Here is a 480,000-nt window from a genome sequence, read left to right as displayed (position 1 = left end):
TCTTACTCCCTCACCATGGGTGTAGATGCACTCATACCTGCTTACTGCCATTCCTGAGCAAGCTCTACACTGGTGGTGATGTCCTTATCCCGCAGCTGAATCAACTTTGGGAGATAGTCCTGGCATTTGCTGGATTTTCTTGGGTGCCCTGAAGCCTTCTTCACTTAAAGTTTGTAAGGTCACTAAAGGAAATTACTTTAATTTTCATGGCAAATAGGGACTTTGCAATTCATCTAATCACTATAACATTCTGGAGTACATGCAAATTGCCATCATAAAAAAACAATAATAATAAGTCAGCACTGGAGATTTTTAGAAAATCAATGTCATTCTCAAAACATTTGGCCACTGGTGTACAGAAAGATGTTACATTGTAAAGGCAGGGTGGGATGTTAAATGATGAATCAATATACGGCACTGACAGTTTCTCTGTCTCTGCCTCCAGCTGTTCAAAGTGATGTGATAAACAGCTGTTAACCATTGTATATTTTCAAATAAACAACCACTGCAATAATTAAATGCTGAAATATATAATTAAATGTCATAGTGTATTTCATTATTTAATTTATCTACTTAGGAATTGGTGGCTGCAAAAAAAAAAAAGGCTCTGCGTCTACAGACAAACATTCACAATACACAGCATTTTGAGAAAAAACTGAATTATGGGGACATGTGCGTAATTGTGGGGACAGGTGACGGTCAGCCAATCAAATGCTGTGAAATATACACTGGTGTGAATAATTCATGAAGTGGTGCATTACGAGGACCTTCCTACAGGGGGCGTCATCAAATACACAAAAATACACAAATTCATGTAATTATGGTTTACAAGGACATTGGCTAAAACTTTGGATTTAAGCCTTCTACAGCCCTAGAAGCACTTCTGCATTGAATGAATTATGAGGACATGGGCTGTGTCCTCATAATTCAAAATGTCCTCGCAGTGTTGCGTGTATTCAGGTGACATGTCCTCATAATACACAAAGGCAAACACACACACACACACACACACACACACACACACACACACACACACACACACACACACACACACACAAACTGCCAATAGGTGTTTTCCATGAAAAAAAAAAACGGGGGGAGGCACCCCTCAAAAAAAAAAAAAAAAAAAAAAAAGTAAAACATTTTGAAAAACAATATTGCGAATAGGCGAGCAAGGGTCCACTGTATATTTATTATCACACAATTACGGCATCATGCTATTTTCAATAATTTGTGTATCTGGAAATTGATTTTATTTTTATACCAACTGAGTTGCAATGATTTGTATATTTAAATTCATCCCAGATTCAAAATTCAGTTATGTCATAATCCATGGAACAGGAAAAGTAGTCTGCCAACTACAAACCCAGCACTTGACTTAAGTGGTTCCCTTTTCCTACCACGATCATTGATCATGATGTGAATGGGGTGACACTGCAAAAGCATTTGTGTGCCTTGAAGGTAGAACAGAGCAATTTAAAAGAAGCCGAAGTACTAAAAACTATTGTGTCGTCACTTTAAGTCACACTGGGCTTTCTTCTTCCATTTTTGGAGACTCTAGTGCAGGGGTGCTCAAGTTCGGTCCTCGAGAGCCCCTATCCAGTCTGTTTTCCCATGTTTCCCTCCTGCAGCACAGCTGAATCTAATGATCAGCTCGTCAGCAAGCTTTGCAGAAGCCTGATAACGATCCTGATCATGAATCAGGTGTGTTAGTGGGGAGAAACATGGAAAACAGGCTGGATAGGGTCTCCCGAGGACCGAACTTGAGCACCCCTGCTCTAGTGGGTCTTTCAGGCATCACAGGAGGGAAGAAAATAAATCCCGTGAAAATCCGGATTGAATATATGTATATCCCAGCAGCAGATCTGCAGCTGAATAATTCATTGGCTCTACAAGTGCTCCATTTACGTCTGAATAAAGTAAGAGATATAATATTAAGAGACTGCTTGTATAGTTAGCGCAACATTCAGTGGTAAACAAAACTGAAGCTCAAGCGTTGATGATACATACCCGTGTAGTGTTTCACCAGCTTCTGGAGCGTGTCAAATTGAGCCCGAGTAGTGATGTAATAGCCGCCACTGTCTAGCTTTCGTATTTTGTAGTGTTTCGCATTGTCTCCCTTGACTTCATCCCAGTCACGGATAGATAGAGAGTAGGCACCTTTTTAAGAAAACATTCACAAAATGCCAACAGTCAACTTCACATACCGTGTCATAATTCACATTGACATTAACCTGCGGGAAACGAAAGCTTACCTTTGGTGGTTTCACTCTCTCGTGCCAAGAAAGTACCTCGCTGGTTGCCTGGAAGTAATAAAAGTCGCTCAGCGTCTTTGCGACCCATTTTGCCAAAATACCATCTGTGGAAAGAACAGTGGTGATGAAGTCTGGTCTTTTTGTGTACATACAATTTGTTTTGTTTTTTTCATCAGTTCAATCATGTCTAGTATTACTAAAATGCATATAAACTTAAATGGAGCACACTTATATAGCGCTTTTATCTACACTTGTCAGGTTTCCACCCAAATGTTTAGAAATTGCGACTTATGCCCGATTGCATCCGCTCTTCTTTTGCGGATATGCGCCGCGAGATGACATTGTAGTGATGGAACTTTGGGGAGTTCCAGGTGGGAATGTTAGTTTTGATTTCCCTCCCGCGTGTAAGTGAAGTGTGTCGTTACATTAAGAGCTGATGTTAATAAAGCCATCTAAAATGGCATTGTTTTTTTTCTTTAATTAATTTTTTAAATAATAGAGTTTCTTCGTCTCCCCAAACATATCTTACTTTATCATCCGCAATTTACTGTGACTTCAAACGTGTGTGTGACGTAGTATCATTCAAAACATGCGACGTATATCCGGTCTTTTAGTCGCTTATTAATTTCTGCCGTTTACATTCAGTTTGTTTTTCGCAATTCTTGAAAATTAGAATAAAAAAAACACCCAATGTAAGGTGCTCAAAGCGCTTTACAAAAGGCTCATATTGTACAACTGCATGCTTCTGGAGGGCCACAGTGCATGTTATCTTACAAACATGATGAAATGTATCTACCACTATCTCGTGAGAAAGATGCTGCATTAAACTTTTGGGAACCGTTCGCACATTTGATCAACAATATGCATTTGTCAAAACGAAATAAGTCACTTTTGTCTTCCAAAATAACAATTATCACATAATTGCTGTATCATAATACTATAGATATCATTCAAAAAAGTACAAGTGACTTATTCTTCCAAGATATCACATAATTTCTAACATGATACCATATATATTGTTCAGAACATATTATTGTTCGTTTTTTCTTCCAGTGTTGACAATGTGTCACGCAATATACGTATCATTCCTTCAATATTGTTGGCTAAGTATCTTGAGTAATCCCCCCCCCCTTTTTAATAGAAATATTATTGCTCACTTGCTGTCTCATACTATAAATATTTTCAGTTCACCAAAGTATTGTGTTAATTTCGTCTTCCAATACATCGAATATCATGCAGCGTATGTATCATGTTATCAATAAAGTTGGCAAATTATTTTGATACTAGATTGCGAGTTACTGTCTTCTATATATTTATTATTGCGTTATCATTCATGTTATCGTGATGGCTTCATAGTGTCGGCTACTTGTTTTTATTCCAATATAATGGTTAGCGCGCAACAGCGGTCTCCTGGTGAGTTACTTTGTTCTTCCAGACCGTTACATATTTTGCAATAGGTGTATTGTGACACTATAGGCATCGCTGGCAATGTATTACAGTATATGATCATTTCGTGAGAGTTGCTTGATTCTGCACAAAAAACAACAACTGAAAATAGTTCCAATATTTCCTAGGATAGGATACAATAACAGGACAAGAGTTTATACGAGTTTTGTGTCACACATGATGACCAGCCATGGGATTGCCACCAACTTGTAATCACAACATAGGGCACTATTGTTTAGCCTCTGCATGTGTATGTGACGGGCTGTCACAGTGTGACCACGGAAAAGCATTTCTCAGACGGAGCGGGTGGAGGAATGTGTTGAAAATGGCAACGAGGGCGAGACGGTGGCCAAAAAGGCATCCTCACTCTTCGGCCTGTATGGAGTCGGCAGGGGCCACGTAGTTGCTTGGGATGTAACCTTTCTGCCCCGTGTTGATGGAACGAGCCTCCCACCAGTCGCCTTCCCTAGAAGGAGAGCAACGCTTTGGTAGGATTTACAATGCAAACAAGCATGTCAAACAACTCGACGGCTGGGAATAAGAACAATTTCCAATCCGTCACTCAGTTGTATTGAACAATGCAGAGCTGAACATGGTGAAAGTGATGAGAACAGCTGGCCCAGTCAGAGAAGCCCATTAACCCAGACAGATTTCAGCCTTAATAGCAGACCAAAGCAAAAAAACGGATTAAAGACGCGCGCGCACACGCACACAAAGCAGGAGAGAAGCAAAGGCACTCACGTGTTGTTGATAATTTGAAAGCGGTCGCCTTTTTTGAACGACAAATCATCTGACGTCCTCGCTTCGTAGTCATACAGCGCAACGAAGAATGTCACGCCGCCTGAAGGCAAGATGAACAGCAACAGATGTGTGGAATTATCAACAGGCAGCCCCACACGGCTTACAGTTTTACTTTATATCATGAAAGACTCAACTGTGTTTTTCAACATTCCACTTTAGAGCGTAGCTAAAACGGTAGCCAGTCACGGATTTGTGCGTCCAATTGACTGGAGGCTTTAATGGGGAATTAAAACTTTCAAAAATGCAAAGCGGGAATATAGAGATGCCAACCTACAGAAATTCACTTCCAGAACAAATTGTCTGAGCAGGGTCTGACCGTAACTGTGGCCCAATGCCCCGGGGCCACTATGAGACTGTGTCAGGCCACCCGAAGTTCAAGGATGCCACCAGTACAGATTTCATAAATAAATGTGATGAATAACAAAAAACAAGAAGGTGTTGTTCTTGCTTTATTAATAGCTAACATTAAATATCTCAAGGTTTAACCACTTAGACTGATTCAATCATCTTTGCTCTTTTGACCCCCCCACAGTGCACATTCGATCGCCCACATTCACTGACGCATGCTTGCTTCATGTTTTATTCACTTGGACATTAAGATAAAAATCAGTACATTAAAAGAAAGGATCATTTGAATTCACACCAAAATGGTATGCCTTTTGTGAACTTTTTTTGTTTGAGTAATCCTGCTGATTAACATTAACAAAATTAATTTAAAAAAATGACGAAAGCTTGTTAGGGTTATCTTACTTGCTTAAACTTATGCAAAGGGGTGCCAGATAAACCCAACTCTACAAAAGCAAACAAATAACACTCATTGAGTCTTATCATTATTGATTCACTGTGCTTATTGGACCATGTCAAGTCACATGACCTACGTAATAGCTGTAATAAAGAGTCAGCCTGTCGGACTCACAGTGTAGTGTGAAGCGGCAACTGCACACGTATGCTTATCTTCAAGAGGAAATTGAGTGGGTAGGATTAGATTGGTGGTATTCCCTCAGGTCACTTTATTCTCCTTGAGAGCGGGCGAGCAGTGTGTGTGTTTATCACTCATACTGCAAATCGACATTAAGTTCTACGACAAAGACTATAAAAAGCATCGTTGCATGGACGGAGGATGGACGCACTTTTCTGGGGAGTCCACGTTGCTTCCTATGGTATCTATTTCGTTTTGCATCATTCTTATGGTTACTTATGATGATTGTCTAACATCTGAGATTGATAAACAGGAAATATGTTTTGCTCTATGTTCAAGTCAGTGTTCTCTCACAATTGAGATGTTCATACTTTTTCTAGACACTACAAGATTTCTGGTCATATATTGTGTGTGTGTGTGTATATATAAATATATCCCCATATAAATTTACGGTAAAATAAAAACAAATGAAAGATGTGCCCTGAAAACAAGATGTGTTCGGTTTCTTTTTTTATTAGCTATTCTTGATTTTATGTCGCAAAAAATCAAATTTCCATACTTTTTCAGGTGTATATACAGTATGTATGATGTGTATATGAAATGTATACAAGTAAAAATGGTAAATGGGCTGCTTTTTAAATAGCGCTTTAACTACACTATATGGTGCCCAAAGCGCTTTACAATGCCTCATCATTCACCCATTCGCACACACATCCACACACCAATGACCAACTGCTGCCACGCGCAGGGCACTGCCAGGTCCATTTTTGAGCAAATCGGGGTTCCGTGTCTTGCTCAAGGACACTTTGACATGGTCACCTGGGGTGAGGATCGAGCCCACAACCTCACGGATGGGAGATGAATACTCTACCGCTGAAAAAAATAATCTATACGAATCCATACTTGTGTAGGAACCCATAAAAATACTGCACAATTTAGGAAGAGGGGCGCCACAGCCCCGTGTAAACCGACCTGTGACGACACCTGGGAAGGGACTGCTCACAGCCACCGATGTGAAGGAGGTGGAGGCGCCGCCAAAAGGCGTCATAGCGGACGACGCACCGCCAAATGGGGTCAGCGCAGACCCGTGGCTGTTATAGCTGTTGTTGAGTGTCTTTGCTGCAGGCGAGTGGCCCATCAGTGAGGGTTCGGGACCGTAGTGGCCAAGGTGGGCGTTGACCGGAGCGGTGTTGGCGTTATCCGGCCGGTACTTTAGCGCCGGGCCTTTGTCCTCTTTGCTCCGGACGCAGCCCATCGTCAAGCCTGCAGGGGACGAGAGGGAAGGAAATCGGTCAAGCATGGCTCTAGCAATCGCTGTATTGTTAGGCTAACAATGTCATTGGCAAAATATCATGATTTTATATCTTGAGCTATTCATTTTTCAATATATAAATATACATCATGCAATCGCTTTATTGTGGTACTATTAATATTGTTGGCAAAGTCCTGTGATGTTGTATCTTGTTTGCACAGTAGACAGCTAAATCATGACACTACTTCTACTGCAATAAACAGCATTATTTTCTAGAGCCAAGCAAACGTGTATTACTAGTGTGGAATTATTTTACAATATTTCATCCCAAGTCAATCTACTGCAGCGATTCCTCTTTCAACCAGTAGATAATGTTGTAGACAGCACAGTGAGGTCTGAGTAGTGTAAAATGAGGGCTCGCCACAGGCCAACCAACAACCTCCCGTGACATCCCAAACAAAAGGCTGCGCAGCCATCCGAGCTGGAAACAAGATCCTTTCAGCCTGTGGCCGTTTCACTGACATAGATTTAAGACAAAAAAAGCACGGTATCGCCCTTCTCTTCATTGATATACGAGACCCGGGCATTCATCTTATCTGAACTTCAAGGATGCCCGGCAAATGAGGTAATCCTACTCACTCTTCCCACGAGTATTAGATAAAGACGTCAAGTGTAGTGTAGTGCTTAGAGCATCCTCTTCATGATGGCTCGAGCTTTAACAATGAGATTCTCCAGCATGATGATTGACGGTCCGCGAAAAGCGTCTACTTGTTTGAATTGGTCAGTGGCGCAAATAGGGCTGGGAGATCTTGCAAAAATGGAATATCATGATTTTTTTAATGATAAAATCAAGATTTTGATTTTATCACGATTTCTTTTAATTAATATGAAATAGGGGTGTTCCATATCATACCTTCTACGATATTACCGGTGTAGTTTTCTAGGTGATAACAAATTTCAATACTGCATCGCGAAATTGACGTGATGACGTAATGCGTAACATCATACGTCTTCGTGTCCATTTGGACGTACGTACATCGTTCGCTGCTGCATAAAAACAATACCAAGAGCGTGTGAGCCAGTTAGGTCGTGTCTTCAGCTAAGTGGGAGTGAGTTACCTTCGTTGTGTGGAGGCTACAAAAGGTTGGGCAATAAATCGAATTAATTTGATTAATGGCCATTTTGAAAATCGAATCGTTGGGAGTGCATCGCGGGTTATGTAGTTTCCGATGGTCTGAATGGGCCTTAAATGCAAAACAGACTCTTTTTTTGTATTTTTTGCGCCACTATTTTTCTCCAATTTGCATACATGCGAGGAACGGTGGTGTTTGGGGAAAAAAAAAAACTTACGACTTGGCAGCTCGTAACACGGATCCAATGTCATGTGACAAGCGTTTGGTGGACGCTTCTGTGGCTGTTTTGAAGGCGCAGGAACGAGCTGTTGTTGCTACTTGCTAGTTATTAGCTTGGCTCTCATTGTACTGTGCAGGATGCTGCCGTTCATAGTGTTGCCGTAACTTGTCTTCATCCTCGCCTTGCACATTTTGCATATGATTTTCGCCTTCTCTTTGTCGTTTGGCATGAAGCCCAAACAGTTATATTATGGACGTTGAATTTCGGAACAAACTCGCTCCTCTGCCATCATGCGCCATGCCTCACACTTGTTTGTGGAAAAGGCGGGGCAACAAGGAGTGTGCGGAACTTGGCCACACTGATTGGCTGTCAAATTCATTTTCAGTCAGTGGCAGAAAATGAGCGGTCAAATTGTGCTGAAATGCTTTACGTCGCGATCAATAGATTCCACAGAAATTATATCGTGAGCCCTGCATTTCGTCACACGATCTACTATTGTCATATTGCCCACTCCTGGGCGCAAAAAAGGTTGAGGACCACCACATGATGGAACATGTGAGAAAGGGAAACTGAAACGGTGGCAATCTAGCAGCTTTGAATTGACAATACTGTCAAATGTTGACAGTAGAAGGCAGGTCAGTTTTTTGATAGTGGATGTGGAAATATCCACACTCTCTCTTTTATTCTTGCTCGTTTCCTCTCTAGCGCCATTGACTACGTTTACATGCAGTCAATATTCGGGTTAAGGTTAGAATTCCGGTTTCTGAAACAATCAAGGTAACACGTTTACATTTGTGGCGGAAAGAGTTACTCCCGTTTACATGCTCATTTGTGCTCCATTGGAATAACCCGTTCAGACCGCGACGCGCGGACAACGTAATTACGCAAATAACGTCATTTCCGCTTTTAACTTACAATACATTCAATAAAATACATATTTATGTCACTCACCACATTAAATAAAATAGTCCGTTTCCTCCTCGCTCCTAAAGTGTGATTCTTTGCTGCAAGTGTCCTGTTTGTTAACAACGGCTTGAGTATTTTTAGTGGGTTACACGCCAGAAGTATGCACTTATATACTTGTATTTACTATATGTGTTTAAAGACACAAACTGTGGCGTTTTCGCCATAGGCGTAGAGAGACAAAATAATGTGAAAACGCAGTGGAGAAATCAATGTATGCTATAGCAAGTTGGACGCATACAAGTTGTGACTACAGAGACAAAGATTCCTTGCGAATCAAATCAGCGAAGAAGAAAAGAAGACGAAAAAGAAAATAGCGCGCATGTGCACAGCGAAAAACATTGCCCCAATCGATCGAGATATTCCGAACGCTTTTGTATGAGCAAGAATTTCGGTTATGAAAGGAGTAACCCAGGGCTCTTATTTGGGTTTTTTAAAACTTGAATTAGGGCATATTCTGTTTGCGCGTGTTTCCATGGCCTTACAAACCCCAAATATTGCTTAAATTTAGGTTTTAAAAGGGTTATTGCCTGCATGTTTAAACGTAGTAATTATCAGTAACTACTACAACTCTGCCACAACAACTGTATGTTCATATTTTCAATTATCTTATTTAATTTGGAAAGACTGTACAATCGAGCAAATGTGCCCCTTCTTTGTAGTATTATGAAAAAAAAAACCACACAATAGGGGTTCCTCCTCAGTTCCCTTGAGCTTTAAAACACACTTCTGTGTTTTAGTATAATAGTTTTTTTTTTAAACAAATGAGGAAGTGTGGACAGAATTTTTTTCTACACGGGGAGGGTGTTAATTATTCGTTTTTAAAAATACCCAGCTTGCTCAAGGACACTTTGACATGGTCACCAGGGCTGAGGATCGATCCCGCAACCTTTGGGCTAGGAGATGACCACTCTGCCATTGAAACAAATAAAAATTTTAATGTATGAAATGACAATGATAAGATGACATCAAAATGCCGGTGATTTACTTATGTTTTCTTCAACAGTAGTCGAGACTTGTGGAGTCGCACATTTCTACATATTCCTCATACTTCTCCATATGGTTCGGCAGAAGTGGTGTTGTAACATATTTGGCGGTGAACTGCTCAATACGGCAAACGTTTTTTTGCACATCTTACATTCAAGGTTACCTTGACCGACGTCAGTCTTGTCAAACCCGAACCACTTCCACGCTAGGGACACTGACCCACGTCTTGCTATTAAATCATTCGTTCATGGTTCAATTCGAGAGCAGCATCACAATGACATCACACGACGCGCCCAATACTACCAAAAAGGTAGTCCCAAGCGGTGTGCACACAGCATGCTCACTTAGCAAACTCACACACATGCTAACTGCAAGTCATACAAATGCTAATGATGGTGCAGACCCTGCAATCCATCAACACATTTAAATTTAAAATATCTAAGAAAAAAAAAACAATGGGTGTTTCTGCGGGCAGCATGTGGGGTCTAGCACATGTGTTTAACATATTTAAGCTCCCTTGTTTAAAGCAGGCTATCTGCTGGTTCAAAGAAGTCAAATTTAATCGATCAAATTAGAGACTTTCAAAGTTAGACTTAAGTACAATTACACAAACTAATGATGTTTAAACACTGAATTTCAGGTCTAAGTGTGACTTCTTTGCACAATTAAGGCATGTTAAAGAACAAATGTGATAACTGTGATAAACGAATACCACATTTGAACAGTATCAGTGCAGTAACCTAACCACGACTACACATTACGTATACTGTACAGGCACACGTGTTCCAAACAAATGCCCCATGTCTGAGGCCACCTGACTGGATGTAATGACCGCATTGCCGTGCTAGTTTAGGGAGATATATGCTGCCACTTCCCACAGGAAGAGCGGCAAGAGGGACTCAGGGAAGGTTTTTTTTTTAGTGGGACACTGTTGCCTCCATTCTGAATCAACAAGGATATTTTGGATGCAAGGGACTACATTCAGAGTTCCTAGTATGGCTAGGCAATAAATCGAATTCATTTGATTGTCATTTTAAAAATGTGTTAAATCATGAAATCAAGTTCTGTCTTCTTGATTATTAAAAGCTTTTGTTAGGTTCAGTTACAGCCAGGCTTGGGGAGTAACGGAATACATGTACCGGCATTACGTAATCAGAAAACACATTTTAAACATTTGTTATTTATTTAAAAAAAATGGGGATTATTTTGAGGGATTACAATTTTCAATGATGAGAGAGCGCGAGCGAGCGAGTGCGAGAGAGAGAGAGAGAGAGAGAGAGAGAGAGAGAGAGAGAGAGATGCTGCTGTTGTGTTCGTGTTGATGTCGTGACTTCCACACCCGCACGCGGCCCATTTAAAAAGCTTCACAGACGAAAGGAGGAAGTGACGACCGGTATTCACTGTTTGGAAACTCGCTGAAGGACCGATTTATCTTTAACAAAGAAAATGTTTGAGCTGAGAGTCCTGCGGCATGCTACGCTGAGCTTCTTGCTAACGAAAGGCATAATGTGAGTTACCTTCCAAATAAATCTCCCTCCCACCAATTCACTATTTAAATGCCATATACAATATACACAGCTAAACTTGTGGCTGTGAGAAAAGTTTTGCAGTTGATATCACGCATGGTCATCCAAATGTTATTATGAATTGTAATTTTGTGGCAGAATGCTGAATTGGTGGTTTACAAGACATGTTTTCAATAGCTACCTACTACTTAATTGTGGCATTTAAGCACAAACTATGAATGTTAAGTTTATGTTAAATCTGATTTTGAATCAGTGGCATACATTAGTGTTGTCTGAACATTTGGCGCAGGAATTATTTTTGACGAAACCTTTAAGTATAAATGTTGGGTTTATTAGATTAAAATTGGGAAAAAAATCATCCTGAATGACTGAATGGAGGGAGAAGAGAAAAAAAAGAGATTTTACTTTTTGGCCATATCGCCCAACTCTAGTTCCTAAACTGTTTTTTTTTTTTTGCGGGAGTTTGTTTGCTGTTGTTGAGTTCCTCCCGTATGGAGTGTGTAACGACACGACTGGCAGAGCTAACGCTACGGAAGCCCATGGGGGCGAAAGCCGCGGCGCAACGAAAGGGGGGGAAAAATATTGACGTTATAATTTTTTTTAATCGTTCACAACAAAACAAAATATAAAATAAAAATAAATATTTAGCGCCCAGCCCTAGTTCCTAGTGACAAATACAAAAGAACTCCGGTCCAAAAGTTAAAAGAGCATCGCAAATCCTTACAAAAACCAGTAAAGAATATGGGGAAAATTATTTCACAAGCAACCTTTTCTTTAATAAAGCAATGCTGCAAAATTAGAATAGAGATTAAACTGGACGAAAAATGTATATCACGATTGAGGTTAGTAAAAGTAGCACGGTAATCAATATTGCATGATATTGCAAAAATAAAGAATCCAGGAATCTGACAAATCACACATCAGACCATTAGGTACCCTTGCACAACCAAGCAGCCAACGCAATAATGCTAAACATATTCTATAACTAAATAAAACATGATCTAAAAAAAAGTATATATCCAAGTAGGGGTGGGCGATCTTGCAAAAATAGAATATCACAATTTTTTAAAATATAAAATCACAATTTAGATTTTATTATGATTTTTTATTAATAAGAAATACAAATGAACTTCAACATGAAATAACAGACTTATTGGATAAAAGCACTTATTTGTGAAAAATAATCATGGCAATAAACAAAATCATGACAAAATAAAAAAAATAAAACCATGCCAGTAGGTTTGGTGCTCTCCGCCAATTTGAATTACCCTGTATACTGTGCACAGTGTATGTTCCAATTGGCTCAGCGATGCAAAAAATCATGGTCTATGTAGTTCGCAATGCTACATTTGGCTTAAGCGGGCGAAAAGTATTGTTTTTTAAAGTAGATCTGCTGCTGTTAATAATATAAACATGGTGACGATATTGTGGCAATTTTAATATCGCAATATTACCATTATCATTACATCCTTAGTGAGAACTCTGCCAAATAGTTTGAATGATTTAAAAATACAGTAATAATAAATCACAGAGTATACAAAACGAACCTTTATTCAAATCATACCGTCTTCTCCACACTCAGGCGCTGTGGGCGTGTCTTCCGAAATCACACCCCGCCCAACTTTCAACCACGTACAGAAAGGACAAGTAAAGGCTGCTCAGAAGATTGTGGGGACCATCCTCCCTACAACCAGACATGTTCAGCAGCAGATGAAGAAAGAGGGCTCTCTGCATCATCGGGACTCGCCCTACACACATTCTCTTCCATCCCCTTAATCAGGAGGCGACAGAGCATCCCGAGCACTACCAGCAGGCTGAGTGACAGCTTCTTTCAACAAGCTGTTAAGACTGTAAAAACTCAAACAGTTCTCTGTTGCCCCAACATTAACCCCTCCAATGGCTATTCATTCTTGCATGGACGTATTGTGTCCAGTTCCCCCGCTGACTCCCACCAAAACATGGAAGTCCATATCGCAAAGGGAATAGAGTAGGGCTGGGCGATTAACCGAGAATTTACAGTTACCGAAATGTTCTACAATAACCGACGTCATTTTCCCCATGTTGGTAAATTCGGTGTTTGAATAAAAAAAGAAAAGAAAAGTATTTTTGTCTGTTTTGACTGTGTGTTCTTGGTAGGCTATGTTCATTCCCCTTTAAGACCGTGTTCAGCGTGTGTAGTCACGTGACTCCACCCATCCAGTCATTTATCGTTATCGAGGTAAAACTGCCCAATTTATCGTGATATTGATTGGAGGTCATATCGCCCAGCCTTAGAATAGAGGCATATCCAGATATTTTTTTTTTTACTTATTTCTTCAAAACACCCATAATCCATTTTCTGAACAACAAATTGATCATGTTTAAAATGCAAGATAATTCCATTATCTTGACCAAAAAATACATTGTTTTTGAGTGAAGAATAGGTCAGTCTTCCAAATAATCCTGTTAACACTCTGCTCTTACGATCAATACGCCAGTCAGGGAAACTGGGAGCGGCCAGTCGACCTTTCAACAGTGCAATTTGCATACTGTAAATGCTAGTGTAGTTTACCCAAACGTTAAATGGATTGTTAGTAGTATTCGTACATGGAGTGTAACTGACTCACAATCGAGTCCATCAACCATTGGTGAGCGTGCTCCCGGTTTGCCAATGACGGGGTGAAACAGAGTGGCGAGGTAAATGTTTCCCCGCGCTCCACATTAGCCTGTCAAAATTGCATTGGGGAAACCTGGCTACCAGGCATTAATGTCCATATGCAAAAAAACTAACAAACAAACAAACCAAAAAGCATGTCCATATGCAAATTGCATACAGTAAGCCTACAATCCTCCATGCGGCCAGTGAGCACATGATTAGCCTATGCTGCATTGTTTACATTTGCCGGTGGTGGCATGTTAGAGAGCAATTAGTGAGATGGCGATTCTAAAATGGATGAAAACGCAAACATTGTGTCAGGCTTTGTCCACACGTTTACAAGCATGCCAAGCCTCTATGCAGCAGCAGTTAGCTAAATATTGCTCATCTCTTGACATCGCTTCCACAATACGGCACACAAGCACAGACTTGCCAGTGCACACAATGTTTTTATTTATTTATTTAAATAAATAAGAAATACATGTAAACAGACAATCAGTGTGCACATAATGAAGCATAGAGGAAAAACAAAAAAGATAAATACAAAATTTGAAAAAAACACAAGCGAAGCTTCTTTTTTTATTTTTTTCTATTTATGCAACTTACAATAACAAAAAGCGAAGCATATGTAGTGGCAGAGTTTTATGACCTGGGGGACGGTCGCAGGGATTCCACTGTCCTGACGCTTTCTCCTTCCACTGCTTCTCAAATCACTCATGCAAAAACGTTTGGCATCCCTCGTGTTTGGACCCAATGCACACCTGAAGTAATTTATTTGATTTTTTCCTGTTCACATAGTATTTCTTTTGTTGTTCAAAAGAACACCTGAAGTAATCATGAATCGCAGAATACACAGAGCGCCACTTCCTAGTTACTTCCTAAAACCCATGCCATCTTCGGTTCAAATTGTTCCGTTGCCGGTCCCTCTTTTCGGAATGACCTCCTGCTAAATGTTAGGCAAGCGCCCTCTCTGTCCAATTTTTATCCCACAGCTTTTGACTCAGCATGAGTTTCTGCATTGTTTTAGTGTAAATCTGTGTCAATTTCACAAATGTCAAGCACTGTTTTGTTTTGCATCTTGTTCTGTTACACTAAAACAGGGGTGCTCAAGTTCGGTCCTCGAGATCCCCTATCCAGCCTGTTTTCCATGTTTCCCTCCTGCAGCACGGCTGAATCTAATGATCAGCCAATCAGCGAGCTTTGCAGAAGTCTAATAACGATCCTGATCATGAATCAGGTGTGTTAGAGGAGAGAAACACGGAAAACAGGCTGGATAGGGGCTCTCGAGGACCGAACTTCAGCACCCCTGCAGTCTAGAAAATGTCAACCAAGAGGCCTTAAAACCAAAGTAAATACTAATTTACAAAATCGTGATTTTAGGAGTACACTAGCCCGAGTAAAATAGCACGAGGTCTACAGCCACGCTTCATTGGAGGATAAACCGGCGCTTGCGCTTGAAATCTAAGATGACATCCTTGGGGTGACGACACGGGCGCGGCGACTATAAGAGCCTCGCTGAAGCGTAACTCAGTAATCGCCCTGGCACGCGCTCTGAGACGTCTTCTCTTTGCCTGCCAATCACCCAGGAAGGTGGTGGTGGTGGTGGGGGTGGGGGAGGCTAGCTGAGGGGACTTCCTTCCGAGTCCCATTCACATCACTGAGGCCACCTGCAAGAGGCGTCCTCACGCCGTAAACGCAGCAAAGCACCCCCTTGTTGACACTTTGGGATTGAGCAGCACCACACACACCGATTCTTAACACCCTCAGGGACTTTTTCAGTGTGAGGCGACACACGCGACAAGAAAAAAAACTCATCTCCACGTGTGTTCTTACTGTTCTCAGAGTGTGTGCCTGTGTGGTATGGTTATAAGGACTTGCAGTCGGAAATTTTAAGCAGGTTTAACAACTGTCGGCCCCAAGCATTTTATGAGCAGATCGTGTTGGGGAAAATAACACTTAGCACACACCACCCCACAAGATAAGTGTTCAGGATAATATTTTAGAAACCTCTGACAATTAGGCCTTCGCTGACTTTGATCACATTTGTGACATTCTGTCAAGGTATTATTATTCTAAACTTGCCAGCAAGCTGAATTCTCGCGGTATTTGTTCACAAATACTATGAGAATCCATCTTGTACTGCTCCCGCTGATACGTTCGCAATCGACCTTTTTTAGGTCGGGCCAATCAGACGTTGATTAGGGCAGGACATGCAGCTTGTGACGAAACCAGGAAGTGCTGACGCCGGGCGAAACAAACAAACCTAATATAAAAGAATGGACGCTGCATTTAATTCTGTTCGCACAGAACTACTCACCGTTTCCTTGTTGAATGTTGAACAATGAGAGGCGCTTTGTGCGTTTTTATCTGACCCCCCCCACCCAAAGACAAGACCAAAGACAATATTTTCTAAATTTGAGTTAAAAAAAATTGCAATAGTCAATTTATAGATTTGTATCGGGATTAATCGGTATTGAATCGAATCGTGGCCTATGAATCGTGAAACGAATTGAATTGCCAGGTACTAGGCAATTCACACCCCTAGTTATTACTAATACTGACCTATACATATTGCACATTCAATGCCAGCTCTCACTCACACACACTCCACAAAGAGCATTGTGGGTAAATTTAACATGATCTAGCTTCAGAAGATGGTGCAAGATGGCAGTGGGACGGCCTCAACATTTCGATAGACCCTATTACGTACTGTTGGGTTTTGTTTAGTTCACTCAATTTTACTACAGCCGAATAGTTTTTTTTAATCTGCATTGTGGCTCCCATGGCAAATGTTTTCACAGTTTAAAAATCTTGCCGGGCATCCACAGCAATCACAGCTTTTCCCCCGTTTGCCTTCCCCAATTGTCCCTCAACCATCCTATTTTGCCCACAGTGACCTGAATCTGGGGCTGCCTGGAACATCACATGAACGTAAGTCAAGGTACTGTAAGTAGACGTCAACCTAACGTGTGTTTGATTTTAACTGTCTGTTTTTACAGTCCAGTTAAGCTATATAAATTAAACTGCCCCTGTGTAAAACAATGGGGGTTGCTCATTCATATAAATTGACTCTTCAGGAGTTATTTACGTGCAATTTGGGTGTTAATTCAGGTGTTCTGTCAATGTTAACAAAGCTACATCTGATATGTGTCACTCGAGCAGTGCATGGAACTAGACCGGATGTAGGCATGAAATCAGAATTGTGCACTTGGACCTGCAGTGTGTTTATCCAGCTTTAAAACTGCATTACATCACGAGGCTGTAAGGTGTGTTTGATCTGCCCAGAGGATCCTTCACACCTCCTTGTATAGTCCGTGTGTGTGTGCGTGTGCGTGTGCGTGTAGTCCAGCCAAGCGGGACTGTACATTACACACAGATGGATTAACATGGAGGAGGATTACCGTGGGAATGGAGTGTCCAAACACAGGAACAGTGGAAGTTACAGGACAGTAGGGAAACATGCTCGCCCCCTCAAAAGAACCGTGGTACTTTGCACGCATAAACAATAGCAATAGAACTACTTTACATGAGTTAAGTTTATTGTGGCAAAGTTGAGAAAATGCTTGGGGAGGCACAAAACAGTTGGAAGTGTAAATTTAGCTAAGAAACATCAGATTTCCATCTTCTTTGGTTGTTTTATAACGACACTAACAACATTTCAACAGCATTAGTTCGTCCAAGGAAGGTTTTGAGGAACTTAGATAAACCCAACAACAAGCAGCGGTACCGGTGGGAACCCCCAACTACACACAAACTAGAAAAAATACACAATTCCCAACTTTTTGTGTGTCAGGCAACACAAAAACTACCAGGCCTCGCTCGCCCCACTCTCCCCAAAGAAGACTTTTCCCTCCCTGAGGGAGCGTCTCTTACCTCTTTCCAAGCGACCTCAAGCAGCGTCGTACTCCGGCCACATGCGTCTTGTCGTTCTCCTTTTTCCTATTTTCACGTCCGAAATTGGAGGACAAGCACACGCACGCACGCACGCACAATCAAATCTTAGTTAGTTGTACGTCCCATGCTGACTACTAACTCCTGCGCCAGCAGCTCCAAGTCGTCTGCGAGTACTCCTCGGGTAGTCCTTCGAAAAAGGACTGGAAAATCGTCACTTTGGGTTGGCAGATTTACGTAAAAAGGCGAGAAAAGCCGGTGAAAACGTCTTTTAAAATGACCGAGGGAGAGTGACTTGTCCCAGCACGACAATAGCCCGGCTAGTAGCCACCAGGGCCAGAGAGGGAATCACGGTGCGTTCATGTACTCACTTTCAAAGTCGTACATTCGACATTTCAAATTCATACTCGGTCTAACACACCTTACAACATACACCTTACCAACGAGGAGACACTATCCTACTAATTACACATACTAATTCTAAATTCTATTACAAAAATTAACAAAATTAAAGACATAATATTAAGTTTAGCAAGTCTATTTATTTTTCTCCGCATGAACATGAACGTCTCATGATCGACTCTCCCATGCGCCAAATATGGCCGACGTGCGTGGACACTAAAGTAGTTAAATACTTTAAGAAATTAAGAATTAATAGAAACATTTACTTTAGTATCATAATCAGAGAATTTAAAAAACTTACTTTGTCGGTATGAACGCACGCACCATACTTTCACCGCACGTTTTTTGTATGTGCCTTGACTGAACACTCAATTTCCAAGCGTCTGCCACCCCCTACAGGTATTAAAAGTTTGGGTTTGTGAAATACTGTAAAAACCAATGTAATATTTGAATGCACTGGCAAGAAGAAAAAAAAACATATAATAAAACACACACACAAAAAAAGTAAAAAATAAATAAATAAAAAGAACAGTGCTTTAGTTGCCCTGAAATAAAACAATAACATTGGCCCTTAGTACAACAGAAAAGTATGTGTGTGGTTGGAAGACGGCTAGACAGACAAAGAAAAAGAAAGAAAGAAAGAAAGAAAGAAAGAAAGACAGGCACACACACACAACTCAAATCTGGTTTTAATGCTTTTAAAAGACAAAGATAATAATAAAAACAAATCCATGTGACCTATAAACTGTACAACTATTATTATTATTATTATTATTATATTAATGATTTTTTTTTAGATAGGGGAAGTAAAACAACTGATATGTATGTATGTAACTGATATGTGACATGTAAACTCCATAGAACTGAGGATGCGGCTCTGTTCAGTATAAAAGTTGTACATTTAAACTCATAATAATGCCACTATTTGAATTGCCTCTGGTTAACTAAGTATGCTTTTCCTGATGAATATTTGTTTTGCTTTCTAGCATAAGCCTGAAAGTTTGTGGGGACACTGACTGGTCTTTGGCTCATATTTCCCTCCACCTTGACGAAGGCCCCAGTGCCAGTTGAAGATGGTGTTCTTTTGGTGGTGAGCGGTATTGTTTGGGCCAAACATACCATTTGGAACTATGGTCAAAAAGTTCCACCTCAGGTTTCATTGGACCACACAACATTTTTCCCAACGTGTGTTTTGGAGATTTATAGTGTGTTTCAACTTACCACCACTCTACGCCATATGCCAGAAATCTGAAGAAGGTAGATTGTTGTCACAGGTTCGAAACATCCAGGACTTGCCATAAATTCCTGCAGCTCCTTTGATGTTGGTGTTGGCCTTTTGGCAGTCTCCCTGTTTAGTTTTCTTCTCATCATTTTACCAGTTTTGGAGAGGCGTCCAGTCTGTAATGTTACTGTTGTACTGCATTTTCTCCACTTGATGATGACTGTCTTAACTGTCTTTCTTCTTTCGGATATGACTCCTTTCCTTACTCGTAACTTTAAAAAGTGAGATTGTGCTGACGCTGTTGAAGCTCACTGCAGACTACAAAAATGTCAACAACAACAAAAAAAAAGCCTACACAGCTAGACATTATTTGTGGTTAATAAGATTCTCTTTCATTAATTAAAGGTATTTGCAGATTCCCGTTTAACATAAAATTCAATATGATTGGTTAAATAAATTCTATCTATCTATCTATCTATCTATCTATCTATCTATCTATCTATCTATCTATCTATCTATCTATCTATCTATCTATCTATCTATCTATCTATCTATCTATCTATCTATCTATCTATCTATCTATCTATCTATCTATCTATCTATCTATCTATCTATCTATCTATCTATCTATCTATCTATCTATCTATCTATCTATCCCCTTGTTGTCCTGATGGTGGCGCCGTGTCCTCATTCCTCGACTGTGAAGTGTGTGCGTGGTCACTTTTCATTGCAGCCAGTCATGGCCAAGTTGGGTGGTGGTAATGGTTGGGGAGAGATATGAGCACCACCACCCCACCTCGGTGACGTACTTGCTTCGTCACATTGCGTCAGGCTGAACGTAATGACGTTGTTGCCCGGCAAAGTGCAGTTGTTCGATTCCTTTAGGATTCAGCATCCCGGCGTAAGAGGTCATAACAACAATGAAGCATCGAATTCTTTCGATTCATTTCGTGAATAATTAGTATTGCGTAATGACATTTGTAGGGTTTGAACGCGATTATGTGTTGGTAACTTGTGACGCGTCAATGGGTCCAGTCGGATGATTCACACAACTTGATTGAATGCTTCTTGCAAAAAGCACCCTGCGTCAAAGGCCTGCTCCAATCCGATTACATGGCGGATGAATGGATGGACGTCTGAACCCCCCCCCCCCCCCCCCACGCAATTTTCCCCACACCCACGCACCGATTGGGCCTTTTTTCCTCATCCATGCGGGGCCATGATCAATATTATTAGGAAAAGTGCGTGTAAATTCCAAGAAAGTGTCTCTCATGGGAATGGTGATTGTCTAGGGGCAGCTTTTAGGCCCACACAAAACGAGGATGCACTCCTACCCACACGAGATAAAACACTTAATTGGACTTACTGGTGAAGAAGATGATGATGTTGATGACGTGATGTGGTATCCTATTACATTGCATGAGTATAGTATAGGGCCTCTTATGTAAAAAGCAAAAACAAAAGATCCAAAATACAATTATTAAAATGAAATAAAGAAACTTTATTATGATGCATCAAAACGCGAGTTTAGTTCGATTGAAATAACTCTTAAAATGAAAATTTTAAGTACAGTTAAATACTGTAATCAAAAGAATCCAATTAATATATAAAACAATGACTTACATATGATCAAATTGAGATTTTTTGTTTAATAATAATAATAATAATAATAATAATAATAATAAAATAATAAATTTTACATCTGAATAAGCAAATGTTTGTTTGGTCTTATACTTTATTTGATTTGTTGTATTATAGTATATATATATATATATACCTCCCAAATAAAAACAAAAACAAAATACGTGCATAAATTAAGTACAGAGAAATAATCTTTTGAATTGAAATACTAAAATACCTTTACAATAAAACAACAACAACATAAAATCAGTTTATACATAGCAGTGCCATGAATTTAATAAAACAAAAATAACAAAAATAAAAATATGCTAAAACAAATATGAAAAGGTTAAATACAATTGATTAAAATGCAAACATTTGGTATGGTAAAACATGAAAACTAAACACAAATGTATATTTTAAAAACCAGAATTTACAAAATGTGAGTTTTTTATTATCATAAAATAAATTATTTCTTAAAAATCAAGGTCACAATTAAAATGTATTAAAAAATAAAATAGCAATCCGGTACCAAATTAAACTTGAAAAAAATTACAAACAATACATGTATAACAAAATGTTACCATAAAAATCTAAACCCAACAACAATCGTACAATACAACTACTACTGATGATGATGATGAAGATGTGTGGCCATCTATAGAGGATTTCATCCAGCCTGCCATGCAATTGTGTTATAAAAATCCCCCAAACACAAATAGTCATCATGCATTAGCCTATATCGAACTTTGGCTAGTGCAAAACGGCTGTCACGCTTGCTTTACCACTAATGTTAACCCGAAATAAATAAATAAATCCCGAAAGTTTTGAAGAAAACTTGTAGACTGAGGCTGCGTTTGCAGGGTGGGTGGAGATGTGCATGTGTGACGAATGCAACGCACGAGAAAGGAACTGTACCATTATATTCGTGCAGGAGAAAGGCTTGATGACGTCCATAGCATCCTTAACGTGACTTATTGGAGGGAGGGAGGATGAGGAGGAGGGAGGGAGGGAGGAAGAAGGGGGAGGGAGGGAGGGGGAATACTTAAAGATAAAAATCCAAGGCGATCGGGACAAAAAAAAGTTTCGAGGAGATACACAGAGGAGCTGCTGCTACTGCTTTTTGTTTTTTTTTATTTGAAAACACGAGATTTTTGCACCCGCAGAACGCTTCATTGCGCGTTTTTATTTTTTTGAATTATTATCTGGAGGAAGACAGAAGTACGAGAGACTGGGGACCTAAGACGAGGCAGGAGACAAGCGCACCGCACCAGGCAAGCCGCGCCCGGATCACATCCCAACAGCCACCTCCGCTTCCCGGCTTGGAGGTAAGGCGCAACCCCTTCGTCTCATGGATCCTCCACAAAAAGTCAATCAGACAAACTTTGTTCATTTTTTTCTCTCCGCTGCGCGCAAAACCTGTACTAACAATAAAAATACATCTTCTGTCACACTACAGCATGGCCAGTTCGAGCAAAGCCACTTTAATCTTGCTCATCTACGGAATCTTAATGCACTATAGCGTCTTCTGCACACCTCTCGGACTAAGTTACCCCAAAATCAGGTAGGTCCATTTTTAATGTTGTTTTTGCATGATCTAAATATGCTCCCCAATTAAGTGATTTTGTTCAAGTGTGCACCACGTGTGGATTCATCATTAAAGTGCACTTGGGCGTGCATGCGAATTACGCGCGAGGAAAGAAAACAAAAGCATTAAAAATAGGAGAAGGAGACGGTATATGGAAATTTGCGTGGAGGTATCTGTCCAGTGGGACCCCTTCTGTGACCCCCTCCCCCCCTATTAAAAATGAGAGTGCAATGAATAGCCCTCGGGAGGAGGAGGAAGATGCGTCACCAAGGAGAGGAAGCAAATAGGAGAATATTTAAGATGTATTCTTTTTTTTTTTTTTAATAAATCTCGTTTCCTGTGCCATTTTGTTGTTGTTGGGTGTGGCCCTTATTCATTGTTTTTAATTTATTATGAATGTTTTTTTTTTCTTTTTGGCCGATTCTGTCTAGTTTTTAATCCATGAATGAACAGGAAACGGCTTTAAGGCTGGAAACGAATAAAAACGTGAATAAAAACGAAAGATAACAACGTCACCTATGAAAGACGCATTTTGAATCATGCAAAAATGTATTTGGAAAGTGTTTTAAATTGACGCTGGTGGCGGCGTGCATGCAGGCTGGACAACGACGCGTTCGACGAGGACGGCAACTCGTTGGGGGAGCTGAGCTTCGACGGCGACCACCTCGCCTTGCGCAGCGCGCCGTCCTTAAACGACGACGGCGGCGGCTACACGCTCTACTACCCCACCGAAAAAAGGTGTTTATTATCATCATTATTATGACTGTCATTACCTTTTTTTTTTTATTGCATTTTGTGCATCCCTTCACGCGTTATTCGTGTCGTGCATTTTGGTCATTTTTATCTGTTTGCGTGCATCTTTTTCTTTTTTTCTCTCATGTGATTTATTTTATTTGTGTCGTCCACTGATGATGTATGTGTGTTTTGGCACCTCAGAGCAGAAAGGCATGCTGAGGAGGAATTAGATAGAGCCTTGAGGGAGATCCTGGGTCAGTTAACCACGCGGCATTATCTGCATTCTCTGGTGACAATGCGCGCAGGGTAAGCGCTTGCTGCATCCACCTTGTCTTGTCTCATTCTTATTTTTCATTCATTTGGGTCTTTTTTTTTTTTTTTTTTAATTAAAACCCCATTGTTTTCATTGTAATTATTTGTTTTGTCTTGGCTGTAATGTCTTGAAAATTTAATGTGATTAATCCATAAATTGATTTTTTTTTCTGGCTCGAGTAAACGCGTCAGAATAGCAAATCGCCCTGTCAATTAATTATTGATAAGGCCCAGGGATGCATTATTAACGCCACACAAAAAAAATAATCTTACATTTAATCCTTTATTCCTTTAAAAATTCATCTGTATTGTTTTTGTTGTCTTTTGTTTAACAGTGAGGATAACAGCATGGAGGACGACAGTGAGCCCCTGTCCAAGAGACACTCGGACGGCATCTTCACCGACAGTTACAGCCGCTACAGGAAGCAGATGGCTGTGCAAAAGTACCTGGCAGCCGTCCTGGGACGAAGGTACAGACAGAGAGTGCGCACTAAAGGACGCCGGCTCGCCTATTTGTAGTGCAGCCCCCCCATCCCACCGACCCACACACCTTGTGCGTGTATACAGTATATATGTATGACAGCCCCCCCTCCCCCCTCCCCCAGCCTGCACACACGCACACACAGCCAGTGTCATCTAATATAGCTCAGAAAACCGCAGTGGATTGCGCCTCTGTGTTCTCTTTCAACATTATGTATTTATGTATGACGTTAAGCCATTAAAATCAATATTTTATTAATAATATCGTTTTCCCCCCCTCATTTTTTTTTGCAACGAGGAAAAAAAAGGCACTTGATGATTAACCCTCCTGTTAGGTTGCGATCAAATTGACCTGATTTCAAGTAAAAAGAATTTCACCAAATTCATATTAGCAATTATATCGTATAAGGGTGGAGTTAATGAGATTTAATTAATGCTTTGGATATTTTTTTTCTTTCTCTGACACTTTTGGATTATTACACATGCATGCCCATGGGTCAAAATGACCCATTTTCAAGTGAATTAGAAGTCTTTTTTTAAAAACAAAAACAAAAACTAACAAACAATTTGCAACCCTCAAAATAAATTCATTTAAAAATAAAACGATAAAAAAAAAAAGTAATTTAATTGTTAGTCATGTTTTTTTTTTAATCACTTTTAGACAGTCCGGGATGATTAAACATGACCTGGGGCAAATTGACCCCTTTAAAAGTGAAATCATTTTCTCTTTCACATATTTACAATGAAATTAAATTGTGTGGTTAATAATGAGATGCCCCCTAATGTTGGACACTTGTGGCTAAAAAACATGACCTGGGTCAAATTGACCCATTTTAAATGTAAAGAATTTCACACAATTCACACATGTACAGTGAAATTGTTAATCACAGTTAACAATTAGCTATAAACACTTTTTTCCAGTTTTGAATTTTTTTGATGATTAAACACACCCTGGGTAGAAATGACCCATTTAAAAGCAAACTAATTTCACCAAAATACTTTTTGGTCCGTGTCCCCACCCTAACCCATTTTGGACATTTGTAGCTTAATAAACATGACCCGGGTCAAATTGACCCATTTAAAATGGAAAGCATTTTGCATAATGGGATTTTTAATCATAGTGCTAATAATGAGCTAAAAACACTATTTAGTATGATTCCCCCGTTTCAACCAATTTGGGATGATAAAACATGACCTGGGTCAAATTGACACACTTAAAAAGTGAAATAATTTCACCTTTCACATATTTACAATGAAATTGTTAGTTGTGGAGTTACTAATAAATACAAACAATACTTTTTATTGTCTTTCCTCCATTTTGGACACTTGTGGCTCAATAAACATAATCCGGGTCAAATTGACCCATTTAAAATGGAAAGAATTTCACAAAATTCAGACAATTCCAGTGAAATTGTTAATCATAGAGTTAGCAATGAGCTAAAAACACTCTATAGTGCTTTTTTTTCTTTTTCTTTTTACCCAGTTTCAAACCATTTTGGATGATTAAACACACCCTGGGTCAAACTGATCAATGAGCAAAGCGATCACTGTTCGTAACAGGAGGGTTAAACCGCACAGTCCATGGACCAATATCTATCTATTTTCATGTTTGAAGATGTATGAAAGAAAAAAGACAGAAAAAAGATCATAATTGTGCACTTTCAACGTTATGCGCTTGAACAAGAAAAAAATAAAAAATAAAAAATCATCTATACATACATACATACATACATATATATATATATATATATATATATATATATATATATATATATATATAGTATATGCAGAAAAATAAATAGATAAAAAAAGACAATCAAAGTATTGAATGTTATACTTATTTTTGTAAGCTATTTTTTTAAGTGTTGTTGTTTTTTTGGACAAAAACAGGCCCAAAGAAGCGGTGAGCATGCAACATATCTATGTCTGAGTGTGTATGTGTGTGTATGTGTGAGTTAAACATTCCATTGAAAAATGTTTTTTTGTTTAAAAAAAATATTATTATTATTGCAAGGATGCCTCAATGCTGCTCACACTTGCACATGTTGTGTGGAAAATGCGTGTGTGTGCGTGTGTGTGTGTTTGTGTCAAAAGTGCGCTTGGGTTGTGTTGATTTTATTTGGGAGAAACAGGAGAGTGAAATCTGCATTTACTTAGTAGTCATTTTGTGAAACTCTGCTTATAATATGCATGCTGTTGTATTGTTGGCTAAAGGTGTGTGTTGTGTGTACATAGCCGGGATCCCCAAACTGTTCGGGAGCGGGGTGGATGGGGGTGCGCAAGATTAAAAGAGCAATGCGGGTTTACATTTATATTGTGTGTCCCCCAGGTCAGATTTGGTCACAAAATACAAAAAGGTTTAAATATCACTCATTGTTTTGTTTTGATCATCCATGGGGGTGCGCCAACTATGTCGGATTTGCCATTCATTGTGGGAGTTTTGCGTGGGAATTTGGGCAAAGGAAATTATTTCCAAGATTCGTTAAGAGATTTTGGGTAGATCATTAGGCATTTCCTCCCCAAAAAATTTTAAGGCCACTTTTATTATTTTGTCACATGTAATAACTGTAAGTGCATGATTAAATGGGTTAGAGGGGGTGCGCCAACACTGGAGGAAAGTTGAAGGATTTTATAGCAACATTTTGTAGACGAAATACTAATGAGTTCGTGATTAACTTTTGTTGTAAAAAAAAAAACAGGCTGCCCTTGTCCTTATCGCTGCGCACCCCCAGTCATGTTAATACCACTGTTACGGAATTCCCACAATCAGGAGATAAGGAAGAGATGAGGGCAATCAGAAGCTGTAACACAAGAGAAGGTTGACATACCTCCAAGCAGTACTCCCCCATGCCCACCCCCCCTCATAAAGTCTAATTTAAAATATCAACAATTCAGTGAAAATGACATTTTGCACATATAAAATGGGAAGAGAGGGGGTGCACCAAGTCTGTTGGAATATCTATTAGAAGTAAAATTTTACAAAGTAAAAGCTGATGATTCTGGGATTTGTGTTTGTAAACAAATAAACAAAAAGCAGAGCATCAATTTGCCCACAGTGGTGCACATCATTATAGTTCGGGAATACCTCTATCTGGAGATAAGGAAGAAATGAGGAATTCAAAGAGACAAGAGAGACACCTTCGCACCTCCAAGAATGCCCCCCACGAAATAATGATCACCATTTCAGTAAAAATGACACTGCTACACTCCTAAAATGCGCCACCATTTGGGAGATAAAGAAGAGCTGAGGCTGGCGGCAGAGCTTTGCGCACCCCCATTTGTTGACCGGAAGCATATTTCCCATCGTACGTTCATTAAGATGATGCAAACGTGCTTGAGAACAGCCCACCCCTAAATTTGGCTTCACCCGACAGTCTTTATATGGTGTGATTGTTTTTGAGTGCATTGATTAGACGGAGTTGCAGACAGCTTCTGGCTTTTGGTGCCTCGCTTTGATGTGAAAAAAAAATAAAAATACATAAAAAAAAAGAACCAAAAAAAGGTTAAAAAATAGATAGAATATCGCCACAAGTCACAGATGGCAAATTCAGTGGCCCTACAATGCTGCAAGTCCATTAGCTTACATTGAAAGTTTTCCTGTTTTTATCACTAGATTTAGACGTTCCTTTTTTTTTTTTTTTTGAAAGCATGACTAATGATTCATTGAGTTCAAGTACATATAAATATAAATATATATATATAAAACGAGAATGTATACGTTGATGGAGCGGGCAATGAGTGTGTGCGTGTGTGTGCATGTTTTTGGGGTGTTTTCATGTCTGTGAGAGTTGTACACAATGACCAGTGTTTGTTATTGTTGATGATAAAGGTGTTGTTATTTATTTTTTTGCTCTATATTAAATCAGAAAAATAGCCCTACTCTATCATCATTTCTACGTGCATCACTATATAGAAGAGAAAAAAACAAGGGGTAGTGATGGTGGTTGGGTGAAAAATGCCTGTTGTTATCTTTCCGAAAGCGCCAAACGCCTTACTTCAATGTTGAATTTAATCGTAACTAGAAAACGATGTGTTTGCAAAGTCAACCTAAGTACAACTTGGTGACCACACACAGGACTCCTTCGCGTTTGGAGGTGGGGGGTCAAGGGGGTTTACATTTGCTCATTGTCAATGAAAGTGTTGTAAGATTTGTATGAATAAATTTTTGTAAACAATATCTCCCAATCAATGTCTAATCATTGAATTGTAAATATTCTGCCTTTGTAACGTGTTGAATTCACACAAATGTGCACGCATACACCCGCCACAGAAGTGCTTAAGACACACAAACGGCAAAAAACAAAACAAATAGAGGAAAAGAAAGAAAGAAGAGTAAAAACCTCAAACGCATCGCCTCAAACTTTGAACACAAATGTAGCACAGAAGAAATACATTGAAAGGCACTCAAACGTCATAGAATGGAAAATTCACATTTTTATCACCCACCCAATTTCCCACTTGTTTCTTTTCATCATGGCTATTAAGGCCTTTTCGCACCGCACTTGGTTTTGCATGGAAAATGGCGCGCCACTGGCAAGCTTGCCCGTATTCGGAAAAGGTTGCTCAGCGGCCTACCAGAAAAGTAGCATGGAAACTTCTGGCCCTGGTTGGTCAAATGTTTTTAGCACTCTGAAATCACGTTGCCAAACTCTCTCCTATTGGACATGTCTGACGTTACCGTGGCGCCACTCCAGAGTTGACCATTTCAAGTGCTGTGACGGTAAACGGCCATTCCGCGACACTTACACAATGAATAGGTTACTTTGTGCGGTGCCCTGCTAAGTGCAGTGTGAAAAGGCCTTTACAAAGGGCGGTCAGATATTCACTATTCACCCTCGGGTCTATTTTGTATCCAAACACCATATGACATTTTGAATGCACTGAATGGAACCTCAAATGCATCAAATCAAACCTTGAACACCACAGAAGGAACGTTTAGTTCATTATAACTTATACTGATTCAACATTTTATTAGGTTTTGTTATTTAACAACAAACGTTGACCAGTGGTACAACTTTTGTGGTTAAACAAAGAAACCTAAAATGTAAAATCTGTATGAATTATAACACACTTAAAAACCAAAGAGCAAGACAAACAAAAGGTCTATTTTGGCACCTCACTCTTCAAAAATGAAACCTCAAATGCATCAAATCAAACCTTGTACATAGACAGAAGAACAAAAAAAACAAAAGCCCGTCGAAAACAAAACCTCTGATGCACTAACGTATCCTTAAACGTGCTGACTCAAACCTCCAACACACATACGCACACACCACAGAAGAAAATGTACTTGGAAAGAGACTCAAAAGCCAAAGAAGGAAACAAACAAAAGGTTTGCTTTGGCGCTTCAATCATTAATAACAAACCCTCGAATGTACCGAGAGAAACCTGGAAAGCACCTCCAATGCACCCGAGCAACTCGAAGACATCCCCCATTCTCCTCCCTTCCTCGGCCTTGGTGGCACGGCCGAGTCCTGTGGGAGCAGAGAAAGGGTGTGGCCACGGCGTGTTTGTGATCTGATCCATGTGTGTGCGTGTGCGTGTGTGTGTGTATGCAGCAGAGCTCAACTAACCCAATCAGACATGTTGCATGGCAACGGTGCACACAAAGGGGACACGGTTATGTATACGCACGTGTCGACATGTTTCCACACACCAAGAAGAAGAAGAAGAAGGGTGCGCACTTTTGGAGTGTTGCCCTTGACCTCAGCGGGCGGGGGTGACGGGAGGGGGATGGGGGGGGGGGGTCCTGTTTCTGCAGCGGCGAAGGTGGAGGAGAGAGAGTGGAAGAGCCGATGTAAGACATTGGGAGAAAAATGAATTAGCTCACACACGGACATCTTTGTTTCCTCCCCTCGAGGAAGCGCGAGCGTGTGACAGATTGTCGCCTGTCAAGGTTTGTGCTTCCCGTCTGATGTATGGGGCCATCCGCATCCTTTATTTATCGGAAGGGGGTGTTTACGCACAACACTCTTTTCAACTTGACACAAAAGCCGATAAGGAATGTTGTCCTTTTGGGCCCCTTGTTTAGGTGAGCATGTCGTTTTTGTGAGTAGAAAGCTTTTTGATTTTTCTTTGTAGCTAGTTTTAATTTTGTTTTGACCTTTGCTATTAAAATTGAGTTTTAATTCATTTTTAGAGAAAGTTGTTCAGTTTTTTTAAAGTGCTTTATTTTTGTTTAGTTTTTATTAGTTTTAGTATTGGTTTTCTTTCATTTTTTAATATATGGAGTGTTTGTCAAGTGCAAGATAAACAAAAGTCACTTAGTATTGTGTAATGAAGTTAAAAAATACCAAACAACTTTTTTTTTAATGCCTGCCTTCTTCCGTACAATCGTACGGTAGAAGGCAGGCATTAAAAAAAACAGTAATATTGAAAACCCTGAAAGTTCATGTACATATGAAACTGATTGACACAAAATATATTTTCGCTATATTATAGTTAGCTTTAGTTTGTTTTACAAAAGTAAAATGTAGATTCACATAGTTATATATATTTTTTAAACAAAAAAATTCATTGAGAATCTTTTTTTCAATTTTCACGTTATTTATTCCGTTAACTATCATAACCTTGGTCAAAAAACGTTTCAAAACGTTTACAGTTTTTTTTTAAGTCCCTGTAATCCCTCCAGCTGTAGAGATTGAACCACAGCCGTTGGTGCACTTCCCACCACTTTATTGAACAAAGTCAACAAAATAAACACGAGCACATCCTGGTATTCACACACCGTCACACAGCTAATGCTGAGTCACTCAACACAGAGTGGCTAATGGTTTAGCCAATTAAGAGCTAGCCAAGTCCCCCAAGATAAACAAGAAATGACTGTAAATGATACATGATTGGAGATAAATGCTGAAAACATGTGCAAAGACTGAGAACTGTGTAGTGCTCAATTGTGGAGCTATACAGTTTTTCACCATTTCAGTTTTACTGACTATATATAGTAAGAGTGCCTTTATTCGCATAAAGTGTTTATCTGGCTAAATTGCAGCTAGCTATCTAGCTAGCTTGCTGTCCCTATATCCTGAAAATAGAGCTTCCCTTCAGATAGTCTGCTGGCGTGGCTGCTCACTTAAGAGTGCCTCGATGTCAGCCGCAAGTGCACGTACAAGGCAGTAGATAAAGCTTTTGTTGTTTGTGTGACCCAATTTGAGTAAAAATCCAAAGCAAAGCCATCAGCACCAGTTTTTCAAGCTATAAAAACATAAAAGAAATGTTGCTAATTTTAGTCAATTTCATCCCTTTGTTTACTTCAAAACATAATTTTTACGAGTAAAAATATAGACTTCCAACGAGCCAAGAGGTACTATAACCAGTTTTGCAACCTCCAAGTGTTTTTTTTTTTTTTTCAGACAAAGAAACACATTTTTGCCCTTATATGCAAATGACTGTATTTGTATACAAGCAATTAAAAAGTACAGTATATGAAATGGTAGACACCGACAGTTTCCATGAAACGTTCCCTCACAGACAAGTTGAAATTCACACCAGGCAGAGACGGAGGCAAACGCTCACCAACCCTGAGCCAATTTGTAAACGATGCCAGTTTGATGCCCAAGTCAATAAGCGCCGAGCCCCGCCTTCCCTGCTCCTCCACATTTCTGTGAAAGTCCGCCAAGGGGTTTTGGGATTGATCGTCAGCATCTTGGAGACGAAAGGAGGAATTTTTTGTGAGCTTTAAACCCGGCAGTCGCCTTGGGGGTACGTCTTCATCACATGGGAGGCAGAGGGGAGGTTGTATTCGTGGAAGGAAGGAGGGGGGCAGACACACCCATCTTTCTTTGTGTGTGATGAGGCCATGTCAAAATGTGTATGTGTGCGTATTTAACTAATTTACAGCCTGCATCATCAAGAGACCTGCATTTACTTTAACACATGCTCACAAAGAGTCATGCAATTGGGAGTGTTTTTAACACATTTATAGTATTATATTTATTTATTTTTACTAAAAAATATAACCAAAATACAATAAATTCTTCAAGAGAGCAACAAATGCAACAAATGCTTCAAGTAAAAAAAACAAAAACAAGTTTGTTAATTCAAAGCTTAAAAACTAAAAACATACTTGATGATTTAGTATCTATCGAGTTCTAGTTGTCAGCTTTGATTCAACAAAAAAAAGAAAAAAAGGAAAGATTGTGACTTTTTGCTGTTGTGCTGAATTTGTAAGTAATTCATAGTTCTTATTTTTTAAATCACATTATGTTCCATATTTGCTTTGAAATTACACGTCAAATTCCGAGTCATTAATCAAGTTATAAGGATCCGCTGAATTACAAAAAAATGACATTTGTAATATCTAAAGCAAAAAACATGAAAAATAAAAATGGCCTTTTTTTATTTATTTATTCTGAATTCATAAATTTCTATACTATTTTATTATTTTAGTTACAAACAATAACAATTATGTATATATATATATAGTATGTATTCAAAATCCTCAAAGTTTGACTGTGGAATCATTTGAGTTACTTTATGAGGGTGCATTGCATTACAAGAACAAATTTATAAAGCCTCCAATTTTGCTTTTGGAGTCTAACTTCATAAATAAATCTAAAAAAAATTATATTCCATTTTGAGATTTATTTAAAATATATATTTTTTATTCCATATATTAATAATAATAATAATAATAATTATTATTATTAATTTGGACCTTAATTCATTAAAATTATGACAAATTTCGAGTTGTTTGACCGCTGAACTGCTTAAATATTTGATTTAATAAAGGAAAAAACTACTTTGCAGGGATGAAAATATATTTATGCCATTTATTTCTTGTTTTAATGCATTGCTTTAGGCTACCTTTACTGTGTTAAAAATGACCAACCATTTTCACAAAATTTAATTATTTTGATATGAGTTAATACAAATAGTGCACTTTAATAAAATTCTGCTGTTTGAACAAGATAATAATGAGCTCATTCTTGTAATATTGTTTTTCTTTTCAGTCTGGCCCTGCTCCTCCTCAATTGTACTCTAATGAATGAAGCGGGGTCATGTTTTAGGGAATGAATGGGGTCGGTCTGGTTCCTAGAGGGGAAGAGGGGGGCTGTGATGGGTGACCGCCTCCCTAAAGTCCCATATAGTGGCTGGTGGTGTCTCATGTTTCATTAAGCAAGAGACAGCATGCAGTCCCACTGGGAGATGCAGAAGAGGGAGACGTGCCAAGCTTTTGTAGACATGGACCACCGCTCACTCCAAGGGGGCTTGTAAGGGGACGGGTAACAACCACCCCCCCCCCAAAAAAAAAACAAACAAAACAAAACAAGGCACGACCAATCATGTTTTGCTGGTTTTCCATCTCAGGTACTTGGGGCACTGTGCAAGTCACTTGCGTGTGTTTCAAATGGTTGCCACCTATATATATATATATATATATGTATATATATATATATATATATATATATATATATATATATATATATATATATATATATATATTAGAGCTGTCAACCGATTAAATTTTTTGTCACATTAATCACATCTTAGAATTTTGATTAATCATGATTAATCACTTAATTAAATTTTTTTTTATCAACATTATTTTGCCCGCTAAATTTGACGAGCACCTGTTGTGTTAATTCTTTCGACATTTAATGTTATGAGGGCATCTTCAACATTGTTTGACCCACTGCACACTCTCATCCTCGTCTTTTTCTAATCAATTAATTACTTGCATAATTTGAAATGGGGAAAAATGACTCCAATATTTTGACTTGAACTAATATTCTGAATGTCATACATAAACATTTATTAAATTCTTTATTTGAACGCATGTGCGATAATTGTTTGTGATTAATTAATTTGTTAACTTGACAGCACTAATATATATATATACACATAGCCCTAGCACTCCATGTGCTGGATTTGGTGGGGCACTGACTGACCCACTTGCCAATACAGTAATGCAAAATCACTAACTTGGAAAAATTTCAATTTTGTTTCTTTTGAATCTCAACAAAACACAATTAAGAAGGCCTTGTGTGAGTTAGTGTGTTGCTAGGAGCGACATGCTCTCAAAGGCTATTTTGTCCCCCAGGAGCAGGACTACTTGCTCTTACATCATCCTACTTTTCCAAGCTGTGGTTGACTTCTTGAACCCGCACCACAACCCAGACAGCAACTTGTTGACCTTTTCCGGTGGTGGGCGAACAGCCATCTAGCAGGCCTACCTCGAGATAGTGTCAGAATTGATTGAGGATTCACTTTGCTAACACTGAATAATGTAACACAGCAACAGGGGTGCCAATACGCAGTGTGAAATTAGTGCGAGAAATCATCTATTTTTATTCCCCTTTCTCTTACCTGCACACCGCCCTGATCATTTCTCACCCTTTCCCACCCCATGTTTTACTTTTCTACAGGTGACACAGATTTTCCTGAATGGGAGGAGTGTTAATTAAAAAGAAGAAGAGTGCGGCGCGAGTGAGAGATGCTCGTCACGGCGGGTGTGATGATGACTCAAATTGGAGCCGACTTGCAAACTTGGGGGCGGTGTGTCGTTGTTGCTTCTTTTAGCCAATATAATGGGAAGGCGTATGTTCTTTCTCAGGAGACTTTAGCAGGATTACCCGTGACAAAGCAAAACCCAATAATTAGTTGGAATGGTACATGACATGTAAACAAGATATTTTGTTTTTCCATACAAAGCACATCCATCCATCCATGTTATTAGTGTTAAACAGAAATAACAACAAACTAGAACTAAAATTGAAAAAACATTTTTGTTATTGGAATAAAATAAAATGAAAAATGCTTCTTTTTTTTTTAACCCTGAAAATTAACCGAAAGTACTGTACATCTTGTGTTTATAAAACTAGCTAACATTAACTATAATTACAGTGAAAATGTCCATTTCTTTCTTTGCCAATTAATATCATACATGAGCTTTCCGGGGTTCATTTTAAATATGTTTATTTCAGTATTGTTGTTCATCTGTACACAAGGAGGAAGGTCAAACAGTCGTTTGAGAATTGTAGTTTACTTTATGACACAACAGTGAGTTTTTTTCTTTTATCTTGCACACAACAAATACCCCCCCCCCCCAAAAAAAAAACTAACACCATAAAACTAACACTAAAACTAAACTAAGACAACACATTGGAACAAAAATTAATAAATAATAAAATCGAACAATCAATGAACAATCCAAATATATAACCCTGCTACCCAATACAATATGTCATTATGTAATATATTCAGCTATCAATTCATTCACCCTTCAATCATCCACCCATTATCCATCAATTTTAATCCTAGCAGCATCAATCCATTTGAACAACTCTCCATCCAAACTTCTAACCTTTTACCATCCATCACCTATCTTCCCACACATGGATTCGTGTGACTACATTTTTAGCGTAATAATTTCAATGCATAGTATATGTTCCTCCAAATTCACAAAGTTTGCAGGGTGCCTCTTAAAAGCAAAATTTAAACTGCTACAGTTCACAAGCAAGCAGAATTATTTTGCCAGCCAAGAACTGTCACATAAAAGTACAAAATAAAACGCATAAATCAATAAGCTGGGCACAAAAACACTGCAAATATTGTCACTTCAGATTGTTTTCATTTCAGCCATGCTGTTATTTGTCGTTTTGGTCGGAACAGCTCGTGTGTTTGTTTTTTTATGATTATTTTTTTTTGGGAGGCTTGACATCATCGGACTGGCACATGAACACGACGACAACACTGTTCTGATGCCGCGAACAAAAACAAACAGTGCATCACTCCCCTGACTAATATGAATATAAAAATCTGTCGACGGTGCCGATTGTGTGTTTTGAAGCCGCTTAATTAAATGATCCTCTACAATATATTGAAATGACCTGCTGTGTTAAGTATGATGTTTTCACACACTCCAGAGAATGAGTCACTCTCCATACAGCAGTATTTTTACACTTATTCCCTGACTATTTGGATCCTCGTGTCATAAAAGTCACTTTACTTCTATGACTTGTTTGCCTTCCTGCTCGTCTTAATTCAACAAAGATGTATAAGCCGTGATTGACGCAAACCAAAATACTCACGAATGCTTCGGGGAGGGGGAGGTTACAGTTCGAGCTATTTTATACAAGGAAAAGAAAAGACCAAAGAGGCACAAAAATACACGGGAATCGGACTTAATACAGCTGTTTTTAGATTTGAAAAACGGTGTTAAATCAGACAGATGGTTCTTAATGCTTGGGAGGCATTATTTGTAATTAGTGACATCTCTCATTTCAAATACATCAATTAACATTTCGACAGCTGTATAGCACATCTGCATTACGCAACGGCTTGGTGACATGATGGATTTAGTGCCTAAAATAACAAGCTGGTTGATTAATTGTAAAGTTTTCACATCTAATTGCCCATATGGCCTCCATTTTGGAGTATCGTTATTGGCGTTATGCATTTCTGCCAGTAGAAGGACTTCCCCAGTGAGGGACTTTTAACATGCCAAGTACCATTTTTATCACACGTCAAAATGTTAAGTCAAGATGTGACCTCATGGAGTTGAGCTTTTCAAATTTGGTGTTTTATAGAGTTAGTAAACATAGCTATGCTCTGGCCACAAGCAGCAACAAAAAGACAAATTCTTTGGAAGTTAGTGTCACCCATCTGTCGAGTACACCAGGGGTCTATTTCACAAAGAAGGTAAAGTGAGAACTCTGGGTCAAGAAACCCTGAAATGTGGGAAACTCTGTTTTTTTTACATTTCAGAAAGGGAGGTAACTGAAACCAGAGAAAAAGCGGTAACTGTGTTTCAGAAAAAAAGGTCATTTAAAGGTCCCATAGTATGAAAAAATGCACTTTCTGTCAATAATATGCATCCGCAGCCTGTCTACAATCCAGCCAGGTATGAAAAAAGTCAGTCTGCGACTTCTTTAGCAACATGTTTAAACATAATGGATCGGTCCCAACAGTGTGACACGACTGCAAACGGGACAGATGTAGGTTTAACATTTTTGATTTAGCCTTCCTTCCTATCCTTTCTAATAAGAGAGGTGCACCTTCTACCATATTACTGGTGTATTTCTAGTGCCTAAAGTGGGGCTACATTTGTCGTGTGGAGGTTGTTTGGTTACAAGAGGTCAGATATGATAAAGCAGACGGTGGTTGGATGATATGAAGCGGTTGCGTATGGGGTAGATGCCACGGACTTCCGACTTCCGGGTTTTACATATCAGCGCCGTTTCTGGCCACTGCTGGCCGCGTTTCAACACTCGCACCCCCACCCCTGCGCCCTCCAACCGCGCGCTCGGCTATCTGAAAATGCTTCGGACACTGAGGCAGACACTACACACTCGCAGCCTCGCACCCGTCGGCGGGAACGCGCAACCGAGGAGCACAAAGGCGGAAGCGCAAGTACTGGGACGCGGCCCACACGTCGCAAACTGGAAGCGGAAACAAAGTTGATGGGTGAAAACCCGGAAGTCCCGCCTCTTCCGTGGCATATAGTCCATTGTTTTGTCAAGATACAATCCGCGGTGGTTAATTTGCCGTGACTGGCAACTCACCACCTAGTTAACATGACTCTGTGATGCTAATCGACCGTGCAGTGGCCTAAATGTACTCATTTGTGTTATTCATAACCGCTTGTAAACGTCTACAAGTACTCACGGCAAATCGGAAACATTCACGGCAAAATAACATCCGCGGGAGATTTGCCGGTTATGGCAAAATAACCATTGCCTAAACAATCACAAACTAACGCTACAACATAGTCAAATGTGTAAAAAACATGTCTGTATTTTTCTTTTCTTCTGCTCCCATGGCCAGTCGTTTATATTCACAACATTAGCACATGGCTACCATGACCGAAATCACTGCCCCTTCGAGAGAGAAGGGTATGGCCGAGGCGTGGCCTGGTTCTTCTATTTACATAAAAGTGACACACCCCTAAAACAGGCTGTTTTGAACAGAGCGTTTTTGGCTGATTTAGGGACAGCAAAAATATTAGATCCAATGTCAATTTTGACGAATGCATGTCAGACATGCCTTATACATTTGAGAACTATTTTAGTATGTTGAAAAGTTGAATAATAGGAGACCTTTAAGCTCTTGGTTACCGTTACCTGGTCGGTTGCAGGTTTTTCACAATGAACCTTGAGGTTTTCTCTGTCCCCGCCTTCTTTTAGCCGCATTCTGACATTTCATTTCCCCATTCATAAAGTCCGCTGTGGCGAGTTTTTGCGTAAATACACCTATAGTCTATAACGTAAAGTCCACGAACACGGCATGTCCTTTTTGACAATGACCCTATTGATGAAGGTGCCGCATTATTGCGCAGGGAATTAAATATTCGTCGTGAGATTCCTATCAGACCGCGCATAGATATGCTCGCATTTCCGGACAGTTATCTTTTTGAGCGGTACCGTTTCACATCACAGTTCGTCACCCACATAACTTAATCCGTCCTTACATTTGCAACATTACCGGCGCCGTAGTAATACGCTCACATCTCAGCATATGTTGTGTGTTGCGCTCCGTTTTTTCCTTATAACCGTTTGAATAATGTTTTTATATTTCATCTTAAGTCAAGTGCGCTTCACCCCCGCAGGATTGCACCTGAATGAAATGAACTAATGAGTTACCATTCAACAGGTATTGTATTTGCAAAGGACTACGTTTAAATCTATGCATTGACCCGACACCTGAGCAGCAACGTTCTTCCACGCCGCCTTCCTCTGTGGAGCCGCTGCGGTGTTGCACTTTTTTTCTAAAGACATGTTAAAATTCACCATATGATCGCATTTAGATTTCCAGTTGAGGGGTAAAAAAAAAGCAAAACGCGGAAGCGGAGGGCAGCGCCACGCACTGCGTTTCCCCGTTGCCATGGTGACTTGACGAATTGGGGCTCCATTGATGTGGTCTTTTTAGTGTAGTGGCAACGCCAGGTGAAACAACTCTGCGTTGATATAACGACCTAAAATCAGCTGTCTTGCAACTGAAAATGCAGTTTCCTATCTCAGGGCATGTCAACTCGCTGTTCAGGATTAGTCTCTGTGTTTGTTGAACATGCTTTGTGAAATGTACCCCAGGGGTCCATTTCCAGTTTAAACTAAAATGGCAGACTTCTTGTGCTTTTTCAGGCATGGGTTCTTGAGCCTTTTATTTTTTATATTTTAATTTAAAAAAAAAAGAAAAATCCTTTATTTATTTATTATTATTTTTTTTTTATAAAGAGCTCAGTATTGTTCATTCGGAAATGTCATCATCATTGCTCTTTATTTTTTTTATTTTTATATATATATATATATATATATATATAATTTTATTTTTTTTGTATGTGGGTGCGTGCGTGTGTGCGTGCGTGCGTGTATTTGTTAGCTCACCAAAAACCTATTAGAAAAAAATCCCATACCGTTCACCTAAACCGAACACCGCCGTCAGGAGACCCGAGGGGACCCGAGGGGACCAAAGAAAACCAAGGAAGGTGAAATCCAGCACCGACCAGACACCACCCACCGGACCACCCACCAGAATTCTTCCCCAACCCAAGAAACATCTAAATTCCAACAAATCTAAAAAAAAATAAAAAAATCAGGGAGACCTCAAGAGACCGAAGACTGAGGGAAGGAAGGAAGGACAGACGAAGCCGAGTGAGATCCACAGACACCAGCCTCCACCGATTCAATGACCTGAGGAGGAAGCAGATTGTGTCTGAGTTTCGGTTCTTGAGCCTTTTATGTGTGGGTCTCCAGATAGACTACTGAAGTTTATGTTCTAAAGTGAAACTGGCTCTGACCTTGTGGACTTGATTTATTAGAGTTGTCCATCTCTGAAGAACAACTGGAAATGGGCAAAATGACTGTTTCAAACCAAAACAGCAAACTTCCTGTGTTTTTTCGGGCATGGGTACTTGAGGCTTTCTTTTACATACAACCTGCTTGCAAAAAAAAGTGACTTTTTATTATGGGATAACCCACAAAATGTGTTCTATACATTCATTTATTGGCCTTTCGACAGGGCCTTGTTTAAAAAAATAAAAATAATCCCCAAACCTTATTATACTGTAGCTCCTCTGAGGACTAGAATTCTCACACCTTGCAGCGCATGCGGATTCCATAATCTCTCCAATTCATTTTTTTCTCCTTCCCCTGCGAAATGTGCCCTCAGAGTCTTTCTCCTGATCGGCAGCGGCTGGACACATACCGAGCAGTGGCTGTCACTCAAAAGGGCTCTCGGCAGACGTAGAATATTCATCATGGGTCCATTTGGAGCAGGCGTCCAGTGAGTGACAGCAGCTTGCCGGCATGTTTGCCGCCATACGGCAAAAAATGGACTCAGCCGTGCTGGCAGGAGGCTGAATCAACTGTGTTTAACAGACAGATGCTGCACACTATTTACGTATTCATTGATTAACCCATTGGCTTGTAACAGTAGCGGCTTAGTCAAAATGTGAGGGAATGTTTATGGTCGGTGCTGCTATTTTGCTAAGTGACGGAAAGTCTTTAACGTCTGGGTGTGAACAATATTGTCCGTACACAGAGACAATTACTGTTTTTAAGGAAGGCGGTGATTTGAGGAAGCCGTTTAGTGGTCCTAAGTGGATAATTGGCGCACGCAGTCTAACACACAGAAAGGATCATGTAGAGATTTGTTTCTGATAGGGGTGTCAAAATGAGTGCATTATTTTTGAGTTAACGCCAAACATTTTTTTAACGCGCTATTAATGACCGCCCCTTACTTGGACAGCCTGTACTGGGGGAATTGCAGTCGCAACGCAGAAGACACGTCCAATTTAGCAGTAATATATTTAAAATATTAATGCATATATTTGTGGAGATTGGGGTCGAGTTGTATTTGACAATTTTAGTGACACAAGTGACTTCATGCTAAAGATTAGATAGCTCTTTGTATGAAAAGAAAAATGCTGTTAGCTGTCACTAATGTCTTACAAATGCAATTATGCCATCTAGTAGCAGAAAAAGACCTCAACACAAATCACTATCACACTCGTTATTTTATTTATTTATTTTTACAGCACAGTCCTTTTTTAACTCAATTTTATGAATTATTATGAAATGACTGTATCACTGACTAAAAGATGCAGCCATATTTCCATTAGTTTAACATTTTTTTCCACTTTCTATTGTACTTTTTTTTTGGTACATTTAGAACAGATATAAAATTTGTAATTAATCGTGAGTTAGTTATTGAGATCATGCTAAATAATTTAATCACTTGATTGTGGTAAACTGTTTTACGCCATTTCCGTTATACAGCCTCCAATATATAAGAAAGTGAGCGCCGTCGTTCGCATCAGCAGTTATCCTTTTCTTCTTTTTTCTCCAGTTATCCAATTGAGTTGCGCCGTTAGCTAGCTAGCTATGCCTACACGCCAAAAATACGTCTTCCCCAGGATAGTCCGCTGGTGTAGCGTATTTTAGGGAATTTTAGTACTACTAGCTAGCGCGGCTAGCTTGCTGCTGCTAGATTAGGGTGACCAAACGTCCGTTTTTGTTCGGACATTTCCTCCTGATGGGGGCAAAAAAAGGATCCGGGCGGATTTTCAAATTCCCTGTGAAATGTTCAGATTTTGTGTCTATGCTGGCCATTTCACTCCAAGAGCACACTTTCACTCAGCAGCAGATTTAGCGCATGTGTGACCCAGCATGAGCAACAACGTTGCTATACCCGCTGTCATTTGTCAGATTATCTGCCAATCAAATCCTGCAGGTGGCACACGCCCGTTACCTTATTTTATGCAAGCCAGGCAAGAGGTGCTCGGTCAGGTATTTTCAGGACGCCAATATTTCTCTTCGAAGCAAGCAGAGGGGGCTTTAATTTCTTTAGCGAAGGTTATCTTCACTCCCTCACCATGCGGTATGTTGTGCGCACCGAAGTATTAACGCTAGTCGGGACAGCCCTAATGCGATGACGTCACCAACATGCGCTACCATGGTAAGACGGTAGTCAAAATCTTTACCTTCGGGGAAAAATTATACCTTATATTGAATATAATGTTTATTTTGCCCAGCACTACGTTGAAAGCCTCGTGATGACTAGGGATATATTCCAGCCACCAGTGGCTTCGAAGGGATTTATTTCCATAATTTATACACTTGGCATTTTATTTTTTAGTCATTTACATTTGTTGTGTTGATAAGACTCTTCTCCATAGTGGGCCAAATTTATGAGATATTTATTTTCAATTTTACAGTGACTTACGGGGACAATCAATATTTGGGGAAATACGATAAAATCAGCTTCCAAAATGTTTGGTATTCCTGAAACAGGAAATGGGTTTAGGTTATGTGTTAGGGTTAGGGTTTAACATTAAAGTTTAGGGTTCTGTTTAAGGACAAAGTCATCTCCCCTAACCCTGACCCGACATGTTCGCAGGTCAACAAGATCAAGAAAATGCTGCAAAGACTGCAAGGGCGAGTGAGAGTGTATCGATCCTCGGTCGGAACATCTTCCTCTGTTAGCAGAAATCTATTTGCAGACCAGGAAGCCAACGAGACCCGATTTGCGCTGAGTGACGTTACATTATCTTGTCTCTCCTCTCATCACGGGCGATCTATTTCCAGCCCGACACGATATCTAGTCATTCAAGTGTAATTTAGGCATGCCAGATTGACTGAGGAGGGGAGTTGTATAGCTCTGCCAAGCCACTTAATTGGACTCATTAATCGGCCTCACTCCTGGAGTACGCTCGCCTCTGTTACCTAGCTGCCGTGAAGGAAACCTGAGGCTTCCCTGACACAGTCGGGGAAATATTTGGCTCTGTGTGAAAGGCACAGGAAAAGATACACTGACTCGAGATGTGACAGTCAACAGAAAGTATCACTAATGAGAATTTTGCAAGCTTCACGGAAATTATTGACTCAATCAATTTATTTTCTGTAACTCAGGGCTGGGGGAAAAAAAGTTGACCAAGTCGGTTGGGTTGACCACAAAAATTGGTAGACGCAAAAATGCATGCTATTTTAATCATTTAAAAAAAACATATTTGCGGCACCTGGAAGTTGCCGGAACAAATAACACTTGCTGACGGACTCAGACCGGCATCACCACTACTAACTAAGATGCTTCCTGGTTTGTTTGTGGTCTCTTTAGACTGAAAAGAGAGAAAATTAGCATCTCTACATGTGTTATGTTTGTAACAAAACAATAGGTGTCAAAATTGCTGAATAAATATAAGATGGCGGCCCTACGTGCGTCAACAACAGGAAGGCGGTAGCACTCCTCCCAATACGGCGACTCCTCCAAGGATTTTTGTTTTTTTCACTCTTCCAAGTAGTGTGTAGGCTAAGCCATTCAGCATTTGCCATAAGGACTATTACTACGGTTTTACGCCACCAAATGTGCAATAACTGAGCCAAATTGACCTAGTTGGTCACAATGCACTTAACAACAGACGCAAGTTTGCAAACGCGGACGCTGGGGGACCTTAGAAACAAACTCACTAGGTTAGCATTTGCTAATAGCATTATCATTAATACTAACCGCACAGAAACGTTTTTCAAATAACTTACTTTGTGCTCCAGGATCCCGCGCCGTCACCCTGGTGTTTTTCTTTGGTTCCATCCCATTTTAAATCTATAAACATCATAAGTACTCGCTATTGTAGCTTTGTATGCTGCATCAATGGCTATTGTAGGCTTTGACAACCTAATATGTTTGAACGAGACGAGCGAATATGTCAGTCTTAGTAAACAAATGATGAAGATAAAGCTCTATTTAAGTGCACTCCATTTACTATTTAATATTTTGATTAAATTAAAATTTTGATGGAATATGAAGTGAGTTTGAGGAAAAGTACAATAAGTAAGTGACTTGAGTTTATTTAGGGCTAATCCTAATCTTGATTTTTAATTGTTTAGCATAGGCTAATTTTGTTGGTGTTTGTGTAATATGTGCATATGTATATATAAGGAACAATGAGTATTTATATCCACTAAATTCAACTTATGTTCAAACTTAGTGGACTTGAAATAATAACAACAACAACAACAATAATAATAATAATAAGAAACATTTTGAAAAAAATTGGGGGGCGATTAGTCGATTAATCGATGGAATAATCGATAGGAGACTCGATTTTTTAAAAAGTCATTAGTGACAGCACTAAACTGAAATGTCTTTCTTGGTCTTCCACCAACCCTTCCAATTCCATCACTTCAAACTTCATTTTTCACTAGAGGTGCTCGCCAAATGTTCCATAGTGAAAACCATCAGCGCTACCTAAATGACAAAATCATCTTTTGCAAAACCCACTTTTACATCCAGTTATACACTGTTACAATAGTTTTGATGGTATCTGTAATTCCAACATGTTAGTGGTTGTACTAAGAGAGCAACTGAATGGCCAGGTAGCAAATGCACAGATTGTTGTCTGGGGAGGTGGCAACTAACCCAAAAGTAGGCCTACCTCGCGACAGACCATGATAGCTGCAAAGATACCAGCTCGTTCCCCTGGCCGGGTGCACTGAGTCAGGAAACCGAAGATGGAGGATCCTGCTCCTGCACCGACACATGAGAGGACAACAGTATCCATCTATTCCACACACCAAAGTCCTTATAGGCAGCTGCTGCATTTACGCACCTTTGGCTGTATTAGGAATGGTCACTAAGTATCTGGTGTGACCAGATAATGGACTGTGTCTGGTGAACTGTTATTCCATTCATTTTTAATAACTGTGCACAGTTGCTGGAAGTAAATTGGTAGGAACATGAACATGTCATCATATACACCATCCAGAGCATCCCAAACATCAACGCATCAATGACGGACGCCCGTTTAGTTGACAATTGACAAGAAACTTCCAAAATTGACGAACTAAGCATTAACCAAAGGGGGGTTTTATCCGCAATGTTAATAACCGGGTCAGTACTGACTGACGGACTCCCGTTTCGTATTTATTGGTACAACCGTATGCCACACACTGTGGCATTTCTGCTAAGGAGACAGAAAAAAAACATGAAAACGCACAGCAAAATCAATTAATTCAACGTAGGCGAATTTAGCGAGTGACAATGTAAGATGGCCGTTGGTGGCTTCTCGTTACAGCAGCATTAGCAGTATAGGTCATTATATACGTTCATAACTATGTGGTTGGTCTGCATGGAAAAACATGGCAGTTGAGCAAAACATTTTTGGGGACAGTTTTGTACTTCCCGATTTTGACTTAAATGTATGTAGACTGTTCACCCCAAACTGTTGTTGCTGATAGTTTATTGAAAAAAATAAAAATAAAAAATTCTACTTCTATTGCAGTAAAGGATTGTTCATAGGCCGTAGACGCTCTTCACTACGGTGGCCCTGAAGTGCAAAATGCAAAAACAAAAACAGCATGAGCAGTTTGCTAGCGAGAACATTTAAGCTGCCGCTATTTGGGATCTCAGGTTCAAAGTTGTGGCAATATTCTGCTTTGCTGGGTTCTGGGCACAGGCGAATAAATGCAGACTCTTCCTCATACTGATGGGTCGTGTGACATGGGCTGCCGCAGAATGGTACACACATCGTCAGGGTCTGTGTGAAATGCAAGGTGGGCCCCCTCGGTCGTTGGTCCGCCGCCACACCCGATATGATTCCACAAACCTTGGGGTCGGGCGTGTGATAATAAATAAAGATGTCGTGTCGATTCATGTCGTGGGCGGACGGATTGCGGCCCCCGCATCCGCACCTGACACCCTCCAATTAGACAGTGACAGATGCCCGACGCGTGCGCACGCACATTAATACTCCAAGCCGCATTTCAACCCCACCGCCGCCCACCCTTTTCCCTCCGGCTTTTGTTCTGAGGGTGTTTGTCACCAGATGTGGCCCCACTACAAATTTAATAAAGATGCAAAGAAGCCACTATATTGTGTAAGAAAAAAAAAGAAGCTTGCACCTATCCTATATGTATAAGATGGCGCCCTTCCAACACCTCCTTAGTTCAGGCTCCATGTGTCAGTTGTTAATCCCTCCCCGGACGCACCCCCCTCATCAGCACCGCCACAGATGGGTCACTTTATTTCCCCATAGACTACTAATAACGCCCATTGAGGGATTCCAAAGGGGGCCGCTTTGCCCCTTTAACACCAGCATGAGCAGCTGAATGGTGTAATGATGCAAGCGGTGGGCTTGGGGGAGCAATAGAGGGAGGAGAAAAACACAAAAGCTAACGCAAACAAGCATTTTCTTCAAGTGCCCGTGGAAAAAGTTCATGAAAAACAGCTCAACATGCCCCGTAACCGGTTTATGCCAAATTGATGTATTTTCTCAATCAGTATGGCCTCCTGAAAAGGAAAAAATAACATCACCCAATGTAACCAGTTTGACCAAAGTACATGAAATTGGCTGGACATGTCTTGTCTTATCACAATAGGATGTATGAGAAAGACTCAATGACTCATTCCTGAATTTAAAATGAATTTAAAGAAGACATTTTGGGCGAATTACAGGGCTCGTACAACTTTGATTAATTCTAACTAGGTAATTCAACCAATTAGGCCCCAATCCGTAGCAGGGATCCTGGACAGATGGACGGCACCAAATAAGCGATCTCTAATATGGTCAGACCGAGTATGGCGTCACTCTTTGATGATCATTATGATAAGATGCCATGAAAAAGAGGGTGGAGCCCCCACCACCAGTTTCACCCATCAGCACAAATTGAGGGAGTGAAGCAAAAAATATAGAATCTATATAAAAAAAATATATGCGAAAAACTACAAGACAAAAACATAAGGCCAGTCAAAACATTTGTATGCAAACTATGCTGCATATATTTGAAAAATTAAAATAAGCACATTTCATCAGTCGCGTTGCTCATTAAAACAGGGAAGCAGGCAAAGAGTGAGTGTGCAACTCTCGCTGCTAATTATAGCAAAACATTATTGCGTATGTGGTCTATATATACACACGCAGTGCTGCAGTGCACAGCAATATACTTTGGGCTTTGCTCAGGCGTCACTTTGCCTTTTAGGCAGAAGAGCAGACTCAGAGGAGGATTTATAATTTCAAGAACATCTTGCGATGCCTAATCACCCCCCTGCAGCCCCTGCCCCCCAAAACCAAGTATTAAAGAAAGATGATGTACCAGTGACTCGGAGTTCACACTTCAAAGCAGATGGGCGCATGCATCGAAAAGTGAGCATATGTGGTAAAAATATGAATAGTTCGCACTGATTTGCAATAGCAAGGGTTTGCAGACATTTTTATTTGCCGACATGCAGATTTTGGGGGGGATTTATTCTTGGTAATTTGCCCAAATGAGCACCAATGGAGCCCAGGTATCGTAGATAGATGGGTACCGCATAACTGTGAATCTTTTTTGCCCATGCCATAAAATGTAGGCGGAGCAGGGCTTGATCAGTATGAGGATTTTCCATGAAAAAGAGGTTGTAAAAACAACAACCAGATCAACAAGAGATTTGGTGGACTTCTCCATCATAATAGACAACTTAAAAAAAGCCTCAAGGACCCATACCTGAAATTGAACAAGAATTTGGCAATTTTGGTTTGAAGCAGCCATTTTGTGTGCAAATTCCATTTGGACAAACTCCTCCTAAGAGATTCATCCAATGGGAAGCAGGTTTACTTGATAGATGAGGGACAATAGATTGATCACATTGAGGATTTGCCATTATTAAAGAGTGGCCAAAAAGAGCAACAACAGCAGCAGTTTCCCAGATCAACATGAAATTGGGTGAAACGGCGTTTATCATAAAGCGGCTAATTAAAAAGTTTCAAGGAACCCTGCTTGATAGCGAAGAGGATGTTTGCTTTGCAATTGCAAGGTTTAGCAGGCATTTTCATTTTCTAAGATGACATACAGGCAATGTTCCCTCTAATTTTTCATGTATCTGGGCATACACACAAGCTCCCTGAGCAAACTGAGGACTACTGTGAGCAACATCAGATATGCACGCTTTATTTTTAAATAAGTAATTTGGTCCACTTAAAAAAAAGACAAAAATCTGAAAAATGGGATGTGTAAATGTTATACAGTATGTGAGAGTCCTGCTTTGGCCATGGGAAGAGTCCTGCTTTGGCCTGGCTGAGGGTCCTGTTCTGGAAGATATGAGACATATACACCTTCCAGACATAACATTTTGCTCACATTAAAACATTCACATTTTGCACAATGACTTGTGCTGTAGCTTGTAATGCAGTGCAAATTCCTGTAACACTTTGTCTGTAAAATATCTAATTACACAGTTTTTCTTGGCATTTCTACTACCCATAAATGATCTAACAGTAACAACATTTAATGATTAATATCCATAAAGACAAAATCTTAATAACCGTCACTAGAATATGCACAAATCTGACTTAAATTTTACCTTATTTTTCACGTCTGTCCTTCTCACTTCTCCAATGGTTGTACACTTTGTCCAGATTGATGGCTTCGTCTGCTTCTTGCTTTGACTTTATGCGCATCAGCTGGTCCAAATGTGTCACTTCAAGACGATTTCTGGATTTTGTTTTGATATGATTCATTAAACTAAATCCTCTTTCACAGTCGGCACTGGAAGCTTGAAATGTAGCACAAATATCCACAAGCTGTGAGATCTCCTTTAGCTCCTACGATACTGAACGTGACGCTTGAGATAGTCCAGCTTCCATTCAATCCACATTTTTCCCTCTGAAAACTCACTTGCTACTTTGGCATCGCTGCATGTTTTGCAGAGTAGACCTTTCTCACTTGAAAAAGAAAAAATCTCACCCAATTTCACCGCTTTTTCTTCAATTTGCACATACTCCGACAACCATTCCATTTTAAAAGAACTGCATTTGTTTTTTACTGTGGCTTGGTGAGTGGATGTGTCACTGCCTGTTCGTTTCGCCATGATGCGGGGTTTGTATTAGCATCTATTAACCTGCTAGCTAACCTGCACGGCGCATATAGGCAGGGCCCAGACGCAAGCACCGTCAATGCCATGATTGGCTATTTGGCTTCGTACCGTAAGTGAACCGTATCGTATCATTGGCTGGACACCTGTCACTCACTGAGTGAGAAACAAAAAAAACAATATTATTGGGCGAATTAATTAGATTAGATTAAGTCTAATATTAGATATTAATTAATACGTTATGTTGATGTTGTTTATGCGCTGGATAGATTTTCTTGTGCGCTGAGAATGTGCGGGCAGTGCGCGATTGCGCACGCGCGCAGCTTAGGGGGAACATTGCATACAGGCTGTTTTCTGCCTTTGTTATTTTTTTCTATTTTACACTCGTTCAAAAAAAAAAGTTGGGGCAAATGAGGCTAAATACTTAAACGCCACACTTCGCTAGCATGCAAGAGAGAATTTATGGCATGATGAGAAGTCAAGACGATGAAATATAAATGAAACACTCGCGAGTGAGCGTTTGTGTGTGTGTGTGAACACATTTGCAACGAATCCTGCCATAAAATGAAATCCACGGGAGTTTGCTCGTCTTAAATTCAATATTCAGACTGATGTTTCTAGCAGCGGACAATTATTGTAATAAAATTGAAAGCTCTTTGGCTTGGGCCGCCAATCTTTTTGAGAGTTTATTAAAACACGTTGTCGGGAATGTGACACATTCCCAAAGACGTGTATATGCAAGAAGCCCTTTAAATTATTCCTCAATGGACGAGTACTGATTTGACCAAGCTCGCCTTTAAAAGCTTGTGATGTCATCATGGAGTCACAGGGGGAAAGGTTCTACACAGGGATATAGAACAGGGATGACGCATTGATTGAACCCAAGCCATCCAGTTGGATTGTGGGAAATGACTTTGCAGCTTGACCATGCTAGTGAAAAAACTTCAGTAAATATATATCGTTTTTTTTATGAACATGACAACCTCCTCCATAGCCCCCTACCGCAGGGTGTTCCCCAAGGTTCGATGCTTGGTCCTCTCCTCTTCATTATCGACATTCTCCCACTCGGCAACATCATCCGTCGTTTGGCCTTTGTTTCCACTGCTATGCCGATGGCATACAGCTTTACATCTCCACCATATCCATAAACTCCAATACCATTACCACCCTCACCCACTGCCTAATTTATATAAAAACCTCTCAAACTCAACAGAGCCAAACCCGACATAATTGTCATTGGTCCAAAAGTCCACTCAAAATTTCTGCACTAATTTTGATGACAATATCCCCACTCCCACTTGGCATCCTCCTTGACACTACTTTTTCATTTGAACCTCATGTCAAGTAAATAACCCAGACAGCATTTTTCCATCACAAAAATATAGCACTTCGCTCTTCACTCTGCAACTGAAACCCTGACCCATGCTTTCATTACATCCAGAATTGACTACTGCAATAGCATTCTTTATGGCATAATCTAAAACCCTTAATAAACTACAATTCATCCAAAACTCTGCTGCCCGTCTCCTCACCCACACCCGTTCCTGTGAACACATCACCCCTGTCCTTCAAAACCTCCACTGGCTCCCCATTCCTCAACGCATCCGGATCAAAATGATTTTAATTACATTCAAAGCTCTCCATAATCACCACACTCTATCTCACTCTTTCCGCTCCTCTGGCTCCAACCTTTTGTCACTCCCCTATAGGACCAAGCTCCGAACCTGGGGAGACAGAGCCTTCTCCATTATCGCCCCCACTCTCTGGAACTCACTGCCCCAACCACTCCGTGCCTACCCTGACCTCTCCACTTTCAAAAAATAACTCCAAATAACCTAAGGATCAAGAATTATGGCACATTTTACCAGAGGTGACAAAAGTACTCACACTCGATACTTAAGCTTGAGGGATGACTAGAGGCAGTACAGATTCAACTCCTTCACAAACTGGACCTGATTGTGAAGTGTATTCAGAGATTGGTTTCTGAATACTTTGTACATGTTTACAGAAACACTATGTCATATTGAATTGTGGACATAAAGCATTAAACAGTTTTTCTCCATTTGAGTTTGTCCGATTTTTTGGGCTTGGCTAATGCAGCGCCATGCAAATGGAAATCCCCGCCATGACCCAGTAGAATATGGACTTCAATCTGCTCAATGCAGGAAACTGAATTTCATATCGCCATTGCCACGTGTGGCCAAAAATGAAACAGCACCCTTTTTTCTTCACATACACACTGCACGCATGACATCACATCCACAGACTGAGGGCAGGAAATTTAAACCCGAATAGTCGGAAAACTATTGGCCATAGGCTTGCAGGAGTACCCCTTGTCAATATAAAGGCTCTTGTAAAGATATTTTAGGGCACATTTGACATTTCTACATTGAGCAGCTTTAAAATGAAGATATTTTCACAGCTAAAACAAGTAGCATCCATTTTTTCCAGTCTGTGCTGCGGCTGTATATTTTTTGACTAGCCACGGATTCATCGCATTCAGTGGAGACGCCTACAGCATTCTCAAAAGTGAGAGAAAGGCTTGACTTTTCACGATATTGAAGGGTCATTTTATATGGTCGGTGATTTTTTTTCATCATTCAAATTTCTCAGTGTTGTATATCGAATGCTCATTTTGATGACTTGGTATCATGAAAACAAATCTTTCTCTCAGTTCACCTTTCATATTAATGTACATAGTGCGAGTACTGAGAAAAACAACAACCAAGATCCAGCTAGTGTAAAAATAGCTTTGCAAACATTTGGCATTAACAAACAAGAAAACGCCTAAGTAGCTACGGCAATGATAAGTATGAATAAATAAATTTTTTAGGTTTCCTTTTTCAGACTGGATGGAGAATTTTGAATGCCAGAAGCGGTTGGATTTTAGTTTGCCAAATGACAACACATCTGCCTCAAATCATTGTTGTAGCTGATGACATCAAACAATTGTCTTGAATAAGGCCAAGGATGGCGAATATCCTCTTTGTATCTGTTTTTCGTCATTGTTAATGCTTGCTTGCTACACATTCTTCAATGTCACCGTTTCTTTTAAAACCCATAGATAGAAATACATTTTTTAATTGTGGTTCTCTTCACCTCTCTGCATCTTTTTACACCTCGTCGTAATTCACAAGGTTAAAAAAGTAACAAGCTTATTTTGATAGTATAAAATAAATACTAGGTAAAGTACAGCTACATGAAAAACCTACTTATGTACAGTAACAAAAAAATTGAACATGAGGTGGCCAACTGGTTAGCACATCTGCCTGATGGAAATTTCCCATCACTGCAATTTACACAACCCGTCTCGTCTTGCAGAAATTAGCCCGTTTCTCTATTACATGCAAGTAGCCGACTGTATAATCCACCTCAGATTCTGTTAGGCCAATGGAGAGTCTGGCTTTGCTAGCCCAAACCCTGGTGGGCTCTAGACAGCCCCTTAAATAGTGGCATTTTGCCCTTAAAATTTGAGACAGCGCAATAATTTTTCCCCTATAATCTCGTATGTGCAACTAGTAAATTTGCAGATTAAAATAATAATAATAATATTGACAATCCTCTGCTCCACACTTCAACCCATTGATCAGTAACATAGTGAAAATGAAAGGAAATTTACAATGTACGCTCGAATATTTTCTACGTAAAACTGAAATTTCCTGTTAGGGGCTACTGTGCGCCTAATAAAAATGTTTTTGACAACTTCACCGGACAATCAAGTTCCGCTTATCACAAGCTAACACCGATAGCTAAATCAATGCAGATCTGCTTACCTTTTCTGCGATATGATCGGCAGCAACTGTGCATCTGTGTGCGATGTGGGTGTTTCTGGATGACAGCGTCTGTTTCAGACAGGATCTTTACCCAGCCTATCTTTCTATTTTCTTCGACAGTGTAGAAAACATTGGTTGGTTATTAGCCAGACACTTTGAAGACATGCAGAAGAACATGGAGACATTGAGGATCTGTGTTTTCATGCATTCCCTTCAGCTACATGATATCATGTACAATATGAACAGTCTGTTAGCACCAGGAGGTTTCATGGTAAAATTGTTTTGAAGGCCAAGGGCGATACATAAAGCACATTGTGAGCACATTTTCCCTCAACCGTCCATTGGCTTGTTAACATTCAAAGGCAACACTACATCATCGCAATCCTCCATTGCCCAGCGAGTGTGGGAGGAGCTGGCCATGCACTATTGATAATTGAGCCGGTACCCGACACGCTTGGCGGCCTTCCCACAGGTGTCGTTGCCGCGCTACGATACTCGGTCCAAGTGTATCTGTGGCCGACGTGCCGAGCGAGTATCTTCCCAGCATCCCTCCCAGGGCCCGGATGGAATAGAGTGGGACATTTGTCCGTATGAATATTACATTATTTCCTACGGTCCAACAGTGAATTATTGAAGAGAATGCACTCTGGAAAACACTTTTAGTGTGGTTGCTTTGTAGACGCAAATTCCATCAATCTTTTGCCTGCTCTAAGTAAAAAAAAAAGAGAAAAAAAAAGAGAAAAAAAGAGGGCTTGAAAGAGTAAAAGTGTGGTGGAATTCTTCCCTGCTGGCTATGCCAGTGCCGGTTCGTCTGTCTGCACAAGCAACAGATGGCCGTGGTCTTTGGGTTGCTAGGAAACTGGTAATCAAATACTTTAATTCAGATTGATTTGGGAATCTGAGGTTGACTTAAAACATGTTATATTTGGTTATCGAGACAGTGGGACGTTTCGATTTCTACATTTTGTCCGCGTTGATAAATATAAGATTTTACCAGAGAAGTACACTGAGCAGGCTTTGAATGCTAAAATGATCTCCATTGTTTTGCTAGATTAAAAAAGAAGGAGAATCAAGGCGGACGTGTCATTGGTGGCAATGTGTAATTTGCAGCACTGTCTAGTCATACTATTTTGTGCCATTGAAAGCAGCACTCAGTCCCTGGTGGATTGCTAATGCTACGAACCGCAAGCTGCCAGGTCGATTCAACCCAGCTTTGTTGTTGGGATGGTCAGGTTTTCCACTTCAAAATAAATGGGAAACTGTGAAAACTTTCTGAGCCTTTATTTCTGCCTTTGGTGATACTATCTGAACTCTATAACACCTTAGGGTTGACTTACAGTTCATATACCAGCTCTAAAGTTAGAAACAAAGGATCAGGGTGCAAATACAGTACTACCCACAAAGCTGGAAACATCAGGACTCTGATAATCCCTCCATAGGTGGATACAATCGGTTAAGGTTAGTGTTAATGATGTTTTAATTTTAGGTTGTGATACTACCTTCAAATACGGAAACAAAGGTTTTGGGTTGAGGACTGTATTTCACCTCCAAAGACTGAAACTGTCACAACCCTGACCATTTGTTTCCTCCTTCAAACATAGTATCAGATCCCTAATAGGGATAGACCGATTAGCGTACCAATATTCAGCATTTTGACGAATATCAACATCGGCTTTTTTGACAAATCTGACAGTCGATAATACATCAATTTAAAACAGTTTTAGCTTTAGGGAACTGTTTATTTAAAATTTCTGTTAACTTTATATAGAGACGCTGAACCTGCACTCTCTCGCACCTTCTGTTTTTGTTTGAAACCAAGATAAGTAAGATCAAATTTAACAGTTAAGATATTTTGACATTTTGGAAAACTATTTACTGGAGAAAATAGTTGGGAATTATTTACTTCTATTTACTATTTATTTTACTTTTAAAGACATGCTGATGACCCTGAGAGCTCCCTTAACCTTTTGTTAGAATTTTAAAACAAATATGTCTATTGTCCAAGATTTGAAAAAAAAAAGCTTGAACAAATTTCAACAGTAATAATTGTTAATTATTGTTGTGTGTGTTTGTTTTGTTTTAATATTGAGCTAATATTTTCCATTTCAGTGAAAGTGAATATCTGTTCCAAAATGTTATTTTCAAGAAGTAGCATCCATAGCCTTTTGTTCCCACTTTCAAAGGCAGCATCAGAACTTTAATACTTTAATGTTTCCGACACTGGATGATGTATCAGAATCTGAACCCTATATAAATAATTTGTTTCAATCTACAAAAGAAAGTGAGAGTCCGAACCCTCACCCTTTGTTCCTGTCTTAGTAGGTAGTATCAGATCCCTATCTCTCGGTTTCGGTCTTCAACTCCAATATCAAAACCTAAAACCTTTTTTTCTATTTTTGGAGGTAATTCTAGACTTAACTGTAACTCTTAACGCTTGGTTCCTGCTTTCCGAGGCAATAGATCCTCATACAGGTACCCCAGTAGAGTACTCCACTCCCATTGAGAGAGCCGCTGCATGATGTCGGCAGCTGTTTCCAGATGTTGCCGCTTTAGCGCTGCTGGTTCTTATCAAAGAGCACATTTGTCGCTGGTGCCGGAGCGGGAACATTCATGCCTCCCGCAACGCCGCTGTGCCGCCGCTCGGAAGGAAAGATCAGAGTCGATATAGCCTCTCCCTAGCGAGTTGACAAACAGATCCTCGCAGGAGGCAGCCAAACACGGAGGAAAAACAGGACTGCTGATTGTCGGCATTGGTGCAGCGTGTTTATGAGGGTTTCCCCACCTCACCCGCTCTCCTTTTCATCTAAAAATAAGCATCAGATGGTGCCCCTCATAGCCCAGTTCTCTTGATGTGATCCATAAGTTAGTCTGACGGATGAATCAGACGGAAGGAAGGCGTTCCATTTGTACCTCCGCATCGCCGGGCCACATGTGGAGACAACGCACAAGTGAGCATGCGGCAGCAAAATGATTTTATTAAAGCATTTCCAGTCTTTAGTCAGCTGGAGCTAACAGCCACACAGGAAATGGCTCTAATGACCGTCCGTGCATGGGAGTGTTCAGGCTGATGGATGAAGGTGTAGCATTGATCAGATACGGCGATTTATTTGCACTGTGGCCTACAGGAAAGAGGTTAAAGCTCCTGTGAAGCGCATCTGTTGGCCATTGGGTCATTATTAGTCTAATGCCACATTGGCTAGAAGCTGAGACATCCCCCCGTAAAAGCCACCACCGAATCCTTGAAGACATTTGACTTTTTTCTTTTACTGTGCTGTTATGAACGTCAATGAAAGAAAAGTCGACCTAGAAATGTTCTGCCTTTTGAGTTATTAATAAAGATGCATGAGTAGACTTGGCAATCTTCTGCCGTCTGTGCCGGTCATATTAGAGCAAAAGTTCCAGAGCAGGAAAAAGATTAAATTCCTGTGAACGACATCTGTTATCTGGTGTGTCATTAATGACAGACATCATTAGTCTTATACCATATTGCTAGAAGCTGGAAAAAAAGATTTTAGCGCCACTGACACGGAATGAGGAGAGAAAGGCGATCTGGCAATCTTCTGGTTTCTGAGGTAGTATTAGACCAATCCACAGAGACATTTTACCAGTGGTGTTCAGTAAATTATGGAGGGATGACAATTCAATGATTTTCCACCTTTAGAGGTACTACTGAGCTCCATAATCTGACTTTCATCGAATGCACAATGGTTGCAAGTTCTAACAACTAAACAATAACAAAGGCTACCGGCAGTAGTGTAGAGGTACTATATGCCTTCAAAAGGTTCACGGGGAAAATAAAGGGGTCAAGTCTATTTTAAGCTTCACGCTAAGAGGAAATAAAAGCACAGACTTCAAGGTGGAGAATACCTGCACCTCATTACAGTCTGAGCACTGCTTGTTCTATCACAGTGAGGGTGGAAGCCTCGTACAACTGAACAAGTCGCACAATCAAAAATCTGCCAAGAGCAATTATGTTATTTTCCATTGGCAACTGTATTCAGCAGTTTACTCTGCTATATTATGAAAAAAAAAAAAGTGTATAATTTGAAGTCGACCCAATGCCATCATAAAATGTTTGAATTAACACTTCAGCAAATTGTCATGTTACAAGTTCTCCAAGTTTTAGTATAGTCATATAGTTTTAGAGTAAAAACCTTTAAAAAGCCTCAACAGATCCAGAAGAATGTGGGGTCTGGATGAAGCTATGTGGCTATCTGTTTAGTCAAGTGAATTTGTCAAAAATCTGAACTGACCCAAACAAACACAGCTCTGGATAAAGCTATGCAATCGTCCGCTCAGTCATTTATTTAACGCTACCTAATCTAGAAGTATGTGGGCCCTGGATAAAGCTATGTGACCATCTGTATCATCACTAAAATCTGTCAAAAATCAAAAGTAATGCACATAAATGAAAACCTCTGGTAAAAGCAATGCAGACATCCACACATTTTTCAAAAATAAACGTGTGATGTGGATAAAGCTATGTGGCATTCAACATGGTCAATCAATTTAATGAACACAGATATATGGACAAATCTTTGAAGCTGTCCAAATAGAAAGCTGAATAGCTGCACGAATCTAAATCAATCCCCAAAGAAGTTGAGGATAAAGTCATGTAACATTCTACATATATCATGAAAATTTGTGAACTGTGACCCAGATGTATGTGGGCTAAGGACAACCCTATGGCACTTTTGTCTGCATTTTCTTCTGTACACAGTCTCACCTCTGCATTTGGTGGGTGGAGTCTGCTAGCCGCGGCGACTTCCCGATGGGCCGGACTGCTATATGCGTTGTTCGGAAAGGTATATTAATTTTCTTCGGCCCGCAGATGTGTTTTGAAAATTATATTATATAGAGCACTGACTGCACAACCTTTGATACTGAGGGTGTGACCAAGTAGCAACATTAAATACCAAAAGTTGCAATAATTAAATACACAACTAGAAACAACATCACTTTAACAAAACCCAAGATGTAGTCTTGTAAATAGTGACCCTGCAAAATTCAATTTGTACTGATTGTGAATGACTGTGTCTAAGACTAAAAACTTTATGACTTGCTTTTAGATGTGATCAGGTGTGAGATGGTAGTTTTCCAAGAATCTTCTCAAAGTCTTTTGATGTACATGTAGCATTAGGCGTAACTTACAATTTAAAAATTTGTCATCAAACCGTAATTTATATCAGAACTTCTTCTCTCCAGTGTACACTGTTATGTTGACAACATGACTAAGCAATTACTGTCTTATCGGTAAACAGTGACACAAAGACTTGAGAAGCACGTTCGAGCGATTTCAGAAAACTGGTTCATCATTGGCTGAGCTAATACGTCACACATTTCCCTTTGTTAAATAAGTCAAGATTCAAATAGGGGCAAAATGGAACTTGTTGAACCATGTTGCATGTGAAGACTTGAAACTGAGATGACATTTTCACAACTGCAAGCTCATTTGGCCAAACAGACTTACATTTGTGCATCAGTTCATTAACAAAAGCACATATCTATCCCAAAACTGACTACACATGCTTCACTCCAAGTTCCTCTCCCAAACAAAGAGTCGGTACTGTCACAGCTGCAAAGATCCTTCTTAATTGCTTTGGCTCATCTGTATTCACTTAGTGCTTTTGCCAAAAACAACTTGGATGATTTTGCACAACACCATGGATCATCTGCAAAAGCTCATATCTCTCCCAAAACAGCTTACCTATGTGTCAAAATAAAATTTCTATGTCATACAAGTAGTCAGTGCCCCCAAAATGCATCGTCCCTTTGGCATTCTGTGAGTACTGCAAGTCAAAATCATTAGATGTTTTGTCACAATAGTGGAGGCGCCGCTAACAAAATACAATTATATCTAAAACTGAGGGGAAACAAGGATTTTACAAGAGCAGTTTTCAAAGTTTGCGGTTTGACATTCTCATGCAAGCCGAATTCTGTATATTTATGAAAAACGAAAAACTAATAACTAAAATTATATCTAATGCACAGCATAAATGAAGAACAAACTACTGTAAAACTAACTACACAGTTAATTCTGTCGAGTAAATTTGACTCTATTGAGAGTGGGACCAAATAGGCTCAGTTTTAGAGTAATATTTACACTTGGAAGAGTTGAGGAACTAACTCACGACCTTCATTTTGGGAGACAGTCGATCGATGCCCTGAGCAACAGAGTTCCTGCTTTGTGCTAGTATATCGCTCATGTCAGCTGGAATATTCAGAACTCCGAGACCAAAAACATCTTGGAGCTAAGCAAACAGTAGAAGTAGCATAGTTCTTTATTTTACTCTCTTCCAAGAGCAAATATTACTCTAAAACTGAGTCTATTTGGTCCCATTCTAAATAGAGTCAAATTTACTCGAAATAGTGTCAAATTTACTCTACAGAATTGCCTGTACAGTCACTATCGTCAATTTCCCCCTCTTGGCCATCCATACGCTGCTCTCTGTTTGGCCAAATGTTTTCATCCATGTCGCAGCCGATATTTTCCCTTGCAATGCAGCAAGGAAAAAAAAAAACCTGCGTGAGTGTCTCAACCTTTATACTGATCCCCTGTGATATGCTGGACTAATTTTGACAATTGAATAAATGATTTTGCATATTATGACTTACACACTGATATCCTGCTGACATGTTTTGGAGAGGACAGCCATTAGACTGAAAAACAACTAATCCAGTTCGATCAGCAAGATCTATTTATTTGGAAAATGTGCTAAATGTGGGCATATTGTGCTAACTGTAGGCTAAATATACACACCCATTTGCACATATCCACTGAGGCAATTGTGACATGTACTAAGACATTGGCAATTTGATGAATGCAATGAGAAATGGCATTCAGTTGGCACCAATTGTAAGGTGGTTTTGGGATTTGTCCATTGTATTTAATTCATCTAAGTTTCAAGAAATGTGCCAAACCTATGTACGACCTCCAGTGGACCAATTAAGTAGACAACAGAGTAGACTTGCATTGAAAAATTGCAGTTAATGGTAATCATCCGCATGGGCTGGATTGGACCCCCTGAGAGGCCGGGTTTGTCTAGCGGACCGTATATTTGACACCCCTGAATGGCATTGAGTGCATAAACATTCCACAAGGTTTCAGTCCTAATTAAAACTCATCAGACGACATCGAAAGCACATGTCAGATGCTCTGTGTCTTCGGAGACGGCGAGGCGTCGTCAAACCTGGTGACACATCCTATTCCCGCGGAGCTCCAACTCCCCTTGAAAAAAAGTCATAGCCCAGTAAAGCGTGAGTGACAAGAGTGTCAAAACAGCACACGCACACTTTGAGTTCAAACGTGTGCAAGGAACAAAGAGAGAGACTTTGTTGATGGAGGACACCGTCGAAAAGTGCAAACACTACTTTGGGGGGGAAAGGAGGACGTGCTCTGTCATGTTGGGAGGTCACATTGCTGCAAGCAGGTAAGAAAAAGAGAATGGTATGGAAATACATGTTCACTCAAGGGATGCCAGCAGGTGGTCATGAAACGTTTCATGTGCTCGCTTCCTTGTCAGAGATAGACTGACTAAAAAACTTGTGAATAAAGCATTGTGGTTGTATGCATATCCATTTGAATCTGTAAGTGAGGGGTTTCACAATTGTTTTTGTTTCGTTTTGACTTTGACTTTTTTGACTTTAATTAGTTTATTAAAATTAGTTTAGGCTTTAAAAAAAAAAGAAAGGAAGAAGTTTCGCTTTGGTTGAGTTTTTATTAGTTTTAGTATTAGTTTTTCTTCAACTTTATGAAATATTTGTCGATTGCAAGATTTTTATTTTTTTAAAGAACATTAAGTAAAGTACAATTATCCAATGACTGTTCTTTCTTCATAATAATTCCTTTTGAAATAACCTAGAAAGCTCATGTATGATATTAATTGTAGTTTCAGTTGGTTTTCATTTTCTTTAAAACATTTTTCATTTTTATTATATTTTATATATTTATAATATTTTTTTCTGTATATTTGGTATATTTCAATTTTAGTTCGAGATTTTTCATTATTTTTAATTTCATTAGTCATCAGTAGGCTGCAGTAATAGTAGTCATTATATGCCTGTGAGTATTGTTTTATTGTTTGTCTACACGTGTGGCTGCACCGTTTGTGGTCAAATATCCAGTGTTAAAAGTGTTATAACATCAGAATACAAATAGTATTTGTTAGCCATTCAATAGCATTTTGCATTGTTTGCTAGTATTAAACTAAACATTGTTTTAAACGCATGCGTAAGCCTCTTTGTTTTATGTTTAGTTTGAGTGGCAATAAACAGACTAAAGAATTGTTGACTATCTGCCAAACTGCTGTTTGTTGTCAAGTGAGTTGAGTTCACTGCCACAGTACGGCGCTTGTATCTTAAATGTTTGCTTGTAAGCCAAGGTAAAAAAAAAAATTCTAATGACGGCTCGTATCTGTAAAAACTCAAATGTCCGGTCACTCGTCTCTTAAGGCACCACAGTTATTCGCTTAGTCATTTGAATCGCTCAAAAAGCAACAGGAGCACCGACCGGTGTCTGCTCTGAGCAAACCAACGCAATTTGCAAGATCAGTACAATAATGCTATTTTGTTGTTAGCTAAAAGTGTTAATGCTATGCAACAAACATGATGCCTACAGCTAAAGTACACCCATGTCATGATAATTACAACTTCATGAGCATGAGTATAAGACAAGACAGTTGTTTTTCAGTTTGGCATTTCTAGGTGGAAAAAAAAGAGAAAAGAACAATGAGATAAAGTTACCGCTACTGCTGCTTTCTAAGACATCAGGCTTGTTAGCATGCCAGACAGCTAGACGCATTTTGTTGTGTGTGTGATTTTGGAAGGGGCCGCAGCACCTATTATTGTCTATCTCTCTGTCGGAAATAATGTCTTAAGAGCTTGTGCACGCCAATTGTCTTGCAAGCAAGAGTAAAATAATAAGAATTTACATTCTATTCACATTCTGAATGGTGTTTTGTATAATCCCCTCGAACAAGACGTGCATAAAATCACCCGGTCAGTGTAATTCTCCCTTTTTAGATTGTTTTCTGTCAGCAGGATTTTACACAAACAAAGGAAGAAAACATTGCCACAACATCGATGCACAGCAGATTGGAGATTGTGCTTGGAGACGCACCAGCGCAAAGTCAACAGAGGGACAAATGCTAAATATAATGCGGCAAATGTTCACTTGATGACACTCACTCATCATTGTTTGGCAACGCTGAGGTAATGTGGTTGCCCTATTTGACTTACAAACCCAATTCCCGAAAAGTTGGGACACGATACAAATTGTGAATAAAACACTGAATGCAATTATGTGGAAGTGCCAAATTTCAATATTTTGTTCAGAATAGAACATAGATGACAGGTCAAAAGTTTAAACTGAGAAAATGTATCATTTTAAGGGAAAAATATGTTGATTGTAAATTTCATGGTGCCAACAAATCTAAAAAAAAGTTGTGACAGGTAGCAATAAGAGACTGGAAAAGTCAATTGCACTTATATAAAAAAAAAACAGCTGGAAGACCAGTTAACACTAATGAGGTCCATTGACAACTTGATTGGAGTATAAAAAGAGCTTGTCGGAGTGGCAGTGTCTCTCAGAAGCAAAGATGAGTATAGAATCACCAATTCCTCCAATGTTGTGCAGAAAGATAGTGGAGAAATATCAGCGATTACCAGCGAAAAATTGCAAAAAGGTTGAAGTAATCATCATCTACATTGCTTAAATTCATCCAAAGATTCAGAGAATCTGGAACAATCTCTGTGTGTAAGGGTCAAGGCCGAAAAACTGGATGCCCATGATCTTCGGGCCCTTAAACGGCACTGCACCGCAAACAGGAATGCTTTACTGTAAGGGAAATCACAGAAAGGGCTCAGCAATACTTCCAGAAAACATTGTGGGTGAACACAATCCACCGTGCCAGCCGCCGTTGCCAGATGAAACTCTACAGTACAAAAAAAAAGCCATTTCTAAAGCAGACCAAGAAGCGCAGGCGTTTCTCTGGGCCAGGGGTTATTTAAAATGGAGTGTGGCAAAGTGGAAACCTGTTTTGTGGTCAGACCAATTACGATTCCAAGTTCTTTGTGGAAAACTGGGGCGCTATATCATACTGACTAAAGAGGACAAGGACAACCAAAGTTGTTATCAGCACTCAGTTTATAAGCCTGCATCTGTGATGGTATAGGGTTGCATGAGTGCGTGTGGCATGGGCAGCTTCCACATCTGGAAAGGCATCGTCAATGCAGAAAGGTATATTCAGATTGGAGAACAAAACATGCTCCCATCCGGGCATCATCACTTTCAGAGAAGATCTTGCATTTCTCAACACGGTAATGCCGGACCACATGCAGCACCAATTACAACATCATGGCTGCGTGGGAAAAGGATCCGGGTATTGAAATGGCCAGCCTGCAGTCCACTTCTTTCACTTTAGAGCACATCTGGCGCATCATAAAGGGGAAGGTGCAATAAAGAAAGCCCAAGACAGTTGAACAGTTAGAGAGACTCGTGTTAGACAAGAATGGGACAACATCCCTATTTCTAAACTTGCGAAACTTGTCTCCTGGATCCCCAGACGTTTGCAGACTGTTGTAAGAAGAAGAGGTGATGCCTCACAGTGGTGAAAATGGCCTTGTTCCAACTTTGTTTTTTGATTTGTTGACACCATGGAATCTAAAATCAACATAGTTTTCCCTTAAAATTATACATTTTCTCAGTTTAAACTTTTGACCTGTTCTCGATGTTCTCCATCCATCCATCCATCCATTTTCTTAACCGCCTGTACTCACAAGGGTCGCGGGGGGCGCCGTAGCCTATCCCAGCTGGCTTCGGGCAATAGGCGGGGTACACCCTGAACTGGTTGCCAGCCAATCCAGGGCACACAGAGACAAACAACTATCCACACTCACAATCACACCTATGGACAATTTTGAGTGTTTTCTCTATGTTCTATTCTAAATAAAAAGTGCTGGGGGCGGGTTGGGAGAGGCCCCGCTGGTCGCTCCTCTTAACTCACTGCACTAGTTTTGCACAATGGACTTTGTTAATAGACACATAGGGCACATAACACACACTTTGGGTGGGTGGGGTAGGGTGGAGACACCAATTTTAATGCACCCCACAACTAGGAGGGTGTGTGTGTCGGGGTGGGGAGCCATCGGTTGGGGCAGACTGCAGTATTAAGCAGTGCTGCGGTCCCGCATCTGTATCCCCGCCGCACAACCACACTCCCCCCCCCCCCTTTTTTTTTAATGCACCACATACACTCACTGACACGTCTTGGAAGCAGGTGGATCGGAGCGGGGGGATATCATTTCTCATCTGCTCCCAATTTTAATGCACCACACACATACACACTTGTATATACACTGCGTGGGGTCACATCCACGGTGTCGGGGTAGAGTTCGCCAGTCAGCGAGCTGGCAAACTCAGTAACAGGGTTATTAGCACATGCACACAAAAAAAAAAAAGAGAGCAATGATGATGACATGTCGAATCGGTAGGATTACCGAATGAACAACACTGAGCTCTCTCTCTCTCAAAAAAGAGTTTGATATAATGGCAACAATCGACAAACCATATCCAATTGAAGATATATATTTGATAGATTTGTGCTACCTCACAGTACTGAACTAACATGTACTGTAAATAAATGCTGAAATGAAACTTCCTACTATTTCAGCTAAACACTGCACAGTAATTAACCACTTTTGACATTGACTATTCATTCATTTAAAACACTCGATAAGCATACGGACGCTAATCAATGCGTCGACCTCCAACATGTCAGCCGTGTTTATGTCCAGAAGTCACAAGAAATCTATTGATCGTGTGCCGTGATGTGAGTGATGCTTGTCATATTGGCTTACCTGTATGTAATTTGTGAGTATAACTTTTTGCATGATAAGAAGCTAAGCCAGACAGTATTGTAGGAGAGATTCAGATGCTTGTTGAATCGGGACATCTGGAAAGAGATGGTGCATGCATTTCTTTTTAGTATGAGAATAGGCTGTGCCGGATAGAATGACCACTTATTCCTTCAAGTAATCTATTAGTGGGAAAGCACTTGTATTTATTAATGTACATCTATTTATTTACTTATTAAAGTTTCCACTTGAGAATGCCACCAGTAAAGAAAAAGTTCCAAGCTTCAGTGCGCAGGATGTGACTGCTGCCATTCAAAATGGAGAAAGTGATTTTAAGAAGGAAACGGATGACAGTGACACTGATACGAGCCAAGAGGAGGCAGACGAAGATGCCTGCGGACGAGTTGCCAAAGCAAACCAACAACACAGACTTCAATCCCCAAAGTGTGGGTGAGTCCTGGAATCACCGGGATGATCCGTGACTTTGATGTGTAACCGTCAAAGTGGTTTACAAACACACAATGCAGCATGATATGATGTCCCGACTGTACTTTTCTCAGCACTGGAAATGATTGCGGGACTACCATCGGCGGATTAAACATGTTGAATCGGTGTCGGCCTGTCGTGACATTTGATCACTCTAATGGGCTCTTAGCCATGACGAATACAGATAAACAGTAAGCGATTTTTTTTTCATTTTGCATTTGGACGTAATTATGTCCGTCTGAACAGAAGATCGAGAGGATAGATTCATCACTATGGTTAATTTGTATCATTATTTGTATGTTGATCAAGTGATGAAAGACAAACTATGGCATGACATGGAGACAGAGGTCCTGTTGTAAGTCTTTTTTAATCGTATTTATTCTTTTCCTCCTCCTCCACCTCCTTCATTACTTTGCGAATACAGGACCTCTTTCTTTGAATTTGTTTCATGTTCCTAGATTAAAAGATCCACAATGTTCTAATCAGAATGATTGCCATACAATTTTGTTTTGACATCACTTGCATTGTTTTCAAATAATGAGGTTTCGTGAGCAGGTAAGTCTTTGTCCGTCGAGAAGGGCTGTCAGCTCGTCATGCCCAGTGCGCAATAATTAAGACGCACAAGTGCTTCATGTGCACATCTGTTTGTGCTGACAACTCTATCAGTCAAGTGTTTTCATGTCAAGTGTAATTCTTGCAGGCTTTCCAGCATTGTACATTTCAGGGTACAAGTTTGAGACTCTTTTTCCAGGCCTCTCTTTGTTTCTCAGAGAGGCAGTTGTTGTGGGAGGAGGGGCTCATTAGGGTGCGTGTCAATTGTGATTCGGTGCAGTTTCTCCGCTGGGAACGCTCGTCAAGCTAGGTCAAAGTCACATGTTCCATTAGCTCGACTTGTGTTTCACACCAATTTGATCATTTTCCCCCAGAGAGACGCCGACCTGTTCCCGGGAATGGCAAAAGCAAACATTTACGTGGGGTATTAGAGCTTTGGCAGCACTAAATTGCGACTCAACGTAATGGATGCACGACGATGCCAGTGGGTGTTCAAATAACAACAGATGGGCGGCACGTATACCCCTTCGAAGCCGGACGAGTGGTGGGAACAGCATGAGGACTCTGCACTGATTCACTGTCACATGAGTCAGCAAGCTGGAAGAACAACGGACAAACCGTCCATCCGCCCATTTTCTATAAGCGTTTATCTTGTTAAGGGTCACGGGTGAGCTGGAGACTTACCCAGCTGATTTTGGGGGACGGACAGGTGACGAACATCATGAATTGGTGGCCAAGCTAAATTTGGAACACTATTGCTATTGTTATAAGACTTGTCTTCTTTCTGCTCCTTTTCATTTAACTTTGAATAATATTGTTTTATATTGTCTTTTTTTTTCTTTTGCAAATGAATGAAATAAATGATCGAAATGAAATGAAATTACACTACTCACTTTAACTTCTGTGTTGTCTGCTCTCTGTTACAGTTCTGATAGCACTTCAGAAGTGGTCCAACCCCACCCCTAAATCTAACACAACTCCACTGCCAATCCCCAAACCCCAACTCTCTAAGGGTCATAGGGTCACATATGGATGCAGGATCAATGCACGCAGTAGAGTCCAGTTTCTCACGTCACATACAAGGCCGACTAATTCATGCAAGGGGAGGATCTTGCAATTTGTCTGCATACATGCGCTATGCACAACGATTGGCCGGGTCTTGGCTATATTCCATTCCATAACGGCGCACAATAGCGTCCGTCTACAAATATACCAAAAGAAAGAAAAGTCCACCCACGTGTGCAGTTACACTGCACTTTGCGCTAGATTTGCGCCAGGAACGAAAATAGGGCCTGTAACCCGAAGACCCCTAGCGTAACCCAAAACCCAACTCCAAACACTAACCCTAATCAGGTCATTGCCGGATACAGATTTTACCAAACCCGGTACAGTTAATTTATTACACAGTAAATTCTGTAGAGTAAATTTGACTCTATTTAGAATGGGGCTAAATAAACTCAGGTTTAGAGTAATATTTACACTTGGAAGATAGTAAAATAAAGAATTGAGGAAAAAAATAAAAGTCACTCAAGGGTTGAGGAACAAACTCACGACCTTCAGCTTGGGAAACAGCCGATCTACTCCCTGACCCACGCAACTCCTGCTGTGTATTAATATATTGCGCGTGTCAGCTGGAGTCTTCCTAAGTCCAAGAGACCAAAAACTATGTTTTTGGCCTCCTCTTGGAGATAAGCAAAAAGTAGGAGGGGCATAGCTAAGGTAGTAGTGTGGCAGTCTCCCAAGCTGAAGGTCGTGAGTTTGCTCCTTAACCCTTGAGTGACTTTTATGTTTTCTTTTTCAATTCTTTATTTTACTCTCTTCCAAGTGTAAATATTAGCCTACACTAAAACTGAGTCTATTTGGTCCCACTATAAATACAATTTACTCTACAGAATTTATTGTGTACAAAAACACGTAAAATATTTGTTATTTTTATTATTTACAATTATCAACAATTTAGAACATCTATAATTTAAGACACACATCTATCATGGAAAACAATGGTCGCACCAGATCATATTTTCAACTTAAATCAAAGTTAAAAACAAAATAAAACAAGCCAATTAGCCACACAAGTAAATTATAAACAAATATATATTTGTTGAACACGTTTAATATTTTCTTTCAGGTAATTATGATGAAGGCCAGGTGACCAGTACATACCAGCAACTTTTTTACAGTACAAATCTGTTAGCTGCTCCTACGGCTTCTTTGCTGTCTTGTGGAAGATGCAAAGTCCTGCCTTTAAATGTATTTCAAAGTAAAAGTCCCAAATTTGTTATTTCTTTTTGGTCACACCACATGATAATTCATAAAGCGTGCATCATTGGACAAACGTATCCATCAATGACACAACCTCTAACGCTAACTATACAAGTTAATGAGCGATTGAGCAATTACATCACTTTTTCATTAGGTGTTAGCAAACTGCCAAATAGCCATTCGCAGGCAAACTTGTCGCAAGCATGTTGTTAATTACAACAATAATAACACATCGAGCGCTTGAAAGTCATTGCAGGGACAGCCAGAGAGGGATAACAGGGTCGGCGCTACGATGCCGAGCTTTAAGAAGACTCATTAATAAGACGGCAAACATCGACTTCTGCCTCATTTTAACTTCTTGCGAGGAGGATTTGCGATGGTCTTTTCTGATTGGATGCTTGCTGTGCGATATTTTTGTAGTGTGTTTTGATACCTCGCCTGGGCGCTTGTCCGTGCACTTCCTGTCTGCACATTGTCCAAACATGTGGGCGTTAAGCTGCTGAATATTATTAACGAGGATCCAAAGGGAACAGGTCGATATATATATATATATATAAGAGCCCCTGCCCACCAGCGTCTCCCCCACCCCCCCTTCCCCTACCCAGCCAAGTGACGTCCTACACATCATCTCTCAGCATTTGGCCTCCTATAGTGTTGCCGGCTAATCGCTGGGATCACAGAACAGCCTTAATCACGGCGGAGGCGGTTGTGCAAAGGCAAAAGAAAAAACGCGGACCTCTGCAACTTTGTACTTTTCTTTTCACACCCTAGGAGGTAGAAACATACGTTGGCAGTGTGTCATCACGACGTCATGAAAACGAAATATTTTTTTACGGTTATTAGTACAATATCAACCATGAGACAAACGTCGGTTCTGTTCACCTCTCGTAAGCCAGCCCATGTCGCGAGTTGGTCGGACCTGATGGGAAAGCAAGGGGGAGGATAACCAGAGTATTTGTATCAAGCGTGTTTGGCATTTACAGATGAAATCCTACGGCGTGAGAAAGAACTGTGATGTACGGATGTTGATCCTGCTGAAGCTTATCTGGGAAGCGTCACCGATCAGGTTTTGCGTCAGCTCCATAACTCTGCTGACACCTCATGGTTTATTCATACATTCTTGGCTTTTTGGGGCAAAAAAAAACTGTTACGGACACATTTAAAGGTGTGGTTTATGACTAGATGATGACACTGAATGGGTAACGTGGGTCTCCTCTATTTACCTGCATGTGGCAATTAACAAGGAGACAATAATAATGAAAAGGCTGAGCAGAGCATAAAAAAGGGCTAAGTAGAGGCAGAGGAGGGAAATAGTGCAAAACAGACCTGAAAAAATAAGGGGGAATGAAACCCTAACAAACAATGGCATCGAACTAAGGCTCGTTTACGTCTATTGCGAAAAGTACACGTCACAAATAAAATAAATAAATAGAAATACACAAATACAAATTTTGGGGGGAGGCTGGAACCGATTACTGGCACCTCTATTCATATAATAGGAAAAGGCGATTTGAGATATTAATGTCTTAAGTTAAGAGCTTGGACATTGAACAAATTAAACTTGTATTGCAAGGCACTAATGTCTGTCAATTTGTGTTTTTAAATATCATGTTGTGTGTCATGATTCTGGAAGAAAATCTACATTTGAACAATTTTAGGATAAATAATCTGCACTCCATCCATCCATCCATCCATTTTCGTAACCGCTTGTCCTCACAAGGGTCGTGGGGAGCGCTGGAGCCTATCCCAGCTGGCTTCGGGCAGTAGGCGGGGTACACCCTGAACTGGATTATCTGAATGCATATACCATGACAGACTTTGTAGTGACTAATGGTAAGAAAGCCCCCAAAAGTTGGAAAACATACCTTTAATGAATTCTGCTGTCAGGAACAGGTTTTCAAGGGCATATAAGTAAGGAAAGGCAAATAAAACCCTTTTCTTACATATCCCCAGTAGATACATTTACAAATGATTCAAGTTGAAAAGTTCCACCCGCACTAGTGTCATCAAATGGGTCCATTAGGAGGGAATCAGCACGTTTGACAGAGTCAGCAAGTAAGCACCGCTAATAACACACTCGAGGCTCAATTGGGAGCCGGCCGGGGAAAACTTTGCTCTGATTGTCGTTTTGTATGCGGCAGCGGGAATGTATCACAAGCTCCCTGTTGGAGTATAATGGTAATGTAAACGAGCGATGCAAATGTATGCGCTTTTCAGCTTTCCAGTTGGCCTTCATGCTCGGCTCCTCTTAGGCTTGATCAAATGCTTTGGCACAAAGACTATTAAATGAAACAAAATTTACGAATGCGTTCGAATGCTTCCTCTTATGGTGGCGCGTCACCAACATCACCATATTTAGATCTACTTCCTGTACGTTTGTGTGTGTGTGTGTGTGGGGGGGGGGGGGGGGGGGGTAAATCAAGGACTGTTGTTTGCCTGACAGGACTCTCAGCAGATTGTGTGGTCAATTTGTGTCCATCTGTTTGTGACGTTACTGGTTTCATGTTGTTGTTTTTTCCTACATCCTGCTTTCCCATTGACTTAACGTACTCAGCAGACCAACATTTTGTGAAGACCTTTGATTGGAATCTTTGAATGCTGTTATAGTATACTGTACATTTGAGTTCAGCGAATTGTACTGCAACTACTCTGATTGGACTCTCAGACAACAAACTCTCAAAGTAATGTGATTTGGATATTCTCTTACCTGTTAGGTGCATTTGAGTCCATCTTTTTGTGTCTCTTGACAAAAATAGAGTAGTGAGTGAATATGTAGACCGCTACATTAGCGTCTCGCGCTATCAGCGAACAAAGGAAATTTAGTTTTCGAAAGTCACCCTGATGCATTTCCCTTTGTTTGCTTGCCACCATCAACATCCACTAATGCAATCCCGCACAAAGTGCAGCGAAAAAGGCTCTTTGGAACCACTTTAATGGAGCTTGCGGTCACCGCAATGGCGCCCATGCGTAAGTCAACAAGTCAGCGCAAACGTGCAAAGCGCCACCGAAATGGAGGTGAGTGTTACCAATAACGCCTGATGTATGCAAAAGAGCCAGATAGGAGATAATGAAAGATTAATGAGTAAATCTCTGGCCATGAATATTTGAGGAGGAAGAGGGTGGCAGGAAGGGGGAGTCTGTTTAATACATGATCGCTCTATGAAAAGGCTTCCTGTACATGCCAACGCCTCTCTCTCTCTCTCATACACACACACACACACACACGGAGGAAGCTTATTAGATTTTCAGGAGGATGGCATTTTCATTGCCCCGCTCTCCGCTGAGCCTCTTTCATAAATCATTTTATATCACTTTATATCCCCCATCTCATTCCTAGACAGTCTGCATGCGCTTGTCCACAATTACGTGTATATCATGTTTGGCTTTTCTTGATCAAGGGAAGATTGTCAGCGAGATGGCTGAAACCGCTGCAACTGGCTCGAGGAATGCCAAAGGCAGCCAATGATGTCACAGCCATGTGTAGGAGGGCGGGGCTTATGGGGAATCTCAAGTCAGTGAGTGGGTGAAAGGATCCGGGATCATTTTGTAAATCCCTACAGAATGCTTTTTGTAGGTCTTCGGATCTTCGCCAGGTTAGAATGCATTCCAGGGATTGTCATGAAAGAGTTGTGTCCCAAAAAGAAAGAGCCTTCCTCGAACTATTCTCAAAAAGTTGAGAAAATGACATTTTTACAATTCTATTGATAAGACAAAGCTCCTTTTACAGTAGGCATCTTGGCTGGCTTTTTCACAGCCTTCTTCATTACTCCAAAAAAGAAGACATCCGGTCACCAGGGGGAAAAAAAAATCATTCTGAAATTGTTCTCATGCATGAAATGGTTATAAATCGATTGGTAACCTAAATAACTAAAGTACCTTTCACACTGACCATGCAAGATGGAGTTTTCACAGCTGAGTTTTCCCTCTGCTTGCTGTTGGCTTCGGGTCCCAAAAAGGAGGAAAATTTGAAATCTGGTCACCAAGACAAACTGATCTTCCTCAACCTGTTTCAAAAAGCCATAAGAAAGACATTTTAACAAATCTATTGGTAACACGAACAATTAAATTCCCCTTTCACGCTGGGCATTTGAGCCGTTCCTGCATCTTTTTCTACGGCTAACTAATATCTGGTCACTTAAAGAAATTAGCCATCCTCAAAGTCTTCGAACTAATTTGGAGACATGAAATGGTTACAAATATATTGGTAAGTTCAAGATCCTTCACACTAACTATCCAAAACTGTTTTTTCACGATTGTCTCGGCTTGCTGTTGGTTTCGGATTACAAAACAGGAAAAAGGAAAGCTGACATCCAAGATGGCTTTTTCACATTGTACTGTCCTGTGTGTGAGGCACTGATGCGATTTAAGTGTGGCTGAAATCCACCCACAAATTTATTGGCTTCTGATGTAGCACCAGGGGCAAAACAGGCTCAGTCTGTAAGTAAATAAATTGTACAATGACTGTAACAGATTTCTGTAAAATCTACAGTAAAAAAAAATTACAGCATTTTCTTTTCTTTTTTTAATTTTCACTATTAAACAGTATACAGCAATGCATTACATGTAAAACAAAGTGCATTATGGGAAATTTGCTTTATAATTAGCGGCAAAATACTGTATATTTTACAGCAACTATGTTTTGGCACGTGTATATGTGGATTACAGGTAAATACTGTAAATATTGGATTTTGGCAGGACATAGGAGAAGCAGCAAATAGCGAACCCTGTATATTGTCACTGGAGCAAGGACAAAAGTAATATTTTTGCGCCAGGGCAGTCTGCATCGTCTTCACATCGCATTTATCCGGTAAACAGATATTACAGCTAACATTTATTTATGCACTCGGCTGCAGAACGAGGATTGATTTTACAACAAGGGCGGCATGGTGGTTGACTGGTTAGCACACCCGCTTCCCAGTGCTGAGGGCGTGAGATTGAATGCGGGCTTCGGCCTTTGCATGTTCTCCCTGTACCTGTGTGGGTTTTTTCCGGGTGCTCCGGTCTCCTTCCACATTCCAAAGACATGCATGGCGGGTTAATTGAGCATTCTTAGTTGTCCCTAGGTGTTATTGTGAGTGTCGATGGAAATTCCCGTGAATTACGTAGAATACAAGAAACGGTTGCAAACTTGATTACAGTGAATTGCTGTAAAAGTAAATAGAGTAACTGTCATGTATATACAGTAAATACTTGTGAAAAAAAATACAGTAATGTACTGAGATGTTACAATAATTATTTCTTGTAAATTCTATAGTCACTTCGTTACAGTGTTAACCCTGACAGTGCACTGATAGAAATGAGCTTTCAAGTCCTACAAAAAAAGGACATCTGGTCAAATGAAAAAAAGCCACGGTCAAAGTGTTTATAAATGAAGTGAACACAATACGGAAGACTTTTCTCCTTTGCACTGACAAATGATGGCCGCGCCAAGGTTTTTGAAGAATAAAAACGAGGCGCCTATGTTCAACACAACAGGTTAACGGCTCGCATTTCAACAGCATCTAAAACGCGGGGCCGCCGTATCACTTTCACGCAATTGATCCCCCAGCTTGGAGGGGCCGCACTCGACGAGCTCTAACTGCCTGCGCAACACTGAAAGGATCAATGAATTAGTTTTCACAAGACGGGCAGCTCTCGGCAGCCGCTGGGCATGTCGGTGCATGCTAAGAGGCAGCTTAGAATGTGGCGGGTGCGACCGCGGGCGGTCTCGACCGGCGCCCGCCGGCCAATCTCGTGGATTGAGATGGTGACAAATGGAGAACCGGCGGCGAAGCGCATTCACACCTCCAACACAATCATACTGAGTCAACACCCTGGCAAATCTGACCGCCATCATCTTGCAAACAGCAGCTCTCATTCCTTTACATCCCGCCAGGCTAAATATGGATTGTTCGCTTTGGCCTTTTGACCTCTTTTAGGTCATCACGATGACAAAAATGGAGCAAAGACTTTTTGGTAATAGGAACCATCTTCCTTTCAGATATGTAGTTGATATTAAGATTTACAGTGTCCTCAATCAATTACAAAACAGTTATGATATTTTTGGAGTGACGGTTGGAATTTTTGTTTCATCTTCTGAGAATAAAGTCATAATCTTACAAGAACAAGGTCATCATTTTCTGTTAGCAAAGTTGAAATGTCAAAGTTTTGCAAGGAATTTCTTTTAATCGTGACAATAAATAGTAATTTTTCAAAAAATGTTATCAGGTTTTTGTTTCAAATCTTACATTTACTGGAAGGAAGTAATCTTTTTAATCTTATGATAATAGTTGCAACCCATTAAAAAGTCATGGTGCAAGAAGTGATGTTTTTTTAAAGTTAGATTTTTATAATAAAGGCAAATATTTGCCATAAGAAAAGTCACAATCTTACGAGATTTACAATTTTATTATTTTTGAACAAGAATGTTGTACAGTTTTTTTATATTAATAAAAGTAATCTCACAAAAATAAATTCAGAATTTCCCCACTAAAAAAAAATCTCAATGTTATCCGAGGACGGATCGTGGGGGCAGCATGCCCAGAACACCTCTCCAGGAAGGCGTCTAGGAGGTATCCGAACCAGATGCCCGAGCCACCTCAACTGGCTCCTCTCAACGTGAAGCAGCGGCTCTACTCAGAGTCCCCCCCGGATGATCGAGTTTCTCGCCCTATCTCTAAGGTAGAGCCCGGGCACCCTGCGGAGGAAACTCATTTCGGCTGCTTGTATCCGGGATTTTGTTCTTTCGGTCACGACCCAAAGCTCCAGACCATAGGTGAGGGTAGGAACGTAGATCGACTGATAAATCGAGAGCTTCGCCTTTCAACTCAGCTCCTTCCTCCAACGTACCGATACAGAGTCCGCATCACAGCAGACGCTGCACCGATCCGCCTGTCGATCTCCCGCTCCATCCTGCCCTCACTCGTGAACAAGACCCCAAGATACTTGAACTCCTCCACTTGGGGCAAGATCTCATCCTCAATCTGGAGAAGGCACGCCACCCTTTTCCGACTGAGGACCATGGTCTAAGTTGTGGCGCCGGTGGTGTGACGTAGTTTTGGTGGATGGATTTGATCGAGGCGCAGGCAGACATATTCTAAGTTTTGCAAACGTGAGTGGTGTAAATCATTGTATTTCCCACTATGTCACATTCCCCACTACTTATACCAGCGCTAGTCTAGGAAAAAAGAAAGTAAAGAAAACTCAACCCATACACACAGTTAGACTTCGCTTTGTGGTAGAATTGCACTGGACACGGAAAAAGGGCCCAAAATCTCACAAGATAGAGTCACAGTGTTTTGGATGAAGAGGTTGACATCGGTAATTTTTCCAATAAAGTAATTTCCCCCCCAATCTTACATGAAGAAATAAAATGTAGTCCTAGAAGAATAGTTGTATTTTTTAGAAAAAAAGGTCCGAAAAATAGTCAACACCTGATTTTTTTTCCTTTTCTTTTTATGTCACTGTGCCAGAATAAAGTCATCACTTTTCACGGACAGCGTTGTAACCTACAGTAGTCACTTCTGAGAAACCCAAGTTATATTTTCACAAGAATGAATTTTTTCATAGAAAACAGCTTTTAATCTAAAGATGATGACATTTAAGATGATGTAATTAGTTGACAATGCACATGGACATATTGTATGGAAGTGGGTAGATTAGTCAGACAAAAGGGTGGGATGAGTGAGGCCTGTATAAGTCTCCATGAAGCAAATTTACAGTACAGAGGGTGATGCTGATCAGTGAGCTTCCGTGGGTGCAAAGTCAAAGCCAAAGGGAAGAAACTGGTGAAACAAAAATTCCATATTGTGCTCAACAGCAAAATGAAGAATGAATGTGCATGACTGAATAAGAGTGTGTAAATCTCAGCATTACTTGAGAGAGCAGATGGAGGCGGTGCACAAAGTCTTAACCTCACATCACCGCAGCCTCGGTTCTTTGCATGTCAAAGTGCTGCTTGGGATTTCCGATCCCAGCACCCGTTCCTCTCCCCTCCCCTCCCAACACTCTATCTCCATGGCAGGGCATGAATAATGCAGCAGTGTGGGGTTGCCTGTCTGACAGAGCGACTTGACATGAACAGCTGGCACATACTGGGAAGGACCACGTCACCACCGCAAACACCCAGGGACATAAATACAATACCGTCTTCTTCTATTGAGAGAGCCCACACATCATTACAGTGTGGGTTTGGCTCCTGAGAGCTTTTTATAATATTTTGACCCGTTCATGCTACTAAATAAAGAGACCGGAATATTAGGATGATGCAGGAAACGGCAATGACTGGAAATACATGGTGACGATCGTATGTAATCTGATAGGCATCAACCATGCAAAAACAAAAACAAAAAAAAGGCTCTAAACAAATATAAACATGTAAATAATATAAAGTCTATGGATAAATTATAGTACAGTTATAGGATTAGAAGAATAAGGTAGACATTTTTTCAAAAAAGCCCAAACAATACTATGGAAAAAGTTCCAATACAGTATTTCAGAGTAAAAGTCATAATCTTACAAGAATAAAGTTGTACATTTTTTGAGAAAAAAATTGTAAATATTTTGAGAAAATATTTGTAAATATTTTGAGAAAATATTTGTAAATATTTTGAGAAAAAAGTTGTAATTTTATGACAATGATGTCTTACGTCTTTCAAGAGGTCGTACAAAATGTAATCTTATGATAATTTAAAGGGACAGTGTGTATACATTTTTGCCATTTTGTGGTGAGCTGGTGCATTTTGAAAAACGCGCACTACGATGACTCAGAGACCACACTTCACAAGCCTACCACCAACTACTATGTTTGTAATTACCCAAAGTTTGTCTCATTCGGTATCCGTAGAATGAAGATGGCGGCGAAACATGTCAACCTTCTGTAAGGTGAGGCGCGACCCATGTAATATAATTACGATTACCAGACCTACGATTATATTTAAAAAGTACGTTGATTTGAAATAACTTTTTTTGTGTGCATATTATTGAAATTAATAGTGGGCTTTTAAAATAAATGAAATTGACAAAATCTAAAATTTCTACACACTGTCCATTTTAATGGGATGTATGTAGTAATTTAAGCCCTTCCACACTATAGGCATATAATGATTACATCTTACCTTTGACACAATGGCGATGTAATTTCTTATGGAATATGAGGTATTTTACTAGCTATTTTTTTAACACGGAAGTAAAACGCCCGGTTCAGTAAAACCTCGCCTCTCCCCGTGTGGTTGCCGCACCGCTCTTGTCCTAAACCGACTGCTGTGCGCACCACCCACAAAAGCGCTGTGTTCGAGCACTTCTCTGAGTGGCCACGCAAAACGGGCCAGCACTTCCAGTGCAACCACATCTTTTTTAAATGTGGAAATTGGATGGATGCTTCAATAAACATTTGAAACAAAACCTTTGCTGCAAGACATCACTGTGGAGGAGGAGGGTAGGGAGGAGGAAACCCCCCCCCCCCCTGAGTGGGATGCGAAACAGGGGCCTTCTGCTTTTAGTTTGAGTGCGCTAACCACTACATCATTTGTTCAGTTAGGTTCAATGGTGCAGAAATTTTACTAGTGGTTCACACAAGTGTCAGCCACTGCGGAACCTTTCTGGGATTTTAAGACGGCCAATTGTCATTGCACTTTGGCATTGCAAATGTGAAGGAGGATAATTGATTGCTTTGAATTCATTTGGACACAGTGTTTACTGATAAAGGCTACTTTTATCACTATCCTGCAAGCATGGAGGGCTCAGAGAAAGTGGCCGTGTGTTTAGTCCGCAAAGGTAGTGCGGTGGTGGGTCCGCACTTAATGACATCATAAAGTGAGCACCCGCTCGTTTTCTCAGGTTGGGAGGGGCTGGTGCTTGGAGAGCAGAATGACCTAGAATTTCTCATAGAGGGGCGAATGGATGAAAATACCACTTCTGTGATGTTTTTGGTGAGGAATTAGCATTTCAACATGGTTAAAAAGCTCAAAAAAGTTAAATTTTTACGTTACTGTCCCTTTTAATCAGTGGTTCTCAACCCTGGTCCTCAAGTAGCCCAATCCAGCTTGTTTTCCACCTTTCCCTCAGCCAACACAGCTGAGGATCTTTATCAGGCTTCATGCAGAGCTTGCTGATTAGCTGATCGTTTGAAACACCTGCGTTGGCTGAGAGTGACACAGAAAACAGGCTGGATAGGGGTACTTAACTCTTTGACTGCCAGACGTTTTCAGAAAAGGGATGCCGTCAGTGCCAGCCGATTTAAGCATTTTGACTGATCTTTCAAGGTCCACAAAAAATGTTCTGTTTGGACTATGGAAACACACGTACTACCAAATGGAAGATTGGACTTTCATCTTTCATCAGAAAAAAAAAATTGTTTCTACCTTATTCCGTTCTTTAGTAATCAACAATAGAAAATGGTTAGTTTGACCCAATTTCGCCTGTTTTGGACCAAAATACGGAGAAATCAAGCTTTTAGTGAAACGATATTATTTCATGCATTCTAGTGAATTTTACACTTCTTTTTGTCCATGAATGATGCCACAAACACCTAAATAGTGCTTTACTTCTATAAAACACTACCACCAAGAATGAAAAAGTGTTTTTTGATAGCAAAATACGTTTATTTACATTCAACAGTGTAACAATTTGACAACAATTTGGCAAACTATTTACAAATGTGTGCAACTGTGGTGCTATTTACAAATATGTGGATGTTTCAACGACAGTTTTTCTTTTTGTAACACTCTCCTGCGTGCAAGGAGACGCAACAGCATTTGCACAACAGATTGCCTCTTCGCGTGCTCCACTTTCTTGCAGGCCGTTTTTTCCGGGGAATAGCAAGTATATACTGCAGTGTGTGTTGCCATCAAGTCTAATATCAGGATCATGCTACGGTTTCGTTACGTCTCGCTTCCTCGTGTCCTTCAGTTGCTACACCGGGTTGTAAGAGATGTTTTGATCCATTTTATCCACTCCATTCATGGTGGCATCGTAGTCCAGAAACAGTGTCTTCTCCGTGATCAGACTGTACCCGCTCCTCCGATGAATATGCATTGGACTCGGGGTACTCTTCATTGTCCGACAAAATGTCCGCATGTGAAAGCTCCGGCATTAGCAGCGGTAGCCGCGCTAGCCTGTGAGGCTTACTACGTGATCATAACAGTCGCGTCAAGGCTTCCAACTTTGGCGTCAAGCTCAGAGTCATCATCATCATCATCATCATCAATCTGCATTGGTCGATGCCAACTCTCCATCGCCCGATCGAATGTCCGATTGTGTAGAAGTACCCGGTCGGCTATTGTGCGCATTTTCCGGCCTTAGCAGCAATAGCCGCGCTAGCCGCGCTTAGCCGGTGAGGCTTACTACGTGATCATAACAGTCGCGTCAAGGCTTCCAACTTTGGCGTCAAGCTCGGAGTCATCATCATCATCATCATCAATCTGCATTGGTCGATGCCAACTCTCCATCGCCCGATCGAATGTCCGATTGTGTAGAAGTACCCGGTCGGCTATTGTGCGCATTTTCCGGCCTTAGCAGCGCTAGCCGCGCTTAGCCGGTGAGGCTTACTACGTGATCATAACAGTCGCGTCAAGGCTTCCAACTTTGGCGTCAAGCTCGGAGTCATCATCATCGTCGACATCAATGCGCTTTTTAGTATTGATTGATGCTTTCCGTCTTTGAAAAAAATGCTCAAGCGTGAGCTGCTTGCAACCGGTTGATTGGTCAGCCATTGTGGGCTTCATCAGCCATGTCTCCTCAACACTCTAGCTCCGCCTCACGTCTTCTACTGACGCCCACGGTGGGCGGCCCATCCAACCTTGTGCAAAGAGAGTCATCGCTGCCCTCTAGGGGCCAAAACGAGTCTTTTACTAATCAGATCTGCCTGATACTTTCAGCACAGCTGCCCAAGGCTTTCCTGCACCCGTTTTCAAAAAAACAAAAAACAAAACATAGGGGACGTCTTTTAACGTCCTCGGCGCCCTTCCCTAGGTTTATGCTAAACGTTTTATAACGTTTATGGCGGTCAAAGAGTTAAGGACCGCGGTTGAGAACCACAGCTTTAAGTCTTAATAGTTTTGGAGAAAAAGTAATTATTTTTAGCAGAACAAAGCCATAAATATTTACATTCATAAATCCATCCAACCATCCCATTTGGGGAAAAAGGTCATGATTTTCCAAAAGTGTAAATCGTAATCTGACATTCTTAGATTTAATGAGAAAAAAGTTGCAGTCTGATAAGAATGAAGATAAAAAAATTCCCATTAAAAAGTTGCATTCAGAATTAAGTTGACATGTCCTGAAGAATAATAGTCAAAATCAGACGGTCTAAAGTTTTGTGAGAAAGAAAATTATTACGAGAATAACCTAACCTACAAGGATTACAAGGAAAAGAGTAAATAATTTGAGAAAAAAACACAAATCTTGAGTAAGAAAGTGCTAATTTCCCAAAAATAAAGTCACATTCTTATCCCTCGAAAAACTTGACATTTTGCAAGAATGGTCAAATGGAAACAATGTTTCAGAGTAAGAAATGTTACGGGAATAAAGCTGTGTTTTGTATTTTAATCTTGCAAAAAAGTAATGATGTCATAAGAATGGTCAGGATTTTTGTAAAGAAAAGAAAAAGTCACCTTTGAAAAATGTAACAACACGACGGGCACACTAACTGGGATAGAAGGTGGTCTCCAAATGCCCACTCCACAGTGGCCGACTCAACATCATCGTTGGGCATGAAAATGACTTCCGCAATCTTTGGTTTAAACAACGACAACAATAAGAAAAAGTTTTAATACTACAATAATTAAGTTGTAGAGATTTCTGTGGAAACAAAGGTGTAATAGAGAATAAAGCAGTATTTTTTTTGTTTGTTTTTCTTCCAGAAATTGTTGGAATATTCACATGATTAAAAAAATCATAATGCCTTTCAGAAAAAAAGATGCTATCTGATGAGAATGAAGTAGTCGTTTTTAGGGAAAAATAAAAAAGGATAGCGTCATGAGAGCTGGAGCCTCTACCCTAACTGACTTTGAGCGAAAAGACTCAAAGGATAGGTCGCGAGCCAATCTCAGAGCACATCTACAGAAACAACCATCAACACCCAGATTCAAACCTATGAAAGATGAATAAAAGTACCGGAATCTATATTACCATCAGTCACTTTTATCTTCTAAGTGACTTGAATGTATGCCCCTCTCCGTGTTTCATAACACCAGCGTCAAAAGCACTTGAATTTGCTTGTGCGCATGTATGATGTGAGCGTTCTCAAAGAAAAGAAGGAGGAAGGAGAAGGGCATGGTAGATCCAGCTGTTATGTGAAAGAGAGAGTGAAAGAGAGAGAGAAAAAGAGTGAGAGAGAGAGAGTGCTGACGTGCGTTGGTTCACATGCTAGCGACCAATGCTCACCTGAGGCCCTTTGCTCTTCCTCTTCTTCCCCACACCTGCCGCATGTTGCCTTTTATTGTATTTATTATTCAAGTCATGAGTCGGCCATAGATGCACGCAAGTGCGATTTGCAGAAATGAATTGGGCTGAGCTTGAGTCAAATACCGGTGGACATCAGATTTCTTGGGATTTGAAAGGGGGAGTTTGCTGTGTGTGTGATGTGTGTGAACGTAGCCTCCCTTCATGAATCCATCCCCCAATTGAGTCTCTTGACCAAAGCCACAGCCTTCACTTCACGTAGAAGAGCGCGATTGGCAAATTCACAGAAAACACGTATGCAGTTTTGACAAAACAGCATGTTAGCAATTTAAGCTAGCAATTAGCCCTGCTAAACGGCACTGTTAAGCAAGCCCTTGTTAGCCGATTTCTTGGTCACTTTTTTCATAATGGAGTCTTACTATAACACCAAACGTTTTTGTTTTGAAGTGTTATTTTTTGGGAATGTAGTCAATAAGAAATAAAAAATTGATAAGCTTACCTGTCAAGCGAAATGTTACTGATTCTGCATCTGAATTCTCTCAACTACCTGAGGAACCTCCACCTCTGAATGGCAGTCGTTCAAACAATATTTTGAATTGACTTGAGAGACTTGTATAATAGAAATGAACTGAACTCACTTTACACAGAACTTCAGCTAATAGAGAATAATCCTTTTTAAAAAAGGAGAGACTTTACGATCAAATTAAACCAGTGCTTTTCAAAAAAATATATATATTTGCGACTCACACACCCTCCAGGAAAAAAAACAATATTTGCCCCAACTCTCCACCACAATTCTTAATAGTATAAGTAGTATGACATTAACAATGTTCGTGAATTTTTTTAAACTTTGAGTTCCTGTAAGATTACGAACCCCCCCCCCCCCCCCCCCCCCCCGTAAATTACAGCTCTGGAAAATGTATGGCTTTTAAACTTGATCATTTAAGACGTAACATCGCAACCTTTTTCTCTCAGCATGATTATACGACATTTAAATTCTGACTGCTTCCTAGAAAGGTCTCGGCTCTCCTGCTCTCAACATTTCTATTTAACTCTCATAAAATTCCGGCTTTTCACTTGGTAACCGCTGTTCAAACATGTTTGTCATTATTGCCTAGTTGGTTGTAACCAGGATCAGTAGTTTTTATGTTTAATGGCTCGCTAGGGAAATGCAACGTATTTTAGTCAAAGGAGTCCTTAATGTTTTATGTTAAAAAATGTAATCATCATCATAAACAACTCCTCTGATGCAGGCTGCAGTTGTTCTTCACACTAAATTCTCCCCAAAATGTGCATTAATATTTCACGATGTAGTCTTTTAAATACTCACATATCTCACTTGACTGCAAACAAATCAGCCTTAAAGCCTTAAATGTTAAAAATTATGGAAATAAGATATAGAATGAAGCTGAGTGGGCAGGTAAAAGCCCACCCATGACACAAAGACACTTGACTTGTTCCATTTTGTGTGTCTATTGTGTGCGAGAGAAGTGAGGAGACATCAAATCCTTTATAGACACTTCATGCATATTTCAGCATGCGGCATAAATAGTGGTGCAACTTAAATAATTGACAAAGCATTTGCTGAAAATTTATAAATAGACGTGCGTGTTCAGCATGGCGGCCAGATGTCTCGCGCTCAACTCCATTTAGAGCTTTTCCACTAGCAAGGCCCACTTAAAATATGACGTAACAAGCGCTTTATTATTTTTGTGTTATCAGCTTTTGTGGTTTCAATGTTTTTGGGACTTTTTACTAACACTTACTTTAAGGGCCCCGTCCACACGAAAGCCAGTTTCAATGTATCCTCACAAGTTTCTTACCGTTCAGGCCGTTCATCCACACGATGGCGCGGTTTCGGAGCTTGAAACCAATCACTTTTGAAGCCGGGCTCCGGAGTGGAAAGCTTTCATAACGCACTCCGTACACGTCCGTCTGGACACCAGTATGCAGGATACTCCTCCAGCGATGACGTAATGGTCGCAGCTCGATGACGACGCTTGTCGCAGATTGATGACGTATGCGCCAATTCTCGCGTGACTGCGCGCGAACCGTCAGTCTGTCAACAACAATGGCGGATAGCCGTGTCGTTTTGCGCAGCCTCTTTAGCTTGCTTATGCTTTTGCAGCAAGATATTTTGCTTCTTTATTCCCACGTTCAACAAGCGGTAATGTACTTGAATCACCCGCCATTGTCACTTCTCCTGTGTTCGTCTTCTTCATGTTGTTTCGATACATGCAAAGCCTTATTTGTTCTGTAGATTGCAATAAAGTTAGGCACAAAAAAAAGTGTTCGTCTTCTTCGCTGATTCTTCTTCTACGCTTTCCTTTAACTTGCTGTTGCTGTGCTACAGCGCCACTCCAGACTTGGCATATACATTACAGCCGTTAAACATCCTCAGCATCTTCTTTTGGACACACGCAAGCCTTGAAATGCTTCTGTGTGTACGAGATTTGTTTGAGGAACGAAGCCGGCTTTGCTTGCGTCTGGACGGGGGCCTATGACTTTATAAAGATACAATCGAGCAAACCCAACAAAATATGAGATTGTACTATATTGTCCTAAAATTATTACTTCTTTCTTGGGGGAAAAAACGAGCGCTGTCAAACGATATATATATTTTTTGGTTTGGTTTGGTTGGTTTATGGTTTTATTGAACATATAAACAAAGAAAACACAAAACACATTACAAGCTTAAAATATAAGTTGAAGTAAAAAAAGAAAAACAAGAAAAGAAAGAAAGAAAAGAGTTTATATGTTTTTTTTTATCAGATTAATCGCATCTGAGAATTTGGGTTATATATAATTAATTGCTTAACTACAAGTTAAAAAAAAAATCAACCCAACCTTGACACAAATGGCGAGTGGAAATTTTGGGTGCGAGTCCAACCTCTAGTTGTCATTATAAGTTATTATTAATAATTAATAGTCTACAGTCGTGATCAAAATTTTACATACACTTGTAAAGAACATAATGTTATGGCTCTCCCAAGCTTCCAGTTATTTCAATAGCTAAGATTTGTTTTTCTCTGATAGAATAACTGGAACGGATACTTTCTTGTCACAAAAAAGATTCATGATTTTTTTGTTCTTTTATGACTTTATTTGGGGTTTGCAGAAAAAGTGAGCAAATCTGCTGGGTCCAAAATATACATACGTTGGTTACATGTCGCTTGGCCATGTTCACTTCAATTAAGTGCTTTTGGTCGCCATCCACAAGATTCTGGTAAGCTTCTGGTTGAATCTTTGACTACTCTTCTGGACAGAATTGGTGCAGTTCAGTTAATAATAATAATAATACATTTAATTTGTAATGCACTTTACATTTCAAAATAAATTTTTGCTAGTTAAATTTGTTGGCTTGCTGACAGGGACTTTCTTTAGCATTGTCCTTATGTTCTCAATGGGGTTTAATAAGTCAGGACTTTGGGAAGGCCATTCTAAAAACTTAATTCTAGCTTGATTTGGCCATTGCATTACCATGTTTGAGGTGTTTGTGCTGTTGGAACACCCAACAGTGCACAAAACCCAAACTTTTAGGTGATGATTTTTAAAGAAAGGCAAAAAAAGTTAGTTCATCTTCTTCTTTCATTATCTCATTTACTCTGTGTCAAGCACCAGTTCTATGGGCAGCAAAACAGCCTCACAGCATAATACTACCAGCGTCGTGCTTGACGGTAGGCATGGTGTTGTTGGGGTTAAGGCCTCACCTTTCCTCCTCCAATCTTATTGCTGGGCATTTGTGGCCAAACAGCTCAAGTTTTGTTTTGTCTGACCACAAAACTTTCCTCCAGAAGGTCCTATCTTTGCCCATATGATCAGCAGCAACTTTCAGTCGAGCCTTAAGGTGGCGCTTTTGGAGCAAGAGCTTCCTTCTTGCGCGGCAGCCTCCCAGTCCATGGCGATGCGAAGACAGGCTTGACTGTGGACACTGTCAGCTGTATTCCAGCAGCTTCTAATTTTTGGCAGATCTGCTTTTGGTGGTTCTCAGTCGACTCTTCACCCTCCTGATCAATTTTCTCTTTGACACCGTTGAGCTCCTTTGACTGTCCATTGTAGCGTTTGTGGGCTTTGGTATCTAATGAGCACTATTTCCATGGCCTCAGAGAAGTTGCGGTCACTCAAAATCACACACAAGAAGTTAAGAGGCAATGATATGAAGCTCATTTCAATGACAAACTTTCTAATTCATCCAAATTGCCAATTCATGTTGCTGTATGTGTATTTTTGACCCAGCAGATTTGGTCAGTTTTTCTGTTAACCCCGAATAAAGTCATAAAAGAACACAATTTCATGAATGTTTTTTGTGACAATAAAGTATCCGTTCCAATTACTCTATGAGAGGAAAAACCTGAGTTATAGAAATAACTGGAAGTATTGTATTGTATTGTAAACGTTTGATCACGACTGTACGTTTATGTGAAGACACTGATCTTGGTCACAATTTGTCGCAGATCAGATCAATATCAATACCTAAACCTATTCACTTGCACTGAGGGTTCAAAAAAACAACCTGGATATTGTAAACCTGCAAAAAAATTTTTTTTTTTTAAAAAATAATAATAATTTAAAAAAAAAATCTACCTGTTGTTTTTCTGTAATTGTAAACGCCGCTACACATATTCCATTTCTCTCCAAGCCCGCTTACCAGACAACAAAGTGGTCATTTTTGGGGGTGGGCAAGTACATTTATTGTTTTGTAATTAAATGCCAAAGTGATTCCTGCTAGTGTGTGTTTATTGGAGAATGAAGTCCGCATTGTTAGCGCGCTATGTGACAAAGTGAGAGGAATATAAATACACAGTGTAGGTGGGTGTGAGTTACTGCACAAAGCAGGGAGTTATAACGACCAAGGGAGTGAGAAAGCAACACTGCAGCATTTCAGAAACAAGCAGGAGATATGAATATTGATTTTAGCATCATGGAGCACAGTTTGCGGCAAAAATGTGTCAGTAACATACACTGGGAAAATCTATGCCGGTCAAATCAGACAGCTTTCATCAAATTCATTAATTAAATACATGAGTTGTTAGGGATGATTTTAAATGCGATTGTTGTTCAGATGACGTCGCTCCTAGACGACAATTTTGCGTGCATGACTTTTGGCTCCAATGGCTCGGCTCGCCTGCTTTTTCATTTAACTCAGCCGGAATGCAACACTAGGTAAGAAATACGTTACTTTTTTCATTTTACCATGGTGCTTTTTAAATATTGCTCACAAGTAATACCGTTTTTTAAACTAAAACTAATACCGAAACTAACTAAAACTAAATTAAAATTAAGCATCTATTAAATAACTAAAATAGAACCACCCTGAAAACTAATTAAAACTAACTAAATTTACAAAACAAAACTCAAAACGAAATAAACTATAATAACCCTAGCTCCGATTAACTGCCATGACTGCCAAAAGATCGGCGCCTGCTGATGATGTCACGCTACTGATGGCTTCGTGGCCTTGGGAATCTGATTGTGTTCAATGGTTATTCAGGGAGAAAACATGGACACGTTCTAAGAAGAAATATTTCACTTTATATATATTAAATCTTGTAGCCTGATCATGTCTGGTACCGACAGTGGGAACAGTCGGGCCATAAAAAAGTGAAGCAGCACCGTAAGCACATCCCCATCTCTTTTTTCATTCAAAAACATGAATATCATAAAAATGTAACTCTCTGTATTTTATATGGAGACAAATGATCAAGGTGAACATAACAAAAAAAGTTTAATGATGTTCAATTGGAGCTGTGCTAACGTGACATCATCAGGAAGAGCGAAACATGTCCAGATGCAATCTTGCAGGCCGATTATATCAAAGCATATCTGGTACACGGACTTCCATATGTAAGTCGGAAGTGTGTGATCTGGTGGCGACGACGGAGCCCTCACAAACCAGCAACCTCTTTGCGGAGCCAGAGTGCGTTACGCTGTATTCGACTCATAAAGTAATAAATCAATTGCAATGCAACACATTTAACGTAATAACGACAACGGCGGTCCAAGTACAGGAAAAATAATTAGTTACATTACTCCATTACTAATGGAGAAAAAAATGGAGTTACCAAACGGCGTTATTCCCAACACTGCTTATTGGTCAAGTAAGTTATAAATACAGAAGAAATTTGTCTCCTGTAGTTGAAGCCACTCTAGTACGACAGTAAACAAGCCACTATAACAAACTACCGTGTTTTCCGGATGAAAAGCCACTACTTTTTTCCATGTGCTCTGACCCCTGCGGCCAATGTGACGGTGCGGCTAATGTATTGTTGTTGTTTTTTTAACCGCATATATCGCTGTGCAAACGCCCGCTCCTGATTGGTGGGTTGGTTTCACTCTCTTTCCTGGTTGGCTGCTTCCTCGAGCCATGGAGGCAAACTATTATCAGTGGCGTCATTATAAATATGGATGAAGTGCCATTGTCGTTCGACCTGCTTCTAAAGGCCTAGATGCACCAATCCGACATCGGGAGTCGGACAGCGTTGGGCCGACGGCATGTGCCATCTCATCAGCGTAAAAATTACTGTCGCAAAGTCGGAACCAGTTGGAATACGTCGGGGGGCGTTTCCAGCAAATTCGACATGCTGAATCGGCGTCGGGACATTTGATCACTGTGTTTGGCTGATAGCTAGCAAATCAGCGCACAAGGCAAGAAGAGGAAGTGACGAACGTGGATAAACAGTACTGATGGAAAGCCTGCAAAAAAAAAAAAATCCCGCTCATTTTGCGCATCGTCACCCTGCTGTACCCTCCGCATTTGAACGTACAATGTATGTCTGGACAGAAGATCGGGAAGATGACTGTCTCTTTGGTTCAAAAGGCACCGGCATTGTATGATATTGTAATGAACTAAGTGTGTTCCGGTGTTGCCATTTCTGTTTAGCACTCTTATGTCCGACTGTTAGTAAACGCAATGCAGGTCTCGCGAGAGGGGAGGGACGTTACGTGCTGGTTGGTTACGTGTGTACTTGGCTTTTCTTCTAGTCCCTCATGAGTTGTATTCTATTTTCCGGCGTCAGCTACGGCTAACAGTAGCGTTTGTTAAGATAAATAAAAGGGTGACATCCCAACCAACGTTTGCTGATGGCGTTCTTGCAAGACGTTACAATATTAACGTTAAAGGGTATGCCGACAAAGGCATGAAAGCCAAACTATGGCATGACATGGGGACGTATAGCAACTGTTTGTAATTAGTAAAAGTAACCGGTATGCATTGTTTACGTTTTTATATCCCGCCCCCGTAAAGAGGTTTCCGGTTGCCTTTAGGAATAATGACTACCGCCGGCGATGGTATGGAGGGGAATTACTTCTCGGGCATGCGCTTAAGGTACGTAATAGTCGGGGTCGGTGCGGTGTGTATTTACGTCATTTTTGTACGCGGCGTGCCGACATCTGGGCCGACACCACAGGGGGTAGGCGGCGGTCACATTTGGCCGACGTTGGATTGGTGTATCTAGGCCTTAACTCGATGCAAATATTCTGAGGCTCTTCAACTCCGACATGGAAGATGGCGACTTCATTGGTTTCAGTGAACGGGAGGAGGATGAATACAAACAATGACTTTTCTGCTATGTTTGAGCCGTTGTACTATATGTTAAAGACACTGCTTGGAAACGAGGTATGTAAAACAACCTTTACTGGTACAACATTTTTCTGTGCAAGTATCTAATTTTACAATGTACGGTATGTATCCACAGCTTATAGTCCGGCGTGGCCAATACTTGAATAAAAAAAAAAATCCACAACAGGTGTGCACGGCTTATAACCAGGGTCATTATATTTTTGGAATTTTCATTTTTGTTAGTTTTTATTTCGTTTCGAGTTTTGTTTTTTAAATTTAGTTTTAATTCGTTTTCAGGGTGGTCCTGTTAGTTTGTATTTGTCACGAGCGGGTAGTGTTTGTTGGACCCCAAAAGAAAAGAGCAGACAAAGCCAGGGCGAAATTCACTCAATTTTAATGAACCAACAAAAAGCGCACAGCACGTGGACAGAAGGTTGCTTAACAAAAGGCGGCGACGACAAAAAGGTGTACGTCGTGGGCAAAAACAAGAAAACACCAAATCACGCCGGAGGGCAGATAAAACAGAGAGGAGTGTAGCATACAAAGTTGATTAAACAACACCAAGCAAGATTGCCGCTAGAAAGGTAGCAGTATCAAAACGTCAGGCATGGTGAGTAGCGTCACGGAGCAATAACCCGACACTCCTCTCTGTTGCTGCCAGGCCTTTATTTCGGCCTGATGACCTAATGGGCAGAAGGTGTGTCGGCGGGATCCGCCCTCCAGCTGTTTCCCCAGCAACTGCAAGGGAGGAATCAGAAACAGGAAACAGCAGAAAACCAAAACATAACAGTATTAGTTTGAGTTATTTAAAAAAATGCCTAGATTTAGTTACAGTATTAGTTTTAGTTTAGTTTAGTTAAATATGTAATACTTGTGCGCAATATTTAATAAACACTATTGTAAAATGAAAAAAGTAACTAATCTCTTACATTATGTTGTATTTCGGCTGAGTTAAATGGAAAAAGCAGGCAAGCCGAGCCATTGGAGCCAAAAGTCAAGCACGCAAAACGAGACTAAGACGTGGACAAATAGACTGAGACATAGATGACATAACTGAGACAAAGACTAGTTAACTGTGACGACAACTCAACTAAAATAACCTTGCTTATAACACGATGCACTTTATAGTCGGGAAAATACGGTATACATCTAGGACAAAATAAATATCAAATGTCCAATAGTGTGCTAACACTGATCAACAAACTTTATGCCAATGATGAAAAATCAAAATGGAAGATCATGACTTTTCATTGTCTCTCCACCCACTTGTATCTTGACTTGACTTGTATAATACCCAGAACTGAAAGTACCATGAACCAAAAGCTCAAAAATTTCCACGACATCCTCTGGCCAGTATCTTGTAAAATCCAAACACATTGAACGCATCTCCTTGAGTGTGTTGAATCTAAATTGAACGCAAACATGAATTAATCCCATAATTAGACAATATAAACGGAACGTGCCACTGCAAGATCTCAAGAGAGACTCCAACGAGTTGGCGAGAGGAGCTAACGATTTCCGTGTCTTGATGTCCCGCGCGTCAATAAGCCTGGGAGCTGTGTGTCAAGGTCGAGCGTCAGAGGAGAACTAATAGTAGGTGTACGGGATGCTGAGGGCGCGTGAGTCATCTGAAATGCTTGACCGGGCTTTCCTGCTTCCTCCTCGCCAGCCTCCTAGTTCACAGGCTCCATCTGCGGGCCCCCACGGGCCTCTCGCTGGCCTCTCTCACGCTCCTCCAAGCCAGAGCTGCTCAAGCAGGCATGACGCTCCAGCCTGGATTCCCTTTTCCCCCTCGCCATCTCCACCTGCCTGTGGGTATGCCTGCATCCCTGCTATGAGCTCACGCGGCGCAAACACTTGCAGGTGGACACGCACCTACAAGTGGGCTGCCGCATATGGGAGTTTTTTTTTTCCACGCTATCACATGAAGCTTTGTTCTCATGAACAAAATGTAAAAATAGGCTTGTACCAGTTTGTCATGTAATTGTATCCAAGTGTTTACTCAAAACCATGCTTGCAGAGTAATGGAATACATGTGCCAACGTTAATAAATACCTGTATCTAGGATACAAAGTTACACAGTTACAGAAAAAACACACATAATCAAATTATAGGTACATTTATTAATAATGTGGATTATTTTTGCAGCATTGCATTTCTAATGTGGAAAGAGACACGCCACAGTCGAGTCCTTGATTGCCCGCCCTCAAACAAGCTTTCCCGGAGTTAAGTGGATAACACTATATTGCTCACCCTATGTAAGGTTTTTGTTGTAAGGTTTTTGTTGTAAGGTTTTTGTTGTAAGGTTTTTGTTGTAAGGTTTTTGTTGTAAGGTTTTTGTTGTAAGGTTTTTGTTGTAAGGTTTTTGTTGTAAGGTTTTTGTTGTAAGGTTTTTGTTGTAAGGTTTTTGTTGTAAGGTTTTTGTTGTAAGGTTTTTGTTGTAAGGTTTTTGTTGTAAGGTTTTTGTTGAAAGATTTGTGTTGGCCAACAAGCAAAGGACGCAGATATGTGTTGGTTTCACGACCGACTCAAAAGGATGGCGACCGTTTTGTATCATATTCACTGCAGGACGTATATGAAGTAACATTTACAAAGAAACCTGTTAAAATCATCCAGACTGCTGGTTACCATGGAGAGGCACTCAGAGCTAGCAGGCTAGCACTACGTCCACAATTTATGTCAATACTTCACTAATTCCAGTCACGAATCACCTACTATTTTAAGGAAACACCATGATACTGTACCACAAAATGAATTAAACTTTTAAGTTATGGTACCACTGTTCATCTGCTAACAAATAATAAAGCAAACTAATGGACAATTCCGGGCTTAGATCACCAATCAAAATGGCGGTCGTACTCGATGAAAGCTGTGCTCATTGAAGAGCATTGGACTTTGCTTTGCTGCAATTTGATTTGTAAGGATTATTTTGATTTCAAAATGTGAGGAAATGTCGTTTGACTACTAAAAGACAGAAATTGGACGTAATTTGTCTCACGCTAGATGAATGTCTTTACAAAAGCCAAGAGGCACTTGTACATTATTACATTATTAAGAATAAAAACTGTGTAAGTATACAATCTAGCTCTTAGGTCATCTGAATATTGTACATTATGCTAATAATGTTCTATAATTCTGTTCCATAGAGAATTAAGATGAGTGACGTGCGAGCTCAAAAGACTAGCATATGGCACGTTAGCTAGCACGGAGCTGTGGTGGTTTGGTGAGGTCTTGGGTTGAGTTAGCCCGGCCAGCCATTCTACACACTTTTAATTTTGTATAACAAAGAGTAGGACATTTGTCTCAATGATTTCAGTTTTGATTGGGACAATTAGAGTGATGTTTCACCTATTTTTTTTTTACTTATGTTTGCCTTCCTGCTGCTAAGAAAAACAGGTAAACATCAGTCCAAGGAGACCAGAGTTTTTTTTTTTTTTACTCTATTTAAATAGATAAGAATGCATGCTAGTTATTGCCTAAAATTAATAAAAAACTAAATACTGTAATACATTTTCTCACACACAACTCTCAGGAAGTGCTCACTCCAAAGCACTGTGGTCTTGCTAAGCCTCCATTTTGAGCTGTCCAGTTCTACTCTTTCGTTGTTTTTACACTTTTTTCTGACATTCGGGGTCCACGGGAAAACATGGAATGATAAATTAGTTTCCATCATGTTATGAAAGGAATATCCAACTGCACAACAACTTCCAGGCATGATTTTCTGAGAACTTTGCATATTAGTCACAGGCAAAAGCAATACAACACATCGTAATGCATGACGCATGTAAGAGGGGCGGTGTGCATTGCGGGTAATGTAAAAAATGTTCGGAAATATTCCTAACTAATAAATTATTTCCTGATTGATCATCTGTTATTCAAACAGTGTGAAGGCTGCATGTACGAAGGTTTATGTGAGGCCTTTGGAAATGAAATATAGCGAGCTGTTTGGAAGCCTCATTAGGACTTGGGCAAATCACTTTAAAAAGGAGCGACAACAGCTCATCAGACCCGACTGTGACTTTGCATTCTCATTTGCATAATGTTTTGGCACAACTTTTTAGAGTTGTCACGACTTTTCGACCGTCCCAAAATTTGCATTTAAATTTTGTTTTTGATCGACTCCCAAGACGGTGATCCCCAACATTTACATTTCAGATACACACTCATTGATTGGTGGCTGATTTAAGCAGCAGCATTTTAATGTGCCCCCCCCCCCTCCACCTTCTCCCTCCTCAATCATCCATTACAAGGTCTAGCTTGTTCCCCTCATACATGGCTTTGCTCAGCTGCATCGATTTCAGGTCAAAGGGGCAGACACCCGCCCCATTAATCAATATTTCAAATGATATCAAAGGCGTTGAGGTGATTGCGGGGGCTTACCCACATCCATACCCGACTAACAGGGATGATTTAGTTTAAAAGGTTAGTTACAGGTCCATGACTTTTTGGGAGGGGATCGGTTTGCCCCATTCTGGCTGTTTTAATAATTCACCAGTGACATGTCCCCAGGAAATGAGTCTTTTTTTAATATATTCCTAATGGCCCACTTAAAGGTTATGGTCTATCAGATGGCTCTAGCAGGGGGACACTCTGGCATTTTAATCAGCGCACGAGCTTGCTTTCTAATGAATGTGTGACGCAGCTAAATGAAGATGTGCTTTGATGTTTCCATTCAAAAAGAATCGTAGCACTTATTGTCACAAGTAGCCATGAGTAATTTGAGCACTAAACGTGCGGCTGCCGCATTCAAGTCCTGCATGATTTTGCTGATTTGCAATTTTCTGTGTATAGGTATGAAAAGTGAATGTACAACAGTATATATTAAAATCACTATAAGACCACATTTATCAACTCCAGGAGCAGTGCAAAATTTGAATCATGCTGTATTCTACCAATATACTCACAGCAGTAAACTCATAATTACAGTAACTAGGTTTCTAAAGTTGAATAGACATTAAATACACTTTATTAGTAATCATAATTGGCAATACTAACAGTTTGAAAAGCTATCACGGTTCTTTGCTAAACCACAATAGATTCATATGCTGTTCATCAAAAGCTAACACAGATGATGTAAGAATAAATGGCACAAGAAGACACGATCAGTTACGACCATACTTTTCTTTTTTGAATTGTGTAACATGGCATACAATCCGTTTTTATTCCAAACACTGTTATTATAACTTTACAACTGCATTAGCCTATGTTAGCGATAGACTACGGCACATTCTAATTATGTACAAATACAGGTTCCGTCACTGCTGTAAGAATGGAACGCCATCAAAAGCCAATGACTGCATTCAGTCATAATATGAAGAAATGCAATACCCCAAACAGACAAAACATACAGGTGGTGCCTTGAGATATGAATTTATTTCAGTCCATGACCTCGCTCGTAACTCAAAACACTTGCATCTCAAATCGGCTTTGGCCATAGAAATGAATGAAAGTGCATTTAATCTGTTCCAGCCTGCCCACCCCCACCAAAAAACAAAACAAGACAAATTTTGTATTTGTTTTTAATGAGAAGAATTTAACAGTTTGTACACCATGGTTTAATGCTGCAATTTAATCCAGTGGGCAACAGTATGCAGACACAAACAAAGTAGAGTAGTTCTTCTACTACTTATGGAAGTGACAGAGTAAGATGCTGTAATAATAAAATGTTTTCATAGAGAATAAAAAAGAAACTGAGCCGTTACATAATCCATCATCATTGCTTTTAAAACAGTGATTATGCTGGCCGTTACCGAGTGATGGTCAGATGAATCCTTCTGAACCCTTGAAGCATTCCATCCAACTGGTTCACAAAAAGGTTGAGCTCGTGAGGCTTAATGTGCACACAAACTCCCCTGGTGGCCAAAGCCTGGCTTGCCATTTGAATTGTGTGATGGCTTTTTCCCCTTCAGTCTTACAACAGTGTCCACATGAAAGTAATAACTGGAATCAAAACAACATAATTAGGTCTTCTGAGGTTCTTTTATGTATTGTTTTATGATTAATTTGTGGTTAATTCTGTGGTTTGAAATAAACAAATGAGATGCTAGGATTTTGTCCTGAACAAAAGAATGTAACTTTGACATTGTGTATATGATTTTTTGTTTTGTTTTTGTTTAAGAAAGTATAAATATCCTCTATTGGCTTGAATATATGCACCATGGCCTTACTGAAAAGGGACTGCCAATTATTTTTTTAAATGTAATTTTGACTTATCACTACACTACTCCTAATAAATAATGTTGCCAATGTTGGGTTCTGTGAGGTATCACTCCACTTCTAAATGAAACCGGTTTGTCACCTGGGAAGAAGAAACATATATTTTAAAATATAGGTCATAACTCACAAAAATAATAAGGAAAGAACAAAAAACTTGAAAATGGAATTTTAAAAGGGCTTCTCTGAGTCTAGTAGTAAGCTATGACACGTGATATTATGACCACCACTTACTGCTGCTAACATGTTTCATGGTATACAGACATATGATTTGTAATATCCTGGAGATTTACTCGGTGCATTGTCATACATTGGAATACTTTTTTTTGTTTGTTTGTTTTTACCGATGTTAAAGAAGCGTCGACATGTGACCCACTTCGAGACAGCGAGTCTTCGTATGTCATCAATGACATCACTTCCTGGAAATGAATCACGCTTTGATACACGCTTGAGAAATTCCATCCTGGATTTCTCAACACAGGCTTCGAAACCTCGGAACATTTTGACCCATCACTGCCGTTAGTATGTCAATGGCGTTTTGCACTGATTGTTAACATAAAGCTAAGCTAATTCTCTTTGTTTTATGTATGAAAATGTGGTCATTTTTTGTCAAACTGCTACTTACTGTGAATTAAGTTGCGCTCACTGCCACCAGACAAAGTTTGAATTTCAAGCTTGCTCTCGCAAGTCAAGGGAAAAAGAATTGGGCAAATGATGGCTCGTACCTCAAAACTCATATCTCAAGGCACAACTGTATGTACTCAGGTGAGGGGGCGGGGTGAGCAGTGGCTCATCTGCATGAGAAAAGACTGCTCAACCCAAAACAGAGGGCTAAAAATTGTGCTATAAATCTTGATCGTTGTGTGAATTTTGACGCAAGCATGAAACAAAGTGTTACTTTTATTTCAATTATTTCAAATTGGGAAAAAAAAGCACAGCATGTCTCCTTTACCTGACACTTTAATAAAGCAATTAAAAATAGTTGAGAATGGGACCACATGCCATCATATAGAAAAAGTGACACGCACTAATTGGACTTGGAGACATTGCCCTTTCTTTCCGGCAGGTAATGATTACATACAGGGAGAAAACATCAGCATTATTGTCACCTACAAGAATTCGAAACTTGTCGCCATCTCATTAGTGTCGCGTCACCGGTGAACTCTGCGACTTTTTCGTCTGCAGGTGATCCTTTTTTTTTTTCTAAGGTGGTAGCTGGCAAAGTCAATAGGGCGCATGAATTTGTAATGCCCCCCCCCGGCACCCTCAGGACTGTGATAATGTCAGGCGTTTGATGCCGGAGGGGGTTACGGTGCGATGAATCAAGGAGACGCTGGTGCTGATGAAAAATACATAAGGCCCCGGCAACACATGATCTCTGACAGAAAGGTCGTAAAATAAATAAAGTAAAATAAATAAATAAATAAAAGACCTCGCTGTAGCAAACATTAGCATTTTTCTTTGTGCTGAAGTGTACAAAGCGATTAAACTATGTGTTATTCATAATGAAGGAATTGTTTTTTGTATGACGAGACACGAGAAACAAAGCCAGGGTTTCCCGCCATCTGCTTGCACCAGACGGGGGGGGGTGATGAGGAAGCACCCGGAGCAAAGTGTCACCACATCTGAACTGTTAAGGCATTGTGTGTTGAGAAGCACTGATTTAAAGTATTAATGGCAGAGTGAACCTGAATCCAGTGCTTCATTAAAGATTCTGTAAAACAATTTTTTTTTTTAATTTGACACACCACAGGGAAGAGTGTTGTTAATGACTGATACATTTAAATTATTAAAAAGATTGCCTAGGATATCATATGTGGCTTTAAAATGGGGGGAAACAAAAAAAATCGCACCACTCTCAAATGCTGTGGGCGTGTCTGATGAGGTGCTGAAACCACACCCCTTCAACTGTTAACCGTCAATTATATACCACTACTATAGAAAACACTGTATACGTGCACTATGAAAACAATGGTACCTTTTACAATGGAGCAAAAAAAAAAGAAGGAAAAAAAACACCATTCTAAGAGTCCAGCTTACTTTCTTGGAAAAACTATGACTGATTGTGTTGTTTTCTTTGCAGTGTAGCCTTATTACTGGTTGGTCGAAAAGCCCTTTGGTCTTCCCGTCCCTACTGTCGCGCCTCCACTGAGACCTCCAACAGCTTTGGGAACTCTTTATCCAGCCCGAACCGAGGCCTTCCCTCCCAGACACAATTACCGCTCGAGACAACCTTTAAAATGAAGACGGATCGGTTATGCTGTCTCGCTGCATCGTCACAAAATGGTCTCTTGTATTTATCTGATGGTTGTCACCACCCTCACGATAGCCCCCCGCAATGCTGCCGGTGTTTTGCTTCAATATTGCTGTCCGTTGTAAACAGGTTATCCAAGTGTCAACAACCCAGTTATATATCACAGTATGTCCTGCATTTGACTTTTTTTTTCTTTTTTTTAATGAGCACATTTTCCAAATCACGCAGCTGTCATTTGATGCCGTGACAGGACAGTTGCTCATTCTGAGTCATTGGTTCTAAATGTGCAATGTCAGGATATAAACTGATCCAAAATAGGAAGTGGATTTGAATGACAAGCAGACCTGAGCTGGCATTTTTGTTCATCTGTGCATCAGGCATAATGACCTCCTCGTCACAGCCACAGCTCATCATTTTAATGTTGGCAAAAAAGACTTAAGGAAGAAATTCCCAACTATTGTGCCGTAAAATTATCCAATTTCACTTAATTGGTCCATAAATGATTATTTACTACAAAAAATGTATCTTTTCTCTTGTTTATTTTCACCTCCTAATCCACCTACAACATAATAGCTTTGTGTTCAATAAACAGGCACACATCTCACGCTACGTGTGAGTAAATTGAGACGAGATTATTATTATTTTAGTAGAGTATACAGTAGGGCCTTGATATACGAGTGACCTGACTTATGAGTTTTTGTAAAGTGCTTTTTTTTTATGAGAAAAATACCATTCTGTAATACAGTATACCCGATACTTTAAAATACCATGAAGACATATTTAAATATATATAATATAAATTAATTCAAACTATTTTTGTCACATTTCTCTTCCAATGCACATTGTGCTGATCATTCTGGTGTGCGCGTCTGTGGTCAGTACAAGCCAGACATAGGATATAATCAACTCAAGACTTGAGTCTCTCTCTCAGCTTCTCAGTGCGACAGAACTATCAATCGTTTTTCGCAGAGGATAAAGAACATATGCATGCCTGTAAATGTTTGTGTTCAGATATCCATTTATTTCGGGCAACAGTAGCGCCACATAGATGCTAAAGGAATTGCACTGGTCAAAATAAATTACTATGTGTTGTAAATTATACCTTACCGGTGTGACATTTCAGATAACATTCCATTTGTTGCTGAACCTAACCCTTAACTCATAAATATTAAAATATTACATATTATACTGTTATTATAATGCTACTACTGAAAACCTGATGTGCTAGAAAAAAAACCTAGGGCAGATTCTGAAGAAACATTTTTTTTTTAATTGCATCTCTGATTTTATTTAATTTTTATTTTTTTTATTTTGCAGATCAGCATCGTTAGCTTGTGTGCCTATGGAGTTTCCATTGTATGTTAGCATTAAGGCAGTAGAAGCTATGCGGTTGTTTCAAATAAACAGTGAAATTATCTTCGTGATCTTTAGTGTAACAGTAAGCTTTCACTAAAAGTGAAAAAAAATGTGTGAAGTCAATTGAGCCACCTGCCATCATACAGCGCTTGTATCTCAAGTTTGCACTCATAAGTGAAAGCATAAAATTGGCCGATTGAAGGCTTGTGTCTTGAAAAACAAGTCAGTTGGGTTACCCGTATCTCACCACTGCTTATAAAAACAATATTTAAAATCTGATTTAAAAAATAGACAACATTTAGGGTATATTTTTCGAGCACGAGATGCTAACGTTAACAGTCTGCATCTTTACCTTCTTGTCAAACAGCACAAAGCGGCACACTAGTCAAAAAAGATAAAACCTTTCTTTCATTTCCCTCCGAATGTTTGAATGTTTCACCTTGGTGGTGCTCCCTGTATTGGACAGCATCATCTGTTCTCAGCACGAGTGCAAAAGTTGATTTCCCGGTCCAGTCTTCAGCGTTGCAGTTACAGCCCGAGTGCCTTCCCTGTCATATTAGAGAAGGGGAAAAAACTGCCGTGAAATGACGCCACTCGGGCTTTAACACATTCGCCACTAAGACGTCAATCTCGCGCTTGCTTCACACCACCTGACGGCAAATTATGTGGCTGCCTCGCCGCCCCCGAAAAAGGCCTGGAACACGGCTGAATTATGCCGGGAAAATGTCATCGTTCAAACGGCCGGCGGACGCCCAGACCAGATCACGGGTGAAGGGTACTTAGCAGTAATGACTCACAATAGCCGTGTTGAAAAGCTGTCATGCGTTTTCCTGGTGGTCTCCTGAGAGTCTGTTCCGCTAGCTCAGGTGTGCGCCGTGTGACGGCTGGAAACGAGGAAGCAGCTCACCCACGGGAAAAACTACGTTGATTACCCGCCGTACTCGCACAGATGAGACACTTTGAGGTGAGGTGTCAGCCCATCCTTGTTGGCTGGCAAATTACTTTTCTTTTTGTTACCACCACCAGGAAACACAATCCTGTCGTCACGTTTCCACCGAGCAGTAATGTCAGTTCAGTACGGGATGCCTTTCTGCCACAATTGAGGTGCACCCCTCAAAAAAAGAAATACATTTTTTTTTCTCAATATTTTAGTATGGATTAAAAAAACAAACATTTTTCTACACATATTTTAAGATGAAACTTTTTTGGGGAAAAATAATTAAAAGTACGACTTTTTTTTTTTAAAGTTCAACGCTTCGTGCCGCTAAAGCCTGGTACACACATATGGATTTTTTCAAATCTTAAAATACTTTTTATCTTTGTCAGACCCCACACATAAAGATAAAAAAAACCCGGGCATTTAACAGTTTTGGTCGTATTGTGTGTGGGGTGCTCAGATATTCTCATCACAGCTCCCCGCACATTTAAAGATTATTTTCCGCCACAGGTCAAGAATCCAGTCCTCCGAGGGAAAGCTCTTGCGTGATCACACGTGACTTCACAAACACGAAGACGACCAGGCACTTCTGAGTATGCGCCGATGATTGCCGAATGTTTTTCCGAAGGGGACAAGAGACGGGAGCAGTGTAGTGTGAATGTCTGCAAGGAAATAATTGCTTTGGAAAATGATTTCTGGCGCCTGGGGAACCCACGTTTATACAAAAATGACATTGGGTAGGCATATTGGCTGTTGTAAAAAAAAACACACACAAAACACGGAGAAAGCAATATGTTCATTATTTAAGATTGTCGGCCCCGACTGGTTTTTGACCCAATAATTGGGACAAATCCACTCTTAACACAGCTCACATATAAAGATAATATATAATATAATATAAAGACATAAGCTTGTCGGGCGTTCAATGTCTTTTGTGGGGACTTTATGTATGTACCAGGCTTTAGATCAGTAGTGGGCAAACTCTGTCCTCGCGGGTCGGAGTCCTGCAGGTCTTGGATGTTTCCCTGTTCCAACGTAGCTGATTCCAATCAACAGGAGGAGGAAACTTATTCAGAGCTTGCTGATGAGCTGATGATATATCAGCCGTGTTAGAGAAAGGAAACCTACCTACCTACCAAAACCTGCAGCACTCGGGGACCCATTCCTGCTTTAGATAGAGTGCCTTGTCGCATTGTGGAAATCCCGCGACGAGCCGCTGTGTTCAGGCAACCTGAGGCTTTAAGTGGATATATTTTCACAGTTCAAATATTGAAGGATGTAAAAAGGACATGTTGTACTTGAGTGACAGTTGAGCAGGGGGTGGTTTCAGTGCATTCGGAGGACACGCCTACTACATTTGAGAGTGGTGAGAGAGGCTTGATTTTTCACTTTTTAGAAGCATGATTTTACATACTTGCAATTTGCAAACGCTAGAAAAGGATGTTGGCATGCAGCAATCGAAATCTTCTGTCTGGAGACTTTCCATATGCATGAGTTGAATCTCAGAGGAACTCCAGCAAACACCTCGGCAAACACGACGAAGGGCACCAGTCGGTTAAGTCATTAGTGGTCCCTTTCATTACTTTAGTCATTTGACAAAATTAGAAAGGAAAACCATGCTTGCATTTACATCTCCAAAGTGGCACTGTTGCCTCCGGCGAGAAAACACAATATGCTAATGAGCTTCACAATAGTGGATAAACATGCATCATTACATTCTTTTGTCTATGTACAGTGCATCAAAAAAAAAAAGTATTAATGATGTAATTAATTTATATTTTCCTCACTATTCTATACACAACACACCATAATGACAATATTGTAAAAAAAAAAAGAAAAATTCAATTTATTACCCCCTGCCAAAAAAGGCTACGAAATCCAATATACATACAAGTATTTACAATCTTTGCTCAGGACTTTGTTGATGCACCTTTGGCAGCAATTACAGCCTCAAGCCTTTTTGAGTGTGACGCCACGAGCTACTACCTACGTTCAGCATCAAGAGCCATCATGTTGGATGGGGACAAGCGGGGAGAAGTGGACCGTAACGTCAGGGTAGGCAAGTTAGGCAATGAGGACTGTAGTGACGGAAATTGGCAAGACAAACTGAGGGTAATCAAAGAAGAAACCCAGAAATGGGAAAATAAAAATACAACTTCTAAATTAAGAATAAACACATTCCAATCAATCTTTAAATATTCATATTTTAAAATAAAGTCACCTAAAAGTAATTTGTACGCCGGACGCTGTTTGGCTCCTCCTTTTCTTTTTTCCCCAGAGGGCTAGGTCGCCAATCCAGGGGGCTTTTCTGGCTAAGTAAAGATTTTTAACAAGAGCCCAATTTGACCCCTCCAAGGCCTCCAAAGTTCCTTCCTTTAAACAGTTCCCTTTTAGTTACTTCTCGTGTAGTTCCCCATACTGAATTGACACATATCTTATTTATTTTAACAATAGTTTTATGGTCTGGAGGAAAGATATTGGCAAGGAATAAGATTTTAGACATTATGTATGTTTCAATTATGTAAAATGTTTGTTTTTGTTTTTTCAAAGACAAGATATGGTGGGGATGTAAAGTTTAAGCTGTTGGATGACGGTCAGTGCTCTGAAGTGATCCGCAGTTTAAACCAAAAAAATGCTATAATTCCGGAAGGAATGAAGGACACAAGGTGGTTGATTGCGGTTGGTAAGCTTCCCACTAGGGCACTGGTTTCATGGTCTTGTTAGACACAAAGACAAAATAATGTCCTATGATTAATAGTTCAGAGGATGCAACAACAACACTTATTAATGGAATGTAATAGAGCTCAGCAGATCTGGGCGATGATGAAAGATATTGGTCTTAATATTGATGTTAATTATACCACTATTATGTATGGCTTGATAGAAAATAACACATCTCCCAAAGAAAAAAAAAATATTTCAAACTATTATAGCGGTTGTTTATGCGAAACGTTGGAAAACCAGGTGTGCTATGTCCATGAATAGCATAGTAGTGGATAGTAACACCGTGGTCAGGCAAATCCTCTGTCACTTAAGAAAAGGGGAAAAAAAGAACAACATTTTTTTGTTTCTCTTGGCACAATTTACAATTGTAAATCACTGATTATTAGAAATGTGTGTGTTTTAATATGACTGTAAATCATCTGTGTAAATTATGTTTAGCTTGTTTTATATATATATATTTGGAGTTTGAATTGTGTTTGTGATGATGTGTAAGTAAATAAAGTTATGTAAAAGTCGCAAGGTAGGCACTGCCTGCGCCAGGCTGAAATGAAAGTTTGGCTTTTTCTGTTTATATTATTTATTTTTTTCATTTCAGAAAGCCTACACTACCTATAGGTTTAAAAGTGACAACATTTGGTGATTTTCATACCTTAATTAAAAATCTCATTACTTCGTCTGGTCTGCAGTCTGCAAAAATTATCCTCCTGAAGGCACACCGCTCCTGTGCTTTTCCCAGCTCTGTCCGCGTAGCGATGTGTGTTTGCGCATGCGTGGTCGGTTTTCCCAGTAGAAAAGTCCTTTACGCAAATAGGCAGATCGCTAGGCAGCCTTTTTACGTCGCCAGATTATTCCTATGCGAACGTGCGTACGCTTGAGGTGACGACATAGCGGATTGGATAGCAATAGTACTTTCCCCAATTCCTAGAGGGATTTTTTTTTGTCTTTGCCTCAGCAAAGAAGTAGAAGGGAGATATAAACGAGACTTCTTTTGTTGGTCTACTTATGATTAAAACATGAAATTTGATAGGCATGTTTGAGTGCAGACTGGTTGGCGATACTCCAGTCCATACCATGTCCAAAACTCCACAGACTTTGTCAACAACGGATGGAAACCTGAGACCGGCTACAGTTGAAACTATTGTATCTTTTAACGTCACATCGTTGTTTATATGCCTCCCCATTACTACCATCATTGATGTAGTCAGTGAACCACTACAAAAACTGCAGCCCACAAGAATGAACCAACATCATTCCGGGCCAGGTACGTAATCTACTTCAGTTTTTCCTGAAGCACCACATACTTCCTCTAAAACAAATGTTTTGACAAGCAAAAACAGAGATGTGCCATAAGCTCAACAGTCTCCTGTGGGCCGTGACTGAAAGAACATGACCCCGGTTATACAAAAGACAAAAAGAGTTTCCTCCGTTGGGTGTCCAGGCTCTCCCTTATAGATAGGATGAGGAAGCTCGGCCATCCAGGAGGGGCTCAGAGTTATGCTCCTCCACATTAAATGGAGTCAGATTAAGTGGCTTGGACATTTGATCGGAATGTCTCCTGGACGCCTCCGTGGTGAGATGTTCCGGTCATGGCCCCTCCTCGCACTATAATAGGCTCTATGAGCCTTCCCGGTCCAGTTTTCATCCCCACTGCAGTACTGAAACTGCTCTCATAAAAATCACAGATGATGTCTTCGTCACATCTAACGCCAGTTCACTCGCCATCCTCATCCACACTGCCCTAGACTGGTTCCATTAGAACCTTAAAGACCACACTCAATTCATCCAGCTAAAGTCCTTTTCATTTGTCCCATCCTCAGGCACTTCAGGTATGCCCCAGGGTTCTGTCCTTGGGCCCCTACTGTTCATCATCTACCTTCTCGCCCTTGGCACTATTTTCTGTCAATTTAATATTATTTTTCATTGTTTCGTGGCTGACACCCAGTTCTACCTTGCCAGTACACTCAATGTCTCACTTCCACCCTCTTGCCTTACCTCCTGATTATCAGATATTAACTCCTGGTTCTCATCTGATTTGATGAAATTAACACCACACTGCCCCTAAAAAAGGTTTGTTGACAAAACTAACCATCCCACCCACGGGTCTGTCCAGTGCTGTGTGTGTGCGTGCGTGTGTGTGTGTGTGGGGGGGGGGGGGGGCAATTAATCTGAAGGTAACTTGTGTAGCACAATCACTTTGCCTTTGATTGGATCATGAATCGCCACAAAGTAACTTAGATGAAATCAACAGTTTTTTTCCTTTTCTTTTTGATATTTATTGATAAGATGAATAAAATGTTTTTCACACAAAATTCACAAAATCAAAAGTACAAAAAAAGTGAGCTGAGCTGCTCTTGCAAAATAAACGTTATCATACACGATTGTCTCGAACAACCCCCAACGACAGTCGAGAGAGCAGCTGGTCACGTCATCTCAGAAGTCATCGATGAATGACAGTGGCCACAATGGCCTTGAAACAATAAAAATACTTTGGCAATTTCAGCAAGTTTTTCTCTCTCCAAATAAACCACTCAGCGAGAGAGTAAATTCCTTTGCTTGCTGGCTCAAGTAACAAAGATGTTTTGACGATGTGAGCTTGTGTTTTTTTTGCATTTTCCATGTTGGCGGGCAATGCTCAAAATGTACCCGCTGACAAAGTACCGATCTTGGGCATCTTGGAGTTTGGCAAGCGCTAGCTTGTTTTTGTGTGCGTGTGTGTGTGTGTGTGCGTCTGTCAATGTCAAGTCTATTGTCAACTCCCAACTCATTTGTCTCAGAATTGAAATAGTTGACTGGGCTTCTCTGAAAAGGGACAAAAAGTGGGCCTGGTGGCGGAAGTCTTTATCTTGTTTTATTTATTTATTTATTTATTTATTTTGTTTGTTTTTCAAACTTGTATTGTCTCACGGGCAGAGAATGCTAGCCACGCCTCCCGCGTCTAAAGCCGACTTCACAAGACATACGACCTTGCTGGATTTGAGCTTGTGAGCCGAGCTGCTCTCGCAAAATAAACGTTATCATACAAGATTGTCTCGACCAACCCCCAACCCCGCCAACAACAGTCGAGAGAGCAGCTGCTCACGTCATCTCAGAAGCCATTTTGATCACACCTGCCTCGTCGACAGGGGCCACAACGGCTGTGAAACAATAAAAATACGTTGACGATTTCAGCACGTCTTTTTCTCTCCAAATAAACCATTCAACAAGAAAGTAAATTCCTTTGCTCGCTGGCTCAAGTAACGAACATGTTTTCACTATGTGAGCTTGTGTTTTTTTGCATTTTCCATGTCGGCAATGTTCAAAATGTACCCGCCGATCTTGGGCACTGAGGTGCAGAAATCCAGGGGGTGCTGGTGTTAAACAGCAATAAAACCAAAATTCTCATAATTGGCACCAAATCCATTATCCAAAGTTGACAGCTTTACCACCCCAGTAGGTCACTCCTTAGTCTCCCCTTCCATTCAGGTTATGAGTCTGGGAGGGTTTCAGTTTGCTTCCACCTAAGCAATATCAATGTTGTCCGCCCAGGAGGTTCATTGTCTCCCAGTCAAACAGAGGATCCACCTTCAAGGTCATTCACAAAATCGCCCTTCCATATTTATCTGACCTCCTCCATATAGCCACTCCAGCTCGCACCCTCCTCATCCACCAATCTGTCTGCAACCTTTGCTCGCCTCAGTACCATGGGGAGCAGACCTTTAAGCCGCTCTACTCCCCAGCTCCGGAACTCTCTGCCACCTGACCTCTGCAACCCAGACTCTCATTACATTCAAACCCAAAGTCAAAACTTATCTCTTCAGTATCGCAGATTTACCTTAACGTCATCACTGCCCTTTATTTATTTTGGCTCTATTTTATCTGTTTGATTGATGTATAGTGTCTTGCAAGACGCTAACAAATAAAACGTGACTATCATATTATTAAGAAGATGGAAAGTAGTTAGAGTGCAACTGCTAAATAAGCCCCAACTTGCTCAAGTGATGCCAAGCAGACCGAGAGGCTTATTATTGCCTGGAGTTATTATTAAAAACTCTACAGCCGTGTTTTCACCGCAGAACGTTTGGGTATGGGGAGGGGGGTAGGGACTTTCACAGGAACCGTCCTCTCAGCCGGCCCGCTTGTGGCTGTGTCTCCACTGCGGAGTACGACCCATTTCGTGACGTCACTAGTTTCGATCGACATGTAAATGCCGTGCGACGGTTTCTCCCGTGACGTCAACCAAGAAGCGCACGAGGAAAATCAGAACGAGGAAAGAGAAAAACTTTAGGTAGTTGCTGTTTCTTCTCTGCTTTTTATTTTACTTGGCGTGGACGGATGGTTTGAGTGAGAGGAGACGGCGTTTAGATGAAGAATTTGAAAAAGACTCGCATGTCACGAGTTTCGATCGACACGTAATCGCCTTGCTACGGTTTCTGTGACGTCACCCAAGCACGGCGCCGCAAAAATCAGAACAACGAGGAAAAATAAATACTTTTTCTGCTTTTTTTATGTACTTGCCGTGGGATGGATCGTTTGAGTGAGAGGAGAGGCGTCTCGATGAAGATTTTGAAAAGGCTAACAGTGAAGCGGAACGAAAATAGGCAAAGGATTATTAAGAGAATTGTTTTGGTGGAAGAGACTTAAGCCGAGAATGCATCTTTGTCACGCATGAAGGTAAGATAATTTTTTATACAAAATAATTTTTTGCCAATCAGCATGAAAGCCCGATTGGGAGTTTATCGGGCCAGCGGAGTACCTGCCCTTGAGTAGGACTTCCGCTCGTCCCCGTAAGTTCCTGTAAATGTGGCCCGGTTGCAGTAGAGACGTGCACATAAGGGGCTGGCCCCGTAAATTTACCCCGAAGTTCCTGCGGTGGAAACACGGCATACGTAACACAACATACGTGACAGTATGCCGCTATCTCCCAGCATGAAATTATACGGTGAACTACTGAACTGTATGAAATGCTTACGAAATAAGATAAAAACAATAAATGAAGCAAACTTGCGAGAAGGCAAGGTCAAAATGAGTTTTGAGGAACAAAATAAAAAACAATTTATCACTATCCGTCATTTTGGTTGTTTACTTTCACCTCATCCTCAAATGCAGCATAAATACACACTCACTAATTACACAACTAGAGACACCTGGTCAAGAAACACGTGGCTGAGGGTACTGATAGGCTGACACAAGCGTGAGGGAAGGCAAGCACAGGTGTATGTGATAACACTTGACAAGACAAAGGAAGACAAAAAGAAAACAACGGATGACGACAGACAAAAGGAAACAAAAACAACAACAAAAACTAACAAAACAAAAACCATGACACTTTATGGAATGGGTCCAACCAACCAAGGTTTGACTGTACTATCCCAAGCCTAATCATTGAAATTGAGACAAGCCCCAAAACATTTTTCAATTTACACTCGCCTACCGCGTGACTGGTTCCTACCTCTTGCTTGTGAGCCGCTCAACAAGTACACATTAAACAGACTGGTGAAATGTGCACTGTCAAAGAAAGTCAAGTGTGGCTCGCGGCCATCCTTTTATGACAACGCCCATCTCGTCTGATCTTAGAAAGAGCCGTAGCCATTTATGAGCTACAAAGACTGACTGAATAATAAGTATCCCTGTAACCTTTCTTTAAAAAAGTAAGGTCATTGCTAAATGACCCTAAACTTTTCAATGGTTGTGTACATGCTTCAAATGTATTGGTTTCAGAGAATACCCAACGTTGCTAACCAGGGTGATGTCGACACGCAGTTAAGCAGCCAAACAGAGCAGAATAAAGCACACCGGTGTCTTAAAGGTGTTTGAAGCTGGAGAGCAGACAAGGCGATAGGTGTACCCCATCTCCAATCTCTCGCGCAACATGTCAAATCAATGGCTGCTACTTAATGCCGCCCCACGCGCCGCTTGTCAAGAGCAGCATGTGTCACGCGGAACGAGCCTGGGAAACAGCAGTTAGACCGTATCGACACACCCGAAACAAAAAGGTCACAGGGAGTGCGCTTCATACAGATTCAGCCCATCTGAGAGACTTTTTGTTTTACAAGGGAACGTTGTCCTCCGACACGCCGAGAGCTCCTACAACAAAAGAAAGAGAAGCGGCTACAAAGTGAGTACAAAAGACCACGTCATGATTTATTTATGAACCAGACTTGTTTTTCATTTTCTCACTTTGCACATTATTGACTTTGCTTTTCAGGGAACTTGATCAAATACAGCGGAACCTCTGAAAGGGAACTCTTTCTGGAAAAATGTGCCTCAAAAGTTAGGTTTAAAAAAGTCTGAAGTCAGTAAATTGCGTACAACTTCAGCTCAGTAAACATCTAAAGCACTTGTATCATATTTTTGATGGCCGACATGGAAATACAGTAACGCAGTAGGCCTAAGCATTCATCAAAAAACATACAATGGTTTTATTCCCACAAAGTGTTTAGTATTTAGCAAGCCGAAGAACATTCACACTGTGCTTAAGTGTAGGGGGGGAAAACTACTAAAATAACAATTACATTAAAATATATTGCACGTAAGTTACATAAAATTTGTATCGTACTTGAATGCTTAAAAACAAACAACTGATAAAATGACTGTACTGCAAACATATCCTACTGTACCGTTACTTCAAAGTTAACTTAATAAATCAGTTGTGTTTAAATATTTTTGTATAAAATGTTTACGTTGACTCTTTAAAAAGTGCTTGTTTATACTTTTTTTAGGTCCTTTTTTTTTAGCTTACATGTGCAATACAATTTAATTGAATCATTTAGATTTTTCCTCCCTATAAATAAATGCACCAACATTGTTCAAACTGCATATTGTTTATTATTGATGGCTTACTTTACTATAGTATTTAATTTACTTTTTAGGAATAAAACATAAATGTATGTGAACTACATTTATTCTAACATTAGTTTTTTGTAAAAATAGGCTAGTAAAATTTTATTCCTAATTTTTGCTTACACTAGTATAACATTTTTGACTTTTTTTTCTCTGTAATATTAAATGTTTGTATATTTTGACTTCATACTAATGCACTACAAACATCTTTCATCTGATATAATAACATTATTATGGAAGTTTAATTTAATATTAGACTGTGCTATTTTCCAAATGTAATGGCATTCCCATTCATTTCAATAAGGAAAAAATAATTTCAGATGCAAGTGTTTTAAATTTATAAGCATGGTCACATAACAAATTAAACTTGTATTTTAAGGCATCACTATATTTAGCAGCGGTTTGGAAATGTATCTAAGCGGAATGGCTCCAACAGCAACATGTCACCTCTCGGTTGCTTATACTTTCAATTTTTCTTACTAACCAAGCATTTGTCACATTCATCTTAGCTAGCGGAGTTTTCCAGTCCATATGCACACCCACTTTCTAATTTATCACAAGCAGGCGTCGGCGTCGGGTGTTGTGACTTCTTCGATAAGGTTCAATTAATCTGCTCAATGTGTGCAAGCTACGCGGCTCGACTTGGCATTAGCATCCATACGAATGACACATTCAGTGGCCTTCTGTTTACTGTTTGTTCAATTTGTACTTGGAATCCCTACGTAGGTTTCATTTGTCAAGGGACAATTACAATACAGCCGCATTAGCTCTGTAAATCAAAAAGTGGTTTTCAGTTGACATTGTGACAAGGTGTGCAATATGAAGCCTCATGCTGTTGACAGACATATTTTACTTGACTCTGTAACCTAGCTTGCCAAATAATCTTTGCAGATTTCTGTTTTTCAATGTGCAATTTTAAACGAGAAATAGAAAAAAATAATAATAATAAATAAAAAAACACACGTGAAAATCACGAATGTGTTTGTGGATCTCAAAAACACACATGAAAATCACAAATTTGTTTCTGGATCTCAAAAACACGTGAAAATCACGAATGCGTTTGTGGATTTTAAAAACACACGTGAAAATCACGAATGTGTTTGTGGATCTCAAAAACACACGTAAAAAATCACGAATGTGTTTGTGGATCTCAAAAACACACGAGAAAATCACGAATGCGTTTGTGGATCTCAAAAACACACGTAAAAAAATCACGAATGTATTTGTGGATCTCAAAAACACATGTGAAAATCACATTTATTTGTGTGTATATTTTAGAGACAAATCTCTCCCCATAATAGAGTGGGCATGTCGTAGTAACATATTTTCAAGTGGCCGCCAGGGCGCGAGCTGAAAAATGTTGGGGTATTTTTATTATTAAATATTATTTAATTATTATTTCATACCACTCTGTAGGTATAAAATTGAAGCGAAAATATTCATGACTGACGCAGGTTGATGCGCACACACTGTAATGTAACCAGCCCTGTGGTGAGCGAAATGACAAAATCACATGCCCACAAATTTGCGTTGGAATTTAGAGTATTCGGAACTGGCTCATGCCTATGAAATGGGCTCAACCCAGGAGAGGAAAAAATGACATCGCAGAAGAGCCGCAAGAGGTTTCAACTAACAAAGTTTGCTAAACTGTGGACAGCCAGCGAGCCATTTATGTTTCTCATACGTCCTTGCTTGAAAGTGACGGACAACATTCTTCCCCGTTTTCGTGATGATTAGGCTACTTCAGTAGGACGACCACTTCAAATGATATTCTCGCTGGAGCATTCCGAGGCATGGGCCTTGGGCTCGCGGAGCATGGCCGAGAACGCTGGAGCCTCCTCGGGCATGAAACAACCTCTCGGAACTAACAACTTGATTTCTCGTGCATGTGCAAAACAAGCTGTCGGCTTTTCACCTCTCAGCGAGGACAAAAGGACAAATTACACAGAAATTTAAGACCAAAGCAATAGAACTAAGGTATTGTATAATAGACACTGACATAAATATTTTCAATGATTTTATTAAAGGGCTTGGGCATGCACCGCAGTAATAGATTATTATGACCGCGAGCCACTGGTAAGATCTAAGATGGCACCTTTGAGTTGGCAGCTTACCAGAGCTCAACTATTTTCTATTCTTTTTCATCTGTTCTGTCATTTAATGTTCATTGTGCATTGTTTAAACCCAGAGTGGACTATTTTCAGCATTTTGGCCGTGATCTTCTTTGGACTGCCGCCTTCATGAGCAGCGTGTTAGCAACAGCCCGGTTTTTGTTGAGCGGAGAATGACGGCGATGTTGGACTGACTGCCACGATATGGCTGCGAGGAGAAAGGCGCGAGAGCTGCGGCCGCAAGGAGCTTTGCCTTCCCCTATAAAGAGCTGAATGTGTCCCGCAGGATATAGAGAAGGATGGTAGTCGGCACAAGGAAGTAAAGTGAAGCAAGAGTGATGTCTACATGTTTATGGGCCAACGAATGAACTATCGGCTGTTAGAAAACCAAGGTTGCTTGTTTGCTTCCTAAATCAACAAGCAGCAAACATGAGTGACATCTTGCCGTCTGTGATTGTGAAGTATTGAGAATCAACACTAGTACTAAAACCCCTAAAGGGGAAGTCAATCCAATTGTTTGTTTTTTTGGCAATAAAATGTTATTTGCAGCCTAATTAGTCTAAAAATGGTATTCTGGTTGACATTATGTTAGTGTAATATAAGTTAAGCAGCAAAATCCAGCCGTTTTTATCCATCTCAGGGGGCGGCCATTTTGTCACTTGCTGTCGACTGAAAATGACATCAATGTTGGCCAGGGCTCAGGCAATGACCAATCACAGCTCATCTGTTTTCTGAAGCTGATCTGTGATTGGTTGTTATCTGAGCCCTGAGCAACTGTTATGTCATCTTCAGTCGACAGCAAGTGACAAAATGACCGCCCCCTGAGATGGATAAAAATGGCTGGATTTTGCTTCATAACTCATATTCCACAAATGCAATACTAATCAGAATGTCATGTTTAGACACATATTATTGTGAAGAAATGTTAATGTGATGTCCATTACAAATTTTATTTCTAATATTTTTTGAACTGCTTAAAATCAGCAGTCTTGCCTCGTGTAAGATGCTATCAACGTTTTAAAATGAGAAGGAGGATTGAACGGGTTTGTTTGATGGAACTCCGTATGGAACACGAGCATTGACTTCAATCGCAGCCTTGGATGTTCACTTTTATTTCGAGATAAGCAGATCAAAGACCCCGAAGCTCGGTCTGGGTTCAAACGGCCTTGATAGATGACGGCGTTCCACCAGGGGGGGAAACGTGCGGTTCACGTGTGCATACACATCTCGGCGTGGACTCGGCGGTCGGCGGGAAGTCCAAAAGTGCCTCGCTCAGTGGAGGTCTTCCAGTACACGTCACACCATACGCGCTACATGTTGTAGAATTACAGTTTGAACAGAACGGTGCATTACAAAAGCTAAATGTCGTTTAACAACATAAAAATGCTATGAATCGTCACCAAAATTCACCGGCATATCTCTATTCATGTCCACCTCAACCAAAATATCAAAACAATTGCCACAGTATTTGGGATTTTACTAAGCCTTTTTCTCAACAGACAGATGCGCTCATAAGTTTATCCTAGGCCCTATTCAGTTCAATAATATTGATGAAAACAGAAGGTTCTCGATCATACTCCTTTCAAAAAAAAACAACCTGTGCTTTGAATCAGACTGCACCTTTTGAATTTTGCGTCAATACTGCATTGTTAGATTTTAAGAATTTTCAAGAACAGAGTGCGGTTTTTGAAAATGGTCACCTACAGATTTAACATTCACAGACAGACAACTTTTTATGAAGAATTTTCACAAATTGATTGCATGTTTCTATTTTCACTGCGTATTTTCATTTTTTTTTTATGTCACAAATGTTTCAATCCAGTCAAATGAGGTTATTTATTTATTTATTTTTGTATTTTAAAGGGAAGTCAACCCAAACATTTTCTTCATGCTGTATGCATCCCCACTAGTTTAATCATTGCGTTTGTGGAATATGAATTAAGCAGCAAAATCCACTAATTTTCATCCATCTCAGGCCCCGTCCAGACGGAAACAAAGCGGACTTCGTTCCTCAAACAAATCTCGTACGCACAGAAGCATTTTAAGACTTGCGTGTGTCCAAAAGAAGACGCTGAGGATGTTTAACGGCTGTAATGTATATGCCAAGTCTGGAGTGGCGCTGTAGCACAGCCAGATGGAGTTAACGGAAAGCGCAGAAGACGAATCAGCGAAGAAGACAAACACTTTTTTTCTAACTTTATCGCAATCTACAGAACAAATATGGCTTTGCATGTATTGAAACAACATGAAAAAGACGAACACAGGAGAAGTGACAATGGCGGGTGATTTAAGTACAACACCGCTTGTTGAACGTGGGAATAAAGAAGCAAAAATATTTTTGCGCAAGACGACTACGACACGGCGAACTGACGGTTCGCGCGCAGTCGAGAATTGCCGCCTATGTCATCAAACAACGCGTCGTCATCGAGCTGCGGCCATTACGTCATCGCTGGAGGAGTATCCTGAATATGGTGTCCAGACGGACGCGTATGGAGCGCGTATTGAAATCTTTCCACTCTAGAGCCTGGTTTCAAAAGTGATCGATTTCAAGCTCCGAAACCGCACCATCGCGTAGACGAACGGTAAGAAACTTGAGAGGATACCGGCCGTTTTGACATCACAGTTGCTTCGGGCTCAGGTAAAGACCAATCACGGCTCACTTGTTTTCTGAGGTTGGTCAAGTGACGTTCGCAAGCTGAGCCGAGATTGGCCCGTTACCTAAGCCCAGAGCAATTGTGATGTCATTTTCAGTTGACAGCAAGTGGCAAAAACTGTTTCCAAGATTACAGAATGCGAATTTGAACCCCATTCCAGAGTTTTTTCCAGGGACTAGTTGTTAGCTAGGTTCCACAGAAAGATTGGCAAGTGTAGGTGTTGGGTCACTGTGACAATAACGAATAAATGTGTTGTGCTGCAGCTCCGGAAAAAGAGGGTCTTTGTGTTTGAAACGCTCATAACGAAGGCAACCGCATTCGCCTGTTGGTAACCCGTAATATAAACGTGAGGCTCATTTCATACAGTTTAATTTGACGAGATGCCAACTGTGTCAACCTCGCCCGCTGCGCATGCGAGCCCGCACGCACACAAGATCAACCTTCACCCTGCACACAATGAAACTCCCCTGTGCAATTAGGCTCACAAATATCCACATCTCTCACAGTGCCGGTGATGGGTGGGGCGCTATAAGCTATAAATCATCATCCCGCACACTTGTGGATGCGCAGAACAAGCCCACAGGCAATCGAGCATGGTGGCGCTGCAAGGTGGTAGATTAGAAGGTAAAACGCGGGAGGTAGAATCACGGCCATTTCGCTAACAGACATTTTTCTCAATCTGACCTGTCACGCGCTGCAGTGTTGTAAGCAAGATGAATCTGCGCTTGAGGACGCAGGTGAGCGCCTTGGCATTTGTCACCAGGCGGCGGGTGGGAGGAGCCGTGTCACCTGAACACACGCACTGGATAGGAAGACAACGAGGCAGTATTGAATCCAATTTTATGTCTATATCTGATTTTGTTTTCACGTATTTTCAAGCGATTCCTATCCAGTATCACTATGTTTACGCCAAACACCTGAAACAACAACATTATGGTTATGGCACAGGTCAGGTTACTGAAGCAAGGTGTGTATTGCCTTCATGTAAAACAAATCAAATGCAGCGAACTGTATTTTATTGAGCTATGGTTGCATGGAATTCATGACCTGGATTTTTGTTATTAGAAAATAAGAGGAGTTTTAAAAAGAAGTTGAAACTTATTTTGTTTGCACAATAATTAATTTGACATGAGAATATATATATATATATATATATATATATATATATATATATATATATATATATATATATATATATATATATATATATATAATGTGAGCATTGGAACAATGACCTAAAGTGTTGGATTTGTAAATTCATTTATATTTTGGATAATTGTAAAATAATTGGAGCATACTTATTTATTTTGATTGTATTACAATTATGTATTTAATGTTATTTGACTGCATTGACCTTTCATTTACTTTTATTTATTTTTGTTGTTATTTAGTGTAAGTGTGTGAGAATATGTATGTATATGTTTATATGTTTATTTGAAATGATTGTAATGAATTTGAAAATACTTCAGAATCAGGAGAACAGGTCAATTCTTCAACTAATCAGATTTCAAATTCACCTGACCGGAGAAGCTACAAAAATGTTAGCATCCTATGATTGGTTCATCAGAGCTATACTTGTTAAAGCCAAGTTTGACTAAAAAAAACAAAAAACAAAAACAGCAATCTGTACACTTTCACACTCCAGGCGAGGAGTCTGTCATTCTGATTTTGTTTCAGTAAAGGACAATTAATTTGAATCTTTGATAACCAATGACTAAATGGGGAAAAAAATCCTGATTAACAAGATGCTTTTATAATGTAATTTTTGTATATATATTGTAAAGGCTCCAGAACCTTTCAAAAATACTAGCCACTGGTATGGTTTTCGTTCAACCCTGAAGTACCCAGGAACTACTGTACATAGATTTAAGCAATGGTTCTCGTGATCCAAACACAAAACCGACAAAAGCTATCAGTTGAATACATCATTGTTTATTGGATAGCATTGGTGATCTTTCTATTCCCAATTATTACATTAGAGGTTTAGTGAGAAAGAGTGGACATCTCATGCCAACAACTTTGCCCTTAACAATAGAACTCCCAAGCCATGTTGAACACAAAACATGATGGCCAGCATGGATACCGGAGCTAACGTTAGCATAACACGTTAGCAATTTGTTGCCAGTATGCCTTCAATTTATCCCCCCCCCCAAAAAAAAATTTCCACACATTGCGGATGTGATGCTAGCATTCATACACCTTTTCCTGGAGGCGTAGCCACAAACAGCACCATCTCAACATGAGATGCGTTAATGCCAAAGAATAATGAGTGGGTCAGCTAACAAGCAGCCGTTATCGGCCCACATGCTGATGAAAGAAGCACTCGCGACCTAAAGAGACGCCTGTGCATAATGAGATGTCCAGAAAGAGATAGAGAAGAAGAAGAAAGAAGAGATAAGTGCTCCCCCCACAATGGCTACGCTGTAAGTGTCGCTAATAAAATGGCGTACAGTATAAAGCTGTAGAAGTCATCTTAGGGATCACTGCTGCTCGTGTGGAACGCGTTATATCGTAACCTGGTAGCAAGAGCGTTTGTAATTGTAAACTAGCAAAAATGGTTCTCAAAGATAGATTGTAATGCCTTTACTTGCACTTGAACAATCATTTTTAAGTCACACAGGTTATGAGGCTTTCCTCATGGCACATCACAGTCAACCCAAATCGACTCCTCTTTAAGTCGGAAGTGTCTTTTGACAACTTGTGTTGAAAGCAATTGTCACTGTCACCAGCATAGCATTTTCTGAATGCAAGAAGGCACAACGGCTTTGCGAACAACATCCTACGTTCTTGTAAATCTGTCTGAAAGAGACAGGCGAATAAATGCCGCCCAACCTGCTCGACTTGGCCATTACATATTCCACTTCTTTGCCCTAAAAAACAAACAAAAAACCCAACTATTTCACAGTATACTTCAGGTCATGTCTTTCTACACCGAGAAGTGGCATCCAATGAGTTCTGATGAGCAGATATTTTGCCTGATACACTTTGGAATTCATCCTGCTGGTTTTGTCAGCAGTCATATCACATCATTCAATACAAGGGAACACTTCAACTGACAGACTGTATAAACACGGGCTCACACTCACATTAACACCAATGGACAATTTAGAGTATTCAATGAACCAAAATATTTTTGGTGATGTTTCCATGTCCCACACACACAGCGTAAACGTACATTTATTGTCTTTAGGGGTCAAGATGCCAAGATGCTAGAATTGCCATTGGCCCAGCTCCAGTAGTGCAATCAAAATCAAAACTAAAGTCGGACAAGCATCGCAGGAGGACGCGGATCAATATTGGAGCAGCGTTCAACAGGTGGAAAGACCGGCTTGCTTTCTTCTTGCTAAAAAAAGTAAGACCTCGTCACGGAAATGCGATAGGGTCTATTAATGGTGAGCAATGCACATTGACTAACCAACATGTCGGCACTCTGGGTGCGTGCATTTCGCTGGCTTCCGTTCCGCTTTTCCCCAGAGGGGTTGACCAATCCGCAAAAACTCAGAAACTTAAATCATGCCCCTTTAAAGTGAATGTTGTTGAATTGCAGTTCAAATTCTTTAACAAAAAATTTACACATTTTCCTGTCATTAAGCATATAATTTATTCATGCATTTAAGGCAAGTTTTAAAATGTCTGAAGTCTTCTTGTTTATGTTTAACAAATTTAAAATATCATAAATCATGCTGTATCTACTGAGTACTGTCTCAAATGTTCTCCAATTTCTATACTGTAAATGTATAGGATCGTATGCCGAGAAATGTTTCTTGGGAAGAGTTGCGACTTCAAAAGTCTTCGTCTATCGGCTATCCAGTCATTCATACAGATCAGTGGTATAGCTTCATGTTGAGACATTGTTTACTTCAACTAATTTAACTTTCAAACAAAAGAAGAGCAGCAAAAGGTCGACTCTGATTGGATGCTGTCACGCAGATTTCCGCTGTGTCTGATAAAATGAAATAAGATCACAGCTGGTCACTGTAATATTACGACTCGATCAATCCAGTCCTTTGTAAATCCCCCCTTGGAAGCTAATCAGTAGTATGAGGGGACTGATGTAGGCTATATGCTTCATTAAAAAAAAAAAAAAAAAAAAAAAAAAAAAGTCAGTCTCTTTGCACTATGGTACCAAATGGTGTGATGGCCTGAGCAAATGGTTGGAGACCGAGATGCTAAGTAGCATTAGCATTATAGTAACATACTCATTCATTGAGTGGCAGTTTGGTTGTTTTAATAAAGTGTAATTCTTGCAGTTTTAGGGCTAATTTGAAAGCAAACGTCAACTGGAAGTGGCATTCTAGAGTTTTAAGCATCTTTTTTGATGAATTGTTCACTATTTTACAAACTACAGCTTATTGTTAAAGGGTGCCGTGTTCTCTGCCACCAAACAGTGCTTGAATCACAAGTCAAACCAAATAAATAAATCAATTGGTCGCATGACGGCTCGTATCTGAAAGACTCATCAGTCGTAGGCGCCACTGGAAGTGTATTTAACTAGCATCTGTCGGTTAAAAACTGTAATTGTTAATGCTCATCAAATACTATAAATTGCCCATAACTGTGAGTGATTATAATGGGCCGCAATTATAATGAGGACAGGTGCTATAGAAGATGGAATTAAACTAATAGTCAACCAAGGATGCCCTATATTCAGTAACAGTGCGGCCTTCTGGGATATAACGCAACTCACTTGGGGTGGGGTGACATTCAAAAGTTTTTTTTGGTTTTGTTTTGAAAAACATTGCAGGTGTATACAGGTCGGGTCAAGAAATGTCTTGTCCCAACCAAAATAGTGCACGTTAGTATCCGCTATCATTAAATCTAAAGGTCATCATAACAGAAAAGTGTGTTATTCTTCATTAAAAGACTTAGCAGTGTTAATTAGCTTCCGAGACCTGCACATAATAAAACAGCACTCGAGTTTAGCTGGGGTTTTTTTGTGTGGCATTTGGTATGTCCTCAAACGACTTTCTGCAGATAACACATCCTCAGTCTCCCGTGAGTTTTGGATTTAGCCACTATCAAAAGTGTCAAATGTTCACACTTTAGTTATTTCACTACTGATGCGTAATGGATATCTTTTTTAAAGGAATTTAAAAATGAATGAGGAGATTTGATGAATGTTTTTTTTGTTTTGTTTTTTGAAAGCGGCTATACAACTTTATCCACACTACTCCTTTGTGTGTCATGATTGCCCGGTGGCGAGTCAGTCAGCCAGCTTCAAAACAAGCATTTTGCCATTAGGTTTCAGAAGAGATAATGAGATAAATTTCCTCTTAGCGACAGCTTTTTAAATTGGCACCTCAGCTGGGACATAGTTTAAAGTTGTTCGAAAACACTTGTGCATTAACTCTGATGGACAGCAACTGCAGGATTGTTGTGCTTACAGCAGTTGGAATGTACAATCAACATTTTTGCTGAACAGGCTTTCAGTACAAAAAAAACCTGGATTATCTGATGTTGTAAGATTATTCAATTTTGTACATAAATGTCTGGCTACAGGGTTCCCTGAAATGGTTACATTTTGCCCCTAAAATTTGAGACTGTAAGTACATTTTTCATTTACTCTCACATATCTGCAGATAAATATTGTTTTTTTTTAAATGCTGGATCAGTTTGGGTTGTGCACTTAAAGGTTTGCTTAAAATGATAAAGTATTGTAGTGGAGTTTCGATTTAAACCAAGCTGCTTCTTCCTTTCATTTTCTGACAAGTCTGAGTAGTGTGCAGCACATAGCTGCCTCTCACAGGTCAGTCCTTGTACTACATCAGATCACGAATATTCAGGTGCATAAAAATCCTCGTTTGGGAGATGAGACATACGGTACATGTACATATGTACACATTGAATTAATTGCTGTGGCTGAAAGTCAAAACAAACATACATGTACAGTAATGTATATACACACACATACATCCATCCATCTACAGTACACATACACACACACGTTGTGTATTATACACAGTATGTACTGTGCACACAGTGAATGGTTTGTTTATTAAGAACTGAAAGACCACACGTGAAGGTATCATGCGTCTCTCTTAAACTCTCATAAGGAAACAGGATTATAATTAACGATGGGAGTGCATGTTATAGGGAGTGGAATGTTTTCCCTTTTCCAACGCTGACTTATGAGTCATCCCCAGCATAGTCCCTGCGTTACAAAACAATTAGATGAGAAGGTGTTCCCGCCACGGTGGGAAGTGCAGGGAGGAGGGAGGAGGGTTCTAGGATGGGAGGTAGGATTGCGGAATGATGACTCACTGATCTACATATCCTGTCTTTTCAGAAGATGAAAGAGGAGATAAAAATGTTGCATTTATGTTCGTTAGCTCAGCCCAGACGTCTCTGCTCTCAGGTGACATCGATAGGATCACCATTGTTGCTTCTTTACTGCCATTTCCCTCAATTTGCTCTCCATGATCTGAAGCATACGGTATTATTATTCATACACATAAAAACATCATGGTAGAGTTTATCACGTTAAGAGCCTGAGGAATTATACCGAATTACTGTTTGGACTTTTCACAATGAGTTATAGTCTACTGTGGTCAATTTCAATACACACTCAGCAAATGTGAAATGAAAAACAAAAAGTCGAGTGTCAATCTATTGTTAGCTGCCTAATTCTAAAAACAAAAATCCCTGTGCCTGCAATTCTGCTAACGTACATTAATAATTACCCCCCCCCCCCCTCTTAAGTTGTCTGTCCATGATGTGACGTAGTTCAACAGGGGTGAACATGTAGAGTCAAAAGGGAAGCAAGTTCTGTGGGATGCACTGATTCTTGATAGTCTAATTGTCGAAGTGGGAGGCATTTGTGTTTGGTGACATGTCCATATGCCGTGATAGAGACACATGAAGTGATGCCCCGACAAATTAAAACGCTTTTGTCTTGACGAGTGCGCACTTTACCTCTCGCAAGTAGAAGACACTTGCTTGCCAATTCCCTTAGCTCCACCCTCGATTGCCAGAGTACTCTACTGGCGCTTTGTTGTAATGCCTTATAATATTTTGGCCCAATGTGTTAATTCTTATTCCACAAACACAATATTAATCAGAGTAGTAAGTACCATTTATAGTGCTGGTGAACAGAATCTGTAATTGTGACCCATCTTTGGATGTGCAATGATGCAGAAAGTCTTTGGCCACTTTAAGTGTCTAGCACTGTGGAATAATGATCAGCAACAGTTAAACAAATATGTAATGAATACAGCAATACTGTCACACAGGGATGTGCAAAATTGGCAAAAAAAAAATAGCCCAGGTGCTACTATGGAATTTTGAGTCAACTGTTTAGGATTTTCAAGACAAGAGGGAAGAAGACGTTGGAATGTCTGCTGAGGGAAGGAGCCGGAAGAGGTGGTGACCATGATGTGAAGGGTCAGAGAGAATTTTGCCTGCCCTAACTGTGTTCTTGCTTTAAAATGTTGTGGAGATGCCACACTGACTAAAAGTCACGTCGTCTTACAGTCGCTGATGAAACCAAGTCCGAATTGGAAGAACATCCAACGAGACTTTAGGGAAGCTATCACGCATGTTTTGTTTTTGGAATGTGGGAGGAAACTGGAGCACCCGGAGAAAACTCCCGCAAGCACGGGCTACAGACAAAGTCCATGGAGGAAGACGGGAACCCAGATACAAACCCATGACCTCTGACCTGTGAGGCAGTCGTGCTATAATCCATCTTCCACTGTGCCGCTGGAAGAAGTTGTTCTACCGCACGACTATTTCCTGCTGCCATGGCTGCAAATGAACATCAACATATCTCAGCCTGCCAGCGAAACCTTAATAAAATCATTCACACATGGGACATTGTAAAAAAATGACTGCGGTCATTTTCTCACACAGAATTATGTTTGCAATATCGCATCTTTAACGTACTATGGATTTAGCCTTTAAAGCGCTTTATATAGAGATCGCCATTATTTTTGATTGGTCATTCTCGTCTCCCATAACTAGATTTGCCTTCAGTTTTTTTCCTCCCATATTCTCCCCCATCTTAATACCCGGCATTTGTCTGCTGTAATACTATCACAACAACTCAATGGCAGCCGCAATCGAATTTGGGCCATTTCTCATTTTTAGTAAAAGAAAAGCAGGGTAACCACATCGGCAGCAGCGTCGGCTAATGATATTTCTCCTCACAGCCGCAATTATATCATATTTTATAAAAGAACACGCAGAACGTGAAGCAAGGTAATAGGAGCTCATTACTACGGGCTTCCCTCACTTTTCTCTCGCTCTGTGTGAAACTTGGTTTTAGAAATGCCTTTTTCAAGTTAACATTTTTGATGATTATGCAATTGCACAATTTCTAAGATTTTAGGCAGCTCTGCACCAATTTTGCGGGCTCTCCACATTCCGGATGCAAATGTTAGTAGTTGGATAGCATCTTTGTGTGAAAGCGGGGATGTTAGGCATGTCTGTAGCAATATTGCTGGATCTTTGTGTAAGGGAATAATGGCCAAGCTATTTTAAGTAGCTGTGAGGCACTTTTGCTGGATCTTGCTCTAAACTAGCATCCATCCAAACACAAACTAAGGAGACAAAGGCGCCGTCTGCCTCTGCTTGTAGAACGTGTCTGTGTGCGGCTCTGCTACTTTCACGATACTAAATAAATAAACACATGCGTAACCTAAACATAATTGCGTAATATAAAACTAAGCCAATATTATTGTAATTGGCCTTTTGTTTTTTGGACATTTGAGTTACTTAGTTTGTTGCTTTGAGACCTTCAAATGTAAACAAAAACAAAAAAAGGAAAAAACTGATCACATGATCGATTGGAACATCCATTTAAACACACACACACACACACACACACACCCCCACACACACACCCCCCCCCCCCCCCCCACACACACACACACACACACAATTAAAGGTTCACCGAGGCCATCTTTCTTCTACAGAAACGTGCTATTTGTGTCATTTTTGGATGTGGATACAGAGACCACACTATTCCATTATTTATACAACTAAAAACTTTCAAATGTATTGAATTGATGTAGTTTAACCGCCTTAAAGTAATGTATATAATATATATATATATATATATATATATATATATATATATATATATATATATATATATATATATATATATATGGACATGCTGTTGAATTATTTTATAGAGTTGCTACATCGAAAGCGTCTTGACTGCTGGCTGTAATTCATTTTGTGGTGATCTTTTTTTTGTGTTGATTAAGTTTTACTTCTTTCTGTCATTTATTTTTCTTTTAAAGAGTGAAATGCATTTTAATTGAATTGAATTGAATTGAATTGAAGGTCATTTTAGCAAATGTGATATCTTGGGAATGTGTCTCAAACTGGTCCCACTTTGCATGAATCCATGCTGAAGAAGTGGCTGGCAGCATTGAAAGGTTGCTGACCTCTCGTTTGTGACTTCACGTGCGTGTGTGGCAGTTTTGCTTGCATACAAATAGCTAGCCAACATTCATAGTGTTTATAAAAATCACATTCTTTTGTCACGAGTTGCACACAAGCTCATCACTTTGGCTTTCACCTATTATCCTTCTTTGTCTGCGTGAAACTTGCTTTCATAAACCTTTTCTTTGAGTTAACTTTCCTAATGCTTCTCAGACACACACACGTTTTTGTTTTTTTACTGCCTGCCAAACTTTCCCTTAATTGCCTTTTCTTCTGAAACAAATCCTGTTGTATAAAAGGTGTACAGGAAGAAGACCTGCAGGAGGAAAATCTATTTATAGCGCGTCTGTTTGTGCTTTACTGCAGTGTGTGGGAGTGCGGAGTGACAAGCGTGTGCGCTGCAATCCGTCTTTAATGATATATGTACCCCGGCTCTTATATGTATGTGACTTGGACAAAAGGGACAAGGGATTTTTCTTTAACACCAATGTGTCTATGAGTAATAAGTATTTCCAAGTGAGAGCCAACAAAATTGCCCAAGATGGCAAACATTGCTTGAATGTCAGCAACTGTTGCAGTGATCCAATGAAATTGTTAGAGCCATAAGAAAATAAGTAGAATGCATCAGGCCTTTTAAACAGAGCTCAGCAAAGTAATTGATAATAGGAATAATGTCCCAAATTTTGGCAAATATTTCAAATATTGTATTTCACACAAAACCCAGCGAAGGCAAAGCAATTGCTTTCATGTAGAGGAAGAATACACTGTTTGCCAGAGGATTAGAAAAAATAGTAAATCACTTAGTCCTTTCACACAGAAATGCTGCAAAGGAGCAATCACATCCGCCTCTGATTTTCACAGACCAGCAAAAGTTCACCTAAAATCACTTGAACATTTGCCTTTTTTTCTAGAACGTCTATGCCTTTTACACAGTATACAGCAAAGGCGGAATTATCACTTTTACCGAGAGTTATAATACCCAACATTTTCCCAAAAATATTTAACATTTATGTAAACAATCATTAAATTGTTTAAACATGTAATCCTCTTCAACACAGAGATCCAGCAAATGTGCCAGGTCTAGAAAGTCTGTCCCGCCTGTCTTTGTCACACAAACACAAAGAAAAGGTAGAATATTGCCACAACTATGTACACTTTGATACACTTTTGTTTGCTAATACAATAAATCACTGAATCTATCCCCCCTTTTACACAGAGACCCAACAAAGTGGTTACATCAGAGCAGTAACAGAAGACCCAGAATGTATCCACCTGTGCCTTTCACACAGAAACCAAGAAAGGCTTGATAATTGCTTAACATGAACGTCTCCTTCACTTAGCGAGCAATCAAACTTGTCATAGCTGTAACATTTGCAACGTATCCGCTTGTGTTTTCCATACAAAACCCAGCAAAGGCAGAACATCGCCGTGCCCGTCCGTGTGTTCTACAGCGCAAGACAAATACGATCTGGTCTTAATCCTCAAGTCGGACATGAGGGACTTGTATATGATTATAATGATAATCTATGAAGTGTTTGTAACTGTGGGCAACTGTCATTTCTCCCCCGCATGTTAATATTTACCTGAATCAAATCCTCTCTATAATCTCTGCAGCTGTCAAAAGATGGCAGCGACATATGCATTTCCACAGCGATGGCGTATTAACACCCTCTTTGTCGTCTATATTTGAAACTACTCAGGATGTGAGGATTGCAAGCACGTAGGAAAGTGTCAAACCCACAACGACTGATAAAAGAAAAAAAATATGAAAATAGCGTCGCAGTGTCCCTCGAGAGGACGGCCAGCGGTCAAGTCAATCCACCGGTCTTCCCTTTTTGCCGAAATCAAAAGACTTTTTGGATTTAAGTCAAACTGCGCCAGTGTCTCGATATGAAATGCCAATTTGATGTTATTTTGCATCAGAGCGCCGTCTCCCGGGGTGACCACCAAAGTCTGGATCCCCAGCGCTGCATAGCGGATAATGAGGATTTTGGTCTCGGAGGGGGGGGGGGGGGGGGGGGGGGAGTGAACACGCATGCCTGCCAGCTCATGGATTTAGTTTGGCTGACAAACTCTGTTGAGGAAGTGAGATGAGATGAAAACCAGCGTTGCTTGAGACGCTTACTTCAAGATGCCATAGGAGAAACGGAGGCATCTTTCCAGGGGAATTAAACACCCCAAATTGGAAGGAAAAAAAAACTTGCATCTGCCAGCAATAGTCAAACTAAAGGTACTTTGATTAATACTTCGTTCACGGAATAAGAATTAGGGTGGGCGTCATGTTAGGCAAAATTGTGACTTTGAAGCTCAAGTAGCTTTTGCCAGCTAATATAGTGTGCCATTGAGCTATGTAAGCTAACAACGTGATAGCGTGCTACGCTGGCTCCCTCGATACGTTAAAGAATCACTGCTTAAGTATAGTTCAGTTGTATTTAACTTTTTAGTACTCACGCCATCCTACCAGGCACACACATACACAGACACTACAATATATTGTGTTTTCTATACAACTTACGGTAGTTTGCTTTGTTTCGTTGGTGTCCAAACATTTTTACAATATAGGGCAAATTTGACTTATTCTGGATATGTGTTCTTAAGGGAGATCAAAGGTTTCCTTAGATTTTAGTTTCTTCCGAACAATATATCTCGATCACTTTCTGTTTTTAATTTATTTTATTTTTTGAGTAGGGGGTGGGGGGTTTGAAACCTTGGTTTCATGACATGGACACCATGGAAATGAGAGTTGGCCCAGTATTGCACGTGTCAGGAAAAGTCTAGGGTACAATATTGGACTGTCCCCTATTCAAGGAGTTCTTAAGTTTACGGCACCCGTCCCTTGTCTGTAGGACCTTTTTTTCCCGTTAAATTCCCACAGTAATCAAAGTTGTGTTATTGTTACCTCCAGCATCGGGCGTCCATCAAGCAGGTTGGCTCGCCTAACCTTGCTTTGCAAGATGAATTCTCGTGGTATTTGTGAGTTAACAAATCCATCTTGTACCGAGCCCGTTGATTTCCACCGATCCGAACCACTGATCACAGAGCGAAATTGTGTTTGGGGGCGGGATATGCAGCTGTGATGAAACCAGGAAGCCAGCGCCGACGCCGGGGCAAACAAACAAACCTAACATCGACGAATGGACACTGCAATTAATTCTGTTCTTGCAGAATTACTCACCGTTCCCTTGTTGAATGTTGAACAGCGAGAGGCGTTTTTCGTGCATTTTTAGCTGGTAAAGACGTTCATGCTTTTTTCCCCCCGTTTGACGAGAACAAAGACAACATTTTCATCCGTGGCCGTGATTGGCCATAACAAACGTGCACAATGCCGCATTCGGGAGGTAGTTTCATATGCGATTTGGACAGGATGCGTCTCAGTCTGAACTAGACCTGTCAAAATTAATGGATTCATCGACAAGTAATCGATGATCAAAATAATCAACAACTATTTTTATAATCAAGTAATCATTTGGAGCCATTTTAACAGTAATTGAGCACTGATTTCCGTAGTCCTTGATGAAAGAAGACTGATTATCTTCTGTGTTCAAAATAAGACATTTGCAAACATCTGTTTTTACTTTGGAAAACAATGACCGAACCGGTAACATAGTTGAACATTAATCCCCACGTTGCTTACTCAAACGCTACCGCGTCAATTCTTTGCATGTATTGCCCGGTCGTAACCACAGACATATGGTTGTTTAAAAAAAAAAAAATGTCGTACTGTGAATGTGTAAATTTTATGGTCCTCACATGCTTAATGTGCTTGCAAGGAATCAGTCAAACAGTCACAATACTACACACTACTCACAACAATATTAGTGTTGAACGATGCCCCTGTTCGATGTTGTTGCTACAGCAACCTGACATCAGATGGGTCAATAATGTGGTCCAGTTTGAACAGAACCAGATCGGATTTGGACACTTGCTAAAAACAGTGTGGGCAGTCAGACATAAAAATCTGATTTGAGGAGGAATTCGATTGGAATTAAAACTTGATTTAGACCAGTATTTGTCTTTTCTGAAAATAACCTTAAAATAATATATTTTAAGAATGACTGAATCAGTCAGCTTACTATATTCTCAGTTGCTCAAATTTGTTTAAAGACGAGAAATATATATTTTTAAATGTATATGGTCTCTGTATCACCAATGAGCTCTGGTACGTATCCCCCACATTGACCATATCCCCAGAATGACAGCAACAAAATTCATAGCCCGCTATCGTGGGCCCACGTCCGCCACGGACGAGTTATTTTCAGAAGTCCACCCTCTGTCGGTCATCACGGTTGAGGCCCCTCCACCAGGCGGACGACTTGTCGCTCGGAGCCTGCTGCTGCTCAATTACAGGTGACAGCTAACAAACAAACGGCTGCCCACGCACGTACTTCTACGACACCCGTCTGTGAACAAAGGAACCGATTGAATGGCAGCAATCGCGCCGTGGCTTTGATGCATCTTCCTGCTGATGCCTCCTGACACTTGGGCTCCCATTTGCCGTCCCCTCAAGGTAGTCGGAATGACGTTAGGGCAATAAAGCTAATATCGGCGCTCCGTCTGTCGTCCAGGTGAGTTAATGGAGAGTAATGCGCCACTCACTCTGTAACTTGTTATTGACTTCAGGAATTAACGCCATTAAAAAGTTGAAAGGAGCGACATATGAACTAACTCCCAGGAAAATGAGCATCCGCGCCAGTCTTCGACGGAGACGCGCCGGGGGAGGTTATTTCTTCAAGGCGGGACGATCAATGGCAATTAGATGCACGCTTGCTTCTCAGCCGACTGCTATTGATGGAAAATGACGTGAAATTCGCAAAGAGCGCTTCACTTCCTGTTTAGCTGGAGGCCATCTTGTCAAACAAAGATGGAGTTCAAAGCATAAGCAGAAAAGTCAACGTCTGAAAGATTTAGCGACACATAAACTGTTTGACGTTATCCGTGTAAACCAGAGTTAGGGTTCAAACTAATGTTTGAGGCCAAAGTCAGGGGTTTGAATTGCAAGATAGGTTCAAGATAGGGTTTAAACCAGAGTCACTCTATTAGGGTTTTCACATTAGGCTTTCAAATTATGGTTTCAAGCTAGGGTTGGGGTTTCAAATGAGGGTTTAAAGGAAAGGTTGGAGTTTAAAATTAGGGGTTTGAGCCAGGTAAAGGGGTTCAAATTAGAGATAAGGTTAGTTTTTAAAATTTTGGTTAGAAGCAAAGTTTGGCATTTCAAATTAGGGTTTCTATTCAACATTAAGGTTTCAATCTTGGGTTAGTGTTTCAGACAAAGGTTAGGATTTAAAAGAGTTGGGATTTCAAATTAAGTATCGAATCAAAGGTTAGAGTTAGGTTAGATTAGGCTGGTCTCGCCTGAGTTTGTTCGCTGGATTCTCCAATAGTATTTGTTTCGCGCCGCGCCGCAACAGAGGAGGAGGAGGGATTTCCCCTTCGGTTGGTGGTGCAAATCATTTGGTGATCTAACCCCCCAATTCCAACCCTGAAGCCAAGGTTAAGTTAGGGCTTAAAGCAAAGATTACTGCATGGTTAGAGTTTTTATGGGGTTTTACAGTGGTGTTTCAACCAGGACTGGACTGGCACACAAAAAATTGGCCCTAGCATTTTCACGGTCCACCCCAACCTGACTCTTGCCTAACATGTAGTTCTGCTACTGTTGTTTAAGTCTGCTATCAATATTTGAAATGGATTAACAGACCGGTCCCTCTAAATTGTGGGCCAATCTCTTTGGGTAAAATGTAGGAAAATAATAATTAAAAAGCACTACATCTGCCCCAAAAGAGGCCGGCCCACCGGGCATCTGCCCCATTTGCCAGATGGCCAGTCCATGAGCCATTTCAACCCAATGTTAGGTTTTCAAATTAGGGTTGCAAGACAGGGTTAGGGCCTCAATTGAGCTAGGTGCCATATACCATTGGCGTTTTTGAGCACAATTGATTACTACACATTCAGTGCTGCTCAAAAGTTTGTGAACATCTTGAGCAATTTGAACTTTCCAATTGTTTGAACCTGATTTTGTTGTTCAATCTGAACCATTACATTTTATATGAAATGAAAAACAGGTGTAGGTTTATCAATTCAATGCATTGTTCTTTTTTTAAATCAATTGTGTAGTCAAAACGTTAGTAAAGATTCATGTAGGTGCAAAAGTAAGTGAACCCTGAGCTGCATTGCTTAAAACAAGCAGTCAAGTAGGATCAGGTAAGACAAATTGGTAGCTAAACTAACCACTGAAATTGACCAATGAAATGAGAGGTTTAGCAATGAAATTGTGCATCACTGACTGAAACAGAGACAAAACCACATCACTTTAGTCTTTCCCACGTGAACCCATGCAGGTCAGTCATGTTGAGAGGAAGAGAACTCTCAGGGGACCTCAGGAAGTGGGTAGTGACAGCACATCTGTCTGGGGAAAGCTATACACTGAGAATTACTACAATCCAGCCTAGAAGTGGACGACCTTCTAAAAATATCAGCAAGAACCACAAGAAAAGTGATAATTCAGGTAAAAAGCCAAATCGAACATCACATCAAGGGATTTGCTGCATCTTGGACACATGTGCATGCTTCACCAATCAGAAGAAAAGTCAAATGACAAGGCTTTCATGGAAGGCTTGCTAGGTAGAAGCCTCTGCTCACAAAAAAAATCAGAGCTGCCCATCTCAACTTTGCCAGAGAGTACCTGGACAACACTGAAGCTTTTAGGAAGTCCCTTCTGTGGGACTGTCATTAATCTGTTCATGGCCCCCATAAAAAGAGAAAGAAGAACTCTAATATTTTAATTTGCTAAGAGTCAAAAGGAGAAAAATAAAGACAGAAAGAAAAAACACTCGGGCAATGGCTAAAAGTCACATATTTTGTTGTACTTTAAATTAGTGTTCAAAGCTTCTATTTTGTTTATTTGAGAATCTTCCCTGTCTCAATGACTTTACTGCTCGCAGTTTCCTGTAGCCAGCGTGAACCGAAGCACCACCTTGAAACCAAGCTATGATGGGTTTTCTTCTATTTCTAGCGTAATGCCTCGGAGGTTGTGTGAACTAAACTCTACCCCCGAGAGGAACACCCTGCTCCTGTTTAATCATCGCTTAGTGGTGAAACGTTCACATGATGAAATCCATTTTTCCGTTGTACTTTTTTTTCTCTGCATTCAATATGTGCACCTTTTGTCCTTCCTGTGCAACTGCAAAGAAGAAGAAGAAGTCGGGAGGTCCTTTCAAACTGGTGGCCTCACAGTTATGTTTTTTTCTATTAATATGGAGCGGATGCCAAAGATGAAATGAATCTTCGGGAGAGACTGAGAGAATATCATTAAGGTTGCTGCGTGGGTGTGGGAACATTCTATGCGGGGGAGATGGATTTTTTCTGTGTTTCAGGAACTGTGCACGGGAGTTTGATGATGCTCTTGCGGCGGGTTCTTCTTCCACTAAACCATTGGTTGTTTAACCTTGTTGGGGGTACTGAGCCCCGCCAATTTCCTATGGCGCATTCTCCATCAATCTTAAGGAAGTAGTTTTGCTTGACTTGAATTGCTCAACTTGGCATTGCAATTCGTGCAGTTAAGATGCTGACTGCCATCACTTAACTCAACTCAATATTAGATGTAAACCGATGTATGTTTTTTTCAGGGCCGATACCAAATAATTATTAGTAATCAAGGACGACGATAACCAATATTTGGAGCATGTATTCATTTTCACTAAAAGGGAAAATATTGGCATAAAAAATGTAACAACAAAAAACTAACTCTAGTTCTTATTTATTTATTTAGTCTTAAGCTTATGTTTATTGAACAACGGTTCGTAAAATATTGGAGTTAAAAAAAAAATCTTAGTCAATAGACATCTTTGTTTTACATCTAACAAAAAGTATAGTAGGACCGAGTTTACCCACCTAGTAGAAGCACCTGTGGCTAAAGCCAAACTGTGGTAGGGTTTTTACTTTCTGACCTGGATTGTCCACCTCTGGACGTAGTCTCTCGCCACATCGTTGAGCAATCCTCACACGCAGAATAATTCAACATCCCCAGTTGGTGTCCGCTGGGACGAGTGCTGTAACTCTGGTAATATTTCATCAAAGCGTCAACACATTTGCCCACATGAGGAAGAAGAACACATTTGCCCACACACAGCGACTATAAATAGCATCAACGCCAGCGTCTTCGGAGGGTGTGGGAATCCTCCTTCCTATCCTTCAAAAATGGCAGCATCACTGCACAAATCCAACGCTGTTTTTATATAACAATCCTCATTATCATATTGGTGCTGTTCGGCGGGATACCTCTATGTCCAAATATGGTCAATTTCACAAATCAATACTATTGGTCTGTCTCTACATCATGTTATTTTTTTACACATGAATTATTAACCAATTTACAGTGTTAAAAACAACTGGAGAACAAATTTATTAACGCTCTTGAAAGTGCAACTGTCCGAGAAGTGTCGGGAAACTCCGCCTCTTCCTCACTGCGGTGGGTGTGCAGCATTATGTTGCCTCAAGATTGAAATTCTGGATAATAAATGAAAATAATTTTATTAGATTCATCTGAGTAAGTATATTTTGTTAAAAAAGGATCTCCGTAATGCCTCAGTGCAGAAAGAACTGGTCAGCCAAAAAGGTAAGTGCTAGCAGATTCATTTTTACCTTTTAAACTGCTTATTCAACTCGCCGTTTTATTTGGGTTAAGTTAGGCTTCTTGTGTGGTCGGGAGCCCGCGTTATGGACGACTGGCGCCCCGAGATGTATTTGACCATTTTATTCAGTGACATTTGCAACAACAGTGAGTTTTGCAAAAAAAAATGCATATTAAATGAAGTTATCTTTTTTGGGATTTCCTGAAAATAATCATCTTGAAGATTTGTAGATTGTGCCCAACACCGACGACTGTATGTATATTTTATGTGATTCACATTACAGTCTAAAAAAAAATTTGTTTCTCATACCTATCCATTAAAGACACTTTTATACACTAATTGTTTTACAATTAACGCACAATCTGTTGTTTCCCTGCTGAAATAATGGTGGTTGTTTTTTTATTTACGGTTTACCATCTGCTAAATACGGTGCTGAACAAATGTGGCAGACCAGCAGCAGAAACCAAAAGATAACGTCTGCATTAAAACGCTCCATGATGGAGACAAATGCGATGGGTGGTGGTTTGGGTTTCGAATTTAGATTTCAAGGCAGAGTAAGTGTTTCAGATTGGGTTTTGAAGTCAAGGTTAGCGTTTTAAATGAAAGTTTCAAGCCAGGTTTAGGGTTTAACGTTAGGGTTTCAAGCATAGTAGGGGCTGGGATTTAAAATTGGGGTTTCAATTATGGATTAGGAATTAAAGCAAAGGTTAGGGTTTCAAATTAGGATATTGAGACAGAGCTAGAGTTTCAAATTAGGATTTGTAGCCCGTGTTAGTGTTTCGAGCCAGTATTATAGTTTACAATTAGATTTACAAGCGCATTGGGTTGGGATTTCAAGCAAGGGTTAGATTTAAAATTTGGGTTCTAAGCCTGTGTTAGGGTTTCAAATTAGGGTCTTGAAATAGACGGATTAATCGGCTGATTATATCAGATGATAGTAGGCCATTTTTAAAAATGATAATGTGGTCAGTTTTGCTTATACTGTATATATTTTTGATAAGACGCTTGGAGTGCATTATTTGTGTAGTACTCGCTGTACTACATCATATATTTCAAATGCAACTCTGTCAAAGATGACGTATTGATGTGAGAAAGGCGACTGACTTTTATTTTGAAGACATCACGTCATGGCAAAGAACATGGAGTTGAAGAAATGTGATTTAATGTTGAAGGGCATCATGCATAAATCATGTTTTGCCAGTAAGGTTTGAAAAACGGGTTTCAAAGTGCAATGGCTTTGGATTCCAAGCAAGGGTTGGACAGTAAAATTAGCCAAGTTTAGAGTTTCAAATTTGGGTTTGAAGAAAAAGTGAGGGTTTTAAATTTGGGTTCATGCCAGAGTTAAGGGTTTAAAATGTATGAGGTAAACAATAGGGTTTGAAGTCAGGGTTTACAATTAACGTTTCAAGCATGGATTGAAATCTCAAGCCAGCGAATCTCCCGAGAGTGAGCGAGAGCGACACGCACATACACACACGCCGACAGACAGAGACAGGACGGGCAAGCGAGAGCTCAAGGGCACTTGAAGGTTAAGGAATGATTAGTGTCACTTTTTCACATCCTGTGACGAGCCGTACATCTCCACGTGTACTGTGGTTACAAATAGTTTTCCTGCCTCGACTGGGCCACAGGCCAAAGTCAGATGGGATAGGTTCATCTTGATGGATGGATGGATGGATGGATAGCTAACCTAACCTGAGAATGCGGAAGAGGGTGATTAACCCATTAAGGCCTAAAGCGGCTGGCAAAACATGCCTCTAAAACCTATGGGTGACTTTTCGTTTTCCTGGAAATTCAACAATATTAAAAAGAATTGATAGCACAGCTCCTGAAGTAGATAGAAACATCATTCCAAAAACATTTTAGAGCTTACACCTGTGGCGTTCACACAAACCTAAGTTTATTATTATAAACCTTCAATATATATATATATATATATATTTTTTTTTAAATCAACAAACAAATGTCGCATCTGCGGGTGTATAACTCCAAATATATTTACTTTCAACACTGGAGCGCAGTTGTAATAACCTCGGGGGGGTCGGGGTAATTATTCGTCGTCCATTCCGTTACAAAGCCGTCAAAATTTTCAATATCCTCATTGTCTACAAACGTATTTCTTAACAGTATATCTCTGTCGACTCGTTACACTGATTCGAATTCCTCCCGCGCCGTCGTCAATCGTGTCATTTATTTAATAACTCCCGCGAATCTGCGTCAGCCATAAACGCTCAAATAAAATTCCAGGACGAGGCTCACATTTGAACCCAGATTAAATAAAGTAAAAGTAAAAAAAAAAAAAAAAGGGAAAAAAAAGGAGTTGAAATATATCATTCCACAGGTGACCAGGTCATTGGAAACAGGTGAGTGTCTGAATTAAGTATAAAAAGAATGGATGTGATGCAAGTCCAACAGTTTAAAAAGGTCTCTCAACATACTTTTCATAATTGCAAGGAATGAAGGGATTTCTTCATCTACAGTCCATAAAATCATCAAGATTCAGAGAATCTGAGAAATCAAAGACCAAAAATCAGCATTAACTGCCCTTGACCTTCGACCCATCAGGTGACACTGCATTACAAATTGGCATCATTGTGTAAAGTGGGGGCCACCAACTCCGGTCCTCGAGGGCCAGCACATCAGCGAGCTCTGCAGAAGCCTGATAACAATCCTGATCATTTGAATCAGGTGTGTTGGATGGGGGAAACAGCTAAAACATGCAGCATTGGGGTCCTTGAGGGCCAGAGTTGGTGACCCCTGGTACAAATGATATATCTACATGGAACATTTCAGAAAACCATTGACAGTTAACACAGTTTTTCGCTACATCTACAAATGCAAATTAAAACTCAACCAACTGTATCCCCAACACCCTGAAACTCCGCCGGCTTCTCTGGGCCTGAGCTCATCTGAGATGGACAGATGCAAAGTGGAAAAATGCGCTGTGTGAATGTAATAGGAAAAAAAGGGAATCCTTGATCGCCCCAACCCCCCCTGACACCCACCACCCCACCCCCACGCCACCCCAATGTCCGGCATCTAGTTACTTTCATTCATTTGAAGTATCTCAGAAAACATGCAGTTGACAAATATTTTGTGTGTTTACCCCGCTATTTGAATAAAACAATCGTTTTGAATGCAATACATATTTATAGCCGTGCACAGACTCAAATGCAAATGTGTCTCTGCAGCCTTGGACTGCCTCGCCCACTTTCTTTCATTTCCTCGCACACAAATAGATTCCTCTTTCTGTTCTCCTTCCTACTGTATTATCTCTGTGTTGTCCGCCAGCCACCTCCACCGGACATATTTATTTATAACGCCTCAAACTGGCGGCGGGTTCAAAGACAGCGGGCGCGGTGGAACCTTAAAAAAGAAAAAGAAAAGCAGGTAAGGAGCTTGTGTAATGAAGCAGTGGCCGGCAGGGACCCCTAGGGGACAGCAAGCTCCAAGCGTGCGTGAGTCATCCCTACGAGGCTCATCCTGGTTCTCTCCGTGAATATCTATCTCCATTTCAGCCCACCTGACCTCTGCTCTCTCACCGCCGCCAGCTTGGCATCCATCTTAAACGCCTCAAGGCATGGGTGGGAATCCAAACGTGATGCAAATTTCACCACCGCTTTGCATAAACAGACAGCTGAAACTCCAAAGGCAAGCATGGGCCCTTGCTCGGTCCCCCCTTCCACTTGTCCCCGATGCATGCAGACATTCCAGGTACAGCGGTGCTCTGAGGTACAAGTTTAATTGTTTCCTTGATCATGTTTGTTGCTCAAAACAGTCCTATCTCAAATCATCTTTCTCCCATTAAAGGATTTGAGATTATCTGTCCTCCATCATTTTCTTCACTCTAAATGACTCAGTAAGATGCTTTAATAGTAAACATTTTTCATAGAGGATAAATAATATATGCCAGTGATATTACCTGTCTGCATGTGTTGCTCCGCTATTTATAATCCATTGTTTCTAAAACCTAAAACTCTCAATGCTAACTACTAGCATTAGCATGTCAATGGAGTTTTGCGTTTATTTGCAGTAAGCTAAGTAGAATTTGTTATGGTAAAGATGTTTTTTTTTTTAAATAAACATCTAATTATATTTATTTCATTAGCTTAACTAGTAATAAACACAACCACTGGTAACCAAATTGACTAGCGATTACATTTTGTCACGGTTGGCTGTGGTTTTGGACCCAAATGTGTGTGTGTGGGGGGGGGGGGGGAGAGTCTAAAAACAAAAGGGTTTTATTAATTAAACAAAAACAAGGTGGTGCACAACGTGCCGACAAAAAAACAACGAAGTCCTAAATTAAACCAAACTCAAACAGCATGACGAGGAACTGGCCAGACATGGACGAAACGACAAAACTTGGAAATGACAATGGACCAACCCAGAGTGGACAAACACAACAGACTAAATACACCGACACTAATGAGACACACCTGGGGAGCACAATAGGCTGAGGGCACCGATTGGTCAGACACACTAGGAAGGGAAGAAACACAGGTGGACGTGATCAGACATAACGAGACAAGGGGAGAAATCAGGAACACATGACAAATACCAACCACAGACAAAAACAACAAACATACCCATAATAAACAAAATGCAACCCCTACAAAACCGAAACCTAACAAAATTTGTTATATTTCTGGGTGAGAATTTATTGTATATTAGATTTTCAGCAAAACTGTACACACGGGGGCCAGTGCCGATTACAGACATAACTACTTGTTGAGCACCCAGTCTAAAAAAATCGAGTCAAAGCGTATACTGTATTTTTTGTCAAGAAAGGAAGCATTTTCCCACCAAGCCGTCGAATGCAGGCAACTCTAGTTTCATGTTAACTTCCAGTTGGTAGCTAAACACTTATGACAACAACGACAGTCAAACTTGCTGAATGTTCTTTTGTTGTCTTCCAGAATCGCTTAGCGTTACAATGAATGACAAATTTTATTTTAGGTTTATAAGTGCGAGACATGCAGGGCTTCATCTTTGAGACACTCAATTTTAAATATAGAGCACTTGAAAAAACAAGACCAAAAGTGTACAAAGAGCTGTACATGAAAATAATTGAATACAATAGCAAGCTTTTATTGTTATTGTATTGTACAGATACAATAAAATTGCGCTTATGAAAACATGAAACTAATTCAATGACAGACAGACTAATAATAATGTCATGCAGGATCAATGTTCCTCGGTCCCCGTTACGGGAGCGTCTCCGACTCTTGTATTAGTTGTGATGGTGAAATTGTCTCGGCTAATATTAACTTTCCATCTCTTGTTCTCTGGGTCACTAGGAAACGTGTTAAAAAGCTAAGTTGAATCACCGAACATTGCGGGTGGCATGTTGGCCACAGGAACTATCAACGTTTCTTTAAAAAGTCAAAACTTTACTGTGATAACAACAAAAAATTACAGACAACTTTACAACTTTCGCTGCTGGCTGATCACGTTCAACACAAAAAGATGTAGGCAGTGAGTCGTTAGCGTTAAACATCACACACGTTTTGTCATATGTGACGTGCAAATATGGTCCATTCACAGCACTGTAAACAAAATGTCTGGCTGGTCTGTGATCTTTAAATGGCGCTGAGCTGTTGAATCCTTACTCAAATCCCCACCCACCCAATCAACCCAACGATGTAATCCTCACGCGGTCCCATGAGATTCACCTGCCGAGCTCCTGTCACACTGTCTTAGCTGATGTGTGCGTGGAGTCGCATGTGATGAGGATGCTATGACGTCTTGCATACAGCGAGACGCTTGGGTGAGTCTTGTTTAGTGGCAACCTCCGACATGAGGTTGCCACCAAACAAGACTCGAGGGAGGAGGGGCTGAAAATATTTGTAACGTGAATAATTATAATGCATTCCGTAATCATGGTATCATAACAATCAGTATACATTAATATATTACCGTTGTAATAATTAATCAATTAAACAACTAGTCGATTATCAAATGCAAAAATGTTATTTAAATAAAAATATTTTAAAACTGTATTTGAAAAATATACAGAAAACGTAAATTATATATATATATATATATATATATATATATATATATATATATATATATATATATATATATATATATATATATTAATAATACATCTATTTCTAAATTTATTATCCATCAAAAAATTTTACAAAATAAATTCAAATTGCCATGTTAAAAAGTACAAATTTAACAATTATTTATAATCCAAAATAAAATAAGTCCTTAATTTTTCACATTTTTATGTATTTATTTATCTATCAATTTATTAATTTTTGATATTCATCTACAATAATTAAAATGAAAAGGAAATGTAATCGTAAATAACTTTTATCATATATAAACTATAAACTATCTAAACAAATTGATTTGTTTGTTTTGATCAAATAAACTGTATTTTAAAACATTTGAATACAAAATTATAAATTTAACAATGAATATTCAAAAATATATATAAATTAAGTCTTAATTTCCCCGATGGGATAAAGAATACTGTGTGTGTATCTCTCTAAAAAGCTGCTCAGCATTGTGAAAATGCAGCTCATGGGACTTGTTTATTTCGTGTTAACATCATGGATACCGACTATGTGCCCTCACGTCCTGGCAAGTATGTCTTGTTGTGTATGAGGTGTAGTGCGCTGGGGTTACAAGGCTGGAGACCAAAACAAATAACAGCAACGCATTAATAAAACATAAGCGGAGAAATGAGCGTGGGGACCAAAAAAGGCAGAAGCTTGCAGACATTTCCAATACATCTCCTTAAAGCTGGCATGATCTTGACATGTACAAGAACAACACAATAAAAAATAAAATAACATTTGAATACAACGGTGTGCATATTACATGCGATAGAATTTCTGCCCATTTATGTCAGGAATTCAAAATGGCTGCTCGCTTCTGAGCCTCTCTGTGGGGCTCCGCCGAATAACAATGATGCGTACGGCTTCTGTTTGAATTGCAAATCAGCCTCAAGGTTTTTTGTTTATTCTTTTTAATAAATACACATGGCTTCCTGACATTTTACAATGTGATATGAATAATGCTGCTAAGGATTTTTAGACTTCTGTGCCCATTGCGTCAAGACAGGCACTACGCAAGTACACGGAACGCACACACGCACACGTCATTCACGCAAAGAACAAAACAAAAATATTTTTGTACTTGCACGTGCACACTGGCCCCCACTGCAAAAAAAAAAGTTTAAAAAAATATATATTTTGTGTTTTTTTACCCTTGCGGGCCATTGTATTTTTCAACTCATTTTCTGCATTTTTTTTTCTAACTTGGCCAACCAAATGTACACATATGAAGACACAATGCAAACAAACACACATCAACACTTTTTGTCGGCTACCCCTCGTCTCCCCGCGCCCACCCTCCCTCACTTCGTTGCAGTACAGGTGGGCTGAAGCAGACCTGCAGCGCCTCTTCAAGGCCACGAACGCCTACTCACTGTGTCTGGGCTGTCACTCCACCCAGTACCCCGTAAACCACCTCACACATGTGCAAGTATTAGGGTTTTTGTTGTTATGTCTTTTACTGTCACGTGGGCTATGTGCAGAGTTGAGTTTTTTCTTCCAGATGCCACACTGTGCCCCTCCCCTATAGGAACACAGTTTGGGAGTTGCTCCCCCCACTGCTCCTCCATATATATATATATATATTTACTAAATATAGAATATTTAGTAAATAAACGTGTGCCATGTTAAGTTTCAATAAATAAATAAATAAATGTTCATATTTTTCTTTTTTTATATTTTTAGATTCATGGACTACTGATGTTGTCCTTGGGGCTAACTAGTACCCGCTGGCACTATATATATATATATTTTTTTAAGGACAATGCACATAAATCAGAGAAAAACTAATCAGTGTTTGCAGTGTCTCTTTCTCTTCACCAATTTTGATCCTCGAGGTCAAGAGTCCTGCAGGTTTTCTGTTTCCGCCCACTAGCACACCTGATTCATATAATCAGCTCATCATAACGATCCTGATCTTTAGTGTCAGGTGTGTAGGTAGGCGGAAAGTCGGAACCATCTCAAACCTGCAGGACTCTATACCTCGAGGACCGTAATTGGTGAACCCTGGTTTAGCTTAAGCCACAAGTGTTTCTACTAAACAGGTGGAGACGAGCTTGTTTACCTGCCAGTTGGGTAGAAGCACCATTGGCTATAGCCAATCAGTGGTAGGGTTTTTACTCTCTGGACCTGCATTTTCTATCCCTGATTAGTGATTATTGAAACTTTGACTTTTTAGAACCATGGTAAACCCTAGTTTAACCTGGTTCCTGGACCCTTGACAATCTCACATACTGTAGATAGTGATGACTGTCTGTCTCCAAGTGTTGCTTCACTGTTTGCTTAAAGTGTTCTAAATCCACAAATATATAGAACCAATAGCGTTTCAATGGCATTTTCCAGTTCATGCTAGCAATAAGCTAGTGGTCCATTTTTAAGGCAACTGTCTTTTTTTTCTTTCTCTTTCTTTTACTTTAAGGCACCATCGTAGTTATTTACAGACGTCATTTTTATGACTGATCCCATCATGTACTACTGTTATGGGTACGAGGCGACAGGCTGAACGATGGTAAAACATTCAACAATTAGGTATGTTACAGCAGTGGGGAAAATACCTAAAAGTGGCTTGTTTACCACAATGTATGCACCACAAGCGAGCGGGTCCATTTGCCGTCACTTATGATCTATTCTTGCGACTCATGCCGGAAGGCGAGCGTGTGTGCGTCGTTTGTGAAGTCAGTGGAGACGAGTTAAAAGTGATCCGACGCACAAAGGGGAGCTCAAGCTACACGGCAACAAAACCACGAGGGGCGAGCCAAGCAGAGGCAATGGAAACAAACCCGCACGCCACCGCCAATACGTTTTTCTAGCAAACGAGGGAGGTGATTCCTCCTCGAAGGGGCGACGGAGTACAATCGGCTTTCAACCGGCGTCAGCGTGCATTCACTTGCAAGAGGGGCAACATGAATGGCAACCCGAAGATTGACACAAAAATGTCGCAGTGATTTATATAACACTTCTGGACTCTAAAAAGACGCTTCACAATTGATACATTATTCATGCACTTATACATTCACACTCTTCAGATAGTTGATGAGTTTCATTTGTTGCATGACCACTCTTGTCACTGGAAACAGACATATCTCAAACCTTCTTTCCCCATGGAAGAAAATAAATGCCATTAACCTGTTCCAACAGCCCCCTCCAAAAAATGCTTGCAATGTCCTTTTTAATAGGAAAAATCACACAATGCTGTACTTTTTAACAACATACAATAATGACATAATTAAATAGAATTGTCACATTTTATGCTTCAATGTATTGTGTTGTGATTATACGCCAGTGAGTATTTTTATGTTATCTGTCTGTGTGTTGCTCCGTCGTTTGATGTGAAGTGTTACATCGTTCCAGTTGAAATAACGAGGTCAGGGTGTACTTTTTTACAACAGGCATGTATTGCATGCCGTGAGAACTGTCCAACAGAAAACACAATATTAAAGTGGTAAATAACACAATATAAATCCCATAGAGAACATATATATATATATATATATATATATATATATATATATATATATAAACAAATAAAAATTAACCTCCGTTTGCGATATCCACTACACACGCCTGTTAACGCTCTAGCGATGATAGCATGCTAACGGATTAGTGCTAGCGTGCTAGCGAGCTAACGATAGTACACATCCAAAAGGCATCGTAAATACTAACAGAAAGAGTGCAAATGATTGCAAATGGTACCTCATGTGCTCGATAGGGGTAAATAAAGTCATTGATATATGTTGGTAAAATAGCTTCTTCCAACAGTTACAAAAGCAACTCTTCAGGCCGGCGTTCGATACTCTTGACGTAGCAATGCATCAATCATTCGGGTCCCCGTACAACACGCACATAATGAACAAAACAATTCTAGACTCAAGATATAGCCTAACCAAACTGAATGAATTTATTTTGAAAACTGACTCTAATGGCAGCTACACAAAGCTTAAAGTGTAAAAGCACCACAATACCAATGGTATTTGTTAGACGACATGGCATTTTGGATTGTTTGTTAGCATTAAGCTTTTCTTTGGCTTTTTTTCTGTGTATGTTGTGATGTCTGTGTACCAATGAGGGCAATGAGGTATTGGAATGTTTGATAGTTTAACGTAAATAGGACGTAGCTAATAGTACAATGCCTAAAAACTATAGAAGAAAAAAACTCTTTGTCAGCTTTGTGGCCCTGCAACAAGTGTTTACGTTGTTTGATTTTATTAATAGGGTTTAGGAATCTTTTCTTAGTGCATGATGATTTGAGATACAAGAGTTTTGGGTTGATGTTCCAGACACAGAATCACTAAAACGTAAATTGTAACCAAAACAAGCAACCATCTCAAGTAGCCCCAATTCAAGTGGACTGAAACACTACACAGTGAAAATAAATTATAATTTCCGGACATTTTTATCAGTCAATTTTTTGTGTACAGCAAACCAAAGCCAAAACAGTTCATTTTTTTCATAAATTATTCATTGAGAAATGAAAGTAAATGTCAAAATATGAACTCTATCACTCTATCTAATAAAAAAAATCCTGGTTCATCACATTTTATATGAAGCAGAATTCACTAGGCGCCCTTAGCCCATGCACTTGCCCCTCTACTAAGTTGACTTCTGTTGCAAACATTAGCAACACAGCAGAGATGGTTATGAAAACACTGCACGTACGAGGCTCGGCATTTATGATGCCGCGCATTTACATTAAAGTGAAATACAGTCAAGACGACGTAAATGCCTGTTAGCGGAGCCATTGGCCGTGAAAACAGTACACCAGTGAATAGAGAGCGCCATACAACTAGAACAAAAAGAAAACATCTCCAGGTTGTCAAGCAACAACCAAGGACGAAGCGTTCTGACGCTCTCTCGCCGGCATTGGGCGTCCAACTTTTGTTCACGTTTAATTGAAAAACTGCCAGCCAAGGTTGATTGCAAACCTTGCGAAAAGTTTTCCTCCACGTCCTCTTTTGATACAGCTGACTAGCAGCGATACGTCAAATTCACATGCGGCGAACACGTTTTGAAGATGCTGTTTTGTTTTGTTTTGTTTTGTAATAGCATCAATTATCATTTCTTATTTCCTGTGAAATTTGAATGAACTAGATCACCTCTTAAAAAATAAACAAGAGATCCACTTCAAGCGTTACGTTACGTTTTTTTCAAATTAAGAACTCAAAACTTGATTTTGAATGGTATCCACATTGAATATAAAAAATTTGCAGAAATTATTCTAACACATCTAATTGAATTTGAATGACTGGATTGCTTTGGTGCTTTGAGATCCAGATTTAATTTGTTCCATGACCACACTTCTATCGTGAATCAACTTTTCCCATTGGAATTAAATGTATTTTAATGACCCCCCCCCCCCCCCCCCCCAAACAAAAACCGCACACTACATTTTCTTGTCCAGCACATACAGTAAGATTTTGTCAGACTTCATCAATTGAATGGCCATTTTGCTCATTCTAGTGTGCCCGCTTTGGCCACTTTTGGGCAGTATGCAGTCATGGAGAAACAAACAAAGAAGAACACTTTCTTCTTCTACTACTGCTGTAAGTGATTCAGTAAGATGCTGTGAATATTACTTGTTTTTCGTAGAATTGAAAGAATATATGCCTGTGAGTATTGTTATATCATCTGTCTGCATATGTTGCTTTGTGTTTAAATATCTTTTGTTTCTGAAAAGGGTGACTATTGATGCTAACCATTGACATGTTTAATTGCGTTTTGCATCATTTGTTAGCATTAAGCTAGATTGACTTCATCTATGTTACAGTGGTTTAAAAAATATTAACTTTGATTTTTAGGAATACATGGGACTGTATTTTAATCTTGGGCATTACGATGGTACTTGGAGTACTTGAGCTATCGGACTGAAAGGCTAAGCTACATGGTATTGAGTCATTTATATCTGGGAGTGCCATTAAACGGCTTGAAGCCTCTTTTGTTGTTGTTGAAGATTTTTGGTCACTGTACGCCAAAAAGTTCACTACCACCATGAAGGGCTTGTCTCTCTAAAATATTGTCCGAAATGACGACTCATACCAGCTAATTGACAGACTCATATCATATCTCAAAGTTGCTTGTCATGTGTTTTTATAATTAAGTGATCTTTTTTTAAGTCACTTCTTGTGGGTTTGTCAGCAGAGACCAAGAATACCAGGCAACATTGCTTTCTACATTTTGAGTACCAAGTATAAATAGCACGTGTCTGACACAATCCTTGTTTAATTACATTCAACCACCTTGTTCATGTTGATCTACTTTTAATTACAAGACGAGCCAAGCGCAAATCTGCATCTCAATGAGCGAACGCAATCGCAGGAGAGGCAATGAGGTGACTTATTCGCACGAAAGCCACACCATTAGGGAATATAACGGCAATGTGCCACCCAGAAAGTTATTTTTAGGAAATGCCGATTGATGGTCGTATGGAAGCTTGCGTGGCTAATTGGATGGCAACAAAGGACAGTGCACAGAATTCCTTGCATTTGCTATTTTAAATAAGGCCAGCGTGAGACACTAAAAAAAACAAGTAGGCCTAAGCTCAAACAAATGCCATCTTCCCTCCAGTCCATTTTTAACGCCATATAAACCAATTCAAACATTTTTATTCATACCTGCACGAATGCACCACTAACACGACTTTTTTTGCTTAATTTGGAGCAAACGACGGACTGGATGACATAACTGCCTGAGAATATGTCTCCCAATAGCTACTGTATATAACCATAAAAGCGCAATCGAACATTTACATTTTCATTCAATCGAGCACAAACTTAGCATGTAATGAAGAAGACTATTTTGGCTCAATTAAGAGCAAATGGGAGATTGGACAACATCACATGAGAACAAACCGCGGAATATGTTTGGATGACGTCATCGCCTGACTTCATGCAGGGCATAAGGGGGTTTGGTGTAGCAGCACCAACAAAACATTTTAACAGCACACACCTGACAATGGGTGAGACAATGTCACACAATTTAAGTCTAGTGATGGAAAGGTTTTATAAAAACCTCTCAAGACGGTAGAATTCATTAACTCGGACTAATCGGAGCTAATAAAGTGGCCCGCATGGCTATCGATTTCTTTTTGGTCTCTCTTGCCACCGGAGGCTTTAGATGTTGCTTGACGTCGCACGTCTGTCACGGCCTTCTTTTCATTGCTGTCGTTATTGAATGCGATGTTGGCTGTGTTTTCATTAGTCTCCGTACATTCGGGTGGTGTCTCGTCTCCAATAGGCTTGCGCTAAGTTAATAAAAACAGTCTCCATCTCGCCTTTTTTCCTTCACACCATCCCAACTCCCCAAGAGACACACACCTACGTGATGGCTTCCTCCCCGCTTTGACATGTCCCTCCCACCGGCACTCAGTCTATATTATTATGCTTCATCTTCTCCGAGTCTATCCCGCACTGTCTTTTTCTTTCCCGAAACTCCCACACTCTCCCATGGGTGCACTCCGCTTGGGTAAAGCTATCACACTATGTCCTCGAGACGCAGTCCTGTCACTTTACCCTCCCTCTGGCTGCACCACACAGCCCCCGTAACAAGCTATCATTTTCTGTACCAAACACTTGTCATATTAGGACACAACTTTGTTAAAATCATTCACACGGGCCTGTAAAAATGATGTAATGTGCTGAGTGGTAGGCGGTGACAAAGTACAGCCACTGTAATTTTTCAGGCATCTGTACTTTGCATATATACTTTTCTGACGTGTTTTCCACCTTGCAAGGCCATCAAAGCACTTTACATTTTGACAACTCGTTCAACGACTGATGCCACAGCATCAGGAGCAACTGGGTGTCCGTTATCTTGCTCAACATGGTCACAATGGCCTGCCTGGACATTGAGAGACATTGGGCTCTACAGAAAAGGGATCTTCGAGCTTCCCATGTTGAGTCTTAGACCACCAATGTAGGATTGGAGATGATGCTGAAGGCGTCCGATGACTGATGTGCAGCTAAAATTGCTACCACCCTGGAAACTGAAAGGAATTGGGCAAGAGCTGCAGTTAAACAAAAACGCCATATCAACCCTCAAGCGCTGGAACATGGCAAGTTGCGCAAAAAGGTGCATGAGATTTTGGTCTGGGTGAAAGTCAACCATCCTGGCCCAAGTCAACTGCATTTGGGCAGCAAGGTCTCATGGTTAAGGGGCTGGGGCAGAAAGAACAGGCTGCAAGGTGTGCAAGAGTGGTAGCAAGCAAAACAAGACGGTGGTAATACATTGAAAATTCAAAGACCGGGTTGGAATTATGGGACATGGAAGCATTTCAATCCAGCTTGGATGTCAATCAGGTGTGTTTAAGTGTCTGGCAACTATGCTCGAGAGCAGACGGAATATTGCCAGTTCCCTTCCTCCACTGTCGTCTCACCCTCCTTCCTCTTTTGTGCAGATGAGAAGCTACCCAACACATGTACAACAACATCTGAAACCGGGCAGTTGTTTGCAGTAAGGCACTGGAGGCTCCTCGCTGACCTTGAGTAGAGACTCTGCTTCCCAACCAAAAATGCCACAACCAACATCAGACTTGGCATAGTACTCTGGTTCCCTTCAGTAGGAAGGTTGTAAATCATTGAGCTCACAATACTCTGGGAGGATGCAAGGGTTGAGCTGGCAGCTTATTCAGAGCAACGCGAGTGGAAAACCACAGTTGTCCTTAGCTGAGTTTGGTTGCAGAATTTTTGTCAGCCAGTCAACAAGGGCATGGGAATCCAAGGGCAGGCCCAGTGTCAAACCATCATAACCCTGTCTGAAGCTGCTGAAAGGGACACTCATTGACCCTGGATCAGGAGGAGAGACAACACCTGGGCTTCAAAATAACAGTAATTCGGTCATTGGGGGAGCAGGTGGTCAAGGGGGCTTATGCGAAGGTGGGTCCATCTGGAGCGCCTGTTGATGCTGTTGAGCCCTCTGGAGGTGTTGTGAGCCTCATCAACAAAACACCAAAAGACAGCGTCCGTGAACTTTTTAGCTCTTTATACCAACCAACCCGATTGTCAACATCTGTCTCTCAAAAGTATCTTCAGGTATACACAAGGATTGTAACATGTAGTTAATTACTCTAAAGGGGTTGAATCAATACTTGTACGTTTACCAGAATCCTTTTTTTTTTTATATCCAAGTATCTGTACCACTTTCTGTAAGTACAGTGTGACTACTTTTACTAACTTTTGCCTTAGCTTGCCTCAGTAAGTAGCTAAACTTGTATGTGGGGGGAAAGAAGATTATACATTACTCACAAAACAAAAAAGTTGGTTGTCGGGTGAAATTTCAGGATGACCCTAAAATGCACTACAACTTTTCCAGGTGAACTTAATTTGACCTCAAACTTCTGAATGTAAGTTTCCTGTTGTTGTTGTCTATTATAGTAATTTAGAACACTTTTTCATCTATATATTTTTTTTAATTGTCATTGTCATTAAATGCCCAGCTGTATGCCTTTTTGTGTGTCCAGCAGGATTACTGGAATGACCATGTAAAGACTATAAATCTCCCTGTGATATCTTTTGTAGTGTAGAGTCAAATTCACTTTTCAAAAGATGAGAACTCTCGACCTCTGGCAGGTTGACTGAGCATCCAAACGCAGGGTGATATGATGCAAGTGTAGGCAAGTGAAGGGCACAGCACAATAGCCGCTCAATGTGCTTTATTCTGCTTAAGAGTGAGCTCTAGTGGTAACAAACTGCAGCACAAAGCAGTAAGTGAGTGTGATGCAGTGCGGCTGTGTGCCACTGCAAAGCACAACAACAAACATATTGTTCAATGGCAGTCCACACCTTTTCTTCTTCTTTTCTTTCTGTGTTCTCACCCAATCACCATAAAGACGTCCATGATGAGGGGGTGGAAGACACTCCAAATGACAGAATATGAGAATTAAGAGCGCAAAAAGGAAATGGGGGCTTTAATGGAACTTTAAGTGCCTCAGACGATGGCTATCTTGCGCAGCAAAACAATAATAAGGCGCGTGGCAGTCTGGAGACTTCACTAATGAGCGACCACGGCGGTGATGAAGGAGCGCATTACGGTGTGTTGAAGCTACTTTGTTGTGATGCGATTCAACTGCCACAATACTGAAGTATTGTGATTTGGACCAAAAGAAAGGATTAACACATTGTTTAGGAGTCACGCTATGACACAAAATGGATGGCAGACTTTTCTCCTTGTCATTTTGATTGTAGGGAATGACTTGTGAAACTCTTTATACAACATTAAACTTAACCACTTCCTCCTTTATTTGACTTTCAAGTCGCTTCCTAATCGGCTACCGTTCCATTTCATGTCACAGTGAGTCATGGAGTGAATGGATCGACCAAACTCAAAGAGTTTGCGATCGGAAATATTGTCATCCCGTAATTGTTTATGAGTCATTTTTACAGGCATCTAATAATATGGTTTTTGATCGCAAGAGAGGAAAAATTCTGAAATTATTGGGACAAGTATTGGAGGACATTGAGACTACCAGAAAATAAAAGTAGAAGAGTTTGTGTGGAAGAGGTTTGTTCTGTTTCACATCACATTCATGGAGCCCATGGATCTCACACAAATATTGAACAGATGTATTTTATTTATTTTTTACAATAGTAGACCCCGACCATTTTCCAAGCAGAGAAAATATTATTTTAGCACGCGCTACATCACAGGATTTTCCATTGTAAATATTGAAAAGGTTTAACAGTAACAGTTGTTGGTGCCGAGGCTGAACAGGGGTGGGACACTCTTAAAAACATCCCACACCACAGAATAATCACTCAAGATGATCTTTTACAGACATCCAACAATTGGGCCTTGGCCAACATTGATTTGAAGAGAGAGAAAAATGCTAAAATTATGAAGGATTATCAGTCGTCTTGCCGCTGTTTTGTGTGCAATACATGATACACAATTACACACATAATATCTCCACATATGATCGTAAGTCACCTTTCCGCTAATCATAAGTCCATCATAGTACCAAGACTAGCTTTTCAGGGGCAGTGAAATATGCCACAGGATGGCCAGACTGAGTGAAAATACAAAGATGAATAAAGCGTGGTCGTCGAAGAACCTTAAACCCTAAATATCCTAAACTATGATCACCCAACACTTTAATATCATTTCACATGACCATGGAACAAAACCTCCTTTCTTAAGGCGCCACTGTATGTAGATAAGTGCGAAAAGGTAATAGTCTTAGACTAGTTACAGTCTCCAGACGAATCCGTAGATTAATCTGCAACTGGTGACTTAATGTACTTTAGTCCATCGAGGACACGCAAAGTTGACTGCGGTTGAACAAGTCAATTTCATCAGCATGTGCAGTTCACCAACTTTGAAGTTTCCTGCGAGGCCGTCTTTCAGATGGATTGAAAGGAACTCTCCTGCCAATAAAGCTCCTGCCGATATGACGCTGCGAGCATCTTGATGAAAAAAGCTGTTCCATCAATTGACCGCGTGTTCACCTTCAGAGGACACCCACCAACTCACCACCATCCCCTGCAGCCTCTTCGCCTTATACAAATCCGATTTTTCACCCCCCTCTCACCCTCTCTCCCCATTCATATTTATGATCACGCCACGTCTGCTGTTTGCAACCAGCTTCATGACTGAACTGGCAGCAGGTTATAGTCGCGAAATGGAAGCCGGCCTCACTGTCAGCATGCTAAAAACACAGCCAACTTAGTTAGCACAGCCAACCGTAATCCGGGTGGTGCGCGGCGTGCCGTCGTAGCTGCCACTGCAGCCACCCACGCGCCAAACACTCTCACACACGCGCACACACTTTGAAAAAATGCCTGCCATGTTTTGTCAACACCATCAAGCAGCATCGAGACGCAGCAAAGGGACGACATATCAAAATGTCTGGATAGGGAGAGGAAGAATAAAATAAATGTATGACGACCGCGTTTTCTGCAATGTTCACCCGGGTGCATTACTACCAAAAATGTTGATGCAAATACAGTGGTGTCATGAGTTATGAGTTTAATTTGTTCCATGACCATGCTCGTAATCATCTTTCCTCATTGAAATGAATGGAAAAAATCTGTATTTGTAACTCTGTTGGTGTAGGTTGGCATCTGTGGATCTCACTTTGTTTCATATTTCCTTGCTTTTGGTCCTTCCTCTGGTCTCCTGACACCTTCGAGATTCTGGCGGGACTCTGATGTATCTGGTGAAGGTGAAGGGTCTTGGATTTATAGCAGGTCTTCATCGTGGGGACATCTCATTAACATGCCATGCATTTCCTAGCCCCTTCCCCTAACCCCAACCATCAAAAATGATTGCCTACCCCCATTCCTTACCCTAACCTCAACCATAACCCAATTCAAGCCTAAACTCTAAAACCAAGTCTTGACCCTCAAATAGAGGTCTGAACTTGTGCGGACCACCAAAATGTCCCCACAATTTCAAGTCGGCCCCCACACTGGTAATTAAACCCGGAAAAACACGCGTGTGTGGGCCTCACAATGTAGCAAAGACAAAACCACACGCACACACACAGAGCGATGATGATGACGGGAAGGTTGCCGAATGTATAATACTGAGCTCTGAAAAAAAAATGAAATGAATGGAAATGTCATTGATCCGTTCTGGCTACCCCTTTTAGCATGTTCTGTTAGGAAAGTCTGCTTAGCTTAATGCTAAGGCAAAGCTATGTGGCTTTAAATGCACAAAGTGTAGTAAATGAGAGTTTAGAGCTTCTTCACCTGGTTCATTCTGAAAACTGAAAATGGTTGTACCTCTTGTCTCCACTCCAGAAGCCTGTTTAGGAAGCAAAGCACTTGCCTCAAATGTTTACCTTCTGTAAAGGAAAATATCATAGTCATGGCTTTACACAAACATAATGCAGTTTTTTTTTTACTAGTCGAGGTCTCACCTGGCTTTGTGACCAAAAATGTCTGCATGCAAGGATAGCGTAGTAGAGTTGTGGCTTAATACAACAGCTTCTTGACTGGCCTTCCTTCTATGATTAAAAATGTAGTTTCCGCTTCTATAGCAGCAAAGCAGCTGCCTCCAGACCCCACCTGATGCCTTCTACGAAAAATGCGCTCTTGTTTGTACAGCGTCCTTCACCTCTCGTCACCTTCTTCACGACACTTGAGGCTTGTTTGCTCTGTTTCAGATACCACCTTCGTCCACATTTGCTCAGGAAGAGAGCGGCGAGCTCCCAGAGGCCTTTTAACATTCATTTTAGTGTCAGAATTATATTTAGTGAACCAATATCTGTGAACTTGGTTGTCATAAAGAATTCATAATGAACACACACGCGAGAATATATTTCTTTCCCCCTGCCACCGACTGGCTGGGTTCTTTTAGGAGGTGGCGGGGGCTGGGGGGTGCGTCACACCATCAAAAATGCATTAGGAATATAAAAGTTTAAACAGCCGCAAGCTGTTGCGCGTACCCTGAAGACCTGTCCACCGCGACACAGCGGCTTGACATTATCCTGGGCTAATTGCATCAGGGGGTACAATGACTCTCGTTCTAGCCATTATCCTCTAATCAGTCTCTTGAAGGCTACAAAACCGTATCTGCCAAGTGATGGCTTAGCCGAGCCGCTACCTGGCCCGACGAAAACCAAGCAGGAACTTCACTGTCATTGTTTCGCTCCGGAGGAACAAATCTGCCATGTTTTTTGACTCCTGACCACAAACTCAATTAACAGGAGAAGGAAGCCACTCTTTTCCTAATGTCAACCTAACAACCTTTCCCCGGTTGCAATTACAGATGAGTGAGTTCGCCTAATTCGGCGTGACATGTCTGGCTGTATTTTATGATTAGGGATGGGAGGTTCAGACCACACAGAGGATGAACTATAATATCTTCCGACCCCACACGTTTTTCCCCGTCGACATTCCCTTTTCCGTCTCTACAGCGTGACCTTAAGCTACGAGCCCACAGGGCGGCCGCCTGACACCGACGGCTTTAGCGTTCCACGCTCATCCATCAGCGCTTTAAGGTCACCTCCCATTTGCAGTCACTCTATCAAAAAAAGATGCCCGCCAGCAATTAGAGATGCACGCGCACACACGGAGGCTTCATACATAATATAGCGCATGTAAGCAGTAAGATGCGGTGCAAGTTGAGAGGAATCGCCCCGACGCGTCGGCTAATCTTTGCCCAACTGGCATCATCTCAGCACAATGAGAGAATCGTAATGTTTTCATAAAGTGGAAACGCCGCCATGAATACATTTCAAGTAAATGTTTACAGAAAATAGGCGGCCTGCTTTTCAATTCAGAAGTAATAAGAAATCACTGTGCCTACTGCTTTGAAATTTGACAGTTGCTGTTTTAGGCAGCGAGGTTTATTTTTGCCAACGTTTTATTTTATGTGTGTACACGCCACTTCAACTCAATTCGAGCTTATTTATAGAACACTTTAAAGGACAACTGCAGTTGAAACAAAATGCTGTACATAACATAAGTAGATCAAATGAAATGATAGTAATACATGAATTTTTCACTTGTCACAGATGTTGTTATTATGTAATGTTATTAAATTCACAAAGCAGCAGCAACTATCCATCCATCCATTTTCTTAACCGCTTGTCCTCACAAGGGTCGCGGGGGGTGCTGGAGCCTATCCCAGCTGGCTTCGGGCAGTAGGCGGGGCACACCCTGAACTGGTTGCGCAGCCAATCGCAGGTAGCAGCAACTAATTAGTTATTTTATTATTTTGATCAAATGTAAAGCTTCGTGCACATGATATCAAAATATATGCACGTAAGGTGCAGGTAATACTGTATTTGTGTTCACTTGATGGTCTGTAACTGAATTTGTGTGACTTTTAGATTGCGATTGACAGGGTTGGTGAATCCAGGTCCAGGAAGTAAAAACCCTGTAACAGTTTGGCTTTAGCCACAGGTGCTTCTACTCAACAGGCGGAGGCAAGCTTGATTGTCTGCCAGTTGAGTAGAAGCACACCAGTTTGGGGCGGGCTTTTTACTTTCTGGACCTGGATTTTCCAATCCTGATTAGTGCTTATTGAAATCGTGACTGTTAACTGGCTTTGTTAGCCCCGGTGGCGTTGAGTGACTCAGCATCAGTTGTCTGATTGCGTTTTCTTGTGTTTATCGTGTCACCTTTGTTCAATTAAGCGATTAAAGTGACCTTGACCACTGACTTTCTAACCACTCGTCTGTAACCAGTGATGGTAGGCTACAAGTATATTGAGTTAGCTAACATCGATACTTTGCCTCGTGTTGGCAATCGTAGCTGTGCTGTTGTACACATTGCTCATTAGCTTCTTCCATTAATCGTGAATTGCCTAACTTTGAACATTTTCTGTCTCATGCACTCTTTCCTCGACTGTCAGAGTCTTCTGTCTCTCAGAATCCTAATGTTCAGACAAAAAGATTCCGTAGGAACCGAAACTCTGTTGTGGACATTGGAATTCGCATCGTTCCAGATCATCCAGGGGTCATAACCAAGGTGAGATTTTTGGTATGCTTACTCAAACTACACAAACACGAAAGGAGGAGTGCTTTCAGAACCACATCTGGTGGTCACCAGGGATGGAATGGAACCGGTCTTTGATATTGAAACACTTCTGCAGCACCTCCTCTGTGTATTGAGACAAAAGTGTCACAATCCTCGTGTATCAAGTTGTGGCCAGGTTCCCCAGAGAAAGAAGAGAAGAAAAGCCATATGCTCCTTTCACTCTCTCCTTTCCTCGATGATATTGGCATTTGAGTCATTCTTGTTGCAAAGTATACATGGTATGTGACGGGTTTTTTTGTATTTGTATTGTATTCTCGCAATCAACTGCAAAAAAAAAAATATTCAAACAGATGTTGGCCGCCCATTGACACAATTTCACACAATTGGCAAAAAAATAAATGATAGTCAATCAGGAGGAACAAAAAATATCCTACTGCAGCTTGTTTAGGCAGCGACCAGTCATATCATTTTTAGATACATTGTTGCCCAAGCAGCATAGAACAGTTGTAGCATAACTATATTTCATTATTATCACAGTTCAAACTTTGCTCTCATCAGGTTAACTTTCAATTTCTACAGCAACCTTGCTCCCTAAATGATGTCTTCCACCATATACTCGAAATTTCGAATTAGGAATTCAAGTCGCATAATCTGCCCCTCATTTTAGCAGTCTGGCAAGAAACTGATTGTCAACTGGCTGTTTGGAACAGTGCACGATTTGGCTGCTGATTAAAAAATATACTGTTACTTTTAAAGTGACACGGGATTGTTAGCGCTTCTATGACACGCTCCAGGTTAGCAAGATTACAGAGAATAGCGTTGACACTGTTAGCACGCTCCATAAATGCTGTGTGTGTGTCTCATAACTGGCAGTATCGCTATCCATCACCCACACGCTGTCAGCAGGGGACCGCAAACACAGCGCTAACGTGAGCATCGGCCTTAGCGACAAATTCTTGCTTCTTCTTCCCACTCACATTCTCAGACCTGGTATTTATGACTTTGAAGAAAGAAATTAATTTAATAAACCAGGGTATGGCACAGACATTTGTTTGTTTTTGTCCCACTGAGCTGACAAAATCAATCTCACTCCGTTTGTTTACGCACCTTCATTAATTTTGCAGGCTTTTAATTGGTTACACCTCGTCACCTTTTGCTCACACTGGTACTCTGGAAGTTCAGTGTGTATTTAAAATCTGTGGTTAGTTAAAAGAATTGAATAGATAAATACATTTGTCGGAAAGTTTACCGTCTACCACAATGTCTCTTGCAGGAAAGCCACTGCTAGTATTTTGAGGCTCTAATTAGACCCATGAGTCGATTGTTTGGGCTTGTCGTCCTTGTTGTTTTCAGGGAAGCAGACAGGCACGGAAAACATGCAAAAGAAAATGAACCTTGTTTAGACTTTCATAACGTGTCACACAAAAGATTTAAAAAAGAAAAAAAAAAAAGAAGAAATTCAGCATATTTTTAAGATTGGTAAAATGCATGCAGCTCCAAATATGTTTCATGTTAGCGGAAAACTAGCTGGAACTGAATCTACTGTATCCTCTGAAATCAAACTGGGGCATCCATAACATGGACTCACCAAATTTGGAGATGGATGAGGTGTTATTTTCAATTTCTACAAAGGCAGAAAACTTGTTCAGGCCCGGGTAGGGCCGAAGTGTCATTTTTAGCTCTGGGATTTCATAGCTCAGACAGTTCACAATGTTTCAATGAATTATTAGTGTATCAATCTAAAATAGCTCACCATTCCCTCTAACATCAATTTTAATATTATATTTGATCAAAAATCAAAATGACTGAATGTGCTTACAAGATCACGATCCATGTTTATTTGAACAAGTACGGTAAAAGGACAATGACCAAAGTTACGTAACCGTAAATAACACCGGAAATGACACGTCAGCAGCATTTCGGCAGCTAACATGCCACTTCCTGTTAGCGCTCTTACTTGAAACCAATTAAAAAAAAAATACTTTTTCAGTGCACTACTTTGCGGGCTGACTCACTTCAGGACCACCACTCAGCAACAACTGGTACGTTGAAGAACGCCAGAAAACACTCGTAACACAATTTTGTGGTGAAACCAGACTTTGGCTCATCTTAACAATGAAATGAAATGCACTTAATTTAAACTGACATGACTAACTGGTCAATATAGATCCGGACGTTGGCGTCACGTGCCCCAAAATGGCCGTAGAGTAAACGGCAAATGCCACACTTTAACAATGATTGACAGCTGTTGTGGACCAGCTGCCACAACGAGAAGAGGCACACACACACACACACACGCACACGCACACACACAAAAAGCGGAGGAGGTAATTCCACGTAGCAGCGTCGCAGAGTTGTAAAAAAAAAAAGCACTCATGACACTTCATCGGCAATCCAACATGGCGAAAATGATGTCAATTAAACTTCTCATGCAAGAACATTATACAAATGCATGCAAATTAGTCAACAGTTAATTAAGACACTTAAATAATAATATTAACATTATTATCTTAAGAGTAAATCATTTTGTGGCGAATCTTTGGACACCTCACGATTCGATTACGATTCAGGGGCTACGATTCGATTACAAAACGATTATTGATCCATTTTTAATTCATGTATATTGATGCACTTTTTTACAACACACATTTGTATTTCTCTCACTAAGTATTAATCACTTGGTGGAATGCATCAGAAAGCTCACGGTTCCGATCAGATTACCGATTTGAATCGCAGATCAGATCATTTTTCGAATTAGCTTAAGAAAAAGAGATAAATAGAACTTTGTCTTCCTTTAATTTTACAAGACACTTGTTCTCATTAAACAACAAGGTTCAACTGAAATATCAAGTGTCAAATATGTCCATTTAGAAAGTGTGAACACAAGCCATATTTGACATTTTGAGATGAATGTTTTTATTTAATAGGGAAAAAAGAGTGTTGAACAGGCTGAGCAGAGAGGCACAGCTGCCATCATCCTGTTGGCAAGTGTGCACATATCCACAGCTAGCTAACCCACTGTTGCACACACTCTCGCCAGTTAGAGCCAGCCTGCTGTTACGCATACACTTGCAGATGAGTTTTTGGCAAGCAGCTGTTCTGCACCAGCGAGTTCACATTTCTCTTTGGCCAGGATCTCGCCAGCCAGTGTGTGCATTTTGGCAGATGTCATCTCACCAGTCAGTGTATGTGAGAAAATGGGTTAACTCTCGCCAGTGAGTGTGTGCATCCAGTCAGTCTCTTCCATATCGCTTTCGTCATCTTGCCGGCAAGTGTGCGCTGTGACACATCACCAATATACCCCTCCCTTCATTTTCAGTCAAAAAGACCCCCCACCCAACCCCCGCTCCCTTCAACTCCAGAACCAATGCAGAGAATGGCTTTCATCACAATGACAACAAAGAATAGTATTTTCTCTCATAGAGGGCAGCACTTCACCACAAATTTGAATTAGACCATAATTGTGGTGATGTTTACATGAAACACACACAGTGGATACGTCGCCAAAGCTACTGAAACATTTGCAGGAATAAGCAGCTCTGAGGGCTAAACAGGCAGAGAGACTCAATGATTTTTATGAAAGCTATTTAAAAAGTTAACTTTCCGTTGCATGTGCCCTTTACCATTCAAAAATGGACTCATCTATACTTCCAGGGGTTATTTTAGGACGTTCTGATTTTTCTTTTTCAATCCAAATCTCATAATTATCATCTTACAGCGTCATTCATCAGCTGACAGCCATCATGAATTCTTGATGCAACAGTGACAAGACCCGGAGAATTCCAGCAGCGCCAGCCGGCGAAGGAGCGATGATGGATGATACTGGCGCTTCTCCCGCTGTCGCACTGTCTTTGCCGTTTGATGCCTGAACTTGGCCTCGGGCGCCTCTGCGAGCCATTCGTTTCATCACCTGATCCGACGTAAACCCGGGATGAGGCTAGCAGACGTCTGAACAGCCTCACTGCCAACCGTCTTCTCTGCGACCGTATATGTGGAAACAGGAAGTGAATCTAGAGTCGCCCACTTGTAGCAATAGCATACCTGCTTCTGATCGGACCTCGTTTGGGCAAATTACCTAGTAGGAGTTTGCCCTCGATTTTGCAGGTTTGTGTTTGGTGTTGATGGCTATTATTTATTTATTTTAGAACTTTTCATGTGGACGATAAAAACCACATGCATGCCTTGAGATACAATTTTAATTTGTTTTTAGAACATGCTCGTAACTCAAAACACGCATATCTCAAATCATCTTTCTGCACTAAAATGAACGAAAATTAAACCTGTTCCAATCCCCCCCCAAAAAAAAACAAATTTTGCAATGTTTTTTTTTTAAATCAAAAACTATATTATACTATATTATAAAAAAAATTGTCACACTTTCTCACTCGATTCAGTGCTTATTGTGTCACTCATTTTAGTGCGCATGCCTTGACCACCAGGGGGCAGTATAAAGGTAAAATCATACTTCTGTCACACTGCCAATCATATTGCTGCAGGGTGTGTCCTGTCTAAGACTTAAGTGTGATTCATATAGTCATGCGCAGAGGTGGGCACTTCAGTCGTTACGTCGGCCTGGCATTGACGGATGCCCACTTTTTGGCGAGTTCTTCTGCATTTTCGGCAAGTGCTTTATGCTTTTTTTTTTATTAATAAATACATGACTGAGCACCAACTCAAGCAGGTTTAAGTTCATCAATCTGGGTCAGTACAGACAGTCTTTCTAATATCTTAAATAGCTTGCCGCGTATCTCGAAAAACCCAAATCACTCGTATCTCAAGGCACCACTGTACTTGGTTCTCGAGGGCAGTCGTGTTTGATTTATACATTTCAGCAGTATCTATAATGCAACACACAGTGCTGTGCTGTATTGCTCTGAAAACACCTTCCGGTTCCTTATGTCGGGTGTCTTAGAAAAGATGAGTAGCTTTATTATATTTTTCTTGAATGTAATTGTTACATTCTCTTGATACATGTATGGCAGTAAACAATGTTACATGTAATTCAATTTTGGCCTAATAGTACTTTTTATCCAACACTAGTATGTCATCAAACATATGCAGTTTAGTGGTGAAATGAAACAGGGGCAGGCACAAATTTAGGAGTGAAAAAAAACCTCTCATTTGTCTGCTGAAATCTTGGCTGGGTCGTTGTGTGTTTTATTACAGACGTCAGGGCCGACAGACGCACTGGAAGGACCAAGCTGCTTTTTTTTTTTTTTTTTTTTGCCTATTATTATTATTATTAACAGAACCCTGAATGGGCTTTGAGGTGTTGAAGGTCAAGCTTTCTTGCATTACTGCAAAGTCTTTGTGCCATGTTTAATCGAGGGACATTGACTTGATGACGTGTGGTCGTCTATTCAGACGGAAACATGGATCGTTTCTTTCATCCGGAGCCCTAAGTGCCCCGAGACAAATATGAATAAACCCCCAGCGCGGCGCGGAAGAGGAACTTCGATCACTTCTCTCACACATACACACCCACACGCACACACACGTGCACACGCACGCACACACACAGAGCTAACATCAAATACACTCTTGCATTTCCATGAAGGAATATATGGCCAAAACTGAAAATAAAACTAGATACACAATTATGGTTGTAGAGGGGGGAAAAAAGTCGTTCGTGACGTTACCTGATGATTACCTTGAAAGGAAGTTTTCCCTTAAATTGGCTTTTTAAATTATTTTTCCAGAACACATTACATTTTCAAATGTGAAAGATATTGGCAATATGCATACGTTTCTCAAAAATACATATTTACAGAATATCAAAATGTGCCTTAATTTCTAAAATAAATACAATTAAAAGGGACTTTTCCTTCAAGAAGCAATACATTTTCTTTCTTTCAAATTATCTTCAGTGTGCCAATTTTTCTGGATAATACAATACGTTTCTATTTTCTCAAAAGTATATTACTGTATTTTATTTATTCATTTCATTGTTCCTTTTAAACATAAACATAGAGAAATAACACAATGAATTTGAATGTAAAGATGTACACCTCTTGTGCATCATGATCCAAAAACGATGAACAGTACTTCTATCAGTACTACTTAATTTATATAGCACATTTTCATGCATTAAAGTAATGTAATATTTGACATTTTTTATGAGGAATAAAGAAATATGCCTGTGACTATTGTTATATCTGTCTGCATGTGTTGCTCCACCATTTGTGTTCAAATATCTGTTGCCTCTAAAACAGCAACTATCGGTGCTAAGATGTCAATGGCGTTTTTCAGTGTTTTCTAGCATTAAGCCAGAAGTTCGGTCCTCGAGAGCCCCTATCCTGACTGTTTTCCATGCATTCCTCCTTCAGCGCCGCTGAATCTAATGTCCAGCTCATCAGCACGCTTTGCCTGATAACGATCCTGATCATGAATCAGGTGTGTTAGTGAAGAGAAACATGGAAAACAGGCTGGATGGTGTCTCTCGAGGACCGAACTTGGCCACCCCTGCATTAAGCGATGAGGACTTTCCTAAAGAAAAGCTATGTGGTTATTTTATTTTTTAAAAGAAGTGTAATTCTCTTTTTTATGTTTACTTTAACAGTAAACTTCAACTGGGAGTGACATAAGCCAGGTCACTCGTATCTCAAGGCAACATGGTCTGAGCCACGCTGGCACGCTGTCCTTAATGTATTTCAAGAGGGTCTCCAAACAGCAATAGACCCGAGACGAGCACGAAAAGAGAGGTTGTCATCGCCTCGGTTGGACTTATTCCCGCACAGCCATTGATCGGATTGCTGCTATTTGTCAAAATGCCAAGATTGGTATTTTGCCATCCATTAGAGACCGGGGAGTGTTGTGGAGGAGCGGCTTTATGGTGTTTGATTAATTTTAAAAAATGAAGGGGGGAAAAACAACGCAGCAATAGCTCACCGTATTTGTCAGTCAACAAGAATGGAGATTGCGATCAATTATAAAAGCATAAATACAAACAAAGCTGCCTGGCCTGCAGATGCACATTATTGGCTGCATTCAATGATTTATCACAAAACTTAGTCCATGTGTTCTCCTAACTCTCAAGGATAGGTTAAGTTAGCAGGTGTAAAGATTGATTGCTTTTATGATCGTAATCATCATTAATCAATGCACGCGAGGAAATAGCAATGTGATTGCTTGGGTTCCTCGTTTGTCGTCATTTTCTTCAGCTTTCCCACAACACAGGCTGTACAATTGACATGTTGTTCTATATAAAACTTTGAAATATAGTGCTGCCTTGAGATGTATGTGATCAAACATGAGATTTTTGAGATACAAGCAGTTAGTCAGCCATTAAAAAAAAATAAAAATTATTTACCGTTTTTTTGTTTTCTTTTGGGGGGTTTGCACTGTAGTAAATAGTAAAAAATGTAAATAGTGAACAATTCATCAAAAAGAGGCTTCAATATGTTTATTGCCACTCCTACTTGATGTTTACCATAGCTTTGCTAGATATACAGTGCAAGGAGGCGGTCATAAGTTATTTATTTCTCTTATATCAGCCGTTCTTTTCAAAGGATAAAGAATATATGTTTGTGAATAATGCAATATTGTTTTTCTACATGTGTTGCTGTGCTGTTTGTGTTCAAACAATCATTGCTTCAAGGTTTATTAGCCCGTCTTTGGTGCTTGGCATTGATTGTTAGCACCAGGCTGAGCGGGCTTTAATAAGGTAACGCTTTGTGGGTGTTCTAAATACACAACATATAATTCTCTAAACATTTTTTTATGTTTAGTTTGACAGTAAACTTCTACTGGGATTATTAAAATAATTAATAAAAAAAAAACACACACACACACACACATAATAGCACTTTCTGATGTGAGGTCTCTTTTTGAGGTCTCTTTTTGTTTTTACGACTGGTGGTTTTACGTTCGATTTAAAAAAGAGAGAGAGAGAGAGAGAGAGAGAGAGAGAGAGAGAGAGAGAGAGAGAGAGAGAGAGAGAGAGAAAGAGAAAGAGAAAACAGTACCAGTCATTCTCCTTAGGTGTTATTTAACAATGTTTAAACAATGGTACATTATTGAGTACTAAAAAGGAAGCATCAGTCACAGCCACAAGTGTTGTCAACATGCGGCCCATTAGTATGCAATGTAAAAATCTTCAGTGATCAATATGTCAGCATGCTAATGTTAATGTCGCCCGGACTGCGCTGTCACTCATTTCCTCTCCTTGGCTGATTAAAAGGCATCAATAAAGTCAGAGGCGAGACAGTGTGTGTTACGTGCGTGTGTGTGTGTGTGTGTGTGTGTGTGTGTGTGTGTGTGTGTGTGTGTGTGTGTGTGTGTGTGTGTGTGTGTGTGTGTGTGTGTGTGTGTGTGTGTGTGTGTGTGTGTGTGTGTGTGTGTGTGTGTGTGTGTGTGTGTGTGTGTGTGTGTGTGTGAGTGAGGACACCTCCACAGCAGATGAATGCTTTGGTGGACAAGCAACCCACAAGCATCACTTCACTAAAGAGGCATGGTTGACACCAGTGACACATTTCTCGCCAAAATACAACCCCCATTGTTGTCACGTGACGCCGCATTGACTCAGAGAGATGGAGCTCGCCAGGCTACGACGCTTGGCAAATGCCACCACTTTGTTTCAGCGATCAATTCGTTTTTGTTGGCTTCCAGACACTTGAGGGCTGTTTTGACGACAATGTTTTATCAACAAGTTTTTTTGCATGGACACAATCAATCAATCATTCACAAAATAAATAAATAAAAGCAGTTATCTGCAGGCTAATAGCATAGCAGGATAACAAAACAACTAGAGATTATGACTAATTGATCAAAGTTTAACACCGTAGGCTACTCTACCCTGTGAAATATTCACAGACGTCTTCTTCAAATATAGCATGGAACGGAATAGAGCAAGATAGCAAAGTGAATGGATGAAGTGCTCTAAGACTGAGCCATATGGATTTTATGGATTTTACGTCATGCCTTGTATTCAGATACCACTTTAAATGAGAAGCGATCAATCACTAAGATGGCAAGATGAGGGTCAATTGATAAAGGTTTAACATTGTGCCCTATATTCTAAGATAACTTACAATAGGTGTCAATCAATACGATAACAATTGTTAAAGGGCAAAAAGCTAACAGTTTTTCTGTCAACACATAGCAAGTTAGCAAACTGAGAAGAGAAATTGCTAGAGCAAATTGATAAGTGTTTTAGTGTATTCATGTACCATTTCTGATGAAACCTGATCAAATGCCAACAAGCTAGCTGTTGCGTTTCGGAACACTCTCCGTGAGGAAAAATGCACAAGAACGTGTACGGTCTTTGGGGAGCGACTGCTGACTGCCCCGTTTATTCACACACTTCCCTCCCAAAAACGTTTCTCCCTCCCGTCGCCCCGTTGTCACGCCATCATCCCCCGACCTTCCTTTTAACGCTTACACTAGCAACCACGAGGTCGCATCCCGTTAGCTAAAACTCGCTCGAGTTAGCTGTTACCATTTCTGAAACAACCTTAATAAAACGTAATTACAGTCTTTATATTTACATAACCAAACGAATCATAGAGACTAGTTTTCACAAATTGTAGTTGTATTAGTAGTGTTCTGTAGTGATTACCTTAAAAACGGGATAGAAACGGGAAAGAATAAGAGCACGCAGCTGTTGTCTTCACTCGTCTGTATTGAATGAAGTGCAGACGCAAGAAACGCGTGACTCCCCACTTCCTCCCAAGACATCACCAGCAGATCGCAGAGCGATCTAGCTCAACAAACAAAAAAAACGGCATCATCGTTTAACAACTATTTGACAGTTAGAAAAATATTAAACATTCTTAGAAAAAAACCTACTGAAAGCCATTCAGTTAACTAAGGAGAGTTTAGCTCCAATCCAAAATTGATTGGCTATGCCTGCCACATGTGCACTGGATTATTTCTGATGAATAAATGCTAACATGCTAACAGCGGAGGTCCATAGAGTTGGATATGTCTGATTCCAAACAAAAATGCTGTGTGAATGTTTAGACTGTTTTGTTAGCATCTCACAATAACCCAAATAAAGTTGAAGCCACTGGGAAATTTAGTTGGATTGCGCACAACAAAGGTAGTCTCACACTCGCACAGCGTAAGAATGCTTATAGCGCTTTAGGCATTAATATAAATGAATTGTCAGTGAATTCACCAATCAGTCTGATTTGCCCATGAAAGGCCAATAAAATGAGTTAAGTCAGGGTGACGTGGTATGCTATTAGAGCCAAATCCTCAAATAACCTGTTCACCTTTCTGTTTTTCTGCATTTTGGCGGGTCTGTGTGTGTATGTCAAGAGCCGATGTGGCCGCGCTCCACAACTCCTCTTGAGATTAGAGTGCAATAAAAGAGGATGAACGTCCAGAAACCGCTGCAGACGTGGCCTTCCTAGAAATCAATCCGCTCGGTCGCGACCCCCCGCGTGGTTGGTTTAAATGGGACCGACGGCAGGTGAGAGAGAAAAAGGGAGCCGAGTAAAGAAATGGAGGGACGTGGGTGGGGGGGCAATGGGTAGAAAAAGCGAGGAGAGGTCTGATTGAAAGCATTATAGTCGGCCCGCGTGGTGGGCTGCCCGGGAGCGCTCGTTTTGGAGAGGTCAGAGTGAGGCGGTGCGACGGGCGCTGCGGTGTTTGCTTGTTTGTTATTTGACCGCTTGGATGCTTGAGAACTGTCGCTGCCTGGAGCCGAACAAAATGAGCCGCTTAGCATATTAGCATCAACAATGATGGTTGATTATGTCAAATTGACTTCCACTACCATGACAAAATAGAAGTCATACGTATCGTGACTAGATTGTGCCTATAGGTGAAGTCCCATACAGAAAGGCGTAGAAGTGTACATGATGGAAATCTATCTGTCAATTATTCATGAATAGCAAACTGTAACTTGATGGCGGTAGTTTGGTGCTGACATTTACCACCATCTGCCCAATCAGCAGTCCCGAGAACATGCTTGGAACCAGTCATGCCCAGTTAATGCCGGTTTCCAAGTTTTAATACACTGTGAGTGAATTGGACCCGGTGTACTGTAATGAGATTTATTTGCACCTGGTGATTACACCAAGCAGTCAACCAGAAGTGAAACAGATCAGGGAACCAGAATGTGACCACTGATGGGCCGAGGCGCTTGCATCGACTCCGCCAGCCCCGTTTTCTATTCTTAGCTACCTGCCGCAACCGTCAGTCTGAATGTTTGGGGGAGAATGCACCTCTCTAATTGTTTGCAGCATTAACATTAGAATAATTCCGCAGTGGTGTCAAGCAGCCTCAATAAAAGGCAGGATTTATTCAGACGCGCTCGTTTAATCTGGAATAAATGTTTCTCAGAACATCAAATATAAATGAGGCAAACAACAGGGCTGAATGTGATGAGGATTTTCTATTAATTAATATTTTGTTGATTCTTTTCCCTGAGCAATTTGCCGAAGCGAGAACTGCCATGTAGATATGATTATGATGATGATGAAATAATCATGATTACGAGGGGAAGGATCTTAGTTTATCATACGCCGCATATAATAATGTATTACACTGGTTCTGGCACAGAGCCCTGTGGAATTACATGAAAAAGTTGGATTTTTCCCAAGCTCTAACCCCAGTGGAATAAAACAGTATTAATCATCAAACACCACACTCTTGAAAACTAAACAAGTCACCTTTACTACTCCAAAATTATGCTAGTCGTTAAAAGCGTGACGTCAATTAGTTCAGTATTTCCCAACCCTGGTCCTCAAGGAACACTATCCAGCTTGTTTTCCATGTTTCCCTATTCCAACATATGTGATTCCAATGATCAGCTCACCAGCAGAAGGGAGACATGTGTTTTTAGCCTTAAGGAGGAGGCCTAGCTGCTTGCACCGACAGATGATTGATTGCACTGTATAAAACTAGTCTGTCACCTTAATAGATTTAAACTGTTTCCTGTTTCTGAATGAGTTTTAATTTTCAGTGCCCGACTTTTTCGGCAACTGATGCTGCCCGGGTATTTCAGAGTGGTCGTATAGATTATTACAAATCAAGTGATCAAATAATTTTGTAACACATTTCAGACTTCACTTTTTTTCGATTGCCATTTCTCTTTTGCTTTGATTACAATATATCTAGATACAGTATATGCCTATGTTTTTTAAAATAAAACTTTCCTCAAGTTGGGTGTCGTCCAGACCTGCATGACCAACCTCTGTTTAGAATTCTCAACACATTTCGACTTGGTTCTCATCTTTCGACATTGTCTATTATTTTTCGTACGGTCCAAAATTCTCGCACAGCGACACAGGGCGGATGACGGGGTGGCGCTCTGCCGGCAGCGGCATAATGACGAGATGGACGTGTGACAGCCTATTTGTCTGTCCGTCTCTGGTGAAAGATGGATGACCATTCAACCCAGGTGCCGGAGGGGGAATATTTGCCATGCCTTGCGTGTGAGGAGAAGCCTATCATCACCTCTCACTCTGCTGCCACTCACCTCTCAGGACCTCAAGACTTGTTTAGATTAAAAGAGTGCAGCCGATGCTGGGTTGGGTGGCCTGGCCGCCACTGGGAGGATTGATTATGTAACCTCGAAAGATGTTGTGTCAATACTATGCTATACTTAATTTCAACTTGAAATAATAAAAGATTGAATTGTGTGAATGTAACAATGTCAGTCTGTGACAAGTGATTACTTTGTCTGTTCGCTAGAAAATCAGTGCATAAGATTGAAATAGATGAGATTACATTAGAGTTCACAAAAGCAATTTAATGGCCAAGAAATAAAATCATAATCTAGTAAATTAAGCACAGCAAAAGTTGCTTTAAGATAATTCATGTCATCTTTTAGCTATAGGCAGTAGTGTCACACGGGACACCCCACTGAAAAAGTTTGGGAGAATGGTTGTTTGTCTATACATGATCTGCAATTAGATGGCGACCGATCTCGCCCAAAGACTGCTGGGATAGGCTCCAGCCCCTAATGGGGACAACCGCTATTAAAAAAAAAAATAATGGATGCATGGCAGAACAATAATATGAATGCTTTTCTGTTGGATTTGCTGTTTTTCGATCCATAATTATCAAAGCCTAAAATGAATAATTAAAGAGGCGCAGACACAAATACAAATCCCTTGTGGCGGTGGAAAGGTCAGCCACAGATGGGAAGAGCAGGGTCAGTCTAGAAAATTGGAGAAAATAATTAAACCCGTCCACTCCAGTCTCTTCATTTCCCTCGGGAAGACACATGGCTTCCCGTTCCTGTGACCACGACAGCTAACTGGAAGTATTATCGCCCCCCCTTTTTAAAGGTGTAGCGGGGGTGCGGGGTGGGGTGAGCTATTCAATACTCATCTTTTCACACGCGCAGCTTTTTGTTCAAGGTTGTCGCACATTGTGCTCAAGGACTCGCAGCACCCTGTTGAGCTGAGGTCGTGTCGGAGGGGAGGGTGCTTTAACTCTGATTGCCTCCCATGGTTACCTTGGTAACAACAGGTTGCGAGGCGGGGAGAAGTCGGTGCGAATTGGGTTTGTTGGTGCAGCACTCGCAAATGAGAAAATACCAAGCCGCAAAATGTATTCATAAAATAGTTTGTGTTCTTGATTCACTGATATTCACTCAATTGTGCGTAATTATGTCATATATTCATGGAGAAATGTAAACATGTACAACGATGACGCTTTTATTACATAGTTGGGCCATCCACAGCATAAAGAAATGCATCGTTGATCACAAGTGAGGTGGGTCAGTATTAACTAAGGACCGTTTATTGATCACATTTTGAACCAATTACATTTAAAGGGGTGCAAGCCTTTGCGGTGCCAGCAGAGGTGCTGTTGATTCAATGATAGAAGATCCACACCAACTACTGTATGGGTAAGTTGTGCTACACCTGGACGAATGTGACACCTCGACACTTAAATCTGCTTATTACAACAGTGACATTGCAATAACAGTTCAGAACCATAAAACAGGATTAATGGTCCACATTATCCAGAAGATCAAGAAAATGTTGTCAAATGCTAATCCCTAGTATCAACTTTATCAGTTTGGCCTTGGCGGAGTTCTGCACTTCTGGGTGCCGTTCCTTTTAAACATTTTTTAAACGCCATTTCAATAGAAAACAGAACTCAGCAGTCCTTGGATCTTCTCCATTCAAACACATTCGCATATCTTGGGGAAGCGAGGACTGCAACAAGGTTGTCGTGATTTACTGTAACCACCTGGCCCTGACTCAAATCTGCAATCGATGTCCCATTCACAAGAGCCCCGTGATTGACTGGCAAGTCAGCCGGGATGGGATCCAGCTCCATCGTGACCCTGAACGAGATAAATGAAAAGGCCTACAGAGCTGTTATTCTGTTTATACCGAGTGCAGGTTGGCAATGCTGCATTTTATACCACGTGTATCGATCTAAAACGATGTTTATTGGGTTGCGCTTCAAATACAAAGACGGTGGAGCCTCAACATTCTACACCAATCTAGCCCATGACTCTGATAGGACGTTCACTATGAAATGTCCTCATTGTGATACAATGAACAATTTTGCTGCTTAATTCATATTCCACAAGCTCAATGTTAATCAGAATGCCATGTTTAGTCTAGTGGGGGCACATAGAACATGTTATTGTAAAGAAAAAATGTGTCTTGACTTCCCTTTAACTCACTGAGAACCGTTAATATGCATTGTATGTATGCACAAATGATTGTACAATACTAAATGCGCATGTGGAAAAGTATGTTATTACACAGTGTCCAGGAGCATATCTTGCTCACAGGCAGCGGGGAATTGTGGATACTGAACGGTATAAAAGATTATCTGAAATGTTTTTCCCAGCAACAAAGCTGAAAACGTCTGTTCGAGAAAGATTCTGTTTTTATTGACGTTTCTACAAAGTCCCAACTTCACTGGAATGGGGATTTTAACTTTTTGGAGCGCTCAGATGGACAGAGACGACGGGACAGACATACTAAGTGCAATGGGAGCTGTGCACCAAAAGCAGAATCCCTTTGACCTTGATACAGTTTGTGGGGAACTGATTAACATTGCAAGTGTGAGAAAGCTATGTAAGACCTTTCAAACTTCCTTCAAGACATTGAACAACGTCTGACAAAAGCCAAGAAAAAAAGCTTCTGGCCAACAGAGAAAATAAACAACATTGTATGAAAACATCGAGTTAGTGTATAAAGACAGGTTCACATGGACTCAGATTAGCTCTTTAAAAAGTTACTTGTCTACAAAAAAAAGAGTGTCCATGGAGCCTGTGATTTGTCAAGAACTCAATGCCGCCGTTCACTCTTTCTTATACAATGTTGGAAGCATGAGGAAGACGACAAAATACGACATAGCTAAGAAACGGGAGTCTATTGTTGAACAGACACAGGAACTGCCCGGTGTTCGAGAACAGTCAGGATTTCAGACGCTCAATGATCTGGGTGAGTGTTGTTTTGAAGACGGTTTGACAAATATGACTATAAATATATGACTAAACTACAGGACATACCTGAGGATCAGTGGGTACACGGCTATTCCATGGACTGGAATAGCCGGAATAGCCGGAAGAGACACATGGACTGTGTGCACTTGTACTGCACAGTAGTTGTTAGCAACTACTGTGCAGTACATCACTAGTAAGGGACCGCGTAAAAGCTCGTCAGAGATCACACTCAGCACAGCCATGTACTGTAAGTGGCTATAAAATGGCGAGGAGTTCAAGAAGACGAGCTAGTCCAGTGTCAAATGTGATGATACAGTTTTTTTGTTTGCATACTAAGACGCGTTCATTCACTCTGGACATCCTCCAAAGGAACGATTTGTTCCACTTTGTTCAATAGCTCACAGTCCTTGAGCAGCTCTGCATTCCACACCATCATGGGTACTATGGATATGTATGCAACAACCGTATTCTTTCTAGCAGGCACCACTGTTTGGTTGGTTGAGTAGCGTGTGTAAGTGGCACCTTGTCTAAGGTTGCACAGTGCTCTACAGGATCGATCACCCCAGGGATACGTCTTGTCACCTTTGTTATTTGTACTCTATACTAACTGCTGTGTCGTACATTTGAGTCATCATTGATGATAAATGATGCTGATAATTCAGTTATCCTCAGTCTTCTAATCTACAGAAACATGAGATGGGCCATTAACCTGACCAAATTTTGTGAGGAATCATGCTTACAACTTCATGTCGCCAAGACCAAAGACACCTACTACCAACCATTATAAAAGGTTTACTAGTAAAAACAGTCAGCCAATGTAGACAACAAGTTGGCTTTTGATGCCAACACAGATACAATTTTGAAGAAGGTTAATCAGTGATTGTTTTATTTGAGTAAGCCAAGGACTTTTCGTATTCACAGCTCACTTATGAAAATGTTTTATTTTTCATTTGTTGAATCTTTACTCACGTTTTGACAATAACATGTTGTTTTGGCAATCTCAGCCTGGTTAATAAAAACTAGGCTAGGCAATGTCGAAAGATAACTGTGGTTGATCTTCTTGATCTCAAACAGTTAGCTTATTAAAAAAGCAAGGTAAAGCACTACCTTCAAATCTTCTGTATTAATCTATATGAGGTTATGTCTTAACTCCCACACAGCCAGGCTCTTTGTTTTGTTCTATTTGTACTACTTTTTGTTCCTTTAAAAAAAAAAATTATAAACGTCTGAGATGTCTAACGTTATATATCAATTTAAATTGTTAGCAGTAGAATATTTATATCTAATATACTAAATGGAAGACCTTAGAGAGCCTTTGTTCTACCCACATGAGGGATATCTCAACTTTTTAAAGGCACCGCTAGCCTAATAATACAGACATACAAAATTACACAAAGAAGAGTTTCAAACCTACATGAGCTGCAGAAAATACTTCTTGGTTATGCAGAGGATAAATAAATATGCCTGCGAGTATTGCTATACTGTCTGTGTTGCTGTTGATTAAAAGGATGTGACTACCGCAGCATTGATGCTCGTTATCGTCTGTGTGACTGGTGGTATCTCGAGGTTGGGTCACTCAAAGTTCAGGGACCATTGCATTACCTTAAAAAGTTGCTATGTTCGGAACCAAGAAAAAAAGGCTATATTCCTTTTGTAGTAAATCCGAGCTTCCCAACAGTTTAGCGTTTGATTACATTCGTTATAGTCTTGCGAAGGAATCTAGGGCATCTCCTCCGAAGTAATGCTTTCAGTTGTACTGCAAAGACATCTATCAGCCAGCAGGCATTTCCTTTCTAAAAAGCAGATTGATTATTTTCAGCCATTGCTTCTTTTTCTTCCTCTTACCCTCACTTAAAAAAAAAAGAAAGGAAAAAGAAGTCAGCTGAGTAACGCAATCTCCAAGCCTTTGCTCACAAGCTAACTGGGAAATTCAATAAAACATTTTGCCCCAGCTAGATTCCTGCCAGACGCTGGTATTAAAATGCAATTCCTCCGAGGATGAGGTATTACTGTCGCTCTGATAGCATGCTGCTTTCCCGCGGCACCGCAGACGAGACGTCAAAGTTGCATCTGAAGTCACCCATCGAACATTCATTTCAGATTAACATTTACCTTATCGACTGCATCTGAAGGCAAACACACAAATAATTGCTGAGCTTTAATAAAGTTTCTTAAAGCACCGCTTGGATCTGATTTTGCACTCGAGGGAAATAGGCTCTCATTATGCCAAGCGAACGCGGGGGAGGAGGCGAGCGGCAATAAGCCCGATTTCATCCGCGGCGCCGGAGAAAATGAAACCTTCCGATGACATCCGAGCATGTAATGTTTTCATCTGCTTCCTCCCGAGGAGGAATATTAAACGTAAATTACTGTTGCCCCTAACATCTGTAACGAATAGTTTTCTCCTCAACGGCTCCAATAAACGGACTTGATGACGTACCTACTGCGCTAATTGACTCTTGGCGTTGACCTTTTGGGAACGATCAGTGCAGATGAAAATAATCAATATTATGAGACTTCAAAAGGCAACGTGACCAGATACGAACTCCTGTCGTTTGTCACGCAGGAAATGGGACAACTTGTTGAAGGTTTGGGTTCTCCAATGTCTTAATAATTGCACCAAGTGACTTTTGACCCAACCAAGCCCCTGTACTACAGACTACCAATCACAAAACAGAACAAATGTCCAACACTTTCATTAGCTATATAGAGAGTTTGTATGTTCTGGTCAATGAATCTTTTAATAAACTTCTAATCTCTTTCATTTCAAATCGTTTGTTTTCAACACTCTGTTTGCCCCCAGTGTTCCGCCCTACCACGCGGCTGGAGGTGGGGTGGGCGCAGGTGCCCTTGCCGCTCCGCTGTCCGGCCCCTCACCGGCACCGATGCCTGGGTACGGGGGGTCCCCGGGGTTTGGGGGGCTGGCGGAGGTGGGAGGATTGTTGCGGCTTGGGGGGTACGGGTGGCTGGGGGAGGGGGAGTGTCTGGGGGGCCTAAGGGCGGCAGGGGCTGGGTTGTGGTGGGGGGCGGGGGCTGTGGGCCGGTGGGGTGCCTGGTGGGCATGCCGTGCCCAGTTCTGTTGCGTTGGGCTGTGGGCGCTCCGGGCTTCTGGGTTTGCGCTCCGGCCGATGGCCACCACGAGGTCCGGGGGTTGTGCTTGCCCTGTCCAGGCCGGGGTCGACGGCTCCCCTCTTTGGTGGAGGTTTTTCATGCATGCCAGATCCACCACACCAGCATACACCGAAATTCAAACACAATCTGCTTCTTCCTCTGGTCGCTGAATCGGTAGAGGCTGTCTGTGGATCTCACTCTGCTTCATCTATCGTCTCTTGAGGTCTCCCTAATTTAGAATTTAGGAATTTAGATATTTCTGGGGTTGGTGAAAGATTCTGGTTGGTAACCCGGGGGCTAGTAGGTGACGTCTGGTCAGTGCTGGATTTCACTTTCCTTTATTTTCTTTGATCCTTCCTCGGGTCTCCTGACAACCTCACGACTCTAGCTGGATTCTGAAGTATTCGGTTTAGGGGAACAGTATGGGATTTTTAATAGGTTTTAGGTGAATTAATGAGCACACACTCACACGCGCGCACATATGCACACACACACCCATTCATGCACATACTCATGCACATACAGAAAAAGAAAATGAGAAAAAAAGAGAGAGAGAGCAATGATGATGACATGTCGAATTAAGATTACCAAATGAACAATACTGAGCTCTCTCAGGAAAAAAAAAAAAAAAAGCAACACTGTTTGTCGTGCTGGTTACACCGCGAACTAGTAAAAATGTAAGGGGCTCTGAGGATAGGCTCCACAGCAAAAAACAAAACAAATCATAATTAGGTGAATTTGTGAAAAGCAAAACACAAACAGGCAGGAGTTCACTGTAGTCATGTTTTGTTTTTATTTTTAAATAAAACAATTGGTACAGCATAGAACAAAGTCATATTAAGTTTGAATTTTAACGAGCAGAATCAAAATTCCCAACATAATTGATGGAAACAGTCTGAAAAGTAAATTTTGTAAGTCATAATGGTACAAGAATAAACTTATATCACAAGGAGGCCTGTAATATCACAGCAACACAGAAAAAAATACAAGGATTTCACAGTATTCAACAGTATTATTACGGAGTAATATTTTTATTCAAATATTCCCTGGTAAGTCACAAGACATAACCGAACTCATCATTGAACCTGAAGATACCATTTTCCTTTTCTTTGAGAGGACAAGAACGGCACTTTCTCCAAAAATGTCAACACAATCACATTTGGAAGTTTCTTGCATAATTAATGAAATATAAATCAATGACAAAGCCGCTTACAACAACGGCCACATGAAATGACCGAAGTTTCAATCACGAGTCCGGGATGCCCGCCAATCGGTGGCTCATCAGTATCACCGCAGTATTACGGCGAGTCGGTCAATAATACATGACGTGGGGCGGCTAATGTACCGCAGGGACTGATGAGTAGACGTAAGAGCGACGTCTACGAAAAAACCCGGCCCTGCCATCTCATATCCGTCTCGACGGGGGAAATAAAAGCCTGGGAAGAGAAAAGTAAACAGAAAAAAATAGAGTTTGAAACACACAGGAATCATGAGTCGGAGTGTCACTTATTATTTGATTAATACACCACATGGTTACAAAAGGCTTGCAGCGCAAACACTAGAGGAAGCCTATTGGATAAGAGAGGTCCCTTCATCTTGGTACCAAGTGAAAAATCAATGCGGCAGGTGGGTGGTGTGGAGGCGGTTGAGAAACTGGCCAAAATTAAATAAGTGTACGTGCTATCCGGGAAATAAGATTGGCAGGAAGACAGACGCATGCCGCCGGTCTCAGGGGGAACAACGGGATGCTCGGAGATCGGGGTTAATACGTCCTCTCCATTAGCCGGCAAAAGCGCCATGCCGGCCGGCTGACCTCGGCTGCAGCTTTGCTTAATGAGCACACACACCAAAGAATGAGCAACAGACGTACATGTGAGAGAATGGTGATCTAATTAATCAGTGATTGGAACAACTTCCTCTTGAACGCCATCCTACTCGCCTCTGCGGCACCGCCAACTTTCTGCTGCTATTACAACTTGGTCTCACTTCATACTTTGGCGATGAAAACAACAATAGAACACAATTTACAAGCTCAGACAAGAGGCACTTGGGGCCCGTGTTCCTGGCACTTCTGCCATCCGAGTCACGTCCAAACTAACTTTTAGGTTTTTCTTCTTTTCAAGTTTTTTGTTTTTTAGACTGCTGATTCCCAACCATGAATGTGATGTGAAAGATTATCAGGTATGCTGCGGGGAATTATTTACTTAATACGGCGGACTTACCATTAGGCAAACCTAGGCAGTTGCTTAGGGCCTCACGTTAATAGAGGTCCCCATAAAATTCCTCATACACCAGTGGCCAATATAGTTTTCACTTATTTACGCATAATAATTATGTTGTTGATCCAAATCATTTTCCTAAAATGCCAACAGTAGGCTTCTTGTATCGTACGTCTCTTGAACCCCCCCCCCCCCCCCCCCCCCCCTCAGTTTCCACTAATGGATCAGTCCATTTAACTGGGCATGTGCATGCGCCAAAAAGACAAAGCGGAAAGGCGCAAAGTGACGGCAGTGAACGAGACTAGTAAGGAGAACGTAAAAAATGAAAAAGTTTATTACCACGTTACCAAAAATGACAAATATTTTCACTGCGTCCATGGCGACTTACAGCCTGCAGGAGCAACAAGATCGACGGGCATCCCGGACTCGTGATTGAAACTTCGGTCATTTCATGTGGCCGTTGTTGTAAGCGGCTTTGTCATTGATTTATATTTCATTAATCATGCAAGAAACTTCAAAATGTGATCGTGTTGACATTTTTGGAGAAAGTGCCGTTCTTGTCCTGTGAGTAAATGTTCAGCTGGTGACATTTCAAGTATTTCTTCATCTCATTGAACTTGAGAGGGCCCGTTATCGTTGCTTAACACCCGCATGATGGTTGCTATTTTTTAGGACATTTAGGAAATGTACGTCACTACTCTGGCTAGGTGACATTTCAACGCTCATTTCAAATGAATTCATGTGCTGTTAGACAGTTTAAACAATGTTCATATATTTGTAGGATCACTCCTGTGAGTTGCAGCCAGACTGTTTTTAGGCTTGTCATGATGCATTTTCCAAACTGGCCCAGAGTGATTTCTTTTTTTAAGTTTTGTCTTACGAAGGAATATTCTTTCACTTTAAGCATTGAATCATCATTTTGGGGGTATATGGTTTTCGCTGAGCAAGAAGGGTTTGAAATATGTAACCAGCAACATCATTTACAGTGCTCAGCGTAAAAGAGTACACCCCCTTTGAAAAAAGTAAAATTTTAAACAATATCTCAATGAATACAAAAAAAAGGTAAGTGGGAAAGTGTTTTCTTTAAGTAACACCCAATTATAATCAACTGTCTGCTTGGCACCTGTGTAATGAATAATGAGACTCACCTGTAGACGCTTGTAGTCTAAAATTTGGGCTTTTTGGGCTTTGCTCCAGAGACGTTCTATGGAGTGTACTCATTTTTGCAACACCCTTATTTGAGTAAAACTGAAAATCTTGTTCTTTAATCCATGTTATTAAATTTACTTTCATGTTATAAGCTAAACAGATGTTATATAAATTGAGTCTTGTCATCATTTTGGAAATTGTTTTTGTGTTCATTGACATATTGTTTAAAGGGTTATTTTTCAAAGGGGGTGTAGTGTACTCATTTAGCTGTGCACTGTACATTAGAGTACAGTATTTGCCTCAGCGATACAGCGGAGCAGAAAAAAATCCTCAAATCTCTACATAAGCACTTGACAATACCACTGAATAAGAAGCCTTATACTGTGTTGTGTGTGTTTAATTCAGAATGAGACAGGAATGTGCTGTGAGAGTTCCAAAATTATGTCATGCAATTGAAAGGAAAATTACTATATTTGGATTTATAGGTCTGCCTTTAAAATGATCTGTCTTTTTTTAGGAGGACATTTTTATGTAGTGGTATCGGTATCTGGTATCAGTATTTGTGACTACTCAATAGTTTCGGTCGGTCTGAAAAAAAAAGAAGCAGTATTGAACATCCCTATTTAATACGTTTCGAAAGGGTGCCATGCCTACATTTACCTTAAATCCGCCCCTGCTTAATACCATAAACTTAATGTACAATATATTTTTTCCTTCTATCTGGGCCAGCAATGTATAGTAATAGGGAGAACTATTAAATGCAAAAAAAAATAAAAAAATACCTAGTACTCTGTAATATACACTATAAAAACATACAGTCACGAATAATTAAACTAAATTAGAAAGTTTTTACCACGCTTTCTCCTTCACTGCTCATTGTATTGGCCACCTGGGGGCAGTAGAAGACAAACATATTGACATAATGTAATGACACGATTGATTGCTACTTTGGTCCGACTGCTGCAGGGCTGGCTAATACAGCTAAACTGCTGATGCTACATGGACAGGCTGTGAAAACTCTGCTTATATTTTCATTTTTTCCACATCATTACTTGGGCGCTACATGTACAAATGATTGAACAGAATTTTTGTGTTGCCTGTTTTTGAGGACATACCTTGCCCATCGCCTCCATTTACTCCATGTGGCCGAGATACCACCACACAAGGAATGGTGAGGAACTTCTCGTCAAAATAGCTTCATCTTCGAAAGTTAACGCTAAGTCATGGCTGCCCATCAGCTGCACTTTTGGTGATTGTTTACTTATTTTGATGACTGCCTATTTACTTCTTCAACTTGCAAACCAAAGTGGAGAAAGAAAAGCTTGACACTAGCTTGATGGTTACAGAATGCTCCACAAAACCACTGCAGTCAATATTCGGGGTAAGGTCAGAATTCCGGTTTCTCAAACAAACGAGGTAACACGTTTACATGCGTGGCGGAAAGAGTTACTCCCGTTTACATGCTCAATTGCGCTTATTTGGAATAACCTGTTCGGACCGTGACGTACGGACAACGTAATTACGTAAATAACGTAATTTCCGCTTGTAACTTGTAACTATACGTTCAATAAAAGACATTATATTTATGTCACTCGCCACGCTAAATAAAGTAGTCGGTTTCCTCCTCGCTCCAGAAATGTGGTTCTTTGCTGCGAGCGCCACGTTTGTTGACAACGGCTTGAGTATTTCCGGTGGGTTGCATGCCAGAAGCACGGACTGTGAAAACAGCTTAGAAATCAATGTATTCAAGGGAGGCTCCTTTAGCAAGTAGGACGGAGCTGCTGAAGAAATTAGCGCGCATGTGCACAGCGAAAAACATTGCCCCGATCGATTGAGTTATTCCGAATGCGTTTATATGAGCAAGAATTCCAGTTATGAAAGGAGTACCCCAGGGGTCTTATTCGGGTTATTGCGCGTTTACATGGCTTTACAAAACCCGAATATTCAGGTTTTAAAAGGGTTATTGCCTGCATGTAAACACAGTCATTGTGTAATTCTCTGTTAAGTTTAACAGTAAGCTTCTACAGATAAATTATAAAACTGTGACTTCATTCTCATATGTTGATGAAAACTTCAACAGTGCACGCTCTGCTTCCTTCGTTTGCATGTCTTTGCCGTAAATGACTTACTTATACTTATAGCACGTAGTTGATTTGGCAAGCACTAGCATCAATAAAATGGGAATAAAGAGTTCAAACAAGCCAGCACGCTATATTTGATGTAGCTCTCCTGACGTGTCACAGCTTGACACCAAACGGTAGAAGACCAACGACTCTCATCTTGACACCTCCCACTCAAGACGACTTGAACCAGGCGAGCTCGGATTATCGAGCTAAGAAATAAGCCTACGGAGGGGAGGGACTTCTTCATCTGGTCATCTTGGCAGCTTATACATGTTGCGATTGGTTACCTCGGAGACACGGGGAAAAAAAGACTGCAAGGCTTTAACGCTGTACCTTCACTGTGATACCGCTCGGGTGAAGCTAAGACACTAAAGTAGCTTTTTGACATTCCAGTGGCGGTAGGACACTCTCCAAATCCTTTTTTTCCTCTCCAAATATCAGTTTTCCCCAGATCTCGCTGCAGAACTTGTCTTATGTTTTTATAATCATTGTTGAGCCCCCAGCAGCTTTTCTATGATCAGCACAAAATTAAGCGGACCTTTCTTGTATGACCGAAATCAAGAGGAAAGTCTCAATCATCTGTAGGCCTATGTGAAAATTGAAAAGGAAGTCAGCCATACTTATGCGAAACAGCCATTTGGGGGAATTATTGGGCTTGTCCTTTGGCGAACCTTTACAAGCAAACCAACCCAAATGAGCCCCAATCGAGAACAGGTGTCCTAGGCTGGGTGGCACTAAATTGCAAAATGTTTTGTCTAGCGTTGGATAATGAGTGCAGAAGAGCTGTGGCAGTTGGCTTCAGGTGGCACTTCTTTCTTTTCTTTTTTATTCTCCAGCAGTGCAAAAAGACAAAAGAGCATTGTGCAAAAAAGTGCATTGGCATATTCAAATAGGAGCATGGCTTCTCCAGCAGCAGTCTCTCCTACAATGATGTTACAGCCGCCTTAAATAGGGACAACACAATTGGAACAAACCAATATACTCCACAGGTGTAAACTATCAGCTCGTTAGCCTAACTTAAACTCCTTCAGTGCAAAAAAATTTTTGGGACCCCAATACAGTACTGTCGAGAGGAAAAGGAGGGCCACCAGACCCAAAAACAAAGAGCTGACCGCAAGCTTCAAGAAAGTCTGGGCTTCCAGGACCCCCAGGCAATGCCACGGCGCATCGAGGCAGTGGTTAAAGCAAACTATTGAAGATTGACATATTGTTTTGAAAATACCCTACACCCCCCCCCCCCCCATGCAAAACAGGAAGTATGCATCCTGTTTTCATGGGGGGGGGGGGTTAGCTAGAAACCCAAATAATGTAAAACTAAACAAATAAATCTTTAAAATCACTTAAATTGTGAGCCCTGAATCTTTAATCTATGAAAGTTTAACTTTTGAATGGAATTTTGGAAATGATTCGACTTTTTGAGGATATTCTATTTTTTTTACGAGCACCTATATATGCAATAACTCTTTCTGTACAAATTAGCATTCTCTTAAGTGACTTGTGCAAAAGTGCTGCATGATTAAAATGCTATAAACAAAGTAGACATAACAAACAGTATGTTTGTTACATCTACGTTGTCCAATAGGGCAGAGCCTGCCGACAAAGTTTGACAAAGTTCAGTGGCTGTCTTTTATAACAGAATGAATAAAAAAATGACTGAAGGACCCATGCCTGAAATTCAAATGGACGTTGGTGATTTTGTTTGGAAGCAGATATTTTGCGGAAATTCCAGGCATTTAGAGATGAGGTTTTATTATTTGTTGCAGAGTGTTCTATTTGTTCATGGCAGAAAATTGAAAAGCAAATTGACCAAAAGTAGTGCAGTCTTTGGGAACTAAGAGGATTAAACCTCCTAAAACTGCTGGAACGGATAGTGTGGGTGGTGGTATGCATGGTGAGCAGAAAGCAGCTATCCTTAGATAGGCCGTCTAAATTGGGCAGATCATTTCGAGCAGTCACCATGAACAGGAGGTTAAAAAACAATAAGCCCTCAACACCATTTTTGCCAATCAACACAGAATTTGGTAGCCATATAAATCATAAAAAGCCCGATATTGAACAGGAAGTAGGCGATTATGACTTTCAGCAGCCATTTTGGGCAAATTCCAGTCCTCGTACTTTTTGAATTTGGGAAGCAGGTATCCTAAACTGCAGGTTGACGCAAAATTGCAAAACTTTTTCTCAGCAACATGGACTTTTGAAAAAAGTAAAAGAAAATCATAAGAACGCGTGTAAGGTCGCCAAAACGGGCTGCTTGTCAAATGCTGACTCGCCCTCGTCGTCATGACGAAGGAGTCTGAGCACTCAATGGGGGACATTTGCGTGGGCAAGCATCCTCCGGCGCTGACATTTTCATCTGACCCGCGGTCGACCGCGCCTGTAACGACGAGCCATCAAGGGATCGTTTCTGAAAATAGAAAGGGGTACCAATATAAATGTGTGTGGGACTTTATTGATATGCAAACGATGTCGCTTGCCGTCAGGAGGCCATGACTGGTTGACTGACGCCTTAGCTTCATTTGTAAGGCAGGAGAAGAAGGATATTAATCAATTGAGGTGAAGATGTCAATTAATTTTAATATCTTTAATATTTCTAATCACATGTCGATGAATCCATCCCTGTCACTGCCTTCACGGGGGGGGGGGGGGATCAGTTTCTTTGAGTGCTAAAAGCTCAGACGTGTTCACCAGCTGGCCGATAAACAGCCAGTCAATTATTTTGTCTTCCAACTGGGCCGAGGAGGGAGACGGAGACAACAAAAGCTCCCTGGCAGGAATCAAATCGAGCCATCAGTCAATGTTTGGTGCCGGGCGTCGTCGAGGGTCGCAGTGTGTGTGCATAAAACGTGCCAAAAACAACAAGCGGAGGCGGCGTCTGAGCGAGCAGGAATCCAAAGGAACCGTTAGCTAAATAGATAGAAGTCGGTCTGCCGCTGCAATATTGTTCCTGACACTTTTGGAGCCAGGGAGAAAATGAATTTCCCGGTTTCCTGGCAACATTTACCCAAGGGCTGCTACACACATACAGTAAGCATGATTTAAATCTTAAGTGGTTGTTTATCTGTTTCAGACCCCGCACATGAAGATAAAAAATAAATAAATTAAAGCAGGCCTGCCTGTTTTGATTTTACTGTTTGTGGTGTTGTCGAGGAGCTCAACACGGCACACCACACGTAAAAATTACATTCAGGGCCGTAGTTAAAAAAAATTATAATTCTAGGCAAGAATTTCAGTTGACTGCTATGCACATTGTACATTTAAGGATAAAAGCTGGTGAAAAAAAAACCCAATTAGTTGTGCATTATTAAGTGAAACATATTAAGTCAAAAATAGTTTACCCAAATTCATTTTGCTGAATTTTTTGTGTGCAATTTTGCATGCATTTTTAATAATGTACCTATTTTATCAAATTTATGAGGTTTGAACATTGAGAATCCTTAAACAAGAGAGAAATGTAAAAAAATAATAATATTTGCCTCGAGAAAAGTGATTAAACTGTGCGGTGAAGGGTTTTAGAGCCTGAAAACATTTATAATAAATGTAAAGCATAAAGCTAACTACTTCACAGATTTTATTAATTGCGGGTATTTATTGGAAACCTAACCCCAGTAGAAAATGAAGGAACACACACATATATATATATATATATATATATATATATATATATATATATATATATATATATATATATATATATATATATAAATCCTCACTTATTGTCCTTGGGATTAACCTGCAAAAAATGTTTTTTCGAAACTTGCTCCTCAAGCAAAAACAAATAAATAAAATATTTCAAGTTTGTGCTCCCTTGTCAATTAGTAGGTACACCGCAAAATATTTACACATAGAAGGTTGTAGCTCAAGAGGTCATAAATAAATAAATGAGTGTGCTGCTATGTGCTACTAATGTTGCCATCTTACATCACAAAAAGATCTATCAGGTGTAAGTAGTAAATGTCATTCACATAACACTGCAGATGTTTCGAAGGGCTGCCCGTGTTCTCATTTGCAAACGCAATCAACCGAGATAAAGCACAAATTCGGAAGATAAAGAAAAAAAAACTTTTAAGCCATTCCATCAGCGATTATCAACGGTAGATTTCTCTCTCCCTTTCTCTCACACACGCAGCAGGAAATCAATAATATCTTTCACACGGAAATGGATCCGCCGGCAATCCTTTCGTTCCACTTTTTGGCCCCCTGCTGTCCAAACTTTTACTGACAAGACGATGACGGCAGCTGCTGTTTTCCGGCTCGGAGCAGAAAAGCAGTCACGGAGGGGCGTTTGGAAGTGCACGGGCACGATGGGAATACGCTCAAAAAAAATGGGGGAATGTCAGTGAACTCGTAAGTCAACCTGACAATAGCAATTCAAGTGGCACTCGAGATTATCGTGACATGTTGCTGATGATATCACAACACAATAAACCCTCTTCAGACTCCTACTCACATTTTTTTTCATCTATAGAACACAACTAAACCGTTCACTAAAAAAACTCACTAATTTGTGACTACTCACAAATGTTTGTAACACCATTGGAGGGTGCCCTGCTCCTTCTAAGATGTCACGTTAGCGGAGGAATAGCTAGCGTTGGATAGCTGCTGACTTGATAGAGAGTCTAGAAGATGTCCGACAGGAAAGTGAGGCTCCTTTGTTCACAAAAAAGGAAGCGGCTGATTCCAATGACAGCTCATTAGCAAGCTCTGGAGACGCCAGATAACGATCTTCACCTGCGTTGGAATCGGAAGACATGGAAAACCGTCTGGATAGTGGGCCCCGAGGACCAGGGTTGAGAAACACTGCCTTAGGCCCCGTCCAGACGATAGCAAAGCCAGCTTCGTTCCTCAAACAAATCTCGTACGCACAGAAGCAATTCAAGACTTGCGTGTGTCCAAAAGAAGACGCTGAGGACGTTTAACGGCTGTAATGTATATGCCAAGTCTGGAGTGGCGCTGTAGCGCAGCCACAGGCGGTTAACGGAAAGCGTAGAAGAAGAATCAGCGAAGAAGACGAACACATTTTTTGCTAACTTTATTGCAATCTACAGAACAAACATAGCTTTGCATGTATCGAAACAACATGAAAAGGACGAACACAGGAGAAGTGACAATGGCGGGTGATTTAAGTACAACACCGCTTGTTGAACGTGGGAATAAAGAAGCTAAATATTTTGCTGCAAAAGCATAAGCAAGCTAAGGAGGCTGCGCAAAACGACTACGACACGGCTATCCGCCATTGTTGTTGACAGACTGACGGTTCGCGAGAGAATTGGCGCATACGTCATCAATCTGCGACAATGCGTCATCATCGAGCTGCGACCATTACGTCATCGCTGGAGGAGTATCCTGCATTTGGCGTCCAGACGGTCGCGTACGGGGCGCGTTTTCAAATCTTTCCACTCTGGAGCCCGGTTTCAAAAGTGATCGGTTTTAAGCTCCGAAACCAGGCCATTGTGTGGACAAACGGCCTAAACGGTAAGAAACTTGTGAGGATACTTTGAAACTGGCTTTCGTGCGGACTGGGCCTCAGACTGCCCACAATAAAAGGCCACTCTGAAAGGTGCACTTTGAGTTCATCTCATAAAAAAATGGGAACAAAAACAAAAGTGTTGCACTTGTATTTTTGTTGAGTATATTTAAAAATGCAAGTATCTGTATCACTGAGCCAATTGATATGCATGTAAAAGAATGATGGATGGATGGATGGATGGATGGATATTCGATTCATTCTGTAATGGAAATAAGATAACCGGGAGATGTTATTTATGTGAGAGTGAAATGAGTGTGCTGTCAAGGATGACACCCAGACTCTTATTTAGTGGGAAGGAAAAACTGAGGAAATGTCAATTGTAAGGGAAAAGCTGTCATCTTTGGATGGAAAATGAGGATAAATTTAGTTTTATCACGATAAAGTTTCAAGAAGTTTGACATAACCAGGATTTAATTTTAGACAGGACGGAGGACGTGTTGATGTTTTTTTTTTTGCCAGAAATTTGATGATTGTTATCTGCAAAATAATATCAAATTTATGGAAAATATTGCTAATGATAGCAAGGAGATAAGTGATGTATATAAGAGGTTCAAGGAAACAAGCCTGGGGAACACGTACAGTAACTGGGGAAGGAGTGGATTTAAAAGATTTCAGTTGAATGACGTGACAGCAAGCTGAGAGATAAGAGTGAAAGTAGTGAAGGGGTGTGTGGGTCAGGGGTCAGCAACCTTTACTGTCAAAAGAGTCATTTTAGGCCAGATTGATAACCCAAAATTTGTCTGGAGCCGCAAAACATTTGAACACTGTGTAATGAAGGAAACAGTGTGTTAGTGTTAGTCTAATGTATTGAGGGCCCAAAAGCTAATTAGAGCTGCAACATAACATTTTTGATTTTTATTTATTTTTATTTACTTATTTTTTGGGGTAATTGTTCATACTTTAAAAAACAAACAAAACAAAAAACAGGGGTGAGAGCCCATGGACACCTCTTGGAGAGAGAGCTGGAACAATGGTTAGCTCGTTGCTAACGGCTAACTGAGTGCGTTCATTCAAAGCAGGGAACGGGTGGAAGTGCTACACAGTCCAAATGGCTCCTCCACGCTAACATTCTTCCCCTTTAAACATTGTGGGTTTTTTAGCTCTAGTGCATTCCTCTTGGGTAGTTTTGACGTGGACGTTCCTGCTGGTATTCCCTTAGTTGAGACTTTTTTAATAAGGAGCGGTCGTAAAAGCGTTTAAAAAATGAGCGTCGTTAAGGGCACTTTAAGTTAACAAGATTTTATATATATATATATATATATATATATATATATACTGTATCTCGTTGAGTACCTACTACATCTTTTCAAAGCAACTTCTGTGAATAAACAGGAATGCAAAAGTGGCAAGTTTTACAAACGCGTTGGCATCCAAGGATCAACTCAGGGTTTCTTCTTTCTCTTCTCACATTTTCACACAAAAGCACAGATGGAAAAGTGTCTGCTCCTATCGCGCAACAAAAGGACAAACTCTTGAACAGGGTTGCATCACGACAACGTGATTCAGCCGAGTCCTTGGCGCAATTATAACTGATGGAGTGAAGAGGGAAAGTTTTTTTATTTTATTCTTTTATTTTTTTCATCTTAAAAAAATGCGATTGAAAGACTGCAGTTCAAAAGCAGTGAATGACGGAAGGTCAAATTAAAAAAAAACACTTTAGTAAAGAATGCGTCTCAAAAGTTTGGGCACACACGTAGGTTAGTGAGTGCGTAACGATGGCATAAAGCCTTTTCACTAAGAACGACTACGCATTATCCAGCATTAACGTCAGATAGCAAAAGAAAAACTTTTTAACCACCTTCGTGATATTATCAACTGTACAGTCGGTCGAGCAACCATTGATAACAAACTTGGTCATCTTGTAAGAACTAGGATTGTTGATAGGCTTTTTATCAACAATTCTTGGCAATTTTTCGCCAAATTTAAAAGAGCACCTGTAATTTAATGTTATGAGGACGTTTTCAACATTTTTTGATCCACTGCTCACTCTCATCCTTCTCTTTTTCTAATCTATTTAAATTTAAAATGGGGGGAATGACCCCAATGTTTTGACATGAACAAATATTCTGAATGTCATACACAAGCATTTATTAAATGCTTTACTTTAATGCATGTAGTTATGTTTATTGCTCAAACACAACCTGTGTTACCTTTAACCTTTTAATCTAAACTTTAATCCGCTGTCAAGCTAAAGGATCATCTGCACTAAAAATTAATCAATTGAATTAAATTAAGTGTGATTAATCTGCGTTAATACATGATTAATGTGATAATTTTTTGTGATTAATTAATTAGTTAATGCTTTAACTTTGACAGCACTAGTTGCGTTAGAATTCATTTATTAGTTGCAAGGCTCAAAGTAAGCTTACAAGACATTGTGCGGTGACTGACTCTGAAACTGTAAAGTGCACATAGTTGATGGCACTGTTGTTGTCGGACCTCGTCACAATAAAAGTGCCTTGAAAGCTGAAATGTATAGTGACTTTTATTTTGGAGGTGCCGCAGGAAGCGTGTCACGACGTGACGGACGAGTCGTCCTTCGTCCTTCTGGACCTTAAGCCTTAGCATATTTTCGCATTTTAGCAAAGAGTCCACGTCCTCGCCTGCAACTGGTTTGACAACTTTGAAGAAAGTGACATTAATCAAAAATAACAGTAGAGATTTGCCGAAAAAACGGCCGCCATGAGGAGCAATTTGCACCATAACAGCGATAAAGATATCGCTAAGTCATAGCGACACGCTCGCCTAGCGTAATTAATGGCGCCAACAATTGTATTTCTCTTATTTCACGAGTGCTAAACGTGTGAAAAGTGTAGAAAGAAATATGTGATGGAGTGACATTTGTATGTGAATAATGCACGTTAAACCTAGAGTTGGGCAGTTTTCTGACGTAATTCAATCATTAAAAATGTGTAGAATTATAAACTGAAGGTATATCCCCATACTCTCTTAATGGAAAGTGTACAAAAGTATGTTTTTCAAAGAAATCAAATAGAAGTTAGTTATGATTATGTTTTTGGCCATGATAGCATTAAGCACTGTATATTTTAATAGCATTGGCAATTTATTTTCTCTATTATTATTTTAGCCCGCAACAATCATAAAAAATGCCAGTGAAATCCTGGAGGGACTGGCGAGGACTGTCTACAAATTACCTTTTGATGACATACTGTATGTGCCACAAATCACCATCTATCCAGTATTTATTTTATTTTTTTATTATTATTCTGATTGCTGCAGTAACTGGTAGTGGTAGAACATACATCAACTCTCCAAATTTAATAAATTATTATTATCCATCCATCATCTACCGCTTATCCGGGGTCGGGTCCCGGGGGCAGCAGCTTTAGCAGGGAAGCCCAGACTTATTATTATTATTATTATTATTATTATTATTATTATTATTATTATTATTATTATTATTATTATTATTATTATTATTATTATTATATGATGTGTCTTATTATGGAGTGAGGGATTTGTGGGACATAAATACTCACAAAAATAAATGAAAACAACCAATATAGCTTGGACGTAATTTGAATTCCTTGTATAAAAAATATAATAATAATAATAATAATAATAATAATAATATCAAAAATAATAATAATAATTCCAAATTGTTTGATATAAAACAATATTTTTTTTAAATAGTGAAAATAGTTACTTTGCTTGGTAACAAATTACTTTTATTATGAAGTAATTCAATTACTAACTCAGCTTTTTTAAACAAGTTATGAGTAACTATAGCTAATTACTTTTTTGAAGTAACGTTCCCAACGTGTGAATTTAGAGATGGAAGTCAGATTGACTCTTTAATGCGCTGTTGGACATTGGACAGCGAGAGTATCAATAATGCATTGCCAATTTCCGCTCACCTTTATTAACTACTAAAAATGTGATACATTATTTTGATTAATGTTAGTGGGAAACACTTCACATTTAGCCGAGGCAAAGTTTCCAACAAAAGCCGTCATTGCAGCCTAAACAGTTAAAATCTTCTACTTCCTGTCCCTTTTCCCACCTTCACTTTCTGTCTGTGATTTCTGACTCCGCCCCCATGTTGTTCACCTGTCTGCCAATCATCGGACATTTTATGTTTTTTTCCCCTCCTATTTTGCCGCATTTTCTTGTTTTTATAAACAGTATATTTTTCCCAGTCTCTGTTGAGTGTTACTTATACCATTTTAGCATAATACAAATTAGCTAACATAGCACCGTGACTAGGCCTGTCACGATAAGAAATTTTGCTTGGCGATAAACTGCCCCAGAAATGTTTGTGATAAACGATAATATTGCGGTGTCCATATAATTTTCAACTAATATAATGATAATGGTATAGTGAATAAGTCCAAAGAATTCCCACACATGAGCGGTTTAGGAGTCAGTCGTGACAGGAAAGTTAACTTATTACCCACCCAGTGTCTTTGGTAAAGCCCGTATCTCACTGAGCAGCACAGGATTGCGAGGGTGTGTGTACATAGCGAGTGTGTTTTTTTCCCCCGCAGGCTTTGAAGCACAAGCAATGAATAAAAACAACAGCGATAGCTGTGGTGCGCTGCTAGCAATAATGCTACATGGCTATTAGCAGCGCGACTGCCGCGGCTCACAAATGAGAAGACCCGATGGGACACATGCGAACCAAAATGTTTAAACTGATTTTAAAAGCCGCTTTATGGGCCCCGGGTGGCGAAGTGGTGCCGTGGGTGCAGGCGTCATGGGTTCGCTTACCCGCCCGGGAGACCATGCTTGTGGGTGTACGTGAGTGAGTGAATAGAAACAAAAACAAAGCTGTGACTGACAGAGTAAAGCAACGGACCAGGAGCGAATGTTGATGACGTATGTAAACAAACACGCGCGTACATGGCTGAGAATTATCGCGTCCGGCAAAGTTATCGAGCTCATTTTTTATTATCGTGCAATTAATTGATTTATTGCATATCGCGACAGCCCTAACTGTGACTCATTTCATCGCCAGTTTAGCAAGCTAGCTCGCTAACTGTTGTCAAGATTTGATTCACCAAGGCCTTGTTTGTCATTTATCAGCCATTTTTTCCACCCCCCATGGTGAACGTGTTCAAATAAAATACTGACCCTGACACTAACCCTTTAAAAAAGCCACAACTTTTGATGACATTTACACCTTGGAAAGCACCAGAACTATTGACTACAAGGAGCAAAAGTTAGCAGCTAATATTTTACACATTCTAGCTTTACATGGATGGTATTATTCTACTCCATTAAGTTTTTGTGTGATTCATAATGTCAAAGTACTCATCCACATCAATACGCAAACTTTAATATACTTTTAAAGTCCGCTATTATCATTTTACTGATGTCAAACCGACTCCTTTTAAATACAAATGGTAGGCATGTTATTCGAAGAGTATGACGTAAAGAGCATAAAACAGTTTTTAAAGATTTACTAATGGGCACAGATCTGTGAATGCAGCTCATGGACATGCAATAAGATTTTAAGACATTCACTTATATGCCAGCTATAAAGACACTTCATTATGTTGCGTTTCATTAGGCGGGCTCGTGCCAGTGAATATTCTCATTCATCCAGGTCATTGTGTTTTCATGACAATGAATTGATCGTAACTTTTCAGCTTATCTTGAAAGACATTTTTCTTCTCATCCAAGTGGGCTTTATCAGTTCATGCTCAAAGACTAAATAGGAAATATGTAGTCTGGACGGCGTCGTACTCAAGTATTTATCCACTTTTGCATGCCACTTTTGGTTAATGCATTTTATATACTGTACAAGGGTAAAAAAAAATAATACTCAATATCAAATAGATTTTCCTTTTTGAGCCTGATATCAATTCATAAAACCATGAATCAATCGTTTTCCCTATAAATTCATAAGAAAATAGAATTTTAAAGGCCTTTTTTTTGTGTATCTTACGGGTTTCTTGAAATTGAAAAACACATGTATTTTCTTACATTTATGAAAGACCTGGCTTACTACACTTTGAGACCATTCTGAATCTTTTTCATTTATATTTACAATTATTGAATTAGAATTATGAAAATATTGTCTTCTCATCCTTGCTGATGTCCACGTTTGTGTAACACGTGTTACTTTCATGAATCATCTAAATAATTTAACCAGTTACTGCCTCCGCAAAATTGACTTTGGAATTTAATATTTGTGGAGTTATCATGTCCTTGACATTTAAGGAGAATTGATGTTCCATAATTAATCAATATCGGATTGAATTGAAGTCAATGGAAACAAATCAGAAAAAAAAAATCAAAATTGAATCGGACTGAACTCTTGTCAATCAAAATGTAATTTATTGAGGAAATTAGAATAGATACCCAGCCCGAGTAAATGTAAAGTATTGTTGTTTGTTGTCCATCAACCTGCCTGAGCAGGAGATTTTTTTGGTCATTTTTTTGTCAGTCATTGGTACAGATGTGGATGGTACATACTGCAAGCCTTCGTCTCGCACTTTGGCTGGCAGAGGCTGTTGGCCAATAGATATTAAAACCACTCATTTTGAGTGAAACCATTCTTGGTTGGTGTGTGCATCTGCCATCGAGGCTAATGACTTGGGTCCCACACATTCCAAGCCTGCTCAGATGAGAGGCCAAATGTCGAACAGTCCAGTTGCAATCGATTCAATGCCCTGAGAATAAAGCGGGCCCGTATTGTGTAAGGTGGAGACAGTTCATGGTCAGAGAAGAATACACTTTATAGAATTGGAAAAAAACATTTCTTTCATTCCTCTGTAGGCCAAGGTCCAATACTTTTTATTTATTTATTATCTACATTTTATTTCATTTTTACGTGGATAAAGACAAAGATAAAGAGAGCTCTTTATCTACGTTTCAAGAAAAAGTTATATCGTTTCAGATTTTCTGTTATATTGTTTTTTTGTGTGCTTGTTTTGTCTTTCCGGTGTAGCTCTAATACTCATCAACATTCGGATTAAACAATTTTATTATTAACTTGTCCTCATTACAATGCCATCCCATTTTGGACACTCAAATATCGGTGGCTTCCCAAAGTAGAACTAAGCATATATGGTAAAGGTTAAGGTACTGTGTATATTATTCACATTATGATGAATTCACACAGTCCTATTCATTATTTTCATGAGGTTATGTCCAAGAAAGGCTGCCACGAGCGTTGCTTATTATAGCACGCTTTGGCTCATCTGCTGTATTTGCTCAGCGGCTTGTCGAGACCTGGTGGCCCTGACACTGTCGTCTCACCTCATTAACATTTTAGGTGACGAGCCTGTTGCAGCCTTAATTAACAAGTCATGAGAGCGGCTCAAAGCTATATTAACATTTTACAGCCAATAAATCACATTTGCTAATCTGCTATGCGTATGTGTGCGAGCGGGCACAGATCTGAAAGGTTTGCAATTGCAATTTGACGAGACGCATGCGTTGAATTTAAAAGCGTCAACTTATTAAGTCGCTAATTGGGTTTTTTAATTTGACCACCTTTTTGTAGATCTAAGTGAAATGCATTACCGGGGGCTGCTTCGTTTAAAATTTTTAGAGGGCATTACTGGGCCATTTTTGAAAAATCACACAATAAGTTATTATAATATTGATTATTCTGCCAGGCCTGAATTTCATGAGTTTTTGTCCATGTTAAGGCCCTCAAAAATCACTGTTCTTTTTTTTTGGGGGGGGGGGGGGGGTGAACAATGCGTTGCCACGGCAACAGGAATTCACAGCACGACCACTACAGTGAAGAACAAGTTCGTAGATGTCTTTAGGCCTGAACTGTCATTGAATATGTGAAAGTTTGAGCCAAGTTACAGCAGCTTTTATTGTCACGGTGTATCATCAGACACGCAGCATGATAATGGCCACGCCCTTTTGCCGAAAAGTCACAGTATTCGGTCTGAAGCACGGTCAACATCTTGAGGCTTTTCTGACAAATGTTCACCTTGATCCATTCAACGAGCCAATTACTGCAACTTAGTGAATCACTTAGTTGTGAAACTCTTTCTCGTGTATTATGTATGACTGCATTGTATTGCCCCCTGGTGGCCAAGGCGCACACGTACTGTAAATTGCAGCACAACGTCAATGGGCATTGAAATATAAAATCATGGTGTATCTATAATTACCCCTAAGAAAAGGGACTACTGTATTTATATTGTATATGTTTATTCAATACACATATTTTACGTATTTATTCAGAACTCCATCTTTTTTTTTCTCGCAATAGTAAGTGTATGGCTTTACCATATTAAAATACATGTTTTGTCTTACACGTTATTTGTCCTACATTTAGGAGTGCTGGTATGTTTTGCTATCTCACCAAGGTTTCAAGGTTTTGGGTCACAATCTCAACACAGGTATTGCAAGTACCTGAATATGATATCATTCTGGTCTGATTGAATCTTGTACTTGAGTCCACCTTAATAAATGTCACCCTGTGTGCCCACTCACCCCTCCACAACCCGTTCATGGTTGACGTTTTTTTTTTGTTTTTTTTTTGCAAGTGCCCTGCCCACCTGTGCATTTACTTTAACACGAAAACTCAAGGTGACTTATTCAGCGTGCTGGCCAGAATTCTAAAAAGGCTGACAAAAAGGATTGGAGCTTGTCATTCCAACGCAGCGTCTCAAAGCTTCCAAAATGGCCCAAAGAAATGAAGGGAACTTTCCGCTTGGCGCCTCTCTGCTGATTTAAGCCCAGAAATCACAGGATCCTTTCAAAGTGAAAGATTGTTTTTGTTATGATGATAACGAAGGCATGATGATGATAGCATGGCAGGCACACGTGTTTTGGCACCCGATCTTCCTCACTAATGAAATGTCCAACACTTTTTTGGGGGGCGGGGACAAGTCGAGCCAACGTGTGCGTTCTTTATTGTTGCCCTGCTGCCCTCTTTTGGACACAACAGGAACTACAACTTTTAAGTAGAGATTGAGGATCAAGCTTATTAAATGAGCCCCAATTGCTTTGAATGTTAGGTTCGAAAGCAATGTAAGGACTAAGAATTGCTTGAAAAAGTGCAACGTGGGATTTATTTTAACCTTTATTCATCATTCAAGCCTCACATGGTATCTTACATAACTTGCTGGCGTTGGTCCACCCAAGCCACCCAGTCTGATGAAACATTTTATTTTAGGAAGGCTATCTATGGTTTGTGCATTTTTTTTTCTTGGTTTAAGAGAAAGATTTGGACAAGCAGCAAGTTGGTGTCTGTGCGTCACTTCCTGAAACGTTGTAACAATTTAAAAACAATGTGGCCACTTTAATTATGTACAATTGTGGTCAGAAGACAGTTCACATAAATTCAACTTCATATTTTAATGAGTGGCGCTGCAAGCTTCTTCAATGTCTTCAGCTTCTCGTTTGCTGGCGTAAAAAAAGGATTTTGTTTGAAGTGGCAGATTGAATCAACCACTTCTCAGAACAGTGGGAAAGAAAGCACAAGGACTTCAGTGAAGTCCTTGTACTGAATTTTTAGAATTGGGGGGGTGGGGGGGGCGTATCATGCAGACAATTGCAGATTTCAATATGCGGCTCATTTGCAAGACCACTGCCCACAACAATGGGAAAGCCTTCGATAATGATCAAGAAGGAGAATTGTAGATTTACGCAAATTGGGGAAAGCCTTTGGTAGGCGTTTCCAAAGCAACTTCAGATCCCAAGACTACGTTCATTTCATCGACCACTTTTTCGCATCAATAGGAAATCCCATGGAACTGATCTTAAAAGGAGAATTGTCATTATTTTTGACAAGGAATTTCGCAGCCATTTCCAAACAATTCCTAAACCCCCGTTTGGATCAACCACTCCTCAAAACACTGAGAAAGCCCAATGAACTTGATAAAGGTCCAAAGAGAACTGAAGATTTACAAGTCAGAGAAAGTCTTTTAGCGTCAATAAATGCAGATTCCACTACTGGAAGCCCAAGGAACTCGTTGAAAAGCTAAGAAGAATAGATTTACACAAGTTGTGGAAAGTCTTTTGGAGCCATTGCCTAACAACTGCAGATCCCAAGACCATGCTCATTGGTTCTACCACTAATCAAAACAATAGGAAGCCTAAGGAACTTGTTAAAAAAAAACAAAAAAACTCAACAAGAATTGCAGAGAGAGTCTTTTGAAACCATTTCCAAGATCTCGCACTTTGCATCAACCATGACTCAATGGGAAATCCCAAGGAAGAAGAATGAACATTGTACAGCCCATTTTTAGCAACTGCAGATTATACGACGCCATTCATTGGATTGACCATAACCCGGAACAATGGGAAAGTCCAGACAACTCAGTACTTATTCTTCTCATTCCGCTGTTACAAAACAGTCAGTAGCACTCCTGGAACGTTAGAAAAAAAATCAGGCTCAGATACCAGTTTGACCAAGAGACATGACATTTTCTGGTCATGTCATTCATAACTGGCCAGAATTGAACAGGAAGATGGCCATTTTAGTTTGAAGTGGCCATTTGGGACTAATTGCAAGGCCTATACTGGAACACCTATTCTGAAATTCCCTGAAATGAACTCTCAAAGGAAGAAAGTATCCCAGACCAGGAGATTTTTAACCAGGGTGCCATGAGACTCTATTATGCCATGAGAGATCATCATGGGTGGAAATTATGCAATAAGGAACGTCACATGACCAAACAGGAAAAGACGTCTGTTTACGTTAACATGATGGTTTGAAGAACCACACTAGAACTACGAACTAGTGTTAATTTTATCCACCATTTTTCAATGTAGTCTCAGTTTTAGTCCAGTTTCAATCACGCTTGTTATTTTTTTAAATCACAATTAGTTTTGATTTAGTCAATTTTTAGTCGACTAAAAATATAGCCTTCATTCGTCTAGTTTTAGTCAACAAAAACTGTCAACGTTTTAGTCTAGTTTTAGTCAGTAAAATTATTTTACCTCTGTATATATATATATATTTTTGTCAGCAGATAATCTTGAACATTTTGGATCCAAAACTATTACACATAAAATGTTCTCTCATCTTTTGGATGAAAAACAACTTGACACATAATTACAGTATATCAATAAGTGGCTACTATGGCTCCATGCTACAAGCTAGTAAATTAGCCATCATTAGTTAGTTACATAATCCCTATAAAGCCTGAACCATGTACTATATGAGAGATAATTCAGATTATTTGTAAATAGAGTATCTATTGGTCCTTTTCAAAAATAAAAAATTCTAAAAATCAACTTCCACATATGATTTTTGATTTGTGTCATATTTGATACATCCGGTCACAATAGTTAAAATTCGTACATGTATAACTCAAAAATATAATAATAAACAGACATTTCAAACATATTAATATTCCCAAAAATCAGAAAGATCTTTTCCCCCTATTAATAAGTATAGGTGTCTCCTTTCTCAATTGGGGCGATCTTGCAAGGTCGCTGGAAAAGCCATCAGCTGGGTGATACTGCCTTCTAATGGATTATCCATGCAATGCATGTATACGTCAGGGTTTTTTAATGGGGGAAAAAATGTTATGCTCATGAAATAGAGGGCTCAGAATGTCTTGTATTTAATATGATACGTTTGGCTTTATAGGGTTAAAGACTTTCAGTATTCCTACAGGTGCTTTGTTTCTGTCTCCTATCATTGGGCTCTGCCAAAGACCTAACCCGGAAGTGCTTCATCCTGTTGTGCCAAATGTGAGCGTTGGTTGCACATGCCTCTATTTCACTAAATTTGCCCAAATATTATTATTTATTGATGAGAAATATATACAGTTTTTATGCCAACAATATGAATCCACCTGTTGCCGTTCATACAACAGAACAAGTCGTCAGCTTTGTATTCAATTAAACAGGCACCGATTTCATACTGAGTAAGTCCATTTTTGTGAGTAAAGATCATCAGTACAGTATTCATTTTTCTTCGCTCGTGTGTCTTTTCTTCAAGATTATTACAAAATCGGTGCATTGGCTCACTATAGTGGTGGAAGCACTAGACAGATACGCAACGCTTAATTGCTACGCTTTTAAGCCTATGGCCTCTAATGTGGGCGCAGCATGGGGTCAAAGTTTGATTGAAATTGAAACGATCTCAAGGATTCACTTGTTACTTCAATCACTGCCTCTACAAAGAGGCCATAGAAAAACAAAAACAGTTTACACTGAGCTGCTGTGTCTTCGACTGTGTGTGTCTACGTGTGGAAATTGGCCTCCTCCCTCACGGCAGCAAAGCAGCAACAATGAATTCCTGCCCAGAGCGCAGTCTATGTCTGCAGGGCCTGTGCAAGGCTCGGACTGAAGGACAAGTATACAGAACAGCGCCAATGGGCTCAATGTTAGGTATGTTGAGAAAATACATTGGGTTTGCTAAAAAATAAAATAAAAAGGTGTTACATTGCTCCTATGTAAAGAATGATTCACAAAAATTAAATAAAAATTGTATGTTTAAAAAGAGACCGTTCTTGAATGCTAAATGCAAATCTTTTGAACTTAAAAGTTAAATACAACTGAACCGTACTTGGTTATTAATTGGCCTGTACTTCTTTCATATACCACTAGAGGGAGCACACATACCAGCAATAGTACTTGTACTACACTTTTGAGAATACCTGTGCTGTGTAATTTTTGTTTTCTCCTAATACTACTTTGTTCAGTACGTCGTCAGTAGGTGAATAGTTTTATTTTATTTAAATTTGGGGGGGGGTTTCAGTGGTTATAATTAACATTCATTTTGCACTCTATGATAGTACAGACAGTTAAGACGTTACTTAAATCATAGCCTGTGATTTATCACAATAATTAAATTACCATGACAGAATTTGACTCAGTGGATCAAAATACAGACTTGGCTCAACAATTGAAACCTTCCATGAGCGGTCTTGCCTCAATACCTTCTGGCTTTTTTAAAACGATTGTGAAATCTGTTCAAATCGATTTACAGCAAATAATCAACTGCTCACTTCTTCAATCAGGCGAGCTTCCTAAAAGTAGCCGCCGTCAAGCCCATTTTAAAAAATAGAAAATTATAGACCCATCTCAAACCTTCCTTTCTTAACCAAAATAGTTGAGGAAAAAAAGTTTTTGAATCAACCTCATCACAGTACAGAAACAGCTCTGATTAAAGTACTAAATGATAGAAGATTGAGCACTGACGCAGGGAAGGTATCGGTGCTCGTCTTATTGGACCTCAGTGCAGCATTTGACACGATTGATCATAATATACTGTTGGACAGGCTGGAAACTTGGGCGGGGTTAAATGGAACAGTCTTAAAATAGTTTAGATCCTACTTGGAGGAAAGGAGTTACTTTATGACCATTGGAAATTTTGAATCTGATCGAATGGCCATGACATGTGGGGTCCCTCAAGGGTCAGTCCTTGGACCCCTGTTGTTCAGTCTGTATATGTTGCCTTTGGGTCAAATGCTTCAGAACGCTAATGTTGACTGTCATAGTTATACAGATGACACACAACTGTATTTATCAATGTCCCCAAATGACAGCAGTCACATTAACACATTGTGTCACTCACGAGAGCAAATTAACAACTGGATGAACCAAAATGTCTGTCAGCTAAACGAAAACAAAACGGAGGTCATTGTTTTCGGCACTAAAGAAAAGAGGATTGCTGTTAGAAAACATCTTGAGTCACTGTCTTGAGATACCAAAGACCAAGTTTGAAATCTTTGGGTGCTAATAGACTCAGACCTGACTTTTAGCAATCATGTCAAATCAATTACTAAGACAGCCTTTTATCAGCTGAAAAACATCCAGACTGAAGAACTGCATGCTCCAAGCAGACCAAAAAAAACTTATCCATGCTTTTATCTCCAGCAGACTCAATTACTGACCGGACTCTCTCAAAAGAACACCAGACAATTGCAGCTCATTTAAAACGCTGCAGCTCGAGTTCTGACCAAAACAAAGAGATCAGAACATATCACTCCAGTCCTTAAGGCTTTACACGAGCTCCCAGTCAGCTGTAGAATAGATTTCAAAATTCTGCTACTGGTCTATAAATCACTGAATGGTTTGGGTCCTGAATATATTCAAGAAATGCTGATTGAATACAAACCCAGCAGCGCTTTGAGATCTACAGACTTGGGCCAACTAGTAGAACCCAGAGTTCGAAGTAAACATGGTGAAGCTGCATTTAGCTGTTATGCTGCACACAAATGGAATAAGCTGCCAACAGAAGTGAAGTCAGCCCCGAGTGTACCGGTAAATGCTTTTGAATCCCGGTTGGAAAACTTTGCTTTTTTCACATACCTTTGATTAAGGTATTTTAAACAGTTTTAAATTGTGTTTTTTCTTCTTTTAATTCTCATTATTATTATAATTTTTTAAACTTCCTTACGCTAAATGTTTTTAAAGTTTGCTGTCTAATGTTTTAACACTGCTCTTTTAGTAGATTTTGTAACCTACTTTGTTTTCTCTTCTTTGCTCTGAATGTAACTACTGTGTTTGTTGATGCTTATAGGTGTTGTCGTGTAAAACACATTGAGTTAGGGTTAGGGTTAGTAGTGCTATATAATAAACTTGCCTTGCCTTGACGGTGAGCCTGAACAAAATTAATTCACTTTAAGCTATTTCACTCAATTTGATTGAATTTAAAAAATAAATAAAAAATAAAAAACGTCACCACATGCGTCATTATCTTGTAAAATCAGTTTTTTGTTTAGTTTAGTTTTTTTTTTGTTAATTGGATGTCATTGTGAAAATGTACCTAATGACGTGTCCCGTGTGTGTGTAGTGGGTAAAAGTGTGAAAAAAGTCCTCCTAATCAAATCTTTGTGGCTAATTAACGAGCGACTGTTCCCCAGACGGCAATTTGATTGAACACAGATTCCCTCCCACCTCTCCTCCTTCTCCTTCCATTGTGTTGTTTTATTGGAAGGAGGGCGTGGATCCTTTCGCTTCACGCCAGAAGGGAGTTGCAGTCAAGTAGTGGCACAGTTAACTTTTTTCCTCTTTTTTTTAAGGCGCCCACACAACGCATGGAGCATGTCACAGTAGCTTAGACTAGCCATAACTTTTTTTTAAAAATATATTTTAGTGTTGCTGTTTTTTAATGTAAATATGGGTGCGGGAGGCGCACTGTGGTGGACGCTTTTCACGCTGTTTTGCAACTTTTTCACGCATGGCTTTCCTCCACCACCTTCTTATGATCCTTTCCACGCCGGAGTGGTGCACAGACACAGAAACAGGTCAGTAAAGTCTCATTCTCGTGTTTTTTCTTGACTAAAGAGTGCACTCAGGGCGTTTCTCCTGCTTGGATCCAACTTTGTGTGCGCACATGCTGCGCAGATGCCAATAAGAAAGAAATTACTTTTTTTTTTCTTCCTTCGCGTCTGTACACTTATTTTATCTCCTGAATGGTACTAAATACAGCAGAAAATAGTTTCTCCAGCAGATAAGATACGTGTTGGGGAATGCGTGTGATAAATGGACGCCCAATCCTTTGCCTGTAGTTGCAAGTGAAAAGTTCAATATAGGACAAGTCAAAAGTCAGCAATAAATAAGGTTGCTCTGTGCGAATGTGGTGCTAAAATAAGATCGGCAAAAATTAACAGGCTCTCAGAATTATACAGTAATAAAAAAAAAAATGTGTGTGTTTTTTTATGTTGTGGTTGTCTCACAGTACTTCAAACCAATAACTAAACTATTTCAGCTAAGGGGTTTTCCCCTCCCTAAAATGTGTTTATTTTTTCCTAATATTAATATGTTTTTCTAAAAGGCCTGTTTGTTAATATGTTAATTTTCCATTTGATATATTTGTGTATTTTTTGTATTTGTTGTAATTTTTTTCCTTAATATTTAGTCTATGTGTATTTTTTAACCTTTTATTTGGTCAATTTTGTCTATAAGTTTGTATCTATCTATTCTCTGTGCCATTTATCCTCAGTAGAGTCATGGTATGCTGCACATAGAGACAACCATTTGCAGTGTCATTCATCAACAGACAACCTACCATGCGTGATTTTGGAATGTGGGAGGAAACTGGAGTACCCATAGAAAACCAACGCAAAGGGAAAACATGCAAAGGCCGAAGCCAGGTTTTGAACCCACTTGGCAGATGTGCTAACCAGTACCACCTTTTAGTTTCTAACATTTGAAATTTTACTCCCAACATTTTTTATTTAATTATATTTCCAAATTATTTTTTCCCATCAAATATTTGTGTATTTTCAAATGTTATTGTTTTATCTATCTATCTATCTATCTATCTATCTATCTATCTATCTATCTATCTATCTATCTATCTATCTATCTATCTATCTATCTATCTATCTATATATCTATCTATATATCTATCTATCTATCTATCTGGTGGGGGGCATTAATAATTAGTTTTTAAAAAATAATAATATTTTTGTTTTTTGGGGGTCTGAGGTAAAAGGTAGCAAGTCTGCGTCTTAGTCAAGAGGTCCTGGGTTCAAATCCCTGGTCTCCAGTCTCACCACTGTTTGGGGTGTCATGCTGTGTTATATGACCAGCAATAATTTATCCACAGGTGACAACATATTACTGTTGTGACAATATTTCCCCTACTTCTGTAATAAAAACTGGGAAAGTATACAACTTTCCGCTGTAGCCTGAGAAAGACGAGAGACTCAAGACCTCAAGGTCTGTTGACACAGCAACTGCCGTCATTATCAAAAACTTAAAATTGTTACCTGGAACAGTATGCTCAGGAATTACCTTGGATGATGAGCCACATGCTGCTTCACAATGCAGGCCATTATGTGGTCACGTGCCACAAGTGTCACAATGGTTACAAACAGAAATATGAAGAGACTTTATGAACACATAATCGGATACTGGTCAACATTTGATTACTACTGCAATATGTGCTCTTTAATTAAACATGTCATTGGTTTGCCTCTGTCGCTCAGGAACTGGTGCGCCTACGTGGTGCACAAGAATGTCAGCTGCGCCGTGCAGGGCAGCATTGAGAGCTTCCAGGAGCCCGTGGTGGCCCCCTGCCCACCCTACATAACCAACTGCCCCCATCAAGTGACGTGAGTTCTGCAATGGATGCTAATGAGTACTAGCTAACTTTAAAATTGGGTTAAAAGTAGTGTTATTGGTGTCACATTTGGGGTAGGGGGGTGGGGGAAGGCAGAATCAGTCGTCAGATGTTCTCCAAGACACGACCCCTGCCTGCAGGGGAGTGATGTCATTTATTTTTACTCTGGGAGTTTTTTGTCTTGACTGCACAATGGAAAAACTGCAATGCAAGCCAATGAAGATCAGCAGCTCAGACGATTGATAATCACAATAAAAAACAGTATGTGCCATTTCCAAACAAAAAGTTTTCTGAACCTCCATGCAGAAGTTTATGAATTTCAATAGTAGCTGTTTGAACACTGACATTCACAAAGAGAGTGTTTAGTGTTCTACAGTAGTTAATGTTTGCCTGATGATCCTAACCTTTTCTCAGGTACAAAACACGCTTCCGGCCCACGTACAAGATTGCCCACAAGAAAGTCACAGAGTTGGAGTGGCGGTGCTGTCCGGGCTACCAAGGACCTGGCTGTCGAGATTTAAAGCCCACTCCAGAACATCAGATAATACAAGGAACTCAGCCCTATGGCCCATCAAGTACTGGATATTCAAACCGACACATACAGAGTAAGACCACATTTGTGCCAGTTTAGTGTCAATTCAAATATTTTGTTTTGCATAACTTCACTGTATTACCTACTTGCTTTCAGGGCCAGAGCGCAGAGAGACAGGCCATCATGAGACAAACGACAAGGTGCACCTTCTGGAAGGTGAAGTTCAGCGCCTCACCCAAACCGTCCTGGACTTGCAGTCCGCCTTAAAAGGGTTGACCACCAACCTACGTGCAGACCTGCAGGAGGACACCAAGAACATGTTGGTGACCCTCTTCAACAACATGCAGCCTCCCGACATTGCGGTGGTCCAAGGACCCGAGGACAGCCCTGCAGTGCTGGATGGCCACCAGGCATCCAGAGGCGGGATTGCCGGAGACAAGGTCTTAGAAAAAATTGAAGGCCGCTTAGATGATATAAACGACGCACTTAAAAGCAAGGAGGAGTTGCTGGAAGACCTGCGAGGGACGATAACAAGCCACGAGGGGCAGATTCGTGTCCTGATGGATGCCTCGCAATCACAGACACCGGCCATGATGGAGTTTGATGTTGTGCAGAGCTACATCGATGGCAAAGTCGAAAAGCTGAAGAATGAACTGGACCAGACCATGAAGGAACAGTTGGACAAGATACAAGCAGCATGTAGTAGCAAGATCCAGACTTTGCAGAAGACCTGCGAGGACAGCCGCGACCAAGGTTTGGACAGCCTCACCAAAATGGTGGACAACAAGGAGGCCGACCTCAGGAAGGAGATCCGAGCTCTGCGGGTGGACATGACAGCTGCGGATGGGCCATCGCGAACTCAGCGGCAGACGGATCAAATTAATAAGCAGGAGGACCATAGCGACCACAAAGATTTGTGGATTGAGATTGACCGTATCACTGAGGCTTACCGCATCTTGAACGCTCGTATCGACAACGAGCTGATACACCTGTCTGAGCCCCGAGAGGAAAATGACTTCATCCCGCTGATTGAAGAATTGGAGGCCCGCTTAAACATCAGCGAACAAAATGCGGAAACTCACTGCTTCTACATAGAAGAGAAGCTGACGCGGATCATTACAGAAGAAGTGGCGTCGCTGAGGCAAGTTCTGGATGAGCGTCTCAACAGCATGGAGGACCAGTTCACCAGCATGCTGGTGGAAATGAGCAACAACTCCTTCCCAGGGATGTTCGGAGACTCCATGGATGCCGTGCAGGCGCAAATCAACAACAACAAGTTCCTGCTCCAGGGTTTGGATGACAAGATCAATGCTGTTGGAGAATTGTGCTCAGCAGGGTGCTCGGGCTCAGAAGCTACTGTCGTTGAAGGAAGTTCCGCGCCCTCACTTAAGGGACTGGATATAATTTGGAAGGACCTGCGTCGCTACAGGAATGATTTGGACACTCTTCATATCGATGTTGGCACGAATACAGACAAGCTCCAACAGTTGCTCGAGAGAATTGAAAGAGAATCAGTTGGGAACGAGAGACGTTCCAAGACCATGGATGACTTCCAGAAGGGGCTCATTAGCATCCAAGATAATGTTCTGGGCCTGGCTGGTGCTGTCACTGGACTGAGTGATTCATTGAGCAAGTACAACCAAGACATGGTTAAAATAAATGCAACATGCTGCCAGGCAGAACTAAGTGGCCCGGGGAGGCCGGCGCTCACCGGCCTACCTGACGCTACTGGCCTCCAGATGGAGGAGTTGAAGAACAAAGTGGACGCACTCGGCAAGCAGGTGTTGGCTGACCAGAGTCGGTGTCAACACATGGAAGGACGAGTGGACGCACTCGAGAAGGCGTGCCTCAGGTTAGACGTCATTTCCGCTCACATTGAAGGACTGAAGGGCAACCTGGGGAGGATGAATGCTACCTGTGGACGTCACAGCGCAGACATTGCCGAACTGCACAACTCCTTGCGGCGGTTCCAAGCCCAACTGTCTGCCATGGCCAGACAGGTCTCCAAAGATGTCGCCGCCAAGGATCCAGGTGAGTTTTTCTGCAACATCCAGACATGGATGAGGTCATGTCTGAAATTTTTAACCTGACAGAGACTATGAACCCATAATCAAACATTTCCAACAAAACTCATGCATTCCGATACAAAGTAGGATCTCTGAAGGTATTTAAATTGAAATATACTTACAAATGGTGCTTTAACTGGCACGAGAAGGAACATTGTTGAAACAGCAGGTACAATGCTTAAAACCTGCCCACACTAGGGGTGGCTTTCTAGGAATTACCTGGCCTGGAGTGGATTTGTTTTTAAGAATACTTTTGACTACTTTCTAACTATTACTTTAAGGTCACAGTGTAGGTCTGTTCACCATCAGGGCTTCTGAGTTCAGATCTCTTTGAGGTTCCTTGCTTGGATTTTTGCTGTTTCTTTCCTGTTATTGACCGTCAACAAGTTCAGGGAGCCTGCTGCCTCTCACGCAAAGTCAGCTTGACTAGGCTAGAGTTTACCCATGACCCTAAAAACAAGCGTGATAGAAAATGGAAGGAAGGATAGATAGTGCAAGTTTACCTAACGAGTTTGGCAATGATTGTAAAAGACAAGTCTTTAATCCTGGAAATAGAAAGGAAAATCCAAAGCTACAGTATGACAAGTTCTCAAATGTACTAAATGAATAGATGCGATTCTTCCATAGACTTCCTTCCTAACTCTCCCAGCATTCACAAGTTGTATCAAGCCTGATTAACATCTGTACAAACACAAAGCCTTCCTGCAGATAATCCTGCATAATATCATGCACTCTGCCTGCACGACTCACACGGAGGCTCTGAGGAAAAGGATCACATCCCCTGAATGGCCGAAGGGTATTTCCCCGAGTGGGAGGACACGAGTTCACTGGGCCTCTTGCTGGATGTCTGGCTGGCCTCCTTCTATGTCATTCAATATGCGGCCGCACCGCCAGGCCTATAATGGAAACTTCCTGTGACTTGTGATGTTGTTGTCCCAAGAATTCCACAGTTTTTATAGAAGGAATGTGGCAGGTAAATTGAAGCTAAAATACTTATGCGGCAAACCAGGTTTTGGATTGCAGCCCCCGCTGACTGCTTGCAGTGATTTAATTGTGCTGTTTTTGCTTCCACAAAGGAGACATCAAAACACCCGAGTCAACTGTCTTTTTCCTCCCTGAGTAACAAACTGAGTAATGTCGCTTTTTGGGTTTTCCTTTCACATACCACAGCGCCGCCGACATCGACCTCAGCGCTCAGTCACTCAGTGCACACGCCTCACACATGCACACATGATCAAACTCCAGGGATTCCCGTAGAGTGACCTCAGCCTGACGAGTCGGGGTCTGGTCCTCATTAAGGGCCCTGACTCATTACACTTATGGAGAAGAGGACAGGTTTAGTGCAGCTCCACACCCATGACCAGATGCGTCGACTGCCCTCAGCTGTGATGTCATGGCTTCAGGCCCGACGGCCGGTGCCTCCCTTCTTCTTGTCAGTGCATTAACCAGAACAACGTAGTGATGGGGAACGGAGTATGAAACGGGGCCTCCCTCAAACTGTTAGCGCTAAGTTAGAAGCGTACAATTGTGGAAAATGTCTTCCATCCATCAATTTTCTATGGCACTTGCAATCCCGGCTGGCTTGGATGTGAGACGGGGTACACCCTGGAATGGTCATTAGCCCTTCACAGAGCACATGTAGACTTGCACGCATTCATGCTCACATTCACACATATAGACAATTTACAGTCTTCAGTGAACCTAACATGCATGTTGAGTTAGATAGGAGGAAGCCGAAGTACTAGAGAAAACCCACGCAGTCACGGTGCAAATATGCCAGGAAGGCTGGAGTTGAGAGTCAAACCCCGGGGTCCCAGAATTGTGAGGCGGACATGCTAGCCACTAGCACAACATGCTGCCTGGAAGCATACAGACATCCGAAGTGTGTTCTTCGGGTTAAATCTTGATCTGGCAAGTGTTTCCACTGCGGGGTGTGTGTTCTGGATGTCACCTACGTAAATAATGTGGCATCATAGCAACATGACAGTGTGTTGTGTACACCATTGTTGAGTGTACCAAAAAGTAATTCAGTAACCTAACCAGTTTTGGCAGTTGAAACCGTTCTTGGTGGAAACCAGTGATGAAGTAATCAAGAGGGTCATCCCTCAAAACAAGTTACTACCCCAAATATTTGTATTCTGTAATGATGTTTTGGTTTGGCACAGAGGAAAAGCAAAGTAGCCAAAATGAGAGATACCAAAGTGTCAGTGAAATGTGTAATCCAGAGCAGACTGTAGTCATATGAGGGCCTCGAGTAGGCTGTAAACAGATGTGCTGTTGTCATAGCTGGAACATTCAGGAACGATGGACACGAGGCTGTCTGTAACAGATGGGTACAAACTGTGATCTTTTGGCCATCCGTCAACAAGATCAGAAAACAGGAGACATCTTGAACGTGTGGTCAACGTTGAGTGTAGAACAAATGGCGTCTCATAGCACTGTTGCAGCTACAGTAACCAGCAAAGTGGCATTATGAGGGGTCCTTGCTTTCTGTCGATCCTGACATTTGAGGTAACGAACAGTGCACAATGAACTGGTTGGTGAAGCTATGTGAAAATACGTTGTCATGCTGCACAAGAAGGCACACTCAGTTACTGCTTTGGTACTGTTTTTCATTTTGAATGTTTTTTATTGGTGGCCTTTGAAGTATTTTTCTTACGAATATTTGTACTGTAATTATGACTCTACTGCTGTAATAGCATAATCTATGATGCATTCAAAGTCATTTCTGACCGGTTTTGTCAACAATGGCAAAATGATTTCGTCTATACTCTTCTTTTTTTTTCTCATGATGATAAGCAGTTCAGATAATGGATGGATGGATAAATGGATGGATAACATAACAGTGACAATGGAAGTTTTCATTGGCAGGCTTAGACGGGATGAAAAAAGTTTGAGGGTGGCCTGAAGCTGTCAGACATTTAAAATGGCCACCACGTCGTTGTTCATCTGAATTTAAGTTACAAGTCCTCTTGACACATATCTTACTCGAAAATTGGCTCGTGATGAATTTTATAACAACCTTCAAGATTTTCGCATAACTCCTGGAACAACTAGACTGCTAGCTAGTTTCAGGCTAAATTTAGCTTTGGTGTGCTAATGTCATCGTGGTCTTGTCTGTGTGTGTTTGTGTGGTACCGTTAAATGCGGAACATGTAATGCGTGGTTATACTGACTTATGTTTGAGTGAAACACGGAGGAAAATGTAGCATTTTAGACTTGTTGCTGTTCCGATTCTGTGTTAATGCTAATGTCATTAGCAGCATAATTACAATAACGTTGGGGGGTTGAACATACAAAAAAACAGTACACATGCATCAAAATGTTGGCCATTGCTCAGAAAGAAAGATCAGAAAGCATAAGTACAGGCTGAGTGTCACTCATGTGGTTAATTAGCAATTCAAATGGTTTTTGTTTTGCTTGTTTGATATGTTAAGGCCATTCTGTTTTCATAACATGGTAGTATTTTGTCAACATTATTTGTTGAAATTGAATTGCTTGATCTGTATTTGTTAAAACCCTACTGCTGGCTTGAAACCCTGATTTGAAAACCTAACCCTGACTAGGACCCCTAATTTAAAACCCTAATGCTTTTGCTTGAAACCCCACCCCTGACTTAAAACCCTACTTTGAGACCTTAACCCATGTTTTAAACCCTAACCATGGCTTGAATCATTCATTTGAAACCCTAACCATGAGTTAAAACTGTAATTTGAAACCCTGACTTCAAACCCTAATTTAAAACCGTAACCAAACCATTGTTGTAAACCCTTGTTTTCTGGGCGTGAAACATTTACTCTAGTTTGCAACTCTGTCCGCTGTCCGCCAACTCAACTTCAGCCTGTTGGGAGATGTCGAAATACAAAAGAAAAAGGCTGACCACACTTTTTTTGTTATTTATTTATATTCTAGAGCTGCTTTATTTTCATCTGAGATGTTGCCCCACTTCCTTGTCTCCTCCTCATGCTGTCCTTTCAAAAATGTCCTTGCACGGGTGCCAGAGGACGTCTCCTGGTCCCATCTCGTGGGGTGGCCTCAGCAAATGAATCTTATCAAACAACTGCTTTGATTTCGCGGATCAATGCATTTATAAACTGAGAGGCGAGGACCCTCTGCTAAAGATGTGAAGTGTATATTGCCATCAGAGAGCAGAAGAAAAAAAACAAGGACATCAAAGTCCTCTTCAAAGTGTAAAGGGTGTCGAGGGGCAAGAAAGGAAAATGGCAGTCGACAGGCACACACGCACTATGTAATATACCAAATTAATTGGACATTATTTGAAATATGAATACCTGACTACATGTTGATAGAGGTGGGTAATGTTACTATAAAAGTAAAAAATATATAGTAAGCAAAAATACTCAAGTGGAGAGTAATTTGATTTTTAATTAGTTTTTTTTTTTTTTTTATAAATCAAAGCATGAACATCGAGTCCATTTAAAAAAAAATGGGAATGTGTAAATTCAGACATTCCAGGTTTCACGAAAATTTGTCACTTCAAAAAAAAGTTGCTCCTGTGTGAGCAGGCCATGGAGTCAGAGTGCGACAGTCATGTGACTGCCTGGCTTCGTTTGATTGGTCTAATGGAGTCAAATATCACTTGTTGTTTCGTTGGATGGGTGAAACAAAAGTCATGTGTCACTGCCAATTCAAAACATAAAAGCAAATATATTCATAAAAATAAAAGTAGTACTTTTCTTCATAACTAGTAAAATTATGTTGCAGTAGAATTTGTGCCCAAAATGATTGGAGTAAATATAATTTGGTAAATGTAGCGCATTCCTACCCACCTTGGGCCATATACGCTACACAGTTTCCCACCGTTTATTGACCCGAGGCCACATGTTTATTATTATTTTTTTTTCTGGAGAGCTCAGTTCATTCGGTAATTTTACAGATTGACATGTCATCATCATTGCTCTCTCTTTTTTTTTTTTTTTTTTTTTATTAATTTTTTGTGTGTGAGTGTGTATTCATTAGTTCACCTAAAACCTATTAAAAAATCCCATACCGTTCATCTAAACCGAACACTTCAGAATCCAGCCAGTCGTGAGGCCGTCAGGAGACCCGAGGAAGGACCAAAGAAAAGAAAGGAAAGTGAAATCCAGCACCGACCAGACATTACCTACTACCCACCGGGTTACCAACCAGAGTCCTTCACCAACCCCAGAAACATCTAAATTCCAACAAATTAGGGAGACCTCAAGAGACCAAAGGAGAGACTGAGGAAAGGAAGGAAGGACAGACGAAGCAGAGTGAGATCCACAGACATCAGCCTCCACCGATTCAACGACCAGAGGAAGAAGCAGATTGTGTTTGAAATTTGATAGATGCTGGTGTGGTGGATCTGGCATGCATGAAAATCTCCACCAAAGAGGGGAGCCGTCGACCCCGGCCATGACAGAGCAAGCGCAACACCTCAGGGCCCCGTAGGCGCCACCGGCCGGAGAGCAAACCCAGGAGCAGGAGCGCCCCCCCCCCCACCCCGAGGCCACATTATAAGAGTTTTACAAACCCATACTCGCCTTGTTCAAATTTTAGATCATTTGAGCGAGAATTGGCTTTATTATTCGACTACAAAATGTTGTATGCTTTATATAGCCCGCATCCTGGGGCCTTTTTTTCATCAGCAGCAAGGTGAGGCGCTCGCTCCCATGACAGCAGCCCATCTGGAAGTCTTCAGAGGGGAGCGCTGCCAGATGTGCAATGCGAGCCCCTCGAGGTGTCCGACCTCCTGTCGTCATGAGCCGACGTGCGGCGGGAGGATTTCGTCCATTTACAAAGAGACTCGCACGGTGGTGGATCTCAAACTGAGGTCCCCGCAAGCTGTTAAGTTGTGAGGTCTTAAAATAATTTGTGATAAATGATGACATCATAAATAAAATAAAAAAGGGCCTATCTGCATGTGTCACACACGTTTTTTTTTTTTATTAGAGTAAGGACTGTGATAGGGCCCTTCAGAAAACTCACCGGTAAGCAAAAAGTTTGAGAAGCGCTGGGATCGTGTGTGATGGAATTCGTGATGTGTTGACGTGTAAGCTGGCTCATGGTTACAGGAGGCCATCGTGTGTCTGGCATCTGGTTCCGGTGACTTCACCGTGCGCTTGTGGTTACCCCCACTTGACGAGCCGCGGGGGAGGGGGTAGGACCCATGGGAAATATGCACTCAGGCAATCCTGAGGGCGACATGGAGAGGAAATGAACAAGACGTTTTAATTGAATTCATATTTGATCAGACGTGGTTTGTAATTGGCTCATTTGCTGGAAGCACGCTTATTATTATTATTATTAGTATTATTTTGTATTTGACGACGTGTGTTATTAGTTTGGGACGCAACAGCGTACCGCTCTGGTGATTCATGATGAGTCCATACAGACTCAGTCTATCTGAAAGGGATTGGATCAAAGGGGAAGAATGCAATTTTGTTGGCGACGGCTTGAGTGCTGAAAATAAATATTTTCCCTTTTTTGGGCCTTTTTGAATCCAATGTCTATCAAAATCAACAAGGCTGTGGTTTAGGATAGATAGATAGAAAGATGTGATACCGTTTAGGTTTATTCTTATGCTGCTTTTTTTTTTGCAAACAAGTGTGCTAACTTTCGATACTTTGTTGCGATTCCAGCAAAAGTCTTGTTGGACTGCATCCACCCGTCGGCCCGTTTTGCCCCCAGACCTGCCTGGACGTTCTTGGCTATACTTAGACGGCTTAGCATAACCGTCATCTTGTATAAACATGAATTTGCGCATCGCATGCAAACTGTGCCGTAGGATCATTCTGTACAGACACTTATTTAAGCTAATAAGAGCTTTATTTATGCTCCCGCTTCCACGGCCGGTTGCCATGCCAGCCGAGCATCTTCCGGTGAATACTGCAGCTGACTTCTACGACTCGAATTTTATTATTGGGGCGTTAGTTGAGATACAATCTCACTGCGGCACGATGACGGCTCTTGACCCTCTTGTTAACCTCGTTAAGATAGGTTGGTGGCTCCATTCCGCTAATGCAAATAATGCTTTTTATCTGAACTGATGGAACACTGTACGGATATGACATTAAAGTGACTAAGTCTTGCTGTTTGGGTTTCAAAGTAGTTTCAAGCAAGACTTAGAGTTACAAATGAGTAAGCTTCAAGGCAGTGTTAAGGTTTCAAACCACAAGGGTTCAAGTTTCCAAGCGAAGTTTGTGTGCGCATCTGTTTGCTGTGCAAGCCCCCTCCTTTTCCTGCACATGCTGATGGACTTCATGTAAACATTAGCGATGAGTGTTGATTTCCTCGAAGTGTGACGTCGTTCCATTCCCGTCATACCGCCCCCGTGCGGGATTCAAACCATGAATCAATGGCATGTCATTGTGTCCTTAGGAGTCCTCCTCAGACCCGACCCGCCGGCATCCCTGCCGGACCCCAGCAGAGGCCGAGTTCACCAAATCCACATCCCCCTCATCATCCCCCCGCCCAGGCAGCCCAACACGCACACCTTGAGGCCGAACCCCCCGAGCCGGCCGGTCGCTCCCCAGTGGCCCGGCAGCCAAGGCGACCCCGCGCTGCCCAGCAGGCCCGTGGTGGAGACGGGCGAGGCGGGACCCCCTGGGTACATGCGCAGGGTCACGGTGAGGAGGGGATCTGAGGACTCGGCCAGCCCGCCGCTCACTGGGTTTGCGGGAGCGCCAGGTAGGCTTTCCTACCTTCTTCACTGATTAGCTGGCAGAAAGATGAGATTTTTTTTTTCAAGATTTGATTTTTATTTGCTGATCAGTCAGTTTAGTCAATTTCTTTCCATTTTCATTGAAGGTATACTTTCTTGTCTTTTTGCAGGCTATCCTCCCGTGCAGCCAGTATCGTCCAAGTCAGAGTGGAGCAGCCGCACAGGTACAGCATAGCACACAGGTGCCTTGTGATTATAATTCATCTTGCAAGATTTGTCATTCAGACCTTTTTTTTTGCTTTGACTTGAGATACGAGCACTGTAATGGTGGCAGTGAACTACACTCAACCGACTAACAATAAGAAGCACTCTGGCAAATAATTGGTTAAAAAAAGACACTTCAAATTGTTTGTTACTCGCACTTGAAGTTTGAAAAAAACGAAACAAAATAAAAAATGTACACAATGTGTATTTAAAGCAACCACATGGCTCTTTCAATTAGTCTAATGCTAATGCTATTACATCATGTTGCGGTGCTATAATAATATTTAAGAAACAGATTGAATACATGTAGACAGACACTAAATATAGCATGATTCACAGTCATATATTCTTTATCTTTTGCGAAGAACGTTTTTATAATTAGTACTGAACTGATGAGTTGTCTCAATGAACAATTGTTTTTGGGGAAAAAGCTTGAACGTATCCATGGTGAAGAGATGATTTGAGGAAGGAGTGTTTTGAGTTACGAGTGTGTCCGCTGAATAAATTAAACTTGCATCTCAAGGCACCACTGTATTAATATGTTGAACTGCGTTCGTATGGAGTGAGAAGTGAAGCTATGAATGAAGTGTCGCCTTCGTGAGCGCGAGGGAAGAGGATGTTTAGATTGAAGAAGGAGTTGGAGCTCGTTTGCAGATGTGCCACAAAATAATTTAGCCCTCGGTTGCTTAGTTACGCACCCTCGCCATGCATATTTGCGCCTAGATCATACAAATAAAGCACAGCAGACCTCTGCCAAGGCCAAACAAGGCTAATTATGATCAGCACGTCCCGCGTAGACCTTTGTCATTACTAAGTGTTGAGAGAAATTGTTGTATACAAGGGGGGGCTATAGTAATGAAACAATACATTTGTAATATTGTGGGGGAAAAAGCTGAAGTATAAGATAAAATCTTAATTTTACAAATATTTCATTTTTGGAGAAACCAAGTATGCAGTATTTGTATTAAAATGACAACTTCTTTTCAATTGTATGACTTTATTCATATACTTTCTAAAGGTGTAGAGGAAATTGTTTTGTTTAAACCCACTAACAATCAATCGGTGCTAAAATCACCCCATTCTACAGATATAATGGCCAGCAATTCATCTGTTGTGTTTGCACCTGACAGGTCCACTTGCAGCTAAAGTGCCCTGGAACCCGTCCTACCGAGCTCCTGTCGAATCACTTGGTAAAGTCTCACTTGGAAATACTTCGCTAAGCGTTGCATTCAGACAGAAGCCGATTAACCATGTTGTTGTTGTTGTTGTTGTTGTTGTTGTTGTTGCAAGACGTTCCAGTAGAGCGCAACGCCTTGTCCGATCCTTTCTCCTTCTCGGCCGGCCTCACTCTCCAGCCTTTCTCTGGAGAGTTTGGCATCATTCGCTTCAACAAGGTTCTGCTCAACGATGGTGGCCACTACAGTCCCCACACAGGTGACACTGTAAACTCGAGTATTTGCTCATACGTTACTTAAAATACAACATCCTCAATTCTTGATATAGCGTAGCTTCTACACAAACACTTCTACTACAATGTAAAAGCGATTAACTTCCCGATGACATTTCGGCATTTTTTTAATTTGGTATACATTTTATATTTTAAAAAAGAGACAATTTACAGGAACAACATTTTATTACGATTTTTATTTTTATTTTTTTAGAAAAGCAGCATATTTTATAGAAAGGATGTGATTTTAAAAGCATAAAGTTGAATATTTGAGGGGAATTTAAGACAAAAGTTACAATCGTAGGAGAATAAAAAGTTGTAATTTTGAGAAAAGTTATATTCCCCCAAAAATCTGTTTTTTATTTTTATTTTTTTTAGAATTTTAAGTTTACATGCTGCAGATACATTAAAGAAAGCAAGTTGTAACCCTTACGAGAAAAAAAGTCAGAATTTTTACAAGATTAAAGTTATTCATTTTCAAATTTATTAAAGAAAAAATATATATTTTAAGAAATAAGTCACAGTCTTATTTAATTTTATCAGTCATATTTTGGAGAGTTAACTATAATCTTACAAGAAAAAAAGTTGCATATTTCTTGTAAAAAATTTCAATTAAAAAATTATATTATTTTCGAGAAAAGGACATTAATCCTGAGAGAATTTTTAAAAAAAAGTTGCATATTTTTAAGAAAAATTCACAATCTTATGACAATAGTTGTATATTTTTGAACAAATTAATCTTATCAGAAACAATTATGGTGAAACAAAAAAAGCTGAATTTTTACATTATTTTTTAGAAAAGGGCCAATGTTGAGAGAGAGAGAGGGAAAAAAAGATTTTTTAGAAAATATCTTACAAGAAAAGCACATTTCTGAGAAGTATTATATTTGAGGGAGAAAAAGTTGTGTATTTTCAAGAAAAAAAATGGCAATTTTGACAATAGTTATTATTAAGTAGAAGGTCATAATCTAACAAGGAAAAAAATATACTATTTTTGAGGGGGGAAAAATCTGAATCTTTACAAGAGTCAAGTTTATTTTCAAGAAGTTTCGGTCATAAGGTAGAAAGTAGAAATTGAGATGATGAGAAAACTGAAAACATCTGGCGAGCGTCTTTGTGCCCATTTGTAACTTCTAATGAACGCTGGCCAAAAACAACAATTGCTACGTTCGCAAACACTCGGAGCGCTCATCAAGGAGAAGATTACCTTCAATTTGAGAAATAAAGTATTACAGTATATTTTTAGCAGGGGGATAAGTTGTATATCGTTGAGGGAAAAAGTCATGATTTTTTTTTTTTACTTTGACTTTGTGAAAATATGCCACTTTTTTCCACACAAGCCAATTGTCCATTTTCCCCATCCACAGGTTTGTTCACAGTCCCTCAAGATGGCCGCTACCTGATCTCAGGCCTTCTGACGGCGCAGCGCGGAGACTCAGTCGAGGCGGTCCTGTCCGTGTCCCAGCGCAGCGTCCAGAGGCTACGCAGCTCGGCGGCGGCGGCCAGTCGTGACGCGTGCGGCTGCGGCGGCTCGGTGTCCTTCGGCCTCGTCTTACCCCTGAAGCGAGGCGATCGCGTGGGCCTGCTGAGGACGGCGGGCCGTTTGGCCACCACCGACGCCCGGGAGGTGCTCTCCACTTTTGGCGCCCTCTACCTGTACGGCCCATCGGGCCAGCGCAGATAGCTGAAGCTCAAAGACTGCAATGTGAACTGCGTGCATACAAACATCTTCATCTAATATATTTGACAATCTTTGTACTGCTCATTGTGATTGTGGAACGGTCTTAGTAATTGAACGCACATAATCTGTGACGCGACGCCGGTGATGGCAATAAATGGGCATATTTGAACTCAACGAGATGATTCATCAACATGCTCTCGACTCTAGAGAGAATAGTACAGCTGCAAATTGTTCATCCGGGTGGGAGTGGGGGAAGTACATACAGTTGTGCCTTGAGATACATGTTTAATTCATTCAATGACCATGCTAGGAACTCAAAACATCCGTATCGCAAATCATTGGTACCCATCGAAATGAATGGAAATAACATTAATCCGTTCCAGCCAAAAAAATGCAATGTTTTTTAAATGAGGAAAAATAGCACTTCATATTATTATTATTAGAATAAAAACAATGAATCCACTTTTGCCAGATGTTCTCATTTGTTTCAATGCCCAATGTGCTGCTCTTTCTGCCGTGTGCGTCTTGGCCACCTGGTGGCAGTTCAAGGCCAATTCATACTTAACTTTCCTGCATACAGTCCTGCTCACCATTATTGGCACCCATGAACATAAGTACATAATGTGGAATATCTTTTGAAAAAAATGAATCAAGTAATTCATTTTATTTTTTATAGAGCGCTTGTAAAGACCAAATGATTAAAAAAAACATTTAAAACAATAAACAATGGGCGGAAAAAATAGAAAACTTAAAATGTGCTCTGTCACTGGTACTGGCAACCCTTCCTTTAAATCAGTATGGAAACGCATTTGTGATTCACCGTTGGTAAATTCCTTGTTCTAAATTGTCTGTGCCCAATTGACATTATTTAACCAATGAATGATGACATTGATGTTTTTAAAAGCCACATTTTATCCCCTTTTCCTTTGTCACTATCGTGTCAACAAAGGAGCTGTCTGAGGACATCGGAAGTGCGATAATTCGCAAACACAAGACCTCCAAAGGATATAGAGCCATCGGCAAAAATGTGGGTAGCCCCGTTTCAGCAGTGCGTAATGTTATTAAGAAGTTTGACGAGCACAGAACTGTCAAGAATCTGCACGGACGTGGGGGGAAGAGAGAAATTGATGACAGAAGTCTTCGACGGTTGGTGCGAATGGTGGAAAAAAACACCACGTTAAACATCCAAAGACCTGAAAGCCAACCTGGAACAGTCTGGGATCAAGGTTTCAAGAAGCAACATACGCCACACACTGAACCAAAAACAGGGCTTCATGGGTGAAGACCATTCCTGAGACAGACATAAAAAAAGAATGGCTAACCTTTGCCAAGGAGTACCTGGACAAACCACAATTCTTTTGGGAAAATGTTCTGCGGACGGATGAAACAAAAATAGAGCTTTTCAGCAATTTGTTTACAGACAGCGCAATGAAGCTTCCAAGGAAAAGAACACCCGCCCTACAGTTAAGCATGATGGAGGATCCATAATTCTGTGGGGCTGCTTTGCTACATCTGGTACTGGAGGCCGTTATATCACAGGAATCATGAAATCAGAGAATTATCAAGACATTCTAGGGGGACATGTCCCTACCAAGTGTTAGACAACTTGGTTTGAGTTGAAGGTCATGGGTCTTCCAGCAAGACAAAGACCCAAAGCACACATCCAAAAGCAAACAGGAATGGTTAAAAAGCAAAAAAAAAATACTGTTTTAAAATGGCCAGCAATGACTCCTGATCTCAATCCGATTGAACATCTTTGATATGAGTTGAAATGTGCCATTGGGAAAAGAAACCGGCAAACATTCAAGAGCTTGAACAATTTGTCGTTAAGGAAGAGTGGGGGTAAATACCAGCAGAAAGGTGCAAGAAGCTTAGAGATGGCTACAAGAAATGTTTGGAGCCATGTTTCTCCCGGGCATTGTCCACCAGTCAGCGGATTCCCTCTCCCGCCATCGTCCACCTCAGGGTGACTGGAGTCTCCACTCGGAAAGGCGACGGTCTATCTTTTTGCCTCTGAGGAGTTCACTCACTGTCCCCTCTGATTTTTCCTGAGGGAACAGAACAGCCTGCTAGGCCAAGATGCTCTGGCACACCCGAGGCCAAGGGGGCTGCTGTATGCTTTCCCACTTCCATCTGACCCTTCAGAGGGTCCTTCTGGAGGGTCACACGTTATTGCCGGTGGTCCCTCTTTGGCCAGCCCAGACTTGGTTCCCTCTCCTCCGCAGTCTCTGCTTCTCCGAACCGTGGATCCTGCCCATTCGGCTGGATCTACGGTCCCAACAGCGGGGTCGGATTTGGCATCCCGATCCCCGCCGGCTCCATCTGTGTGTTTAGCCGCTGAGGGTCGAGACCCATTGCTGACTGAGTGCTCATCTTCTGTTAAGCATACAATCCTTTATGCCAGGGCTTCGTCCACTCGTTTGCTGTATGCTAACAGTTGGAAGCTGTTTGCGGAGTGGTGTGCAAGTTATGGGACGGATCCTGTGCCCTATTCCCACTGTTCTAGAATTCCTCCAATCTGCTTTCGATAAGGGGCCCTCCCCTTCTATGATCAAGGTCTACGTGGCGGCCATTTTGGCCCGCCATATTGCAGTGGATGTCAAGTCTGTTTGTTGCCATAGCCTAGTGGGCTACTTCCTCAGGGGTGCCCTTCGCCTTCGTTTTATGAACTCGAGTCCCCGCCTGGGACCTTCGACTGGTGCTTGGCGCACTGTGTAGGTCCCCTTTCGAGTCGTTGAACGAAGGGGAACTTTGCTGGCTGTCTCGCAAGACAGCGTTTCTACTTGCGATTGCAACTGCGAAGCAGGTGAGGGAGCTCCACGCCCTATCTGTTAGCCCCGAATGCCTTCGTTGGCACCTCGACGGGGCAGGGGTCACATTGTGACCAAATAGTGCTTTTGTTCCCAAAGTTTTGTCTGGCTCTCAAGCCAACCACGCTATTCGTCTCGCTCGTTGTGCTCCGCCGTCGACAGATGGAGATGACGCTCCAAATCTTTGTTGTCCTGTGAGGGCGCTCCGCTCTTGTTTGGATGCTACGGCGTGTTTTCGCACATCCACCCAGCTTTTTGTGTCTTACGACGGCCCGAATAAAGGAGCTGCTGTTTCCAAGCAACACCTCTCCTATTTGATCGGGGAGGTGAATCGGCAGCCGTGCCGGGTCTCTGGTCGTCCCCCTCCTTGATTTGCGCGAGAAGGTTCTGAGAGGCTGGGTTCCGGTTACGATCCGCTTTTATACATGAGGATCGCGTCAGCCAGAGCCCTGGAAATGTCCTTTTATTAATTCTTTCTCGAGTGACGCATGCACGTGGGGATTTGAGTGCTGTTTCAGCACCGCCACCTGGCAGTCGTTCGGGACTCCTAAGCCGCGTTTCCACCGCAGGACGTTCGGGTATGGGGAGGGGAGTAGGGACTTTCACAGGAACTGTTCTCTCAGCCGGCCCGCTTGTGGCTGTGTCTCCACTGCGGAGTACGACCCATTTCGCGACATCACAAGTTTCGATCGACACGTAAACGCCGTGCGACGGTTTCTCCCGTGACGTCACCCAAGCACCGCGCGACGTAAATCAGGAAAGAGAAACACTTTAGGTGGTTGCTGTTTTTCTCTACTTTTTATATTATGTACTTGGCGTGGATGGATGGTTTGAGTGAGAGGAGACAGCGTCTAAATGAAGAATTTGAAAAGGCTGACTCGCAAGTCACAAGTTTCGATCGACAAGTAATCGCCTTGCGACTGTTTCTGTCACCCAAGCACGGCGCCGCAAAAAAATGAAAAACGAGGGAAGAGAAAAACTTGTGGCGGTTGCCGGTTTTTTCTACTTTTTTTTTCATGTACTTGGCGTGGATGGATGGTTTGCGTGAGAGGAGACGGCGTCTAAATGAAGAATTTGAAAAGGCTAACAGTAGAGTGGAACGAAAATAGGCAAAGGATTACTAAGAGAACTGTTTTGGTGGAAGAGACTTAAGCCGAGAATGCATCATCGTCGCGCATGAAGGTAAGATAATTTTTTATACGAAGTAATTTTTAGCCAATCAGCACGATCGGGAGTTTATCGAGCCGGCGGAGGACCTACCCTCGAGTAGGACCTCCGCTCTTCCCCGTAAGTTGCTGTAAATGTGGCCCAGGCATCTGCAGTGGAGACGCGCATATTTGGGGCTGGCCCCGTAAATTTACCCCGAAGTTCCTGCGGTGGAAACGCGGCTATAGAACCGTAGTTACATACGTAACTGTCGTTTACCACTGTGAGAACAATTATATGATCTCTGCATGTATTGCTGCATGTATTGCTGCATCATTGGGGTTCAAAGATTCTTTATTCAAAGGGTTATAACACCACCACATAGCTGCCAATGCGAGTATTGCCAATGTTAGTATTAGCCCTACAACAGCAGACTTAAGGCTGATTATTCATGTGACTGGTGATGAGGGCAAATTATTTCTAACTTACTAGGCCCTTTTTAAGGACATTTATCCTTAAAATGGCTGCTTCCAGAGGTGGGCACTTCCACCGACGATGACAATGACCACCTTTCGGCGAGTACTTAAAGCCTCGAAGAATTTATTTTTGCAAGGCTTCGAATCATAAAGCATTCGACAAATATACGGAAGCACTTGAAAAGTGGGCATCATCATTGACCAGAATTGACGATTCAGCGGAAGTTGACTGCGTCAAAACAAAATGTCCAACTTCAATGTTCAATTTGGGGCATGGGCCCTGGAGACTTTTTTGTTAGGCCTGTTATACCACTTTTTTTTTTTAAATAGTTGCTGGAGGGGTTGGAGAATTCAGTAAGTGAACAATACTGATTGTGCTTTTGTAAACGAACTCCACCTTTGCAATACGGAAACCACACACAGACACAAAAAAAGATCCTGACAAACTCATACTTAATTGATAAAATAATTTGCACATGCAACCAAACCACAAGCATATTACGGTCCTAAGTTATAAGCTTAATATAGTAATAAGATTCTGGACAAGACAAAATAGAGCCCAAACGCAAACCTGTTCAGTTAGAAACTTTATTGAATACAAACAAGACCGTAGCAGCCACAATCTGTTTGTGTCAGTAGGCCTATTTTCTTCCTTCCCTTAAATGTACTTCCTCTTTATAATTTGTTCTTTGAAAGATCCTTTAAGCCACATTTGGATATACAAACAAACACTATGTGGTTGTTCCGTGTGGATGGGACACACACGTAAGCTAGCATCATTCACGTCAGAAGAAATGACTCAAAAGAACAAAAAGAAAGCAAAAGGCAACACAGAGTAATCCGCCCACCCTAAAAACGGGATCTTTTTATTTGTATTATTATTTGTTGTACAATATAACGACGGCGTGTGTGATGCAGGCGGGACGGTGTGCGCTGTCCACACAAGATGCTTCACTTTCATAGAAAGAATGGATTTATTTAATTATTTATCGCTAGCCAGAGTTCAAACACGTGAATCAACTGTTGATGCAATCACGACAACTGATACTGACCATGCAGTCGTTAGCATCGTTTGTGCTTAAAGTCCTGCGTTTTTCCCCCATTCCAATTCATTGTCACGGTCGGTCCTCAATCAGAAACATACACAAACACTTTGTGTGCACATCCGCCTCATGTTGTTTTAACAAGATAAGCAAAAGCAAAAAACAAAAAAACTGCTTTGAATGTCACTGATTCGTACAAGTGGCATTTTCCACCCTATGGAGGTAGCATAAGGGCTGTAACAGAGGCGGGACCTTGCGGCAAAAGCAATTGAGGGATGAGGGACTTGATCAATACAGTTGCCCTCTTCCTATATTGTATCAAGGAACTGGCTGCGACACATCTTATTATCTCAACATGGGAAGCCACAACAGCTGTGCGAAGGAAAACATATCATTTCAGTGAGTTGTACATTTGTGTGACTAGCTATTAGCTTATCGGCATAAACATTTTCCGATTTTCTGTTAGGGCTCTGATGCAATCATTTCACAGGCTGTCTGTGTGAAAGCGGCAAGTAGTTCTTGTAGTTCAAGTAGGCTCCAATTTTTTTCTCTTTTGTGGGGGGTGTTAGTTTGTTGTCTACAAACAGCTAGCATATTACACGTCATGTGTAGCAGTACAACTTAAGAAGGTGAGTTACAAATTAGCACATTTGAACCGGCACTAACAAACAGACTGGAGCATGGGTGGGAATTACCTGTTGTCCTATGAAAAAAAAAAGAAACGGGGGGAAATGCCTAATAGCATAACTGCCTAAATTATTTTTAAAGTACTGTCGCAATATCAATTTATAAAAAAACAATGTGCTTCCTAAAACTTTTTAATTCTTTATGTTTATGTAGATTCTTTATCCTCCACGTCTAAACTACAAAGCTTGCATTGAATTAGTTTTGTTTTCCCCCCCAAAAAATTTCAAAAATGACGTGGGCCATTATTCCATTAGGCAAACAATACGTTCATTTATATATGGTTAACATTTTTTGTGTGCTTTTTTTATAATACTTCCACTGAGGTGTTTTTTCTTTTCTTTTTTAGCCTTATCTTGGAAGTCAACCAACCCCTGCTCTACAGGTTAGCTTGAATGCTAGTTAGCGTCACGTGTGTGCTTATTAGCATCCAAATACACGGCATGTTTGTATTAAATATCATTTAAGATGCTTTGTTGTGGAGAAGAAGCCAAATTGAAACGCTTAAACGGCTTTGTGTGAGGTGCAGCTTTAAGTGCAAGTGAGTTTGGATCATTAAGTAACGCCACTCCTTTGTACTTCTGTCAAAATCCTTCTTTACATACTTTCACTGTATATAGAAAATATTTATACTGTACACATTACCATTCAAAAGTTTGGTTGTTACTTTGAAAGGCCCTCTTTTTTTAAGCACTGTTTTTAACAACTTTAATGTATGGACTCCATTTCTAATTAAGTCAATCTGTCTGATTTAAAAACTGCTTTTCTTTAATAAATGACAGTTGACAGAAATGTCTATAAGACCCTGAACTTTTGAATGGTATGCTTTTTTTTTAACAGCTCTGAAAAAAATGAAGAGCCCACCACAAATGCCATACCAGCAAGTCTTCATTGAGATACAAAGAAACTGAATTGTTAGTCATTTTCTGTATTTATAATTGTGACGAGCAAACAGGTCTTGTATTTTTCTTATCGTTCTTCAAGCTTGCAGATGTCACTTAGTTCTTTCCAGAGTTGTATGTCTACTTCTCGAGCTTTTCTTTCAAAAACGATTTGTTTTTGAAATACGGTCGAACAGTTGTGTACATGTGCTGAGAGAGGAATAAGCATGTATCGTATGAAACGTGTACGATGACTGACTTCAAACAAAGCAAAGTAAAAAGGCTTACTGTTAGCATTTAGTGCTAATGTCGTCCAACCACGTGGCCGTAAAGGACCTCTTCAGACAAGGCAAAAGGCATCACTATCAGGAATAACTTAAACATAACACTTATCATCATAAATAACAACAATGACTCAGCAGAGGTGGCTTTTGAGCGTCATAAATAGAGCGTTGTATAATACTATTGTCCTTTCATCTTTTGAGTGAGAAGATTCCGTGTGAGGAGTAGCTGCTTCATGTTGAGAGTGGAGACATGACCTTCAATATTGAGCGTGACTCATTCTCGCTGTACCGCAACCTCGGCGGCCATTAAGCAGGTCCAGAAGTGCATCTAAGGCGGCGTTTGCTTTGGCAAAAGCGAGCATCCTTCAGGTGTCTGATTTGCGGTGCCAGGTAACTGCCGCAAAAAAAAAAAAAAGAAGTCTTCTGATCCTTCAGGCCACACTTAAGTGCGGTACGCATCTTTTTGGTCCTCTCCGTGTTGCAAGAGAGCGAGAGTACCTGAGTGACTTTCAGAGCAGGTCGGCGGGGTCCACGGCGGCGATAGGCTGCCTCCAGAAGCAGAACGAGCTGAACTCGGGCATCGCAAAAGCTTCGTTCTGCTCCTTGCTCAGCAGCGGGAATACGTGCTCCACCAGCTCGCTCAGCCTGCAGTAACTGGACAAAACAATAGTTCATCTTAAAAAGGGGACATGTGATGGAAAATTTGACTTTTGAATTGCTTACATACAAAAAAAAGTTGCGTCTTGAGAGGCTGCCCACCAACCAACTGTGACATTAATGAAAATACAGTGGTGCCCTGATACGATTTAAAAGCTAGCAACTCAAAACACTAGCAAATCTTGACCCATTGAAATTAATGGAAATGCTATAAATCAGTTCCGGCCTCCCCACATTAAAATTAAATTAAATAATAATAATAATTATTATTATTATTATTATAAAAATAAAAATAAAAATAAAAATAAAAATAAATAAAAATCTAATCAAATAATTTGTGATTTTTTTGTGACAACAAATAAATAAATAAATTGTGATTTAATTGTATTACTTTCTTTAACATAAGAAGGAACAAGAAGAAGAGCTGGCTGATGTACGTACGAGGACTTGTTGCCCTTGGTCTGTTCCTGGATCAGCTCTCCCTTGGGGTTCACCGTGAAGATCCGGCAAACGGGAACTCCCACCTCCTTGTAGGCAAACACGTCCTACTCGGACAACATGAACCAAAGTTGCGATTTTGCATTATACAGTAGACCAGGGGTGGCCAAGTTCGGTCCTCGAGAGCCCCTATCCAGCCTGTATTCCATGTCTCCCTCCTTCAGCGCAGCTGAATCTAATGATCAGCTCATCAGCGAGCTTTGCAGAAGCCTGATAACGACCCTGATCATGAATCATGTGTGTTAGTGGTGAGAAACATGGAAAACTGGATAGTGGCTCTCGAGGACCGAACTTGCTTACCCCTGATTTAAAAATGTGTTAACATGTCAAAAATTGGTGTGTTTGCCCTAGCAGTTCAAGTCCTGTGGGATTTTCATAAACTCACAATAAAGAGTGTAAACATACTTAAAATTAGCTCATACTTGATTCTATAATACCCATCGTCATATTAGCAACGAGTTTCCAGATATACCAGGTCGAAATGTTTAGTGAGCATGTCACATTTTCGTGGGAGAGTCGCAGTCATCTGCTTGTGTTGGTGCGGCTCGAGATGTTCTCTGCATTAGATCACATGACGTGGTGTGTTTGCGTCATGTCTGCTGAAGACTCACGTTGGCTCGGTTGCCGAAGGCAGCGTGGAACGGCTGCTTGTTGTGCTGGAACAGGTTCTTGATGTCCGTCAGGCATTCGATCTTGAAGATCTCCGGTTTCTTCTCGATGACCTCTCTGAAGAAACAGAAGACGGGGATGATTATAGCCTGACTTACGTTGGACAGGCATGACATGGAGCAAGAATTTCCTCGTGCCCGGTACGAAAACAATGAAGGGCTATGATGACAGATGGAGTTGCTGTGGTTACGAGCGGACGACATAGCAGCAGCAGAAAATATAGCAGACAACGCCCGCTCCCGTCCAGTGTAATTAAAGTGAAAATGCTCTATAATATCGAGCTCCGTTGAGCACAACACATGGTACATATGGGACAAATGTCAACAGAGGATGCCAAAGGGTTTTGGCACAATTCCTTGTTTTGTTTTGTTTTCCTGCTTTGACGCAGGTCCCAATTGTGCCACTGGGGAGCCAAACAAAATCTGAATTGTGTCACAGTCAACACCAAATAATCTTAAAAATGGTCCTTATAAGTCACAATTTGGTAAATTTCATATTTTTTCAAAAATCCATTCTGTTGGTAAGTCCACTCCACATGTGTGGGTGTTATTTTTCAAAAATTGTTGACCAATCTAAAATGTTGAAAATGGCTTGCTCTCTCTGATGGTGCAATGTTAATGGTTAAACAAACAGTAGTTTAGTTTAGTTTTCTCCTGAAAACGTTTCGGCCCGACGCCAGCATAATGTAATTAACTTTTTATGAAAATGGTGACTATTTGTAGACACAACCCAACCACCCCCGCAATATTTATGCAAATAAATACATTCACTCAATGATTAAAGAAAGGCATGACTTGGGGGAGGCCTTTATTGCATACATTTATACCTCCGATGACAAATTTGTGCGGTACGCCATTCACAAAGTCACCACTGCAGATTTTTGTTGGGAAACTATCCTCCTGAAAATCTCAAGCCATGTCTCTTTGGTGCCATCTGGTGGCCAGCACATATGTTAAATTGAGGATAAGAGATTTTAGTCAGCCCTCAGAGTTTTGTCTACAATGAAAGTGCTTTTGCCGTATTCTCGCGGTATCTATGAATAATTACATGTCTGTGTGTGGGTGTCAATTACTCAGGGATTTTCACTTAGTGAAATAAATTTGCAGCAGGGCTCGTTCCTGGTCCCCTGCAAGTTGAAGGGGTTTCACTGTATTCAGCAATGATAGGGGTTATAATACAAATGACACCAAGTGAAAGCAGAGTTTACAACAAAACAATATGGATACAATAACACAGATATGGACTGACAACATTGGGAAGTAACCACATAGTAGAGTTGACTAGAATGCAAATGCTGTTTCAATTGCTGCTGTTTTGGTTAGCAACGGATCTCAAATAATCAATTAAACATAATGTTGCAATGACATAAGCTTCTTATTTTTATTCCTCGTAAGAAAAAGAGGTGTGTAAGAAAGAGAGACATTTATTTGTCTAAGTAAACAAACTGGACCACAGAATGGCTACCACGTGGTTTGATAGATTAGACTGGAGGGATTTGTGTGTGCGTGTGCAGTTTACCTGTGGAAGGCCGAGAAGAGGCTGCTGGGTGACAGCATGAGGGGCCCGCGGGGCAGGATGGTGCCATCGTCGTTGACCCACTGCAGGTAGCCCCTCGTCATGTCAGCCATGCCGATGGCGCGAGCTGAGCAGTACAGGAACTTGTAGCCATTCCTGCCGATAATGGGGGAAAGAGAAGACATTGAAAACCGCTTAGAATAGCACCCTAATTACATCGGCTATATCCGAGCATTCCAAAAGTGAAGCAAATTCTTTACAAAGAGCAGAGTATCTTTATTATTTTTTAACAGGCAGTGTCCAAAATTCTGCCCAGGAAATGGATGGATGAATCACGCTAAAAATCAATTGGTTTGCAAACTATAAAACAAAGCTGATGTAGGCCTTTATATTAACATAAAGAGTGGGCAAAAAAGCAAGCACACTCAAAAAAGTGAAAAATGACCAATAAATTGTGGATTGTACAGTAAAAAGTGGTATTTGACGGGTGATGAAGGAACAAAAGAGGTTTTAAGTAAAGGAACGTGATGTAAAATAAGCGTGTCTGAATATACAGTAGGAAAGGAATGAAAGAAGGCAAAAAGGAAGGTAGAATGGAAGCACCTGTGCTGTGGAAATTGTTAATGACCAATCACGGCTCACCTGTTTTCTGGGTTTGGTCAGCAAACTGAGCCATGATTGGCCGTTACCAGTTTCCCGAGCACAGGTTATGTCATCTTCAGTCAACAGCAATTGGCAAAAGTAGTTTTTAAAGGTATTAATAGTTAATGAAAAATAATGAAGTTATCACATTAATTATAGACAAAATAGTATCATCTTATTGTTGAAAATGGCTCAATGAGTCAAGTATCCCTTTAAGCGTTCTGTTATTCTTTCTCCTTTGTGCATTGTGACAGAAAAATGTCAGAATCTTTTTATCAAGACATCTGGGAATTCTTCTAAAGTGTGTAAAAAATGTCATTATAAAGTATGTGTCTGTTCAAGCAACCCTTTTTTGTTTGGATATTGGATACTGTTAGAAGTTTTATAAACAAAAAGTCAACCGATTATAATGATATGGATATGACAATAGTGAAAGAAGGAATTGAAGGAATTTCAAAACCATTAACATATATTTGTAATTTATCATTCCAAACTGGTACATTCCCACAAAAAATGAAAATGGCCAAAGCCACTGTACAAAACTGGAAACAGACATCACCTCACTAATTACAGATCTATTTCCTTACTTCCCCAACTTTCAAAAATACTAGAAAAACTGTTTAATGATTTGTTTGGATGCATTTATAGAAAAGCACAAATTACTCTCTGACCGCCAGTATGGTTTCAGAGCAGGCAGATCAACATCACTGGCAATTACTGGCAAGAAATACCAAGTGCTATTGATCAGCGAAAGTATGCTATTGGAATATTTATTGATATCAAGAAAGCTTTTGACACAATTAACCATGATACATTAATTAAAAAACTGGAACGATATGGCATTAGAGGTATTGTTCAGACTGGATTAATTATACAATTGGATTATTTACATAAGAGACAACATGTGAAGCTCGGTGATCTATCTTCATCCTACTTGGATATTGTATGTGGTGTGCCCCAAGGGTCTGTTTTGGGCCCCACATTGTTTATTTTGTATATCAATGACATTTGTAAGGTATCGGATGTTCTGAAACTGGTTTTGTTTGCGGATGACACCAATATTTTTGGTTGTGGGGAAAATTTTAATGAGTTATTGAATGAAATCACTGAAGGAATGGAAAAAATGAAAATCTGGTTTAACAGAAACAAACTATCATTAAATGTATATAAAACTAAATTCATGTTGTTTGGGAATTGCAGAACAAATGTACAAATACAATAAAGATTGATGGGGTGCAGATTGACGAGGTTAAAAAAAATAAATTTTTGGGTGTCATAATAGCTGAAAAAATTTGTTGGAAGCCACACATTAAACACATACATACCAAATTATCAAAAAGCATTGCAGTGTTGAATAAAGTCAAATACTTGATTACAATTCGCTCCACATTTTGTACTGTTCCATAATTCTGACATATTTTAGTTACTGCGTTGAAAATTGGAGTAATAATTGCATAAGTTCAATCAGTTCATTAATAACTTAACAAAAAAAGGGAAATAAGAATCATACATAAGGTTGGGTATCTGGATCATACACACTCACTATTTTTACAGTCAAAACTCTTAAAATGTGTTGATATAGAGAGTTTTCAGACAGCATAGGTTATGTATAAAGTTGAAAGAAAATATGCTACCACAAAATATTAAAAAAATGTGTAGAGAGAAAGATGGGGGTTATAAATTAAGAGGGAAATACAATCTAAAAATTAACATTATTTGAACAAACAGGAGAAGGTTCTGTATATCATTCAGTGGGGTGAAATTATGGAACAGTCTATGTGCTAACTTAAAACAATGTACATATATAAATCCATTTTAAAACTAAATATAAAAATTATGTATTTACGAGCTACAGAGGAAATGGGAGGGGGTAGACAACCACTAAGTGATTAGGAGTGTTGCTGATTTGTTGACTACATATTTATGTTTACTATGGTTCGTGTCTTGTGTTTTGTTATTGTTGGCTTTTTGGATCTAGGTTGTACTATACTATCTTTTCTGTGGATTTATAAAGATGAGCTCTCTGAGTATTTTTTAAATATATTATTATTATGGAGTGGTTCATTATTAATTACTTTTGTTATCCTCAGCAATATATTTTTTTATTTTTTTACCAATGATGTAAACTAAGAAAATATAGAGAAGGGAGGGGATTTAATAAGTCTTGCGAATTCTTCCCACTCCCTTTTGAACATGGAAAACCGTTGTTAGGTGTGCTTTGTTGAATTTTAAAGTTTTGTAGCTCTTTTTTATTTTATTTTGTTGTATGTTTATTACTGGTATTGTTTTTGCTTTGTTTTTATCCTTTTTCATGTTCAAATAAACTCAAACTAAAAAAACTCAACCCTCATACAGTAAATGCTGGACCACAGCAGAGGCAAACCCGGCAGCGTGACAACTGTGAATCAAACTCAGATGCTTCTTCCCCTGTCACCACTCGTCGTTGTGCACTTACTCAGCTACTGAGTGATAAAGCTTGGCGATCCCTTGATGGGTCCAGTCCTTCCCAAGCTGTGGCAGGATCTGTCCAAACACGTCGGACCTGGAAGCGACAGAAACTAAGTGAAGCGGCCATCAGAGAGAGAGAACATAATGCAGTGTTCTTGTATAAAGTAAGATGAGTTGCGCGTGGGAAAGCCCGAAGCGTCTCAAATGCAAATGAGCTCATTATAAAGCCTTGTGAACGGAAGCCACATGTCACGAGTCTCTTGCGGGGTCATGCCGGATAATAAACTGTAGTCATTCTGGCTTGTTTGATGTGCGGGCCACCTATGCGCACTCCCCGAGCGAACTATTGAGGAAATGGAAGACGACATCATTGGTACGTCGGAGGTGAGCTTTAAGCTAATTAAAAGATGAATGCGTAAAGAGAAATTAGACAATATGTGCTATTTTGAGGGTGGTAAACATGTCGAGAGCAATTTCGTTACTCGAGAAAATGCATCAAAACATCTTGCCGTATAATTGCCTTCATCTAAAAAGTAATTAGAGTGAAAGAGCCTTATTTTATTATGTGTGGGCTCTTGTCATTATATCCCATTCTCAATTAAACAGAAGCTTGCAGAGAATAGACAATTATAAACCTTTGTACGTGGGCACACTAGTTCATAATAGAGTTGTGCAATATAATGTTATAAAGTTGTAGTCATAAGTTTACACATCCTAAGGGTATGCAAACTTATGAGCACAACTTATAGTCTAGGCCAGTGCTGTCCAAACTCATTCCTCGAGGGCCAAAGTCCTGCAGGTTTTGGATGTTTCTCTTCTCCAACACAGCTGAAGCTCATCAGCAAGCTCTGCATAAACCTGATAATGATCCTGTTCATTGGAACAGGTGCGTTGGAGCAGGGACACATACAAAACCTGCACCAGACCAATTATATGTTTGCCAAATAGTGGTGAATGGCGATTTTACAGTTGTCCACATAAGTTTACATACCCCAACAAAGAGGTTAAGTAAACTTATGAGCTCAACTGTGTTTTGTAGATACGATATAAAAGGTTGACTGTACTTTGTAACGCTATATTGTGGATGTTTTCCTCATACATTAATCAGCATCAAAAGACATGCACATATGCTTGCACCAGATTTAGCAGAAAGAAAATGTCCATGTTCTATCGCTAGATATACCTTGTAGCCACTGGGGAAATATGTTGTAGTTTATTTTCCTCCAATAAACCATATGTGACCGGCTCTGGCAAAAGGGTCCTCATGTGCCAAAAATAAATACATCTTAATTGAGATATTGATATATTAAATTCTGCACTTAATTCCCTTTAAAATGGTATATAATACATGAATGTACCTCAAAAATTGACAAAGTTACAGCAGTTTTAATGTTGGAAGGTCTAAATCCCCAGTTTTGAGAAAAGGGGTTTAAAGTTTTGGTGCTTGCATCTTTCAAATGTCCATAGCAACCAGTACCTTAGAAAAAAGATATGAACCTGAAATTTTCAGGAGCTGTTAAAATGTCAGTGGAAAGTCAATTCCAATCGCAGGCAAGGCCATCGTCCGAGATTTGAACCCTTTAAAAGTTTTGGAAGTTTTACCTATCAACAGATTAAATCAGCCTCAACTTTGAAGATCTTACAATTCATCTTCTGAGGCATCAGCCAAAGTTTGGTTATTTTATTGTTGCTCCTGTATTTTCTTGTTTAAATGAGGTCATAATACTGCAGTGGGAAATTAGGATTACAGTAATTTCTGGACTATAAACCGCTACTTTTTTCACTTGCATTCGACCCTGTGGCTAATACAAAGGTGCGGCTTATCCATCAGATCACAATATTGCACTATAAAGGAAGCGCAAGAGCGTCAGGCAGAGCAAAACAAACCAAGTGAGCCCAAATACAGTAGGAGAGACAGAACGAGAGCGAAACAATTTGCGCCCTCATTATGGAAAAGAAAGTAGCGGGAATCCAGTGTGGTAACATTAAAACACCTGCGGCTTACAGTCAGGTGTGGCTTATATGTGTAACAAACTCGAGTATTCCCCAAATTTAGCTAGCGCATTTTATAGTCAGGTGCGCCTTATAGGCCAGAAATTACTGTACTCATTTTGTGTGAATTATAAAAAAAATTGCAATTTGGTGTGGCCTGTGACAAGTAAGTTTATTGATAACATCATGGATGTTATGTCTCAAAATGCTTTTGGACACAAATGGACGAAATGCTTTTGGACACAAAGGAAATTAAAATGTTATGATGGTTCAACAGTGTAGATCTCGGAATTGAAAATTATCTCTGTATTGCAAAGCACGGTAATCCGGATGACAACGTGCTTCTAAGGTATGATGGCGTTTTATGACGTGCGCGTCATTCATTCATACATTAATTATGGTGGACTTTTTTTGGTTGCTATGTCATCCATCCATCCATTATCAGAACCACTTATCTTCACAATATTCATATAAATCTTTTGTGAATGACGTTTGAGGCAGGAAATCTGGGTTGCTTTTAAATAAACTGGTGCCAAGATGTGGCGCTAGCTAGCAGCTTGGCTAAAAACCCTCCCTAGTTACGATGCATATTGTCTAATAATTGCTTATTTTCGTACACTTCTATTTTAAACATCCTTCCGACATGCGGATCCTTTTGCTGGAGCGGGTGTCACATATCATTGCGTCAATTGGAATTTCTATTTTCATTCACTTTATTTACAGCTCAGCACACAGACCCACTGATTGGCAAACATTTGTTTGGCTACTGGATATTTGTATTTTATTTTTATTGGGGGTTTTTCCCCCATGAAATTTTTTTGTGAGAGCATGTCAGCGCCTTGTTGTGAGACGTACTTGGTGATGGTTCCGTCGATGTCGGAGATGATGACTTTGTCGTCCCAGTTCCACAGATAGATGGTGCCCTCACAGCGGCACGTGCCTTGGTATTGCGTGGTGATGCTGAACGTCACATCATTGGGGCCTTCCTTCAGTTTCAGACTGGCCTGGTAGGGCATAAAATGGTGAAAAACAACTGACGCTAGTTAATGTTAAAAATGTGTTCAGATTAGGGCTAGGCGACTTAATAGTGATCATGATAAATTTGTGGTCGATTACAGTGATCAGCTGTTAGCATATTTAATCAATCAGATGTGGTGGAAATGTGCGAGAGAACAGCCAATCAGTCTGGCTTTTCCTACTCTTCTTTCATTTAGAAGTTGAAGAAATAAACAGCAATATTAAGAAATAAACCATGACCAAAGGTGGAGCCAAGTGTGCAACTGAGGGCAGCGAAATACTCAGCCATGGCCTGCCGTTATCCTCCAAAGATGGGACTGTTTGACTTGAGAAGTTACTCACTCTGCGTTGTGTGGTGGGATCTCTGAAGTGATGCTGAGCAAATTATGTCAATGTGCAAAGTATATCGGCATTATATTACATATAATATGTAATATTAGGTCACAGCAATCTATCTATTCCCCCGACCCCCCATCAGTCTATCTATCGACCTAACAAGCTACTCTCATATAAACCCATCCAGCAACTTCACACCTTACAATATTGAATGGGGCAAGTGCCAATTCCAGCCAGCAGATGGAGCTCCAAACTGGCAAAAGAAGTAGCTTGATGTTGCTTCTTGTATTTTCGCCCCCTCATACCATGTTGCTTACCAAGTGTATAATCAGTACCATTTATGAGCGTACTCACGATCTGATCAGAAGAGAGGCGTAGCGATTTCCTGTAGGCATGTGCGCCAAGATGCTGCTGACTGTCATTAAGATGGTGTCTCTCCTGACATGACGCAGCGCTCACCTCCTTGCCCTCTTCATCGCTGGACGAGTCAGTGTTTTTATTCCTATAAAGGATACATTTACTTCATTAAATTAACCACAAATGTATGCTGACAGCATGTGATTTGTTATAAGAGACTAGCACTTACAGTAAGGTGAGTTTCTCTTGCGTCATGGTAGGTCCTTCCTCCGCCGACTGAGACTCTTCCTTGGTTTCAAGCTTCGTCTCAGACTGCAATAAAATGGAAATACATCTATAACGCTACTTTATATACACTAAAACAAAAATGTTGCCAAACGTCACGCAAACCTGCTTGATTGCACTGTCTGCCCGTTTTCGCCAGAACCACCAGCGGCCCGACTTCTTTGGCATCTTTTCCTTTACCCAGGCCTCCTCTGTAGCCTGCATCATAAGAAGCAGTGTTCAAATTCCTGCCATTGGCGATAGTAGAGAGTGTATGCACAGTAAGAACTTTTACTTACCTTTGGTAAATTCTTCTGAAATGCTTGTAGACTTAGAATCAAGGGAGCAGCAAGAGTCCAGTTATAATATCTATGAGTACCAAAAGAGTAGTTTATTTACCGCATTAGTGGGTTGTATTCATTTCAGCATGGAGACTAACGAATGCTTACCTATTTCCTATCTTTACAACAAGGTTGGGGTTATCTATAATTGCTGGATTTTCAGCAAATTCGTGGTAGTTGATAATGTGTTCAATGAACTTTTCTGAAGAGAGAAAAGAACAGTTGCAGGAGTTCTTTAAGGTTTTGCTCACCCCACCCCATCTACTGCTGGGTGTCCCAAGTATGTGTTTTGTAACCATGATAACCAGAGGTAGCTAATTTGCACTTCCATTACCTTTGGATATCTCTGCATTCTCTGTCAGGCCGCCGCACAGCGACAGAGTGACGTCCGGGAGGTCACTAGCTGAATCCGACAGACACTCGGTGCCGCTGTCGGCCGCAGCGCTGCCGACCGACTGTGGCGACTGCGATCCTGAACGAATCTCTGTTTCTATCCAGTGCTTGCCGGCTGCCTCTGCCTCGCTGCGGCAAGAGAACGTGAGGTAAAAAAAAAATTTCTTTTCTTTTTTTACATTGTCAGATGTCTAACCTCTTGGGAAAGTATCTGGCAGCTACGTCGGGTTCAAGTGCAGTTAGGTCATCCAGGTAGATGTCCTCGGGACCCTGATGATGGCTCCTCTTCGGTACACCTGCATTCAACACAAGAATTTGGCACCAGTTTAGCTGGGCAATTTGGTATTAATTGATTTGACAGAAATCGGGTTTCCAACTTTAATCAACTTTTCACCTTTGCTTATAGTAATATCAAGCAAAAGCAATGCTTTTTTTTTTTTTATAGTCGAAAGGGGTTGGAAAAGTCGCTCACCATAGCAAGCAAGCAAATCGCTACGGCATCAACACTGATTTTAATTTTGAGCCCAGCAAAGCAAAAACTCCTGTGTGTGTGCAGCCATGTCGTTCATGCAAGCAGTAAATGTCATCAAAGACACGCTTTGCAAAACCAGTACAAAAACAATTCCTGAGTGATTAATCGCCCAACCCTACTTATGTCGAACAATAAATCAAACCTACCTTTCTTCTTAGAGGGTGAGTCACTCTGCTGGCTGTTGCCAGGGGTGGAGGTGACCATGTTGTACGGCAGCACATCCGTGGGCTCCGTGAGAGTGGCGGGACTCTCACACGTGGTAGTGGAGATGCTTGTAAGAGTACGTGGCTCAGGCTTGACGATGGCACATACAGGGTGGTCGCCGTCATCCGTTTCACCGTAGTCCTCCATTGCCTCAGAGCTGAGGATAACACGGAAATGGGTGCTCTCGGAAGGGGTGATGGTCACCGTTTTAAGTAGCTCCGCTTTGTCCTTTTTGGTCACCTAGATATTGGCAAACCAAGAAGATGGAGGAAAACCATATTTCAACACTTACTATATCCAAGCAAAACATCACTTCAAGATTGTGTTCTTACCCTGGCTGTTTCCGGAAACTCTCCCCAAGTCCACTGCATGTGTGACTCGGCTCGCAGCAAAGTCTCAGAGGACCTCACCATTAGTTCAGAGTCACTTCTTGGAGAAAAGGCTTGGGATAAGCCATGGCTGAAGGTAAAGACAAAGAAATGCATAAATAAGGAGCAGTTTACTTACTCTAGGTGTTTCCTTAAAGTCTAGCCATTTATTGACACTTTTGTTAGTACAAACGCTTGTGCAAGGTGTAGATACATATTATGATCGGGAGTTGGAGGTGGAACAAATTTTTCACAGACAAGTGCAAACGCTCTGGCCATGTGTCTACTTGCTGCAAGACCATGTTGATTTTACTTCATCTATAGTTCTCAAATGGTCACTTTGTTTTTTTTCTTGGTATGCTGTCACATATCTTATTGAAGGACTTCAGGACGTTATCTGCTAACTGCTACTTAATGGTAACTAAACCTGAGTGACATGTATCAAATGGATATGAACTGTTAGGTAAAAAGGTTTCCGACGGTGCTGACACAAATGGTTTCAGGGTTACAAATAGAACGGTGCACAATGAACTAGTTTGCGCAGCAGCATAATATGTGGTTATGCGGCACAAGAGGGTGCATTCAGTTCATACTTTTTTTTTTTATTAAATGAAAATGAAAAGTTTTATATCTATAGCCTTTAAGTTTTTCAAATGAAGTTTTCAAATATTATACAGTGGTACCTTGGAGTTTGAACATAATTTGTTCCTGCAAAGTGTTCAAAACCCGAATTGTTCGAGAAAAAAAATTCCCATAGGAAATAATGTAAATGCAATTAATCCGTTCCCAAGCTCCAAAAACAGAAAATTCCCATTTTAATTTCTATTTATGTTTTTTACATTTACAGTACTGTCCAGTATTTAAACAATAAAAAATACCTTACCTTTTTTGTTGTGGTGTGATGGCATCAGTGGATGATAAATGCTATGTTAATGCTAGCTTTAGTTCAGTGCTGAGTTTGTGTATTTTACATTGGGCATAATGTTAGTCTACTAAGCGGTCCTTGCGTGCGTTGTTTAACATCAGGCACGTTGTTGAACAGCTTGGGGGGGGGGGGGGGGGTCCTCGTGCCAGTATTTACAGAAGTAGTCACGGTAGTTGCAACTGCGCGATAATCTCCTTCCTAATTCCACTGTGGTTCGTAGCACTGTATTTGTTTTTCTTTGCTGCCACTGGCATTGTTGTCTTTCTTTGGGCCCATGGTGAAGAAAATTGGCGTGGAAAAATCAAAATGCACTCAGGAGTATGGAGCACCTCCGCGAGTATTCACGATCTGACTGGAAATGAGCAACGCATCGTCTCAACTACCGCAACGTGAGCATTCAGCATTGCTCGGCTCCGCTCGGCTGCCCGTTTTCAAGGTACGTTTGGCTTAGCTTGCGCAGATTTTTGGGTTGAAGTCCAATTTGTACAAGTTCCGAGACATTCAAACTCCGAGGTTCCACTGTACTAGCTATATTAGATATTTACTTTAGTTTTGACTTTCAAAACAGTTGCAGATTTTGAGAAAATAAATGTCACTTGTGTTAGAACTCCCCCCAACATAATTTGCACAGTGGCATATTTACAAAGGTCCAGCAGCACAAGAAGGCACATTCAGTTTACACCACGCTTGCTGTTTTTCATCTTATTGTTTTCAATTGAATGTGTTTTACATTAACATTTTTACAGGAATTGTGACTTCACTACTGTTAGTGAGAGACTGCTGCACATTCTTGTCTATTAAATCCTTGCAAATAGCCAAAAAGCCACCTGTCATTTGTTGTCCAGTCGCCATCAGACAGTGCGTAACCATCCAGGTTATGCCTGGCTGCAGGAAGTCTGGGGTCAACATCTCGTATTGTGGACACTGAAGGCGATCTGGACACGTGAGGCACTGAGGCGTCCTCATCAGAGCTGAGGTCCATCTCAAACATCTCCTCGTTGGTCGTAGCAGCGGGTGCGTTAGCAGCAACAGTGGGGGTGACCGACATGGGGGGAGTCAGCTCTTCTCTGCGGGGTTCTCCTTTGTGCTTCTTTCGCCGTTTTTTCTTCTTTTTCGTAGACACGCTGGCGGGAGACGGCGGATCGGGCGGGTCTTCCTGGTCAGCCGGGTTGTCGTCTTCCAAGTCTTTTGATGACCGGTGCTCCACCTCTGAGATCCAGAAAAGGTGGCTTTCTGTAGGGATCGGGGATGTAGCCAGGTGGGCGGGGACAATCTGCTGGAGGACAGACAAGGCACAAATCTAAGAGACATATTGTGTTTTTTAAATAATTGTGACATGACTTCATCAGCTACGCCAAAGACCAAGAAAGTCCTGTCTTATACATATGAGCCACCCCGGCCCCTCTATTACAGGGTCAAAGCCCTGCACAGCTCTCATTATACCATGACAACCTAGGGGGGAAGTGGTTGGCTACTACTAGCTCAGAGCGTGAAGAAAAAAAAGGCAACAACCCATAAACACAGTAAAAGCATGAATTGTATTTTCACTTGTGGTGACAGTACTTTGTCATCGAGTGGGCAAATCAAACTTGTCCTTGTCAATTTACTGTAGCAGACTACAACTGACTAAGGCTGCAACTCGCGATTATTTTAATAATCGGTAAAATTGTTGATTATTTTGTCGATTAGTCCCTGGATCGAGTTTTTTTTATTTGACTTGTTTTAATTTGCACCCCCCCCCCAAACTAGTCATTATGGTTATTTTAAATTGATAGGGCAAAAAATTCACAAACATAAATTAACTACGATTCAGTTACTGGTCTGTGACATGTCAGGAAATAGGCAAATATGTTGATTGTTGTTTTTCAAAGTAAAAGCAGAAGGTTGTAAATGTCATGAACAAACACAAAGGAAATCAGTCTGCTTTCATGGAGGACTTCAGAAATCTGAATATATTCTGTTCAAAAGCTGAAATTCAAAGGATTTGGACCATTTTAAATTGCAGTTGCAGCTCTACAACTGGCAATGCCAAATATATGTACTTCCCTGTCGCCAAGTCATCAACTTCGCCAAACATTCCAGCATGTGCCACATATCAGAAGCTAACACTAATCTGTGAACCCAGCAACAACTACAGTGCAGCTCTACTTGTCTTCTATGAAAGGGCAGATATCCGCCCAGTGGGTTTGTTTTGACTTAGTAACTCAGCAGGTGGCCACTCAAGAGACCAAACTATTTGTAAACAAATCCATATTTTGCACAGATATATTGTGAGGATATTGCAGCCAAAAATGATTGACAGCAAGCACATCCTGCAGACTCAAGGTTGGTTGTTGTCATCAGTGAGACTGAATGTCACACAATTGGAGGAAAAGGGACACTGGTCACATAGAATTTTGAAAAATAATCATACTGTGTCATACTTACATTCTGCTGCTCGGTTTCCTGAACAAAAAAAGCCTCGCCATTGTCGCCGAGTTTCATTTGCAACTCCACAGGCTCGCCATTCACTTCAATGTCAATCTAGACAAGAAAAAATGAATACACAAACATATCATGATCATAAATCAACATGAGGGACCTGAATTATACGGCCATTTGTATTTGTCAGTATTTGTCCTCATAGGACTGACATGTGAGCTGGAGTCCATCCCAGCTGACTTTGAATTAAAAGGAGGGTAAAACCCTTGACTGGTCAACCTCCCGTAACAGGGCACAAACACATAAGGACAACAACCGTGGCAGCCATGGCCGAGTGTTAAAGATCGTCGCTTGCCACTGTGGGAAACTCGGTCATTTCAAGACCATCCCCGGACATACAGCTGCGGTGTCCTTGAACAAGACACCGATTCCCAAAATTGCTCCCCCAAGCACTTAAGCAGCCCCCTGCTCTATTGGGTGTCACAAAACAGTGCGTGTTTGCTGCAGTTGGTCAGGTGCAGAAGTCAAAGTGTGTGCATGAGAAAAAAAAGATTATTTCATCTCATTTCAACAACATAGCCAAATTTTAGTCTTCAAAACCATGATTGGATTAGCCACATCCTTCCGATTGTGAAGCAGACATGCTAAACACGACATCAACGTGCTGCAAAAGTGGTACTCGCTCAGCAGTCACAAAATTGAATTTGCCACTCTCTGGGCCCTATGCGGGAATTTATGCAAGGCAAGGGGTGAAGGCAGAGTTTAACGCCTAACTAACTAATGAGGCAGAACAAATGAGGGCCCTCTAATCCTGCCAAGAAGTGACAGCTCACATGCATCAGAAGTAGTCTCCAACAGCCGGCTGGAGGCAGTTCCGCCACAGTTGATTCAATATAGTAAGGACTAGAGTGTATACTTAAATACAAAATATAAAAATATCACTGCAAAGTTGAGTAAGTATGTTTTATAATCACCCATGTCTTACTTTATTCTGGTGCAGTAAAAGATGAGACAGTTGCAAAACTAGCCCTCAGCCGCAGGCGGCCCTTTTCCCCCTGCAGTTTCCTCTCCTGCCCACGCATTCAAGTTGTAGTGCTTGTTGCCACGGCAACGGCTCATTCATTAATTTCTACGAGTCCATCAGCATTCTAGGAAGCTGGTGAGAAATTACCAACCTCTCACTTATCCACCCCACAGACCATTCATCTAGGCCAAAAAAGAAAAATGCTACCGCGAGTGAATCGTACAAAAATGTCTAAAGCGGGGAAGACAAAGCCCGCAAAAGCCAGATTTTTTTCCACCTTTACACATGTTGCTGCTCTGCACACAGCACCAAAACATAATTGGGGGCGAAGTGAGGTGGCATTGGGGGCAAAGTTGACCCTATAATTTTACGTGGTAGCAGGTATGTTTCACAAAATCCACAGTTCCGTTTTGTTCTATTCACAGCTAATTCCTGTTATAACAAATAACTGCTCTTCAATTGGACGGCAAAAGGTTGGGTCTATCTTAGAGTAATTTTTGACATTTCCAGCGATCCTTCAAAAGCAAACTCATTCTAGACATAAAGGTTTCGTCTGATAGGTATCAAATTTGAACCAGGTATACTAAAATACAGTAGATAGGCAACATCAAATTGTCCGAGATTTGATTATTTGTTGTTATCTGGCGCTGGAGCTCATCAAGTTTGACGACTTGCCATAAAACAGAAAACTCATAGTTTCCACGTGATCTTGAGCAAACACCTTTAACCTAACTCACCACTTTCTCTTTGGAGCGCAGCACACCCAGCTTGCCGAAGCGCACGTGGAAGGGCGAACACTGGTAGGTGCCGTCCCGCTGGCGGACGACCACGACATCGATGCATCCAGACAGCGTGGCCTGGTTGATGCCCTTGTACAGCTCCTTGACGGTGACCAGCACCTGCCCGGCCAGCTGACCCACGTAGTTCATGGTGTCCACCTGCGAGCAAAAATGCAACATCTAGTGAGCCGGGCAGGTTTACAAAGAATAAAAGCCCTGAGGGAAATCTGCTGAATTACAAATTGACTACTTAAACCCAACTGCAATGTGAAGTTGTTGCAAAAGTAAGCAAACAAAGACGGCGAGTCAGGCCAGGGTCTAGTTTAGTGGGGCTTGTACACCCCACTGCCTTTGTTGACATAACCTGAAATGTTTACATCTAATGCTGACCTTTAGAGTTCAGAGACTAGGCATGCGAGAAAGGAGCTGCTTGGAGATGAAAAGCATGTGTGCAATAGTGGCATCGTGCAATGCAACCCACAAAAAAAAACAAGATCGCGAACTTCATAGAATAATAGAAAAGAAGTACTGGTATAAAAGTTTCATTAAAGATTTTTTTTTTTTTACCTCAACATTGTGATTTAATTATTTTGTCAAGGTCCTCGTCTCATTTAATTGTCAACAAACACAAGCACTACTCGACTTTATTCAAAGACACATTTCAGCCCTACTGCTTATGATGTAAAATCTTCCAATTTCAAAAAAGGAATGAGCGCCACTAGCAGGTATTCCAAGATTGGAGGATGACGACTCATCGCTAAACGAAGAGTAACATCATTTTGTCAGCGTCTTCAGTTTCATTCATAATACTGGACGAGGCAATGTTTGGCCACATATCAACCATTTTATCCGCTAGGCTAATATGTAGCCACTGACAACTTGGCTTATTGGGCGCCATCTTCAAATCATGTGGTCCGAGGATGTGTTTTGAATGGACACAACTCAAGTTAGCAAGCACAAGGTGATTTTAATTTTTGCCTCACAAGATGAAAAAACAAACGTTAAAAATATCCATCTAAAGGCCTTGTGAGAAAGAAAATTATGCACACCCAGCACAGCAGTCTCAGACAAGCTTTAAGTGTGCTAACCATGGGTCTAATGAGCTGCCTTTCAAATATTAGCCAAAATAAATCAAACATCCTGAACGTGTTCCTTATTTATCTCCCGACTTATCACCTCGTTGGTTCATCGCACTCTTGTGAAATGCTGTCATAAACTTTATAATTCATGGTTGATGGAGTGTTGTTGTTTTTTCTTCCCTCTGCCAGTAGACAGGATCCTCAGAATTGAGCCAATGAGATGACAGCTGTAAGGTGCTGACGGCTGATAAGGCGACACACGTTACGCAGTAGTTTTCCCCCTGATAACAAAGTGTACTCTGTGGTGTGACGTTCTTGTACACAGTCACATGAACGATATGATCATTGCTGCGTCTGCTTGTTATTGTGACTATCTAGGTAGCTTATGGCTTTTTGTTGCTTCCAATTGGACAAACTGGTACAATGGCTAGAGATTACCCTTAATTAATTTACATCCAAAACATGTGATGGCAAATACAGGACCATGAGAGTAAGAACGCGTAATCCCTAAGGGATTATTCCATTTACATACCAGTACAGTGTGTTAAAATGAGCCAAACTGTTCATCTCATATCGAGTTACACACAGCAAGTAAGACGTCTGCAGTGGAACCTCTAAGGTGGAACATAATCTGTTCGAGGACTCCCGATTTGTTCATATTTTCAGGGAAGCCACGGGAATAGAATTAGTCTGTATAACCAGAGGACAAGCTGCACTCTGTTTGCAGAGTAGCCGTGTGGCAGTTAAACTTTCTTATGCGTTCTGTGTGGAAACTTAATTTGCTTCTGTACTAGGGGTGTAAAAAAATAATAATAATTGATTCGGCAATATATCGCGATATACAGCGCGTAATTCTTGTATCGATGCAATATGCAGCCGAATCAATGTTTAAACATAAATTATAAAAATATTCAACAAAAAATCTTACTTAGGGTTCATGTTCACACTTTAAGAATGGAAGAATGTTATATTAATGATACATTAAGCCTTCATATTTTATTTATTTTAATGCTGTTCAAACATGAAAGAGATTGCAACCTGTTTATTAAATACAGTGGTTCAGTTATAAGCCTGAAGTTTCAGATGAATACATTTTCATACTAATTTTACAGTGTACATGTACAAGATTACTGATTAGTATTATCTAAATTTGATTTAAAAATCACAATAATCGACTATTAAATTTGTATCGGGATTAATCGGTATCAAATCAAATCATGAGCTATGAATCCTGATACTAGGCAATTCACACCCCAATTCTGTACCAGAGCAAAAAATAATGAACAGAAATAAATGCACAACTATTGTACATTAAGTGTACAACGATTTACGCTTGTGTATTCAAACTTAGTATTAGGAGTGAACAGTATTTTGTTTCTAATTTAAATAATACAGCTGCATCTATTACCAGTTTCCACAGGGTAGAATGGATGACAATTTAAAACATTGTGTTACTTAATGTTATATGAAGGCAAAAGTTTGACCATCAAACTGATTCTTGGCATTACCTCTATGGAAGAAATTGTTTGTTTCAAGTAGGTGTGCACCGATCGACCGGCCGGCCGATTTATCGGCCCCGATTTCCTTAATTTTGTGGTATCTGTGAATGGCAAATCCCTTAAAAATAAACTGATATTTTACACCAATCTCATCTCCTTCCTCAGAGGTCTGAAAAGGTCAGCCCCTGTCCTCTTCTGCTGCGGATAGCTTTTCAATTTCATTTGAAAGAACTACTTCATGTGCAGTTAAAACAATCCGTTTGCATTATTTGAAAGATATTGTTCAATGTTTTAGAATAAAACAAGATTGGAACACTCAAGGTATATGTTGATTGTTAAGAATTTTTTTTAGACTTTTTACCAGATTGGGCATCGGTGATCGGCCGAAAAATTGTGATCGGTGCAGCCCGAGTTTCATGTACAAGCAACTGGCAAAGAAAGAGCAAAACATACGGCTCATATGCATAGAAAAACAAGTTCTAAGTGGCTTTTTCCTCATTAATTTCTAATTGTTCAACTGCAGGGTTTTCCTACATTTATACATTGGTACCGAGATATGAATTTTAATTTGTTCCATGACCACTCGTAACTCGAAACCATGGCTGAACAATTTTGGAAAATATTGTAATTGTGATTTTTTTTTTTTTCTAAAAATTGGGATGGCACTGTAATATGCAATTGTTTCTTTTAAGGTGCTTTTCAAAATGAAAAACTTGTAAGTTGAATTACTCGTCATATCTCGAGGCACCACTGTTTATCAACCTTCTAGAAATAAGCAAATCCTATTGTTTGTATTTGGAATTTTTTGAAATGCCTAAATCAGAAAACACTTGAGTCATACAGCATATATTTATCCTAACAAAATTACAATTGTCTGTGCTACGATGATCATGTACCACAGCGCCATTGGTTATTGATGGAGGGACAACAACAATCTGTCCTAGCAGGCTGACAATAGAGACCTAAGCAAAACACACAAGGATCACGTTGCACTCATTTGAGATTGAGGGTTAGCAAGTACGCTGAATGGAAATATCGAGCGACACAGACAGACAACATCGCTTCTCAAATCATTGACAGTGATATGAAAAACAAAGTGGAAGTTATTTTTTAAACATTAACCGTTACACAAATGTGTATGAAAGGAACCATTAACACAATTTAAAACATTGAACAGAATACTAACTTTTTTTTTATAGGCATGTGCATGGCAGCCAGCATGTGATGCATTGCTAACATAATCTGACTCCATCTTCTTGACTCAGTGCTCCTTTCCTCAGCACAATTCAACTTCAAATGAATGACAAGAGATCAAGATAACAAAACCAGGAAGTAGACACCTACTAAAATAAAACCCGCCTAAACAGGTGGCCTCAAATGCAACAAACCAGTTGGACCAAAATCAAAGTCCTCTGTTGACAAAAAACATAGTCAGCACCAGGCAGCTGAGAGTCCTATTAAGTCAACAGAAACACCTACAAAAAAATAAAAAACAAATTTACTCATACGCGCACACTCCAGTCAGAGAAGATCCGAATCAATGTGCTTTGTTGACCAACAGTTGCTTGACACCAGTCGAGAGTTTTAATGAGCCAAAAGAAATGTGAACAAAAAAATAGGTAGATAAAACCTATCAACAAAGAGCAGCACAATGAGATGGACTTAAATGCACCACATCAAATCAAAGCCCTCTGTTGACAAAACAGTTTTGATACAATATTGATTTCAGAGCCCCATGAAGTCAAATGGAACTAAAAAGGAAGTAGAAACCTACCACCAAAAAAACCCTGAAGAAGCACAAACAGATGGACTCAGATGCTCAAAGCCAGCCAGAGAAAATCCCAAACAAAGTGAATTGTTGACCAACAGTGAGTCTTCGTGAGTCGATACAAGACAAGCCGAGAATTTTGTCAAACCACTGGGAATGGGAATCAATTAACACCGGAAGTAGAAACCTATCAAAATAAAACAAATAGCAGCATAAGCAACACCGGTCGCGGAAGAGCCAAAGAAAAGTCATTTGTTAACAAAACATTGGTCGGTATCAGGAACGGGAACAAAAAAAAAAAAAAAAGCACCAACATAAAATCAGAAGCAACACTTGTGTTGTGCACTGAAATGCGCACTCTGACTGGACAAAAGTGCAGGGACAGCAACATTCAGTCTGTTTTGCTTCAAATGAGGCTGCTTACTTCATTCAGGGAAGTCCAGTGGGGTCACGCACTGTGACAGAAATATCTTCAACACATTTCCAAATTTTGGCTAGTACATGCTGACTAAGACATTTTGACTGGCTTAGTCTTGTGTAACTAACTGATTAGGAAACAGTAATGCTCCTGTGACACATTTGCATGAAATGTCTGAGGAACAATGTCAAGTTGAGCTTGAACTCCACTAACTCAGTGTTTGCCAAAGTTTTTACTGACAACATCGATACTAACCTTGATCTCCAGTGTAATGAAACAGTTTTGTCAAATAGGCTGTAGGTGAATATTCCATTGAACTCAAGACCTTCAAAGTCAGAATTATGGGTTAGTTGTAAATGATGATCCCATAACATTGTAATATCATTTCAATCAGGGTTTTTTTTTTCCCAATGACGTTAATCTTCTTAACAGATAGTGCCTTGAGATTAGGTCTGATAATGATTTTGGAAAAATCATATATTTAGAATTATTCTCCTCAGTATTGCAATTGAAATTTGATATGCAGTTATTTTTATCATTAAGTCCTCTTCTCAAATACAGAATTTAAAATGATGAACAAATGCATTGTTTTGAAAAATTTAACTAGATTTTATTATGGAACTTCACCCAAGAGTAGGTTTGTACACGAATCGGTGATGACTCGAACTGATGAAAAATGAATGCCGAATGCACATTGTCGCGTGTACAACTGTCACAGGAATGTTTGAATGGCAATATGTGTGACTTATGGACATGCACAGTGTTGTGTGATGCGCGCTGTTTGAAACCCGACACCCAGAAATGTTTGCTTGTGTTCGGGAACGTACTGTACAGCCAGCTAATGAGCATTATATTAAACTGTTAAGCAATCAGTAAATAAAGCGACTTTGCCTTTATTTCGCTGTTGGTCCCTGACGCCGTCCTAGCATGAGGGGAGTTTGCAAATTTAGATGCTAAACCGGAGAGATGAACCACCCTAGGTTAGCTTTGCGCTAGGTAGCTGGTACGAGAGAACATGGATAGATGTAAAACTTTACTGAACATTAAAGTATGTTGGCTAAAAAAGTTAATCTTGTCTTGACAAATATATGTTTTTTCTTTTTTAAGGTAAAACTAATTGTGCTTTACCTTGACTAGTTTCGGCGACGACTAACTAGTCAAGGCAAAGCACTTTTTTTTTTGTCTTAAAAAAGAAAAACCATAGGACTATTGAAGTATGTTATTTTAATTTAAAAAAGATAAAAACCTTTCTGTAGGTTGACGCAGCTGCAGTCCTGGCACACTCCGATGTTTTCAACAAAGTGAGTATGAAGCTTGGTAAAAGCACTTCAGACAACATGCAGTGCAGAAAAAAAACACTATATAATTGCACTCTTTTTACCATTTACCCTTTATGTGTGGTTGTTGTTTTGGGGCAAAAGTACAATTAATAACCCATTCAAAGAGATGTTTTTTTAAAAAGTCATCTAATTGCATTTTTTTTCAACAATATTGTGGTTACATCTAATATGCTTTTTATTTTTATTTTTAACAAACTCAAGCAATGAATTAATCTACATTATAATAAATTATATCAGATCTTTTATACATAAGTGTCTTAGTCATAGGTTTGTCTTACACCAAAATAAAGTCGAATGACGCCTGTTAAATTGACAAACTCGGCGCTTTGGTCACTCCTATTTCAAGGTGCCATAATGTCTGTATTTTTAGTTTAAAGTTTTGTATATAGACAGCTCAGAGGACTAATTGGTACATCTGCATTACAGTGACGAGATCCTAGGTTCAAATTCCGGCCATCCAGGAGTTTTCATGTCTTCATAGCTCTTGCTTGTATTGGTTTAATCCAGGTACCATTGGGTCCAATTTGCCCTGATCTACATATGTTTGCAATCTTTCTGTAACATCCTATAATGAAGCCCAAACACTCTGTTTCTTTAACAAAGGCAGAGCTAGATGTAGACCACCGACTGGTCGAAAGGCAGGTGAGGAGAGAACTACAGCAAGGTGGTAAACTTCTCAAGATGTAGAAGAGAAAAGGTCCGCATACTTGCAAGCGTAGAACTTGTCATTTGTACAGGTCGTGAAGCTGCCTTGGTAGTTTTGGAGCATTTTATTGTGATTTCTTTTTTTAATCAAATGATGTCAAACATTTATTTTTAACAAGTACTATAAAATGAGTTTGAAATGACAGCAGTAACTCTCTGTACTGATTTTTATTTTTCATTTAAAACCAGAGGGTCAAGGTTCATGTCTTGCTTCAAACAAAAAAACAGCAACTAATTGTTAGAGTGATGCTAGTCTGCCTTCTACTGGCAGGTGCCTAGTGAGTATAATAAATATTTCAATGTTTTTGGATAGCGATACTTGTCCTGTATCTAATTGGTATTGTCTCAATGGGTTGCTGTAAGTGCACTAGTGCAGTATCGCACATAATCATTGCTTACTATTCTGGCAGCTTGAATAACAGGGGAAATGCCACTAAAAAAAGGTCCAAAATCCAAAACGGGAACCACACTATGAGAAGCTATCACGTACTTGTTATGTGGCCCTTTCGAGGCTTCAGATTCCTCCCATTGACTCCTCACACAAATGCGCCTCATATTGTACAAATGTCAACTTTAAAAAAGGCGAATAAAGCTAGTATGTGGACATATTAAAGATAACGTGGCTCACGAACGTCACCGCGGTATTTGAACGTTACGGCGGGTTTTGTGGGAAAAGACAACAAGGGGCCAAACTGGGGTGTGTGGGTGGCGGGGGGGGGGGCTGTCTCTTGCGATGGATAATGGTGGACGTTTGAGACACAAGTGAGGCAAGTTGAAATGGAAGAAGCCCAAAATGAATGGAGCCGTGGTCGTCTGTCAGCTAGCTGCTGTTGACTTCACGTCAGCTTCACCGTTAAATGTCAGTAATAAGCGAAACACGCCCTCCGTTAAACCCCCACAACAAGCGCCTTTTACTAGTATAAACGCGTTAATTTTACAACTAAATTCCCCGAATCGATGTCACCAATTGAATCGTTCGGAGCTGGGAAAAAAATATGTCAGTTAGCTTCGATGCTAACTACCGCTAGCTGCTTCGGTAATGTGACAACATGACAAACGCCGCCTTAAAAAGGCATTTTCTCTTAAAAACCAAACCAAAAAAAGATAGCAATTGATTCTACCTTCTGTTGTCTTCAGCGGAGGTTTGTTTATCAACGAGTCCCCGCGTCCTCCATGTCTTCCTCGCCCCCGTGGCTGGAACTACTACTACTACTACTTCTCCACCCCCTCCTCCGGGCACCTGAACCTCCCCGACTAGCTGACGCGACCGCGGCTGGGACCACCGAGCTGGGCATCTGGTGAGGGGGGAGGAGAGGTGCCCTGCGAGTGGAGCTTCCAGATGATGATGATGACGACGGTGGTGGTGGCGGGACCGCGAAAACACAACGCACATGCAGTTCTGACATGTAACCGGTAGTGAATATCTATGCAAATGCCAAAATAATAAATTATATATGTATATATATATATATATATATATATATATATATTCTCTCTCTCTCTCTCTCTCTCTCTCTCTCTCTCTCTCTCTCTCTCTCTCTCTCTCTCTCTCTCTCTCTCTCTCTCTCTCTCTCTCTCTCTATATATATATATATATACACACACACAGCACCTCTGGGTCTTGTCTGTTGAATTTGTGTGCGGCACCGACCAGTTCTTCTTGTTGTTGTGACCACTTTGGGTCAACTGTGGTTATTCTTCTTCTTACAAATATCCTTTTGGCATCAGCATGCCCCCAAAATACTTTTTTAAATGCAAACTGGAAATTAAATTTGTTATACACAAAAATATAAAAATATTAGATGAAAAATACAAAAATGTTTAGGAAAAAAAGCTAAAATATGAGGAAACAATACAAACATTGGAAAAAGATAGTAATAAAAATTAACACACCACAACAATGAAGAAACTACACGTTAATATTAGCTAAACATATCACAAATATTTAGAAAATACTAAATTAGTTGAAAATACATTAGAAACGAATCCACTAAAATAATTAAAATGAAAATGAAAAATACACAAAAATACTATAAACTTATGTAAAAATTACACAAATGTCTGAAGATTTTATTTTATTTTTAATTTAAAGTTCAATAAAAATAATCACCAGTATTTCAAGAAAATCTAAAAATATTAGGAGAAAATACAAAAGTATTTAAAATGCACAAATATTTAAAGAGAATGCAAAAATATTGGACGACAAAAAATATTGTTTGGAAATATACAGTATTAGGGAAAAATATGCAACTAGATTAAATACATAAGGTATAAAAATATTGGGGGGAAAATTGGAAAAAATTAAATAAATTTGAAGAATAGGGGATCATACTCTACGGTATGTTCAAATACGAAAATATAGAGGGGATAATCTGAAAATAATGAAATCTAACACATCGAATACTAGGAATAAATAAATAAATGAAAAAAACAATAAATAAATACTAGAAATAAATACAGAGACATAACAATATTATGAAATAGAAACATTTATATAAAAATAGCAAAATTTGAAGGAAATACACAAATGTTAGAGGAAAAATGTTCAACCCTATTTTACTAAAATACTAGAAAATTTAATTGGATGAAAATCCAAAAATATTATGGGGAAAATACTAGATGGCCAGAACCTCAAAACTGTAAGGTACATATGCTAGCCCACTACCCCACCGTGATGCAATGAAAAAATATGTAAAAATAAATAAATGTTAATTACATTCAATATTATAAACTTTTGTAGGTTCGGGGTCTTTTTTTTTAGTTGTCTGTCAAAATTGCACAGCAACGCTTTGGCGGCCCATTTTTTGCCCATGAGTTGAAGGTTGATGTCATAGTTTCTCAATGACAAAACAAACAATGGATGAAGATATCTGAAGTTCTTTTATTGTTTTTCATTCTTCACAGTACCAACATGTTTTTAAAGGTTGCTTAAAATACGGACATGTTAAGAAAGCACCGCTTTATTTGCCTTTGTGTTTCCGTCAAACACCCGACTATTCGCTCTTCCACTTTCCACCCTCTCAGTCCTACTTCTTCTCCTCCTCAAGGTTTTCATCATCCTCCGGGTTGTACACGCTGACCGTAAATAAGCCGGCCTCCGTTCCGTACTTGTTGCGCACCACCAAAGCATACTTGCCCGAGTCGGCGCGGGTGACGGAGGTGATGGCGATGCTGGCGTACTTGCCGTGCTCGAACTTGAGCAGGTAGCGCTCGTCAGACACCAGCTCCCGCTCGTTCTTTGTCCAGCTCACCTCAGGCATGGGCTCGCCCCACACGTTGCCGGTCAGATTAAGAGACTGGAGGAGAACAACATACAGTGAGAACAGTGAAGAACTGAGGTAATGTAATAGGAAAGAAGACAGATTATATTACCTTGCCCTCTTGGATAGCAACCACGTCTGGCAGGCCTCCAATGACACGAGCACGATCTAAACAAAAAATACAAAGACGGGACAATTTGTTTTTTTTGTTTTTTTTTACATGTGTGCTAGGTTGAGTGCTTTTAATGATATTTCGAGTTGTCTGATACGTAGATGATGCCATGCTCCCAAGTAATTGTGAAATAAATGAAAGTCATGACAGGAGGAAAAAAAGTTTTCTGGCACAAGCTTAACTTACTTCTTTCTGCGATGGCTGCTGCCCTACAAACGGAAGGAAGGAGAGTCACAATGTCAGAAGCTTCTCGAAAGACAAAAAAAAATGTGTGCACTGGCAGGAAATGCACTTTGAAAGCACTCAGAGGAGGTTATTTTCAGTTTAGGCCACCTGGAAGCATTTATTTGCACTCAGTCACATGAGTTTGTTTACTTACTTGAGCCTTTGGAATTCCTCAAACGCTTCTTCCCATGCTGCAAGAGGGAATCACACGCACACGTTTATGATATTGAATAACAAATAACCAGAGAATTTAATTTGTAACTAGAAAAAGAAAGTCACCTTGTCCAGACAGTTCAACAACGCGCTTGACCCCGTCCTTGCCGTCGAAGAGGTCGATGGTGTATTTGCCTTTGTCCTTCTCGGTGGGCTCGTTGATCTTGAGCCACAGCTGCTCGCCCGTCACTCCCGCTTTCACACGATCTGAAGCGGCGATCTTGGCGTCCCTTGGAACAAAACAATCCTGTTGAAATGTTGAGACTTGGGGAGTTAGCCCAATCATTTGGTCAGTGAGCTTTAATTTCACCATAGTTGGCCTTTGTTTTGACTCAACTGGATAAATGCTAATATACTAGCATTAACAGTCACTAAGGCAGATTGAAAAGGTTGTCCAACTTGTTCATATTGGCCTGTAATCAGGTCCCATTGCTGATGAGAATTGGAAAAAATGCTAACATGCTAATACAAACACACAGCAAGATAGCAACAAGAGTAGAAAAATTACTAAGGCACATTAATCAAGATTGTAATCAGATAATTTCTACATACAGCTCTGTAATCAGGTACTATTTCTAATGAGAACGGATCAAATGCTAACAAATAGTATGCTAACATACAGCAAGGTAGCAACCTGGATAGAGAGAGAGCATTCCATTTTCCTCTTGTATCTATTCAGGTACAGTGGTGCCTCGAGATATGAGTTTAATTTGTTCCGATAACATGCTCGTACACTCTAAAAAAATAATTGCTGAACCAATTTAAGATTAAACAGAACTGTTGACCAACTTAATAAAATTGCTTCGTGGTAGCACATGATTGAATTAAGGTATCCAAAGTGAATGTAGTAAGTTTAATTAATTATGAGTTCATTAAACTTAATATATTCACTTTGGATTAACTTCATTAATTTAATATATTCAGTTTGGATTAACTTAATTCAATCGTGTGTTACCAGGAAGAAATGTTATTATGTTGGTCAACAATTCTCTGTTTAATCTTAAATCGGTTCAACAATTCTCATTTTAGAATGTAACTCAAATTACTTGGACCTCAAATATGAATATAAATAAATATTAAAGTGTCTTCAACAGAAAAACTGAAACAGTAGCTGAAGTCCTGCTCTCATTGGATGAGAGAGATTAGTTAGCACTATTAACTGTACAGGAGATGTACTCGTGTAATATTATTGCATATTGTTGGTAATTGATTTGTGATTTTAATGACTCTCATTTTAGGCTGTCTTTTACATGCGCCCAAGGGACAGCCAATGAAAATTTGCTTTACTTGGGCACATTTAAATTTACATTGTAAAATGTTGATTAATGTGCATTGTCTATTTCAAATAAATACATTTAAATTTTCAATTAAAATGAATGGAAATGTCATTAATTTGTCCCAGCCCTCACCTGCCAAAAAAAAAAAGTTGTAGATTGAGTAGAGCGGGGTAAGATGACCTCCTTAAAAATGTCAATTTTCATAAAAAATATAAATAATTGTAATGTCAACATAATACGTACACAAGAAGTATGCCAAAGTAAACATTTAATCGCTAATTGGTTATACTTGTGCAGCCAGTTGATGCGCTGGTCCTCGTGATAGTACGTGACGTCGGAGGAGAGGATGATGCCGTGTTCTGTGCTGGTGACTTGAACTTGAGAGGAGGAGTTGGCTGAAGGGAGGAAATCAAACAAGTATTTATCATTAATAATAGTAACAAACTTCCTTCACTACATCCATCATTACAGTAGAATTTGTGTGTGCACTTAAATGACTCACCAATCACCCTGAACAACTCGTTCATTACAGCCTGGTAGCCTAGAGAGAAACACAGAAATGCAAAAGGAAGTTTTTGCAATGTCGGAAAATAGCAGGCACCACTATGCACAGATCAGGGGCGCAGCTAGAAATTTTTCAGTGGGGTGGCCAAGGTGACACAACATCTCACTGGCCATAATCACACGGAGGGAGGTCTGTATGCACACTATGTGCACGCTTGCACACAAAAAAATACAAAATATAAAATGAAAGTAAAATACCAAAATTTGAATAAAAATACACATTAGAAAAGATTACAAAAATTAACCTAACTACTATACTAAATTTGTAAATAATGAAAATATATTAGACCAACAATACGAAATTAGATGAAAAATACAAACATTAAAAAGGTATTTTTCATAAAAAATACCCACCTTTTTTTTAAAAAGAAAATAATGCAAAAATATGGAAAAGAGGGGAAAATGTAAGCATAATGATAAAAAAAAAAAACTTATTCAAAGTACTGTACCTCTATTACAAAATGTTGTGAGTGGAATCCGGATTTCCTGTACATGTGCTTACCTTCATTCGTCATATCGAACCTGCTCTTGTCTTGACCTCTCTCATCCCTTAGGTACACTTCGTAGATGCCCATGTCATCCTTAGAAATCTGAGGGGCAAAAACGTTGACGTTAGAAAAACAACAGTGGCGTCCACTGACGGAGGAGAGTCTTCAATAACTGCACAGTCGGCTAAACAGACAAGGCAACGCTGCAGACGTGACATGGCAAACAATGGAATGGTAGCATGGAGTAAATGAAAAAAGCATGAATAGCCGTATGGTCCAGACTTTGGGTCTTGGCGGCAGCAGCGACGACGCGTCCTCAGCGGGCGGCTTTATCTCTTCACTTTGTGCCTGCGGGTCTTGCATAACAACCCACTGCAAATTAAGACACATGAGCACGTCAATGGCAACGGACAGCGGCACATGCGGTGATGGACGATAATGTGACTTCCACTGGCCATTCTAAGACAGCCACTGGAGGTTACATTGAAAACAATGTTAATGATGAAATAGAAGCACATGGACAACAAACTGCTTCTCTTTGGGGAAAAACTTCCATTATAAAATGCAAAATATGGACAAAGGTATTGGGACAACGACGGTGATGAAATGGTAAGAAGGCTTCATATATAGAAAGAGCAAAATGATGATGTTTATCCGTGTCGTTCGGAAAAAATATATTGGTAAAAATTAGGCACACCTTATGCAAGCTCTTACGAAAGCAATAATGCTACAAACATTATCCAAAATTACAAACAAACAACACAATGCTTAATAATTATTTGTTATTAAAAAAATTAGATGAATATTCAGAGGAAAAAAAATCTACACAAACATAAGAGAATATTTAAAAGAAAAATACAAATATGTTATTATATTACACAGAGAAAAAAAATATTATAGATAAAAATATACAGTACAAGAAAATTAACTGATGAATCATAAAATATTGGGGGGGGGGAAAGAAAAATACAAACAAACAAATTAACAAATAATGCAAAATACCAAACAAATAACACAAACGTTACATGCATATTGTGTTGTTATAACACAAGAGAATATTTAAAAGAAAAATACAAATTAATTAAATAATATAATTTAAATAATATTAATATAATATAAATAAATGTTAAATTAACTGATGCATTATAAAAGATTGTGGGGGGGATGAAGTAGTAGAAGTAGAAGTAATGCAAAATACCAGACAAATAACATAAATGTTACATGCAAATAAAAACATTTATGAAATATGCATTGCTGTTACAGAATAGAAGAGGGAAATAGTGGGAAAAAATATAAATGTTACAATGAAAAATGTCAAAATATTAGGGGGGAAAAAACAACATTATGCAAAACATTAACTGAAAAATACAAATATATATACATACATTAGGACAAAAATACAAAACTATTGGACTACAAATACAAATATATTGGATCAAAATACCGGGTAAATAAAAAAATACAAAATATAAAAACATTATTAGAATGTTAGCAGAGATACACACAAATATTAAGGAGAAAATACACAAATATTAGACAACATATATTGGAGGGGGAAAAACAATATTAGGGGGAAAAATACATAACTGTTGGACTAAAAATGGAAAAATAATTAGACAAAAAATACACACATATTAGGAATGAATACAGTAAACCCTCGCAATAGACAAAATCTACCAAGTGGCAACTATACATGTACCGGTATTATTATCATCCATCCATCCATTCCCTGAACCACCTATCATTTGTATTTCTTTATTTACTTAAATATTTTAAAGCTTTATGTGTATAAAATATGCCATAATACAGTGCACCCCTGCATATTTGTGGTTCAGCACCCATGGATTTACCTATTCGAGGATTAAAATGTTTTTGGTTTTTTTATATCTTTTTTTATTTTATTTTTTTAATATTTGCGGGCCAACCCTGTTCCTATCCCCCCCGCAAGTAGCGGGCTTCCATTGTATATTATGTATAGGAGGTGCAGGTATTATTTTCATACACTTGGGGTCAGCATCCTCACATTCTACAGCACTGCAGTGTCTGTGCCCATCTGTGACTAAACGTGTCTGATTTAAAAAGGCGTATCATTTCCTTTTGTGGGACGTGGGAGTCAGCGAATGACAGTGTCGAGTTTGTTGGCTAAACTGTTCGCCGTTCTGTGTTGAGTGACGGCATCAGTTGTGGCCAACGGCAGTTCATGGGTCGACTGAAAGCGCACCAGCAGCTGCGCCTATCCTTGACCACCAGGGGAGGTTTTACAATTTGTTCTGATTAGCAGTTGCAGGCTAATGTAATGTAATTGAATTAGCTAACGATGTTAACTTTATTGTAGATCTGTGTAACATTAAGGGATGTGTTCCAATACTTTAGGCCAAAGAGTGCATAGCGAGATGATTTTCACTAAAAAGCAGTTTTGTCATTGATGCATGTGTTAGACTGCGTCGCATGAACAATATAGCTCGACAAAATGGAAGCACATTGCCCTACACTGGCTGACCTTTCCGATGTTAAAGGTCAGCACGTCATCCTTCTTCTCAAGCTTCTTGGCAGCCTCGTCGCGCTCACCGATCGAGAGGCTGTCCTTGTACCAGATGATCTGCGTGTCCGCTTTCATGTTTCCTACCTGCGGACACAAATGAGGACGTGGTCTCACAAAATGATTTGTTGGTTTGCTGCTCTTTTTTTGTCTTTACCGTGCATTGCAGCAGCACATCACACTCAGGGGTGACAGTGAAGTCCAGGTATTTGATGAAATGAGGACCTGTGGATGAAAATGTGTCACACACACACGTTTGTGTATGACAGAATATGAGAGGAAGCACTTATACCTTGTTTCCTGATCCATTCTGCTCTCTCAAACTGGGACTTCTTCTGCAGCTCCTTGAACTCTGCACATACGAACAGCAAGGTTTCAAAAGAAGGTAAATATGTTCTTCTGCTGCCCCTCTATGGACACACATGTTAACTACAGGAAAGACAATCATGCATATATGACCAGCCAAACGTTAGACAGTACAATGTACTGATTGCTTCATTATTCAATGCTGGATTACTGCAGTTCTTCTGACTCTGAGGGTTATTACTAGTCGTTCCAAGGTGAATGGTAGAGATGTACAATGGTGCCTTGAGATACAACTTTATTTCATTCTGTTGTTATGCTTGTAACTCAAAACACGATCTCCAATCATATGACATTTCCCATTAAAATGAATAAAAATACCAAGACAAAAATGTTTTGTTTTTTAAATAAAACGAATAGCACTCTATAATACTATACTTTATAAAAACAGAGTAACAAAATAATTTAAAAAAAACAAATACTATTACTACTTCTATAACTACTATAACTAGGCTAAGTGATTCAGTAAGATGCTGTAACATCAGTCACTTCATAGTGGAAATCGAATAATGATATTAAAACAATTTTCCTTTTCAAGCGTGATATCGATTCATACAACCATGAATCGATTATTTTAATATCTCTTTTTTCCCATAAATTAACAAAAAAAAAGTTTTTTCAAAGGCCACATTTTTTGTATCTTACTACTGTTTTCTTGAAATTTACTGTACACGTGAATTTATAAGTATTTTCTTACATTTATGAAAGACCTGACTTATTTGCACATCATGACAATTCAGAATCTTTTTAATTTATATTTGCAATTATTGAAATTGAATTATGAAAACATGTTCATCTCATCCATGCTGATGTCAATGTTTGTGTACATTCAAGTGATTATAAGACGTGTTATTTTCATTATTAAATAAATCATTTAACAAACTAGTTATTGGCTCTGCAAAATTTAATCTGGAATTTAATGTTTGTGGAGTTTTTTTATTTTTATCATGTCCTTGATATTTAAGAAGAACTGATTTTCCTTAATTAATTAAAATTTGATTGAACTGAAGTGAATCGAATCTGGAAAAATCTAAATCGAAACAAACCGAATTCTTGTGGATTGAAATCAAATCAATTAAGGAAATTGGAATCGATACCCAGCCCTAGTGTCCACCATCAATTAGTTGTTGCTTCTAAAACCGTGCCAATTGTCGCTAACCCTTAGCATGTCATTGGTATTTCACATTGTTTGTTAGCATAAAGCTAAGCGGACATCCCCACAGCAAAGATATGCGCTAGTTTTAAAAACGCAATGTGTAATTATTTTAGTTTTACGTTTAGGTTGATAGTTAACTATCTGGAAAAACTGTGCGCAATACCTTCACCAATGAGCACCAGGCTGGTGGCGCCTTTTGCTTTGCCGTCTACCAAATTGAAGGTGAACGTGCCCTCGTCGGTGACTTCCAGGGAATCCATGAACATTTCGATGATACCGGTGGTCTTGTCAAAGTTCATGGTGTATTTCTGGAGACCAGCCCAAAGAAAATTGACTTTTAATTTGTGGAAGAATTAGGGAAATAATACATCTCCTTGATGGGACTTACATCTCCTTGATGAATGATGGTGTTGTTGAAAACATACTCTACTTGACAGTCCTTGCTGAACTTCTCCACCTGAGTCCAGAAGCGTACACGGCCTTTCTCTTGCAACTCCATGGCCATTTCGTTCTTAAAGGGAATAACTGAGGACAAACAAAGATGGAGGACTCACTAGCAGATACACAGCATGCGTGGACACTATACAGTTGTACCTTGTTAGTGCTTTTGAGTCGCCTTTAAGTTAGGGTTGTGTTGTGTAGGTTTATTATGTCACTGCTGCCATGCAATTGAGTGCATCTGTTTTGTAAGTGAAGACGTAAACAGTTAGCATGTCATGCTAGCCACTAGTGACCCAGGAGGTAGAGAGACGTATGTGTATGTTTTAAATGGCATTAGTGGTTGATTTCATTAGATACTTAACAAGTTAATTGTTTAAGTGTTCAACTTAATTACTGTACATTATGCTTGCGTGGCAACTATTGTTGTTCAGTTATTATTAAGGTTTTATGTTGGTCATTTTGGATTATGGAACAAATTCAAAATATAGTAAATAAATAATACATTTAATAACTAAATAATTAACGACAAAAAAGAATGATAAAATGTAAAAAAAAACCTAAATAAATAGATACAAGTAAAAATAACCAATTAGCTAATCAATACAATAATGTACTTTGTTTTGACCAATGTCACAAAATGGACTGCGGTGGGATTTCATGGTACCACTCTGGTGAGAATGTGATGCGTGATAAGGGATATATTTTCAAGCTGAGCTGTTTATTGATGGTGCGGCGTAATCACCAGGGAACTTGTGGTCGTGGCTGATGTCCAGCAGACGCATCAGACCTGTCAACAACAAGAAGATCAGAACAAAGGGGTGATTGTCACGACCTCAGCATTTTCCTCATAGCACAGAGTGCCACTTTCCATTTGTCTGGCAGCTGGGAATTGCGTGTATCGGTTACAAAGAATTTCTCCGCGTGGCCAACAAAGCGCAAGTGCGTTTGGGGCCACGGCTCACCTTCCTCTGTGAGCTGGTAGCTGGATGAGACGCCCTCCATGTTGGTGACTACACAGGAGAAAATGCCCAGATCCTCCAGGGAGGGGTTGTTAAAGATAGCCCTGGACCTGAAAGTTGAGTACACCAAAGTAGAAGCTGATGAGAGATAACCCGCGATTGATTGGCTGTCCTTAAACACGTTTCCACCACGGTACATGCCCGTCCGGTGTCATACATTGTTGGACCAAAAATTGACCCTTGCGGCACACGTTTGAAAAAATTGATGCCTACCTGCCCTTTTCGTTGATGATAGTCACTCTGGAGGTGTCTGTGATGGGCTGGTAGTTCTTAGACCAAACAAATTCGCAGCCCTGACTCATCTCGGGGCAATCAAAGACCATGGAGATTATGCCATCATCATCCACATCCACATAGATCTCCTTGGTGCCTGATGGGAGAGTATACATGGTACATGATTGGAAAGACTTGGAGTGTCATTTTTTTTGCTGCAATATGTAGTTTATTTCAACATTTATTAGCGTTTTGTGTTTTTTTTTTGTAATAAAATAATTTCTTAACTTGTTTGTCATTTTTAATTTAATAATATTTGGATTAAATTTGTATTTCATTAAATTTTATTTTTAATTAAATGTTATTATTTTAAATATTGTAGTCAACTTTTAGTTAGTTTAACTTATGTATAATTCCTAAATTAACATATATATTTTTTTATCTTACTCTGCCATCTAATTTTAAAATATAATACCAAATGTAGTATATAATCATATCAATATATTTCTTTTCTTGATTCTAATATAATTAAAATGTTGGTGTAATTGTTTGTGTGTTTTTTAAAATGTATGTGTTATCTTCTCTTTCTTCAGTGTTTAGTATAATTTTCAATTACTATTTTTGTGTTACTGTTAATTTAGTCATGTTTAGTGGGTTTTTTTGTATTTAGAGTAGGTAAATGTTTAATTATAGTTTTTATTTATGCTGTTGTGTTGTGTAGAACTAAACATTTATTGTAATCCTTAACATAATAAAATGTTCATGTTATAAATTAATTTAGTTTAAATTATAGTGTAAACATTTGTATTATTTTTTAATTGTTAATTTTTATTTATTTATATTATTTTAGTATTTAACATGTTCAGTCTAATTTGTAATTTAGAAAAAACTTTTAATTCAATTTCTAAATTACCCTTGTGATTTTTAATTCATAAATAAACATTTATTGTAATTTTTAATATGGTAAAATGTTTTATTTTAAAATATAGTAAAAATATTTTTTACTGAATTTAATGTTTATTTAAAAATATGCATTGTATGTTAAATTATAGTTTTTGTTAAAAAAAAATATTTATTACAGTATTTTTTGTGTCATTTTTAACTTAATTCCAGGTTTAGTGTCATTTTTAATATAGTAGACTTTGTAATTACTGTAAAAAAACAAAACAGTTCAGACTTTCCTGAGATTTACAGTTGCACTCACCGGGGCAAGTCTCTGCAAGGATGGGACCCAAGACCGCAGAGGGATCCCCCACCCCAGCGAGGTTTTGAGCACGCACACGGAAGACGTAGGATGTAGCAGCCTGTAGCCCGCTCACCTAAATCAACAACAACAGTCAAAAGGAGGTTCTCTCTTTTTACTTCCAAGTGTCCCTCACTTTCATGAACGCGGACTTGTTGGCCTTCTCGTGGGCAGCCGTCCAGCCATCCTCCCCGGCTGACGCCTCCTTAAAGTCCAAATAGTAGCCATTGACGGGAGAGCGGCCATCGAATAAAGGCGGCTCCCACAGGATCACCATGGAGGTGTCCCGGATCTCCAAAACGTGAAGACCAGCGGGTGCACCTTGGATAATAAACCAGGGGTGGACATTTTGAGGACACTTTACAAGTTTACATGGATGCAGTGTCAAACCTCCTTATAGCTGAATGCATGCGTTTTTATGTAACTATCAAAGATAATCACAGAACCTAACATGTTGTTTCTCACCATTTCACTTTTCCTGATTTTTTCATTTTTTTATTTTTGGGATAAAGTGTTGCCGCTAAACGCATTTTAGAGTCCAGCATGAGTTGCCCCTCCCCCACGATATAAACACCAGTAGAGGTATTTTTTTTTTATATGAAGACTTGACATAATTGACATAATTGACATAACATACCTACAGTTTCTGTAAACTTCAAAGGTAGATTTGTTTTTACTGAGCCTTAGCATATGCATTTTTGTTTATGTGCATTTTAGCTAACATGCGGAAGTCAATTTAGTGTTCAATGCACCTTAACATACATGTTTTCATAAACAAGTCCTCAATACGGTGGCCCTGAAGTGCAAAACACCAAAACAAAAAAGTGAACACGACTATTGTAATCCCTCAAAGTAATCCCCATTTTTTTTTTATAAATGTACATGTAATCTGATTACCCAGTTTTTTTCCTGTAACTTTAATGGAATATATATATATATATATTTTTTGCAATCTGATTATGTAACGGCGACACATGTATTCCGTTACTCCCCAAGCCTGTTTGCATGGTCCTCTACCTGGCACCGTAAGGGTCCACTCTTCGCACTTTAAAGCTGTACTGGCCACCGAGCCATCGCTCAAACCTGCCATGTTCATGGCGCGCACCTGGAACTGGTAAACTACGTTCTCCTTCAGGTTCTCCACCTGAGCAGAAACAGATGCAGATGAGTTCACCGCCAAAACAGTTAAACTAAGTGTTTGGACGGGAGCTCACCTTATATGAGGTGGTGGTCAAGGCGTGGAGGTTGAGCTCGTGCCACTTGCTGACCACGCGTCCCTTCACGGTCCTGTAATCCACAAAGTATCCTCTGATGTCCGCTCCTCCATTGTTGGTCGGCTCGCTCCAGCCCAGCAACATCGTGTCCCTGTGAGCCTCCAGCAGGTGCACATCAGTTGGCATCGGAGGGACGGCTGCAGCATATTACAGATGTACAGGATGGGATACGCTTGTTTATTATGAAAAATAGAAGCTCACGAATGATCTCGGATGGATGGCCCAGTGGATCTCACTCACATGCAGTTCAAGATTACTTTTGTTAGCCTTATCTTATGAATGCTCACAAAGGCCTACACAACTTATATTAATATATTATAGAGTATTAGAGCCACATTGAATCGCTTTTTTTTTTTTTGCGAGTTACTTCATTTTTGTGAGATTATGACTTTCTCTTGATTTAATCTTGTACAATTACAACTTGCTTCTGAAATTTTACATTTTATTCTGCAAGATTCCATGTTTTATAGTTCTTGCATGTGTATATTTCATACGGATATTCTCTTAAGAATCCAACTTTCACATGAAATTAAGATCTCGTTCTCATAAATTACATTTTACCCTTGCAAAATTCAGATTTTATTGTTGCAAGATTAAGAGAATGCAACAAATAAATTCATCTTAATTTGAATAACATTAAAACTTTTTCTGGCCATAAAATGATTATATGATTATGAATAGATGCTACATAATTCTCATTAAACTATGATTTATTTGTTATTTTCCCCCCTTAATACAGTATTACTATTATTTTTTTCATGTAAAATAATGATTTTATTCCTATAAATTTCAAACTTTTTTGGAAAAAATTGTCTAAATTGATAAAATTATGACATTTTTCTCACAAAGTCACAATATTATTCTATAAGATTATAAATGGTGTGAATTATACGAATAGGTACGACTTGATCTTGAACTTTTTCTGGTTATTTTGTTCGCTCAATGTAACTTTTTCTTTATTAAGTTAGGTCTACTTTTTCACTTCCAAATACTTTTTTCTCAAAAGATGATGACTTTCTTTAAAAAAAAAAAACATTCAGACAGTACTTCATTAACAAAGTAAAACAATATTATTGCAATATTACTACTATGACATAAAATTAAGATTTTGTTTTTGTACAGCAATTATTTTTTTCCTTCGTAATATATACCTGCTACATCTCATGTCCATATCAGACATATCAATAAATATACAGTATTTGTCTAAAAGGGTGGCTTCTACCAATGGCCGCCACTCTTGGAAGTTTCTTCCTCACAAATTTGCAGCCTTTTTCTATTAATTGTTAATGATCTACAGCTTTAGCCTACAGCATGGTTTAAACAAACACACAACACACACACACACAACACACACACACACACCTTTTAGGGGCCGTTATAAATAAAAGTACTTACACAGAAGCTTCATGCTCTTTAAGTATGTTTTTAGCCTTTTTCACCTTGTCCATGCACCAACCAGACCTCCTGAAGAGTTAGCACACAGCTATGTCAACAGCTACACCACGCAGAAGTAGCCCCCCCCCCCAAAAAAAAAGTTTTAGTGATGCACACGCACATACATTAGTCAGTCGGCACTATTCTTAAAGGAGGCATATTCAACATTTATTTTCACAATTTAAAACAGCTACCAGGTGTCCTAATAACATGCTTGTAGCATGTTTTCTTTTTTAAGTTGGGTCACTCAATTCAATGCACCCCTGCATATACTGTATAAGATTTAGGCAAGTGCCACTTTTAAGAAACCAATACTTGTTTTCACTCTTAATAATGTTTTATTTCACAACGGATGGATTATGAGTAGGTATCCAGAGACCCAGTTACTCTGATAAAATGAATTAAATAGTACATGTTCTATAATATGTCCCCTTAAAGAGAAGAAGCAAGCAGAATACGCCGTGGCAGGCCATATCGAGAAAATAAATCCGATAAAGACAACGAGGTTGGTAAAAAATAAAAATACATGTAAGTAAAGCTTCCCACCAAGTGATAAACACAGAAGGTCAAGAAGGAAATTCAAAGCACAAGAGAAGATCGCGTTCTCAGTAGTATATTAAAAGTTGATGAAGTTGGAGCGCAGATGGTGACAGAGAGAAAGCCTCAAGGCCAGTCAAATAAAGCGAGGAGACTCACAAATGGCCGCCCGCACTAGCTCTGGCTGCGACGTTGTGGAGTTCAGGCTGTAGCCGGCGGCGTTGACCGCCTTCACTCGGAACACGCACGTCGTCTCGCTGGTGAGGCCATGACACACGAACCTGAACACAAGCCACAAAAGGATTCAAAAGTGGGTTTTTTTTTGGTTGCATTGTACATTACGAGCTGCAATTCTAAGTAGTGGCACAGTGGCTTGCATGCTAGAACGGAAGGCAAAAGTTCAGCAATTTGGAATTCAACCATCATCATCATCATTATCATCATTTTTTCTTTTAACTATCAAAACTATTTAAACGCTAATTTGTACAAAATTCCCCATTGCCAAAGTATTTTACCTGGTCTGCTTGACAGGTTTGTTGATGCACGGGATCCAGACGTCGGTGCCCACCACGGTGTATTCGATGTAGTAGCCCACCAGGTTCTTGACATCCTTGGAGGCCCCCCAAGAGACCACCATGGAGGTGCTGGTGTTCCTGATTGCCACAGGTGTGCCCGGAGAAGCAGGCAGGTCTATCGAGAAGCATGGCGATGACGACGATGACATTCATTTCAACAATTGTAAAGGGTTTATGTAATGTCCGGTCCTCTCACCGAGAACGTCTCCCACGGTGATGTTGCCAGTGGTTTCGGAGGCCTCGCCCACGCCGGCGGAGTTGCAGCAGCGCACGCGGAAGCTGTACGATTTCCCTTCGCAAAGATCGAACAGGGCGAAGCGAGGAGACTTGACGGGCATGCCCGTGTTCACCCTCTGCCACGTGTCCGAGCCTGAAACGCACTGAAGCAAATGGCCGCCAACAGATATTTTTGATACAATCTTGAATTAAATGTGAAAGTGTTAGTTATGCAGTACAGATCCAGTACACTTACGAGTATAAATGTATGGATGGATAGACCTAGATGGCTACCATATGTATCAGGTAATTTTGTTGAATTTAAGAATTTTTCGAGATAAGGATTATGATAATACTGATCGGGTGGATCGTATTAATGGCATTTACATTATCATCATTTCAGTGGGAGAAAATGTTTAAATACAAGTGTTTGGAGTTAAGAGCATGGTGACAAAACAAATTCAACTTGTATCTATCTTTTTTTTTTTTAATTAAAATTAATGAGTTAAACGAACAAACCAAACAAATGCAGCATTTTCATCTGTATAGTTTGTAATATTAAAATCTTAGTTTTCTTTATTGCAACTTCCATATTCACAAAAATACAAATTTATTGTTGAGATTAAGATTTCAACTTTATTTAATAAAATTGCACTTTTAGTTGTGTAAAATTATCAGACCAGAGAGTGACAAGGAAGGGAGGGTAAGCAAATTGCCACCCATGACCACCAGTAGCTCTGCCCCTGATTCTATTCTTACTACATAGTTCAACTTTTTTCTTGAAAAAAAAAAGTGGACTTTGTTTGTGTAATTTGACAATTTATTTCTGGTAAAGTAGATTATTCTCTTAAAACTACAACTTTTTTCCTTAAAAAACTAACAATACTTTATTCCTATAAAATTGTGTTTTCATTCTTTTAAAAGTGCAATTTTGGTAAAAGAGTGATTTTTCAATATATATATATATATTTTTTTTTTTTTTTTTTTTTTACTATTATAATAATATTCATTTTTTTTCTTAAAAAAACTTCAGTGTTACAAAATTTTAATTTAAATAAAAATTCAAATTATTTTATTGTCATAACATATCAACTTTCCTTGTAAATTCAAACTTGATTCTCATATAATGTATCTGATCTAATGTTATGACTTTATTCTCTTCAGATTTGAACTTTTACAGAAAAATTCCGATTTAATCCTTATAAAATTCTAACCACTTTCAAAACATGAATGTATTCACTCGTTATTGCGACTTCACTTACATAAAATTACAAATTAGCTATTGCAAGATTATAGTTTTTATTAACAGCAACTTGTAATATAATTTCATGCTGATTAAGTAACAACTAGTCCAGTGAGACTACAACTATATATGCTGAAAATGTTTTGCCCCAAAATGACTGTTCAAGTGTTCATCTAGCACTTCTCACCTTCTCAATATAATACATGACTCCTTCATGACCCCTTTGGACTGGAGGCTTCCAGGCAAGCACCACATAGCTCTTGGTTGCCTCGGTAACCACGACTTCAGTGGGTTCTCCAGGGACCACTCCAGCTGGGGGCACATCATACAGATGATAATGATGGAAAAAGCATATAGAAGTACTGTATATAAAAAAATTAAATAGTGCAGCTATAATGTCTTCACCTTTTTCACATTTCATTATACGGGATGGCAGAGGCTATGAATACTGAGGTATGTATGTATTACGCTTTGCTACTAACTTGTGGCATCTGTTGGCAATTCTAAACCCCTTTTGAGCTGGGGAGGCATTAATTATTTGTAGATTTTCACTATTGGCAAATACAATCTAGTAAAAGTAAAACACTGTGAACATTTTCCAGTACTAAATAAAACTAAGCAAGTAAGCTACTACCGGTGTGATCCTCCTCTGTGAACTTGATCATGCCAGTCCAAGGGGCAGAAGGTCCTGCAGGGGTGTGGAAAAAAAGACCACTAACAGTTAGACAAGTTCACATTGTTTGTCTAGTGTTAGAATCTCCTCAATTGCTCCTCACCAAGGAGGCGGGCCCTGTCGAAGGGATCCATGGCGACCACCACGTCAGAGATGCGAGACGCACGGCTCACCCCCGCCTTGTTGAGGGCCGTCACCCTGAAAATGTAAGAGCGGCCCTCCACCAGGCCAGTGACGGGGAAGCGGGCGTACTTGACCGGCGTGTCGTTACACTGCGCCCAATGGTGCGTTCCCACCTCGCACCTGAGATACAAGTTTATTTCACTCCTTAACCACGCTCGTAACTCAAAACAGTCGTCTCGCAAATCACCAGTCCTCATTGAAATGAATGGAAATGTCAGTACATAATGTTGGGTTGGGGAGGGTCGCCCTACCTATCGATGTAGTAGCCCAGGATGGGGCTGCTCCCCTCCACGGCGGGCTGCTTCCAGGTCACCACCACATAGTCTTTGTTGACATCGTGACAGCGCACATCCAGAGGGGCTACTGGGACCCCCTCCACCTCCACGTCGGCATCTGGCATAGCAAAAAAAAAACACACACACATACTTGTGAGCAGTTGTGTTTCTAAATCTGTCTGGTTTCTATTACCCACTAAGTATCCACTGTCTGACCTATCTCTTCAACCTTAGTGTAGGCTAGTGTATGCTTTTTGAACAAAAGTCTTGGGACACGAACCCTCATAGATGAATCAAGGGGGTTGGACTAAATTCTTTCATAATCAAAGATATTGATTGCCTGACCCCAACCCCATCAAACACCTTTGGAATGATGATGGATGGATAAATGGACAAAAAAGAAAGAATCCACAGACACTCAAAAAATGTTGCTTCCGGTTCTTTACATGTACTGTAGTTGCCACAAAACAAAGAGGCTGTCCCTGACTAACATCATCAGCTCAATAAAATAAATGCCTCCCTCAAATAAACACTTTCTTTTCAGCCTTTTTCCAGTCCTTTTAAAGTTGTTTTAAAGGGGAAGTTAACCCATTTTTTGTTGTTGACAATAATATGTTCTATGCAGCCCCACTGGTCTAAATATGGTATTTTGGTTAATATTGCATTAGTGGAATATGAGTTAAGCAGCAAAATCCAGCATTTTTTATCAATATCAGAAGTCGGCAAAATGGCCGCCTCCTGAGATGGATAAAAACGACTGGATTTTGCTGCATAACTCATATTCCCCAAATGTAAAATTATTCAGAATGTCATGTTTACACTAGTGAGGTCACATATAAAATATTATTGTCAAAAAATATTTAAGGTAAATTGTTACATATTTATGTTGTTTCCTTTTTATTATTATTCCAGTAAAAAATGAACACCTCCCGCCGATGAACAGACCTACCTCTGACAAACACATATGCAGAGTAGGTGTCATAGCCAGACTTAGTGAAGATACGCATGGTGTACATGCCCTCGTCTTCCTTATTGAGGTGGACCAGCGTAAGGGTGGCGCGCTGTCCGGCCCACTGCGTGTGCACCCATTGCGATGTCTTCAGTGGTACACCTGATGGTGGGGAAAGCCAAAAGATTTCAGATTTAACGCTCAAAACAGGTGGGGAACATTGTCCGGAAAGAATGTCAACGCACCGTTTCTGTACCACACCACTTCGGGCTTGTAGTTCTTGACGGTGGGATACACGATAACAGTGCAACCGAGGCTCAGCGTCTCGCCCTCGCGGCCGAATGCAACGTTGAATTTTTCCAGGATGGTCGTCTTGAACGTGACGCCGTGCTCGGAGCTGAAGCCGTCTGAGATACAGAGGACGCTTTCACTAACATACACGGAAACTTTTCCAGCCATGAAACCTCTTTGGCATACTGACAGTGTTGGCACAATAAGAGCAAATTCTCATAATAAACAATTTTCTTGTTCTTTTCTTTTTTTCCTGAAAGCAATTTATATTTGGTTTACACAGAGCTGTCTCTAACAATTCTGTTAGTTAGAAGTTCGAATCACATTGTTCAATATCATGGTAATCATTATGAAGCTGTTACTCAGATTGACTCACGAGGTTGGGTCACACTCAGATCTCTATCCTCATCCTGGAAGCCTGCAAAGAAAAAAGAGCTATCCTTCATTAAAAGTCAAACACTACAAATGAGGAGAATGCAAACTTCAATGCTTGAGGGACATGTTTGATTGTTAAACTGGACAGATGATCATCACATTTGTAGATGAAGTAAAATTAAATAATAATAACAATAATCAAATACGTGTAAAATATGTTAAGTTTAATAATTTTCAGATATTCCAATAATTTTTCATTTCCATTTTTTTAGGTTATTTATAATGTATTTTATTATGTTTGATCAATTACAACCTTGGGTACTTTAAACAGATACATTTTTAAAATGCTTTAAAAATCATTAAAGGTGTAAACTATGTAAATAAGTGAAACGATTCATCCTCACTTTATAAATTCATTTAAAAATATTTTTGTAGGCAATTAAGCTATTGTTCAGCAAAATAAAAATAAAAAGGTTTTGAAAATAGTGTATAGGCCTATCTAAATTAACTAAAAAAATAATAATTTAAAAAAAACCCAAAAATTTTTTATGTTTATGTATAGTTAAAATGAGATTTTTTTTAAATGAATAAATATATGTTTTATAATTAAGAAGTTTGGTTAATGTTATTTTATTTGACCAGTAGCAACTTCTTTTTTTTTTTTTATAGGACTCTTGGTCAGTGGCTGGATTAATGAAGGGGGCTTTGTGTGCTAATTCTTTGCCCACACCTGCTATAAAGGACTTGAGTAAGCTTGCCTTTGACTGTAATTTACTTACGTTTGACAACCACAGTGGCCACGCAGGACATTTCTCCTTTCACGTTGAGTGCAGACACCCGATACGCGGCCGTGTCGAGGAAGTCACAGCTGGTGGGGTGGGTGGGTCAAAGGCAAACCAAATTCAGCTTCATCCCATGTGAACACAATGTGAATTTTTGGGCCCGTGTCAACGAGACTTGGTGTTTACCTACTTCTTGATCTCCAAGTAGTGTATGTTGTAATTGCTCTCCACAGTGTACTTCTCAGGACGTGCTTTGGCGTCGATCAGCACGTTGTTTTTGTACCTTGAAGAAAAGGGGTTTTGAACATCTCTAGTTTATCAATACACAGTGCTCCGCCTCTCTTTACACTTGTATGATGACAATTGAAAATACATCAAATACCAGGCAATTCTTGGTCTGGGCCACCCTGCCACGACGCAGTGCAACCTGATGGTCTGGCCTTCCCACACGGTATGTCCCCGGGGCTTGGTGGTCATCTCCGGGGGGTGCATCAGGCTATCAGGGTTCATTTTCTTGCGGAACTCCGTCCACTCGTCCAACTGTAGCCACACATAGAGAGATTCACATTTGAGTAGGAATTATTATTATTATTTTTTTAAAGGACATAGGATAACTTACAGTCCTATTCAGTTGCACGCGCTCGGCGGACTCTCGGATTTGTGTGGTCCTGGTCTTTTTCTCCACCCTGACCTCCATCGTCTCCCTGGCCTCACGGACGAACAGGTTCCTCATGGCCACGTAGTTGATGCCCTCCTCGGTCACGTCGTCCTCGCGGGCCTCCATCAACCCACGCACCTCGACATGGCTTCACAATGGAAATGTAATTCTCACACAAATCTTAAGACATGTCTCAATTACACTAGTCACAAAACGTTTTGAGTTTTGGGCTTTTCAGGTGAATTGTCAAGGAGAAATTTTGAGAGGGAACAGCAAATTGTACATTCAAAAGTTTAGAGGAGCTTAATGCATTTTCGTTTCATCCTGCTGCAAGTTCTCCCAAAGCCTAATATCCCTAACTTTTTGTGAGTAGTGTATGAATGTTGGCACTCACTTGGCTCTGAAAATTGGAATCACATAGCCGATGACTTCCTTATCCAAGTCGGTGGCCAGATAGGTGCGTTTGGCTCGCTTTGGCAGCGGACTCAACGACTTGACCACCTGCTCCAGATCCTTCTTCTCGGTCTTCATGGTGGTTTTCACGCTTGACAGTAATAGAGAAAACATTATATAGTAGTGCCTTGAAATACGACTTTAATACATTCTGTGAATACGCTTGTATCTCAATACACTTGAATCTTAAATCATCTTTCCCCATTGAAATGAATGGAAATGCCATAAATCTGTTCTAATTGCCAAACAACAACAATTACATGCTAATGATTGCTAACCATTAGCATGTCAAAAGCAATGTTTTGAATTAGCATTAAGCTAAACAAACTTTAAGACAAAGCTATCTCAAGGCACCACTGTAACTTATTTATGCATGATATGATGCACGTGGGAAGCACACTGCACTAGTGTTTAGCACATCTGCCTCACAATTTTGAAGTTTGGGGTTCACTGGGATAGACTCAGCCTGAATGAATGAACCCTATAGAAAATGGATGCATTAGACCTGAGGCAGTTATTTGCTACTTGTTGTCCACATCTGTCACTTTTTTTTTTACAATGACTGCATGTGCTTATTTTAGGGGGTCTTGCATGCATGCAGTGTATCTTTTGGCACTGAATGTAAAAATGAAAGATGTATTTCAGTCCACCTAAGCCTGACCCTGGACACCATTTGGTTAGGGGTTTATAAATACATAACAGGATAGCACAAAGTATATATAAAAAAAATTATACTAGTAGGCGGTGGGGTTTACCAGCCATGTGTTAGGGGCGGGATCTTTTTTTTTCCTTAAAAAAACAACAACGTTTACTCTACTTAATAATACTCAAAGAACTCATTCATAACATGCAAGATTCTACACTTGAGTTCATCCAAACTGTTTACTTGCTGCTGTTTTGGTTTTTAACAGAGATCAAACAGTTAATTCTAAATTCCTTCCCTAAACCATAGCATCTAAGGATTTTCTCTTAAAACTCAGCACATTAACGCCAGCTTTACAAATGCCACATCTTCTTTTTAGAGTCTGTAAAAACTGACTTCTGACTAAAACATATCCGGAAACACCACGGATCTACCACTGCGTACCCTACCCGAAAAGTCCCTGGACCTCTTAAAAAGTACTGCCACCCTGTAAAAAAAAAACCCTGCTAGGGTGGTAAGTCTTTTTACAGAGCCAGTGAAATACGTGTAGTTCATGTCAATACAAGGTTATAATTCTCCAGACCCTAATGCAAATGGTTCCAGGAGCTCTCACAAAAAATAGGAAATTTTTCCCGTGTCGTGGGGTAGAAAAGTTTTAATTTCGTACAAGTAATGCAAGATAAGTACTTTATTTGGTGCTAAACAAATAAGACGGAATTGAATAATCAAACTTCGGGGATAGTCCCTTCAGTGTCATACAGTAAAGTGTCCTAGTCAGTCTTCACAAATAGCCCAGCTGGTCATGAATGTATCTGGCAGCGCTCGACTGCAGCTCAATTTCCTTCCCTGACCTCTTTATAGAGATGGACACACTTGCTGCGTCAAGGACACAACAATACATGTTGTGTTGTGTATTGACTTGTGTTGTGTGAGACACAAATGCACATGTGCTTTGACACACCTAAAAATGCCACTGCAGCTGCTAAGGTGGAGATTTTCCATCAGATTTTTTTTAAACACTGACGGATGAAAATGTCAACAATTTAAGGTAAAACAACAGCACATGTCGGCTATTGAAGAATGACAAACCATCGATGATGTAGTGGTTCAGTAGTCCTGTCTCCAAGGTTTCTAAACCTCTTAAATGCACTAGGGCAGTGGAGGGCAAACTCGATCCTCGAGGGCCGTAGTCCTGCAGGTTTTGGATCTTTCCTTGCTCCAACGCAGCTGATTCCAATTAACAGGATCGTTATCAGACTTATGCAGAGCTTGCTGATGAGCGGAACATAGCAGCTGTATTGGAGAAAGGAAACATCCAAAACTTGCAGGACTCCGGCCCTCGAGGACCGAGTTATCCCACCCCTGTACTAGGGTCTTCTTTTGGCCCTGATAAATTTCCCCAGGACTAAAGGCTATCGTAAAATACAAGATTTCCATTACATAATTTCAAGGGTGCAGACCCCTGAGAAAGGATTGTGGAACTTTCAAAAGTACAAATTCACACCCAGCTGAGCCATCTTTTGGTCTGGGACTAAAAAAAGTTCCTGGGATGATAAAGTTGGAGAGACTTCTTTTGACCTCTGTAAAATTACATTGTTTATATGACTATATATATTGTTGGATGGTCTGTCTATGTGTGTTGCAGCACTGTTTGTGTTCAGATATCCTTTGCAACCCCACCACCACCGCAGAGATACTAATTATTAGCCTATGTGCATACAAGGAGTTTCCCATTGTATTTTAGCATTTAGGTAGTGGAAGTTAAGTGATGTTACCATAAAAAAACACAATGTGTTACAATGTCTCTTTGTTACATGTAAGCACTCGTATCTTGAGTTTGCACTCACAAGTCAGATTTTTTTTTTAATTGGTCCTTCTATGCCTCATATCTCAAAAACTGGTAAACTAGGTCACTTGTATCTCAAGGCACCATTACGCAAAGTTCCTATTGAAAACCATATATCACTTGTAAAAATCCCATGAAAACAACCTCAGGTCCATCTCAAATTGATATTTCAGATCCTCTTACCGACGAGTGGTGGTCTTGTAAGTGGAGAAGGACTGTTTGCTGAAGGAGGACTTGCTGCTCAAGTGACTGCTGCTCTCATAGTGATGCTGCTGCTGCTGCTGCTGCTTCTGCTGCTGTCGATGGTGATGATGGTGATGACGATGAAGCTCCTCCTGATGCTGCTCCTTGCGATGCTGCAGCTGCTGCTCCTTCTGTGACACTTGCACTGATCCTGACATCTTGGGGGCGCTCCGCAATGTCACACACTTTACGTCTGGACCAGCTCTGCAAAGAAACATCATTTTTAGCACCATAGATTGATTTATGACTATTTTAGATTGATTTATGACCATTGTAAATTGATTTATGATGACCATACTGATTTAAGACAACATGGGTTGTGTTGTTGGTCTATTTATGTCCCACGTTTGTTGTCAATTCATTTATTTACTTGTCTTTGTATTTGTGATGACAGTGTGTTATCTTGCAGCTGTTTACGACCAATGGCGATTACGTAATGGGAAAAAGTACTAAAAATGTCTATTTAGTGGGAGAAAAACATTACAAAAAAGGGGAAAACAACCTAAAATAAATAAACACAAATGTGAGAAAAATTTACTTAATTAAATTATATTATCATAAATACAATTATTGCCTTCCTAAGTTGCTATAAACAAAATTTTATAAAATAAAATTACAACAATTTAAATTTGAAGGTAAAACAAAAACAAAAAGCAAAAAAATTAACATACACGTTTACAAATATAAATTGTCCAGAAAATTCATGTTGCCTGTTGAAAAACAAATATAAAATGTGAATTTTTTTTTTTTAATGGTAGTATTTTAATGGTAAAAAAGCAAAATTGTTTCAATTAACATACACCTATACAAATTATAAAGCACATCATAACGATGGTTGACAGTTTAAGAAACACTTGTTTAAATATATCTATATACACATAAGTGCACATATATAAGATCAAATAATTGAAGCAATGACGCTTGTGTAAACATAGAAACAATAACAAAGTTAAAAAAATATATACAACTGTTTCCTTGTAAAAAATCCAAATACTAAGCAAAATGATTTGAATTATTATTAATAAAAAAATATTATATGAATACCTAATCAAATACAGATATAATCCCCCAAAAATTGCCTGTATTATGGGAATCCCGTTGTCATCTACACAAATAATTTCCTTCTTCAACTCTTGATCTCCCTATTTTCAAGTTTATGACTCTCCAGAATCAAATCATTATTATGACATGCATAATGCTTTCTGTTGTGACCGTTCCGTTTATCTATATTTTGCATATGTCAATGATAAGTACAGTAAGTAAGTAGTAAGTAGGTAGTAGGCCTACTGCATTTTTTCATTTTTCAATGTTCTATCAAAACAATGAAACATGCGGCCTCTACAACAAGGTCAAGCATGTTAACATACATTATATAAATATATAATGACTGACCAGCAAGAGGAGCTTTCAAATTAAAATGTTACACTACTACTACTAGGTGTTAATTAACATGAAATATACAAGACTTACCACAACCAAGTCTCCAGGAATCCAACAATGGATCAATATGAGGTGTTAAAAATGTTAAATCAAGCAAATCCAGAACGAGCGAAGGCAAGCAGGGGTGAGGGCCAGTGGACAAGAGAGTGGCCCACAGACCAAAAATAATGCTGCCACTCTGCAGAACGCACAAGACACCCTCAGGACCTTTTAAGGCTGGGACACATTTAAATTTAGATCTCAAGGAGGAGAGGAGCTCCTTGGCTTACCCCGCCACCCTGTAACTTTAGAGAGGAAATGTCGACTTGTTGTAACTTTTCTGTCTTTGACATTTATACATATAAAAAAAATCTCGATATATAACAAAATGTACGTTTTCATTATTTATGTAATTTTATTTAATTTTTACTTCCACGAAAAAAAAGAAGAAGCTTTAAAGTGCTTTTGGCAGGCACGGACAATTGGATGTAAAGTAGGCTACTGTACTAAAAATTGGCCCCTCGTGGCTGAAGCCATAGCGCATACATCTCACTGTTTCTGACAACTTCTGTGTGTGTTTTGCTTAATTTTCAACAGTGAGTGATTTACGACAGGATCTCCAAAGGGAGTATTGACTAATGAGATCCTCTCAAAAGAAATTATGCAGACGAATGTTCAAGTAGCACTTGGGTTTGAGTGACTGTCAGATGCAGAAACGAGAGAGCACAAATAAATTGATATGAGGGTGTATGGGGTGGTTGCAAGAACAGCTTTTGTCCGTAGCATGCAGTTGTGCATCGGGTCCAAAAAGCAACTGTCTATCTTGGACACATAAATCACTTTTCTTTTTCTTTATCTCATAGTTACCAAGGAATTTGAGTAGTGTAACACGATTTTGATAAAAGTATCAAAATAGCTACCATGCAACAAGTGTCAGCTACATAGTACATTCCAGACAGATTAACTACTGTACTACGAATGGACTATATGCCACGGAGGAGGCGGCACTTCCGACTTCCGGGTTTTCACCCATCAACCTTTTTTCCGTTTCCGGTTTGCGACGTGTGGGCCGCGTCCCAGTACTTGTGCTTCCGCCTTTGTGCCCCTCGGTTGCGCGTTCCCGTCGACGGGTGCGAGGCTGCGAGGCTGCGAGTGTGTAATGTCTGTCTCAGTGTCCGAAGCATTTCAGAAAGCCCGCCGATGGTTGGGGGGCGCAGGGATGGGGGTGCGAGTGTTGGAACGTGGCCAGCAGTGGCCGGAAACGGCGCTGATGTGTAAAACCCGGAAGTCGGAAGTCCGTGGCATCTACCCCCATTGTATTACTGTTGGTCACTTTATTGGATTAGATATATGTTTAATATTTTTTCTTTGTTACAGGCACACAAGTTAACCCATTTTTAATACAATAAGACCATGTTTCTTAATTATAGTTGTGTTTCTACATTAAACCTGGGGAAATCACAGTAAGGTAACAAACACAAACTTAGTTACGGTACTTTGAGACACAAATATATTTGTAAATACGACTTGCAGTTCCGTTCTCTAATAATTAATCATTTTAGAGTTATAGCTATTTGTTTTATAGTCATGTTTCAACATTGAACAAACCCATTTTGTCGAAATAAGCCATAAACATGAACATCATCGGATAACTCCGTTGTGTACTTCAGGCTCCTCTCTGAATGGTCGCTTTGGTAAACAGGAAGTAAAAGACCGCTAGTCGCGTTTCTGATTGGTCCGTTTGGTAAACAGGAAGTGCACCACTAGTCCCGCCCTCTCACATTAGCAGGACGATTGTATGCAGACATCTGTGCGTGACAAATAATTATACGTCAATATTCCAAGGTGCGTGGGTTTATTTGCAACTATTACTCATTTACTCGAAAGCCTAATTTTGCGCGTTTGTGCTAGCTCCTTCGATGCTTTAAATAGGTCAGCGTAGCTAGCTAATGTACTGAGAGGACGACTGCATCATGAATGAATGAATGAATAGCTCAACTATTTTGTGATATCTTTGACCTGTTCAAAGAGCGATGCAACTACACCTAGCATCAAAGAAACCCAGCGAACATGAGTGCTAAACTGGATTAACGAAATATTTGGTGATGTTGTGAATGTGTTTATGTGGATATGTGCGTTCCAGTGCGAGGAGGAGGGGACTTTCGAGCTGCCAACATGTCAAGCAAAAGGGCCAAGGGTAAGAACACCAAGAAGCGTCCTCAGCGGGCCACCTCCAATGTGTTTGCCATGTTCGACCAGTCCCAGATTCAGGAGTTCAAGGAGGCCTTCAACATGATTGACCAAAACAGGGATGGCTTCATCGACAAGGAGGACCTGCACGACATGTTGGCTTCTCTAGGTAGACGTAAACACAAAAACAACAGGACTTTATGACTAGGTAACACACTGTTGGTTTTCTTTAGGTAAAAACCCCACTGATGAATACCTGGAGGCCATGATGAACGAAGCCCCAGGTCCCATAAACTTCACCATGTTCCTCACCATGTTTGGGGAGAAGCTGAATGGCACTGACCCCGAGGATGTCATCCGCAATGCCTTCGCCTGCTTTGACGAAGAAGGCACTGGTGAGTGCGTTCAAAGGGACACGTCTAATGCTCTGACCTGGAGAGATTTGCCAAAAAATGGGTACCCGCCACCAGAAATTTCACCAAGGAGAATTTGATAACCTTTATTATTCCCACAGTAAAGTAAAATTAGCAAGTTAATTTGTTTCAGGTGCAAACCTGAAGCTGCTGTGAAATCTTGATTAGCTGTACAGGTGATGAGCAACATTATTAACAGTCATACCAGTGTACAGTCTCTTAGAAGGACTGATGTAAATAAGGATGAATAGGAAGGTACTACTTTTAGAACAATACTGCCACCTAGTGGGGTTTACAATGTATTGCTGGTGTTAATGAGCTTTGTTTCATCCATCCATCCATCCATCTATCCATTTTCTGTACCGCTTGTCCTCACAAGGGTTGCAAGGGTTGCTGGAGCCTATTCCAGCTGGCTTCGGGCAGTAGGCGGGGTACACCCTGAACTGGTTGCCAGCCAATTGCAGGGCACACAGAGACGAACAACCATACTCACAATCACACCTATGGACAATTTGGAGTGTCCAATTCACCTGCCATGCATGTTTTTGGAATGTGGGAGGAAACCGGAGTACCCGGAGAAAACCCACGCAAGCACGGGGAGAACATGCAAACTCCACCCAGGAAGGCCGAAGCCCGGACTTGATCTCACAACCTTTGCACTGGGAGGCGGACGTGCTAACCAGTCAGCCACCGTGCTTTGTTTCATGTGTAAATGTATTAGTAATTGATTTATATCATAGATGATTCACTATATTGTGGGATTTTGGAGTGATTTTCCAAACTGACTGTCACTGCAAAGCAATAAGTAAAAAAAATACAATACAATACAATACAGAATGACCAAACTTTGGGATAATGTCACATTTAATAAAAGACGCGAAAATGCAACTCTCTTGAGTTACACAACTGTACGTCTACAGTAATGTAAACATCGTTAGTTAACTTAGAACAAATTGAATTTCTCCACTTCTAGTCAAGGATAGACACGGTCGCCAGTGCACTTTCAAACGCTTTATTGAACAAAATAACAAAATAAACACAAGCACATATTCACACACAACATTAAATAGTTTAGTGTAACCAGTCCTTCTATTAAGTACCTGAAACCGATACTTGGGTAAAAGAACAAGTGTGTTAAAAGAAAATATCTTTGGTAGATGTAAAAGTCATTGTGTACAATATTGCTCGAGTAAAAGTCTTAAGGGCATCTGATATTTGCTGTTAAAAGTAACTTTCTGATTTTCAAATGCACTCAAGTATTGTTGGTATTTATTAATTGATATATTATTTTTTTAGGCAAGTGTTTATCATTTTTATTTCTTTAATTTACTTCCCGTCCTTGTTATCACCATTGTAGTCGTTTTGGTCATCGTCTGAACATGTGCTTCCATCCTGTCAGGATTACACACACACACAGGTCATTTGCTTGCCATTTTATTTTACTGCAAAAAGTACCGAAGATTGGTTAGGCGTTAGGGCACATGCATCGGAGTAAAATCCCAGTGGTGCCTTGAGATACAAGTGAGTTGATTTAACACGTTTTCGAGATACTACTTACCATTAGGACAATTTTTGAGGGGCGTGCAAGCCCAAACTTGACATACGATCACTGTATGATGGCAAATTCAATTCAGCTCACTTCACTCATAAGTAGCACTTTCATTTATTTCAATGGGGAAAGAATTTGAGATACAAGTGTTTTGAGTTACGTTTGTGTGGTGGTCACAAAACAAATGAAACACTACCGCAGTATTCATTTTATTTAGATGGTTATGTAAAGGAGTAAAATTGGCCAGAGTTATAAAGAAGGAAGTACAGATACTAGTACAGTAAAATATTTTTACTCAGTTACAATACCAGATTGAGTGTTAACAAGGTGGTCTCCTGTGGCTACTGCAGGTATGATCCAGGAGGAACAGCTGCGTGAGCTGCTGACCACCATGGGCGACAGGTTAACGGACGAGGAGGTGGACGAGCTCTTCCGGGAGGCGCCCATCGACAAAAAGGGCAATTTCAACTACATGGCGTTCACGCGTATCCTCAAGCACGGCGCCAAGGACAAAGACGATTAGCCACCGACCCAACCAACCAAGCACTGGAGGAGTTTTCCTGTGTATGTTATCATGTGTTTTGTATAGCCCACCGGAAGGTTGTCATGTAGCTGCTTTCTGCTTATTTGCACAACAACACTAAGAATGTGTATAAAGTTGACCATATGTACCATGTTAAAAACTGTGCGTGTCACTGTGACTGTTTAATGGATCACCTCTTGATACAACAGGCATTTAGCCGCCTTTTAACACTGAGCCCAAGGTTATTTTCATCAATGAAAACAAAATAACTAAATACTAAAAATGTGAAAAAAATATTTTCATTAATGAAATAAAATATAAACAAAAAATAATTGAAACTACATTTTACATTTACAGAACTATAATCATAGCAAACGGCCTTTTTTAAAATTGTAAATTTACTGTATTTATTTCGGAAGTACAACACAGCCATTGGCCGAAAGGAAGGAAGAGTCGAACCGTCGTGTGGGAGTCCTTTAACTGTCTCACATATAAGCGACATCATGTAGCGATGGCCAATACGAACTTAACAGAAACATGACGCTAGGTAACAAGTGCTCTCCTTTTTTGATTCATATCGCTGGCGTCGTTTTTACATTTGTTCACACATCACCAAAGAGAGCAAGCCATTTTCAGCACTTAAGAGTGGTCAAAAAGGTGTAAAATAACATCCACACGCGTGGGCTGACCAACAGAATATATATATTTTTTAATTGTGACTTAGTCAAAATGAGGTTTCAGCCCGACCCCAGCAAAATATATAAAATATCTATTTACCCCCCCCCCCCCCCCAAAAAAAAGTACAGTGGGTTTAATATACAAGAATTGAAGCTACAAATCCACTTCAGAAGTTGGCAAGCATGGATGGAAAGCACGACCATCCTAACTTTATAGGCTTGTGATGCATCGATCCAACTTTAGAAGTGTCATTATGCACTGCAGTTATCAAAGTCTGTGGAGTGTGGACTGTTATGCAGTACCTGTATTGGATTTAAAGTACCTGATTACTGTACTGATTGTCACACCCAACTAAGAGATCGGTGAGCAGCAGCACGAATCGCACCCAAATGGGTGCCATTTTTATAGTCTTTGGTATGACCCGGCCGAGGACTGAACCCACGACCTCTTAGTCTCAGGGCAGACACTACCACAAGGCCACTGAGCTGGTTTGTGGATGGTGAGAGTGTTAAAAACACTTTTAGGACCCTGTAGGTAGAAAAGCTCTATACAAGTGAAAGCACATTTACAGGCTTGTTTTTAAAATTATATTTGGGTTGAATTTTTACTACACAATGCTTACTGTTATTTTTTTTAAAATCTTGCACACAAGGAACACGCAACATAAAAACTAATACTGAAACTAATTAAAACCTAAACTGAAATTTATGTTAATCTAACCATTTTCAGCAGTTGGACACAATAAACACAGTCACTATTTATTACATAAATATATGCCATAACCGTTTATCCTTAAATATATCTAATTAAATTTTGGTAATTCTATGGAACTGTTAATGTTTATTTTTAATTTTTATTTATCAGCAATGCTTACGTGATCAATGCAAGTTGTGCAAGGAATTGACCTGGATGTCACCATTTTAAACACAACCAAAAGTCATGCTTCGTTTAAAAAAACCAAAAATGATTTATGTTGCAGTTTTTTTTAAATAGTGTTGCTGTCAACAAAAAATACGAAATATCTTTGTCAACAAATCTTTATCATGTGATAAAAACGAGACTAAACGCAACGTAAGTGCTGTGACGAATCTGTAACGTCATATTGTTAACGAGAAAAACGAGACTAAATGTTGTTTACAAAATAAAGACTGCTAAAATGTCTCTTCCTTTTCGTTGACCAAAACGAAACATGATGAAATGTTACAATGCTTCATCTTGTTTAGTTTATTTATTTATTTATTTTGCCATGTATTTCGGTTTTCCTAAGGCTGGACGATGTAGCTTTCTCAATCAAGACTGGCGGTAGTATTTGGAGTCCTAAGATGCAGCTGCGGTGGGGTAGCAATTTAAAAGAGAGCGGCCGATGGCCATGTGTGGGTCACACCATCCAGCTTGCGGTGAACTTGGTCCAAAAAGAAGCCCAACACTTGGCGAGTTCAGGAAGTCATCTGTCGCCACTGGGCGGCTACTGAAGTTGTAGACGAAAATGTTTGACACATGTGGGTTTTATGGCGCAAGTGGGTTTTGTGCCGGGCACAATTGAAAAGAAAATCTGATGTCAAAAATATGTGTACTGCATTACTTTTGATTTTTTTATGTTGTTGTTTGTGAGTCAGTCAGATTTGAATTATCAACCAAAATAAGTTTAAAATACTGTAAAGTAAAATTCATATCAAGTCAAACAACTGAATTGATTTGTGCTGTCAGCATAGTAAAACCTTCAGGCCATGAGAAAGCAAGTTGAGCAAAGCAGTGCTTTTGCCGGCATTTTGTGGCATCTATATGCAATTACAAACTGAGTGGCAGGAGCTTGATTGTAAAACTAAGTGTGAACCTCGTAATGACCATTTCTGTGTAATTTTTATAGTTGTGACATTTTTTTGGTCTGTTATTAAAGAAAATAGTTTTATTCGGGTTTCAGAATTAGCCTCTAAATAATGCTTAAGAATATCCTCAATCAAATTAAGCCGGAAACCAGAAATTTATTTGACTGAATTTGAGTTGTCTGCCTATTGCATTTGAACACTTTAAAATAAAATGCAAAATATGAAGAAAACACTGAATTCCTTTGTTTTTATACCACACTTTGTGTTGTAATCATTTTAATTAGAAACACATCACTGTCCACGGAGTATCATGTTCATTGCAATATGACACACAGGTTAAAGCTGGGATACTGAAACTTATATTGACCTAAAGTACACTACAATCATTCAAAGCTAACCGGACACGCTACAGTGGCGCCTTGAGATGTGAGTTTTATTTGTTCCGTGACCACGCCCATAACTAATCCCTCAAATCATCTTTCCCCATTGACATAAATTGAAATGCTATAAATCCATTCCAGCCTACCCCCGTCAAAAATGTTTTTGTCATATGCTTATTTTTATGAATTAATAGTTAATAATTATTTTAATTGATTAATCTAGTTTATTTTGTCAATCAATAAATTAAGAGTTTTAATATATATTTTTTAATTTCCATCACTTTATTGAGAAAGTAGGGTGTACATCTCTCCAACAAACCAACAAATGATCGAAATGTATCTGGATACATGGGAATATATACGACTCAAAGACAGTTAAATTTTAAAGTTGAATGATTCTATTCGATTCGATACACTCGCATCTTTTAAATCCAAACCAATTTTCTGATTCTAAACAGTTATTTATTACACTATTTACTGTTGAGAGGATCGAATTCCAAGAATCTGGACAATCTTAACTCTTTTACCGCCAAAAACGTTTATTGACGTATAATAAAATCCAAACGAATGCCGCCAAAAACGTTAATTGACGTTTACTATGTTTTTTTTCTCAAATGGGCAAGGTAACGTCAGTGCAGCGCTGCCTTGCCATTGGAGTTGTAAAATCCCAAAACACCCACTAATTATGGCCAGCAGATGGCAACATTGTATCTCTTTTCAATGGGCTCCCGGAGAAAATAACGAATCTGATGAAATACAACGTTTTCAAGGATGACGTGAAGGATCAAAGCCTTTGTTGCATTAAATCTAATTCACAGAACGTCACTAAATATAATATAATATAATAAAAATATTAGTGTCAAAGTCACTGTTGTGAAGAAAATGTATCTTTTCACAAAAAGCTTATTTTTCCTTATCTTTCCAATTTTCGCTCAATGTCACTCAAATTACCTGTTGAGAGAATGATGATTACTAAAGAACGGAATGAAGTTTTTCTCATGAAAGAATGGATCGCAATCTTTCATTTGGTACCCACCATGTTTATGTAGTCAGAGCACACAATATTCTGTTTGCCTGAAATTGTCTGGCACTGTCGGGGTTGTTTTTGGATAACGTGTAGCAGTAAAAGAGTTAAACTAAACAAGGCCTTTAAATGATTAATTATCAAAAATAATTATCGATTAATCGAACATTTTTTGCGCTCAGAAATCAAAGCAAAAAAAATGTCTGAATGACTGCTCGTCTCTGGAACAACTTGGAAGTCAGGTTACTCGTATCTCAAGGCACCACAGTAGTAATAAATAGAGATAACGGAGGTGCGCTCTGTACACAGCACAGTATTTGCTCACAGAGCAATAACAACAGTATTGATATGTCTTCAATCCGCCAGGGCCAGATTTTTAGACTGGATCTTTGTCAGGTGGTCTGATATGCAAGCCTCCATCTTGTCACACTGGGCCAAGAAGTCCTGATGTGAGGACATTTTGTCAGCAACAGTGGTAGGGATTTGTTGGCTAGTGGAGGAAATGAAGTGGAGCACTCACCTGCACTGTCTTCACGAGAACCTTTTTCTTCTGACGACAGTCGTTGAAGTTCTCCGGGATGCTCTGAGAAAACAAGGTAGAAAACAATTATAAAAAAAAAAAAGGAGGGGGCAAGTGCTTAAAACAAAGAGAATTACACATTGTGTACTAATTATTATCCAAACCACATTGACTTTGTCTAATGAATGTCTGCTGGCTTAATGCTAGAACATAGACAGGCTAACGAAACTAACATTGAAATTGATCTTTTTGATGAATATTATTGCAGCTATTTTGTGACGGTCTGCTAGCAGTGTTATCAACAAATCTTCATGTAGCATGTGTGCATGTATTATACTGAATGAGCAGCACAATGCCCACTTAATTATAGTGTACAAACTGTCTAATTCTTTACATTCTATTACAATATGTTATTATTATATGGTTTTATAATAAACAATACTGTACAATGATGTTTTCTTAATAAAAAAAACACATCAAAAATATTTTATGCGGTGTTTCCCTCAAATTCGTTAAGTGAAGTCCTAGTTAGTGTGCAGAGGATTCTTTTTTTTCTTGTTTCCATACATGAGTTCCTGCTGCCCACCAGCACCTGACTGCTGGCGGCTGTGCAAAGACATTTTCTCCATTGATCAAAAATATTTTGTTGTGCTTCATGGGGAACACTGACAGATTATGAGCATTTCTATTCATTTCAGTGGAGAAAGATGATTTGAGATTTTGAGTTATGAACGTGGTCACAGCTCGAATTAAACTCACAAGTCAAGGGCAACACCGTACTACTATTATTATTATTATTTTTACATGGATTCAATTGTAAGGGTGAAAGAGATTACCAGAGAATCGATCTGCTCCAGGATCTTCATGAACTGCTCAGCCGCAACTTTCACTCTGTGGTCCAGTTTGCCCAGAGCGTCGGCCTGAAGATCTTTGGCCAGGAAGCCCTGGTTTAAATGGAGAAAAAAAATGAGAAGGATGTTACTAAGTATTTTATACAAGGGAGAATTTAAGGACACACTGTAAAGAAAAAAATATTAAGATTAAAGTTGAAAGTTTATGAGAAAAAATAAGTGTATTTGAGAAATAAAAATTGGGCATATTAATCTCTCAAAAACACTACACTTTTTTTTTTTTACTTTGTTTTCCAGGAAAACCTTTTTTTTTTTATGTTGCCCTCCAAAATAAGCTCAATATAACCTTTAAGTTGACTTATTTTGCTTCTTTTCTTGAAATACTTTTTTCTTCTGTGAAAATATGCTCATTTTTAATATATATTTTTTTAGATACAAGTGTTTTGAGCTACGAGCATGGTCACAGATCAAATTAAACTCATCTCAGTGTTAGACAGAGGTCCACAATTCTCCTCCCGTGTTTGGAAGGCCTTCTGCCAGGTGTTGGGGGCATCGGCCAGCCTGAGCGGGCGAATCAGCACCTGGAGGCGGCTCTACGTTTGGTAACCTCTCGGAACCAACCCAGTTTCCTGGTCAACTCACCTTCCCTGGGTCGAGTATGCCCACAACTCTCTGGTTTGCTCTGCCACTGGTATGTCTCCATTCATGGCCTCTAATGGTTTCCAACCCCCACTTTTCCCAGCCCAGGAGGCCGACGTGGCAGTTCCTTCTGTGCAGGAAAGTCTCCGGCGTGCCCGCAGAGTCTGGCGTGAGGCTCATGCTGCTCTCACCCGCACAGCGGCTCGAAATCGGAGACTGGCGGATCGCCGGCGTACCCCAGCCCCTGATTACCAGCCTGGCCAGAAGGTATGGTTGTCCTCCCGTGACCTCCCACTCCAGTTGGACCCCAGGAAGCTTGCACCAAGATTTAGTGGGCCTTATGTCATTGAGCGAATCATTAACCCTGTGTGGTTAGGCGTAAGCTACCTCCCTCCTTGAATGTCCATCCTGTCTTCCATGTGTCGCTCCTCAAGCCTGTTTCCCGTTCCACTTTATACGTTAGTTTTTATTTATTTTAAGCAGAATGTTAATACTCCTTGGTACTTTTATCCTAAACAGAACAACAAACAGAACAAAACAAATGCAAACAAGCCAAAGGAACCTACATTCTTGAGTCCAGTCAACTCCCCGTCGACTTTCTCCAGCTTTTTTGCCATCTGCTCCACCGATTTTTCGATGTCTTTCAGCTTCTTCAGCTCAGCTTCCTCCTCAGGACTATTCTGTTGGCAAAGTCCGCCTTTACACACATTTACATACACATGCAGGAAGTTCAAAGTTCTCACCCGCTTTCCAATCATCATGAGCTTGCATCCGTCCTTGATCCCATAGCTGGACAATGTTTGCTCCATGTCCTTTAGCGACTTCCCTGGAACGTCAACAGAATTCCAATGTGGGCAAACAATTGCACCGACAGCCATCCAAAAGCAACTCTTACCCTTGAAGATGAGCTTCTGCGAGGCCGAAGGGACTCCAGTAACCCGAGTGAGACAATCTGATAGGTCTTTGACAGTGGGACTCTTGCCATCCTCCTGACTGGTCACTGTGATGCTGTGCTTCGTAGAACCTGGAGTGGGAAATTGGCAATAATAATAAAAAACATCAAGCCACGCATTCGTTTGTATCGCGTTTGTCCATATTAGGAGCCAGGGGGTGAGCGTAGGCCTATCTATCCCTACCCTGATGCATATTTCTCTAACATTTAGGCGGGGTACATCCTGGACTGGTTGAGGGGGCACATCAAGGCAAACCATTCACTTAAATTCAAACCTATGGACAATTTAGAGCATAGGTGTCAAACTCCGGTCCTGCAGGTTTTGGATGTTTCCGTTCTCCAACACAGCTGATATATGATCAGCTGATCAGAAACCTCCAAAACCTGCAGGACTTCGGCCCTCGAGGACCGGAGTGTTGACACCTATGATTTAGAGTCTCCAATGAAACCGAATGTTTTTGGAATGTGGGAGAAAGCTGGAGTATCTGGAAAAAAATAATGCAAGCACGGTGAGAACATGCAAATTCCATACAGGAAAGCCAGATCTGAGATTACAAACCACTTTTTCCCACAGCCCCAAGTATACCCACTGTCCATTCATAGGGGTACTGCTCTCACACTCCATTTCAGGCTCCCTCTCTCCGACATGAACCTTTCACAGTGCATAAAAACATGTCCTACGGTTTCTCTAACACCACATCTCTCACACTCATCAGAATCCTTTTCCCCAATGACATATACATCACATCATTCATTCATTCGCATATGACCGACCCTGAGTCTTGTCATAATCACTTCCTGTTTTATTAATTTCCAATGCTTACATATTTTGAACATTACTGATTTTTTAATATTATATTTTTGATTTTTAAATTGCCTTCCTTTCTTTTCCCTTTCCCATATGTCCAACCCTTTCTTCCTCACAATGCTTTTACCCTTTTCTCAATGGTACCACAAATGATGTCCTTTTCAAGTGCATCTGCCACACCCCTTACATTGTATAAATCGCAGCCATCCATGCATCTATCTATCCATCCATCCATCCATCCATCTTCCGAATGTAGCTATAATACATATTTCTTATGTACTCGTTTGTTTTCGTTCCCATGTCACCCTCCATTCTTTCCCTAAAGACCCTGCTTTGCATGTCAGTATCTTTCTCCTCAGCTCTTAAGGTGTCTCTATTGCTACCATCAACAAGGCATGTACAATATAGGAGTAAGAATAGTACACATGGCTCCCGTGCACATTCTCAGTGCACTATTATGTAATCTAGCCAATTTGTCGTCTCCAACGACTGATATTCACCCCACATAATTCTTCCTTTCTATCTACTGGAAATTGAAATTCAAAGGTATTACCGTAAGCGACTATCACTGTGATAGCTTGCGCCGACATGTTTAAATATCGTCGTTTACATGAAAAGCGTCATGAAGTTTGCTAAAAGCTATTTGCAAGCTAACTACTTCCGGTTAAAACCAGAAGCAGTTAACCACACCTCCTTATCGAATAAATGATTGAGTTGAAACGACAATGAAAACGATGTATATATATATATATATATATATATATATATATATATATATATATATATATATATATATATATATATATATATATATATACATATATACATACACGCGTATTTAGGCCATTTTTGAAGAAACAGAACAATAGCACCCCTATTTTTTTTTTTTACAGTACAGATATATTTTTACTGTGTGTTCTTTTTAACAAGCTAGAAACTTATAGCTATAATATACACATATATAAAACCATAGAGTTTAAAAGTAATATTTAAACAACAAAAATACAGTACATCCCTGATTTGATTGAAAATGGTTTGATCCACCTCGACCCCTCCCCCTCCCCTGCTTACAAGCAGACCAGCGGAGCGCGTCCTCATCCTTAGTCCAGTCACACGGTATGTCTCTCTTGAACGTGTTCCTTCCTTTTACCAGGATATGTGAAAAGTTTCTTACTTTCTACCACTCAACACCAACACACAATTTCCATTACTAGTCAGTTTTTTTGCTCCTCAATCATGTTGCTACGTGCTAAAGAGGGAAACAAGTGTTAATATTAATGTATGTTGTGCTGCTATTGGCTAGCTTACTATAACGTGTGTGGCGTGTGTCACTGCACAGAAAAAAAACTAGCCTCATGGAGTAGGTCTTGGACATAAGATTGTTTCTCAGCAAACAAAAACTATATTTTTAAGTATTTGTATTAAAGGCAAGATGTAAAAAGGCAGACACAAACAGTGCTAAAGTAAATTTGTTTTGTTTATATGTTTTATATGTTTCTGTACTTCACTCATTCACAGACTTGTACATGCATTATTATTTTGTAGATTCAAGCACATTGGTTTTTTGATGTGTGTTTTTATAACATAGTACAGACAGGTATAGACAAAAAGCAATCATTCTGTATTAAGTTAGTGTCTGTTAACATATTTTATATGTTGTGTGGTTCATTTAAAAGAACATTTCAAAAACAAGTCCAAGGTCCATCCATCCATTTTCTTAACCACCTGTCCTCGCAAGGGTCGCAGGAGCCTATCCCAGCTGGCTTCAGGCAGTAGGCGGGGTACACCCTGAACTGGTTGCCAGCCAATCGCAGGGCACAAAGAGACAAACAACCATCCACACTCACAATCACACCTATGGACAATTTGGAGTGTTCAATTAACCTGCCATGCATGTCTTTGGAATGTGGCAGGAAACCGGAGTACCCGGAGAAAACCTACGCAAGCACAGGTAGAACATGCAAACTCCGACCCAGGAAGGCCGAAGCCCGGACTCAATCTCACGTCCTTTGCACTGGGAGGCGGACGTGCTAACCAGTCATCCACCATGCCGCCCAAGTCCAAGGTCCGTTTTAGTTAATTCTCACTGTAAACTGTGGGGAGCTGGCTTACTCCAGAAACATGCATTCTGTCAATGCGTATGTTGAGGAGCTGTTGTATCAAAAAGAGTACCCTTTTCAATAAATTAGGGTTGGGATATGTTTTCATTTTAAGTCCTTTTCTCCTTTGCATAACTTTTATTAGATTCGGTTTACTCACTGACTTCCCATGCAATTTTTGGAGCGGGAAGTAACCCCAAACCACGACAAGCTACCTATCACATAACCCCCCGTTGTAGTACCCAAGCACCCCTAAATGTCTTTATAGCACCCCTAAACCTCTGATCCTAGAATCGCCTGTTTGTATATATATATATATATATATATATAGAGAGAGAGAGAGAGAGAGAGAGAGAGAGAGAGAGAGAGAGAGAGAGAGAGAGAGAGAGGGTTTAGACTTTTACACATTTACAACAAAAACATTGCTTTAAAGTAAACAACGCAACATTAAACAAGAATAAAAGTTGAACAAACACATTTTGAGGTCCTAGCAGTTTCTAACCAAGTACTATTTCCAAATGAAGTCATAACAGTTTCAAACAGTTCCTAACAAAGTTTAAACATATTCCTAATAGCAATAAGAGGGGCAAAAGAGCCAATCATCTTTGCTGGGTAGGAACCAATCAGATGGCCCGTCTCAACACACTCTGATTGGTGGATGACGGTAAGCAAGACAGGTATCTATGAGACTTTTTGCACGTGAAGTCACAGCCTTCATGGGAATGCCCCGTCCCGCACGTTGGGCGGCAAAATAACCACCCCATGAAGTTCTTACTAAAACAGGAAAACTCGTGCAATGCAATTTCCAGGCTGCACTCATAAAACTGCTGTTCCACTGAATTGGTGCCCAACATTATAAATTGCATCAGTTTCAAGGCACACTGATGGACAATTTTATGCCCAGGACATTAACATTTCACAGTAAACCTAAACCGTGCTCAGCAGTTTGTAGTTTTCCTATGTGGGCCTTGGTGCTGCCAGCAGCCGACAGCGATAAACAGACAATTTTATCCACGAGATGGAACCGGCTGTGATCATATAGTGGTTAGTACTAGTTAGTAGTGTTGTGGTCACAGTAAATCCGGGTCACGTCAGATGACTCAACATTCCACAATTTTTTTTTTTTTACTGCCGATTGACATAAAAGCCTTCCCTCTGCGTGGGGCATTGACAATCCTCCACTGAGGCTTACAGACGATCACCTTTGGCTAAGGAGCTAGTGATGAAATGGATAATGCGTCTGAATATGGATCAGAAGATTCTAGGTTTGACTCCAGGCTAGCTCTTCAGTTTTTTGTTGTTGTTTTAACGGTAAACCCAATCCAAAACTACTATGTTACAACTGTTCACCTGAAATTTCTGGGAAGCGCAAACTCACACAATCTTGTCAAGAAGGAAAGAGTATCTCCCAAAGTTTTCTCACCTCAAGTCAGTCTCTGATAGACAATTGTATCCACTAGATGGGCAAAGCCTTGTGGGCCGTGATCGTATAGTGGTTAGTACTCTGCGTTGTGGTTGCACCAACCCCGGTTTGAATCCGGGTCACGGCAAACTTAGCACTCTGCTTATTTTTATTTTTTTTACTGCTGATTGACATAAAAGCCTTCCTTTTGCGTGACAGTGACAATCCGCCACTGTAGCTTACAGAAGATCACCTTGCTTTAAAGGGCTAGTGGCGCAATGGATAACGCGTCTGACTTCGGATCAGAAGATTCTAGGTTCAACTCCTGGCTAGCTCAACTTTCTTTGTTTATGGTAAACCTGATCTAAAACTGCTATGTTACATCTGTTCACCTGATATTTCTTAGGAACGCAAACTCACGCAATATTGTCAAGTTGGACATGGTATCTTCCAATGTTTTCTCACCTCAAGTATCTGTTACTTCTAGTTTGCGCAGTATTTAGTTCCAGTTTGTTTTTTACTTTTCCTCATGAAGTTCTTACTAAAACAGTAAAAGGTAGATGCAATCTCCAGGCTGCGCTAAAAAAAACTGCATTTCCACTGAATTGGTGTCCAACATTAATGAATTGTATCAGTTTCAAGGCGCACTGGAGGACAATTTTATGCCCAGGACATTCATTTGACATAGTTTGATAGTAGTCCTGAATCAGCAACCTGAACGTTTCCGAGAGTCGATGGCAGCAAATATTTAGAGATAGACAATTGTATCCACTAGATGGGCAACGCCTTGTGGGCCGTGATCGTATAGTGGTTAGTACTCTGCGTTGTGGTCGCAGCAACCCTGGTTCGAATCCGGGTCACGGCAAACTCAACACTCTACTTATCTTTTCTTTTTTCTTTTTTACTGCTGATTGACATAAAAGCCTTCCCTTTGCGTGACAGTGACAATCCGCCACTGTAGCTAACAGAAGATCTCCTTGCTTTAAGGGGCTACTGGCGCAATGGATAACCCGTCTGACTTCGGTTCAGAAGATTCTAGGTTCAACTCCTGGCTAGCTCAACTCTATTTGTTTATGGTAAACCTGATCTAAAACTGCTATGTTACATCTGTTCACCTGATATTTCTTAGGAACGCAACCTCACGCAATATTGTCAAGTTGGACATGGTAACTTCCAATGTTTTCTCACCTCAAGTATCTGTTACTTCTAGTTTGCGCAGTATTTAGTTCCAGTTTTTTTTTTACTTTTCCACATGAAATTCTTACTAAAACAGTAAAAGGTATTGTCAATCTCCAGGATGCGCTAAAAAAACCCTGCATTTCCACTGAATTGGTGTCCAACATTAATGAATTGTATCAGTTTCAAGGCGCACTGGAGGACACTTTTATTCCCAGGACATTAATTTGACAGTTTGATAGTAGTCCTGAATCAGCAGCCTGAACGTTTCCTCGGGTCGATGGCAGCAAATATCAGAGATAGACAATTGTATCCACTAGATGGGCAAAGCCTTGTGGGCCGTGATCGTATAGTGGTTAGTACTCTGCGTTGTGGTCGCAGCAACCCCGGTTCAAATCCGGGTCACGGCAAACTCAACACTCTGCTTATCTTTTCTTTTTTCATTTTTACTGCTGATTGACATAAAAGCCTTCCCTTTGCGTGACAGTGACAATCCGCCACTGTAGCTTACAGAAGATCACCTTGCTTTAAAGGGCTAGTGGCGCAATGGATAACGCGTCTGACTACGGATCAGAAGATTCTAGGTTCAACTCCTGGCTAGCTCAACTCTCTTTGTTTATGGTAAACCTGATCTAAAACTGCAATGTTACATCTGTTCACCTGATATTTCTTAGGAACGCAAACTCACGCAATATTGTCAAGTTGGACATGGTAGCTTCCAATGTTTTCTCACCTCAAGTATCTGTTACTTCTAGTTTGCGCAGTATTTAGTTCCAGTTTTTTTTTTACTTTTCCACATGAAGTTCTTACTAAAACAGTAAAAGGTATTGTCAATCTCCAGGATGCGCCAAAAAAAAACTGCATTTCCACTGAATTGGTGTCCAACATTAATGAATTGTATCAGTTTCAAGGCGCACTGGAGGACACTTTTATTCCCAGGACATTAATTTGACAGTTTGATAGTAGTCCTGAATCAGCAGCCTGAACGTTTCCTCGGGTCGATGGCAGCAAATATCAGAGATAGACAATTGTATCCACTAGATGAGCAAAGCCTTGTGGGCCGTGATCGTATAGTGGTTAGTACTCTGCGTTGTGGTCGCAGCAACCCTGGTTCGAATCCGGGTCACGGCAAACTCAACACTCTACTTATCTTTTCTTTTTTCTTTTTTACTGCTGATTGACATAAATGCATTCCCTTTGCGTGACAGTGACAATCCGCCACTGTAGCTAACAGAAGATCTCCTTGCTTTAAGGGGCTACTGGCGCAATGGATAACGCGTCTGACTACGGATCAGAAGATTCTAGGTTCAACTCCTGGCTAGCTCAACTCTCTTTGTTTATGGTAAACCTGATCTAAAACTGCAATGTTACATCTATTCACCTGATATTTCTTAGGAACGCAAACTCACGCAATATTGTCAAGTTGGACATGGTAGCTTCCAATGTTTTCTCACCTCAAGTATCTGTTACTTCTAGTTTGCGCAGTATTTAGTTCCAGTTTGTTTTTTACTTTTCCACATGAAGTTCTTACTAAAACAGTAAAAGGTAGATGCAATCTCCAGGCTGCGCTAAAAAAAACTGCATTTCCACTGAATTGGTGTCCAACATTAATGAATTGTATCAGTTTCAAGGCGCACTGGAGGACACTTTTATTCCCAGGACATTAATTTGACATAGTTTGATAGTAGTCCTGAATCAGCAGCCTGAATGTTTCCGAGGGTCGATGGCAGCAAATATCAGAGAGAGACAATTTTATCCACTAGATGGGCAAAGCCTTGTGGGCCGTGATCGTATACTGATTAGTACTCTGCGTTGTGGTCGCAGCAACCCTGGTTCAAATCCGGGGCGTGGCAAACTTAGCACTCTGCTTATCTTTTTTTTTTTTTTTTTTACTGCTTATTGACATAAAAGCCTTTCTTTTGCGTGACAGTGACAATCCGCCACTGTAGCTTACAGAAGATCACCTTGCTTTAAGGGGCTAGTGGCGCAATGGATAATGCGTCTGGCTACGGATCAGAAGATTCTAGGTTCAACTCCTGGCTAGCTCAACTCTCTTTGTTTATGGTAAGCCTGATCTAAAACTGCTATGTTACATCTGTTCACCTGATATTTCTTAGGAACGCAAACTCACGCAATATTGTCAAGTTGGACATGGTAACTTCCAATGTTTTCTCACCTCAAGTATCTGTTACTTCTAGTTTGCGCAGTATTTAGTTCCAGTTTTTTTTTTTTACTTTTCCACATGAAGTTCTTACTAAAACAGTAAAAGGTAGATGCAATCTCCAGGCTGCGCTAAAAAAAACTGCATTTCCACTGAATTGATGTCCAACATTAATGAATTGTATCAGTTTCAAGGCGCACTGGAGGACAATTTTATACCCAGGACATTCATTTGACATAGTTTGATAGTAGTCCTGAATCAGCAACCTGAACGTTTCCAAGGGTCGATGGCAGCAAATATTTAGAGATAGACAATTGTATCCACGAGATGGGCAAAGCCTTGTGGGCCGTGATCGTATAGTGGTTAGTACTCTGCGTTGTGATCGCAGCAACACCGGTTTAAATCCGGGTCACGGAAAAATTAGCACTCTGCTTATCTTTTTTTTTTTTTTACTGCTGATTGACATAAAAGCCTTTCCTTTGCGTGACAGTGACTATCCGCCACTGTAGCTTACAGAAGATCACCTTGCTTTAAAGGGCTAGTGGCGCAATGGATAATGCGTCTGACTTCGGATCAGAAGATTCTAGGTTCAACTCCTGGCTAGCTCAACTTTCTTTTGTTTATGGTAAACCTGATCTAAAACTGCTATGTTACATCTGTTCACCTGATATTTCTTAGGAACGCAAACTCACGCAATATTGTCAAGTTGGACATGGTATCTTCCAATGTTTTCTCACCTCAAGTATCTGTTACTTCTAGTTTCCGCAGTATTTAGTTCCAGTTTGTTTTTTACTTTTCCTCATGAAGTTCTTACTAAAACAGTAAAAGGTAGATGCAATCTCCAGGCTGCGCTAAAAAAAACTGCATTTCCACTGAATTGGTGTCCAACATTAATGAATTGTATCAGTTTCAAGGCGCACTGGAGGACACTTTTATTCCCAGGACATTAATTTGACAGTTTGATAGTAGTCCTGAATCAGCAGCCTGAACGTTTCCTCGGGTCGATGGCAGCAAATATCAGAGATAGACAATTGTATCCACTAGATGGGCAAAGCCTTGTGGGCCGTGATCGTATAGTGGTTAGTACTCTGCGTTGTGGTCGCAGCAACCCCGGTTTGAATCCGGGTCACGGCAAACTCAACACTCTGCTTATCTTTTCTTTTTTCATTTTTACTGCTGATTGACATAAAAGCCTTCCCTTTGCGTGACAGTGACAATCCGCCACTGTAGCTTACAGAAGATCACCTTGCTTTAAAGGGCTAGTGGCGCAATGGATAACGCGTCTGACTACGGATCAGAAGATTCTAGGTTCAACTCCTGGCTAGCTCAACTCTCTTTGTTTATGGTAAACCTGATCTAAAACTGCAATGTTACATCTGTTCACCTGATATTTCTTAGGAACGCAAACTCACGCAATATTGTCAAGTTGGACATGGTAGCTTCCAATGTTTTCTCACCTCAAGTATCTGTTACTTCTAGTTTGCGCAGTATTTAGTTCCAGTTTTTTTTTTACTTTTCCACATGAAGTTCTTACTAAAACAGTAAAAGGTATTGTCAATCTCCAGGATGCGCCAAAAAAAAACTGCATTTCCACTGAATTGGTGTCCAACATTAATGAATTGTATCAGTTTCAAGGCGCACTGGAGGACACTTTTATTCCCAGGACATTAATTTGACAGTTTGATAGTAGTCCTGAATCAGCAGCCTGAACGTTTCCGAGGGTCGATGGCAGCAAATATCAGAGATAGACAATTGTATCCACTAGATGGGCAAAGCCTTGTGGGCCGTGATCGTATAGTGGTTAGTACTCTGCGTTGTGGTCGCAGCAACCCCTGTTCAAATCCGGGTCACGGCAAACTCAACACTCTGCTTATCTTTTCTTTTTTTTCTTCTTTTTTTTTTACTGCTGATTGACATAAAAGCCTTCCTTTTGCGTGACAGTGACAATCCGCCACAGTAGCTTACAGAAGATCACCTTCCTTTAAGGGGCTAGTGGCGCAATGGATAACGCGTCTGACTACGGATCAGAAGATTCTAGGTTCAACTCCTGGCTAGCTCAACTCTCTTTGTTTATGGTAAACCTGATCTAAAACTGCTATATTACATCTGTTCACCTGATATTTCTTAGGAATGCAAACTCACGCAATATTGTCAAGTTGGACATGGTAACTTCCAATGTTTTCTCACTTCAAGTATCTGTTACTTCTAGTTTGCGCAGTATTTATTTCCAGGTATTTTTTTACTTTTCCACATGAAGTTCTTACTAAAACAGTAAAAGGTAGATGCAATCTCCAGGCTGCACTAAAAAAACTGCATTTCCACTGAATTGGTGTCCAACATTAATGAATTGTATCAGTTTCAAGGCGCACTGGAGGACAATTTTATACCCAGGACATTCATTTGACATAGTTTGATAGTAGTCCTGAATCAGCAACCTGAACGTTTCCAAGGGTCGATGGCAGCAAATATTTAGAGATAGACAATTGTATCCACGAGATGGGCAAAGCCTTGTGGGCCGTGATCGTATAGTGGTTAGTACTCTGTGTTGTGATCGCAGCAACACCGGTTTAAATCCGGGTCACGGCAAACTTAGCACTCTGCTTATTATTTTTTTTTTTTACTGCTGATTGACATAAAAGCCTTCCCTTTGCGTGACAGTGACAATCCGCCACTGTAGCTTACAGAAGATCACCTTGCTTTAAGGGGCTAGTGGCGCAATGGATAACGCGTCTGACTTCGGATCAGAAGATTCTAGGTTCAACTCCTGGCTAGCTCAACTCTCTTTGTTTATGGTAAACCTGATCTAAAACTGCTATGTTACATCTGTTCACCTGATATTTCTTAGGAACGCAAACTCACGCAATATTGTCAAGTTGGACATGGTAGCTTCCAATGTTTTCTCACCTCAAGTATCTGTTACTTCTAGTTTGCGCAGTATTTAGTTCCAGTTTGTTTTTTACTTTTCCTCATGAAGTTCTTACTAAAACAGTAAAAGGTAGATGCAATCTCCAGGCTGCGCTAAAAAAAACTGCATTTCCACTGAATTGGTGTCCAACATTAATGAATTGTATCAGTTTCAAGGCGCACTGGAGGACACTTTTATTCCCAGGACATTCATTTGACATAGTTTGATAGTAGTCCTGAATCAGCAGCCTGAACGTTTCCAAGGGTCGATGGCAGCAAATATTAGAGATAGACAATTGTATCCACTAGATGGGCAAAGCCTTGTGGGCCGTGATCGTATAGTGGTTAGTACTCTGCGTTATGGTTGCACCAACCCCGGTTTGAATCCGGGTCACGGCAAACTTAGCACTCTGCTTATTTTTATTTTTTTTACTGCTGATTGACATAAAAGCCTTCCTTTTGCGTGACAGTGACAATCCGCCACTGTAGCTTACAGAAGATCAACTTGCTTTAAAGGGCTAGTGGCGCAATGGATAACGCGTCTGACTTCGGATCAGAAGATTCTAGGTTCAACTCCTGGCTAGCTCAACTTTCTTTGTTTATGGTAAACCTGATCTAAAACTGCTATGTTACATCTGTTCACCTGATATTTCTTAGGAACGCAAACTCACGCAATATTGTCAAGTTGGACATGGTAGCTTCCAATGTTTTCTCACCTCAAGTATCTGTTACTTCTAGTTTGCGCAGTATTTAGTTCCAGTTTGTTTTTTACTTTTCCTCATGAAGTTCTTACTAAAACAGTAAAAGGTAGATGCAATCTCCAGGCTGCGCTAAAAAAAACTGCATTTCCACTGAATTGGTGTCCAACATTAATGAATTGTATCAGTTTCAAGGCGCACTGGAGGACAATTTTATGCCCAGGACATTCATTTGACATAGTTTGATAGTAGTCCTGAATCAGCAACCTGAACGTTTCCGAGAGTCGATGGCAGCAAATATTTAGAGATAGACAATTGTATCCACTAGATGGGCAACGCCTTGTGGGCCGTGATCGTATAGTGGTTAGTACTCTGCGTTGTGGTCGCAGCAACCCTGGTTCGAATCCGGGTCACGGCAAACTCAACGCTCTACTTATCTTTTCTTTTTTCTTTTTTACTGCTGATTGACATAAAAGCCTTCCCTTTGCGTGACAGTGACAATCCGCCACTGTAGCTAACAGAAGATCTCCTTGCTTTAAGGGGCTACTGGCGCAATGGATAACCCGTCTGACTTCGGTTCAGAAGATTCTAGGTTCAACTCCTGGCTAGCTCAACTCTATTTGTTTATGGTAAACCTGATCTAAAACTGCAATGTTACATCTGTTCACCTGATATTTCTTAGGAACGCAAACTCACGCAATATTGTCAAGTTGGACATGGTAGCTTCCAATGTTTTCTCACCTCAAGTATCTGTTACTTCTAGTTTGCGCAGTATTTAGTTCCAGTTTTTTTTTTTTACTTTTCCACATGAAGTTCTTACTAAAACAGTAAAAGGTAGATGCAATCTCCAGGCTGCGCTAAAAAAAACTGCATTTCCACTGAATTGGTGTCCAACATTAATGAATTGTATCAGTTTCAAGGCGCACTGGAGGACACTTTTATTCCCAGGACATTAATTTGACAGTTTGATAGTAGTCCTGAATCAGCAGCCTGAACGTTTCCTCGGGTCGATGGCAGCAAATATCAGAGATAGACAATTGTATCCACTAGATGGGCAAAGCCTTGTGGGCCGTGATCGTATACTGGTTAGTACTCTGCGTTGTGGTCGCAGCAACCCTGGTTCAAATCCGGGTCACGGCAAACTCAACACTCTACTTATCTTTTCTTTTTTCTTTTTTACTGCTGATTGACATAAAAGCCTTCCCTTTGCGTGACAGTGACAATCCGCCACTGTAGCTTACAGAAGATCACCTTGCTTTAAGGGGCTAGTGGCGCAATGGATAACGCGTCTGACTTCGGATCAGAAGATTCTAGGTTCAACTCCTGGCTAGCTCAACTTTCTTTTGTTTATGGTAAACCTGATCTAAAACTGCTATGTTACATCTGTTCACCTGATATTTCTTAGGAACGCAAACTCACGCAATATTGTCAAGTTGGACATGGTATCTTCCAATGTTTTCTCACCTCAAGTATCTGTTACTTCTAGTTTGCGCAGTATTTAGTTCCAGTTTTTTTTTTACTTTTCCACATGAAGTTCTTACTAAAACAGTAAAAGGTAGATGCAATCTCCAGGCTGCGCTAAAAAAAACTGCATTTCCACTGAATTGGTGTCCAACATTAATGAATTGTATCAGTTTCAAGGCGCACTGGAGGACACTTTTATTCCCAGGACATTAATTTGACAGTTTGATAGTAGTCCTGAATCAGCAGCCTGAACGTTTCCTCGGGTCGATGGCAGCAAATATCAGAGATAGACAATTGTATCCACTAGATGGGCAAAGCCTTGTGGGCCGTGATCGTATAGTGGTTAGTACTCTGCGTTGTGGTCGCAGCAACCCGGGTTCGAATCCGGGTCACGGCAAACTCAACACTCTGCTTATCTTTTCTTTTTTCATTTTTACTGCTGATTGACATAAAAGCCTTCCTTTTGTGTGACAGTGACAATCCGCCACTGTAGCTTACAGAAGATCACCTTGCTTTAAAGGGCTAGTGGCGCAATGGATAACGCGTCTGACTACGGATCAGAAGATTCTAGGTTCAACTCCTGGCTAGCTCAACTCTCTTTGTTTATGGTAAACCTGATCTAAAACTGCAATGTTACATCTGTTCACCTGATATTTCTTAGGAACGCAAACTCACGCAATATTGTCAAGTTGGACATGGTAGCTTCCAATGTTTTCTCACCTCAAGTATCTGTTACTTCTAGTTTGCGCAGTATTTAGTTCCAGTTTTTTTTTTACTTTTCCACATGAAGTTCTTACTAAAACAGTAAAAGGTATTGTCAATCTCCAGGATGCGCCAAAAAAAAAACTTAATTTCCACTGAATTGGTGTCCAACATTAATGAATTGTATCAGTTTCAAGGCGCACTGGAGGACACTTTTATTCCCAGGACATTAATTTGACAGTTTAATAGTAGTCCTGAATCAGCAGCCTGAACGTTTCCTCGGGTCGATGGCAGCAAATATCAGAAATAGACAATTGTATCCACTAGATGGGCAAAGCCTTGTGGGCCGTGATCGTATAGTGGTTAGTACTCTGCGTTGTGGTTGCAGCAACCCTGGTTTGAATCCGGGTCACGGCAAACTCAACACTCTACTTATCTTTTCTTTTATCTTTTTTACTGCTGATTGACATAAAAGCCTTCCCTTTGCGTGACAGTGACAATCCGCCACTGTAGCTAACAGAAGATCTCCTTGCTTTAAGGGGCTACTGGCGCAATGGATAACCCGTCTGACTTCGGTTCAGAAGATTCTAGGTTCAACTCCTGGCTAGCTCAACTCTATTTGTTTATGGTAAACCTGATCTAAAACTGCTATGTTACATCTGTTCACCTGATATTTCTTAGGAACGCAAACTCACGCAATATTGTCAAGTTGGACATGGTAACTTCCAATGTTTTCTCACCTCAAGTATCTGTTACTTCTAGTTTGCGCAGTATTTAGTTCCAGTTTTTTTTTTACTTTTCCACATGAAGTTCTTACTAAAACAGTAAAAGGTATTGTCAATCTCCAGGATGCGCCAAAAAAAAACTGCATTTCCACTGAATTGGTGTCCAACATTAATGAATTGTATCAGTTTCAAGGCGCACTGGAGGACACTTTTATTCCCAGGACATTAATTTGACAGTTTGATAGTAGTCCTGAATCAGCAGCCTGAACGTTTCCTCGGGTCGATGGCAGCAAATATCAGAGATAGACAATTGTATCCACTAGATGGGCAAAGCCTTGTGGGCCGTGATCGTATAGTGGTTAGTACTCTGCGTTGTGGTCGCAGCAACCCCGGTTTGAATCAGGGTCACGGCACACTCAACACTCTGCTTATCTTTTCTTTTTTCATTTTTACTGCTGATTGACATAAAAGCCTTCCCTTTGCGTGACAGTGACAATCCGCCACTGTAGCTTACAGAAGATCACCTTGCTTTAAAGGGCTAGTGGCGCAATGGATAACGCGTCTGACTACGGATCAGAAGATTCTATGTTCAACTCCTGGCTAGCTCAACTCTCTTTGTTTATGGTAAGCCTGATCTAAAACTGCTATGTTACATCTGTTCACCTGATATTTCTTAGGAACGCAAACTCACGCAATATTGTCAAGTTGGACATGGTAACTTCCAATGTTTTCTCACCTCAAGTATCTGTTACTTCTAGTTTGCGCAGTATTTAGTTCCAGTTTTTTTTTTTTACTTTTCCACATGAAGTTCTTACTAAAACAGTAAAAGGTAGATGCAATCTCCAGGCTGCGCTAAAAAAAACTGCATTTCCACTGAATTGGTGTCCAACATTAATTAATTGTATCAGTTTCAAGGCGCACTGGAGGACACTTTTATTCCCAGGACATTCATTTGACATAGTTTGATAGTAGTCCTGAATCAGCAGCCTGAACGTTTCCGAGGGTCGATGGCAGCAAATATCAGAGATAGACAATTGTATCCACGAGATGGGCAAAGCCTTGTGGGCCGTGATCGTATAGTGGTTAGTACTCTGTGTTGTGATCGCAGCAACACCGGTTTAAATCCGGGTCACGGCAAACTTAGCACTCTGCTTATCTTTTTTTTTTTTTACTGCTGATTGACATAAAAGCCTTCCCTTTGCGTGACAGTGACAATCCGCCACTGTAGCTTACAGAAGATCACCTTGCTTTAAGGGGCTAGTGGCGCAATGGATAACGCATCTGACTACGGATTAGAAGATTCTAGGTTCAACTCCTGGCTAGCTCAACTCTCTTTGTTTATGGTAAACCTGGTCTGAATCTGCGATGTTACATCTGTTCACCTGATATTTCTTAGGAACCCAAACTCACGCAATATTGTCAAGTTGGACAAGGTAACTTCAAATGTTTTCTCACCTCAAGTATCTGTTACTTCTAGTTTGCGCAGTATTTAGTTCCAGGTTTTTTTTTACTTTTCCACATGAAGTTCTTACTAAAACAGTAAAAGGTAGATGCAATCTCCAGGCTGCGCTAAAAAAACTGCATTTCCTCTGAATTGGTGTCCAACATTTATGAATTGTAACAGTTTCAGCGCACTGGAAGACAATTTTATGCCCAGGACATTCATTTGACATAGTTTCACAGAAGTCCTGGATCAGCAGCCTGAACGTATCCAAGGGTCGATGGCAGCAAATATCAGAGATAGACAATTTTATCCACTAGATGGGCAAAGCCTTGTGGGCCGTGATCGTATACTGGTTAGTACTCTGCGTTGTGGTCGCAGCAACCCCGGTTCAAATCCGGGGCGTGGCAAACTTAGCACTCTGCTTATCTTTTTTTTTTTTTTTTTTACTGCTAATTGACATAAAAGCCTTTCTTTTGCGTGACAGTGACAATCCGCCACTGTAGCTTACAGAAGATCACCTTGCTTTAAGGGGCTAGTGGCGCAATGGATAACGCATCTGGCTACGGATCAGAAGATTCTAGGTTCAACTCCTGGCTAGCTCAACTCTCTTTGTTTATGGTAAGCCTTATCTAAAACTGCTATGTTACATCTGTTCACCTGATTCTTCTTAGGAACGCAAACTCACGCAATATTGTCAAGTTGGACATGGTAACTTCCAATGTTTTCTCACCTCAATTATCTGTTACTTCTAGTTTGCGCAGTATTTAGTTCCAGTTTTTTTTTTTTACTTTTCCACATGAAGTTCTTACTAAAACAGTAAAAGGTAGATGCAATCTCCAGGCTGCACTAAAAAAAACTGCATTTCCACTGAATTGGTGTCCAACATTAATTAATTGTATCAGTTTCAAGGCGCACTGGAGGACACTTTTATTCCCAGGACATTCATTTGACATAGTTTGATAGTAGTCCTGAATCAGCAGCCTGAACGTTTCCGAGGGTCGATGGCAGCAAATATCAGAGATAGACAATTGTATCCACTAGATGGGCAAAGCCTTGTGGGCCGTGATCGTATAGTGGTTAGTACTCTGCGTTGTGGTCGCAGCAACCCCTGTTCAAATCCGGGTCACGGCAAACTCAACACTCTGCTTATCTTTTCTTTTCATTTTTACTGCTGATTGACATAAAAGCCTTCCCTTTGCGTGACAGTGACAATCCGCCACTGTAGCTTACAGAAGATCACCTTGCTTTAAAGGGCTAGTGGCGCAATGGATAACGCGTCTGACTACGGATCAGAAGATTCTAGGTTCAACTCCTGGCTAGCTCAACTCTCTTTGTTTATGGTAAACCTGATCTAAAACTGCAATGTTACATCTGTTCACCTGATATTTCTTAGGAACGCAAACGCACGCAATATTGTCAAGTTGGACATGGTAGCTTCCAATGTTTTCTCACCTCAAGTATCTGTTACTTCTAGTTTGCGCAGTATTTAGTTCCAGTTTGTTTTTTACTTTTCCACATGAAGTTCTTACTAAAACAGTAAAAGGTAGATGCAATCTCCAGGCTGCGCTAAAAAAAACTGCTTTTCCACTGAATTGTTGTCCAACATTAATGAATTGTATCAGTTTCAAGGCGCACTGGAGGACACTTTTATTCCCAGGACATTCATTTGACATAGTTTGATAGTAGTCCTGAATCAGCAGCCTGAACGTTTCCGAGGGTCGATGGCAGCAAATATCAGCGATATACAATTGTATCCACTAGATGGGCAAAGCCTTGTGGCCCGTGATCGTATAGTGGTTAGTACTCTGCGTTGTGGTCGCAGCAACCCCGGTTCAAATCCGGGTCACGGCAAACTCAACACTCTGCTTGTCTTTTCTTTTTTCTTTTTTACTGCTGATTGACATAAAAGCCTTCCCTTTGCGTGACAGTGACAATCCGCCACTGTAGCTTACAGAAGATCACCTTGCTTTAAAGGGCTAGTGGCGCAATGGATAACGCGTCTGACTACGGATCAGAACATTCTAGGTTCAACTCCTGGCGAGCTCAACTCTCTTTGTTTATGGTAAACCTGATCTAAAACTGCTATGTTACATCTGTTCACCTGATATTTCTTAGGAACGCAAACTCACGCAATATTGTCAAGTTGGACATGGTAGTTTCCAATGTTTTCTCACCTCAAGTATCTGTTACTTCTAGTTTGCGCAGTATTTAGTTCCAGTTTGTTTTTTACTTTTCCACATGAAGTTCTTACTAAAACAGTAAAAGGTAGATGCAATCTCCAGGCTGCGCTAAAAAAACTGCATTTCCACTGAATTGGTGTCCAACATTAATGAATTGTATCAGTTTCAAGGCGCACTGGAGGACACTTTTATTCCCAGGACATTCATTTGACATAGGTTGATAGTAGTCCTGAATCAGCAGCCTGAACGTTTCCTCGGGTCGATGGCAGCAAATATCAGAGATAGACAATTTTATCCAATAGATGGGCCATGATTGTATAGTGGTTAGTACTCTGCGTTGTGGTCGCAGCAACCCCGGTTCAAATCCGGGCCACGGCAAACTCAACACTCTGCTTACCTTTTCTTTTTTCTTTTTTACTGCTGATTGACATAAAAGCCTTCCCTTTGCGTGCCAGTGACAATCCGCCACTGTAGCTTACAGAAGATCACCTTGCTTTAAGGGGCTAGTGGCGCAATGCATAACGCGTCTGACTTCGGATCAGAAGATTCTAGGTTCAACTCCTGGCTAGCTCAACTCTCTTTGTTTATGGTAAACCTGATCTAAAACTGCTATGTTACATCTGTTCACCTGATATTTCTTAGGAATGCAACCTCACGCAATATTGTCAAGTTGGACATGGTAACTTCCAATGTTTTCTCACCTCAAGTATCTGTTACTTCTAGTTTGCGCAGTATTTAGTTCCAGGTTTTATTTTACTTTACCACATGAAGTTCTTACTAAAACAGTAAAAGGTAGATGCAATGTCCAGACTGCGCTAAAAAAACTGCATTTCCACTGAATTGGTGTCCAACATTAATGAATTGTATCAGTTTCAAGGCGCACTGGAGGACACTTTTATTCCCAGGACATTAATTTGACATAGTTTGATAGTAGTCCTGAATCAGCAGCCTGAACGTTTCCTCGGGTCGATGGCAGCAAATATCAGAGATAGACAATTTTATCCACTAGATGGTCAAAGCCTTGTGGGCCCTTATTGTATAGTGGTTAGTACACTGCGTTGTGGTCACAGCGACCCCGGTTCAAATACGGGTCACGGCAAACTTAGTACTCTGCTTATTTTTATTTTTTTTACTGCTGATTGACATAAAAGCCTTCCCTTTGCGTGACAGTGACAATCCGCCACTGTAGCTTACAGAAGATCACCTTTCTTTAAAGGGCTAGTGGCGCAATGGATAACGCGTCTGACTACGGATCAGAAGATTCTAGGTTCAACTCCTGGCTAGCTCAACTCTCTTTGTTTATGGTAAACCTGATCTAAAACTGCTATGTTACATCTGTTCACCTGATATTTCTTAGGAACGCAAACTCACGCAATATTGTCAAGTTGGACATGGTAGCTTCCAATGTTTTCTCACCTCAAGTATCTGTTACTTCTAGTTTGCGCAGTATTTAGTTCCAGTTTGTTTTTTATTTTTCCACATGAAGTTCTTACTAAAACAGTAAAAGGTAGATGCAATCTCCAGGCTGCGCTAAAAAAAACTGCTTTTCCACTGAATTGGTGTCCAACATTAATGAATTGTATCAGTTTCAAGGCGCACTGTAGGACACTTTTATTCCCAGGACATTCATTTGACATAGTTTGATAGTAGTCCTGAATCAGCAGCCTGAACGTTTCCTCGGGTCGATGGCAGCAAATATCAGAGATAGACAATTGTATCCACTAGATGGGCAAAGCCTTGTGGGCGGTGATCGTATAGTGGTTAGTACTCTGCGTTGTGGTCGCAGCAACCCCGGTTCAAATCCGGGTCACGGCAAACTCAACACTCTGCTTATCTTTTCTTTTTTCTTTTTTACTGCTGATTGACATAAAAGCCTTCCCTTTGCGTGACAGTGACAATCCGCCACTGTAGCTTACAGAAGATCACCTTGCTTTTAAGGGCTAGTGGCGCAATGGATAACGAGTCTGACTACGGATCAGAATATTCTAGGTTCAACTCCTGGCGAGCTCAACTCTCTTTGTTTATGGTAAACCTGATCTAAAACTGCTATGTTACATCTGTTCACCTGATATTTCTTAGGAACGCAAACTCACGCAATATTGTCAAGTTGGACATGGTAGTTTCCAATGTTTTCTCACCTCAAGTATCTGTTACTTCTAGTTTGCGCAGTATTTAGTTCCAGTTTGTTTTTTACTTTTCCACATGAAGTTCTTACTAAAACAGTAAAAGGTAGATGCAATCTCCAGGCTGCGCTAAAAAAACTGCATTTCCACTGAATTGGTGTCCAACATTAATGAATTGTATCAGTTTCAAGGCGCACTGGAGGTCACTTTTATTCCCAGGACATTAATTTGACATAGTTTGATAGTAGTCCTGAATCAGCAGCCTAAACGTTTCCTCAGGTCGATGGCAGCAAATATCAGAGATAGACAATTGTATCCATTAGATGGGCAAAGCCTTGTGGGCCGTGATCGTATAGTGGTTAGTACTCTGCGTTGTGGTCGCAGCAACCCCGGTTCAAATCCGGGTCACGGCAAACTCAACACTCTGCTTACCTTTTCTTTTTTCTTTTTTACTGCTGATTGACATAAAAGCCTTCCCTTTGCGTGACAGTGACAATCCGCCACTGTAGCTTACAGAAGATCACCTTGCTTTAAGGGGCTAGTGGCGCAATGGATAACGCGTCTGACTTCGGATCAGAAGATTCTAGGTTCAACTCCTGGCTAGCTCAACTCTCTTTGTTTATGGTAAACCTGATCTAAAACTGCTATGTTACATCTGTTCACCTGATATTTCTTAGGAATGCAACCTCACGCAATATTGTCAAGTTGGACATGGTAGCTTCCAATGTTTTCTCACCTCAAGTATCTGTTACTTCTAGTTTGCGCAGTATTTAGTTCCAGTTTGTTTTTTACTTTTCCACATGAAGTTCTTACTAAAACAGTAAAAGGTAGATGCAATCTCCAGGCTGCGCTAAAAAAAACTGCATTTCCACTGAATTGGTGTCCAACATTAATTAATTGTATCAGTTTCAAGGCGCACTGGAGGACACTTTTATTCCCAGGACATTCATTTGACATAGTTTGATAGTAGTCCTGAATCAGCAGCCTGAACGTTTCCATGGGTCGATGGCAGCAAATATTAGAGATAGACAATTGTATCCACTAGATGGGCAAAGCCTTGTGGGCCGTGATCGTATAGTGGTTAGTACTCTGCGTTGTGGTTGCAGCAACCCCGGTTCGAATCCGGGTCATGGCAAACTTAGCACTCTGCTTATTTTTATTTTTTTTACTGCTGATTGACATAAAAGCCTTCCCTTTGCGTGACAGTGACAATCCGCCACTGTAGCTTACAGAAGATCACCTTGCTTTAAAGGGCTAGTGGCGCAATGGATAACGCGTCTGACTACGGATCAGAACATTCTAGGTTCAACTCCTGGCGAGCTCAACTCTCTTTGTTTATGGTAAACCTGATCTAAAACTGCTATGTTACATCTGTTCACCTGATATTTCTTAGGAACGCAAACTCACGCAATATTGTCAAGTTGGACATGGTAGTTTCCAATGTTTTCTCACCTCAAGTATCTGTTACTTCTAGTTTGCGCAGTATTTAGTTCCAGTTTGTTTTTTACTTTTCCACATGAAGTTCTTACTAAAACAGTAAAAGGTAGATGCAATCTCCAGGCTGCGCTAAAAAAACTGCATTTCCACTGAATTGGTGTCCAACATTAATGAATTGTATCAGTTTCAAGGCGCACTGGAGGACACTTTTATTCCCAGGACATTCATTTGACATAGGTTGATAGTAGTCCTGAATCAGCAGCCTGAACGTTTCCTCGGGTCGATGGCAGCAAATATCAGAGATAGACAATTTTATCCAATAGATGGGCCATGATTGTATAGTGGTTAGTACTCTGCGTTGTGGTCGCAGCAACCCCGGTTCAAATCCGGGCCACGGCAAACTCAACACTCTGCTTACCTTTTCTTTTTTCTTTTTTACTGCTGATTGACATAAAAGCCTTCCCTTTGCGTGCCAGTGACAATCCGCCACTGTAGCTTACAGAAGATCACCTTGCTTTAAGGGGCTAGTGGCGCAATGGATAACGCGTCTGACTTCGGATCAGAAGATTCTAGGTTCAACTCCTGGCTAGCTCAACTCTCTTTGTTTATGGTAAACCTGATCTAAAACTGCTATGTTACATCTGTTCACCTGATATTTCTTAGGAATGCAACCTCACGCAATATTGTCAAGTTGGACATGGTAACTTCCAATGTTTTCTCACCTCAAGTATCTGTTACTTCTAGTTTGCGCAGTATTTAGTTCCAGGTTTTATTTTACTTTACCACATGAAGTTCTTACTAAAACAGTAAAAGGTAGATGCAATGTCCAGACTGCGCTAAAAAAACTGCATTTCCACTGAATTGGTGTCCAACATTAATGAATTGTATCAGTTTCAAGGCGCACTGGAGGACACTTTTATTCCCAGGACATTAATTTGACATAGTTTGATAGTAGTCCTGAATCAGCAGCCTGAACGTTTCCTCGGGTCGATGGCAGCAAATATCAGAGATAGACAATTTTATCCACTAGATGGTCAAAGCCTTGTGGGCCCTTATTGTATAGTGGTTAGTACACTGCGTTGTGGTCACAGCGACCCCGGTTCAAATACGGGTCACGGCAAACTTAGTACTCTGCTTATTTTTATTTTTTTTACTGCTGATTGACATAAAAGCCTTCCCTTTGCGTGACAGTGACAATCCGCCACTGTAGCTTACAGAAGATCACCTTTCTTTAAAGGGCTAGTGGCGCAATGGATAACGCGTCTGACTACGGATCAGAAGATTCTAGGTTCAACTCCTGGCTAGCTCAACTCTCTTTGTTTATGGTAAACCTGATCTAAAACTGCTATGTTACATCTGTTCACCTGATATTTCTTAGGAACGCAAACTCACGCAATATTGTCAAGTTGGACATGGTAGCTTCCAATGTTTTCTCACCTCAAGTATCTGTTACTTCTAGTTTGCGCAGTATTTAGTTCCAGTTTGTTTTTTATTTTTCCACATGAAGTTCTTACTAAAACAGTAAAAGGTAGATGCAATCTCCAGGCTGCGCTAAAAAAAACTGCTTTTCCACTGAATTGGTGTCCAACATTAATGAATTGTATCAGTTTCAAGGCGCACTGTAGGACACTTTTATTCCCAGGACATTCATTTGACATAGTTTGATAGTAGTCCTGAATCAGCAGCCTGAACGTTTCCTCGGGTCGATGGCAGCAAATATCAGAGATAGACAATTGTATCCACTAGATGGGCAAAGCCTTGTGGGCGGTGATCGTATAGTGGTTAGTACTCTGCGTTGTGGTCGCAGCAACCCCGGTTCAAATCCGGGTCACGGCAAACTCAACACTCTGCTTATCTTTTCTTTTTTCTTTTTTACTGCTGATTGACATAAAAGCCTTCCCTTTGCGTGACAGTGACAATCCGCCACTGTAGCTTACAGAAGATCACCTTGCTTTTAAGGGCTAGTGGCGCAATGGATAACGAGTCTGACTACGGATCAGAATATTCTAGGTTCAACTCCTGGCGAGCTCAACTCTCTTTGTTTATGGTAAACCTGATCTAAAACTGCTATGTTACATCTGTTCACCTGATATTTCTTAGGAACGCAAACTCACGCAATATTGTCAAGTTGGACATGGTAGTTTCCAATGTTTTCTCACCTCAAGTATCTGTTACTTCTAGTTTGCGCAGTATTTAGTTCCAGTTTGTTTTTTACTTTTCCACATGAAGTTCTTACTAAAACAGTAAAAGGTAGATGCAATCTCCAGGCTGCGCTAAAAAAACTGCATTTCCACTGAATTGGTGTCCAACATTAATGAATTGTATCAGTTTCAAGGCGCACTGGAGGTCACTTTTATTCCCAGGACATTAATTTGACATAGTTTGATAGTAGTCCTGAATCAGCAGCCTAAACGTTTCCTCAGGTCGATGGCAGCAAATATCAGAGATAGACAATTGTATCCATTAGATGGGCAAAGCCTTGTGGGCCGTGATCGTATAGTGGTTAGTACTCTGCGTTGTGGTCGCAGCAACCCCGGTTCAAATCCGGGTCACGGCAAACTCAACACTCTGCTTACCTTTTCTTTTTTCTTTTTTACTGCTGATTGACATAAAAGCCTTCCCTTTGCGTGACAGTGACAATCCGCCACTGTAGCTTACAGAAGATCACCTTGCTTTAAGGGGCTAGTGGCGCAATGGATAACGCGTCTGACTTCGGATCAGAAGATTCTAGGTTCAACTCCTGGCTAGCTCAACTCTCTTTGTTTATGGTAAACCTGATCTAAAACTGCTATGTTACATCTGTTCACCTGATATTTCTTAGGAATGCAACCTCACGCAATATTGTCAAGTTGGACATGGTAACTTCCAATGTTTTCTCACCTCAAGTATCTGTTACTTCTAGTTTGCGCAGTATTTAGTTCCAGGTTTTATTTTACTTTACCACATGAAGTTCTTACTAAAACAGTAAAAGGTAGATGCAATGTCCAGACTGCGCTAAAAAAACTGCATTTCCACTGAATTGGTGTCCAACATTAATGAATTGTATCAGTTTCAAGGCGCACTGGAGGACACTTTTATTCCCAGGACATTAATTTGACATAGTTTGATAGTAGTCCTGAATCAGCAGCCTGAACGTTTCCTCGGGTCGATGGCAGCAAATATCAGAGATAGACAATTTTATCCACTGGATGGTCAAAACCTTGTGGGCCCTGATTGTATAGTGGTTAGTACACTGCGTTGTGGTCACAGCGACCCCGGTTCAAATACGGGTCACGGCAAACTTAGTACTCTGCTTATTTTTATTTTTTTTACTGCTGATTGACATAAAAGCCTTCCCTTTGCGTGACAGTGACAATCCGCCACTGTAGCTTACAGAAGATCACCTTTCTTTAAAGGGCTAGTGGCGCAATGGATAACGCGTCTGACTACGGATCAGAAGATTCTAGGTTCAACTCCTGGCTAGCTCAACTCTCTTTGTTTATGGTAAACCTGATCTAAAACTGCTATGTTACATCTGTTCACCTGATATTTCTTAGGAACGCAAACTCACGCAATATTGTCAAGTTGGACATGGTAGCTTCCAATGTTTTCTCACCTCAAGTATCTGTTACTTCTAGTTTGCGCAGTATTTAGTTCCAGTTTGTTTTTTACTTTTCCACATGAAGTTCTTACTAAAACAGTAAAAGGTAGATGCAATCTCCAGGCTGCGCTAAAAAAAACTGCTTTTCCACTGAATTGGTGTCCAACATTAATGAATTGTATCAGTTTCAAGGCGCACTGGAGGACACTTTTATTCCCAGGACATTCATTTGACATAGTATGATAGTAGTCCTGAATCAGCAGCCTGAACGATTCCTCGGGTCGATGGCAGCAAATATCAAAGATAGACAATTTTATCCACTAGATGGGCAAAGCCTTGTGGTCCCTGATTGTATAGTGGTTAGTGCTCTGCGTTGTGGTGGCAGCGACCCCGGTTCAAAATCCGGGTCACTGCAAACTTAGCACTCTGCTTATTTTTATTTTTTTTACTGCTGATTGACATAAAAGCCTTTTTTTTGCGTGACAGTGACAATCCGCCACTGTAGCTTACAGAAGATCACCTTGCTATAAGGGGCTAGTGGTGCAATGGATAATGCGTCTGACTACGGATCAGAAGATTCTAGGTTCAACTCCTGGCTAGCTCAACTCTCTTTGTTTATGGTAAACCTGATCTAAAACTGCTATGTTACATCTGTTCACCTGATATTTCTTAGGAACGCAAACTCACGCAATATTGTCGAGTTGGACATGGTGTAACTTCCAATGTTTTCTCACCTCAAGTATCTGTTACTTCTAGTTTGCGCAGTATTTAGTTCCAGGTTTTTTTTTTCTTTTTCACATGAAGTTCTTACGAAAACAGTAAAAGGTAGATGCAATCTCCAGGCTGCGCTAAAAAAACTGCATGTCCACTGAATTGGTGTCCAACATTAATGAATTGTATCAGTTTCAAGGCGCACTGGAGGACACTTTTATTCCCAGGACATTCATTTGACATAGTTTGATAGTAGTCCTGAATCAGCAGCCTGAACGTTTCCTTGGGTCGATTGCAGCAAATATCAGAGATAGACAATTGTATCCACTAGATGGGCAAAGCCTTGTGGGCTGTGATCGTATAGTGGTTAGTACTCTGCGTTGTGGTCGCAGCAACCCCGGGTCACGGCAAACTCAACACTCTGCTTATCTTTTCTTTTTTCTTTTTTACTGCTGATTGACATAAAAGCCTTCCCTTTGCGTGACAGTGACAATCCGCCACTGTAGCTTACAGAAGATCACCTTGCTTTAAGGGTCTAGTGGCGCAATGGATAACGCGTCTGCCTTCGGATCAGAAGATTCTAGGTTCAACTCCTGACTAGCTCAACTCTCTTTGTTTATGGTAAACCTGATCTAAAACTGCTATGTTACATCTGTTCACCTGATATTTCTTAGGAATGCAACCTCACGCAATATTGTCAAGTTGGACATGGTAACTTCCAATGTTTTCTCACCTCAAGTATCTGTTACTTCTAGTTTGCGCAGTATTTAGTTCCAGGTTTTATTTTACTTTACCACATGAAGTTCTTACTAAAACAGTAAAAGGTAGATGCAATGTCCAGACTGCGCTAAAAAAACTGCATTTCCACTGAATTGGTGTCCAACATTAATGAATTGTATCAGTTTCAAGGCGCACTGGAGGACACTTTTATTCCCAGGACATTAATTTGACATAGTTTGATAGTAGTCCTGAATCAGCAGCCTGAACGTTTCCTCGGGTCGATGGCAGCAAATATCAGAGATAGACATTTTTATCCACTAGATGGTCAAAGCCTTGTGGGCCCTGATTGTATAGTGGTTAGTACTCTGCGTTGTGGTCGCAGCGACCCCGGTTCAAATCCGGGTCACGGCAAACTTAGTACTCTGCTTATTTTTATTTTTTTTACTGCTGATTGACATAAAAGCCTTCCCTTTGCGTGACAGTGACAATCCGCCACTGTAGCTTACAGAAGATCACCTTTCTTTAAAGTGCTAGTGGCGCAATGGATAACGCGTCTGACTACGGATCAGAAGATTCTAGGTTCAACTCCTGGCTAGCTCAACTCTCTTTGTTTATGGTAAACCTGATCTAAAACTGCTATGTTACATCTGTTCACCTGATATTTCTTAGGAACGCAAACTCACGCAATATTGTCAAGTTGGACATGGTAGCTTCCAATGTTTTCTCACCTCAAGTATCTGTTACTTCTAGTTTGCGCAGTATTTAGTTCCAGTTTGTTTTTTACTTTTCCACATGAAGTTCTTACTAAAACAGTAAAAGGTAGATGCAATCTCCAGGCTGCGCTAAAAAAAACTGCTTTTCCACTGAATTGGTGTCCAACATTAATTAATTGTATCAGTTTCAAGGCGCACTGTAGGACACTTTTATTCCCAGGACATTCATTTGACATAGTTTGATAGTAGTCCTGAATCAGCAGCCTGAACGTTTCCTCGGGTCGATGGCAGCAAATATCAGAGATAGACAATTGTATCCACTAGATGGTCAAAGCCTTGTGGGCCGTGATCGTATAGTGGTTAGTATTCTGCGTTGTGGTTGCAGCAACCCCGGTTCAAATCCGGGCCACGGCAAACTCAACACTCTGCTTACCTTTTCTTTTTTCTTTTTTACTGCTGATTGACATAAAAGCCTTCCCTTTGCGTGACAGTGACAATCCGCCACTGTAGCTTACAGAAGATCATCTTGTTTTAAAGGGCTAGTGGCGCAATGGATAACGCGTCTGACTACGGATCAGAAGATTCTAGGTTCAACTCCTGGCTAGCTCAACTCACTTTGTTTATGGTAAACCTGATCTAAAACTGCAATGTTACATCTGTTCACCTGATATTTCTTAGGAACGCAAACTCACGCAATATTGTCAAGTTGGACATGGTAGCTTCCAATGTTTTCTCACCTCAAGTATCTGTTACTTCTAGTTTGCGCAGTATTTAGTTCCAGTTTGTTTTTTACTTTTCCACATGAAGTTCTTACTAAAACAGTAAAAGGTAGATGCAATGTCCAGACTGCGCTAAAAAAACTGCATTTCCACTGAATTGGTGTCCAACATTAATGAATTGTATCAGTTTCAAGGCTCACTGGAGGACACTTTTATTCCCAGGACATTAATTTGACATAGTTTGATAGTAGTCCTGAATCAGCAGCCTGAACGATTCCTCGGGTCGATGGTATTAAATATCAGAGATAGACAATTTTATCCACTAGATGGGCAAAGCCTTGTGGTCCCTGATTGTATAGTGCTTAGTACTCTGCGTTGTGGTGGCAGCGACCCCGGTTCAAATCCGGGTCACTGCAAACTTAGCACTCTGCTTATTTTTATTTTTTTTACTGCTGATTGACATAAAAGCCTTTTTTTTGCGTGACAGTGACAATCCGCCACTGTAGCTTACAGAAGATCACCTTGCTTTAAGGGGCTAGTGGCGCAATGGATAACGCGTCTGACTTCGGATCAGAAGATTCTAGGTTCAACTCCTGGCTAGCTCAACTCTCTTTGTTTATGGTAAACCTGATCTAAAACTGCTATGTTACATCTGTTCACCTGATATTTCTTAGGAACGTAACCTCACGCAATATTGTCAAGTTGGACATGGTAACTTCCAATTTTTTCTCACCTCAAGTATCTGTTACTTCTAGTTTGCGCAGTATTTAGTTCCAGTTTTTTTTTTCCTTTTCCACATGAAGTTCTTACTAAAACAGTAAAAGGTAGATGCAATCTCTAGGCTGCGCTAAAAAAAACTGCATTTCCACTGAATTGGTGTCCAACATTAATGAATTGTATCAGTTTCAAGGCGCACTGGAGGAAACTTTTATTCCCAGGACATTAATTTGACATAGTTTGATAGTAGTCCTGAATCAGCAGCCTGAACGTTTCCTCGGGTCGATGGCAGCAAATATCAGAGATAGACAATTGTATCCACTAGATGGGCAAAGCCTTGTGGGCCGTGATCGTATAGTGGTTAGTACTCTGCGTTGTGGTTGCAGCAACCCTGGTTCGAATCCGGGTCACGGCAAACTTAGCACTCTGCTTATTTTTATTTTTTTTTACTGCTGATTGACATAAAAGCCTTCCCTTTGCGTGACAGTGACAATCCGCCACTGTAGCTTACAGAAGATCACCTTGCTTTAAAGGGCTAGTGGCGCAATGGATAACGCATCTGACTACGGATCAGAAGATTCTAGGTTCAACTCCTGGCTAGCTCAACTCTCTTTGTTCATGGTAAACCTGATCGAAAACTGCTATGTTACATCTGTTCACCTGATATTTCTTAGGAAAGCAAACTCACGCAATATTGTCAAGTTGGACAAGGTAGCTTCCAATGTTTTCTCACCTCAAGTATCTGTTACTTCTAGTTTGCGCAGTATTTAGTTCCAGTCTGTTTTTTACTTTTCCACATGAAGTTCTTACTAAAACAGTAAAAGGTAGATGCAATCTCCAAGCTGCGCTAAAAAAAACTGCATTTCCACTGAATTGGTGTCCAACATTAAGGAATTGTATCAGTTTCAAGGCGCACTGGAGGACACTTTTATTCCCAGGACATACATTTGACATAGTTTGATAGTAGTCCTGAATCAGCAGCCTGAACAATTCCTCGGGTCGATGGTAGCAAATATCAGAGATAGACAATTTTATCCACTAGATGGGCAAAGCCTTGTGGTCCCTGATTGTATAGTGGTTAGTACTCTGCGTTGTGGTGGCAGCGACCCCGGTTCAAATCCGGGTCACTGCAAACTTAGCACTCTGCTTATTTTTATTTTTTTTACTACTGATTGACATAAAAGCCTTCCTTTTGCGTGACAGTGACAATCCGCCACTGTAGCTTACAGAAGATCACCTTGCTTTAAGGGGCTAGTGGCGTAATGGATAACGCGTCTGACTACGGATCAGAAGATTCTAGGTTCAACTCCTGGCTAGATCAACTCTCTTTGTTTATGGTAAACCTGATCTAAAACTGCTATGTTACATCTGTTCACCTGATATTTCTTAGGAACGCACACTCACGCAATATTGTCAAGTTGGACATGGTATCTTCCAATGTTTTCTCACCTCAAGTATCTGTTACTTCTAGTTTGCGCAGTATTTAGTTCCAGTTTGTTTTTTACTTTTCCACATGAAGTTCTTACTAAAACAGTAAAAGGTAGATGCAATCTCCAGGCTGCGCTAAAAAAAACTGCATTTCCACTGAATTGGTGTCCAACATTAATGAATTGTATCAGTTTCAAGGCGCACTGGAGGACACTTTTATTCCCAGGACATTAATTTGACATAGTTTGATAGTAGTCCTGAATCAGCAGCCTGAACGTTTCCTCGGGTCGATGGCAGCAAATATCAGAGATAGACAATTGTAATCACTAGATGGGCAAAGCCTTGTGGGCTGTGATCGTATAGTGGTTAGTATTCTGCGTTGTGGTCGCAGCAACCCCGGGTCACGGCAAACTCAACACTCTGCTTACCTTTTCTTTTTTCTTTTTTACTGCTGATTGACATAAAAGCCTTCCCTTTGCGTGACAGTGACAATCCGCCACTGTAGCTTACAGAAGATCACCTTGCTTTAAAGGGCTAGTGGCGCAATGGATAACGTGTCTGACTACGGATCAGAAGATTCTAGGTTCAACTCCTGGCTAGCTCAACTCTCTTTGTTTATGGTAAACCTGATCTAAAACTGCTATGTTACATCTGTTCACCTGATATTTCTTAGGAACGCAACCTCACGCAATATTGTCAAGTTGGACATGGTAACTTCCAATGTTTTCTCACCTCAAGTATCTGTTACTTCTAGTTTGCGCAGTATTTAGTTCCAGGTTTTTTTTGACTTTTCCACATGAAGTTCTTACTAAAACAGTAAAAGGTAGATGCAATCTCCAGACTGCGCTAAAAAAACTGCATTTCCACTGAATTGGTGTCCAACATTAATGAATTGTATCAGTTTCAAGGCGCACTGGAGGACACTTTTATTCCCAGGACATTAATTTGACATAGTATGATAGTAGTCCTGAATCAGCAGCCTGAACGATTCCTCGGGTCGATGGCAGCAAATATCAAAGATAGACAATTTTATCCACTAGATGGGCAAAGCCTTGTGGTCCCTGATTGTATAGTGGTTAGTGCTCTGCGTTGTGGTGGCAGCGACCCCGGTTCAAAATCCGGGTCACTGCAAACTTAGCACTCTGCTTATTTTTATTTTTTTTACTGCTGATTGACATAAAAGCCTTTTTTTTGCGTGACAGTGACAATCCGCCACTGTAGCTTACAGAAGATCACCTTGCTATAAGGGGCTAGTGGTGCAATGGATAATGCGTCTGACTACGGATCAGAAGATTCTAGGTTCAACTCCTGGCTAGCTCAACTCTCTTTGTTTATGGTAAACCTGATCTAAAACTGCTATGTTACATCTGTTCACCTGATATTTCTTAGGAACGCAAACTCACGCAATATTGTCAAGTTGGACATGGTAGCTTCCAATGTTTTCTCACCTCAAGTATCTGTTACTTCTAGTTTGCGCAGTATTTAGTTCCAGTTTTTTTTTTACTTTTCCACATGAAGTTCTTACTAAAACAGTAAAAGGTAGATGCAATCTCCAGGCTGCGCTAAAAAAAACTGCATTTCCACTGAATTGGTGTCCAACATTAATGAATTGTATCAGTTTCAAGGCGCACTGGAGGACACTTTTATTCCCAGGACATTAATTTGACATAGTTTGATAGTAGTCCTGAATCAGCAGCCTGAACGTTTCCTCAGGTCGATGGCAGCAAATATCAGAGATAGACAATTGTATCCACTAGATGGGCAAAGCCTTGTGGGCCGTGATCGTATAGTGGTTAGTACTCTGCGTTGTGGTCGCAGCAACGCCGGTTCAAATCCGGGTCACGGCAAACTCAACACTGTGCTTATCTTTTCATTTTTCTTTTTTACTGCTGATTGACATAAAAGCCTTCCTTTTGCGTGACAGTGACAATCCGCCACTGTAGCTTACAGAAGATCACCTTTCTTTAAAGGGCTAGTGGCGCAATGGATAACGCGTCTGACTACGGATCAGAAGATTCTAGGTTCAACTCCTGGCTAGCTCAACTCTCTTTGTTTATGGTAAACCTGATCTAAAACTGCTATGTTACATCTGTTCACCTGATATTTCTTAGGAACGCAAACTCACGCAATATTGTCAAGTTGGACATGGTAGCTTCCAATGTTTTCTCACCTCAAGTATCTGTTACTTCTAGTTTGCGCAGTATTGAGTTCCAGTTTGTTTTTTACTTTTCCACGTGAAGTTCTTACTAAAACAGTAAAAGGTAGATATAATCTCCAGGCTGCGCTAAAAAAAAATACATTTCCACTGAATTGGTGTCCAACATTAATGAATTGTATCAGTTTCAAGGCGCACTGGAGGAAACTTTTATTCCCAGGACATTCATTTGACATAGTTTATAGTAGTCCTGAATCAGCAGCCTGAACGTTTCCTCGGGTCGATGGCAGCAAATATCAGAGATAGACAATTGTATCCACTAGATGGGCAAAGCCTTGTGGGCTGTGATCGTATAGTGGTTAGTACTCTGCGTTGTGGTCGAAGCAACCCCGGTTCAAAACTGGGTCACGGCAAACTCAACACTGTGCTTCTCTTTTCATTTTTCTTTTTTACTGCTGATTGACATAAAAGCCTTCCCTTTGCGTGACAGTGACAATCCGCCACTGTAGCTTACAGAAGATCACCTTGCTTTAAAGGGCTAGTGGCGCAATGGATAACGCGTCTGACTACGGATCAGAAGATTCTAGGTTCAACTCCTGGCTAGCTCAACTCTCTTTGTTTATGGTAAACCTGATCGAAAACTGCTTTGTTACATCTGTTCACCTGATATTTCTTAGGAACGCAAACTCACGCAATATTGTCAAGTTGGACATGGTAGCTTCCAATGTTTTCTCACCTCAAGTATCTGTTACTTCTAGTTTGCGCAGTATTTAGTTCCAGTTTGTTTTTTACTTTTCCACATGAAGTTCTTACTAAAACAGTAAAAGGTAGATGCAATCTCCAGGCTGCGCTAAAAAAAACTGCATTTCCACTGAATTGGTGTCCAACATTAATGATTTGTATCAGTTTCAAGGCGCACTGGAGGACACTTTTATTCCCAGGACATTCATTTGACATAGTTTGATAGTAGTCCTGAATCAGCAGCCTGAACGTTTCCAACGGTCGATGGCAGCAAATATTAGAGGTAGACAATTGTATCCACTAGATGGGCAAAGCCTTGTGGGCCGTGATCGTATAGTGGTTAGTACTCTGCGTTGTGGTCGCAGCAACCCCGGTTCAAATCCGGGTCACGGCAAACTCAACACTCTGCTTACCTTTTCTTTTTTCTTTTTTACTGCTGATTGACATAAAAGCCTTTTTTTTTGCGTGACAGTGACAATCCGCCACTGTAGCTTACAGAAGATCACCTTGCTATAAGGGGCTAGTGGCGCAATGGATAACGCGTCTGACTACGGATCAGAAGATTCTAGGTTCAACTCCTGGCTAGCTCAACTCTCTTTGTTTATGGTAAACCTGATCTAAAACTGCTATGTTACATCTGTTCACCTGATGTTTCTTAGGAACGCAAACTCACGCAATATTGTCAAGTTGGACATGGTAGCTTCCAATGTTTTCTCACCTCAAGTATCTGTTACTTCTAGTTTGCGCAGTATTTAGTTCCAGTTTTTTTTTTACTTTTCCACATGAAGTTCTTACTAAAACAGTAAAAGGTAGATGCAATCTCCAGGCTGCGCTAAAAAAAACTGCATTTCCACTGAATTGGTGTCCAACATTAATGAATTGTATCAGTTTCAAGGCGCACTGGAGGACACTTTTATTCCCAGGACATTAATTTGACATAGTTTGATAGTAGTCCTGAATCAGCAGCCTGAACGTTTCCTCAGGTCGATGGCAGCAAATATCAGAGATAGACAATTGTATCCACTAGATGGGCAAAGCCTTGTGGGCCGTGATCGTATAGTGGTTAGTACTCTGTGTTGTGGTCGCAGCAACCCCGGTTCAAATCCGGGTCACGGCAAACTCAACACTCTGCTTACCTTTTCTTTTTTCTTTTTTACTGCTGATTGACATAAAAGCCTTCCCTTTGCGTGACAGTGACAATCCGCCACTGTAGCTTACAGAAGATCACCTTTCTGTTAAGGGCTAGTGGCGCAATGGATAACGCGTCTGACTACGGATCAGAAGATTCTAGGTTCAACTCCTGGCTAGCTCAACTCTCTTTGTTTATGGTAAACCTGATCTAAAACTGCTATGTTACATCTGTTCACCTGATATTTCTTAGGAACGCAAACTCACGCAATATTGTCAAGTTGGACATGGTAGCTTCCAATGTTTTCTCACCTCAAGTATCTGTTACTTCTAGTTTGCGCAGTATTTAGTTCCAGTTAGTTTTTTACTTTTCCACATGAAGTTCTTACTAAAACAGTAAAAGGTAGATGCAATCTCCAGGCTGCGCTAAAAAAAACTGCATTTCCACTGAATTGGTGTCCAACATTAATGATTTGTATCAGTTTCAAGGCGCACTGGAGGACACTTTTATTCCCAGGACATTCATTTGACATAGTTTGATAGTAGTCCTGAATCAGCAGCCTGAACGTTTCCAAGGGTCGATGGCAGCAAATATTAGAGGTAGACAATTGTATCCACTAGATGGGCAAAGCCTTGTGGGCCGTGATCGTATAGTGGTTAGTACTCTGCGTTGTGGTCGCAGCAACCCCGGTTCAAATCCGGGTCACGGCAAACTCAACACTCTGCTTACCTTTTCTTTTTTCTTTTTTACTGCTGATTGACATAAAAGCCTTCCCTTTGCGTGACAGTGACAATCCGCCACTGTAGCTTACAGAAGATCACCTTGCTTTAAAGGGCTAGTGGCGCAATGGATAACGCGTCTGTCTACGGATCAGAAGATTCTAGGTTCAACTCCTGGCTAGCTCAACTCTCTTCGTTTATGGTAAACCTGATCTAAAACTGCTATGTTACATCTGTTCACCTGATATTTTTTTAGGAACGCAAACTCACGCAATATTGTCAAGTTGGACATGGTAGCTTCCAATGTTTTCTCACCTCAAGTATCTGTTACTTCTAGTTTGCGCAGTATTTAGTTCCAGTTTGTTTTTTACTTTTCCACATGAAGTTGTTACTAAAACAGTAAAAGGTAGATGCAATCTCCAGGCTGCGCTAAAAAAAACTGCATTTCCACTGAATTGGTGTCCAACATTAATGAATTGTATCAGTTTCAAGGCGCACTGGAGGAAACTTTTATTCCCAGGACATTCATTTGACATAGTTTATAGTAGTCCTGAATCAGCAGCCTGAACGTTTCCTCGGGTCGATGGCAGCAAATATCAGAGATAGACAATTGTATCCACTAGATGGGCAAAGCCTTGTGGGCCGTGATCGTATAGTGGTTAGTACTCTGCGTTGTGGTCGCAGAAACCCTGGTTCAAATCCAGGTCACGGCAAACTCAACACTGTGCTTATCTTTTCATTTTTCTTTTTTACTGCTGATTGACATAAAAGCCTTCCCTTTGCGTGACAGTGACAATCCGCCACTGTAGCTTACAGAAGATCACCTTTCTTTAAAGGGCTAGTGGCGCAATGGATAATGCGTCTGACTACGGATCAGAAGATTCTAGGTTCAACTCCTGGCTAGCTCAACTCTCTTTGTTTATGGTAAACCTGATCTAAAACTGCTATGTTAAATCTGTTCACCTGATATTTCTTAGGAACGCAAACTCACGCAATATTGTCAAGTTGGACATGGTAGCTTCCAATGTTTTCTCACCTCAAGTATCTGTTACTTCTAGTTTGCGCAGTATTTAGTTCCAGTTTGTTTTTTACTTTTCCACATGAAGTTCTTACTAAAACAGTAAAAGGTAGATGCAATCTCCAGGCTGCGCTAAAAAAAACTGCATTTCCACTGAATTGGTGTCCAACATTAATGATTTGTATCAGTTTCAAGGCGCACTGGAGGACACTTTTATTCCCAGGACATTAATTTGACATAGTTTGATAGTAGTCCTGAATCAGCAGCCTGAACGTTTCCTCAGGTCGATGGCAGCAAATATCAGAGATAGACAATTGTATCCACTAGATGGGCAAAGCCTTGTGGGCCGTGATCGTATAGTGGTTAGTACTCTGCGTTGTGGTCGCAGCAACCCCGGTTCAAATCCGGGTCACGGCAAACTCAACACTCTGCTTACCTTTTCTTTTTTCTTTTTTACTGCTGATTGACATAAAAGCCTTCCCTTTGCGTGACAGTGACAATCCGCCACTGTAGCTTACAGAAGATTACCTTGCTTTAAAGGGCTAGTGGCGCAATGGATAACGCGTCTGACTACGGATCAGAAGATTCTAGGTTCAACTCCTGGCTAGCTCAACTCTCTTTGTTTATGGTAAACCTGATCTAAAACTGCTATGTTACATCTGTTCACCTGATGTTTCTTAGGAACGCAAACTCACGCAATATTGTCAAGTTGGACATGGTAGCTTCCAATGTTTTCTCACCTCAAGTATCTGTTACTTCTAGTTTGCGCAGTATTTAGTTCCAGTTTTTTTTTTACTTTTCCACATGAAGTTCTTACTAAAACAGTAAAAGGTAGATGCAATCTCCAGGCTGCGCTAAAAAAAACTGCATTTCCACTGAATTGGTGTCCAACATTAATGAATTGTATCAGTTTCAAGGCGCACTGGAGGACACTTTTATTCCCAGGACATTAATTTGACATAGTTTGATAGTAGTCCTGAATCAGCAGCCTGAACGTTTCCTCAGGTCGATGGCAGCAAATATCAGAGATAGACAATTGTATCCACTAGATGGGCAAAGCCTTGTGGGCCGTGATCGTATAGTGGTTAGTACTCTGCGTTGTGGTCGCAGCAACCCAGGTTCAAATCCGGGTCACGGCAAACTCAACACTCTGCTTACCTTTTCTTTTTTCTTTTTTACTGCTGATTGACATAAAAGCCTTCCCTTTGCGTGACAGTGACAATCCGCCACTGTAGCTTACAGAAGATCACCTTTCTTTAAAGGGCTAGTGGCGCAATGGATAACGCGTCTGACTACGGATCAGAAGATTCTAGGTTCAACTCCTGGCTAGCTCAACTCTCTTTGTTTATGGTAAACCTGATCTAAAACTGCTATGTTACATCTGTTCACCTGATATTTCTTAGGAACGCAAACTCACGCAATATTGTCAAGTTGGACATGGTAGCTTCCAATGTTTTCTCACCTCAAGTATCTGTTACTTCTAGTTTGCGCAGTATTTAGTTCCAGTTTGTTTTTTACTTTTCCACATGAAGTTCTTACTAAAACAGTAAAAGGTAGATGCAATCTCCAGGCTGCGCTAAAAAAAACTACATTTCCACTGAATTGGTGTCCAACATTAATGAATTGTATCAGTTTCAAGGCGCACTGGAGGAAACTTTTATTCCCAGGACATTCATTTGACATAGTTTATAGTAGTCCTGAATCAGCAGCCTGAACGTTTCCTCGGGTCGATGGCAGCAAATATCAGAGATAGACAATTGTATCCACTAGATGGGCAAAGCCTTGTGGGCCGTGATCGTATAGTGGTTAGTACTCTGCGTTGTGGTCGCAGCAACCCCGGTTCAAATCCGGGTCACGGCAAACTCAACACTGTGCTTATCTTTTCATTTTTCTTTTTTACTGCTGATTGACATAAAAGCCTTCCCTTTGCGTGACAGTGACAATCCGCCACTGTAGCTTACAGAAGATCACCTTGCTTTAAAGGGCTAGTGGCGCAATGGATAACGCGTCTGACTACGGATCAGAAGATTCTAGGTTCAACTCCTGGCTAACTTAACTCTATTTGTTTATGGTAAACCTGATCTAAAACTGCTATGTTAAATCTGTTCACCTGATATTTCTTAGGAACGCAAACTCACGCAATATTGTCAAGTTGGACATGGTAGCTTCCAATGTTTTCTCACCTCAAGTATCTGTTACTTCTAGTTTGCGCAGTATTTAGTTCCAGTTTGTTTTTTACTTTTCCACATGAAGTTCTTACTAAAACAGTAAAAGGTAGATGCAATCTCCAGGCTGCGCTAAAAAAAACTGCATTTCCACTGAATTGGTGTCCAACATTAATGAATTGTATCAGTTTCAAGGCGCACTGGAGGAAACTTTTATTCCCAGGACATTCATTTGACATAGTTTATAGTAGTCCTGAATCAGCAGCCTGAACGTTTCCTCGGGTCGATGGCAGCAAATATCAGAGATAGACAATTGTATCCACTAGATGGGCAAAGCCTTGTGGGCCGTGATCGTATAGTGGTTAGTACTCTGCGTTGTGGTCGCAGCAACCCCGGTTCAAATCCAGGTCACGGCGAACTCAACACTGTGCTTATCTTTTCATATTTCTTTTTTACTGCTGATTGACATAAAAGCCTTCCCTTTGCGTGACAGTGACAATCCGCCACTGTAGCTTACAGAAGATCACCTTTCTTTAAAGGGCTAGTGGCGCAATGGATAACGCGTCTGACTACGGATCAGAAGATTCTAGGTTCAACTCCTGGCTAGCTCAACTCTCTTTGTTTATGGTAAACCTGATCTAAAACTGCTATGTTAAATCTGTTCACCTGATATTTCTTAGGAACGCAAACTCACGCAATATTGTCAAGTTGGACATGGTAGCTTCCAATGTTTTCTCACCTCAAGTATCTGTTACTTCTAGTTTGCGCAGTATTTAGTTCCAGTTTGTTTTTTACTTTTCCACATGAAGTTCTTACTAAAACAGTAAAAGGTAGATGCAATCTCCAAGCTGCGCTAAAAAAAACTGCATTTCCACTGAATTGGTGTCCAACATTAAGGAATTGTATCAGTTTCAAGGCGCACTGGAGGACACTTTTATTCCCAGGACATTAATTTGACATAGTTTGATAGTAGTCCTGAATCAGCAGCCTGAACAATTCCTCGGGTCGATGGTAGCAAATATCAGAGATAGACAATTTTATCCACTAGATGGGCAAAGCCTTGTGGTCCCTGATTGTATAGTGGTTAGTACTCTGCGTTGTGGTGGCAGCGACCCCGGTTCAAATCCGGGTCACTGCAAACTTAGCACTCTGCTTATTTTTATTTTTTTTACTGCTGATTGACATAAAAGCCTTTTTTTTGCGTGACAGTGACAATCCGCCACTGTAGCTTACAGAAGATCACCTTGCTTTAAGGGGCTAGTGGCGCAATGGATAACGCGTCTGACTTCGGATCAGAAGATTCTAGGTTCAACTCCTGGCTAGCTCAACTCTCTTTGTTTATGGTAAACCTGATCTAAAACTGCTATGTTACATCTGTTCACCTGATAATTCTTAGGAACGCAACCTCACGCAATATTGTCAAGTTGGACATGGTAACTTCCAATGTTTTCTCACCTCAAGTATCTGTTACTTCTAGTTTGCGCAGTATTTAGTTCCAGGTTTTTTTTGACTTTTCCACATGAAGTTCTTACTAAAACAGTAAAAGGTAGATGCAATCTCCAGACTGCGCTAAAAAAACTGCATTTCCACTGAATTGGTGTCCAACATTAATGAATTGTATCAGTTTCAAGGCGCACTGGAGGACACTTTTATTCCCAGGACATTAATTTGACATAGTATGATAGTAGTCCTGAATCAGCAGCCTGAACGATTCCTCGGGTCGATGGCAGCAAATATCAGAGATAGACAATTTTATCCACTAGATGGGCAAAGCCTTGTGGTCCCTGATTGTATAGTGGTTAGTGCTCGGCGTTGTGGTGGCAGCGACCCCGGTTCAAAATCCGGGTCACTGCAAACTTAGCACTCTGCTTATTTTTATTTTTTTTACTGCTGATTGACATAAAAGCCTTCCCTTTGCGTGACAGTGACAATCCGCCACTGTAGCTTACAGAAGATCACCTTTCTTTAAAGGGCTAGTGGCGCAATGGATAACGCGTCTGACTACGGATCAGAAGATTCTAGGTTCAACTCCTGGCTAGCTCAACTCTCTTTGTTTATGGTAAACCTGATCTAAAACTGCTATGTTACATCTGTTCACCTGATATTTCTTAGGAACGCAAACTCACGCAATATTGTCAAGTTGGACATGGTAGCTTCCAATGTTTTCTCACCTCAAGTATCTGTTACTTCTAGTTTGCACAGTATTTAGTTCCAGTTTTTTTTTTACTTTTCCACATAAGGTTCTTACTAAAACAGTAAAAGGTAGATGCAATCTCCAGGCTGCGCTAAAAAAAACTGCATTTCCACTGAATTGATGTCCAACATTAATGAATTGTATCAGTTTCAAGGCGCACTGGAGGACACTTTTATTCCCAGGACATTAATTTGACATAGTTTGATAGTAGTCCTGAATCAGCAGCCTGAACGTTTCCTCAGGTCGATGGCAGCAAATATCAGAGATAGACAATTGTATCCACTAGATGGGCAAAGCCTTGTGGGCCGTGATCGTATAGTGGTTAGTACTCTGCGTTGTGGTCGCAGCAACCCCGGTTCAAATCCGGGTCACGGCAAACTCAACACTCTGCTTACCTTTTCTTTTTTCTTTTTTACTGCTGATTGACATAAAAGCCTTCCCTTTGCGTGACAGTGACAATCCGCCACTGTAGCTTACAGAAGATCACCTTTCTTTAAAGGGCTAGTGGCGCAATGGATAACGCGTCTGACTACGGATTAGAAGATTCTAGGTTCAACTCCTGGCTAGCTCAACTTTCTTTGTTTATGGTAAACCTGATCTAAAACTGCTATGTTACATCTGTTCACCTGATATTTCTTAGGAACGCAAACTCACGCAATATTGTCAAGTTGGACATGGTAGCTTCCAATGTTTTCTCACCTCAAGTATCTGTTACTTCTAGTTTGCGCAGTATTTAGTTCCAGTTTGTTTTTTACTTTTCCACATGAAGTTCTTACTAAAACAGTAAAAGGTAGATGCAATCTCCAGGCTGCGCTAAAAAAAACTGCATTTCCACTGAATTGGTGTCCAACATTAATGATTTGTATCAGTTTCAAGGCGCACTGGAGGACACTTTTATTCCCAGGACATTCATTTGACATAGTTTGATAGTAGTCCTGAATCAGCAGCCTGAACGTTTCCTCAGGTCGATGGCAGCAAATATTAGAGGTAGACAATTGTATCCACTAGATGGGCAAAGCCTTGTGGGCCGTGATCGTATAGTGGTTAGTACTCTGCATTGTGGTCGCAGCAACCCCGGTTCAAATCCTGGTCACGGCAAACTCAACGCTCTGCTTACTTTTTCTTTTTTACTGCTGATTGACATAAAAGCCTTCCCTTTGCGTGACAGTGACAATCCGCCACTGTAGCTTACAGAAGATCACCTTTCTTTAAAGGGCTAGTGGCGCAATGGATAACGCGTCTGACTACGGATCAGAAGATTCCATGTTCAACTCCTGGCTAGCTCAACTCTCTTTGTTTATGGTAAACCTGATCTAAAACTGCTATGTTACATCTGTTCACCTGATATTTCTTAGGAACGCAAACTCACGCAATATTGTCAAGTTGGACATGGTAGCTTCCAATGTTTTCTCACCTCAAGTATCTGTTACTTCTAGTTTGCGCAGTATTTAGTTCCAGTTTTTTTTTTACTTTTCCACATGAAGTTCTTACTAAAACAGTAAAAGGTAGATGCAATCTCCAGGCTGCGCTAAAAAAAACTGCATTTCCACTGAATTGGTGTCCAACATTAATGAATTGTATCAGTTTCAAGGCGCACTGGAGGACACTTTTATTCCCAGGACATTAATTTGACATAGTTTGATAGTAGTCCTGAATCAGCAGCCTGAACGTTTCCTCAGGTCGATGGCAGCAAATATCAGAGATAGACAATTGTATCCACTAGATGGGCAAAGCCTTGTGGGCCGTGATCGTATAGTGGTTAGTACTCTGCGTTGTGGTTGCAGCAACCCCGGTTCAAATCCGGGTCACGGCAAACTCAACACTCTGCTTACCTTTTCCTTTTTCTTTTTTACTGCTGATTGACATAAAAGCCTTCCCTTTGCGTGACAGTGACAATCCGCCACTGTAGCTTACAGAAGATCACCTTGCTTTAAAGGGCTAGTGGCGCAATGGATAACGCGTCTGACTACGGATCAGAAGATTCTAGGTTCAACTCCTGGCTAGCTCAACTCTCTTTGTTTATGGTAAACCTGATCGAAAACTGCTATGTTACATCTGTTCACCTGATATTTCTTAGGAACGCAAACTCACGCAATATTGTTAAGTTGGACATGGTAGCTTCCAATGTTTTCTCACCTCAAGTATCTGTTACTTCTAGTTTGCGCAGTATTTAGTTCCAGTTTGTTTTTTACTTTTCCACATGAAGTTCTTACTAAAACAGTAAAAGGTAGATGCAATCTCCAGGCTGCGCTAAAAAAACTGCATTTCCACTGAATTGGTGTCCAACATTAATGAATTGTATCAGTTTCAAGGCGCACTGGAGGACACTTTTATTCCCAGGACATTAATTTGACATAGTTTGATAGTAGTCCTGAATCAGCAGCCTGAACGTTTCCTCAGGTCGATGGCAGCAAATATCAGAGATAGACAATTGTATCCACTAGATGGGCAAAGCCTTGTGGGCCGTGATCGTATAGTGGTTAGTACTCTGCGTTGTGGTTGCAGCAACCCCGGTTCAAATCCGGGTCACGGCAAACTCAACACTCTGCTTACCTTTTCCTTTTTCTTTTTTACTGCTGATTGACATAAAAGCCTTCCCTTTGCGTGACAGTGACAATCCGCCACTGTAGCTTACAGAAGATCATCTTGCTTTAAAGGGCTAGTGGCGCAATGGATAACGCGTCTGACTACGGATCAGAAGATTCTAGGTTCAACTCCTGGCTAGCTCAACTCTCTTTGTTTATGGTAAACCTGATCGAAAACTGCTATGTTACATCTGTTCACCTGATATTTCTTAGGAACGCAAACTCACGCAATATTGTTAAGTTGGACATGGTAGCTTCCAATGTTTTCTCACCTCAAGTATCTGTTACTTCTAGTTTGCGCAGTATTTAGTTCCAGTTTGTTTTTTACTTTTCCACATGAAGTTCTTACTAAAACAGTAAAAGGTAGATGCAATCTCCAGGCTGCGCTAAAAAAACTGCATTTTCACTGAATTGGTGTCCAACATTAATGATTTGTATCAGTTTCAAGGCGCACTGGAGGACACTTTTATTCCCAGGACATTCATTTGACATAGTTTGATAGTAGTCCTGAATCAGCAGCCTGAACGTTTCCAAGGGTCGATGGCAGCAAATATTAGAGGTAGACAATTGTATCCAATAGATGGGCAAAGCCTTGTGGGCCGTGATCGTATAGTGGTTAGTACTCTGCGTTGTGGTCGCAGCAACCCCGGTTCAAATCCGGGTCACGGCAAACTCAACACTGTGCTTATCTTTTCATTTTTCTTTTTTACCTGCTGATTGACATAAAAGCCTTCCCTTTGCGTGACAGTGACAATCCGCCACTGTAGCTTACAGAAGATCACCTTGCTTTAAAGGGCTAGTGGCGCAATGGATAACGCGTCTGACTACGGATCAGAAGATTCTAGGTTCAACTCCTGGCTAGCTCAACTCTCTTTGTTTATGGTAAACCTGATCGAAAACTGCTATGTTACATCTGTTCACCTGATATTTCTTAGGAACGCAAACTCACGCAATATTGTTAAGTTGGACATGGTAGCTTCCAATGTTTTCTCACCTCAAGTATCTGTTACTTCTAGTTTGCGCAGTATTTAGTTCCAGTTTGTTTTTTACTTTTCCACATGAAGTTCTTACTAAAACAGTAAAAGGTAGATGCAATCTCCAGGCTGCGCTAAAAAAACTGCATTTCCACTGAATTGGTGTCCAACATTAATGATTTGTATCAGTTTCAAGGCGCACTGGAGGACACTTTTATTCCCAGGACATTCATTTGACATAGTTTGATAGTAGTCCTGAATCAGCAGCCTGAACGTTTCCAAGGGTCGATGGCAGCAAATATTAGAGGTAGACAATTGTATCCAATAGATGGGCAAAGCCTTGTGGGCCGTGATCGTATAGTGGTTAGTACTCTGCGTTGTGGTCGCAGCAACCCCGGTTCAAATCCGGGTCACGGCAAACTCAACACTGTGCTTATCTTTTCATTTTTCTTTTTTACCTGCTGATTGACATAAAAGCCTTCCCTTTGCGTGACAGTGACAATCCGCCACTGTAGCTTACAGAAGATCACCTTGCTTTAAAGGGCTAGTGGCGCAATGGATAACGCGTCTGACTACGGATCAGAAGATTCTAGGTTCAACTCCTGGCTAGCTCAACTCTCTTTGTTTATGGTAAACCTGATCGAAAACTGCTATGTTACATCTGTTCACCTGATATTTCTTAGGAACGCAAACTCACGCAATATTGTTAAGTTGGACATGGTAGCTTCCAATGTTTTCTCACCTCAAGTATCTGTTACTTCTAGTTTGCGCAGTATTTAGTTCCAGTTTGTTTTTTACTTTTCCACATGAAGTTCTTACTAAAACAGTAAAAGGTAGATGCAATCTCCAGGCTGCGCTAAAAAAACTGCATTTCCACTGAATTGGTGTCCAACATTAATGATTTGTATCAGTTTCAAGGCGCACTGGAGGACACTTTTATTCCCAGGACATTCATTTGACATAGTTTGATAGTAGTCCTGAATCAGCAGCCTGAACGTTTCCAAGGGTCGATGGCAGCAAATATTAGAGGTAGACAATTGTATCCAATAGATGGGCAAAGCCGTGTGGGCCGTGATCGTATAGTGGTTAGTACTCTGCGTTGTGGTCGCAGCAACCCCGGTTCAAATCCGGGTCACGGCAAACTCAACACTGTGCTTATCTTTTCATTTTTCTTTTTTACCTGCTGATTGACATAAAAGCCTTCCCTTTGCGTGACAGTGACAATCCGCCACTGTAGCTTACAGAAGATCACCTTGCTTTAAAGGGCTAGTGGCGCAATGGATAACGCGTCTGACTACGGATCAGAAGATTTTAGGTTCAACTCCTGGCTAGCTCAACTCTCTTTGTTTATGGTAAACCTGATCTAAAACTGCTATGTTAAATCTGTTCACCTGATATTTCTTAGGAACGCAAACTCACGCAATATTGTCAAGTTGGACATGGTAGCTTCCAATGTTTTCTCACCTCAAGTATCTGTTACTTCTAGTTTGCGCAGTATTTAGTTCCAGTTTGTTTTTTACTTTTCCACATGAAGTTCTTACTAAAACAGTAAAAGGTAGATGCAATCTCCAGGCTGCGCTAAAAAAAACTGCATTTCCACTGAATTGGTGTCCAACATTAATGAATTGTATCAGTTTCAAGGCGCACTGGAGGACACTTTTATTCCCAGGACATTAATTTGACATAGTTTGATAGTAGTCCTGAATCAGCAGCCTGAACGTTTCCTCAGGTCGATGGCAGCAAATATCAGAGATAGACAATTGTATCCACTAGATGGGCAAAGCCTTGTGGGCCGTGATCGTATAGTGGTTAGTACTCTGCGTTGTGGTCGCAGCAACCCCGGTTCAAATCCGGGTCACGGCAAACTCAACACTCTGCTTACCTTTACTTTTTTCTTTTTTACTGCTGATTGACATAAAAGCCTTCCCTTTGCGTGACAGTGATAATCCGCCACTGTAGCTTACAGAAGATCACCTTTCTTTAAAGGGCTAGTGGCGCAATGGATAACGCGTCTGACTACGGATCAGAAGATTCTAGCTCAACTCTCTTTGTTTATGGTAAACCTGATCTAAAACTGCTATGTTACATCTGTTCACCTGATATTTCTTAGGAACGCAAACTCACGCAATATTGTCAAGTTGGACATGGTAGCTTCCAATGTTTTCTCACCTCAAGTATCTGTTACTTCTAGTTTGCGCAGTATTTAGTTCCAGTTTGTTTTTTACTTTTCCACATGAAGTTCTTACTAAAACAGTAAAAGGTAGATGCAATCTCCAGGCTGCGCTAAAAAAAACTACATTTCCACTGAATTGGTGTCCAACATTAATGAATTGTATCAGTTTCAAGGCGCACTGGAGGAAACTTTTATTCCCAGGACATTCATTTGACATAGTTTATAGTAGTCCTGAATCAGCAGCCTGAACGTTTCCTCGGGTCGATGGCAGCAAATATCAGAGATAGACAATTGTATCCACTAGATGGGCAAAGCCTTGTGGGCGGTGATCGTATAGTGGTTAGTACTCTGCGTTGTGGTCGAAGCAACCCCGGTTCAAATCCGGGTCACGGCAAACTCAACACTGTGCTTATCTTTTCATTTTTCTTTTTTACTGCTGATTGACATAAAAGCCTTCCCTTTGCGTGACAGTGACAATCCGCCACTGTAGCTTACAGAAGATCACCTTGCTTTAAAGGGCTAGTGGCGCAATGGATAACGCGTCTGACTACGGATCAGAAGATTCTAGGTTCAACTCCTGGCTAGCTCAACTCTCTTTGTTTATGGTAAACCTGATCTAAAACTGCTATGTTACATCTGTTCACCTGATATTTCTTAGGAACGCAAACTCACGCAATATTGTCAAGTTGGACATGGTAGCTTCCAATGTTTTCTCACCTCAAGTATCTGTTACTTCTAGTTTGCGCAGTATTTAGTTCCAGTTTTTTTTTTACTTTTCCACATGAAGTTCTTACTAAAACAGTAAAAGGTAGATGCAATCTCCAGGCTGCGCTAAAAAAAACTGCATTTCCACTGAATTGGTGTCCAACATTAATGATTTGTATCAGTTTCAAGGCGCACTGGAGGACGCTTTTATTCCCAGGACATTCATTTGACATAGTTTGATAGTAGTCCTGAATCAGCAGCCTGAACGTTTCCAAGGGTCGATGGCAGCAAATATTAGAGGTAGACAATTGTATCCACTAGATGGGCAAAGCCTTGTGGGCCGTGATCGTATAGTGGTTAGTACTCTGCGTTGTGGTCGCAGCAACCCCGGTTCAAATCCGGGTCACGGCAAACTCAACACTCTGCTTACCTTTTCTTTTTTACTGCTGATTGACATAAAAGCCTTTTTTTTTGCGTGACAGTGACAATCCGCCACTGTAGCTTACAGAAGATCACCTTGCTATAAGGGGCTAGTGGCGCAATGGATAACGCGTCTGACTACGGATCAGAAGATTCTAGGTTCAACTCCTGGCTAGCTCAACTCTCTTTGTTTATGGTAAACCTGATCTAAAACTGCTATGTTACATCTGTTCACCTGATGTTTCTTAGGAACGCAAACTCACGCAATATTGTCAAGTTGGACATGGTAGCTTCCAATGTTTTCTCACCTCAAGTATCTGTTACTTCTAGTTTGCGCAGTATTTAGTTCCAGTTTGTTTTTTACTTTTCCACATGAAGTTCTTACTAAAACAGTAAAAGGTAGATGCAATCTCCAGGCTGCGCTAAAAAAAACTGCATTTCCACTGAATTGGTGTCCAACATTAATGATTTGTATCAGTTTCAAGGCGCACTGGAGGACGCTTTTATTCCCAGGACATTCATTTGACATAGTTTGATAGTAGTCCTGAATCAGCAGCCTGAACGTTTCCAAGGGTCGATGGCAGCAAATATTAGAGGTAGACAATTGTATCCACTAGATGGGCAAAGCCTTGTGGGCCGTGATCGTATAGTGGTTAGTACTCTGCGTTGTGGTCGCAGCAACCCCGGTTCAAATCCGGGTCACGGCAAACTCAACACTCTGCTTACCTTTTCTTTTTTCTTTTTTACTGCTGATTGACATAAAAGCCTTTTTTTTTGCGTGACAGTGACAATCCGCCACTGTAGCTTACAGAAGATCACCTTGCTATAAGGGGCTAGTGGCGCAATGGATAACGCGTCTGACTACGGATCAGAAGATTCTAGGTTCAACTCCTGGCTAGCTCAACTCTCTTTGTTTATGGTAAACCTGATCTAAAACTGCTATGTTACATCTGTTCACCTGATGTTTCTTAGGAACGCAAACTCACGCAATATTGTCAAGTTGGACATGGTAGCTTCCAATGTTTTCTCACCTCAAGTATCTGTTACTTCTAGTTTGCGCAGTATTTAGTTCCAGTTTGTTTTTTACTTTTCCACATGAAGTTCTTACTAAAACAGTAAAAGGTAGATGCAATCTCCAGGCTGCGCTAAAAAAAACTGCATTTCCACTGAATTGGTGTCCAACATTAATGAATTGTATCAGTTTCAAGGCGCACTGGAGGACACTTTTATTCCCAGGACATTAATTTGACATAGTTTGATAGTAGTCCTGAATCAGCAGCCTGAACGTTTCCTCAGGTCGATGGCAGCAAATATCAGAGATAGACAATTGTATCCACTAGATGGGCAAAGCCTTGTGGGCCGTGATCGTATAGTGGTTAGTACTCTGCGTTGTGGTCGCAGCAACCCCGGTTCAAATCCGGGTCACGGCAAACTCAACACTCTGCTTACCTTTTCTTTTTTCTTTTTTACTGCTGATTGACATAAAAGCCTTCCCTTTGCGTGACAGTGACAATCCGCCACTGTAGCTTACAGATGATCACCTTTCTTTAAAGGGCTAGTGGCGCAATGGATAACGCGTCTGACTACGGATCAGAAGATTCTAGGTTCAACTCCTGGCTAGCTCAACTCTCTTTGTTTATGGTAAACCTGATCTAAAACTGCTATGTTACATCTGTTCACCTGATATTTCTTAGGAACGCAAACTCACGCAATATTGTCAAGTTGGACATGGTAGCTTCCAATGTTTTCTCACCTCAAGTATCTGTTACTTCTAGTTTGCGCAGTATTTAGTTCCAGTTTGTTTTTTACTTTTCCACATGAAGTTCTTACTAAAACAGTAAAAGGTAGATGCAATCTCCAGGCTGCGCTAAAAAAAACTACATTTCCACTGAATTGGTGTCCAACATTAATGAATTGTATCAGTTTCAAGGCGCACTGGAGGAAACTTTTATTCCCAGGACATTCATTTGACATAGTTTATAGTAGTCCTGAATCAGCAGCCTGAACGTTTCCTCGGGTCGATGGCAGCAAATATCAGAGATAGAAAATTGGATCCACTAGATGGGCAAAGCCTTGTGGGCCGTGATCGTATAGTGGTTAGTACTCTGCGTTGTGGTCGAAGCAACCCCGGTTCAAATCCGGGTCATGGCAAACTCAACACTGTGCTTATCTTTTCATTTTTCTTTTTTACTGCTGATTGACATAAAAGCCTTCCCTTTGCGTGACAGTGACAATCCGCCACTGTAGCTTACAGAAGATCACCTTGCTTTAAAGGGCTAGTGGCGCAATGGATAACGCGTCTGACTACGGATCAGAAGATTCTAGGTTCAACTCCTGGCTAGCTCAACTCTCTTTGTTTATGGTAAACCTGATCTAAAACTGCTGTTAAATCTGTTCACCTGATATTTCTTAGGAACGCAAACTCACGCAATATTGTCAAGTTGGACATGGTATCTTCCAATGTTTTCTCACCTCAAGTATCTGTTACTTCTAGTTTGCGCAGTATTTAGTTCCAGTTTTTTTTTTACTTTTCCACATGAAGTTCTTACTAAAACAGTAAAAGGTAGATGCAATCTCCAGGCTGCGCTAAAAAAAACTGCATTTCCACTGAATTGGTGTCCAACATTAATGAATTGTATCAGTTTCAAGGCGCACTGGAGGACACTTTTATTCCCAGGACATTAATTTGACATAGTTTGATAGTAGTCCTGAATCAGCAGCCTGAACGTTTCCTCAGGTCGATGGCAGCAAATATCAGAGATAGACAATTGTATCCACTAGATGGGCAAAGCCTCGTGGGCCGTGATCGTATAGTGGTTAGTACTCTGCGTTGTGGTCGCAGCAACCCGGGTTCAAATCCGGGTCACGGCAAACTCAACACTCTGCTTACCTTTTCTTTTTTCTTTTTTACTGCTGATTGACATAAAAGCCTTCCCTTTGCGTGACAGTGACAATCCGCCACTGTAGCTTACAGAAGATCATCTTTCTTTAAAGGGCTAGTGGCGCAATGGATAACGCGTCTGACTACGGATCAGAAGATTCTAGGTTCAACTCCTGGCTAGCTCAACTCTCTTTGTTTATGGTAAACCTGATCTAAAACTGCTATGTTACATCTGTTCACCTGATATTTCTTAGGAACGCAAACTCACGCAATATTGTCAAGTTGGACATGGTAGCTTCCAATGTTTTCTCACCTCAAGTATCTGTTACTTCTAGTTTGCGCAGTATTTAGTTCCAGTTTTTTTTTTACTTTTCCACATGAAGTTCTTACTAAAACAGTAAAAGGTAGATGCAATCTCCAGGCTGCGCTAAAAAAAACTGCATTTCCACTGAATTGGTGTCCAACATTAATGATTTGTATCAGTTTCAAGGCGCACTGGAGGACGCTTTTATTCCCAGGACATTCATTTGACATAGTTTGATAGTAGTCCTGAATCAGCAGCCTGAACGTTTCCAAGGGTCGATGGCAGCAAATATTAGAGGTAGACAATTGTATCCACTAGATGGGCAAAGCCTTGTGGGCCGTGATCGTATAGTGGTTAGTACTCTGCGTTGTGGTCGCAGCAACCCCGGTTCAAATCCGGGTCACGGCAAACTCAACACTCTGCTTACCTTTTCTTTTTTACTGCTGATTGACATAAAAGCCTTTTTTTTTGCGTGACAGTGACAATCCGCCACTGTAGCTTACAGAAGATCACCTTGCTATAAGGGGCTAGTGGCGCAATGGATAACGCGTCTGACTACGGATCAGAAGATTCTAGGTTCAACTCCTGGCTAGCTCAACTCTCTTTGTTTATGGTAAACCTGATCTAAAACTGCTATGTTACATCTGTTCACCTGATGTTTCTTAGGAACGCAAACTCACGCAATATTGTCAAGTTGGACATGGTAGCTTCCAATGTTTTCTCACCTCAAGTATCTGTTACTTCTAGTTTGCGCAGTATTTAGTTCCAGTTTGTTTTTTACTTTTCCACATGAAGTTCTTACTAAAACAGTAAAAGGTAGATGCAATCTCCAGGCTGCGCTAAAAAAAACTGCATTTCCACTGAATTGGTGTCCAACATTAATGATTTGTATCAGTTTCAAGGCGCACTGGAGGACGCTTTTATTCCCAGGACATTCATTTGACATAGTTTGATAGTAGTCCTGAATCAGCAGCCTGAACGTTTCCAAGGGTCGATGGCAGCAAATATTAGAGGTAGACAATTGTATCCACTAGATGGGCAAAGCCTTGTGGGCCGTGATCGTATAGTGGTTAGTACTCTGCGTTGTGGTCGCAGCAACCCCGGTTCAAATCCGGGTCACGGCAAACTCAACACTCTGCTTACCTTTTCTTTTTTCTTTTTTACTGCTGATTGACATAAAAGCCTTTTTTTTTGCGTGACAGTGACAATCCGCCACTGTAGCTTACAGAAGATCACCTTGCTATAAGGGGCTAGTGGCGCAATGGATAACGCGTCTGACTACGGATCAGAAGATTCTAGGTTCAACTCCTGGCTAGCTCAACTCTCTTTGTTTATGGTAAACCTGATCTAAAACTGCTATGTTACATCTGTTCACCTGATGTTTCTTAGGAACGCAAACTCACGCAATATTGTCAAGTTGGACATGGTAGCTTCCAATGTTTTCTCACCTCAAGTATCTGTTACTTCTAGTTTGCGCAGTATTTAGTTCCAGTTTGTTTTTTACTTTTCCACATGAAGTTCTTACTAAAACAGTAAAAGGTAGATGCAATCTCCAGGCTGCGCTAAAAAAAACTGCATTTCCACTGAATTGGTGTCCAACATTAATGAATTGTATCAGTTTCAAGGCGCACTGGAGGACACTTTTATTCCCAGGACATTAATTTGACATAGTTTGATAGTAGTCCTGAATCAGCAGCCTGAACGTTTCCTCAGGTCGATGGCAGCAAATATCAGAGATAGACAATTGTATCCACTAGATGGGCAAAGCCTTGTGGGCCGTGATCGTATAGTGGTTAGTACTCTGCGTTGTGGTCGCAGCAACCCCGGTTCAAATCCGGGTCACGGCAAACTCAACACTCTGCTTACCTTTTCTTTTTTCTTTTTTACTGCTGATTGACATAAAAGCCTTCCCTTTGCGTGACAGTGACAATCCGCCACTGTAGCTTACAGATGATCACCTTTCTTTAAAGGGCTAGTGGCGCAATGGATAACGCGTCTGACTACGGATCAGAAGATTCTAGGTTCAACTCCTGGCTAGCTCAACTCTCTTTGTTTATGGTAAACCTGATCTAAAACTGCTATGTTACATCTGTTCACCTGATATTTCTTAGGAACGCAAACTCACGCAATATTGTCAAGTTGGACATGGTAGCTTCCAATGTTTTCTCACCTCAAGTATCTGTTACTTCTAGTTTGCGCAGTATTTAGTTCCAGTTTGTTTTTTACTTTTCCACATGAAGTTCTTACTAAAACAGTAAAAGGTAGATGCAATCTCCAGGCTGCGCTAAAAAAAACTACATTTCCACTGAATTGGTGTCCAACATTAATGAATTGTATCAGTTTCAAGGCGCACTGGAGGAAACTTTTATTCCCAGGACATTCATTTGACATAGTTTATAGTAGTCCTGAATCAGCAGCCTGAACGTTTCCTCGGGTCGATGGCAGCAAATATCAGAGATAGAAAATTGTATCCACTAGATGGGCAAAGCCTTGTGGGCCGTGATCGTATAGTGGTTAGTACTCTGCGTTGTGGTCGAAGCAACCCCGGTTCAAATCCGGGTCATGGCAAACTCAACACTGTGCTTATCTTTTCATTTTTCTTTTTTACTGCTGATTGACATAAAAGCCTTCCCTTTGCGTGACAGTGACAATCCGCCACTGTAGCTTACAGAAGATCACCTTGCTTTAAAGGGCTAGTGGCGCAATGGATAACGCGTCTGACTACGGATCAGAAGATTCTAGGTTCAACTCCTGGCTAGCTCAACTCTCTTTGTTTATGGTAAACCTGATCTAAAACTGCTGTTAAATCTGTTCACCTGATATTTCTTAGGAACGCAAACTCACGCAATATTGTCAAGTTGGACATGGTATCTTCCAATGTTTTCTCACCTCAAGTATCTGTTACTTCTAGTTTGCGCAGTATTTAGTTCCAGTTTTTTTTTTACTTTTCCACATGAAGTTCTTACTAAAACAGTAAAAGGTAGATGCAATCTCCAGGCTGCGCTAAAAAAAACTGCATTTCCACTGAATTGGTGTCCAACATTAATGAATTGTATCAGTTTCAAGGCGCACTGGAGGACACTTTTATTCCCAGGACATTAATTTGACATAGTTTGATAGTAGTCCTGAATCAGCAGCCTGAACGTTTCCTCAGGTCGATGGCAGCAAATATCAGAGATAGACAATTGTATCCACTAGATGGGCAAAGCCTCGTGGGCCGTGATCGTATAGTGGTTAGTACTCTGCGTTGTGGTCGCGGCAACCCGGGTTCAAATCCGGGTCACGGCAAACTCAACACTCTGCTTACCTTTTCTTTTTTCTTTTTTACTGCTGATTGACATAAAAGCCTTCCCTTTGCGTGACAGTGACAATCCGCCACTGTAGCTTACAGAAGATCATCTTTCTTTAAAGGGCTAGTGGCGCAATGGATAACGCGTCTGACTACGGATCAGAAGATTCTAGGTTCAACTCCTGGCTAGCTCAACTCTCTTTGTTTATGGTAAACCTGATCTAAAACTGCTATGTTACATCTGTTCACCTGATATTTCTTAGGAACGCAAACTCACGCAATATTGTCAAGTTGGACATGGTAGCTTCCAATGTTTTCTCACCTCAAGTATCTGTTACTTCTAGTTTGCGCAGTATTTAGTTCCAGTTTGTTTTTTACTTTTCCACATGAAGTTCTTACTAAAACAGTAAAAGGTAGATGCAATCTCCAGGCTGCGCTAAAAAAAACTGCATTTCCACTGAATTGGTGTCCAACATTAATGAATTGTATCAGTTTCAAGGCGCACTGGAGGACACTTTTATTCCCAGGACATTAATTTGACATAGTTTGATAGTAGTCCTGAATCAGCAGCCTGAACGTTTCCTCAGGTCGATGGCAGCAAATATCAGAGATAGACAATTGTATCCACTAGATGGGCAAAGCCTTGTGGGCCGTGATCGTATAGTGGTTAGTACTCTGCGTTGTGGTCCCAGCAAACCCGGTTCAAATCCGGGTCACGGCAAACTCAACACTCTGCTTACCTTTTCTTTTTTATTGCTGATTGACATAAAAGCCTTTTTTTTTGCGTGACAGTGACAATCCGCCACTGTAGCTTACAGAAGATCACCTTGCTATAAGGGGCTAGTGGCGCAATGGATAACGCGTCTGACTACGGATCAGAAGATTCTAGGTTCAACTCCTGGCTAGCTCAACTCTCTTTGTTTATGGTAAACCTGATCTAAAACTGCTATGTTACATCTGTTCACCTGATGTTTCTTAGGAACGCAAACTCACGCAATATTGTCAAGTTGGACATGGTAGCTTCCAATGTTTTCTCACCTCAAGTATCTGTTACTTCTAGTTTGCGCAGTATTTAGTTCCAGTTTTTTTTTTACTTTTCCACATGAAGTTCTTACTAAAACAGTAAAAGGTAGATGCAATCTCCAGGCTGCGCTAAAAAAAACTGCATTTCCACTGAATTGGTGTCCAACATTAATGAATTGTATCAGTTTCAAGGTGCACTGGAGGAAACTTTTATTCCCAGGACATTCATTTGACATAGTTTATAGTAGTCCTGAATCAGCAGCCTGAACGTTTCCTCGGGTCGATGGCAGCAAATATCAGAGATAGACAATTGTATCCACTAGATGGGCAAAGCCTTGTGGGCCGTGATCGTATAGTGGTTAGTACTCTGCGTTGTGGTCGCAGTAACCCCGGTTCAAATCCGGGTCAAGGCAAACTCAACACTGTGCTTATCTTTTCATTTTTCTTTTTTACTGCTGATTGACATAAAAGCCTTCCCTTTGCGTGACAGTGACAATCCGCCACTGTAGCTTACAGAAGATCACCTTTCTTTAAAGGGCTAGTGGCGCAATGGATAAAGCGTCTGACTACGGATCAGAAGATTCTAGGTTCAACTCCTGGCTAGCTCAACTCTCTTTGTTTATGGTAAACCTGATCTAAAACTGCTATGTTAAATCTGTTCACCTGATATTTCTTAGGAACGCAAACTCACGCAATATTGTCAAGTTGGACATGGTAGCTTCCAATGTTTTCTCACCTCAAGTATCTGTTACTTCTAGTTTGCGCAGTATTTAGTTCCAGTTTGTTTTTTACTTTTCCACATGAAGTTCTTACTAAAACAGTAAAAGGTAGATGCAATCTCCAGGCTGCGCTAAAAAAAACTGCATTTCCACTGAATTGGTGTCCAACATTAATGAATTGTATCAGTTTCAAGGCGCACTGGAGGACACTTTTATTCCCAGGACATTAATTTGACATAGTTTGATAGTAGTCCTGAATCAGCAGCCTGAACGTTTCCTCAGGTCGATGGCAGCAAATATCAGAGATAGACAATTGTATCCACTAGATGGGCAAAGCCTTGTGGGCCGTGATCGTATAGTGGTTAGTACTCTGCGTTGTGGTCGCAGCAACCCCGGTTCAAATCCGGGTCACGGCAAACTCAACACTGTGCTTATCTTTTCATTTTTCTTTTTTACTGCTGATTGACATAAAAGCCTTCCTTTTGCGTGACAGTGACAATCCGCCACTGTAGCTTACAGAAGATCACCTTGCTTTAAGGGGCTAGTGGCGCAATGGATAAAGCGTCTGACTTCGGATCAGAAGATTCTAGGTTCAACTCCTGGCTAGCTCAACTCTCTTTGTTTATGGTAAACCTTATCTAAAACTGCTATGTTACATCTGTTCACCTGATATTTCTTAGGAATGCAACCTCACGCAATATTGTCAAGTTGGACATGGTAACTTCCAATGTTTTCTCACCTCAAGTATCTGTTACTTCTAGTTTGCGCAGTATTTAGTTCCAGGTTTTATTTTACTTTACCACATCAAGTTCTTACTAAAACAGTAAAAGGTAGATGCAATGTCCAGACTGCGCTAAAAAAACTGCATTTCCACTGAATTGTTGTCCAACATTAATGAATTGTATCAGTTTCAAGGCGCACTGGAGGAAACTTTTATTCCCAGGACATTCATTTGACATAGTTTATAGTAGTCCTGATTCAGCAGCCTGAACGTTTCCTCGGGTCGATGGCAGCAAATATCAGAGATAGACAATTGTATCCACTAGATGGGCAAAGCCTTGTGGGCCGTGATCGTATAGTGGTTAGTACTCTGCGTTGTGGTAGCAGCAACCCCGGTTCAAATCCGGGTCATGGCAAACTCAACACTCTGCTTACCTTTTCTTTTTTCTTTTTTACTGCTGATTGACATAAAAGCCTTCCCTTTGCGTGACAGTGACAATCCGCCACTGTAGCTTACAGAAGATCACCTTGCTTTAAAGGGCTAGTGGCGCAATGGATAACGCGTCTGACTACGGATTAGAAGATTCTAGGTTCAACTCCTGGCTAGCTCAACTCTCTTTGTTTATGGTAAACCTGATCTAAAACTGCTGTTAAATCTGTTCACCTGATATTTCTTAGGAACGCAAACTCACGCAATATTGTCAAGTTGGACATGGTAGCTTCCAATGTTTTCTCACCTCAAGTATCTGTTACTTCTAGTTTGCGCAGTATTTAGTTCCAGTTTGTTTTTTACTTTTCCACATGAAGTTCTTACTAAAACAGTAAAAGGTAGATGCAATCTCCAGGCTGCGCTAAAAAAAACTGCATTTCCACTGAATTGGTGTCCAACATTAATGAATTGTATCAGTTTCAAGGCGCACTGGAGGACACTTTTATTCCCAGGACATTAATTTGACATAGTTTGATAGTAGTCCTGAATCAGCAGCCTGAACGTTTCCTCAGGTCGATGGCAGCAAATATCAGAGATAGACAATTGTATCCACTAGATGGGCAAAGCCTTGTGGGCCGTGATCGTATAGTGGTTAGTACTCTGCGTTGTGGTCGCAGCAACCCCGGTTCAAATCCGGGTCACGGCAAACTCAACACTCTGCTTACCTTTTCTTTTTTCTTTTTTACTGCTGATTGACATAAAAGCCTTCCCTTTGCGTGACAGTGACAATCCGCCACTGTAGCTTACAGATGATCACCTTTCTTTAAAGGGCTAGTGGCGCAATGGATAACGCGTCTGACTACGGATCAGAAGATTCTAGGTTCAACTCCTGGCTAGCTCAACTCTCTTTGTTTATGGTAAACCTGATCTAAAACTGCTATGTTACATCTGTTCACCTGATATTTCTTAGGAACGCAAACTCACGCAATATTGTCAAGTTGGACATGGTAGCTTCCAATGTTTTCTCACCTCAAGTATCTGTTACTTCTAGTTTGCGCAGTATTTAGTTCCAGTTTGTTTTTTACTTTTCCACATGAAGTTCTTACTAAAACAGTAAAAGGTAGATGCAATCTCCAGGCTGCGCTAAAAAAAACTACATTTCCACTGAATTGGTGTCCAACATTAATGAATTGTATCAGTTTCAAGGCGCACTGGAGGAAACTTTTATTCCCAGGACATTCATTTGACATAGTTTATAGTAGTCCTGAATCAGCAGCCTGAACGTTTCCTCGGGTCGATGGCAGCAAATATCAGAGATAGAAAATTGTATCCACTAGATGGGCAAAGCCTTGTGGGCCGTGATCGTATAGTGGTTAGTACTCTGCGTTGTGGTCGAAGCAACCCCGGTTCAAATCCGGGTCATGGCAAACTCAACACTGTGCTTATCTTTTCATTTTTCTTTTTTACTGCTGATTGACATAAAAGCCTTCCCTTTGCGTGACAGTGACAATCCGCCACTGTAGCTTACAGAAGATCACCTTGCTTTAAAGGGCTAGTGGCGCAATGGATAAAGCGTCTGACTACGGATCAGAAGATTCTAGGTTCAACTCCTGGCTAGCTCAACTCTCTTTGTTTATGGTAAACCTGATCTAAAACTGCTGTTAAATCTGTTCACCTGATATTTCTTAGGAACGCAAACTCACGCAATATTGTCAAGTTGGACATGGTAGCTTCCAATGTTTTCTCACCTCAAGTATCTGTTACTTCTAGTTTGCGCAGTATTTAGTTCCAGTTTTTTTTTTACTTTTCCACATGAAGTTCTTACTAAAACAGTAAAAGGTAGATGCAATCTCCAGGCTGCGCTAAAAAAAACTGCATTTCCACTGAATTGGTGTCCAACATTAATGAATTGTATCAGTTTCAAGGCGCACTGGAGGACACTTTTATTCCCAGGACATTAATTTGACATAGTTTGATAGTAGTCCTGAATCAGCAGCCTGAACGTTTCCTCAGGTCGATGGCAGCAAATATCAGAGATAGACAATTGTATCCACTAGATGGGCAAAGCCTCGTGGGCCGTGATCGTATAGTGGTTAGTACTCTGCGTTGTGGTCGCAGCAACCCGGGTTCAAATCCGGGTCACGGCAAACTCAACACTCTGCTTACCTTTTCTTTTTTCTTTTTTACTGCTGATTGACATAAAAGCCTTCCCTTTGCGTGACAGTGACAATCCGCCACTGTAGCTTACAGAAGATCATCTTTCTTTAAAGGGCTAGTGGCGCAATGGATAACGCGTCTGACTACGGATCAGAAGATTCTAGGTTCAACTCCTGGCTAGCTCAACTCTCTTTGTTTATGGTAAACCTGATCTAAAACTGCTATGTTACATCTGTTCACCTGATATTTCTTAGGAACGCAAACTCACGCAATATTGTCAAGTTGGACATGGTAGCTTCCAATGTTTTCTCACCTCAAGTATCTGTTACTTCTAGTTTGCGCAGTATTTAGTTCCAGTTTGTTTTTTACTTTTCCACATGAAGTTCTTACTAAAACAGTAAAAGGTAGATGCAATCTCCAGGCTGCGCTAAAAAAAACTGCATTTCCACTGAATTGGTGTCCAACATTAATGAATTGTATCAGTTTCAAGGCGCACTGGAGGACACTTTTATTCCCAGGACATTAATTTGACATAGTTTGATAGTAGTCCTGAATCAGCAGCCTGAACGTTTCCTCAGGTCGATGGCAGCAAATATCAGAGATAGACAATTGTATCCACTAGATGGGCAAAGCCTTGTGGGCCGTGATCGTATAGTGGTTAGTACTCTGCGTTGTGGTCGCAGCAACCCCGGTTCATATCCGGGTCACGGCAAACTCAACACTGTGCTTATCTTTTCATTTTTCTTTTTTACTGCTGATTGACATAAAAGCCTTCCCTTTGCGTGATAGTGACAATCCGCCACTGTAGCTTACAGAAGATCACCTTGCTTTAAAGGGCTAGTGGCGCAATGGATAACGCGTCTGACTACGGATCAGAAGATTCTAGGTTCAACTCCTGGCTAGCTCAACTCTCTTTGTTTATGGTAAACCTGATCTAAAACTGCTATGTTACATCTGTTCACCTGATATTTCTTAGGAACGCAAACTCACGCAATATTGTCAAGTTGGACATGGTAGCTTCCAATGTTTTCTCACCTCAAGTATCTGTTACTTCTAGTTTGCGCAGTATTTAGTTCCAGTTTGTTTTTTACTTTTCCACATGAAGTTCTTACTAAAACAGTAAAAGGTAGATGCAATCTCCAGGCTGCGCTAAAAAAAACTGCATTTCCACTGAATTGGTGTCCAACATTAATGAATTGTATCAGTTTCAAGGCGCACTGGAGGAAACTTTTATTCCCAGGACATTCATTTGACATAGTTTATAGTAGTCATGAATCAGCATTCTGAACGTTTCCTCGGGTCGATGGCAGCAAATATCAGAGATAGACAATTGTATCCACTAGATGGGCAAAGCCTTGTGGGCCGTGATCGTATAGTGGTTAGTACTCTGCGTTGTGGTCGCAGCAACCCTGGTTCAAATCCGGGTCACGGCAAACTCAACACTCTGCTTACCTTTTCTTTTTTCTTTTTTACTGCTGATTGACATAAAAGCCTTCCCTTTGCGTGACAGTGACAATCCGCCACTGTAGCTTACAGAAGATCACCTTGCTTTAAAGGGCTAGTGGCGCAATGGATAACGCGTCTGACTACGGATCAGAAGATTCTAGGTTCAACTCCTGGCTAGCTCAACTCTCTTTGTTTATGGTAAACCTGATCTAAAACTGCTGTTAAATCTGTTCACCTGATATTTCTTAGGAACGCAAACTCACGCAATATTGTCAAGTTGGACATGGTAGCTTCCAATGTTTTCTCACCTCAAGTATCTGTTACTTCTAGTTTGCGCAGTATTTAGTTCCAGTTTTTTTTTTACTTTTCCACATGAAGTTCTTACTAAAACAGTAAAAGGTAGATGCAATCTCCAGGCTGCGCTAAAAAAAACTGCATTTCCACTGAATTGGTGTCCAACATTAATGAATTGTATCAGTTTCAAGGCGCACTGGAGGACACTTTTATTCCCAGGACATTAATTTGACATAGTTTGATAGTAGTCCTGAATCAGCAGCCTGAACGTTTCCTCAGGTCGATGGCAGCAAATATCAGAGATAGACAATTGTATCCACTAGATGGGCAAAGCCTTGTGGGCCGTGATCGTATAGTGGTTAGTACTCTGCGTTGTGGTCGCAGCAACCCCGGTTCAAATCCGGGTCACGGCAAACTCAACACTCTGCTTACCTTTTCTTTTTTATTGCTGATTGACATAAAAGCCTTTTTTTTTGCGTGACAGTGACAATCCGCCACTGTAGCTTACAGAAGATCACCTTGCTATAAGGGGCTAGTGGCGCAATGGATAACGCGTCTGACTACGGATCAGAAGATTCTAGGTTCAACTCCTGGCTAGCTCAACTCTCTTTGTTTATGGTAAACCTGATCTAAAACTGCTATGTTACATCTGTTCACCTGATGTTTCTTAGGAACGCAAACTCACGCAATATTGTCAAGTTGGACATGGTAGCTTCCAATGTTTTCTCACCTCAAGTATCTGTTACTTCTAGTTTGCGCAGTATTTAGTTCCAGTTTTTTTTTTACTTTTCCACATGAAGTTCTTACTAAAACAGTAAAAGGTAGATGCAATCTCCAGGCTGCGCTAAAAAAAACTGCATTTCCACTGAATTGGTGTCCAACATTAATGAATTGTATCAGTTTCAAGGTGCACTGGAGGAAACTTTTATTCCCAGGACATTCATTTGACATAGTTTATAGTAGTCCTGAATCAGCAGCCTGAACGTTTCCTCGGGTCGATGGCAGCAAATATCAGAGATAGACAATTGTATCCACTAGATGGGCAAAGCCTTGTGGGCCGTGATCGTATAGTGGTTAGTACTCTGCGTTGTGGTCGCAGCAACCCCGGTTCAAATCCGGGTCAAGGCAAACTCAACACTGTGCTTATCTTTTCATTTTTCTTTTTTACTGCTGATTGACATAAAAGCCTTCCCTTTGCGTGACAGTGACAATCCGCCACTGTAGCTTACAGAAGATCACCTTTCTTTAAAGGGCTAGTGGCGCAATGGATAAAGCGTCTGACTACGGATCAGAAGATTCTAGGTTCAACTCCTGGCTAGCTCAACTCTCTTTGTTTATGGTAAACCTGATCTAAAACTGCTATGTTAAATCTGTTCACCTGATATTTCTTAGGAACGCAAACTCACGCAATATTGTCAAGTTGGACATGGTAGCTTCCAATGTTTTCTCACCTCAAGTATCTGTTACTTCTAGTTTGCGCAGTATTTAGTTCCAGTTTGTTTTTTACTTTTCCACATGAAGTTCTTACTAAAACAGTAAAAGGTAGATGCAATCTCCAGGCTGCGCTAAAAAAAACTGCATTTCCACTGAATTGGTGTCCAACATTAATGAATTGTATCAGTTTCAAGGCGCACTGGAGGACACTTTTATTCCCAGGACATTAATTTGACATAGTTTGATAGTAGTCCTGAATCAGCAGCCTGAACGTTTCCTCAGGTCGATGGCAGCAAATATCAGAGATAGACAATTGTATCCACTAGATGGGCAAAGCCTTGTGGGCCGTGATCGTATAGTGGTTAGTACTCTGCGTTGTGGTCGCAGCAACCCCGGTTCAAATCCGGGTCACGGCAAACTCAACACTCTGCTTACCTTTTCTTTTTTCTTTTTTACTGCTGATTGACATAAAAGCCTTCCCTTTGCGTGACAGTGACAATCCGCCACTGTAGCTTACAGAAGATGACCTTTCTTTAAAGGGCTAGTGGCGCAATGGATAACGCGTCTGACTACGGATCAGAAGATTCTAGGTTCAACTCCTGGCTAGCTCAACTCTCTTTGTTTATGGTAAACCTGATCTAAAACTGCTATGTTACATCTGTTCACCTGATGTTTCTTAGGAACGCAAACTCACGCAATATTGTCAAGTTGGACATGGTAGCTTCCAATGTTTTCTCACCTCAAGTATCTGTTACTTCTAGTTTGCGCAGTATTTAGTTCCAGTTTGTTTTTTACTTTTCCACATGAAGTTCTTACTAAAACAGTAAAAGGTAGATGCAATCTCCAGGCTGCGCTAAAAAAAACTACATTTCCACTGAATTGGTGTCCAACATTAATGAATTGTATCAGTTTCAAGGCGCACTGGAGGAAACTTTTATTCCCAGGACATTCATTTGACATAGTTTATAGTAGTCCTGAATCAGCAGCCTGAACGTTTCCTCGGGTCGATGGCAGCAAATATCAGAGATAGACAATTGTATCCACTAGATGGGCAAAGCCTTGTGGGCCGTGATCGTATAGTGGTTAGTACTCTGCGTTGTGGTCGCAGCAACCCCGGTTCAAATCCGGGTCACGGCAAACTCAACACTGTGCTTATCTTTTCATTTTTCTTTTTTACTGCTGATTGACATAAAAGCCTTCCTTTTGCGTGACAGTGACAATCCGCCACTGTAGCTTACAGAAGATCACCTTGCTTTAAGGGGCTAGTGGCGCAATGGATAAAGCGTCTGACTTCGGATCAGAAGATTCTAGGTTCAACTCCTGGCTAGCTCAACTCTCTTTGTTTATGGTAAACCTTATCTAAAACTGCTATGTTACATCTGTTCACCTGATATTTCTTAGGAATGCAACCTCACGCAATATTGTCAAGTTGGACATGGTAACTTCCAATGTTTTCTCACCTCAAGTATCTGTTACTTCTAGTTTGCGCAGTATTTAGTTCCAGGTTTTATTTTACTTTACCACATCAAGTTCTTACTAAAACAGTAAAAGGTAGATGCAATGTCCAGACTGCGCTAAAAAAACTGCATTTCCACTGAATTGTTGTCCAACATTAATGAATTGTATCAGTTTCAAGGCGCACTGGAGGAAACTTTTATTCCCAGGACATTCATTTGACATAGTTTATAGTAGTCCTGATTCAGCAGCCTGAACGTTTCCTCGGGTCGATGGCAGCAAATATCAGAGATAGACAATTGTATCCACTAGATGGGCAAAGCCTTGTGGGCCGTGATCGTATAGTGGTTAGTACTCTGCGTTGTGGTCGCAGCAACCCCGGTTCAAATCCGGGTCACGGCGAACTCAACACTGTGCTTATCTTTTCATTTTTCTTTTTTACTGCTGATTGACATAAAAGCCTTCCATTTGCGTGACAGTGACAATCCGCCACTGTAGCTTACAGAAGATCACCTTTCTTTAAAGGGCTAGTGGCGCAATGGATAACGCGTCTGACTACGGATCAGAAGATTCTAGGTTCAACTCCTGGCTAGCTCAACTCTCTTTGTTTATGGTAAACCTGATCTAAAACTGCTATGTTAAATCTGTTCACCTGATATTTCTTAGGAACGCAAACTCACGCAATATTGTCAAGTTGGACATGGTAGCTTCCAATGTTTTCTCACCTCAAGTATCTATTACTTCTAGTTTGCGCAGTATTTAGTTCCAGTTTGTTTTTTACTTTTCCACATGAAGTTCTTACTAAAACAGTAAAAGGTAGATGCAATCTCCAGGCTGCGCTAAAAAAAACTGCATTTCCACTGAATTGGTGTCCAACATTAATGATTTGTATCAGTTTCAAGGCGCACTGGAGGACACTTTTATTCCCAGGACATTCATTTGACATAGTTTGATAGTAGTCCTGAATCAGCAGCCTGAACGTTTCCAAGGGTCGATGGCAGCAAATATTAGAGGTAGACAATTGTATCCACTAGATGGGCAAAGCCTTGTGGGCCGTGATTGTATAGTGGTTAGTACTCTGCGTTGTGGTCGCAGCAACCCCGGTTCAAATCCGGGTCACGGCAAACTCAACACTCTGCTTACCTTTTCTTTTTTCTTTTTTACTGCTGATTGACATAAAAGCCTTCCCTTTGCGTGACAGTGACAATCCGCCACTGTAGCTTACAGAAGATCACCTTGCTTTAAAGGGCTAGTGGCGCAATGGATAACACGTCTGACTATGGATCAGAAGATTCTAGGTTCAACTCCTGGCTAGCTCAACTCTCTTTGTTTATGGTAAACCTGATCTAAAACTGCTATGTTACATCTGTTCACCTGATGTTTCTTAGGAACGCAAACTCACGCAATATTGTCAAGTTGGACATGGTAGCTTCCAATGTTTTCTCACCTCAAGTATCTGTTACTTCTAGTTTGCGCAGTATTTAGTTCCAGTTTTTTTTTTACTTTTCCACATGAAGTTCTTACTAAAACAGTAAAAGGTAGATGCAATCTCCAGGCTGCGCTAAAAAAAACTGCATTTCCACTGAATTGGTGTCCAACATTAATGAATTGTATCAGTTTCAAGGCGCACTGGAGGACACTTTTATTCCCAGGACATTAATTTGACATAGTTTGATAGTAGTCCTGAATCAGCAGCCTGAACGTTTCCTCAGGTCGATGGCAGCAAATATCAGAGATAGACAATTGTATCCACTAGATGGGCAAAGCCTTGTGGGCCGTGATCGTATAGTGGTTAGTACTCTGCGTTGTGGTCGCAGCAACCCCGGTTCAAATCCGGGTCACGGCAAACTCAACACTCTGCTTACCTTTTCTTTTTTCTTTTTTACTGCTGATTGACATAAAAGCCTTCCCTTTGCGTGACAGTGACAATCCGCCACTGTAGCTTACAGAAGATCACCTTTCTTTAAAGGGCTAGTGGCGCAATGGATAACGCGTCTGACTACGGATCAGAAGATTCTAGGTTCAACTCCTGGCTAGCTCAACTCTCTTTGTTTATGGTAAACCTGATCTAAAACTGCTATGTTACATCTGTTCACCTGATATTTCTTAGGAACGCAAACTCACGCAATATTGTCAAGTTGGACATGGTAGCTTCCAATGTTTTCTCACCTCAAGTATCTGTTACTTCTAGTTTGCGCAGTATTTAGTTCCAGTTTGTTTTTTACTTTTCCACATGAAGTTCTTACTAAAACAGTAAAAGGTAGATGCAATCTCCAGGCTGCGCTAAAAAAAACTACATTTCCACTGAATTGGTGTCCAACATTAATGAATTGTATCAGTTTCAAGGCGCACTGGAGGAAACTTTTATTCCCAGGACATTCATTTGACATAGTTTATAGTAGTCCTGAATCAGCAGCCTGAACGTTTCCTCGGGTCGATGGCAGCAAATATCAGAGATAGACAGTTGTATCCACTAGATGGGCAAAGCCTTGTGGGCCGTGATCGTATAGTGGTTAGTACTCTGCGTTGTGGTCGCAGCAACCCCGGTTCATATCCGGGTCACGGCAAACTCAACACTGTGCTTATCTTTTCATTTTTCTTTTTTACTGCTGATTGACATAAAAGCCTTCCCTTTGCGTGATAGTGACAATCCGCCACTGTAGCTTACAGAAGATCACCTTGCTTTAAAGGGCTAGTGGCGCAATGGATAACGCGTCTGACTACGGATCAGAAGATTCTAGGTTCAACTCCTGGCTAGCTCAACTCTCTTTGTTTATGGTAAACCTGATCTAAAACTGCTATGTTACATCTGTTCACCTGATATTTCTTAGGAACGCAAACTCACGCAATATTGTCAAGTTGGACATGGTAGCTTCCAATGTTTTCTCACCTCAAGTATCTGTTACTTCTAGTTTGCGCAGTATTTAGTTCCAGTTTGTTTTTTACTTTTCCACATGAAGTTCTTACTAAAACAGTAAAAGGTAGATGCAATCTCCAGGCTGCGCTAAAAAAAACTGCATTTCCACTGAATTGGTGTCCAACATTAATGAATTGTATCAGTTTCAAGGCGCACTGGAGGAAACTTTTATTCCCAGGACATTCATTTGACATAGTTTATAGTAGTCATGAATCAGCAGCCTGAACGTTTCCTCGGGTCGATGGCAGCAAATATCAGAGATAGACAATTGTATTCACTAGATGGGCAAAGCCTTGTGGGCCGTGATCGTATAGTGGTTAGTACTCTGCGTTGTGGTCGCAGCAACCCCGGTTCAAATCCGGGTCACGGCAAACTCAACACTCTGCTTACCTTTTCTTTTTTACTGCTGATTGACATAAAAGCCTTTTTTTTTGCGTGACAGTGACAATCCGCCACTGTAGCTTACAGAAGATCACCTTGCTATAAGGGGCTAGTGGCGCAATGGATAACGCGTCTGACTACGGATCAGAAGATTCTAGGTTCAACTCTTGGCTAGCTCAACTCTCTTTGTTTATGGTAAACCTGATCTAAAACTGCTATGTTACATCTGTTCACCTGATGTTTCTTAGGAACGCAAACTCACGCAATATTGTCAAGTTGGACATGGTAGCTTCCAATGTTTTCTCACCTCAAGTATCTGTTACTTCTAGTTTGCGCAGTATTTAGTTCCAGTTTTTTTTTTACTTTTCCACATGAAGTTCTTACTAAAACAGTAAAAGGTAGATGCAATCTCCAGGCTGCGCTAAAAAAAACTGCATTTCCACTGAATTGGTGTCCAACATTAATGAATTGTATCAGTTTCAAGGCGCACTGGAGGAAACTTTTATTCCCAGGACATTCATTTGACATAGTTTATAGTAGTCCTGAATCAGCAGCCTGAACGTTTCCTCGGGTCGATGGCAGCAAATATCAGAGATAGACAATTGTATCCACTAGATGGGCAAAGCCTTGTGGGCCGTGATCGTATAGTGGTTAGTACTCTGCGTTGTGGTCGCAGCAACCCCGGTTCAAATCCGGGTCAAGGCAAACTCAACACTGTGCTTATCTTTTCATTTTTCTTTTTTACTGCTGATTGACATAAAAGCCTTCCCTTTGCGTGACAGTGACAATCCGCCACTGTAGCTTACAGAAGATCACCTTTCTTTAAAGGGCTAGTGGCGCAATGGATAACGCGTCTGACTACGGATCAGAAGATTCTAGGTTCAACTCCTGGCTAGCTCAACTCTCTTTGTTTATGGTAAACCTGATCTAAAACTGCTATGTTAAATCTGTTCACCTGATATTTCTTAGGAACGCAAACTCACGCAATATTGTCAAGTTGGACATGGTAGCTTCCAATGTTTTCTCACCTCAAGTATCTGTTACTTCTAGTTTGCGCAGTATTTAGTTCCGGTTTGTTTTTTACTTTTCCACATGAAGTTCTTACTAAAACAGTAAAAGGTAGATGCAATCTCCAGGCTGCGCTAAAAAAAACTGCATTTCCACTGAATTGGTGTCCAACATTAATGATTTGTATCAGTTTCAAGGCGCACTGGAGGACACTTTTATTCCCAGGACATTCATTTGACATAGTTTGATAGTAGTCCTGAATCAGCAGCCTGAACGTTTCCAAGGGTCGATGGCAGCAAATATTAGAGGTAGACAATTGTATCCACTAGATGGGCAAAGCCTTGTGGGCTGTGATTGTATAGTGGTTAGTACTCTGCGTTGTGGTCGCAGCAACCCCGGTTCAAATCCGGGTCACGGCAAACTCAACACTCTGCTTACCTTTTCTTTTTTCTTTTTTACTGCTGATTGACATAAAAGCCTTTTTTTTTGCGTGACAGTGACAATCCGCCACTGTAGCTTACAGAAGATCACCTTGCTATAAGGGGCTAGTGGCGCAATGGATAAAGCGTCTGACTATGGATCAGAAGATTCTAGGTTCAACTCCTGGCTAGCTCAACTCTCTTTGTTTATGGTAAACCTGATCTAAAACTGCTATGTTACATCTGTTCACCTGATGTTTCTTAGGAACGCAAACTCACGCAATATTGTCAAGTTGGACATGGTAGCTTCCAATGTTTTCTCACCTCAAGTATCTGTTACTTCTAGTTTGCGCAGTATTTAGTTCCAGTTTTTTTTTTACTTTTCCACATGAAGTTCTTACTAAAACAGTAAAAGGTAGATGCAATCTCCAGGCTGCGCTAAAAAAAACTGCATTTCCACTGAATTGGTGTCCAACATTAATGAATTGTATCAGTTTCAAGGCGCACTGGAGGACACTTTTATTCCCAGGACATTAATTTGACATAGTTTGATAGTAGTCCTGAATCAGCAGCCTGAACGTTTCCTCAGGTCGATGGCAGCAAATATCAGAGATAGACAATTGTATCCACTAGATGGGCAAAGCCTTGTGGGCCGTGATCGTATAGTGGTTAGTACTCTGCGTTGTGGTCGCAGCAACCCCGGTTCAAATCCGGGTCACGGCAAACTCAACACTCTGCTTACCTTTTCTTTTTTCTTTTTTACTGCTGATTGACATAAAAGCCTTCCCTTTGCGTGACAGTGACAATCCGCCACTGTAGCTTACAGAAGATCACCTTTCTTTAAAGGGCTAGTGGCGCAATGGATAACGCATCTGACTACGGATCAGAAGATTCTAGGTTCAACTCCTGGCTAGCTCAACTCTCTTTGTTTATGGTAAACCTGATCTAAAACTGCTATGTTACATCTGTTCACCTGATATTTCTTAGGAACGCAAACTCACGCAATATTGTCAAGTTGGACATGGTAGCTTCCAATGTTTTCTCACCTCAAGTATCTGTTACTTCTAGTTTGCGCAGTATTTAGTTCCAGTTTGTTTTTTACTTTTCCACATGAAGTTCTTACTAAAACAGTAAAAGGTAGATGCAATCTCCAGGCTGCGCTAAAAAAAACTGCATTTCCACTGAATTGGTGTCCAACATTAATGAATTGTATCAGTTTCAAGGCGCACTGGAGGAAACTTTTATTCCCAGGACATTCATTTGACATAGTTTATAGTAGTCATGAATCAGCAGCCTGAACGTTTCCTCGGGTCGATGGCAGCAAATATCAGAGATAGACAATTGTATTCACTAGATGGGCAAAGCCTTGTGGGCCGTGATCGTATAGTGGTTAGTACTCTGCGTTGTGGTCGCAGCAACCCCGGTTCAAATCCGGGTCACGGCAAACTCAACACTCTGCTTACCTTTTCTTTTTTACTGCTGATTGACATAAAAGCCTTTTTTTTTGCGTGACAGTGACAATCCGCCACTGTAGCTTACAGAAGATCACCTTGCTATAAGGGGCTAGTGGCGCAATGGATAACGCGTCTGACTACGGATCAGAAGATTCTAGGTTCAACTCCTGGCTAGCTCAACTCTCTTTGTTTATGGTAAACCTGATCTAAAACTGCTATGTTACATCTGTTCACCTGATGTTTCTTAGGAACGCAAACTCACGCAATATTGTCAAGTTGGACATGGTAGCTTCCAATGTTTTCTCACCTCAAGTATCTGTTACTTCTAGTTTGCGCAGTATTTAGTTCCAGTTTTTTTTTTACTTTTCCACATGAAGTTCTTACTAAAACAGTAAAAGGTAGATGCAATCTCCAGGCTGCGCTAAAAAAAACTGCATTTCCACTGAATTGGTGTCCAACATTAATGAATTGTATCAGTTTCAAGGCGCACTGGAGGAAACTTTTATTCCCAGGACATTCATTTGACATAGTTTATAGTAGTCCTGAATCAGCAGCCTGAACGTTTCCTCGGGTCGATGGCAGCAAATATCAGAGATAGACAATTGTATCCACTAGATGGGCAAAGCCTTGTGGGCCGTGATCGTATAGTGGTTAGTACTCTGCGTTGTGGTCGCAGCAACCCCGGTTCAAATCCGGGTCAAGGCAAACTCAACACTGTGCTTATCTTTTCATTTTTCTTTTTTACTGCTGATTGACATAAAAGCCTTCCCTTTGCGTGACAGTGACAATCCGCCACTGTAGCTTACAGAAGATCACCTTTCTTTAAAGGGCTAGTGGCGCAATGGATAACGCGTCTGACTACGGATCAGAAGATTCTAGGTTCAACTCCTGGCTAGCTCAACTCTCTTTGTTTATGGTAAACCTGATCTAAAACTGCTATGTTAAATCTGTTCACCTGATATTTCTTAGGAACGCAAACTCACGCAATATTGTCAAGTTGGACATGGTAGCTTCCAATGTTTTCTCACCTCAAGTATCTGTTACTTCTAGTTTGCGCAGTATTTAGTTCCAGTTTGTTTTTTACTTTTCCACATGAAGTTCTTACTAAAACAGTAAAAGGTAGATGCAATCTCCAGGCTGCGCTAAAAAAAACTGCATTTCCACTGAATTGGTGTCCAACATTAATGATTTGTATCAGTTTCAAGGCGCACTGGAGGACACTTTTATTCCCAGGACATTCATTTGACATAGTTTGATAGTAGTCCTGAATCAGCAGCCTGAACGTTTCCAAGGGTCGATGGCAGCAAATATTAGAGGTAGACAATTGTATCCACTAGATGGGCAAAGCCTTGTGGGCCGTGATTGTATAGTGGTTAGTACTCTGCGTTGTGGTCGCAGCAACCCCGGTTCAAATCCGGGTCACGGCAAACTCAACACTCTGCTTACCTTTTCTTTTTTCTTTTTTACTGCTGATTGACATAAAAGCCTTTTTTTTTGCGTGACAGTGACAATCCGCCACTGTAGCTTACAGAAGATCACCTTGCTATAAGGGGCTAGTGGCGCAATGGATAAAGCGTCTGACTATGGATCAGAAGATTCTAGGTTCAACTCCTGGCTAGCTCAACTCTCTTTGTTTATGGTAAACCTGATCTAAAACTGCTATGTTACATCTGTTCACCTGATGTTTCTTAGGAACGCAAACTCACGCAATATTGTCAAGTTGGACATGGTAGCTTCCAATGTTTTCTCACCTCAAGTATCTGTTACTTCTAGTTTGCGCAGTATTTAGTTCCAGTTTTTTTTTTACTTTTCCACATGAAGTTCTTACTAAAACAGTAAAAGGTAGATGCAATCTCCAGGCTGCGCTAAAAAAAACTGCATTTCCACTGAATTGGTGTCCAACATTAATTAATTGTATCAGTTTCAAGGCGCACTGGAGGAAACTTTTATTCCCAGGACATTAATTTGACATAGTTTGATAGTAGTCCTGAATCAGCAGCCTGAACGTTTCCTCAGGTCGATGGCAGCAAATATCAGAGATAGACAATTGTATCCACTAGATGGGCAAAGCCTTGTGGGCCGTGATCGTATAGTGGTTAGTACTCTGCGTTGTGGTCGCAGCAACCCCGGTTCAAATCCGGGTCACGGCAAACTCAACACTCTGCTTACCTTTTCTTTTTTCTTTTTTACTGCTGATTGACATAAAAGCCTTCCCTTTGCGTGACAGTGACAATCCGCCACTGTAGCTTACAGAAGATCACCTTTCTTTAAAGGGCTAGTGGCGCAATGGATAACGCGTCTGACTACGGATCAGAAGATTCTAGGTTCAACTCCTGGCTAGCTCAACTCTCTTTGTTTATGGTAAACCTGATCTAAAACTGCTATGTTACATCTGTTCACCTGATATTTCTTAGGAACGCAAACTCACGCAATATTGTCAAGTTGGACATGGTAGCTTCCAATGTTTTCTCACCTCAAGTATCTGTTACTTTTAGTTTGCGCAGTATTTAGTTCCAGTTTGTTTTTTACTTTTCCACATGAAGTTCTTACTAAAACAGTAAAAGGTAGATGCAATCTCCAGGCTGCGCTAAAAAAAACTACATTTCCACTGAATTGGTGTCCAACATTAATGAATTGTATCAGTTTCAAGGCGCACTGGAGGAAACTTTTATTCCCAGGACATTCATTTGACATAGTTTATAGTAGTCCTGAATCAGCAGCCTGAACGTTTCCTCGGGTCGATGGCAGCAAATATCAGAGATAGACAGTTGTATCCACTAGATGGGCAAAGCCTTGTGGGCCGTGATCGTATAGTGGTTAGTACTCTGCGTTGTGGTCGCAGCAACCCCGGTTCAAATCCGGGTCACGGCAAACTCAACACTGTGCTTATCTTTTCATTTTTCTTTTTTACTGCTGATTGACATAAAAGCCTTCCCTTTGCGTGACAGTGACAATCCGCCACTGTAGCTTACAGAAGATCACCTTGCTTTAAAGGGCTAGTGGCGCAATGGATAACGCGTCTGACTACGGATCAGAAGATTCTAGGTTCAACTCCTGGCTAGCTCAACTCTCTTTGTTTATGGTAAACCTGATCTAAAACTGCTATGTTACATCTGTTCACCTGATATTTCTTAGGAACGCAAACTCACGCAATATTGTCAAGTTGGACATGGTAGCTTCCAATGTTTTCTCACCTCAAGTATCTGTTACTTCTAGTTTGCGCAGTATTTAGTTCCAGTTTGTTTTTTACTTTTCCACATGAAGTTCTTACTAAAACAGTAAAAGGTAGATGCAATCTCCAGGCTGCGCTAAAAAAAACTGCATTTCCACTGAATTGGTGTCCAACATTAATGAATTGTATCAGTTTCAAGGCGCACTGGAGGAAACTTTTATTCCCAGGACATTCATTTGACATAGTTTATAGTAGTCATGAATCAGCAGCCTGAACGTTTCCTCGGGTCGATGGCAGCAAATATCAGAGATAGACAATTGTATTCACTAGATGGGCAAAGCCTTGTGGGCCGTGATCGTATAGTGGTTAGTACTCTGCGTTGTGGTCGCAGCAACCCCGGTTCAAATCCGTGTCACGGCAAACTCAACACTCTGCTTACCTTTTCTTTTTTACTGCTGATTGACATAAAAGCCTTTTTTTTTGCGTGACAGTGACAATCCGCCACTGTAGCTTACAGAAGATCACCTTGCTATAAGGGGCTAGTGGCGCAATGGATAACGCGTCTGACTACGGATCAGAAGATTCTAGGTTCAACTCCTGGCTAGCTCAACTCTCTTTGTTTATGGTAAACCTGATCTAAAACTGCTATGTTACATCTGTTCTCCTGATGTTTTTTTAGGAACGCAAACTCACGCAATATTGTCAAGTTGGACATGGTAGCTTCCAATGTTTTCTCACCTCAAGTATCTGTTACTTCTAGTTTGCGCAGTATTTAGTTCCAGTTTTTTTTTTACTTTTCCACATGAAGTTCTTACTAAAACAGTAAAAGGTAGATGCAATCTCCAGGCTGCGCTAAAAAAAACTGCATTTCCACTGAATTGGTGTCCAACATTAATGAATTGTATCAGTTTCAAGGCGCACTGGAGGAAACTTTTATTCCCAGGACATTCATTTGACATAGTTTATAGTAGTCCTGAATCAGCAGCCTGAACGTTTCCTCGGGTCGATGGCAGCAAATATCAGAGATAGACAATTGTATCCACTAGATGGGCAAAGCCTTGTGGGCCGTGATCGTATAGTGGTTAGTACTCTGCGTTGTGTTCGCAGCAACCCCGGTTCAAATCCGGGTCAAGGCAAACTCAACACTGTGCTTATCTTTTCATTTTTCTTTTTTACTGCTGATTGACATAAAAGCCTTCCCTTTGCGTGACAGTGACAATCCGCCACTGTAGCTTACAGAAGATCACCTTTCTTTAAAGGGCTAGTGGCGCAATGGATAACGCGTCTGACTACGGATCAGAAGATTCTAGGTTCAACTCCTGGCTAGCTCAACTCTCTTTGTTTATGGTAAACCTGATCTAAAACTGCTATGTTAAATCTGTTCACCTGATATTTCTTAGGAACGCAAACTCACGCAATATTGTCAAGTTGGACATGGTAGCTTCCAATGTTTTCTCACCTCAAGTATCTGTTACTTCTAGTTTGCGCAGTATTTAGTTCCAGTTTGTTTTTTACTTTTCCACATGAAGTTCTTACTAAAACAGTAAAAGGTAGATGCAATCTCCAGGCTGCGCTAAAAAAAACTGCATTTCCACTGAATTGGTGTCCAACATTAATGATTTGTATCAGTTTCAAGGCGCACTGGAGGACACTTTTATTCCCAGGACATTCATTTGACATAGTTTGATAGTAGTCCTGAATCAGCAGCCTGAACGTTTCCAAGGGTCGATGGCAACAAATATTAGAGGTAGACAATTGTATCCACTAGATGGGCAAAGCCTTGTGGGCCGTGATCGTATAGTGGTTAGTACTCTGCGTTGCGGTCGCAGCAACCACGGTTCAAATCCGGGTCACGGCAAACTCAACACTCTGCTTACCTTTTCTTTTTTCTTTTTTACTGCTGATTGACATAAAAGCCTTCCCTTTGCGTGACAGTGACAATCCGCCACTGTAGCTTACAGAAGATCACCTTGCTTTAAAGGGCTAGTGGCGCAATGGATAACGCGTCTGACTACGGATCAGAAGATTCTAGGTTCAACTCCTGGCTAGCTCAACTCTCTTTGTTTATGGTAAACCTGATCTAAAACTGCTATGTTACATCTGTTCACCTGATATTTCTTAGGAACGCAAACTCACGCAATATTGTCAAGTTGGACATGGTAGCTTCCAATGTTTTCTCACCTCAAGTATCTGTTACTTCTAGTTTGCGCAGTATTTAGTTCCAGTTTGTTTTTTACTTTTCCACATGAAGTTCTTACTAAAACAGTAAAAGGTAGATGCAATCTCCAGGCTGCGCTAAAAAAAACTACATTTCCACTGAATTGGTGTCCAACATTAATGAATTGTATCAGTTTCAAGGCGCACTGGAGGAAACTTTTATTCCCAGGACATTCATTTGACATAGTTTATAGTAGTCCTGAATCAGCAGCCTGAACGTTTCCTCGGGTCGATGGCAGCAAATATCAGAGATAGACAATTGTATCCACTAGATGGGCAAAGCCTTGTGGGCCGTGATCGTATAGTGGTTAGTACTCTGCGTTGTGGTCGCAGCAACCCCGGTTCAAATCCGGGTCACGGCAAACTCAACACTCTGCTTACCTTTTCTTTTTTCTTTTTTACTGCTGATTGACATAAAAGCCTTCCCTTTGCGTGACAGTGACAATCCGCCACTGTAGCTTACAGAAGATCACCTTTCTTTAAAGGGCTAGTGGCGCAATGGATAACGCGTCTGACTACGGATCAGAAGATTCTAGGTTCAACTCCTGGCTAGCTCAACTCTCTTTGTTTATGGTAAACCTGATCTAAAACTGCTATGTTACATCTGTTCACCTGATATTTCTTAGGAACGCAAACTCACGCAATATTGTCAAGTTGGACATGGTAGCTTCCAATGTTTTCTCACCTCAAGTATCTGTTACTTTTAGTTTGCGCAGTATTTAGTTCCAGTTTGTTTTTTACTTTTCCACATGAAGTTCTTACTAAAACAGTAAAAGGTAGATGCAATCTCCAGGCTGCGCTAAAAAAAACTACATTTCCACTGAATTGGTGTCCAACATTAATGAATTGTATCAGTTTCAAGGCGCACTGGAGGAAACTTTTATTCCCAGGACATTCATTTGACATAGTTTATAGTAGTCCTGAATCAGCAGCCTGAACGTTTCCTCGGGTCGATGGCAGCAAATATCAGAGATAGACAGTTGTATCCACTAGATGGGCAAAGCCTTGTGGGCCGTGATCGTATAGTGGTTAGTACTCTGCGTTGTGGTCGCAGCAACCCCGGTTCAAATCCGGGTCACGGCAAACTCAACACTGTGCTTATCTTTTCATTTTTCTTTTTTACTGCTGATTGACATAAAAGCCTTCCCTTTGCGTGACAGTGACAATCCGCCACTGTAGCTTACAGAAGATCACCTTGCTTTAAAGGGCTAGTGGCGCAATGGATAACGCGTCTGACTACGGATCAGAAGATTCTAGGTTCAACTCCTGGCTAGCTCAACTCTCTTTGTTTATGGTAAACCTGATCTAAAACTGCTATGTTACATCTGTTCACCTGATATTTCTTAGGAACGCAAACTCACGCAATATTGTCAAGTTGGACATGGTAGCTTCCAATGTTTTCTCACCTCAAGTATCTGTTACTTCTAGTTTGCGCAGTATTTAGTTCCAGTTTGTTTTTTACTTTTCCACATGAAGTTCTTACTAAAACAGTAAAAGGTAGATGCAATCTCCAGGCTGCGCTAAAAAAAACTGCATTTCCACTGAATTGGTGTCCAACATTAATGAATTGTATCAGTTTCAAGGCGCACTGGAGGAAACTTTTATTCCCAGGACATTCATTTGACATAGTTTATAGTAGTCATGAATCAGCAGCCTGAACGTTTCCTCGGGTCGATGGCAGCAAATATCAGAGATAGACAATTGTATTCACTAGATGGGCAAAGCCTTGTGGGCCGTGATCGTATAGTGGTTAGTACTCTGCGTTGTGGTCGCAGCAACCCCGGTTCAAATCCGGGTCACGGCAAACTCAACACTCTGCTTACCTTTTCTTTTTTACTGCTGATTGACATAAAAGCCTTTTTTTTTGCGTGACAGTGACAATCCGCCACTGTAGCTTACAGAAGATCACCTTGCTATAAGGGGCTAGTGGCGCAATGGATAACGCGTCTGACTACGGATCAGAAGATTCTAGGTTCAACTCCTGGCTAGCTCAACTCTCTTTGTTTATGGTAAACCTGATCTAAAACTGCTATGTTACATCTGTTCTCCTGATGTTTCTTAGGAACGCAAACTCACGCAATATTGTCAAGTTGGACATGGTAGCTTCCAATGTTTTCTCACCTCAAGTATCTGTTACTTCTAGTTTGCGCAGTATTTAGTTCCAGTTTTTTTTTTACTTTTCCACATGAAGTTCTTACTAAAACAGTAAAAGGTAGATGCAATCTCCAGGCTGCGCTAAAAAAAACTGCATTTCCACTGAATTGGTGTCCAACATTAATGAATTGTATCAGTTTCAAGGCGCACTGGAGGAAACTTTTATTCCCAGGACATTCATTTGACATAGTTTATAGTAGTCCTGAATCAGCAGCCTGAACGTTTCCTCGGGTCGATGGCAGCAAATATCAGAGATAGACAATTGTATCCACTAGATGGGCAAAGCCTTGTGGGCCGTGATCGTATAGTGGTTAGTACTCTGCGTTGTGTTCGCAGCAACCCCGGTTCAAATCCGGGTCAAGGCAAACTCAACACTGTGCTTATCTTTTCATTTTTCTTTTTTACTGCTGATTGACATAAAAGCCTTCCCTTTGCGTGACAGTGACAATCCGCCACTGTAGCTTACAGAAGATCACCTTTCTTTAAAGGGCTAGTGGCGCAATGGATAACGCGTCTGACTACGGATCAGAAGATTCTAGGTTCAACTCCTGGCTAGCTCAACTCTCTTTGTTTATGGTAAACCTGATCTAAAACTGCTATGTTAAATCTGTTCACCTGATATTTCTTAGGAACGCAAACTCACGCAATATTGTCAAGTTGGACATGGTAGCTTCCAATGTTTTCTCACCTCAAGTATCTGTTACTTCTAGTTTGCGCAGTATTTAGTTCCAGTTTGTTTTTTACTTTTCCACATGAAGTTCTTACTAAAACAGTAAAAGGTAGATGCAATCTCCAGGCTGCGCTAAAAAAAACTGCATTTCCACTGAATTGGTGTCCAACATTAATGATTTGTATCAGTTTCAAGGCGCACTGGAGGACACTTTTATTCCCAGGACATTCATTTGACATAGTTTGATAGTAGTCCTGAATCAGCAGCCTGAACGTTTCCAAGGGTCGATGGCAACAAATATTAGAGGTAGACAATTGTATCCACTAGATGGGCAAAGCCTTGTGGGCCGTGATCGTATAGTGGTTAGTACTCTGCGTTGCGGTCGCAGCAACCACGGTTCAAATCCGGGTCACGGCAAACTCAACACTCTGCTTACCTTTTCTTTTTTCTTTTTTACTGCTGATTGACATAAAAGCCTTCCCTTTGCGTGACAGTGACAATCCGCCACTGTAGCTTACAGAAGATCACCTTGCTTTAAAGGGCTAGTGGCGCAATGGATAACGCGTCTGACTACGGATCAGAAGATTCTAGGTTCAACTCCTGGCTAGCTCAACTCTCTTTGTTTATGGTAAACCTGATCTAAAACTGCTATGTTACATCTGTTCACCTGATATTTCTTAGGAACGCAAACTCACGCAATATTGTCAAGTTGGACATGGTAGCTTCCAATGTTTTCTCACCTCAAGTATCTGTTACTTCTAGTTTGCGCAGTATTTAGTTCCAGTTTGTTTTTTACTTTTCCACATGAAGTTCTTACTAAAACAGTAAAAGGTAGATGCAATCTCCAGGCTGCGCTAAAAAAAACTACATTTCCACTGAATTGGTGTCCAACATTAATGAATTGTATCAGTTTCAAGGCGCACTGGAGGAAACTTTTATTCCCAGGACATTCATTTGACATAGTTTATAGTAGTCCTGAATCAGCAGCCTGAACGTTTCCTCGGGTCGATGGCAGCAAATATCAGAGATAGACAGTTGTATCCACTAGATGGGCAAAGCCTTGTGGGCCGTGATCGTATAGTGGTTAGTACTCTGCGTTGTGGTCGCAGCAACCCCGGTTCAAATCCGGGTCACGGCAAACTCAACACTCTGCTTACCTTTTCTTTTTTCTTTTTTACTGCTGATTGACATAAAAGCCTTCCCTTTGCGTGACAGTGACAATCCGCCACTGTAGCTTACAGAAGATCACCTTTCTTTAAAGGGCTAGTGGCGCAATGGATAACGCGTCTGACTACGGATCAGAAGATTCTAGGTTCAACTCCTGGCTAGCTCAACTCTCTTTGTTTATGGTAAACCTGATCTAAAACTGCTATGTTACATCTGTTCACCTGATATTTCTTAGGAACGCAAACTCACGCAATATTGTCAAGTTGGACATGGTAGCTTCCAATGTTTTCTCACCTCAAGTATCTGTTACTTCTAGTTTGCGCAGTATTTAGTTCCAGTTTGTTTTTTACTTTTCCACATGAAGTTCTTACTAAAACAGTAAAAGGTAGATGCAATCTCCAGGCTGCGCTAAAAAAAACTACATTTCCACTGAATTGGTGTCCAACATTAATGAATTGTATCAGTTTCAAGGCGCACTGGAGGAAACTTTTATTCCCAGGACATTCATTTGACATAGTTTATAGTAGTCCTGAATCAGCAGCCTGAACGTTTCCTCGGGTCGATGGCAGCAAATATCAGAGATAGACAGTTGTATCCACTAGATGGGCAAAGCCTTGTGGGCCGTGATCGTATAGTGGTTAGTACTCTGCGTTGTGGTCGCAGCAACCCCGGTTCAAATCCGGGTCACGGCAAACTCAACACTGTGCTTATCTTTTCATTTTTCTTTTTTACTGCTGATTGACATAAAAGCCTTCCCTTTGCGTGACAGTGACAATCCGCCACTGTAGCTTACAGAAGATCACCTTGCTTTAAAGGGCTAGTGGCGCAATGGATAACGCGTCTGACTAAGGATCAGAAGATTTTAGGTTCAACTCCTGGCTAGCTCAACTCTCTTTGTTTATGGTAAACCTGATCTAAAACTGCTATGTTACATCTGTTCACCTGATATTTCTTAGGAACGCAAACTCACGCAATATTGTCAAGTTGGACATGGTAGCTTCCAATGTTTTCTCACCTCAAGTATCTGTTACTTCTAGTTTGCGCAGTATTTAGTTCCAGTTTGTTTTTTACTTTTCCACATGAAGTTCTTACTAAAACAGTAAAAGGTAGATGCAATCTCCAGGCTGCGCTAAAAAAAACTGCATTTCCACTGAATTGGTGTCCAACATTAATGAATTGTATCAGTTTCAAGGCGCACTGGAGGAAACTTTTATTCCCAGGACATTCATTTGACATAGTTTATAGTAGTCCTGAATCAGCAGCCTGAACGTTTCCTCGGGTCGATGGCAGCAAATATCAGAGATAGACAATTGTATTCACTAGATGGGCAAAGCCTTGTGGGCCGTGATCGTATAGTGGTTAGTACTCTGCGTTGTGGTCGCAGCAACCCCGGTTCAAATCCGGGTCACGGCAAACTCAACACTCTGCTTACCTTTTCTTTTTTACTGCTGATTGACATAAAAGCCTTTTTTTTTGCGTGACAGTGACAATCCGCCACTGTAGCTTACAGAAGATCACCTTGCTATAAGGGGCTAGTGGCGCAATGGATAACGCGTCTGACTACGGATCAGAAGATTCTAGGTTCAACTCCTGGCTAGCTCAACTCTCTTTGTTTATGGTAAACCTGATCTAAAACTGCTATGTTACATCTGTTCACCTGATGTTTCTTAGGAACGCAAACTCACGCAATATTGTCAAGTTGGACATGGTAGCTTCCAATGTTTTCTCACCTCAAGTATCTGTTACTTCTAGTTTGCGCAGTATTTAGTTCCAGTTTTTTTTTTACTTTTCCACATGAAGTTCTTACTAAAACAGTAAAAGGTAGATGCAATCTCCAGGCTGCGCTAAAAAAAACTGCATTTCCACTGAATTGGTGTCCAACATTAATTAATTGTATCAGTTTCAAGGCGCACTGGAGGAAACTTTTATTCCCAGGACATTCATTTGACATAGTTTATAGTAGTCCTGAATCAGCAGCCTGAACGTTTCCTCGGGTCGATGGCAGCAAATATCAGAGATAGACAATTGTATCCACTAGATGGGCAAAGCCTTGTGGGCCGTGATCGTATAGTGGTTAGTACTCTGCGTTGTGGTCGCAGCAACCCCGGTTCAAATCCGGGTCAAGGCAAACTCAACACTGTGCTTATCTTTTCATTTTTCTTTTTTACTGCTGATTGACATAAAAGCCTTCCCTTTGCGTGACAGTGACAATCCGCCACTGTAGCTTACAGAAGATCACCTTTCTTTAAAGGGCTAGTGGCGCAATGGATAACGCGTCTGACTACGGATCAGAAGATTCTAGGTTCAACTCCTGGCTAGCTCAACTCTCTTTGTTTATGGTAAACCTGATCTAAAACTGCTATGTTAAATCTGTTCACCTGATATTTCTTAGGAACGCAAACTCACGCAATATTGTCAAGTTGGACATGGTAGCTTCCAATGTTTTTTCACCTCAAGTATCTGTTACTTCTAGTTTGCGCAGTATTTAGTTCCAGTTTGTTTTTTACTTTTCCACATGAAGTTCTTACTAAAACAGTAAAAGGTAGATGCAATCTCCAGGCTGCGCTAAAAAAAACTGCATTTCCACTGAATTGGTGTCCAACATTAATGATTTGTATCAGTTTCAAGGCGCACTGGAGGACACTTTTATTCCCAGGACATTCATTTGACATAGTTTGATAGTAGTCCTGAATCAGCAGCCTGAACGTTTCCAAGGGTCGATGGCAACAAATATTAGAGGTAGACAATTGTATCCACTAGATGGGCAAAGCCTTGTGGGCCGTGATCGTATAGTGGTTAGTACTCTGCGTTGCGGTCGCAGCAACCACGGTTCAAATCCGGGTCACGGCAAACTCAACACTCTGCTTACCTTTTCTTTTTTCTTTTTTACTGCTGATTGACATAAAAGCCTTCCCTTTGCGTGACAGTGACAATCCGCCACTGTAGCTTACAGAAGATCACCTTTCTTTAAAGGGCTAGTGGCGCAATGGATAACGCGTCTGACTACGGATCAGAAGATTCTAGGTTCAACTCCTGGCTAGCTCAACTCTCTTTGTTTATGGTAAACCTGATCTAAAACTGCTATGTTACATCTGTTCACCTGATATTTCTTAGGAACGCAAACTCACGCAATATTGTCAAGTTGGACATGGTAGCTTCCAATGTTTTCTCACCTCAAGTATCTGTTACTTCTAGTTTGCGCAGTATTTAGTTCCAGTTTGTTTTTTACTTTTCCACATGAAGTTCTTACTAAAACAGTAAAAGGTAGATGCAATCTCCAGGCTGCGCTAAAAAAAACTGCATTTCCACTGAATTGGTGTCCAACATTAATGAATTGTATCAGTTTCAAGGCGCACTGGAGGACACTTTTATTCCCAGGACATTAATTTGACATAGTTTGATAGTAGTCCTGAATCAGCAGCCTGAACGTTTCCTCAGGTCGATGGCAGCAAATATCAGAGATAGACAATTGTATCCACTAGATGGGCAAAGCCTTGTGGGCCGTGATCGTATAGTGGTTAGTACTCTGCGTTGTGGTCGCAGCAACCCCGGTTCAAATCCGGGTCACGGCAAACTCAACACTCTGCTTACCTTTTCTTTTTTCTTTTTTACTGCTGATTGACATAAAAGCCTTCCCTTTGCGTGACAGTGACAATCCGCCACTGTAGCTTACAGAAGATCACCTTTCTTTAAAGGGCTAGTGGCGCAATGGATAACGCGTCTGACTACGGATCAGAAGATTCTAGGTTCAACTCCTGGCTAGCTCAACTCTCTTTGTTTATGGTAAACCTGATCTAAAACTGCTATGTTACATCTGTTCACCTGATGTTTCTTAGGAACGCAAACTCACGCAATATTGTCAAGTTGGACATGGTAGCTTCCAATGTTTTCTCACCTCAAGTATCTGTTACTTCTAGTTTGCGCAGTATTTAGTTCCAGTTTGTTTTTTACTTTTCCACATGAAGTTCTTACTAAAACAGTAAAAGGTAGATGCAATCTCCAGGCTGCGCTAAAAAAAACTACATTTCCACTGAATTGGTGTCCAACATTAATGAATTGTATCAGTTTCAAGGCGCACTGGAGGAAACTTTTATTCCCAGGACATTCATTTGACATAGTTTATAGTAGTCCTGAATCAGCAGCCTGAACGTTTCCTCGGGTCGATGGCAGCAAATATCAGAGATAGACAATTGTATCCACTAGATGGGCAAAGCCTTGTGGGCCGTGATCGTATAGTGGTTAGTACTCTGCGTTGTGGTCGCAGCAACCCCGGTTCAAATCCGGGTCACGGCAAACTCAACACTGTGCTTATCTTTTCATTTTTCTTTTTTACTGCTGATTGACATAAAAGCCTTCCTTTTGCGTGACAGTGACAATCCGCCACTGTAGCTTACAGAAGATCACCTTGCTTTAAGGGGCTAGTGGCGCAATGGATAAAGCGTCTGACTTCGGATCAGAAGATTCTAGGTTCAACTCCTGGCTAGCTCAACTCTCTTTGTTTATGGTAAACCTGATCTAAAACTGCTATGTTACATCTGTTCACCTGATATTTCTTAGGAATGCAACCTCACGCAATATTGTCAAGTTGGACATGGTAACTTCCAATGTTTTCTCACCTCAAGTATCTGTTACTTCTAGTTTGCGCAGTATTTAGTTCCAGGTTTTATTTTACTTTACCACATCAAGTTCTTACTAAAACAGTAAAAGGTAGATGCAATGTCCAGACTGCGCTAAAAAAACTGCATTTCCACTGAATTGGTGTCCAACATTAATGAATTGTATCAGTTTCAAGGCGCACTGGAGGAAACTTTTATTCCCAGGACATTCATTTGACATAGTTTATAGTAGTCCTGATTCAGCAGCCTGAACGTTTCCTCGGGTCGATGGCAGCAAATATCAGAGATAGACAATTGTATCCACTAGATGGGCAAAACCTTGTGGGCCGTGATCGTATAGTGGTTAGTACTCTGCGTTGTGGTCGCAGCAACCCCGGTTCAAATCCGGGTCACGGCGAACTCAACACTGTGCTTATCTTTTCATTTTTCTTTTTTACTGCTGATTGACATAAAAGCCTTCCATTTGCGTGACAGTGACAATCCGCCACTTTAGCTTACAGAAGATCACCTTTCTTTAAAGGGCTAGTGGCGCAATGGATAACGCGTCTGACTACGGATCAGAAGATTCTAGGTTCAACTCCTGGCTAGCTCAACTCTCTTTGTTTATGGTAAACCTGATCTAAAACTGCTATGTTAAATCTGTTCACCTGATATTTCTTAGGAACGCAAACTCACGCAATATTGTCAAGTTGGACATGGTAGCTTCCAATGTTTTCTCACCTCAAGTATCTATTACTTCTAGTTTGCGCAGTATTTAGTTCCAGTTTGTTTTTTACTTTTCCACATGAAGTTCTTACTAAAACAGTAAAAGGTAGATGCAATCTCCAGGCTGCGCTAAAAAAAACTGCATTTCCACTGAATTGGTGTCCAACATTAATGATTTGTATCAGTTTCAAGGCGCACTGGAGGACACTTTTATTCCCAGTACATTCATTTGACATAGTTTGATAGTAGTCCTGAATCAGCAGCCTGAACGTTTCCAAGGGTCGATGGCAGCAAATATTAGAGGTAGACAATTGTATCCACTAGATGGGCAAAGCCTTGTGGGCCGTTATTGTATAGTGGTTAGTACTCTGCGTTGTGGTCGCAGCAACCCCGGTTCAAATCCGGGTCACGGCAAACTCAACACTCTGCTTACCTTTTCTTTTTTCTTTTTTACTGCTGATTGACATAAAAGCCTTCCCTTTGCGTGACAGTGACAATCCGCCACTGTAGCTTACAGAAGATCACCTTGCTTTAAAGGGCTAGTGGCGCAATGGATAACACGTCTGACTACGGATCAGAAGATTCTAGGTTCAACTCCTGGCTAGCTCAACTCTCTTTGTTTATGGTAAACCTGATCTAAAACTGCTATGTTACATCTGTTCACCTGATGTTTCTTAGGAACGCAAACTCACGCAATATTGTCAAGTTGGACATGGTAGCTTCCAATGTTTTCTCACCTCAAGTATCTGTTACTTCTAGTTTGCGCAGTATTTAGTTCCAGTTTTTTTTTTACTTTTCCACATGAAGTTCTTACTAAAACAGTAAAAGGTAGATGCAATCTCCAGGCTGCGCTAAAAAAAACTGCATTTCCACTGAATTGGTGTCCAACATTAATGAATTGTATCAGTTTCAAGGCGCACTGGAGGACACTTTTATTCCCAGGACATTAATTTGACATAGTTTGATAGTAGTCCTGAATCAGCAGCCTGAACGTTTCCTCAGGTCGATGGCAGCAAATATCAGAGATAGACAATTGTATCCACTAGATGGGCAAAGCCTTGTGGGCCGTGATCGTATAGTGGTTAGTACTCTGCGTTGTGGTCGCAGCAACCCCGGTTCAAATCCGGGTCACGGCAAACTCAACACTCTGCTTACCTTTTCTTTTTTCTTTTTTACTGCTGATTGACATAAAAGCCTTCCCTTTGCGTGACAGTGACAATCCGCCACTGTAGCTTACAGAAGATCACCTTTCTTTAAAGGGCTAGTGGCGCAATGGATAACGCGTCTGACTACGGATCAGAAGATTCTAGGTTCAACTCCTGGCTAGCTCAACTCTCTTTGTTTATGGTAAACCTGATCTAAAACTGCTATGTTACATCTGTTCACCTGATATTTCTTAGGAACGCAAACTCACGCAATATTGTCAAGTTGGACATGGTAGCTTCCAATGTTTTCTCACCTCAAGTATCTGTTACTTCTAGTTTGCGCAGTATTTAGTTCCAGTTTGTTTTTTACTTTTCCACATGAAGTTCTTACTAAAACAGTAAAAGGTAGATGCAATCTCCAGGCTGCGCTAAAAAAAACTACATTTCCACTGAATTGGTGTCCAACATTAATGAATTGTATCAGTTTCAAGGCGCACTGGAGGAAACTTTTATTCCCAGGACATTCATTTGACATAGTTTATAGTAGTCCTGAATCAGCAGCCTGAACGTTTCCTCGGGTCGATGGCAGCAAATATCAGAGATAGACAGTTGTATCCACTAGATGGGCAAAGCCTTGTGGGCCGTGATCGTATAGTGGTTAGTACTCTGCGTTGTGGTCGCAGCAACCCCGGTTCAAATCCGGGTCACGGCAAACTCAACACTGTGCTTATCTTTTCATTTTTCTTTTTTACTGCTGATTGACATAAAAGCCTTCCCTTTGCGTGACAGTGACAATCCGCCACTGTAGCTTACAGAAGATCACCTTGCTTTAAAGGGCTAGTGGCGCAATGGATAACGCGTCTGACTACGGATCAGAAGATTCTAGGTTCAACTCCTGGCTAGCTCAACTCTCTTTGTTTATGGTAAACCTGATCTAAAACTGCTATGTTACATCTGTTCACCTGATATTTCTTAGGAACGCAAACTCACGCAATATTGTCAAGTTGGACATGGTAGCTTCCAATGTTTTCTCACCTCAAGTATCTGTTACTTCTAGTTTGCGCAGTATTTAGTTCCAGTTTGTTTTTTACTTTTCCACATGAAGTTCTTACTAAAACAGTAAAAGGTAGATGCAATCTCCAGGCTGCGCTAAAAAAAACTGCATTTCCACTGAATTGGTGTCCAACATTAATGAATTGTATCAGTTTCAAGGCGCACTGGAGGACACTTTTATTCCCAGGACATTCATTTGACATAGTTTGATAGTAGTCCTGAATCAGGAGCCTGAACGTTTCCAAGGGTCGATGGCAGCAAATATTAGAGGTAGACAATTGTATCCACTAGATGGGAAAAGCCTTGTCGGCCGTGATCGTATAGTGGTTAGTACTCTGCGTTGTGGTCGCAGCAACCCCGGTTCAAATCCGGGTCACGGCAAACTCAACACTCTGCTTACCTTTTCTTTTTTCTTTTTTACTGCTGATTGACATAAAAGCCTTTTTTTTTGCGTGACAGTGACAATCCGCCACTGTAGCTTACAGAAGATCACCTTGCTATAAGGGGCTAGTGGTGCAATGGATAAAGCGTCTGACTATGGATCAGAAGATTCTAGGTTCAACTCCTGGCTAGCTCAACTCTCTTTGTTTATGGTAAACCTGATCTAAAACTGCTATGTTACATCTGTTCACCTGATGTTTCTTAGGAACGCAAACTCACGCAATATTGTCAAGTTGGACATGGTAGCTTCCAATGTTTTCTCACCTCAAGTATCTGTTACTTCTAGTTTGCGCAGTATTTAGTTCCAGTTTTTTTTTTACTTTTCCACATGAAGTTCTTACTAAAACAGTAAAAGGTAGATGCAATCTCCAGGCTGCGCTAAAAAAAACTGCATTTCCACTGAATTGGTGTCCAACATTAATGAATTGTATCAGTTTCAAGGCGCACTGGAGGACACTTTTATTCCCAGGACATTAATTTGACATAGTTTGATAGTAGTCCTGAATCAGCAGCCTGAACGTTTCCTCAGGTCGATGGCAGCAAATATCAGAGATAGACAATTGTATCCACTAGATGGGCAAAGCCTTGTGGGCCGTGATCGTATAGTGGTTAGTACTCTGCGTTGTGGTCGCAGCAACCCCGGTTCAAATCCGGGTCACGGCAAACTCAACACTCTGCTTACCTTTTCTTTTTTACTGCTGATTGACATAAAAGCCTTTTTTTTTGCGTGACAGTGACAATCCGCCACTGTAGCTTACAGAAGATCACCTTGCTATAAGGGGCTAGTGGCGCAATGGATAACGCGTCTGACTACGGATCAGAAGATTCTAGGTTCAACTCCTGGCTAGCTCAACTCTCTTTGTTTATGGTAAACCTGATCTAAAACTGCTATGTTACATCTGTTCTCCTGATGTTTCTTAGGAACGCAAACTCACGCAATATTGTCAAGTTGGACATGGTAGCTTCCAATGTTTTCTCACCTCAAGTATCTGTTACTTCTAGTTTGCGCAGTATTTAGTTCCAGTTTTTTTTTTACTTTTCCACATGAAGTTCTTACTAAAACAGTAAAAGGTAGATGCAATCTCCAGGCTGCGCTAAAAAAAACTGCATTTCCACTGAATTGGTGTCCAACATTAATGAATTGTATCAGTTTCAAGGCGCACTGGAGGACACTTTTATTCCCAGGACATTAATTTGACATAGTTTGATAGTAGTCCTGAATCAGCAGCCTGAACGTTTCCTCAGGTCGATGGCAGCAAATATCAGAGATAGACAATTGTATCCACTAGATGGGCAAAGCCTTGTGGGCCGTGATCGTATAGTGGTTAGTACTCTGCGTTGTGGTCGCAGCAACCCCGGTTCAAATCCGGGTCACGGCAAACTCAACACTCTGCTTACCTTTTCTTTTTTCTTTTTTACTGCTGATTGACATAAAAGCCTTCCCTTTGCGTGACAGTGACAATCCGCCACTGTAGCTTACAGAAGATCACCTTTCTTTAAAGGGCTAGTGGCGCAATGGATAACGCGTCTGACTACGGATCAGAAGATTCTAGGTTCAACTCCTGGCTAGCTCAACTCTCTTTGTTTATGGTAAACCTGATCTAAAACTGCTATGTTACATCTGTTCACCTCATATTTCTTAGGAACGCAAACTCACGCAATATTGTCAAGTTGGACATGGTAGCTTCCAATGTTTTCTCACCTCAAGTATCTGTTACTTCTAGTTTGCGCAGTATTTAGTTCCAGTTTGTTTTTTACTTTTCCACATGAAGTTCTTACTAAAACAGTAAAAGGTAGATGCAATCTCCAGGCTGCGCTAAAAAAAACTGCATTTCCACTGAATTGGTGTCCAACATTAATGAATTGTATCAGTTTCAAGGCGCACTGGAGGAAACTTTTATTCCCAGGACATTCATTTGACATAGTTTATAGTAGTCATGAATCAGCAGCCTGAACGTTTCCTCGGGTCGATGGCAGCAAATATCAGAGATAGACAATTGTATTCACTAGATGGGCAAAGCCTTGTGGGCCGTGATCGTATAGTGGTTAGTACTCTGCGTTGTGGTCGCAGCAACCCCGGTTCAAATCCGGGTCACGGCAAACTCAACACTCTGCTTACCTTTTCTTTTTTACTGCTGATTGACATAAAAGCCTTTTTTTTTGCGTGACAGTGACAATCCGCCACTGTAGCTTACAGAAGATCACCTTGCTATAAGGGGCTAGTGGCGCAATGGATAACGCGTCTGACTACGGATCAGAAGATTCTAGGTTCAACTCCTGGCTAGCTCAACTCTCTTTGTTTATGGTAAACCTGATCTAAAACTGCTATGTTACATCTGTTCACCTGATGTTTCTTAGGAACGCAAACTCACGCAATATTGTCAAGTTGGACATGGTAGCTTCCAATGTTTTCTCACCTCAAGTATCTGTTACTTCTAGTTTGCGCAGTATTTAGTTCCAGTTTTTTTTTTACTTTTCCACATGAAGTTCTTACTAAAACAGTAAAAGGTAGATGCAATCTCCAGGCTGCGCTAAAAAAAACTGCATTTCCACTGAATTGGTGTCCAACATTAATGAATTGTATCAGTTTCAAGGCGCACTGGAGGAAACTTTTATTCCCAGGACATTCATTTGACATAGTTTATAGTAGTCCTGAATCAGCAGCCTGAACGTTTCCTCGGGTCGATGGCAGCAAATATCAGAGATAGACAATTGTATCCACTAGATGGGCAAAGCCTTGTGGGCCGTGATCGTATAGTGGTTAGTACTCTGCGTTGTGGTCGCAGCAACCCCGGTTCAAATCCGGGTCAAGGCAAACTCAACACTGTGCTTATCTTTTCATTTTTCTTTTTTACTGCTGATTGACATAAAAGCCTTCCCTTTGCGTGACAGTGACAATCCGCCACTGTAGCTTACAGAAGATCACCTTTCTTTAAAGGGCTAGTGGCGCAATGGATAACGCGTCTGACTACGGATCAGAAGATTCTAGGTTCAACTCCTGGCTAGCTCAACTCTCTTTGTTTATGGTAAACCTGATCTAAAACTGCTATGTTAAATCTGTTCACCTGATATTTCTTAGGAACGCAAACTCACGCAATATTGTCAAGTTGGACATGGTAGCTTCCAATGTTTTCTCACCTCAAGTATCTGTTACTTCTAGTTTGCGCAGTATTTAGTTCCAGTTTGTTTTTTACTTTTCCACATGAAGTTCTTACTAAAACAGTAAAAGGTAGATGCAATCTCCAGGCTGCGCTAAAAAAAACTGCATTTCCACTGAATTGGTGTCCAACATTAATGATTTGTATCAGTTTCAAGGCGCACTGGAGGACACTTTTATTCCCAGGACATTCATTTGACATAGTTTGATAGTAGTCCTGAATCAGCAGCCTGAACGTTTCCAAGGGTCGATGGCAGCAAATATTAGAGGTAGACAATTGTATCCACTAGATGGGCAAAGCCTTGTGGGCCGTGATTGTATAGTGGTTAGTACTCTGCGTTGTGGTCGCAGCAACCCCGGTTCAAATCCGGGTCACGGCAAACTCAACACTCTGCTTACCTTTTCTTTTTTCTTTTTTACTGCTGATTGACATAAAAGCCTTTTTTTTTGCGTGACAGTGACAATCCGCCACTGTAGCTTACAGAAGATCACCTTGCTATAAGGGGCTAGTGGCGCAATGGATAAAGCGTCTGACTATGGATCAGAAGATTCTAGGTTCAACTCCTGGCTAGCTCAACTCTCTTTGTTTATGGTAAACCTGATCTAAAACTGCTATGTTACATCTGTTCACCTGATGTTTCTTAGGAACGCAAACTCACGCAATATTGTCAAGTTGGACATGGTAGCTTCCAATGTTTTCTCACCTCAAGTATCTGTTACTTCTAGTTTGCGCAGTATTTAGTTCCAGTTTTTTTTTTACTTTTCCACATGAAGTTCTTACTAAAACAGTAAAAGGTAGATGCAATCTCCAGGCTGCGCTAAAAAAAACTGCATTTCCACTGAATTGGTGTCCAACATTAATGAATTGTATCAGTTTCAAGGCGCACTGGAGGACACTTTTATTCCCAGGACATTAATTTGACATAGTTTGATAGTAGTCCTGAATCAGCAGCCTGAACGTTTCCTCAGGTCGATGGCAGCAAATATCAGAGATAGACAATTGTATCCACTAGATGGGCAAAGCCTTGTGGGCCGTGATCGTATAGTGGTTAGTACTCTGCGTTGTGGTCGCAGCAACCCCGGTTCAAATCCGGGTCACGGCAAACTCAACACTCTGCTTACCTTTTCTTTTTTCTTTTTTACTGCTGATTGACATAAAAGCCTTCCCTTTGCGTGACAGTGACAATCCGCCACTGTAGCTTACAGAAGATCACCTTTCTTTAAAGGGCTAGTGGCGCAATGGATAACGCGTCTGACTACGGATCAGAAGATTCTAGGTTCAACTCCTGGCTAGCTCAACTCTCTTTGTTTATGGTAAACCTGATCTAAAACTGCTATGTTACATCTGTTCACCTGATATTTCTTAGTAACGCAAACTCACGCAATATTGTCAAGTTGGACATGGTAGCTTCCAATGTTTTCTCACCTCAAGTATCTGTTACTTCTAGTTTGCGCAGTATTTAGTTCCAGTTTGTTTTTTACTTTTCCACATGAAGTTCTTACTAAAACAGTAAAAGGTAGATGCAATCTCCAGGCTGCGCTAAAAAAAACTGCATTTCCACTGAATTGGTGTCCAACATTAATGAATTGTATCAGTTTCAAGGCGCACTGGAGGACACTTTTATTCCCAGGACATTAATTTGACATAGTTTGATAGTAGTCCTGAATCAGCAGCCTGAACGTTTCCTCAGGTCGATGGCAGCAAATATCAGAGATAGACAATTGTATCCACTAGATGGGCAAAGCCTTGTGGGCCGTGATCGTATAGTGGTTAGTACTCTGCGTTGTGGTCGCAGCAACCCCGGTTCAAATCCGGGTCACGGCAAACTCAACACTCTGCTTACCTTTTATTTTTTACTGCTGATTGACATAAAAGCCTTTTTTTTTGCGTGACAGTGACAATCCGCCACTGTAGCTTACAGAAGATCACCTTGCTATAAGGGGCTAGTGGCGCAATGGATAACGCGTCTGACTACGGATCAGAAGATTCTAGGTTCAACTCCTGGCTAGCTCAACTCTCTTTGTTTATGGTAAACCTGATCTAAAACTGCTATGTTACATCTGTTCTCCTGATGTTTCTTAGGAACGCAAACTCACGCAATATTGTCAAGTTGGACATGGTAGCTTCCAATGTTTTCTCACCTCAAGTATCTGTTACTTCTAGTTTGCGCAGTATTTAGTTCCAGTTTTTTTTTTACTTTTCCACATGAAGTTCTTACTAAAACAGTAAAAGGTAGATGCAATCTCCAGGCTGCGCTAAAAAAAACTGCATTTCCACTGAATTGGTGTCCAACATTAATGAATTGTATCAGTTTCAAGGCGCACTGGAGGAAACTTTTATTCCCAGGACATTCATTTGACATAGTTTATAGTAGTCCTGAATCAGCAGCCTGAACGTTTCCTCGGGTCGATGGCAGCAAATATCAGAGATAGACAATTGTATCCACTAGATGGGCAAAGCCTTGTGGGCCGTGATCGTATAGTGGTTAGTACTCTGCGTTGTGGTCGCAGCAACCCCGGTTCAAATCCGGGTCAAGGCAAACTCAACACTGTGCTTATCTTTTCATTTTTCTTTTTTACTGCTGATTGACATAAAAGCCTTCCCTTTGCGTGACAGTGACAATCCGCCACTGTAGCTTACAGAAGATCACCTTTCTTTAAAGGGCTAGTGGCGCAATGGATAACGCGTCTGACTACGGATCAGAAGATTCTAGGTTCAACTCCTGGCTAGCTCAACTCTCTTTGTTTATGGTAAACCTGATCTAAAACTGCTATGTTAAATCTGTTCACCTGATATTTCTTAGGAACGCAAACTCACGCAATATTGTCAAGTTGGACATGGTAGCTTCCAATGTTTTCTCACCTCAAGTATCTGTTACTTCTAGTTTGCGCAGTATTTAGTTCCAGTTTGTTTTTTACTTTTCCACATGAAGTTCTTACTAAAACAGTAAAAGGTAGATGCAATCTCCAGGCTGCGCTAAAAAAAACTGCATTTCCACTGAATTGGTGTCCAACATTAATGATTTGTATCAGTTTCAAGGCGCACTGGAGGACACTTTTATTCCCAGGACATTCATTTGACATAGTTTGATAGTAGTCCTGAATCAGCAGCCTGAACGTTTCCAAGGGTCGATGGCAACAAATATTAGAGGTAGACAATTGTATCCACTAGATGGGCAAAGCCTTGTGGGCCGTGATCGTATAGTGGTTAGTACTCTGCGTTGTGGTCGCAGCAACCCCGGTTCAAATCCGGGTCACGGCAAACTCAACACTGTGCTTATCTTTTCATTTTTCTTTTTTACTGCTGATTGACATAAAAGCCTTCCCTTTGCGTGACAGTGACAATCCGCCACTGTAGCTTACAGAAGATCACCTTGCTTTAAAGGGCTAGTGGTGCAATGGATAACGCGTCTGACTACGGATCAGAAGATTCTAGGTTCAACTCCTGGCTAGCTCAACTCTCTTTGTTTATGGTAAACCTGATCTAAAACTGCTATGTTACATCTGTTCACCTGATATTTCTTAGGAACGCAAACTCACGCAATATTGTCAAGTTGGACATGGTAGCTTCCAATGTTTTCTCACCTCAAGTATCTGTTACTTCTAGTTTGCGCAGTATTTAGTTCCAGTTTGTTTTTTACTTTTCCACATGAAGTTCTTACTAAAACAGTAAAAGGTAGATGCAATCTCCAGGCTGCGCTAAAAAAAACTGCATTTCCACTGAATTGGTGTCCAACATTAATGAATTGTATCAGTTTCAAGGCGCACTGGAGGAAACTTTTATTCCCAGGACATTCATTTGACATAGTTTATAGTAGTCATGAATCAGCAGCCTGAACGTTTCCTCGGGTCGATGGCAGCAAATATCAGAGATAGACAATTGTATTCACTAGATGGGCAAAGCCTTGTGGGCCGTGATCGTATAGTGGTTAGTACTCTGCGTTGTGGTCGCAGCAACCCCGGTTCAAATCCGGGTCACGGCAAACTCAACACTCTGCTTACCTTTTCTTTTTTACTGCTGATTGACATAAAAGCCTTTTTTTTTGCGTGACAGTGACAATCCGCCACTGTAGCTTACAGAAGATCACCTTGCTATAAGGGGCTAGTGGCGCAATGGATAACGCGTCTGACTACGGATCAGAAGATTCTAGGTTCAACTCCTGGCTAGCTCAACTCTCTTTGTTTATGGTAAACCTGATCTAAAACTGCTATGTTACATCTGTTCACCTGATGTTTCTTAGGAACGCAAACTCACGCAATATTGTCAAGTTGGACATGGTAGCTTCCAATGTTTTCTCACCTCAAGTATCTGTTACTTCTAGTTTGCGCAGTATTTAGTTCCAGTTTTTTTTTTACTTTTCCACATGAAGTTCTTACTAAAACAGTAAAAGGTAGATGCAATCTCCAGGCTGCGCTAAAAAAAACTGCATTTCCACTGAATTGGTGTCCAACATTAATTAATTGTATCAGTTTCAAGGCGCACTGGAGGAAACTTTTATTCCCAGGACATTCATTTGACATAGTTTATAGTAGTCCTGAATCAGCAGCCTGAACGTTTCCTCGGGTCGATGGCAGCAAATATCAGAGATAGACAATTGTATCCACTAGATGGGCAAAGCCTTGTGGGCCGTGATCGTATAGTGGTTAGTACTCTGCGTTGTGGTCGCAGCAACCCCGGTTCAAATCCGGGTCAAGGCAAACTCAACACTGTGCTTATCTTTTCATTTTTCTTTTTTACTGCTGATTGACATAAAAGCCTTCCCTTTGCGTGACAGTGACAATCCGCCACTGTAGCTTACAGAAGATCACCTTTCTTTAAAGGGCTAGTGGCGCAATGGATAACGCGTCTGACTACGGATCAGAAGATTCTAGGTTCAACTCCTGGCTAGCTCAACTCTCTTTGTTTATGGTAAACCTGATCTAAAACTGCTATGTTAAATCTGTTCACCTGATATTTCTTAGGAACGCAAACTCACGCAATATTGTCAAGTTGGACATGGTAGCTTCCAATGTTTTTTCACCTCAAGTATCTGTTACTTCTAGTTTGCGCAGTATTTAGTTCCAGTTTGTTTTTTACTTTTCCACATGAAGTTCTTACTAAAACAGTAAAAGGTAGATGCAATCTCCAGGCTGCGCTAAAAAAAACTGCATTTCCACTGAATTGGTGTCCAACATTAATGATTTGTATCAGTTTCAAGGCGCACTGGAGGACACTTTTATTCCCAGGACATTCATTTGACATAGTTTGATAGTAGTCCTGAATCAGCAGCCTGAACGTTTCCAAGGGTCGATGGCAACAAATATTAGAGGTAGACAATTGTATCCACTAGATGGGCAAAGCCTTGTGGGCCGTGATCGTATAGTGGTTAGTACTCTGCGTTGCGGTCGCAGCAACCACGGTTCAAATCCGGGTCACGGCAAACTCAACACTCTGCTTACCTTTTCTTTTTTCTTTTTTACTGCTGATTGACATAAAAGCCTTCCCTTTGCGTGACAGTGACAATCCGCCACTGTAGCTTACAGAAGATCACCTTGCTTTAAGGGGCTAGTGGCGCAATGGATAAAGCGTCTGACTTCGGATCAGAAGATTCTAGGTTCAACTCCTGGCTAGCTCAACTCTCTTTGTTTATGGTAAACCTGATCTAAAACTGCTATGTTACATCTGTTCACCTGATATTTCTTAGGAATGCAACCTCACGCAATATTGTCAAGTTGGACATGGTAGCTTCCAATGTTTTTTCACCTCAAGTATCTGTTACTTCTAGTTTGCGCAGTATTTAGTTCCAGTTTTTTTTTTACTTTTCCACATGAAGTTCTTACTAAAACAGTAAAAGGTAGATGCAATCTCCAGGCTGCGCTAAAAAAAACTGCATTTCCACTGAATTGGTGTCCAACATTAATGAATTGTATCAGTTTCAAGGCGCACTGGAGGACACTTTTATTCCCAGGACATTAATTTGACATAGTTTGATAGTAGTCCTGAATCAGCAGCCTGAACGTTTCCTCAGGTCGATGGCAGCAAATATCAGAGATAGACAATTGTATCCACTAGATGGGCAAAGCCTTGTGGGCCGTGATCGTATAGTGGTTAGTACTCTGCGTTGTGGTCGCAGCAACCCCGGTTCAAATCCGGGTCACGGCAAACTCAACACTCTGCTTACCTTTTCTTTTTTCTTTTTTACTGCTGATTGACATAAAAGCCTTCCCTTTGCGTGACAGTGACAATCCGCCACTGTAGCTTACAGAAGATCACCTTTCTTTAAAGGGCTAGTGGCGCAATGGATAACGCGTCTGACTACGGATCAGAAGATTCTAGGTTCAACTCCTGGCTAGCTCAACTCTCTTTGTTTATGGTAAACCTGATCTAAAACTGCTATGTTACATCTGTTCACCTGATGTTTCTTAGGAACGCAAACTCACGCAATATTGTCAAGTTGGACATGGTAGCTTCCAATGTTTTCTCACCTCAAGTATCTGTTACTTCTAGTTTGCGCAGTATTTAGTTCCAGTTTGTTTTTTACTTTTCCACATGAAGTTCTTACTAAAACAGTAAAAGGTAGATGCAATCTCCAGGCTGCGCTAAAAAAAACTACATTTCCACTGAATTGGTGTCCAACATTAATGAATTGTATCAGTTTCAAGGCGCACTGGAGGAAACTTTTATTCCCAGGACATTCATTTGACATAGTTTATAGTAGTCCTGAATCAGCAGCCTGAACGTTTCCTCGGGTCGATGGCAGCAAATATCAGAGATAGATAATTGTATCCACTAGATGGGCAAAGCCTTGTGGGCCGTGATCGTATAGTGGTTAGTACTCTGCGTTGTGGTCGCAGCAACCCCGGTTCAAATCCGGGTCACGGCAAACTCAACACTGTGCTTATCTTTTCATTTTTCTTTTTTACTGCTGATTGACATAAAAGCCTTCCTTTTGCGTGACAGTGACAATCCGCCACTGTAGCTTACAGAAGATCACCTTGCTTTAAGGGGCTAGTGGCGCAATGGATAAAGCGTCTGACTTCGGATCAGAAGATTCTAGGTTCAACTCCTGGCTAGCTCAACTCTCTTTGTTTATGGTAAACCTGATCTAAAACTGCTATGTTACATCTGTTCACCTGATATTTCTTAGGAATGCAACCTCACGCAATATTGTCAAGTTGGACATGGTAGCTTCCAATGTTTTCTCACCTCAAGTATCTGTTACTTCTAGTTTGCGCAGTATTTAGTTCCAGGTTTTATTTTACTTTACCACATCAAGTTCTTACTAAAACAGTAAAAGGTAGATGCAATGTCCAGACTGCGCTAAAAAAACTGCATTTCCACTGAATTGGTGTCCAACATTAATGAATTGTATCAGTTTCAAGGCGCACTGGAGGAAACTTTTATTCCCAGGACATTCATTTGACATAGTTTATAGTAGTCCTGATTCAGCAGCCTGAACGTTTCCTCGGGTCGATGGCAGCAAATATCAGAGATAGACAATTGTATCCACTAGATGGGCAAAACCTTGTGGGCCGTGATCGTATAGTGGTTAGTACTCTGCGTTGTGGTCGCAGCAACCCCGGTTCAAATCCGGGTCACGGCGAACTCAACACTGTGCTTATCTTTTCATTTTTCTTTTTTACTGCTGATTGACATAAAAGCCTTCCATTTGCGTGACAGTGACAATCCGCCACTGTAGCTTACAGAAGATCACCTTTCTTTAAAGGGCTAGTGGCGCAATGGATAACGCGTCTGACTACGGATCAGAAGATTCTAGGTTCAACTCCTGGCTAGCTCAACTCTCTTTGTTTATGGTAAACCTGATCTAAAACTGCTATGTTAAATCTGTTCACCTGATATTTCTTAGGAACGCAAACTCACGCAATATTGTCAAGTTGGACATGGTAGCTTCCAATGTTTTCTCACCTCAAGTATCTATTACTTCTAGTTTGCGCAGTATTTAGTTCCAGTTTGTTTTTTACTTTTCCACATGAAGTTCTTACTAAAACAGTAAAAGGTAGATGCAATCTCCAGGCTGCGCTAAAAAAAACTGCATTTCCACTGAATTGGTGTCCAACATTAATGATTTGTATCAGTTTCAAGGCGCACTGGAGGACACTTTTATTCCCAGTACATTCATTTGACATAGTTTGATAGTAGTCCTGAATCAGCAGCCTGAACGTTTCCAAGGGTCGATGGCAGCAAATATTAGAGGTAGACAATTGTATCCACTAGATGGGCAAAGCCTTGTGGGCTGTTATTGTATAGTGGTTAGTACTCTGCGTTGTGGTCGCAGCAACCCCGGTTCAAATCCGGGTCACGGCAAACTCAACACTCTGCTTACCTTTTCTTTTTTCTTTTTTACTGCTGATTGACATAAAAGCCTTCCCTTTGCGTGACAGTGACAATCCGCCACTGTAGCTTACAGAAGATCACCTTGCTTTAAAGGGCTAGTGGCGCAATGGATAACACGTCTGACTACGGATCAGAAGATTCTAGGTTCAACTCCTGGCTAGCTCAACTCTCTTTGTTTATGGTAAACCTGATCTAAAACTGCTATGTTACATCTGTTCACCTGATGTTTCTTAGGAACGCAAACTCACGCAATATTGTCAAGTTGGACATGGTAGCTTCCAATGTTTTCTCACCTCAAGTATCTGTTACTTCTAGTTTGCGCAGTATTTAGTTCCAGTTTTTTTTTTACTTTTCCACATGAAGTTCTTACTAAAACAGTAAAAGGTAGATGCAATCTCCAGGCTGCGCTAAAAAAAACTGCATTTCCACTGAATTGGTGTCCAACATTAATGAATTGTATCAGTTTCAAGGCGCACTGGAGGACACTTTTATTCCCAGGACATTAATTTGACATAGTTTGATAGTAGTCCTGAATCAGCAGCCTGAACGTTTCCTCAGGTCGATGGCAGCAAATATCAGAGATAGACAATTGTATCCACTAGATGGGCAAAGCCTTGTGGGCCGTGATTGTATAGTGGTTAGTACTCTGCGTTGTGGTCGCAGCAACCCCGGTTCAAATCCGGGTCACGGCAAACTCAACACTCTGCTTACCTTTTCTTTTTTCTTTTTTACTGCTGATTGACATAAAAGCCTTCCCTTTGCGTGACAGTGACAATCCGCCACTGTAGCTTACAGAAGATCACCTTTCTTTAAAGGGCTAGTGGCGCAATGGATAACGCGTCTGACTACGGATCAGAAGATTCTAGGTTCAACTCCTGGCTAGCTCAACTCTCTTTGTTTATGGTAAACCTGATCTAAAACTGCTATGTTACATCTGTTCACCTGATATTTCTTAGGAACGCAAACTCACGCAATATTGTCAAGTTGGACATGGTAGCTTCCAATGTTTTCTCACCTCAAGTATCTGTTACTTCTAGTTTGCGCAGTATTTAGTTCCAGTTTGTTTTTTACTTTTCCACATGAAGTTCTTACTAAAACAGTAAAAGGTAGATGCAATCTCCAGGCTGCGCTAAAAAAAACTGCATTTCCACTGAATTGGTGTCCAACATTAATGAATTGTATCAGTTTCAAGGCGCACTGGAGGACACTTTTATTCCCAGGACATTCATTTGACATAGTTTGATAGTAGTCCTGAATCAGGAGCCTGAACGTTTCCAAGGGTCGATGGCAGCAAATATTAGAGGTAGACAATTGTATCCACTAGATGGGAAAAGCCTTGTCGGCCGTGATCGTATAGTGGTTAGTACTCTGCGTTGTGGTCGCAGCAACCCCGGTTCAAATCCGGGTCACGGCAAACTCAACACTCTGCTTACCTTTTCTTTTTTCTTTTTTACTGCTGATTGACATAAAAGCCTTTTTTTTTGCGTGACAGTGACAATCCGCCACTGTAGCTTACAGAAGATCACCTTGCTATAAGGGGCTAGTGGCGCAATGGATAAAGCGTCTGACTATGGATCAGAAGATTCTAGGTTCAACTCCTGGCTAGCTCAACTCTCTTTGTTTATGGTAAACCTGATCTAAAACTGCTATGTTACATCTGTTCACCTGATGTTTCTTAGGAACGCAAACTCACGCAATATTGTCAAGTTGGACATGGTAGCTTCCAATGTTTTCTCACCTCAAGTATCTGTTACTTCTAGTTTGCGCAGTATTTAGTTCCAGTTTTTTTTTTACTTTTCCACATGAAGTTCTTACTAAAACAGTAAAAGGTAGATGCAATCTCCAGGCTGCGCTAAAAAAAACTGCATTTCCACTGAATTGGTGTCCAACATTAATGAATTGTATCAGTTTCAAGGCGCACTGGAGGACACTTTTATTCCCAGGACATTAATTTGACATAGTTTGATAGTAGTCCTGAATCAGCAGCCTGAACGTTTCCTCAGGTCGATGGCAGCAAATATCAGAGATAGACAATTGTATCCACTAGATGGGCAAAGCCTTGTGGGCCGTGATCGTATAGTGGTTAGTACTCTGCGTTGTGGTCGCAGCAACCCCGGTTCAAATCCGGGTCACGGCAAACTCAACACTCTGCTTACCTTTTCTTTTTTCTTTTTTACTGCTGATTGACATAAAAGCCTTCCCTTTGCGTGACAGTGACAATCCGCCACTGTAGCTTACAGAAGATCACCTTTCTTTAAAGGGCTAGTGGCGCAATGGATAACGCGTCTGACTACGGATCAGAAGATTCTAGGTTCAACTCCTGGCTAGCTCAACTCTCTTTGTTTATGGTAAACCTGATCTAAAACTGCTATGTTACATCTGTTCACCTGATATTTCTTAGGAACTCAAACTCACGCAATATTGTCAAGTTGGACATGGTAGCTTCCAATGTTTTCTCACCTCAAGTATCTGTTACTTCTAGTTTGCGCAGTATTTAGTTCCAGTTTGTTTTTTACTTTTCCACATGAAGTTCTTACTAAAACAGTAAAAGGTAGATGCAATCTCCAGGCTGCGCTAAAAAAACTGCATTTCCACTGAATTGGTGTCCAACATTAATGAATTGTATCAGTTTCAAGGCGCACTGGAGGACACTTTTATTCCCAGGACATTCATTTGACATAGTTTGATAGTAGTCCTGAATCAGCAGCCTGAACGTTTCCGAGGGTCGATGGCAGCAAATATCAGAGATAGACAATTGTATCCACTAGATGGGCAAAGCCTTGTGGGCCGTGATCGTATAGTGGTTAGTACTCTGCGTTGTGGTCGCAGCAACCCTGGTTCAAATCCGGGTCACGGCGAACTCAACACTTTGCTTATCTTTTCTTTTTTCTTTTTTACTGCTGATTGACATAAAAGCCTTCCCTTTGCGTGACAGTGACAATCCGCCACTGTAGCTTACAGAAGACCACCTTGCTTTAAAGGGCTAGTGGCGCAATGGATAACGCGTCTGACTACGGATCAGAAGATTCTAGGTTCAACTCCTGGCTAGCTCAACTCTCTTTGTTTATGGTAAACCTGATCTAAAACTGCTATGTTACATCTGTTCACCTGATATTTCTTAGGAACGCAAACTCACGCAATATTGTCAAGTTGGACATGGTAGCTTCCAATGTTTTCTCACCTCAAGTATCTGTTACTTCTAGTTTGCGCAGTATTTAGTTCCAGTTTGTTTTTTACTTTTCCACATGAAGTTCTTACTAAAACAGTAAAAGGTAGATGCAATCTCCAGGATGCGCTAAAAAAAACTGCATTTTCACTGAATTGGTGTCCAACATTAATGAATTGTATCAGTTTCAAGGCGCACTGGAGGACACTTTTATTCCCAGGACATTAATTTGACATAGTTTGATAGTAGTCCTGAATCAGCAGCCTGAACGTTTCCTCGGGTCGATGGCAGCAAATATCAGAGATAGACAATTGTATCCACTAGATGGGCAAAGCCTTGTGGGCAGTGATTGTATAGTGGTTAGTACTCTGCGTTGTGGTCACAGCAACTCCGGGTCACGGCAAACTCAACACTCTGCTTATCTTTTCTTTTTTTCTTTTTTTTTTACTGCTGATTGACATAAAAGCCTTCCTTTTGCGTGACAGTGACAATCCGCCACTGTAGCTTACAGAAGATCACCTTGCTTTAAGGGGCTAGTGGCGCAATGGATAACGCGTCTGACTACGGATCAGAAGATTCTAGTTTCAACTCCTTGCGAGCTCAACTCTCTTTGTTTATGGTAAACCTGATCGAAAACTGCTATGTTACATCTGTTCACCTGATATTTCTTAGGAACGCAAACTCACGCAATATTGTCAAGTTGGACATGGTAACTTCCAATGTTTTCTCACCTCATGTATCTGTTACTTCTAGTTTGCGCAGTATTTAGTTCCAGGTTTTTTTTTACTTTTCCACATGAAGTTCTTACTAAAACAGTAAAAGGTAGATGCAATCTCCAGGCTGCGCTAAAAAAACTGCATTTCCACTGAATTGGTGTCCAACATTAATGAATTGTATCAGTTTCAAGGCGCACTGGAGGACACTTTTATTCCCAGGACATTCATTTGACATAGTTTGATAGTAGTCCTGAATCAGCAGCCTGAACGTTTCCTAGGGTCGATGGCAGCGAATATCAAAGATAGACAATTGTATCCACTAGATGGGCAAAGCCTTGTGGGCCGTGATCGTATAGTGGTTAGTACTCTGCGTTGTGGTCGCAGCAACCATGGTTCAAATCTGTGTCACGGCAAACGCAACACTCTGCTTATCTTTTCTTTTTTCTTTTTTACTGCTGATTGACATAAAAGCCTTCCTTTTGCGTGACAGTGACAATCCGCCACTGTAGCTTACAGAAGATCACCTTGCTTTAAGGGGCTAGTGGCGCAATGGATAACGCGTCTGACTACGGATCAGAAAATTCTAGGTTCAACTCCTGGCTATCTCAACTCTCTTTGTTTATGGTAAACCTGATCTAAATCTGCGATGTTACATCTGTTCACCTGATATTTCTTAGGAGCGCAAACTCACGCGATATTGTCAAGATGAACAAGGTAACTTCCAATGTTTTCTCACCTCAAGTATCTGTTACTTTTCGTTTGTGCAGTATTTAGTTCCAGGTTTTTTTTTACTTTTCCACATGAAGTTCTTACTAAAACAGTAAAAGGTAGATGCAATCTCCAGGCTGCGCTAAAAAAACTGCATTTCCACTGAATTGGTGTCCAACATTTATGAATTGTATCAGTTTCAAGGCGCACTGGAAGACAATTTTATGCCCAGGACATTCATTTGACATAGTTTCACAGAAGTCCTGGATCAGCAGCCTGAACGTATCCTAGGGTCGATGGCAGCAAATATCAGAGATAGACATTTTTATCCACTAGATGGTTAAAACCTTATGGGCCATGATCGTATAGTGGTTAGTACTCTGTGTTGTGGTCGCAGCAACCCCGGTACAAATCCGGGTCTCGGCAAACTCAACACTCTGCCTATCTTTTCTTTTTTTACTGCTGGTTAACATAAAAGCCTTTCCTTTGCGTGACAGTGACAATCCGCCACTGTCGCTTACAGAAGATCACCTTGCTTTAAGGGGCTAGTGGCGCAATGGATAACGCGTCTGACTTCGGAGCAGAAGATTCTAGGTTGGACTCCTGACTAGCTCAACTCTCTTTGTTAATTGTAAACCTGATCTAAAACTAAATGTTACTTCTGTTCACCTGATTTTTCTGAGGGAGCGCGAACTCACGTAATATTTTTAAGATGGACAAGGTATCTTCCAATGTTTTCTCACCTCAAGTATCTGTTACTTCTAATTTGAGCAGTATTTAGTTCCAGGTTTGTTTTAACTTTTCCACATGAAGTTCTTACTAAAACAGTAAAAGGTAGATGCAATCTCCAGGCTGCGCAAAAAAAACAAACTGCATTTCCACTGAATTGGTGTCCAACATTAATGAATTGTATCAGTTTCAAGGCGCACTGGAAGACAATTTTATGCCCAGGACATTAATTTGACATAGTTTGATAGTAGTCCTGAATCAGCAGCCTGAACATTTCCTAGGGTCGATGGCAGCAAATATCACAGAGAGACAATTTTATCCACTAGATGGGCAATGATTTGTGGGCCGTGATCGTATAGTCGTTAGTACTCTGCGCTGTGGTCGCAGCAACTCGGGGTTGCGGCAGACTCAATACTTTGCTGAATTTTTTTTTACTGCTGATTGACATAAAATTTGACATTAAATTTACCTGATCATCACGAGAAACGTGGTCGCTGAGGGTGACCACGCAGCTTTCGAGCCCCGGACTTGAGCCACCACGCGCGCCCAAAGCACGCATTAAGCAAGGACTTGCAACCACCCTGCGCATCCCCAATGTGCGCGTGTCTGTCCAGTAGTGAGCCTGAGGCGCTCCGCAGCGCCCACACAAGGACCTGCCGCGACCTCCACTCCGCGCGTCCATCACCGACCAGCAGCCAGAGACTCCCGGGCAGCATTCCAACTGAACGTGCGCCAGCCAAGGACCGGCCACGACCTCCACGCCACACGTGCACCTCGCCACCAACCGGAGACCTGGTGCAACATTCCAGCATTCAACCGAGGATCGACGCTTGAGTCTCTCTCTCTCTCCCGTGCGACTGAACCAGTCCGTGAGTGCGCTGTCATTGCAATCTGACCATATACTACTGGTGCAACGCTTTTATTCAAACATAAAAGAATTGACAGGTCAAACGCTTCCATCTTTATCCCCCATCTACCTTTTTCATTCCCTTTTTATCTTAGTTACTTAGGTTGCATGTTTTCTTTTTTTCTTTGATTCACATTTTTATTCCGTTTCATTAATAGGTTAGGCTGCGACTGATATATGTGTGTGTTTACTAAATACATTTTCTGTCTAGAAATTCAATTTTTTGCCGAATCATTTGTGTTTACTATGTTGATTAGTAATTCTCTTATGAAAGCAAAGAACTCCATGATTAACTAAAGTAGCAACTTCACATTATGAATACTTGATAATAGGATTTTTATCGTTTATTTTGCTCCTACAAACAAGCAAAGTCAACGTGGTGCCCCAGAGGTTGCTGAAGAAATTACAACTCCCCTCAGTACCGTCTAAATTTCTCATAAGCCATTACGGCAACCCAAATAATCGCTACACTGTTCACAATTAGTACTCTTGTAATAACCTGGCAATAGCCAGATTGATAATTGTGATTCACTCAAGAGAATTCTCCACAATATCAATCTGGGACTGCTCTATGTTGATTTACTCGGGAAAGGCGGAACATTCTGCACAATACTTTGAGGTGATTGGACGATGCGGCATCTTGTACACGTTTCGCGGGCATGGATGAAAATGTCGTTTTCGTTGTCATCAGCGTCCATCCGTCCAGGGTTTGATTGTTTCCCCCTGCCCAAACACAATGTCGCTCTGTGATTGGTCTGAACCACTGGTGGTTCAGATTGGGGGAAATCAAAAGGCTCGGTACAAGATGTATTCTCGGGAGTTTTGTGAACTCACAAGTACCACGAGAATTCCCCTTGCAGAGCAAGGTTACTCTTGTAAGCCTCTGGTTTATAGTTTTCAGACTGGATTCAGGTTTAAATTTTCCGCCCTATGTCTGTGGATGTGACATCATGCTAGTGGTGGAACCGATCATCATTGATCCATGGTCGTTTCGGATCAGGCCCCACGGTTCGGATCACGCCTGATCCGAGGATTGGTTGACAAAAATAAAGCAAAGTGTGCATTCACGTCCATTTTGGTATGTCAAGGAAGCTGAAGCATACTCAGCGTAACATGCTAAGCTTAACTTCAAATTAAAGTTGACCAAATACAGTAATACATTGACAGGAAAGCAAATAGCCTTAGTACATTTTTACTTTGGAGTTCAGCCATGTCGTGGCGTGATGGCTAGCTTGACCTCCCTTTTTGATGTTTTTTTATCATTGTATATTGACATTGTAGTTGCGAGTTTGCGACCAACATCAACACGCTACCGAACTCATACCTGTTTTACAAAATAAATGAAGACACTAAATCCTATACGGCTATATTAGACATTTTGAATTGATTTTTTTTTTTTATGGAAAAAGCGCTTTACAAAATAAATGGAGACAAAGTACCATTTATCTTCTTTTTTTTTGCACCACTACATCATGCACATTCTCGTATCGTTCCATTCATGCTAAATGTTGCCTTATTTTCCTCTGTGATGATAGCCTTTTGTAGCCACAGCATGCTAGCGGATAAGGCGACTAAACATAGCTAATTGGTTATGACAATTCCAGCTGACCAGCGCTTACTATTCGTCGTTCCTTGACATGCAAAATGTGCATGGCATCCAGTGACATTCAAGAGTGAAAAGTGTTCTCTAATTCAGACTCCTATATTAATTCATGGAAACATAGCATTCTCCTTTGACATACAATACTTATGTTCTGTCTCAAATGAGTGCCAGTGCCTTTTCCTTTTCTCCAGTTTCAAGAAAATAATAGCTGGACTATCTTACTACAGTCTTGATTTTTAACTCAAATTAAGGTATTTTGGGCAAAGGAAATGACAATGCAATGTGAGCAGCAGCATGCATTTTCACAATATCTTGCAAATACCCTGTCTTTTATTTTCATTGTTCAGGCTGGCTGTAAATCCACAAGTAAAAAATGAATAGTGATGTCAGGCTTAGCTGTATATTATTTATATCTTTGTTTTATTTTGAGCATCAGAATAACACAGTAAAGATAGAAGCAACAAAATAAAAACAGCAGACTGGAAGCGAAACGCAGTTGGCCACATCACATATGCCAATGCTGTAGGTGACGGCAGCTAGCAATTATGTACTCTTAACAAACCATAGAAGAAGAAAAGGTTACACTGTACCCGGAAGTAGGATTGTTTGGCTTGCTGCATACTGCACGTGAGTACGTCTTTTCACTTCGATTTTGCTACCTATTTTAAATGTCGTTCGAAAATGCTTTACAGATGTATGTTTTAGTTTTTCGAGTTTAGCTAAGTTACTTTGCGTGAATTTGAGTACGTTACAATGTTGTACATTTTCACAAACCCACATGGCACAGTTATTGCGTTATTATTAAGTTTCAGTTGAGAATTCTAAAACGTGCCCACTTCTTTAAAAGAAAAACAACAATCGTATCAATCATCTATTAACTAGTTCACTACCCCCACCAAAAAAACAACGGAAAAAAAAAACACACGAAAACTTACCGTAACTCGCCACCTAGCGTTATTTTGCCGTGAATCGCGCAATAATTACAAATACAAATTTTGCGCAGGTGAAGGTGTACCAGTTCGTGCAGTAGTGGGTAGCGCAGACGCCTCGCAGGTGCTAGATGCGCTAAAATACTGCTTTGTATATTTTTATTTATTTATTATTCTATTTTTATTTTTGCCATGTTGACAATTTCTTGCAGTCAGTCGGGAGTTGTAAACGAGCAGTTTTATTTCACGCGTTTATTGAAGAAATTAATAGTTATGGTTAGGGTTAGGCTGGTATAGCTGATAACAGCCAATCCGTGAAGAGTCAGAAGGGACCAGGGGGTGAAGCCATAACAAGGTCCGGCGATTGACTGACCGGTGAAGTAGCGCTAGCAGGAGAGTTGCCAATTACGGCAAAATAACAACTGAATGGCTCTTAAAATTTACTCTTTACCCTGTTGCAATTGTTATTAATAATACACCCCAAAAAGTTAATAAGTGTCTGTCATTACAGTCTATTTAAGGTGGGCGGAGAGGTGATATCTGAAACGTATACCATCTGACTTAATCAGGCATCTGCTGTGGCCAAATAACTTTAAAATGTAAAAAGCCTCTCAACAATTTTGTCGTCGGTTGTCATGACACTAAGTTGCATATTGTACTCATTCGAAGGATGCCGGAAAAGGCGGAAGTCAAGAAGCCCCAGAAAGGAGTTACTAAGAAGAGAGGCCAGCCGGCAGGCTATGGAGAAGAGAGCAAGAGGAAAAAAGCTGAAGATGAGACAAAGGCAGAAGGAGGTGGTGGGAAAAAGCGGCTTGATGCAATGAGTGTTGGTTATTACCGGCGAGTTGGAGAAAGACTGAATGATGACTTTGAAGATGCTGAGGAGAGAGGTGAGATTGAAATGGTGCTACAATATGTCACCTATATGAAAACTTGAGTGTATTTTGATGAAGAATTCTCGATCCTCTATAATGGAGGTAGAGTAGATAATTAACTCATTCACTGCCATTGACGGCTATAAACGTAAAAAAATCATTTGAACTATTTCAATTAGTTTAACATTTTTTCCACTTGTTAACAAGAGTGTGAAAACCTAGGAAAAAAATATTGTACATTTAGAACAGATATAAAATGTGTGATTAATCGTGAGTTAACTAGTGAAGTCATGCGATTAATTACAATCTTAAAAAATTAATCGCCTGACAAGATGATTATTAAAAATTTGAGGCGTCAGGCGATTACAATTTTTAATCGTAATTAATTGCATGACTTCAATAGTTAACTCACGATTAAGCACACATTTTATATCTGCTCTAAATGTACAATAAAAAAAATCTAGGTTTTCATACTCGTGTTAACAAAAGTAGAAAAAAAAGTTGTTGTTTTTTGATTTTTTGACGTTTATAACCGTCAATGGCAGTGAATCAGTTAACTTACAGTAGCAACTTAGTATGTAGTTCAGTTGACACTCACTACAACTACTTTTAAATAATTCTTTGACACCTTTATTATCGTAAAGACATATTTTTGCTGTAGCACCTTTGAGTAGTGAGTATGTGTTCTAGTGACTCCCTTTAGCAAATGCAGCTCGCACCGTTTTTGGGAAATCATCTCCATTGTGGCAGTTGGGAGTCATATGCAGGGGAGAAACACTGGGTTTATTTGGGTTTGGTCTTTTTTCTCTCTTTTTTCTAGCTACCTAGATAGAATCTTCTGGAAATTATCTGGCGACATTGTGGCATATAAAGAGTGATACACAACTTTTTACTCAAATGTCACAAATTATTTGATTTATACTGAGAAGTCTCGGAATAGTATAGAATTTTAAAAAAGGAACATTAATTTGACTACGTGCATCACATCTATTGATCTGTGTTAAAATGGTGGATCTGACCGGTGTAGTTGCCAAATCATGAGGAATAAAACTCTGGGGCCAGATCACGTTGGGCCGAGTTGGGACAATCTGCCAACATTCAGAAAATAAATTTACTTAATTAGGTAGTTGACAAAATAATGACTTGGTTGTCATGTTCCCTTATGTCCCCTTTATAACATGAACTCTCATGTAGCAACACAACATTTAACTGTGTTTGATATGTTACTGTCTTTTCCGCAGATATGTTTGTGGAAAATGTCCTGAGTGAAGTGAAAGGTAATGCAAGCGTGGTGGCAATGGATTGTACCGGAAGCATCACGCTGCAGCACCTGCTCCCACTGTCGAGTCTTGATCAGGTGGCAAAAGTCATGGCTGAGCTGGGGGGAGAATCGGGAGCAGACTTCAAAGCCATCTCTTGTGACCGTTGTGGCGGACATGTAGTGGAGAGCGCGGTCCGACAGGTGTCCAGGTTGACAGGTGTGTTGAATTGTTGATGATGTATGATGCGATGGTTCCATTAGTAGTTTTTTTTCCTTCTTTTTTTTCAACTCATGTCAACATAGTACTTGGCACCATGATGCCACATGATGGCGCCAAAGCACATATATAAAGTCTTTGACAGATTTGGCCTGAACACAAAAACAGCAAAAAAAAAGTTTTTCAGAGAGTAACAGGATATTAAAGAAAAAAAAAGGGATGTTCGATTCCACTTTTTTCCCAACTCATCTCTTGAGTAGTCACCGATACCAATACCACCTGTACTTTTGATTCATAAAATTGGCACAAAAAAAACAATGACTGATCATTTTAACGGAAGACCTCTATATCCCAATATAGATTTTTTTTCTCCTTGAAATTGCATAATGGCAATTGTTTATTCTTCAAATTTCTTGTTCCTGATTGTAAAATGGCCACAAGAAGACAACTGATACTGTTATTGGCCGCCGCTGCGAGTACCAACACCTTATTTCGGTACTCGTCAATCCCCCCAAATAAAAATAAAAAAGCACATAAAAATGTAAATTTTAAATGCCAAACCATGAATATGCGGGGGGTCCACTAATGTGCTCTACACTTATTTGTTGAAGTATGGATAATACATTTAGCAGTTAGAGTCCTGCTATCTATTAGAGCCGAGGCCACTATTTGAAGATATACGATAATAGGGATTTAACAGTTAGACTGCTAACCCTAATCTTAATTACCCTTTTATGTGTTTGTTTTGTTAATAACATTGTAATTAGGGCTGGGCAATAAAGCGAATTAATTTGATACATCGTCATTTTAAAAATCGAATCGTTGAAAGTTTGCAAAATCGGGAAATCAAATTTTGTCTTCTGGATTATTAAAAGCTGTTGTTCTTATGTTCTGTTACATTCAAATGTTATAGTAAGTTGTAATTTTGCAAGTTGCAAAATGCTGGATGGGTGCTTTACAAGACATGTTTACAATAGCTACTAACTACGAACTTCTCAAGAAGAAGCACTTGATGACAGAGGAAAGGAAAACAAAAATCCCTGTAAGGAAGAAATCTTTAACAGGACCCGGCCTCTGAGACTGACTCGCCAAACTCAGAACCACTGTCCTAGTCAATATAACGTCAAATCATGCTGTTTCCTGCGTGTTTAATGAATTTAGCAAAAGAAGAAGATGATGAGAGTGAACTTCTGGAGGTCCAGGTCTTGGCATTAAGTCAAGTGGTGAGAGACAACAGCGCAGAGTTGATCAAACACGTCCACGGTTCTCACGTTGTCCGCACACTTTTGCATGTGCTGGCTGGCTGTGTGGGGCCTCCCCGCACGGAGACACGTCCAGGTATACACACACACACACACACACACACACACACTTGTATGCACATTTTGCTTGTAATTTATATGTTGTTTGCCTTTGTTTGTTTTTTGTTTTTTTTACAAGGTGTGAAAAAACGCAATGTTTCTCCTCAGCTGACTGACTTTGAGATTCCCACATCTTTTTGGTATGAGTTGAAAAGCCTCACAGAGACTTTGATGGACAGTGTTAAATGTAAGTCCACGGTGAAGTATATGCTGACTGTTTTGTACCTGTGTATTGGCGTATTTTAATTCATTTTAGATTTTTCCTTTACCATCCTTTACGGAAGGGTTTGGTACATTAAAAAAATGACACGGTACTATAGTAGTGCAATTGCAATTGCTAGGGCTGGGTATCGATTCTGATTTCCTCAATCGATACAATTCAGATTCACAAAAGTTCAGTTTGATTCGATTTCGAATTTTTCGATTCAATTCACTTCAATCCGATATTGATTGATTATGGAACATCAAGTCTTCTTAAATAGGACATGATAAAAACGCCACAAACATAAAATTTTGTGGAAGAAGTAACTGGTTAAATGATTTAGTATTATAATCACTTAAGTGTTACACAAACATTTTATCGCTGCTATGTGAAAAGCACTTATGTCCGTTAAACCCCCCCCCCCCCTTTCTTTTTTTAAAAGATTTTTACGTTTTTGGGATGTCTGCATTCAGTTTCATCGCCAAAACATACGAATAAAATAAAAAAAAGACAAAAATGGACAGGTGTTTTTCACATAGCAGCGACAATTTGTATCAGCAAGGATCAGATGAAAATCTGTTCTTAATTATAATTCAATAATTGTAAATATAAATTAAAAATATTCTAAATTGCAGTAAGTCAGGTCTTTGAATGTAAGAGAATACTTTTAAATTCACGTGAACAGTAAATGTCAAGAAAACTGTAAAATACAACAACAAAACTCAGCCTTTAAAATTCTATTTTCTTATCTATTTATAGGAAAAAGAGATATTAAAATAATTGATTCATGGTTTTATGAATCGATATCAGGTTCGAAAAGGAAAATCTAATTGATATTAATTATTTGATTTTTTAATAAAAAACAGCCCTAGTAATTACTGTACCATCTTCCTAGGACTCCATTGGAGAGACCAGGTTTAAGTTTGAAAAGTTGTTGTTTTTGTCTTGTTGTGTCTCGCTAGTAAGCATCACAGACTCGGTTGCCAGTGCAGTGTTCCAGACCATGTTGACTGTGTGTCACAGGAAGCGGCCCAAACTTTGCAAACAGCTCATCAGGCGCATCATGGAATACTTGACAAGTTGCCCCGCTGCTCCGGGAGTCAGGTCTCGCTTCAATTGTGTCTTTAAATCCGCACAATCAGAAGAAGGGAGGGGGAAAGCATGTTCTTACTTTGCTTTTGTTGTTGTTGACTTTTTCTTTTTTTGTAGTCCGCTTCTGGTTTTCCTCAAGGACCAGGCTTCCAGTCACCTTATTGAGACCATTACTCAGCTTTCACCCAAATCTCTTCTCCGAGACCTTTACAAGAATCACCTGAAGGGTCACCTCGTTGACCTTGCTCTCCATCCCATCGCCAACTTCCCCGTGCAGAGGTTGACGGCGGCCTCGGCCAAATGCAAACTGGTGGGCTGAAAATGGAAATGCTAGTTGTCCAAGTGCAAGAATGACTGAGGCTTTTCTCTACCTTTTGAAGTTCCCCAGGTTATTTGATGAGTTGGTCCAAGGCGTGGAGGCCATCTTGGCTGCAGGTCACATGGGTGTGATTGTGCAACTGGCAGAAAGCTGTGCAGAAGGTGGAGAGCGGCAAGGAGAATTGATGCAGTGTCTACTCCAAGTAAGTCTGAACGTTATCAAAACTAGGGCTGGACCGATTATCGGTACCGATATTTGGCTTTCTGACAAATATCGGCATCTGCCTTTTTACGAATCTGAAGGCCGATATAGTTGGTGTCACAAGGAGCGGTGAATGCTTGCGAACATAGCAAATTTGGGGTTTTCATAAGGATTTGTAAGATGTCCACAGACAGTTTTTACTTGTCAAAAATAAATTTGAACATGTTCAGATAGTTTTTCACAAAATTAGCTACATTCGCATGCATTTGTTGCTTAGTGAGATACAGGTTACTTTTCATTTATGGATTTATTTAAATTTCCACTTTACTTTATAAAAAATGATGTTGACAGTGGGAACTCCCTACACTTTTCTTTTTTTTAATAACATAAAAAAATATTTTGGAAAACTATTTACTTGCTTAGCTTTTAATTTGCTGATGACCCTGGAAGTTCCCTGCAATTTTTGTTATAATTTTTAAGCTGTAAAAAAGGTAGTTATTGTTTTTTTTGTTTTTGTTTTCAAAACTTTCAAAGTGTTGACCATTTTATGTTTAAAATTAAAAGAAAACTTTCAAAGTGTTGACCATTTCAAAAGTTGTTTTAACAAACATGCATTAAAGAGTAACTCAACACTAAATCACCTTCTTCTTCTTTTCGCTGATAAACTGGTGTCTACAAATGCTGTTTACATGTCCTTTTAGTGCATGTTTGTTGAAAGCTTGTATTTGGGGCAAAAACTGTGTTTTTGGTGCCATCTTAAGGTTAAACACTGAGATAAACACAATTTTGGCTGTTTGTCCTCTCATTTTACGGGACAATACACACTCCGTGACTTATTCCGCATGACGTAGTCGCCCCCGCTACCAACCAGCTCATTCTCGTACACGCCTCCTTAAACGGCTTCTTAGTGAGTTGCTGCTGTCAATCACAGCCAGACCACGCCCAACCCTCTTCCAATTCGCAACCCAACGGTCCCCTGGGCAGCACCCCTTTTAAGCGGCAATGTCAAATCTTTTTTATGCTGATTTTGGATTTTATCAAAAGTTGAACAATGAAAGCTTCATTTTTGTCAAATGGGATTGTTGCTTGTTCTCACAGGCATTCCACTGTGCAGAGCCTGGCTCCCGCCATGTCCACTGCCTCCCTCTCTTCATGTCCCTCCTCACCTACGATGTCTACTACCACTCTGACACAGCAGAGGGCAGCGTTCAGACAGAGGTGAGCTGACAAGTTGCAACCTTCTCTTGAACCTGCATCATGAATGGCAACCCGTGAATAACAGAATAATCCTTCCGGCGTTTTTTTTATGCCGAGCAAATGTCAGACGAACAGCAGGTTGCAATATGGCTTGTGTGTTCTAGGTCCCTCTGTCGTCCATCTGTTACCACGGCTCCCGGCTGGTGCAGGTACTCGCCAGGTTCCAGGAGCGTTCCATCCTCCTCAGCAGTCTGCGCTCGCTAACCTCGGCGGACCTCTTGACACTGGCGTCAGACCCTGCCGGCAGCCACGTCCTTCAAGTTCTCATCACCACATCCAGCGACAAGGGAAGAGGGAAGATCCTCAAGAGGTTGGAGGTACGAGCACTTGGCCAGTATTGATTCTGTGAACAAGCACTATTGACCTGCAAGGACGGGAAAACAATGGTGTTGAACTTTCATAGTTCTTTACTGAGTTCTTCCACATTAAACACGGGTATAACATTGTATTTATTTCCACCCAGGGTCAGTATGTTCGGATGGCGTGCTCCAGGTTAGGCAGTCGAGTACTGGAGGCCGTGTGGAACAGTGCATCGGTCAGTCACAGGCAAAACATCGCACAGGAACTTGGTAACATGATTCATGTGGCACATTTTTTTGCATTTATTTTCTGGTTACCGTGTACAGTATGTTAATGAACTTTTTTCCTTTTTCATTTTTGCTTCCAGTGCCAAGTGAAAGCCAGCTGAGGTCAGACCAATTTGCTCGCCATGTGTGGGCCAAATTTGCTCTTTCCCACTTTATCAGCAGACGAGCCCACTGGCAGGAGATTCAAACCGGCGAGTCGAAGAAACGCAAGCTTTTTAGTGATATTCTTGAGTAAAAAAAAAAAAGAAGAGTTTTGACCAAAATAATGTTTTCTTTCTTTCTATTGTTTCATTCAAGCATTTAAAAAATATAAATATGTTTGTAAGGTTTGTTACTTGCGTGTCGATTAAAATACAGAAAGAATTCAGTTCAGTGTTATGGTCTGATTTTTATAAATATTTGTTAATTCCCATGTCTGCAAATAATCCTTCATTAATGATAAAATGAAAGTTACTACTGTAACTGCGATTCTATGAGTCCCGGACGACCACCAGCAGGCGGTGCTTCAAGCACTGAATGTTTCTTTCGCGCATACGCAGTTTGAGTAATCCATACCAAATTAGTCACCTGTGACCCTAGGAGGGTATAAGTTCCAGTGTCACCCGAGGTTCGTTTCCCCTCGGAATCTTCTAGAACCGCAGTTACAGTCATAACTTTAGTTATATTTCGTCCCTCCCAACCGCCAGATGGCGGTGCTTCAAGCACTGAATGACTTATACCCGCGTGGTCACAAGGAATGCCAGACACAACCTCACTGAGAAGCCCCAGCAGGACATAAGACCACACTTAGCGGATGGGGAGAGGCGACATCCATGCCATAAAACCTGGAGAAAGTGCTCGGCGCTGTCCACGAGGCAGCAGCACAGATGTCCTCCAGAGGAACACCTCTCAGGGCAGCCCAAGAGGTGGCAACGCTCCTGGTGGAGGGACATCGCACCCCCGGCGAAGGGGGTAGCCCGACACCAGGTCGGAATGACGAATGGCATCCACTACACAGTAAGACAAACGCTGCTTGGAGAGAGCGGAGCCCTTGGCCGGATCACCATAACAGACAAAAAGCCTGAGCAGACGTCCGAAAGCCCGCCGTAGCATCGATGTAGTACCGCAAGGCTCTCACAGGACACAAGAGCTCCGGCCTGTCCCACCTTCATCTAAAGGAGGTATATACCGTGTAAGCCGTAGAGCGCCATCCGGGTGCCATCGCAGGCATGCAGGTCTAACCAACAATGCGTGCAGCTCGCCGACACACTTCGCAGAGGCAATGGCGAGCAAGAGCGCAGTCTTGTTTGACACCCACAGGAGGTCTGCCTCCGCCAGGGGCTCAAAGGGAGGCCTGCATAGGCCATCCAACACCAAATGCAGATCCCACGCCGGAACCCGAGGTGTAGTGCGGGGATAAAGACTGAGAGCCTCTTTAAGGAACAACGACAACAGCTCATGGCTACCCATCGTGCAGCTGTCGACTCTACTGTGATTAGCAGAAATCGCTGCCACATACACCTTCAGCATAGATGGAGCCCTTATCCAGGAGAGACTGCAGGAAATCCAGGATGGTGGGAACCAAACACAAAACGGGGTCCGCCCCGCAGTCTCCACACCACGCCACAAACAACTTCCACCTGTTGGCCAGCCGAGTGGATGGTGCCCTCGCATTGAGAATGGTCCGCACAGCAGGTCGGCAGCGGTCAGAGGCCAAACACACAAGCGGAGGCGTTGAGGGTTGGGATGCCAAATCCGACCTTCGTGATGGGACAAGAGATCCTGCTTGTTGGGGAGACGCCACGGCTCGGCGGAGCAGGGGGAGCCACGTCCGGGCCGGCCAGAAGGGGGCCACCAGTAACCCCTCCTGAAGAACTCACTAAAGCGTCTGCCATATCAGAGGGAGCGGTGGAAAGGCGTAAAGGAGGTACTCCGGCCATGATTGGGCCAACGCATCCTGACCGAGAGGGCTGGTGGTTCCCTCCAGGGAAAACCAAAGGGCGCAGTGGGTCGAGTTCTCGGAGGCAAAGAGATTGAAGCGACTCCAAATCATGTGCACCACCACCGGGTGGAGGCCCCACTCTCCCGGAGGAGGACCCCGACGGGAGAGAGAGTCCGCGAGCTGGTTCCGTTCCCCCGGCAGATAGACGGCCCGCAGACTGATCAGGCGGGGGGCATCCCACCTGAGAAGGTCCTGAGAGATCCTGCAACAGCCGAGCGGACTTGGTGCCGCCCTGGTGGTTTATGTCAAACACGGTCGTGGTGTTGTCCGACTGTATGAGCACATGCCTTCCCCTCAGGTACGGCAAGAAGTGCACGAGAGCCAGGTGCACCGCACACAGCTCCAGTACAATGATGTGGTCGATCCTGTCGTGCACAGACCAACGACCCCGAGCCATCCTGTGCTGCCAGACAGCACCCCAGCATGCAAGGCTGGCATCCGTGATAACCGCCTCACGGTGGCCCGGGGCCACATCCAGTCGGACGCTGCTTAGCAGGAATGCTCGTCTCTCCAAGGTGCCAGGGCAAGGAGGCATCGACGTGACACCCTGAGCTTCCTGTAATGGTGCCATTTGGCGTGCAAGTGGAAGCCGTTCAGCCACCTCTGCAGGGGGCGCAATGACAGCAGACCCAGCGGGACCATGGCTGTCATGGACGTCAGCGTGGCCAAAAGTCGTAAATAGGTGACGTAAGGCAGCAGCTTGTTCTCCCGAAAGAGCGCGAGGAGGCGAAGAGCATCGTCGACCCTGCGAGAAGACGGGTGGGCCCTCATAATTGTGGTGTCCAAGGTCACCCCAATAAAGTCGGTACTTTGAGAGGGGATCAGAGAGGACTTTGGCAGATTGACCCTGATGCCCAATCGGGCCACATGCGACAGAAGATCGTAGGTATCTTGGATCACCTGAGCTTACGACGGCGCGCAGAGGAGCCAGTCGTCGAGGTACGGCAGCACCTTCATGCCCGTAGACTGTAGGGGCGCAAGAGCAGCCTTCACAAATCGAGTGAAAACCAATGGGGCGAGGGAGAGCCCGAAAGGGAGCACGCGGAACTGCCAGTGACGGCCTCTGTAGGCAAAACGGAGACACCGACGGTGCCGAGGTGCAATGGGGATGTGGAAGTAGGCGTCCTTCAGGTCTACGAATGTGAATAACTCCCCTTGGGTGACCGTCTGTAAGACGTCGTTCGTGGTCAACATGTGGAATGGCAATACCTTGAGATGTCGGTTGAGCACCCTCAGGTCCAGTATCGTCTGGTATCCGCCTGTCTTTTTCGGGACAAGGAAGTACGTTGAGTAGAAGGCCCCGGGTTGCGCCAGAGGATCCACGACCTCAATCGCATCCTTGGCCAGGAGGGCGGAAAGCTCCTGGTCCAGTGCCAAGACCTTTGCCGGGTCGGCGATGGTGGTCACCCTGAAAAAAATAGGGGCCTCTGTCCCCCGGGTCTATTTGAGGGGGGCAGGCTCCTACTAAGGCTGGAAAGCTGTTGCCTGGTCTCACGGGCCCTAATAGTCCTTTCCAGCGCCCCCACTGCAGCCGAACCAAAAAGCTGATCCGGCTCCACAGGAACACTTCGGAGAGCCCTCCTAGAGGACTCCATCAAGGGGGACTGCGCCAGGAAGGACATCAGCCGGCCGTGCTCCCTGGTCATGAGGGTAAAAGCTTGGAGGGGCCACGTCACTGAAAGAAAGAAGAAAATGGCGTCATCTTCCAGAAGAAGCGTCAGTTTGGGCGGAGTAGCTGGATTTGGCGCCACCGAAGGGGAGGTTGACGGTCCTGCAAAAGTGACCCCACCTCCGCTAACTCGGTCTGCAGGCGTCGCTGCGCCACCTTCTTCTTGGGGGGACCGGACACAGCAGAAGACACACCGAGATGTTTTGGGGGCCTAGGTTGGGAGGATGACAGGCGACCCAGGGAACTGGGGTCCTCCACATGAGGATTGCCGGACTGAGTCTCTCCAACGCGATCGAAAATGAGGCATCTTGGGCAGCGATCATCTTGGACAGCTGAGGCCTCAAAGAGGGCGCCACAGTCCACATAACAATGGGAGCCCTCCATCGCGAATGCAAAGGAGTCCCGGTAGTGAACAGCAGCAAGCTGAGAGGAGGGAGCGCGGACGCCACCTGCACAGCAGACGCAAACCGAGCAGCCGACGCGCGGGTCAGGGCAGACAACAAGTCGGCAAAGTAGCGATAATTTGAGAGAAGGGGCGCGGACGCCACCTACACAGCAGATGCAAGACGTGCGCTAGTAGCCGTACACGCAAAAAGGCACGCGATGGCAAGCAAAGCTGCGCGAAGGAAACATTCGGCATCTGGCGGTCGGGAGGGATGAAAAAGAACTTCACACCATAAATGACATTTTAACTGTCTTTGTTGACAACAGTAAAAGTCGCGCTTTTTCTTCGAACGTCTCCATTTCTCTGAGTTTAATTGCCAGTGAGCAAAGTATTCCCTGCTCCATCCTATTTCGGGTGAACGTTTTGAGTATTTTTAAGGACGGGAATGATCTTTCCCCAGACACTTTTGCAGCTGGCACAGTGAGAGTGACTGTTGTGGTTGCAGTGTACATTTATTAGAAGGATAATCTGTTTGTGGCAGCCATTTTCCATTCAGTCTCGTCTCGTCTCGTCTCATCACAATCTTCAAATTGGAATAACAAGATCTTTCAAGGGTAACACTAATAATTCAATAAACCTTAATGACAAAGAGAAAAAAATATTCATATTATGTTTTTGTATTGTGGGCCTTGAACATAGTGTGTACCCTTGTGTGAAATTGATTTAATTGAGGTCAGTGTCAATTTGTTCAAAACATTTTACAAGAACATAATATGCTCAATCATCTCATCAAGATGAGCTAAAAGGGAATTCATCGTTTAATCTAATTGGATGAGTCACCTTGATTCCCACAGTCTGGTTTAGTGTGAATAACTCCCTCAAGTGTGACTGTGTGGAAGACAACTTCTCTTTCACTAGATACAAGACCTGTTTATTCCACGTCGTATTGAATCAGTTGAGTCCTATTCAAAATGTCCTGAGCGAGTTGGGCTTTTCATCTCTTTTGTTACTAGATTATTTCAATAGGCATGCTTTACAGACTAGAGAACAATTTGGAAAAGGAAAAAAAAATCTGTTAGATTTTTATGCTGACTGAAACTAAAATTGTCATGCTGATTCCAAAATTGCAGTGAGGTTTTTTTTTCTAGATTTTTCTTCACAATACCCTCCAGATAAGCAAAATTCCACTGAATACCTGTAGTAAGCTGTATTGATTACAATTTGACTCATCCAGTTACGTGGCAACTTGTTTGTGCAGTTACAAATGACAGTGTGGTGAGAGGTTGTGCAGCTACCAATAGCTCAGTACTATAAGTACTGTCAATATCTGCAAACAGAAATCTAATGCTGACTTTTCTCTGAATCTTGTAAACATAGGCACACCGATGTAATGAAGTTCTATTTCATTTTATTTTATTTTATTTTTCAAGTTTTCTAAGCTTGTAAACCTCATTCACTGCTAGCCATTTTAGAACATTTCAAAATGTTCAATACCCACACGATATGTTCAATAATGATATATATACCGAATTTGCCAAATTACAGAAGAGGCTCTCTCCTTTCTGGCTTGTCCCGTTCTTTTATAATTGACAGTAGAAAAATGTTGGTTGCACGAAATACATCCATTTCTCCCGTGGACTCTCAAACTGGGTTTATTTCGTATAAAATGGGGCAATGATGTCATCTACTGGTGGTTGTGCATCAGTAAAGTTGTTTACAAATTTGACATTTACAGTAGAGCATAATCAGATTCTCCCCACATCTAGCGCCATTGAAAAAAATGGAATTGACAAGTATACTTGTCAAAGGCAGTGAATGAGTTTGTAACAATTTCATCTTAGTGCTACATCCACTTTTATTAAATTTTTAATAAGAAAACGGGGATCCTATACATAGTATTCACGTGACGTCACCGGCCTATCGACCCAGCACGCCTTTTGTGGGGCAAACGGCCAGCAAGACAACGCAACCAAATGTTGAGGACCGCTCGTGTTACTACAAGTTACTTTGATTCATTCATTTGTTCATTTACCTTAGAGCATACGTTGCCATGTCGTCCGGTCCGGGCAGTACCGACAAATGTTTGTAATCCAATCGATTCCACTAACGTGTACCGCTGCAAAGAGTGTTGAGCTAAATCTTCTGTATATTTCTTGCTTACACAAGTAACGTTAGAGGAAGCTGGGGGTGACATCATCAATAACAAAATAATATTTGGTGTAAACTCAATAGAAGCAGAGCTTACTTTACTGGAAAGTTGCCCCAAAATTACGTCAGTGAAGACTATGTATAGCTCAAAAACCTGGCATGATAAATTAAAACTGAGAGAGAGTTTTGGATTCTGCACCCACAAATTCCGCACCAAACTCTTATTCAACCAAATTTGTATTCCCCAGTGTTATAAACAAGCACGTTAAAGGTAAAGTCTACAAGACCTCCAAGTGGCTTGATGTTCCTGTGACTGCAGGTGCACATACTCAAAAATGTAAGATCCTCGGGAATGTTTATGTAGCCAACCTCCTGTGGCAGGGTATGGCAGCAAGACGAAAGTTATCGATAAATTGAAGAGACTACTAATACAAATAGCACCGAAAGAGCCAAGAATAAACTCAAAAAGCAATTAAAGGTGAACTCCAAGGTCATTGTCAGATCGCACCAGCCATTAGCCAAAGTGGATTTGATGGGAGACGGCCACTGTTGAAAATAAATAATTGAAATAATTTTTTTTGCAAAACTTCATGTTGCCAAGCCACATTGCTTCTGAGAGATTGTCCTGAGAACAAATGAGACAAAACCTGAACTTTTTTGGAAGGTACTGTGGTTGTGGTTCCCAGATGCCAAAATGAAGCATACCAAGAAAAGACCACTATCCCTATTGTGAAACATGGAGCATGTAGCTTCTTCTCTCTTTCTCCTTTGTGGCTTGTTTGTTTATAGTACCTTATGTAGTAGGAAGCAAATGACAAGACACAATCACCAAATCGAATTATCTTCACTACACTGAAACCTTCCCCCTCCTCCCTCCATATCTTTCCATATCTTTCTTGTCTGAAACTTTCCTGTACATGCCCAATTTACACCACACTGACGGTGTACTCACTAACAAGCCTACACCCACACCAGAGGGAAATTTCTCATTGGTTATGCATAAAGATCACTGAAAATAGTCTTTCTTTGCTCGCAAGTGAGAAATCATTCAAAAAGCATTCATTGGCAAACAATTGCCGCTTTTCATCTTTTAAACAGTCTGTCATTTTCATCCCCAGCAGAAAAATTACAGTGTATGCCCACTGAATGAGTCAGAGACAAAGACAGAGGCAGGGAGGAGCGCGAGAGTGATATGGTGTCACAAAATGAAATTGTATCATATTGTTTGTGAAATCAAATCCAACCTTTAAAAAAAAAAAACACAGCCATTTCTTCCGCCCTCATGATTATGTAGTCATCTACAGTACTGGTTGAAAAAGTAAAACAAGAGGAGATCAACATTAATATATAGGACAATCGAGATACCAAAGGACTTAGGGACTCATGGTCTCCTAGACAACAGTCTCCAAGCAACCATTACTCCTCAAAGCTCTCTCCCTCTCTCTTTTCAAACCGTTGTCTCTTTGCCAGTTTTTCTTCCTCTCAAGAGTTCTCTCGTGGATCCCCTTGATAGTTGATAGGTACGTGATTGTTACACATGCAGTGTCATAAACTCAAAACTGCAGCTTGGGCTGTGGTTATGGATGTGGCAGAATGAGCTCTTGCTATTCAGACCAATGCATCTGACCTGCCAGGGTGCAGTAGGGAATTTTTTCTCTCTCTAAGTGTTCAATACCTTTTAGGTACTTAAGGTCTGTGGGGAGGCGAGGTCAACGGGAGATCAAGTGTACCTTTGCATTGTTGCCTTTGGTGAGTTGACTTCTTTTTATGCCCAATCTCAAAGTAATTCTCAGTAAGTCCCTGTAGAAGATTGTTAGACTCCCAAGCCTACAGTTGCTCATAAATATCTGTTTATCATAACATCTTTACGGATTGACAGCTTCTTCTAAGCGGTGACCAAATGTAGACAGCTCTTCTACGGTTTATGTAATAGGATTTCTGTTTTATGTTCTTAAAATCAAGCAAGTTTTTATGCTGGCTGTGAATTTTCATGGGGTGAAAAAAAGTTCACCTCTGGGAGAATATACTAGAGTACAGTATATGTGTATAGCCACACACAGCACAGCACCGTTTTCTCTGCTTGCAGGCTCAATTGCAAATTGGATAACCCACATGTCATCCAATCCTGAGTGTGTCAATAAGGAGAATCATTTAAAAAGTAAACACACAATACCAACATTTGGATGTCAAACAAAAGTTTATTCTCAGTGGAAAGACGTGTGGGTGCTTAGCAGACTGTGACAAACAAGTGGGCCTGTGTCGATGACCGCAGCCCTCTTGAGTTATCGTTTCCAGAACGTCCTCATCTGGGTCACCTGCGTGGATGCCCCCGCAGTATTCAGTCTGAGCATACGTCGTAATAATGGCAGTGGATGGAAAGAGAAACATGAAAACATCAAACGTCCACAGGTAGTTCCGATTTCTTCTTCTTTTTTCTCCCTCAATGTCTAACCCAGTGGTTCTTAACCTTGTTGGCGGTACTGAACCCCACCATTTCCTTTGTGCATTCACCGAACCCTTCTTTATTGAAAAATACAAATATTCCCCATCTCCATGCAGCTTTAGTAAGTCTTCCTTTAATTTTGCTAGATAGCTAGTTGGGCTGGATGAGAACTAGACCAAGACTAGACTAGAAGCCAAGGGTAGCAGATAGCCTACCATGAAAACAGCAGAGGCCCCAGAATTGATCCCTGTGGAACACCACATATATTCATATTCGTCCGACAGCTTTCTTTTTTGCTCGATTAGTATGAAGGGATTAAGATAATAAAGAAATCACATGATGTACCATCATAACAGTCAAATCGACTTCTGAGTATACCGAATTCCTTGCCGCACGATAGGCCAAGCAAATCAGGTGTGTGTCTTGACCTCTGCCGAACCCTTGAAACTGACTCACCGAGCCCATGGAGATGGATCGAACCCAGGCTAAGAACCACTGGACCAAGTATTCCGCGTCACCTTTGACCCAAAGCTCAGTATTATTTATTTCCTTATACCCTTTTGGACTCCACTCATGGTTCCACTTCCTGCAGTAAAGGGTTTTCTGTGCTGATTGCTTATAGTGCAATCAGCAATCATATGGCTTGGGCAACACTGAGAGATGAACGTACTGTGCGCCATCGACAACACAACACTTTTCAACGCAGTAAGGAGCAGAAACAGAGGATGCAGAAACAGAGGATGTAGAGAGGGATACAAACGGGTAATTATGTGAAATAAAGGGTTTTGCCTTTGCGATGGTTTTGCTAGCTAGATTGTGCATATTGGCCAGTGAGGTACAATCAATCCATGAACCTACAGGGCCAGCCGTCTACTGAGCATGCTATAAAACAGGATCCACAAAATGTTTACATTAGGTTGCTATCAGTCTACGTAATCATCAGTGCGTGCTACTTGAGTGTGTGTCTATTTGTGACATCCACCCCTCCATACATCCGTCTTTCAGTCCTTTGTGTGTCCTTCCGTCCGCATCTCCCATCAGAATAAAGAACATGTGGTATGTGGTCATTTAATTCAACCCTTCATAGATCCTCACATGTTTTTCAGTGGAATGACAAACGATAGAACATTATTTCATGTTCTGTGAATACTAAACAGACCCTGTATGGCTGCACTCCTGGAGAAAAGAACGAAAAGTACCGGTAATCACACCTGAAATACTTCACCACATGTCTTCAATCCCTGAACATTTGCAAATTAATACCTCCTCATGCGTTGTAAAAATAAAAAAATAATAAAAAAGGCGACGGCAGTAATCTGACTAAAACTAAAACTCCTGAGGTGAAACATGAAATGTGCTATTTTATTGTTTCCTGCAGAGGTGGGCACTTCCGTCGTTAATGTCGAATTGACGGATGGTCAACTTCCTGTCCGGCTCGTGTAATTTCTTCAGCTTCATGAAAATCCGCATGCGGAGTCCAGAAAAATATATAAAAAATATAAAGCTTGCGGAAACCTTCCGCAGCGCTGCATCCGGTCTGCACCGTGTATGCACCGCACTGCAGCTGGTGTGAATTGACACACAGACTCAAATGCTTTCTATTTCTAACTGTGGAAGGGCTTAAAATACCGTGATGCAAAATTACACACAAAAAAATCTCAGAAACAGCGAGACTGCAAAAAGTAACCGCGTTATAGCGAGGGAACCCTGTACTTTCGCCTGTGCTCAGTCCATTTACTTATTCGAGACTTTGCATCATAAAGCACTCGCCGCAAATGTGGAAGCACTGTGGGCATCCGTCACTGACGGGCGACGTAATGATGGAAGTGCCCACCTCTGGTTTCCTGTCTAATAAAAGTCAAAGTGAATACCTATTATTGTTTTGATCTCAGCTACTTACACCATACTGTTGCAACTGTTTCTGTTTTGGGTTTTGTATATAAGCATTCAAGGTTGCATTCTTCCGTAACATCTACCCGGCCAACTGTGTACTGTTTTGGGGCTTTAATTCATCAAAACATCCTTAAATCACAAAATGTATCTCGATTTGAAGGACCTGCAGCATTTGGGCCCCTAATTTTCAGCCTGAGAGAGCATGTGCATCTATTTGTGCCTTCTCTCTCTTCCTGTCATTCCTGCTCCTATTTATCCTCTTCCATTTGACGATTCACACCTCCCCCTCCGGCATGTCTGGCGTGTGTACATGTGTTAGAGTGTGTCTTGAGCCTGTGTGCATGTACGTTTGTCACAGTGCGCTGAGGTCGTGGCAGGAGCGAGACTTCTGGCGAAGGATCTTGCTGCCCCGGTGGCGGCTCATCTCTCGATAGCGTCCCCTGTCACGCTCTCGTCCGTAGGAGCGTGGCACCAGCCCTGCCAGAAAGCGCTTGGCTCGGCTGGTCAAGCTTTCCCTGCGGCCTGAACCGGGGTCGCCGTCGGTCCAGTTGGGTCCCAAACAGTCGCCTCTCGCGGCCCGAACAGCTGCTTCTAGTAGCTCGTTGGTGCCGTGCTCCAGAGAGGCTGAGAGCTCCAGGTAATGGCAGTCAAACATCATGGCGCTGGATTGGGCCTCTGGTGCAAAAAGAGGTAAAAGTAACCTTTCAGAGTATCAGATGTCTCGATTAAACGAGGACAGTCCCGGATTTGAGCCTTGTGTCTCGAGTTCCGGCGGATATGCAGGTTGGATAAATAAGGTTGGATAATGGTGAGAACCAAGATAGCATTTAGCATTAGCTAACGTAATGACACAACCAGATTGACTAGCGATTACATTTGTTATGAATAGTTCCTGGTGAGAATTTCTTGTATTTTTGATTTTCAGTGAAATTGCAGTGTCTCGGTTTTAAAATGTGAAAGTCTGGTCACCCGAGATTAGACACAGCATTAAACTATTGCTGAATCAGTTCAACCTTTGCATTAGATGTCACTGAAATCAGTGACAAATGTCTTCTGAGTGTTTTAAAACAAAGATGCTCGTGTAGCCATGGTAAAGAAAGATGAAGTCACAATTGCACTGAGTGGAAGTAATCTCAAATCTCACGAGAGCAGAAATCACAGGGGCATATATGAACTCCATGGGCTCTATTTTCGTAGCCAGCGTGTGTATGTTCGAGCGTGGAAACTGGCACATCTCGATTTTCATACTGGTGCAACCCTTGTGTTTGGGAATTTGGCAGACCACACTGCACCACACTGGGCATTCATTCCTCCAGAGCGAGGACGTTTTCTTAAACACTCCCCCGGCACGCCTGACAATTTGGTGACTGAAAGCAGACTAGACTTTAGACCAGGTGTAACCAGGTCTAAGTTGTGGCCCAAGTGGAGTAACACCATTTTGGTGAATTTGATCAAGGTGCTGGCAGCCAGATTTTGCCTTCTGCTGATATGTGTGGTGGTTGTCATTATTATTCAATAAGAAATACATATATATATATATATATTTGATTTGAGAAATCAATTCATTGAACCCAACGTTATCATCACCATGTTTATTATATATATATTTAAAAAAAAAAACACCACTATGGGCTGCGGCACAGCTATGTGGGGGTCACACGGACATGAACAATCAGGATGGTACTTCACAATGGTGATCTGTGATCGGCCTGGCCAACTTCACATTACAGACAAGTTAAGATGTTCACGCAGTTTATTATAAGCGTACTTTGAGTGATGGGTCCATTGAGCCACGTTCTGTTTCTGCAATGTCAGAAGATTGTGTTTGCCTCTCCTGCGCTGAATTTAAAAGGAATGAGAGGAATAGCGGAAATACCCATTTCTAACTGCACTCGTTTGCGAAAATACCACATGAAAGAAAATTCCACCCGTGCGCACAACGATTGTGTCTATAGCTCAATCCATTTAATCAAGTATGGTACTTAGAGCAGAGATACTGTAGATGTATCTTTCAGAAATGAAATGTCATCTTTATCAGATTTTTTTTTCCTTTTTACTCTGTATACCTTCATACATCTTTGGCTGTGGCTTATCTCTGGTTTGAGCACTTCCAATCTGTGCAGTGAGCAGCTGGTGTGCCATTAACGCACAAGAAAATACTTTTAAAGGTTGATTTTTTTTTAGTAAAAAAACAAAACAAAAACCTTCAAACCTCATCCAATCGCTTCAAATTATTGTAATGTATTTGCAGGAGAAAGATCACATTTTGTGTGCGTATTGGAGAGTTAATCCTGTGTTAATCTTGAGGGAAATTTCAAATACGATCAGCACCAGGCGGTGCGGAAAATAAGATTTTGACAAAATTTAATAAAAAAAACCCCGCACATATCATGTAAATGCAGTAATTGAAATTGTGACAACAAAGTGTCTGATTTATTAAACACCTAATTTAAGTAAAAAAAAAGAATGTATGTATGACTAAATTATAAAAAAAAATTGTATTACTGAAATAAATAAGTACTCCTGTGTGATTAAGCGAATGTGCTTATTTATGGCACATTTGTTTTCTTGTTGTAACAATTCCAATATCAAACCTGTACACAAAGAACACGACTTAATCTAGGTTTAACACTGTAGCATTACAGCAGCTGTAAAACCTCAGCAGCATCACTTAATACAGGGAAGGAACATCCCAAAGCACATTGGCAGGGTTTAGTAACAACAGCAGCTGATTGAATTGAGTCTTATAAATAGTTTACAACAGAATTTGGGAACTACCGTTGGAGATGAGAAACATTAACGGGGAGGGAGGAGCCAAACACTGATGAGTTGAATAAGATGGTACAAGGACAAGGGTAAAGGGAGATGAAACTGGGGGAGAAGACAATTGAATAGAAGAGGACAAAATGAAGAATGAAGAGAAGTTGCTGACTTAAAATGTCTTCCATTTTTGAAAGCACTTTTTTGGTAAGTGGGGGGGGGTAATCGTCACCTCCATGGCAGCAAAGAGAAATAGAAAGAGTAGTTAAGAGAAGACGGAGAAGCCATGCTAATTGCTAAGCTATTATGACATCCGTCCATCCTGTCTCTGCACGTGAAACAGTGTTAAATGATTGGGTGGGCGAGAAAATACAGTTTGTTGCTATTTTGATTCCATAAAAAAGGAAATCAATAGTTGATACGTTGTATGAATAAAATCCTTGCTTCAGATCTCTGGGATTAACCAGCAAACAGTGGATCCTCACAATGAGAAAAGTTGCTCCTCAAATGAAGTAATTGATTAGCAAAACTGCCTTGAGCCTTGAAGGGGCCTTTTTTTGTGAAGCGCTGCAGTGAATGGAACTGACAGTGAACCTTCGATGTTCTACTCTACAAGATAAGAAAAGAAAGGAGACAGACAGTGAGAATGCCGACTGTAAGCCCACGGAGCCAAAGTGCATGTTAATCAGAGCCCGGGGGGAGCACGGCCGTTATGTGACTATTTTGAGCCAGTGATAAATATGTCGAGTGTGAGGGAGAAAAAAGGGACAAGGAATAAAAGTGTCACTGTACATGCCATAAATAGACTTTATGACTTCAGCTCTTTTAGCCTGACCAAAGGTTCTGTAAGGAAGATGTTAGGCTGTTGTCTGATTGCATCAGCGATGCAGGAATATTATCCACATGCTTTTTGCCTAAGAGAACATAGAACATCCTTGTAAGGTGTCACGGGAATATAAAAGGAACATTTTACATACTGCTGACCTCATCCATGCTCCTAGCTTGTTTTTATTTCCGAGTGGTGGGAAAGTGCTGAGTGCAGACAGCGCTCATGATTCAAAGTCACATTGCTCCTTCTTCGTATTCCACTAAAGTGTCAATCAGTTCACACGACTTTGTTTCCTGTGTGCAGGCAGATGTGCACATACTGTGAAGACAAACATTCATAAAGATAGTAGCACAGCCGTGCCCTGTGAGAGGGAGATAATCTAAAGTATAACCATCTGGGGGGGGAACAAAACAAAACTCGGAGCTGAGGGAGGCAGGGAGACGGAACCCTCCAGAGAGAAAAGTGGATATGGATGAGAGATATTGTTGCACCTAATGAGAGATGTGTCTTTATTTCTCATGGCAGTGAAGCAAAACGAAAAAAGTCAGGCGCATTCATAGATGTTGCACATCCAGGTCAAACTTCATTTCCATTGTTCCGTTTGAGAGGGAAAAAACGGCAACAGATGGTTAGAAATGGTGTTGTAATCCTGGCAAATGGACACTCCAGATGAATGCTGTATGTCCTGCACGTGAGCATCTTTGTTTATTCACTCACTTAATGGAGTCGGTTCAGGACAAAGCCCATGGTTACCAAAAGCTGGCCGCTATTGTATGTTTATCAAAGTGAAATGTGTTATGCCATAAAAGCACACATATAGCCCCTCAAGTCTGCTTTTATCAATATTTGACACCTTTGATTGTTTTTGTTTTAATGTTGTAATTACTAGCTGTTCACAAAACGATTACAGATCAAGTATACGTCCACCCCAACAGCTAATGAAATTGTGTTGCCGGGAGTTAAACAACTGCAATTTGTCTTGTAAACAGAAAAAAATTGATTTGCCTGATGGATGACGAACCCCAGAGGAGTCTCGCTAATGTTGGTTTGGACGGATATTTATGATTTTCTGGCACGCAACTATCGGGCCAGGCCAGGCTGACAACATGACAGCAATGCATCAGCCCCTCTGCCCCCAATCGAGAGCCCACTGACACGTGAGGGATTTTGACGAATGAAGTCAATGAATATTTTATCGAATCTATTTGATGTGTTCAATCTGTTTTTGCTGTCCATCATTCATCAAACTTGTACTGATTTAAAGCAAGCGTTCTCAAAGTTCACATCCATCGATCCGGTTTCTCCTTCTCCTATTCGGGGTTATGGGTCAATTCGAGCCCGAGGCAAGCGACAACTGGAATCGTCGCCAGTCGGATGTCCAAATCACGTTTTTTTTTTTGCACCCCAGTTTGAGTCAGAGTCGATTTTGAGTATCTGCTGATACCTCCGCAGTAAGAAGAAAAACAGAAAGTGCGTCTAAATTGTCTCAGCTGTCTTCATTCTTTAATTTAAGTAGATGTATCCCAAAATAATACTTGTTATATGGCAATAATTTAAGTCTAGTGCAGTAGTGGCTCAAACGACGTAAACATATCTTTTTATAGCATATATGCAACACAAATGAATGTTTCAAAGAAATGACTCTCCTGGGTTGGCCATTTTGCCACTTACAGCCGACTAAAAATTATGTCACAGTGTCTTAAGTCACATGACCAAAGTTAGAACACAGGTGAGTCGTGAGGGTCCTTACCTGTTACCTGCGCCCTCTTTTCTAGAATAATCGATTTAAATTCAATCCAACTGTTACTCAGGAACAGTTGGGCTAATTGTGAGTTGACTGGTCCTGCTTGGGAAAGGCGAGACAAGGATGACGTCATAGAAAAGTGAATGTTGTTGCATTAACGTCTTGAATATTGGCGTCGCAACAGAAATAACTCAATGGCCAAGACATCAAAATAACGATATAAACTATAGAGAGCTCTATTTTAGGATTATTTTGTGACACTATAACCTAAATAAATAGATTAATAAGAGAAGATCTTGGCGGCACAGTGGCCGACCAGTTAGCACATCTGGCTCCCGGTGCAAAATATTGTATATTGTATCCCAATCATCTGAAAATAACGTGATCGGTCCCAATTTTTGATCATGTGATCATATTGGGATGACTACAGTCGGCAGTCAAACTTGCCAAGATTGGAATCCAGAACTTTTCATGTGTAAAACTGATGTGCTAGCCCAAATCAAAATTGTTGTTAATGTCAGTGCTCTGGAACAAACGATCATAAGAAAACATGTTACAAAAGAATTTAAAATCACGCTATGAGTCTGTACATTCAATAACAATGCAAAAATCAAAGACATGACAAAATGGACGATATGAGAAGTTGAGAACGTTAGCCATTAGCTAAATCGTAAATTTTGGTCCAACTAAATTTAAGTATGTAAAAGGATGTAAACTCATGTTTTGGCAGTGGCCACCAGGAAGAATAATTATACGGCCCATAAAAAGACAGCAAAACTACATACATCTTCTTGAAGGTTTTCTCAGAAGATTAGAAGCTGTTAGTTACAAAGTTGAAATCAGTTCTAAATTTTTCTTCGTTCTTAGCAGGTAAGTGGAATGTCCTTGTGTTTCTTGTGGCCATCTCTAAGCTTCTTGCACTTCTCTGCTAGTATTTCCTCCCACTCTTCCTTTGCAAATTGTTCAAGCGCTTGAATATTTGCAGGTTTCTTTCCCCAATGGCACATTTCAGCTCATATCAAAGCTTTTTCGGATTGAGTGAGATCAGGAGTCATTGCTGGCCATTTTAAAACAGTATTTTTTTTTTGCTTTTTAACCATTCCTGTTTGCTTTTGGATGTGTGCTTTGGGTCTTTGTCTTGCTGGAAGACCCATGACCTTCAACTCAAACCAAGTTGTCTAACACTTGGTAGGGACATGTCCCCCTAGAATGTCTTGATAATTCTCTGATTTCATGATTCCTGTGATATAACGGCCTCCAGTACCAGATGTAGCAAAGCAGCCCCACAGAATTATGGATCCTCCATCATGCTTAACTGTAGGGCGGGTGTTCTTTTCCTTGGAAGCTTCATTGCGCTGTCTGTAAACAAATTGCTGAAAAGCTCTATTTTTGTTTCATCCGTCCGCAGAACATTTTCCCAAAAGAATTGTGGTTTGTCCAGGTACTCCTTGGCAAAGGTTAGCCATTCTTTTTTATGTCTGTGTTTTTCCACCATTTGCACCAACTATCGAAGATTTCCGTCATCAATTTAAACCATTTAAAACAGGGAATTCTCATTTGTGATTGACCAAAGGTGAGTCACAATGTGTTTCCATACTGATTTACAGGAAAGGGTGCCAATACCAGTGCCAGAGCACATTTTAAGATTTCAAATTTTTCCGCCCATTGTTTTAAATTGTTTTTAAATCATTTGGTCTTTAGGATAAAACACAAGTTTGCTGTAAAAAATAAAAGGATTTACTTTCATTTTTTTCAGAAAATATTCCACATTATGTACTTGACCTTCATGGGTGCCAATAATGGTGAGCGGGACTGTATATTATTTCAAGTGTAGATATAGATGAATGCTTTTTAGAATAGCTTCTAGATTGTAAATTTTCGTGTGGTTTCAAAACGTTACCAAAATTTTGACTTCGATACTTTACCTGCTTAAAATACCTCGATAGCGGTACTGAAACTAAAACTGAAATCTAAAACATCAGCAAACGCAGCAAAAAATGTTTTTTTTATATTAGGATGTATACATGTTAAAAATGTTGAAGCCATCTTCCCGAGCCCTCTCGCGCACAAGCTGAAAGAGGCGTGCCGCTTATGGCATTTTCCGCATATTGACATATGTGTACCCGCCTTTAAAACAGAGTTGGCGGGCTGTTTCGTATTTATTTTTTGAAGTACCGGCGCAAATTTTTTTGGGATACCGAGCCGTTTTTGACGCCAAAAAATAGTCAATCTGGAATGTTAGGAATGTTATAACTATTTGATACTGCATAGTAAGACTTAAAATAGATGGCAGATATTAAATGGACTCAACAAGGGAAATACAATTGTATTACGCTCAGTCTGGTGACTGTAAGTGCAAAAGACAGAGATGAAATAAAAGTTACTGGTTGATTTCATGAGTAAGCAGCTGACTTTTTTATTGTCTCCTTTTAAAATGAGAGATCCGTTAAGGACATTTCAGACGCACACTTTATAGCATCATTTCATTTAGACAAAGTGTAGGACGTTAATTTTGTTATATCGCTACAGGAGGGACAATGAAAGACAGGACAGAGCATTGCTACTTGTATTTTTGTCAGTAATTGCAGCAGGGATGGAGTCACGACAATCTTTTTCAGGGAGGAAAAAAATAGTTACTGTGAGAATAATCTAGAATAGTTGATAGTGACAGTTGTTGGCAGTGTGGGTTTCTTTTTACCCCCCCCATCCCCAAAATAAAAAGTAAATAACTATCTTTTTCCAATATGGAGCCACTCGAGTAGGCTATGCAAAAATAAAGTGGTACTGTGCATACAGTATTTATATATATCACTCTGTCGGCAGCAGTTGTTGATTTCAGAATATCTAATATCCATGTTCCTGCCTCCTATAATAGCACTATCTGTTGAAAGAAAAAACATATGTGCTCTGTTGCTACATATGGAGAAAAAAACAAAGCATGAGCCGCCTGCATGAGGCAAGATACCATACTCAAGCATGGTGGGATAATGGCTTTCCGCGGGAGGGGTGCGTTTGCGTGTTTGCGGACGGCAGAGATTGCATTTTGCTATACCTACCCTCAGCGCTGATTTCACGAGAGCGAACAAGGTCGCTCTTGTTGCCCACCAAGATGATTGGCGTGTGAGGCTGGGACTCCCTGAGGAGAAGGCGGAGCTGCGCGGTGCGATGGAAACTTCGCCTGTCAGTCACGGAGAAGACCAGGATGCACACATCACACTGGAGAGTGGACAGGTCCTGTGAAGACGGACACGTGCATTAGAAACACAGTAGAAAAGATTAGCGAGGCGTACTACAGAGGGCATGGAGTATATGCAGTGACAGATGGATATGGGCGGGAAATCACTTGGCATCGCAGAAGATCTTACGATGAACATAATTGGCAATTTGTCCTTGACTAAGTCTCCTTGATCTGTTGGAAGTTGTCCGAAAGGTGGTCAGGCGGGTGGTGCTGAAGTCTGTATTGCTTTGCTTTGACATGAGGCAGAGGAAGCTTTCTTCAACTTGGCTCCATGCATGTCACACTTCGTTATGAATCTCCTGACCCTTTTAGCAGGGAGCGCTAAAACTCCGATGGACTTTCTTGTCACAGAGGTTCAATTAGCCAGAGTGGTTCGAGCAGAAACAGCAACTAGGACTTGCCCGCGACCGTTTTTTCTTCCTTTCTGGCCCTGAATCGATCAGCGGGCTGCCTTTGTAAAATGGCTTAGTGTTATTGTTTGTGTCTCTGAACAGCAACACTAAGGTCCTCAGAGAGTCATCATTGTAAATGGATTGTTAAAATCTTCACTGATTTTTAAAATGTGAGTCTCAACAATAGACAAACGAAAAAAAAGTGTGATGAATATCAATACATTTCACCACCTAATCTAACAAAGTCGAACTCTGCTTGGAGGCAGGCTGGGCCAAATTTGGTTATTTTTGCATACACACGGCTTCAAGCAGATCAAAAATGGTCTGTTGTGGGCGACTTGACTTCCCATCAAGCGACGCGGCTCCTCTCATTTATTTCTAAAATCGACACCACTGACAGTCCTTGACATGGAAGCTGAAACTGATTTGTTGGGAGTCCATGCAGTAGCGTGCAAAGTACATTTATAATGAACTGCAAGCAGACCTCCATGGGCGGATGATGTAAAGTTGGCCGGGTAGATCACAGAGGAGCTAACAATGGTTGTTTGCGTCCATGTGTTTTCAACATGATATTCTTGAACATTTCATGGACTTTATTGTTGTGGCTCACAATGTGACAAAAACAGGAAATTGCAAGTCCCAAGTTGACTATAGTTGAGATCAAGTCACTAACTACATTTACATGCAGTCAATATTTGGGTTAAGGTGGGTGGTGGGTGGTGTCTGGTCGGTGCTGGATTTCACTTTCCTTTCTTTGGTCCTTCCTCGGGTCTCCTGACGGCCTCACGACTCTGGCTGGATTCTGAAGTGTTCGGTTTAGGTGAACGGTATGGGATTTTTTAATAGGTTTTAGGTGAACTAATGCATACACGCACATGCACATACACACCTACATACAAAATAAAAATGTATGAAAAAATATTTAAAATTAAATAAAAATAAAAATAAAAAAAATAAGAGAGCAATGATGATGTCATGTCAAATCAGTAAAATTACCAAATGAACTGAGCTCTCCAGAAACAAAAAAAAACAAAAAATTATATATATTAATATTTGGGTTAAGGTTAAAATTCCAGTTTCTGACTAATTTCATGAAGGAAAACTAAACAAAAATAATTTTGTCAACACACGTTTTTCACCGGACTTAGACTAGACTAGACTAAAACCTTCATTAATAAACAATATAATAACTGGGACTAAATCAGTATGCATGTTGACTAACAAAGATGAGACGAAAATTTACGTCACTCAGTAAAAACTGGACTAAAATCTATTGATATTTTAGTTCATGAACAAAAACGAGATGAAAATTATATGATTTTATAAAATCTTGTTTCTGCTAATCTGTCACTGTGACACTGTCATGTGACACACAGTGATACGCCCCCTTTAAAATCTGCAGCTTGCATGAGCGACATGCACAAACACAAGGGACAGACAGGAGGTGGATTCACGGTGAAAAGTAAAAAAAATAAATGAAATAAAATAAAAAATTAATTGAGCAGCACTGATCTCCATTCAATTTATATCATTCATATAAAATGAGTGATCTTGTGATGGTGTTACTGTTAATAGTCCCATGCACTATTATCATCTATCTGTGCAGGTTTTGTCTTTATTTTGGTGTCTTTTCATGAATAGCAGGCAATACATGACTCATTCTCACCTTCTCTGCTGGCTCAAGTTAAGAAATGCACGGAGGATTTAGCAAGGGCCACTACTTTCTCTTCTTCAGAAGGGAACATCGCTCTCTGACTTTCAACGTTTCACAAAGCATCTCCACCAGCAGAGCTCATTCCGACTGCAACTAGCGAAATCTCAAGTTGGTCGATGCAAACACATTTCCTGCAAATTGATAGAAACCTGAGAGCAGACTCCATAAGGTAATGCCGGGCACAAAATCATTCAACTTCTATTTCAGTTTAAAATTATATTCTGCCATAAACACTTGCTTCCATATCTTGAATGTTACAAATGGAGCAAACTCTCCCTCAGAAAGACACATTCCTAACTGGAATTGCAAACGAATTGGCCAAGGCAGATCAACCCGAATTTAGGTCAGTACCAAATCTTACACCTTCAAGACTCATCCAGCCATCTGTTTTCCAAACTTGTCCTCATTCAATTTACGGGTGAGCTGGGGCGTGTCACACGCGCACACCCCCCCCCCCCCCCCCCCACACACACAGGGCAATTCAGAAAAGAAACCTTAAAAAAGGCATGGGGAGAATATGCAAACTCCAAACAAGAGGGCTTGAGCCGAGTTTCAAATCCAGTACCACTTGACTATGAGGAAGACGTGCTAACCACTTTCATCCTGCTCATAAAGTAAAACAAATAACAATAAAAAAAATCGATCATCCTTAGCAGAGAAATGGATTCTTCCTGCTAGCTTCAGACTGCATCTTGACTGTTTATGTGTGCAAGTGTGTAACTGCCCTTGCCCTACATCCATCGTCCCCAGCGTCCATTCTTGCCCTCAAGAGAGGTCCTGACGCTTGAAAAATTCACCATGTCCCGAATGGCCAAGTAGTATCAGACCAGACCCCGGGGCAGCATATTTGTAGGGAGTGTCTTAGCAATATGTTTGACGGAGCACAAGAAAGGACAAGAGGAGGAAACGGGGGGGGGGGGGGGGGGGAGCCACCAGCCACCTGTCACGGTCTCAAAGAGGGATGAAGAAGAATGACAACAAGCTAAGTGAAGGCAACAGCTCAGAGATGAAGCACTGTGCATTGTTCGCCCCATGCAAAGGTGCACAAATAAATGTAAGGAGGAGGTCTGACGTATTGCTCCGTAGGAAAGCAAGTAAATGCAATCATAGGCAGAGAACTCAGGCCAGTGCCAACCCTTGGCATTTTTCCCCCAGTCTTAATAAAGCAGCTTCTCTCTGTACACGAGCGCACGCCATCTGTCATTGACTACTCCCCCGTGCACAACCAGCTCACAGACAACACACACACACACACACACATACACCCCCACACACACACACACACACACACACACACACACACACACACACACACACACACACACACACACACACACACACACACACACACACACACACACACACCCACACACACACACACACACACACACACACACACACACACTATGAATGCTATGAATACTATGCTATATGAACAAGCACAAACTCAATAGGCTGGATCACACAGTTAGACATAAAAAAAGAAAGAAAAAGAGGCAGGTTTGTGCTTTGCCAGCACAAATAATTATTACAGAAAATAATAATAATATAATTATTTAATAATTAAAGAAATTAAATTAACTTGATAATTAATAATAAAATTATTAATTATTAAGATTATTTACAGAAAATAAATCGAGGCTATGTTTTGGTTTTACAACAAAAACAGGTCCCTTAGGGCATACGGAATATTATTCCGTTTTATGCTAGTATGGAGATGTACGATTAGGTGCTGGATTGTTCAATTTGGTTGTAGTTCTACTGAGATACTCGGACATTTCTTATTGTTTTATTGAATTGACTTCAATATTTAATAATCATAATGGTTCCTGTTGGATCACAAATTTTACCCAGTCGCAGTATATTCTGAAGTAAAAGTTTACAGTCAAAGTAGCAATACGCAATTTGTACATTTACAGCGGCTGCACTGAATTGCTTCTATGAATAAATAATACTATTTTTGATGAGATTGTAGCTATGGGCTATGTGCGGGAACCTCTCATTGCCACTCTTTGGAGCATATTTTAAAAAGGAATGCATCAATTATCAGCAGTGTTCAATGTGTACTTTGCAGTTGTTTATTTGAAATATAGTTGAATAGAATCTTTGAAATTCACTCAATGATTGAATGAAATTCGATTGTATCAAAACACATAATATAGCTAGATGGCTAGATAGCGAGACAGCTTATCGATGTTGACATCACAGACAATGATTTATTTTTTATTTTTTCATTTGTGTTGTTGATATCGTAAAGAAACTGTACGGGTCTTCCACAGCGAAGATAAATGTTCTTGTAACGAAAGGCTCACAGGGGAGTCAGACAGGACAATCTGTTCTATCGGGAGAAAATGGTTCAAAGAATGGGTCTGTTTCTGCTGCAGACATATAATAGATAAGAAAGCATTAAGTAGGATTTATTTCAACTCTACTTTTTATTTTATTACACTTCAGTCTTGGTAACGATAGAAAAATACAGTATGGATAATATTCTGTACTTGAAATGCTAAATGATGTAAAGTGCAAATAGCCAGCCTCTTTAAACTACAGAATGTTTACGTTTTTACAAGCTGGAAGGAAGACGCTCTTGTGACTGCCGAACTGCAGCGGCTCCCGGCTTCAAAGAGGACTGTCAAATGTGGGAGAATCGTTTAGTTTCCAATCAGGGGCAAATGCAGGCTTTCTTCCTTTTCTTGCAAATAAGAAACCGATCCACTGCCAGGTCACAAGCACCCACAATCCAACACTGTCGCACACAAACTTGGATTGAGGACAAGGAACCAATTATCAGACATCATTTGCATTACACGCAACTCCTCCACGACACCATTATTCAGCTATTTTTAGAGTGCGTAATTGCATGTGTGCGCAGTAGACAACATTCTCCATCTCTAAAACACACAACTGGAACTGATGCTATCTATCGTGGGTGATTTAGACAACAAGCAAATCACCTTTAACTCATTTGCTACCCAAAGCGTATTAAAACGTTCTATTTTAAATATTGATATGGTCCCAAAAACGTATTTACACGTTTTTTTGAGGTTGTTTTTTTTTTTAATGCTAGAGCATACAGAAGGCTTTGATGCAGCCTCTGACCTGACCTGAAGAGGTTGCTTAAAGCAATGGTAGTTATTACAAAAAGAAACGACCAGCAAGTGACAGCAGAGTATAAGAGATCAACGAGGGCCATGTTGCCAAAAAGCTCTTTTCCCAAGTGTTTTAAACTGATTTGTGAATAATGATGAAACTTAGCTATATATTCTAATGCTAATTGCTGCAAAAGGGAAATGATGAAAGAAGAGACTCTAATCTTTCTTTTGGTAGATTCCATATTTTTTATAGCAATAGAACACAATATTCTGTGGGCCTTGCAAAATCAGTCAAAATCCAGTAAAACAGCCTGGAGCGAAGGGGGTTGCTTCTGTGAAAATGGCTGGGAGTGAATGAATTCAGCGCAAATGCATCTCCACTTGCATCCACAGACATGCAGTTTGACAGCCTGGCATCAAACTAAAAAGTAGTAAGCAGGTAAATCCAAAAAGTGGCGAGGATGATGAATGAGGTGATTTAACTTTGCAGGTGAGAAAAAGCAGCAAAAGGGAGCTCAGGAGTGATAAAGAAGGCCAACTGTGAGGAAACACAGACGAGGCCCTTGCTTTATTCACACAGCTCAGATCTCATAATAGGATGACAACACTTCGAGTAGATGGGAATGCTGAGTTCATGTCTTGTTCTTTTTCTCTGCCTTGTTTACTGCTGCAGAGAAAACACCCCACTTAGGGAGGATAATACTAGAGGCCATCTGGCCTGTACTGACTCATCACCTGAAACAACCCCCCCCCCCCATGCCATCTGCTTGCAGTTTTCGTTAATACCTACCATTTTCAAAAATATTGCTTGACCTTTGACTTCAATGTGGAAGGATGTTAAAGTGGATTTTAATTCCATCCATTCTATTTTCCATACCACATGTACTCATTTGGGTCAGGGGTGAGCTGGAGCGCATTTGTTGGGCTAAGTGCAGAATTCACCCAGAACCGATTTGATTGCCAGTCATTTGCAGCGCACGTATAGACAAACAACCATTCATGCTTGCATTCACACCAATAGACAAGTTTGGGTCTTCGGTTCACCTACCATGTATGGTTTTTTTTTGGAATGTCGACAAAGTCAGAGCAGCTTAAGCTCAGTGCAAGGAATTATGATTTTGTCAGTTACGCAATAATAGTTAACATCAGTTTTAGACATTAAGATTTGGGAGGGGGAAAAAAGTTAAAAGAGTACATACCTTAAACAAATCTTCAAAACATCCCAAATAAAAAGCCACTGGCATTAAACAAAATTTGTCTCTCGAGTTGAATATGGAAGCATTTTGTGACATTACACATATGCTCATAAATGGTGCATTGAAATTCAGAAAAAAATATCTTTGGATTACACGTCCTCATTTAAGCAAAATTATTATTTTTCTGATGAACAAACACCACAACAAGGTCAATATCAGTTGAAACTAATTGAACAAGAATGTATTTCAGTTGAGAGCTGAGATGGAAAAAAAACAAAAAAAAACGACATTGTTCATTATTACTTCTAAACCTGATCTATTTTGTAGGGGAAAAAAGAATACAGTACTCACCTATTACACAATTAGCCACCTTGACACAATACTTAAAAGCTGTTCAATATTAAAGACATTTGCTATGCCTTAGCTGGTACAAGTAGAGATGGCTGTGTAGCTATACCAGGTATCACGATACACGGCCAAGTATTGGTACTCGCAACACCTCTCATGGCCATTTAATGATCATGAACTAGACATTAGAAATTATTTTAAAGAATAATGATATATTAGAATACATAGGTCTAAAAATAATTTGTCTTCTTTAAATTGTATTTTAGGTATCAAAAGTATTAGTGGTATCGGGGACTTTGTATCGGTGGCTACTCAACAATTGACTACTTGTACTGGTATTATTCTGAGGGGGGAAAAAAGGGTTTGTCGAACAAGTGTGGACAAAAAAATTCTAAAACAAGAAGAAATATTCAGCTAAGGTGTGTTTTTGTAAGAGGTGTTCATTTTTGGAACAACTGAAAGGGTGTGAATCACTTACTATGTCCCAAAATAAGTTCTAAGGCAAAGTGCACAAAAAAAAAGATAGACATTAGTTATAAGCCAGTGAAACTGCAGAAATGTCGCAAAATTATGAGACGTACTTTGATGCTTTATAAACGTGCTTATGTACTGAATGTGCATATTGTATGTAAGTGCACACATATATGTTGAGTTATTTTTTCTTTTGTTAGGATAAGATAAGTTATATGAAGAACCTATTATTGCATTAATATGCAATGAGTCAAAATATACAAAAACAAGGGGCAGCACTAGATACATTTGTTTACTTTTCCTACTCCCCTTTGAACATGTAAACTGTGCTTAACGATGACCATTTATGTCTTTTCCTTTCTGCCCCATAATTTTGTTGGAAGAAAAACTTTTTATTACAATATTTTCTGTTGCAAACAAATCAAAAGAGAGATCCCAACTCTTGATCTTCTTGGCTTACACAGAGCACACAAGTGGAAATATTCAACCTCCCAGTTGAGACTAAAACAAACTGAGGAAGTGTAATCGTTTCTGTGGATTAGGGCGACTGGGAACTGTAAATCGTCCAGAACACATCATGAAAGGCTGCAAGATATCAAAGAGGAAAAAGAAAATCATGCCCAAAGAATGTGCTCCCTCGACATTTAAAATGCACAATTTGTCCATGCCTTGAGTGGTAAAAGAATGTTTAATTTCTTCCCCCAAAATGACAAAAATGCACTCAAGCGACTCCCTAACTTTGTCTCTTGTAATTGTCTTCAACATAATGAACAATCTGGTGCTTAAGGGTAGAATCCCCCCCCCCCCCAGTCTTCCTCACTCTTTGCTGCAAATCACTGGCCTACATCAATCAAATACGAATGGACAAATCTGACAATTGTACTGAAATCACTGCAGAACTATAAATACGATGTTAAATGCAAAAAACAAGCCAGGACCCTTCTGGTCGTCAGTGACCTCAATTTCTCTCATGGTCCTTTACACAACGGACTGCAGATGTTCTCTTGTAAAGAACGACATCACGTGATTAAAGTTCATCAACACGCAGAGGACATTATTGGCTGGCTGGGTCAAGGCCAGGCCCCGCTGTTTCTATTTTTGCATCTTGGATGACTTATTTAAAGCATTCCAGCCTCGTGACGTCAGCAAGCCTCAAAGCAGCTCACCGTCTGGCTGACCTCCATTCATGTGTACAGTCACGCCTTTTTTTTTCTTACATACTCATGAATACAGACACGTTTGTCGGCCGTCGCGCTAGCTCGACAACCGCGGTTGTAATCTCGGTGGCTATCGGCACAATCCAAGATAGCACTTGACGGAACAATCACGGAGGGAGAATCTAACAGCTTCCCATCTCTGTTCGCAGTTTACATGGCAAGAAAAAGTGCTGCTCACGCTGGCCCGGGAGAGAATGACGTCCTACAGTCAAGAGTTGGAGGATGAGCGTCATCTTACGCTCGTACTGTACGTCTTTGTGTAAACATGAGCAAATGTATGTGTGTGCGGATGCATTTTGTTATGGCGATTGCAGCATAAGTTTGGGTAGGGTTCTGCAACCTGCGGCTCTGGAGCCACATGTAGCTCTTTAGTACCTCTCATGTGGCTCTCTGTAGATCTCTTAAAAAATAAAAAATAAATAAAAAAGAGTAGAAATTATTTATTTATTTTTCTACATTTTTTTTTTAAATAAAATATTTTCTCAAATGAATTAATGATTCATTAATTAATTTCCAAACTTTAAAGTTGTCAGAAAAAGAGAGATGAAAAGGTAGGGGGCAAAAGAAGAGGTTAAAACTTGTTTTTAGAATTGCCAAAGAAGTCAGAAAATTAATTTTTTAAAAAGGCAGAAAAGAAAATGTTCAAAAAGTATACTATAAAGTAAAGTAAACTATAAAATGTCCAAAAACAAAAGAAGAAATCCCAAAAATTACCATAAAATGTGCACAAAATTGCCCCCAAAAAGTCCAAAAATTGGTTTTTGAAAAAGGCAGAAAAGAAAACGTTTTAAAAGTAACTATAAAATGTACAAAATCAAAAGAAGAAATCCAGAAAATTACTATAGTATGTACACAACATTGAAATAAATAAATAAGTAAATAAATAAATACATCTGAAAATTGGTTTTAAAAAAAAAAGGCAGGGATTTTTTTTTCAAAAAAACCCATAAAATGTCCAAAAAGAAAAGAAGAAATCCCGAAAATTATCATAAAATGTCTACAAAGTTGCCAACAATATCAGAAAATTGATAGCAAAAAAAGGAAAAAATAACCTTAAAATGTCCAAAAAAGAAAGAAGAGAGGCAGAGAATTACCATGTGTCCATAAAATTGCCATGTAATGTCATAAATTTGACAAAAAGGCAGAAAAAAATCAAAAACAAAGTATGATTTTTTTTTTTTAAACAAAATAAAATGAAATAAATTTAAAAAAACTAAGATGATGATTGGATGCTGCATATTTTTCTGTGATAGTACAGCTCTAATTAGCTCTTGGAACCTCAGTACATTAGACTAACACTAACACAAATTTTTGTTCATGACAAAGGTCAAATGTTTTGCGGCTCCAGATTTTGGGGTATTTATTTGGCCTAAAATGGCTCTTTTGACAGGAAACGTTACGGACCCATGTGTTCGGGTGTCCCACAGAGCACACATGGCTCGCTGCCACGAGGTCACGGCCACGTCATTTGTGCAACATCTGCCTCGGTTTTTGATTTGGGATTAAAAAAGGACGGAATATGAGCATGCATTGACGGATTATTTAGGACATCATCCGGTCCTTCACCGCCCTCCCTAACTGAGGACAACTCTGGAGTTAGTCCATGCGTCCCGCTGGCCGGCGTCTGTTGCTTCAGAGCCTTAATACCCTTGACTTGTATTAGCACGCGCAGAATAACCAAATATAATCAACACTCTGTGAGAGTTAAGGGCAGAAAAAGGCCAGCGGGAGTGGCTCAAGTTGATTTAGACAGGATAGCAACGAGAAGGAAAGTAATTAGAGGGAAGGGAGAAAGAGAGGAGGCAACGCTCAAAGGCGAAGCAAGCGTGCTTTCAGTGGAGTTATCAAAGCTCAGCATGAATAATTTCAACTCAAAAGGGGGGGGGGAACCCCTCAAGGGCAGAGTGGACAGCTGGACTCGGATACATCCCGGTTTATCCACACCACTTGTTAAATAGATTATTAACAGGCAAAAATCCCCCCAAAATCCATTTAAAGAAATATAAATAATTTTCCGAGGTAGTACGATTGGCAAGTTAAGCCAAAAATTCATGACTCACCGGTTTCCAATTGTCAAAAATGATGATTTTGCTGTCCTCGTCATCAACTGTGACTGTGGACTCGTAGCCCTCACCTGCAAGCAAGCATTCAAACAAGCAGTCAATATTCACTGGACGTCAGTATGGAAAATAACATGCTGCAAAAAAAAAGAAGAAAAAGAGCAGGATAAAGGCATACAAACTTGAAATGTCAACTGTCTCTTCTGTTATCTGAAAAATATTTTTCAGGCAGCCTTAACATTTCAGAAAATGCCAATCCCAGTTGTTGGAAATATACTTGACTGTGTAGCACTGTAGCCCAACAGGGGGGGGCTGGTGGGGGATGGTGTTGGGTTAAGGTCGGACATTCACAACTTTGCCCAATTTGAGGACTGACTTTGTTCCTTGTGAAATTTGTTATCATTCTCACGTTAAAGCTATTGTAACAAAGAGCAATAAAGTCGAATATGTCGTCAACTTAGAGCTCCCATTATTATAAGTTTAAACATATGTTAATGCACAAGCCACAGGAAAGACTGGAAAACACTCAGCTGAATGACACATCTATTTTTGGTTCGAACTGCAGCTGCCTTGTATTGCAATTACTTGGTCAGGCCATGTTTTAATTGCTATAAGTGTTAATCCACTCATGAACTGATATGGCGGTGCACCAGTCATTACAAAGTGCTAATTAAGTACAAGTTAAGCACTCCATTCCATTTATCAAGCTTAAATTAACCAAGTGGTGCACAGTGAGAAATGCTATATGTTATGATTCTGAGCGCTGTGAAAAATATTGATTTGTGTTGAGGTCATTTTTCTGCCACTAGGTGGCATAATTGCATTAACAAGACATTGGTGACAGCTCAGTGAAATTTATTTTTATATTAAGAGCTATCTAAATGTTATCATTAAGTAACTTGTAAAATTCTGCAAATTTTTAAAATTGTAAAAAAAAAACTTGATCCCAGCCTCCACACACATATGTGTTATTATTAGGGGTGTCAAAATTGGTGCGTTACTTTTGAGTTCATTTGAAATTCTTTAACGCCACACATTTTTTTTATGCACGATTAATGACCGCCGATTACTTGGAAAGCCTGTACTGGGGGAGTTCCAGTCGCAACGCAGAAGACACGTCCATGTCAAAATTTAGCAGTAATAAATGTAATAATAATGCATATATTTGTGGCGACTGGGGTCAAGTTATATTTTACAATTTTGAAAATGTGCAGAAAAGTTACTTCATGTTAAAGATTAGATAGCTTTTAATATGAAAAGCAAATGATTATTTTTTTTTTTTTACAGTGCATTACATCTTTTTATGAGTTAACTACTGAAGTCACGCAATTAATTACGATTAAAAAATGTAATCGCCTGACACCCCTAATTATTATTAAATTTATTACTGCTAAATTTTTAAGTGGACTTGTTTGCTGCACTGTGAGGAATTCCCTCAATACAAGCTTTCCAGTTTAAAAAAAAAATTGTGGCGGTAAAGGAATTTTAACTAAAAAATACCGCACTAATTATGACACCCCTATCTATTACATTTTCAGACAATAGCCTCAGTCAGGCTATTGACTGACTGGGGTCACATGACAAGGAGGAGGTGAGTTACAGCATGTGCACCAGAAGGAAATTGAACTCTAAATAATTGAGATAGTGATGCCTCGACCTACATGTGTATAGAATGCATGAAGAAAATGTGTTTCACAGATTCATTGTCACTTCCTGAGCACAAAACCGGGGAATTATTGCAATTGGATATTGTATTCCAAAAAAAAAAAAGAACACAAGCCATGTCTAAAAAGTCAGCGACACATGATGAGCCATTACCGCACGCTTGCGTCTCCGAGTCTACAGAGAGCGATCTGTCCGACTGGCCAGCCAGCGACAAGGCCAGTGACGACTTGCCCACGCCGTTCTGTCCCAGCAGCACAATCTTCAGCGCCCCCCCGTGACTGTGGTAGGTCGACTGTGCGGCTGACGTTTGACCGCACGGTTCATCGCCGGGCAATGTTGTGTCACCGATAGGCAACGTGGCAGGTTCCTCCAATCCCGGGATCCAATCGCAGTCCTCGGACACGGCCTCTTCTCTCCGCAGCTGGTGCTTGACAGGGAGGGGTGTGCTTCCTCGTCGGAGGGGGGGCGCCGTGGTGAGAAACATGTACTGGACAGAAGGGGGGGGGAAAAAGCAAAATGTAAGATGCATTATTCACTTTAAATGACGGTGCTACATGAGACACTGAAGTGCTATCTCTTGAACGGGGGAAGGAAGAGCATTCTGTAAAATGTATTTGTGTGTTAAGAATGTTAATGGGGGGAGAAAGAGTGACTGGCGAGCGTTTCACACTGCACATCATTAGTGAAAAATTTCTGAAGACATGTTGATAAGGCGAGGAGAGGTCAAGCCAAGAAACAAGTGCTGATGGATGCACAAATTAAAAAAAAAAAATATATATATATATATATATATACAAAGATGGATAGAAAAATAAGGGTGCTGTGGGATGGGAGGGTTACTTTTAAAATGTAATCTGTTACAGTTACAAGATACCTGCTAACGTAATCCAAGTACCATCATATTAAAGTAATGTAACTGGATTACTTTTGGATTACTCCAATGTTGAGTATGCTCATGAAGACAAAATAAAAATAAATATCACCACAATATATATTCTATACAATGTGCCCCTGCTATTTGCGGGTGAGAGGGACCCGGGCAGCCTACAAATAGCAAGAATCCTAGTGTAATTAAAAAGCATGTAGGCTATTGATTGATTGATTGATTGATTGAAGGCCATATGCTGTTTTCAAGCAACCACACCTCACAGTTTGATAGATCGCTAGATGGATAGATAGATAGTGAGGATGACGATGTGTGACATCAACTGCAAAATGAACTTTTATCGCAGTCACAAGTTTAGCCATGTATATGTTGTGTATGATGTTTAAATAGTGAATTGGTGGGAGGAAGATTTGTCTGGAAGGCATAACTCACATTATGGTTGTAGGCTAGCGAGCTAGCTAGCTAGCAAGAAGCTACAGCGCGTAGCATGCCGCTGGACTCTCAGCTCGAACTTTCGCTCCGAGTAAGTTCCAGTGAATACCGGTCGCCACTTCCTCCTCCCGTCCGTGAAGCTTTTTCAAACTGCCCGCGTGTGGAGGACACGTCGTCAGTTCGTTCGTTCCCACCTCCCCCGACATGTAGCGACGGTCACACTCGCGCTCTCTCTCTCTCTCTCTTTCTCTCTCTCTCGCTCTGTCTGTCTGTCTCTCTCTCTCTCGCCTTCTTTCGCACTCTTTCTCATCGTAGAAATTGTAATCCCTCAAAGTCATCCCCATTTTTTATAAATATACTTGTAATCTGATTACATGTTTTTTCCTGTAACTGTAATGGAATACACTTTTTTTGTAATCTGATTACGTAACGGCGGTACATGCATTCCGTTACTCCCCAAGCCTGCCGCGCTGAATATGTGTCATGCTCAACTCCATTGTTCAGAATGAATTAACAAAAATGTAAGGCTGGCTTATTAAAAAAAGAAACTGCCGTAAACTACTCTAAAATGATACCTTGACTGAGAACATGCCAATATACAAGCATGTGATGCAGCTTCTGCAGGTCAGGCAAAGGAGACGCTCATCAATATTAACACACACAAAAATCAATCTTGCAGAACCTCACATGTGCAATGTGTGTGTGTGTGTGTGTGTGTGTGTGTGTGTGTGTGTGTGTGTGTGTGTGTGTGTGTGTGTGTGTGTGTGTGTGTGTGTGTGGTGTGTGTGTGTGTGTGTGTGTGTGAAAGTGCATTTGCCAATAGGGCAAAGCTAAGTGCTGTAGTGACACTTAATTAGAGGCAATGGAACATAATGTAATTCCCTTCACTTATATTAATGAATACCGAATCAACAGCTGCAGTATCAAGTGTTAATTGTTTTTATGAAGTGGGCAATTTCTATTTTGTGAACTAAATTGCTAATGCATCCTAAAACATTGGTAACCACTGTGTCAATTGTTTATTGCTTTATAAGAGTTTTTCTGAACCTGGGTTCATCGAACTTGAGGGTTTCGGTGAGTCAGTCTCAGGGGTTCGGCAGAGGTCAGGACACACACCCGACTCGTATGATTCACGATCACGCTATATTGCTTGAGCCACAGTATCTGTGTTGCAGGGAATTTGGTGCGCTCAGTAGTCGACTTGTGGCTGTTGTGCTCTATCTTATGTTGAGCAAAAAAAAAAGTGGTCGGACAAATATGTGCAATGTATAACGGAACGTATGGTGTTCCACAGGGTTCAATTCTGGGGCCTCTGCTGTTTTATCTATCTATCTATCTATCTATCTATCTATCTATCTATCTATCTATCTATCAGCAGACCCTAATGCAATATAGCATAGCAATGAGTGCTGTCACTGTCGACTATTTTTAGAATTGATTAATCTCTCGATCATTCAATCGATTAATCGACTAATCTGATTAAAATTAATTTTGCACCAAAATGTATTGCAAAGGCATTTTTTTTCCCGATTACTGTTTATTAACCAGTGATTGATGTTTATTCAATCAGTTTTCTTTTGTGAAGGACTACAGAAATCAGTGAACAATTGCTGTTGATGTGCTGAAATCAGAGGATATGTACAATTACAAAAAAAGGCTCCAAACGGTTACTTGATTATTAAAATAATTGTCGATTAATTTGATAATCGATTACTTGTTGATTGATTAATTTTGACAGCTCTAATAGCAATATAAAAAAATGCATAAAATAACAACTGCATGTAATGTGAATTATGGAGTGCAAATCAGTAAAGCAGGGATGTCCAATTTGTATTTGTTGAATCATGTAAATGTTGCTAAATGTATGATTGCTTCATATTACATAACACAACAAAATTGATTAATTGCTAGTTTTTCAATCAAAGACCAGTAGCCTTGTTCAAATATTACCTGCATTTTCAAAAAGGGGTATTGGTAATAAACAAAATGCATGCGATTTCAACGTTTTTGAAAATGAAGACAGTTTTCAATTTTGATATTTTGGCATGAAACATGAAGGCGATACACATACATTTGTTTTTGTGGGCCACATAAAATTAGGGGGGGGGGGTGATCTTGCCCCCAGGTCTCGAATTTGACACCTGTGCAATTACCGCATAGTAAATCGTAGTATTGTGTAGTATGTATTATGTATGAACATGCATTAGTATTTTATTTTTTTTACATATGCAGAGGCTTACTCAGCTAGCTCAATTAGGTTAATTGAAAGGGCTAATCAATTAAGCATGGCCTCCATTGTCAGCAGGCTCAGGGGAGCCATACGTGCAGGCTGAGGTAACCCTGACCGCAGGCTGAGCCAGTTGTCAGGGGTTAATCTGCTTCTCTCTGGAGGCTGGAGAGAAACTAGGGCAAACAACAGTGCACGATGCAAATTTAATTCTCCTGCCAATGTTTTTCAGCTTGTGCTGTTACACCGCCAGCTGCATCTCTATAAAAGGCAGCTGTGCATGCAGTTTCTTAACAAATAAGGATGAAATGCCGAATAAAACAACATTTATTATTCTTATCTGTTATTATTGGCGGTTTAGTGTCACAGGTAAACAGTTGATATAATGAGTAGAAACACATAAAGTAGCATACTTTTGTTCATGTGCACAAACCCGAAATGAGTGAATCTTAAGATGTACACATGAACTCACAAAAACAAGAGGTGTCGCCTTACCTGGTCGGCCATGGTTTGCAAGAATGATCTTTGGAGGGAACGAGTGCTGTAGTTGCAACCTCGCGTGTAAGTGAGTGACCTGTTCAAGTCATCTGTGCTTACATGCAGTCCCGGGATCACAAGCACGTCGGCGTCAGCGCGCTGTGCAATAAAAAGACGCTCCACCTTTCATTTGTCATCATGTGTCTTTCTTCCTACTACGGCGCGTAAAATCCGCTGGCGGAAGGAAAGGCGCGGCGCGCGGAGACGTAAGTAGGGAAAGGTTGGAGCAGGCTGGATCGACGAGACACCACCTGCACCTCCGCGTGGAATAGGATGATGGAGGTGAGAGAAAGCCATCAGCAATCCATCACATCTTCTAGTTGACCTCCTTTAATGTGTCCCGAACACAGCGAACACGCGTCCCTTCCCCACCTCTGCTAATACTCTACCTGCCTCTGTCTCCCTCCCTCCCTCCCTCCGTCCACCCATCTCTCTCTCTCTCTCTCTCTCTCTCTCTCTCTCTCTCTCTCTCTCTCTCTCTCTCTCTCTCTCTCTCTCTCTCTCTCTCTCTCTCTCTCTCTCTCTCTCTCTCGACAGTAGAACCGGCAGAGGGCGCCAAAGTGATGCATCGGAGCAGGTTAAACCACGCGACTACAAAGGAATGAGGTCGGCTCTCTACCTCTAAACGAGGGGCAGTAGGCTATATAGACTTTTAGCCCTGCTACTTGTGTATCAGTCAATTAGCTCTGACTCCAGCTACCCATGTCTTGTCCTCGACCTGGACCCCTCGTGTCGTCACAGCAAACCAGGGGTCGCCAACCTTTTGGAATCAGAGATTTGGTTATACCCTTAGTGCAAAAGGCTACCAGTTTGATATACCTGCAGTACAGTAGTTTGTTAAAATTAAGTTTAAAATTCATGTTATTATTTGGGGCGTTGGGGGTCAGCTAAGTTGATCACAAAAATAGGTTGACAAAAATGCTTGCCTCGAAATAGGTGCAGGAGGCGTAATTACCCAAGTAATTGATGGAATAATCGACAAGATAATCAATTCTAAGAAGATTTGTAAGTGACACCCCTTTAATATTCATTTATGTGCAGCCACTGATTATGTTAATGATTTCTCATAAAGATTGGGAAACCAGTAGAGCTGCGAGCAGCTATAAAAGGGGCCTCGCAAGGGTGCTAGCATGTTGGGGTACTATCACGTAGGACAAGAACCCTCCAAAATAAAAATAAAAATGTCCAGGTCTTATGTGTTAGCAAAGTTTCATGAGTATTTATCTAAATATGACCTCTGTAATGCGTTGTTAAAAATTTGTAGAGGGCGCTATTGAGCCATTTCATGAAAATTGAATGAGAAATCTCTAAAATATTGATGTTCATGACTGGTCTGATGTGTTTGCAAAGTTTCATGAGTTTTTGCCGGTTTAAACCTTATTTTTTCTTTGCAAACAATGTATCGCCACGACAACACCGTGCAACGATATAAAAAGCTTTCGATAGCTTTTCATCTTACATTTTAAGATGAAACATGTCAAAATTGAAGACGTTCGGATCAATTCTGTAGGAGGAGTTCATTCAAATATGACCTCAATAAAAGGGCCGAAAAGGTGACAAATTGAAAGGGGCAAAAGTATTACCCATATAAATGCAAAAACTGGCCAAAATTGGACATTCAAATACTCATACCTCACTTCCTTTTCATTTCAGGTATGGCTACCAAAATCAAAGTCTAAGTTACTTCTATAATCCATCCATCCATTTTCTGGTGCTAATCCGAGGTCGGGTTGCGGGGGCAGCCGCTTTAGCAGCGAAGCCCAGACTTCCCTCTCCCCAGCCACTTCAACCAGCTTCTCTAGTGCGATCCCCAGGCGTTCCCAGGCCAGCCGAGAGACATAGTCTCTGCAGTGTGTCCTGGGTCGTCCCCAGGGCCTCCCGCCGGTGGGACATGCCCGGAACAGCTCTCAGGGGAGGAGGCATCCGGACTAGATGCCCGAGCCACCTTAACTGGCTCCTCTCACCGCGGAGGAGCAGCAGCTCTACTCCAAGTCCCTCCTGAATGACCGAGTTTCTCACCCTATCTCCTCCTAAGGAAGAGCCTGGACACCCTGCGGAGGAAACTCATTTTGGCCGCTTGTATCCGGGATCTTGTTCTTTCGGTCACGACCCACAGCTCGTGGTAATAGGTGAGGGTAGGAACGTAGATCGACCGGTAAATCGAGAGCTTCACCTTCCGACTTAGCTTCTTCTTCACCACAACGGACCGATACAGAGTCCGCATCACTGCAGACACTGCACCGATCCGCCTGTCGATCTCTCGCTCCATCCTGCACTCACGCGTGAACAAGACCCCAATATATTTGAACTCCACTACTTGGGGCAGGATCTCATCCCCGGCCCAGACAGGGCACGTCACCCTTTTACGACTGGGGACCATGGTCTCAGATTTGGAGGTGCTGATCTTCATCCCAATCACTTCACACTTGGCTGCGAACCGCTCCAGTGAGAGTTGGAGATCACAGCTTGATGAAGCCAACAGCACCACATCATTTGCAAAAAGCAGAGATGCAATCCTGAGGCCACTAAACTGGAACCCCTCAACGCCACTGCTGCGCCTAGAAATTCTGTCAATAAAAATTAGTAACAGATACAGTGATAAAGGGCAGCCCTGGCAGAGTCCAACCGTCACTGGAAACAAATTTGACTTACTGCCGGTAATGCGGACCAAAGTCTGACACCAGTTGTACAGGGACCAAACAGCCCATATCAAGGGGCTCAGTACCCCGTACTCCCGAAGCACCCACACAGTGCTCCCCGAGGGACACGGTCAAATGCCTTCTCCAAATCTACAAAACACATGTGGACTGGTTGGGCGAACTCCCATGCACCCTCAAGGACCCTAACGAGGGTGTAGAGCTGGCCCACTGTTCCACGGCCGGGACGAAAACCACACTGTTCCTCCTGAATCCGAGATTCGACTTCCCGACGGAGCCTACTCTCCAGCAGCCATGAATAGACCTTACCAGGGAGGCTGAGGAGTGTGACCCCTCTATAGTTGGAACACACCCCCTGGTCTCCCTTCTTAAAAAGGGGGACCACCACCACGGTCTACCGATCCAGAGGAACTGCCCCCGATGTGCACGCGATGTTGTAGAGGCGTCAACCACGACAGCCCCACAACATCCAGAGCCTTTAGGAACTCCGGGCGGATCTCATCCACCCCCTGCCACCGAGGAGCTTTCCAACTACCTGAGTGACTTCGACCTCAGAGATAGGAGAGCCCACCTCAGACTCTGCTTCCTCAAAGGAAGACGTGTCGGTGGGATTGAGAAGGACTTCAAAGTATGCTCCCCACTGACTCACAACGACCCGAGTCGAGGTCAGCAGCACCCCATCTCCACTATACAGTGTTAATGGTGCACTGCTTTCCTCTCCTGAGATGCCGGATGGTGGACCAGAATTTCCTCGAAGCTGTCCGGAAGTCGTTTTCCATGGCCACTCCTCCCATGTCCAAGTTTTTACCTCAGCGACCGCCGAAGCTGTGTTCCGCTTGGCCAGCTGCCTCCGGAGTCCCACAGGCCAAAAAGGCCTGATAGGACTTCAGCTTGACGGCATCCCTTACCGCTGGTGTCCACCAGCTGGTACGAGGATTGCCGCCACGACAGGCACTGACTAACTTATGACCACAACTCCGATTGGCCGCCTCAACAATGGAGGTGCGGAACATGGCCCACTCTGACTCAATGTCACCCGCCTCCCCTGGGACAAGGGAGAAGTGCTGCCAGAGGTGGGCATTGAAACTCTTTCTGACAGGGGATTCCGCCAGACGTTCCCAGCAAACCCTCACAATACACTTGGGTCTGCCAAGTCTGACCAGCATCTTTCCCCACCATCGGAGAGGTGACATTCCATGTCCCAAGAGTTTGCTTCTGTAGCCGGGGATCGGACCGCCAAAGTTCCTGCCTTTGGCTGCCAAGCAGCTCGCTACGCACCTGACCTCTTTGGCCCCTCCTACAGGTGGTGAGCCCAAAGGAAGGGGGACCCACGTTGCCTCGGGCTATGCCCATCCGGGCCCCATGGGTGAAGGCCCAGTCACCAGACGCTCGCCTTCGAGCCCCACCTCCAGGCCTGGCTCCAGAGGGGGGCCCCGGTGACCCACGTCGGGGCAAGGGAAACCACGATCCAATATTTGTACTCGTCATAAGAGGTCAGTGAGCCATGTTTTGTCTGGTCCCTCACCTAGGAGCTGTTTGCCATGGGTGACCCTGCTAGGGGCATAAAGCCCCAGACAACATAGCTCTTTGGATCATTGGGACACGCACACCCCTCCACCACCATAAGGCAATGACTCACTTCTATACATTTCTTAAATTTTTACATTCCTGAATGATCACTTATACAACATTCCTAAAAATTCACAATACCCCATCACTGGTGAGCTATTTTTGGAAAAGACTTGCAGGCTACTCATGAGGTCCTACCTGGTGCACTAAACAATAAAAACTCTAAGAACATTGGTGACATCTGACATTGTTCGTTCAAAAATCAAGGGCGTGAGTGTGCCAATACCTTTTTCATTTTACGATGTCATTCCTGCACACACATTCTGAAATTGCACATAATGTAGGTCTAAATCAATGTTTGTCTTTGTGCCAGTCATGACTGTGTAGTGGTTCACTTACCTCACCATGCAAGCAGCACGGGCTCAGTTCCCACTCAGTGACACTGTGACTGTACGTAACTAATGTGAATGGCTGTCCTGAGTACAGTCTGCTGTATGATGTGATAAGCTTCAGCTCCATTGCAGCCTTGACCAGGAAAAGCGTTAAAGGAAATTGACAGATGGGTGAAGGACACTGACCTGAATCATGTGTGAATGTCCATACTGACTTTTGAGTGTGTCAGCTCTGTGATGCACTGATGGTAACTGCAAGTCCATCTCCTCACCCTGTTTCATCAAGGATAGGTTAACAAAGAGGATAAGAACTGGATGCCATTCCAGACAGCATTATGGGGGAATATGTATAAGGAATTAAATGACAAATGTATTTTATTTATCTATCTATACAGGGTGTAAGGTGAAAAAACATTACAACCAGAGTCTTACATGTCTGTCATCAGCCATCCCTTTTTCGGAACCATTCGTCCTCATTAGGTTCTGGTGAGTGAAGCTTACCCCAGCTTTGGGTGTGAGGTGCGGTACAGACTGATTTGGTCGCCAGCGAGTTGCAGTTTGTCAAGACCCAATAAAAATAGAAGGCCTGCCCTTCACCAAACGGCCTGAGAAGTGACTTTTCTGCCAGCGATGTTGTAAATGCCTTTTTTGGGGCAGAAATAGGAAGCCTGCATTACTCTAACTCGGGTCTCTATCTATCTATTTATCGTAGTGTTTCATGAGAACAATGTCCAAACAAAGTTAATGTGGAATTATAAATCTTGATTGCAAAGGGATGAATTAGAAAAAAAAGAAGAAGCCAGTGGCAAAAAAAAACTGTACAGTTTTGCTACCTGAACACTTCCACTCGTATCCTGTGGGCATCAAGGTTTTGGAAATGAGCCACTCTCACGGGTGCGGAAAGTGATTTTGAATACATAAATGAGGCCAAGCAAGTGACGAGTAACAGTGTGATTGACAGATCCGGACAGGCTGGGTTAATGAAAGCACGCAGTAAAGCGCTGATGCAAGCCAAAAGTCTGCTAACAGACTATAAATGGAAGCTGCATCTCAGAATATTTAATTTAATGGTGATTTGATTAAAAAAAAAAAAATCTGATGTCGCAACTAGTTTAATTAACCCGACTGATTTCACAACAGAAGATACAGGATAAACATTTTAGTATTTTTTTACCTCTACTGAATGAATTTGACTAATTTGGCATCCTGTTAAGGTTATTTCATTCAATTATTCTTTGTTAATGGGGACATTTTGCAGTGATCAGGACAATGACAATGTTGGATTACTTTAATAGATTGATCATCAAAGCTAGGATTTCCTGTGCGAATAAATTGGTGCTCGATGTATAAATGTAGCGATGTTCCTGTTCGTCTGCCTGCCTGTTGTGCTGCCTTGTCTGTTTCCTCAGCTGCCATGATGAGGCACCCGCTGTTGGTTTTAATCAGCTTAATCAGCTGGTATTCTGTTGTTGTTGCAGAACAATGCCCGAGTATTGCACGTTGTTTCTTCGTCCCTTTGCCTTCCTAGTTTATGAACATTTACCTGCTTTTTTTTGGTATTGGTTTGTTTTTTCTGTTCTGACGACTTATTTGCCATTTGTGCCTCAGGAGAATACCTTGCATTTTTTTCCTTTCTGTTTGTCTGCTCGGTCACGCAGGATGCTGTATTACTTTTTATGCCAGAAGCTTTTATTCTGAGTAACAGGAGTTTTATATACTTCATATTTATTGGAAAAAGCAGTCGGACAGGTTAATAGGTTTGAGCGGGAATAGAGAGAAAGATAAATGCAAAGACAGACCACAAGCAGTAAAAAGAAAACGATGTGACGCAGTCATTTTCATATAATGGGATCAAGGTCAAGACTGACCCCACTAAATGTACTCTCAATGATTTCTTTGAAGATTTGAATGTCAAAATGTCTCTACCAATGTTGCAATACACCAGAGGGATCTGTGAGCTGAAGTGCCAGGATGAGGCAGACATTTTGAATTCACACTATAGCAGACAGCAAAATAGATGGTTTTATTTCTGAAAGTGCTTGAACTATTTCATGTCTTTACCGTTATATGGTTGTATACATATCTTTATTTTTATATAGAATTTAAAGTGTTTTTTTTCTTCAGACAATCGTTTTTTCCCACTAAAGAGAACAATCTCTCTTACCTTGCTGACAGTCCAGCCTTCACCCAGAGAGTTATGCGTTCAATTTTTATTAGTCATTTATGCACTTGTATTCACATGTCAATGGTGCAATTCACCAGATTTTTATAAAGCTGTGTATGAGAACATAGTGTGTGCTAACTGAGATGCTACGACTTCTTTGGGTCCATTCCACCAGGCACCGAAGGTGGATGCGATGACCGGGCTCTTGAAACACTTGTGGTGTTTGTAGCTTGTGCTGACAAACAGGGGCTGAGTCTGGCTGCCACTACTGTCTGCTTTATCTCTTGCAAGACTGATGGTCCTCATTATGCTGTAGCCATTTGATGAAGTATGTTAATTGCCCAGCTAAATCAGGGGTGTCCAAATCCCGGTCCTCGAGGGCTACTATTCTGCATATTATAGACGTGTCCTTCCTACAACACACCTGATTCAAATGGCCCTCGTCATTATCAGGCTTCTGCAGAGCTTACTTATAAACGGATCATTTGATTCAGGTGTGTCGGAGGAGGGAGCTTACTACAATCCTCAAGGGTCAGATTTGAACACTCCTGATTTAAATAATGTCTACAGTTGGGTGCAAATGTTGCTGTTGAAATCTAGTGCAGATTAAATCCTGTTTGACTTTTCTGTTCTGTGGCTTGTGCACTACTTAAATTAAAATTGTAACATTCTTCGTTTTTATCCACACTTCCCCTCCCTTATTTGATTTAGTCGTTTTAGTTGTTTATTTTCATTTGTCTCCACTGGCTCCCTCTGCTGCCGTTTCACCACCACCCTGAAACTCTGTTTCTGTCTGCTCGTTGTGTAGTCTGAGCAGTTGTACCTGCACCTCACGTAATTCATGACCTCAGCCCTGAAGTTATCCCGTTTGCCACACCATGAGTAACTCATTGTTTCCCTGGCATGTTACTTCTGTGTGACCTAGCGTGTCTTAAAAAAAAAACAATAGAATGTTCCTATTTAGTTTCTCCCCATCTCTCATTACTTGGAGTCTCTTTGACTCTTTCAGTGCTCCTGCTCTCAAATGAGATTCTTTTTCCTCCACTGAAACCCCTTCTGGTATTCCTCTTTATTCCACTCACCCCCATTCTCCACATGGCTCACACTACACTACTTGATACCGTCCTACTGCCTTCATCATGCACGCTATCTCCCTTTGCTTCCCTTCTTTACATATCAACATTATATTCCTTTTCCACCATCACTTTTGCGAGATGAATGTCTTTTCTGTGAGTTTTCAAGACTGAAGTAGCTAAACCAAAGGACGATTTCCAAAAATGTGTGCTTGACATAAAATCAAGCATGTCTTCATTTTGACATGAGGACAAATCTAGTTCACCACATCTGGGAATTGCGCCTCGCGAGACATTCTGGCGGACAGAGTATGTTTTCTATTATGCAATTTGGTCACAGAAAGTAGGTGAAACTAGGTCTAATTTGAGGTGCAGTTGGAATTGATCCAGTCAGTTGCGTTCCATTCCTAATATGACGACAGCGTGCATCAAACCCTCTGAATCCTTGTAGTCAATTCAATGAATGTATTAAATATATATTTTTATTTTTCATTTTAACATACATTATGTTACACTAAGCAGGGGTCCATTTAGAGGAGATTCCCGGCTGCCATTGAGATTGTTTACTGAGGTTCTGGCTTGCTGCTTTCTTTGAAAACACAGAGATCAGACAAAGATACGCGCCCTAATGAGGCTTCGCTTATTGGAATCTGCTGTGGTGCATTCTGGGACACATCAGAGGGTCAATTAAGGCAGAAAATATGGCCAAGGCGAGATGCCTGCAAGCCCAGCAGAGTACTCTATATACTTTCATGCATCTTAACAAGATAATTACAAAGATTGAAATTGTGATTAGGGAAGACTGGGGGAACTTGAGTATAGGGGCAAGTTGAGCCCCTTTTCCCTAAGAAAGCATTTGACTAAATGTTTAGGTAGTAGACCCTATTTTGTGGACCCTGTAAAGACAAGTCATTAGACATTTATGCCAGAAAAAAACACATTTTTACTCATGAAAGTAAATGTACTCCATCATAATGTCTATGATGATTGTGCAAATACCAAAGTAGATAGTTTTACATTTGTTTTATACGGAAGTTAGGATATCGATGAGCTGCAAAATTGGGTGCTAAACTTGAATAAAAGTGCGCTATATAAGCTGTGGTGGATATTAAATTCAATATTATAGCCATGGCGTCCAGCAATATGAGCAGGGACAAGTTAAGCCACCCTTCTATTTTTGCAGCACATTTTGCAACTACCATTCCAGAATGGTTTATTTGGAAGCAGAACGATTCCATTTTGTTTGGTTAAATTAAAGATGATTTTTTTATTCAAATCGGTTTTGGGTACATCCCTAATATCAACATAATGAAATGCCCAAATAGAGCGTGGTGTATTGTCGTAGTACAGAACCGCCTCCTCTAGTACAAATAACTTTTATTAAGGGAACTTTAACAATAATGAGTACTTATACTGTCCCTTTCTAAATACTAAGGGGTGATTACATTTTCAATCGTAATTCATCCCATGACTTCAATAGTTATCTCACGATAAATCACAAATTTGAGATTAATCAAAGTTTTCATACTCTTGTTAACATAAAAGTGGACTGTACTTTTAAAAAAACAACAACCAAAAAACGAGTGTGATTTTGATTTGTGTTGGTCATTTTTCTGCCACTAGATGGCATAATTGCATTTGTAAGACGATGGTGACAGCTCAGTGAATTTTTCTTTTCATATTAAGAGCTATCGAATCTTTAATATAAAGTAATTTGTGAAATACTGCACATTTTTAAAATTGTAAAATACAACTTGACCCCAGTTCCCACAAATATATGCATTATTATTAAATGTAATACTGCTAAATTTTGATGTGGACGTGTCTGCTGCGTTGCGACTGGAATTCCCCCAGTACAGGCTTTCCAAGTAAGGGGCGGTCATTAATCGCACGTTAAAACAATTTATGGCATTAAAGGAACTTTGAGAGGAACCACTTGCCTTGCTATACTCACTGAGTCATCACATGGTTTAACACCTGTAACACAATTTTACAATTAGCAATCAGAGCTTTAGCATAAAAGGGCAACAGGTGAGTGACCTGAGTTGGAGAAATGGAGGACTACATTGGAGGCACAAACAAAACAAAAACAAGGTGCGCATTCACAGTCCATTCTGACATGTCAAGGAAGCTGAAACATACTCAACGGAGTCTACACGCTAAGTTTAACTTTACAATAAAGTTGACCAAATACAGTGATACATTGACTACAAAGCAAATAGCCTTCGTACACTTTTACGTTGACGTTGCCCCAAGTCGTGGCGTGATGGCTAGCTTGACTTCCCTTTTAGACGTTACTTTACTTTTTGCGACCAGCATCAACACAACGGTATCACGAGCACATATTCAATCGCTAATTCAGGATGCTAAGAAACCGCTAATTAATTACGCTGTCATTGTATGACACGGCAGAAGTCTCCGACGTAAGTGGCTAGCGGCTACCTGTTAGCATCACCAACGACTGTCTGAGTGTCTGGCTGCCGGCCGATCAGTAAATTTGACAGCTTACTTGAATTCTTTTCAATATTCTGGACCAAGGCTACTTTGTAATTCACTCTCCATGTTTAAAGAGCGTGTTTCGGAAGCGTCTTTTCATTATTAAAAAAGAAATACAAATTTGTCTTTATTTATTTTAGAAAACACTTTTTAAAAAAAACATTCAGCTCAAAATGTCAAACTTAGCTGTTTAGATTATAGGAACACAACTTTAAGCCATTAATACCTTGTTATTTTACACACAACCATGTAAAAATAGGCATGTTTCTGCCTCATATTGCACTTAAAAGTTGTGTTCTAAATGGCTATAATAGACATTTTGTATTGCTTTTTTTATTTAATTTTTTTTTTTAATGGGAAAAGGTGTTTTACATAATAAATGAAGACTAAATCCTACACGGCTATATTAGACTCTTTTTTTAATATTTAATGTAAAAAAGCGCTTTACAAAATAAAAGTACTATATATCCGTTGGTTGTTTATTGGTTTAGCTGAAAAACGATCCAATCCGTAGCTCAAATCCGTGATCCGATTTGAACGGTGACCTTTGTGATCCGTTGCATCTCTACCTCTGGGTAATAAGCGATGACGTAAGTTGGTTGTTGTAAGTTTAAGAGCCATGCAAAACATGTGCAATGGCTTCCCATCTTTTGTGTCTTTATTCTTTGTAAAAGTTCTCAGAGACAAGCAGATAACATAACAAACTTCAATTTATTTTCTATACGGGTTAGCTCATCTGAACACAACAAGCACAAGGGATTAAGAGAAGTCAAATATGAGCAAAGTCAAAAGATGAAACACAAATCAAATGACGGCTATTTTATATTCAGATGAGCTCAGAAAGCCAAAGACCTGCCTGCGCTTTATGATATCTGAACGTCAGGCTCCACTCGTTACAAAGTCATTTTCCATAGCCTCCGTCTGATTTGATTCTTAGTGTGGAAATGTGCTTTAATACTCACTCTGCTTTCAAGAGTTGCAATCACTCGCAAGATCGTGTGTTCACAAGGTTATTGAGATGGTATTGAATTTAGATCCTGGGATGGTCAATGGCTTTACAGAGACGGGTTGGGGCAGCACTGTCTATACACTTTGTTTCTGTGGGCGCTTTTTACGGCTCAGCATTTAAGCTGCACTCATCTGCCAGATAATACAATGTCAGACAGGGGGGCCTCTTGGAAGCTGCATAACGTATTCATGCTGCGTCCATATTATGCGTATTTGCCATATTTATCAGACACCTTTTTTAACTCTCAGCTGTGGGAAGGTTGTTTAAACATTCTGTGGACAATTGTTTGCTCTAGGACTGCGCTGGTTTACACGGGATGCAAAGCCGCCTATTTGGAGGTCTTGGCGTGACCTTGATTCGTAAATGATATGGTGTGTGTTTGTTCTATGCAAAGAAATACTGCATGCGATAATCCAACTCACAGGCATTCTGCATTTTCACACAATGAGGTGCGATTTAATGCATGGATGGTCTATAGTTAATCCGTCCATTACGTTACAAGAGCGCTGGACCCTCAAATGTACAGATAACAGCAAACAGCCGAGCACACGGATAGCACTCCATATGCATGCGCGTGCATGTCAACAATTGGAAAGAATGGCTGATGCAGTCCAGTGTAAAACAACAAACTTTAGATTGCAAAGCAAAGCGCAGGTGTTGCTCCATATTGACAGACGTGCCAATAGCATTCATGTTCATTACTCAAGTAGAAGTATAGATTTGAGGGTGTAAGAAGTCATCCTTACAATACAATAAATACCGGATCTATATTACGTACCGAACTGTAGACATTAAAACAAAAATATTTCACATTATTTTGGCCACACAGTTACATATGTAATCTAACACACATCGTCCTTCATCATTTTTGATGTGATTTTTGACACAATACTAAACAACATTCCGAGTTGAATGCCACATTTGAAGTGATTTTGTTATGTTGGTTATGTTTTGTAGCTTTATTTTATAAGTGTGCAAGATAAGCATAAACATTTTTATGAAGAGGTTTTAATCGAAACAGAGACCATTTAGTGTTGTCTGGAATGTTCATTCTAAAACTTTATGCAACATTTTCTAATAAAATAACTTGATTTGCATTTTGTTTGGTCTGTGCCACAAAATATTTCAAACAGACTTATTTTTTAACACATATTAATCTGCTAATACAATGTGTGACTCTCAAAATAGACGTGACACGTGCCTTCTTGCGTGTCGTATTCGGCTCGTGAATGGGCAGAATTGCTTTCTGTCTTCACAATGATAACGAGAAAACACGCTGCATGGCTTCGTCAGCATGGGCTTTATATCAAGTATGACAGTATATTTACACAATATGCTGTGTCGTTGACAGATTTTTATATCACTGTACAATGTACACGTTTGTTTACATTGCGCTCCAAGGTGCTACGTCATTTCAGGTTTGCTCTCAACTTTAAAGAACTTCGAAAGTGTGTTGCTTAGCGAGCCTGCTATTTCTTTTTATGGCATGCAATGCATTCTGTTAATGGCGCTGTTATCTATCGTACTACTGTCAACTTGAATATTGCGACACATTTACAGCAGTAAGGCATAAAGCAATGAGGTTTGCATTTGTAAGGATAGTATTTCTTTTCTAGTGAATAGTTTGTCACATTGCCTCCTAACTTTTAAAGACTCCGCAGGTTTTGTGAGTAAGTGCAGGAGGTTGCTGGTGTTTTGAGTGCGTGGAGGGAACAGGCGCGATTCTTTTCTTCATCAGGCGCTTTTGGAAAAAGGAAGGCAGCAGAGCACGAAGCTGGCGCACTGCAGGCCGAGATAACAGAAAATAAAGTGGCGGGTTCCAGCACGGGGCAAGACACACCAACAGTATGGCAGTCAATGATGACACTTCCCATAGCAGGGACACGTTTGTTTTCATTTCAACACCTGGCCCAGGTGTGGTGACTGACAAATATGACGGAGCGTACTGAGCGGATCTGGCGTGCGGAGAAGCGACAGAGCTAATATAAGGAGACATCACGTTAACAAACTCAAGTGCATAGTATGGTAACCAGCTCACAGCAAAAATGAGAGTTGAAGCAATTAGAAGAGCGGTAGCCTTTTTGTTCCGCCTGTGTACACTTAAAGACTCCCTGCAGCCATGGAGGTGCGAGATGATGAGGCCACAGTTGACGGCAATGCAAAGGAGAGGGCCGACGTAATAGACGAGGAATGCCGGGACCAGAAAGAACAGCCACTCATCTCGGCCCTCTGTCCACGTGCAACCGCCATTAATGTTGATATAGGTGACCTTGGGTAACGCCATGGTGACTGAGACAAGCCAAATAGCCGCTACAATTGATAACCTGTGGAAGAGAATGGGAGAACATTAACCCTATAAAACCAAAGGTATCATATTAAATGCAAGACATTTTGAGCCCTCGATTTCATTAGTATAATATTTATAACGTATATGATTTAACGCATGCATTGCACGGATAATCCATTAGTGGGCAGTATCACCCAGCTGATGGCTTTTCCAGCGACCTTGCAAGATCACCCCAATTGGGAAAGGAGAGTGGCAAATGTTATTTGTGATTTTTGGAAATACCGGCGAGGTGGCCTTCTCGGCCGGTGGGTGGCCTTGGTGGGTGCCAAGATCTAAGCATCATCTGGATGCTGGCAGCAGTGGTGGGCCAGTGGCTGAGCTGACCAGAATGGAGTGAATATTGCTGCGGACGCAATGGTCAGAATGCAAGCCGATCTCCTCTTCTGGAAGCCACAACACGTGTGAAAGCTGATCCAAGGTCAGCAAAGACGCTACTGGTGAACGAGCATGCGCTCATCTCGGCTGCTCGCCTGCTTGGGTGGGCCTGTTGGTGGCGTCCGGGAACCGATTGACTAATTCCTAATGATTGGTACTAGCCGCAACTTACACGCAGACATTAATTGATAACGATATGTCATTGATAACGATATGAATCAATGACCTTCATAAGTTAGGTTACTAATAAGCCATGGCTTCTACGCGTCAGCCCTTCTTTCGGATGTCAATGTTGCAAATGATATGATGTGATCGATGTAACCCGTAATAATGTGTCCAAAAGGAAAAAAAATGAATAAAACAAACTTGATTAAAAAGATACTCACACATATGCCAAGCTCACAGGTCGTCTTGTCCCCGGCGCAACAATATGATGCCGGAGCACAGACAAAGTAGCCAGGCTGAAAATTTCCACACCCACTGTTATGGAAGTCACAAATCCCAGCAGGATGCAGGTGGCACCCCCAAGTTGCCAGTCCAAGAATGTAGCACTCAGAAGCACACAGGGCAATGTGAGCAGAGCCCCCATGTCTGCCAGGCTGAGGTTCAGCAGCAGGATGGAGCCGGGCTTGGAGCGTCTCCGACGGTTCCTCGCCAGCACCAACCACATGAGGAGGTGACCCCCCAACCCGCCAAGGAGCGAGACCAGGCTGACCAAGGGCAGCACCGTGTTAAAGGAGATGGTGGTGTTGGTTGAGACGACGTTGAAAAGGAGATTGACAATGGCAGGCATGATGACGGTTAGCTGTGGGAATTAAGTTGCTCCTGTAACCAAGCAATGAAAGAGTTTGTTGTTTTAAATACAAAAATCTAATTTCACAGAACACAATTAAGTTGATGTGAAAAAAGACAAAAAAATCTGTGCTTCATAAAGTCACTCACTGAACTTTTATAGCCTTTTAAAAGACATTTCTCTAAATGTGGGAACAAACTATGTACCTGTTACAGATTGATATAAGGGTATAGGATAATTATCACAATATTGTGGGAGGGTGGCGATACTAAAACAACAAAGAAAAAAACTCAACCTTTCCATGTTGACATATATAATCAACCAACAATAATTAATAACTAGGGGTGTCAGGCGATTAACATTTTTAATTGTAATTAATCGCATGACTTCAATAGTTAACTCACCATTAATCGCACATTATATCTGCTCTAAATGTACAATAAAATAAACAATAATTAAAAAAAAAAGTTTTCATACTCAAAAGTGGATTTTTTTTAACTAATAGAAATATGGCTGCATCTTTTAGTCATGATACAGTAATTCCATAATTTATAAAATGGAGTAAAAATTAGAAATGTGTATTTTACTGTAAAAACAAGTGTGATTTTGATTTGTTTTGAGATCAGTTGTCTGCCACTAGATGGCATAATTGCATTTGTAATACGTTGGTGACAGCTCAGTGCATTTTTCTTTAAGAGCTATCGAATGTTTAACATAAAGTAACTTGTGATATTCTGCACATTTTTAAAATTATAAAATATAATTTGACACCAGTCTCCACACATATATTATATTAAATATATTACTCCAAAATGTTGACATTGGTGTGTCTTTTGCGACTGGAATTCCCCCAGTACAGGCTTTCCAAGTGAGGAGTGGTTATTAATCGCACGTTAAAAAAATTAGTGGCGTTAAAGGAACTTTAAATTAACTCAAAACTAAACCTATTAATAACACTTAATTTTGAGGTAATTACTTGCTAATGCACGCACGCACTGTGAATCGAGTCACATTGTGGAGGATGTCAAACGTGTTCCCTTTCATCTGGCCATTAGCGCGGGTCTTCAACGTAGGTGGCCAAAACATGCCTAATCTAAATTTAACTGCACTAATACACTAACCACTACAGGGTGCTGGAACTGCGCAAATGGAATACAACTTCACCTTTTTAACATACAGTATGTGCTGCTTTTAATATCGCGATATCACAGTATTGCCGTTATCGTTACATCCCTAATCCATATAGAGGGCTAAACAAAAGTAGACAAGACGATTTCTGATATAAATCAAGATGAGGAAGCGGTGTGGGCAAGATTGCAAAATATACACAAGCAAAAGTGGCAAGAAAAGCATGAGAGCAATGCAAACAAGGTAGATCAAGTCTTGAATTCCTAGAGAGATGCACAGATTTTCTGAAAACTGATTTTAATAATCACATGCATTATTCATGCGGATAATACTTGCACTCCATGGCATCTAAATCACCTGCTATTCAGCGCTCAGCAGGCTTCCGATGACTGACAGGCCTGATGAGTCAGACGTGATGGTCGAGCCAACCCCTCCACCTTAACTCCTCTCTCAGGAGACATAAGCAAACCCTCAGTGTCGACATGAACAACTGGGACGGCATCGCGACACTAAGTCATCTCAATGGACACGTTTCAAAGACAGAAGTTGTTCCAAAGGAATAACTTCAGTTACTTAGAAAACATTGAGCAGCATGAACTCCTGCAAGTGAAGTAAAAAAGGCAGACTTCAACATGTATGTGAAAGTTGCTGAATAAATGTCGCCTCATCTTTATCTGAACACAGTCGAGCCTGCTTTTGCCTTTTTTTCATCACCAGTCAAATACATAAACAAGCCGGCACTCATAATTTGCTACGCAGGCTAATGGCACTAGTGAATGAATCGAGACATCACTCTTTTTTTTTTACCATCCTCATGATGTTGCTATGGGACGTTGTCATATTTATTTTGCGAGAGCTTTTACTTCATACTATAAGAAATACTGTTCACAATGTCTTGTTTTATTGTAAAATACTAGATAAAACATTCAAATGAAATTATCTTCTATCCTCAGAGAAATTTTATGTCTTCCGTCTCTGTCTTCTGCTGGCCAGACCTCGCATTACATTCCCTGCATTTGCCACTGTAATACCTGAACTTTACTGACCGACTGGCTTGTTTTGATAAGACAAGGTGACAGTTATCATGAACAACAGTAATAAAAAACAAAATCCCTGTTTTAAAAAAGAAGAAGAAAAAAAACATTTTGGGCAGTTTAGTATCATACAATACGTAATTTCTTAACATTGTAGGTTTGCCATCAAATGATGCAAATGTTCAAATGACTCGTGCAGTAGTGGGATGCATTACTCCCACTTTAGTCAAAATCTGATCAAGCGTGTCTGTGTAGTGTGTGTGTGGCACAGATGGACAAGCAAATGAACAAAACATTGTTTATTTCTTCCCCCATCTGTGCCTCTCCTGCAGCCACTCATCTGCAGCCCAAACTCCCCGTTTCATCATGTACCTTTCTTTTTTATGAATGCGGACTGGCGTGCAAGCAGAGGTCAGCGAGGCAGATTCACAGTTAGGAAGAAGCAAATCAGCTGACTGGTGCTGGCTTTTTAAATTGGATTTTTTTCTGCTGGTTCACCACATCACATCATTAGAGTCAGTGAGACTTCATGAGTGACTGATTAACTCATTCACTGCCATTGACGGCTATAGATATCAAAAATTAGTTTGAACTATTTCTATTAGTTTAAAAAAAATTCCACTTTTGTTAACAAGAGTATTAAAACCTAGAAAAAAAATATTGTACATTTAGAACACATACAATTTGTGATTAATCGTGAGTTAACTAGTGAAGTCAAGTGATTAATTACGAAAAATTTGAATCGCCTGATGCCCTTAATTTTTAATATACTTTTCTTCTTCTTCATTAAAAAAAAGCTATTTTAATTATTGTTATTATTATTTGTAATAATATTTTCTTTTCTTTAAAAAAAAAAAGAAGAAAAGATTATTAAAAATTAGGGGCATCAGGCGATTACATTTTTTAATCATAATTAATCGCATGACTTCACTAGTTAACTCACGATTAATCACAAATTTCATATGTGGTCTAAATGTCCCCCAAAAAAATTCCACCTAGGTTTTCATACAAAAGTGGGAAAAAATGTTAAACTAATAGAAATAGTTCAAATAAATTTTTGACGTATATAGCCGTCAATGGCAGTGAATGAGTTAAATGTGAGATTAACTATTCAAGCAGTTTTAGTGTAGATAAGGGTGATATTATGCCCTACTTCAAAAACTAATGGAACATGTAATTATCGACTGTTGTGGAATGAGATGAAGGATGGGAAAAAAAGTTAACCTAAAAATCCGTAGCAAGGAGTCTTAGCTTAGGAGTGATTCCAGAAAGCTTCTTAGAGCACTCCGATTAAGGAATGGGCACAAAATTCCTATTTTAATGAGGAGGCGTGGTATGCGTCATCCTTTCAAAAGCTGTGATTCTTATGGAGACTGTAATTGTAAACAATATGTCACTTAAATGAATAGTAGGCTATACTTTAAAATGATTCTACAAAATGTGTGGAAAATTTAGGCCCACTTGCAGTCATAGTGATAGATCAATCCGCTTATATTAATTGTCATGCTGGTAATTTTTGCACATTTCAACTCAATTTTGGTATTAAGCACAATACAACGTGCAGTCGATGCTTGTTTTTTTTATGCACATATCTTAAAATTGTAATATGACTGTTAATTGCCACGTGTGCTCATTTTGTACACAGTTGAAAATCTTAATAAAACGTTAATCCAAAAAATGAAATTTTTTACTGTCATATGTTATATCTGTTTAACACTAAACGGTCAGTGAACTTAGCTAAAATGCGTCTAAGTCTTGTACTGCTTTTGATGTCCAACCCAAAATCTTTCTGTCTACTGCAAAAAGAATTTGTCTCGGTGCCCGAATTGGATGGCAGTGCAATCGTGTCTTCTGCATTGTTCTGTAACATTTGTATTGCAAGAATTATTGATTTGTTTTGAAACACAAACTGCAAATTAGTTGAGCCAGATGTGTGTGTCTAAATTTAACCCAGCCTTTTGCTTTGTGCTCACTTTGTCTCTGGAGCATCACATCTGTGTTCTGTTTCTGACTCTCCGCTCATCTGTCCTTTTCCCATCTTTTCCTTAGAGGCCTTTAACACAAGCAAAACTCATAAACTTTACATATTGCATAGATTGCACATATGCAGCTACAACATAAAAAATAATAATCAAGATTCTTTCACATTACATGACAATTTGTTGCAGGATGTGCGGATATGGACTTTTTACTGTTCAATTTTTATTTTTATTTATTTTTGGTTCTAAATCAGGGGTGTTAAAAGTTATGTTCAGTGGAGAATTAAGTCTGTGTGGTGAGGCAAAAATGACATCTCTAGTCCGTCCGTGACTTCTTTAGCTTTCTCCTCCTTTCTAAAATGTGTGCTTCAAACGGGCAGATTAAACTTCCGTGACTTAGTGACGTCAAAAAGACACGGAAGTGCACTCGACCCAGCCCCCTCGGGTTAGTGGCACCATCTCCGGTAAAGGTTTGTCACGCTCACTGAAATTCGAGAAGCTGGCTGCGCCTTTCTTTTTCTCCCCTTGCTCCGTGGAAAGGGGAAACAATGATCAGGAAAAAGTGGTCTTCGTCCCAAAATACAGTGGATTAATTTGATTTTTGAAGGACGTGTACCGACATCATTTCTTAAAAGACTGTTTTGTTAGTGAAAGCCTGTTTCAGAGCTGGATTTGCAACACGTATAAACATAATGGATATGGAGCCACAACACTGACAATAAGATTTGGTATTGAAAAAAAAAATGTCATTGTGGAAAAAGCTGCATTGATATTGAAGCAAGGATTGGCATTGGAAAAGGTTGTATTGAAAAATAAAATACAGACATTAAAAACCAATATTTTTTTGTATTATGACGTCTTTTTCAATGCCAATCTGCAGATTTTTTTGTTTTACACTCTCAAACTTAGGAGTTCCCAAGCAGAAGACAAAATGCCGGACAAAAGATGCAAGAGAGATATTGTCCAAACACTGGATGATTAATGTCATTTTGAGCCCTTTTACCATTATGAAACTCAAACAACGAAGACCGTTTTTATTTTTATGATGACATCTTTGCTTACTACCTACATTTGAAAATAGATATTTAAACTGCTACACCAGCCTCTCCATTTCCAATATGCCGACTCATCGCTGTCATTGATGAGGCCGACGACTGTGGTGTCGTCTGCAAACTTCAGGAGTTTGGCAGCTGGCTTTGTTGAAGTGCAGAGGAAGAAAACTGCAGGAGGTCCAGCAAGGGGCTCTCTGATAACCTTCAGGTGGTCCAACAGAGGCATTCAAAGGACTTCATGACCGCCGATTTCGGAGCGACAGGCTTGCGGTCATTCAGTCTGGAAACTGAAGGTTTCTTGCGGCCTGGGATGATGGTGAAATGAAGTAATTTTGGTTTTATTAACTCATTCACTGCCACCCCACTTAAAATGGATCTTTGACGTCTATAGTCGTCAATGGCAGTGCATGAGTTAAATCTTACTTGAAAAGCCATGGGATTCGATTGAAGCTATTTTGACACATTAGCCTTTTCAAATCATCAACAAGTCAGTTTGATACAGGGCTATACAAAGCCAAAATGTAGATGGTGGAAAGGTGAGCACCAAACAAACAAAACCAACAGGCAGATAGAAAAAGTGAATGTGCCTCACTTACTGTGTACAGCGATCTGCTCCGAGGAATAGCCCTCCGCTCACCTTCACCCGTTGTGATGGATGAAGAGGGGAAACCTGTGCTCCTCCTCTTTCCTCTTTATTTCCCAAGCCGCTCGTTGATCACGAATGCCCTGCCCTCACCTTAAACTTTGCAACACAGCGTTTTAAGCCACCGACTGGGTGCTCTAAGCAATATGCCAATTTATCATCTTTTAGTTTACACCAGAGCTGTGCAACATTTTTCCCGCTGAGAGACAAAATAAAAGTTCACTGAGTGAGAGTAACTCAGTTTGTGGTATGTGATACAAGTTTTTTTATTTTTTTGTCTTATCACATCCACTTCCATGAAGAAGCCATAGACTGCATTTGCATGATTTATGGTAAATTCCTTTCTATAGATGGTGTGATGGAAAATGTAACATTTCTTTTTCATCACAACCACGTGTTAGTGCACTTAACGTCATTCGGAAGGCGGGGCCTTAACCAATTATTGTTTGTTCCCTTTCTAATTTGGATTCTATAGCGACACATATTTCTGCCACTGACTTCATTTTAAGCCTGATTCAGCTTGAGGGAAAAGGAAGACTTGTTTTGAGGAAAAAATGACACTTGTCTGAAATGGAATGGAAGCACAGCTCAGGAGATCGAGCGGCTGTCTGGTAAACAGATGGTCAAATTGATTTTGTTCTGCAATAAAAGTTTCTTGAACAAGAGACTGCATTCTTTACCTGCTGTCCGTGTGTGCGTGGTATGGGAAGCAACTTTGAACAGGCCGAAACACGTACACCACAAACCTCTTGCAGCTCTTAAGTATTTGAATACATGGGGATCCCCCTCAGTTTAAAAGAGAAAAACATCTATTTATAGAAACAACACTAAATGAAGCTGACTGTAGAGATGATAGAAAATGCAGTGAAACCTCACATCCTAAATCCTAAAGTCAAATTAAGGTCAAACTATTTTATATGCATAAAAATTGGTGGGAAAAGATTTGCCTTTAAATAGCTTGCAACTTTGGAATTTTAACTCACCATCATGCTCCTTATCTTTAGTGAAATTGTTTTTCAAGCTTTCCCTATTTTTGGGGGGTAAGAATAAATGGATGTTATGCTTATTTTTAAAATAAATAAATAAATAAATCTTTTCACTTCTAATTTGTCCCTGAAAAGAGTAGCCTAATTGTTTGCTCAAGACTTTAAAGTGGAAGTCAACGTTAAACATTTCTTGACAATAATATGTTATATATAACCTCCCTAGTCTAAACGTGACATTCTGATTAATATCACATTTGCGGAATATGAGTTATGCAGCAAAATCCAGCCATTTTTTATCCATCTCAGGGGTTGGCCATTCAGACAACGACCAATCACAGCTCAGCTGTTATCTGAAGCTGAGCTGTGATTGGTTGTTACCTGAGACCTGAGCAACATGGATGTCGACAGTTAAGTGGCAAAATGGCCGCCCCCTGAGATGGATAAAAACGGCTGGATTTTGCTGCTTAACTCACATTCTACTAACACAATATTAACCAGAATACCATATTCAGACTAGTGAATAGAACATATTATCACTTTTTTGGGGGTTGGGGGGGGGGGGTGACTTCACTTCCCCTTAAGGAGCCGTTTGACCGTGAACAGGAGCAAAGTCCTGCAGTTAAATGCCAAAACGTGGAAAATCAACTTGGAAGGCTGGAGGCTGTTATAGCAGAAAAACATCAGACCCCCCTTCTAAACACTTATGACAAAGTTGTGGCTACATCCTCATTATATAACCCTCCTCTCTGCTTTAGGCACCTCAGTCAGCCATACAGCCGTGGGTACGTGTTGTCTGCAAAATGTCTCATCCATCGCACCCACTCAATCTCACTCTGACTCAGCCTCTGCCCCACAACCTCACTATCACTGCTCAATCTAAGCACGCCTCCTCACGCAGAAAAAGACGGGGAGGGAAGTGAATAGATAGCTTTTATGAATCGGAGAGGAAGAAATAAAACGCATCTGCGTCGAGCATGGAGCCGAGAATGGAGCCGGAGGAATCTTGTCAAGTGCCTGCTCGCTTGCGTCACATCCCCGCTTTTTAAGGGTGAATAGAGGTACGCCAGGCGCATATAAACTCGGCCCGGAATAAGGAGGCGAGAACAAGTTTTGGGTTTAATGCTTCACTTGAAGTTATAGAAGTAGCTTATGTGAGATGGGAGCTGCAGCAAGTCCAAGCAGGTGTTGCTTTTCCTCAAATAAACTCGACAGAATGTGAAAATGAGATACAAAAATAAAGTCAACTGATCTGAGAACTGTATCAAAACGACAATTAGGCTTAATTTTGACTGAAACTTTCACGTATTTTAATCAATACATTACATTATAAGAGTTTTATTACAAAGATAATCTGTTTTCAGCTTTTCAATATGATTCCTAAAAATGAGGGATGTTATTACTCGGATGAATTTTGCGCACAAAACTGGCAACTCGGGACGTCGAGATCTACCGTCAAACACAGGCAATTTAGTAAAACAGTTAGGCATACAAATGAAAACGTAGCTAAACATAATGACTGAAACCGGCAGTGACATGACCTGAATTTGTAATGTCATAATTACAGCAAATATGTGTACTACAATTATGTGCCCTTTTGTCTTGGTCCGTCACATGAAATCAAAATAAAATACACTTCAGAAACAATGTGAAAAAAAAATAAAAAATCCAAGGTACATTATTTTTTTCCCCAAGCCATTGAGCTTCAGTAAATGTCACAATGCCAATGTCACAAAAATTTGCATCATGTCCAGGGTTGTAACGTCAGCCTGCAGTACAGGAATGTTAATTAACAATCCTCCTCTACTGGCAACCCAAATAACACAAACAATGGCGACACATTACATGACACTAAATGCGACACGGTGTGTCACTTGTCCAATTCATTAAATGCTTTGTTTGCTTCAGTGTCACTGCCAGTCGAGCAAATGAGCAAGAAGTTGTTTTTTTTTTCCAACCGTTGTTGACTCACGACAGGCACTATATGGACTAAAGGACATCTAGGCCATTACACACAAAGATCATCATTCAGTTTAAATGATTTCTACTTTTTTGGGAGGACATTCTTCAATAAATCACTAACCTGAAAATCGAAATAAAGATGATCGCAAACATTGCTATTTCAACTCCAATTCGCTAAGGAGGCGTGTACGTGACTCAGCCGGTGCGTGGTAGACAGGGTTATTATAGTTTTGGAATTTTCATTTTAGTAAGTTTTTATTTCGTTTTGAGTTTTGTTTTTAAAATTTAGTTAGTTTTCAGGGTGGTTCTGTTTGAGTTTTTGTAAAAAAAAAAGAAAAAAAGCTTAGTTTTAAATTTCAGTATTATTTTTCGTTTTTTCTGTTTTTCTAAATGTGTAATAATTGTGCGCAATATTTAATGAAAATGAAAAAAAGTAACATTTCTTACCTAGCGTTGCATTTCAGCTGAGTTAAATGAAAAAGCAGGCGAGCTGAGCCATTGGAGCCAAAGGTCAAGCAGGCAAATTTGTCGCCGAGCAGTGACGTCATCTGAAGATGCTTTTCTATTGGCTGCTGCTCGATGACATCACTTCTGTGTGACACACTTTCAAACGTCTTTATTCCGGTTAATATCGAAATACATATACTTAAAATCACATTTAAATTCATCCCCAAAGGCTCACGTATTAAATTAATTACCAAAGACTAAAACAGTAAGTTTTCTAAACATAACACAAAATAGTTTTTTTAATTTTAGTTTTTTGGTTTAGTTTTCATTAACTAAAATAACCTTGGTGGTAGAATAGATATCTATAAAGACTATATGTCTTACGGCGCAGAATCCAACTTCTGCACGAGGCGGCCATCTTGTCACAGGCAGGCAGCGTTGTATTGACTGTGAGTGATGGTGAGTGTTATCTCGTTTTGAACTTGACGGATTTTACACACGGTTTGCTTTCTCACAAACTTTAATAATGTAGTAATAATTCTGGATGGATATTTATTAACTATATGGATTATTAATTATTAACAAGTATGTAGTATAATAACTACCCTTATAAACTAAGCCGCTCAATAATCAGTCGATTTTTGGTAAACCACTATTTTGAGTTATTTAAAAGAACATGTACGATAAAAAACACATAGTAATGAAAGAGAGGCGTAGCACGGTACCTTGCAGCAAGATGGTCGCATTATGTGGACGTTTGATTCGATTGGCCAGTCGCGCGAACCAGACATCTGGTCTTTATGGATATCTTTGGGTGGTAGAGCAACTGCGGCAGTTTCACAGAAAGGATGTTGGTAGTAGACACCTGTTTACACAAATTTATCAGCAAAAAAAAAGAAGAAAAAAAGTTGATTTTGATGTAAAAAAAATAAAATAATCTACCTATATGTCTGTTTAAAGGATTTTTACATTAATTACAAGATTTTACTGAGGTAAATATCTGTTACAAGCTATGTACAACGTAGTAGAAAATGCAATTAATCACGATTAATAAATGAAAATTGTGTGATAATTAGTGACTCAAATAGACATACATTTCTTTGAAAGTACTGTAAGCTTCTGTCAAGCTTTTAGAGTTTAAAATAGAAACAGAACTTTGTGTTTTGTGTAGCAGTTAGCAGTCAACACACTGTTATTTTGTACTGGAAATACACACACACAGGATTTTTTCTTTTCTTTTAGTCATAGGAAATGGCTCTTTCAGTATTTAAAGGGATACTTTACTCATTGAGGCCTTTTCAGCAGTAAAAAGGTTAATACTTTGTCCAGAATTAATTTGATAACTTCTCTATTTTTCATGAACAATTAATACCTTTAAAAACACTTTTTTTTTCTCCAGTTGCTGTCGACTGAAGGTGACATCACGTGCTTGGGAAATAGGTAACGACCAATCACGGATCACCTGTTTTCAGAGTTTGGTCAGCAAACTGAGCCATGATTAGTCGCTACCTGAGCACCTGTGATGTCAAAATGAGTTGTTAAAGCTATTCAGTGTTCATGAAAAATAACGACGAGATCACAAAATACCATCTTTTTACTACGGAAAATGGCTCAATGAGTCAAGTGTGAGTAGGTTGAAGGTTGACAGGGTAATGTCTCCCTTCAATAATTGCACCCTTCAAGTGTCCTTGAGCAAGACAGCTTTCTAACATGAATGGCACCTTTCATCATCAGTGAACCGGCCTTTCCTTTATATCCTTTATATTCCATCCCCATAGGCAAGATGCCATTGATAATTATTTCAAAACATTCCAAGTAAAAGTCACCCGTTCACATTTTTGGCCTCTCCCACTGTGGCGCATGCAGGCTCATATCAACTCATTACCACCTTGCCACTGTTGACACAGCAGCCAAGTGGCTTACTGCTGACCCATCTGCCACTGCTGTGCACACAAAATAGACCCATCAGCACGCATGCACGGCGACACAACACACACATCTACAAGTGCACAGATAGGAGAGCTTGCACGAGTGTGCATGAGCTCGTCTCGGATGTGTCAAGATGGATTCTTCAGGAAATGTGCGTGCACGGTCACAATGGACTGACGGTGTTCTGTGATGAAACGGGCCATATGGTGCGGAAAAATAAAAGTACAACGCGAGATGAGGTGATTTTTGAAAGCCTGCAAGATCTCTCGCCTGCATCTACTCTTGACTGAGAGCAAGCAGGTGTCTTAGTTCTATTCTTTGTAAAAGCTGATGGACGTGGGCTCCAGGTGGCGGAGTGGTACCGTCACTTGCCTACGATGCAGGTTGGCGTGGGTTCACTTCCCCGTCTGGGAGACCATGTTTGCGTGAGCGTGTGAATGAGTGAGTAAAAAAAGAGCTGATGGATGTTCCAAAGCCTGACTCAAGAGCAAGAGCCGGAAACGCCTAATATGGCCTAATCTTCTGCTTACATGCAAGCGACGTAAATAATTAATAGGCACGCAATTAAGCAATCATCTCGCTCATTAGCAAGTCTCCTCTAGATCTGCTGGCCCGCTCTCCCAAGGCGACCATCTTCCAAAGAGCTCAGCTGAGAATTAACACCATAATGGTCATGCATATTCATCAACTGTTACAGTGCAAGCAGCAGAGTCTGCTGCCCTCTGCTGTTCTGAAACCATAACAAGCCTTACAAATTTGCAGGAACTGGCATGTGTAAAAAAGAAAAAGAAAAAGAAAAGAAGCTTTAGGACATAATTCAAACATTTCAATGATGCAAATGAAGGCTCGTGAAACCTCGTGTGTGCAAAGTCATTTTTATTTATTCAGATTAACAGAAGCATTTTTAGAAAAAAATACACATTTTCCTTCCAATAAAATCTGATTAATACGATAACTGATTTTATTACCTTTAAAGAGATGGGATTGTTAGAGCATTAAACACGTTTCTCAATCATTTGCATTCAGTAACGCATACCGATCACATGGAACAAATGATAAATTATCACCAAAACGAAAAACTAAAATCATGATTGTTCACCAGAAGATTCACCACAAAGGTTAGTGCAGATTTATATTAAATATGTACAACTCCATTTGAATAAATACCGTACAAACGTGTTTTCTTTGAGCAGATTGTCAATGAAGAGTAGGCAGAAGACTTTGAAATAATTTTGCCTCAGTGCATAAAACAACAGTTGCAGGAGACACATGGAACTATGCTGAGCTGTTGTTATGAAAGGTGCATTATGAACCGAATGCCCCTTAACAAGTGCAACCACTTGAAACCACTTGAAACTAAAAACCATACAGCACATGCATAGTCAGCAAAAACTCATGACAAACTACGTGAAATTAAAACATGTCATTAAAAACTCGTTTCACTCCAGTCCTCAGTTTTCCAGTCTTGTTTTCCATGCAAACCATGGCTCGTCCTCGTGTGATGTCATAAAGCATCGTTGTTACCATGGTGGGGACTTTCATAACCTAAAAAGAAAATATATTTTCAGTGCAAGTGGATATGTACTTTAATAAACCAATTAATAGGTTGGAATAATCTAGACGTTTTAGGACAACCCATTACTGCTACAAGCACAACTCCAATGAAGTTGGGACGCTGTGTTAGACATAAAAACAGATTACGATGATTTGCATTTGCATGTTCAACTTATACTGTATTTAATTGAATACTCTTCAAAAACAAGATATTTAATGTTCAAACTGATAAACTTTTTAGCAAATAATCATTAACAAAAAAAATCTGGATAGGGTCCACGTTTACATTACTTTTTTTTTTAATGTGGACATGTTGATAGAGCATCACACGTTCGTGAATAACAGTTTTAATGCCATCCCTTGCGACGTGTCGACTTTTATCATTTTCCCACTGATGCTAATTGAGTCCCCTGCAGCCTTTGCATGCGTACTTCCAGATTACTGGCAGAGATCATTTGCAATACATTTGCCTCATGATTCTACTGCTGAGGGCTTTTCATCTTCTGTGGCTGACAGCTTAGCGTAAAAAGTCATCATAACATGCCCGCCAATTACTGCACCAATGAAACATTGCAGAAGAATCAGATGCTATTAAAGCATCAATGATACGTTTTGTGGCCCAACTAAAAATATTTCTTCACTCAAAATGAAATCCGGCTGCCATCTGAATTACAGCTTTTAAAAACTAAAAACAAGCATATATGAAGTGCGTCATCAACTTTGGAAAGGAGAAATATTAAGGGGGAAGCTTTTTAACTGCGGTTCTACAATTAGTTGGGTCTGTGGTGAACCCGCCCACTCATCAAGTGTGAAATTAAACAACCAAGTACTTCTTTTTCTTTGCTTTTCTTCTGAAAAGGTTTTTCCCCGCCCATGACCCAATCAGCTAGGCTAGGCGAAGATCCAGAGGCACTTCTAAGTAATTGGTCTGAATGACTATCATGCAAAGTCATCATCGAGAACAAACAGCCACATCCCCGACGGGTATGTTTGCCCTATTATCATTTCAAATCCAAAAGGTAAGCAGAGCTGCATCAGGTTTTACTGGATGCATGGATTAGCATTAACCTTTGATAACCGGCAGATACTTGATTGTTGTGTGAAGTTATCGACAACCTCGTTGAGGAACATGGTTCGAGCGTTTTTTTGGTTGTCTTACAGAGAACTGTTTTGAATTGTGAAAAAAAATGGTCAGTTAAGTACAACATTTATAGATTAGACTAGAGCCGCGTTTCCACCGCAGGAACTTCGGGGTAAATTTACGGGGCCAGTCCCGTATTTGCGCGTCTCCACTGCAGGAGCCTTCCCAACACATTTACAGGAACTGACGGGGACGAGCGTAGGTCCTACTCGAGGGGGGGTACTCTGCCGCCCCGATAAACTCCTGATCGTGCTGATTGGCTAAAAATTAGCAAGGATCACGGGGCTGTTCTAAAAATAACTTACTAGAGCAGGGACATTGTAATTTCTTTGGAATGTTATACGTATAAGTGATTAATTTAAAATGATAATGAATGAATAAATAAAATTAATATATAAATAATAAGAAAGAAGAAAACGATGGAAAAATAAATATATAAATAATGATATAATTAAATAAATAAGAAAATTAACAAATTACAAAGAATAAATAAATGTTGAAATGGTATTTATCAGTTTCATAACCTGTTAACTGTTGAGAATTAAAATAAAATTATGATCAGTGTTTTCACAATGCTGACTAATCAGTTATTATTAACAACAAAATTCAAGCTAATTTGCATAAATTGATTATTTCAGAAGTGTGTATAAAACTGGTTGCCCTTCACATTAATCAGTACTCAAAAAGCAGCCGTCAGTTTCAAAAAGGTTACAACACACAAAATGATACATTCTGCAGTTTGCAAACTTTCCATTGTCACATGACTGTCAGGTCACATTTTTGGGGGGTGTGGGGTGGGAGTGAAATACAGTACATACACCTGGTCCCAGCGGGGTAGTCCAGAGATCTGTTTCTGTTCTGTGGGAAATAGGTTTTTGTCACAGAGAGTCTGGGATCTGAAAACCTCTCCAGATCATAGTGACTGCCCCGCTCCATGCCTGAGGGGAAATGACCAGCCAACAACATTATAAACATGGGAGTAAAAAAACAAAACAAGTCTTGAGACAATTAAAAAAATGTTTATGTATTCCATTCACCCATTAATTTTACATACACACATGCTGAATGACATAGCATGCACAATCATGTGCGCATATTAGCCAGCGTGCCGTAACAAAGTGTTGGCCAAACAATACCTGTGTCAAATGAGCTGGACTTTCTCGTGCCACGTGATGGGGCCGGAAATCCATTGCCGTCTTCGTTCTTACCTGATAGGTGCGACAATATCCATTATCAATACATTCATGGAGTGTGAAGAAAAAAACTTTCCAAATCAGGTTGAGTGGAGACATTTACTGTTGACTTATTAATTAAACAACAGCTCAATAAAAGCATGTTCCTCTGTGAACATATTCATCACAAAATGCCACCTTTATCAAGAAATGCATCGTCATAGACAAAAACAAATGGTCATTAGACCAATTCTGTTCTTATCACAAAATGCAGTGAAAATTTCAATGTGGAATGTTTCACTATAACTAGAGATGGGCCAGTAGTGATACCAGGCATCAATTATCATTTCATTTTCTATTCTGTTACTGGGTTTTGGGGGGGGGGGGGGGGTATTCAAAAGTACGAATGTATCAGTGCTTCGTACCAGTGGCTACTCTTGAGTAAAAAAAAAAAAAAAAGAGTCAAACCTCCCCTGCAGTGAGGGTTGTTGCTAGATGAGAGTTGTAGAAGCTCAAACAAAAATATTTTTCCCATTAGCAAAAGGCAGAAGCTGGTGTCTGGCTCTGCATCATGTTGGGAGCAGGTTTTAACCACAAAACAGTGCCCTAATAAGCTCTAAAAAGGTTTGCTTTAATGGCCTCGAGTAACTTTTAGAGCAGAGTGGCCATTAAAAGTTGCATTTTGTGTTGAACACTTGTAATGCAGTTATGCTGATTTACCGGTAGATATATTTTTTTTACTGTCAACAATTCATTGCACATCTGCACAAACGAAAACATAACCAATAATAGAAACTGAACTTGTAGTGTTGAAATGTGATTCGTTTTTAACTACTCTAATACAATTTATGCTATCTTTACTGAACATTAACACTTTTTATACCTTCACCAAGAATGCTGTGTGCAGTCGAATCCATTTCAGTCTTGGCAGGTGCTGACGGGCTTCTCCACTCTCCGGTGGCGACTTCCTCATGACTGACAGACTCAGCAAGAGGCACACGCCTCGGGGCATCACTTCCTTCTTGACTGGTGGGGGAGATTGTGGGAGAGATCGTGGGGGTTTTCTCTCTTGCGAGGTCCAGACTCGGCTGAAGGTGGGATTAAGTGTTTGGTTAGGTGACGATTTTTATAGCAGGAGGAGCATAAAAGCAAAAAAAGGCTAACGTTTTTGTTTGTAAACACACACCTTGACAGGAATAAGAGGACGCTGCCCCTCGGGTCCTCGCGTCCTCTCCTTTTCCTCATGTTTTCTTTCAATCTGCTCTTCTTGTGCTTCCAACCTTCCTGCCGCTGCTGGAAATCAAAACAGGTCTCACAATTAAATGTTAAAAGTATATATTTACATATACATCGCTTAAAGCCTTCAAGCCTAACTGGTTAACACAATTGTGCAGTAAATGTTTATTTGTTTACTCAAGTTTTTTTAATGATAGATTTTAACGCTTAAATTAACATTTAACATCAGTATATGAATGTCAAATATCAAAGACACAGACAACCTACTTGCACAGAGCACATTTCATAAAACGGCATTTACAGTACCTAAACTCTCCTGCAGGTGTCTCTGCCTCATGGCGGCAAGACTGGGCTTGGTGCTCTGAGGTGGTGGATCAGGCCTCAGGCCGCCGGGAGTACCGCTTGCGGCTCTCTCGCCACGTTGAGCGTCCTCGTCAGAGTCGGTCTGCAGGCCAGTCAGCGGCACGATCCTCTCCTGTCTGCTCGTTTCCACCGGCCTGTCAGCCTGCTGCTTGGAGGACACCTCCTGTCCGTTGGTGCGATTGTCTGCCGGGGCCTCCCAGGTGCCGGTTGACCTGTCAGGAGCTTCCTCCATCGCTTTGGTGTCACAAGTGCTGCTAGCATCCGATTCGTCAATGTCTGCCCCAATGCAGCTGTACACCATGCTGACCAGGTCTGTGGACTAACCAAGGACAAGACATGTCAGACTACCAGTGATGGGCAGTAACAAAATTACAAATACTTTGTTACTGTACTTGAGTTGATTTTTTAGCTTTCTGTACTTTTTTTTTTTTTTTTTTGTAAATACTTCCGCTGATGATGACATGACTGAGAAATGTAAAGTCAACCATGATTATATTTTTATTGTCTTGATCAGACCTTGGAATCTTACAGGGACACCAGCAACAGGGTGGAATGTAAATGGGGGAGCATTAATCGCTTCAGAGAAGCAAGATATTCCCCATCAATGGCCTTGTTCAAGAGAACTGTTGAATTGTACTGTAATTCTCTGCCTAATCTAAAATAACAACCTGCACAGGTAAGGACAAGCAGGTAAGGTGTAAGCATTTTTTGTTGTTGCTCTGTTTACAACATTAGCAAAGCTATGTGAACACATTGTTTGGATACAGTAAAATAAAAGTCAAGCCAACAATAGTTAGCTGATGGTTAAAAGAAAAAGAAAAAGAAGCATGTATGTATGTTGATTTATTCTTCTTCTCAGTACAAACACTAACAAGAGGGAAACTACCGTATACTGTGTGAACAGTATTTTTATCTTTGTGCCAAATTATCAAAACAGTAAATATAACAGTGCTTATTACTTTTGTATTTAAGTTTTCACTTTCTTTTTTGTGTGTGTGTGTGTGTGTGGGGGGGGGGGGGGGGTAATTGAATTGGCACTTATAATTTTTCCGGTTTTTGTTTTATTTTACACAAGTATCTGTTTTGCTACTTAACCACAAAGTGTGAGTACTTTTGCCACGTATGCAGAACGGAGAATGGCGAGCAAGGAAATTGCCGTATCTGTTAAGTTCAAATTTTTTGTTTTGTTTACATTTACCAGTTAGCATATCTAGCAACAGCAAAAGTAAAGCAAAATAACTAAAAGTGAAAAAACATTTGTTTTTTTTTGTTTTTTAAAATGTTTTTCGTGTTTTCGTCTTCATCAGTTAATATCATTGAGCTAGCAGTGCTCATTTAAAATGCATTTATTTCAGTATTACTGTACGGCTATGCAGAAGAAAGAAGGTTGAATAGTTGGTTGAGAATTGCAGTTTACGTTAGTTTATTACACAATACTTAGTGGGCTATTTTTTTGTCTTTTATGCTCCATATATAAAAAAACAACAAAAAACACACGCACACACACACAAACTTTATAAAAACTAACTAAAACTAACTGATTTTGGAAACAAAATTCTAAAAAACAAACAAAAAAAAACAAATAAACACAAACATTGAAAAATCCTAAAGTATTATAAGCCTGGTGTGCACACTACCGCCACGGTCATTCTCCATATTAATTAGAACAGCAGTCCAATCAGAGCAAAGCTTACATATTGAATATGAATGAAAAATCCTCACCGTTTGATATGCCAGGAATTTTTGAGCTTGAAAAACGGCATCTGGCATTTCCAAACCATATCATCTTGCAAACCCGATAAAAGGGCATTAAAGATTGTAAAAAAGAAAAAAGAAAAAGTGTGGAATGCCTTGAAAAATCATTCATACCCTCCCTCTGACTGATGACACCTTTGAACAATAAAATCCCTCTGATGCTGTGGAAGCTGTCTGCAGGCCAACAATGTAAGGAAGAGCATACTAGAATAGCTGAACTTTCATTGGAGGGCACTATATATGGTGATTGTGATGTGATTGGTTAAATCTGAACACTGCCACATCCGCAATTATAAAAGGGTAAGCACACTTGAGCAACCACATTATCTCAGTTTATTTATACTTTCACAAGATTTTAAATTTTTTTCCCAATTAAAGTGACAGGTTATAGGGTCACAAAAATGGTGGAATTTTTTTCCTCATTAAAAAAAAAAAAGAATAGTCATGTAATCCTAGTATTTTAACTGTGTGTACACTTTTTATATTCACTGGATTGAGATCCAATGTAAAATACAAACGGGCCATAAAGGTAGGAATGTGACAATATACAGTAGTGATGGGAAAATGAAGTTTCATGAACCACTTGTGATATTTTTGGTTTAAAGAGCAACAAGAGCACCATCTGGAGGAGTAAAAAAACTTCATTTTTCCCATCACTAGTATTTGCTCATTTGAGTGTTAGTTTGCAATAGTGTGGAACTATATAGGCAGCTTCTGTATGGGACCACATCAACTAGATAAAAATTAAGGTAAAACCATTCTGAACGTATAACTTCCTATGAATGAAGCAATCTTGGGTGGAGAAGTAAGTGTGCTTAATAAAGAGAGGAGTAGCAAAGGAAAACAATGAAAACTTTCTCAGTGTGCTTTACTGTAAGTAACTGTAAAGATTGGATGTCTGTCGTCGCTGAGACTGTACCTGTCTCTGAATGAGGCAGGAGGGGCTGGTGGGCCTCAAGCCTTGCACGGGAGCACCCTGTCCGACCTGAGGTGAGGGCATGGTCCCGTTTGCCCCATGCACAGAATGATCTGCTCTCCCAGCGTCCTTTGGGTGCTGAATCATCGAGTACACATTCTCTGAAGTGCTGCTGGATCAGGCAGGAAGAATAGTTAAAATAAATTCAGTACTTTAATGGGGGTAAAGGACTGCACCTAACAGGCCAGCAAAGAGAAGGAGAGCATATCGAAATTGATGGTCTCTAAATAGCAACCTATCCATTTTCTGTGCCATTTATCACAGTATTTTAACCACACGGATTAATTTTCTTCAAATTACTTTTCATCCTCCTAATGTGTTCTTCCACCTACACATTCAGCAACACGAAAGAAATGTAACTAAAAGACTACAAAACAACGTTTCAAGGATTAAATATCGTCGATCAAGAATTTATATTTGCACTTTATCCATAGCCCTTTTTAAAACCTATAAAGCCAAACGTATCATATTAAATGCAAGACATTTCGATCTCTGTATTAGTTTAATATTTGTTTCCCCCATTAAAACCCTGACGTATATTATCTGATACATGCATTGCACGGATACATCCATTAGAGGGCAGTATCACCCAGCTGATGGCTTTTTCAGAAACCTCGCAAGATCGCCCCAATTGAGAAAGGAGAGACACCTATACTTATTAATAGTGGGAAATGTTCTTTCAGATTTTTTATTATTAGATTTTTAACAGTTATAAATGTACAAAATTGTGACTGGATGTATCAAATATGACACAAGTCAGACACTACTAACAAAAAGTTAGGGATATTTGGCTTTCAGATGAAATTTCAGGACGAGGCTAAAATGCATTAAAACATTTACGGGTGACCTTAAAGTGACCTTCTCTAAGCACATGTCCAACTATTAAATGCTTCAGTACTTTTTGCATAAGTTGCTGTTCTCCGACGAGGAGCTTCACGGCAAAATTCACAAACGACAATGCTCCAGCTCATGGAGGTGGCATCATCAGAGAACGGCTGTTGGAGACTGGTGTACCTCTAATGGAATGGCCTGCACTTTCTCCAGAATCCTATTGAAAACCTGTGGGATCAGCTGAGTCGCCGTGGAGAGGCTGGAAACTCTGCACCCCAGAACCTCAATGACCCGAGGGCTGCCCTTCAAGAAGAGCGGGATGCCATGTCTCAGCAGACAATGAGTCGACTTGTGAATAGCACGAGACGTTGTTGTCAAGCTGTAATTGATGCTCAAAGGCACATGACTAGTTATTGAGACGTTGACATTTTTTGTTGTGGTGTTCCCATCATTGTTAACTTTCAGTTTGAATGAATTGTTTGAGATGAGGAAATCACCAATGCATCCTTCTACTTAAATGTCTTACTTTCATGATATGATATCACTGTAGCGTGAACTTTTTACATTTTCCATAAATTTTACCTGAAAGCCAAATATCCCTAACTTTTTGTGAGTAGTGTACGTGAAAGTTAATAAAAAAATATATATATATTTGTTTGTTTGTTCAAAAGGACCAATAAATCTGAATCCAAATTTTCTCTCATATATTTCATAGTTCAGGCTTTATAGGGTTGAGAACAATTAAAGGTTGGCGATTATTTTCTTATCCAGGCACAAAATAACATGCACGATGTGTTACGAAATGAATAAGGACTATTTATGCATTCAATCAAGCTGTGCACTTACTCTAAGTCCTGGCTTGATATGGTGGAGTTGCGGTTCTTGCGGAAACCAGAGAAAATGGACAACATGCTGCGTCTTTTTTTCCTCCTCAGGGACTGACCCTGATGGATGGATGACAACTGACTGAAGGAGAGAGAAAAACATACAAGGCTCATTTAGAATGCGTTTGCTCTCTAATTTGAGACATAAAACACCGATTCAGCAATTAGCATTCGAGGAACATAAATGGTGGAGAATCACCAGTCTAGTTGCGCCTATCTTGAAGCAATGCAGAAATAATCAATTTTGACTACCTGGCAGCAAGCAGCAGCGGGACCAATTATTTCAAGCCCAACTAGTTTGTTGCCTTCGACATTTTAGTAGAGTACTATTTTAAACAAAAAATAGCAAACTTTGCTGTAAATATTGCAATAAACTAGACTGGAATGGTAATGCATTTGCACTTGTGTATTCCTGAAACTTCACGACTTTCAGAAAGGTGCTGTCAGTTGTTAGATTGCCTGCTGTTTAGTAGCCTCTTACATATACTGTCAGCTCATACTGTATGTCTCCACAATAATAAGTCGGCTGGAGTTACTTTATTTTGCTGTTTGGGAATTGTTTGAGATGAGGAAATCTCATTTTAAGTCGAGTCATATGAAAGTGAAGAGGTTAAGCTTGGAGCCTCACGTGCTTCCTTTATGTTCCACTGTATATCTTTTTTTAAATGTTTTAATTACTTAGAGAGTGATAGAATTAAAATTATACTGAAAGAAAATAGTTTATTTTGTATTTTCCATCACATAAAACAGTTAATAGTGGTGATGGTATTGTTGTGAGAGCACACAGGTTAATCACCGCAATGTTTTTTTATTGTTACTTTTTTTTCTTTCCTTTTTGTTATTTAGCCTATTACCGGTTTCTTAGCACTGGCTTGTTTTGGATGCATGTACGTGTCTCACATTTTTGGATCGGATGAAAATGCTCAGTCATTTCCATATGAAAGCCAATGACAATCAGTGAAGAACACAAACACTCACTTGTTTGGGCCAGTATTTAACTGAACAATTTTCATATACATTTTCAACTGGGCAGGCCTAACAGATGGCAAAATTCTGCTTCAATCATTTATTTTTGTTTTTGTTTTATTTTGTACTGCTGATATGAAAACATGGTCATGCAGCCTTGAAGTTGTTGCCAGTAGACTGTCCACGATTGAACTGCATATCTGAGTCACAAATAAGTACAACCTAATCTGTTCTATTCTTGGTTGAAAACTTTTTTCAAAAAAGCAATCAGTAATGTAGCAAGCAGTAATGTCATAAAATCCCCATTACACTGGCATATCGCCTTATAATACAAATATGAGTGTAAAATAAAAAGTCTACTATAGTCTTAATGCATAAATACATTATAACCACACATGTTGTAATTTAGGAAGCAGTATTTTACTGGTGGAAATAATTATTTTCATAAAATTGGGTATGTCTATGTAACGTGTAACATCTATATTCTGAAGTTTTCAAAATGTTTCCATCATAGCTGAGAACCAGTAATGACAAAGAATAAAATTGTGAGAAACCCAACTCAGTGTGATGTAACAGTAGCTGCGCATCATCAGAGGGTGAGTACATAGTTTTTCTTTCTATTATACAGCAGTTAACATTTTTTTAAACCGTTGTATGTAACGCCAAAATGATCATTTTAAACATTGGCTGTACTTAGTAGATAGGTAAAACTTGTACAGTCATTCAAAGTAATATGGAATGTGTAGTTATTTATTTTTGTTTGCTTATGTGATTCCTTCCTACAAAGTAACTAGTTCTAAATAAACTGTGGTAAATTGTAATTGTCTAATAATGCCTGCCGATTTGAGCATGTAGCAAAATTTGAACGATTACTACGCAAAATGTGCAAATGAGCTTTTTAAGAGCAATGTAACAGAGAAAAGTATAATCACCTGTTTAAGCAGGTGATCTGGAGTCACCACCGAGACGGGGTATTTTGTCTTTTATTACAAAACGGTGTGCCTTTTAAGCTGTGATTTAAAGACTGCACTGCACATTGTCAAATATTGCTGTTTAAATCACAGAGATTATTAAAGCATCACAGCAAATGTAGTTTCAGAAAAACTACTTAAAAAAAACTTACTTCAGTTTATAATAAAGAAAAACATAGCAATAGAGAATAAAAAAAAACACCTATTTGAGAACATCTGATAAGTAATTTGATCAAAATTACACTCACAGTTGTTTGGATGACGTAACTGCTGCTAAATATCATGCTGTAAGTTATTACTTTTTTGTTTTCAGTAGGTGCCACAGAGGTGGTGAGATTGTCAAATAAATCTTGAATGATTTCACAATGCAACTACCTGTCAGGGAGAACTCTCTTGCTGTAGAAGTCTGGCAATCCATCCTCCAGTGTATTGACTCCTCCATTCTCAAAGTAATGCTACAAGCAAAAGAAAGAAAAACAATATATCAAATAACCAATCAACACTGACAGCTGCAAGGCCTCATTAGCATAAAAATAAAACAGCAAACAAAATGCAATCCGCTTTTATAAATAAACCTGAATCAGGAAGGAGGCCTAACAAAATATGAAGTGATTTAGAAGAAATCTTCAGTTAAAAAGTTAGAAGTTGCCTGTTGGCCTCCAGCAGACAACTGCACATGAGCGCGACTATTTGCACAACGACACAGGCAACAGCTTCTGAATTCAAAAGAAGCTTATTCTTGGAAAGTGCCACTGGCATCCAGAATTAAATTAATGCAAATTTGACACAAAGCAAGCAAATGTCTCAACAACATTTTATCACCTGAAGGATCTGTGGAAAGAAGCGCTGTACACAGATATAGAGCACATATACCTCACATTGAAAGCTCTCCGTGGTTTACAATCAACACCCACACACTATATCAATGATGATGATGATGATGATTCACCTTCAGAAATTCTGCAAAAAAGCTCAAGGCAAAGCTGCCTCTAGCTCAACAAAGTTTTCGAAGTCCCTGCCATACCATTTGTCATGAACTCACAGATTCTGGGGGAAGGTGACCTGCTCTGTGTCTCCGTGGAGGGCGGGGCCTTACGTGGGTCACATGACGCAAAGGCGAGCCGTTGGTGGGAAGGGTGGACAGGCACTCCCATGATGTCGAGTGGGAAAGCTGGGAGGAGGGTGGAGGAGCAGAAGGTGTGGGGGAGGAACTGGGCTCGTCTCCGAGACCTACAACAAAGCCAAACTGATTGTTGTCATGCTCTTAATTCAAATGTATTCAATATGTTGCTTTGCTACTTCATTTAAAAGAAAGTCGCCAAGGTAAAAGCCTCACTTGGTTTGGTGGAGACGGGACGGATTCTTCGGGTTCTGGAGCTTCGCTTCTTTATAGCCATGGTGTCCTTTAGGCAAACAATTGCATCATACGTTTGTGGTGCAATTGTAATAGTTACTAAAATCTTAAATGTACAGTGTGTATTTTGTTGTTGTAGATTTTTTTCAATGTTCATTCATTTTAAAAACACGCTATTACTTTCTATCACATCTATGCATTTATTTTTGCATTTAATAATCATAGGTCTAGTAACCACTAATTATATTACATGGGTCGCAGTGCGCCTTAAAGGAGGCTAACATGTTTCCCAGCCATCTTTCTGCTAGTAATTGGTGGTAGGCTTGCGAAGTGCGGTCTCTCTGAGGCACAGCAACACTTTGATCATAGCTCATTGCATTTTATTATTGAACCAGACTAGATGGCATTAAATTATACACACCATCCCTTTAACACAGCACAAGTCAGTCATTGATGTTCACAGTTAATACTGATTCTGTTACAGTATGTGCTAAAAGGTGAAAATGGTTGTTGTCAAGGTGAGGTTTCTATTTTCCTGAATTTAAAACTCAAAAGATTGGTCAGTGCTTGCCAAAGACAACAGTATATTGACTTAGAACTTGGAATGTTCTGAAAGTGTAGCCAATGGGAAGACCCTACATGTTTCACAATTCAGCTCACAGACATCCTTAGAATTCAAAAAATACATTTGAGTCACTGCAATCAATCAACGGTGCACTTACTATTCCCAGGTTGACGCCCACGTCTTCATCTGGGAATTCCAGAGACTCCACAACTCGGGACTGTCTGATTGTATGTCTTCCTGTCCCCACATCGTCCCAGCACTTGGCCTGAGACACCTGCCGCAGCTGACGCAACACATGCAAACATTCTCCTCATCACATGCTGGTTACCATTACACCCTTAGCGGCAACTGGAACAACACTACTCGGGGATAAAAATGATCAAAATTGTGGAGCTGACTTAAGAGAAAAGCAATTTCTTGACAATCAAAGGGGAGCGATTCATGAGAGAGGATGGATTGCAGCAGACGAGCAAGATGAGAATGAGATAGAAGGCAAGCAAAGAGTAAACAAAATGTAAAATAAATAAAATAAAAAAAAAAGAACGTGGAAAGTCTTATTACTCGACATCCAACTCACTCTTTTATTCTTACCTCTTGCCTCATTTTTCAAACTACGTGTTATGAAGATAAGAACTCATTGATTCCTCCTTTTGCACCTTGGTTAACAAATATTCTTTACATGAATGTAACACTTCACAGCCAGTAATGACATGAAATAATAAACGTACGAGGATTTTTATCTGGTCAGTCCAAAGCGTTCCAATACAAGCGCTAAAGAGAATCTGACTGGAGTTTTATATTTGGGCAACAGAATTTAGCAACATCATAGAGCACAATACAATATTTGAAAGTGAGTTTTATACCACTGCAAATGTGACAATGTCTTATAGGCAATAATACTTAGTAAATGGCACAATTTTAAGCATGTGTGTCTCTAATGTTGGAAAGTGAGTACAGTATAAGGTATGTATATTTTTTGGGGCGTCACCTGTCCCCGATTTTTAAATGTATTCCTTAACCAACACACACTTTCAACGTTCCAATCTTGTTTTACTGTAAAACATTGAAAAAAATATGTGAAACAAAACAAATGCTTTGTTTTAACTACCGGTAGATTCAATGTTGTAATCTTTAAAGTTATTTTTTTTGTGTGTTTATTTTTTTTAAAATGCACTCTCAAAGATATTCTAGCTTTCTTCCACATCCCCAAAACATGCATGGTAGGCAATAAGGCACTTTTGTCTATATGTGTCTATATGTGTTCTGTGATTGACTGGCACGCCACCTCTCAACCCAAATCAACTGGGATATGCTTCAGCTCACCCATGACCCAGATGAGGACAAGCGCTATTAAAAATGGATGAGCGAGTGAGCTTACAAGGGTCAGAGTAAGGAAAAATATAGGTGAAAGGTCCTCTTGTGACAACATGAATGTAGCTCTGTCTAAATAAGCTCATTCGCTCCTCAAGTTCTGTATTGCGCAGAAAGTACTTTTGGGTGATTGTGTTTGGATAGAATTCACACACAGACTTATATCACTGGGGGGGGGGGGGGGGGGGGAATACTGAGGTTAACTCACAATTTGGAAATGGTTAGTTGAAAGGTTTATTTGTGCTTCTTGGGCCATCAAAGTTTACTCTAATTCGGATCGTAATTTAGAATCAACCCGTTGATTAAAAGACAAATAACATCAACTGTTGATGTTACTTTGTAACAAACCAATAAAAGAAAGAAAAATAAAGATAAAGAAAGAAAGAAAAAAAGAAAAAAGAAAGAAAGAAAGAAACCTTTATTGACCTTGTGATAGAGGATATCTTGAGGTATAGTCGGTGGAGGACTTTTAATAAAAGGGTCAGCCATCAATTTTAACTGAAGCAGTACGTTTGGAATAACGAGTCCCCTGCTATTTTTATTTGATTGGATGTTACACCACATGACTATTACAGTATTTGAAGTTATTGCCAACACAATAGCTTACTGGCCGCCAATGTTGTTTGCAGTAAATTTCATGCTTGTTTGTAACCATGGCAAGGAGACGTGCCTCATCTATCGACAGCAAAATGACTACAAAATATGTGCATTGCATGCTATAAAAGCAGGGAAGCAAGGCCATCTATTTCTTTTAAAAACAACTATTTCTACTGCAGCTCTGTAGGGCAATCAATAAAAGTGTGTTATTGCCTAGACTCGAGAATAATTCTTACACTTGCGTTGCTTTTTAAGTGTATTTTTTGCTGCAATTCTATGAAGACTGATTGGACCCCTTTTCTCTTTCTGTGTGCAAAAGTCTGGAATAATCCTTAAATCTTATAGCACTGTTACTTTTGTATAATGTAAATTTGGTCTGTTGGATCTGAATGTTGTCGTGTCTAATGTTTTATTACACCCCCAAACGAGGTAAATTCATTGGCATGAGCAGGAATTATTAATGCATTTTTGAGTCTTAACAATTTTGTTCACCATGTAGTAGTTGACTAACATGATGTAAAGGTTCATATGAACAGTTTTGTATGATAGAAGTAGTAGAGTTACAGCTCATATCATAAAATTTGGTCAACTTGTATGCTGCTTAAATTGTTTTTGTAAAAAATAAAAACGTAAAAAAGTTAATTTTACTGAAGATGATTGTGAACTAAGAAAAAACATTGGTTGTAAATATTGCAGTGATCAACTTGTTTTCACAAACTTTCATGGCCATACTATTAAAAAAAGTGACAACATACCATTGGTTAGTAGAGCTCTACAAAAAAGTCATGCAGAAAAGGGATATTACCAATACCAGTGTTTTATGGGTCGTGTAAAGTTCTTGCAGAATCTGATCCACAATAGAGTTGGTTAAATAGGACACAACGGACAACTTCACCTCCCTGAGAAATACAGAAGGGGTGAAATGGTGCTGGGATTCTTTTGAGTCACAATTTTTTTCCCCATTAGTGCTTATCCTTACTCGAGGGCTCTGTTAATATCCTCGGACGCTCTCTCCATGAGAGCGTTGCGTATTGAAGAGCGAGGGATGGAAACCTGCTCAGAGATGGACGAGAGAGGTGGGCTGAGTCTCTCGGCAGCTGAGCAGGACATGGGACACAACTCATGGCACAGAGACACCATGGAGTCCACCACCACCTGTCAACAAATGTCACCATTTCTTCAGTTGTCATATTTCAATTACAAAGTACATTACTGTCCTGGCTTTACAACAAAGATGTGCATAAATGCAAAACATTTGCTGTGTTTGTTCAGAAGTCATTAAATGTCAAAAACACAACTTTGTGTGTGACAACAATCTTGGAGTGAATAACAAATTGTGTTGATGAGCTAAAACAACAACAACAATTACTCTGAATGATCCTTTGGGTGCACAATGGGAACAGGATAGAAGTAAAAACATACTTTAGAAAAATTTAATGTAGAGCCACATGGTTAGGTTGTCTTTTTAAATGAAACTAGTTCTACTATAAATGACACATCTGGTAATTTAAATAGTCACACCCAGCCTACCTGCAGCTCTTTGTCAGCAGCCCTTGCTAGCTCCCCGGCTAGCGTATCCAGTCGTTGTCTGACTGGGCCATCCACTGACAACACATGAGCCAGCTCACATAGGGAAGGATACAGCTAAGATGCACAAGCCACAGGAGAGAAGAAGTGAAATTCAATAATGGGGGAAAAAAATGAAAAGTCTGTGAGGGCAGGAGCAAAATTTAAAATCCAATACAACTCAGTCGTAGACAATTCGGTTACATACTTTTGAGCTGCTGAATGCAGACAATTCAATTTTGAATCGCTACTGTCGCCTGTGGCCAAAAAATGAAACTGCACGCACCCTTCTTCACATACACAATGCGCACATGACATCACGTCCACAGGCATAGGGAAGGAAATTCAAACCCGAATCCAGTCAGAAAACTATTGGCCAGAGGCTTGCAGGAGTACACACTGTAAACAGCTAAGGTGTTAATCTACTAATTAGAGGATGTTTTCATAAATGGTCAAATAAAAAGCTATTGTAAAAATATTTTTGGGCAAATTGTTGCAAAGAGCAGCTTTAAGTATCAAGTAAAAAAAAAAAATCGTTAAAAAAATCTTAGGGATATTTGACACCAGTCTTTTTCAGATACCAGTATGGGTACTCAACTATTGAGTAGTCACCGATACAAAGTACCAATAACACTAGTACTTTTGATACATAAAAAAAAAAGACATGTAATTTTAAACAAAGACCTATATATTTTTCCTTAAAATTGCATGAAATTAACATCCATTTTCTCTTATACTTTTTTTCCCCCATTTGTTTGTTCATAAAACAAATTTTATATAGAAACACAATAAAATGAATTTAAATAAATCTAAATATGTGGTTGTACATCTTAATAGGCATCTGTCAGACATGTATGCCTTTCATTTCTGATTGTAAAAGAGGTCGGCCGATCCACCGTGGCGAGTACCGATATCTGGTAATTTATTATCTCCCACTAGTCTAAATATGGCATTCTGATTAATATTGCGTTTATGGAATATGAATTAAGTGTACAAATCTTACTTAAAAAAATATATCTCTGTGTCTAAGGGCTCAGGTAACCATCCCTTCACCTGTTTTCTAGGTTTGGTCATGTGACGTTTGCAAGCGGAGCCCTTAGGACTTCCCCTTTCACGTATGGAGCAACATGGTTTTGAGCAATTTAAACAGCATTCACACTGGACCGGTCCTATACCGTACTAAGCTTTGGCGCTCTTACCCTTCCCTCCCCCGTCCAGTGTTGTCTTGCAGTAACACTGCTCTGTATTCATGACTTTGTTGTTTATTTTTTGTTTACTAATAATTTGTGTGAGGAACAATCGCGTTAATCCTACATGTTCGGCCATGTGTGTTGGCCTATTAGCAATCATGCCGTAACAAGGCCCACTTTTTCCAACCGTGCTGGGCCAAGGAAGTTTATCACACTTCAAGCAAGCATGGGAGTGCTCAATCTAGTTAAACGGTCTGAGGTTTAGGTGTCAAACGGCCCCAGCCCGATACGGATTGCATCCTGGGGCTATCAAACACATTTAATAGGCATGGAGCAAAGGAAAAGGGCTTCAAATTGAATGATGGGACACCCCACTTACAGCTCTGGAGTTTTTGGCTTCCTTAAGGATCTGCCTGGCTGTTTGGACTTCTTCTGCTTCCTCGCAGCCTTTCAGGACACCAACCTGCTGTTGCACCCGTACACACAAACGTTCCATCACCTACACACAAACATGACACACACACACACACACACACACACACATTAATATACACGAGTATTGATTTAGAGGTCCATTCTCCTCTAGAACCCAAACTTGCATTTAGAGCCTGCAGACAAAGCCAGACCTGTTCAGCTGTACTGGTGACGAGGCCCTGGTGCAGCCTAAGAGCTTGCTTTTGAGAGAAGCGCTGTGTCTGGTTGTTTCTAAGCAGGGCTCGCTGGATCTGCCATTAAAAAAACACACACACATAAATACACGCACAGAGGACAGCAGCTGTTTACCGAGTATAGCATGCGAGTGGGGAAAAAAAAAGGCAATTTGCATGGTAATAAGAAGATTGAGGAGAACTTTGATCCCTGCAAATGAGCTGGATTTCTTTTCTCAGGTGGATATGCTTGCTCTCTAATGAAATTATGTAATTGCAGATGGAATGAATGAAGTGTTAACAGACTTGGGAACGACAGTCAAATGATAACCGTACTAACTAACTAACGCTAAATAATGGCAACATATTGTGTATATTTTGAGTCTTACTAAAGAAAAGATGCTCTCATACAATCATTTCATGACTTGCCATCGAGCCTGTGTTGGATACGATTTGATGGGAGCAACTGCCAAAAACTAATCACTGCAATAAAACTTAATTTACCAACAACATGGCTTGGTTTAGCGGAAGTATCGTGTGCCCACTGTTAAATAAGATTATTTGCGTGCAACTACTGTACTGCTGGCAAGTATAACAAGTTGAGCGGCTCTGAATGATAAAGACATAGAAAACGTTTAATGCTCCTTGCCATTTCATTTCAATTTAGACAGCAGCCACATTACGGCCGTGCAATAATGAATGTTGTTAAATTATCCTCCTGTTGTGCCTTATCATAATTAGCAAAAGAGGCCGGAATCAAAAACTTTGTCAGCGCCACTAATTTTGCACAAATTTAGTGAATCATCGATGTTGCCAAAGCTGTATGCAAATGGTTAAGAACAGTGCCACCGTATAGACATTTGAGAATTCATGGATAACAATAATTATGATTTAGCTCGAAACTAAAGTAATACATTGTATTCAAAAGTTTCTGTATACAGTATTATAATAGTAATGACAAAAACCGATATAAAAAAGTTGTTCATAATTCGCAATGCTGTTAATTTAGGACAGCTGTGCTGTAAAATTTACAGTGGGTTGTGGGCGATTAGATATGATCCGCACTGTATCTATATAAAGATGTCATGTCAATAAAGATGTTTTATTTCTTTATAAAAAATTATTATATAAAAAAGTAACTTTTGGTTCAAAGGCATTTCTGTGGTTGACCTCAAAATGAGTATCTTTGATCAAGGCCAAAATACTGTATTCAAATTATTATTTTTTTAACGATTAAAAAAAAAACGTTTGAAATGTACTATTGAGAAGAAGCATGTTTAAATATATTTGAAGGGCAATGATTAAATAA

General features: G+C 40.5%; 11 protein-coding genes, 174 non-coding genes and 1 pseudogene across 195 annotated transcripts in view; 178 read left to right on the top strand and 8 right to left on the bottom strand.

Moving 5' to 3' along the window:
- The window catches only part of yes1 (YES proto-oncogene 1, Src family tyrosine kinase), a 42,353-nt gene extending 23,987 nt beyond the window's left edge, over nucleotides 1-18,366 (bottom strand). Inside the window, exons 1-6 of the mRNA XM_086074459.1 lie at nucleotides 18,011-18,366; nucleotides 6,394-6,684; nucleotides 4,443-4,542; nucleotides 4,069-4,167; nucleotides 2,256-2,359; nucleotides 2,011-2,160 (exon numbers count right to left, since the gene is read on the bottom strand). Of these exons, the coding sequence (XP_085930585.1) occupies nucleotides 2,011-2,160; nucleotides 2,256-2,359; nucleotides 4,069-4,167; nucleotides 4,443-4,542; nucleotides 6,394-6,676 (736 nt within the window). The 5' untranslated portion in view covers nucleotides 6,677-6,684; nucleotides 18,011-18,366. The remainder of the gene's footprint in view (nucleotides 1-2,010; nucleotides 2,161-2,255; nucleotides 2,360-4,068; nucleotides 4,168-4,442; nucleotides 4,543-6,393; nucleotides 6,685-18,010) is intronic.
- A 3,962-nt stretch (nucleotides 18,367-22,328) lies between these two features.
- On the top strand, nucleotides 22,329-28,564 carry adcyap1b (adenylate cyclase activating polypeptide 1b). Of its 2 annotated transcripts, XM_086076545.1 has the most exons (5): nucleotides 22,329-22,600; nucleotides 22,732-22,836; nucleotides 23,458-23,598; nucleotides 23,797-23,901; nucleotides 24,243-28,564. In XM_086076545.1, the coding sequence occupies exons 2-5, from the start codon at nucleotides 22,733-22,735 to the stop codon at nucleotides 24,424-24,426; spliced, it is 534 nt and encodes a 177-aa protein (XP_085932671.1). In that variant the 5' UTR covers nucleotides 22,329-22,600; nucleotide 22,732; the 3' UTR covers nucleotides 24,427-28,564. The 2 variants fall into 2 exon arrangements, with proteins under 2 accessions (XP_085932671.1, XP_085932680.1); XM_086076554.1 differs by lacking the exon at nucleotides 23,797-23,901 and having other exon boundaries at nucleotides 22,331-22,600.
- Nucleotides 28,565-197,943: 169,379 nt separating this feature from the next.
- Nucleotides 197,944-214,171, top strand: emilin2a (elastin microfibril interfacer 2a). Its single transcript, XM_086070366.1, has 9 exons — nucleotides 197,944-198,251; nucleotides 199,941-200,066; nucleotides 200,489-200,679; nucleotides 200,763-202,637; nucleotides 210,035-210,343; nucleotides 210,488-210,541; nucleotides 211,712-211,771; nucleotides 211,872-212,015; nucleotides 213,396-214,171. The coding sequence occupies exons 1-9, from the start codon at nucleotides 198,124-198,126 to the stop codon at nucleotides 213,710-213,712; spliced, it is 3,204 nt and encodes a 1,067-aa protein (XP_085926492.1). The 5' UTR covers nucleotides 197,944-198,123; the 3' UTR covers nucleotides 213,713-214,171.
- Nucleotides 214,172-218,715: 4,544 nt separating this feature from the next.
- lpin2 (lipin 2) lies at nucleotides 218,716-246,653 on the bottom strand. Of its 3 annotated transcripts, XM_086074436.1 has the most exons (20): nucleotides 246,346-246,653; nucleotides 238,374-238,574; nucleotides 236,619-236,714; nucleotides 235,019-235,467; nucleotides 233,231-233,357; nucleotides 232,841-233,138; nucleotides 232,359-232,458; nucleotides 232,104-232,291; nucleotides 231,878-231,971; nucleotides 231,728-231,797; nucleotides 231,555-231,647; nucleotides 231,394-231,476; nucleotides 231,162-231,309; nucleotides 230,310-230,458; nucleotides 227,470-227,556; nucleotides 224,376-224,528; nucleotides 222,800-222,914; nucleotides 222,132-222,235; nucleotides 221,532-221,687; nucleotides 218,716-221,427 (listed from the first exon to the last, which is right to left on the bottom strand). In XM_086074436.1, exons 2-19 carry the CDS (start codon nucleotides 238,563-238,565, stop codon nucleotides 221,543-221,545), a joined length of 2,691 nt encoding a protein of 896 aa, XP_085930562.1. In that variant the 5' UTR covers nucleotides 238,566-238,574; nucleotides 246,346-246,653; the 3' UTR covers nucleotides 218,716-221,427; nucleotides 221,532-221,542. The 3 variants fall into 3 exon arrangements, with proteins under 3 accessions (XP_085930562.1, XP_085930554.1, XP_085930571.1); XM_086074428.1 differs by having other exon boundaries at nucleotides 218,716-221,687; XM_086074445.1 differs by having other exon boundaries at nucleotides 218,716-221,687; nucleotides 235,019-235,464.
- Nucleotides 246,654-248,085: 1,432 nt separating this feature from the next.
- On the bottom strand, nucleotides 248,086-272,868 carry myom1a (myomesin 1a (skelemin)). Its single transcript, XM_086090551.1, has 37 exons — nucleotides 272,518-272,868; nucleotides 270,988-271,251; nucleotides 268,257-268,406; nucleotides 267,824-268,010; nucleotides 267,587-267,744; nucleotides 267,395-267,487; nucleotides 267,202-267,290; nucleotides 266,424-266,465; nucleotides 266,002-266,163; nucleotides 265,757-265,918; nucleotides 264,784-264,925; nucleotides 264,453-264,652; nucleotides 264,311-264,364; nucleotides 263,864-263,988; nucleotides 262,414-262,597; nucleotides 262,158-262,332; nucleotides 261,802-261,923; nucleotides 259,612-259,808; nucleotides 259,415-259,541; nucleotides 258,534-258,718; nucleotides 258,359-258,473; nucleotides 257,155-257,311; nucleotides 256,885-256,991; nucleotides 256,665-256,709; nucleotides 255,870-256,006; nucleotides 255,645-255,789; nucleotides 254,255-254,314; nucleotides 254,120-254,187; nucleotides 253,924-254,049; nucleotides 251,438-251,525; nucleotides 250,874-250,912; nucleotides 250,661-250,766; nucleotides 249,161-249,324; nucleotides 249,036-249,072; nucleotides 248,843-248,865; nucleotides 248,597-248,652; nucleotides 248,086-248,520 (listed from the first exon to the last, which is right to left on the bottom strand). Exons 2-37 carry the CDS (start codon nucleotides 271,203-271,205, stop codon nucleotides 248,251-248,253), a joined length of 4,515 nt encoding a protein of 1,504 aa, XP_085946677.1. The 5' UTR covers nucleotides 271,206-271,251; nucleotides 272,518-272,868; the 3' UTR covers nucleotides 248,086-248,250.
- A 1,335-nt stretch (nucleotides 272,869-274,203) lies between these two features.
- Nucleotides 274,204-278,980, top strand: myl12.2 (myosin, light chain 12, genome duplicate 2). The gene is made up of 4 exons (XM_086074419.1): nucleotides 274,204-274,311; nucleotides 274,610-274,825; nucleotides 274,890-275,051; nucleotides 276,969-278,980. The coding sequence occupies exons 2-4, from the start codon at nucleotides 274,642-274,644 to the stop codon at nucleotides 277,139-277,141; spliced, it is 519 nt and encodes a 172-aa protein (XP_085930545.1). The 5' UTR covers nucleotides 274,204-274,311; nucleotides 274,610-274,641; the 3' UTR covers nucleotides 277,142-278,980.
- Nucleotides 278,981-279,781: 801 nt separating this feature from the next.
- On the bottom strand, nucleotides 279,782-285,518 carry bag1 (BCL2 associated athanogene 1). Its single transcript, XM_086074406.1, has 7 exons — nucleotides 285,373-285,518; nucleotides 283,955-284,083; nucleotides 283,803-283,885; nucleotides 283,626-283,739; nucleotides 282,406-282,513; nucleotides 281,570-281,632; nucleotides 279,782-281,493 (listed from the first exon to the last, which is right to left on the bottom strand). Exons 1-7 carry the CDS (start codon nucleotides 285,407-285,409, stop codon nucleotides 281,404-281,406), a joined length of 624 nt encoding a protein of 207 aa, XP_085930532.1. The 5' UTR covers nucleotides 285,410-285,518; the 3' UTR covers nucleotides 279,782-281,403.
- A 371-nt stretch (nucleotides 285,519-285,889) lies between these two features.
- nop9 (NOP9 nucleolar protein) lies at nucleotides 285,890-398,560 on the top strand. Of its 3 annotated transcripts, XM_086078775.1 has the most exons (13): nucleotides 285,890-285,935; nucleotides 286,733-286,884; nucleotides 391,491-391,711; nucleotides 392,938-393,174; nucleotides 394,336-394,512; nucleotides 394,615-394,722; nucleotides 395,700-395,841; nucleotides 395,947-396,139; nucleotides 396,210-396,350; nucleotides 397,448-397,567; nucleotides 397,711-397,923; nucleotides 398,070-398,175; nucleotides 398,274-398,560. In XM_086078775.1, exons 2-13 carry the CDS (start codon nucleotides 286,778-286,780, stop codon nucleotides 398,426-398,428), a joined length of 1,920 nt encoding a protein of 639 aa, XP_085934901.1. In that variant the 5' UTR covers nucleotides 285,890-285,935; nucleotides 286,733-286,777; the 3' UTR covers nucleotides 398,429-398,560. The 3 variants fall into 3 exon arrangements, with proteins under 3 accessions (XP_085934901.1, XP_085934910.1, XP_085934918.1); XM_086078784.1 differs by lacking the exons at nucleotides 285,890-285,935; nucleotides 286,733-286,884 and adding an exon at nucleotides 390,450-390,519; XM_086078792.1 differs by lacking the exons at nucleotides 285,890-285,935; nucleotides 286,733-286,884 and adding an exon at nucleotides 390,489-390,523.
- trnar-ucg (transfer RNA arginine (anticodon UCG)) lies at nucleotides 288,585-288,657 on the top strand. Its single transcript has one exon. It is a non-coding gene; the product is annotated as a tRNA-Arg (tRNA).
- On the top strand, nucleotides 289,114-289,185 carry trnah-gug (transfer RNA histidin (anticodon GUG)). The gene has a single exon. It is a non-coding gene; the product is annotated as a tRNA-His (tRNA).
- Nucleotides 289,835-289,906, top strand: trnah-gug (transfer RNA histidin (anticodon GUG)). Its single transcript has one exon. It is a non-coding gene; the product is annotated as a tRNA-His (tRNA).
- On the top strand, nucleotides 290,029-290,101 carry trnar-acg (transfer RNA arginine (anticodon ACG)). The gene has a single exon. It is a non-coding gene; the product is annotated as a tRNA-Arg (tRNA).
- On the top strand, nucleotides 290,556-290,627 carry trnah-gug (transfer RNA histidin (anticodon GUG)). The gene has a single exon. It is a non-coding gene; the product is annotated as a tRNA-His (tRNA).
- On the top strand, nucleotides 292,193-292,265 carry trnar-ucg (transfer RNA arginine (anticodon UCG)). Its single transcript has one exon. It is a non-coding gene; the product is annotated as a tRNA-Arg (tRNA).
- trnah-gug (transfer RNA histidin (anticodon GUG)) lies at nucleotides 292,720-292,791 on the top strand. The gene has a single exon. It is a non-coding gene; the product is annotated as a tRNA-His (tRNA).
- trnar-acg (transfer RNA arginine (anticodon ACG)) lies at nucleotides 292,914-292,986 on the top strand. The gene has a single exon. It is a non-coding gene; the product is annotated as a tRNA-Arg (tRNA).
- On the top strand, nucleotides 293,644-293,716 carry trnar-acg (transfer RNA arginine (anticodon ACG)). The gene has a single exon. It is a non-coding gene; the product is annotated as a tRNA-Arg (tRNA).
- On the top strand, nucleotides 294,361-294,433 carry trnar-ucg (transfer RNA arginine (anticodon UCG)). The gene has a single exon. It is a non-coding gene; the product is annotated as a tRNA-Arg (tRNA).
- On the top strand, nucleotides 295,077-295,149 carry trnar-ucg (transfer RNA arginine (anticodon UCG)). Its single transcript has one exon. It is a non-coding gene; the product is annotated as a tRNA-Arg (tRNA).
- trnah-gug (transfer RNA histidin (anticodon GUG)) lies at nucleotides 295,606-295,677 on the top strand. Its single transcript has one exon. It is a non-coding gene; the product is annotated as a tRNA-His (tRNA).
- On the top strand, nucleotides 296,522-296,594 carry trnar-ucg (transfer RNA arginine (anticodon UCG)). The gene has a single exon. It is a non-coding gene; the product is annotated as a tRNA-Arg (tRNA).
- Nucleotides 297,243-297,315, top strand: trnar-acg (transfer RNA arginine (anticodon ACG)). Its single transcript has one exon. It is a non-coding gene; the product is annotated as a tRNA-Arg (tRNA).
- trnar-acg (transfer RNA arginine (anticodon ACG)) lies at nucleotides 299,405-299,477 on the top strand. The gene has a single exon. It is a non-coding gene; the product is annotated as a tRNA-Arg (tRNA).
- Nucleotides 300,124-300,196, top strand: trnar-acg (transfer RNA arginine (anticodon ACG)). The gene has a single exon. It is a non-coding gene; the product is annotated as a tRNA-Arg (tRNA).
- trnar-acg (transfer RNA arginine (anticodon ACG)) lies at nucleotides 300,846-300,918 on the top strand. The gene has a single exon. It is a non-coding gene; the product is annotated as a tRNA-Arg (tRNA).
- On the top strand, nucleotides 302,990-303,062 carry trnar-acg (transfer RNA arginine (anticodon ACG)). The gene has a single exon. It is a non-coding gene; the product is annotated as a tRNA-Arg (tRNA).
- trnah-gug (transfer RNA histidin (anticodon GUG)) lies at nucleotides 304,239-304,310 on the top strand. The gene has a single exon. It is a non-coding gene; the product is annotated as a tRNA-His (tRNA).
- Nucleotides 304,433-304,505, top strand: trnar-ucg (transfer RNA arginine (anticodon UCG)). Its single transcript has one exon. It is a non-coding gene; the product is annotated as a tRNA-Arg (tRNA).
- On the top strand, nucleotides 305,856-305,928 carry trnar-ucg (transfer RNA arginine (anticodon UCG)). Its single transcript has one exon. It is a non-coding gene; the product is annotated as a tRNA-Arg (tRNA).
- On the top strand, nucleotides 306,571-306,643 carry trnar-acg (transfer RNA arginine (anticodon ACG)). Its single transcript has one exon. It is a non-coding gene; the product is annotated as a tRNA-Arg (tRNA).
- On the top strand, nucleotides 307,820-307,891 carry trnah-gug (transfer RNA histidin (anticodon GUG)). Its single transcript has one exon. It is a non-coding gene; the product is annotated as a tRNA-His (tRNA).
- trnar-ucg (transfer RNA arginine (anticodon UCG)) lies at nucleotides 308,014-308,086 on the top strand. The gene has a single exon. It is a non-coding gene; the product is annotated as a tRNA-Arg (tRNA).
- Nucleotides 308,729-308,801, top strand: trnar-acg (transfer RNA arginine (anticodon ACG)). The gene has a single exon. It is a non-coding gene; the product is annotated as a tRNA-Arg (tRNA).
- trnar-acg (transfer RNA arginine (anticodon ACG)) lies at nucleotides 310,873-310,945 on the top strand. The gene has a single exon. It is a non-coding gene; the product is annotated as a tRNA-Arg (tRNA).
- trnar-acg (transfer RNA arginine (anticodon ACG)) lies at nucleotides 311,595-311,667 on the top strand. The gene has a single exon. It is a non-coding gene; the product is annotated as a tRNA-Arg (tRNA).
- On the top strand, nucleotides 312,310-312,382 carry trnar-ucg (transfer RNA arginine (anticodon UCG)). The gene has a single exon. It is a non-coding gene; the product is annotated as a tRNA-Arg (tRNA).
- On the top strand, nucleotides 312,838-312,909 carry trnah-gug (transfer RNA histidin (anticodon GUG)). The gene has a single exon. It is a non-coding gene; the product is annotated as a tRNA-His (tRNA).
- trnar-acg (transfer RNA arginine (anticodon ACG)) lies at nucleotides 313,027-313,099 on the top strand. Its single transcript has one exon. It is a non-coding gene; the product is annotated as a tRNA-Arg (tRNA).
- On the top strand, nucleotides 313,743-313,815 carry trnar-acg (transfer RNA arginine (anticodon ACG)). Its single transcript has one exon. It is a non-coding gene; the product is annotated as a tRNA-Arg (tRNA).
- trnar-acg (transfer RNA arginine (anticodon ACG)) lies at nucleotides 314,454-314,526 on the top strand. The gene has a single exon. It is a non-coding gene; the product is annotated as a tRNA-Arg (tRNA).
- trnar-acg (transfer RNA arginine (anticodon ACG)) lies at nucleotides 315,892-315,964 on the top strand. Its single transcript has one exon. It is a non-coding gene; the product is annotated as a tRNA-Arg (tRNA).
- trnar-acg (transfer RNA arginine (anticodon ACG)) lies at nucleotides 316,613-316,685 on the top strand. The gene has a single exon. It is a non-coding gene; the product is annotated as a tRNA-Arg (tRNA).
- On the top strand, nucleotides 317,141-317,212 carry trnah-gug (transfer RNA histidin (anticodon GUG)). The gene has a single exon. It is a non-coding gene; the product is annotated as a tRNA-His (tRNA).
- Nucleotides 317,336-317,408, top strand: trnar-acg (transfer RNA arginine (anticodon ACG)). Its single transcript has one exon. It is a non-coding gene; the product is annotated as a tRNA-Arg (tRNA).
- Nucleotides 317,864-317,935, top strand: trnah-gug (transfer RNA histidin (anticodon GUG)). The gene has a single exon. It is a non-coding gene; the product is annotated as a tRNA-His (tRNA).
- trnar-acg (transfer RNA arginine (anticodon ACG)) lies at nucleotides 318,058-318,130 on the top strand. The gene has a single exon. It is a non-coding gene; the product is annotated as a tRNA-Arg (tRNA).
- Nucleotides 318,586-318,657, top strand: trnah-gug (transfer RNA histidin (anticodon GUG)). The gene has a single exon. It is a non-coding gene; the product is annotated as a tRNA-His (tRNA).
- trnar-acg (transfer RNA arginine (anticodon ACG)) lies at nucleotides 318,780-318,852 on the top strand. The gene has a single exon. It is a non-coding gene; the product is annotated as a tRNA-Arg (tRNA).
- Nucleotides 319,308-319,379, top strand: trnah-gug (transfer RNA histidin (anticodon GUG)). The gene has a single exon. It is a non-coding gene; the product is annotated as a tRNA-His (tRNA).
- trnar-acg (transfer RNA arginine (anticodon ACG)) lies at nucleotides 319,502-319,574 on the top strand. The gene has a single exon. It is a non-coding gene; the product is annotated as a tRNA-Arg (tRNA).
- Nucleotides 320,030-320,101, top strand: trnah-gug (transfer RNA histidin (anticodon GUG)). Its single transcript has one exon. It is a non-coding gene; the product is annotated as a tRNA-His (tRNA).
- trnar-acg (transfer RNA arginine (anticodon ACG)) lies at nucleotides 320,224-320,296 on the top strand. The gene has a single exon. It is a non-coding gene; the product is annotated as a tRNA-Arg (tRNA).
- trnar-acg (transfer RNA arginine (anticodon ACG)) lies at nucleotides 320,946-321,018 on the top strand. The gene has a single exon. It is a non-coding gene; the product is annotated as a tRNA-Arg (tRNA).
- On the top strand, nucleotides 321,473-321,544 carry trnah-gug (transfer RNA histidin (anticodon GUG)). The gene has a single exon. It is a non-coding gene; the product is annotated as a tRNA-His (tRNA).
- Nucleotides 321,667-321,739, top strand: trnar-acg (transfer RNA arginine (anticodon ACG)). Its single transcript has one exon. It is a non-coding gene; the product is annotated as a tRNA-Arg (tRNA).
- Nucleotides 322,388-322,460, top strand: trnar-acg (transfer RNA arginine (anticodon ACG)). The gene has a single exon. It is a non-coding gene; the product is annotated as a tRNA-Arg (tRNA).
- trnar-ucg (transfer RNA arginine (anticodon UCG)) lies at nucleotides 323,104-323,176 on the top strand. The gene has a single exon. It is a non-coding gene; the product is annotated as a tRNA-Arg (tRNA).
- On the top strand, nucleotides 323,820-323,892 carry trnar-acg (transfer RNA arginine (anticodon ACG)). Its single transcript has one exon. It is a non-coding gene; the product is annotated as a tRNA-Arg (tRNA).
- On the top strand, nucleotides 324,348-324,419 carry trnah-gug (transfer RNA histidin (anticodon GUG)). The gene has a single exon. It is a non-coding gene; the product is annotated as a tRNA-His (tRNA).
- Nucleotides 324,542-324,614, top strand: trnar-acg (transfer RNA arginine (anticodon ACG)). The gene has a single exon. It is a non-coding gene; the product is annotated as a tRNA-Arg (tRNA).
- trnar-acg (transfer RNA arginine (anticodon ACG)) lies at nucleotides 325,257-325,329 on the top strand. The gene has a single exon. It is a non-coding gene; the product is annotated as a tRNA-Arg (tRNA).
- On the top strand, nucleotides 325,979-326,051 carry trnar-acg (transfer RNA arginine (anticodon ACG)). The gene has a single exon. It is a non-coding gene; the product is annotated as a tRNA-Arg (tRNA).
- trnar-acg (transfer RNA arginine (anticodon ACG)) lies at nucleotides 326,700-326,772 on the top strand. Its single transcript has one exon. It is a non-coding gene; the product is annotated as a tRNA-Arg (tRNA).
- trnah-gug (transfer RNA histidin (anticodon GUG)) lies at nucleotides 327,227-327,298 on the top strand. The gene has a single exon. It is a non-coding gene; the product is annotated as a tRNA-His (tRNA).
- trnar-acg (transfer RNA arginine (anticodon ACG)) lies at nucleotides 327,422-327,494 on the top strand. The gene has a single exon. It is a non-coding gene; the product is annotated as a tRNA-Arg (tRNA).
- trnah-gug (transfer RNA histidin (anticodon GUG)) lies at nucleotides 327,949-328,020 on the top strand. Its single transcript has one exon. It is a non-coding gene; the product is annotated as a tRNA-His (tRNA).
- On the top strand, nucleotides 328,144-328,216 carry trnar-acg (transfer RNA arginine (anticodon ACG)). Its single transcript has one exon. It is a non-coding gene; the product is annotated as a tRNA-Arg (tRNA).
- On the top strand, nucleotides 328,671-328,742 carry trnah-gug (transfer RNA histidin (anticodon GUG)). The gene has a single exon. It is a non-coding gene; the product is annotated as a tRNA-His (tRNA).
- On the top strand, nucleotides 328,866-328,938 carry trnar-acg (transfer RNA arginine (anticodon ACG)). Its single transcript has one exon. It is a non-coding gene; the product is annotated as a tRNA-Arg (tRNA).
- On the top strand, nucleotides 329,394-329,465 carry trnah-gug (transfer RNA histidin (anticodon GUG)). Its single transcript has one exon. It is a non-coding gene; the product is annotated as a tRNA-His (tRNA).
- trnar-acg (transfer RNA arginine (anticodon ACG)) lies at nucleotides 330,292-330,364 on the top strand. Its single transcript has one exon. It is a non-coding gene; the product is annotated as a tRNA-Arg (tRNA).
- trnah-gug (transfer RNA histidin (anticodon GUG)) lies at nucleotides 330,820-330,891 on the top strand. The gene has a single exon. It is a non-coding gene; the product is annotated as a tRNA-His (tRNA).
- Nucleotides 331,008-331,080, top strand: trnar-acg (transfer RNA arginine (anticodon ACG)). The gene has a single exon. It is a non-coding gene; the product is annotated as a tRNA-Arg (tRNA).
- On the top strand, nucleotides 331,536-331,607 carry trnah-gug (transfer RNA histidin (anticodon GUG)). Its single transcript has one exon. It is a non-coding gene; the product is annotated as a tRNA-His (tRNA).
- Nucleotides 331,731-331,803, top strand: trnar-acg (transfer RNA arginine (anticodon ACG)). Its single transcript has one exon. It is a non-coding gene; the product is annotated as a tRNA-Arg (tRNA).
- Nucleotides 332,259-332,330, top strand: trnah-gug (transfer RNA histidin (anticodon GUG)). The gene has a single exon. It is a non-coding gene; the product is annotated as a tRNA-His (tRNA).
- Nucleotides 332,453-332,525, top strand: trnar-acg (transfer RNA arginine (anticodon ACG)). The gene has a single exon. It is a non-coding gene; the product is annotated as a tRNA-Arg (tRNA).
- On the top strand, nucleotides 333,174-333,246 carry trnar-acg (transfer RNA arginine (anticodon ACG)). Its single transcript has one exon. It is a non-coding gene; the product is annotated as a tRNA-Arg (tRNA).
- Nucleotides 333,894-333,966, top strand: trnar-acg (transfer RNA arginine (anticodon ACG)). Its single transcript has one exon. It is a non-coding gene; the product is annotated as a tRNA-Arg (tRNA).
- Nucleotides 334,422-334,493, top strand: trnah-gug (transfer RNA histidin (anticodon GUG)). Its single transcript has one exon. It is a non-coding gene; the product is annotated as a tRNA-His (tRNA).
- Nucleotides 334,610-334,682, top strand: trnar-acg (transfer RNA arginine (anticodon ACG)). The gene has a single exon. It is a non-coding gene; the product is annotated as a tRNA-Arg (tRNA).
- trnah-gug (transfer RNA histidin (anticodon GUG)) lies at nucleotides 335,138-335,209 on the top strand. Its single transcript has one exon. It is a non-coding gene; the product is annotated as a tRNA-His (tRNA).
- trnar-acg (transfer RNA arginine (anticodon ACG)) lies at nucleotides 335,333-335,405 on the top strand. Its single transcript has one exon. It is a non-coding gene; the product is annotated as a tRNA-Arg (tRNA).
- Nucleotides 335,861-335,932, top strand: trnah-gug (transfer RNA histidin (anticodon GUG)). The gene has a single exon. It is a non-coding gene; the product is annotated as a tRNA-His (tRNA).
- On the top strand, nucleotides 336,055-336,127 carry trnar-acg (transfer RNA arginine (anticodon ACG)). The gene has a single exon. It is a non-coding gene; the product is annotated as a tRNA-Arg (tRNA).
- trnar-acg (transfer RNA arginine (anticodon ACG)) lies at nucleotides 336,776-336,848 on the top strand. Its single transcript has one exon. It is a non-coding gene; the product is annotated as a tRNA-Arg (tRNA).
- Nucleotides 337,496-337,568, top strand: trnar-acg (transfer RNA arginine (anticodon ACG)). The gene has a single exon. It is a non-coding gene; the product is annotated as a tRNA-Arg (tRNA).
- Nucleotides 338,212-338,284, top strand: trnar-acg (transfer RNA arginine (anticodon ACG)). The gene has a single exon. It is a non-coding gene; the product is annotated as a tRNA-Arg (tRNA).
- Nucleotides 339,461-339,532, top strand: trnah-gug (transfer RNA histidin (anticodon GUG)). The gene has a single exon. It is a non-coding gene; the product is annotated as a tRNA-His (tRNA).
- trnar-acg (transfer RNA arginine (anticodon ACG)) lies at nucleotides 340,375-340,447 on the top strand. The gene has a single exon. It is a non-coding gene; the product is annotated as a tRNA-Arg (tRNA).
- trnah-gug (transfer RNA histidin (anticodon GUG)) lies at nucleotides 340,901-340,972 on the top strand. Its single transcript has one exon. It is a non-coding gene; the product is annotated as a tRNA-His (tRNA).
- On the top strand, nucleotides 341,095-341,167 carry trnar-acg (transfer RNA arginine (anticodon ACG)). Its single transcript has one exon. It is a non-coding gene; the product is annotated as a tRNA-Arg (tRNA).
- On the top strand, nucleotides 342,536-342,608 carry trnar-acg (transfer RNA arginine (anticodon ACG)). The gene has a single exon. It is a non-coding gene; the product is annotated as a tRNA-Arg (tRNA).
- On the top strand, nucleotides 343,258-343,330 carry trnar-acg (transfer RNA arginine (anticodon ACG)). The gene has a single exon. It is a non-coding gene; the product is annotated as a tRNA-Arg (tRNA).
- trnah-gug (transfer RNA histidin (anticodon GUG)) lies at nucleotides 343,785-343,856 on the top strand. Its single transcript has one exon. It is a non-coding gene; the product is annotated as a tRNA-His (tRNA).
- Nucleotides 343,979-344,051, top strand: trnar-acg (transfer RNA arginine (anticodon ACG)). Its single transcript has one exon. It is a non-coding gene; the product is annotated as a tRNA-Arg (tRNA).
- On the top strand, nucleotides 344,505-344,576 carry trnah-gug (transfer RNA histidin (anticodon GUG)). The gene has a single exon. It is a non-coding gene; the product is annotated as a tRNA-His (tRNA).
- On the top strand, nucleotides 344,693-344,765 carry trnar-acg (transfer RNA arginine (anticodon ACG)). Its single transcript has one exon. It is a non-coding gene; the product is annotated as a tRNA-Arg (tRNA).
- On the top strand, nucleotides 345,942-346,013 carry trnah-gug (transfer RNA histidin (anticodon GUG)). The gene has a single exon. It is a non-coding gene; the product is annotated as a tRNA-His (tRNA).
- trnar-acg (transfer RNA arginine (anticodon ACG)) lies at nucleotides 346,136-346,208 on the top strand. The gene has a single exon. It is a non-coding gene; the product is annotated as a tRNA-Arg (tRNA).
- trnah-gug (transfer RNA histidin (anticodon GUG)) lies at nucleotides 346,663-346,734 on the top strand. The gene has a single exon. It is a non-coding gene; the product is annotated as a tRNA-His (tRNA).
- trnah-gug (transfer RNA histidin (anticodon GUG)) lies at nucleotides 347,383-347,454 on the top strand. Its single transcript has one exon. It is a non-coding gene; the product is annotated as a tRNA-His (tRNA).
- Nucleotides 347,577-347,649, top strand: trnar-acg (transfer RNA arginine (anticodon ACG)). Its single transcript has one exon. It is a non-coding gene; the product is annotated as a tRNA-Arg (tRNA).
- trnah-gug (transfer RNA histidin (anticodon GUG)) lies at nucleotides 348,105-348,176 on the top strand. The gene has a single exon. It is a non-coding gene; the product is annotated as a tRNA-His (tRNA).
- Nucleotides 348,299-348,371, top strand: trnah-aug (transfer RNA histidin (anticodon AUG)). The gene has a single exon. It is a non-coding gene; the product is annotated as a tRNA-His (tRNA).
- On the top strand, nucleotides 348,827-348,898 carry trnah-gug (transfer RNA histidin (anticodon GUG)). Its single transcript has one exon. It is a non-coding gene; the product is annotated as a tRNA-His (tRNA).
- On the top strand, nucleotides 349,021-349,093 carry trnar-acg (transfer RNA arginine (anticodon ACG)). Its single transcript has one exon. It is a non-coding gene; the product is annotated as a tRNA-Arg (tRNA).
- On the top strand, nucleotides 349,742-349,814 carry trnar-acg (transfer RNA arginine (anticodon ACG)). Its single transcript has one exon. It is a non-coding gene; the product is annotated as a tRNA-Arg (tRNA).
- On the top strand, nucleotides 350,269-350,340 carry trnah-gug (transfer RNA histidin (anticodon GUG)). The gene has a single exon. It is a non-coding gene; the product is annotated as a tRNA-His (tRNA).
- trnar-acg (transfer RNA arginine (anticodon ACG)) lies at nucleotides 350,457-350,529 on the top strand. Its single transcript has one exon. It is a non-coding gene; the product is annotated as a tRNA-Arg (tRNA).
- trnar-acg (transfer RNA arginine (anticodon ACG)) lies at nucleotides 351,178-351,250 on the top strand. The gene has a single exon. It is a non-coding gene; the product is annotated as a tRNA-Arg (tRNA).
- trnah-gug (transfer RNA histidin (anticodon GUG)) lies at nucleotides 352,429-352,500 on the top strand. The gene has a single exon. It is a non-coding gene; the product is annotated as a tRNA-His (tRNA).
- Nucleotides 352,623-352,695, top strand: trnar-acg (transfer RNA arginine (anticodon ACG)). Its single transcript has one exon. It is a non-coding gene; the product is annotated as a tRNA-Arg (tRNA).
- On the top strand, nucleotides 353,150-353,221 carry trnah-gug (transfer RNA histidin (anticodon GUG)). Its single transcript has one exon. It is a non-coding gene; the product is annotated as a tRNA-His (tRNA).
- trnar-acg (transfer RNA arginine (anticodon ACG)) lies at nucleotides 353,338-353,410 on the top strand. The gene has a single exon. It is a non-coding gene; the product is annotated as a tRNA-Arg (tRNA).
- On the top strand, nucleotides 354,059-354,131 carry trnar-acg (transfer RNA arginine (anticodon ACG)). The gene has a single exon. It is a non-coding gene; the product is annotated as a tRNA-Arg (tRNA).
- Nucleotides 354,587-354,658, top strand: trnah-gug (transfer RNA histidin (anticodon GUG)). The gene has a single exon. It is a non-coding gene; the product is annotated as a tRNA-His (tRNA).
- On the top strand, nucleotides 355,310-355,381 carry trnah-gug (transfer RNA histidin (anticodon GUG)). Its single transcript has one exon. It is a non-coding gene; the product is annotated as a tRNA-His (tRNA).
- On the top strand, nucleotides 355,504-355,576 carry trnar-acg (transfer RNA arginine (anticodon ACG)). The gene has a single exon. It is a non-coding gene; the product is annotated as a tRNA-Arg (tRNA).
- Nucleotides 356,031-356,102, top strand: trnah-gug (transfer RNA histidin (anticodon GUG)). The gene has a single exon. It is a non-coding gene; the product is annotated as a tRNA-His (tRNA).
- Nucleotides 356,225-356,297, top strand: trnar-acg (transfer RNA arginine (anticodon ACG)). Its single transcript has one exon. It is a non-coding gene; the product is annotated as a tRNA-Arg (tRNA).
- Nucleotides 356,940-357,012, top strand: trnar-acg (transfer RNA arginine (anticodon ACG)). The gene has a single exon. It is a non-coding gene; the product is annotated as a tRNA-Arg (tRNA).
- Nucleotides 357,662-357,734, top strand: trnar-acg (transfer RNA arginine (anticodon ACG)). The gene has a single exon. It is a non-coding gene; the product is annotated as a tRNA-Arg (tRNA).
- On the top strand, nucleotides 358,384-358,456 carry trnar-acg (transfer RNA arginine (anticodon ACG)). Its single transcript has one exon. It is a non-coding gene; the product is annotated as a tRNA-Arg (tRNA).
- trnah-gug (transfer RNA histidin (anticodon GUG)) lies at nucleotides 358,911-358,982 on the top strand. Its single transcript has one exon. It is a non-coding gene; the product is annotated as a tRNA-His (tRNA).
- On the top strand, nucleotides 359,105-359,177 carry trnar-acg (transfer RNA arginine (anticodon ACG)). The gene has a single exon. It is a non-coding gene; the product is annotated as a tRNA-Arg (tRNA).
- On the top strand, nucleotides 359,632-359,703 carry trnah-gug (transfer RNA histidin (anticodon GUG)). The gene has a single exon. It is a non-coding gene; the product is annotated as a tRNA-His (tRNA).
- trnar-acg (transfer RNA arginine (anticodon ACG)) lies at nucleotides 359,826-359,898 on the top strand. Its single transcript has one exon. It is a non-coding gene; the product is annotated as a tRNA-Arg (tRNA).
- On the top strand, nucleotides 360,353-360,424 carry trnah-gug (transfer RNA histidin (anticodon GUG)). The gene has a single exon. It is a non-coding gene; the product is annotated as a tRNA-His (tRNA).
- trnar-acg (transfer RNA arginine (anticodon ACG)) lies at nucleotides 360,541-360,613 on the top strand. The gene has a single exon. It is a non-coding gene; the product is annotated as a tRNA-Arg (tRNA).
- Nucleotides 361,262-361,334, top strand: trnar-acg (transfer RNA arginine (anticodon ACG)). Its single transcript has one exon. It is a non-coding gene; the product is annotated as a tRNA-Arg (tRNA).
- trnar-acg (transfer RNA arginine (anticodon ACG)) lies at nucleotides 361,984-362,056 on the top strand. The gene has a single exon. It is a non-coding gene; the product is annotated as a tRNA-Arg (tRNA).
- trnah-gug (transfer RNA histidin (anticodon GUG)) lies at nucleotides 362,511-362,582 on the top strand. Its single transcript has one exon. It is a non-coding gene; the product is annotated as a tRNA-His (tRNA).
- Nucleotides 362,705-362,777, top strand: trnar-acg (transfer RNA arginine (anticodon ACG)). The gene has a single exon. It is a non-coding gene; the product is annotated as a tRNA-Arg (tRNA).
- trnah-gug (transfer RNA histidin (anticodon GUG)) lies at nucleotides 363,232-363,303 on the top strand. Its single transcript has one exon. It is a non-coding gene; the product is annotated as a tRNA-His (tRNA).
- trnal-aag (transfer RNA leucine (anticodon AAG)) lies at nucleotides 363,426-363,498 on the top strand. Its single transcript has one exon. It is a non-coding gene; the product is annotated as a tRNA-Leu (tRNA).
- trnah-gug (transfer RNA histidin (anticodon GUG)) lies at nucleotides 363,953-364,024 on the top strand. The gene has a single exon. It is a non-coding gene; the product is annotated as a tRNA-His (tRNA).
- trnar-acg (transfer RNA arginine (anticodon ACG)) lies at nucleotides 364,141-364,213 on the top strand. The gene has a single exon. It is a non-coding gene; the product is annotated as a tRNA-Arg (tRNA).
- On the top strand, nucleotides 364,862-364,934 carry trnar-acg (transfer RNA arginine (anticodon ACG)). Its single transcript has one exon. It is a non-coding gene; the product is annotated as a tRNA-Arg (tRNA).
- On the top strand, nucleotides 365,584-365,656 carry trnar-acg (transfer RNA arginine (anticodon ACG)). The gene has a single exon. It is a non-coding gene; the product is annotated as a tRNA-Arg (tRNA).
- trnah-gug (transfer RNA histidin (anticodon GUG)) lies at nucleotides 366,112-366,183 on the top strand. The gene has a single exon. It is a non-coding gene; the product is annotated as a tRNA-His (tRNA).
- On the top strand, nucleotides 366,306-366,378 carry trnar-acg (transfer RNA arginine (anticodon ACG)). Its single transcript has one exon. It is a non-coding gene; the product is annotated as a tRNA-Arg (tRNA).
- Nucleotides 366,833-366,904, top strand: trnah-gug (transfer RNA histidin (anticodon GUG)). Its single transcript has one exon. It is a non-coding gene; the product is annotated as a tRNA-His (tRNA).
- trnah-gug (transfer RNA histidin (anticodon GUG)) lies at nucleotides 367,553-367,624 on the top strand. The gene has a single exon. It is a non-coding gene; the product is annotated as a tRNA-His (tRNA).
- Nucleotides 367,747-367,819, top strand: trnar-acg (transfer RNA arginine (anticodon ACG)). The gene has a single exon. It is a non-coding gene; the product is annotated as a tRNA-Arg (tRNA).
- Nucleotides 368,469-368,541, top strand: trnar-acg (transfer RNA arginine (anticodon ACG)). The gene has a single exon. It is a non-coding gene; the product is annotated as a tRNA-Arg (tRNA).
- trnah-gug (transfer RNA histidin (anticodon GUG)) lies at nucleotides 368,997-369,068 on the top strand. The gene has a single exon. It is a non-coding gene; the product is annotated as a tRNA-His (tRNA).
- Nucleotides 369,191-369,263, top strand: trnar-acg (transfer RNA arginine (anticodon ACG)). Its single transcript has one exon. It is a non-coding gene; the product is annotated as a tRNA-Arg (tRNA).
- trnah-gug (transfer RNA histidin (anticodon GUG)) lies at nucleotides 369,718-369,789 on the top strand. Its single transcript has one exon. It is a non-coding gene; the product is annotated as a tRNA-His (tRNA).
- trnar-acg (transfer RNA arginine (anticodon ACG)) lies at nucleotides 369,912-369,984 on the top strand. Its single transcript has one exon. It is a non-coding gene; the product is annotated as a tRNA-Arg (tRNA).
- trnah-gug (transfer RNA histidin (anticodon GUG)) lies at nucleotides 370,440-370,511 on the top strand. Its single transcript has one exon. It is a non-coding gene; the product is annotated as a tRNA-His (tRNA).
- trnah-gug (transfer RNA histidin (anticodon GUG)) lies at nucleotides 371,163-371,234 on the top strand. The gene has a single exon. It is a non-coding gene; the product is annotated as a tRNA-His (tRNA).
- Nucleotides 371,351-371,423, top strand: trnar-acg (transfer RNA arginine (anticodon ACG)). Its single transcript has one exon. It is a non-coding gene; the product is annotated as a tRNA-Arg (tRNA).
- Nucleotides 371,879-371,950, top strand: trnah-gug (transfer RNA histidin (anticodon GUG)). Its single transcript has one exon. It is a non-coding gene; the product is annotated as a tRNA-His (tRNA).
- Nucleotides 372,073-372,145, top strand: trnar-acg (transfer RNA arginine (anticodon ACG)). Its single transcript has one exon. It is a non-coding gene; the product is annotated as a tRNA-Arg (tRNA).
- Nucleotides 372,600-372,671, top strand: trnah-gug (transfer RNA histidin (anticodon GUG)). The gene has a single exon. It is a non-coding gene; the product is annotated as a tRNA-His (tRNA).
- trnar-acg (transfer RNA arginine (anticodon ACG)) lies at nucleotides 372,788-372,860 on the top strand. The gene has a single exon. It is a non-coding gene; the product is annotated as a tRNA-Arg (tRNA).
- On the top strand, nucleotides 373,509-373,581 carry trnar-acg (transfer RNA arginine (anticodon ACG)). The gene has a single exon. It is a non-coding gene; the product is annotated as a tRNA-Arg (tRNA).
- Nucleotides 374,037-374,108, top strand: trnah-gug (transfer RNA histidin (anticodon GUG)). Its single transcript has one exon. It is a non-coding gene; the product is annotated as a tRNA-His (tRNA).
- On the top strand, nucleotides 374,760-374,831 carry trnah-gug (transfer RNA histidin (anticodon GUG)). Its single transcript has one exon. It is a non-coding gene; the product is annotated as a tRNA-His (tRNA).
- Nucleotides 374,954-375,026, top strand: trnar-acg (transfer RNA arginine (anticodon ACG)). Its single transcript has one exon. It is a non-coding gene; the product is annotated as a tRNA-Arg (tRNA).
- On the top strand, nucleotides 375,482-375,553 carry trnah-gug (transfer RNA histidin (anticodon GUG)). The gene has a single exon. It is a non-coding gene; the product is annotated as a tRNA-His (tRNA).
- trnar-acg (transfer RNA arginine (anticodon ACG)) lies at nucleotides 375,670-375,742 on the top strand. The gene has a single exon. It is a non-coding gene; the product is annotated as a tRNA-Arg (tRNA).
- On the top strand, nucleotides 376,391-376,463 carry trnar-acg (transfer RNA arginine (anticodon ACG)). The gene has a single exon. It is a non-coding gene; the product is annotated as a tRNA-Arg (tRNA).
- On the top strand, nucleotides 376,919-376,990 carry trnah-gug (transfer RNA histidin (anticodon GUG)). Its single transcript has one exon. It is a non-coding gene; the product is annotated as a tRNA-His (tRNA).
- trnar-acg (transfer RNA arginine (anticodon ACG)) lies at nucleotides 377,113-377,185 on the top strand. The gene has a single exon. It is a non-coding gene; the product is annotated as a tRNA-Arg (tRNA).
- On the top strand, nucleotides 377,640-377,711 carry trnah-gug (transfer RNA histidin (anticodon GUG)). Its single transcript has one exon. It is a non-coding gene; the product is annotated as a tRNA-His (tRNA).
- On the top strand, nucleotides 377,828-377,900 carry trnar-acg (transfer RNA arginine (anticodon ACG)). The gene has a single exon. It is a non-coding gene; the product is annotated as a tRNA-Arg (tRNA).
- trnar-acg (transfer RNA arginine (anticodon ACG)) lies at nucleotides 378,549-378,621 on the top strand. Its single transcript has one exon. It is a non-coding gene; the product is annotated as a tRNA-Arg (tRNA).
- trnah-gug (transfer RNA histidin (anticodon GUG)) lies at nucleotides 379,799-379,870 on the top strand. The gene has a single exon. It is a non-coding gene; the product is annotated as a tRNA-His (tRNA).
- trnar-acg (transfer RNA arginine (anticodon ACG)) lies at nucleotides 379,993-380,065 on the top strand. The gene has a single exon. It is a non-coding gene; the product is annotated as a tRNA-Arg (tRNA).
- Nucleotides 380,520-380,591, top strand: trnah-gug (transfer RNA histidin (anticodon GUG)). Its single transcript has one exon. It is a non-coding gene; the product is annotated as a tRNA-His (tRNA).
- trnah-gug (transfer RNA histidin (anticodon GUG)) lies at nucleotides 381,240-381,311 on the top strand. The gene has a single exon. It is a non-coding gene; the product is annotated as a tRNA-His (tRNA).
- On the top strand, nucleotides 381,434-381,506 carry trnar-acg (transfer RNA arginine (anticodon ACG)). The gene has a single exon. It is a non-coding gene; the product is annotated as a tRNA-Arg (tRNA).
- On the top strand, nucleotides 382,156-382,228 carry trnar-acg (transfer RNA arginine (anticodon ACG)). The gene has a single exon. It is a non-coding gene; the product is annotated as a tRNA-Arg (tRNA).
- On the top strand, nucleotides 382,684-382,755 carry trnah-gug (transfer RNA histidin (anticodon GUG)). The gene has a single exon. It is a non-coding gene; the product is annotated as a tRNA-His (tRNA).
- Nucleotides 382,878-382,950, top strand: trnar-acg (transfer RNA arginine (anticodon ACG)). The gene has a single exon. It is a non-coding gene; the product is annotated as a tRNA-Arg (tRNA).
- Nucleotides 383,406-383,477, top strand: trnah-gug (transfer RNA histidin (anticodon GUG)). The gene has a single exon. It is a non-coding gene; the product is annotated as a tRNA-His (tRNA).
- Nucleotides 384,129-384,200, top strand: trnah-gug (transfer RNA histidin (anticodon GUG)). Its single transcript has one exon. It is a non-coding gene; the product is annotated as a tRNA-His (tRNA).
- On the top strand, nucleotides 384,323-384,395 carry trnar-acg (transfer RNA arginine (anticodon ACG)). Its single transcript has one exon. It is a non-coding gene; the product is annotated as a tRNA-Arg (tRNA).
- On the top strand, nucleotides 384,850-384,921 carry trnah-gug (transfer RNA histidin (anticodon GUG)). Its single transcript has one exon. It is a non-coding gene; the product is annotated as a tRNA-His (tRNA).
- On the top strand, nucleotides 385,044-385,116 carry trnar-acg (transfer RNA arginine (anticodon ACG)). Its single transcript has one exon. It is a non-coding gene; the product is annotated as a tRNA-Arg (tRNA).
- Nucleotides 398,561-399,081: 521 nt separating the features above from the next.
- LOC147180701 (uncharacterized) lies at nucleotides 399,082-402,227 on the bottom strand (annotated as a pseudogene).
- A 4,327-nt stretch (nucleotides 402,228-406,554) lies between these two features.
- Nucleotides 406,555-433,922, bottom strand: rem2 (RAS (RAD and GEM)-like GTP binding 2). Of its 2 annotated transcripts, none has more exons than XM_086074353.1 (5): nucleotides 433,479-433,922; nucleotides 429,592-429,925; nucleotides 427,774-427,847; nucleotides 417,102-417,279; nucleotides 406,555-409,387 (listed from the first exon to the last, which is right to left on the bottom strand). In XM_086074353.1, the coding sequence occupies exons 1-5, from the start codon at nucleotides 433,488-433,490 to the stop codon at nucleotides 409,065-409,067; spliced, it is 921 nt and encodes a 306-aa protein (XP_085930479.1). In that variant the 5' UTR covers nucleotides 433,491-433,922; the 3' UTR covers nucleotides 406,555-409,064. The 2 variants fall into 2 exon arrangements, with proteins under 2 accessions (XP_085930479.1, XP_085930486.1); XM_086074360.1 differs by lacking the exon at nucleotides 433,479-433,922 and adding an exon at nucleotides 430,757-432,038.
- An 11,871-nt stretch (nucleotides 433,923-445,793) lies between these two features.
- On the bottom strand, nucleotides 445,794-449,903 carry LOC147180699 (somatostatin receptor type 5). Its single transcript, XM_086074339.1, has 3 exons — nucleotides 449,881-449,903; nucleotides 447,989-448,427; nucleotides 445,794-447,204 (listed from the first exon to the last, which is right to left on the bottom strand). The coding sequence occupies exons 2-3, from the start codon at nucleotides 448,393-448,395 to the stop codon at nucleotides 446,520-446,522; spliced, it is 1,092 nt and encodes a 363-aa protein (XP_085930465.1). The 5' UTR covers nucleotides 448,396-448,427; nucleotides 449,881-449,903; the 3' UTR covers nucleotides 445,794-446,519.
- Nucleotides 449,904-460,411: 10,508 nt separating this feature from the next.
- carmil3 (capping protein regulator and myosin 1 linker 3) overlaps nucleotides 460,412-480,000 on the bottom strand; it is an 85,038-nt gene continuing 65,449 nt past the window's right edge. Inside the window, exons 24-40 of one of the 5 annotated variants that reach the window (XM_086075242.1) lie at nucleotides 478,671-478,769; nucleotides 478,424-478,543; nucleotides 476,819-476,932; nucleotides 476,268-476,443; nucleotides 476,094-476,187; nucleotides 473,478-473,603; nucleotides 472,738-472,804; nucleotides 472,444-472,631; nucleotides 471,777-471,856; nucleotides 469,427-469,546; nucleotides 467,693-467,861; nucleotides 464,962-465,337; nucleotides 464,606-464,712; nucleotides 464,303-464,507; nucleotides 463,384-463,455; nucleotides 463,066-463,185; nucleotides 460,412-461,097 (exon numbers count right to left, since the gene is read on the bottom strand). In XM_086075242.1, coding sequence (XP_085931368.1) covers nucleotides 461,057-461,097; nucleotides 463,066-463,185; nucleotides 463,384-463,455; nucleotides 464,303-464,507; nucleotides 464,606-464,712; nucleotides 464,962-465,337; nucleotides 467,693-467,861; nucleotides 469,427-469,546; nucleotides 471,777-471,856; nucleotides 472,444-472,631; nucleotides 472,738-472,804; nucleotides 473,478-473,603; nucleotides 476,094-476,187; nucleotides 476,268-476,443; nucleotides 476,819-476,932; nucleotides 478,424-478,543; nucleotides 478,671-478,769 — 2,274 coding nt within the window. In that variant the 3' untranslated portion in view covers nucleotides 460,412-461,056. The remainder of the gene's footprint in view (nucleotides 461,098-463,065; nucleotides 463,186-463,383; nucleotides 463,456-464,302; nucleotides 464,508-464,605; nucleotides 464,713-464,961; nucleotides 465,338-467,692; nucleotides 467,862-469,426; nucleotides 469,547-471,776; nucleotides 471,857-472,443; nucleotides 472,632-472,737; nucleotides 472,805-473,477; nucleotides 473,604-476,093; nucleotides 476,188-476,267; nucleotides 476,444-476,818; nucleotides 476,933-478,423; nucleotides 478,544-478,670; nucleotides 478,770-480,000) is intronic. The other 4 variants (XM_086075259.1, XM_086075251.1, XM_086075280.1 and 1 more) reach the window with 4 other exon arrangements.

Source organism: Leptonotus elevatus, chromosome 1, assembly GCF_054856555.1.
Source record: "Leptonotus elevatus isolate MCC_2025b chromosome 1, RoL_Lele_1.0, whole genome shotgun sequence".
Lineage (NCBI taxonomy): Eukaryota > Metazoa > Chordata > Actinopteri > Syngnathiformes > Syngnathidae > Leptonotus > Leptonotus elevatus.
This window is presented reverse-complemented; position numbering and strand designations above follow the sequence as displayed.

Coding starts and splice junctions, on each gene's coding strand:
- adcyap1b (XM_086076545.1), top strand. CDS start 22,733: ATGGCCAGTTCGAGCAAAGCCACTTTAATCTTGCTCATCTACGGAATC. Junction 22,837..23,457: donor CTAAGTTACCCCAAAATCAG/GTAGGTCCATTT, acceptor GCGTGCATGCAG/GCTGGACAACGACGCGTTCG. Junction 23,902..24,242: donor CTGGTGACAATGCGCGCAGG/GTAAGCGCTTGC, acceptor TTTGTTTAACAG/TGAGGATAACAGCATGGAGG.
- emilin2a (XM_086070366.1), top strand. CDS start 198,124: ATGGGTGCGGGAGGCGCACTGTGGTGGACGCTTTTCACGCTGTTTTGC. Junction 211,772..211,871: donor AGCTCCTGTCGAATCACTTG/GTAAAGTCTCAC, acceptor TGTTGTTGCAAG/ACGTTCCAGTAGAGCGCAAC. Junction 212,016..213,395: donor CCACTACAGTCCCCACACAG/GTGACACTGTAA, acceptor CCCCATCCACAG/GTTTGTTCACAGTCCCTCAA.
- lpin2 (XM_086074428.1), bottom strand. CDS start 238,565: ATGAACTACGTGGGTCAGCTGGCCGGGCAGGTGCTGGTCACCGTCAAG. Junction 231,310..231,393: donor CAAGAGAAACTCACCTTACT/GTAAGTGCTAGT, acceptor TATCCTTTATAG/GAATAAAAACACTGACTCGT. Junction 227,557..230,309: donor ATCGACGGAACCATCACCAA/GTACGTCTCACA, acceptor TGTCGCTTCCAG/GTCCGACGTGTTTGGACAGA.
- myom1a (XM_086090551.1), bottom strand. CDS start 271,205: ATGTCAGGATCAGTGCAAGTGTCACAGAAGGAGCAGCAGCTGCAGCAT. Junction 266,466..267,201: donor GGCCACTGTGGTTGTCAAAC/GTAAGTAAATTA, acceptor TTTTCTTTGCAG/GCTTCCAGGATGAGGATAGA. Junction 254,050..254,119: donor ATGTGCTGCTGCAATGCACG/GTAAAGACAAAA, acceptor TTGTGTCCGCAG/GTAGGAAACATGAAAGCGGA.
- myl12.2 (XM_086074419.1), top strand. CDS start 274,642: ATGTCAAGCAAAAGGGCCAAGGGTAAGAACACCAAGAAGCGTCCTCAG. Junction 274,826..274,889: donor CGACATGTTGGCTTCTCTAG/GTAGACGTAAAC, acceptor GGTTTTCTTTAG/GTAAAAACCCCACTGATGAA. Junction 275,052..276,968: donor CTTTGACGAAGAAGGCACTG/GTGAGTGCGTTC, acceptor TGGCTACTGCAG/GTATGATCCAGGAGGAACAG.
- bag1 (XM_086074406.1), bottom strand. CDS start 285,409: ATGTCGGCGCAAGCTATCACAGTGATAGTCGCTTACG. Junction 283,886..283,954: donor GCAGAAGCTCATCTTCAAGG/GTAAGAGTTGCT, acceptor TTGACGTTCCAG/GGAAGTCGCTAAAGGACATG. Junction 281,494..281,569: donor TTCTCGTGAAGACAGTGCAG/GTGAGTGCTCCA, acceptor TCCTCACATCAG/GACTTCTTGGCCCAGTGTGA.
- nop9 (XM_086078775.1), top strand. CDS start 286,778: ATGCAAACTCCGACCCAGGAAGGCCGAAGCCCGGACTCAATCTCACGT. Junction 393,175..394,335: donor ACAGGTGTCCAGGTTGACAG/GTGTGTTGAATT, acceptor TAATGAATTTAG/CAAAAGAAGAAGATGATGAG. Junction 396,140..396,209: donor CCTCGGCCAAATGCAAACTG/GTGGGCTGAAAA, acceptor TACCTTTTGAAG/TTCCCCAGGTTATTTGATGA.
- rem2 (XM_086074353.1), bottom strand. Junction 427,848..429,591: donor CTCGGAGACGCAAGCGTGCG/GTAATGGCTCAT, acceptor GCTTGCTTGCAG/GTGAGGGCTACGAGTCCACA. Junction 417,280..427,773: donor TTTTTGACAATTGGAAACCG/GTGAGTCATGAA, acceptor CCGTCTTCACAG/GACCTGTCCACTCTCCAGTG.
- LOC147180699 (XM_086074339.1), bottom strand. CDS start 448,395: ATGCCTGCCATTGTCAATCTCCTTTTCAACGTCGTCTCAACCAACACC. Junction 447,205..447,988: donor CCTGTGAGCTTGGCATATGT/GTGAGTATCTTT, acceptor TCTCTTCCACAG/GTTATCAATTGTAGCGGCTA.